General features: G+C 44.3%; 1 protein-coding gene and 3 long non-coding RNA genes across 4 annotated transcripts; all 4 read right to left on the reverse strand.

Annotated features, from left to right (window-relative positions):
* Positions 1 to 36,819: 36,819 nt before the first annotated feature.
* On the reverse strand, positions 36,820 to 102,846 carry SLC1A4 (solute carrier family 1 member 4). The gene is made up of 8 exons (XM_040430111.1): positions 102,141 to 102,846; positions 66,030 to 66,072; positions 65,328 to 65,390; positions 58,946 to 59,112; positions 56,945 to 57,178; positions 54,937 to 55,131; positions 53,921 to 54,055; positions 36,820 to 39,257 (listed from the first exon to the last, which is right to left on the reverse strand). The coding sequence occupies exons 1-8, from the start codon at positions 102,668 to 102,670 to the stop codon at positions 39,020 to 39,022; spliced, it is 1,605 nt and encodes a 534-aa protein (XP_040286045.1). The 5' UTR covers positions 102,671 to 102,846; the 3' UTR covers positions 36,820 to 39,019.
* A 36,589-nt stretch (positions 102,847 to 139,435) lies between these two features.
* Positions 139,436 to 160,808, reverse strand: LOC120999242. Its single transcript, XR_005778512.1, has 4 exons — positions 160,798 to 160,808; positions 156,905 to 156,913; positions 156,753 to 156,759; positions 139,436 to 139,580 (listed from the first exon to the last, which is right to left on the reverse strand). It is a non-coding gene; the product is annotated as an uncharacterized LOC120999242 (long non-coding RNA).
* A 4,899-nt stretch (positions 160,809 to 165,707) lies between these two features.
* On the reverse strand, positions 165,708 to 403,666 carry LOC120999243. Its single transcript, XR_005778513.1, has 3 exons — positions 403,557 to 403,666; positions 397,638 to 397,640; positions 165,708 to 165,773 (listed from the first exon to the last, which is right to left on the reverse strand). It is a non-coding gene; the product is annotated as an uncharacterized LOC120999243 (long non-coding RNA).
* Positions 403,667 to 533,599: 129,933 nt separating this feature from the next.
* Positions 533,600 to 552,429, reverse strand: LOC120999244. Its single transcript, XR_005778514.1, has 3 exons — positions 552,294 to 552,429; positions 551,689 to 551,692; positions 533,600 to 533,610 (listed from the first exon to the last, which is right to left on the reverse strand). It is a non-coding gene; the product is annotated as an uncharacterized LOC120999244 (long non-coding RNA).
* Positions 552,430 to 576,716: the final 24,287 nt, after the last annotated feature.

Consider the following 576,716-nt stretch of genomic DNA (forward strand, 5'->3'; position numbering starts at 1 on the left):
GGACGTCAGCCCAGAGGTCCTAAGTAACTTCAGGCCTACCATCCATGATGAGCCCTTGTCGCTTTGTGGAAGGTTTGAAGCCATGTATAGGAAGGTGACAAAGGATCATGGTGTAGGAGCACCACAAGGCATGATACATATGTTTGTGGAGAAGTTTCCATATCTTGATACCACAATTCGTTTAAATGCAGCTAAGGAGACATTACTGATTGAAGCAGCAATGGTAATAGAGCAGGTCAGGCAGGATTTGCTAAAGAGTCAGAAATCTATAAAAATCAGGTCAGGAAGAAGGTAGCATTTAATAAAAAAATGCAAGATGGCTGCATGTTAAAGGGGATGGCAGCCACCAAAATATCTGTGTATTCTAGTGCTCTTCAAAGAAGAAAGTGGAAGAATATACAGTGTTTCCATTGTCTGCAATTTGGACACATAAAACGACTCTGTCCACACAGAGATGTAAGGCGTGGTGGCTTTCAACCACACATACAATTGCAGAGACAGAGACCTGTTTCATTTGTGAGCCAACAGGCTACACATGAAACAGGGCTGCAAAAAGAAACCATTACAACAGATATCCCTACTGCGAATCTGTTATAATAGATTTGTGGTGGGGATCCCTAAAGATCTGGTCATAATATGTAACTCAGGGGTCCCCCATATACTGGCCAGAGCATGCAATCAATGTAAACCTATAATAGTGCAGTGTACTCAAGTTGTGTGCAGTAGGTGTTTCTGGGTGATGTAGTGCAATATACACTAACCTGGTACAGCTGACTCTCTGCAAGGGCAGGTATAGGTAGAAATAGTTCGTGACGCCAGTGCCAAGTAAACGGTGGCACGCCGTTTGCGGATGCAGGAATAAATTGAGGAAACGTAGTATTAAAACAGCACTCCAACTTTAGTAGTTTTCCAGCAGAGACAATAGTGGAATCGCAGTTCCTTGGCATACAGTCGATTTTGCAATTCGGTCGATGCAGGCAATTCAGTTACAGCAGGGTAATTACAGAGTGTTGAACACAGGACTTGCAGCACAGGAGCTAGCACTCTAATTCTGTCTGATCCTGGAATATAGCATATCTTCACCAAGGCCCATTAACCTAGTTCTGGCTTTATATCCTTGGCTATAGCTTTAATCAGTACCTCCTCTGTCTTTCTGAGTACCTCTTGCTTTCCTGATCTTTGCCTCTGTCTCTCTCAGCTTCTGGAAACTTCCTCAGGCTCTAGAAACTTCTGAGCTGTGGTCTAGACTGACTTCTGCACTCCACACTAGATCAGGTTACACTGACTTTCCCTTCCTTGTCTGGCCCTTATATAAACTAGGGCTCCCTAGCTCCCTCTAATGCCTAAGAGCTGGAATGACACCCCTAGCCGGCCTGTACTTGCAAGTTTCATAGCAACAGGGAAATACATGCATTACATTACATGACATTTTATAAAACTGACATATACCAACTTCCCCATAATTAAGGAGGGACGACAGCACACCAAGTGACACTTTGGTAGTGACGGGTATTACAACTCCCGTATACTACATACCCCACTGCTTTAAGCTGAGTACGACCTCGTACTCCATCATGGGTCTCCCAACTGGAATCTCTACCTGAAATAGAAAATAGAGACATGCAGGCATACATACATGTAATTCATCTGCATTTACATTTACATCAGGTCCAATTGGCAAAAGTGAAGTGTGGTGACAAGGGGCGTCGTTCTCTTCTCTCAGGATAGTGAATGGAACGGGGGCGCTGACCTGGCACAGCGTAACATTAGAACCAGGATAGTCCATGACAATGAATAAGTCCATGATAAAACAGTAGAAAACGGTATAAAAGTTCTTGGAGGCTCAAATAACAAACATGAGTCCGTACCCAGGTTATTTCTTATTAAATCACAGAGGCTCTCATGCGGTGGAGTCCATCTCTGGGCACATTTCCTTAGTATGAAGTTGCACAATAAAATGACAGCATAATAACGGAACTACCCAGGGGTTTCCTGTGGGTGTAGCACAGGCAAGGGCTCACGTGGGGGAGTCCATTCTTGCGCACAAATGTCCAACAAGGTATTGCCCGTGGCAACTGTTTGGGAGGAGACACCACCAGAATAATCAAAGTCTCCTAAACGGACTGGCGGACGTCCCCTGGTCATCCGGGTAGACCTTCTCAACACAGGGGTCTCCTCTTCCCTTAGCAACGAGGTAGAAGGGAGAGGAGCAACAGGAGGGTCTCCATCCGTGAGACCTCGGTCAGGAACAACTGGAACAACAGGAACAACAATATCCACTACAGGGGGAACTGGATCCAGGGCATCTTGAACCGGCTCTTCTGGAGGTAAAACTACAGTAGGTGCCGGAGCAGGCACCAGCAAGTTCAACCACGGTGTCAGAAGCCAATGCATGGGATCAGCGTCATACCTGAGATTACTGACAGCCTGCATAGGATCCTCGGGCGGTATTGCTGACTCTGACACAGGATATTCAGATCCGGAACTCTCGGCACTAGGTTCTGGTGTCAGGCAGAGCTTCAACCGGTTTCGGTGTACAATTTGGGATCCCTTGTCTTCCCGGGTGATCTCATAAGTGTGAGTTCCAACATTTGGGATTGCAGTGACAACATAGGGACTTCGCTCCCACTTACTGTCCAATTTGCTGGTACGACGGTTATTCTTTAACCATACCACGGCCCCTATGGTCAAGGGTTCTGCATGGGCTGCCTGATCATAGTCTCTCTGCTGTCGGTCTCTAGCAAGGTCCATACGTTCCTGAACAATGGCTTTGGCTGCATCTAATCGCCTTTGGTGCTCAGCAACCCAGTCGGTGTTAGGGAATGGGTTAATGCAATCAGGTACATGTATGTCCAATGAATGATCAGCAGGCAATGTCCCTTGGCGCCCAAACATCAAGTAAAAAGGGGTATACCCGGTGGAACAATGTATGGTATGATTGTAAGTGAACCTGAGCTGTGGCAACAGACTGGGCCAATCTCCTCTGCTCTCAGGAGGCACGGCCCTCAGCATCTCTATCAAGGTCTGATTCATTTTTTCACATAATCCGTTACCTTGAGGATGGTAGGCCGTTGTCCGGATCTTCTTACAGTTGTGTAAGCGGCACAGTTCATGGAACAGATGGGACTCAAAAGCAGGTCCTTGATCGGTGAGGATCTTTTCTGGACATCCATAGGGCAGGAGGAAGTGCTTCCAGAACATTTCGGCTGTAGTCTTGGCTGTCTGGTCTCTCACAGGCACTGCTACAACAAACTTTGTGAAATGATCAATAATAGTCATGGCATAAGCATACCCTGAGCGACTAGGCTCCAGTTTTACATGGTCGATGGCGACAAGTTCAAGAGGACGGGTACTTACAATGGGTCTCAGTGGTGCCCTCTGATCATGGTGCTCACTTCTTTTCAAGGCACAGGCTACACACTCTCGACACCACTTCTCCATGTCTTCTCTCATGCCTACCCAGTAAAACCGCTGGCGGATAGTAGCTTCAGTCTTTTGGACCCCAAAGTGACCGGATTGATTGTGGTACATCTCCAACACCATACCTGCATCTCGTCGGGGTATGAGAATCTGGTGCACTCTCTCGTTGGACACTGGGTCTAGGCTTCTCCGTAGCAATAGGCCCTTTTGTATGAAGAGTTGATGGCGCTGTCTCCACAGTTTGATAAGCTCAGGATCTGCACTCTTCCGCCGAATCCTCTCAGGAGCTCTGCCACTAGTAATGAAGTCCAACAACTCACCCAGCACTCTACTTTCAGACTGTAGTTTCACCCACCTTTCTTCTTTAGGATCAGGCCTACTGGAGGGTGAAGGAACTGCAGCTCTGTTATTGGTAGCTCGAGCCTGATCCTGTTGAGCAAATTTGTTATAGAAAGCCGGCATCTCTACATCTTCCCAAGCATCTCGCACATCATCAGGAGCTGTCTCTGTGGGAAGCCTGGATAAAGCATCAGCATTATCATTAGTACGTCCAGCACGATACTTTACAGAGAAATGATAGTTGGCAAGGCGAGAGGCCCATCTCTGCTCCAAGGCCCCCAATTTAGCTGTATTTAGATGCGCCAGAGGGTTATTGTCAGTGAATGCAATGAACGGGGTGGCGGCTAGATAATCTTTGAATTTTTCTGTCACCGCCCACACTAATGCCAGGAACTCTAGTTTGAAGGAACTATAATTCTGGTCATTTTTCTCAGCTCCTTTCAGGGAGCGGCTTGCATATGCTATCACTCTCTCTTTTCCCTCTTGGATCTGGGCTAACACAGCTCCCAGGCCTCGCTTGCTAGCATCAGTATAGAGATGGAAGGGCTTGCTATAATCTGGATAACCTAACACTGGAGGCTCGGTCAGTTTCTTTTTTAGCAATTGGAACTCTATCTCTCTTTTCTCATTCCACTCAATGGGCACAGGAGTTCTAGGACTCTTTTTGGGTTGCCCCCTCAAGAGTTCCTGGATAGGATCAGCTATTTGAGCAAAATGGGGGATAAAACGTCTATAGTAGCCGGCAAAACCAAGAAAACTCCTCACCTCTTTGACGGTAGTAGGAACCGGCCAATTACGGACAGCTGCTAATTTATCAGGGTCAGGTTGCACTCCCTCTCCGCTTACTACATGCCCCAGGTATCTTACTGCAGGTTTGAGCAGGTGACACTTGGATGGCTTTACCTTCAAGCCATATTTGATAAGGATTTCAAATACTTCTGCCAAATGTTTTAGATGGTCCTCATATGTTTTTGAGTACACAATGACGTCATCTAGATACAGCAGCACTGTTTCGAAGTTTTTGTGACCCAAACACTGTTCCATTAGTCTCTGGAAAGTTCCTGGGGCATTACATAGCCCGAACGGCATACAATTGAATTCGAACAGGCCCATGGGAGTAGTGAAGGCAGTCTTTTCCCTATCCGTAGGGGCCATGGGTACCTGCCAGTAGCCACTGGTCAAGTCCAATGTGGAGAAATAGGCAGAGGAGCCCAGAGCAGTTAGTGACTCCTCAATGCGGGGCAGTGGGTATGCATCTTTGTGGGTTATTTGATTAATTTTCCTATAATCCACACAGAAACGGATACCACCGTCCTTCTTCTTTACAAGGACCAGGGGTGCAGCCCACGGACTACGGCTGTCCCGGATTACATTAGAGTCCTTCATCTCTTGGATCATTTCCTTTACAGTCTGATATGAAGTAGGCGGTAAAGGTCTGTACCTCTCCTTGATAGGAGGATGAGAGCCAGTAGGTATAGTGTGTTGTATGGCACTCACCTCTCCATAATCAGTGGCATGCTTACTGAAGGCCTGGTGGTGCTCCTTGACAAGCTGTAGAATCCCTTCTTGTTGATGTTGGGGGGTAGTCTCGTCCCCTACATGGAGCTCTTCCCACCAGGGCACTTGTGGCTGGGTCACCGGCGAACATCCGCTGACTGCAGCTGGCGGCTTTTCCGTCACTGGAAGACGAATGATGTCTTGGAAGGACACCTGGGACAGCTGGGCAACACTGCAATGCTTAGTAAGCGCAACAGGATGATTACTCAGGTTAATCAGACGGACAGGTACTTTACCTTGGGAGACGTTCACCAGGCACTTGGCAGCTCTCACATAAGGATAATCCTCCATCTGGATTGGTTCCACCAGGGCTGGATAATCTCGGCCTTGGACTCCCAGGACAGCACGACACCATAAAAGAGTTTGAGAATTAGGAGGCAAAGTCACAGGTTTATTATCACGGATCTTGGCAGTACAAATTTCTCCTTTCCCATTAGCAAACCTCTGCTGGGCACTTAACACAGTAATAGTCTTTTGAATCACCCTCCTGGATGCAGAGGAAGCTGTGGGCAAAGTCTGATGTAATACAGCAAGTATTTCTGAATAACAGTTTTTGAAGACATTGGTGCCTAGAATGACAGGATGTCCTCCTCTGTCACCGGCCTGCACTACGATCACTCCCTGTTGAGGCAGGGTTACTTCTCCCACCTGCAGGGTGGGTTCCCAGTATCCATGAACCTTTACTGGTTTGCCATTGCTGGCGATAATTTCCACCCAGGATTCAGGCGGTTGGGTCAATTGGTTGGTGTCCCAGAACTTTTCAAATGCAGGCAGCTGAATAGTAGTGACCTGAGACCCAGTATCTAATAGGGCTTCAAAGGGGATCCCGTTGATCTCTATATTGATTTTAGGATGGGATCCTACATAACGTGGCATCCAATTTGGATCCTCTGGACCTAGTGTTCTACCTCCCGAGGGTTGGTCCTCAGCCTCAGGGGTTGCCCGTTTAACTGCCAGCACGTGGGTTCTGTGTGTCCCAGCTTTTTGCAGTATGTACACACGGGCTTCTTGCGACCTCTATTACGCCTCCCAGGATCCCTGGGGTGAGTCTCTTGGTAAGGAGGTGGGAACGGCCTAGGAGGTGACAGGAATTCTTCATCTAGCATTATGGGTTTTTCCCATTCCTCTATTTTTCTGCACACTTTCTCTAGACTTTTAGTGAGGTGATTTACTTGCTCTGTCAGCATGGCAATAGTATCGGTAGCTGACACTTGAACAGCTTGGCCGGCCTCAGCTCGGTTAGTGACAAGCGGTTTTGGCTTGCAGGCTGATGACTCAGATAGGGCGCTCAACTCAGGAGATACTGTGGACCCCAGAATTTTTATAGCCAGTTCTTTAAAGTCCAGAAAGGCACTGTTAGGGTGCTGGGCGGACAGCATCTTTAACTGGGTCCTTATTTGTTCACTAGACACCCCGTTGATAAATTGTTCCCTCAGGGTCTGGTCCCGGTTATCAGCCTCTTTGGGATCTATCTGGATTACAGCCCCTAAAGCCTCCTGAAGTGATAGGGCATAGTCACGGAGGGACTCACCGGGCTTCTGTCTCTTGCTAAAGAAGTGCATCTTTATCTCTGAGGCAGTCCTAGTTTCAAAAGTGGCTCTGAGGCGGGTGAATATCTGTTCTAGAGTACTCCGCTCAGTAGCAGGCCATGATAACACTTCCCTGCGGGCAGCCCCCTCCAGTTGCGCTAGCATGATTTCCATTTGCTGGTCGGCATTTATAGGGTATAATCGGAATAGTGCCAGCAACTTTTCTTCAAAGTCCCGTAGGGTATGGGTCTCTCCCCTGTAGCGAGGGAACCATGGAGCCCCGAAATAATAAGGCATGGTAAAGGGCATCATGCTGGGGGCTGTCGGTTGATTAGGAGCCGCAAGCTCTCCCGGGGCCGGCTGCTCAGGCACTCCTGGCTCTGACATGGTAGTCTATTGAGAGGTGGCCGCTGGCGACTAAAGGGGCCGGAACACTCCCCTTCCCTCCGGTTACAAGTGCTTACCGGTATCGCCGGGCTTGCGCAGGTCAAGTCTCGCGAGATTCCGGACGTCCTGAGCACCTGATGACGCAGAAGAAGCAGGGCCGCGGCGGTGCGATGATGAAGAGGGGCGGGACTCTCTGTGTCTTTGCAGGGATCCGCCCACGAATGTCCTCAGCGGCGCGGGAAACTTTACTCCAGGCAGCCGGTGGCCATCTTTAGCAAAACGCTGTCTATTCACTGACAGCAAGCAGGATTGTAAAAAGTCCACAAAACCACACTCCAATGCGGCGATTTTCTTCCTCTGTGTAGCGCAACACTGCACAGCGCTTTTTAGAGGTTTTTGGTACACTTTGGGTATGATTTTCAGTCCACAAAGTCCACTTGCATAAAACAGGCAAATTGTCACTTTGGTCACAGGGCAACTGTATAAGGCACAAAGTTCACGCTTCTTGCACTAGAAAGCGTGCGTATCCTGTTCGTGGAACGCCAAAAGAGAAGTGCAGTGTACTCAAGTTGTGTGCAGTAGGTGTTTCTGGGTGATGTAGTGCAATATACACTAACCTGGTACAGCTGACTCTCTGCAAGGGCAGGTATAGGTAGAAATAGTTCGTGACGCCAGTGCCAAGTAAACGGTGGCACGCCGTTTGCGGATGCAGGAATAAATTGAGGAAACGTAGTATTAAAACAGCACTCCAACTTTAGTAGTTTTCCAGCAGAGACAATAGTGGAATCGCAGTTCCTTGGCATACAGTCGATTTTGCAATTCGGTCGATGCAGGCAATTCAGTTACAGCAGGGTAATTACAGAGTGTTGAACACAGGACTTGCAGCACAGGAGCTAGCACTCTAATTCTGTCTGATCCTGGAATATAGCATATCTTCACCAAGGCCCATTAACCTAGTTCTGGCTTTATATCCTTGGCTATAGCTTTAATCAGTACCTCCTCTGTCTTTCTGAGTACCTCTTGCTTTCCTGATCTTTGCCTCTGTCTCTCTCAGCTTCTGGAAACTTCCTCAGGCTCTAGAAACTTCTGAGCTGTGGTCTAGACTGACTTCTGCACTCCACACTAGATCAGGTTACACTGACTTTCCCTTCCTTGTCTGGCCCTTATATAAACTAGGGCTCCCTAGCTCCCTCTAATGCCTAAGAGCTGGAATGACACCCCTAGCCGGCCTGTACTTGCAAGTTTCATAGCAACAGGGAAATACATGCATTACATTACATGACATTTTATAAAACTGACATATACCAACTTCCCCATAATTAAGGAGGAACGACAGCACACCAAGTGACCTTTGGTAGTGACGGGTATTACAGTTCCCGTACACTACAATAGCCCCAGTGCATGGTCACCAACACAGAGAGGGGGGTTAGGTTTACTGTTGCAGAACCTTTTGTTTGTCCTCAGTTCTTGTCTTTAACCACCTCCGGACCGCCTAACGCAGGATCGCGTTCCGGAGGTGGCAGCCCTGCGCAGAGTCACGCATATATGCGTCATCTCGCGATGGCCGAGATTTCCTGTGAACGCGCGCACACAGGCGCGCGCGCTCACAGGAACGGAAGGTAAGAGAGTTGATCTCCAGCCTGCCAGCGGCGATCGTTCGCTGGCAGGCTGGAGATGTGTTTTTTTTAACCCCTAACAGGTATATTAGACGCTGTTTTGATAACAGCGTCTAATATACCTGCTACCTGGTCCTCTGGTGGTCCCATTTGTTTGGATCGACCACCAGAGGACACAGGTAGCTCAGTAAAGTCCCACCAAGCACCACTACACTACACTACACCCCCCCCCCGTCACTTATTAACCCCTTATTAGCCCCTGATCACCCCTGATCACCCCATATAGACTCCCTGATCACCCCCCTGTCATTGATCACCCCCCTGTCATTGATTACCCCCCTGTAAAGCTCCATTCAGATGTCCGCATGATTTTTACGGATCCACTGATAGATGGATCGGATCCGCAAAACGCATCCGGACGTCTGAATGAAGCCTTACAGGGGCGTGATCAATGACTGTGGTTATCACCCCATATAGACTCCCTGATCACCCCCCTGTCATTGATTACACCCCTGTCATTGATCAACCCCCTGTAAAGCTCCATTCAGACGTCCGCATGATTTTTACGGATGCACTGATAGATGGATCCGATCCGCAAAACGCATCCGGACGTCTGAATGAAGCCTTACAGGGGCATGATCAATGACTGTGGTGATCACCCCATATAGACTCCCTGATCACCCCCCTGTAAAGCTCCATTCAGATGTCCGCATGATTTTTACGGATGCACTGATAGATGGATCCGATCCGCAAAACGCATCCGGACGTCTGAATGAAGCCTTACAGGGGCATGATCAATGACTGTGGTGATCACCCCCCCTGTCATTGATTACCCCCCTGTAAAGCTCCATTCAGATGTCCGCATGATTTTTACGGATGCACTGATAGATGGATCGGATCCGCAAAACGCATCCGGACGTCTGAATGAAGCCTTACAGGGGCATGATCAATGACTGTGGTGATCACCCCATATAGACTCCCTGATCACCCCCCTGTAAAGCTCCATTCAGATGTCCGCATGATTTTTACGGATGCACTGATAGATGGATCCGATCCGCAAAACGCATCCGGACGTCTGAATGAAGCCTTACAGGGGCATGATCAATGACTGTGGTGATCACCCCATATAGACTCCCTGATCACCCCCCTGTCATTGATCACCCCCCTGTAAAGCTCCATTCAGATGTCCGCATGATTTTTACGGATGCACTGATAGATGGATCCGATCCGCAAAACGCATCCGGACGTCTGAATGAAGCCTTACAGGGGCATGATCAATGACTGTGGTGATCACCCCATATAGACTCCCTGATCACCCCCCTGTAAAGCTCCATTCAGATGTCCGCATGATTTTTACGGATGCACTGATAGATGGATCGGATCCGCAAAACGCATCCGGACGTCTGAATGAAGCCTTACAGGGGAGTGATCAATGACTGTGGTGATCACCCCATATAGACTCCCTGATCACCCCCCTGTCATTGATTACCCCCCTGTAAATCTCCATTCAGATGTCCGCATGATTTTTACGGATGCACTGATAGATGGATCGGATCCGCAAAACGCATCCGGACGTCTGAATGAAGCCTTACAGGGGCGTGATCAATGACTGTGGTGATCACCCCATATAGACTCCCTGATCACCCCCCCTGTCATTGATCAACCCCCCTGTCATTGATCAACCCCCCTGTCATTGATCAACCCCCCTGTCATTGATCACCCCCCTGTCATTGATCACCCCTCTGTAAGGCTCCATTCAGATATTTTTTTGGCCCAAGTTAGCAGAATTTTTTTTTTTTTTTCTTACAAAGTCTCATATTCCACTAACTTGTGTCAAAAAATAAAATCTCACATGAACTCACCATACCCCTCACGGAATCCAAATGCGTAAAATTTTTTAGACATTTATATTCCAGACTTCTTCTCACGCTTTAGGGCCCCTAGAATGCCAGGGCAGTATAAATACCCCACATGTGACCCCATTTCGGAAAGAAGACACCCCCAGGTATTCCGTGAGGGGCATATTGAGTCCATGAAAGATTGAAATTTTTGTCCCAAGTTAGCGGAACGGGAGACTTTGTGAGAAAAAAATTAAAAATATCAATTTCCGCTAACTTGTGCCAAAAAAAAAAAATTTCTATGAACTCGCCATGCCCCTCATTGAATACCTTGGGGTGTCTTCTTTCCAAAATGGGGTCACATGTGGGGTATTTATACTGCCCTGGCATTCTAGGGGCCCCAAAGCGTGAGAAGAAGTCTGGTATCCAAATGTCTAAAAATGCCCTCCTAAAAGGAATTTGGGCACCTTTGCGCATCTAGGCTGCAAAAAAGTGTCACACATCTGGTATCGCCGTACTCAGGAGAAGTTGGGGAATGTGTTTTGGGGTGTCATTTTACATATACCCATGCTGGGTGAGAGAAATATCTTGGTCAAATGCCAACTTTGTATAAAAAAATGGGAAAAGTTGTCTTTTGCCAAGATATTTCTCTCACCCAGCATGGGTATATGTAAAATGACACCCCAAAACACATTCCCCAACTTCTCCTGAATACGGCGATACCACATGTGTGACACTTTTTTGCAGCCTAGGTGGGCAAAGGGGCCCATATTCCAAAGAGCACCTTTAGGATTTCACAGGTCATTTACCTACTTACCACACATTAGGGCCCCTGGAAAATGCCAGGGCAGTATAACTACCCCACAAGTGACCCCATTTTGGAAAGAAGACACCCCAAGGTATTCCGTGAGGGGCATGGCGAGTTCCTAGAATTTTTTATTTTTTGTCACAAGTTAGTGGAAAATGCTTATTTTTTTTTTTATTTTTTTTTTCATACAAAGTCTCATATTCCACTAACTTGTGACAAAAAATAAAAAGTTCCATGAACTCACTATGCCCATCAGCGAATACCTTGGGGTCTCTTCTTTCCAAAATGGGGTCACTTGTGGGGTAGTTATACTGCCCTGGCATTCTAGGGGCCCAAATGTGTGGTAAGGAGTTTGAAATCAAATTCTGTAAAAAATGACCTGTGAAATCCGAAAGGTGCTCTTTGGAATATGGGCCCCTTTGCCCACCTAGGCTGCAAAAAAGTGTCACACATCTGGTATCTCCGTAATCGGGAGAATTTGGGGAATGTGTTTTGGGGTGTCATTTTACATATACCCATGCTGGGTGAGAGAAATATCTTGGCAAAAGACAACTTTTCCCATTTTTTTATACAAAGTTGGCATTTGACCAAGATATTTATCTCACCCAGCATGGGTATATGTAAAAAGACACCCCAAAACATATTCCTCAACTTCTCCTGAATACAGAGATACCAGATGTGTGACACTTTTTTGCAGCCTAGGTGGGCAAAGGGGCCCACATTCCAAAGAGCACCTTTCGGATTTCACAGGTCATTTACCTACTTACCACACATTTGGGCCCCTAGAATGCCAGGGCAGTATAACTACCCCACAAGTGACCCCATTTTGGAAAGAAGAGACCCCAAGGTATTCGCTGATGGGCATAGTGAGTTCATGGAAGTTTTTATTTTTTGTCACAAGTTTGTGGAATATGAGACTTTGTATGAAAAAAAAAATCAAAAAAAAAATCATCATTTTCCACTAACTTGTGACAAAAAATAAAAAATTCTAGGAACTCGCCATGCCCCTCACGGAATACCTTGGGGTGTCTTCTTTCCAAAATGGGGTCACTTGTGGGGTAGTTATACTGCCCTGGTATTCTAGGGGCCCAAATGTGTGGTAAGGAGTTTGAAATCAAATTCAGGAAAAAATGAGGAGTGAAATCCGAAAGGTGCTCTTTGGAATATGGGCCCCTTTGCCCACCTAGGCTGCAAAAAAGTGTCACACATCTGGTATCCCCGTACTCAGGAGAAGTTGAGGAATGTGTTTTGGGGTGTCTTTTTACATATACCCATGCTGGGTGAGATAAATATCTTGGTCAAATGACAACTTTGTATAAAAAAATGGGAAAAGTTGTCTTTTGCCAAGATATTTCTCTCACCCAGCATGGGTATATATAAAATGACACCCCAAAACACATTCCCCACCTTCTCCTGAGTACGGAGATACCAGATGTGTGACACTTTTTTGCAGCCTAGGTGGGCAAAGGGGCCCATATTCCAAAGAGCACCTTTCGGATTTCACAGGTCATTTTTTACAGAATTTGATTTCAAACTCCTTACCACACATTTGGGCCCCTAGAATGCCAGGGCAGTATAACTACCCCACAAGTGACCCCATTTTGGAAAGAAGAGACCCCAAGGTATTCGCTGATGGGCATAGTGAGTTCATGGAAGTTTTTATTTTTTGTCACAAGTTAGTGGAATATGAGACTTTGTAAGAAAAAAAAAAATTAAAAAAAAAATCATAATTTTCCGCTAACTTGTGACAAAAAAAAAAAAGTTCTATGAACTCACTATGCCCATCAGCGAATACCTTAGGGTGTGTACTTTCAGAAATGGGGTCATTTGTGGGGTGTTTGTACTGTCTGGGCATTGTAGAACCTCAGGAAACATGACAGGTGCTCAGAAAGTCAGAGCTGCTTCAAAAAGCGGAAATTCACATTTTTGTACCATAGTTTGTAAACGCTATAACTTTTACCCAAACCATTTTTTTTTTACCCAAACATTTTTTTTTTATCAAAGACATGTAGAACTATAAATTTAGAGCAAAATTTCTATATGGATGTCGTTTTTTTTGCAAAATTTTACAACTGAAAGTGAAAAATGTCATTTTTTTGCAAAAAAATCGTTAAATTTCGATTAATAACAAAAAAAGTTAAAATGTCAGCAGCAATGAAATACCACCAAATGAAAGCTCTATTAATGAGAAGAAAAGGAGGTAAAATTCATTTGGGTGGTAAGTTGCATGACCGAGCAATAAACGGTGAAAGTAGTGTAGGTCAGAAGTGTAAAAAGTGGCCTGGTCTTTCAGGGTGTTTAAGCACTGTTAGTGGAAAATGATGATTTTTTTTTTTTTTTTTTCATACAAAGTCTCATATTCCACTAACTTGTGACAAAAAATAAAAACTTCCATGAACTCACTATGCCCATCAGCGAATACCTTGGGGTCTCTTCTTTCCAAAATGGGGTCACTTGTGGGGTAGTTATACTGCCCTGGCATTCTAGGGGCCCAAATGTGTGGTAAGGAGTTTGAAATCAAATTCTGTAAAAAATGACCTGTGAAATCCGAAAGGTGCTCTTTGGAATGTGGGCCCCTTTGCCCACCTAGGCTGCAAAAAAGTGTCACACATCTGGTATCTCCGTACTCAGGAGAAGTTGAGGAATGTGTTTTGGGGTGTCTTTTTACATATACCCATGCTGGGTGAGATAAATATCTTGGTCAAATGCCAACTTTGTATAAAAAAATGGGAAAAGTTGTCTTTTGCCAAGATATTTCTCTCACCCAGCATGGGTATATGTAAAATGACACCCCAAAACACATTCCCCACCTTCTCCTGAGTACGGAGATACCAGATGTGTGACACTTTTTTGCAGCCTAGGTGGGCAAAGGGGCCCATATTCCAAAGAGCACCTTTCGGATTTCACAGGTCATTTTTTACAGAATTTGATTTCAAACTCCTTACCACACATTTGGGCCCCTAGAATGCCAGGGCAGTATAACTACCCCACAAGTGACCCCATTTTGGAAAGAAGACACCCCAAGGTATTCCGTGAGGGGCATGGCGAGTTCCTAGAATTTTTTATTTTTTGTCACAAGTTAGTGGAAAATGATGATTTTTTTTTTTTTTTTTTCATACAAAGTCTCATATTCCACTAACTTGTGACAAAAAATAAAAACTTCCATGAACTCACTATGCCCATCAGCGAATACCTTGGGGTCTCTTCTTTCCAAAATGGGGTCACTTGTGGGGTAGTTATACTGCCCTGGCATTCTAGGGGCCCAAATGTGTGGTAAGGAGTTTGAAATCAAATTCAGTAAAAAATGACCTGTGAAATCCGAAAGGTGCTCTTTGGAATGTGGGCCCCTTTGCCCACCTAGGCTGCAAAAAAGTGTCACACATCTGGTATCTCCGTACTCAGGAGAAGTTGAGGAATGTGTTTTGGGGTGTCTTTTTACATATACCCATGCTGGGTGAGATAAATATCTTGGTCAAATGCCAACTTTGTATAAAAAAAATGGGAAAAGTTGTCTTTTGCCAAGATATTTCTCTCACCCAGCATGGGTATATGTAAAATGACACCCCAAAACACATTCCCCACCTTCTCCTGAGTACGGAGATACCAGATGTGTGACACTTTTTTGCAGCCTAGGTGGGCAAAGGGGCCCATATTCCAAAGAGCACCTTTCGGATTTCACAGGTCATTTTTTACAGAATTTGATTTCAAACTCCTTACCACACATTTGGGCCCCTAGAATGCCAGGGCAGTATAACTACCCCACAAGTGACCCCATTTTGGAAAGAAGAGACCCCAAGGTATTCGCTGATGGGCATAGTGAGTTCATGGAAGTTTTTTTTTTTTTTCACAAGTTAGTGGAATATGAGACTTTGTATGAAAAAAAAAAAAATCATCATTTTCCACTAACTTGTGACAAAAAATAAAAAATTCTAGGAACTTGCCATGCCCCTCACGGAATACCTTGGGGTGTCTTCTTTCCAAAATGGGGTCACTTGTGGGGTAGTTATACTGCCCTGGCATTTTCCAGGGGCCCTAATGTGTGGTAAGTAGGTAAATGACCTGTGAAATCCGAAAGGTGCTCTTTGGAATGTGGGCCCCTTTGCCCACCTAGGCTGCAAAAAAGTGTCACACATGTGGTATCTCCGTACTCGGGAGAAGGTGGGGAATGTGTTTTGTGGTGTCATTTTACATATACCCATGCTGGGTGAGAGAAATATCTTGGCAAAAGACAACTTTTCCAATTTTTTTATACAAAGTTGGCATTTGACCAAGATATTTATCTCACCCAGCATGGGTATATGTAAAAAGACACCCCAAAACACATTCCTCAACTTCTCCTGAGTACGGAGATACCAGATGTGTGACACTTTTTTGCAGCCTAGGTGGGCAAAGGGGCCCAAATTCCTTTTAGGAGGGCATTTTTAGACATTTGGATACCAGACTTCTTCTCACGCTTTGGGGCCCCTAAAATGCCAGGGCAGTATAAATACCCCACATGTGACCCCATTTTGGAAAGAAGACACCCCAAGGTATTCAATGAGGGGCATGGCGAGTTCATTGAAAAAAAAATTTTTGGCACAAGTTAGCGGAAATTGATTTTTTTGATTTTGTTCTCACAAAGTCTCCCTTTCCGCTAACTTGGGACAAAAATTTCAATCTTTCATGGACTCAATATGCCCCTCAGCGAATACCTTGGGGTGTCTTCTTTCCAAAATGGTGTTATTTGTGGGGTGTTTGTACTGCCCTGGCATTTGAGGGTCTCCGCAATCATTACATGTATGCCCAGCATTAGGAGTTTCTGCTATTCTCCTTATATTGAGCATACGGGTAATGAGATTTTTTTTTTCCGTTCAGCCTCTGGGCTGAAAGAAAAAAATGAACGGCACAGATTTCTTCATTCGCATCGATCAATGTGGATGAAAAAATCTCTGCCAAAAAAAGAAAAAGGAGGGGAAAGGCGTCTGCCAGGACATAGGAGCTCCGCCCAACATCCATACCCACTTAGCTCGTATGCCCTGGCAAACCCGATTTCTCCATTCACATCAATCGATGTGGATGAATAAAATATTGCCGGGATTTTTTTTTTTATATATACAAAGTGTTTGCCAAAGTATATGAACACCGCCACCTCCTCAGCTCATATGCCTCGGCAAACGTATCTTTTACTGCAGAGGAGAAATCTTGTCTTGCAGCGCCGCATACACCGACTTGCGTGTAATCTGACAGCAGCGCAATGCTTCTGTCCGAATGCACATCAGTGCTGCAGCTAGTCGATCGGTTGGTCCACCTGAAAGGTAAAAAAAAAAAAAAAAAAAGAAAAAACCAGGCCGCAAAGCAATAACTTTATTAACTGTTGAACAGAACATAGAAACTTTTTTTAAACTTTTTTAACTGAACGTTTAACTTTTTTACTTACCGGTATTTTTTTTTTTGTTTAGTTTTTTTTACCTTTATAGAACAAACCTCTCCTTCCCCATGGGACAATGTGCAAAGCGCAAATCGCCCAAAGATGTGGCGAAGTACGTTATGCACTTTATCCCAGGTGAAAGGAGAGGTTTGCAGCAGCTGTGAGTGAATGGGCCCTAATAGCCCTGTGTGCCTGTCCTGGTGAGATGTGATCCCTATGCTAGGTGTACCTGTGTGTGGTACTTCCGGAAACACTCTCCATAGCATAGGGCAGGGTGGTCAGCACAGTCAGGACAGAAATAGCGGGTGTCACGCCTTATTCCACTCCTGCTACAGACACGACATCTTTTTCGGGGTGACGGTTGGGTTGAGGTACCAGGAACGACACTGGGGAAATGTCGCTCGTGTAGACGGCTAACTACACTGGGGGATGGGGCCACGGAACCTCCTGGGTAAAGGAGGTTCTCGATGATCTCTTCCTGGAATTTGAGGAAGGATCCTGTTCTCCCAGCCTTACTGTAGAGAACAAAACTATTGTACAGCGCCAATTGAATCAAATATACAGACACCTTCTTATACCAGCGTCTGGTTCTGCGGGAAACTAAATACGGAGACAACATCTGGTCATTGAAGTCCACCCCTCCCATGAGCGCATTATAGTCGTGGACACAGAGGGGCTTTTCAATGACACGGGTTGCTCGCTTAATTTGGATTGTCGTGTCTGCGTGAATGGAGGAGAGCATGTAAACGTCACGCTTGTCTCTCCATTTCACCGCGAGCAGTTCTTCGTTACACAAGGCAGCCCTCTCCCCCCTTGCAAGACGGGTGGTCACAAGCCGTTGGGGGAAGCCCACGCGACTAGTTCGCGCGGTGCCACAGGCGCAAATCCGTTCTAGAAACAAATGCCTAAAGAGGGCCACACTTGTGTAGAAATTGTCCACATAAAGATGGTACCCCTTGCCGAATAAGGGTGACACCAAGTCCCAGACTGTCTTCCCACTGCTCCCCAGGTAGTCAGGGCAACCGACCGGCTCCAGGGTCTGATCTTTTCCCTCATAGATCCGAAATTTGTGGGTATAGCCTGTGGCCCTTTCACAGAGCTTATACAATTTGACCCCATACCGGGCACGCTTGCTTGGGATGTATTGTTTGAAGCCAAGGCGCCCGGTAAAATGTATTAGGGACTCGTCTACGCAGATGTTTTGCTCAGGGGTATACAAATCTGCAAATTTCAGGTTGAAATGGTCTATGAGGGGCCGAATTTTGTGGAGCCGGTCAAAAGCAGGGTGGCCTCTGGGACGGGAGGTGGTGTTGTCGCTAAAATGCAGAAAACGGAGGATGGTCTCAAATCGTGTCCTGGACATAGCAGCAGAGAACATGGGCATGTGATGAATTGGGTGCGTTGACCAATATGACCGCAATTCATGCTTTTTTGTCAGGCCCATGTTGAGGAGAAGGCCCAAAAAAATTTTAAGTTCGGAAACTTGGACTGGTTTCCACCGGAAAGGCTGGGCATAATAGCTTCCCGGGTTTGCGGTTATAAATTGTGTGGCATACTGGTTGGTCTCTGCCACGACTAAGTCCAAGAGCTCCGCAGTCAAGAACAGCTCAAAAAATCCCAGGGCCGAACCGATTTGAGCCGTCTCAACCCGAACTCCAGACTGGGCGGTGAAAGGGGGAACTACTGGTGCGGCTGAAGTTGGTGACTGCCAATCAGGATTTGCCAGCACCTCAGGGACTCTAGGGGGTCTACGGGCCTGTCTGTGCGGTGGCTGCGACGGGGTAACTATTGCACGTGCCACCGTACCAGCTTCAACTGCCCTTCTGGTGCTCGCTACTTCACCAGGTTGTACGGCAGTGCTGGTACTAGGTCCAGGAAGGGCTGCGCTGCTGGTGTATGCCTCACCACGTGATCCGGCAGTGACAGCCCCACTCTGCTGCTCTTGAAGCGGATCCTGCGTAACCTGTGGTCTAGCGACATGGGGCCGGGTACGCCTGGTGCTGCCAGGGACCTCCACCTCCTCGTCCGAACTTTGGGTCAGAGAGCCACTGCTTTCACAGGTTCATATTCTGACCCGCTAGATTCGTCAGATGAGGGTTCCCACTCCTCATCCGACTGGGTAAGAATCCTGTAGGCCTCTTCAGAAGAATACCCCCTGTTTGACATTTTGGACTACTAAATTTAGGGGTATTCCCTGAGACTACCCAAGAAAAAAAGCAAACCTGTCTTACAAAGGGGAGGCTAGCGAAGTACCGGAGGCTGCTGCGGTTGATAAAAAATATCAAAACTGATTTTTTTATCGCCGCAGTGCGTGTAAAATGAATGTGCAGTGATCAAAAAATATATATTTTTTGTCACTGCGGTGGGGCGGGCGTGGGTGAACGCACGTGTGGGCGACTGATCAGGCCTGATCGGGCAAACACTGCGTTTTGGGTGGAGGGCGAGCTAAGGTGACACTAATACTATTATAGATCTGACCGTGATCAGTTTTGATCACTTACAGATACTATAAAAGTACAAATGCTGATTAGCGATACGCTAAACAGCGAATAAAAGTGACTGCGGTGCGGTGGGGTGGGCGCTAACTGACGCTAACTACCTAACCAAGGGGCCTAAACTATCCCTAAAACCTAACAGCCAATACCAGTGAAAAAAAAAAAGTGACAGTTTACACTGATCACTTTTTTTCCTTTCACTAGTGATTGACAGGGGCGATCAAAGGGGTGATCAAAGGGTTAATTGGGGTGCAGGGGGGTGATCTGGGGCTAAGGTGTAGTGTTTGGTGTACTCACAGTTCAGTCTGCTCCTGTGCTGGATCCAACCGACGAAAAGGACCAGCACAGGAGCAGACAAGCCATATAACAGATCATATTTACTAATATGATCTGTTATATGACTTTGGATTGGATTTTTTGAAAATCGCCAGCCTGCCAGCCAATGATCGTTGCTGGCAGGCTGGTGACGAAATACTTCTTTTAATTTTGCCGGCCCGCGATGCGCGGGCCGGCTTTGAGCGAAATCTCGCGTCTCGCGAGATGACGCGTATATGCGTGACTCTGCGCAGCGCTGCCACCTCCGGAACGCAATCCTGCGTTAGGCGGTCCGGAGGTGGTTAATGTTGGGTAGGTATCTTAATTTTTTTTAAAAAAAATAACAAAGTCTGGTTGTGAGGCGGCCCTCGCCTATATCACTAGGACGGCATATAATATATGGTTCTAATTTTTGGTGCCAAGGTCTGTTGCTCCCTAAACTTGGCTCAGAGTGTCATCATAAGGGCATGTCATTGCATATCTCCAGTGTGTCTTACTCAAGTAAACCCTGTACTGTCAGCTTCTGAATTGGGTCACTAAAGAGTATGGAGAAATGGCAGTCTATCTCCCTGTCTGTCACTGGCACTTATAAGTAGGCGTTCAGTCAGGCCAAAACTGACTGGGCCCATTAACGGTAGTAACTAACTACCATGAATACATGGCGTGTAATTTGGGTGCTAGCCCACAAAGTCTGCGGCGCAGCCAGTAGGTTGTGAGGCATAGCTCTCCCTATTGGGGATTCTGCGAGGGAGTGGGTTGACCCCACAGTGATCCGCAGAGGCGCTTTGAATAAATTGCGACTGTCCAGTCGGACGCGGAACTTGGGCGCATCCGTTGCAAGTGGGAACTCCCACTGGGTTGTGATATATAGCCTCAGTTTGTAATGTACCTACTAAGAGTGCCAAGTGTTATCTACAGATACTGTCAACAGGGCGAGGCCATGATATATCCTGATGGATTTTCAGAACTGCAGCTGTTGAGGTGTGCTCCCCTGAGGAGCAGACTGTTGTGTTTTAATATGATTTCAGGTGGAGAAATGCCCAGAGACACAATGATTTCCCTTGATCTAAGAAGATGACCAGACATCTGTACCCATCATGAAGCCACCAGATGATCCCAGATGAACATCAGAACCATCCATGCACAAGAAGATGAATCAACCGATTGGCCAAAAATGCAACATAAATGAGCTTATAATGTATTGTGTTTGTTCTTATTGTAAATACTTCCACACACAGACCAGGCTTCCAACATAGTGTGTCGGTATACCGACAACAGGGGGATATGTTAAGGGAAATATGGCTTTCAGCCAGAACCTCATCCTGATGACCACACAAATATGCCTAATAATTGGACCCAGTGGTATTCACCTATTCAGTATGGCCAGTAGCATTGTGTCCCTTGTTAGCATATCTAAGGCAGGAAGGGCACATTGTGAAAGAGGTTGAACAACATCCTCTTGACCAAGAGATGGGGAAAGATATTTGGGTGGTCACAGGGTGGAGTCTTTGGTGGGGGGCTGGGACACAGCAACATATAGGTGAAAGTTGGGAGTGAGGCTGGGGCTTCTCTTCCTGGACACAGATGGATGCAGGAGCAAGCTAAGTTATATGTGTGCTTATGTGGGTATGTATATAAGTATAATATCCCAGTAGACTTTATATGTGTACATATAGATATTTGTAGTCGGCGATTGTATTACCAATAGATTATATATGCTGTTTATGCAGGAGTCTCTATATGTACATGTACTAATGGTCAGGTACTGGATGTGAGTTGGTTAGAAGAGTAGATCCAGTAGACTGCAAATTAGTGGACTCTGGATATACTGTATATACATACACATTATTAGCCACATTTGCTTAGCATCCAGGGTGGACAGGAACTGAGGTGGCTGTGTGTGGTGGTGTCCTCTATGTATTGTGTTATCTGTATCTTTATGTATAATGTCCATTGCTTTGTCATCTCTATGTTATCAGTAAACTATTTTTATATATAAGTATCTGCGAGGGTTGTGTGTTGCTCTTGGGGAATATGAAGGACTGGAAGAGGTGTACAAACCGGATTCCAAAAAAGTTGGGACACTATACAAATCGTGAATAAAAACTGAATGCAATGATGTGGAGGTGCCAACTTCTAAAATTTTATTCAGAATAGAACATAAATCACGGAACAAAAGTTTAAACTGAGAAAATGTACCATTTTAAGGGAAAAATATGTTGAATCAGAATTTCATGGTGTCAACAAATCCCCAAAAAGTTGGGACAAGGCCATTTTCACCACTGTGTGGCATCTCCCCTTCTTCTTACAACACTCAACAGACGTCTGGGGACCGAGGAGACCAGTTTCTCAAGTTTAGAAATAGGAATGCTCTCCCATTCTTGTCTAATACAGGCCTCTAACTGTTCAATCGTCTTGGGCCTTCTTTGTTTCACCTTCCTCTTTATGATGCGCCAAATGTTCTCTATAGGTGAAAGATATGGACTGCAGACTGGCCATTTCAGTACCGGGATCCTTCTCCTACGCAGCCATGATGTTGTGATTGATGCAGAATGTGGTCTGGCATTATCTTGTTGAAAAATGCAGGGTCTTCCCTGAAAGAGATGACGTCTGGATGGGAGCATATGTTGTTCTAGAACCTGAATAGATTTTTCTGCATTGATGGTGCCTTTCCAGACATGCAAGCTGCCCATGCCACACGCACTCATGCAACCCCATACCATCAGAGATGCAGGCTTCTGAACTGAGCGTTGATAACAACTTGGGTTGTGCTTGTCCTCTTTGGTCCGGATGACATGGCGTCCCAGATTTCCAAAAAGAACTTCGAATCGTGACTCGTCTGACCACAGAACAGTCTTCCATTTTGCCACACTCCATTTTAAATGATCCCTGGCCCAGTGAAAACGCCTGAGCTTGTGGATCTTACTTAGAAATGGCTTCTTCTTTGCACTGTAGAGTTTCAGCTGGCAACGGCGGATGGCACGGTGGATTGTGTTCACTGACAATGGTTTCTGGAAGTATTCCTGAGCCCATTCTGTGATTTCCTTTACAGTAGCATTCCTGTTTGTGGTGCAGTGTCGTTTAAGGGCCCGGAGATCACGGGCATCCAGTATGGTTTTACGGCCTTGACCCTTACGCACAGAGATTGTTCCAGATTCTCTGAATCTTCGGATGATGTTATGCACAGTTGATGATGATAGATGCAAAGTCTTTGCAATTTTTCGCTGGGTAACACCTTTCTGATATTGCTCCACTATCTTTCTGCGCAACATTGTGGGAATTGGTGATCCTCTACCCATCTTGGCTTCTGAGAGACACTGCCACTCTGAGAAGCTCTTTTTATACCCAATCATGTTGCCAATTGACCTAATTAGTGTTAATTGGTCTTCCAGCTCTTCGTTATGCTCAAATTTACTTTTTCCAGCCTCTTATTGCTACTTGTCCCAACTTTTTGGGCATTTGTTGACACCGTGAAAATTGGAATCAACGTATTTTTCCTTTAAAATGATACATTTACTCGGATTAAACGTTTGATCTGTCATCTACGTTCTATTACAAATAAAATATTGACATTTGCCATCTCCACATCATTGCATTCAGTTTTTATTCACAATTTGTTTAGTGTCCCAACTTTTTTGGAATCCGGTTTGTAATTATACACAGGATAATCGGGTTGTATGGGAAACAAGGGCAGCATGCTAGGAATAGAATAGAAGGGATGGAAAACGGAGATATACATAAATCTCCAAATTTCCAAGAAGCAAAAATCCCCTTATCAGTCACCTTGAATTTGCCTGCTGACTTTGTCTCTGTCATTATCTCCTGGTTTCACTTTGATGTGTATTTGTATCTGATTTTGGATACAGATCCAGTCCTGTACTGTTTTTCATTTCTTTCTGTTTGACTATTCTTTTTTTTATTTTGGTTTAGGCCTCTGCACTTAGCTAAGAAGGGACTGTTGTCCAGTTGTGGGCAGTCACTTAGGGTAGATCGTGCAAATAGGTAGGAACAGTGGTGCAGATGTAGCACAGGGGTGCACTGTTCGGTACACTTTTATGCAATAGCATTTGTGGTTCCAAAATATATCCCTTTCACTTACACTAGCTGCTATTACTTGTGATGCTTGCAGCACAATACTACAATCTTTTACCATTCGAGATGTGTGCTGCCAAAGTTGCCGTATCGTTAGGCCTCTTTTAGACTACTTTCACACTTGCACTTTCCCTTTCCGCTAATGAGATCCATCATAGGTAGTGTTAGTCGAGCACCAAAGTGCTTGGGTGCTCGAGTAGAACACCTCGGGATACTCGGGTACTTTACCGAGCACCCGAGCACAATTGAAGTCAATGGGAGAACCTGAGCATTAAACCAGGCACCCCCTGCTCTGAAGAGGGGAGGGTGTCTGGTTCACATGAAAAGGTCAGAAATGAAAACACCACTGAAATGGTTCAGGAACAGCATGGGGAGGATGTCTGGATGCATCTTGGACTCCCAGGTCGCTGCTGGGAATGATGTTGTCTGAGAAGTACGCCACTTTTACAGACTGACAATAACAAGCACAAAACCGAAGATAAAATCGTGACGGAAGGTTTTCGCAAGCCGACCGCCGCCAACTCCCTCCTCCATTTCTCCAGCTATCACCCAAGCACAGTAAAACAATCAGTGCCATATGGCCAATTCAGAAGACTTGCATGTATAAATACCACCTCAATGAGTTATGATAAACAGGCGCAGGATCTGCGCGCTAGGCTGAGACGTAGAGGGTATCCCCCAGACTTGTTGAATCAAGCTATGACAAAAGCGTCACAAGTACATCAGACAGAAGTAAGGGAGGGTAAACCCTCAATAAAAGGGCCCCCACCCTTCGCCTTTTCCTTTAAATTCAGTCCTATGGCCGATAAGATAAAACAGGTCATAAAGAAAAATTGGAGTATCCTAGTGAGGGACGATTCCCTAAAACAATTGAAAGATATGAAACCAGTGATAGCGTTTAGAAGATGCCATACTATACGCGATCAAGTGGTAACTAGCCATTTCAGGAAAAAACGTCTCACATGGCTGTCTGAACAGAGACCAAAAGGGAATAGGAGTTGCAGAAACTGTTCCTTCTGCAGCTTCAATTCCCAACTACAAGTGATCTCTTTTGCAGGGATAGAACATAGGGTTTTTCCACTTATTACCTGCCGCAGCAAATTTGTGGTTTATATAATTTTATGTAGATGCGGACGCTTCTACATCGGAAAAACTATCCGCTGCTTATTTGAAAGATTCCGCGAACACCTAAACTCCTTAAAAACAGGAAAGGGTGTTCCGCGGTTAATAGATCATGTGAATAAGGCACATAGTGGAAATCCCAATGTGCTGACTTTTGCTGGCCTTGAAGTAGTTAACCGCACTTAAAGAGGTGGTGACAGAGAAAGGGAGCTTCTGAGAAGAGAAACTATATGGATCCTACGCACGGATGCATTGGGTCCGCTGGGACTAAATGAAAAAATAGATATGAGCGTATTTTTGTAATGAACCACTCTTGCTTATTGTATTTTCGTATTTTGATTTGTTCTTATTGGTTTATGTATGTTCACATATGCACCTTACATCATTGAAGAGGTCCCGCCTGACTGTAATCCCTGCCCTCCCTCTTGAGAGGCCAGGTGTTGATTACTTAGTAATTAAGCATATTACTGTGATGATGCGGCTTCCTGTGCACTATAAGAAGGTGCCGTGACCTCTTCAGTGTTGGAAAGCCAGAAGAAGCGCATACACGCGCGAAACGGCTGTTGCTTATTTGCTGCTGTATCTGCAACCCTTGCACCCCCCTCCTGCCATGGAATAAAGTAACCTGCCTATCAACGGTGAGTGCCGCTCGTTTTGTTTTGTTTTTCTTTTTATCACATATGCTCACTGCAGCTACAAGCTGAGCACCTCCGTGAGGCACCACTCCTCGGCAGTCGCATCCTGACAATTTTAGGTTTGGTGTAGTGCCACTGGTTATCTGCTCTACATTTTACATGAACCCGAAGATAAAATCGATTTTAGAAAAATAGTTAGGAAACATTCTTTCCTGTATATTTACTTGTATATAAAGTGCAAGTGCTGCCAAAAATTACAAGGAAAAGGCACTCCGATACAACCTGTATATCACATAAAAGAGAGCCTCATTCACATTGTGGTACAACTGTTCAGGTAGTGGGACTCCTACACTCATAAAGCCTATGCACTGAGTGAAAGGGCTGCCAAAAATTTCAAGGAACCGGTACTACAATACACCTTTTATTACACATAAAGGAAGGCATCATACATACCCTTGAAAAATTATGATTAATGGCCTGCTGGTGACCCTCAAAAACTATTGGAACAAGGGCCTGCTGATCTGACCTCTAAAACATTAGGGGTGAGGCCCTCTGCTGAGCTGACCCTCTAAAACATTAGGGGCAAGGGCCTGCTGCTGATCTGACCATCTAAAACATTAGGGGCGAGGGCCTACTGCTGAGCTGACCCTCTAAAACATTAGGGGCGAGTGCCTGCTGCTGATCTGACCATATAAAACATTAGGGGCGAGTGCCTGCTGCTGATCTGACCATCTAAAACATAAGGGGCAAGTTAAATGTGGCCAAAAGCACTTCTCCATGTGTCAGTCGTTAAGTGGACCTTCCCAGTAACTGCGTTGGTCAGGGCACAGGTGATGTTACAGGACACATGCTGGTGTAAGGCTGGGACTGCACTCCATGAAAAATAGTGGCGGCTGGGGACAGAGTAACGCGGGAAGGCCACCGCCATCAGGCTGCGTTAAGCCTCAGTGTCCACAAGCCTAAATGGCAACATTTCCAGGACCAGAAATTTGGAAAAGTGCGCATTTAGTGCTATGTCCTGTGGGTGGGTGGCTGGGTAATTTCGCTTTCATTCAAAGGCCTGGGGTATAGACATCTGTACGCTGCGCTGGGACACAGAAGTGGATGTGCTAGCTGATGGTGCTTGCGAAGGTCCAGGTGCATGGCGGGATGCATCTGGGCCTGCATCTTGGACAGGGGATTGGCCAGCACGTAACACAGGGGAAGAGGAGGCAGTGGTGTGACCCCCAGACACTGATTGTGGACCCAGGCGTTTGGCCCACCTATTAGGGTGCTTTGATGCCATGTAGCGGATCATGCTGGTGGTGGTGAGGTTGCTAGTGTTCACGCCCCTGATCATTTTGGTACGGCACAGGTTGCAAATGACAATTCTTTTATCGTCCGCACTTTCCTCAAAAAAGCGCCAGATTGCGGAACACCTACCCTTGGCAAGGGAGATTGCCGCAAGGGGGTGCTCCGGGGAACAGTTGTGGGCCTGTTTGGTGTGGCCCGCCTTCTCCCTTTTGCCACCCCCCTGCCTCTTCCAGCCAGTTGCGGTGCTGCGGATCCCTCCACCTCTGTACTACTGTCCTCGCTCGGCTTGCCACCTTCCCAGGTTGGGTCAGTGATTTAATCGTCCACCACCTCCTCTTCCACTTCCTCACTCTGGTCATCCTCCTGACTTGTTGACCTAACAACAACCTCACTTATTGACAACTGTGTCTCATCCTCATCATCAACCTCTTGAGACACTAATTGCGGTTGACTTATTAGCAACTGTGTCTTATCATCATCATCCACCTCGTGAAACAATAATTGCCATTCCCCGCCGTCATCTTCTTCTGACTGTGGATGCTCAAGAGTTTGGGAATCAGGGCACATTATCTCCTCATGTCCCTCTTCAAGCGGGCTTGTCAAGAGGCCCAAATCAAGGAATGGCGATGAAAAGAGCTCCTCGGAATATCCAAGTGTGGGATCACGTGTTTGCCAAGACTCTCTATGGAGGGAGGAAGGAGGATCAGGGTGAGGTTTCTGTTGACCAGACTCTTGGCTACTGAGACTGGACTTTGTGGAAGACAGGGTGGTGCTTTACCGACTGGAAGCATTATCTGCTGCAATCCAACTGACCACCTGGTCGCACTGGTCTGACTTCGAGAGTGGTGTCCTGTGCCGCCCTGCAAACTAGGACATGAAGCTAGGTATCATGGATGATTGTGTTTCTTGTGCTCTGGCAGCAGGAACAGTGTCACCGCGCCCAGGGCCACGGCCTCTGCGTGCACCATCAGAAGCACGGCCACTTCTCCGTTCCTTACTGCTCGCCTTGTGCATATTAAATAGTATATATGCTTGCAAGTATGTCACACTTACAGTTGCGCAGGATTTGTAAGTGTATGCGCAAATAAAGTACATAGAATGTCACAGATATTTTTAGGATGCGCACACGTTAAACAGGAGATGTAGCACAGATAATGTCTCTGTCCGCAGCGTCTATGAAAAAAGTACACTGAATGTCACAGATAATTTTAGGATGCGCAAACGTTATGCATCAGGTATAGAGCAAGTAATATCTCTGTCACCAGCGGCTAATAAAAAATTACACTGAATGAATGTCACTGATATTTAGGTTGCACAAACATTATACAGGAGGTATATCGCAAGTAATGTCGCTGTTACCACCGCCTAATAAAAAATTACACTGAATGAATGTCACTGATATTTAGGATGCACAAACATTATAAAGGAGATATAGCGCAGGTAATGTCGCTGCCACCATCGGCTAATAAAAAATTACACTGAATGAATGTCACTGATATTTAGGATGCACAAACGTTATACAGGAGATGTAGCGCAGGTAATGTCGCTGTTACCACCGCCTAATAAAAAATTACACTGAATGAATGTCACTGATATTTAGGATGCACAAACATTATACAGGAGGTATAGCGCAAGTAATGTCGCTGTCACCAGCGGCTAATAAAAAATACACTGAATTAATGTCACTGATATTTAGGATGCGCAAACGTTATAAAGGAGATATAGCGCAGGTAATGTTGCTGCCACCAGCGGCTAATAAAAAATTACACTGAATGAATGTCACTGATATTTAGGATGCACAAACGTTATACAGGAGATGTAGCACAGGTAATGTCGCTGCCACCAGCAGCAAAAAATTTTGACTTTCAATGGTGTTTATAGACGATCCATCATGGCTATTTTAAAGATAATACAACCGGATCCGTTCATAGCGGATCTAGCCAGCTGTATTATCATGATGGAAGAGTTTTTGCTGATCCATGACGGATCCAGCAAAAACGCTGGTGTGAAAGTAGCCTTACACGTCATTGAATCGCAGACATCTGCTGTTCATTGACTTTAATGTGTGTATTCACACCTTAGTGAAGCTTTTCTCACCAAATTCTGTTCCATCTAGTGCCCATGACTAGGCTACACTGTGCTCTCTGCATTCAGCTGCTTTACAGTCCCTCCTCTCTGCTCTGAGTGACTGTGCTCTCTGCTCGTCACTCAGAGCAGAGAGGAGTGACTGTGAAGCAGCCCAGTGCAAAAAGCAGAATAAAACTTTATATTTTCACTACTCCTGATAATAAAAACTCGAGTAAAGGTATGTTTGCACTATACTTCAGCAGTTTAGCAATGTCAGAAGTCATAACAGACTCCCTTTAATGTGACCTGTTCTGATCCATTTCACAACAGACTTTGCTGCTATCAAGGGAGGATTTGATGAGGATCCTACCTCGAATCCTCATCAGATCAGCTAACATTCTGGTTCCAATCCAAGTGAATTTTCATATTTATGTCTGCTCTGGGGAAAAAAAGCAATTTGCAAGAAGAATGAACATGCTTATTCTTCTCACAGCTTCTGTACAGAAAAGTCACGGATTAACTCCACTGAATGACAATAGGTCTGATCCTCCTGCAGATCTGCAACATATACTTGGCACAGCAACAGCAGAAATCTAGGCTTCAGCCTTAGATTTGTTTCATGCATCCTCTTGTTAAATACATGTCGGATTTAATCCCCCATGTGTGAATATACCCTTAGGCTCTATTCAACCTCATCTCAGCCATACAGCTTTTTGTAATATTTACTACTGGAGTAGATTAGAACTTTCAGTACTGCTAAGAAACAGCATCCTGTTGAGTGCTACTTTTTTTTTTTTTTTACCAGCAGGCAATGCCTTCATTCTCAGGATAACAGCTGGTGTGAATTCAGACCAATTGTACAGTGTTCATTTTAGGACATGGTCAGATATCATAGTCAAGTATCAAAATAATGCCAATGTGACACCTGACCCTGACACCTGACCCTGACACCTGACCCTGACACCTGACTCTCATATCTGAGTTTGACTTATGCTCTTCATAGGTCAGGGTCAAAGTGAGAATGAGTTATAGATATATATTATGTATTTGTATGCTAAATCACACAACCAAAGTATGTATATTGCTGAGCTTATAGCTCTGTGCCTAAAATGCTGTAAGCTAACACATTACAGTGTTATGAGCGTATAGCTGATAGCTCAGTGGTAAGGAAGGGAACAAAGGATTTTAGGTTTACTGTGGTTTTGTATGCTACATCACATAGATGAACAAACAGCCCAAGCTCATACAAGGCAAGCTGGTAGCTCAGTGGTAATGCTGTTGCCCCATGTACAGCCTTTCTGAGTTCAAAGCCCCTTTCAGCCTCAAAAAAGTATTTACATTTTATTATGCCCTAGATAAGAGGCAAATTTAAATGATGTGTGACGCTGATGTCTCACTTCCTTCACTTCTCAGTGTCACAAAACATTTTAGTTTTACTGTGGTTTTGTATGCTACATCACATAGATGAACAAAAATCCCAAGCTCATACAAGGCAAGCTGGTAGCTCAGTGGTAATGCTGTTGCCCCATGTCCAGGCTTTCTGAGTTCAAAACCCCTTTCAGCCTCAAACAAGTGTTTATATTTTATTATGCCCTAGATAAGAGGCAAATTTAAATGATGTGTGACGCTGATGTGTGACGATGATATCTCAGTCACGTCCTTCATTTGTCAGTGTCGCAAGGGATCTTAGGTTTACTGTTTTTTTTGCTATACTACATCTCATAGATAAAAAAAAATCACCACCTTTGGTGTCTAAAGCTATAGCTCAGTGGTAAGACACTTGCTTTGCATGCAGTGTTCATGGGTTCAAAACCCCATATAGGCTATTAATAAAATTTATATTTTATATTTTATTGAGCTCTAGATCAGAGTCAAATTCAAGTGGTGTGTGATGTAAGTAGTCCTTTTTTTATTTTATTAAGAGTACATGGGCAGCACTATAGTAAAGGGGCCCTGTATACAGAGCTGTATCCTGGATTTTACATATCTACTGTATATATGTGTATTATACACACAGTGTGCTATAGCTTCACCACACCGAGATTTGCTCAGAAAGCTGATATACATATTACTGGTTTATCCACAGACACAATATATGATCATACAGATGGCAGTACTATGTGAGAGCTTCTAAGTATAGAAAAACCATGTGCTAATGTTATAGCTTGGAGGTTACATTAATGGCTTTGCATGTTGAAGTCCCCAGAAAGACATATGTTTTTTTCTTTAATAGCATATACTATAATAAATAATATTATACCAGCGCTGTACATGTAGGTCGTTGGAAACACGGTCACAAATCCCAGCGCCATACAAGTACAGCGCTCTGATCGGGCGGCCACAGGAGCTACTCCCGCCCGATCAGCTGTAGGGGTCCGGCAGGCACTAATAGTTGGACCTCTGCTGTATGCACCGGCATCGGTGAAAACACTGATGCCTGCTCATTAACCCTTGCACTGCCGCGGTCAGCGCTGACGGCTGCATGTGCAGTATCCCCGTGGTGCTGTGACGTCAGCCTGGTGTCTAGCCCTGTGAGTCAATGGGGGGAGGGGTGTGTGTGCAGAGCACAGGGGGTGTTTTAGAGCATTGCTCAGAATATTCAGCCCCGCCTCTGAGTGCTCGAATTGTTTATTTGCATATGAATCGCTGCAGCTATTTATCATACATAATCAGCATAATGAGCCCTACCAGGCAGTATGTATGGTCTAATAGGGTTGATTCTGGTGACAGAGCCTCTTTATGGACACATGGCGTACCTGTGTATTTCCGATCACCGCTGTGCGGCGGGCAGTGTTAGGAACGGTGCGCCTGCTGAAATCATTCAGAAGGCACCCTGTGACAATGCCGAGGGGGGGTCATGTGACCCCCCCCCCCCCTTCCATACCGGCGATTGCTGCTAACCGCAGGTCAATTCAGACCTGCAGTTTGCAGCATTTCCGGGTTATTCAGGTCTCCGGTGACCCGGAATAGGAGGGTGATCAGTGGTGTAATATACACCACCAATCACCCTCCGCAGATCCTGTGAGGTGGCGGTGACGGAGGATGGGGGTGAGGATCGTCTGTGATTGGTTGGAGGGACTGACCTGGAGATAACGTCTTGGAGCTCCACTCTCCCCACCCACAGACTTCTGTGTGAGTAAGGAGAGAGGAGCCCTGTGTCGGTCCATCTGCATCCCACACAATCCGCCGTCATCCGTGGCCCCTGAGACCCCATAAAGTGCCATCTGGCATATAAACATTTAGGGGGAGCTTTAGGTTAGGCAAGGGTAGTAAAAAAAAAAAGTTATTTTTTGTGTGCAGCACCCGGATCTGAGGGTGTCTGGGGTCCACAGCAACTTGTGCGACCCCCGTCCCCCCAGGGGTGCTGCAGCTTGCCGCCCCCCCCCCCCCCACATATTTTGGGGCGCAAGCACATTTTTTTTTTTCTTTTTGTAGGTGCGCTGACTGTGGCCGGCACTCTTAGCTGTAAAAGAGCGCCTGGCCACTGTTAGCGCATCGCCCACCCCACCGCTGATCAGCGAGTTTTTGGGTTGTGAGCAATTTTTCAGGGATTCTGTTAGGTTAGGGTGGGTTAGGGTAGGGTATACATAAAAACACACTGCCCTCCACACACACACTAAATAAAGTTTTACACACACACGCACTCCCCTTTAGCGTTCTAAGATGGCCCGCCGGATGTTCTCGGCCGAGGAGGCATATGCCCAGCTGCTCTCCGACTCCGAGAGCCCCAGTGAGGACGAGGATGACCCCACTTTCCTGTTGTCATCCTCGTTCTCCTCATCATCTAGTGATGATGATGAGCCCCAAGGCGACGGAGACGCCGCCAGGCGGAGCAAGGGGACCGCCATGCTAGCCCAGGTACTCCGGCCTGCTCTTTCCCGGTCAGAAAAGATCAGGTCCTTGAGGACTGCCTCATAGAACTGAAGGAATTTCCCTGTGTTGCCAGCGCTCCGTGACAGCACAAAAGAGTTGTACAAGGCAACCTGCACCAAGTAGACCGCAACTTCTTTGTACCATGCTCGGGTTTTGCGCATGGCGTTTAGGGTTGCCACCTTTTCTTCAAGCCAAACCCCCCACCCATGCCCCGCCTCCAACCATACCCATGTCCCGCCTCCAGCCACACCCATGTCCCGCCTCCACCCCGGTCGCTGTCGCACCACGATCGTTACGCCCCTGATCCCGTCACTACAGAAATACAGAGCCTTATACCTCTTACATCCAGTGACGTCTCCTGTGATGTAGATGTTTTCTTTCCTCATCTTCTCCTTTCAGACCTTCAGACCAGACACAATTTTTCAGCCATTTCTCGTCTCTGCAGTTTGACAATAAAAATCTTAGTTTACTACTTTTCCATCATTCTCCCATCTTCTGGACAAATCATCCTAACACCCCCAATACTGTGCCTCTGTGCTCCCCAATACTATACTGCAGAAACAGATAAACCCCCTGATAATAGTAGTACCACACAGAGCCCCCCATATAAAATACCCCTTCTTTGTGGCCTCAGTAGAAGCCCCCAAATAATGTGCCAGTAAGAAGTGCCCCCCATAGATGCCCCCATGTGTCAGTAAGAAGTGCCTCTTTTCTCCCGCCCAATATATGCCAGTATAAGGTGCCTCTTCCCCCCCTTCCCTTATATGTGCCAGTATCAAGTGCCTCATTTCTCCTCCTCCCCAATATGTGCCAGTATAAGGTGCCTCTTTCCACCCCTTCCCCCATATGTGCCAATTTCAGGTGCCTCTCTTCTCTTACCTCCAACGAAGCGATGCAGGCCTCTTCCCGGCCTGTGTACCGTGCTGTATGGCTCAGGCGGCGTGATGACATCATCGCGCCGCCTGCACCAGCCTCTGATAGGCTGCAGGCACAAGGTCCGCAGCCTATCAGAGGAACAGGGGATGGAGACGCCTCTCCCTCCCCTGCCCCGCCTGAGCACAGCCGTCTGTATCGCTGTCCTGAGGACGGCGATACAGATGACTATGGAGATGAGCGCTTCCACAATGGAAGCGTTCATCTCCCTGTGCCCAGCCACCGCCGCCATCATTCACAGCTGATCCTGTGCCCGGGTCTGACAAAGGCTTGTACCCGGGCACAGGATTGCAAACCCGGACTGTCCGGGTCATTCCCGTATGGGTGGCAACCCTATTCTGAGCAATGCTCTATAGCACCCCCTGTGCTCTGCACACACACCCCTCCCCCCATTGACTGACAGGGCTAGACACCAGGCTGACGTCACAGCACCACGGGGATACCGCACATGCAGCCGTCAGCGCTGACCGCGACAGTGCAAGGGTTAATGAGCCGGCGTCAGTGTTTTCACCGATGCCGGTGCATACAGCAGGGGTCCAACTATTAGTGCCTGTCGGACCCCTACAGCTGATCGGGCGGGAGTAGCTCCTGTGGCCGTCCGATCAGAGCGCTGTACCTGTACGGCGCTGGGATTTGTGACCGTGTTTCCAACGACCTACATGTACAGCGCTGGTATACTATGGGTTAATGATATATTATTTATTATAGTATATGCTAAATAAAGAAAAAAACATATGTCTTTCTGGGGACTTCAACATGCAAAGCCATTAATGTAACCTCCAAGCTATAACATTAGCACATGGTTTTCTATACTTAGAAGCTCTCACATAGTACTGCCATCTGTATGATCATATATCGTGTCTGTGGATAAACCAGTAATATGTATATCAGCTTTCTGAGCAAATCTCGGTGTGGTGAAGCTATAGCACACTGTGTGTATAATACACATATATACAGTAGATATGTAAAATCCAGGATACAGCTCTGTATACAGGGCCCCTTTACTATAGTGCTGCCCATGTACTCTTAATAAAATAAAAAAAGGACTACTTACATCACACACCACTTGAATTTGACTCTGATCTAGAGCTCAATAAAATATAAAATATAAATTTTATTAATAGCCTATATGGGGTTTTGAACCCATGAACACTGCATGCAAAGCAAGTGTCTTACCACTGAGCTATAGCTTTAGACGCCAAAGGTGGTGATTTTTTTGATCTATGAGGTGTATTATAGCAAAAAAAAAAGTAAACCTAAAATCCCTTGCGACACTGACAAATGAAGGACGTGACTGAGATATCATCGTCACACATCAGCGTCACACATCATTTAAATTTGCCTCTTATCTAGGGCATAATAAAATATAAACACTTGTTAGAGGCTGAAAGGGGTTTGAACTCAGAAAGCCTGGACATAGGGCAACAGCATTACCACTGAGCTACCAGCTTGCCTTGTATGAGCTTGGGATTTTTGTTCATCTATGTGATGTAGCATACAAAACCACAGTAAAGCTAAAATTTTTGTGACACTGAGAAGTGAAGGAAGTGAGACATCAGCGTCACACATCATTTAAATTTGCCTCTTATCTAGGGCATAATAAAAGGTAAATATTTTTTTGAGGGTGAAAGGGGCTTTGAACTCAGAAAGCCTGGACATGGGGCAACAGCATTACCACTGAGGTACCAGCTTGCCTTGTATGAGCTTGGGCTTTTTGTTCATCTATGTGATGTAGCATACAAAACCACAGTAAACCTAAAATCCTTTGCTCCCTTCCTTACCACTGAGCTATCAGCTATGCGCTCATAACACTGTAATGTGTTAGCTTACAGCATTTTAGGCACAGAGCTATAAGCTCAGCAATAGACATACTTTGGTTGTGTGATTTAGCATACAAATACATAATATATATCTATAACTCATTCTCACTTTGACCCTGACCTATGAAGAGCATAAGTCAAACTCAGATATGAGAGTCAGGTGTCAGGGTCAGGTGTCAGGGTCAGGTGTCAGGGTCAGGTGTCAGGGTCAGGTGTCAGTGTCAGGTGTCAGGTGTCAGGGTCAGGTATCAGGGTCAGGTGTCACATTGGCATTATTTTGATACTTGACTATGATATCTGACCATGTCCTAAAATGAACACTGTACAATTGAGATCTGTTTGCTATGGCCAGTCAACCAGAAATCTTTAATATCTAGCGGGAAGGATAAAGCAGAAAATGGAACTACTCTATTTTATTTTAAAGGGGTCCTCGGGCTACTGTCTGTATATAAAGTTTATTGACGAAAACATAGGATGTTCTCAAACTTGTTTGTCTATCATCATACCATAGCAGAGAGTAATGAGGCAACAGTGCCACAGAAAAGTTTTTATATGAAATGCAACACTTGTTTAATATGCAATTGCTACATTGTATACATATTACAAACAAGGACACAGAACGTGGATAGGACGAGTCCTGGATATCATCACACAATTGTAATTCACTACTTTGAAGGTCACTTTGCTATTGGTGACATTTCCCTGACTCCCAGCCAGATCAAACGTTACAAAAATACCCAGTGGATGTGGACTGGAATTACGCAACTTATTTCATGTCATTCATTATTTCAGTCTTTTGTGTATGCCGATATATTAAACTGTGACTTGGTGGCTTTCAATCAGGTTCATCATCCAAATGTATTATTTTTTTTATTTTGAAGGAGCAGAACAGCCACAGGTCTTATACCTTTACTGGTAGAATTGTCTTTAAATGACTGCACAGTTAAATCATGGATAAAGTAACCCAACAACAGCAACATTTTTATGGAGTGACCCTAAGGCCTCTTGCACACGAACGTTGTGCATCCATTCCGTGCATTGGGGAACGCAATTTGAATGGGCCCGCGATCCGTTCGCACCGCAAAAAAATAGTTCTATTTTTTTGTGGGGCGGAGGCACGGACAGAAACACCATGGAAGCACTGCGTAGTGCTTCCGTGGGCTTCCAATACGTGCTTCCGTTCCACATCTCCGTGATTGTAGACCCATTCAAGTGAATGGGTCCACATCCATGATGCGGAGTGCACATGGGCCGGTGCCAATGTACGGCCACGGGCACACAACATTTGTGTGCAAGAGGCCTAAAGGGCATCTGTGTTGGTCCCATGTTCATATGTGCCCGGATTGCTGAGAAAAATTAAATTCTAATATATGCAAATGAGCCTCTAGGAGCAATGGGGGGCGTTTCCCTTAGACCGTGCTGTGTCCTCTGCAGTTTGATTGACTGGGCCAGCTGTGATGATGTTTCCACTGCCTGCTCCTGTCAAAGTGCAGCGGGAGCAGCAGTTGCAGAGAGAGCAGAGCCTCTAGGTGTAATGGCAATGCCCCCGTTGCTCCTAGAGGCTAATTTGCATATATTAAAACATAATGTTTCTCAGCAATGCGGGCACATATGAACATGGGACCAACACAGATGCCTTCAGCTGCCAAGTGAAACAGTTTCAGGTACAAATCTGATGACAGATGCCCTTTAAAAATTGCTTCAAAATAACCGTCTATCTTGCTACTACTTCTAAAAAAGCTGCAAATAGCAACCATACACACAGCACAAAATCCAAGGCCAAGCATTCGTGGTAGGGTACAAGGGATTAGAGGTGATGCTGCGGAGGCACTGCCCTGGCCGCAACAGTAATATGGAAATCACAGGTTAAAGTAAAACAAACAACACAGGAAACAATGACAACTACAGTAAAACATTTCAATAGTAAATAGTAAGTGGATCGACAAATTTCCCCATATCCCGGGTCCCATAGTCCATTACTACTAACATGATCCTCCATTTCAGAAAATGGTGAATTTACAATGTATGGCAATAAACGGTACAGTCCAAACAACAAAATTCAAGTAAATGTCACATATCTTTGTGGAGACCAAAGCCCTTAGGAAAACCGTGCTTCATCATAAGGCAACCTCAAAGCTACATGATTTAAAGCGGGTCAAATGCAGAGGTGTATCTTGAAGCTCCTGGACCTCAAAGTAGAATTTGTAACAAGGCCCTCACCTACCATGTGTCATTTATAATACTGGTTTTGCCTATGCAACAGAGAGGTCTTTAGGCCTAGTCAAGAACCAGGGCCGGAGCGGAACTGCTACCATTACCCTCCTGACGTTCTGATAACTCATACTTACCAACAATTCTGTTGTTATATTCGGGGCATTTAAAGTGACCCTCTGGTTGAAGAAAAAAAAATCATATTAACTGGCGAATGTACAGAACATGTACCTGGTGCCCCCAATTCCATCTTTTCAGATGCAAATCCGCCAGTTTTTTGGGCTCCTCTTCTGCCACCCAAGATGGCTGCACCTCTTTTCAGACTACTGGATGCACACAGTGCATTTGGTAGCCCAAGACACTTCCTGCTGCCCTTGGATTGGCCAACAAAGCTCATGTGAGAAGTGTTGGCCAATCCAAGAGCAGGGCTGGACAAGGAGTATGAAGTGTCTTGGGCTACTGATTGACAGTGTGCATGTGAGAAGTGGTTTGGCCATGTTGAATGGCAGAAGAGGAGCCTGAGATATAAAGGAGGCTGTGTGTTACCCATTTAATGTGTTTTTTTACCCCTTGAACTGGAGGGTTGCTTTAAGTTGCACCCCGGGCATGCCTCAAATACACACATAAATCCATAAATTTTCAGCCCAGGACAAGCCAGATTTTCTGGGATTGTTCACTGAAAATTCTAAACAAGCTTGGCAATTTTTGAACTATCGGTTGTGCTAACTGCCCCAACCAGAAAATATGATCTTCAATCTACTTTGGGCCTTATTTGTAAAAATGATCTAACAATAAAATTGGTCTTGTTGCCATAGCAACCAATCAGTGCATTTTTTTCTGAGAAGTTTAAGGGGTCTTCCAAGACTTGTATACTGATGACCTATCCTCTGGATAGGTCATCAGTATCTGATCCATAAGGGTCTGATACTACTACGAGCACTGGTACCTTCTCAAACAGCTTATCGGTGGGGGTCCCGGACTGAGGTCTCTGAAAACCAGTTTAAGAAATCAAAGCTGAGTTCTGATTGGTTGCAATGGGCAACAAACCCAATTTTGTTAAATGAGGCCCATTGGACTTTTTTTTTCAATATGGACATCGTCCTGAGGCAGTAAGATTTATTAGTGGCTATCTTCAAAGATTTGTTGGGGATTTGAGAAGGAGTCGCTATTCTAGACTCTAGCAGCTATACTGGCAGTGAGCAATGTCTGGTCTTAAGGACCGACCAGCAGTCTAACCGAGAAAATGAGCACAACATGGCACATCACAGAACTGATTCCTTAGATTCAGGCATGGGTGTGTTTTGAGGATTTAAGATCTGGTCCCTGTGCATTACAAGGGGGGACGTTTCCTCTTCAGACTTGCAGTTTGGTATGGCTTCTACATAAACATCATTCAGCTCCTCCTGTCGGTTCTTCTCTGCTTCTTTTTGGTTGAGATGATGTAGGATCCCTGCTCCAAGAGCATCTCCTTCAACATTTACCACTGTAGTAGTCCGATCCCTTTCCAAAAAGCAAAAAAAGGAACATATTTTAGTTAAAAAGCACAAAAATTTGGCGCCACATATACAGAGCAACATATACTAGCATATAACCTGCAGGGAAATTTCCTGGTGGGCAAATGCCCAGTGGGCCACCCGAGCCCTCCTCACCCCCGCTGACTGGGTACATAACAATCTGGTTCTCTTAGCATTAATTAATTCTAGGAGAATCAGGTAAGTAGTAAGGGATGCCAGTATTCGTCAAACTCAAAAGTGACAGGTACCATGCCCCCTTTTCAGTCAGTGACACCTGTTCCCAGTGACTTTAGGGCAGGTCCTAAAATAGCTAGGACACTTTATGCACAGCTGTTCAGAGCCACAGTCGGTCGAGCATCTCCTTCAACATTTACCACTGTAGTAGTCCGATCCCTTTCCAAAAAGCAAAAAAAGGAACATATCTTAGTTGAAAAGCACAAAAATTTGGCGCCACATATACACAGCAACATATACTAGCATATAACCTGCAGGGAAAATGCACAGCTGTTCAGAGCCACAGTTGGTCAGACTTTCTGTGATTTTCACAGAATCAGCCATTCTCTTACAGATTATAACAGTAATATAACTACATTTTAACATGTTTAAAAATAAAATGGCAATAAGCTTATATTAGGCTTATATCAGCCGGTAACATTCTTTAGTTTACAATAGCTAATGCATGCTTCTATCTAAATGTCTATCTGTTCCTGCATTTAATTTTGTTTTTTTTCATTTGACTAAAGTAGAACTTCACATGTTTAGAACAGCTGAGTTCTCCAGGATTTGTTAATAGTCCACAGCTAAGACGATTGTTTACTGTGTAAACAGAGCACCATACAAGTTGTTTTCACATGTGTTAGCAGGCATCAGTAATTAATTAAAGCTAAACAGGTCATAAAATGAACTAACACCAATTTAAAAAAATAAATAAGTTTTTTCCCCAAACAGAACACAAAGACATTAAGTATTAAATAAAATCATATGACTACATATTACAGCAATATGCTGACTATATATAACAACATACACTGACCAAATATTTCAGCATATACTGACTACATATTACCAACATATGCGACTCTATCTATTTATCTCTACTATCTAGCTAGCATTTATCTTTCTATACATCTATCCAGCGACTTCTAGGCGGAATAACAGAGGAAAAATATATAGAGATTATTATTTATATTATTACATTTTTCTAGCCTGTTTTATAACCGCTTACGCCAGACTCGAATTATACACACTCCTAGACAGACTGAAAGAACGTTGTCTTTATCACAACACAGAAGCCGTCATATTCGTAATCAACCCAACTAACGCTCAATTTGGGAGGTGTCGGGACATAGAGACGAACCCGCTACATAAAGCACAAAAAACAGCTGCTACACAAAGAAGAGACTGACGACACCTTGCGGCTATTAAACATGACCGTGCAATTTCAACACCCGTTTTCTTGTATTTTAGCAGGACCCTCAAATTCTGGAAAGAGTTTTTTTGTAAAGCGAATGTTAATACACGCAATACGCTAATGTCGCACAAACCTGACAACGTCATTTGGTTTTACACGTGTTGGCAGAAATTGTACAACCAGCTAGCCCGTATGTTTACAAATATCAGGTTTATCGAGGGAATACTGCATAATTTTACGTCGAGGATCTTATGGAGGCCGCTTGCGAAAATCTTGAAATACAAAACGTTTTCACTAAATATGTGCATCTCAGAAATTTAAGCATCATGTATCTCGTTCAAATGTTTTTTGTCAGGGTAAGAAAAGCCGAACCATAAATTTAAACACTAAATACATGGTCCTTTTTAAGAACCCGTGTGATAAATTACAAGTTATTACGTTGGCACGGCAAATGTACCCCAGTAAAACACGTTTCTTTTTAGAAGCTTTTGAAGACGCTACACACGCTCCTTACGGCTATTTACTCGTAGATTTAAGATCCGACAGTCCCGAGGAACTACGGCTAAGAACCGGTGAGTTCCCGCCAGATCTACCGGCTGTTTATGTTTGCAAAAAAAAGTTCTAAAATGCAATATTTCTCATCTCGGCGGTCATTCTTGGTAGCATCGCCGCTCCTGTAAAGATGTCGAACAGGATCCGACGTAATTGGGATCTTTTAAAAGCACTGGTCAAAGCAAAACCGGTTGTCCAAAAATCAATATTACGCAGCGCCAGTAATTATTTTATATCCGCTATTGGCGAGATCGCTCTCAATATCCTTAAAGGAAAGATACCTCTTAGAGAGCGACCAAAAAATATACTCAAAAGATGGCGCAAGGCTATGAGGAAATTAAGCGATAAAAGCTGCCCCATTAAAAACAAGAAGCGCATTGTGAACCAACGCGGCGGTTTTATAGGTGCTCTGCTCGGTTTTGCGATACCTTTATTCACTAGCTTGATAGCCAGTAGAGTCGGCGGCTCATAATGGAGTATGTGGAGAAACCGGATCAACAACGATCGACGAATGACTCTTCTAGCGGAGACTATATTAAAGAGATACTCGACAATGTTAATATAAGGTATAGGAAAAATGCAGATCTTTTGTTGAACAAACTGCGACGATCGGGTAACAAGCCGTACTGGAACTCTAGGGGTGAGTTCATTTACAAAGATCAAGTTATACCAGGGTCCAACACCATCGACCTGATTCGCGTTGCGACGCAGAGTCACGGGTTGCTTAAGGCTAAAATGCCTCGCAGGTGGGACTTCTTCATGGAAACTATTGCCGAACTGAATGTACCATCAACCATGATCGGAAATACAAGAAGGAGAGAACTTTACGATAATTTAAAAAGGGGGCCGCCCGACCAATCTTTTGAAGTGGTTCATACCCCTTTCAGGCAACAACAACCCCGACGTTAACGCAAGGCTCTTTATTACCTAAAAAGAGAACACCGCCTTTGATACAGACGTCTTGGTTAACGTTGTAACTTATACTTTGCACGTATTTCTACGTAACGCCTGATAATGTTTTTATTTGTGTTACTTTGTTACAGACGGCTTAGTTAACGTTGTAAATTTAACTTTTACGATATATAAAAATGTATTTTCGTGTAATGTCTGTGCCTGTGCCTGTGATATTTACATAAAATGACTTTTCATATAAAAATGCAGTCAGTTTTTTTTCTTTTTACAATAAATACACTATCTTGATTAGTTAAAATTGCATAAACCGCTAGGGATCGACGTCGATAGCTGGGTGTCATGCCCCACTCTGACGATGTGCTGAGGTCGGCCAGGATAGCAGCACGAGTTTAGTATTTGTTTTGGTGCCGTGCTGGATCCGCCTCTCATCAGGTGTACTGGGTGGAGTCATTAGTTTAAATGGTCTCCAGCTAAGTGCTCTGAGCGGATTATACTGATCATTTTGGTCTGGGAAGTTTGAAGGGAAGGTTGGCTGCCAGTTCCTGCTCTCAGAAGATAAGTGTCATTTCTAGTTTGGTTGTTGGTGTCATCTATCCCATCCAGGTTCTGTGCGAGCAGGCTGCTCCTATCTCCCCACTTCACCATCTCAGGGATTTCAGGGTTTTGTCAGTCCAGGCTGGAGGACACAGCACACCTTCCTTCAAGGTCTGCCTGTGGGCTGAGCAGTGCAGGGAAAGAGGTCAGGGATAAACTAGGAGGTGACCCTTCCCCTGTCTCTCGTCCAGAGCCTGGTTGGTGTGTTATCTTTTATACTGTGCACGTCCGCCGTGACATTATAATCCGCCATACTGTGACTGCCATTGCTCAGCATTTATGTGATAGCGTCAATTGATACACTGGTTGACCGCATGCAGGGTTTGTCCCTGGAGGTTGCGGATCTGCGCAGTATGGTCACACAGTGTCAGAGGGTGTTGGCTTCAGGTACAGGTCAAATTGTTGGGGAGCCTAAAGTCGCTCTTCCTGAGAAATTTGCAGGGGGTACTGATGATTTTTTCAGTTTCAAAGAGTCATGTAATTTGTACTTTCGATTGTGCCCATTTTCATCAGGTAATGAGGATCAGAGGGTGGGTATCATCATGTCTTTGCTTAAAGGGGATGCGCAATCCTGGGCTTTTTCTCCGCCGCCCGGTTCTCTGGCACTCCGGTCGGTGGAGGAATTTTTTAAAGCCCTGGGATTGATTTACGATGACCCAGATCGAGTTTCGATGGCAGAATCAAAATTACGTAACTTACTACAGGGTACACATATTGCTGAGGTTTACTGCACAGAGTTTAGGAGGTGGGCTACTGAGTCGGGGTGGAACGACCCCGCGTTACGTAGTCAGTTTTGTCAGGGGTTATCTGAAAGATTGAAAGATGCTCTGGCTTTTCATGAATACCCAGATACTTTGGAGAACGCAATGTCTTTGTCTATACGTTTGGATAGACGTATCAGAGAGAGGTGTAAGGGTCCCTCCGTGCAGGGGATTGCTCCTGCGTGTGGTTTTGTTTCACCAGCTGCCCAGGGTGATATTGCTTGTTACTCTGGGGTAGGGGAGGAACCCATGCAGTTAGGTCAGATATCTTGCCATTCGGATAGTAGAGACTTTCGAAAAGTGCACAATCTATGTTTCTATTGTGGGAAGAGGGGTCATTTTGTTTTTTCTTGTCCGTATATGGAACCACAGGGGGAAGAGAAAGAAAAAAGAGAAAAAAAACCCTCCCCTCACACTTGGTAGTATGAATGGTGTGGTGGAGCAGACTGGTATGCAAGTTCCCTGCAGTTCCCGTTTTCTCCTTTCAGCTATGGTGGCGCTAGAGTCTAGAAATGTGTTTGTTGATGTTTTTCTTGATTGTGGTGCTGGGGTAAATTTAATTGAGTTTCTGTTTCTTGAGGGTCTGGGACTAAGTACTTGCACGTTAGAGAATGAGATTCGTGTTTTTGCTATTGATTCTTCCCCTCTTTCTCAAGGGAGCCTTACTCACGTTGTTCATGGTATTCATTTAAAGGTGGGTGATTCACATGCTGAGATTATTTCCTGTTTCGTCATGAAGGATTTGCCAGCTCCAATAGTTTTGGGGTTGCCATGGTTGTCTAGACATAACCCAATTATAGACTGGCAAGCGAGACAAATCATTGGTTGGAGCAAGTTTTGTTCGGATAATTGTCTTGTCACATCTATTTCTGAAGTGTCCGTTACGGCCTTGCCTCAGTATCTCTCGGATTTTTCGGATGTCTTTTCGGAGGGTGGGGCTCAGGAATTGCCCCCTCATCGTGACTATGATTGTCCAGTGAATCTCATTCCGGGGGCTAAGTTGCCTAAGTCTCGGCTCTACAACCTCTCTTAACCCTAGAGAGAGGTCATGCGAAAGTATGTCGCCGAGAGTTTGGCAAAGGGTCATATTAGACCATCTAAGTCTCCAGTGGCTGTAGGTTTGTTCTTCGTGAAGAAGAAAGATGGATCATTGAGACCGTGTTTGGATTTCCGGGAGCTGAACCGTATTACAGTCCGTGATCCATATCCTGCCTTTGATCTCTGATCTTTTTGATCAGATTGTTGGAGCCAAGGTGTTGGATTTGAGAGGAGCATACAATCTGATCAGGATCAAGGAGGGGGATGAGTGGAAAACGGCCTTCAATACGCACGAGGGTCATTTTGAGAACCTTGTAATGCCTTTTGGGTTGACGAATGCGCCAGCGGTATTTCAGGGATTCGTCAATGATATTTTTCATCACTTGGTGGGGAGGTTCGTAGTAGTCTACCTAGATGACATTTTAATTTATTCTCCTGATCTGAAGACCCATCAGGATCATGTGAGACAGGTTTTAACGATCCTTCGGGAGAATAAGTTATATGCCAAATTGGAGAAATGTTTGTTTGCGGTGCAAGAGCTTCCATTCTTGGGATACATGCTTTCTGATTCCGGTTTTTGTATGGACCCCGAAAAGGTCCGGGTGGTTCTGGAGTGGGACCGACTGGAGAATCAGAAAGCTTTGATGCGGTTTTTAGGGTTTACGAATTATTATAGAAAATTTATTTCGAATTATTCCACGCTAGTCAAACCTCTTACTGATATGACCAAGAAGGGCGCTGATGTTTCTGTCTGGTCAGATGAGGCATTGAAGGCCTTTTCGGCTATTAAGGAGCGTTTTGCGTCTGCTCCCATTCTGGTGCAGCCGGATGTATCTCAGCCATTCGTGGTTGAGGTTGATGCATCAGAGGTGGGGGTTGGGGCGGTGCTTTCGCAGGGTCCTTCTCCTGGAAAGTGGGTCCCGTGTGCCTTCTTATCCAGGAAGCTCTCGGTCGCTGAGAGGAATTATGATGTTGGAGATAGGGAGTTGTTGGCTATCAAGTTGGCCTTTGAAGAATGGCATCACTGGTTAGAGGGGGCTTCTCACCCCGTTACTGTGTATACAGACCATAAGAATTTGGCTTACCTGCAATCTGCCAAGCGTCTGAACCCTAGACAGGCCAGACGGTCATTGTTTTTTACCAGGTTCAATTTCGTGGTTGCCTTTCGCCCAGGGGTCAAGAACGTCAAGGCAGATGCCTTGTCTCGCAGCTTCCCTGGGGGAGGTGATTCAGAAGATCCAGCGCCGATTTTGGCGGATGGAGTGGTGGTCTCCGCTCTGTACCCTGAATTAGAGATGAAGGTATTGGGAGCTCAGGAGGGGGCTCCTGGTTCGTGTCCCCCAGGGAGGTTGTTTGTTCCTGAGGGCCTACGATACAAGGTGTTCAAGGAACATCACGATACTTTTCTCGCTGGACATCCTGGTGGTAAGTCCACCTGTGATCTGGTGTCCCGGAGGTTCTGGTGGCCAGGGTTGCGTAAGAGTATTGAGAATTACGTGACAGCTTGTGAAACCTGCGCTCGGTCAAAGGTTGCTCATACTCGACCGCCTGGTTCACTTATTCCATCTCATCCTTGGACGCATTTGTCCATGGACTTTATTACGGACCTGCCGAGTTCCTCCGGGAGAACAGTGATTTTGGTGGTAGTCGACCGTTTCAGTAAAGTGGCTCACTTTATACCACTAACAAGTCTGCCTAACGCTAAGACTCTTGCGCAGATTTTTGTGGATAATATTGTGAAATTGCACGGTATTCCTTCGGATGTGGTCTCTGATAGGGGCACGCAGTTTGTCTCCAGGTTTTGGAGGGCGTTCTGCTCTCGACTTGGCATTCAAATTTTTTTCTCCTCGGCTTTTCATCCACAGTCGAATGGTCAGACGGAGCGTACCAATCAAAACCTGGAGACCTAATTGAGGTGCTTTGTGGCTGAGAATCAGGAGGACTGGTCCTCATTCTTGTCCTTAGCAGCATTTGCATTGAATAACCATAGGCAGGAGTCCACGGGTAAGTCGCCATTTTTTGGTGCATACGGTTTCCATCCTCAGTTTGGTACCTTTTCTGGGTCTGGTTCCTCGGGATGCCAGAGGAGGAGAGATTCTCTTCTGCCTTCTCCTCTATCTGGCGGAGGATTCAAGGGAATTTGGAGAGGATGGGTGAGAGGTATAAACGAATGGCTGACAGGAGACGTGTGACTGGTCCGGACCTGTGTGTGGGTGATCTTGTGTGGTTGTCCACTAAGAATATCAAGTTGAGAGTGCCATCTTGGAAACTGGGTCCAAGATTTGTTGGTCCGTATAAAATTTCTGCGGTGATCAATCCTGTGGCGTTTCGACTGAATCTGCCGCAGACTTGGAGGATCCATGATGTCTTTCACAAGTCTTTACTAAAAAAATATGTTAAACCGGTGGTACCATCGCCATTGCCTCCTCCTCCTGTTCTAGTCGAGGGAAACTTGGAGTTCGAGATCTCCAGGATTCTCGACTCGAGAGTTCTGCGGGGTTCCCTCCAGTACCTGGTGCACTGGAGGGGATACGGTCCTGAGGAGAGGATGTGGGTTCCGGCGTCAGATGTCAACGCCAGCCGACTGGTGAGGGCCTTTCATAGGTCCCATCCGGATAAGGTTGGTCCAGGGTGTCCGGAGGTCACCTGTAGAAGGGGGGGTACTGTCATGCCCCAATCTGACGATGTGCGGAGGTCGGCCAGGATAGCAGCACGAGTTTAGTATTTGTTTTGGTGCCGTGCTGGATCCGCCTCTCATCAGGTGCACTGGGTGGAGTCATTAGTTTAAATGGTCTCCAGCTAAGTGCTCTGAGCGGATTATACTGATTATTTTGGTCTGGGAAGTTTGCAGGGAAGGTTGGCGGTCAGTTCCTGCTCTCAGAAGATAAGTGTCATTTCTAGTTTGGTTGTTGGTGTCATCTATCCCATCCAGGTTCTGTGCGAGCAGGCTGCTCCTATCTCCCCACCACCATCTCAGGGATTTCAGGGTTTTGTCAGTCCAGGCTGGAGGACACAGCACACCTACCTTCAAGGTTTGCCTGTGGGCTGAGCAGTGCCGGGAAAGAGGTCAGGGATAAACTAGGAGGTGACCCTTCCCCTGTCTCTCGTCCAGAGCCTGGTTGGTGTGTTATCTTTTATACTGTGCACGTCCGCCGTGACACTGGGATTTAAAAAGGTCATTAAAAATGACAGCGAACGCCGAAATATTGAGAAAACAGTACTACACGCCAAAAGCCATCGGTTCTTACGGAGGCGTTGAACCCTTATTCAGAGAAGTACAAAAATTTGGAATAAGAAAAGACACTGTAAAAACTGGTTGAACAACGAAGGATACTTACACGTTGTACAAACCGGCTAAAAAATCATTTAAAAGAAACAAAGTTGTGGTGTCTGATATAGATGATCAATGGCAAGCCGATCTTGTGTCGATGATAGATTTTTCTAAAATACTTGCTAACGGTTATTGATATTCTTTCGAAATACACTTGGGTGTCTGGACTCTCCAATAAATCCGGCGCGACAGTGGCCGCCGCTTTTTTGAACAGATATTTATGTTAAGCGGACGGTCCCCCACGAAACCTCCGATGGATCGGGGTCGAGAGTTTATCAACAAACCTATGAGAAAACTTTGTGAAACCTTTAAAATACATCATTTTTTAACTTCGAATATAGTCAAAGCGTCGTTGGTGGAGCGTTTTAATAGAACGCTGAAAACAAGAATGTGGCGTTATCTTAGAGAGAAAACCACCTACAGATACATTGACAAGTTACAAGACCTGGTGTATAGTTATAATCGCACGTATCACAGAACCATAAGGTGTCGCCCCGTCGATGTAACAAAAAAGAACTCTTTAACTGTTTGGAAAAACATCTACGGCAATTACGTCGCTTTTAAAAATGTTAAACCGGTATTAAAAATAGGCGACCATGTCAGAATTGAACGCTATAAGGGGCCGTTCGCGAAGGGCTATGAACAAACCTATACGGACAAGATATTTACCATTTACGCCATAAACACTAGAGGCCTCACACCCCTTTATAAGTTGTTAACACCTATCTTAAATGTGGGCTTGAAGGAGAAAACACTCTCGCTCCAGCCTATGCTCAAAATATCTTACACCAAAAAATAGCAGCCAGAATCCTATACACATTTATAAATCAATCTTTATTAGTACAATAATTAAAATATATATAAAACCACAATTGATCGATGGTGGTGGAAAATAGAAAACCAAGGGCTGAACGCCCTAGCAGGTCACGTGGGTCACTTGTGGGAATTGTATTATTTTAAAAGGTAGCTTGCATGTACAATGTCACACATAATGATATACATTCTCATAAAGTGCTAGTGCAAAACACATTCACAATTAGTAAATCATTCCTACAGCAGCTACATCAATCACAGTAATATATTAGCATATCAAGCTCGTCACGTGTCCTGCGCCCCGATGCGTGTTTCGCTCAATGCTTCATCAGGGGGTGAAAGACTTGTCCGATGAGCTCATTGAAGGTTCATTCTACACGGAAGAAGTTCAAAAAGTACCCATCGATAAGCGACACGTTTACCAGATAGAAAAAATCATTAAAAAGAAGGTTAAGGGAAAAACACAGTATTTTGTAAAGTGGGTCGGTTACCCCAAAAAGTTTAACTCTTGGGTACCGGAAAAGCAGTTGACGAGCGTGTAAACTATGGGAGACAGGTCATTTTTTATTATGCTGCCCTGCAACGCCTCCTCCAAACTTTACACCGAAAATACCATCGCCGATTACACCACTAAATTCGCAAAAGCCGTCCATCTTTGAGGCCCTTTTGAAGCGGCGTTAGTGGAGATTCAGTATCCCCATATGTGGGAAACCTTTGGGCCCGGAGATGGTGTATTCTACATCGCGTATCGTGACGAAACGATCAGAGAGTTTTTTGTTAAATCGGGTTATTACCCTAATATGCATGAACTGATCAAAGCAATTAATAACAAACTTGATTCTATAAAAATACCACCTCATCAATTTTGCCTAAGATACGACAATATTGACAGAACCGTGTATGTAACGAAATCGCCCTTATACGAGTTTATGCCCTGTGAAAAGTTGGGCAATATATTGGGTCTTCAGGGTTAGTCGCGCGATCATTTGAACAAGAATGTAGACTCTAAGCACATCGTATTGCGATACAATGAATCTGGCTTGCCTGTTTTAGAACGTTTCACGGATGCCGATTTAGTTTTAACAAAAAATAACGAATCTTTACCTATAAAGAGAAGAAAACATCCCGATATTAAAGCCGGTTTTTATACAATGTTTGTTTATACTGATATCATTCAGCATCAACTTGTCGGTGATAGCTACGTACAGCTTTTGAGAACTGTGGAGTTAAGCGGTAAGAATAGCGAAATAGTCACGCAAAAGTATAACAGGCCGGACTATATACCTCTCTGCAAGCAACACTTTGATACCATTACGATCTCGATACTCACGGATCAAGCTAAACCTTTTAAATTCAAATACGGGAAAACTATTGTGCGATTACACTTTAGACCTCGCACTGTGACGACGCATTAAAATGTTGTTCCAGAGAGTGTACGGAGACCCGGAGGCGTATATGCATTATTACATAACGCAAGCGGGTCTTGGTTTGGACGGGTTTCACGGCGCAAAATTCATGCACGGTTCTGGTCTCGCAGGGTTATTACGTAGTTTGCTCCGACGAATCGTTCCCCTATTCAAGAAAGGCGTAGAATTCGCACGTAAAAACAGCCGCCAGAAATATAGCTAAAGATGTTGTCGCTAAGGCCTCGACTGCCGTTATGGATCATATAAATAGACCTATGCAAGAGCAGGAAGGCTCAGGTGTCGTGCAAATTCGGCACGAAATGTTGAAAAGAAAACGCGGCCGCGAAGGCGTCGTCCTACACCCTTTTATGAATAAAATAGAGCCGGCTAAGAGACGTCGTCGGCAGAAAACAAGAAGCCGTTCACCGAGCGACATCTTCTAATTATCAGCTGCGGCTTTTGTACACGACGCATCCCCCGAATACGCCAAATCAGAGTTGGACATCTTTCAAATACCGCCCACGCAAACAAGTATTGAAAAATAATTTTATGTAGAGGTACAAACGATAGCGGCCATCGCGGACAACGCGCCTTTGGAATTCTTCATCTCGAGCAGCGGTGAATATTATTACGACCTAAATAACACTCTGTTACAAGTCGTTTGCAAAATCGTTAGTCCGGATAACACACCCATACCAGACGGGTCCCACGTCGCCCTTATTAACTACCCTATTGCCAGCCTTTTTAATCAATTGGACAAAACGCTCGGCGACACGTTGATTTCAAGAAGCGACAACCTTTATACGTATAGAGCGTATATAGAGTCCCTAATAGATTATAACCCACAAACATTAGCGTCCCAATTTACAGCCAGCTTATTCTACTGTATAAAGATACCGCGGGCCATCATGATGACCGGGCTCTCGATGACCGGTTTCGCTAAGAGAGCTCAGTATACGACTCGTTCTAGAAGTGTGGAATTAATGGGCCCCATTTGCGCCGATATATTTAATCAACCGAAATTAATACTGACGGCCTAGATCTAAAGATAAAGTTGACCAGAAACAAAGACGCTTTCTGTCTTATGGCTGCCGAGGCGAACCATTTTAAAGTCCAAATACAGCATGCGTCGCTGTTTGTCAAAAGAGTTCAAATATCGTCCGCTGTGAGAATCGGACACAGTCGCTCTCTGTTAACCGCTAACGCAAAGTACTCGGTAGATCGCGCATTGCTTAAAGTGTATAGCGTTCCCACAGGTACGCGCATATCTAACCATGAGAATCTTTTTCTGGGAAACACCCCGAAAACAGTGATACTAGCGTTTGTGGACAACTAATCATTTTCAGGTCATTACCAAAGAAATCCTTTGTGTTTCAAACACTATAATGTGAATTATGCCGCCTCATACTTGGACGGACAACAGATACCCGCAAAATCGTTTCAGACTAATTTTCAAGACGGCTCTGCCGTTCGTGAATATATGTCGCTTGTACACATTTCTGGTAAACAAAAGGCTGACAACGCTTTATCCGTGGATCAGTCAGAATTTTTGAACGGCTACACTTTGTTCGCTTTTGATTTATCGCTGGATCAAAAACCCGGCAGAAATTTCTGACTAGTAAAAACTGGAAATCTCAGAGCTGAAATTAGATTTGCCGAGCCGGTGCTAAACACTATTAACATGATTGTGTATTCCGTTCATGAAAATATTATTGAAATAAACAATAGGTGGGAGGTTTTATATGATTTTCAATAAATGAATAATTAAGAAATTACCTGCGTTATCAAAGCCAACTTTCACGCCCGACGTATATTCAAAGGCGTATTTTCGTGCGATTTATTACCGTTAAATAAAATCATCGACCGGTGGCTTATATAGTAAATACCAACAATTCGTATCAGCGGGGGAAGCACTAGATTTTAATTATATTACAACCGAACGGCGTCTCTATATTTTTTGATAGCTATGGATTATGCCCAGCGAGTAAAATATTTCCGGGCAAATTTATGAAATTTTTATCTAAAAACTCTAAGGCCCAGAATTCCGTGCAGGTTTGCGTTGCGTGAAAATCGCAGCATGTTCTATATTCAGCGGTTTCACACAACGCAGGCCCCATAGAAATAAATGGGTCTGCATGAAAATCGCAAGCATCTGCAAGCAAGTGCGGATGCGGTGCGATTTTCACGCATGGTTGCTAGGAGATGATAGGGATAAAAGCAACCCCGGACCCCATTAAAGTGTATTCACTGTATTATTTTCATACATGGTTATAACTGAAAATAATAGAATTCTTAATACAGAATGCTTACTAAAATGTGGATTGAGGGGTTAAAAAAGAAAAAAAATTAACTCATCTCCTCCAATTGATCACGCAGCCGGCATCGTCTTCTTGCTTCTTTTTTCAGGACCTGCAAAAGGACCTTTGATAATCCGCAATACACGGCCACCGTTCCGTGCACTATGGAGTGCTTCCTGGGGTTCCGTTCCGTGCCTCCGCACCGCAAAAAGGTAGAAAATGCTCTATCTTTTTGCAGAACGGAGAGATCGCGGACCCGATCAAGTGAATGGATCCACGATCCCCATGTGGCTGGGCCACGGTCGGTCCTGTGAACGAGCCCTAACAGTCCTGCGCATTGTTTTCTGTGGGACAAGTTGTACTTTGTAATGGCACCATTTACTGTTGCATACAATGTAGTGGGAAGCGGGAAATAAATTCCAAAAGGGGTGAAATTGGAAAAGAAAATGCAATTCTACAGTGTCCCTTTGTGGTAAACCTGACCTGCCCCTTCATTCTCTGAGTCAGTACAATTACAATGATACCATATTTATAAAGTTTTTCTTGTATTGTAATAGTAAAAAAAAAAACTTTGGATTTTTTTTCCTTTTATTCGCCATATCCTGACCCCCATAACATTTTCATAGTTATGTCTATGGAGATGTGTGTGGGCTACTTTTTGTGGGGCGATCTGTAGTTTTTATTGATACCATTTTGGAGTGTGCATGACTTTTTGATCTCTTTTTATTCATTTTTTGGGGGAAGGTGAAGAGACAAGCAAGGCAAATTGGCCATTTAGATATATATATTTTTTTTGTTTACACTATGGTATAAATATGTTTATATCTTAATAGTTTGGACATTTTGGGATGTGGCAATTATGTTTATTCTTTTAACTTATTAAGGGGAAAGAGGGGTGATTTGATTTTTTATATATTTTTTATATTTTGAATTTGTTTTTTAACTTTTTTTTTTTTTTTTTTTAAGCCACACTAAAGGACTAATAAGCAATCATTAGATTGTTTCTACAATACATTGCATTTAATTACTATTGCAATTCATTGCAGATTTCCTATGTTCTTATGGAGCCCTGCTACCTACAGAGCTCCATAGGAACTACAGCTCTAAAAGACCTGGTTTCTTCAGAGACCAGGGCTTTCACAGATAACCAATGGCTCCCCTGTTGGCTCTGTATGTCTGTTCCACTGCAAAAAAATATAGAACATGTCCTATTCTTGTCCATTTTGCTGACAAGAATAGGCATTTCTAACATAGGGTGGAACATGCAGAATGCCGGTGTCTGTGTTTTGCAGATCTACGTAGATCTCACGGTCCGATACAGTTGTGTGCATAAGGCCATAGACTGCAAGCAGGTTTTTTGCGATCTTTAACCTTGGAGACACCACAAGATTGTAGGAGAATTTTAATCAAGACTGTTTGCTAAGCTGCTTCATTTATCATCGTAGATACACAAGTGCAATAAATAAAAGATTGGTTTTGAAAGATGGACATACGGTGGATAGCACAAACTAAAGAACCCCTTTCACATACTTACACTATCCAGTCTACAGCCAGTATCAGTGACAAGTCATTTGTGGGAAGTCCAATGGCCTCTAGAATAATAGCTATAGTGAGAACGCCCCCTGCAGGTATTCCAGCGGCACCGACACTTGAGGCAGTAGCAGTCACGCTGTGAATGAAGCAAAAATAGTTGAAATTGGTGAAGGCATATTGGGGACGTACTAGTAAATATTTTTGCAGCATGCAAAAGTACTTAAAGGGGTTATCCAACCCCTATAATGTCCCGGCTAATGCCCGGGCCCCTCATATAGGTTATACCTCGCTACCCGGCACCCGTTTCCCTCCTGATGCCCGCACAGCCGCCACTGCATCTCCCCAGAATGGGGATCAAAACATCTGGCGATGGGGGTGGTGATGCTAGGCAGGCTCGTCCCCATTGCAGCCTGCTATTGGCTGCCACCCCAATGGACAATACTGGGCCTCTAATAAAACAGGGCCTGTAAGGTCATTATATATACAGAAGATGGGCCCTAAGAATAATTTCCTCTTGTGGGCCCAAACAGGGGCGTAGCTATATGGAGTGCAGAGGTAGCAGTCGCTACCGGGCCCAGGAGCCTGAGGGGGCCCAAAGACTGTTGTGCCATATAAGAAGACACCGGTATTATAAAAAGTGCATGCTGGTCAAGTTACACCTCTGGCAGGAGGGAAGGGGTTAGGTCAAGAATTTGGCATGGGGGAGGGGGGTGCTGTTTCAATTTTTGCCTCAGGCAGCATGAAGGCTATGTGCGTCCCTGCCCCTGGCCACAAAGCACTGAGGGAAGAGGGGCCCAAGCTGAAGTCTTGCACCAGGGCCCATGAGCCTTTAGTCTGATGCTGACTGAGATCATGTGACCATTCCTGAAATACACAGTGCTTCATTATTCGGTCTTGTTAGACAGATTTTTAGAACATATCAGTTTATAAAATGTATGTATGGTTTGATGGTAACTTTTTTTTTTTTTTTGGTATGGCTACACACAAGTCACAACAAATTGACATGGAATGACTTACAGAATTGTGAAGATCTGTCCAGCATTTAGCTCATAGTTATTCATCTGGGCAATGAATACTGCTGCCATGCACTGGAATATTGCGGCACCATCCATATTGACTGTGGCCCCGATGGGAAGGATGAACCTGCTGATCCTTTTGTCAATCCCATTGTTTTCTTCTATGCATTTAATCATGGTTGGAAGAGTTGCAGAGCTATGAAACAGAGAAATATAATTAGTTAAAAAACTTCCGAAGATGGCACAAAACAGTCACGGACAGAACGTCTGCACATATCAACCATAAGGCCTCATGAGCTATTTGTGAGTCATTTGTAGGAAATAGACGTTAGTGGCAAATGACTGTCTCCAAAGTCACCCACTTCCAAATGGGGTTGTCTTCTGATGAGCTTTTGAAGCCCATCATTGTGTCAGAGCCTGGGTCCTCCATAGGATCCTTTGATGCTCTGAATGGGGGACTTCGACCCTTTTTGTTAGGGACCGGGCAATGTTACCTGACTGGTGAGGTCTACGTTCTAGTAACAGGCCATATTTTTGTTAAAGTGGCACTGCATTTTTTATTAAACCTTTGATATGTTATAGGGACATATCAAAAGTTTAGATCAGTGGAGGTCTGAGCGCTGAGACCCCCACGATCTCTCAAACGAGGGGATAAAAGTACGCACACAGTTCTCTCTCTCTCTCCTCACTGCAGGACAGGAAGCGAGATGGACTCATTAGAAAGTCCGTCTTGGTCCCGTGTCATGCAGCGAGGAGAGAAGGTCCTCTAGGCGCGTGCTTCTCTTCCTTCATTCTGAAGATCAGTGGGGTCTCAGAGCTCAGAACCCCACCAATCTAAACTTTTGATTTGTCCCTATAATAACATATCAAATGTTTAATGAAAATACAGTGTCAATTTAAAGTATAAACTATGTAGAACAGAATATAGTGACAGCAATAAGAGAGACCTTTAAAGGGGTTTCTGGGCTTAAAGAGGTATCCCGGTTTCGTGATACTGACGAAGGTCATCAATATCAGGTTGGTGCTGACTCTTGGCACCCCCCCCCCCCCCCCCCGATCAGCTGTTTAAAGCGGCTCTGGTGCTAGTGTGAGAGCTGTGTCATTTTCCATGAATACTTGCACCCCGTCTACATTGTACATTGTGATGCAGGGTAATTACAGCTTCCATTCCTGTTTACTTGAATGTGAAGAACATCTGTAATTACCCTGAACCATGACTACAATGTCGACGGCATGCAGGTTAACACTAAAAAAAACACAGCTCTCACACTAGCGCCGCAGCCCCTTCAAACAGCTGATCGCCGGAGGTGCCGAGAGTTGCACCTCCACCAATCTGAAACTGATGACCTGTACTGAGGATAGATCATCAATTTCACGAAACCGGAATTCCCTTTTAAGTACTGATGGTCCAGCTTTACAATAGCCCAATGATCAACAATTGCTGCACCATGTATACGTCACTATTTAGACAGGCACGTAATGGGACTAAACTTCAATACCAGGCACATATTCCAAATGGAACTGAGCTTTATTCACTTAGACTAGCAGCAAAGTACTTAAAGGGGTTGTCCATGATTTTGTATTTCTTTTTATATTCTATCACACCCCACTGGGCCTGTGAAAGACAGTACACTTATCAGCTCCCCGCTGCTTGTCTCTAGCTCTGTGGGTCCCAGCCCAGGACCCACAGAGCTAGAGTCTTCAGTGCACTTCCGATCCCCATATGTAAACTTCCAGTACAGAAGGGGTCACATGTGCCACTACAGCCAACGGTGATGTGACCCAGCAATGACGTGCTGCTTGAGTACACGTCACCTCTGAGTCCAGGAAGTTTACATACAGGGACCAGAAATGCAGTGATGACAGCCCAGGACCCACAGAGCCGGCATCGAGCGGCAGGGAGCAGGTGAATATACTTCACAGGTCTGGTGCGGGTGGAATTTAAAAGAAAAAACTAAAACATTTTGGACAACCTGAATAAAGATTTAACAGGTTTAATACTCGCTTACCTTGAACATGTTGCAAATGCTGTTGCAAACGGAGTTATTAATCCTAACAAGAATGTAAAGGGGTTCTTTCGTGTAAAGGCGAAATAAATAAGTGGAAGAACGATTCCTCCGTGGATAATATGACCCAATATAGAGGCCATGATGTACTTCCCAAGACTGGTCACCAAGAGCGCAATGTTTCCCATTTCAGCAATCTTGCTTCCAACAAGAAACATAATTCCAATAGGGACGTACCTGGATCACAAGAATACGATATGTAACCACTGTCAATATGGCACAAACTGACAATTGCATTTCATAAGATAACATCCGAGGCTTTAGCTCATTTTGTTTCTTACTTAGATGAATTGATTAATGATATTTTACTAAATATGAACAGTGTGGTGAGGAGCTACAAAGAACATTTCTCTTTTTGGAGGACCCGACATGACCTGCTTTACACAGACAACCTGATTTCAATGGACACCATGTAATACATCATTCCTCCTCTGATGGCACTGCAGGGAAAATGAGCACTTGCTGCCAGGTCTCCTCACAAATTACATCTGATCGCTGGGAGCCATACATTCTGTGATCATCCTATTTTTGGGGGACCTATCTGCCAAATACGAATTTTCAAGTTGGAAATCCCTTTAAAAACTTAAAATTGCATTTGGTTCTTTTCATCTATGTCACTGTCAGGAGTGTAGCTATAAGGGAAGCTGCTGCTTTGGGGCTCAAACTCAGAAGGGGCCCACCCAGGAGGAGGACTAAAAGATTTTATTGTCAGGGCCCCCTCAAAAGTATAATACAATGATAGTCTATACAGTGAGACTGTAGGAAACGGACGGAGTGGCTGCCGGGCCTCGTCTGAGAAAGTTATCTGGACTATCCACAGGAGTCGGGGTTGCTTGGGCAGGTCTGTTCAAATATTTGCTGTGGGGCCCAGTCAGTTCTAGTTACGTTATTGGTCACTGTGGAATACATTTCATCTAGAAGATTTAACAGACTTAAGCCCATTCACATGATCGTGGGGCCGCCGTGCTCGTTTTGCAGACTGCAAAGCACGGGTACACAAAACAAGGACACTGGCCATGAGCGCCCTATATCATGGTGCGGACTCATTGACGTCAATGGGTCTGCGATCCGCAAGATGCGGCGAAAGATAGGACATGTTCTATCCTTTGTGTCTCTGAGGCACGGACCTGGAAGCCCACACTTTTTGCTGTGGGCTTCCAGGTCTGTACCTCCACGCCTCAAAATACAGTACATGTCCTATCTTTCACTGCATCTTGCAGATCGTAGACCCATTGTGGTCGACAACACGGTCATGTGAGTAATGCCTCATTCACACATCAGTGTTCGGGCAGCGATTTCCATCAGTGATTTTGACCCAAAACCAGGTGCGGCTCTAAACACAGAACAGGTGCAGATCTTTCCCTTATACCTTATGTCCAGTCTTGGCTTAGGTTCACAATCACTGATGGAAATCACTGACCAAAACACTGATGTGTGAATGAGGCATAAGGCCTTATTCACATTTCTGTTTTTCACTGACACTTATCCATTGATTTTAATATGTTTGTTCACACATCAGTAGTTTTGTACTGACCATGGGAGACATGCACTACTTTGGTCTATGATTTATAGTATTATACCAAACACGCCAATTTAAGTCTTTAAGTCCGTGAAAATCTCGGCTACAACATGTATGGCATCTGTGTTTGGTCCATGTTTTGTCCGTTTTTCACTGACCACTGATATGGAGATGCTTTTGAAATATGGATGACACACAGAGAGCAAAAAAGGGACTCATGGACCAAACATGGGTGCTTCATGGACATCTTCACGGATGAAACACAGACTGATGTTTTCACGGAAATGTGAATGAGGCCTTGGCTGAGAATCATGGGATTCCTGCTGGGCCACAAGGGCATAATTAGAGCTTTAGGAAAGATCTTGTAAGCCCTGTGGCCACCTTGGGTCTCTAGTTGTATGAGTTGACTTCCTGGACCTACTTACCACATTATCCAAGAAACAATAACCATTGTCGCCTCGTTAAATGCACTGAAAAATCTGATCAGCTCTTCTCCTTCTGCCCCCAGCTTTTTCAAGGCCACTCCCAAGATAAGTGCGAAGAGGACAAGTCCCAGAATGTTCATTCCTTCAATGTCCATCCCCACAGGCACCTGAAGATCAATAAAATACTGTTATATGTCTATCGACAGCATTAAAGGGGTTTTCCGGAATTAAAAAGCACCTGTCAGTAAGATCAACCCTGTTAAACCAGGTATACTGCTTGGTAGGGTTAATCCTGCTAATTAAAATTATGTCTGTCTTGTAAAAATTGGTTGCAGGCTTCACGAGAAAAAATACTTTTATTTAATTATTTTTTAATGAGGGCTTCAGTGCACCAGGGCCTAGCCCGTCTTAAAGAGAAATTCTCTGAAATGTGCCCTGTGTGAGCCTAGAACATTTTTATTTTAGGCCACCGGAGTACGGGCCTTAAACATTAGGCATTTACCTGACATAAAAGAAATTGTGATTATGTGGCTCGAGGTACATTATTTGGTCAATGGATAAAAATGTTACTGTAGGCCAGGGGCATTGCTAGGTGAAAACATTCGGGGCCTGGGCCCCTGATGTTTTGTCCCAGGCCCCAAATGTCCTGCCTGCCTGTTAGATATAACTGTATTGCCGTCCTCAGGACAGCAATACAATTGAATCTAATTCACTACAAGAGCTGAAGGACCTTTGATGACCTCACAGGTCATGTGATCAGTTCTAAATGCAGTAGCTGAAAAGGACCTACAGTACAGACCAAAAGTTTGGACACACCTTCTCATTCAAAGAGTTTTCTTTATTTTCATGACTATGAAGGCATCAAAACTATGAATTAACACATGTGGAATTATATACATAACAACAAAGTGTGAAACAACTGAAAATATGTAATATTCTAGGTTCTTCAAAGTAGCCACCTTTTGCTTTGATTACTGCTTTGCACACTCTTGGCATTCTCTTGATGAGCTTCAAGAGGTAGTCCCCTGAAATGGTCTTCCAACAATCTTGAAGGAGTTCCCAGAGATGCTTAGCACTTGTTGGCCCTTTTGCCTTCACTCTGCGGTCCAGCTCACCCCAAACCATCTCGATTGGGTTCAGGTCCGGTGACTGTGGAGGCCAGGTCATCTGGCGCAGCACCCCATCACTCTCCTTCATGGTCAAATAGCCCTTACTTTCAAAGTTTTCCCAATTTTTCGGCTGACTGACTGACCTTCATTTCTTAAAGTAATGATGGCCACTCGTTTTTCTTTACTTAGCTGCTTTTTTCTTGCCATAATACAAATTCTAACAATCTATTCAGTAGGACTATCAGCTGTGTATCCACCTGACTTCTCCTCAACGCCACTGATGGTCCCAACCCCATTTATAAGACAAGAAATCCCACTTATTAAACCTGACAGGGCACACCTGTGAAGTGAAAACCATTTCAGGGGACTACCTCTTGAAGCTCATCAAGAGAATGCCAAGAGTGTGCAAAGCAGTAATCAAAGCAAAAGGTTGCTACATTGAAGAACCTAGAATATGACATATTTTCAGTTGTTTCACACTTGTTTGTTATGTATATAATTCCACATGTGTTAATTCATAGTTTTGATGCCTTCAGTGTGAATCTACAATTTTCATAGTCATGAAAATAAAGAAAACTCTTTGAATGAGAAGGTGTGTCCAAACTTTTGGTCTGTACTGTATATGATGTCATCATCATGTGACCAGTGCAGGAAAGGACGGCTCTGCCACATGAGGAGAGGTAAGTGAAGATTACTCAGTGTGAGAGGCAGAGCAATGTTGGGAGTTGTAGTTATTTAACTGGGACTGTATGTTAGGGCTTAAGGGAGGGAAGTTATTTACATGGTACAGTGAGGTGGAGTGATGTTAATTACATGTGAATGAAATTTGGAAGTGGCTGGGGTAGGGTGATGTTATTTACATGGGACTGTATGTTGAGGGATAATGTTATTTATATGGGACTGCATGTTGAAGGCAGCTATGGGAGGGAGTGATAATAGTTACATGGGATTGAATGTTAAGGGGTAATGTTATTTACATGGGACTGCATGTTGGAGGTGGCTGGGGAGGGGGTGATTTTATTTACATGGGACTGTATGTTGAAGGTGTCTGGGGAGGTTGTGATGTTATTTACATGGGACTGTATATTGGAAGGGGCAGGAAAGATGGTGTGGTGTTATTTACATGGGAATGTATTTTGGAGGGGGCTGTAGGTAGAGAAGGATGTTATTTACATAGGACTGTATATTGGAGGGGGCTGAGAGATGGTGTAATGGTATTTATATAATAGTGTTATTTACATGGGACTGTATGGCGGAGGTGCTGAGGAATTATAATTTCTGAGGACACTAAATGGAGGAATATAATTACATGGGGCATTACAGGCAGCATTATAAATATTGGGGGTGCTTCAGGGCGAGCATTATAACAGTAGGGGGCGATATAAATATGGGGGCACTGTGGAGGCATTTTAAATGCAGGGGACATTTGGCGTTCTTATTACTACTGGGGGCTTTATAGGAGGGATCCACATTATTTCTACTAAGAGCACTATGGGGACCTTATTACTACTGAGGGGTCTGTAGAGAGCTTTATTACCACTGGGATAATAATAGGGGGACTTATTTCTACTGGGGCTCTGTAAGGGCATTATTGATACTGGAGGGCTCTTCTATTAAAGGAGGCACTCTTGTGGAGAATTATCACTGTTGAGTCCAGTAGGGGGCAGTATTACTAATGAGAGCATTCTAGACGGGAATTACTATTGGTGGGACTATGAGGAGTAATGTTACTATGGGGGGGCACTCATTTTTCTTTAGGATAGTATTTGGGGGTACAGAAAAGTAAGGAAGCTAAGATGTCTGTGCATCACACTCTGCAGAGACCAGGCGGCTGAGAGAAGTGTCCGGACCGAATGGAGAAGATGATGACAGAGAAGATCTACATCAGAGGAGATGTCATCTGGGAGGCACTGGATGTGAGAGGTATAGCAAGTACAGTAAAATGTCTTCAGTGCTAGTGTTTGCAGGGGGAGGGGGATGCGGTTGTTCAACTTAGAGAATTGGCCATATGCATTGGTGCTTGTGCCCCGGATCTTTTGAGACCCTAGCAATGCCCCTGCTGTAGGCCACTGGACTACAGGCCCCAAACATTAGGCATTCACCGGACAGAAAAGATCAAGTTATTATGTGGTATATTACACGGTCAATGGATATCAATTTTACTGCAGGCCAGTACAAATACAGGTCAAATACATATATTTAAAAGAACTAAAAATATTAAATTGGATTAAAAACATGGCTAACGAAATCCCCCCTCTTGAAAAAAACCCTAATGATAATAGTTGAAATTCGATAACACGTGGTCATCACTGGTGTTGAATTCCTTCAAGGGCCCAACTATTAGGCATTCACCGTACAGAAAAGAACAAGTAAATATGTGGCTGGAGGTAGATTACACGGTCATGGATATCAATTTTGCAGCAGCAAAACCGCAAACAAATGCTGCACTACCCAAATGCAGTATATAGAAAGTATATTATTGGTATATAACTACCCTGCTTAAATCACTTTTTTTGGGGGGCAACTGGTATATCACACCATTAGAAATTATTTGTTCCAATAGCGTTTGTCCCTCTATATAGCTGCGGTATCGCAGCAGAACCGCACACAACTGCTGCACAATACAAATGCACTATAATATACTTTCTATGTTAGAAAGTATATTATAAGTATATCACACCCCTCAGTAAGTCACACCTATCGATAGCACACCTATACCAGTCCTTAAAAGGACTTTTGTTGCCCTATTAGCTAGCGTTTGGTGTCCCTAACAGTCTGTCCCTGCTCCACACAGCAACCTCTCCCTACACTGGGAAAAGACTGAATGTAAAATAGCGGCCAGATCAGGTTTATTTATAAGATAGGGGGTATGTCCATGTGCTGAAATGTCTCAATTGGCTGTCCTGTACCACCTGATGGATGTGTCATGGGTCAAAGTTCTTCACAATGTAAAAGAATATGGTGCCGGCGGGCATCGCCATATGTTCGCCCATTCAGCGAACCGTGGACGAGCAAAGTTCGCCGCGAAACGATTGCCGGGCGAACCGCAAGGCCATCTCTAATTCCCATCATACATTATGTCTAAGGCTACTTTCACACTGCCGTTTTGGTTTCCGTTTGTTAGATTTGTTCAGGGCTCTCACAAGCGGTCCAAAACGGATCAGTTTTGCCCTAATGCATTCTGAATGGATAAGGATCCGCTCAGAATACATCAGTTTGGCTCCGTTCCGCCTCCATTCTGCTTTGGTGTCCGTCTGACCCGTTCTGACACACAATGTAAGTTAATGGGGACGGATCCGTTTTCACTGACAAAATCTGGCACAATATAACACTGATCTGTCCCCCATTGACTTTCAATGGTGTTAAAGACGGATCAGTTTTGGCTACGTTACAGATAATACAAACGGTTCCGTTCTGAACGGATGCATGCGGTTGTATTATCGGTGCGGATCCGTCTGTGCAGATCCATGACGGATCAGCACCAAACGGCAGTGTGAAAGTAGCCTAATTCAGACTGGTACAAAGCTTTAGAACAGGATGTATACACATGTGGTCTTGTTTAATAGGACTGATAGGTGAAAGAAGCAGGGGCCTGTAAAAACGTGAGGGGGATTTTGGATTTTCAGACATGGATTAACCTCGGGAGCACCATAGTATCTATTTATTAGGTCTAACTCATTTCAGTCAAATCTTCAATATTAGTAATTATTATATCTTAAAGGGCATCTGTCAGCAGTTTTGTACCTATGACACTGACTGACCTGTTACATGTGCACTTGGCAGCTGAAGACATCTGTGTTGGTCCCATGTTCATTTGTTCCTGCATTGCTGAGAAAAATGATGTTTTTATATATGCAAATGATCCTCTAGGAGCAACGGGGGCGTTACCATTACACCTAGAGGTTCTGCCCTCTCTGCTACTGCCGCACTCTCTGCACTTGGATTGAAAGGGCCAGGTGTGATCACGTTTTCACTGCCTGCACATATGAATATGCGACCAACACAGATGCCTTCAGCTGCCAAGTGCACATGTCATAGGTACAAAACTGCTGACAGATGCCCTTTAATAGATATTCATATAAGCTCCTTTGAACCTCCTTGAGACATCATAGGTACATAAATCGTTTTTTTGGGGGGGCTTTATGATAGGTAATTCACCAAAAAGCATGCTAGACTAATTTGTCTGGAATTTGAATTTTTAAGAAGCTGCAAGTAATTGCAAAGTGTAGACAAAGGCTAGAAGAACACATTATCCTGTGTGGTGATCAGTCCTGCAGCTTCCTTGACCTCTTCAGTTATCACAATTTCACAAATATAAAAATGACTGGCTAATGTCTAATGATGGGAAAACAAGAACATCACGAAACTGTGGCAAATACATGATAATTCCCGGCTTCCTGTAAAGGGATCCTAATGAGACATTTGTGATGTTGGTCTGCAAAGTAGTCATTAGTGTGCAGATACAAGGGAACCACTGGGATCACGGGGTGAATTAAGGGGCACATGAGTTTTAATATATTTTTATTGAAGGATGACTTCTCTCTGTGTTCTGTTCTTTAAATCTATGAACCGTAATGTCACAAGTAATGCAGGGATTTGTATCCATCCAATACTAGACCTTGAGGGGGTCATTTATTAACCAGAAATACACCTTTAGTGGGTGTTCACTTAAAGGGGCTGTGCCAAGTTTTGAAGGTATTCCCTATCCACAGGACAGGGGATAATTAACTAAACAGTGGGCATACTAATGGTCGAACCTTTAACGATCCCAAGAGCGTGGGTCCTGTTCCCCTGATCTGGTATATCGGCAGGTTGGGCATGCTCCCTGCCTCTCTTTTAATTCTCTATGGGACTACCAGAAATAGCTGTACTTGTGGTCAGACCCCCAACAATCAGTCTGGTATCCCTATCTTATGGATGGGGATGACTTCAAATGTGGCCCTTTAATACATGGAGGGTCCGAGTCTACTAGAGTGATTCTGTTAGTGGCCATTCATTCTGGTTCATAATGGTGGCCTGGAGCATGGTACACTCAGTCTATGCTATCTATATAACCTAATAGGGTATATGCAAGGGATCCTGCTGGGACAACTTCTTTAGGTAATCCCCCAATATTTTCTTCAGAGCCATTTCAAGATGACATATATGTTATCCCAAATGTGAAAGGTGATATATTTATTCCAGCATGAACCTCCCATCTGCTTTGCAGCTTTCTTATACTGTAGAACGCACTAAGACCCCCGAACTTCACTAAAGATGCTGTAGAAGCTCACCCGTTCAATGGTGATATTTCCTTCGGTTGTGTTCCTGGTATACGTCACATATTCTGTTGCATACTGGAAAAAAATATATAAAAATCAGAAAAACACAGAAGAGTTGTTTTTGGGTTTTATGTTGTCTGACATTGGCAGGGTGTTGGCCAAACCAGATGTTTTCGGCTGCCCTCCCAGTTCTCCGTTGACTGATGGATTTCATGCATCTCTGATCCTTTTGTTCTTTGGAAGTTAAGCTGCCAGACGTTTGCTGGTAGCAGTTTTCTTGCCTTTCCAATTCAAAACACATGCTCAGCCGAGTATGCATGTGTATTGGGGATCAGCAGAGGGAGCTGTCAGCCAAGCGAGCTTCTAGCAACAGTTATCTTATGTGTTTGGCGGCTTTCGGCTGTGTATGCAATCTACTGTTCCCTGTTATCAGGCATACAAGACTGTTAATGGGACGCAATGCATTGTTTGTTTGCTATTTCCTATTTTACTACTAGTTTTATAATCCTTTAACTAATGAAGAAACTTCCTGAAGTGTCTACACATTGCTGAAATGATAAGATCGTCTTAGCAATCACACAACATCGAAGCTCTCATTATATTTAAAGGGCCTAATACATGCAGATTCACAGATATAGCCTATCCCTGTATTGGGTGAAGGATACAGTTGTAGCCGTATCTTATTTTACAGCTACAATTCAGTATTTGTCTTACCGATCTGAATGCTGCGGCCACAAGATTTGCAGGCATCAGGTTTCTGAAAATGAAAGAGAGAACACCTTATTACTATAGGCCCTGTGTAAATCATCATGTGCAAATAATGGGAGTATTCAATTATTTATTTGTACTCTCGTACCGTATTTAAAGGTTTTATAATGTCTATTTTATTTTTATAGCTTTTTATAAATTTTATAGTTCAGTCATAAAATGTATCCATTATTCGCAATTCATAGATGGCTATCTCTAGTAAGATAATTAGATCCATATTACTGGGATCCAGAATCTAATTGCCTTGTGTGTCTGCAGGGTCGATCGTGTCCCAGGTTTATAGGAATTGCTGACTGGTGTGGTGCGGCCTTAATAGTTTTCTGTAGTTTTCTGTGTGTCACTGTGCTCCTACCTGGACATCATCGATCTTCAGGGTTAGGCTCCGGAGCAATAAAGGGAAGAGTTGTAGGAGGTGGAGAATAAGCGAAGTCCAGACTTTATAAAGTTCAACCGCTTTACTTGAATAAACATGCATCTACACAATATTTAGTCTTTCTTTTGGCTCCAGCAGGTTTTGGGGTAAACTGGCAGGCAAACTTGAATTCTTTGCTTCCTCCCTCTGCTGTGCTAATCTCTGGTTTCAGTATGGTAGCTGGACTCTATTATAGTTCTGGTACTTTTTGAGTGGGGTGCCTTTGGCTGTTGACTCCCTTCTGATACTCTGTCTGTATCTGTGAGGAGTCATGGTGCTCTATGAGCTGCTTCCCTGGAGAAACTCCTGCAGCATGAGGGGGGCCTTCCCCTCACCGCTCCATCTTTCATGTCTTCTCAGCTCCACTATCGAATCTCAGCTGGAATAAACTAGAACTAAGTAGAACTTCCTGCAACTTTCCCATTGGTAGGAAACAGGACTAGCCCAAATCTGCCCAAAATGGGGAAAATGGAATGGTAAGTTTCATTTTATCTAAAGATCTCTCTCTCACTCTGCCAAATACATTGCCATTGCGGGACAATCAGGCACATTACATGAAATACAACAAATAACAGTTACATAGCAATATTATGAATGTACCGTGTAGGAGGACCTAAGGAGTTTGCCAAGAAGTGCAGACAAAATGCATAGGGAAATGCAGTGGGTATAACATGGAAGATCTATAAGGTTCCTGCGTTGCTCTTGGCAAGCCAGGTGCTCTAGGACATACAATATATAAGGTGCAGATGGTTATAGTTCTACTACTAGTGATCTCAGTCCATGAAATATGGGTTCATATCAGAACTCAAGCAAGCATTGTCCTTTTATACGCACTACTTTGCACTTTTGGGTGCCTTTAATAGATATACTGTATTTTAAATGATAAGTTAAAAGCTATGCTCTAATAAAACATACACTGTATAGGGGACGTCACTATATACATTGTATACATTGTAATAAAGACTATGGACACCTTTGCAACAATTTGTTTATTGCTCACCTGCTTCCTAAATGCAAAATTAAGCAACCTTCTAAATAGTGTTCATTAAAAATTTCCTATCATTTTGCTTCTGCAGCACGCATGTAATTCCTTCATCTAGCTGCTGGTGCTGCAAAAATCTGACCTGAATCTGTAAGAGCTCTGCTTCTGTTTCTGACTTGCTCTTTTCCTTTTAGCACCAGTGAGGAGGAGGAGGTTGTGCAACAATCCAAGTAGGGAGGCTCACGCAAGCTGTAGATAGGGTGGAATGCACACACAGGGAAGTTTGTAGGGGACAAAAGAACCGTTTGATTTCTGAACACACAGATCTAGCATATGCTACTGGTAAAGACAGATCCATAAAGGAGTATAAAGGAGTTCAACATATGGCTTGGTAAATGGTGTCAAGAGCAAGGATTTGGCTTTGTTTCTCATGATAGCTCTACTTGGAATAGAAAGGAACTGTACAAAAAAGATGGTTTGCATCTTTCTCTCAAAGGAACAAATGTACTTAGTGAACAACTCCAAGAATTTGCGAAAGAGTATTTAAACTAGGAAGGGGGGGCAAAAGAGTGAAAATAAAAGAGTCCAATTGCCCCCCGAAACAATGCCAGAACAGGTCAGAAGCACAGAGGTTAAGAAATGATAAGCTCAGAGTCCTGTCTACAAATGCTCGCAGTTTAGGTAAAAAAATCAATGAACTTGGGTCAATAATGGCATCTGAGAATGTAGATTTAGTGGCTGTTACGGAGACATGGTTTAATGAAAGAAATGACTGGGACATAACCATACCAGGGTACTCTTTATACAGAAGAGACAGAGAAGGCAAGAAAGGAGGAGGAGTGGCCCTGTATGTGAAAGATAGCATTAAATCTAACCTAATACAAGTTGGTGAGGCCAACATAGAGTCAGTTTGGGTTACGTTGCAGTTTGCTAACCATGCAGTAACTCGTGTAGGTGTGATATATAGACCACCTGGTCAAGTTAAAGAACTAGATGATCTACTAGTTGAAGAAATAGCTAAAATGACAATGAAAGGAGAAGTTATCATTATGGGAGATTTCAATCTTCCAGATATAAACTGGAAAACCAAAATAGCAAGTTCTACCAAGAGTACAGATATTCTAAATTCCCTACTGGGGTTATCTCTACAACAAGTGGTTGAGGAGCCAACCCGGAGGGAGGCCATTTTGGATTTGGTATTCACAAATGGGGATTCGGTATATGATGTCATTGTAGGCGAAACCTTGGGATCTAGTGATCACCAGTCAGTGTGGTTTAATATAAGAACTGTGAAAGAGTCCCACCACACAAAAACAAAAGTTTTAGATTTTAGAAAAACAGACTTTTCAAAAATGAAATTAGTCATAAATGAGTCCTTATCAGACTGGAACAGATTACATGGAGTCCAGGAGAAATGGGACTACTTAAAAGGTGCATTATTGAAGGCAACAGAAAATTGCATTAGACTTGTCAGTAAAAGCAAAAAAAGGAAGAGACCACTGTGGTACTCAGCAGAAGTGGCCCAAATCATTAAAAATAAAAAGCTAGCATTTTGTAATTATAAAAAAAACCCAGAGCAATGAAGATAAGGAAATCTACAAGATTAGGCAGAGAGAGGCCAAGCAAGTTATAAGAACTTCTAAAGCGCAGGCAGAAGAAAAACTAGCTCAGTCTATGAAAAAAGGGGATAAGACATTCTTCAGATATATAAATGAAAAAAGGAAATTAAAACAAAGAATAACTAAATTAAAAACAAAGGACGGAAGGTATGTAGAAGAGAATAAAGGGCTAGCCGACTGCCTTAATGAATACTTCTGTTCAGTTTTTAAAAAAGAAAAAGGAGAAGGACCTCCACTAGAAAGGATGACTAATAAATCATTTGATGCATGTATCTTTACAGAGGAAGATGTTCTAAGTTTGCTGTCTAAGGTGAAGACAAATAAGTCACAGGGGCCTGATGAGATACACCCAAAATTATTAAAAGAGCTTAGTGGTGAGCTGGCAAAACCGCTAACAGATTTATTTAACCAATCATTAGTAACAGGAGTCGTCCCGGAAGATTGGAAATTGGCAAATGTCGTGCCCATTCACAAGAAAGGTAGTAGGGAGGAATCGAGTAACTATAGACCAGTGAGTCTGACATCAATAGTAGGCAAATTAATGGAAACCCTATTAAAGGATAGGATTGTGGAACATCTAAAATCCCATGGATTGCAAGATGAAAAACAACATGGGTTTACTTCAGGGAGATCATGTCAAACAAATCTTATAGATTTTTTTGACTGGGTGACTAAAATAATAGACGGTGGAGGTGCAGTAGACATCGCATATCTAGATTTTAGTAAGGCTTTTGACACTGTCCCACATAGAAGACTTATCAATAAACTGCAGTCATTGAGCATGGACTCCCATATTGTTGAGTGGATTAGGCAGTGGCTGAGTGACAGACAGCAGAGGGTTGTAGTCAATGGAGAACATTCAAAACAAGGTCATGTTACCAGTGGGGTTCCACAGGGATCTGTACTGGGACCAATTTTGTTTAATATCTTCATAAGTGATATTGCAAAAGGCCTCGATGGTAAGGTTTGTCTTTTTGCTGATGACACAAAGATATGTAACAGGGTTGATGTTCCTGGAGGGAAACGCCAAATGGAAAAGAATTTAGGAAAACTAGAAGAATGGTCAGAACTCTGGCAACTGAAATTTAATGTGGATAAGTGCAAGATAATGCACCTGGGGCGTAAAAACCCAAGGTTCAGAATATAGAATATTTGACACAGTCCTGACCTCAGTATCTGAGGAAAGGGATTTAGGAGTAATTATTTCAGAAGACTTAAAGGTGGGAAGACAATGTAATAGAGCAGCACGAAATGCCAGCAGAATGCTTGGATGTATAGGGAGAGGTATAAGCAGTAGAAAGAGTGAAGTGCTTATGCCGCTGTACAGAACACTGGTGAGACCTCACTTGGAGTATTGTGCGCAGTACTGGAGGCCATATCTCCAGAAGGATATAGATAATCTAGAGAGAGTTCAGAGAAGAGCTACTAAACTAGTACATGGATTGCAGGATAAAACTTACCAGGAAAGGTTAAAGGACCTTAACATGTATAGCTTGGAAGAAAGAAGAGACAGAGGGAATATGATAGAAACTTTTAAATACATAAAGGGAATCAACTCGGTAAAGGAGGAGAGCATATTTAAAAGAAGAAAAACTACCACAAGAGGACACAGTTTTAAATTAGAGGGGCAAAGGTTTAAAAGTAATATAAGGAAGTATTACTTTACTGAGAGAGTAGTGGATGCATGGAATAGCCTTCCTGCAGAAGTGGTAGCTGCAAATACAGTGAAGGGGTTTAAGCATGCATGGGATAGGCATAAGGCTATCCTTCATATAAGATAGGGCCAGGGACTATTCATAGGATTCAGATATATTGGGCAGACTAGATGGGCCAAATGGTTCTTATCTGCCGACACATTCTATGTTTCTATGTTTCTATCCATACACATTTAGCTGCAGATTTTGCTGCAGCTGCGGATTTCACCCTTTGCATTGCAACTCCTAAATCCAGCACCTATTACCATTAGTATTGAGTGAATTGAAGTTCACGAAGTGGACTTAGATCCGAATTTCAGGGAAAATTAGATTTGCCGCAAAGCCGAATTTCCTTGTGCTTCATGGTAACGAATCAATTTTCCCTAAAATGGCTGTAAAACCAAAAAAAAATTCATACTCACCTCATCCATTTGCGCGAGAAGAGTCCTCTGCGCCATCTTGATTGAAGATCCCGTGCAAAATCTCCACGCAAGACGGCCGCAGAGGGCTCTTTGCACTCAAGTGGATAAGGTAAGTATAATTAAAAAAAGGCATGAATATTCATCTCAGATGCCGAGATCAGCTATAAACGCGGCATCTGAGAGGTTCAATGACGGAGGACGGCATAATCGCCGTTCTTCATCATTGCACCTGTTACTCACAAAATAACAATTATTACTTCTCTCATCTCTAATTACAATTGATACTGGTTTTCTCCACTGGAGTTCTACTTTCTGTTGCTTATGTTTAGGTTTGGGTGGTTCCTGACTTTGATTCACACTGTATTTGTGATCTTAATAGTAATAAAAGTGTTTACTAATAAAAGAAAAGCTACACTAGGTCCCCTCAAAATGTTAAAAGATAATATTATGTCTACTTGAAGCCACCACTAGGGGGATCTTACTACATGCTGTTATTTATTGAGTTTAATTTATAAACACATACAGGAATCTCTTAAGCTCCCTCTAGTGGTGACTGCAAGCAGGTAGAATTTTATCTTTATAAAATGATGATAAAGCTATATTAAAATGCTACTACTACTACTACTACTACTACTACTACTACTACCAATTATAATCATCAAAACAGAATATATGACCTATTAGGAAGAAGGAACATGGTGTTTGGTTGGATATTCATTTTAAAGGGTTTCTGTCACCCCGAGTTTCGCTATTAAACAGGCTGACATTATAGATGTGAAAATGTCACCTGAATTTAACTCTGCATTTCTTTTATTTAAGTATGCTCCCGTTTTCGTGTAATTTTTTTTTTTTATTATATGCAAACTAGACTGTAGGAGCAGGGGGGGCGTTGCACCTGCTCCTAGAGGCTCCGTTCGCCCACCTCATTTCCACACCCTTCTGTCTTGATTGACAGGGCCAGGCCAGCGTTGGTTCTCCTGCTGGCCCCGTCTGCCGTGTGAATCTCGCACCATATCGGGTCATACCGCAGAGACTGGAAGAACAGCGGTATCGATCAAACAGCGCTCTAAAGAAAAACTTGGGACGGCAGTCACCTGATTTACCCGGAAGTAGCGCATACCAGCAACCACATGCCGGGAGACACACCATTCGAACACGCCAGGGAGAGACACTGAGGAGTCATCAAACCAACAAGGTGAACCATACCTACACCATTAGAACGACACCCCTCTCCCCACGAACTGGCACCAGTTGGTATACCCATATATTCTTTCTAATATATATTTTCGATTATTATTATTTTTTCTATTATTTTTTCGAATATTTTATCGAATATTTTATCGAATATTTTTTTCGTATTCACATCTCTCGACAATTTTTTCGATTATATACATCATTTTCGAATTTTTCCACATTAACTATTATTTCTGCATGAACTATATTACCTTCGCATAAAAAATACTATTTTCGCATGAACTTTTTTTACATGAATTATTTTTAAAGATTTTATTACAACCCTGCATGAACTACTCCTAGGATCTTATTGCACCTTTTCAGGACCCTGTTATATTTCCGATCACCATTTCTGATCACCATATTTTACCCGATCATCTCACCCACCTTTTCTTTCTACCATTTTTTTACTATATGAATTGGATGTCCTAAATTAAATAAATTAATATTTTCCATACGATATACTGTCTCAGTGTACACTATATCCAAACACGATACTCACCCATAGAAATACCTTTCCGCGGCTTCAGGTGATAGAGTGCCTGTTCCACCTGATATACTTACGTGTGAATCTCGCGCCTGCGTCGTCCCATTCAGTATTCGGCGCTGGCATAGTGGGAAAGCTGGCAGCCGACTTTCTCACTGCGCCTGTCCTGCGACTTTACAATGCCACTATTGTGCCATAAATCACTTAATAAATGTCCCTGCAAGTTTATAATTTTAAAATTAAAAACCTCTTGTCAGTGAGCTATTTAGTTATTTGACATAGTAGGGGAGCAGGTCAGTATGACCTAAATGATAAGATGCAATTTACTAAGTTGACTATTAGATATTTACTAGTGTTATTAACCAATAAAGAAGGCGGAGCTGTATCATAATTGCATGTATTACAAACTGTGATATGTATGTGATTGTGCAGCCAACACCATGAATTTTTAGGTCCACAATTTTAAGGTGCTTTATTTCATAATATACCTTTATAGTGGTTAGAGCACTGTTTTTTATGTAGCGTTCAATACAAATATAGCATTAAACAATAAGATTATGTCTACTTGCTGCCACCACTATTGGGATCTTACTACATGCTGTTATTTTATAAACACATACAGGAATCTCTTAAGCTCCCTCTAGTGGTGACTGCAAGCAGGTAGAATTTTATCTTCATAAAATGATGATAAAGCTATATTAAAATACTAAAATACTGACTATTAGAAAGAAGGAACATGGTGTTTGGTTGGGCATTCATTTTAAAGTCTAAGGGGGACATTTATCAAGACTGTCTCTTTTCATACTGGTCTTGATTCCCACTGCACAGACAGAGGATCTCTAAAAGATTTGCTGCATCTTCCGGGAGGCCTCCTAGCTGTCATAGATTTCTGTCTTTATTCATGCCAGAAAACTGGAATGAATAAAGATAAAGGTGGTACACCTGATGCAACACCCCCTCGCACCGCACCGCTTTTCTCACCACTTTTTAAATCGCAGTTAGCAGTAAAAATGGTGTGCAACAAAGTCTGTAAATTTAATATGCCACTACTGTGGCATAAATCACTTAATGAATGTCCCCCAAGTTTATAATTTTAAAAACTTAATATACAGTACATTATAAAACTTAGTAATAAATAATAATTGCCCACACAGTATTCCCAATTGTAATAATCCTCTGTAGCAATGGAGGTTTTTCACAATGCAGAACTAAAACTATGCTGTCATACAACTTTAGGAGTATGTCCTGCTTGAACATCATATTGTTCAAATTTAAATCCCCCAATGTTCCAGAAAATATAGTTAATATTTATGAATATAAAGGAGATATGAAATATGTGAACGAAACCAGATGCAGGACATTTCATCCAATCTGTCATGTAAGTTTGCTTTTGAGTCATTTGGTTTATCATTGACTTGTAACCTTGAAAAACCAAACAGAATGAAACACTGCCAGCACTGAAAGATTTCTGTAAGTGTACGTATCGACACAGATCTGACATTTTAGGGTACAGGTTCAGGATTCACGTGTTGAGAATCCGCACTGAAATCCGCAGGTGTTCGCAGGCAAATCCGTGTCGTCAATCCGCATCAAATAAAATAAATTAACATTCTGCGGATTTTAAAATCCACACCACAGATCAAAATCCGCGCAGAAAAAAATCTGCATCGTGTGCATTGAGAATTTCAAATTCTCATAGAATACAATGTACATGACCTATGGTGCAGGTTTTCCGCACGCAAATCCGTGCGGAAAATCTGCACGCAATCCTGATTGTGTGCATTTAGCCTTATAGTGCTGTATCATCACAGGAAACAGTCAGGGCTTTTTTTCTCAGAGAAAAGGTGGTGGAACTCACCCCCCCCTCCCCTGGCCACGCCCCTACCCACCCCTAGGACCGCCCCCTAAAACCGCCTCTTTAGAGAACAGGGATACACTGTGCCACACAATACTGTATATTGTGTGGCACAGTGTAGAGGTATGCTGCATATTGTGTGGCACAGTGTAGCGGTATACTGTATATTGTGTGGCACAGTGGATGCTATATGTCTATAACATAAACATATTTCACATGAAAACTTACTGTTACTTGGCTTGGCCCTTGGGGATCTCAGACACCACTTCAACACTTCTCCGGGGGCTCGGTCGAGCTGATGTTGTGTTTTATCCTAATGGGAGAGATTTCATAATAAGGATTTGGAGAAGGGGCAGAGGGATAGCAGAGCAGGGAGAGGCTGGTGCTGCTACTAGGGGTCTCATACCATGGGGGAGTAATAAAGCCCACCATAATGCCCCCCAGTAGAAATAATTCTCCTTATAATGTGACAATGCAAAAAATACCCCCTTATGCCCCCAGTTGATAATGTGCCAGTATAAAATACCCCTATATAGTGCCCCCAGTAAATGCCCCCATAGTGCTCCTCTCCCCCTTCCTCCTAGTGCCCCCCATAATGTACCAGTATAAAATGCCCCATATATCGTGCCCCAGTAGATGCCCTCAGTGTCCCCCATAATTTGCAAGTATAAAATACTCCTTCTTAGTGCCCCCTGTAGATGACTCCATAGTACTCCTCTCCCCCCTTCCCCATAGTACCCACCATGTGTCCCAGTATAAAATATTACTGTACAGAGCCCCCCATATAAAATACCCCTTCTTTGTGACCTCAGTAGATGCCCCTATAGTGCCCACCAATAATGTGCCAGTAATAAGTGCCCCCATCACGTGCCAGTAACAAGAGCCCCCCATCACGTGCCAGTAATAAGCCCCCATCATGTGCCAGTAATAAGCCCCCATCACGTGCCAGTAATAAGCTCCCACCATTACGCGCCAGTAATAACCCCCATTACATGCCAGTAATAAGCCCCCATTATGTGCCGATGCCAGTAATAAGCCCCCCCATTACGTGCCAGTAATAAGCCCCCCCATCATGTGCCAGTAATAAGCCCCCCATCATGTGCCAGTATTAAGCCCCCCATCATGTGCCAGTATTAAGCCCCCCATCATGTGCCATTAAGCCCCCCCGCCCCCCCCCATCATGTGCCATTAAGCCCCCCCCGCCCCCCCCCCATCATGTGCCATTAAGCCCCCCCATCATGTGCCATTAAGCCCCCCCCACCCCCCATCATGTGCCAGTAGTGTAATAAGCCCCCCAATGTGCCAGTAACACTATTGTAAAAAAAAACGAAAAAACTTATACTTACCTCAGTGTCAGCGATGCGAATCAGGCCTCTTCCGGCCTGTGTCCCGCGCTGTATGGCTCAGGCGGCGTGATGATGTCATCGCGCCGCCTACGCCGGCCTTTGATAGGCTGCCGGCCTAGTGCCTGCAGCCTATCAGAGGAAGGGGAAGGGACACGCCTCTCCCTCCCCTGCACTGCCGCAGCACAGGCAGATTACTATGGAGATGAGCGCAATGGAAGCGCTCATCTCCCTGTGCCCAGCGGCGGCTCACTTGGGGGGGCATTTTAGTTGGGGGGGCACAGCGTGATGTAGGGGGGCCGTGGCCCCCTCTAGTTCCCCCCCCCCTAGCGACGCCACTGCTAAGCAGCGGGCCAGCTGGGCCCAGTAACTAAAGGGGGGCGGGGCGGGGGAAAATAGGTGGCGGAATGGTGGGACAGTGCTGGAGACAAAGTTCCTATGGGCTCATCAGTGGAAAGGATTCATCCTTCACCTGAAACATGACCATTTTTAAAGTATACCTCTCATTATAAACATTCTGTAATGCTGTTCACTTACTCAGAATTCAATCTGGAGAAAGGAAACAAATACCCATATAATTCTGTGGAAAGTGTTCAGTGTCCCACTACAGAGCAGTGGAACACTGCATAGGGGTTCACAAATATGTTTTTGAATCGTACTATGCGTTTCATGTATTTCTGTGCACATAGCATTAATAGGCTGTATTCACAGCCACCACTAGATGGAGCTGGTGTCACCGTCTCTATATAGAGAGGAGGAGTGAGAACATTCTAGTCAGTCTAACCAATTAGTCTGATCAGTCCATAAGTCAGTCTAGTCTGAGACACCAGAGAGAACAAATGTGAAATGTAAAGCTGACAGACCAGCCAAACCTGGACTTACGTATCAGCCAGGGCAAGAAAGAATAAGAGAAAACCTACAAAAATCAGGCCAGAAGAAAGAGAGACAGGTGCAGAGTAAAAGTTCTGTAGAGGTGAATTGCACTACAAGAAGCTTATAGACTCTGCAACCATATTGTCCAGTTGTGTAGAGGCTTCCAGTCCTGGTCAAGTATCAAAGACAGAAATCCAGATATGCCCACTGTTTCATATCCCACTGAGGACACTGTGGAAAACTTAAACTGTGAGTATGGCCACTTGTTCAAAAAAGATGCAGAACACATACTGACGCTTAGGGTCCACCCTGTGGTTGCTTCGTATCAGTGAAAATGCTCACCCTCATTACTAAATGCTTAAGTCAGCTAGAGAAGTGCAGCAAAAGGAAGACTGCTTTAAACAGACACTTTGGCCTATTAGCTACCTGTTAGTCATCTGTGAGATCTGTGAAATTGCATTTTGCGAAAGAACTGCCAGTCCATTGCATACTGAGAACTGTAACTGATATGTTTCAACTGAATCCTTCTGTAAAGAACCGTTGCGCTTTTTACTTGGCCTCATTACTTCCTGCACCTCTACACTGCACCGACATCTACAGCTGCACCAAGGAACCCTGCTTTGCACCTCAATTCCACCAAAATCAAGGGCACCTCAAACCACCATCTGGCAGGAGAACCCCAAGAACCAGGGTGTACCTATAAGGGAAGAACAGGCGCGCCCTTCCCATCACTGCACGGCCCAGAGAAGAGACAGAACGAGTGAGTACTATCACCATCATTCTTGCTACTTTCACTCCTCTCCTCCTGGGTCGCTGCAAGGGGAAAGGAAGCTGTTGTAGAATGAGAGTCCAAGAGATACACAGAGATACTTCTAAAGGTTCTAGTAATTTTTGTATCTCAACCAGAGCTGGAATCACAGTTTCACTGCTCATTACTGCTGTATAATGTCCTAATGTCACTGCTGCTGCTCTTAATGGTGTGATATAGAGGAATATCAGATCAGGATCTCCTCTTCGCTGTGTGCTGTGTATAGGAGACATCACGGCAGCTAGTCTCCAGCATCACCTTGCCTCTCCATAGACTTCTATGAATAACTATAACCTGATCTATCACTGTTCTAAAAAAGCCATTTCTACTCTAGAAACTGATTTTACTTGTGAATTCTGAGTTGCGGACTAATTCAGGAGGTGGGAGTTGGGATTTGGTTTTAGTGGTATTTACAGAGTTTCTTATATTTGCTTGTACTGTTGATTTATGCAATGTTACACTTTAATGTAATCTTTTCTGTAAACTTTGCATACACAGGTCATATAAGCAATACGTTCCAGTAGATTATTTGTAAATCATCCCATAAGAAATAGACTATTGTGACAAATTTAGGGTTCTCTTCTGGAGGACCTCTGGGCTCAATATAGTGTCAGAACCTGGGCCCACCAGAGAGCTATACTTTGTTTGTTGGCCAGGGCACCATTTTCTATTAACTGGCTGTCATGGGGAGCTGGCGGCACGCTCTTCATTCGCAGCGCCGCCGGCTTCCCGCACATACAGCGGAGCCAGGACACGGTCGGCGTACTCGTCTCCATGGGGACCAGGGGGCGGGGATGACCCGGCCGCGCATGTCTCCTCAGTGTGGCGGCGTCCTCCATCCCCTAGACAACGAGCAGCAGAGGTTCTGAGCGCCGATATTAATGAATCAGCGCTCAGCTGTATTATGAGCAATCAGAGTCACGTGATGCTGGCCACATCATGTGACTCACCTGCAGGGGTTATTTAAACAGGCAGCCTGCTGGCCACAGGTTGCCTGTGATTTGTCTTGCTACCCTCACCAGCATTGTGTATATTGTGTACTCTGTTTGTTTTGACCTTGACACTGTGTTTGACCTCGACCTTGTGACCTCCTTGGATTTGACGTGACCTCTTGGCTTCTGACTCCGGATTGTGTTTTGACCTCGTTATTGTATTGCTCCCTGTGTACCTGCTTGACCTCCTGGCTTTGACTTTCGCTTGCCTGACTCTGTTATGGTATTCCTCTTACCTTCTTAGGCCCCTGCACGTATCTAAGCGAGGGACTGCCCCCAAGTTGAACGCCGTTGGTTAGGACGGGCCATGCAAGTAGGCAGGGACAGAGGTGGGGTGGAGTTTAGGGTAACACTTATCCCTTCCCTGTCGTGACACTGGCCCTGTGATCATGTAGATGGTGATCCCCTGTTACATTATCAGAAATTGTAAGTGGATATTGTTATTAAAAATAATGCTGCAAAAAAGACAACACTATTCAAATAAATATGGAAGGGGTTGTCTCACTTCAGCAAATGTCATGACCATGGTATTAGCTATACCTTCACTCGAGCTTACCTTTTTCTTGAATCCCTTCCAATGAACTCTCTACTCCTTATCCCAACCAAATAACCACAACAATTACGGTTCGGTTCGGCCACAGCAGCCGTTTATTTTTATTAAATACATAAATAAATAACCACAAAACCATAATTAACCCCTGGCGAGGGAGGTCCTAGAAGCCCCAAATAACCATAACCAACAAACCACAACCATCCGGCGACTCCATCTTACCCCCAGCCGTTAAACCCAGCCGTTAAACCCAGCTCGGAGGCAACCTTGATGGATGCCTTAAATTCCTCCAATCCCGATCCTCTATTAGAGTCCAGTCCCTCCCGCGGGGCCCTCCCATCCTCACGTATCAGTATATTTTATCCAACTTCGAGGACCTCCCCCACCTCCACAAACGCGCAGCTTGACTTCCTTAAGCCTGCGCGTCCCTCCACATCCATAGTGCAATGTCCACCCCCCCCCCCTGAATCCCTAGAGACCACAAGTCAGTCCCCACTGCATTCAGGTGGACTCCATCAGCCCTCCAAAAATTCCCTGTCCCCCTCTCTAGTTCCTCATGCCGAACCGCCACTGCCCCATTTCTCGCCATGAACCTCCCTATCGCCCTGTTCACCTTTATCCAGGCCTTATTAATTCGTTCCACCGACCTGGCCCTCTCCAAGACTGCCTCGGGACAATGTCCGACCACACTGTAATCAGCCCTGGGAATAAAGACCACAATCTCAGCAGATCAAACTTGACATCCCTGATCAATTCTCTAAAGGGGCGCCCACCCAAATCGTTACCCCCGACATGAAGCACCAAAATATCAGGGGGCCGATCAAGCCTGACAAAAACGGTGCACTTCCCTCATAACGCCCCCCCACAACATGCCCCTAACCACCGAACCACTGCCACATCCTCCCGAAAACCCAACTGCCTCCCATTAGGCCTAACCTCTGCCCTCTGGTCCCCTCAAAACACATAAGAGTGCCCCACGATTCATACAAGAGCAGCTGAAGAACCTGTAATAAGACAAAAGATACAATTAACTACCGAGAAAAAGGCGACACATCAATCACAACAACCCCAGTCTAACATATGACCTAGAACGCACCGATTCCCACCGCCCAATACACATTATCACCTCATCGCTTAGACCCAATCTGGCAGCCTCAGTAGCAGGTATGACCCGAATATCCCTCATTACATACCCCCATTTTTAAACACCGCTAGAAACTGAAAACGTGATAGGTAAGACCCATCCTCGTGCTGTAAAAAAGGGGAAGTACCACAACCCCACACACCCATATAAGACTCCACACTACGAACCGGACACATGGCACAACCTGGAACCGCAAACAAAACCAACTGACTGCCTCTGCCCTCATGATCCGTCTTTGACCTCCGAATCCAAACGGACACCCTGTCAACTCGCCAGTCTACATCTTCGTTCCTAATACCTCCTGCCTTGGTCGTACTGCCACACACCAGTTCCCCCAACCTGAACGCCCCGAAAAATGCCAAAGCGAACGCCGCCCTGAACAGGTTAACTTCCCATGCCGAACTACAAATCACCCCCAACTTGTCTCCCAACCCCAGGAGTAACCGGAACGACACCGGCCTTCTTCTGTCCTCCACTTTGTACCCCTTACGCCAACCCTTCACCACTTGTCGGACCAAGAAAGACTTAGTAACATCAGTCGCTCCCCTCATGCGAAAACCAAAAGCCAACCCGGCCATGAACCTGTTCAACTGCGGGACCATCCACCCTTCTTCCCAAAGGTGCCCTAACAGCAACAATAACCCTATCTCCCCTTCCTCACCCCCCATGCTCAGCTGAGTGTTCCACTGCTCCCATCGTTCCCACGCCTTACCATATGCCGACCAGGTCCCAGGACTCAACGACCCCCACAACAGGCCCATTACCGCTCCTCCAGGATCCCCCAAAGCCACTCTGGACAGTCCATACCCCGTTCTTCCGCTTCTGGCATCAGAAGCCGGAACCGCTCCAACTGTGAACGAGAAAGAGCATCCGCCAGTGAATTATTCACCCCCGTCACATGTACTGCAACCACCCAAGTGTTAAGGGACAAATAGCGCAGGACTAAAAACTGCAATAGTTTACCTACTGGTGGGGAAGATGCCGATAAGCTATTAATAGCCTGAACTACCCCTAGATTATCGCAGTGGAATCGCACCTTCCTGTTTCTGAAACGTTCACCCCACAACACCACCGCCATGACAATAGGGAACAATTCTAAAAGTGCCAGATTCCTGACCCAACCTCTAGTCACCCAACTCTCCGGCCACCGACCAGCGCACCATTGCCCTTGACAGTAAGCCCCGAAACCCACACCCCCGCCGCGTCAGTATACAAGTCAAAATCTACATTGTCCCATGCCTCCCCCATGACCATTGACCTACCGTTATAACTGCCCAAGAATTCGGCCCACACCCTCAGGTCACCCTTTAACTCTTTTGCCAGCCGCAAAAAATGATGGGGGGCCGTAACCCCCGCTGTAGCTGCCGCCAAACGTCTGCAAAATATCCTACCCATTGGCAAGATACGACATGCAAAATTCAGCTTACCCAGCAAGGACTGTAGGTCTCGCAACGTGATTTTTTCTCGCTTCCTGATCCTATTCACGTCTTCCCTTAATACCGCAATTTTTTCTTCGGGCAACCGACATTCCATTCAAACTGTATCTATTACAATGCCCAAAAAACATAACTCAGTCACCGGGCCCACCATCTTTTCTTCCGCTAAAGGGACCCCAAAATTTGCAAAAACAGGTATGTAATAACAACGAACAAACGCTGGACCCCGCGGGCCCCAGGCATAAAAAATCATCCAGATAACCAACGAACAACCAGATATCTCAACTACCACCCATTCCAAAAAAGAACTAAACGCTTCAAAATATGCACAAGAAACCGAACATCCCATGGGCAAACATCTGTCCACAAAATAACCCCCCTCCTAAAAACAACCTAGCAACCGCATACTGTCAACGTGAACCGGTAACAAGCGAAACGCCGTCTCAATATCAATTTTGGCTAATAACGTGCCCTGCCCCAAACGCCTCACCCAGCCCACCGCCGCATCGAACGACGTATATATTACCGAACATACTTCGGGATCTATGCCATCATTAACTGATGCCCCTTTTGGGAATGATAAGTGGTGTATTAACCGAAACTTGTTCGGCTCCTTTTTGGGCACCAACCCCAGCGGTGAAATCCGGAAATCGTTTAACGGCGGCTTACTAAACGGGCCCGCCATCCGCCCCAACTCTACCTCCTTCCCCAATTTTTCCGAGACTATCCCTGGGTGTTCAAGGGTGGACCGTAAGTTCTTATGAACCAACGGCCCCGTCGTTATAACTGACGGGATCCGGAAACCAAAACGGAAACCATCACCCAACAGCTTTGCTGCCTCCTGATTCGGGTACCTATCTAGGAAGTCCCGCATCCTTTCCACCCGTACCGGCGTCTGGCCCTTTTCCAGCTGAGCCCCCACCTCTCTGCTTTCCTCCCCGAAAACACCTATTGGCGCCGTGCGTGCCCCCACACGAAGAACATTCGTGCTTGAATTTGCACTTTCCCCCGAACCTGCAGCTTCCTTCATTGAAAAGGAAGCATAATCCTTTTGCCGAGGCCAATGCCATGGCCCCCCCCCATACTCCCCCGCCGCCACTTTCCCCCGAAAGGGCTGCGTCGACCGGATCGGTGCTGTCACCCTCAACCAAAGACCAATATCTTTGTGATCCCACTGGATATCGGGCCTAACCGCCTTACGCTGACGAAATTGTTTGTCGTATCGAAGCCACCCCACTCCCCCATAAGTCCGATACGCATCCCCTATGGCATCTTAATAGCAAAATAACGCGGAGCAACATTCTGGCGACTTTTCACCAATAACGCTTGCCAGAATAGCAAACGCCTGTAATCAGTTGGCGAAAGTTCGTGGAATCAAGCGGCACCGCCGTTTCTCCTCCTCCTCCTTTTTACCGTCTTCCTTTCTACTCCTATCCAAATTAAATCGTTCTAAGGGGAGCAGCGAAAATATTTCCACGTACTCCCCTTTCCAAATTTTTTCTTTCACCTCTTGCTTCAAGTGAGCCCCCAGAGGGCCTTCAAAGCACACATATACTTCCCCCCATGCCCTATCATCCAACCTCGGCCTGTTTTTCTCCCCACCCACTTGCGTCTCCACTGAAACTGACGCCAAACCGCCACCAACCGGCCCAGTCCCAATCCCCGGCCCCCGGTTATCCATCCAAGCCGTCAACGGGGAAGTCCCAAAACTAGACAACCACCCTGCTAAACCCCCTAAAATCTGACCTAACCACGCGCCCAATTCCCCAGGGACCAACTCATTACTCGGGGACCAAACTTGCGCTAATATGGGACCCCATGATGTCTCACCAGGCACCGCGGGTGCTGTGACTCCCGCTGCCGTCAGTCCTGTCTCCTGCTGGTCCCGGAATCCTGGTGTCGTGCTCCTAAAAGTAGCTGGCGTCTCATCCCGGACAGGCATCGCAGACGTTGAAGGCCTATCTTCATGCGTTGCTGTGGATCCCTGGGTGACGCTAGACGCTCCAGACAGGTGCATCTGTATGGCTCCTGCCACGTGCTGATCGATCCCTGCTTCTTCACGCTCTGCGCCTTTGGGCCTGCACAGTTCTTCTCCTCCCGTCTCCCTTGCTGTCCACGCCGAGCAGACCGCCCGATAACACCTGGCCTGGGCCGGCCCGCAGAACCTGGTCCTGTTCCTGATGAAGACGCTGCAGAGAGTGGGGGAGAGGGCATCCCACTCTGCTCCGGATTCTGCCAAAGCACATTCGAAGAGGTGGTCTCCTAGGTGCAGCACCCATGTGAGTCCAGGAAGCATGGAGAATAGATGGCAGAGAACCCAGGGAGAGGAGTTCTGATGTTCCTCAGAAAGACAGCACAGGGACAGGTGTGTAGCCTGTGTCACCACAGTGCCTTGCATCTGCTAGATACAGGTAGGTTTTTTTGGGGGTCACCATCTGGAGCATGGGAGTCATGGCACCCCTCGTTGGTTCTCACAGTGCTTCAGTGTACTGCGTCTTCCTTTACCAGCCTGACAGAGACCAAAATGGCATTCTTTTGGCTACCATCTAGTGACATTTGATGTATTCTACAACTGTGTGAAAGAAAACTGATCAAGAATTTAATTTGAACAGAAAAATAATTGTATACATTTTTATTCAATTTCTATGATATTTCCAATTGCAGAATCTATCTATTCAAAGTCCTTTAAAAGTTTGGACATTCCCAGCAGCTTTCTGGGCCTTTATTCATACAGTGGCAGTTTGCTTTCGAGTGAACAAAGAGTGGGAGCTTGGGGGCAATCTGGCGAGATTCCCATTTTTGAAAGGGTCTTTGTCAGTTGCCTGGCTCTCGCTGAGTTATACTGCATTTGTGTTCCTGTGAAGGAGTTGTCATGAGACTCCTTTATACAGTTTCTCCTTTCGAACACAGCCTAAGACCCCAATCTAAAATATATACAGTGGTCCCTCAAGATACAATATAAATTGGTTCCAGGAGGACCACTGTATGTTGAAACCATTGTAAGTTGAGTAATTGGTTCCAAAGTCCCAAAATGTCATCCGAGATAAGAGAAAATAAAGATTTCGGAAAAATAAGCAGATAACTAAGACAAATAAGACAAGTCCTTACATATAACAGTCAGGAATAGCTGCTAACTAGCAACTAATACAGTATGTTATTAGAGAAGTGGCCTTGATTTGTTGGATCCAGGTCTGAGACATTGTATGTTGAGTCTAAATAAAAGTGCATAGTGTACAATAGACATGATTCCATACATAAGAAAACTTGCAATCACCGGATCAATAATTAAAATGATATCAAAATACATTGAATTCATATCGTGTATGTATAATAAAGTGCCAGGTGCAAATTATCTAATAAATCATGAATCACATGTGATTGTTAAAGTTCCATGAGCAGTTAATATGATATGCTAAATCAAAGAGGGGGGAGGACGGACTAGGGTACACTAACCAGGTGTAGAGCGACATCGTGTATAATATCCGCCAAGTTCGGCGTATCAAGAAGACCACCGCGCATGCCCGGGTTGCGTTCAATGTCTATAATGCGTCATTACGCTAGACGGCAAATAGAGCATGCGCATACATGCCTGACAAACTAGTTGACCATATTAGAAAAGGTAAATAACTGGCGCATGCCCAGAGCATCCTAAGATCTATCAAATCGCCATCTTACTAATTGGCCACATATACATGGACTCATATAGGGGCACTAAGAGTCAACAAAAAAGGCCAAATGACATTGCGGACTCATGCTGACCAGAACGCATCCACTCATTCACTAAGCGAGAGATCATATGGCTGTCCCCACGGTAATGGGGCATCTATAACCATTCCCCCCTAACGTCCTACACGTCAATATCAGCCCTCGAGGGATCTCCTCTCCTCTCAACCAGCCGATAAGGGTGGGGCATTAGTAGTTATGGATACTCAGAAATATGTTGCAGAAATATTGAGACAACTTAATGATGCTGATGTCTATTGTCCTATACAAACTGATCCCAAGTCTGACATTGCTAAGGTTATTACATGTATTTTGTCTGATGCAGTAGTGGCTGGAACTATTGATTCTGATCTTTCTGATTATCTTATGGTCACACATCCTGTTACTCTGGTAATATATGTGTTGCCTAAAATTCATAAATCTCTGATTGATCCTCCAGGACGTCCCATTGTATCTGGATCTGACTCTATTTTCAGGTTGATATATCTGAAAGGGAGACAATTATTTTAGCCTCCTTTGATGTGACTTCTTTGTACACCTCTATTGACCATCACAAGGGCATTCAAGCGGTGTCTCGCATGTTGGCAATGTCCTTTTTTTTCACAGGCTGTTGACTTCCTCATATCTCTTCTGGATGTTATCCTGATGTACAATTATTTTTTATTTCAGGATACATATTATATTCAAAAGTGGTGCGTGGCCATGGGGTCAAATGTGGCCCCAACTTACGCCAACATTTTCATGCAATGTTTTGAGGAGGATGTCATCTGTGTGTCCCACCACTTCACGCATGTTCTGAGGTGGTGGAGATACATAGATGACATTTTCCTCCTTTGGACTGGGACAGAGACTGAGTTACATGATTTCCATGGTTTTTTGAATAGTGTTGACAGTACATTACAATTCACATTGGTATATTCCAATACAGAGGTTACATTTTTGGACACTACTGTGTCCTTCTCCGATGGTCAATTAAGCACACAGCTTTATACAAAACCTACTGATGTTAATACAGTTTTGCGTTACAATAGTTGTCACCCAAGGAATATGGTCAGACATCTCCCTTATTCACAATTCTTAAGGGTAAGACGTATTGTGTCTGACCAAAGTACGGTACATTGGATACTACTTTGAGTGCAATGGTGGATAAATTCACACAACGGGGCTATCCACAAAAATTATTACAATCACACAAGGATATGGTTTGTAAATTAGACAAAGTACTCTTGTTAGCAATAGGTCTGAAATGCAGATGTCTAGAATTCCTTTTATCTCCACTTATTCTGACTTGAGCACTGAGATCAGCAAAGTCATCAGACATCATTGGAACATATTAGGTGTTTGTTACAGGAATGTTTCCGAGTTCAAATCTCCCCCCTTGTTCTCATATCGTAGGTCAAAAAATCTGTGTGACCAATTGGTCAAAGCGGATATTGGCCCTACTAGAACCATTAAACAGACTACATTGACACAAGCCAGCCTGGGATGTTTTCCATGCCTTAGCTGTGTAAATTGCCGTTACATAAGGAAAGGAAAATGTTTTATTCACCCCATTTCTGGGGTTTCCTATCATATACATTTTCACCTTACGTGTGACTCTACCTTCGTTATTTATGTACTTTGATGCCCATGTAGACTATTGTATGTGGGTGAAACTTCCACGGACATGAAAACACATCTCAATAATCATTGTTATTCGATACGTAAAAAAAGTCGTGATTTACCTGTTTCCAAGCATTTTTATTTTATTTTAAACATACTGAAAATGACCTAAAGTGTTACATCATAGATCATGTTTCTATGCCCAGAAGAGGGGTCAATAGAATGAACATGTTGAAGAAAAGGGAGTTATTCTGGATACACAAACTCAATTCTTTGAAACCCTCTCGCCTTAATGTTGATTATAAATTTGGGAATTCATTGTGAGAGGTCAGCTTGCCCTTTGTCCCTTGGGGATCTATTTTCCTCATGTCTGTTAGGTAGTTTATTTTGGACAAATGATTATATTTTTGTAATCTTTACTAATTTATATTTTTATTTATAGATGATGTGCTGGAGATAGATGGGATGATGGAGACACTTGCCAGATGTTTGTGCGACAATAGGGTTCGAAAGTTTTTTTTATGTATGATCTGCTCAATATACCCGGGTTGTGTCACTATCTCCTGGACCAAATGATATTACTTGTTTATGTATTGCCTTCATACAATTGAGAGGAGATCCCTCGAGGGCTTATATTGACGTGTAGGACATTAGGGGGCAATGGTTATAGATGCCCCATTAACATGGAGACAGCCATATGATCCCTCGCTTAGTGGATGAGTGGATGCCTTCTGGTCAGCATGCGTCCGCTTATTCTTTAAGTCTGCGATGTCATTTACCCTTTTTATGACTCTTAGTGCCCCTGTATGAGTCCATGTACATGTGGCCAAGATGGCGATTTGATAGGTCTTAGGATGCTCTGGGCATGCACCAGTTATTTACCTTTTCTAATATGGCCGACTAGTTTGTCAGGCATGTATGCGCATGCTCTATTTGCCGTCTAGCGTAATGACGAATGGCACTTTAACAATCACATGTGATTTATGATTATTAGATGATCTGTACCTGGCACTTTATTATATATACACAATATGAATTCAATGTATTTTAATATCATTTTAATTATTGATCCGGTGATTGCAAGTTTTGCACACTATGCACTTTTATTTACCTTTGATGCGATTTTGTGTACGTTTTTATTACCAATGATAATGATATGTAATTATGAGTTTTATTGGTCACACTATATGTACTGAGCACTTTGTCCATTTTCCTTGCTTGAGAAAGGCTCTATTGTTGAGCTGAAATGTCTCTGTACCACTTGGGTGAATAAACGTTTTTATTTTTTTACCTTGGAGTGCTGCCCTTTTTTGTATTATATATATATATATATATACACAGTACATGATATGGGAACCTAACCTGGGCTTCTTTCTCATAAATATCTTTAAATTGGGTTTAGCCAATGACTTAAACGTTTATTAGATATCAATGGTAACTATCTTTTGTTCCTCAAGAGTCTTTTTATTGTGTTGGGCCATCACAAGAGTGTTAGTAAGGTCATATGTAACGCCCCAGAGGTGCATTACTACCTTTGCACCCTGCCACTATCTCCTATGGTTACCTAAATGTCATTCTATGTATTTATTTCCAGGTCCTGTACAATGTGCATTCATAATCTTCTTATGTAACTGTTCAAGTGTAATATGCCTGGTTCACCGGCAGGTGGCAGCATCAATGGCAGAGCTTCAGCTAGAGAGAATGGAGCTTTCCTTTCCATTCTAAACCCCACTCTGTGGTGTGGTGGGCGTGTCCCAAATGCTGCAGGGAGGGGAATGTTCAGTTTACCCCCTTCTAGGGGAAGGTTCAGCTTACCCCTTCTAGGGAAGAGGTCGAGTTTTAGAGTACCCCCTGCTAGGGAAAGGCAGCAGGAGCACGTCCCTGTTGGAAGAGCCCTGTCTGAACCAGCTAGAGCACCTTCAGCTCTGATGGACATAGAGGCAGAAGCCTGAAGCCTCAGAAGCCAGGAGAAGAAAGTTTTCCCTGGACAAAGCTAGAGACAGACCAGATTACCAAGTGACAGACCAGATTACCAAGTGAGGTACAGCATAAAGAGAAAACTGAGTTCCATAGCCATCCTGTTAGTACAGCAGAGTCAGAGAGCAACAGATGTAGTAGAGAGGAGTTTGCCTGCTAGAGTAATGCCAAAGCCTGCTGGAAACCAAAATAAAGTCTGTAAATCGTTTGGAGAAAAGTTTATTACAGTAAAGCTGTTATCAACTTCATCACAAGGTCTGGACTCAATTTATTTCTTCAAATTCCTCAATTATTCCCCCTATTGCTCTGCTTCGGACGACAACGCCTGGGGTCAAGCGTATCCAGGTAGGAGCACTGTGACATGTGCACCAACATTATGGGACATTTAGGCCACCCTACACCACTCTGGCATTCCTACCCCTGGGTACCATCAACTACAGTAACACTAAAAGGGGCCATGTGCCCTTGTTGCTTCACTGCAACTGGTGTCACGAATATTTCACTAAAGGGGACCCCTGGCCGCTGTCGTGCGTCGCACCTACAGTATATTTCATAGAAGTTGCCCATATGGTTGCCATGGGCCCCTGAGAAGGAAGCCAAGCTCTGACTAGCCTTTTGTCTTGGGCTATGAAGGCTCCATGTCTCCACAATAACAACTATGTCAACAAGAAAATGAGGAAATGGCTATAGGTTATGGCTACCCACTCTTCTTCAAGGGAAAATAAGCATGAAGCTGTCAAGTCCACAACAGATGATGATATGAACCAACAAGGGGGCCAATTTAGACTTTTGCTGTAAGTCTGTCTCCAGAGTTATCCAGTTTCAGTAAAAGACTGAACAATGCTGGGGAATGGCCTGCAATAAGGAAGTGAACAGTACTTATCTTGCATATCTAGTGCTACCGCTCCAGTTCTCTTGGCTGCGCTCTGTTTACCCGGCTGCAGCGGTGACATCACATTCACAACAGGTGACCGTTTCAGCCAATCACTGGCCTCTTTGGTGCAGAGCCAAGGCTGCAGTGGTCATAAGCTGTCGGCGTGATGTCACTGCTGCAGCCAGCTAAATAAAGCTCAACCAGGAGAACCAGCGTGATGGCCCTGGATATGCATAGTAAGTACTTCTCTATACCTTATAGCAGAAAATTTACCAGCATTGTCCAATTTTCACATCATTAACAGATCTGTATAAACTATTAAAACATGTCCACATTCTACCAGCACTATTCTTGTCTTTGGGTTTTGTGGTTTTTGTAACCTCCAAATAGGGTTTTCTTCAACTAGACCTTTGGAGTGCTGTTGAATTAAATGACCATTATTGTGTCAGAGCCATTAGGGGATCCTCTGGTACTCTCATGGACCAGCCAAGCCTTGACCCCATGGGTGCAGCGACAGCTCATTCAAGACACAAAACCCTCCAGAAATAAAACATCCAAAGGCCTATAGGTCTTCTTCACCTCCAAACGTTTATGACTCCAAAGTAATGACCAAAAATGAGTCTGATGGAAAAGAAGTAAAGGCAAACACTTCTCTCCTATGGTAACGTACAGGTCTTATATTATATTCTATAGACAAATAAGTGCAGGTCTGATTCTGTCAATATCATAAGCCCCTCAAATAGGATTCAAGCTCCTATTACTGTATAGTATGGGAGGGTGCCTGAGCAATAAGGTTCAAACACTGCTGATTTCTTCTGAGGTGTGCTATATTTCATCTGCCTGTGTACCTACCTCTGCCCTTTTCTTGGATTGTGACCCTCTTCTGCCTGACCTGACCTGTACCTGGCCTCTTCCTGACTATGATTCTGCCTGACCCCTTGGTGCTCCGCATTGGTGTCTTGAGCCCTGTAAGTCTGCTGTCAACCAAACAGAGGCTACTTCAAGAGGCAGCAGCCTGATGGTTATCCTGCAGCAAAGTCCAGATCCCCATACAGGGGTTAAAGGGTAAAAACCAGGGAAGAACCAGGATATTGCCCTTCAGAGTAGGCTATAGTCAAACCTGCTTGGTTAACAAGTGGTTCCACATCCACTACTGTAACAATAATAAATGGCAAGTGTCAATAAGAAAGCCATGGGGGTAAGAAAAGGCAAAGACAAGCCCCATGTGAATCACATAACAGCGGATTTTGGATCTGTAATGCAACAAAGTTTACTTTTCCCGCCTCATCAATATTTTCTTAAGTGCACAAAACATCGTACTCAGATTCAAGTCCCATTGCTCACACATGCTCTGCTAGGGCAGATGGATGTGAGGGGGGTGGGACGGGACACCTGTTCAGGAGTTCCATATTTAAGCCAGAATGGAGAGCTGCTATACGAAAGCATCTCTCTCTCTCTCTGGTGGACCTGGCCTTTTCATGATACATGGCCATCTGATCATCTAATTTCTGGCAGGGTTGCTGAAGATATATCCCCCCAGTGCTGCTCCCATTTACTTCAATAGATGCAGTAACCAGCATCATGCATTAACCAGCTTCATCCACCACACACAATGGACAAAGGCAGGCTCGGACTGGCCCACAGGGGAACTGGTGAATTCCCTGGTGGGCTCCCAAACGAGGTCCCCTGGTCCCCCACCACCAGCACAAGAGGCACAGTAGACAGACTGGACTTCATATAGACTGGAAGTTTTTTATTTTATTATTATTATACATGCAACAGCAGGCTGAGATGACTTCAGGTCAGCCAGTATCCTTTTTCTCCATGACCTGTCTTCTCAAAATCACTGCAGGGACACCCATAATCAGTCATTTTTGGCATGTTGCTGCTGCCTGCCGCTGTGTGCACAGGTGGTGTTTGCATGTAGCTGTACAGTGGGCCCCTAGAATTAATTTTACTGGTGGGCCCTAGGCACCCCAGTCCGACAGTAGACAAAGCGATGTACTTCTGGTCCAATGTCCAGAGCTACTGCACAACAAACTGAGAATAGGCAATCAGTAGAAAAGGGGTTGTGTCACAAAACATATTCTATATTTTTCAAACCAGCACCTGAATCTAAATACTTTTGCAATTGCATTTAAAGGGAGTCTGTCATCAACATTTCACCTTTGTAACCCTTCCCATAGGTTTCTAGCATCCTTACAGTTAATAAAAACTTTACCTTTAGCATCAATCCTGGACTTATAAAACCGGCAAAAAACATCTTTGTAGCATATGCAAATGAGGGCTCGCAAGTGCCCAGGGGCGGCGTTACCCTCGTAGGTGCCCTGCTAGCACAGCCTTTTCCTCGCTTCCCCCCGCCCCTCCTTTCCTTCTGACCGCCTATCTACTAACTTGTTGTTTCGCCGAGATCCCGCGCCTGCGCACTCAGTCCGTCGGCCGGCGCATGCGCACTGTGATGCCCATTCCTTATACGGCATCACAGTAATTAATGCATGTGCCGGATAACGGCGCGAAGCCGGTGTATGCGCATTAATTACTGTGATGCCGTACAAGGAAAGAGCATCGTAGTGCGCGTGCGCCGGCCGACGGACTGAGTGCGCAGGTGCGGGATCTCAGCGAAACAACAAGTTAGTAGATAGGCGGTCAGAGGGAAAGGATGGGCGGGCAGAGGGAAGGAAGGGGCGGGGGGAAGCGAAGAAAAGGCTGAGCTAGCAGGGCACCTACGAGCGTAACGCCGCCCCTGGGCACTTGCGAGCCCTCATTTGCATATGCTACAAAGATGTTTTTTGCCGGTTTTATAAGTCCAGGATTGATGCTAAAGGTAACGTTTTTATTAACTGTAAGGGTGCTAGAAACCTATGGGAAGGGTTACAAAGGTGAAATGTTGATGACAGACTCCCTTTAATAAAAAATTCAGTATAGCCAGTGAGCTATTCAATCAAATGTATCTGTATAGAGCCACCTGCTGTCTGTTTTTTTCCTTATTTTCTTGTCCCTTTCACTGAGCTGGTCAGCCGGCTATCACATTGGCCACTATCGCCTTAGCCACCGTGCTAGTTGTTACTGTCCTCCCCTGATGAACCTTTGCATCATATCTGGGGAAACGCGTCGGGAGATTTGGTTACTGGGCCACCCTATGGACTTTTATTCATATTGGGCATCCGTACATGGGATATCCAGGCAGGGAGTCTAATTCTAGGGGCAACTTTTGTGGTAGGACAGTTCTCCCTATCTAGGGGGTTCTGCCCTGCTTTAGGTAGGGATAGTAAAGGCTGTTAGGGTCAGTCATCCCATTGTCCAGCCTTACTTGGCCCTATATTATCAGCTGCATTCATCGCTGCATCTCCAGCACTGGGGTACATCGTTTCATCATCTAAGAATATACAGGATGAACAGCTGACCCTATTCTGGACTAATCCTGTTCCAAATTATTCCACATGAGATGCATGGTATTGTGAGTGGTTGCTCCATTTTTTATCAACGGTACCGTGAGTAACCGCATAGCGGTAACCTTTCTTGTATCTGCCTCTAACTATTGTGTATAGTCCTTATGGGTCATTAGTCCCAGTTATCCTATCATCTATTATTATTTGTTTGTCTACATTTTTGTGAGTTCTATTTTATCTATATTTAAAAAAAATGACGATTTAAAGGGTTTATTTACTAGCTTCAGTGATATTGTTGTTCAATTACCCTATTGTATCTACATATGCAGTGATTTTTTTACGTACTATATGATGTCTGATTTTCATTTTTGACACCAATCGTGGCATTACCGCTTTAAACAGAGAATATCAAGTTCCTCATTGCTAAGCTAGGAGGAAAAGGCAAAATAAAGTCTGAACTTCATTAAAGAAATTTGCGCTCATGAACAACGTATAAAATTCCAGAGATAAAATCCACATAAGAAGTTGAATAACTTGGTAAATACTGTGTGTTATTGATTATCTTCACTGATTCTCGCCTACACAAAGTTTTCTCCTTTATTCAGGTCTAAAGTTCTGATTTCTGCTGTGTTACCAGAGCGTTGCAGGAGTTCAGGCGACAGGGTACATGCACATGGCAGTGTAGTTTATGCAGATTTTCCACACAGATTTTTGTGCAAATTTTGTGGCATTTCCATACCAAAATCCACATGTGTAAGGGCTCATGCACACGACCGTGTGCTGGCCGTTCCATGCATTGGAGACCGCAATTTGCGGTCCCCAATGCACGGCAACATCCGTGCGCCGGCCGCAGGCAGATCCAGACCCATTCAACTTGCATGCACTACCTTTTTGCGGTGCGGAGGCACGTACAGAAATCCCACGGAAGCACTCCGTAGTGCTTCCATGGGCTTCGGTTCTGTGCCTCCGTTCCGCATTTCCCAGATTGCGGACCCATGGAAGTGAATGGGTCCGTGATGCGGGATGCACACGGCCGGTGCCCGTGTATTGCGGACCAGCCGTATGTGGCCCACAATACGGCCACGGGGGGCACACGGTCGTGTACATGAGCCCTTACTTGCAGATTTTGACACAGATTTGCCCCAGATATCACTTTTTGCATTGCACATAGTGAAATCTGCACTGAAAATCTGCGCACATGATTGGCACGCTGTGTGGATGAGATGGGGCTAAGCTCTGTTCACTTGAATAGAGCTTAGCCGCGCCCAGGCCATTGATACTAATCATGACGTCACTGGGTCTGTGGTAAACAACGAGAAGGCACTACTACCAGCGCCGCTGCCTTCTCAAACAGCTGATCGGCAGGGGTCCCGGGTGTCGGACCCCTGCCGATCAGATGCTGACGATCTAACCCATTTAAGGCAAAAATGCCATACAAAAATTGGATACTCAAAGCATTCTGTGTTTCGTCAAAAACAGCAAAACGTACAAATGCAATACAAATAATGGCCTGAAAAAAACCTTTGGGGGGTTTTCTAATAGACCAGCAGTTTACACTGGTCTATGATATCCCCTACTCTGCTGGTGGATGTCTCTAATTTATGATCAGGCACCTGCACAGTGACTGGAGGGCACATCCTTTCTTCCCTCAGGGCAAACCCTGGTATTGGGGATCCTGCCTTTTGGTAGCTGGGGTGCCCTTTATGGAGGATGTTTGGCTGGAGGCAAGGCAGGTGTGCAGATGCTGCGCTCAGCAGATGGTGGAGTCAACAACCAGGCAGCAGGTTGCAATAAATAAGAGGCTCTTTACTGAGTTGATGTTAGGAGTAGTAGTACATACAGCAGCAAAAGCACGGTTCCAAAGTATATCGAAGTACTATCTACTCTCAATAGCAGTGTAGAGTAAATAGCAATAAAGGTAGCCGTAGTACTCCCTGAGTCTGACTCCAAACACTTCTTCCCAAGATAACCACATATGTGACTTTGGGGTTTTCATAAGCTGTAAGCCATAATCATCCAAATTATAACAAATAAAGGCTTGAAATATCTCGCTTTGCATGTAATGAGTCTATCTCATATGTTAGTTTCACCTTTTAAGTTGCATTACTGAAATAAATGAACTTTGCACGATATTCTAATTTTTTTAGTTTCACCTGTAGGTCTTTCTACCTTGCTTTGCTAGACTCACACTCTTCACTGACTGGCAAGGGGGTGAACCAGGTCAATCACCTTGGTAACCTAAACAGTCTGCCAAATTGTTAACCGTTTGGTTGTCTTATACATTGCTATTGTGTACATACACATAATAAATAACAACTCAATAACATTGCATTAACTCTTTGGCAATAATTAACCCTTTGCAGTAGTCCTACTGGCGTATTTACTATACCCGAGCAGTCCTACTTAAACAATGGTGCTGACATCTAATTACATATGTCAGTGCAGTGTTGGGGATCGTCTCATACCACCGCTTCCCCCATGTCGCTACGGGAGAGAAGCGGTAGACAATCACTGGGCACTATGTATTTATCTATATATAACCCTGCATTAAAGGGAACTGATTTGCTGCTGGTATGTTTCAGTTCCTAGCAGTAAGCTACATTTGATGGGATATCGAGCTGGCGACTGCTGAAGCTGATAAATTATGTAATACTACTGAATGCGACATTCTTCCTGGGATTCCTGCTTTCCTTCTGAGAGCCTGGTTTTGGTCCACAGAGCAAATCAATTACTACACATGACAGTATGCCGGGTCTTGTCAAACAAAAAATCCACCGTCATTACACATCCAGCCGTCCAACCAGTCATTATGAGAATGTGCTGGAAGCCGTAACCGCCCTAGATGAGGACATGTTGAATGGTAATGATGAGATAGTATTGATGTAATCCTTGTATCTCAGATTATAATCTAGAAATGCAACATTCTGGAATTTGCTCTGGATTAGGCTCTGTTTACTCCTGCATCATGGCTTCCATTGCTAGAGGAACCATTGATTTAATAGATCCATCTGGCTTCCACTTTCTTTACGGGGAAGAATCGTGCAGGACTCTACTCTATTCTGGCCACCAGACAAACTAGAAGGAAAGGACTACAGCGTTAGTATGAACATACAGTAGCCTGATCTATACATCTGTATGTTAAAATCTAGTTCAAGACCTTTTTGTACAGGAGTGTTGTCATACTGGTTTTTAGCTGTTCGGATATACCCTGGTATACCCAGTTCCATCCACTGTGTAGTGGACTGAGCTGAATACTGCAGCACTGCTTTCATTCACTTGAGGTTTGCATATTGAATAAAAGTACTTTGTGGCTTTGATTTTTCTTATAATTTAAGGAGCCTTATGGTGTATATTACATATATATTGAACACCGTAGTCATAAATAAGATAAGTGCAGTACAACAAGATATTTTTCAGTGATGATGGAAGGTCCAGCCACAGTGTAAGAATTCATTCAGATGTATCCCTCTTTCACTGTTCTTACAGGTGGTGTCAGGAGTTCACCAGCTTAATCACTATGCAGGGCAGTGCTAGGAGGGTTGCTGTGCTGACCAGCCAAGTCCCGGCTGTTTGACCTGTCAGTGTGACTGTAAGCTGAGCCAATCAGGTTTCTAATTCTGTCTAACTCCAGAGCTAGGTGGGGGATTTGATTGTTGTTTCCTAACTGAACTGCCTGTGATTTCATTTGTATCAGGGCTCTTTGCTGTGTGATAGCACATTCTTGTACATTTAACTGACTACTGGCTTGTTTATGGATTAACCCTGTGTCTGTTGCTCTTGCTTATAATTATTCTCCTAGTAACTGAACTTGGCCTGTCTCTGGAGTAACCTCTTGTTTACTGCATTGACAATTTCTGTCCCTCCTAGTTTTTACCCTGTTTGCTGACTTCTCTTTTTACCTCCCTGGTCATTCTGGAAGGTCTGCCACTAGTGTTCCCTGCACCGGTTTTCTGCTACCAAGCCCATCAGGCTCTGGTGCAGAACCCAATGTTAACTATGGCAGCTCTACCAAATGAAAGAATGATCTGTCCAGGGCACCTGGTGAGCTGGCACTAAAGGAGGACAAACCACAAGAAGGCTAGTCAGGTGCTCCAGAACCAACCTTGACTTTTCAAATAAGGAACATCTTGGGAACAATTTGTTTTACCACACAATGCTTTGAGACAAGCTTAAAGGGGTTGTCCCATCTGGGCTGTTCACTAGCTTTTCTCTGCTGCAGCACCCTGCTTCCTGAATCTTGTGGGGGCATTTACCAATGATTTGATTGATAGTACAAGCAGTGAGTGTCGCTCTGTTGATGAGATCACAGTGCTTGCCTGCACGGGTGTGATCCCGATAAAGCAACTAGCTGTTTCTACTACCAGGGTCACCAGCAAGGGAATCCGAGAGGGTCTTCACAACCGGCCATGCTAAGAGCGGTTGCTCCAAGATGCCCAGAAGCTGTTTAATTGGTTTCTCTGGAGCAGCAGAAAGGTTGCTGGGATGGGAGATGGTGCGCATGTGCAAATATGTGCGCTTCTGTGGCCCCGGCCACCACAGCTCAAGGAACAGAAGACAATCACAAGCGTGGCCACCGCTGCTGGCCTGCAGCAGTGTCCATAACACCTGACAACGAGCTATACAGAAAGTGAAAGAAGAAGTAGGAATAGGGAGAGAAGGAGGCCATGTGGAAAATAACATACATAGGGTAAGTTTATTATTATGCTAGAATGAACAAAATGAAAGCAGCTTTGCAAGATGGGACAACCCCTTTAAATGGGACAAGATGTGCTCTAGTAACGTACTGCTTTTGCAAATCTAGGGGGAGATTTATCAAACTGGTGTCAAGGAAAACTGGCTTAGTTCCCATACCAGCCAATCAGATTCCACTTTTCATTTTCCAAAGGAGCTCTGAAAAATGGAAGGTATAATCTGATTGATTGCTGTGGGTAACCAAGAAAGTTTTCCTTTACACCAGTTTGATAAATCTCCCCCTTAGCCTCAAAACTGTGATCTAGATGCATTATTTCCATACGTCTCATACATGGCCAATGAATGGCTAAAGAACACACAAAGTATATATAGATAAAAAGTCCCCCAATTTTTGTAGCAGCATTCCTCTGGCTAGATGAGTTCTCGGGTGCCAAACAGATAAACACAGCCTGAGCAAGCCATATGCTTTAGATGTCTACTGCCAGAGGAAACCTTACAGGGAAAGGAATCTGGATCACACTTCTGTTGGGAGTGAAGATAGCAACAACACAACAAGCACAATAGGATGGGACTAATTAACGGGGTTGTCTAGAAAAACATTTTCATACACCATGTCAGGGAATTCAGAGTTAATAGAAGGGGTTACCATGTTTAGGACCCTCATCTTTTAGTCAAAGTAAGGAGTGGTTACAAAGAGTTTCTCTCGCTGTGGAGGAAAGGAGACAGTAATTTAGGGTAGGAGTTGGTCATATGGTATTAAAGAGGCAGCAGGGTTTAATGTATGTCCCGAAGAGGTAGTTCTAGATTGCTTTTGAAGGTTTCAATGATGGGAGAAAGTCTGATGTGCCGGAGTAGTGAGTTCCAGAGAATGGGGGATGCACAATAAAATCCTGTAGATGATTGTGTGAGAAGCAGTTCAGAAGATAGCAAAGAAGGAGGTCCTGTGAGGATCGGAGATTACACATGTCATGGTATAGGGCTAGAAGGTCCAAGATATATGGAGGGGGCAGGTTGTAGACAGCCTTATACAGTATGTCATTGTTAATATTGAATTCGCTCAGAAATGGGTAGCCATCCTTCTTTGCTACAAGCAGAGAGGGATGTTGCAGTATACTAGGCGAATGATGATTAGGGCATACACTAACATTTTTTGATGACTCGATGTTGAGGAAAGAGTAGATTTGAGAAATGTTGGGAACCATCATACAGAGAATTCCTTGATTTGAAGTGGCTCTATGTAACGCTTAATTTTCCCTGTGGTGGCTCTGTAGAGAAATTGAATATTTGCTCCAGATTTCCCCACAGATTACCGCTGAGCACTGGGGGTCCCAGCAGTGTGACACTTTGGGATCAGCTTGGAATCAAGTGATCTATCTTACAAGTAGGGATTGTTCAAAGTGGACAACCCATTAGCAATGCTCACCTTTGTTTCTAGGAGGGTGTATCGTGAGAGGTCTTTATTATTGCTCAGTCTTTCAGCCATTGCAACCCTCCCTAAATAGATTATTGTTTTAAGCAACCAAAAATTCTGGTCTGCTTAAAAAAGATCTGTGATAATCGCATCAGCTTGACCACAGCTTTAGAAATATCTGTTACTATCTAGATAAAGTTTCATTTCCTGAGCTGCTTCAACACATGACAAAATGTTTATCTTCTCTTCAATGGCTTTCAACACAACTGAATCTTAGTGCAATCATGTATAATATAGTCACCCATAAATGGAGATATTCATATTAGATATTCTAATATCAATATCCTCAGGACATGGCCTCAATATCAGAGCAGTAGGTGTAGGACAACCAACAACCCCGCCAATCAGCTGTTTCAGGCAGTTACCAGCAGCAGAAACTATACAGTGGATGGAACCAAAAGCAGAAGGTTCCATGTAAGACCCCTACCGATCTGATATTGATGACCTATCCTAAGGATAGGCCATCAATATCTAAGTCCTGGAAAACCCCTTTAATTCAAAGGATGCTTTTCCCTTGCCAAAAAAATCTGACGCATAGAGTTTCCACTAACAATAACAGCTTATGATTAGGGGTAAGAGAATTCAGACCCACAGCATTAAGTGGATCACAGGGTGAGTTTCATTCTAACTAGTGCTGAAATCAACTGTCTCATTTAGTGCTGAAGTACGTATCACTGGGGAAAAGAGTAAAAATATCTAACAATTCAATGCAATGTCATCAGTCATACTGCCATGTTATGGTTGGAGGGGAATAATTTACTTATAGTTACTTATTCTATATGCATACATTAAGATGGAAATGTTATTCTATCACGCGAGTTGCGAAAACTCTCAATAGTGAAATGGGGCCAGACTGATAGCTTAGAGATGTATAGTAAGATGTGTCCATCCCATGTGATGTTCCCACATTTTCCACTATATTCATCATCATCAACATTATTTGCATGCACGGGCAAGGAAAATCGATCCCACCATGGCACTTCAGCACTGACTCCCACTTTCTTTTTTCTGACCAATAGTTGAATGCTACAATCATAATATTATCCTTTAAAGAGGTTCTCCAGGTTTTTTCATATTGACTACCTATCCTCATGGCAGGTCATCAATATCAGATCGGTGGGGTCTGACACCCGGCACCCCCGCCAATCAACTGTTTGAGGAGACGGCGCATGTGCCGTCTCCCTTCTCTCTTCCTGCTCTCCGCTGTATGTCTATGGCAAAGACCATAGACAGCAGCGCTGATATTGAGCATAGATCATCAATAGTAAAAGCCCGGACAACCCCTTTAAGACCACGTTCATATCAGCTCTAGTTATTTCTGTTGTTCTGCACTGATATAGGAGCAGAACAACAGAAATTATAGAAGTGGATCTGACACATAACTGACATGAACTGAACCAAACAGACCTTATTGACTAAAATGGGGTCCAGACCGATGCCCGCTTTTTTTCTGGAAAAAAAGTTATGCCTGCAGGACTTTTTTGTCCGGTCTTTTTGGCATAATCTATGATGGAAGACCTGAACAGAGCCTCTGAAGCAGATGTGAACAAGTGAGGAAAATTCTGACCGAACGCAATACTTGTTTTGGCTGCTTTGAAAAAATTTGGGTCATTGACAGTTGACCATAATTGTTCTGTCCATGACCAGAATTAGGTTCCCTGCTGAGACTGCATCAGGCCACTAAAAATTGTTGCAACTTTCTATAAAATCTTCATTGTCATCTTTCGAGACATTCCAAGTTCTTCATGTTCCATCTCAATACCAGCAGAGGATGTATGCAAACTACCTACATAACCACCATGCAAATGTAGTGCCCCCACAATGGGCTTGTAAATCTGGTGTGGTCTTGCATCATATGAGAGACACTGCACATGTCAGCGATGATAATGTTCTATACATAGCAGGACTAAGTACAGGAATATGCCCCTCCACGTGCCGGGCTGCACTGCTATAGAAGGGAATACTGTGTTATGATATAGACAGATTTCATGTATTAACTTGCATGTTACATGAAGATAAATTGTGAAGGGTTAATTGTTACATTAAAGAACATATCCATAATGATTGAAGAGATGTATATCAAACGGAGCTAAGAAAAAGTCTGATTTATTGGGTAGAGTATGGAACAATAGGCTGAAGGCATGCGGCCGCCAGCTTGAATGTAGCAGTGCTGAGCTTGTCATTTGCCACTACATATCCTGGCATTAGTAAGTGTTATCAGTGGCTTAACATAACACAGAACAATAACCTATTGCATTGTCTTATCACCCTATAGGAACAATGCAGCCCCAGATTCTGTACTTTTCTAGGCGGTGATGAACTATAAGGCCCAGGATGCCTGGCTAATCATTATAGGCTGACTGCACTACAGTTTTATGCTAATTTTGACTTACTGAACTAGTAACCTACTGACCGGATGAAATACGATATACGATATAGTAGTACCTAGCACTTCATACTTAAAATTAAAAAAAGTTACCTGGCAAGGTCTAGGAAAGAGTCCACAGTCTCTTTATTGGTAGTGATGGTGGTTTCTATGCCCAGTGCATTGGAGTTCAGGGCACCTGCCCCGGCTCCTGGATTAATGATGAATCCCAGGGCAATTGCTAAGCCCGATGCCATGAGAGTGGTGACAAGAAAGTAGGCTACAGCAATGCCACCCAGCTTGCCCAGTGATCTGGTGTCTAAACTGGCAGCTCCAGAAATCAAACTACACACCACCAGTGGGAGGATGATCATCTTCAGCATCCTCAGTAGAAGTTCTCCAGGGAAGGCAAAATAGGTCATTTGAGCTTTGGTCAAATTCATGTTCCTTACTACTGTGCCCAAGCCAACACCTACCAGCACCCCAGACACTGTGAGGATCACTATGGCATTCTTTCTCAGAAATTGGGCACATTTTTGTCTTGTTTTCCTTTTGGCAGATTTGCCAGCATCTTCCACCTGGCATGCAGTGTAGTCAGGGTACTTGTCAATGTGACCATTGGTCTCACAGGGTTTCTCCATCATTAGTTGGTGGTGGTACTTTTTTTTCCAGAGCAATGATGCTGAGTGGGTGCGGCAGGTCCTGTTGTGCCCACGGTTGGGTGTGTGCAGCTTTGTAGAATGGCAGAATATGCCGCTGTCTGGGCTATGTGAGGTCTCGAGCTCCAGATACTCTCTGCTCAACTCGTGAGGCTCTCACAACCACTAAAAGAGCTGCAGCTTAAGCTGATGCAACAGAGCTTCCTCCTCTCCCTCCCACCCATCTCTATCTGAATATCCCTCCCTCCTGCTCCCTGTCTGTGCCAAGTCCTCCCCACCAGCCCTCTATTCTCTCTCTTCTGTCTGGCTACAATAAGCCAAGTATGGATAAGCATGGCAAATACGGCTGCACTGAGCAAAGGATAGGATAGAGAAATGAGAAAAAAAAAATACACCATGAATGATCATGGGACCCCAGTAATCAATATATACCAACCACTGCACACTACACGCATGCTGTTCGTTTCTATAAAGAAGTGTGCTTACGATGCAGTTGCTGTATGCACTGTACAAATTTAAATTTAAAGATATCTTTGTGTGAACTCATTCTTGTGAAATAAAGCAGCATTTCCCAGTATCTACGTATCTATGAGAATGGCGTGCATGGAGTGTGGGAGTTCCTTTTGAAAGCAAGGATCAGGTTTTTAGGAGAAGTGTAAATGGAGGGTGCACGGGGTGGATGGATAAGAGTTAGACTAAGGAAAGTGATAGGCCAGCCTAAAGAGATGTTTTTAGGAGACTCGTAAAGCTGTCGATTTTGGGAATTTATCTGATTGTCTAAGGTAGTGCATTCCAGAGAACTTGTGCAGCTTGAGAAAAGTCTTGGAGATGGAAGTCATTATATTAAGTTCAACATAATCATTGAAATGAACATTTTCCGTGCAGCTTCCCCCAGCGACAACAGCTGATAGTCAGCAGTCTCAGAAGCCAGACCCATAGTAATCGACTGATTTGTGAAGCAAAAATGGGTTTATGAGACAAACCAGCCTTGAAGTGATAGCTTACATAAACAGTATCTTTTTTTATAACGTTAATTCCAGTTCCTAATAGGATCACGAGGACAATAACATTAATAAAGGGATTGTCTGGACTACAGATAGTGATCACCTATCCTCAACTTTTTTATATAAACACTAAATAGACATTAGGGGTGACGTGACCTTTGCCTTCTCTGCACAGCTTAGTATGTGCTTTCTGTCAGACAGGTGCACCACAATGATGTCCAGAGCAAGCCCCCTCTAAAAAAGGTTGGGGACCTGACCTATTGCCCAACCCTATGGGCCAGAAGGACCTCTAAGGACTCTAGGCTCCAACACCCAGAAGCCTCTCTTTGCCGAACCCCTATAGAAATATCAGTGATATTTATGGTGAGTAATAGTAAGAAGACACACGCATTCCCATTATCTCCCTTGCCCCCCTCTGATTCTTATGTTGTTTTGTATTTAGGTGCAAAATACTCAAAGTGAGAACTGTGGTGTTTAGTCATGGACAGGAAACTAATTACATTAGTTCTCTCTTCCATCTTGATTAGAACCCAGTTCATTGGAAAGTAGCCCTCATGAAGAAGCGCTTACTAATCATTACGAGTACTAAATGGTGAACAATTGGGAACGTGGACCTGCCACCAGGTCTGACCTCAGAGCTCTGACTACAGCTGGACTGGACTCCCAGGACTCCCCAAGATGTGAGAGGTTTGGCAATTTCTCGGGCATCGATTTCAGTCCGCTCAATTGTTATCAGTAATTCACAAATCAAAAGCTGCCAGAGAGCTATACAGATTGACAGCAGAATATCCCACATGCCCTGACAATAAAAGCTGGAGCCATGTAATGCACTGGCAGATTGTAGTGGAGATGACCTGCAGAGGGACAGAGCTCGCATGTGCCCAAAGTTCATGTTTAACACATTAATATTGAGGGGGTCTGACACCCGGCACCCCCGCCAATCAGCTGTTTGAGGAGACGGCGCATGTGCCGTCTCCCTTCTCTTTTCCTGCTCTCCGCTGTATGTCTATGGCAAATACCATAGACAGCAGTGCTGATATTGAGCATAGATCATCAATAGTAAAAGCCCGGACAACCCCTTTAAGGCCACGTTCACATCAGCTCTAGTTATTTCTGTTGTTCTGCACTGATATAGGAGCAGAACAACAGAAATAATGGAAGTGGATCTGACACATAACTGACATGAACTGTGCCAAACAGACCTTATTGACTAAAATGGGGTCCAGACGGGTACCCGCTTTTTTGCTGGAAAAAAAGTTATGCCTGCAGGACTTTTTTGTCCGGTCTTTTTGGCATAATCTATGATGGAAGACCCGAACAGAGCCTCTGAAGCAGATGTGGACAAGTGAGGAAAATTCTGACCGAACCCAATACTTGTTTTGGCTGCTTTGAAAAAATTTGGGTCATTGACAGTTGACCATAATTGTTCTGTCCATGACCAGAATTAGGTTCCCTGCTGAGACTGCATCAGGCCACTAAAAATTGTTGCAACTTTCTATAAAATCTTCATTGTCATCTTTCGAGACATTCCAAGTTCTTCATGTTCCATCTCAATACCAGCAGAGGATGTATGCAAACTACCTACATAACCACCATGCAAATGTAGTGCCTCCACAATGGGCTTGTAAATCTGGTGTGGTCTTGCATCATATGAGAGACACTGCACATGTCAGCGATGATAATGTTCTATACATAGCAGGACTAAGTACAGGAATATGCCCCTCCACGTGCCGGGCTGCACTGCTGTAGAAGGGAATACTGTGTTATGATATAGACAGATTTAATGTATTAACTTGCATGTTACATGAAGATAAATTGTGAAGGGTTAATTGTTACATTAAAGAACATATCCATAATGTTTGAAGAGATGTATATCAAACGGAGCCAAGAAATAGTCTGATTTATTGGGTAGAGTATGAAACAATAGGCTGAAAGCGTGCGGCCGCCAGCTTGAATGTAGCAGTGCTGAGCTTGTCATTTGCCACTACATATCCTGGCATTAGTAAGTGTTATCAGTGGCTTAACATAAGACAGAACAATAACCTATTGCATTGTCTTATCACCCTATAGGAACAATGCAGCCCCAGAATCTGTACTTTTCTAGGCGGTGATGAACTGTAAGGCCCAGGATGCCTGGCTAATCATTATAATTTGGAGGTAACCACGTACACTCGAGCAAGTTCAAAATATGCAAAGTGGATTTATTATGGTACAATCCAAAATGTGAATAAGAAAGTGCTCAGAAGAAATATGTTGGAGCAAAAAATTGACCATCAGTGAAATATCTAGACCATAAATAGGTCTGGCGTATGTGCTACAGCTCTAAGAGTCCAGTTATGACGTATAGGGTCCAGTGGAACCGCGATAATTTTGTATAGACGTTTCGGTCGTGGCTGACCTTTCTCAATATATCGCTATAACATCAAGAGAGCAATGAGTATCAAGAGCAAGCACCTAGGTATCAAAACCTCATGAGGGAAAAAAAAACCTATATATACAGTACAGACCAAAAGTTTGGACACACCTTCTCATTCAAAGAGTTTTCTTTATTTTCATGACTATGAAAATTGTAGATTCACACTGAAGGCATCAAAACTATGAATTAACACATGTGGAATTATATACATAACAAACAAGTGTGAAACAACTGAAACTATGTCATATTCTAGGTTCTTCAAAGTAGCCACTTTTTGCTTTGATTACTGCTTTGCACACTCTTGGCATTCTCTTGATGAGCTTCAAGAGGTAGTCCCCTGAAATGGTTTTCACTTCAAAGGTGTTCCCTGTCAGGTTTAATAAGTGGGATTTCTTGCCTTATAAATGGGGTTGGGACCATCAGTTGTGCCCAAAGTTCATGTTTAACACATTAATATTGAGGGGGTCTGACACCTGGCACCCCCGCCAATCAACTGTTTGAGGAGACGGCGCATGTGCCGTCTCCCTTCTCTCTTCCTGCTCTCCGCTGTATGTCTATGGCAAAGACCATAGACAGCAGTGCTGATATTGAGCATAGATCATCAATAGTAAAAGCCCGGACAACCCCTTTAAGGCCACGTTCACATCAGCTCTAGTTATTTCTGTTCTGCACTGATATAGGAGCAGAGCAACGGAAATAATGGAAGTGGATCTGACACATAACTGACATGAACTGAGCCAAACAGACCTTATTAACTAAAATGTGGTCCAGACGGGTACCCGCTTTTTTGCTGGAAAAAAAAGTTATGCCTGCAGGACTTTTTTGTCCGGTCTTTTTGGCATAATCTATGATGGAAGACCTGAACAGAGCCTCTGAAGCAGATGTGAACAAGTGAGGAAATTTTGACCGAACTCAATACTTGTTTTGGCTGCTTTGAAAAAATTTGGGTCATTGACAGTTGACCATAATTGTTCTGTCCATGACCAGAATTAGGTTCCCTGCTGAGACTGCATCATGCCACTAAAAATTGTTGCGACTTTCTATAAAATCTTCATTGTCATCTTTCGAGACATTCCAAGTTCTTCATGTTCCATCTCAATACCAGCAGAGGATGTATGCAAACTACCTACATAACCACCATGCAAATGTAGTGCCCCCACAATAGGCTTGTAAATCTGGTGTGGTCTTGCATCATATGAGAGACACTGCACATGTCAGCGATGATAATGTTCTATACATAGCAGGACTAAGTACAGGAATATGCCCCTCCACGTGCCGGGCTGCACTGCTGAAGAAGGGAATACTGTGTTATGATATAGACAGATTTCATGTATTAACTTGCATGTTACATGAAGATAAATTGTGAAGGGTTAATTGTTACATTAAAGAACATATCCATAATGATTGAAGAGATGTATATCAAACGGAGCTAAGAAATAGTCTGATTTATTGGGTAGAGTATGAAACAATAGGCTGAAAGCGTGCGGCCGCCAGCTTGAATGTAGCAGTGCTGAGCTTGTCATTTGCCACTACATATCCTGGCATTAGTAAGTGTTATCAGTGGCTTAACATAACCTATTGCATTGTCTTATCACCCTATAGGAACAATGCAGCCCCAGAATCTGTACTTTTCTAGGCGGTGATGAACTGTAAGGCCCAGGATGCCTGGCTAATCATTATAATTTGGAGGTAACCACGTACACTCGAGCAAGGTCAAAATATGCAAAGTGGATTTATTATGGTACAATCCAAAATGTGAATAAGAAAGTGCTCAGAAAAAATATGTTGGAGCAAAAAATTGACCATCAGTGAAATGCCTAGACAATAAATAGGTCCAGTTATGCCCTATAGGGTCCAGTGGAACTGCGATAATTTTGTATAGACGTTTCGGTCGTGGCTGACCTTTCTCAATATATCGCTATAACATCAAGAGAGCAATGAATATCAAGAGCAAGCACCTAGGTATCAAAACCTCATGAGGGAAAAAAACCTATATATACAGTACAGACCAAAAGTTTGGACACACCTTCTCATTCAAAGAGTTTTCTTTATTTTCATGACTATGAGAATTGTAGATTCACACTGAAGGCATCAAAACTATGAATTAACACATGTGGAATTATATACATAACAAACAAGTGTGAAACAACTGAAAATATGTCATATTCTAGGATCTTCAAAGTAGCCACCTTTTGCTTTGATTACTGCTCTGCACACTCTTGGCATTCTCTTGATGAGCTTCAAGAGGTAGTCCCCTGAAATGGTTTTCACTTCACAGGTGTGCCCTGTCAGGTTTAATAAGTGGGATTTCTTGCCTTATAAATGGGGTTGGGACCATCAGTTGCGTTGAGGAGAAGTCAGGTGGATACACAGCTGATAGTCCTACTGAATAGACTGTTAGAATTGGTATTATGGCAAGAAAAAAGCAGCTAAGTAAAGAAAAACGAGTGGCCATCATTACTTTAAGAAATGAAGGTCAGTAAGGCCTCTTTCACACTTGCGTTGTTGGGATCCGGCATGCACTTCCGTTGCCGGAGGTGCCCGCCGGATCCGGAAAAACGCAAGTGTACTGAAAGCATTTGAAGACGGAACCGTCTTCCAAATGCTTTCAGTGTTACTATGGCAGCCAGGACGCTATTAAAGTCCTGGTGTCCATAGTAGGAGCGGGGAGCGGCTCCCGGGGCGCTCCAGAATGACGTCAGAGTGCCCCATGCGCATGGATGACGTGATCCATGTGATCACATGATCCATGCGCTTGGGGCGCCCTGACGTCACTCTGGAGCGCCCGGGGAGCCGCACGGACGGTAAGTACACTGCTCCCCCGCTCCCCGCTACACTTTACCATGGCTGCCAGGACTTTAGCGTCCCGGCAGCCATGGTAACCACTCTGAAAAAGCTAAATGTCGGCTCCGGCAATGCGCCGAAACGACGTTTAGCTTAAGGCCGGATCCGGATCAATGCCTTCCAATGGGCATTCATTCCGGATCCGGCCTTGCGGCAAGTGTTCCGGAATTTTGGCCGGAGCAAAAAGCGCAGCATGCTGCGGTATTTTCTCCGGCCAAAAAATGTTCCGTTCCGGAACTGAAGACATCCTGATGCATCCTGAACGGATTTCTCTCCATTCAGAATGCATTAGGATAATCCTGATCAGGATTCTTCCGGCATAGAGCCCCGACGACGGAACTCTATGCCGGAAGACAAGAACGCAGGTGTGAAAGAGCCTTTAGTCAGCCGAAAAATTGGGAAAACTTTGAAAGTAAGGGCTATTTGACCTTGAAGGAGAGTGATGGGGTGCTGCACCAGATGACCTGGCCTCCAAAGTCACTGGACCTGAACCCAATCGAGATGGTTTGGGGTAAGCTAGACCGCAGAGTGAAGGCAAAAGGGCCAACAAGTGCTAAGCATCTCTGGGAACTCCTTCAAGACTGTTGGAAGACCATTTCAGGGGACTACCTCTTGAAGCTCATCAAGAGAATGCCAAGAGTGTGCAAAGCAGTAATCAAAGCAAAAGGTGGCTACTTTGAAGAACCTAGAATATGACATATTTTCAGTTGTTTCACACTTGTTTGTTATGTATATAATTCCACATGTGTTAATTCATAGTTTTGATGCCTTCATAGTCATGAAAATAAAGAAAACTCTTTGAATGAGAAGGTGTGTCCAAACTTTTGGTCTGTACTGTACATATATACAGTGGATATAAAAAGTCTACCCACCCCTGTTAAAATGTCAGGTTTCTGTGCTGTAAAAAAATGAGACAAAGATAAATCATTTCAGAACTTTTCCACCTTTAATGTGACCTATAAACTGTACCACTCAATTGAAAAACAAACTGAAATCTTTTAGGTGGAGGGAAGAAAACAAAAGAAAAACTAAATTAATGTGGTTGCATAAGTGTGCACACCCTCTTATAACTGGGGATGTAGCTGTGTTCATAATTAAGGAATCACATTCAAAATCATCACAGGTTTAATGAGACGCACAGGACTGAGGAAAAATTAGGACGAGGTGCTGCCAGTAAAAGAGGATCCGCCCTTCCTCTAAAGTGAATAAATAATGTTAAAAAATATACTGGGCACGCTCACTTTTGTAGAATCATATATTTTATTCAAGGACATGTAAGGTAAAGTAAAATCAATTATTTTAAAAAACACATATAAAATACAGTCAAGCAATATAAGAACACATGGATACAATAAAATATATAGATATAGAATAAATACTAGGACCAGTGGTGGATAGGCTGGGGATGGTAAAAAATCAGTCCATACGAAAGTCAGAACAAATAGAAGTATAGCCCAGCTGGTGGCTTGAGCTAATATAGTGGCTAGCTTATAGAGGAGCCCCCCGGAACAACCCCAAGGAGTACGTGCTTGAACTATCCAGAGCCGTGCGGCAATTCAAAGTCTTTGGAAACTCCGTGCCTTACTAAACCCCTGATACGCCGGGACCTACAAGCGCAAACACACGAGGAGTGTGTCGCATAACATACCGACGAGGGGCAAAGCATCTTGAGTCCCAGCGCTGACCGGCTTCCTGCTACTACGGAGCGGCAGCCAGAGGATCGCAAGGGCACAGAGAAAAGACACAGTATCCTTCAGTTGCTACAGCAGCAGCTGATAACGACAATTTGTTTCCAAGTTTACCTGCATAAGGAACCGCACTGCACAGTGAGTATTAGCGGGACGCCGCAAGTATACTCACTTAAGTGAATTCTGTTGTACCACAGTTACATTATCCGCTTGCAGTGAATCAGGACTGTGAACTTTATAGTACTTTGTTAAGCTAGCCACTATATTAGCTCAAGCCACCAGCTGGGCTATACTTCTATTTGTTCTGACTTTCGTATGGACTGATTTTTTACCATCCCCAGCCTATCCACCACTGGTCCTAGTATTTATTCTATATCTATATATTTTATTGTATCCATGTGTTCTTATATTGCTTGACTGTATTTTATATGTGTTTTTTAAAATAATTGATTTTACTTTACCTTACATGTCCTTGAATAAAATATATGATTCTACATAAGTGAGCGTGCCCAGTATATTTTTTAACATTCAAAATCCTGTTAAATAGGAGTCAGCATACACCTGCCATCATTTAAAGTGCCTCTGATTAACCCCAAATAAAGTTCAGCTGCTCTAGTTGGTCTTTCCTGAAAATTTTTTAGTCACATCCCACAGCAAAAGCCATGGTCCACAGAGAGCTTCCAAAGCATCAGAGGGATCTCATTGTTAAAAGGTATCAGTCAGGAGAAGGGTACAAAAGAATTTCCAAGGCATTAGATATGCCATGGCACACAGTGAAGATAGTCATCATCAAGTGGAGAAAATATGGCACCACAGTGACATTACCAAGAACTGGACGTCCCTCCAAAATTGATAAAAAGACGAGAAGAAAACTGGTCTGGGAGGCTACCAAGAGGCCTACAGTAACATTAAAGGAGCTACAGGAATAACTGGCAAGTACTGGCTGTTTGGTACATGTGACAACAATCTCCCGTATTCTTCATATGTCTGGGCTATGGGTTAGAGTGGCAAAACGAAAGACTTTTCTTACGAAGAAAAACATCCAAGCCAGGCTACATTTTGCAAAAACACATCTCAAGTCTCCCAAAAGCATGTGGGAAAAGGTGTTATGGTCTGATGAAACCAAGGTTGAACTTTTTGGCCATAATTCCAAAAGATATGTTTGGCCCAAAAACAACACTGCACATCACCAAAAGAACACCATACCCGCAGTGAAGCATGGTGGTGGCAGCATCATGCTTTGGGGCTGTTTTTCTTCAACTGGAACTGGGACCTTAGTTAAGCTAGAGGGAATTATGAACAGTTCCAAATACCAGTCAATATTGGCACAAAACCTTTAGGCTTCTGCTAGAAAGCTGAACACGAAGAGGAACTTCATCTTTCAGCATGACAACAACCCAAAGCATACATCCAAATCAACAAAGGAATGGCTTCACTAGAAGAAGATTAAAGTTTTGGAATGGCCCAGCCAGAGCCCACACCTGAATCTGATTGAAAATCTGTGGGGTGATCTGATCTGGGGTGCCATCCTCTTCTGTACAATGCGCACAGCTCTGATTCCAGTGTGCATGCGCCGGCGTTCTGGCACGCACGTCCGGTATTTTAACCAGCGCACACTGCAGTCCCACACCATAGCTCCAATACAGACTGCCGACACGCTACCTCGCAATCTCCACTTCAGGTAAGCTCTTTCCACAATCATACTTACCCCGTATCCGGCTCTTGCCAACTCTTTTCTACAATCTTTCCTATCCCATGCCTGTGCCTATTCTCCACCTTGAGATAATTAGAAACATGCCTTTACCATTATGACCACAGATGAACCACCAGAATGATACATAGGTCCATACTTTATTCATGACGGCTTTAGAATCCTAAACAAACAAATGTTTAAATAGGCATATATATATACACTCACCTAAAGAATTATTAGGAACACCTGTTCTATTTCTCATTAATGCAATTATCTAGTCAACCAATCACATGGCAGTTGCTTCAATGCATTTAGGGGGGTGCTCCTGGTCAAGACAATCTCCTGAACTCCAAACTGAATGTCAGAATGGGAAAGAAAGGTGATTTAAGCAATTTTGAGCGTGGCATGGTTGTTGGTGCCAGACGGGCCTGTCTGAGTATTTCACAATCTGCTCAGTTACTGGGATTTTCACGCACAACCATTTCTAGGGTTTACAAAGAATGGTGTGAAAAGGGAAAAACATCCAGTATGCGGAAGTCCTGTGGGCAAAAATGCCTTGTGGATGCTAAAGGTCAGAGGAGAATGGGCCGACTGATTCAAGCTGATAGAATAGCAACGTTAACTGAAATAACCACTCGTTACAACCGAGGTATGCAGCAAAGCATTTGTGAAGCCACAACACGCACAACCTTGAGGCGGATGGGCTACAACAGCAGAAGACCCCACCGGGTACCACTCATCTCCACCACAAATAGGAAAAAGAGGCTACAATTTGCACGAGCTCACCAAAATTGGACTGTTGAAGACTGGAAAAATGTTGCCTGGTCTGATGAGTCTCGATTTCTGTTGAGACAATCAAATGGTAGAGTCCGAATTTGGCGTAAACAGAATGAGAACATGTATCCATCATGCCTTGTTACCACTGTGCAGGCTGGTGGTGGGGGTGTAATGATGTGGGGGATGTTTTCTGGGCACACTTTAGGCCCCTTAGTGCCAATTGGGCATCGTTTAAATGCCACGGGCTACCTGAGCATTGTTTCTGACCATGTTCATCCCTTCATGACCACCATGTACCAATCCTCTGATGGCTACTTCCAGCAGGATAATGCACCATGTCAAAAGCTCGAATCATTTCAAATTGGTTTCTTGAACATGACAATGAGTTCACTGTACTAAAATGGCTCCCACAGTCACCAGATCTCAACCCAATAGAGCATCTTTGGGATGTGGTGGAACGGGAGCTTCGTGCCCTGGATGTGCATCCCTCAAATCTCCATCAACTGCAAGATGCTATCCTATCAATATGGGCCAACATTTCTAAAGAATGCTATCAGCACCTTTTTTAATCAATGCCACGTAGAATTAAGGCAGTTCTGAAGGCAAAAGGGGGTCCAACACCGTATTAGTATGGTGTTCCTAATAATTCTTTAGGTGAGTGTATGTATATATAGGTTATTTTTCTGATGAGGATTTGATACTTAGGTGCTTGCTCTTGATACTCATTGCTCTCTTTATGTTACAGCGATATATTGAGAAAGGTCAGCCACGACCGAAACGTCTATACAAAATTATCGCGGTTCCACTGCATATTTTGAACTTGCTCGAGTGTGCGTGGTTTCCTCCAAATTATAACTTAAGGTCTTTTGACCCACACATCACAGCACCTCAAAAGAAACCGAGGAGTGCACATCCCTCTTCTTCTCCAATGGCTAATCATTATGGGCTGACTGCACTACAGTTTTCTGCTAGTTTTGACTTACTGAACTAGTAACCTACTGACCGGATGAAATACGATATACGATATAGTAGTACCTAGCACTTTATACTTAAAATTTAAAAAAGTTAACTGGCAAGGTCTAGGAAAGAGTCCACAGTCTCTTTATTGGTAGTGATGGTGGCTTCTATGCCCAGTGCATTGGAGTTCAGGGCACCTGCCCCTGCTCCTGGATTAATGATGAATCCCAGGGCAATTGCTAAGCCCGATGCCATGAGAGTGGTTACAAGAAAGTAGATTATTTGTTAGAGGAGATTGATGTTAAAGCCTCCTTTATGATCCTCAAGATTCAGTGTTGATGTGGAGGCACAGGCTCATGGGTTGTTGTACAGCTGGGCAGCTTCTTGCCATTCTATGGGGAATTATATAATACATATACTGTAGATGGTAAGGTTGATAGAGATAGGGAGATAGAGAGATGGGAGTAGAGATGAGTGAACACTCGAGATTTGTTTTGGGTCCAGTTCACTGATTAAAAAAAAAAAAAGTTGCTCCAATTGCCCTGAAAGTTGGTATATAACCCCTTACGGTAGATGATGGCAAGCCGCAGCAGTGGCATGATGGCAGTCGTGGCAAGATGGAGGCAGTGGAAGCAGCAGCTGTACCGAACGTGAATTTAGGAAGGTTAAAGCAGTGACATGAAGGAGGTGGCAGCAATAGCGGTACTGAACGTGATGGTAGACAGGTCGCAGCAGTGGCATGATGGAGGCGGCAGCAGCTGCCGTAAGGAATGTTAATGTAGGCAGGTTGCAGCAGTGGCATGATGGAGGCGGCAGCAGCTGCCGTAAGGTATGTTAATGTAGGCAGGTTGCAGCAGTGGCATGATGGAGGCGGCAGCAGTCATAAGGAAGGTGCTGGTTGGCAGGTCGCAACAGTGGCATGATGGCGGCAGTCAGGCAGACAGCAACAGTGGCAAGATGGGGCACCACCAGCTAGGCTAGATCTATTCATCCAATAAACTTTAGGAATGTGAAAATCCTCCTGAATCCAGACTTGGTTTCACAAAAGTGATGTTTTGGACAATGGCGGGGATAACTTGGTCAGTTTGGGTGTCACCACTCCCCCCGTAATGCTGAAAACTAGGGATGAGCGAATCGACTTCGGATTAAACATCTTGAAACCGAACCCGAGTTCGGAAAATGTTTTTTTACAGTACAAATAAATTTATAAAGTTATTGCGCAAAGTCTCGCAATAACTTTGGCTCATCAGAGCCAATACATTCTAATACTGTACAGAGCTCCTGCTCCGTACAGTATTAGAACGACGTTCTATGCAAATCGACTTCGGATGTTTCATTCGAAGTCGATTCGCTCATGCCTACTGAAAACCCTCTCCGAGATGACACTGGAGGCTGGGCAAGAAAGAAGAGAATATGTTGTTCCAGTCTAGGCCACTGTTCCAGTCTGCCTGCCCAGAAATCCATGGGGTCAGGGAACAGGATATGCACCAGAGACTGGCCAGAGTTTAGGTAGGCTTGAACCTGGGCTTTGAGGCAGGAGCTGTCGGCTTGCTGACTTGCTTTAGCCTGGCGTGGCATGTGTAAAAACTGCTCCATCATGTTGAGGAGACCAAAATGGCTGCTGTGGTTCCTGCTACTCATAGCAGCGGGAGGGGGGTGATTCTGTGGGGGGCGGAGAGGGGCCTCCCTTTCAGACATGCTGGCGGCAGGTGTCTACTTGTCATAAGCTGCGGCAAACTGCGTACACAGTGTTTCCTGGTAATAACGTTATTTGTTCTCCCTTTCGGTGAGAGGAAAACATTCCCCCATAAAAGGCAAACAGCAAGATACATCAGCTGCTCTTTTTCCGCTGTGGTCCCTTGCTGCATGAGCATCAGCGTCTGTTCTAAGATTAATATGAGAGGGATGACATAGTTCATGGATGAGTGTTCACTGCCTGATCTCGAACAATACATGCTCCCTGCTGCTGAGGCTGTCTGGTGCATGCCAAAATCATTCATGGCTTATCCCTGCTCGTACAGACGCTCATGCATGTGCAATGTGGTATTCCAGTGAGTTGGCATGTCGTGGATTAGGCAGTATAGCGGAAGGCCGTTCTTTTGCGGTGGGTCCAGTAGAGCATTCCTCGCCATGTAAGAGTGGCTGAAGTGCTTGGACAGTCTCCTGCACTTTTCCAGCACCTTGCACAAGCCAGTGTACCTATTTAGAAAGCACTGTACCACTAGGTTGATGACCTGCGCCATGCAGGGAACATGTGTTATTTTGCACAGGTTCAGGGCGGCCAGAATGTTGCGCCCATTGTCGCCGACCATGTTGCACAGTTGGAGTCAGCGGGGTGAGAGCCAGCGGGATGTTTGCTGCTTGATTTATTTGAGCAACTGCTCACTGGTGTGGCTACTCTCTCCCAGGCCGATCACCTCCAACATGGCGTGGCTACGCTTGACCTGACACATGTCATAGGAAGGAGGAACAGTGCGAGTGACCCTGTGTCCTGCTGCTGTTAGGGATGGGTACGTGTCCATGGAGGAGGCGGATAAGTGCCTGGTGTGCAATTGTGGGGTGGTCAAAAGGACCTGGTCTTTTGAGGGGTGCTGCCTCGCCACTGCCGCAAAAAAAAACATTTACCCAGTGGGTCATGAAAGACATGTACTGTCCCTGCCTGTCAGAGCTGCTCCAGGTGTCCACCGTGGCGTGAACCTTGCTGCACAGCGAGAATCACAGGGAGCAGCACACGTTGTCCACCACATGAGAGTACAATGCAGGGATGGCTTTTTGGGAGAAATAAAACCAGCTAGGAATCTTCCAGCAAAGCTGAGCGCACGTCATTAGCTCCCTAAAGGCAGTAGAATCGACTAAATGGTACAGCAGCAACTGCACCGCCAGGCCAGCAACTTCGCCAGGTGGGAATTAAGCTTGCGTACCATCAGATTGCTGGGCGCCTAGAGTTGTTTCCTGGCCACGGATTCCGTTATCAATAGTGATGAGTAGAAAAATAAAATTTGATTAGCAACGAATGCGAATTTACTCGCGCTTCGTGGTAATGAATCGCCTTTTTCCTAAAATGGCAGCTACACGTGTTAGGACTGAGGACATGGGGCAAGGAACTCTGGAAAGGCGTGATCAGCCAGATTGACATGCCTGCATGCAGCCAATCAGCAGCCAGCCAGCCCTGTGATGTCACAGCCCTAAAAAATACGGCAGCCATTTTAGATTCTGCCATTTTCCAGCGTTGAGAGTGCAGGGACAGACGTGTGAAGGCACTAGAGACAGCAAGTGGAAAAACCTCATTGTGGAAGAAAAAGACAGTAAAGACAGTTTATAAGTGCAGGGAAAGGATAGGGAGGAATCATTTCAAAACATCTTAGTGCAGGGAGAGACGTCAGAAGACACTAGGGACATTGATAGGAAAGCGATTTACAAGTGCAGGGAAAGATTATTTGGGGATCCAAATAGCCATTAGACAGCTCTGTCATTCCAGTTATTTGTTATTGGGCTATGTAGAAAAGCCTTCAGTGGCTTATATCTTAGTATCTTTAGTATCTTATACCAGTACTACAAGAAAAATATATGCGCATTTCACTTCTACAGTTATTTATGATGAAAGCGTATAGGGGCGTATTTCAGTACTACAAAAAATATATATATACGCACTTCACTCTAAGTTTTTTCTGGTCAAAGCGTATAGGGTCGTATTCCAGTACAGCAAGAAAAATATATTCTCAGTGCATTTCTGAAGTTAATTCTGGTTAAAGTGTATAGTGGCCTATTTCAGTCCAACAAGAAAAATACTGTATATTCTCAGTTCACTTCTGAAGTTATTTCTGTTGAAAGCATATAGGGGCGTATTACAGTAAAAAAAAGAAAAATATATACGCACTTCACTGGTGCACTTATTTGTGGCAAAAGCATTCAGTGGCCTATTTCAGTACAGCAAAAAATATATATATGCACTTCAGTGGTGCATTTATTTCTGCTGAAAGCGTTTATTGGCCTATTTCAGTACAAAAAGAAAAATATATTCTCAGTTCACGTCGGCGGTTATATGTGTTGAAAGCATGGCTGGGAGTCAGCAGGGTGGCAGCAGTGGGAGGTCTGGAGCCAAACGTGCCCGGGGTAGGGCACCTGCTTCGCAGCAGCCTCCCTACCCGGGAAGTAGTGGTGGTAGCAGTCAGTCAGTGTGGCTTTTATGTGTTTTATTTTGTATTTCGGTACAAATAGAAAAATACATTCTTAGTTCACGTCGGCGGTGGTTATATGTGTTGAAAGCGTTTAGTGGCCTATTTCAGTACAAACAGAAAAATACATTCTCAATTCACGTCGGCGGCGGTTATATGTGTTGAAAGCATTTAGTGGCCTATTTTAGTACAAAAACAAAAATATATTTTCAGTTCACGTCAGTGGTTATATGTGTTGAAACCATGGATGGGAGTCAGCAGGGTGGCAGCAGTGGGAGGTCGGGAGCCAAATGTGCCCGAGTAGAGCACCTGCTTCGCACCAGCCTACCTACCCGGAAAGTAGTGGTGCAGGGAAGTAGCGGCGGTAGCAGTCAGTCAGTGCGGCGGTTATATGTGGTAAAATCTTTATTGAAGTATTTTGGTCGAAAAACAAAATGTATTCAGCGGTCAGCGCTGCGGTTATATGCGGTAAAATCTCCATGATGTCTCCATGATAAATCTGCAGCGTGGGGCCCCCGTGTGGCTTCTACACATTTTCAAAATCATCCTTCAGCTGAGTGAATAGATGCCGGATGACCAGGACTCTCCATGACCCTCTCAGGAGCTGCTGTCGGGAGCAGTGGTTCATTTCTGAGATGTCCGTATAGTGCAGGGGGAATCCGAAGACCCTCTCCATCTCCATGGTCCGTTATATGTGGTAAAACCTTTTTTGACGTATTTCGGTGGAAAAACAAATTGTATTCAGCATTTAGCGCTGTACTTATATTTAGGGCTGTGGAGTCGGAGTCGAGGAGTCTGAGTCGGAAGCAATTTTGGGTACCTGGAGTCGGAGTCGGCAAAAAATGAACCGAATCCGACTCCTACTAGATTTCGAATGGAATAAAATAAAAAAAAGCAAGTTTAAATGTCCCAATTCACAAAAAGTTATAATTAATTACCGTATTTTATGGGGGCATCTGTGGGTGGCACTGTTATGGGGGAATCTGTGGGTGGCACTGTTATGGGGGCATCTGTGGGTGGCACTGTTATGGGGGCACCTGTGGGTGGCACTGTTATGGGGGCATCTGTGGATGGCACTGTTATGGGGGCATATGTGGATGGCACTGTTATGGGGGCATATGTGGATGGAACTGTTATGGGGATCATTGTGGGGGCATCTGTGGATGACACATATATAGCATCTTATCTTATGTGTCATCCACAGATGCCCCCATAACAGTGTCCCTGTGTAGTGAATGGGGGCCGGCATCTGTTTCTGTAATGGCAGCGGGGCCTGCTTCATTCATAAAGTGGGTGGAGCAGGTGCGTGACGTAGTGAGTTACGCTACGAGCGCCCACCCGGCCTCCTGACTGCCAAGAAGTTAGTAGTAAGTAGTACAAATTTAAGATGATTGGAATACTTTAACAATACCCACAAGTTAGATATGATTACCGTATACTACAGTGAGCGGGGCCCGGTGTAATAGAATACAGTGACTGCACCGGGCCTCGCTGCCATTACAGAAACAGATGCCGGCCCCCAGCCCCTCCTCCCTCTCAGCCTATTCACCGGACGGTCGCAGCATTCGCCCCCATAAGACACACTGCTATTTTTCCCCCACTTTTGCGAAAAATACGGTACTTCTCTACTGTAAGAATAAAGGCCAATGCATGCAGTGCGTCACGTTACCGCAAAACGAACACGTTAAGTGACCATGAAGAAGCATGCTTTTCATATGCTTCACTATATGGCACGCAACGCACAGTTAAGGAGCGGCAATACTTATACTTTCCATTGTGTTGAGTTCCGCTGTTACAGGGAACGCAACGCCCATGGTTAACCTAGCCTCTCACTGATAACTGATTAAGTAAATATGTTTTTTGCAGGACTAGAGACACTTGTATAAGTGAAGGGAATGGATGGTCAATAGTTCAAGACTGAAGCTGTAAACCATTTGAAAAACTGCTGTCATTCAGCTAAGGCTATAAAAACTTGTAAACTCAGATTGTTAGCTTAAACTTTAAACATGACTATGGGATTCTACTAGGGAAATCAGGTTTTACAATAAATGCTCCTTCCCCTGCCCCTTCCTGGATCCTCCCACTGCCCGATCTTCAGCAGAAGATCAGCACACAAAGGAGAAGGCAGCGGCTTCCTAGCCAGTAGTTCTGTGGTAATGACATGTATGTTGCCTTTCTTTCCTTCAAGGAATGTAAAAAACACATTTGCATATTGAATACAGAGGAGTCGGGGAGTCGGAGTCGGAAGTACCAAAAACTGAGGAGTCGGAGTCAAACCATTTATCTACCGACTCCACAGCCCTGCTTATATTCGGCAAAATCTTTATTGATGTATTTCGGTGGAAAAACAAATTGTTTTCAGTGTTCAGCACTGCAGTTATATGTGGTAAAATCTTTTGTGACGTATTTCGGTGGAAAAACAAATCATATTCAGCTTTCAGCGCTATACTTATATTCGGTAAAATAAAAAATTTATTCAGCATTCAGCGCTGCAGTTATATGTGGTAAAATCTTTTGTGACGTATTTCAGTGGAAAAACAAATCTTATTCAGCGTTCAGCGCTGCAGTTATATGCGGTAAAATCTTTTGTGACTTATTTCGGTGGGAAAACAAATTTTATTCAGCATTCAGCGCTGTAGTAATATGTGGTAAAATCTTTATTGAAGTATGTCAGTCGAAAAACAAAATTAATTCTACGGTCAGCGCTGCGGTTATATGCAGTAAAATCTTTAGTGATGTATCTTGATGAACTTCGCAACTCTTCTGGGATCAAAACTATCTTGACGCTTTGTCTTGTCATTGTCTGTAGCTACTAGAGGCCTGTTCATGCCAGGCAGGTTCCCTCAGAAGTATCTTGGTTGATCGTCTAGACACTCTGTCAGTGTGCCATTCTGTGGCTTCCTCATGCTGCTGCCACCTCCACACTTTGTCATTGTGCCTCTCTGTGGTCTCCTCCTGATGCTGCTGCCACCTCCAGACTGTCATTGTGCCACTCTGTGGCCTACTCATGCTGCTGCCACCTCCAGACTCTGTTGCTGTGCCACTCTGTGGCCTACTAATGCTGCTGCCACCTCCAGACTTGGTCATTGTGCCACTCTGTGGCCTACCCATGCTGCTGCCACCTCCAGACTCGGTTATTTTGCCACTCTGTGGCCTTCTCATGCTGCTGCCACCTCCAGACTCAGTCATTGTGCCACTCGGTGGCCTCCTCATACTGCTGCCAACCCCAGACTCTGTCATTGTGCTACTCAATCGCCTTCTCCTAATAATGCTGCTGCTGCCACCTACAGACTCTGGCATTATGCCACTCAGTGGCCTTCTCATACTGCTTCCACCTCCAGACCCTGTCATTGGGCCACTCTGTGGTCTCATCATGCTGCTTCCACTTCACCACTGTGTCATAGGTCCACTCTGTGGACTTCTCATGCTGTTCCCACCGTTCCCCACTTCATGACTGGGCCACTATTTTGGCTTTCGGCCTGGCTGACATCATCATTTATTTGACACTTCTTCTGATCTTTCAGAAGGAAGGTAAAATGAGACGCACAATGGATCCTGTTTGTGTAGTAGCTTTAAGGCCTGTGTGGTCCCATCAGAATTGGCTTATGAATTGGTAGCTAAAAGCAGGAGTGGGTAGAAAACACAGAAGACATGCAAATATTCGGTTCACGTGTCATCTCTGTTTTAGATCCACTCCTGTTTTTTTTGGCATTAGCAATACTGATGGATTACTGACCAAATGCTGACCGAGTGAAGCCAAATGCTCAACAGACAGGATCTGTTTTTGAGGGGTTATAGTTGTGATGGATCAGAGGAAGGGCAAAATAATCAGTGACGTCAACACAAACTTACTGCTGACACCCTCTTCACTCTGTCCGGGGGGCTCTACTTTTATAAGCGTTTAATAGAACAGGTTCTGTAGACATCTATGTGGAAATAGCTGGCGACGGTGTAAAAGGAGTGCGCTTCTTCTTGATGCTAACATCTACCTGTAAGGCTGAGTTGATACTTGAGTTATTTGGTCAGTTTTGGCCCCGTGACTGCCCTAATAAGTGAAGTCTGCAGTGGTTCTAAGAGCGACGCCTGTCATCTGCATGTCATACGAACTCACAGTATTATTTCACTACCACAGCAGACTCCTTATGCGTGTTACTGCAAGGCCCAGTGTTCTACACCCCTATAAAGGCTCTCTGTAGTCCAGAAATAGCCGTTTTTTAACGCAATTCGCTGCAAATAAATTTGGATCGAAGCTAATTTTTCCGACAAATTCGGCGAATCGGCCGAACAGAATTTTTGAAAAAATTCACTGATCTCTAGTGGTGAGCAGCATAGGCAATATTCGTTTTCGCGATATTTGGTAAATTTTTGGCCTTATATTCGCCATAAATTCTCAAATTCTAGAATTCGTGATCTCCAGTAATTATTTTCTTGATTGCGAAAATTGGCAATGTAATATGCGCGCAATACAGGCGTGGCTCACTTTTGCTACATTTTTCAAGTTGATAGAAGTTTCCTGAGACTGGAGAAAATGGTTGGCAGCAACTTTCGTGACTGTGAGGAAGAACTCCTGATCACTGTAAGTAATTTTACATTACAGCACTGTTTTTGATTAAATTTTGCATGCATAGCAGAACAATAGCTTTATATGCAGATAAAGTGCTCCAATATATTTGCGATTGCGCAAATTGGCACTAATGATGCGCATATTTTTGGTGCAATACATGCAACTTCACATTTTATCAGGTCTGAGTAGATATTACTGACTAAAGACGAAAGACAAATACACTAATCCCTATCATAGCACAGTAATTCCTATCACACTACCTAACACCCTGCACTGGAACCGGCTACACTATATCACTATCTAACCTACACTGACTATCTCCCACTAACTATCTGTATTATATATATGAGCTAACTATCTAATGTAATTGAATAAGGATCCAGATGACTCAGCAAAGCACAGATCACAGCAATGACACTGCTCTCTCTCTCTCTCTCTCAGAACTGAAAAAAAACTGCAGAAAATAGCTGCTGGGGAAAATAGTAAGGGGTAGGCAACTTTCCTATTGGTTTCTAGGGATGTTGCTAAGCTCAGACAAAGATATTGCAGCCTTCTCAATGGCCCACAAGCAAGAAGCAGGAGGGTACTAATGAAAAAAAATTGGGAATATTCGCGATTATGAAGATATAGCACTATATTCTACATTTTTCGTGAATTCTTGAAGTGCCGATATTAGAATATTCGCGATCAACACTAGTTATCAAATGCTGACAATGTAGCAGAGGAGGAGGAGTCTGAGTGGGAGAAGTGAAAAGGGATGATGAAGATGTGAAAGACACTGTACTGCCCGTGGATGTGGCCTGGCTGGCACAAGGGGGACTGGGAGAAGGAAGGAACTCCTTCTGCGGTGGTTGGCTGCTACCTCTGTTTGCCCACGGGATGAAGTGATGCTACTTCATGTGGTCCAAAAGAGCTGTGGTACCTACGTTTATGTTTGCCTGCCCACGTTTTATTTTGCGCTTGCTCATCTTGCGCAGAGCAGTGCTTCTGTCTTCCTGCAGCGTGGAGAAAAATGCCAGACAAGAGATTCTCACTCAGCAGAAGTAGAGGCAGCCGAGCTCGGCTTAGCTCTGACACGTGTTGGGCCTAACCCACCCAAGGTGTCAGCGACATCACCAGATCCAGAAGCAGATGTGGCCTTGGCTGTTCTTTGGGAGGTACATGACTTCTGCTGTTTATTGCTGCTGCCATCACCCTCCTCCTCTAATGTTGTCTCCTCCTCAGCACCCTGATCCTACTCCCAGGTTCTTTCCAGGACACAGTCGTCATTGGAATCCTTTTTTGCTGCAGACACTGGGATATCATGGTGGGTTCTTTGGCCCACCCTCCTCCGCTCTCTTTCCTGACTGCCACTGTCACTGCCCCCAATGCTAATACCGTGTCTACGGGGGCCACTACTACCACCACCAACATGGCTAGGTCTGAGGTCTGCAGCCTCCCCCACTTCCTTTCTCATGGCAGTACAAATGCTGACTGCTCTCACACAATTTACAAGAGCACAGTCGGCACTCCGTTTGACTGATGCATGGTGCACGTGTCCAGTGTCGGCATCCCGCTTACATATACAAGGAGAAGACTGGCACTCGCAAGATGGATGCAATTCTTATCTGTTTAGAGCCACATCAGAGGAAAATGACGCGTTTCAACTCTACAATCGAGTCTTTCTCAAACTGCCATGACGTCAGGTTGTCAAGGAAACAACATAAACAGAAATAATATTCACAAGTACTATGGTAATCAAGGGATTACATAGAGAACATGCATGGCTGTAATACTGACAAAATGGCAGTAATATAGAAATTACATGACTAAGGTATTGGTTAGACTGCCCGGGTCTACCTAACTCCTTAACCTTCTTGATCCCCATTGACGAATAAGAGCCAGACTCCAGATTCGGATTAATTCGGCCACAGCAGCCATTTTATTAAATAAATATACATAACAAAACATGAATAGCTTAACATTAACCTCCATTAACCTGAGTAAATGAAAAGGGAAGTCCTAGAAGCCCAAATAAAATAAATTCACCAAAACAAACTGGCAACTCCATCTTGCACCTAGCCGATAAATGCAAGCTCGGCCACTATCCAAGCATTGATGGACAAACATCTTAGCACTAAAAACTGTAACAGCTTAACAACCGGGGGGGCGATGCAGACAAATTATTAATTGCCTGCACTATGCCCAGATTGTCACAATGGAACTGAACCTTCTTATTCGCAAACCTATCTTCCCACAAAACAACCGCCATAACAATTGGAAAAAGCTCTAAAAGTGCCAAATTTCTCACCCATCCTTTAGTCACCCAAGAGTCAGGCCACCGGCCCGCACACCATTGCCCATGGCAGTATGCCCCGAAACCTACCCCCCCAGCCACGTCAGAAAAAAGCTCAAAATCAAATTTTTTAACCGCTTCACCCATAACTAATGTCCTCCCATTGTAGACGTCGCAGAAGCCAAACGCCGGCAAAAAATGCGCCCCATCGGCATAATCCTACATGAAAAATTTAGTTTACCCAACAGGGATTTACAATCAACCTAATTTTTGTCGCCCTTTTTGCCTTACTGACTTCCAACCGCAAGTTTATCAATTTGTCCTCCGGCAGCCTGTATTCCATTTCAACCGTGTCGATCACAATATCCAAAAAACACAATTTGGTCGTAGGCCCCTCTGACTCATCCACCGCCAACGGAACCACGAACTCCCCAAAAACCGACTGCACAGTGTGCAACAACAACGAACATACCTTGCTGCTTTTTCAAGGCTGCTAATTTAGTGCTGGTCTAATCAAGTGCTGATCTGCAAGTGCATTGGAGATATTCAGGAGATACTCAGGAGGTAATCTGGAGGTGGATACAATCTAAACAAGTAAGATTTGTTTGTTTAAATTATTATTTTTTTATTTTATTTTTTTATTTTTTTTATTCCCCCCGCCGCCCCCTCCCTGCAATGGCAGATCTGGTTCTGTGCAGGAATTGTTGTGCTTTTATTTCAGGTTCCACTCTTCAGAGGTTTGGATACTGTCTGATCTGTAGACAGCTCTCCATAATGCAACAGGAAATTACCTTTTTGAAATATGAGATTTGTAAATTAACCATTAAGCAAACTCAGACTGAGAACATTGCAATGCCACTGCCACAGAGGCCCCCTAGAAATGGAAGATGGGTTACTGTAGGTTCTGGTAGACTGAGAGTTGTGGATAGAAGACATGTCCCACAGTCTGTGGCTCTCCATAATTCATTTGCAGCACTTTCAGAGTGCAAGAGCAACATGGCGGATGGCTCAAGCACAGTGGGTGAGAAACAATCATCTCCCATGCCTATAGTATGCAAGACTGCAGCCAAAGACAAAAAGGAGAAGGGGAGGACTGATAGTAAGCAGCTGTTGGTGGGCGATTCCATCATAAGAGGTGTGAAGTTTGAGGAGAATGGTGTTGTAAGATATCTCCCTGGTGCTACCGCTAGCAGGGATAGACGACGGATCCTTAATATTGTTAGGCAAGCAAAACAGGAAAGGGAAGTGGATGTTATTGTCCATCTGGGGACAAACGATCTGGCTTGCAATGAGGTTTCAAAGGTGAAAGAAGCTTTTCACACACTTGGAAAGGATATACGGGAGGTTGCATCAACTGTTTCATTCTCTGCAGTTTTGCCTGTGCATAACCTTCAGCATGACAGGAAGATGCGCATTAAGGAATTCAACGTATGGCTTGGTGAATGGTGTCGGAACCAAGGGTTTGGCTTTGTGTCTCATGTTAGCTCTTGTTGGAATGGAAAAGAACTGTACAAGAAAGATGGTTTGCATCTTTCTCTCAAAGGAACGAATGTCCTCGGTGAACAGTTCCAAGTATTTGCTAAGGAGCATTTAAACTAGGAAAGGGGGGAAAAAGAGTGATAATCCAGCAGTCCGACTGCCCCCCGGAACAATGCCAGAAGATGCCAGTAGCACAAAGGTTAAGAAATGACAAGCTCAGATTCTTATCTACAAATGCTGGCAGTTTAAGGAATAAGATCAATGAACTTGAGGCTATAATGGCATCTGAGAATATAGATGTAGTGGCTGTTACTGAGACATGGTTCAAGGGGAGTAATGACTGGGATATATCAATACCAGGGTTCTCTCTATACAGGAAAGACAGAGAAGGCAAGAAGGGGGAGGGGTGGCCCTGTATGTGAAAGACAGCATAAAATCTAATTTGATACAAGTTAGCGAGAACAATTTAGAGTCAGTTAGGGTTACCTTGCAGCTTGATAATCATAAGGTAACTCATGTAGGTGTGATATATAGACCACCTAGCCAAGTCAAAGAATTAGATGATCTACTAGTTGAGGAAATAGCTAAAATGACATTGAATGGGGAAGTTATCATTATGGGAGACTTCAAATCTTCCTGATGTAAACTGGAAAACCAAAATAGCTAGTTCTGCCAGGAGTACAGATATTCTAAATTCCCTACTGGGATTATCTCTACAGCAAGTAGTTGAGGAGCCAACCCGGAAGGAGGCCATTTTAGATTTAGTATTCACAAATGGGAATTTGGTATATGATATTACTGTAGGGGAAAGCTTGGGATCTAGTGATCACCAGTCAGTGTGGTTTACTATAAGTACAGTGACTGAGTCACACCACACAAAAACAAAAGTTTTAGATTTTAGAAAAACTAACTTTTCTAAAATTAGATTAGTGGTATACGAGTCCCTATCAGATTGGAACAGTTTCATTGGAGTCCAGGAGAAATGGGACTACTTAAAAGAGGCACTATTGAAGGCAACAGAAAATTGCATTAGGCTTGTCAGTAAAAGCAAAAAAAGGAAAAGACCACTGTGGTACTCAGCAGAAGTGGCCAAAATCATTAAAAACAAAAAGATAGCATTTAGGAATAAAAAAAAAAAGAAGAAAAACGAGGATGACAGGCTAATTTACAAGATTAGGCAGAGAGAGGCCAAACAAGTTATAAGAGCTTCTAAAGCACAGGCAGAAGAGAAATTAGCTCAGTCAGCGAAAAAAGGCGATAAGGCATTCTTCAGATACATAAATGAAAAAAGGAAACTAAAACAAGGAATTACAAAATTAAAAACAAAAGAAGGAAGGTATATGGAAGAAGATAAAGAACTAGCTGACTGCCTCAATGAATACTTCTGTTCAGTCTTTACGAAGGAAAATAAAGGAAAAGGACCTCAGTTAGGAAAGAAGACTAATAAATCTTTTGATGCATGTGTCTTTACAGAGGAAGAGGTTCTAAGTCAGCTGTCTAAAATCAATACACATAAGTCACAGGGGCCTGATGGGACACACCCAAAGCTATTAAAAGAGCTCAGCGGTGAACTAGCAAAACCATTAACAGATTTATTTAACCAATCACTGGCAACAGGAGTCGTCCCAGAAGATTGGAAATGAGCAAATGTTGTGCCCATTCACAAGAAAGGTAGTAGGGAGGAATCGGGCAACTATAGGCCAGTAAGCCTGACATCAATAGTGGTGAAATTAATGGAAACCATACTTAAGGAGAGGATTGTGGAACATCTAAAATCCCATGGATTGAAAGATGAAAAACAGCATGGGTTTACTTCAGGGAGATCATGTCAAACTAATCTTATTGATTTTTTTGATTGGGTGACTAAAACAATAGATGGCGGAGGTGCAGTAGACATCGCTTACCTAGACTTCAGTAAGGCTTTCGATACTGTCCCACATAGAAGGCTTATCAATAAATTGCAGTCTTTGGGCTTGGACTCCCATATTGTTGAATGGATTAGGCAGTGGCTGAGGGACAGGCAACAGAGGGTTGTAGTCAATGGAGTATATTCAGACCAAGGTCTTGTTACCAGTGGGGTACCTCAGGGATCTGTTCTGGGACCCATATTGTTTAATATCTTTATCAGCGAAATTGCAGAAGGCCTAGATGGTAAGGTGTGTCTTTTTGCTGATGACACAAAGATTTGTAACAGGGTTGATGTTCCTGGAGGGATACACCAAATGGAAAAGGATTTAGGAAAACTAGAGGAATGGTCAAAAATCTGGCAACTAAACTTTAATGTGGATAAGTGCAAAATAATGCACCTGGGGCATAAAAACCCAAGAGCAGAATATAAAATTAGTGATACAGTCCTAACCTCAGTATCTGAGGAAAGGGATTTAGGGGTCATTATTTCAGAAGACTTAAAGGTAGGCAGACAATGTCATAGAGCAGCAGGAAATGCTAGCAGAATGCTTGGGTGTATAGGGAGAGGCATTACTAGTAGAAAGAGGGAGGTGCTCATGCCGCTCTACAGAGCACTAGTGAGACCTCATTTGGAGTATTGTGCTCAGTACTGGAGACCATATCTCCAGAAGGATATTGATACTTTGGAGAGAGTTCAGAGAAGAGCTACTAAACTGGTACATGGATTGCAGGATAAAACTTACCAGGAAAGATTAAAGGACCTTAACATGTATAGCTTGGAAGAAAGACGAGACAGAGGGGATATGATAGAAACTTTTAACATAAAGGGAATCAACAAGGTAAAAGAGGACAGAATATTTAAAAGAAGAAAAACTGCTACAAGAGGACATAGTTTTAAATTAGAGGGGAAAGGTTTAAAAGTAATATCAGGAAGTATTACTTTACTGAGAGAGTAGTGGATGCATGGAATAGCCTTCCTGCAGAAGTGGTAGCTGCAAATACAGTGAAGGAGTTTAAGCATGCATGGGATAGGCATAAGGCCATCCTTCATATAAGATAGGGCCAGGGGCTATCCATAGTACTCAGTATATTGGGCAGACTAGATGGGCCAAATGGTTCTCATCTGCCGACACATTCTATACCTGAAAACCCGCCGGGCCCAGACACAAAAAGTCGTAAAGTAATGAATAACTGAAGCACAACCGGACACTTCCACTATTACTGATTCCAGGAACGAACTGAATGTCTCGAAGTAGGCGCAAGACAGTGAGCACCCCATTGGCAAACACCTATCTATGAAATAACACCCCCCCAAAAACAACCCAACAAGTGCAGACTCTCTGGATGAACAGTTAACAAGTGAAATGTCGCCTCAATATCGGTCTTTGCTAATAACGTACCCGGGCCCAACTTCCTTACCCAAGCCACAGCCGCGTCAAATGATGTATAAACCAGTGAACATTATTCAGGATCAATACCATCATTGACAGATGCCTCTCTTGGAAAGGACAGGTGATCAATGAGCGGAAACTTATTTGGCTCCTTTTTGGGAACCACCCCCAACAGCGACACTCTCAAATTCGTCAAATTCGCCATTCGTCTCATCATCACCTCCTTAGCCAATTTTTCTGAAACTACTTCCGGATGAATTAACGCCGACCTCAAATTCTTATAAACTACGGAACCCGACGACAACACAGAGGGAATGTAAAAACCCAACTTAAAACCCCTCTCCAACAACTTCGCCGCCTCCTGATTCGGGTACCTATTTAGAAACCGCGCCATCCTTTCCACCCGAACCGGCATCCGACCCTTTTCCAGCATTGTCCCTTTGGCAGGCGCAGCACTATGAAGTGCCTTTTGTGCTGTGGCATTAGAAGAATTTTGATATCTCTGACCTTTTAATCTAACCAGACTGTCTATTACTCTGTAATTCCTCTAGTGCCGTTCTATGGAAACAGTAGGTTTAAAGAGCACACCAAATGCTTGAAATAACTTCTTTATTAACTTCAACTTTTCTTCATATATAAGACTTCCGCCTCCGCAGCAGATAGTCCATGTACAAAACACGTGTTGAATAAAGTATCATAAAATGGAGGTATGCATAAGACGCTGGTTCAACTGTTAAATCTTGTCTTTCAACATAAAATGGTGGATATATTTCTCTCTTGAGTATCTGTACTTTCACTTTAAGTTATTTAAAGGGATTCTGTCACCAGTTTTTTACCCCCCCATTTAATAATATGGTTATGTTCATGGAGCTCTAGCGATTCCTAATGTGGTCTTATAACCAAAATCTGTAGGCTCATTTTGTCTAAAAAACGTTATAACTAACCTGTCATTCATCTCACAAAGGTGCCCAAGGGGATGCTCATGTCTTCCAGATGCCGCCCGCACCCGCCGCTGTTCGTGCCCAGCTTCTCCTTTGCTGTCATCAGCGCCGCCTCAGAATCCTTTGCTACGCCTCCGGCTCTCCCTCACTCCTCCTTCCTTCTTCTCCAACATCCCGCACGTGCGCACAGGCCTGTGCCTGATGCGCCCGTGCGGACTTCTCCGTTCGGCTTCATGGAGCAAAGTGCGCATGCGCCGGCACTTCGCTCAACCGCCCGATGACCTGATCACTGGCGCCATCCTGTCAGAGGCCTGTGCTCACGCGCGGGATGTTAGAGAAGAAGGAGGGGGGAGTGAGGGAGAGCCAGAGGCGTAGCAAAGGATTCTGAGGCGGCGCTGATGACAGCAAAGGAGGAGCTGGGCACGAACGGCGGCGGGTGCGGGCGGCATCTGGAAGACATGAGCATCCCCTTGGGCACCTTTGTGAGATGAATGACAGGTTAGTTATAACGTTTTTTAGACAAAATGAGCCTACAGATTTCGGTTATAAGACCACATTAGGAATCGCTAGAGCTCCATGAACATAACCATATTTTTAAATGGGGGGGGGGGGGGGGGTAAAAAACTGTTGACAGAATCCCTTTAAGCACTTTATGATCTCTCTGAGAGGTATATCTGAGGTCTAAATAATAGTTCTACTTGCTGAATTTGGTCGTAATTTGCAGTATGCAGTTAGCAGTAACTATTTGCAGATTGGTTGAGTATGATCTGGTATAGTTGTATGCAATTTGGATTGCAATATGGAATTTGAATTTGTATGCAATTTGCAGTTTGCAATTGGTGGAACTGTAAGTAAACACACATATAACTGGTTCAGTATACATTTCTAATCACTATATTAACAGTAGGAACATTATATAACTGTTTTAAATACCTATTTTGGCCTCTGATGTGTCATTGAGCTTACCTTACATTATATAATGAATCTTAAAGGCATATTATCTTTTCTGCTTCTGTGAACACAAAATATAACTGTTATATGACATCCAAACATGAAGTCACTGTAAATAACTCTGCTTTTGTCTTTAACACACAAACATAGGAACTGTATTAAGGTTATTGGCAGGTCTAGCTGTATAGACACACAAGCTATATTAGCAACCTAGGACAGGTCCTAGCAGCCCCCCCCCCCCTTTGTCTATTTCCCTTAAAGCATCTATTTGCTCCGTGGGATCTGCGGCATGTGATGCATTCATGTTTAAACTTACACTTTTCACCAAATTTACAGTTTCCTTTCGTTAAACAGGAAACACAACCCTTTTGCTGATGCCGCAAAATTACCCTGTCCTGACCACCCAGTTTCCCCCCGAAAGGACTGCCCCGACCTGTTGGGCCGCACCGCCTTCCTCTGTCTGAATTGTTCGTCGTACCTAAGCCAGCCCGTACCCCGTAAACCCGGTACGCCTCCCCTATCGCATTCATATAACAGAACAGCGCCGAAAAACATTCCGGTGTCTTTTCCCCAATGACGCTGGCCAAAATTGCAAACGCCTGCAACCAATTTTCAAACGTTCGCGTGATCAAGCGATACCGCCGCTTTTCCTTGTCCTCTTTTTTACCTTTATCCTTCTTTCCCTTATCCAAATTAAATCTCTCCAAAGGAAGTAGGAAAAAAATTTCGACATACTCCCCTTTCCAAATCCTCTCCCTAAACTCCTGTTTCAAGTGCGCCCCCAACGGACCCTCAAAACACACGTACACCTCACCCTTTGCCGCTTCGTCCACTTTAGGCCTGTCATCCTCTCCCACTGCCTGTGTCTGTACTGACACTGACGCCCCTGACCTACTAGCCGAACCCACATCAGACACCCCACTCCCGGGACCCACTCCCCAAGCCGGAAGCGGCGACGCTCCCCCAGCCCCTAAAGCCGACAACCACCCTGCCAATCCGCCCAAAAGCTGTCCCAGACCCCTTCCCACTTCACCCGGACATTCCGCTCCCCCGACGCCCCCTGGACAGCTAAGTAAAGAAAGAAGAGGACCCCATGAGATCTCACCAGGCTGCACGGGTCTCACCAGGCTGCACGGGTGCTGTGTATCCTGTAGCCGCTGATCCTGTATCCCGCCGGTCCTGGTCGCCGTCTTCACGGTCCCTGGATGACTTGCAACACTGACCCTGTAGTCCGGACTTACAGATTCTTCTCCACTAGCGATGCTGCTGCTCCTCTCTAAAATGGCTCCTGTCATGTGGGAGGCATGGCCCTCTTCATCATCCCGGACAGCCTGGGTCCTGTGCACAGCCCTGGAAGCCTCCTGCACAGCCCGTACTCCGGCAGAACTGCTCCCTCGCCGAGTGGACCTCCCAGAAGAGGGACGCCTGGGAGGATCCACAGACCCTGGCCCCGATCCCGACGCACATCCCGCTCTGCTCTGGGTCCCGCCTCTGCATAGGATTCCTCCCACGGTGGGAGCGTCTTACCGAAACCTGCTGTGCCGCTCCTCGCCGTGGAGGGTCCCCAGAGGGGCTCTACAATCGGCGCCGGACCCTAGGGGTTTCATCAGGGCTCAAGCGCGCCGGCGGTCAGACCCGCCGCAGCCGTCTAGCCCCTTTATCAGGGATCTCAATTGCCATTGGGGCTCCCTGCAGCAGGCCTCCTAACTGCTCCCTCAGCCAGCCGGGTGCCCTTGACTCTGCCTCCATTCTAATCTGGGCCAGCATCTCCTCCACAGTCATGGTGAGTGCAGTTTACAGTTTGATTTCTAGCTAGAAAATGGCACCTAACAGAAAAAGTCAATGTGCATACCTATTAAGTCAATACTTTGCAGAGCCATCTTTTGCGGCAATCACAGCTCCAAGTCGCTTTGGATAAGTCTCTATGAGCTTGCCACATCTTATCACTGGGATTTTTGCCCATTTCTCCTTGCAAAACTGCTCCAGCTCCTTCAAGTTGAATGGTTTGTGCTTGTGAACAGCAATCTTTAAGTCTGACCACAGATTTTCTATTGGCTTGAGATCTGGGCTTTGACTAGGCCATTATAATACATTTACATGTTTCCCTTTAAACCACTCAAGTTTTGCTTTAGCAGTGTGTTTGGGGTCATTGTCCTGCTGGAAGGTGAACCTCCATCATAGCCTCAAACCACGCACAGAGTGGTACAGGTTTTGCTGAAGAATATCCCTGTATTTAGCACCATCTGAAGGGGTATATGTAACTCCATTTTGTCTGCTTTAACAATGTGTATTGTGATAATATCTTGGTCAATGCACTGTTTCAAGTTCCCCCTCTGTGGAATTTAGGAAACTTCCTCTGTCCTTGGACAGTTTCTAGAGACCCTTAAATTCCTTAGTTAAAACAGTCACACCTTATAAGGTCATCCCGGCTTAATGCATACTAAGCATATGCGTGTCTACACATGATTGGTTAATGATGTTACTATGTAAATTATACTCTCTGCTTCTTTAAAAGGCTGAACTAAGGGGTAATAAAATTAGAGTGAATTTGTACAGACCCGTGTTTTGTTGTATCTGATAAGTTCATTCTCCTGGCGCCAGATAGATTTAATCCAAGCTGATCACCGAGGTCAGGTATCAGGGATGCCTAGTGAAGAGACGAATTGCCTTACACCATCCATCTTTTCCTCAAGTCTGACCAGTTTCCCAGTCCCAGCTGCTGAAAAACATCCCACAGCATGATGCTGGGTGATGTGATGTGTTGGGTTTGCGTCAGACATAGCATTTTCTTTGATGGCCAAAAAGTTCAATTTTAGTTTCATCAGACCAGAGCACCTTCCTCCATACATTGTGGTAGTCTCCCACATGCCTTTTCGCAAACTCACAATGTGCCTTTTTGTTTTTAGCTGAAAGTAATGGCTTTCTTCTGGCCACTCTGCCATTAAGCCGAACTCTATGGAGCCTACGGCTTATTGTCATCCTATGTACAGATACTCCAGTCTCTGCTGTGGAACTCTGCAGCTCCTCCAGGGTTACCTTATGTCTCTGTGCTGCCTCTCTGATTAATGCCCTCTTTGCCCGGTCCATGAGTTTTGGTGGGCGGCTGTCTCTTGGCAGGTTTGCTGTTGTGCCATGCTCTTTCCATTTGGTTATGGTAGATTTGATGGTGCTCCTGGGGATCATCAAAGATTTGGATATTTTTTTTATAACCTAACCCTGACTTGTACTTCTCAACAACATTGTCCCTTACTTGTTTGGAGAGTTCCTTGGTCTTCGTGGCAGTGTTTGGTTAGTGATGCCTCTTGCTTAGGTATTGCAGCCTCTGCTGCCTTTCAAAAAAGGTGTGTATATGTATAGACAGATCATGTGACAATTAGATTGCACACAGGTGGACATCATTTCACTAAGTATGTGACTTCTGAAGGTAATTGGTTGCACCAGAGCTTTTTATGGGCTTCCTAACAAAGGGGGTGAATACATGCGCACATGCCAATTTTATGTTTTCCATTTCTAAACAATAGTTTTATTTATATATTTTTCTCATTTCACTTCATCAACTAAGACTATTGTGTTCTGATCCATCACATAAAATTCAGATTAACAAAACATCGAACTTAAGGCTGTAATGTAACAAAACATGAAAAAAGTCAAGGGGAATGAATACTTTTGCAAGGGACTGAAAATATTGAAACGCTATGGAAGGATGTGGGAGGGCAATAATCACAATGTCCATCATGTTTTCTGTGAAAAAAAAGGGACAACAAAAGGGTATTATACAAAATATAATGGTACTAGCGTTGTATCATAAAAAGCAGCTAATTTCATAATCACGATTCAAGCCCTTTGGCTCCAGAGTCTGTAATCTGTGGATCCAAAAGGCTTCCCGCTTTTTCAATATCTTGATTCTGTCACCACCCCTCCGTGATGGTAATACCTGCTCAATGGTTTGGAAACGTAATTGGGAAACATTATGGCGGCATTGGTAAAAATGGAAAGGTATCGGAAGTAACAGATTCTTTTTCCGTATCGTGGACTTGTGCTTACAGAATCTGTCTTTCATCCGGGTTGATGTTTCTCCAACATATAGGAGTCCACATGGACATTTCAAAATGTACACCACAAAATTGCTGTTACACGTAAAAAAGCCATTAATGGGAAATTTTTCCCCTGTATGTGGGTAGGTAAAATATTCCCCCTTAATTATTGTGGAGCAGTGAATACATTGCAAGCAAGGAAACGTGTCTCTTTTGGGCGTAGATAGTGTCATCTGTCGTGCCAAGGTTTTGTTACTTCCAAAGTCTACTTTAATTATGGTATCCCTTATATTTTTAGATCTTTTATAACAGATCAAATTTTGAAATTCTTCTATGGTTTTTTCAGCAACGGTGCGGGACTGCGATGGGTTTGAATACCCCCCCGCCATACACAACTTGTTATATGGCGTGGGTTGAAAATGAATTCATTTATACCAACCCACTCTTCACATGTGTCTTTTCTTCTGATGTGGCAATAAACAGATAAGAATTGCATCCATCTTGCGAGTGCTAGTCTTCTCCTTGTATATGCTCTCACACAAGTCACTCTTGACTATATGCCGTAGGACTTGGTGGGGTTTTCTTGTCACTTCTTTGTAAAATAGAAGGAACCCCTCTAGGAAAGGGCAGTGAAGACTGAGAGAACTCCACTGAAAGCCTTCCTTGGGGCTGCAAGGAGGAAGGGCAGGATGAACGCTGTGACCACTGGCTCCACGGCACGGTGTCAGACTCGGAAGTCACCTACACATCATCCTGCTACGACTGAGAGGAGGAGTGAGCCATCCAATCCACAATCTCATCCTCTTTCTTCTCAACTATAATGTTGCGCCTTTCCAAAGCCAGCAGGACAACGACGGCCTACTACTACTACTACTACTTCTGACAAGAGAGTTGGTGCTGCTACTACCCACATTCTGGCTCTGGTTCATTTTGTTTGGAAACCTTTCTTTGCTGGATATTTTTGGGCCTTTCAGATACTATTGTGCACTACCCTGTGTATTGGTTGTTACATCACTAGAGTAGATAAGGACAAGGACAGTTAGGCCCTGGACTGCAACCCCCCACTGTCCCTATCTACTTGTAGTACAAGCCCTAGATGACTAGACTGCAACTGGTCGATGGTCCCTACGCTACTTAAGTGAAGAGACAAACAAACAAACACAGACAGAAAAACACAATACCAGAGTCATCAGAAATGGGTCAGAGCCAGATGTGCTATGCAGTACCAGATGCTCTATTGGGTTGAGATCTGGTGATTGTGGGGCTCATTTTAGTACAGTGAACTTATTGTCATGTTCAAGAAACCAATTTGAAATGATTCGAGCTTTGTGAGATGGTGCATTATCCTGCTGGAAGTAGCCATCAGAGGATGGATACATGTTCTCATTCTGTTTACGCCAAATTCGGACTCTACCATTTGAATGTCTCAACAGAAATCGAGACTCATCAGACAGGGCAACATTTTTCCAGTCTTCAACAGTCCAATTTTGGCGAGCTCGTGCAAATTGTAGCCTCTTTTTCCTATTTATAGTGGAGATGAGTGGTACCCGGTGGGGTCTTCTGCTGTTGTAGCCCATCCGCCTCAAGGTTGTACGTAATGTGGCTTCACAAATGCTTTGCTGCATACCTCGGTTGTAACGAGTGGTTATTTCAGTCAACTTTGCTCTTCTATCAGCTTGAATCAGTCGTCCCATTCTCCTCTGACCTCTAGCATCCACAAGGCATTTTTGCCCACAGGACTGCCGCATACTGGATGTTTTTCCCTTTTCACACCATTCTTTGTAAACCCTAGAAATGGTTGTGCGTGAAAATCCCAGTAACTGAGCAGATTGTGAAATACTCAGACCGGCCCGTCTGGCACCAAAACCATGCCACGCTCAAAATTGCTTAAATCACCTTTCTTTCCCATTCTGACATTCAGTTTGGAGTTCAGGAGATTGTCTTGACCAGGACCACCCCCCTAAATGCATTGAAGCAACTGCCATGTGATTGGTTGACTAGATAATTGCATTAATGAGAAATAGAACAGGTGTTCCTAATAATTCTTTAGGTGAGTGTATATATACTGCTAAATTGAAAATAATACACAACCCCATAAAAAAGAAATGATTGGAAACATGTTTGTGAACACAAAAATAAAGGGAAACTGATTTATGCCTAAAGTTGTTATCCCTCACAGATACTATTGTGTGCTTGCCTATATATTGGTGTTGATCACCTATATGCTGATTTAATTAAATTAAACAATTCCCCCCCAAAAAATATAATTCCAACCATTTTGAGACTGTGAAGATATGCAAATGGATGATTGAGGCCTGACGTAATATTTCTTTATGATCACCTATATGCTGGTTTATTTAAATTAAAATGGAACCCCCCCCCCCAAAAAAATCATTCCTAAAAAACAGTCACTGGGAGATTGCTGCCCTAGTCTGTATATTGCTGCAGTAATCACACATGACAACTGTGTGGAGATGGAATTCACGAAACCGATTGATTGAGGCCTGGTGCTCAATTTGTTGTTATCACTCACAGGAAAGTAGTTTGGTGTACTACTGATCACCTATAAGCTGGAGTGTGGAGAAATAACTGAACATTAACAGATGATTAAGGGCCAAGCCTACGCTCAAATTCATGTTAAAGGGGTTGTCCAGAGTTGAACCCGGACAAACCTCCATTTTCACCCAGGCAGCCCCCCTGACTTTAGCATCGGAGCAGTTCATGTTCCTATGCTCTCCTTTGCCCTACGCTTAATCACGCAGGGAAAAGGCTCTTTTGTTTACAATAACACACTTCCGAGCGGAGGCTTCCACCCAGCAGTGTGTTCGGTGACGTCACCGGCTCTGATGGGTGGGCTTTAGCGCTTCCCTAGCCGTTTTACTGGCTAGATGTAATGACCGGCATCACGCACAGGGAGGGAAAAGGGAAAGCACTGCCAAAGGGAGAGGGTAAGGTGGTGACCCCTGACTCACCTTGCAGCTGGCACCTGACTGCCCTGACGTCCCTAGACGGGTTCCTCACCCGTGCGGCGATCACGTGCCTAAACCCTGGCTTTCCCTAAAATGAGCCCTAGATAGTGAACGGGCCGGTGGGATCGCTAGTCCGCACCACTATCACTAAGAGGGAAACACCAGGGAGAGGACAGACAAAACAGACAACACATACACCCAGGTGGGCGACCACAGCAGACCACAAAGGTCCAACAGGGATCCGGAGGGTAGCGTTCTGGACCAACAACCAGAGAACGCAGCAACACAGCTCCAGAGGGTCAGAATAGATGTCCAGGCAGGAAGCTCTATATCTGGCAACCAGAGAAGTGTGAGAGGGGAATATAAGGAGGTTTGGGAGTGCTGGACAAGGAACAGCTGAGGAGAAGGAGCTACGGATCCCTGAGTGAGCCAAAAGGGTTTGCAAAGCAAACCCAGAAAGCTACCATAAGGAAACAGCCCTATCTTACATAGAGCGCGCAGCCAACCGCTGCGACTTCCTGACCCCGGGTATAACGGAGTCAGGCGTGGTTCTTGACACCCTCGTGACACTAGAGCAGCACTAAAGCCCGCCCATCAGTGGCGGTGACTTCACCAGGCTCCCTGAGCAGCCGGAAGAAGAGGCTTCAGCTCGCCTGCAAGAGACCTGGTATGTCACCAAGTATAAGAAAACAGTCACTTCCGGCTAAGAATTTCCTATATGAAAACGGGGCTTCAGAAATATGTGGCAAAGGTAGGACATGTATGTATTATGTCTGTCACTCTAGTACTATTACACCAATGTCCCCAATCCCGGACAACCCCTTTAAGACTCACAGGTAGATTGCTGTCTAAGGCTGTGTATTGCTGTAGTAATCATGTACAGTCAGGTTCATAAATATTGGGACATCGTCACAATTCTAACATTTTTGTCTCTATACACCACTACAATGGATTTGAAATGAAACAAACAAGATGCTTTAACTGCAGATTGTCAGCTTTAATTTGAGGGTATTTACATCCAAATCAGGTGAACGGTGTAGGAATTATAACAGTTTGCATATGTGCCTCCCACTTGTTAAGGGACCAAAAGTAATGGGACATAATAATAATCATAAATCAAACTTTCACTTTTTAATACTTGGTTGCAAATCCTTTGCAGTCAATTACAGCCTGAAGTCTGGAACGCATAGACATCAGCAGACGCTGGGTTTCATCCCTGGTGATGCTCTGCCAGGCCTCTACTGCAACTGTCTTCAGTTCCTGCTTGTTCTTGGGTCATTTTCCCTTCAGTTTTGTCCTCAGCAAGTGAAATGCATGTTCAATCGGATTCAGGTCAGGTGATTGACTTGGCCATTGCATAACATTCCACTTCTTTCCCTTAAAAAACTCTTTGGTTGCTTTTGCAGTGTGCTTTGGGTCATTGTCCATCTGCACTGTGAAGCGCCGTCCAATGAGTTCTGAAGCATTTGGCTGAATATGAGCAGATAATATTGCCCGAAACACTTCAGAATTCATCCTGCTGCTTTTGTCAGCAGTCACATCATCAATAAATACAAGATAACCAGTTCCATTAGCAGCCATACATGCCCATGCCATGACACTACCACCACCATTCTTCACTGATGAGGTGGTATGCTTAGGATCATGAGCAGCTCCTTTCCTTCTCCATACTCTTCTCTTCCCATCACTCTGGTACAAGTTGATCTTGGTCTCATCTGTCCATAGGATGTTGTTTCAGGACTGTGAAGGCTTTTTTAGATGTCGTTTGGCAAACTCTAATCTGGCCTTCCTGTTTTTGAGGCTCACTAATGGTTTACATCTTGAGGTGACCCCTCTGGTGAAGTCTTCTCTTAATTGTTGACTTAGACACACATACACCTACCTCCTGGAGAGTGTTCTTGATCTGGCCAACTGTTGTGAAGGGTGTTTTCTTCACCAGGGAAAGAATTCTTCGGTCATCCACTACAGTTGTCTTCCGGATCTTTTGGGGTTGCTGAGCTCACTGGTTCGTTCCTTCTTTTTAAGAATGTTCCAAACAGTTGTTTTGGCCACGCCTAATGTTTTTGCTATCTCTCTGATGTTTTTTTTTTTTTCAGCCTAATGATGGCTTGCTTCACTGATAGTGACAGCTCTTTGGATCTCATGTTGAGAGTTGACAGCAACAGATTCCAAGTGCAAATAGCACACTTGAAATGAACTCTGGACCTTTTATCTGCTAATTGTAATTGGGATAATGAGGGAATAACACACACCTGGCAATGGAACAGCTGAGAAGCCAATTGTCCCATTACTTTTGGTTCCTTAACCACCTCCGGACCGCCTAACGCAGGATCGCGTTCCGGAGGTGGCAGCCCTGCGCAGAGTCACGCATATATGCGTCATCTCGCGATGGGCGAGATTTCCTGTGAACGCGCGCACACAGGCGCGCGCGCTCACAGGAACGGAAGGTAAGAGAGTTGATCTCCAGCCTGCCAGCGGCGATCGTTCGCTGGCAGGCTGGAGATGTGTTTTTTTTAACCCCTAACAGGTATATTAGACGCTGTTTTGATAACAGCGTCTAATATACCTGCTACCTGGTCCTCTGGTGGTCCCATTTGTTTGGATCGACCACCAGAGGACACAGGTAGCTCAGTAAAGTCCCACCAAGCACCACTACACTACACTACACCCCCCCCCCGTCACTTATTAACCCCTTATTAGCCCCTGATCACCCCTGATCACCCCATATAGACTCCCTGATCACCCCCCTGTCATTGATCACCCCCCTGTCATTGATTACCCCCCTGTAAAGCTCCATTCAGATGTCCGCATGATTTTTACGGATCCACTGATAGATGGATCAGATCCGCAAAACGCATCCGGACGTCTGAATGAAGCCTTACAGGGGCGTGATCAATGACTGTGGTTATCACCCCATATAGACTCCCTGATCACCCCCCCTGTCATTGATTACACCCCTGTCATTGATCAACCCCCTGTAAAGCTCCATTCAGACGTCCGCATGATTTTTACGGATGCACTGATAGATGGATCCGATCCTCAAAACGCATCCGGACGTCTGAATGAAGCCTTACAGGGGCATGATCAATGACTGTGGTGATCACCCCATATAGACTCCCTGATCACCCCCCTGTAAAGCTCCATTCAGATGTCCTCATGATTTTTACGGATGCACTGATAGATGGATCCGATCCGCAAAACGCATCCGGACGTCTGAATGAAGCCTTACAGGGGCATGATCAATGACTGTGGTGATCACCCCATATAGACTCCCTGATCACCCCCCTGTAAAGCTCCATTCAGATGTCCGCATGATTTTTACGGATGCACTGATAGATGGATCCGATCCTCAAAACGCATCCGGACGTCTGAATGAAGCCTTACAGGGGCATGATCAATGACTGTGGTGATCACCCCATATAGACTCCCTGATCACCCCCCTGTAAAGCTCCATTCAGATGTCCGCATGATTTTTACGGATGCACTGATAGATGGATCCGATCCGCAAAACGCATCCGGACGTCTGAATGAAGCCTTACAGGGGCATGATCAATGACTGTGGTGATCACCCCATATAGACTCCCTGATCACCCCCCTGTCATTGATCACCCCCCTGTAAAGCTCCATTCAGATGTCCGCATGATTTTTACGGATGCACTGATAGATGGATCCGATCCGCAAAACGCATCCGGACGTCTGAATGAAGCCTTACAGGGGCATGATCAATGACTGTGGTGATCACCCCATATAGACTCCCTGATCACCCCCCTGTCATTGATCACCCCCCTGTAAAGCTCCATTCAGATGTCCGCATGATTTTTACGGATGCACTGATAGATGGATCCGATCCGCAAAACGCATCCGGACGTCTGAATGAAGCCTTACAGGGGCATGATCAATGACTGTGGTGATCACCCCATATAGACTCCCTGATCACCCCCCTGTCATTGATTACCCCCCTGTAAAGCTCCATTCAGATGTCCGCATGATTTTTACGGATGCACTGATAGATGGATCGGATCCGCAAAACGCATCCGGACGTCTGAATGAAGCCTTACAGGGGCGTGATCAATGACTGTGGTGATCACCCCATATAGACTCCCTGATCACCCCCCTGTCATTGATCAACCCCCCTGTCATTGATCAACCCCCCTGTCATTGATCACCCCCCCTGTCATTGATCACCCCCCTGTCATTGATCCCCCCCCCCCCCCCCCCTCTGTAAGGCTCCATTCAGATATTTTTTTGGCCCAAGTTAGCAGAATTTTTTTTTTTTTTTCTTACAAAGTCTCATATTCCACTAACTTGTGTCAAAAAATAAAATCTCACATGAACTCACCATACCCCTCACGGAATCCAAATGCGTAAAATTTTTTAGACATTTATATTCCAGACTTCTTCTCACGCTTTAGGGCCCCTAGAATGCCAGGGCAGTATAAATACCCCACATGTGACCCCATTTCGGAAAGAAGACACCCCCAGGTATTCCGTGAGGGGCATATTGAGTCCATGAAAGATTGAATTTTTTGTCCCAAGTTAGCGGAACGGGAGACTTTGTGAGAAAAAAATTAAAAATATCAATTTCCGCTAACTTGTGCCAAAAAAAAATAATTTCTATGAACTCGCCATGCCCCTCATTGAATACCTTGGGGTGTCTTCTTTCCAAAATGGGGTCACATGTGGGGTATTTATACTGCTCTGGCATTCTAGGGGCCCCAAAGCGTGAGAAGAAGTCTGGTATCCAAATGTCTAAAAATGCCCTCCTAAAAGGAATTTGGGCACCTTTGCGCATCTAGGCTGCAAAAAAGTGTCACACATCTGGTATCGCCGTACTCAGGAGAAGTTGGGGAATGTGTTTTGGGGTGTCATTTTACATATACCCATGCTGGGTGAGAGAAATATCTTGGTCAAATGCCAACTTTGTATAAAAAAATGGGAAAAGTTGTCTTTTGCCAAGATATTTCTCTCACCCAGCATGGGTATATGTAAAATGACACCCCAAAACACATTCCCCAACTTCTCCTGAATACGGCGATACCACATGTGTGACACTTTTTTGCAGCCTAGGTGGGCAAAGGGGCCCATATTCCAAAGAGCACCTTTAGGATTTCACAGGTCATTTACCTACTTACCACACATTAGGGCCCCTGGAAAATGCCAGGGCAGTATAACTACCCCACAAGTGACCCCATTTTGGAAAGAAGACACCCCAAGGTATTCCGTGAGGGGCATGGCGAGTTCCTAGAATTTTTTATTTTTTGTCACAAGTTAGTGGAAAATGCTTATTTTTTTTTTTTTTTTTTTTTTCATACAAAGTCTCATATTCCACTAACTTGTGACAAAAAATAAAAAGTTCCATGAACTCACTATGCCCATCAGCGAATACCTTGGGGTCTCTTCTTTCCAAAATGGGGTCACTTGTGGGGTAGTTATACTGCCCTGGCATTCTAGGGGCCAGAATGTGTGGTAAGGAGTTTGAAATCAAATTCTGTAAAAAATGACCTGTGAAATCCGAAAGGTGCTCTTTTGAATATGGGCCCCTTTGCCCACCTAGGCTGCAAAAAAGTGTCACACATCTGGTATCTCCGTAATCGGGAGAAGTTGGGGAATGTGTTTTGGGGTGTCATTTTACATATACCCATGCTGGGTGAGAGAAATATCTTGGCAAAAGACAACTTTTCCCATTTTTTTATACAAAGTTGGCATTTGACCAAGATATTTATCTCACCCAGCATGGGTATATGTAAAAAGACACCCCAAAACACATTCCTCAACTTCTCCTGAATACAGAGATACCAGATGTGTGACACTTTTTTGCAGCCTAGGTGGGCAAAGGGGCCCACATTCCAAAGAGCACCTTTCGGATTTCACAGGTCATTTACCTACTTACCACACATTTGGGCCCCTAGAATGCCAGGGCAGTATAACTACCCCACAAGTGACCCCATTTTGGAAAGAAGAGACCCCAAGGTATTCGCTGATGGGCATAGTGAGTTCATGGAAGTTTTTATTTTTTGTCACAAGTTTGTGGAATATGAGACTTTGTATGAAAAAAAAAATAAAAAAAAAAAATCATCATTTTCCACTAACTTGTGACAAAAAATAAAAAATTCTAGGAACTCGCCATGCCCCTCACGGAATACCTTGGGGTGTCTTCTTTCCAAAATGGGGTCACTTGTGGGGTAGTTATACTGCCCTGGTATTCTAGGGGCCCAAATGTGTGGTAAGGAGTTTGAAATCAAATTCAGGAAAAAATGAGGAGTGAAATCCGAAAGGTGCTCTTTGGAATATGGGCCCCTTTGCCCACCTAGGCTGCAAAAAAGTGTCACACATCTGGTATCCCCGTACTCAGGAGAAGTTGAGGAATGTGTTTTGGGGTGTCTTTTTACATATACCCATGCTGGGTGAGATAAATATCTTGGTCAAATGACAACTTTGTATAAAAAAATGGGAAAAGTTGTCTTTTGCCAAGATATTTCTCTCACCCAGCATGGGTATATATAAAATGACACCCCAAAACACATTCCCCACCTTCTCCTGAGTACGGAGATACCAGATGTGTGACACTTTTTTGCAGCCTAGGTGGGCAAAGGGGCCCATATTCCAAAGAGCACCTTTCGGATTTCACAGGTCATTTTTTACAGAATTTGATTTCAAACTCCTTACCACACATTTGGGCCCCTAGAATGCCAGGGCAGTATAACTACCCCACAAGTGACCCCATTTTGGAAAGAAGAGACCCCAAGGTATTCGCTGATGGGCATAGTGAGTTCATAGAACTTTTTATTTTTTGTCACAAGTTAGTGGAATATGAGACTTTGTAAGAAAAAAAAAAAAAAAAAAAAAATCATAATTTTCCGCTAACTTGTGACAAAAAATAAAAAGTTCTATGAACTCACTATGCCCATCAGCGAATACCTTAGGGTGTGTACTTTCAGAAATGGGGTCATTTGTGGGGTGTTTGTACTGTCTGGGCATTGTAGAACCTCAGGAAACATGACAGGTGCTCAGAAAGTCAGAGCTGCTTCAAAAAGCGGAAATTCACATTTTTGTACCATAGTTTGTAAACGCTATAACTTTTACCCAAACCATTTTTTTTTTACCCAAACATTTTTTTTTTATCAAAGACATGTAGAACTATAAATTTAGAGCAAAATTTCTATATGGATGTCGTTTTTTTTGCAAAATTTTACTACTGAAAGTGAAAAATGTCATTTTTTTGCAAAAAAATCGTTAAATTTCGATTAATAACAAAAAAAGTAAAAATGTCAGCAGCAATGAAATACCACCAAATGAAAGCTCTATTAGTGAGAAGAAAAGGAGGTAAAATTCATTTGGGTGGTAAGTTGCATGACCGAGCAATAAACGGTGAAAGTAGTGTAGTTCAGAAGTGTAAAAAGTGGCCTGGTCTTTCAGGGTGTTTAAGCACTGGGGGCTGAGGTGGTTAACAAGTGGGAGGCACATACAGTCCTGCTCAAAAGTTTAAGACCACTTGAAAAATGGCAAAAAATCATATTTAGCATGGCTGGATCTTAAGAAGGTTCCAAGTAGAGCTTCAACATGCAACAAGAAGAAATGGGAGTGAGACAAAACATTTTTTGAGCATTCAATTTAATGAAAACAACGAATAAACTAAAACAGGCTGTTTTTCAGCTGATCAAAAGTTTAGGATCACACCTCCAAAAAAAAAAAAATAAACCCCCCCAAAACCAAAACAGAAATCCAACTTCCAAACATGAACTCAGTAATGAGTAACTCCGCCGTTATTGTTGATCACTTCAAAAATTCATTTCGGCATGCTTGATGCAAGCGTTTTCATGAGGGAAGTGGGAACATTTCTCCAAGTGGTGAAGACAGCCGCACGAAGGCCATCTACTGTCTGGAACTGTTGTCCATTTTAGTAAACTTCCCTTGCCATCCATCCCCAAAGGTTCTCAATTGGATTTAGATCAGGGGAACACGCAGGGTGGGCCAAAAGAGTAATGTTATTCTCCTGGAAGAAGTCCCTTGTCCTGCGGGCATTGTGTACTGTAGCGTTGTCCTGTTGAAAAACCCAGTCGTTACCACACAGACGAGGGCCCTCAGTCATGAGGAATGCTCTCTGCAACATCTCGACATAGCCAGCAGCATTTTGACGCCCCTGCACTTCCTGAAGCTCCATTGTTCCACTGAAGGAAAAAGCACTCCAGACTATTATGGCGCCCCCTCCACTGTGGCGCGTAGAAAACATCTCAAGTGGGATCTGCTTGTCATGCCATTAATGTTGAAAACCAGTAGGACCATCAAGGTTAAATTTTTTCTCATCAGAGAATAAAACTTTCTTCCACCTTTGAATGTCCCATGTTTGGTGCTCTCTTTCAAAGTCCAAACGAGCAGTTCTGTGGCGTTCAAGGAGACGAGGTCTTTGAGGACGTTTTTTGTTTTTGAAGCCCTTCAGTCTCAGATGCCGTCTGATGGTTATGGGGCTGCAGTCAGCACCAGTAAGGGCCTTAATTTGGGTCGAGGATCGTCCAGTGTCTTGACGGACAGCCAATTGGATCCTCCGGCTCAGTGCTGATGAAATTTTCTGGGGGTCTTCCACTTGACTTTTTTGTTCCATAACCCTCAGAATCATTTGAGAAATTCCAAATGACTGTCTTACTGCGTCCCACCTCAGCAGCGATGGCGCGTTGTGAGAGACCCTGCTTATGCAGTTCAACAACCCGGCCACGTTCAAGAAGGGAGAGTTTTTTTGCCTTTGCCATCACGTGTGGCTACCTGACAGAAAATGACAATGAATCCACATCTTTGCACAGATTTGGCCTTTTAAAGGCATGTGGTCCTAAACTTTTGATCAGCTGAAAAACAGCCTGTTTCAGTTTATTCGTTGTTTTCATTAAACTGAATGCTCAAATTTTTTTTTGTCTCACTCTCATTTCTTCTTGTTGCATGTTGAAGCTCTACTTGGAACCTTGTTAAGATCCAACAATGTAAAATATGATTTTTTTGCCATTTTTCAAGTGGTCTTAACCTTTTGATCAGGACTGTATGTAAACTGTTGTAATTCCTACACCGTTCACCTGATTTGGATGTAAATACCCTCAAATTAAAGCTGACAGTCTGCAGTTAAAGCACATCTTGTTCGTTTCATTTCAAATCCATTGTCGTGGTGTATAGAGCTAAAAATGTTAGAATTGTGTCGATGTCCCAATATTTATGGACCTGACTGTCTATATCCTGTTTTCATTAAATTGAACGAGTCCAAAAAAAACTTAAAACATATCATTTTGACAGTGTGGAAACTGAATATACGGAAATGGACGGTTGAGGCTTAAACCTTAATATCGGGTTAACACTCACAGGTAAATTGTTACCCTAGTGTGTATTGATCACTTATATATGGGTTTCGTTAAATTCAGTAACTCCCCCCCCTTCAAAAAAAAACACGTGTGTGTGTGTGTAGATAATAAATGGATTTAGCTCTAATATTTCATTCTCACTCACTGATATATAGGGTTTTCAAACTAAAACAAAAAATATATAAATGAAATTAAATATGTGAGATGATCTGACACAAAGTTCTCACTAGTATACTATATGCGATTCTAGATTAATAGTAGAACATGACTTTTAGCTTATTCTAACAAGGATCCCCCAGTGGCGTGCCTAGGGTGTTTAGCATTCGGGGCAGGTCTTTTCTCTGGCACCGAGGGAAAAGGCTTCACCATTCTGTGCACCGTGGGCCTGAAGGAGGGGAGGAGCGCTGGGAGCTGAGCGGTGAGGGACAGGACCGCAGCTCCCAGTGCTCCAGCAATGAGCGCTTCCATCTGTATTGATGAAAGCGCTCATTGCTAATGGCACCCGGGCGGACTGCCCCTACCCCCCCAAAAAAGAAAATTTTTCTTGCAGGTAGCTGCTTTTGAGGATTGCAGTAGCTGCAGTTTTGCTAGGAGGCACAATGGCCACAGCTCCTCACTCCTTCCTCCCTGGCTGTCAGCTTCCCTGCTTGTACCTATTCTTTACACACAATTCTTCTTCTTTGTAATCCTAGACTTTCCCTTCATTCTCCCTGGCAGTAGAATACAAGCTTGATTTCTGACTGTCCCTGATTGTGTTTTTCACTCTCCCCAATGGTACTTTCACACTAGTGGCAAGGAACTCTGGCAGGCTATTCCGGCAGGTGAACAGCCTGTCGGATCCGTGCTGCCGCTAGTGCATGAGTGCCCCCGGACTTCTGCTCCGGCCCCATTGGCTATAATGGGGACGGGCCGGAGTTCTGCCGGCAGCACGGCAAACATGCCGAGAGGCGGCCGGAATAAAAGTACGACATGTGTCATACTTTTATTCCAGCCACCTCTCAGCATGTTTGCAGTGCTGCTGCCGGAACTCCGTCCCGCCCTCCATTATAGTCAATGGGGCCGGAGCGGTAGTCCAGGGGCACGCGTGCACTAGCAGCAGCACGGATCTGACAGGCTGCTCACCCGCCGGAATAGCCTGCCGGAGTTCCTTGCCGCTAGTGTGAAACTAGCCTAAGATTGTTTTTCTGGCAGACACTGTAACACCCAACCACCCTCATTCATAGCCCAGCACAGAATGGCGTTCTCCTCGCTCTGCTAGGGCACCTCCCTGTCTGCTGCAGCATTTATTGTATCATCCAGGCTGTCTGAAAATCTATAAAGAGCCTACAGGCAGGTAAAAGGGAACAACAGACTAGTGATGGTGAGGAAGCTGACACTTTCCCGACATAAGGTTTCTTACAAAGTTTCTTTATTTCTCCCAATACCTGGTTATTGCAAAAAAAATAAAAATAAATTGCTTGTGTATTTGAGTCATATTGATGATCTATCCACAGGATTGGTCATCAATATCAGATTGGCAGGGGTCCATCTCCTGGCCACCCCCCCCCCCCCCCCCCTCTATAAATATAGACCATCCTAAATAATAAAACATTGTCTACCTGGGACCACCACTAGAGGGAGCTTAGGGACTCACTGTATATACTGTGCGTAGATTACAGACAAATATACAAATAGGGAAAGTTTTGTCAATCAAGATGAGCACTTTCCCTGTTTCTGACTCATTTTTAAACCATGTTTTCTCTGAAACAACACAACATTCCAGTGTAAAACTTTGGAGTTTGTAATGAGAAAGCCTGCTGATATTACATGTGCTCCATTTAATAATAAAACAATATGCTGTAAGCTCTTCAGCTCCCTCTAGTGGCTGCATGTGGCTAGAATTAACTTTATGCATGAGATTTGGAGCTCTGTATCAGAAACACAGAGCTCTTACTACTGTAAAGATATATTATACCAGAATTATCAACTGCAACTTTAAGTCTAGAAAAAAAATCATTTTACTCCAATAGAGGGTGAAAAAAAACTGGAGTAACATCTCTAGACAAAAGTGTTATGTTTAAAGATACACCAAATTCAACTTGCGACATTTGATAAGTTTGTTGCACATATTCACAATGCGGACTCAAGAAAAACTGATCTCAAAAATTCTCTTCATGATAAATTCCCACCAAGGTGCATGAGAGGTGCAAGAGATCATGCAATGTTCTGGATTCCCTTTTGTGAATGTTTTCTTAGCACACACTCGTCAATGCCAATACATATAAAATCGCTGCCCAGGGCATTGTCGGAGGGTTCGTTGTCAATAACTGTCTGCTTGCCACATGCTATATCATCATCTATCTGAGAACATTAACTTCAATTAACCATAAATGGAAACACCAAGACAACCTTAGGGGATTAGTGGACAACTGTATGCAATGCATTGCATTGTATATTCTGCTTCATTGTCTACTATGTTTATCATATGACTTTTTCACAATGTTAATTTTTTTATACTAATTAAATGTTGTAGAGTTGTACTTTTGGTCCTCTCTGTAGGGTTTGACCTCAATGCAATCACTGTCCAGAGGGGATGAAGCCCTGATGAAAAATCTTAAACATGGTACCCAAACTATCACTGGTCATTTATATCACTGGTGTCCTCAATATGGGGGAAGTGGGATCTTTTGTGACACCCCACACTCCAATGCCCTGGTGCAACTGCAACTGACAGATCCTGTCACAGAACGTGCGGCGGTATGAATACTTCTGATTATCAGCTGCTGTGCACATTTTCTGTTAGGACACAGAATTGTGAAACCTCTGCTATCTCAATCTAGTTAAATAATATATTATGTCCACCTGCACTGCAGGTATATTTTTCTCATCCAAGTCCTCAAATGCCCCTACAAATGACTCTAAGGCGTCATGCACACGGCCGTTGTTTTGGTCCGCATCCGAGCCGCAGTTTTTGCGGCTTGGATGCGGGCCCATTCACTTCAATGGGGCCGCAAAAGATGCGGACATCACTCCGTGTGCTGTCCGCATCCGTTGCTCCGTTCCGTGGTCCGCAAAAAAAATATAACCTGTCCTATTCTTGTCCGTGCTTTGCGGACAAGAATAGGCAGTTATATTAATGGCTGTCCGTGCAGTTCCGCAAATTGCGGAACGCACATGGACGCCATCCGTGTTTGCGGACCGCAAAACACACAACGTTCATGTGCATGTAGCCTAAGGATCTGACAGTCCATGGGAAATAGGAAATGCAGGACGCACAAGTGTTTATTTTTTGCCATGGGTTTAAGTTAATTAGATGCTTGTTTGGGTCTCTAGATTTTTTTGAAAAATGCAGCATGCTGAAACTTTTTTTTTTTTTTCTGGTGACATCTCCTGCTCCATAGGGAAAATGGCAGAAAAATAAAAAAATTTGTGTGGGGGTCCTTATACAGCAATTCTCCAATGTAATGTTATATGAAACTTACTAATGAATGGTAGGCACATTATAAAAACTTATACCAGATCTGCAGTCTGGTTTAAAGGGGTTTTCCAATTTGCATCCACATCCTTTAAAATAATCATTTATAAAGGGGTCCAACTTCCGGCACCACCGCCTATCAGCTGTTTGAGGAAGTCACGGCACTCAATTGTGCTCTGGTGAGCGCTGCGGTTTCCTCAAACAGCTAATTGGCGGGGATGCTGGGAGTTGGACCCCTGCCGATCGGCCATCAATATGAAAATCCTAGGAAACCCCTTTAAATATTGCAACATACAGTATGTGTGATTCTTCGGGTTTTAGCGAGAATGCTTTAAAGGGGTTGTCCAAGTTATATTTATTGATGACCTATTCTCAGGATAGAAAAAAGGGGGTCAGTCAGCACATCCCAAAGCGCAGGGGCACGTTGCTATGGCTGAGAACAAGACTGTTAAACAAAACAAGCAATGCAACAGCTCACTGCAAACCAAATAAGGTACAAAATTGCATCATAATAGCAAATGCTATACTAATAAGTTAGAGATACTTGGCAAATGGTTTTGTACAAAATTATTTGAGCCCGTCTGCCGAACGTCAAGGCAATCTCTAGTTAGACGGGTTCCTAACACTAAATATACCTATGTGCCATAGCGGCTATCATAAAATTCAGAAAGTGTAGGTTCCACTTACATGCTGGATCCGCCTGAATTTCCGTCATTTTCGGTGCCAAAATGGCCTCCATTATATCCAGGGAAAGCAGTTACCAGCATGCACGCCGGGCCCACTCCACACCACCCCTGGCGCCACATGGTCACCAAGGACTGCAATGAGAGTCCACACACTATCTCTCTCCTGGTGCCAGATGGCTTCAATGAGTGAGGGGAGCAGGCCAAGCTAAATACTAGTCACAGGGTGTCATATATAGTAGTGGCAAGCTATCATCAAATAATATCACAGAAGGTTATAGCTACCAATTTAAAATTTAACTTTTACTAGATTATATTAAAAGAAGCATCATTCCAAATATTCCATGATAGTATATTTTTGTATGCCAGAAAAAAGAAGCTAAGCCCACCTCTGGGGTTAGGGTAGTGGGAGAATAATTTATAGATAATAGGTAAGACGGATATTGCACTTACGGTTAGACGATATCTTTAAGATATAGATGTGTTATAGGTGCGGGCTGCTGGTCGGATATCCTTGTAGATACCTAGTGACTAGGCCCTTTACTTACCCCTACATGACCCTAAGGTGCTAGCTCACAGTGGGCTGCTTGTTCTAAAGGACAGGATGAATCGTCCTAGAAGATGACGGTGGTGAAATGTCCCGACGCGTTTCCCCAAGTAAAAGAACTTGGTTCGTCAGGGGACTTTATATTCCAATAGCCGAAGGATGGTGGCTAAAAATTCTGGCGGTGACAGAGGCTGATGATATGCCAAAAAAAAAAAAATATACTATCATGGAATATTTGGAATGATGCTTCTTTTAATATAATCTAGTAAAAGTTAAATTTTAAATTGGTAGCTATAACCTTCTGTGATATCAAGCTAAATACTAACACTAATTAAAATCAACCTGTGGGACAGACGAGCTGGAAGGAGTGCACGACTTGGGAGGCCGCCACACCTCCAGTACAAACTGCAAAGAAAAAGGGGGTCAGTCAGCACATCCCAAAGCGCAGGGGCACGTTGCTACGGCTGAGAACAAGACTGTTAAACAAAACAAGCAATGCAACAGCTCACTGCAAATCAAATAAGGTACAAAATTGCATCATAATAGCAAATGCTGAACTAATAAGTTAGAGATACTTGGCAAATCGTTTTGTACAAAATTATTTGAGCCCGTCATCAATATCAGATCGGCGGGGGTCCGACACACGGCAGCCCCGCTGCCTCCTCTTCACTGTTTACCTTCTAGCCGTTGCATCTGCAGTGGTGAGCAGGTGTAATTACACCCAAGCTGTACCATTGAAATGAATGGGATGGCTCATCACTGCAGATGCAACAGCGAGTAGGTAAACAGTGAAGAGAAGGCAGCGCTGGAACGGCGCGTGACTCCCCTTCAAACAGCTGATCGGTGGGGGTGTCGGACCCAAGCCGATCTGATATTGATGACCTATACTGAGGATAGGTCATCAATAAATATAATTTGGACAACCCCTTTAACATACTGTACAGTCGTGGCCAAAAGTTTTGAGAATTACATAAATATTGGAAATTGGAAAAGTTGCTGCTTAAGTTTTTATAATAGCAATTTGCATATACTCCAGAATGTTATGAAGAGTGATCAGATGAATTGCATAGTCCTTCTTTGCCATGAAAATTAACTTAATCCCAAAAAAAACTTTCCACTGCATTTCATTGCTGTCATTAAAGGACCTGCTGAGATCATTTCAGTAATCGTCTTGTTAACTCAGGTGAGAATGTTGACGAGACCAAGGCTGGAGATCATTATGTCAGGCTGATTGGGTTAAAATGGCAGATTTGACATGTTAAAAGGAGGGTGATGCTTGAAATCATTGTTCTTCCATTGTTAACCATGGTGACCTGCAAAAAAACGCGTGCAGCCATCATTGCGTTGCATAAAAATGGCTTCACAGGCAAGGATATTGTGGCTACTAAGATTGCACCTGAATCAACAATTTATAGGATCATCAAGAACTTCAAGGAAAGAGGTTAAATTCTTGTTAAGAAGGCTTCAGGGCGTTCAAGAAAGTCCAGCAAGCGCCAAGATCGTCTCCTAAAGAGGATTCAGCTGCGGGATCGGAGTGCCACCAGTGCAGAGCTTGCTCAGGAATGGCAGCAGGCAGGTGTGAGCGCATCTGCACGTACAGTGAGGTGAAGACTTTTGGAAGATGGCCTGGTGTCAAGAAGGGCAGCAAAGAAGCCACTTCTCTCCAAAAAAAACCCATCAGGGACAGATTGGTCTTCTGCAGAAAGTATGGTGAATGGACTGCTGAGGACTGGGGCAAAGTCATATTCTCCGATGAAGCCTCTTTCCGATTGTTTGGGGCATCTGGAAAAAGGCTTGTCCGGAGAAGAAAAGGTGAGCGCTACCATCAGTCCTGTGTCATGCCAACAGTAAAGCATCCTGAAACCATTCATGTGTGGGGTTGCTTCTCATCCAAGGGAGTGGGCTCACTCACAATTTTGCCCAAAAACACAGCCATGAATAAAGAATGGTACCAAAACACCCTCCAACAGCAACTTCTTCCAACAATCCAACAACAGTTTGGTGAAGAACAATGCATTTTCCAGCACGATGGAGCACCGTGCCATAAGGCAAAAGTGATAACTAAGTGGCTCGGGGACCAAAACGTTGACATTTTGGGTCCATGGCTTGGAAACTCCCCAGATCTTAATCCCATTGAGAACTTGTGGTCAATCCTCAAGAGGCGGGTGGACAAACAAAAACCCACTAATTCTGACAAACTCCAAGAAGTGATTATGAAAGAATGGGTTGCTATCAGTCAGGAATTGGCCCAGAAGTTGATTGAGAGCATGCCCAGTCGAATTGCAGAGGTCCTGAAAAAGAAGGGCCAACACTGCAAATACTGACTCTTTGCATAAATGGCATGTAATTGTCGATAAAAGCCTTTGAAACATATGAAGTGCGTGTAATTATATTTCACTACATCACAGAAACAACTGAAACAAAGATCTAAAAGCAGTTTAGCAGCAAACTTTGTGAAAACTAATATTTGTGTCATTCTCAAAACTTTTGGCCACGACTGTACATATAGAAGCTAATTCTTATACATCCAAAATGGCACTTTTTAAAAAAAATAAATGTGCACTTTTGTCTTTCCTTTCTCAAGATCTTCACTTACTGCCAGTAAATGGAGGAGGCTGAAAATCCTCTTGACCTAGTTCTGCTTCCAAAGTTGATGGACTTATAAGAGACTTGGAAATGCCATTGTCCCTCTTACAATTAAAATTGTATCCTTTTTAACATTCTGTTGCTATTGGTGACCATTGATACTGTTACAGTGACATTACCATCCATGTGTGCCATGTATCCCATGTATCCATCACCATTTATGATACTTTTTATAGTAAAATATGGCAAAATACGAGAGATTGAACGCTATTCGTCAAGACACTTACGAGGCCTTTGAGAAATTGTGGGGACCCTGGATATCCTCCTCGTATTCTACGGCTACGCAGCATAGCTTGACTCATTACTGAGCACATTCCCTAGAACACATGTCAGGATATCTTTTACATTATAGGGGAGATGTGGGTATCTAAATATTTCATAACATTGTGTAGGTCTAGATTGGCTCTCCGATGTGATCTCCATTTGTTGATTTATTTTATGTTATTTTATTTGGGTTTTATTTTTTGTATTATTTTTATTATTTTCACTATATATTTCTCATCATATTCCATTTGGATGTAATGACACCTGCTCTACATATAAGCCATGCTTATTATGGCGCATCATATTCATGTACCATTGTATGTATTTTATGTGATGTGCACAATTGCATTCATTTTGAATAAAATACTTTGAAACTAAAATATGGCAAGAAGACGTAGCTACAGTGGGGCAAAAAAGAGGCCTGTAATTTCCACTATAGGTACACCTTAAGGCCTCATGCACACGACTGTTGTTGTGTTCCGTGTCCGTTGTTCAGTTTTCCGTGATTTTCTGCGGACCCATTGACTTTCAATGGGTCCGTTGAAAACTCGGAAATGAACCGTTTGTCATCCACGTCCGTGATCCGTGTTTCCAGTCCGTCCAAAAAATATGACCTGTCCTATTTTTTTCACGGACAAAAGCTCGCGGACCCATTCAAGTCAATGGGTCCGTGAAAAAACACAGAGGCACACAAGATTGTCATCCGCGTCCGCGCGTCTGCGTCCGTTTTTTCCTATCATTTGCAAGGCAAACTTGACTTAGATTTTTTTTCACTTTCCTTCATGTCTGGAGATCCTCCAAAAATCAAGGAAGACACACGGAAACAAAAACGGAAACGGATCACGGAACCCCGTTGTCGTGTGCATGAGGCCTAACTGTGAGAGACATAATAAGAAAAAAAATCCAGAAGATCACATTGTCTGATTTTTAAAGAATTTATTTGCAAATTATGGTGGAAAATAACTATTTGGTCAATGACAAAAGTTCATGTCAATACTTTGTTATATACCCTTTGTTGGCAATGACAGAGGTCAAGCGTTTTCTGTAAGCCTTCACAAGGTTTTCATACACTGTTGCTGGTATTTTGGCCCATTCCTCCATGCAGATCTCCTCTAGAGCAGTGATGTTTTGGGGCTGTCGCTGGGCAACACAGACTTTTAACTCCCTCCAAAGGTTTTCTATGGGGTTGAGGTCTAGAGACTGGCTAGGCCACTCCAGGACCTTGAAATGCTTCTTACAAAGCCGCTCCTTCGTTGCCCGGGCGGTGTGTTTGGGATCATTGTCATGCTGAAAGACCCAGCCACGTTTTATCTTCAATGCCCTTGCTGATGGAAGGAGGTTTTCACTCAAAATCTCACGATACATGGCCCCATTCATTCTTTCCTTTACACGGATCAGTCGTCCTGGTCCCTTTGCAGAAATACAGCCCCAAAGCATGATGTTTCCACCCCATGCTTCACAGTAGGTATGGTGTTCTTTGGATGCAACTCAGCATTCTTTCTCCTCCAAACACGACGAGTTGAGTTTTTACCAAAAAGTTCTACTTTGGTTTCATCTGACCATATGACATTCTCCCAATCCTCTTCTGGATCATCCAAATGCTCTCTAGCAAACTTCAGACGGGCCCGGACATGTACTGGCTTAAGCAGGGGACACGTCTGGCACTGCAGGATTTGAGTCCCTGGCGGCGTAGGGTGTTACTGATGGTAGCCTTTGTTACCATCATTCACTAGGTCCCCCTGTGTGGTTCTGGGATTTTTGCTCACCGTTCTTGTGATCATTTTGACCCCACGGGGTGAGATCTTGTGTGGAGCCCCAGATCGAGGGAGATTATCAGTGGTCTTGTATGTCTTCCATTTTCTAATAATTGCTCCCACCGTTGATTTCTTCACACCAAGCTGCTTGCCTATTGCAGATTCAGTCTTCCCAGCCTGGTGCAGGTCTACAATTTTGTTTCTGGTGTCCTTCGACAGCTCTTTGGTCTTGGCCATAGTGGAGTTTGGAGTGTGACTGTTTGAGGTTGTGGACAGGTGTCTTTTATACTCATAACAAGTTCAAACAGACGCCATTAATACAGGTAACGAGTGGAGGACAGAGGAGCCTCTTAAAGAAGAAGTTACAGGTCTGTGAGAGCCAGAAATCTTGCTTGTTTGCAGGTGACCAAATACTTATTTTACCGAGGAATTTACCAATTAATTCATTAGAAATCCTACAATGTGATTTCCTGTATTCTTTCCCCCCATTCTGTCTCTCATAGTTGAGGTATACCTAGGATGAAAATTACAGGCCTCTCTCATCTTTTTAAGTCGGAGAACTTGCACAATTGGTGGCTGACTAAATACTTTTTTGCCCCACTGTACCTGACTACAGTTATTGCAGTTTCCTATCCCCATTTTTCCTCTAATGCTACTTTCACACTTGCGTTGTTAATTCTGTTATTGAGATCCTGCAGAGGACCTTAATACCGGAATTAAACGGATCCATTTTGATTTTGCACATCAGGATGCATCTGTTCCGTTAGGATGCGGTTGTGTGAAATCAAAATGGAAAAAAAACGGATCCGTCACTAAATACATTGAAAGTCAATGGATGACAGATCTGTTTTTTTAAGCTCTTAAAAAAAACAGATCCGTCACCACTGACTTACAATGTTTTCAGTGCCGGATCCATTTTTTTCTGTTTTTATGACCAAACACAGAACCGCAGCTTGCAGCCGTTTTGTGTCCGGTCAGAACAGAAGACATCCTGATGCATCCTGAACGGATCTCTTTCCATTCAGAATGCATGAGGACTAAACTGCCAGATCTCAATACCGGAAAAATAACAACGCAAAGTAGCCTAAGAACAGCCCTGAAACACACGCTGGAAGGGAAAGTAGTCCTAAGTTCCATGTATTCTTTTATTATTTAGGTGAAGATGCACTTTACAAATTGAATGTAACATGCAGAAATATGAATGACTTCTCTGAGGGGTGAGAATCAAGGATCAGGAATAGCAGTAGACACCTTTACAGATGCTTTATGTTTGCTACTTTGTTACCATATCATCGTCTGTACTTTGTTTCTTTAATTATAAGCCTTACACAAAGCAAATACATTTTCCCAAGCTTTCTGCTAGACTGGAATTTTGCTGATGTCGTGCAATTCAAAGCGAGGGGGTTTATGCTGGCAGGAAAATATTATTGCAGCGGAATGAGAAATCCCATGTCTTATTATAGTAAATATTCAGCAGCTCAGATACCTATTTTGTTGGACAAAGAAATCTAACAAGTATTAATACTGGAAGACAATCAAGCCTCTATATTGAAAAACTTTTTATTTTTTATTTTTTATTACTGGGGAATGGAAAAGTAAACGTTTTATGGGTTTTGTTTTCACAGCACACACCATGCGGTCTAAATGATATGTTAACGTTATTCTACTTGCCATTACAATTATAGTGATACCAAATTTATATAGTATTTTATGTATTACTATTTTTCCACAATAAAAACTTTTTAGAAAGTTCTTAGTTTTTGTGTTGCCACATGCTTAGAACCACAACCTTATTACACCTATTAGGGTGGGTTCACACTAGCGTTAGGGATTCCGTTATGGCTTTCCGTTATAACATGGTTATAACGGAAAATAACGGAATCCATAAGACGGAAGGACGGATCCGTTCTTCTGCCTTTAGACTTGTATTATGACGGAATGCAAAACGGACGCCTTTAAAAGGCATTCCGTTTGCTCTCCGTCCTAATAAAAGTCTATGGGAATCAAAACGGATCCGTCTGGGTCCCGTTATGCAAGACTGAAAACAAAGTCCTGGTTAGGACTTTGTTTTCCGTCTTGCATAACGGGAACCAGACGGATCCGTTATGCTTTCCCATAGACTTCTATTAGGACAGAAAGCAAACGGAATGCCTTTTAAAGGCTTACGTTTTGCATTCTGTCTGGGCATTCCGTTATTTGGCGTTGCAGTGCGGCACCATTGACTGTCAGTATAAAAAATGTTGCGCAACATTTTTTGCAACAAGACGTCACGCAACACCTGTAACCCTAGCCTTTAGCCTGGGCTAAACTGCGACTTTTTGTAGCGCTACTGATTGATTTTAAATATTGAGTGATACTTCCAGTCCACAAGATTGCATTTACGTTCCGTTTTTTGCATTCCGTATACGGTCCGTATACGGAACCATTCATTTCAATGGATCCGCAAAAAAAACGGAAGGTATTCCATATGCCTTCCATTTCCGTATTTCTGTTTTTCCGTTACGTTCAAAGATAGAACATGTCCTATTATTGTCTGCATAACGGACAAGGATAGTAGTGTTCTATCAGGGGCTTCAAAAAAACGGAATGCACACGGACCTCATCCGTATTTTTTGCGGATCTGTTTTTTTGTGTACCGCAAAATACTGAAAAAGCTATACGCTCGTGTGCATGAGGCCTTAATGAAATTAATTCATTTACACTGCAACTTTAGTTAGTTAAAATCAATCAGTAGCGCTACAAAAGCCGCAGTGTAGCCCTAGCCTTTAGGCTGAGTTCAGACCTGAGCGTTTTACATCGCGTTCCTAAGCGCTGTAAAACGCTCAACAAGCAAGAACCAATGCTTCCCTATGGGCATGGTTCTCACCTGAGCGTTTTACAGCGCGTACGATCGCGCTGTAAAACGCCCGACACCCCAAGAAGTACAGGAGCTTCTTTGGGGCGTCTTGTCGCGCGTTCCCGTACATAGACTTCAGCGGGAACGCGCGTTCGCTTGTTCCAGAGCCGCGTCTGTAAACGCGCATACAATCGCGCATACAGAGCGCTCCGTACGCTCAGGTCTGAACGCAGCCTAAAACTGATCTGTATGCAAGATAATTAACAAACGTGGATGTTTCAGGCTCTGTTCACATCTGTGGTGGAGGCTCCAGACACCATGCTGGAATGCAGCAGACCCCATTATAAGTCAATAATTGCTGCAAGTAGCAGCACACTCCACAAATAATGAAATCCCATGAGAATAACATGTCTTTATGATGCATTTATGTAATGTATACAGTGTGCTCATGTGTAACCCTATGTGATGGGTGCTGGAAGCCTGTCCTATATAGTTACATAACTTTTCATAAGACCTGCAAATACTTTTCACATTAGTAGCTATGCTATGGTGACACCTAGTGACAATTATATGAAATACAGTTCAGAATTGATTTAGGAAATTCTAAATGCTTGATAGTGAATGTTGCAAGAAAATGTAGACAAGCACATCTAAAGTCACAGGTAGGGTTGTTGCGATACCAAAATTTTGATTCGATACCATAATAAAGTATTGCGATACTCGATACCATTTGATACCACGCTAAAAAAAACTAAATACCAAAAAAAGCCGCATGCATTCCGCATTTTATGGAATGTCCGGCCCATAATCGAACAGTCCTATCCTATTTTTTGGGGGGACAAAGTGACTAAAAAAAATGGGGAATCAAGCAGTTTTTGTTTATTTTTTTTCTGTTACGGCGTTCACCGCATAGGAGATTTTTTTATACTTTAATAGTTTGGACTTTTCGGACGTGGCAATACAGTTGCAAGAAAAAGTATGTGAACCCTTTGGAATTATATGGATTTCTGCACAAATTGGTCATAAAATGTGATCTGATCTTCATCTAAGTCACAACAATAGACAATCACAGTCTGCTTAAACTAATAACACACAAAGAATTAAATGTTACCATGTTTTTATTGAGCACACCATGTAAACATTCACAGTGCAGGTGAAAAAAGTATGTGAACCCCTAGACTAATGACATCTCCAAGAGCTAATTGGAGTGAGGTGTCAGCCAACTGGAGTCCAATCAATGAGATGAGATTGGAGGTGTTGGTTACAGCTGCCCTGCCCTATAAAAAACACACACCACATCTGGGTTTGCTTTTCACAAGAAGCATTGCCTGATGTGAATGATGCCTCGCACAAAAGAGCTCTCAGAAGACGTACGATTAAGAATTGTTGACTTGCATAAAGCTGGAAAGGGTTATAAAAGTATCTCCAAAAGCCTTGCTGTTCATCAGTCCACAGTAAGACAAATTGTCTATAAATGGAGAAAGTTTAGCACTGCTGCTACTCTCCCTAGGAGTGGCTGTCCTGTAAAGATGACTGCAAGAGCACAGCGCAGACTGCTCAATGAGGTGAAGAAGAATCCTAGAGTGTCAGCTATAGACTTACAAAAGTCTCTGGCATATGCTAACATCCCTGTTAGTGAATCTACAATACGTAAAACACTAAACAAGAATGGATTTTATGGGAGGATACCACAGAGGAAGCCACTGCTGTCCAAAAAAAACATTGCTGCACGTCTACAGTTTGCACAAGAGCACCTGGATGTTCCACAGAAGTACTGCCAAAATATTCTGTGGACAGATGAAACCAAAGTTCAGTTGTTTGGGAGAAACACACAACACTATGTGTGGAGAAAAAGAGGCACAGCACACCAACATCAAAACCTCATCCCAACTGTGAAGTATGGTGGTGGGGGCATCATGGTTTGGGGCTGCTTTGCTGCATCAGGGCCTGGATGGATTGCTATCATCGAATGAAAAATGAATTCCCAAGTTTATCAAGACATTTTGCAGGAGAACTTAAGGCCATCTGTCCACCAGCTGAAGCTCAACAGAAGATGGGTGTTAAAACAGGACACCAACCCAAAGCATAGAAGTAAATCAACAACAGAATGGCTTAATCAGAAGAAAATACGCCCTCTGGAGTGGCCCAGTCAGAGTCCTGACCTCAACCCGATTGAGATGCTGTGGCATGACCTCAAGAAAGCGATTCACATCAGACATCCCAAGAATATTGCTGAACTGAAACAGTTCTGTAAAGAGGAATGGTCAAGAATTACTCCTGACCGTTGTGCACGTCTGATCTGCAACTACAGGAAACGTTTGGTTGAAGTTATTGCTGCCAAAGGAGGTTCAACCAGTTATTAAATCCAAGGGTTCACATACTTTTTCCACCTGCACTCCACTGTGAATGTTTACATGGTGTGTTCAATAAAAAAATGGTAACATTTAATTCTTTGTGTGTTATTAGTTTAAGTAGACTGTGATTGTCTATTGTTGTGACTTAGATGATGATGATCAGATCACATTTTATGACCAATTTGTGCAGAAATCCATATCATTCCAAAGGGTTCACATACTTTTTCTTGCAACTGTATGTGATATGTTTATTTATTGTTTATATATTTTATATGTAAAATTGGGAAAAGGGGTGATTTATACTTAATATTTTGGTGTTTTTTTTAAACTTTTTATTAAATAACTATTTCCCCCCTTCGGGGCTAGAACCTGGCATCTTTTCATGCCTTGTCCTATGCACCCTGATAGAGCTCTATTAGGGTGAATAGGACTTCACACTCTCCCTGCTGCCCTGTGCATAGTGCACACAGCAGCAGGGAGATTACCATAGCAACCAGGGCTTCAGTAGCGTCCTGGCTGCCATGGTAACCTATCGGAGCCCCAGGACTACACTGCTGTGGCTCCAATCACAACTGCCACTGTACCACCAATGGAGAGGAGGGGAGAGAACTCTGTGGCCACTGTCACCAATGATTTTAATACTGGGGGGTTGAGGGGGGGGGGTGCACTGCGCCACAAATGTTTTTAATACTGGGGAGGGGGGGAGGGCGCACTGCGCCACCAATGATAATTAACATCTAATACAGATACAGGAGGCGGGTGACGGCGGCAGAATCACATAGCCGGCACCCGACCTCTATGACAGGGCGCTGCAATCCACGGCAGTTAAGCCCTCAGCTGCGGCACCCAGCGCCCTGTCATAGAGGTCGGGTGGAGGCTATGTGATTCTGCCGCCGCACCTGCCTCCTGTATCTGCATTAGACGTTAATTTTCATTGGTGGCACAGTGCGCCCGCCCCTCCTCGGCCCCTCTCTCCTCATTGGCAGCGGCGGCACAGGGGGAGGGAGAGAGAGAGACTCCTTCTCCCCTGTGCTGCTGAGGGAACATGGCGTGCGCTGACAGCAGCGCGCTCCATGTTCTTTTAACCTGGGCTGCTCAGTAACGCAGCCTAGTATTGATAAAAGGCAAATCCCGGTACCGGACCGATATCAGGGCAAAAGTATAGATTGGGTATCGATACTTTGATACCCGCAACAACCCTAGTCACAGGTGCACATCCATAAAGCTAGCATACAGACAGCAAACAAAAAACTTATGGCAGCACACCATTACACATGCAAACAATAGAACTAGGGATTAGGGATTATTCTGGATTAAAGTGGTACTATACCGACTATACATGAAAAATGGAAGCTCTTTGCGCACCTGTGACTTCTGGATGTGCTAGTTTAAATTTTCTTGCAGTGTGTTTGGCGGGTAGCTCCCGCCTTTAGATTGACCACTCCCCGCTCTTCTGCCTAGGGCTTCTGAGCAGGATAAAAATATAGCTGGTTCCTACACCGCCCTGAACATTGTAGGCTTAGGTTAGGCCCAGGAGAGGCAGTTCTGTTAGTGTTAGGTACCCATCTGCAGAAGCCAACTTGACGCCGGTAGATGGGCCCGACACACGTTTGATCAAAAATGTGCGCAAAGAGCTTCTATTTTTCATGTATAGTCGGTATAGTACCACTTTAATCCAAAATAATCCCTAATCCCTAGTTCTATTGTTTGCATGTGTACATAGGCGTGTGCAGCCTATTGCATTAGGGTGTGCAACCTAAAGCACAAACACCGCGTGTATGTATGTATATATATATATAGCCTTTATGCCATTAGCCCCCATTATTCCTCTCATTAGCCCCCATTATGCCTCTCATTAGCCCCATTATGCCTCTCATTAGCACCCATTATGCCTTATTAGCCCCATTATGCCTCATTAGCCCCATAATCAGCCCTTATTATGCCTCATTAGCCACTATTATCAGCCCTTATGCCTAATTTGCCCCATTATCAGCTCTTATGCCTCATCAGTCCTCATTATGCCTCTCATTAGTCCCCATTATGCCTCTCATTAGAAACATAGAATGTGTTGGCAGATAAGAACCATTTGGCCCATCTAGTCTGCCCAATATACTGAATACTATGGATAGCCCTTGTCCCTATCTTATATGAAGGATGGCCTTATGCCTATCCCATGCAGGCTTAAACCCCTTCACTGTATTTGCAGCTGCCACTTCTGCAGGAAGGCTATTCCATGCATCCACTACTCTCTCAGTAAAGTAATACTTCCTGATATTACTTTTAACCCTTTGCCCCTCTAATTTAAAACTATGTCCTCTTGTAGCAGTTTTTCTTCTTTTAAATATTCTCTCCTCTTTTACCTTGTTGATTCCCTTTATGTATTTAAAAGTTTCTATCATATCCCCTCTGTCTCGTCTTTCTTCCAAGCTATACATGTTAAGGTCCTTTAATCTTTCTTCGTAAGTTTTATCCTGCAATCCATGTACCAGTTTAGTAGCTCTTCTCTGAACTCTCTCCAAAGTATCAATATCCTTCTGGAGATATGGTCTCCAGTACTGCGCACAAATGAGGTCTCACTAGTGCTCTGTAGAGCGGCATGAGCACCTCCCTCTTTCTACTGCTTATACCTCTCCCTATACACCCAAGCATTCTGCTAGCATTTCCTGCTGCTCTATGACATTGTCTGTCTACCTTTAAGTCTTCTGAAATAATGACCCCTAAATCTCTTTCCTCAGATTCTAAAGGAATTAGCCCCCATTATGCCTCATTAGACCTCATCATCAGCCCTTATTATGCCTCATTAGCCCCTATCATCAGCCCTTATGCCTCATTAGCCCCCATCATCAGCCCTTATGCCTCATTTGCCCCATTATCAGCTCTTATGCCTCTCAGTCACCACTATGCCTCTCATTAGCCCCCATTATGCCTCATTACCCCCCATTATGCCTCATTAGCCCCATCATCAGCCCCCATTATGCCTCATTAGCCCCCATATGCCTCATTAGTCCCCATTATACCCCTAATTAGCCTCCATTATGCCTCCAGCAGCGTCAGTTTTTATAAAATAAAAAAACACTTACCTCTCTGCTCCTGGACGCCGCCGCTCCTTGCCGCCCGCGATCCTCTTCTTCCTGCTGTCAGCTGTGCTCTGAACTGGCGCGCACAGCGTAACGTCACAAAGCGCCTCACGCTGTGCGCAGCCCTGCACAGCCGACAGCTGAGGACCAGGAAGCGGTAAGTACAGAGCGTTCAACGCTTCCTGGTCCTCCAGTACTAATGAGCACTTCCAAAATGAAAGCACTCATTAGTATTCGCCGGCCAGCAGGCTTGATTAGGGTGTGCCAAGGCACACCCGGCACACCCCGTGCGCACGCCTATGCATGTGTAATGGTGTGCTGCCATACGTTTTTGTTTGCTGTCTGATAGTGATATGTGTTAGCCCAGGTTCATGTCACTGTTTCATTTTCCATTCTTCTGATCCGTCAGAAGAACAGAAAAAAAAACATTCGGTATTTTAAGCATCCGTTATGCACATTTTGCATTCGTTTTAACCATTTCTGTCTGAGATCCCTTTTTTTAGACGGAAAAAAAGTCCTGCATCATACAGAAATGGCTAACACAGATGCAAAATGTGCATAACGGATGCTTTTTTTTTTACAGGATCCGTTTTTTTTCTGTTCTTCTGACAGATCAGAAGAAAGGAAAATGAAAGTGTGCTGTGAACCCGGCCTAACTTTGTGCATCAGCTATGATCAGTACTGCATGCAGGACTTTTTCTCCCATCAAAAATAACTGATTTCCGATGGAACTGACACAAATTGATGCAAACAGAAAGAAGAACAGAAAGCAAAACGGTGATGTGAACTCAGCCTTAGGGCCCATTCACATGACCATATTTTTCTGTACATATCCATTCCGCAATTTTGCAGGTTGGATACGGACCCATTCATTTCAATGGGGCCACAAAGGATGCGGACAACACACTGTGTGCTGTCTGCATTAATATGTCCGTTCCGTAGCCCTGCAAAAAAGATTTGCGGACAAGAATAAGCATTTCTATCATGCCTAGCAAGGTTTAGGGTGCACTGGAAGATGAACTTTGCCTTCTCTTTCCCTGTGGTGCTCAGCTCTGGCTTCGGTCTGGTTACTGTACTGTATAGAAGCTCTGGTACCTTTGAATGGGGTGACTTGGGCCATTGAGCCCCTCCTAATACTGAGTCTATGAACTGCCTGGAGTTGAGGTGCTCTAGGAGCTACTTCCTTTGGCGGACTCCTACTGCAGGAGGGGGGACACTTCCCTCACTACGCCATGTCTGCTCTCCTTCCAACTTTCAACTCCACTAAGTCTGAACAGAAAAGACAACCCTCCCCTTGGAAGAACTGGGCGAGCCCACTCCTCCAAGGAGGGGGAGAGAATGGAATGGTTTAGTTCCATTCTACCCATAGCTCACTGTCAGACACACTGCAACCTGCTGGTAAACCAGACACAATGTCACGCCCATGTTTATGGTCGTGACTCCTGGACCCGCATGCAGTTGCCTGCGGTTTGGTTTTATTGTCAACCACATGGTGAGGGCTGCTTTTTGTTGCCTCACGTGTGGTTGCCGCTGGCAACATGACTGTATTTGGCAGTATAGCAGCCTGAGCGTTTGCTAGGCAGCTTGCTGTCAAGTGCATGCGGTTTCACCTGGCAACCTCTCTTTGTATGTGTGCACTTTCTCGGTTTGTTGTGCACGAGGTTGTGTATGTGTGCATTGTGACACTTTTCGTCACTTGCGGTTGTCCGTGGCAACGTGTGTTGTTGTGTACATGTTGTGGCAGTGTCTCGGCCTTCTGGCTGTTTCCCAGGACATGGTTGCCATGCATGTCGTTGCCGGCGGTAACAGCTGCACTTTGATTGTTGTTTGCACACTTCCCCTTTAAGTGGGAGTCTTCCCTTGCCTGGTGTAGGAAGGGTTAACTCCCTTCTTTGTGTGTGAACACTGGGTGTGTCTGTGTGTGGGTGTGGCCACTTGTGGCTATTTAGCTTCCGCTGGATGCCTGTATCTGAGGGGTACTTCAGCCATGGTTAGCTGGAGTCATCCTCCTGGTTATTTACCATCTGTCCAGTGAGGGCCACCCTTGTGTTCATAAGTTTATGTATGATGTTTTGAAGATGTTTCTGTGGTCTCTTTGTTTATTGCAGCTATGGTTTCCTGGGTTCCTGTGTGATGTTGGTGTGTGCTGTGTCCTTTTGTGTTGTTGTGGACAGCAGCACTTGTACATGGGTTCCAGGCTGTGTGTCTGTGGCAGGTAGGTGTTGTACTTGTTTCATTTACCTGCCATTGCCATATGCTGTTTATGTTTCCCTTCCTTTGCAGTCTGGCCAGTGAGACTCCTGTTCGTCCGTGTCTTGGAGGAACAGGTCGTTTTACCCTGCTCCTAGTCCAGGGCCACCCTGAGGGCTAGTAGGGATTACAGGTTCCAGAGTATGAGCCCTCCCACCATCAGGGTCGGCTCATACGGCTAGGAGACAGGGTCAGAGTTAGGGACGTATTAGGAGGTGACCTGCTCCCTGATTCCTGTCCTGGCCTAGTAGCGACCACCATCTTCTGTCATCGCACGGCTGAGGGTTTTTCCCATCCTCAGCCATGACACACAATGCATGAAATACAACAAATAACAGTTACTTAGCACCTTCTGAACAGACCTGGAAACAAAAGACATAGTGGTGTCACATAGGGCCGGTGCAAGGATTTTTGCCAACACAAGCAAAGCTACATTTTGGCGCACCCCCCCCCCCCCCCCTTCCCACTCGCAGCTCATCTGGCCCTGGTCCCGTCTGGCTTCTCCTCGGTGTGGTCCTGGTATCTTCTCTCTGCTTCAGACAATTGCTAGTTTGAGGACCGTATTTTTCGCCCTCTAAGACGCACCTAGGTTTTAGAGGAGGATAATAAGAAAAAAATATTTTCCATTACACCTCAGGTCAGACCAGCAATCAGACCCCCAATGTTAATCAGACCTCAGATCAGACCCCCAATGTTAATCAGACCTCAGATCAGACCCCCAATGCCTCAGATCAGACCCCCATGTCAGCCGTCAGCCCCCATCCATCAGCCCCCCCATGTCAGCCATCATGCCCCCATGTCAGCCATTAGCCCCCCATGTCAGCCATTAGCCCCCATGTCAGCCATCAGCCCCCATCTCAGCCATCAGCCCCATCCATCAGCCCCCCATGTAAGCCATCATGCCCCCATGTCAGCCATCAGCCCCCCATGTCACATTTCTCCCCTCCATGTCAAATCACCCCCCTATGTCACATCAGCCCTCCATGTCACATTTCCCCCCCTCCATGTCACATTTCTCCCCCTCCATCCATGTCACATCACCCCCTTCATGTCACATCATGATCACATCATTACCCCCTATTGTGTCACATTTCATTCCCCCCTCCCCATGGCACATCTGGAGTGGTGTAGAGGGGGCCAAGAGGGCTCTGGACTCCTTAGCCATTAGAATCGGAGGGGTGAAATGGCGGGAATCTGCCCAGGTTGTAGCCCATGTTTGCACAGTTCTGCCTCTGAGCTGGCGGTTATCGGCTAGAGGCAGTGGCAACTCTAGGAACAATATATGGGGGAAGGGGCACATAAGATACTACAGTAAAAAATGGGGGGGCACTAATAATTTTCACCACTTAATTATACTACTGAAAAAAACAAAATAAGTATATATAAATAAGATTACAAAATACGGGAGTATTGCGGTATGGGGTCAGGGTTGCTTGTAACGCAAGGTGCGCTGGTCAGGGTTGCATGTAACGCAGGGGGCGCTGGTCAGGGGTGCATCGCAGATAGAAAAGGTACTTACAGTTTTGATGTGCTCTGTCCTCATGCCTTCTTCCTCTAGGCGTGGTGGCAGGGGGAAGGGCGCGCAACGATGTTTCCTGATGTTAAATCCCCAAGCCGAATTCTTTTCTGCCTCTGCAGGCCCTGCTAGGCTGAAATACCCAGGCAGCCAATGGCAGTGCTGCCCTCTCCCAGCCAATAGCAGCTGAGGTGGGCGGGGGAAGATTCACTTGGCTGCCGACTGCCGAGGAGCCCGTAGTGAAGTGGGTGGGCAGCATGGGCAGTACTTTCAATTTGGCAAAACTGACAGATCGCAGCTGTACTACTGTAGTGTTGATCACGAATATTCGAATTGGGAATTTTTATCGCGAATATCGGCACTTCGAGAATTCGCGAATATTTCGAATATAGTGATATATATTCGTAATTTCGAATATTCAAGATTCTTTTTTAAACAGTACACATGACCCCTCCCTGCTTTTAGCTTGTGGGCCAATGAGAAGGCTGCAATATCTTTGACTTTAGGAGTAGTGTTGATTGCAAATTTTCGTACTGCAAATTTTTATCATGAATTTTTCAATTGCCGATTTACGCAATCAAGAAAATAATGACTGAGATAACGAATTCTCGAATATATGGCGAATATTCGCCCAAATATTCGTGAAATATCACGAATTTGAATATCGCCCCTGCCGCTCATCACTATGTACTAGCGGCGGCGGCCAGCGTTTTAAAGGGAAATCAGCAGGGGGGGCACGCGGGGGGGGGGGGGAAGGAATAACCTGGGGGGGGGAAATTGCCCCCCCTTGCCCCTCTGTAGCGATGCCTATGGCTAGAGGTAATTTAGTTGAGGGGTGGGGCAGATTTCCGCCAGGTTTTTGGGGCTCCAAAAACCCTCCTGTTAGGAATGTTGTGGGTCGTGGAGGGGCCTGATGGGAAAAAGAACATACAGATAGGGATCAGTGCAGACCTAAACTCCACCCAACCACTGTCCGTACCTACTTGGACGATCTATCCTAAATGAAAGCCCGCAACTGGTCGACAGTCCCTATGGTAAGTGCAGGGACAAAGTCCAAGCACCTGCAGTAAGAATTGCAAGGAACTGTTCACTCAGCCGGAACCAAAGCATACTAAACGGACATGAAACAGGAACACAATACCAGACCAAAGACACAGAAACAGTATTAAAGCATAAACTGAAAGCCATGCAGATCAGAACACACACACACACACAGGAAGCATGGCATTCACAGGCAGACCAGGGCACAACCAAAGACATGATGGAGACGAATCAGACATTGCAGACGTGTGCGACATTAATAAACAATCCGGCTAACCACATGAGTTAGGGCTGAAGTACAAACACTCTGGTCAGGACAGCAAGCAGCCTGAACACAGCTTTCCTGGAGACAGATAGATCTCCCAGGCACACCGCCCACAGATCTAAATAGCAGGCTAATTAAGACACTTGACGACCTGATGTTTAGACACAGGCTAAGGAAACATTAACTCTTACATGAACAAACACAGAAAGCATACAAGTCACTGGGAACTGTTCACACACTCCAACAGAAGTCTGCAGTTGGCACAACACAAGCAACCAGCATGCACAGTAACACGTAATCCGCAGCCAGTACGCATGAGCGCAGCCAGCATACACAGCAATTCAGTGTCACAGTGATCCACACTGTGAAAAAAGTCCATGTGCTCTCTCTTCTCAGGCCCAGAAAGCATGATGCACAGAAAGAGAGATGGAGGACAGAAAGAAAGTAAGATAAAGGAGATCTTATAATCTGCATGGCCAAGCAAGGTAACCTGCTACTACAGCCATCCAGACTTTGCTGAAGTGAGAGACAACATTAAGAAACCCTTCACACACATGCCCTGGTCAGATATGCCTTCAAAACCTTGTTTGCCGCAGTGAACACTACAGCCATTATTGCCAAGGTATTGTTGCCAGTCATAGATTCTGCTGAGAGACACTTTAGCAAGATAGAGAGGAAAGAGGGACAAAACTCCCATCCTTACCTGAATCCATACATCTCTATCTGGGAGAGAATTGCACTGTGTACAGTTGGAACTGAGTTTGCCATAATTGGATGTACTACAATTCCTATTTTGCACTGTTAGTAAAGAAAGACATTTACACTGCGTGCAGAATTATTAGGCAAATGAGTATTTTGACCACATCATCCTCTTTATGCATGTTGTCTTACTCCAAGCTGTATAGGCTCGAAAGCCTACTACCAATTAAGCATATTAGGTGATGTGCATCTCTGTAATGAGAAGGGGTGTGGTCTAATGACATCAACACCCTATATTAGGTGTGCATAATTATTAGGCAACTGCCTTTCCTTTGGCAAAATGGGTCAAAAAAAGGACTTGACAGGCTCAGAAAAGTCAAAAATAGTGAGATATCTTGCAGAGGGATGCAGCACTCTTAAAATTGCAAAGCTTCTGAAGCGTGATCATCGAACAATCAAGCGTTTCATTCAAAATAGTCAACAGGGTCGCAAGAAGCGTGTGGAAAAACCAAGGCGCAAAATAACTGCCCATGAACTGAGAAAAGTCAAGCGTGCAGCTGCCAAGATGCCACTTGCCACCAGTTTGGCCATATTTCAGAGCTGCAACATCACTGGAGTGCCCAAAAGCACAAGGTGTGCAATACTCAGAGACATGGCCAAGGTAAGAAAGGCTGAAAGACGACCACCACTGAACAAGACACACAAGCTGAAACGTCAAGACTGGGCCAAGAAATATCTCAAGACTGATTTTTCTAAGGTTTTATGGACTGATGAAATGAGAGTGAGTCTTGATGGGCCAGATGGATGGGCCCGTGGCTGGATTGGTAAAGGGCAGAGAGCTCCAGTCCGACTCAGACGCCAGCAAGGTGGAGGTGGAGTACTGGTTTGGGCTGGTATCATCAAAGATGAGCTTGTGGGGCCTTTTCGGGTTGAGGATGGAGTCAAGCTCAACTCCCAGTCCTACTGCCAGTTTCTGGAAGACACCTTCTTCAAGCAGTGGTACAGGAAGAAGTCTGCATCCTTCAAGAAAAACATGATTTTCATGCAGGACAATGCTCCATCACACGCGTCCAAGTACTCCACAGCGTGGCTGGCAAGTAAGGGTATAAAAGAAGAAAATCTAATGACATGGCCTCCTTGTTCACCTGATCTGAACCCCATTGAGAACCTGTGGTCCATCATCAAATGTGAGATTTAAAAGGAGGGAAAACAGTACACCTCTCTGAACAGTGTCTGGGAGGCTGTGGTTGCTGCTGCACGCAATGTTGATGGTGAACAGATCAAAACACTGACAAAATCCATGGATGGCAGGCTTTTGAGTGTCCTTGCAAAGAAAGGTGGCTATATTGGTCACTGATTTGTTTTTGTTTTGTTTTTGAATGTCAGAAATGTATATTTGTGAATGTTGAGATGTTATATTGGTTTCACTGGTAAAAATAAATAATTGAAATGGGTATATATTTGTTTTTTGTTAAGTTGCCTAATAATTATGCACAGTAATAGTCACCTGCACACACAGATATCCCCCTAAAATAGCTAAAACTAAAAACAAACTAAAAACTACTTCCAAAAATATTCAGCTTTGATATTAATGAGTTTTTTTGGTTCATTGAGAACATGGTTGTTGTTCAATAATAAAATTAATCCTCAAAAATACAACTTGCCTAATAATTCTGCACTCCCTGTATTTGTCTACCTGCCCTGGTTTTCTGACTGCTACAACATATTCATTGGCCATTACACTCTATACCCCTTGTCATGCACTCATATGAACTCTTAACATCATGGTCACCCCTAACTACCATCAAGCAGAAGCCCCAGAACCAGGGAGTGCCCCATGGAATTAAATTGTGGGCCCTCCTTTCACTGCACGGTCCTAAGGAGCAACGGTGTGAAGAAAGCCACCATGATTGACTGTTACAGCCAGAGCCACTACCACTCCCATCATCCGGTCCAGCTCCACCCTGGGCCGTTGCATTGCTCACCATATTTGTGCTATAATTTATGACTGTTGATGCCTCTCACACAAAAGTGGAAAGGAAAGTAGGTAAGGTTTAGCAGGAGGGCAGGGCCATTTCCAATTAAGTGTGTATTACTACTGGCATATGAAATGCTAGTCTTAAAGAGTCACTATACTTTCACACAATGTAATTTAATAGAGCCTAAAGTAATTAGCACATTTCTAAATCACTCCATTAAAAAAAATCTGCCTGCATCCACATGAAAAAAAAGTAAAGTCATGGCCACTAGGGGACTCACTTCCACCTAATTTGCAGTCCACTGCCTGTCGTTAGGCAAGATCTGCCTCCAGTAACAGAGACATAGAAGAGGGTTCATAGGACATGGGGGGTGGGGTCAGAGCTAGATGAGCTCCTGAGCAGAGGAGTGTCATGTCTGTCTGTGTGTTCCTCCCCCTGTGTGGGGAGCTGTGTGGGCTTCCAAGATGAAGACAAGCATAGTGGGAAGTAAGAGAAGGGTAATCACTTTTCCATAGAAGGGAGACACCCACTGCTTCTGAGAGAAATGCATCTAGTTGTGCATGTGAATCAGGAAATAACTTGACTGAGGTTGACATTAGGGAAGTCCCAATGAAGCACAGCCATTATGCACACTTTTTTTGAAAACTCAGGAACTCTTTAATCTCTCCCATGGTGCATCTGTCTGCAAAACAAAAAGAAAACAACAAAACAAGAAAAAACAACAAAAACTTTACATTTATTAAACTAAATGTGCCATAATTCCTGCTCAATTTGCACCAAACAAGTTGGGTACATGCCTAGTGTCTGGGGCAAAAAAGTGTAGCTAAGAAAAAAGAACCATTGCTTTATGCCATAAATAAGGGAAAGTAGATAATAGGTTTACCTGCCTTATCTAGGTTTTAGCTGTCTAAATATGACAAAAATAATGTCTCCTGTAACAGACAATTTTGATTTTAAGAAAATGTTGAAAAAACGCAGCTGTATTTTTCTTTTAAAAGCTTTTTTGTGTTGTGCTAATGATGTAGCTTTTGACTCTACCATAACTGCGGCACTATTACTGCCACATGTGATTGTATCCTTGAAGGAGGGGTTTCTGGTAGTAAAAGGCCCCTAGCCCCTATCCTCAGGATAGGTCATCAATATCAAATCAGTGGGGGTACAACTCCTGGAATCCCCACCGATCAGCTGTTTAAAGAGAAGGCTGCGTTCCGTGCGAGAGCTGTCTTCTCTTCATTGTAAGCAGGTGTAACTACAAGAAGCTGCCCCATTCACTTCTATGGGACGGCTCTGTAGAACACACTTTAATGGATCGAGCCATCCCAAAGAAGTGAATGGGACGGCTTGTAATTACACTGCTCACCGCTGCGGTTGCGACTCTGAGCAGGTAAACAATGAGGAGAAGGGAGTGCAGCCTTCTCTTCAAACATCTGATCAGTGGGGGTGCCATGTGTCGGATCCCCACCGATCTGATATTGATTTCCTATCCAGAGAATAGTTCATCAATATAAAATATATATAAATAAAGCGGACAACCCCTAATTACCGGAAAACCCCTTTTTAAGGTGGGTTCTCACATATGTTTTTATGTAAATTTTCAGTTTTTTGAACCAAAGTAAGTAGTGGGTTGTAAAAGAATGAAAACTATTAAGGAATGACCTAAGCAACCATAGTTACAAACGATAAAATACACATTTTCATTGTCTGAAATTGCCAGTTCACCACTAGAGGGCGGCGTTGTACATAAACTGTGACAAAAGCCACAACATTTTAGTTATAGAATAGGATACAGGTCTTCTAAGAAATACTTTTTATTTTTTATTTTTTTATTTTTACTGGGACTGTGCTATTCTACCACCATCAGCAAACGCTACTGAAATCAACATAAATTCAGAAACTTTATTTTTCTGTTGATGTGACATATTACCGCAGAGAACAGTGCTAGTGAGAACAGGACTTTAGGCCTTGTTCCCAGTAGAGATGAGTGAATTGCTCGAAATTTGATTCTGAAAATTTGTGTATGATTTCCCGGATTTCTGTGCGTTTTTTGTGTGTTTTTATGAGGATTTTTCGCATACAAATATGAAACTTGTGCTGGTAGTCTTAGGCCCCTTTTACACGAGCGAGTATTCTGCGCGGGTGCAATGCGTGATGCGAACGCATTGCGCCCGCAAGGAATCCGGATTCATTCATTTCAATGGGGCAGTGTACATGAGCGTTGGTTTTCACGCATCACTTGTGCGTTGCGTGAAAATCGCAGCATATTCTATATTCTGCAATATTCACGCAACGCTGGCCCAATAGAAGTGAATGGGGCTGCGTGAAAATAGCATCGCATCTGCAAGCAAGTGCAGATGCGATGCATTTTTCATGGATAGTTGCTAAAAGATGTTGGTAAACATTCAGTTTTTATCACGTGCTTGCAAAATGCATTAAATCGCAACTGAACGTGATCGCAAACAAAACTGAATGGGACTTGCTTGCAAAATTGTGTAGTTTCCACTGAACGCATCCGCAACGCATCTGGACCTAATCCGGACACGCTTGTCTGCAAGGCGCCGTAGGCTACCAGCGCACTGAGGATTTGTATGCCGAAAATTTGCATGAAAACAGGATCTGAAACATGAGAAAAACTGCGCACAAATCTGCACTATTTAGGCCACCTGCACACGATGGGGGTGATCGCACATAAGAACTGCATGAATTTCCATGCGGGTTTATGAGCGTTTCTGCAACATATCTGCACCAAAATCCACATTTTCTAACAGCATTGGTGCGGATTTGATGTGGTTTTGTTGCAGATCTCACCCTTCATTGGAAAACGGTGAAATCCGCACGGGGGGTCAATTTCCGCACAGAAAAAATCTGCATCGTGTACATGAGATTTGACTTATCTCATGCGGTTTGCTGTTACTGTCCTATGCTGAGGTTTTTCCACACTGGAATCCTCATGGAAAAACAGTGCGTATTCCCAGGGCCGCTGATAGAAATCATGGGACCCCGTACAGCATACATGACGGGGCCCCCTTCAGCTCCACCCCCTGATCCCTCCTTCAGCCACACCCCTGGCCCCGCCCTTGGCCCCTCCCCAGACGCCGCCTTGAAACAACATGCAGATTTGTCTACAAGTGATATTTATGGCGCTGGGGGGTCGTCTGTGAATGGCGCTGTTATGGAGGGGATCTGTGAATGGCACTGTTATGGAGGGGATCTGTGAATGGCACTTTTATGGAGGGGATCTGTGGATGGCACTGTTATGGAGGGGATCTGTGGATGGCACTGTTATGGAGGGGATCTGTGGATGGCACTGTTATGGAGGGGATCTGTGGATGGCACTGTTATGGAGGGGATCTGTGGATCTGGCACTGTTATGGAGGGGATCTGTGGATGGCACTGTTATGGGGGGATCTGTGGATGGCACTGTTATAGAGGGGGATCTGTGGATGACACATACCGACCTTACATTCAGCTCCTGCCTCCTCCCTCCACCCTCCAGCCTCCAGTAACAAGTGCGGGCGGCAGCGCTCACTCACTGACGTCACGCGCCTGCGCCGCCTAGTGGGAGGAGAAGCGTGTGACGTCAGTGAGTGAGCGCCGCCCCCACACTGCCTGCTGTTACTGGAGATCGCCACTACGATATCAGCACATCAGCCTGATCCACCCCCTTTGATCTGCCGTTTCCAACTTGCGCTACCCCCGGAGCACCAGCCTGAGCGCTCGTTCGGCACAACAACACTGCAGCAGGAGGATCTCCCCGGCCTCCAGCGCACCAGCCGATTACAGCGCCGCCCAGAGAGGCTTCCCCCGTGACGTCACTGACTCAGTCCCCGCCCCCCCTGCCAGCCGGGCCCGGTACAACTGGGCCAGCTGTACTGGCCTATCAGCGACCCTGCGTATTCCGCAACATGTGCAGGTGCACACGACGCGGATTACATTTGGTTTTTCCACGCAGAGTTTTGTGCAGAAAGACCGCAGCGTAATAGAACCAAAAAGTGAATGAGATTAAAAAGATTAGACATTGTTCTGAAAAGGGAAATGTGAACGAGACCTGACTTTGATGTGTGTATTCAGACATCAGTGGTTTTCCATAGACCATGACTCCAGGGAAGCATACTCTATTTTGTCCATGATTACGGATCCCACATCCACATTACAGTCTACGGGTCCTTGAAAATCATGGACACAACACGGATGCCATCTGTGTTTGGTCCATGGTTTTCAGGGATCATTGTTAGGAGACGCTCTGGAAATTAATTATCAGCCTAGCAGTGTCCGTAGAATGTGGATGACATACAGAATGGGAAAAAAAAACGGATACATGGATCAAACACGAATCCTTCATGGACATTTTTACGTGTGAACCACTGACCATCTTGTCATGTATGTCATCAGAGACACGAACTTGTGAAAGAAGCCCAATAGCAGTCAATGGCGTTCTCTAATATAAGGGCGATGTATTCTACTGGTTTGTATGTGTATGCGTCTCTTGTCTTTCTAGTTAATGGTACTAAATGTCTGGACATTTACATCATTTTCTCTACTCATTACATTTGTGTCATGGTTAAATACGTCCAATCGTTCCTGCGTTCCAGCTGTTTCTCCAGCCGGCAAGGGGTTAACAAGTAACTGTTTCTGGAAATGATTCTGTTGACATTAATTAGCAGAAACATTTCTAACAAGAATTATTTAATTAAACCCAAATGAATGCTTTTTGTAAATAGGAGAGCTTATTAATTGATGTACGGAGCCCTTGTGAGACTCCACGAGTGAAAGTTACCGATCCCCAGTAATTGAGAGTGCGGCATCTGTTCACCGAACGTCAGAATTTCTTTTGATTTACTAAAACAATATTTGCTCACATAGGAGACAGCATCAGAATTTCCCCATTAACAAGTTCATCCGAGATTAATAAAAAGTGGCTTTAAAAAAAAAATAGATCTAGAAATAGCACCTGGTATTGCAGCTCCTACTTGTTTGAGTAAATTGGACTGAACTGCAATACCACACACAGCCTGTGGACCAAATTTTTGCCATTTATGGAAAAAAAAAAAAGCTGTGACGTATTTCTAATCTCATAAACCCCTTAAAAGGGAACCTAATATCTGGTTTGGGGCCACTAAACCACGAGCGTGCCATTATGTAGCTGGTGTTTAGTGCCCCAAACTCAGGGGTGCACCACCAATGAGGCGAGGTGAGGCGATTGCCTCAGGCAGCACGAGGGCAGCAGAAGGGAGATTATCTGTTACTACCATATAGTATTGGGAAGCACAGTGGGCACTTTATGTGGCGCTTTTTTAGGGTACTTTCACACTAGCATTTTCCTTTTCCGGCATAGAGTTCCGTCCTAGGGGCTCTATACCGGAAAACAACTGATCAGTTTTATCCCCATGTATTCTGAATGGGGAAAAATCTGTTCAGGATGCATCAGGATGTCTTCAGTTCAGTCTTTTTGACTTTTCAGGACGGTTTTATCTCCGGCCCAAAAAACTGAACACTTGCCGGAATGCCGGATTTTTCTATAGGAATGTATTAGTGCATTCAAAATACCGGAATGCCGGATCCGTCCTTCCGGTCTGCGCATGCGCAGACCAGACCGAAAAGAAGATAAAAAAAAAAAAAATCCCGGATCCGTTTTTCTGGCTGACACTGCGAAGACGGATCCGGCATTTCAATGCATTTGTAAGATGGATTAGGATCCTGATCAGTCTTACAAATGCCATCAGTTGGCATACGTTTTGACGGATCCAGCAGGCAGTTCCGGTGACGGAACTGCTTGCCGGACCACTCTGCCGCAAGTGTGAAAGTACCCTAACCCTGTATGTTTTGTAGCTCTGTATGTAATGTTTTCCAAATATGTCTTTAACCCCTTAGTGACCACTCATACGTGTTTTTACGGCGGTCACTAAGGGGCCTTGCACTTCAGCCCCAGTTAGCGATAAAATCAATTGCTGTAGGTCCGTGCCCGCAGCTACCGGAGGTAGCTGAGGGCTCGGGGCAGTGATCAGAGGCCGTGACAAGCGGTCTCTGATCACGTGATCGCCGTGATACACTTTATCACGGCGATCACAGAAAATGCGGAGCTGTCTGCACTAAATTTTCTCCCTCCTCTCATGTAAGAGAGGAGGGAGAAAGTCTCCGATGCAGCAATCGGGTCCCCCAGCGCTTCTGGCCCTAAGCTGGGTCCCGATCCTCACCCCCCATCCCCCCTTACCCTCAAGAAAGATGGCCGCTCACAGTAAGGTCTCTCTCCTCAGGAGAGGAGAGAGAAGTTCAAATTATGCCCCGATCGGGTCCCCCAGCACCCCGATCAGGGCAATATGGCCCCCAGATATGTTTAAATAAAGTTATTAGGGCGCCCCCCCCCATCTAATTAAAAAAATAAAAATAAAATGGTGTAGACATGCGCACTGGTTACTGTGCTGAAGATCTGCCTTCAGCACAGTAACCATCAGGGACCAATAATAATGGTCCCTGATCATGTGGTCTCCATGATAAACCTATCATGGAGATCACATCCATTATATTTACAAACCAGAGCAAGGACAGGGGCTGCGCTTCTCTCTCCCCTCAGCGCAGTTGTTCTGTGAGGAGAGAGAGATCAGACTTCTGTCCTGGCTCTGTGATTATATACAGTGAAAAAAAAAAATGAAAAAAAATCTAATTATAAACTGTCCGTCAGTAACTGGCGGTCAGTGGGTTGTCCGTGATTAGGCGTCCGTCATTAGACGTCTATTAGTGACGGTCAATTATCTTTATTAGGGACCCTGTGTCCGTCTGTTACTGGCGGTCAGTGGGTGTCCGTGATTAGGCGGCCCTCATTAGACGTCTATTAGTGACGGTCAATTATCTTTATTAGGAACCCTGTGTCCGTCTGTTACTGGCGGTCAGTGGGTGTCAGTCAGTCGGTGGGTGTCAGTCAGTTGGTGGGTGTCAGTCAGTCAGTCAGTCGGTGGGTGTCACTACGTCAGTCGGTGGGTGTCAGTCCGTCAGTGGGTGTCAGTCATTTGCCGTCCATTACCAGTCTATTAGGGACGGTCAGTTATTTTAATTTCTTTCTGAGCTGTACAGAAAAAATAAATGGCTCAGAGATTATTCAGTGCAGAGGAATTTCTCTGCTCTGACCACTCTGAATCTGACACCGCTTCAGAGGCGGAAATATTTTCAGATAGCGTGGACTCCGATTCCATCCCCAGACCCCATAGCCCTAGGGTGGTAGAAGTCCGCACCTCCTCTTATTCTCCACTCAGCGGTCCCGTCCCTTCTGCAACGTGGGATCCTGCCACTTCATTCCCCCCCCCCCAAGTACCCCAATTTTTATCCACTCCCCAAATGAATGTGGATGTTGCCAATTTTACCCCTTGTGATTTTTTTCACCTTTTCACCATACCTTAGGGGGTCTAGTTTTCAAAATGGGGTCCATTATGGGGTTTTTCTATTGTTTTGGCATTAATTTCTTTAAAAAACCAGTGGGTCAAAAACCTCATTACACCTATAGATAAATATGTTAAGGGGTCTAGTTTTTAAAATGGGGTCACTTTTGGGGGATTCTATTATTCTGACACTTATAAGCCTCTGTAAACTTGGCTTGTTGCAGGAAAAATATGTACTTCAAAAAATTTGAAATTTATGTTAAAATGTTAAGTCTCCTAAATAAAAAAAATGTTAAAATATTTTGTAAGTGCAGCCAAAATAAATGAAAGATGTGGAAATACATTTCTGATAAAAATATTGAAGAGTATTTATGTATGTATGTGAAATATTGCAGTTGAAAATAGGAAAATGTGGCAATTTTTTAAAATTTTAATAAATTTCCACTTTTTTAATAAAGATACGCATATTTTATCGGTAGAATTTTACCACCTAAGTAAAGTACAATACGTGACGAGAAAACATTGTCAGAATTACTTTGATGTGCAAAACCGTTACAAAGTTATTCTAAGCTAAAATGACACATGTCAGATTTCCAAAAGTTGGCTTGGTCATTAAGCCCAAACAGGTTTGGTCACTAACAGCCGGTTCAGACCTGAGCGTTTTACAGCGCGTTCCTATCGGCATGGTTCTCACCTGGGCGTTTTACAGCGCGTACGATCGCGCTGTAAAATGCCCGACGCCCCAAGAAGTTCAGGAGCTTCTTTGGGGCGCAGTGTCGCGCGTTCCCGTACATAGACTTCCGGGAACGCGCGACAATGGGCGTTCGCTTGTCTCCGCGGCGCGATTGTAAACGCCTGTACAATCGTGCATACAGAGCATACGTTCAGTACGCTCTGGTGTGAAGCCAGCGTAAGGGGTTAACGCCTCTTGCACACGAACGTTGGGTGCCCATGACCATATTGCGGCCAACATACGGCGGGTCCACAATACATGGGCACCGGCCTGTGTGCACTTCGTATCATGGATGCGGACCCATTCACTTGAATGGGTCTGCAATCACGGAGATGCGGAACGGAAGCACGGATCGGAACCCCATGGAAGCACTATGAAGTGCTTCCGTGGTGTTTCTGTCCGTGCCTCCGCACCGCAAAAAAATAGAACTTGTTCTATTTTTTTTGTGGTGCGGACGGATCACGGACCTATTCAAGTTAAATGGGTCTCGATCCATCTCGGCCACCGCACGGACATTGCCTGTGCATTGGGGACAGCAAATTGCTGTCCCCAATGCACGGAACGGATGCACAATGTTCGTGTGCAAGAGACCTAACAGTTAGACTGGAGGTAAGGGGTTAGGTTAAGAAATTTACATTAGGGCGCCATTTCAGTTTTCGCCACTAGGTGCACCCCTGCCCAAACTTATGCATCCCAGCAAAGAATAATAAATTAAATTCAAACTTAGGGCTCATGCACACGAATGTATTTTCTTTCCATATCCATTCCGGGTTTTTTTTGCAGACCGTATGCATTCCGCAAAAAAAAAGGTATGGACACGGAAAGAAAATACATTCGTGTGCATAAACCCTAAGTTTGAATTAAATTTATTATTCATATCAATGGTTCCGCAAAAAAAACTGAAGTTATTCCATGTGAATTCTGTTTCTCTGTCTGCTTGTCCGTTCCACAAAAAAGTAGAACATGTCCTATTATTGTTCGCGTAAAGGACAAGGATAGGACTATTCTGTTCCGCAAAATGCTGAATGCACACGGACGTCATCCGTATTTTTTGCTGATCCGTGTTTTGCAGACTGCATAATACATACGGTGGTGTGCATGAGCCGTTACTTAGGAGAAGAGTCCTGTGCATGCGCACTGTGCCAGTGATGCAGACGACGGTACACCTTGCTTTACTGTCATGTACTGCACATCAGGCACATGAGCAGTAAAACAAGTTGTAACATCCTTGGCCTCGCTGGCACAGTGTGCACGCACCAGATGCCTCTTGTGAGAAGTTGTAGACTCTTCTTGTGGTAAGTTGAAGTCTCATTTACTGTGGTTTGTGGGGTTGGATACATTTGCTGTGGGTGACTTTAGGACTCTAAACCGCAGCTGCACAACAGGCAGCAGGTTCCTTTTAGGGGTATGTTCACATGTCACGTAAGGATTGTCCACCTGTGGAATTGCATGTCGAACATCTGCAGGGTTTAACAGTTCCAGTAAAATGGATGCTATTTTAGCAAATCTCATTCACACGCTGCTGAAAAAATTCTGCAACAAAAATTGCAGGGGTGCAGCTTTTAAATCCACAACATGCCAATCCGTGCAGATTTCCTCCACAGATTTCACCCAAGGCAATTTCACAATCCACATATAATTCATGCTGATTTTGTTACGAACTCTTCACAATTATTCCACACCATAAGGCCGAATGCACACGGCCGTGGAACGCGGACGTGAGCGGTCCGTGGTATCCCGGCCTGGCATCCTGTTGACAGCAGGAGCGCACGGCGTCATTGGTTGCTATGACGCCGTGCGCTTCATGCCGCTGCTGTACTACAGTAATACACTCGTATAGATCATACGAGTGTATTACTGTACTGCCGCGGCGACATGAAGCGCACAGCGTCATAGCAACCAATAACGCCTTTCAGCAGGATGCCAGGCCGGGATACCACGGACCGCTCACGTCCGTGTGCTTTCGGCCTAATACATCCCATGTGTACATACTCTCCGGGTACCTTCACCTGTGGCAGATTTTGTAACAGATATGTCTGCGACTGACAATCAGTTCTATTCATCTGAAAGGGGGTTGTTTTTCTGCAAGACCCATTAAGCTGAATGGAACTGATTTTCTGTTGCAGAAATTTCTACAACAAAATCCGCCAACTGTGAGGCACCCTGAAAGTGCACCTGTCGTGAGACAGGTAAAGGTCAGATCACACCACCGCTATTTATTTCAGGAGGAGCAGAACAGCGGAAATAATAGAAGTGCTGGATTCAGTACATAACGGAGCTAAACAGACCCCATGGACTATAACTTCGGTACTAGTTGGAACCGAAGAAGAGTTCGGTTTCAAGCTTTAAAGTGGTTTTCCACTTTAAAAATCAGCTACCGAAGTTATTCAACGAAGTCACATGCGACTTCGCAAATAACTTACTTCGGCTCATCGGAGCCCATACATTCTGATACTTTGTACAGTATTATTCTAAAGTTTTGAACAAAGTGACTTCGGATGAAGCATTACTAGATACCTCTCCACACCACCACCATTCATGCTCATGACCGTTGGCTGTTTTGTGGTCCGCCAATTGCAGATCTGCAAATACATGGATACCGGCCGTGTGCATTCTGCATTTTGGGGAACGGAAGGGCTGGCCCCTAATAGAACAGTTTTATCCTTGGCTGTAATGTAGATAGTAATAGGACATGCTCTATTTTGTTGCGGAACGGCCATGCGGACATACGGACACAGAATGCACACGGAGTCATTGCTGTTTTTTTGCGGCTCCATTGAAGTGAATGGTTCCGCATACGGACCACAAAAAAAACGGAATGGACACAGACAAAAAATACGTTTGTGTGCATGAGCCAAAAGTTATGCCTCAAAGCCTGTTTACAAGGCTTCATATACATGGACGTTGTTTGGGTCAGCATATAAGCCGCACTTTTTTCAGCTCTGATACGGACAAATTCACTTCAATGGGGCCAAAAAAGAGATGGACAGCACTCCGTGTGATGTCCGCATCCGTACCTCCATTCCGCAGCCCCGCAAAAAAAATAGAACATGTCCTATTCTTGGCCGTATTGTGGAAAAGGATAGGATTGGTCTTTTGAGGAACAAACCCTTTGTTCCACAAAATGCAGAACGCACACAGCCGGTATACTTGTTTTGCGGATCCGCGATTTGTGAACCGCAAAACACGGTACGGCCATGTGCATGAGGCCTAACATTGAGCATTGATTTACAGGTTAGCTACCTTATATCTTTTAAGAAAAAGAAATCATTTGCATATCTTTTTCCCTACAAGCCGTCTGTATCAGAGCCTACGTCAGGATGTAGCACAGTGCGGCTTTATATGTCACATCATGCAATGCACATGCACCTTCACTTGTTGGCACACCCAGAGCTAACACACATCAGGGTTCATTGTTCAGAAAGCAAAAACTTAGAGCGGTTACATACATAAACATCTTTCTGGAAATATATTATGCCAGCACGGGGGCCTCAGGACCCATATAACATATTCCTGTAACTCTCCACACTTACTATAAACCCTGGAGGCCTGCAATAGCTCTTTATTTCCATAGGAAAATAATTTGGCCTCAGTGAGTAGATTACTGGTGGTGAATGAAATAATCCTTAGACGTCTTGGGTTGGACATACTGCTCTGCTTTACAGATTTTATAGGAATAATGAAATAATAAATGTGAAAAAATGTACTAATAAAGAAACTTTAACTCCTTAACGCATAATGCTCAGATCGGTTCCCATGACAGCCAAGACCCTGATGGAGGTTCCCAGGCCTTTCATGGTAAGCTGCCTGCTAACCTGTGCACAAGACACAACTCAGCAGGGAGTGCGTCAGAATCTCATTCACCATAATAGATCTCTATGGTGAATGGAACCAATAGAAATATATGGATATATATTTAAACAAGATTTAAACAAATACTAATTTCACCACACAGTATATACTCAAAAAATATATTTTTTTATTAAACATCACATAGATACAAAAATCTGGCTTCACATGATTAAGAGCATTTAAAATCTCATAGGTTGGAGGTATATGCTGATATTAATTTATCAATATAAAGTGCAAGTGAAAAGCATATACATAAGGTAGTATGAATTATATATTTTTTGTATATTTTGTTTGGTTCTTATGCTATATGGATTGATCCCTATATTATATATTGTGCTGGGTGATTCTTACTCCCGAATCCAAGATGGGGCCCGCAGAGCGCGCGTCTCTCTGCGCAGCCGCGGACGTGGTGACGTGGTCTTAGCTCCGGCGTGATGCATTCCTTGCTCAACTGAGCGCGGCCGCCTCCCGCCGCCGCTGTGACTGCGCACGCACGTACCGGCGGTGCGCGGCGAGTCACGAGCCATATACACAGCGGTGCACAATATCGGTTTAAACTCAGGTAAGAATAATAACTTCACTCAGTTCAAATTCGGCTCAATCCGTTTTCATTGGATAAACATACTAGACTCTGCCTACCTTTTTTACTATAAATATCCGGCTATCTAAGTAGATGTCACAACCCCTTGAAAAAGCTGACGGCGAAACGCGCGTTGACCATATGTTATATTTGGTATAGCCTGGCGACTATGTTATGATCTCGCAGTACCGATTGTTGCATAATACTAGCAGTTGGCGTCTAGGAAATATACTTCTGCGATGCCTATCTACTAACTTCATTGATGCACTTTATACTAGTAGAAGCAACACTGGATATCTGCTGACATCTACATACCATGGTCAATAATAATATTACATGTATACATCTTCCATACTACCTTATGTATATGCTTTGCACTTTATATTGATGAATTAATATCACCATATACCTCCAACCTATGAGATTTTAAATGCTCTTAATCATGTGAAGCCAGATTTTTGTATCTATGTAATGTTTAATAAAAAATATATATATATTTTTTTTAGTATATACTGTGTGGTGAAATTAGTATTTGTTTAAATCTTGATCCATATATTTCTATTGGTTCCGTTTATTGTGATATTCGCATATACATATATGGGAAAAGTATTCATTGGTTGCTCTATGGCACGGGTGTCAAACACAAGACCCGCGGGCCGAATCCGGCCCGCCAGACCTCGTCATGTGGCCCGCGCAGCGAGCGAGCTGGCGGCGGCGGCTGGGCACAGGGAGATGAGCGCTTCCATTGTGGAAGCGCTCATCTCCAGTCATCTGTATGACGCCGTCCTCAGGACAGCAATACAGATGCCTGCCTGTGCTGCGGTAGGGGAGGGAGAGGCGTGTCCCTTTCCCTTCCTCTGATAAGCTGCCGGCCTAGTGCCTGCAGCCTATCAGAGGCCGGTGCAGGCGGAGCGATGACGTCATCGCACTGCCTGAGCCATACAGCGTGGGACACAGGCCAGAAGAGGCCTGCATTGCATCACTGACATGGAGGTAAGTAATGTTTTTTTTTATTTTTTTTACTATGTACAATACTTTTACTGGCGGGGGCTGTTATTACTGGCAAAGGGGGGGCTGTTTGTTATTACTGGCAAAGGGGGGGCTGTTATTACTGGCGGGGGCTGTTATTAATGGCAAAGGGGGGGCTGTTTGTTATTACTGGCAAAGGGGGGGCTGTTATTACTGGCGGGGGCTGTTATTACTGGCAAAGGGGGGGCTGTTTGTTATTACTGGCAAAGGGGGGGCTGTTATTACTGGCGGGGGCTGTTATTACTGGCAAAGGGGGGGCTGTTATTACTGGCGGGGGCTGTTATTACTGGCACAGAGGGGCTGTTATTACTGGCACAGAGGGGCTGTTATTACTGGCACAGAGGGGCTGTTATTACTGGGGGCTGTTATTACTGGCACAGAGGGGCTCTTATTACTGGGGGCTGTTATTACTGGCACAGAGGGGCTCCTATTACTGGGGGCTGTTATTACTGGCACAGAGGGGCTCTTATTACTGGGGGCTGTTATTACTGACACAGAGGGGCTCTTATTACTGGGGGCTGTTATTACTGGCACAGAGGGGCTCTTATTACTGGGGGCTGTTATTACTGGCACAGAGGGGCTCTTATTACTGGGGGCTGTTATTACTGGCACAGAGGGGCTCTTATTACTGGGGGCTGTTATTACTGGGGGCTGTTATTACTGACACAGAGGGGCTCTTATTACTGGGGGCTGTTATTACTGGTACAGAGGGGCTCTTATTACTGGGGGCTGTTATTACTGGGGGCTGCTATTACTGGCACAGGGGGGCTGTTATTACTGGCAAAGGGGGGGCTGTTATTACTAGCGGGGGCTGTTATTACTGGCACAGAGGGGCTGTTATTACTGGCACAGAGGGGCTCTTATTACTGGGGGCTGTTATTACTGGCACAGAGGGGCTGTTATTACTGGGGGCTGTTATTACTGGCACAGAGGGGCTGTTATTACTGGGGGCTGTTATTACTGACACAGAGGGGCTCTTATTACTGGGGGCTGTTATTACTGACACAGAGGGGCTCTTATTACTGGGGGCTGTTATTAATGGCACAGAGGGGCTCTTATTACTGGGGGCTGTTATTACTGGCACAGAGGGGCTGTTATTACTGGGGCCTGTTATTACTGGCACAGAGGGGCTCTTATTACTGGGGGCTGTTATTACTGGGGGCTGTTATTACTGACACAGAGGGGCTCTTATTACTGGGGGCTGTTATTACTGGCACAGAGGGGCTCTTATTACTGGGGGCTCTTATTACTGGGGGCTGCTATTACTGGCATAGGGGGCTATTATTACTGGCATATGATTGGGGGCACTATAGGGGCATCTACTGAGGCCACAAAGAAGGCTCTCCCTGCTCTGCTATCCCTCTGCACCTTCTCCAAATACTTATTATGAAATCTTTCTCATTAGGATAAAACACCTCATCAGCTCCACCGAGCCCCCGGCCAAAGTGTGGCAGTGGCGTCCGAGATCCCCAAGGGCCAAGCCAAGTAACTGTAAGTTTTCTGGCCCTTTGAGGGTGACCAAACTGCTGATGCGGCCCCCGATGAATTTGAGTTTGACACCCCTGCTCTATGGTGAATGGGACAGGGGTTCAAAAGATCTCAGGGTCTAGCTCCCTAAGGGGGCTAAAAGTTATTAAGTAAAAAAAAAAAAAAAAAAAACACACAAAAATATTAAAAGTTCAAATCACCACACTTTTTTTTACATATAAAAATATATAAACAATAAAAAAGTTAACATATCAGACATAGCTGCGTCCAAAAATGTTTGAACTATTAAAAATGTTAATGAAATTTACCTGCGCAGTGAATGCTGTAACGGAAAAAGCAATAAAAACATGTGATTCGCCATTTTTTTGTCACCTTGTCCCCGCAAAAACGTGAATAACAACGATCAAAAAGTTGTATGTACCCCAAAAATGGTACCAATAAAAACTACAGTTCGCCCTTTGAAAAAACAAGCCGTCATACAGCTCTGTAGACCAAAATATAAAAATGTTATAGCTCTCTAGGATTGCCACTCGGCCACTGGCCAAGCCGGTATTTTAGTGCCCCTTCCGATGATGGTATTTTCCTTATAGACTGTTACTAATGAGCACTTTCATTGTGGAGAGCTCATTAGTACAGCCTTTACCCCCCCCCCCCCCACTTGTGTTAATAAAAGAAAAAAAATAAACAGCTCATCTACATTAGACCGCGCCGCTGTGAACACTCCCTGCTGACGTCATCAAGCTCCCACCAGTGAGTAGCGAGTGTTCACAGCGGCACAAGCAAATTTAAAGGGGGCGATACTATTACTGGGGGCACCAAACGTAATTACTATTACTGGGGGGCAGGGCCGATGCAATGATTTTTGCCAACACAAGCGAAGCTACATTTTGCCCCCCCGCCCCGCAAGTTGAACTCTATGGTTCAGTTGACCCATTGTTGTTCGTTTGTTGCAGCCGTAATAAAGACGCTAAAATGCTCCAATAGTTTGGCCATGTGGAAGCAGAGAGGTTTTCATGTTTTATGTAAATATGGCTTAAAAATAAGCAAGATAAAATGCACAATTAAAAAACAAACAAACCACAATCAATGTAAAGAACCATAAGAAGGCAAATGGCGCATGCACACAACTGCCATTTTCTGACCATTTCATTTCTATGGGGCTGAATTTTTGCAACTGTTCTGCAAATTACAGAGCAAGTCCTATTCTTGTTCATACTTTCAGAAGATAACAGCCCTTGCAATTGATGGGTGTGAGAAAAATACAGAATGCACGCAGAAGGACCCCCCTCTCAGCTCACCTGGCCCTGGTTCCGTCTGCAGCAGCTGGCTTCTTCTCTGTGTGGTCCTGGTATCTTCTCTCTGCTTCAGACAATCGCTGGATTGAGGACCGTATTTTCCGCCCTCTAAGACGCACCTAGGTTTTAGAGGAGGATAATAATAAAAAAAAAAATCTATTATACCTCAGGTCAGACCAGCAATCAGACCCCCAATGTTAATCAGACCTCAGATCAGACCCCCAATGCCTCAGATCAGACCCCCAATGCCTCAGATCAGACCCCCATGTCAGACATCAGCCCCATCCATCAGCCCCCATGTCAGCCATCATGCCCCCATGAGTGAGGGCCAGGGCCGCACGCAGGCTGGGGCGGGCAGCGCAACTCACTAGTAAGTGATTTAAAAAATAAAAAAAAAGTTCATTTTTCCGCCCTCCCCCAGTGTACGCCCTAAGGCAGCCGCTTGGTCTGCCTTATGGTAGCATCAGCCCTGCTGGGGGGCACTAATGGGGGCATTACTATTACTGGGGGGAAGTAATGGGGCCATTACTATTACTGGGGACACTAATGGAGGTATTAATATTACTGGGGGGCACTAATGGGGGCATTACTATTACTGGGGGCTCTAATGGGGGCATTACAATTACTGGGGGGCACTAATGGAGGTATTAATATTACTGGGGGCACTAATGGGGGGCATTATTAATTTTGGGATGCACTAATGGGGGCATTACTGTTACTAGGGGGCACTAATGGGGACATTACTATTACTGGGGACACGAATGGGGCATGATTAATACTGGGTGGCACTAATACAGGTATTAATATTATTGGGAGGCACTAATGGGGGCATTAATATTACTGGGGGGCACTAATGGAGGCATTAATTTTACTGGGAGCCACGGTATGACAGCGACTTAACTCGTGTTAAGCCATGCCCCCACAACCACACAAAACATGGTCAATTAAATGGTTAATGGCCATTAGAAAATGCATTTTGTCTCGCACAAATAAGCCTTCATATGGCTATGTGAACATTAAAATAAAAAAGTTATCGCCCGGTCTTTTCACGGTGAACTTTGCTAGTTCGCGGTTCGGCGAACATATGGCGATGTCCGCCGGTGCCATATTCTTTTACATTGTGAAGAACTTTGACCCATGACACATCCATCAGGTGGTACAGGACAGCCAATTGAGACATTTCAGCACATGGACATACCCCCTATCTTGTAAATAAACCTGATCTGGCCGCCATTTTGCATTCAGTCTTTTGCCAGTGTAGGGAGAGGTTGTTGTGTGGAGCAGGGTCAGACTGTTAGGGACACCAAACGCTAGCTAATAGGGCCACAAAAGTCCTTTTAAAAACTGTATAGGTGTGCTATCGATAGGTGTGATACACAGAGGGGTGTTATATACTTATACTTTCTAACATAGAAACTATATTATAGTGCATTTATATTGTGCGGCAGTTGTGTGCGGTTCTGCTGCGATACCGCAGGTATATAGAGGGACAAATGCTATCGGAACAAATAATTTCTACTGGTGTGATATACCTGTTGCCCCCCAAAAAAAAGTGATTGAAGCAGGGGTGTTATATACCAATAATATCTAATATATAAAGCTGACTGTATGTGTGTGTATGTATGTCCGCTAAAGGAATCCGCACCGTCGCATTTACAATCACAAAATTTGGCACACAGGTACATCAGGTGTCCGGGAAGGTTTTAGACCAGGTCTCAGCTCTCTAGGACGTACCGTTCCTGAGATATTCCCCAAAAAATGCATTAGCCAATAGAAGGACCAGGTCTCAGCTCTCTAGGATGTACCATTCCTGAGATATTACCAAAAAATGCATTAGCCAATAGAAGCTCGCAGGTCCTCCAGTCTCCACATACACAGTTTTACTCCAGCTTTAAGGAAATCTGTCACCAGGATAATCGCTATTGCAGTAAAGCCATGGCCTAATAGCACTAAGTACCTTATTTCAAGATGTGCCTTTGTTCCAGAAATAGATGTTTTTATCCTCTGAAAATCCAGTTTATTTGGTATGCAAATGAGCCAGTATGGTGCCCAGAGGGGCGTCACTCTTGCAGGAAGGAGCCCAGACACGCCCCCTGCCACAATGTGTCCACCCTCAAAATACTTAAAACCCCGCCCCCGGTCCCTCTAAGCCACGCCCCTGACCTGGTTAGACCACGCCCCTTATCACTGCTGAGCCAACGGGGATTGAAAAAATGAAGGTAAAATTCAACTTCTGTCAACTGCAGGGGTGGAAGGGAGGGTGACTTTCTCCCTGTAGCTCACACTTCAGCTAGTACTTTCTATATAATGCATTTGGGTCGTGCAGCATTTGTTTGCGGTTTAGCTGCGTTACCTCAGCTATACAGAGTGACAAACGCTATTGGAACAAATAATTAGTACTGTGTGATATACCAGTTGCCCCCCAAAAAAAGTGAAAAAAAAAAGTGGGCTACAGTAAAATTGTTATTCAGTGCATAATGTACCTCAAGCCACATAATCACAATTTCTTTTATGTCAGGTGAATGCCTAATGTTTAACCACCTCAGCCCCTATAGCTTAAACACCCTGAAAGACCAGGCCACTTTTTACACTTCTGACCTACACTACTTTCACCGTTTATTGCTCGGTCATGCAACTTACCACCCAAATGAATTTTACCTCCTTTTCTTCTCACTAATAGAGCTTTCATTTGGTGGTATTTCATTGCTGCTGACATTTTTACTTTTTTTGTTATTAATCGAAATTTAACGATTTTTTTGCAAAAAAATGACATTTTTCACTTTCAGTTGTAAAATTTTGCAAAAAAAAACGAGATCCATATAGAAATTTTGCTCTAAATTTATTGTTCTACGTGTCTTTGATAAAAAAAAAATGTTTGGGTAAAAAAAAATGGTTTGGGTAAAAGTTATAGCGTTTACAAACTATGGTACAAAAATGTGAATTTCCGCTTTTTGAAGCAGCTCTGACTTTCTGAGCACCTGTCATGTTTCCTGAGGTTCTACAATGCCCAGACAGTACAAACACCCCACAAATGACCCCATTTCGGAAAGTACACACCCTAAGGTATTCGCTGATGGGCATAGTGAGTTCATAGAACTTTTTATTTTTTGTCACAAGTTAGCGGAAAATGATTTTTTTTTTTTTTTTTTTTTCTTACAAAGTCTCATATTCCACTAACTTGTGACAAAAAATAAAAAGTTCTATGAACTCACTATGCCCATCAGCGAATACCTTGGGGTCTCTTCTTTCCAAAATGGGGTCACTTGTGGGGTAGTTATACTGCCCTGGCATTCTAGGGGCCCAAATGTGTGGTAAGGAGTTTGAAATCAAATTCTGTAAAAAATGACGAGTGAAATCCGAAAGGTGCTCTTTGGAATATGGGCCCCTTTGCCCACCTAGGCTGCAAAAAAGTGTCACACATCTGGTATCTCTGTATTCAGGAGAAGTTGAGGAATGTGTTTTGGGGTGTCCTTTTACATATACCCATGCTGGGTGAGATAAATATCTTGGTCAAATGCCAACTTTGTATAAAAAAATGGGAAAAGTTGTCTTTTGCCAAGATATTTCTCTCACCCAGCATGGGTATATGTAAAATGACACCCCAAAACACATTCCCCAACTTCTCCTGAGTACGGAGATACCAGATGTGTGACACTTTTTTGCAGCCTAGGTGGGAAAAGGGGCCCATATTCCAAAGAGCACCTTTCGGATTTCACAGGTCATTTTTTACAGAATTTGATTTCAAACTCCTTACCACACATTTGGGCCCCTAGAATGCCAGGGCAGTATAACTACCCCACAAGTGACCCAATTTTGGAAAGAAGAGACCCCAAGGTATTCGCTGATGGGCATAGTGAGTTCATGGAAGTTTTTATTTTTTGTCACAAGTTAGTGGAATATGAGACTTTGTATGAAAAAAATAAAAAATAAAAAAAATCAGCATTTTCCACTAACTTGTGACAAAAAATAAAAAATTGTAGGAACTCGCCATGCCCCTCACGGAATACCTTGGGGTGTCTTCTTTCCAAAATGGGGTCACTTGTGGGGTAGTTATACTGCCCTGGCATTTTCCAGGGGCCCTAATGTGTGGTAAGTAGGTAAATGACCTGTGAAATCCTAAAGGTGCTCTTTGGAATATGGGCCCCTTTGCCCACCTAGGCTGCAAAAAAGTGTCACACATGTGGTATCGCCGTATTCAGGAGAAGTTGGGGAATGTGTTTTGGGGTGTCATTTTACATATACCCTTGCTGGGTGAGAGAAATATCTTGGCAAAAGACAACTTTTCCCATTTTTTTTATACAAAGTTGGCATTTGACCAAGATATTTATCTCACCCAGCATGGGTATATGTAAAATGACACCCCAAAACACATTCCCCAACTTCTCCTGAGTACGGCGATACCAGATGTGTGACACTTTTTTGCAGCCTAGATGCGCAAAGGTGCCCAAATTCCTTTTAGGAGGGCATTTTTAGACATTTGGATACCAGACTTCTTCTCACGCTTTGGGGCCCCTAGAATGCCAGGGCAGTATAAATACCCCACATGTGACCCCATTTTGGAAAGAAGACACCCCAAGGTATTCAATGAGGGGCATGGCGAGTTCATAGAAATTTTTTTTTTTTGGCACAAGTTAGCGGAAATTGATATTTTTAATTTTTTTCTCACAAAGTCTCCCGTTCCGCTAACTTGGGACAAAAATTTCAATCTTTCATGGACTCAATATGCCCCTCACGGAATACCTGTGGGTGTCTTCTTTCCGAAATGGGGTCACTTGTGGGGTATTTATACTGCCCTGGCATTCTAGGGGCCCTAAAGCGTGAGAAGAAGTCTGGAATATAAATGTCTAAAAAATTTTACGCATTTGGATTCCGTGAGGGGTATGGTGAGTTCATGTGAAATTTTATTTTTTGACACAAGTTAGTGGAATATGAGACTTTGTAAGAAAAAAAATATATAATTCCGCTAACTTGGGCCAAAAAAATGTCTGAATGGAGCCTTACAGGGGGGTGATCAATGACAGGGGGGGTGATCAATGACAGGGGGGTGATCAATGACAGGGGGGTGATCAGGGAGTCTATATGGGGTGATAACCACAGTCATTGATCACGCCCATGTAAGGCTTCATTCAGACGTCCGTATGCGTTTTGCGGATCCGATCCATCTATCAGTGCATCCGTAAAAATCATGCGGACATCTGAATGGAGCTTTAAAGGGGGGTAATCAATGACAGGGGGGGTGATCAGGGAGTCTATATGGGGTGATAACCACAGTCATTGATCATGCCCCTGTAAGGCTTCATTCAGACGTCCGTATGCGTTTTGCGGATCCGATCCATTTATCAGTGCATCCGTAAAAATCATGCGGACATCTGAATGGAGCTTTACAGGGGGGTAATCAATGACAGGGGGGGTGATCAATGACAGGGGGGTGATCAGGGAGTCTATATGGGGTGATAACCACAGTCATTGATCATGCCCCTGTAAGGCTTCATTCAGACGTCCGGATGCGTTTTGCGGATCCGATCCATCTATCAGTGCATCCGTAAAAATCATGCGGACATCTGAATGGAGCTTTACAGGGGGGTAATCAATGACAGGGGGGTGATCAGGGAGTCTATATGGGGTGATAACCACAGTCATTGATCATGCCCCTGTAAGGCTTCATTCAGACGTCCGGATGCGTTTTGCGGATCCGATCCATCTATCAGTGCATCCGTAAAAATCATGCGGACATCTGAATGGAGCTTTACAGGGGGGTAATCAATGACAGGGGGGTGATAAGGGAGTCTATATGGGGTGATCACCACAGTCATTGATCACTCCCGTGTAAGGCTTCATTCAGACGTCCGGATGCGTTTTGCGGATCCGATCCATCTATCAGTGGATCCGTAAAAATCATGCGGACGTCTGAATGGAGCTTTACAGGGGGGTAATCAATGACAGGGGGGGTGATCAATGACAGGGGGGTGATCAGGGAGTCTATATGGGGTGATAACCACAGTCATTGATCATGCCCCTGTAAGGCTTCATTCAGACGTCCGGATGCGTTTTGCGGATCCGATCCATCTATCAGTGCATCCGTAAAAATCATGCGGACATCTGAATGGAGCTTTACAGGGGGGTAATCAATGACAGGGGGGTGATCAGGGAGTCTATATGGGGTGATCACCACAGTCATTGATCACGCCCGTGTAAGGCTTCATTCAGACGTCCGGATGCGTTTTGCGGATCCGATCCATCTATCAGTGGATCCGTAAAAATCATGCGGACGTCTGAATGGAGCTTTACAGGGGGTTGATCAATGACAGGGGGGTAATCAATGACAGGGGGGTAATCAATGACAGGGGGGTGATCAGGGAGTCTATATGGGGTGATCAGGGGTGATCAGGGGCTAATAAGGGGTTAATAAGTGACGGGGGGGGGGTGTAGTGTAGTGTAGTGGTGCTTGGTGCTACTTTACTGAGCTACCTGTGTCCTCTGGTGGTCGATCCAAACAAAGGGGACCACCAGAGGACCAGGTAGCAGGTATATTAGACGCTGTTATCAAAACAGCTTCTAATATACCTGTTAGGGGTTAAAAAAAAAACATCTCCAGCCTGCCAGCGAACGATCGCCGCTGGCAGGCTGGAGATCAACTCTCTTACCTTCCGTTCCTGTGAGCGCGCGCGCCTGTGTGCGCGCGTTCACAGGAAATCTCGCGTCTCGCGAGAGGACGCGCCGGCGCGTCCACTCAGAAGAGCAGGGCCGCCGCAAAGACGCAATCCTGCGTACGGCGGTCCTGAGGAGGTTAAGGCCGGTACTCGTGTGGCCTAAAATATACATTTTCTAGGCTCCAACAGGGCACATTTCAGAGAATTTCCCTTTAAGATGCATAAAAATGTCCCCTGATTAAGATACATATTTTATGTTGGAATTTTTCAAGTTCGACTGCCATTAAAGTGAATGGAGCCCGCCGCGAACTTGCGGTTCGCGAACATTTGATCGCGTTCGCGAACCGTCCCGGCTGATGTTCGTCCATCACTAATCAAGCTAAGTCTTTAAGGGATTAATTTCTTGAACTAAGTAGAAACATTTATTAGCTTTACTGTAAGGAGTTGTGCATATAGTTATCACAAGGCTTCATGTGGCACCGAGCGGTAACAGAGCACTCACAGAGGGTCTTAGGACCCTATTTTAGATGTGCATGCCTCTGATTTCATATAGCATGGGAGAATAATTGACATTTAGCACAGGGCAGAGCCCATGTGTGGATTCATTTCATAAGGTTGTATATCCTTATAGGTGTCTGAGTTCTGTATTTCTGTTACAGAGCTATATAGAGTGAAATGTTAACATTCTGGGAAAATCTTTCTCCTTTCTGCATTTCCCCCAAAATTAGGCAGTTCAAAACTGGGACAATTACCCCCCTTCCTGACCAGACACATTTTCCGTATTTTAGTACATGCCCCTTTGAAAGCCATGACTATTTAATTTAAAGTAAATATTTAATGCACAGTACAGACCAAAAGTTTGGACACACCTTCTCATTCAAAGAGTTTTCTTTATTTTTATAACTATGAAAATTGTAGATTCACACTGAAGGCATCAAAACTATGAATTAACACATGTGGAATTATATACATAACAAACAAGTGTGAAACAACTGGAAATATGTCATATTCTAGGTTCTTCAAAGTAGCCACCTTTTGCTTTGATTACTGCTTTGCACACTCTTGGCATTCTCTTGATGAGCTTCAAGAGGTAGTCCCCTGAAATGGTCTTCCAACAGTCTATAATGTTTGGCAAAAGTATGGATGCTGGACCAAGTGGCTGCCTTACAGATCTCCTCAAGGGAGACACCGGCTCTTTCTGCTTGAGAAGACGACATTGCCCTAGTAGAATAGGCTTTGATATTATCAGGGCAAGATAGATTCTGTAAGATATAACAAGAAGCTATGGTAGTTTTGATCCATCTGGCAATGGAGGACTTGGAAACCTTCTGACCCTTGTTTCTTCCTCCAAACTGGATAAAGAGGCAGTCCGACTTCCTGAAATCTTTTGTGGTTTCTAAGTAATCAAGAACTGCCCGTCTAACATTAAGCGAATGAAGGATAAATTCCCAATCATTAGACGGGTTGTTAAACAGTGAAGGTAGAGTGATCTCCTGGTCTTTATGAAACTTCGAAACTACTTTCAGTAGAAAACACGGATCTAGTTTTAGAATTATCCTGTCGTCCAGGATCTGTAGGTAGGGCTCTCTAATTGATAGTGCTTGTAGCTCACTGATTCTTCTGGCTGAGGTGATGGCCACCAGGAATGCGGTCTTGAAAGATTTTAGTTTCAAGGAGCAGTCACTCAGAGGCTCAAATGGAGGATGTGATAGTCCCCTAAGGACAATATTTAAATCCCAAGTGGGGACATGGGACCTTAGAGTCGGACGTAACCTCGTTATTGCCTTCATGAATCGCCTTATCCACTTATGATTTGCCAATTCGGTGTCATAAAAGCAACTAAGGGCTGATACCTGGACTTTGAGTGTAGATGGTCTCAACCCCATGTCAAATCCTTTTTGTAAGAAGTCCAGAATTAATTGGATATTTGGAGCTGAGGTATTTGGCGAGGGTAAACCTGACCATGAGCAGAAACGTTTCCAGATTTTCAGGTAAATTGAAAAAGGTGACTTTCTTTCTGGAGGCTTTGAGGGTGGAAATTACTGCATCCGATAATCCTTGACGCCTTAGCATTTGGGTCTCAGGATTCAGGCTGCTAGGTTGAGGAAGTCTGGGTCTGGGTGAAGAATCGGACCTTGGTGAATGATGTCTCTCCTCTTTGGCAGAATCCAAGGATCCTCGCTGGCAAGGTTCCACAAGATTGGGAACCAGCTCTTTTTCGGCCAGTAGGGCGTTACTAGTATGACTGAAGCCTTGTCCTGAATGATTTTCTGTACCACCCTCGGAATTAGCGGAAGAGGAGGGAAGGCGTAATAAAGACCTCGATTCCATCTGAAAGAGAATGCGTCCAGAAATTTCGGGCTGTCTCTGGGATTTAGGGAACAAAAAACTGGCAATTTTGAGTTTACCCGTGTGGCAAAGACATCTATTGCTGGTCTGCCCCATTTGTCCGACATCGTCAGGAAAACTTCCTCGTTTAAGGACCATTCTGAGTGGTTCCACATTTAAGGACCCTTTTAGGTGGACTGCAGATACTGAATGAACATTCGCTTCTGCCCAGATGAATATTCTTGCCGACAAATCTAGCAGGCTGCTTGATCCCGTGCCTCCCTGATGATTTAAATATGTTATCACTGTTGTATTGTCTGACAGGACTCTTATGTGATGGCCTTGAAGATGAGTTTTGGCTTTCTTTAGAGTTTCCCAGACTGCCATCAATTCTCGAAAATTCGACGACTGGAGACTGATCGACTTTGGCCAGACTCCTTGGTAGTAAGCACCTCCGACCTTCGCTCCCCAGCCGCACTGGCTTGCATCAGTGGTGATCTGGGTGTAGGGATTCTTTGACCACGTCACCCCCTTGGAGATATTGAGCCCACCAAAAGAGGGAGGTTTTTATACTTTGAGGGATGATCACTTTTTGGTCTAGGGAAGACTCCCTTCTGTCCCAGACCCTGAGGATCCACATCTGCAGGGTTCGGAAGTGGATCTGGCACCACTGAACAGATGGTATGCAGGATGTAAGGATCCCTAAGAGACTCATTGAGTCCCTGATGGAGTAGGACATCTTGGAGTTGAAGATGGAGATTCTCTTTTAGATGTCCTGTATCTTGCTCAGAGGCAAACACGTTAGCTGTCTCTGGGAGTCCAGAATGACCCCCAAGAACTGGATCCTTGTTGTCGGTTTTAACTGTGACTTTCCTATGTTGATCACCCAACCTAATCCCTCCAGGGTCTGACGGAAGAAATTCAGATCTCTCTGCAGTAGGAGAGCAGAACTGTTTGAGATCAGAAAATCGTCTAAGCTAAACTGTCAGACCTTCCTTCCTTAAATAAGCAACTACCTCGATCATTCGTTTTGTAAAAAACCGAGGGGGTGAGGATATGCCGAAGGGGAGAGAGGTGAATTGGAAGTGGAGAATTCTGCCTAGATGGTCTCTGACCGCGAAACTCAGGAACCGCTGAGAGCTGGGATGTATCGGGACATGATAGTAAGCGTCGGTCAGGTCGACCGTGCACATTACTGAATTGTTCTGGAGCAGAGGAACTATTGATTTTAGGGTCTCCATCCTGAATTTTTGATAGGCAATGTACTTGTTCAGGAGCTTTAAGTTTATTATGGTTACCACTACCTCTTTTGCGAGTAGTTCCCGAATGCCCACGCAAATAGGATGATTGGGGTCTGGGACTGCAATTTTGGTGACTATGAATCTTTTTGGGGGAGGGTCTGAGAACTGTATTCTGTATCCTGACTCTATAATCCTCAGAGCCCATGAGTTTGAGGATATTTCCTCCCAACGGCGAAAAAACATCCTCAGTCTCCCCCTACCCTGATGTCACTGGTTCTCGTTTCCTTTTTGGGAGGAAGAGGAGGGAGCTTTACCTCTACCCCCTTTGGGATAACTGAAACGGCCCGACTTGCTCTTACCACTGTATTGTTTATTTTGGTTGGAAGGGGCACGAAAGGGATATTTCCTTCTATAAACTTTTTCCTCCGGGAACCCCTTCTTTTTATCGGAGGCTTTTTCTAAAATTGTATCTAATTCTGGGCCGAAGATATACTCCCCAGAAAAAGAAATGGCACAAAGTCTGGATTTCGACACCTTGTCACCCGACCAGCACTTAACCCACAAGGCACGGCGGGCCGCATTGGACAGACCCGCATCCCTTGCTGCAAAGCGTACCGACTCAGCGAAGACGTCCGCTAAGAAGGTGGTAGCAGATTTTAACAGGGGAATGGCACCCAAAGTCTCCATTGTTGAGGAATCGCTGGAAGCCCTATTCTCTAACTCTGAGAGCCAGACGTACATAGATCTGGCAACTGATGTGGCCGCTATGTTTGAATTAAGCGTGAACATGGCCGCCTCCCATGACCTTCTCAATAGACCGTCTGCCTTCCTATCCATCGGGTCTTTGAGCTGTGAGGCATCTTCAAATGGTAGGCTGGTCTTTTTATTGACCCTAGCTACCTGGGCGTCAATTTTAGGAATAGTGTTAAAGGTCCTAGCCTCTTCCTGATCAAAAAGAAGCCGATTTTGGAAGGATTTTGCAACTCCTAGCCGTTTCTCCGGAACCGCCCATTCATCCAAAATCATCCCCTTGATGTTTTCATTAATAGGGAAGACTTTGGACTTCTTCACCCTGAGACCTCTGAACATCTCGTCTTGTACTGACGGAGTAGAATGCACCTCCTCTACCCCCATAGTAGCCCTAACAGCTTTTAAAAGCACAGGCATATCTTCAGAAGAGAAATAAAATTTCCTTCTGCTTTCTGAAAATTCTCGCTCAGAGAGTTTATCTTCATCCTCAACATATCTAGAAGAGGAAGCCGAATCAACATAATCTTCAGAATCAGATGAAACATAATCGCCTGATTTGTGACGTTTGGAGGGGGGCTCCGTAAAAGCGGGTTTCTCTCTTTGTAGTGTAGAAATGGCCGCAAAGGAGGACTTAATCTCTTCCTGCATCATAGATCTAATTTCATCTATGAGGGACGGCTGTTCCTCACGGACAATTTTAGCAATGCAGTCCCCGCACAATTTTTTAGGATGGTCATCAGGTAAACGCTTAAAGTGTGAAATACACTTTGAGGATCTTTTGGGCTTTCTCAGCGGATCTTTAGCAGTCTGGAACAGCCAGAAAAAAAAGCCCATTAGAACCAGGGAAAAGATCCACAATAGTGTGCCCAGGTGAGAGAAGAAACAAAACTCTCCCCTATGGGGAACTTACGGACGGCAGGGTAGAGGCCTCAGTGTGCTCAGACGCAGACATCCTGGAGGGGTAGCAGAGAGAGAGATCACTCACCACAGGACGCTGCAGCAGGGGGATCCATTTGAATTCTTCCGGATCCCGCCATCAGAAGGCCGTCCGCCGTCTGCGTCACTTCCGGTGATGTCACTGCTGGCCGGAAGTGCCGAATTTGTATAGCGCCGCATGGCGCTGAGCGCGCAACCCGGCTGTGGTTTCAGTTAACCCGGCGGGCGTCTGCGCTCCGGGAGCAGGCCCCAGATCAACTGGAGTCGGGTCTCTCCCCCGCCCCCCGTTAGTACAAGACCGCGGGCTGGCAGGTCCTGCCGAAGCAGGTACGCGACTCCACATCATACCAGGACCTTCATCTCCACAGCGGCTGCACATGGAGACCTTTCTCCGCCCCTGTCCACTGTAGGGACAGGAAACACTGGCGTTTGGTGGTGGGAGGGGGGTATTTAAACCTTTCTCTGCTTCCTGCCCCTACAGAGGTCAGGGGTCAATCTCCTTGTATGGCAGTCGTGGTGATGCTATGGAAAAAACTATTTACAAGTTCAGGGAAAGATTATTCAAGGTGTAGGGAAAGGATAGGGAGGAATCCTTCCACAGCATTTATGTAGAACAGGGTTCAGTAGGGGAGGTTACAGCCCGGGAATAGGAACAATCCTATTACACCTTGCTGCACTGACTTGGGACCCAAATTGCCATTATACAGCTCTGTAGGTCCAGCAAACCATTTTTGTTATTGGGGTGCAAGTGCTGTATGATACAGCCATTAACAGGGTTTATTACAAGGAAATATTTCTACTTCTTATTTGCCCTTGTGCAGTGCAGTTATATGTTCTTAAGCATTTTTTGGCTTGTATTAGTGGTAAAAAAAGGGATTATTAGCCGTTGTGTGGTGAAGTGCGAAAATTACAGCCCTTTTTGGCGTGTGTTAGTGGCACAAAAAATGTTTTTATTTGCCATTCAGCGGTGCAGTTATATGTTCTAAAGCCCTTTTTGTCCTGTATTAGTGGCAAAAGAAGAAATATATTTGCCGTTCAGCAGTGCAGTTATATGTTCTAAAGCCCATTTTGTTGTGTATTGGTGGCAAAAAATAATAATTTCTAAAGCCTTTTGTGGAGTGTATAAGTGGAAAAAAGAAAAATATATTTGCCGTTGAGTGGTGCAGTTATATATTCTAAAGCATTTTGCGGAGTGTATAAGTGGGAAAAAAAGGGTCTATTTGCTTTTCAGCGGTGCAGTTATATGTTCTAAAGCCCTTTTTGTCGTGTATTGGTGCAAAAGAAAAATATATTTGCGTTCAGCGGTGAATTTATATATTCTAAAGCCTTTTGTGGAGTGTATAAGTGGATAAAAGACAAATATATTTGCCATTCAGTGGTGCAGTTATATATTCTAAAGCCTTTTGTGGAGTTTATAAGTGGAAAAAAATAAGGGTCTATTTGCTGTTCAGCAGTGCAGTTATATGTCCTAAAACCCTTTTTGTCGTGTATTAGTGCAAAAAAAAAATATTTGCCGTTCAGCGGTGCAGTTATATATTCTAAAGACTTTTGTAGAGTGTATAGGATATATGAGAGAGATCTTTAGATAGAATGAAAATTAGCATTCCATACTTCCCCTTTTGGGCAGAAGTGGGCCAGTCCTGTTTGCTTCCAAAGGGAGGGGTTGCAGTTCTAGTTTATTCCAGTGTAGACTCGATAGTGAAGTTGAGAAGACATGAAAGATGGAGCAGTGAGGGGAATTGTCCCCATCCTGCAGCAGAAGTCTCAAAAGGGAAGCAGCTCATAGAGCACCATGAAAGATCTTGCAGATCCACCTACAGAGTGTCACGAGGGGGTAAACAGCCAAAGGCACCCCACTCTAGAGGTACCAGAACAGTTTTGAAGTTCAGCTACCAGACTAAAGCAGAGTTTAGCACAGCAGAGAGAGAAAGCAGAGTTCTCAAATTTGCCTGCCAGTTTATGCCAAAGCCTGGTGGAACCAAAAGAAAACCTGAATATTGTCTGGATGCAAGTTGATTCAAGTAAAGCTGTTGAACTCTATAAAAGTCTGGACTCAACTTATTTTCCACCTCCATGATTAATCATCCCTTTTATTGCTTCGGAGCCAAGCCCTGGGGAGCAACAGTATCCAGGTAGGAACACCGTGAAACACACAGAGACTGTTAAGGCTGCACTACACCACTCGGCATTCTTATAGACCTGGGACACAATCGGCCCTGGGGGGTGGCACATTGCAGAGAGGCATTGCTTATATAAGAGGCACGGGGAGAGGCACTGTTTATACAATGGGCATAGAAGAGGCACTGTTTATATAAGGGGGCACAAACAAAAGACACTATATATAAAGGGGGCAAAGAAGAGGTACCATGTAGGACTTTTACACAGTGTGGCACTATATACACAGTGTGTAGCACTACCATTAGGGGTACTGCATGTGTGACAATATTTTCAGGGAACAGTGTATGTTAACAAAATAAGGAGCTAGATATAATGGGTACACGTCCCTGTGATATAGCAAACAAAAATAATATTAAGGACGCTTAAAATGGAGCAAAATAATAAATATTTTATTCGTGCTCTTATTGGAAAGGGGTGAAACCTATATAAAATACCTAAGACTAAACCGTCTATCCAATATAATGTATCCTCATGTATGAATAGTGACACTGCCTAATGCAATAGGAGGCCTATTAAAGATATCATGTAAGGATAGACAGACTGATATAGCTAAAAACCACCGCACTGATAATCGGATATAGTGCTCCGAACGGCAAGGTTCTGCCTATACAGTTATAATGTGCTGGTAGAAATAAATGCTAAAGTGTGCTATAACCCCTGGGGAATTTTATCATGTTTATAAAAATCCCAGGTTAATCAAGGAAATAACACACGCAGCAAACAAATGAGCTGACCAGTGACCGGCGTGTCACTGAGCAGTGGCGGTTAGTGAGAGGAGCGGCTGTGCACTATGCCAACTCCCAAACTCTATCCACCAAGTAGGTGAGTAAACCACGCAGACCAATGCTGATGTTGGCAAAGGATACGATCCAACAAACAGCAGGTCTGTACACACTGAGCTACGGCTCTACGCGTTTCTGTGCAGCTGGTTCATGCACTTCATCAGGAGCCAAGTAGCTACTACACCTAAACTGCCTACAGCCGATATACTGAGATTAAGATCAGCTTGCTACACAGTATTATTATTAGGTGGCACCGAATCCTAGTGTGGGAGACGGTGTGCTGCTTTTACATACATAGTCTCGGCTCTGTAATGGCCGCGAGCGGCCAGGCAGACGCCGTGATTTAAAGGGCAAACACCATGCCCCCCAAGAACACACCTCCTGCCGGCAGCCAATCCACCAGATGAAAAATTCATACTGGGCTGGTCCGCTGACGGCCGTGGAGGAATAAGGATGTGTTCAGGGGGTCAGCGCATCAGCGCTGTATCATAACAAAGTGTCAGGGAAACATCAGCGGCCTACTTTATGACAGGCAGCAGTCCTCAAAGAGCAAAATCGGAGAACCTGTAGGTAGGCAAATGGTATCAAACCTGTGATAGTTTAAAAGATTACAAGAAATGACATTACTAGAATATATGATGGATAAACAATATATGTAGATGAGTAACCGATATAGTAACAAGAAATGTGAATGAATAGCTGTATATCCAACTGGAGTACTAGACACTTATCACTCTTTGGTCATAGCAGAAAAATGACCACATATCACTCAAATACATATCATCTAATGAAAGACAAATATGAAGAGAGAGAAAACCTATGATACAGTCAAATAAAAGGAACATAGGAAATGGCATCATTAAGACCATTAGGCTTGATGGTACCCAGCCTAAAAATCCATTGTGCCTCCTTTTGTAGGAGAATGCGATCCAAATCACCTCCTCGTGGTGTCCTCTTCACAATGTCAATGCCCTGAAATTTGATGACGGAAGCATTACCACCGTGGCATTCAACCACATGGCGGGCGATAGGTGTGTCTTGACATTTGTTAATATCAGATACATTTTCCCCTATACGCCGTCTTAGCTCCCGTATCGTTTTACCGACATATTTCAGGCTGCATTTACATGTCATTAAATAAACCACGCCAGTAGTTTTGCAGTTCACAAACGGTCTGATAAAAAATGTTCTGTCAGATGCATAGCCGGTAAATGATTTGTTCTTATTAATATAGCCACAAAACTTGCAGGAACCACAGGGAAAAGTTCCCGAAATGGGATTATGTAACCAGGTGTGTTGTCTAGGACTCTGGTACATACTGTGAACCAGAATGTCACGCAAGTTTTGGCTACGACGGAAGGTAATCGCTGGTTTATCCGGGATAAGATGACCAATATCCGTATCGGATGTAAGAATATCCCAATATTCTGATAGCACATGACGCACTTGGTCATGAGCACTGTCAAAAGTACCAATGATCCGCATACTATCCATCACTTGTGGATTTGATTTGGGAGATAGTAGCGAATCTCTGTTCAGACTCAAAGAATATTGGTAAGCTTCTTTGAGTACTTGGGATGGATAACCTCGAGATAGAAATCTATCTTGAAGGTCAACAGCAGCTTTTCTGAAATCCGAACAGTGTATGTTGCCATTATACACTGCTGAAAAAAATAAAGGGAACACTTAAACAACACAATGTAACTCCAAGTCAATCACACTTCTGTGAAATCAGACTGTCCACTTAGGAAGCAACACTGAGTGACAATCAATTTCACATGCTGTTGTGCAAATGGGATAGACAACAGGTGGAAATTATAGGCAATTAGCAAGACACCCCCAATAAAGGAGTGGTTCTGCAGGTGGTAACCACAGACCACTTCTCAGTTCCGAAGCTTCCTGGCTGATGTTTTGGTCACTTTTGAATGCTGGCGGTGCTTTCACTCTAGTGGTAGCATGAGACGGAGTCTACAACCCACACAAGTGGCTCAGGTAGTGCAGCTTATCCAGGATGGCACATCAATGCGAGCTGTGGCAAGAAGGTTTGCTGTGTCTGTCAGCGTAGTGTCCAGAGCATGGAGGCACTACCAGGAGGAAGGCCAGTACATCAGGAGACGTGGAGGAGGCCGTAGGAGGGCAACAACCCAGCAGCAGGACTGCTACCTCCGCCTTTGTGCAAGGAGGAACAGGAGGAGCACTGCCAGAGCCCTGCAAAATGACTTCCAGCAGGCCACAAATGTGCATGTGTCTGCTCAAACGGTCAGAAACAGACTCCATGAGGGTGATATGAGGGCCCGACGTCCACAGGTGGGGGTTGTGCTTACAGCCCAACACCGTGCAGGACGTTTGGCATTTGCCAGAGAACACCAAGATTGGCAAATTCGCCACTGGCGCCCTGTGCTCTTCACAGATGAAAGCAGGTTCACACTGAGCACATGTGACAGACGTGACAGAGTCTTGAGACGCCGTGGAGAACGTTCTGCTGCCTGCAACATCCTCCAGCATGACCGGTTTGGCATTGGGTCAGTAATGGTGTGGGGTGGCATTTCTTTGGAGTGCCGCACAGCCCTCCATGTGCTCGCCAGAGGTAGCCTGACTGCCAATAGGTACCGAGATGGGATCCTCAGACCCCTTGTGAGACCATATGCTGGTGCGGTTGGCCCTGGGTTCCTCCTAATGCAAGACAATGCTGGACCTCATGTGGCTGGAGTGTGTCAGCAGTTCCTGCAAGACGAAGGCATTGATGCTATGGACTGGCCCGCCCGTTCCCCATACCTGAATCCAATTGAGCACATCTGGGACATCATGTCTCATCGCTCTGTCCACCAACGTCACGCTGCACCACAGACTGTCCAGGAGTTGGCAGATGCTTTAGTCCAGGTCTGGGAGGAGATCCCTCAGGAGACCGTCCACCACCTCATCAGGAGCATGCACAGGCATTGTAGGGAGGTCATACAGGCACGTGGAGGCCACACACACTACTGAGCCTCATTTTGACTTGTTTTAAGGACATTACATCAAAGTTGGATCAGCCTGTAGTGTGTTTTTCCACTTTAATTTTGAGGGTGACTCCAAATCCAGACCTCCATGGGTTGAAAAATTTGATTTCCATTTTTTAATTTTTGTGTGATTTTGTTGTCAGCACATTCAACTATGTAAAGAGCAAAGTATTTCAGAAGAATATTTAATTAACTCAGATCTAGGATGTGTTATTTTTGTGTTCCCTTTATTTTTTTGAGCAGTGTATTTAGGGTACAGCATGTGACACTAATAGGAGTTTGTCTTAGTATACAGGGTCCGGTGTGTTAGTAAAGCGAGAAGTAGAAGGCAAAATCCAAAGACATACTGAAAGGGACCTTAGATTGTGAGCCCCATTGGGGACAGTTGTTGGATGCTAATGTCCGTAAAGCGCTGCGGGATATAGTAGAGCTATAAAAGTACATAAATAAATGTGCTGCTGGCAGAGAATTATTCCTATTGGTGGGACTTTTGGGAGCACTGTTACTGTGGGGGCACCTTGGCACAGTATTAGCTTGGCACAATTATTTTTGGGGAACGTTATTTTTACACTATTAGTGTCAGGGGCACTATTTGCTGGGCGCAGTTATTTTAGGGCACTGTGTGCCAATAATTATTGAGGGGCACTATCTGCATGGTACTAGTATTATCAGGGGGTTTATCTGTTTCTGCAGTATAGTATTGGGGAGCACAGCAGCACAGTATTGGGGGTGGTAGGATGATTTGTCCAGAAGATGGGAGGATGATGGAAAAGTAGTAAACTAAGATTTTGTTTGTCAAACTGCAGAAATGTGAAATGGCTGAAAAATGGTGGTCTGGTCTGAAGGTCTGAAAGGAGAAGATGAGGAAAGAGAACATCTACATCAAAGAGACTTCACTGGATGTAAGAGGTATGGGGCACTGTATTACCCTGTATGTAGGGGTGGATGGAGGGGTTAGTAGTACAGTACTATCTGCACATTGTAAAAAGAAAAGTAATCTGCAAAATACTATATATTTGTGTCAGAAGTTGTGCTTTTTTAATTTTTAGAATAATGATACAGCCATTTTATTTGATACTTTTGTCCTGATTCTTTTTATTTTTCTCTATATTAAAGGACACTATAGTCACCAGAACCACAACAGCTAAAAGTACCATGGTGATGGACCATGTGATGAGCGCAGTGATGTCACCAAAGGTCCTTTTCCTTCCAGGTCCTCAAAGAAGAAGAAAGAAGACAAGCCGGGCTGCACCAACAAGTGGATGAAGTGAGTTTAATTATTTTTATTTTTTTAACCCCTCCTTCCCTAATTTACTTAGCATTCTGTATTAAGAATGCTATTATTTTCCCTTATAACCATGTTATAAGGGAAAATAATAAAGATCGGGTCCCCATCCCGATCGTCTCCTAACAACCGTGCGTGAAAATCGCACCGCATCCGCACTTGCTTGCGGATGCTTCCGATTTTCACGCAGCCCCATTAACTTCTATGGGGCCTGCGTTGCGTGAAAAACGCACAATATAGAGCTTGCTGCTATTTTCACGCAATGCACAAGTGATGCGTGAAAATCACCGCTCATGTGCACAGCCCCATTAGAGTGAATGGGTCCAGATTCAGTGCGGGTGCAATGCGTTCACCTCACACATGGCACCCGTGCGGAATTCTCGCCCGTGTGAAAGGGGCATTAAATTTGACTACTCTACGAGGTGTGTGGATTATTTTTTTTGTGTGTGTGTTGTGGTGGAGGGCGTGACTGCATGCTAGGGTGTGGGAAGGCAGGATCCAGGGGGCCCAAGTAAATTCTTGCCCAGGGTCCAATCAATATTAAAGACGGCCCTGATGTAGTGATCCTGGTTCTGGTGCTGTATTGATGTTCTATGCTTAGTTCCAGTGTTGTATTTATGTAGTGAACCTTGTTCTGGTGCTGTATTTGTGTGTTAAAGGGGTTGTCTCATCATGGACAATGGGGGCATATCGCTAGGATATGCCCCCATTGTCTTATAGGTGCGGGTCCCACCGCTGGGACCCACACCTATATCAAGAACGGAGCCCCGCAAGTGAAGGAGGGCACACTGCGCATGCGCAGCCACCCTCCATTCATTTTCTATGGGGCCGGCTATTTCCATCGGCCCCATAGAAATGAATGGGAGCGGGGGCCCCACATGCACGGTACGCTCCCATTCACTTCTATGGGGAGCCAGCTTGGTGGTGGCCGGACCGGAGTCCTCCAGCCACTACCTTGCGGGGCTTTGTTCTTGATATAGGTGCGGGTCCCAGTAGTGGGACCCGCACCTATAAGACAATGGTGGCATTTCCTAGCGATATGCCCCCATTGTCCATGAAGAGACAACCCTTTTAAACTTTGATCTGACACTCTATATTAACATCTGCATTGAAGGATCAGTTCGAGGCTTCCATCACAGATTCAGAGTGGACTGGCATGCAGGACTTTTTTGCCCACTAAAAAAAGCAGCCTCCCAAACAGAACCTGAATGGACCTGATTGTAGTCAATGGAGTCTGTTAAAATTTGTATGTTTTAGTTTTGTGCTGAATCAGGCTCTTCAGTTATTTTTGTTGTTTTGCTCCTTTGAAGGGAGTCTTTCACGCCGATTCACCGTATTAACCTAATAACAGACTTATGTCCACGGCATCCCCCCTATTAAAACTGTGCTTACCGTATGTTGCTTGCTATCATCGTTCTGCCGAAAAACACTTTTAATCCATATGCAAATTAGCCTGTGAAGGTGCCCAGGGGCGGTGTTACAACGGCCGGGGCCCAGGCCCCTGGGTCATTTTCATACGAATCCACTCCCCCTCCGCCGCGTCAGCCCGCCCTTGGTCTCTGCTCTAACCTCCCTCCTCCCGTCCGTAATCCCGCGCATGCGCCGATGACCGCGATATTGGCGCGTGCGCATTGAATGACCACAGTCTGGCCGGGGCATCACAGTTTACCATGCGCATGCACCGGCCTAATTTACGTTCTTGCCGTGATCACAGCGCATCACGGCAAGAACGTAAGTTAGGCCGGGGCCGGCGCATGCGCACGGTAAACTGTGATGCCCTGGCCAGACTGTGGTCATTCAATGCGCACGCGCCGATATCGCGGTCATCGGCGCATGCTCAGGATTACGGACGGGAGGAGGGAGGTTAGAGCATTCCAATGAGAATCTGGATTCTGGTTGAAGGTATTTTGGACCATTCCTCTTTACAGAACATCTTTAGTTCATTCAGGTTTGATGGCATCCGAGCATGGACAGCTCTCTTTAAGTCACACCACAGATTTTCTATTATATTCAGGTCTGGGGACTGAGATGGCCATTCCAGAACGTTGTACTTGTTCCTCTGCATAAATGCCTTAGTGGATTTTGAGCAGTGTTTAGGGTCGTTGTCTTGTTGAAAGATCCAGCCCCGGCGCAGCTTCAGCTTTGTCACTGATTCCTGGACATTGGTCACCAGAATCTGCTGATACTGAGTGGAATCCATGCGTCCCTCAACTTTGACAAGATTCCCAGTCCCTGCACTGGCCACACAGCACCACAGCATGATGGAACCACCACCATATTTTACTGTAGGTAGCAGGTGTTTTTCTTGGAATGCTGTGTTCTTTTTCCTCCATGCATAACGCCCCTTATTATGGCCAAATAACTCAATTTTAGTTTCATCAGTCCACAGCACCTTATTCCAAAATGAAGCTGGCTTGTCCAAATGTGCTTTAGCCCACCTCAAGCGCTACTTTTTGAGCTGTGGGCAGAGAAAAGGCTTCCTCTGCATCACTCTCGCATACAGCATCTCCTTGTGTAAAGTGCGCCGAATGGTTGAACGATGCACAGTGACTCCATCTGCAGCAAGATGATGTTGTAGGTCTTTGGTGCTGGTCTGTGGGTTGACTCTGACTGTTCTCACCATTCGTCGCTTCTGCCTATCCGAGATTTTTCTTGGTCTGCCACTTCGAGCCTTAACTTGAACTGAGCCTGTGGTCTTCCATTTCCTCAATATGTTCCTAACTGTGGAAACAGACAGCTGAAATCTCTGAGACAGCTTTCTGTATCCTTCCCCTAAACCATGATGGTGAACAATCTTTGTCTTCAGGTCATTTGAGAGTTGTTTTGAGACCCCCATGTTGCTACTCTTCAGAGAAAATTAAAAGAGGAGGGAAACTTACAATTGACCCCCTTAAATACTCTTTCTCATAATTGGATTCACCTGTGTATGTAGGTCAGGGGTCACTGAGCTTACCAAGCCAATTTGAGTTCCAATAATTAGTTCTAAAGGTTTTGGAATCAATAGAATGACAACAGTGCCCAAATCTATGCACCTGCCTAATTTTGTTTAAATAATTATAGCACACTTTCTGTAAATCCAATAAACTTCATTTCACTTCTCAAATATCACTGTGTGTGTCTCCTATATGATATATTTAACTGACATGTTTTATCGTAACAACCAACGATTTATACGGGAAAATCATGACGATTAACAAGGTTGCCCAAACTTTCGCATCCCACTGTATCTACGTCTCTGGTTCATGAACATCCTTGCAGAGTGAAGTGCAGACTGCCTGGACAGTCTATTTGCAGTCTATTTTCAGTCCAGAAGCTTTTAAAAAAAAGTTAATTTCACCAAATAAAGGTTATTCAATTGTAAAATAAATTTGTTTTGCAGTTTCTAAAATACTTTCAAGATTTTAATGTGGTTTTTTAGTGGTATTTTTTGCAAAATCAGTTCTTGAATGCTGTTTTTTTCTGGTATTTTTCCCAAAACCAAAGAAATAAAAAATGCCATCAGTTAGAAAAAAACGGCACTAAGCGAAAAACACTTGCTAACATGCATTTCATATTTATCATAAAACTGCACTAAAAAATGCAGGTGCAAATAATGCCACTGAGGGAGCTTTCACACAGGTTTTTGCTGGTGTTTTACAGCACTTTAGTGGCATTGTTTTGCACCAGCTCCACAGGTTAACAGAAGGTCTATGGGAAATATCTTTTTGATACTGACGTTTTTTTTGTCTTGATTCTTACCAAAAACACAGCATATTGGTGCTCCTCACATCTCTCTATAGGGTAACCTACTCTATAGGGTAGAAAGGCCATGAAAAAATCCGCTAGTGGTAAGACACTGGGGCACATTTACTAAGACCGGCTTTTTATGCTGGTCTTAGTTTCCCCCTTGTGCTGCCGTTAGATTTGTCTAATTTAGGCGCATCTGTGGCAATTCTTGTGCCTGACATAAAAACTGTTTTTTCACTTACATTTATGCCCGTTTCCAGTAATAAATGTAAGTAAGGGCTTGTTCACACCTATTATAGAAAATGCCTATTCTTGTCCGCAAAATGGACAAGAATAGGACAGGATAATTTTTGCGGAGCAACGGATGCGGACAGCACACAGACTGCTGTCCGCATTTTTTGCGGACCCATTGAAATAAATGGTTCCGTATATGGACTGTATGCGGAACGCAGAAAACGGCCTGTAAATGGAACGCAAAATGCGTTCATGTGAACGAGCCCTAAATTTGTTGGAGCTGGTTTCATGGGAAAAGGCCCGCGACACACCCCTGCCACTGGGGAGCACGGCTTAAAACCACCTGTGCGACAAAATATCATTGCACAGCCAGTTAAAAAATGGGACTTGCAACTATTTTATTCCTAAAATAGTCACAGGTCCCTCAGTAAATGTATCCCACTGGCCCAGATATACCAATCCTATAGATGGCGTAAGATTAGACTGTCTGTCTAGACCGGAACTAGGTTTATCACAGGGGCTCAGACTAGATAAATGTGCTGCAGGGATAGACATTTTTCTCTGACTGAATTGTGCTGCAAAATGGTGCATCTTAGGCCATGACCCCTTTCTTGTAAAATCCTTGCCCCTTTTTGTTTAAGACGGAAAAAGTGTAGAAGCCCTAGTTGCACCAAATTGCTTGAAAATTGCACAGATTTTTAGACAAATTCTAGGTCAGACACATTAGTAAATCTGGGCCACTGTGTTAAAAAAAAAGGATAAAGGCACAAAAAATGCAGCTGCAAGAAAAAAAATACTTGAGCCAAATTCATGTGTGTAAGGCCCCTTATGGAGGCATAAAAACCCAAAAACTTTCATACACATGGTTAAATAGAGCATCCAAAATTTTTGGCAGTGTCCCATAACAGGCCCCCTTTAAGTGGCAGCAGTGATCATAAAGAAAATATAAAAAAGAAACAAAACAGAAAATCCCTTAGAAGTACACTATGAACCCCCTCACTTTACATGTGATTGGACTCATTTGCAGCTGATGCAGTGATGTCACCGTTGGCGAGGGAACCTTTCAGACCTGTTCCCTCAGTCCTTCTACTTGCCAGCGATACAGAACACAATGCACGGCTCATTATTCTGCCCTGTAGACCCATCCTAAAACTGAGTGACTCGAATTGTTTTTTTTACCAAGTCCCATACATAAAAAGCACATCCCTCCTGGCTTTCGGTTTTCTACCTTTCCTCCATGGATACTGCAGCAGCTTTTTGTTGAATGGTCCCTTTTGACTTTACATCTCGTACGTTCTTTGGCGACTTGGCAGAGGCAGCGTGCTGTTTTCCTGTTCGCTCTGAACCTCTCTTTTATTGCTTGGCTGGGCTGTTTCCCTCCTCCCCTAGATGGGTAATTTGAGGATAAAGTCGCAGCTCCTTCTCCAGCTACGTCTTGCTTATTGGTGAAGAGAAGGAATTTCTGTAAACACAGAACATGTGAGCGGGTGTCATGTCCAATGCTACTTTATAGAAATATGAGAATTGTGCCTTATCTTTGAAGGGACTGAAAGGAAAATAGATTTTTCAGATTATTTAGCTCTTCAAATGCACAAATGAAGTTCACATCTGCTACAGTTCCACTATGATTTTTTTTTTATGTAACACTTGCCCAAATGGAATTTGCACTTATATTCATGACATATAAATAAGGCTGCAATCACAAAAGCAGTTTTTGATGCAGTTTTTCATCCAAAGCCAGAAAAGGGCTATAGGTGGCTCAGTGCTAAGTAGTGTTGATCACATCGGGATGTTCGGGTGCTCGACCGAGCACACGAGTATAATGGAAGTCAATGGGAGAACCCGAGAATTAAACCAGGTACCCCCTGCTCTGAAGAGGGGAGGGTGTCTGGTTCATAGAAAAATGTCAGAAATTGATGGAAACACCACCGAAATGGTTCTGGAACAGCATGGGGAGGATGTCTGGATGCATCTTGTACTCGCAGGTCGCTGCTGGGAACGATGTTGTCCGAATAATACGCCACTTTTAAAGACTGACAATAATACGCACAAAACCGAAGATCGATTTTAGAGGAAAAATTGATAGGATTCTTTCCTGTATATTTACTTGTATATAAAGTGCAAGTGCTGCCGAAAATGACAAGGAAGAGGCACTCCGATACAGCCTGTATATCACATAAAGGAGAGCCTCATTCACATTGCAGTACAATTGTTCATGTAGTGGGACTCCTACACTCATAAAGCCTATGCACTAAGTGAAAGGACTGTCAAAAATTACAAGGAACCGGCACTCCAATACACCCTTTATTACACATAAAGGAGGGCATCATACACACCCTTGAAAAATTATGATTGATGGCCTGCTAGTGACCCTCAAAAACATTATGAGCAAGGGCCTGCTGCCGCTTTGGTGACTCTAGATAACCTGGGGACGATCGCACGTCCCCGTGACGGCGACGATCCATTCAGATGTCTGCCCTATCAACTTTCGATGTTATTTTCAGCCGAAACCATGTAGACCATGGGTAACGGGGGAATCATGGTTCAATTCCGGAGAGGGAGCCTGAGAAACAGTTACGGCTACCACATTCAAGCAAGGCAGCATGAGCGCAAATTACCTATTGGGTACAGGGCCGGCGCCACCAGTAAGGTGAATTAGGCAGTCGCCTATGGCGCCATTTAGCAGGGGGCGCCCGTTGCAGTGTAAAAAAAAAAAAAAAAAGGTGGTTATATAAGGCCGGCCGGCAGCGCCCCTCATGCTGCGCTGGCTGAGCGCTCGCCACTCTAAAGAATCTCCGGCCGCCGGCTCAGTGCTGCGCAGCCTGCCTGCGCCTGCTGTCATTCTGTGTCTGCTCTCTGCTCTGTTCGGTCCGCGGTACAGGAGCTTTTGTTTCCTGTACCCGGCCGGACTGACAGGAAGTGCTCACTTAGTGTGCACTTCCTTTCAGTCCGGCCGGGTACAGGAAACAAATGCTCCTGTACTAAGGACCGAACAGAGCTCGGCCACGCTACACTAGAGGTGACCGGGGGGGGGGGGGGGGGGGTGCAATAAGAGTGACAAGAAAGGGAGGGGGGCTGCAATAATGAGAGTGAAAAGGAAGGGGGGGGCTGCAATAATGAGAGTGACAAGGGAGGGGGGGGCTGCAATAATGAGAGTGACAAGGAAGGGGGGGCTGCAATAATGAAAGTGACAAGGAAGGGGGGGCTGCAATAATGAGAGTGACAAGGAAGGGGGGGCGGCAATAATGAGAGTGACAAGGGAGGGGGGCTGCAATAATGAGAGTGACAAGGAAGAGGGGGCTGCAATAATGAGAGTGACAAGGAAGGGGGGGGCTGCAATAATGAGAGTGACAAGGAAGGGGGGGCTGCAATGAGAGTGACAAGGAAGGGGGGGGCTGCAATGAGAGTGACAAGGAAGGGGGGGGGCTGGAATGAGAGTGACAAGGGAGGGGGGGGGGGCTGGAATGAGAGTGACAAGGGAGGGGGGGGGGCCTTCAGGTGAGCTGACCCTGTAAAAAATATAAGGTACGGGCCTGCTGGTGAGCTGACCCTGTAAAAGATTTTATGTGCGGACCTGCTGGTGAGCTGACCCAGTAAAAGATTGTAGGTGAAGGCCTGCTGGTGAGCTGACCCTCTAAAAAATTATATGTGAGGGCCTGAAGGTGAGCTGACCCTCTAAAAGATTGTAGGTGAGGGCCTGCTGGTAAGCTGACCCTCTAAAAAATTATATGCGAGGCCCTGTATGTGAGCTGACCCTGTAAAACATTATATGCGAAGGGCATATATGCGAGGGCATTATATGTGACGAATAAGCATGTTGATATGATGGAAGAAGAGGAGGAGGAGAAAAGGAAGATTCAACCATATACCCTTGTTTGTAGTGGAAGGGGTGCATGGGAATACAGTGTATTAAGTACATTATAAACAACACATTTAAAGTGCCTTTATGTTCATCCGCTTTCCTCTGGTGGAGTCGAGAAGTCACGGTCAATCCAGGCCTTGTTCATTTTTATAAGGGTCAACCTGTCAGCATTTTCAGTTGACAGGCGGATACGCTTATCTGTTATAATGCCCCCAGAAGCACTAAATACCAGCTCAGACAAAACGCTGGCGGCAGGGCAGGCCAGCACCTCCAAGGCGTAGAGGTCCAGCTTGGACACCCAATAGTTGTAAGGCACAGAGGGATCATTGAGGACGCTGACACGGTCTGCTATGTACTCCATCATCTTCCAAAAATTTTCCCTTCTTGTGACATTAGGCATCAGGGTGAGGGTGCTGGCAGGGTGTCATGAAACTGTCCCAGGCTTTGGAGAGTGTTGCCCTGCCTCTGTTGGAACTGCTGTGTGTTCCCCTAATCTCACCTCCTCGGTTGGCCAAGGAACTACGGACTCTGCCACCAGCATTGTCAGATGGAAATTTTTGGAGCAATTTTTCAACAAGGATCCTCTGGTATTGCACAATTTTGCTCGTCTTCTCCACCAGAGGAATGAGAGATGAAAAGTTATCTTTGTAGTGAGGGTTGAGAAGAATGAACAACCAGTAATCCGTGTTGTCTAAAATGCGTATAATGCGCGGGTGGCGGGAAAGGCAGCCTAACATGAAGTCAGCCATGGTTGCCAGAGTACCAACAGACAAGACTTCGCTGTCGTCATCAGGAGGATCACTCTCAATCTCCTCATCCTCGTCCTCCTCTTCAGCCCACCCACGCTGAACAGATGGAATTAAACTTCCATGGCTACTACCCTCTGTAGCGGAGGCAACCGTCTCCTGCTCCTCCTCTTCATTGTCCAATTCGCGCTGAGAAGACGAACTGAGGGTGGTCTGGCTATCACCCTGTGTAATATCTTCCCCCATTTCCATCTCTTCCACATGCAAAGCGTCGTCCTTAATTGTGAGCAGCGAGCGTTTGAGTAGACACAGAAGTGGGATGGTTACGCTAATAATAGCGGCATCGCCGCTCACCATCTGTGTTGATTCCTCAAAGTTTCTTAAAACCTCACAGAGGTCAGACATCCATGCCCACTCCTCGCTTGTGAATAGCGGAAGCTGACTGGAAAGGCGACGGGCATGTTGCAACTGGTATTCCACTACTGCCCTTTGCTGCTCGCAAAGCCTGGCCAACATGTGGAACATCGAGTTTCATCGTGTGCTCACGTCGCACAACAGCCAGTGAGCTGGCAATTTCAAGCGTTGCTGCAGCGTTGACAGACCGACTGAAGCTGTCGGTGACTTGTGGAAATGTGCACACACGTGGCGCACCTTCACCAGTAGCTCAGGCAAATTGGGGTAGGTTTTGATAAACCGCTGAACCACAAGGTTGAACATGTGGGCTAGGCATGGGATGTGTCTGGGCTTGCCGAGCTCCAAAGCCGCCACCAAGTTACGGCCATTATCAGACGCAACCATGCCTGGTTCTAGGTTGAGTGGCGAGAGCCACAGCTCAGTCTGGTCTCTTATCCCCTGCCATAGCTCTGCGGCAGTGTGCTCTTTGTCCCCTAAGCATATCATATTCAGCAGCCTGTTGCCGCTTCCCCACTGCAGTGCTACACTGCTTCCAGCTACCAACTGATGAATGACTGGTGCTGCATGCAGATAATTCGGAGGTGGAAGTGGAGGCGGAGGAGGAGAACGTAGGTGCTGGCGGAAACCCTGATCGACGTAGGGCCCACAATCCTTGGCGTCGTTAGCACCTATGTCATCCCAGGGAACGACTCGCTCCCGGCCTCCACAACATTCACCCAGTGTGCTGTCAAGGAAATGTAGCGTCCCTGGCCAAATGCACTTGTCCATGTGTCCGTGGTTAAGTAGACCTTCCGAGTAACTGCGTTGGTCAGGTCACCTGTGATGTTACGGGACACATGTTGGTGTAAGGCCGGCATGGCACACCGGGAAAAATAGTGGCAGCTAGGTAACAAGGAGGGACGGCCGCCGACATCAGGCTGCGGAAGGCCTCAGTGTCCACAAGCCTAAATGGCAATGTTTCCAGGGCCAGCAATTTGGAAAGTTGCGGATTTAGTGCTATGGCCTGTAGGTGGGTGCCTGGGTATTTGCGCTTGCGTTCAAATGCCTGGGGTAAGGACATTTGTACGCTGCGCTGGGACACAGAAGTGGATGTGGTCGTTGATGGTTCTTGTGAAGGTCTAGGTTCAGGGTAGGATGCATCCGGGCCTGCACCCTTCGACAGGGTATTGGCCAGCACGTAGAATAATAATGGTTAGGACCTAACCTGGGTAAGATTTATTAACAAATAATTTTACAATTGCCTAGGAAGGCAATAAGACCTATCTTGACCCAGGTGAAATTTAATACTTCACTTTTATTATTATATATATTAAAATCTGAATTACTAAGTGAGTGCTCATTTTATTTACCTTTATTAACTATTTTACAAACCCAAAAAATTCTATATTTAAAAATACAGTCAGCACTCCACTAGAGAATTGAGATGTTGAACGGCAATGACGGGGCGTGGAGGAGTGCACTACCTCCCACCCTATTACTTGTAATACAGGGCAATGCTGTATTACTTAGTGCAGGGCTGTTGCCAACTGAATATTGTTGTCAGTATGGCAGTGTAAAGCAGTGGGGAACAGACGACATCAACCCACTGTCAGATGGGATGCTAATGACCCGCTTATACACGTGAGGCCAGCTAAAATGCCAGACCACAGATATCCCTACAAGCTATAGTACACACCATAAGCTTGTGTTTGAACTGAATAGCTTGATTAATCTCTCCATTGAGATGTAGTCCAGCCGGACTGAACACAGTTGGATCACAATGAAGTGGAAGGCTTCTTACTTGTAATACAGGACAGTGCCGTGTTACTTAATGTAGGGCTGTTGCCAACTGAATATTGTTGTCAGTATGGCAGTGTAAAGCAGTGGGGAACAGGCGACATAAACCCACTGTCAGAGGGATACTAATGACCCCCTTATACACGTGAGGCCAGCTTAACGCCAGACCACAGATAGCCCTACAAGCTATAGTACACACCATAAGCTTGTGTTTGAACTGAATGGCTTGATTGTTCTCTCTATGGAGATGTAGTCCCGCCGGACTGAACACAGTTGGATCACAATGGAGTGGAAGACTGAATCTAAAACTGCAAACTGCCCCCCGACATGTTTTACCAGTATTCTGGCTTCATCAGGGAAAATGGGCAGCAATGGGTGTCGCCACAAGTTTGGAGGGTTAAATGCACTGTTTAATGATTGACAGGCAGGGCCGGTACAAGGCAGGGGCCGAAGGAGCGGATGCCCTGGGCGCTACCATTTGCGGACAGGAGGGGGGCGCAGGTGAAGTGCCAGCAGTATACAGCTTCACTGTACCACATTAGCCAAGCTCCACTTGCTGTGCTTGCTGTGCTGAGTGCGCTCCTGCACCCGCCTACACCGTCCACACCAGCCATGTCAGCGCTGCTCCTTCTCTCCCCCTATGAATTTTGTGCCGACTGCGCTCCTGGCTCGGGCTCCCTTTCCTCCTCTGCGTTTCCTCGCCCCCCCCCCCCCCCCATGGAGGATTCATTTGGTTGATACCACCGGCGTGCGCCGTGTGACGTCACGCGGCTCACGCCGGAGGCGAGGTGTGAGGTGAGAGAGGGAGGACTCGCGCAGCCTACAGGGAGCTGTGTCGGCGCGTGAAGAACAAGCCACGAGGAGCCTGCCTTCACTAGCTGCTACTCACACACAGACTGTAAAAAGTAAGAAAATAATGTAATACAAATAACAAACTAATTTTTTTCTTAAAAACGGGGGGGGGGGGGGGGGGGGGGGCGCAGTTTGCCATCTTCGCCCTGGGCACCAAATGGCCTTGTCCCAGCCCTGTTGACAGGACCTTCGTCCAGTAAGATTAGCAGCAACTAACTGATTTGACCTATTGCCTTAGTTTGCACACACCCTCAGGGTGGGTCAAACCTTGATGCCTGTCGCCTCCTACATACGTCATCAAATCCGCGCTGCGCAAACGGAGTTGCGCAGACACTTAGGCCAAACGGCCCAGAGTGATACCAGTGCGCATGCGCTGCGCTACATTCAGGTGCGCACGGACTTAAAGGGACTCTGTCACCACTTTCTAACCCCCCCTTTTAAAAGTATTGTTCTCTCCATGGCGCCCTTGCGATTACAAAGGTGTTGTTATAATATAAATTCGCCGTCTCGTTTTGATAAAAATACCTTTTATCTAACCTGTCAATCTTGTGGATAAGGTGCCCAGGGCGTTTCTGAAGGTCTGAAGCTGCCGCCCGCCGCCGCCGTTGGTGCCCAGCTCCTCCCCTGATCCTTTCAGCGCCGCCTGAATGTAAAGAAATCCGCCTCCGGCTCTCGCTCAGTGCCCCCTCCTCCTTTTCAAAGATCCCGCGCGTGCGCACAGGCCTGTGCCTGATGCGCCTGTGCGGACATTTAGAATCAGCCTCATTGAGCGAAGTGCGCATGCGCGCACTTCGCTCAACCTCCTCATAAGACGAGCACTGCAGCCAGCCACTCAGAGCCTGCCAAGCGCTGTATGGAGCCGCAGGCTCTGAGTGGCTGGCTGCAGTGCTCGTCTTATGAGGAGGTTGAGCGAAGTGCGCATAATGAGGCTGATTCTAAATGTCCGCACGGGCGCATCAGGCACAGGCCTGTGCGCACGCGCGGGATCTTTGAAAAGGAGGAGGGGGCACTGAGCGAGAGCCGGAGGCGGATTTCTTTACATTCAGGCGGCGCTGAAAGGATCAGGGGAGGAGCTGGGCACCAACGGCGGCGGGCGGCAGCTTCAGACCTTCAGAAACGCCCTGGGCACCTTATCCACAAGATTGACAGGTTAGATAAAAGGTATTTTTATCAAAACGAGACGGCGAATTTATGTTATAACAACACCTTTGTAATCACAAGGGCGCCATGGAGAGAACAATACTTTTAAAAGGGGGGGTTAGAAAGTGGTGACAGAGTCCCTTTAAACTGATGTCGGGAGCCTGCGCCGATAGGAGCTGCGCCCACACTTAGAGTCGGCGGCAAGGAAGCTGCGCTGATGGAAGCTGCGCCTGGACTTAGAGGGAGCGGCGCTCACAACAGGGGTGGGTGGCTGAAGAGCTATACAAATAAGTGCTGCGTCTAGACCTGGAACAGAGCAGCTAGGACACTTTTGCAGATGAGACCTGCGCCTGAACTTAGAATAAAACAGCTCAATATTGCTCAAGCTGTACAGGTACAGTGTGACATGGGTGCTTGATGATCATTTGATATGCTGGTGGGTTTTATCCACAAGTACATAGCATTTGGAGCACAAGAAACAAAATAAGAGATTTAGGTTGATCTCAATTGATAAATAGACACTGATGTACTTTGAGAGGGGTTCAGACTACTGTGCAGCACAGGAAAAACTGCACCTGTATTTCATCTACAGTCCTACACTGGCATATTAGGTCAAATAATATCAGAAGTTCGCAAGCCATTATATATCATTGTTTTAAAAAAAATATATACAGTGCATCAATATCGAATTACACGTACCCTCAGAGTAAGGCCTCATGCACACGACCGTTGTGTGCATCCGTTTTCTTTTTTTTTTCGCGGACCCATTGACTTTCAATGGGTCAGTGGAAAAATCGGAAAATGCACCGTTTTGCAGCCGCATCCGTGATCAGTGTTTCCTGTCCGTCAAAAAAATATGACCTGTCCTATTTTTTTGACGGCTAACGGTTCACGGACCCATTCAAGTCAATGGGTCCGTGAAAGAACACGGATGCACACAAGATTGTCATCCGCGTCCGTGATCCGTGGCCGTAGGTTACTTTCATACAGACGGATCCGAAGATCCGTCTGCATAAAAACTTTTTCTGAGCTGAGTTTTCACTTTGTGAAAACTCAGAACCGACAGTATATTCTAACACAGAGGCGTTCCCATAGTGATAGAGGGGAGGCCGCACACTGGCCACCAATGATATTAATACAATAGAGGGGGGGCCGGGTGCACACTGGCCACCAATGATAATACAATAGAGGGAGGGAGCCGCACACTGGCCACCAATGAAATTACAATAGAGGGGGGCCGACGGAGGCCGCACACTGGCCACCAATGAAATTACAATAGAGGGGGGGAGGGGGGCCGACGGAGGCCGCACACTGGCCACCAATGATATTACAATAGAGGGGGGGGCCGGGGGGGGCCGCACACTGGCCACCAATGATATTACAATAGAGGGGTGGCGGGGGGGCCGCACACTGGCCACAAATGATATTCAAACTGGGGAGGGAGGGGGGTCTGCCCCCTACTGCCTGGCAGCCCCTGATCTCTTACAGGGGGCTATGATACGCACAATTAACCCCTTCAGGTGCGGCACCTGAAGGGTTAATTGTGCTGATCACAGTCCCCTGTAAGAGATCGGGTGCTGCCAGGCAGCAGGGGGCAGTCATGTACACAGTTTGTAGTATATTCTAACTAGAAGCGTCCCCATCACTATGGGAACACCTCTGTGTTAGAATATACTGTCGGATATGAGTTTCACGATGTAACTCAAATCCGATGGTATATTCTAACATAGAGGCGTTCCCATGGTGATGGGGACGCTTCAAGTTAAAATATACCATCGGATTGGAGAAAACTCTGATCCTATGGTATATTAACTCCTGACTTTACATTGAAAGTCAATGGGGGACGGATCCGTTTGAAATTGCACCATATTGTGTCAACGTCAAACGGATCCGTCCCTATTGACTTGCATTGTAATTCAGGACGGATCCGTTTGGCTCTGTACGGCCAGGCGGACACCAAAACGACTTTTTTTTGCATGTCCGTGGATCCTCCAAAAATCAAGGAAGACCCACGGACGAAAAAACGGTCACGGATCACGGAAAAACGGAACCCGTTTTTGCGGACCGCAAAAAAAAAAAAACGGTCGTGTGCATGAGGCCTAAGTGTTGTAGTGATCAACACAGTCATTGTGGTATACTAAATATTTTAAGGTACAGTAAAATACCAATCATGTAATATAAGAAATGCCAATTAATATTTATCAATTATTATTATTTATTGAATTCTTGAAAACCGACATAAAGTATTCCTTCCTACTCCTTCACTTTTAAAGAAAGGATGTGAAGGCAAACCCTTCATTAAGCCCTTTAGGGCTGAGGCTATCTAGCCTATAGATCCACCTGGTTTCTTCCTGTAACAGGATGGCATCCAGGTCCCCCTTACTGACACCTAGGGTTTTCTTACAGATACACAAGAATTTAAGCCTCTTATGGTCTCCGCCATGATGGGCCCTGACATGTCTGGAAAATGACGTGTCCGCCTTGGTGTTGATGCTACTTATATGTTGTGAAATTCTCCTCCTAAACTCCTGAAACGTTTTGCCAACATAGATCTTAGGGCACGTGCATTGAATAGCATAGACAATGCCTTTGGTCTTGCAGTTGATATACTGTCTTATATGATATTCTTTGTCGTCCACAGGGTTGGTGAATGTTCGACACCTTTTGACAAGGGGGCAGAAGATGCGATCTCCACAAGGGTAAGTACCCACTATTTTCGATGAAAGCCAGGTGGTGTTAGGCGGTGCAGGTCGATAAAAACTATGGACCAAAGTGTCTTTAATATTCCTACCTCTGCGGTAGGTGACACTGGGTTTTTGTGTGATTACTGTCCTTAGATCATAGTCTGCCCACAGAATATGCCAGTGTTTTTTCAGGATCCGAAAAACCTGGTTGTTATTGGCATCAAAGGTGCCTATACATCTGACCTTATATTCCTCAGGGACCTTGGGCATAGCTTTTAACAGTTCAATCTGGTTAGTGTTGCTTGCCCTAGCATAGGCTTGATGCAAAACCTTTTTGGGGTAGCCCCTTGATCTAAACCGGTCATACAGGGTCTTGCTCTCTTTTGCAAAACTAGCATCGTCCGAACAATTCCTGCGGGCTCTTATTTATTGTCCCACAGGTATTCCCCTTTTGAGTGGTTTGGGGTGATAACTATTCCACTGCAAAAGGTTATTAGTAGCTGTGGGTTTACGATGAATATCAGACTGGATGTGGCCATCAGGGTCCAGTGTGAGTTTGAGATCCAGAAAAGTGATGGTATTGTCATGGATCTCAGAAGTGAATCTCATACCAATACAATTGGTATTAAGTAGCAAAACAAACTGGCACGTAACACAGGGGAAGAGGAGGCAGTGGTGTGACCCGCAGACAGATTGTGGACTCAGGCATTCGTACCACTTATTACGGTGCTTGGATGCCATGTGGCAGATCATGCTGGTGGTGGTGAGGTTGCTAGTGTTCACGCCCCAGGTCATTTTCGCATGGCTATAGTACTACTATTCTTTTGTCGTCCCCACTTTCCTCAAAAAAGCGCCATACTGCGGAACATCTAACCCTTTCCGCAAGAGGTTGGTCCATGGAACAGTTGCGGGCCTATGTGGTGTGGCTCACCTTCTCCCTTTTGCCACCCCACTGCCTCTTCCAGCCTGTTGCAGTGCTGCAGATCCCTCCCCCTCTGTACTGCTGTCCTCGCTCGGCTTGCCACCTTCCCAGGTTGGGTCAGTGACCTCATCGTCCACCACCTCCTCTTCCACTTCCTCACTTTGATCATCCTCCTGATTTGTTGACCTAACCACAACCTCAGTGATTGACATCCTCTTCATCGACCTCTTGAAACAGTAATTGCGGTTGACTCATTGGCAACTGTCTCATCATCATCCACCTCATTAAACACTAATTGCCGTTCCCCACCGTCATGTTCTTGCGACTGTGGATGTTCAAGAGGTTGGGAATCAGGGCACAAGATCTCATGTCCCTCTGCGTGCTTAGCGAGAGGGCCAAATCAAGTTATGGCGATGAAAAGAGGTCTTCGGAATATCCAAGTGTGGGATCACTTGTTTGGCCAGACTGTAAATGGTGGGATGAAGGAGGATCAAGGTGAGGATTGTGTTGACCAGACTCCTGGCTACTGAGACTGGACTTGATGGAAGACAGGGTGGTGCTTAACCGACTGGAAGCATTATCTGCTGCAATCCAACCAACCACCTGGTCGCACTGGTCTGACTTCAAGAGTGGTGTCCTGAGACGCCCTGCAAACTGAGACATGAAGCTAGGTATCTTGGATGATTATTTTTCTTGTGCTCTGGCAGCAGGCACTGTTTCTCCGCGCCCAGGGCCACGGCCTCTGTGTGCACCATCAGCATCAAGGCCACTTCCCCGTCCGTTACTGCTCGCCTTCTTCATTTTAAATGTGATATATGCTTGAAAGTATGTCACACGTACAGTAGCGTAGGATTTGGAAGTGTACGTACAAAAAAAATGTATAAAGATATTTGTGATGAGGAAACTTTATACAGGACAGGTACCACAGGTAATGTCACAGTTCGCAGTGTCTACGGAAAAGTGTACTGGATGTCACTGATATTTTAGGCATGCACACACTTTAAACAGGAGATGTGGCGCGGATAATTTTATTGTCCGCAGGGGATACCGTCTATGGAAAAAGTGCACTGGATGTCACTGATATTTTAGGGATGCGCACAATTTACACAGGAGATGTGGCGCAAATAATTTAACTGTCCACAGCGGCCTATTACATAGTATTTTGTAGGATGCGCTAAAAATATATATTGCTGCCATCACACACAATAGTCCTTAAAAGGACTTTTGGGTCTCTGAAAAGAATTTTGTATAAAAATCTTTCTATTAGAGTCCCTATACTGTCTGTCCCTTCCTATGCACAGCTCTCCCTAACTCCCTAACAGGTTGCGCTACAAACCTATATTGCTTCTGCCCAACACAATAGTCCTTACAAGGACTTTTGGGTCTATGAAACGTTTCTGTAGAAAAATGTAATTCAATTATACTCCCTACACTCTCTGCCCCTTCCTATGCTCAGCTCTGCCTGACTTAGAATGAGCCGAACAACCGTTATCGGGTGCTATATAGCACCCGATGACGCATTCCGGCCAGCTGGTCACTGTAATGCCAGTAGCCAACATGGCTACTGGCATTACAGTGAGAGCACTACTTACCTGCACGTTTATTGTCTGCTTAGCAGCCGCGAAACGTGTGGAAAGGAGTTTCGAGCATTGCGCTCGAGCACATGCGTTACTCGGCCGAGTCCCGCCATGTGCCAAGCATAGCGATGCTCGAGCCGAACTGGTATTCAGCCGAGCATGCTCGCTCAACACTAGTGCTTAGCACTTGGGCCTGGGTTTCGAGAAAAATATCTGAATAGAGTTTATATTTTCTCCCCATGTTTGTGTGGTGTCCATTCTTGACTTTCATTACAGACTGGCATCATCATATTAAGGAGCCAACACTCAATAAGAAGGAAGAGTAACCAGTGACAGAGTGCACTGCGTTGTTTTACATACAAGTTCCTCAACATGTTATCTCTCAGTCTTTTAGTATTCCAGAGATTGTAGTAATTGTAACACGGTCCAATTTAGGCACTAGGTGATAAGGCATAGTATTCGTCTTAATGGGGATAAGACATGGTACACGTCTTAAGGTGACACGACATAGTACGCCAAAAAGGTCTTCAATAGGGCCTGTGCTGCTGACTCCACCGTCTGATCTCGTGTGGAGACAGCCACTGCAAACTTGGTGAAATTATCCACAATAACCAATAAGTGCTTCCACCATCAGATAGTCCATCATCATCAGCTGTAAGGGTTAAACAGTTTGAATGTTGCCTATTGGGGCCTGCAGTTACCTGGCTTGGACATGACTGCAACACATTTGCAGACTTCCAAGGCTACTCCCTGCCGATTTGGATGGTAATTGGTGTTGGGCGAGCATGCTTGGCCGAACACCATTTTGACTCGAGCATCGCGATGCTCGGCACATCACGGTGTTCGGCCGAACACCGCGTGTGCTCGAGCGCAATGCTCAAGTCTCCTCCACGCACAGTTGTTGGCTGCTACGCAGCTAATAAACGTGCAGGGAAGTACTGGCACTCACCGTAATGCCGTAGCCATGTTGGTTACTGGCATTACAGTGATTGGCTGGCCTGAACGCGTCACGTGGTTCGGCTCAGTCTTAGTCAGTGAGAGCTGCAGCAGAAGGGACAGCTAGTGTAGGGACAGGAATTTTTTTTTAGGCAGGGTTTAGTGTTGAAAGGTGTTAGAGACCCAAAAGTCCTTTTAAGGACTATTGTTTTATCTGGCTGCAATATATATTATTAGCGCAACCTGCGCTAAATTGCGTGCAAATGTTTGGCCGCTGCTGACAGTGACACAACCTCTACTTGTGTTACATTTGCGCATCCTAAATATCTGTGACATTCAGTGCAATTGTTTGGCCGCTGCTGACAGCGACATTACCTGCACCACATCTCCTGTATAATGTTTGCACATCCTAAATATCTGTGACATTCAGTGTAATTTTTTCTTAGCCGCAGGTGACAGCGACGTTACCTGTTCTACATCTCCTGTATAACGTTTGCGCATCCTAAATATCTGTGACATTCAGTGTAAAGTTTTTGCCGCTGGTGACAACGACATTACCTGCACTACATCTCCTGTATAACGTTTGCGCATCCTAAATATCTGACATTCAGTGTAATGTTTTCGCCGCTGGTGACAGCGACATTACCTGCGCTACATCTACTGTATAACGTTTGCACATCCTAAATATCTGTGACGTTCAGTGTAATTTATTTGCGCATACACAAAACCTGCGCTACTGTACGTGTGACATACTTGCAAGCATATATACGATTTTATATGCTCAAGGCGAGCAGTAAGGAACGGAGACGTGGCCGTGCTGCTGATGGTGCTTGCAGAGGCCGTGGCCCTGGGCACAGTGAAGCTGTGCCTGCTGCCAGAGCACAAGAAACACACTCATACATGATATCTAGCTTCATGTCCCAGTTTGCAGGGCGGTGCAGGACACCACTCTCGAAGTCACACTAGTGCGACCAGGTGGTCGGTTGGATTGCAGAAGATAATGCTTCCAGTTGGTTAAGCACCACCCTGTCTTCCACAAAGTCCAGTCTCAGTAGCCAGGAGTCTGGTCAACAGAGTGATCCCACACTCGGATATTCCAAGGAGCTCTTTTCATCAGCTATCCATGATTTGGGCCTTTCGCCAAGCCCACTTGAAGAGGGACATGAGGAGATCTTGTGTACTGATTCTCAAACTCTTGAGCATCCACAGTCAGAAGAAGATGACGGTGTGGAACGGCAATTAGTGTTTCACGAGGTGGATGATGATGATGAGACACAGTTGCCAATAAGTCAACCGCAATTAGTGTCTCAAGAGGTTGATGATGAGGATGAGACACAGTTGTCAATAAGTGAGGTTCTTGTTAAGTCAACAAGTCAGGAGGATGACTAGAGTGAGGAAGTGGAAGAGGAGGTGGTGGATGATGAAATCACTGACACAACCTGGGAAGGTGGCAAGCCGAGCGAGGACAGCAGTACAGAGGGGGAGGGATCCGCAGCACCGCAACAGGCTGGAGGAGGCAGTGGCGTGGTAAAAGGGAGAAGGCAGGCCACACCAAACAGGCCCGCAACAGTTCCCCGGAGCACCCCCTTGCGGCAATCTCCCTTGCCAAGGGGTAGGTGTTCCGCAGTCTGGCGCTTTTTTGAGTGCGGACGATAAAAGAATTGTCATTTGCAACCTGTGCCGTACCAAAATGAGCAGGGGCGTGAACACTAGCAACCTCACCACCACCAGCATGATCCGCCACATTGCATCACAGCAGCCTAATAGGTGGGCCGAACACCTGGGTCAACAATCAATGTCTGCAGGTCACACCACTGCCTCCTCTTCCCCTGTGTTACGTGCTGGCCAATCCCCTGTCCAAGACGCAGGCCCAGATGCCTCCCGCCCTGCATCTGGACCTTCACAAGCACCATCAGCTAGCACATCCACTTCTGTGTCCCAGCGCAGTGTACAGATGTCCATACCCCAGGCCTTTGAACGAAAGTGCAAATACCCAGCCACCCATCCACAGGCCATAGCACTAAATGCGCAACTTTCCAAATTGCTGGCGCTGGAATTGTTGCCATTTATGCTTGCGGACACTGAGGCTGTCCACAGCCTGATGGCAGCGGCTGTCCCTCGTTACTCAGTCCCCAGCCGCCACTATTTTTCCCGGTGTGCCGTCCCCTCCTTACACCAGCATGTGTCCCGTAAAATCACCCGTGCCCTGACCAACGCAGTTATTGGGAAGATCCACTTAACGACTGACACATTGTTGTGCATTTTCATACGTATACAATATTATCTAATGACATTATAATCAAAATGAATGCTCATCTCATTGCCTTTAAGAATAAGATCAGCCTGAACCAAAGTTATATTATGTGGCTGAGGAAGCCAAGATGAGTTCATGGCAAGTTCAGTCTATATAAAAAAATAATAATAATTGCGAACATAAACGGACATTGTATTTAAAGGTTATTACTAAAGATATGAGACCATCTGTTAAGGAGTAAGTCAACTCCCTAAAACATGTCTGTCTAGAGGGAACAAGGTTACTTGATAAGGACTCATGTCCGTATCGCACACCTGCTGAATGAGATTCAATTTATATATTCATAATTATATTATATATATCTTTGCATGGTATATTTAGTTTACAACATATGTTAATCAATAATTCATATAATGTGTTATCTATGTGTAACAATGTATCGATTTATATATATGTTATACCATGTATTTACCATTTAGAAGTTTAAGTTAATTGGATTTCAAAACAATAGTTATTCATGGACGTAGATAAGTGAAATGTAATAGTTCCGATGCCAAGCATCAAAGCCGCTATATAAAATTTTCATCAAGTCAACCTATATTTCAAAAAGATAGGAGAAGACAGTCAACTCCAACAAGTCCAGGATATAGGTAATTAAGTGTCAGGGAAAGACCTTCCAAAATGATTTATATGGAAAGGTCAACGAGGTCCTGAGAACATATTATTAGATATTTAATTTTAATGCTTAAAGTTTGTGATGTTCACCTACAGTACCACAGTGCCACCTGGAGGCAGATGGGCAACATTATATTATTTCATTATTTGCTCTATACCATATTAGGAGTTGAGATAACGTCATGATGTTATTAGCATGCAAATACACCCACCCTACCTGATTGGGAATCCATAATCTAAAGGGGATGATTCTTAGATAAGGGGGGGAATAATTACTCGTGTGCGCGGTAGCATGAAAAGGTAGCAAGAGAAAAAAAAAGAGCTAGAGAAGAAGATCCATATATCCATTGATCCATCCATTCATTCAATCAAAAAGAAAACTTTACCAGAAGAAACTTGGATTATTCTTTTTGGATTATTAGGAAAGTTCTTCAGAACTGATCCCATCTGAACCCTGTCTACCTTTGACCCGGTAACGTATATTTTGTTCACTACTCATGATATTAATAAGATATTTCTCTCGGTATATAGCCAAGAGTTCCCATATTGTGGGAATATATAGTGTTAGGTGCCTCCATAATGCTGATTATTCTCTTAGCAAAGATGCATATTGTTAATGGAAGATCTGACATTATTTGAAAAGAGGACCAAATCCTTGGGAAGTTATTTTCCTTAGTCTGATTGCCGAGTTGAATATTTTATCATATTAATATCATATATTTTTGATTGGTCATAGGAAAATAGAGTCAAGGGATAACAGTTATTTTCCTGTAAATCCGTATTTTATTGTTATAGCCTGTTTGATAACAGAAGATCCTAAGTTTCTCTTGGTATATGAGTCCGTTTGTTAAAAGTATGACACTGGTTGTCATGAATCAATAAATCATACTGTGCTGATCAGATAGGGGTGTGTTAACACCACCGTGTGGTACATTTTGGATGTTACGTTGTAACTTCATCATTTGTTTTGCAGTTGTTTTGCATATACAATTGTTCCTTTGTTTCACTGCTTGCACAAATCAAATTAAGATACTTGATAAAAAGAACTTAGAGGCGTTTTTTATGTCCGCCTGAAGGATAATATATTTTTATATTTTTTTTTATCCTCTCTTTTATATGAAGATTCTTTCATATAGAAGATATATGACAACATGAACAGGTGCTTTTGGCCAGGGATGCTACATTTCCCTGATGTCACACTGGGTGAACGTTGTGGAGGCCAGGAGCGAGTCATACCCTGGGATGGCACAGGTGCTACCGACGCCAAGGATTGCGGGCCCTACTTCCATCAGGATTTCCGCCACCACCTACATTAGTGGCTGGAACCCCCCTTCTCCTCCTCCACTTCCACCTCTGAATTCTCATTTTGCAGCACCAGTCAGCCATCAGTCAGTAGCTTGAAGCAGTGTAGCACTGCAGTGGGGAAGCGACAACAGGCCTAGCTGAAGCTAATTTGCTTAGGTGACAAACAGCACACCACCACAGAGCTGTGGCAGGGGATAATGGACCAGACTGAGCTGTGGCTCTCGTCACTCAACCTACAACCAGGCATGGTTGTGTCTGATAATAGCAGTAACTTGGTGGAGGCTTTGGAGCTCGGCAAGCTCACACACACCATGCCTAGCCTAGTGTTGGACGCGAATATTGAAATAGCAAATATTAATCGCGAATATCGGCACTTCGAGAATTCATGAATATTTAGAATATAGTGCTATATATTCGTAATTTCGAATATTCTAGATTTTTTTTCATCAGTAACCTCCCTTGCTTGTGGGCCAATGAGAAGGCTGCAATGTCTTTGTCTCAGCTTAGCAACATCGCTAGCAACCAATAGGAAAGTTGCCTACCCCTTACTATATAAGAACCTCCCCAGCAGCCCTTGTATGCAGTATTTTGCAGATCTGAGAGAGACAGCAGTGTCATTGCTGTGCTCTCTGCTTTCCTGTGTCATTACAATAGATAGTTAGTTAGTTAGTTTATATATATAATAGAGATAGTTAGTGTAGGCTAGATAGTGATATAGTGTAGCTGATAGGTTCTGCTGTCTATACAGACATGCTACATACATAGTGCTGTGATGTCACAAGTTCACAACAATACTTAGTGCACCAATCACTAATAAGTAGTCAGACCTGTTAAAATGTGAAGTTGCACATATTGCGCCAAAATATTTGCATCATTAGTGCCGATTTCTCAATCGCAGATATTTTGGAGCACTCTATCTGCATATAAAGCTATTGTAATGTTTTGCCGTGCCAACCCTTTTATCCAGTCTCAGGAAACTTCTAGCAGCTTGAAAAATTTAGCTATAGTGACCCACGCCTGTATTTCGTGCGCATTACGTGAATACTACATTGCCAATTTTTCGTGATCAAGAAAGTAATCTCGAATTCGCAAATATATGACGAATATTCTACCAAATATTCGTGAAATATCGCAAATTCGAATATTGCCCCTGCCGCTCATCATTAGCCTAACCCACATGTTCAACTTAGTGGTTCAGTGGTTTCTCAAAACCTACCCCAATTTGCCAGAGCTACTGGTGAAGGTGTGCCACGTGTGTGTCCATTTCCGAAAGTCATCTACAGCTGCCGCCGGTCTGGCAACTGTTGTGCGACATGAGCACGCGCTGGAACTCCATGTTCCACATGTTGGCCAGGCTTTGTGAGAAGCAAAGGGCAGTAGTGAAATACCAGCTGCAACATGGTCGTCGCCTTTCCAGTCAGCTTCCGCTCTTCACAAGTGACGAGTGGGCATTGATGTCTGACCTCTGTGAGATTTTACGCAACTTTGAGGAATCCACACAGATGGTGAGCAGCGATGCCGATATTATCAGCGTAACCATTCCACTTCTGTGTCTACTGAAACGCTCGCTGCTCACAATGAATGCGGACGCTTTGCATGTGGAAGAGGTGGAAATGGGGGAAGACAGTACACAGGATAGCCAGACCACCCTAAGTTCATCTTCAGCGCGAATTGGATGATGATGAGGAGAGGAGGAGGAGGAGGAGATGGTTGCCTCCGCTACAGAGGGTAGTACTCATAGCAGGTTTATTTAATCTGTTCAGCGTGATGAGGACAGCGAAGTCTTGTCTGTTGGGACTCTGGCACACATGGCTGACTTTGCTATGCCTTTCCCGTGACCCTCGCGTTATACGCATTTTGGCCAACACCGATTACTGGTTGTTCTCCCTTCTCGATACCTGCTACAAAGAGAACTTCTCATCTCTCATTCCTGTGATAGAGAGGACGAGCAAAATAGTGCAAAACCAGGAGGTCCTTGTGGAAAAATTGCTCCAAAAATTTCCAGCTGACAACGCTGGCGGCAAAGTACGTAGTTCCTTGGGCAACCGAGGAGGGGAGACAAGGGGAACACACAGCAGTTCCAACAGAGGCAGGGCAACACTCTCTAAGGCCTGGGTTAGTTTCATGACACCCTGCCATAACCCTCACCCTGATGCGCAGCCTAGTGTCACAAGGAGGGAAACATTTTGAAGGAGTACATAGCAGACCATGTCAACATCCTCAATGATCCCTCTGTGCCTTACAACTATTGGGTGTCCAAGCTGGACACGTGGCACGAACTGGCGCTCTACGCCTTGGAGGTGCTGGCCTGCCCTGCCTCCAGCGTTTTGTCTGAGCGGGTATTTAGTGCTGCTGGGGGCATAATAACTGATAAGCACATCCGACCTGTCAACTAAAAATGCTGACAGGTTGACTCTTATCAAAATGAACAAGGCCTGGATTGCCCCTGACTTCTCTACTCCACCAGAGGAAAGCGGCTGAACATAAAGGCACTTTAAATGTGGCTTTTATGGTGTATTGAATACACTGTATTCCCTTGCACCCCTTCCACCACAAAAAAGGGTATATGGTTCAGTCTTCCTTTTCTCATCCTCCTCCTCCATCATATCAACATGCTTATTAGGCTGCCCTCGCTCCTAATGTTTTAGAGGGTCAGCTCAGCAGCAGACCCTCACCCCTAATGTTTTAGAGGGTCACCAGCAGTCCCTGACCCATAATGTTTTAGATGGTCAGATCAGCAGCAGGCCATCGCCCCTAATGTTTTAGAGGGTCAGATCAGCAGCAGGCACTCGCCCCTAATGTTTAATGGTCAAAACAGCAGCAGGCACTCGCCCCTAATGTTTTAGAGTGTTAGCTCAGCAGCAGACCCTCACCCCTAATGTTTTAAATGGTCAGAACAGCAGCAGGCCCCTGCTCCTAATGTTTTTGAGGGTCACCAGCAGGCCATCAATCATAATTTTTCAAGGGTGTGTATGATGCCCTCCTTTATGTGTAATAAAGGGTGTATTGGAGTGCAGGTTCCTTGTAATTTTTGCAGTCCTTTTACTTGGTGCATAGGCTTTATGAGTGTAGGAGTCCCACTACCTGAACAATTGTACCACAATGTGAATGAGGCTCTCCTTTATGTGATATACAGGTTGCCTCTTCCTTGTAATTTTTGGCAGCACTTGCACTTTATATACAAGTTAATATACACTTAAGAATGTTTCCTAACAATTTTTCCTCTAAAATCGATTTTATCTTCGGTTTTGTGCGTATTATTGTCAGTCTGTAAAAGTGTCGTACTACTCGGACAACATCGTTCCCAGCAGCAACCTGGGAGTCCAAGATGCATCCAGACATCCTCCCCATGCTGTTCCCGAACCATTTCAGTGGTGTTTCCATCAATTTCTGACCTTTTCCTGTGAACCAGACACTCTCCCCTCTTCAGAGCAGGGGGTGCCTGGTTTAATGCTCGGTTTCTCCCATTGACTTCCATTGTGCTCTGGTGCCCTGTAGAGCCCCCGAGCATCCTAAAGTGTTATACTCGAGCACCAGAGCACCCGAGCACTTTGGTGCTCGATCAACACTAATGGTAATACAATCTCTGCAACCAGGCAAAAGTCTTCTCTGGCCCGAAGTGCCACTACTTCTAAGCTGATCACTTTCACTTAACTCTCTGTAAGTACAGTCTGCAAGGTGAAGCTGATCTCAGTGGGTAACCTTAACAGTAATTACAACAAGCCTTTGCAGAGGGCGAGCCGGTCTTGCCATTGTAGCAGTTCCTCCCTGAGGGCCTTAGCTTCTCGTTGTCTCTGCTGCTGGGTTGATACCATTGCTGCTTGACCCTCCATTCCTTACTGATCCCTGCCACCACCGGGTCAGCTGCAGCCTCAACACCATGAGTGGGTGTACTTTCCAGTCTATGGTAGCCTTCCACTACCTGGCCATAAACATTAAGATTTGGGTCTCTATTTCTTATCCTCATCAGTGCGACCACTGGCAGAGTCCACTGGACTACAGGATAAGGCATTGATATTTCCATTGTTGCGACCTGGTTAATAAAGTGTCTTGAACTTGCAGAGTTGAGCCACCCAACGATACTCTTGGCAGTGTCTAAATGCACTAAAGGGTTATTGTCAGTCCATATCACAAACTCTGCCCCATCAAAATATCAGCAAACCTTTCAGTAACTGCCCACACTACTGCCAACAGCTCCAGCTGTGATGAGCAGTTGTTCTCAGGGTTCTTCTGAGAATTCTGCTGGCATAAGCAATCACTCTCTCTTGGCCATCTTGCATTTGAGTCAGCACTGCTCTAAAGCCTTTTATGCTTCCATCTGTGTACAAAGCAAAGGACTTTGTGTAATCTGCATAAGCTAGAATTGGAGCACATGTCAACAGCCTCTTCAGTTCTTTAAAAGATTAATCCACTTCATCTCCCTACACTATGGCCTTCTACTTTTTGGCTCCAGGGGAGGTCCCAATCAGCAGGGCATACTAGGATGCAGCCACTTTGGTAAAGTCTTTTATAAATCATCCGTAGTACCCCACCAGTCCCAGAAAACCCCAGAGTTCGCTGACGTTGCTTGGTACGGGCCACTGCTGCACTACTCGTATCTTTGAATCCATAGATTGAACTCCTTCTTTGGTCACTCAATGCTCTCTCTCTGAACAGGTGACCTTTTCTGGGCTTCAGCTTCCACCCATGTTATTCTAGACATGTGAGAGCCTGGTCCAGCCTCTCTAGTTGTTTAGAGAAGGTAGCTGAGAAGATAATGAGGTTGCACTGGTAAGCCCAAACGGCATTTGAAGAAATTTGAATAGGCCTATTGGTGTGATAAAAGCTGTCTTCTCTCAATCCTTCTCAGCAACAGGTACTTGCCAGTATCCACTGGCTAGATCCAGAGTGGAAAAGTACTTAGCACTTTTTCTCTATTCCTAGAAACGTATCGGCATCTTGCACTGTACACGCATTAAGATGCCAGTAGTCCACACAGAATCGAAAGCTTCCATTCTTCTTCTTCACTAACACAAGGCGGGCTGCCCAGGGACTCCAGCAGAGTCTTGACTTTCCAAATGCTTTGTATATCAACATGCCTTTTAGCAGGCAGCTCAGGCTAACTTCTCATTACATGTACAGGCAGGGTCGGACTGGCCGACCAGAGTACATCTATTAGAGCTCATATTGCGGATCCGCAAAACATGTATTCTGGCCGAGTAAATGCCGCCATTTTTTTTTTTTTTTACTCCTGCAGAGTTGTCCTATCCTTGTCCTCAAAATGGACAAGAACAGAACAGGACATGTTCTATTTTTTTGTGGGGCCACGGAACGGCCTTACGAATGTGTGAGCACACAGTTAATATATTGTATATGTCTAGAAGAAGAGAAAGATAATGCCCATATGTAACATTAAACTAACTTGTGGATTCAGATTTACCCATTCAATTGATATGTGAGTGAAATCTGTAAAATATCCAAACAAAACCGTGATAGGTTATATTGTAGATTTGATTACTGTTGATAACTTTAGGATCATTTGAATAGGGTGTGGATAGAAGACACAAGGCTATGCAAGCAGAAGAAGAGAGCAAACAAGGCAAGTCAGGCCAAAACACAGCATGCAGGACTAGGCACAACAGAAGAAACTTGGACAGGAACTTGGAAGCTCAGGAGTAATGGACACATAATGGTACAAGCACGCAATTTCTAGCTAAGGAGGCCTCAATAGGGCAGCAGATTGCTACTAATTCAGAACACCTGGCTTGTTAGAAAAAGACAAATGGCATAAGAAGCAAAAAGAACCAACAGATGTGAACGTACATCACTTGTTCCATTAGCTTAGGGCCTATGGAGCAGGCACTATATCACAGGCTGAGTACTGTATAATATGCATGGAGAGAAAAAAAAAATTGTCTCACAGAAGACGAGGCAGTGGCACTATGACTCTAGATATTGGCACAAAAACAGAAGAGAAAGACAACAAATGTGCATGATTGGAATGACAGACAAGACAAGATCCATCATTTACAATAAGTGATTGTCAAAGCTTATCTAATCTTTCCTTGTACAATGACACCTGCACAGGTCACAGAGCATTCCTAGAAAACTCTACCACATAAATCAGTTAGGTACCCTCCTGACCACTGTGTCTATTGTCCATGGGGCTGCCGTAAAGACATTTTCCTAAAGTTTTCTAAATGCTGTTAAGAACAGCTCAGGCATGGTAGGAGCCCCCATAATCATGTTCAGCAAATAGAATAAAAAATTAGAAAAAAAAAAAATGATTTATAAAAAAACATGTGCTGCTATCTGATTTTAACTGGCAGATAAAATTTTTGGTCATACATTCCCTTTAAGTCAATTGTGTGCCAAGAAAGTCTATGACTGCCTTATAGCATAACTCTTGTAAAGTCAATTGACCTCGGAGGGGGGGGGGGGGGGGGGGCGTGGCTTGCCGCGGACAGGAAGAGACGTGTGGTGAGGGAGCTCTGTCCACTCGGTCCTACATCTACCACCATCCTGTTAGAAAACCGCCTCATACAGCCACAAATCCCTCATTTTGGAAAGCTGTAACCCGCCAGCTACAATTTGACCCTCTTTGGAGCTCTCTGGGTGCCGGTAAGCCTCAGATGTGATCGGGGCCTAGTTAACAGGCGGCACCCGGATCCACTGCACATGCCGGGACACTGATTTTACAAACCTCCCAGCGAATAACTACAGGGAGAGCTGAAGACCGGAGCTTCCTTGGATGGGATTCCGCTGCGGGTGAGGAACCTGTGCAGTGTGGAGTGAGAGTCCCGCCGCGCCGGGCGTTAGCATCGCGCGGCAGAACCGCCTGAGGCAAGGCGCCATCTTGGGAGGGAGCATCTCCTGTGGAGGATTATAGACCTACTCTGAGCTGATCGGATCTGAGGTTCTCTGCGGTGAAAGGAGGCCTGCCGTTCAGTGCTTTTTGGGCTCTGTATATTGAAGGTACCGTGACTCTGCACCTCCTACTAGAGGAATCAGCGCCATTATTAAGGGCTCTGCCTCTCATGGCTCCACTCTCCATTTAAAAGAGAAGTGCCACTAGCACATAACACAGCTGGTCTGCCCAGTTATCTCTGAATCGATTTATTGTGAGGACTGAGTCCTAATGTTTTGAACGTTCCTCCTTTTACCTTTGAGAGGGGGTCTCTCTATTCCACATATTAGAGCCACAGGCTCAATGTTTTCAGATTATTAATTATGATCTATCCTGGCTGGACACCTTCATAGCATATGTGAGGATATGCAGCACACAAAGGCATAGCATCCATGATAAGTGATATCTTCAGCATCTAAGGGGCTTAAACCACCTATCTTGCAACGGTTAAATACGGCCAACCTACACCTAGAGACCCTAATATGCCTCAGAAAACTCCTCATGGCAAAGGCAATATAGAGAAATTTATTACAAAAATGTCTGCAGGTGCTGAATCCTCTGCTCATGTGAATCTACCTTTATCTTTAAATGACACACTGCAGGATGAACCACAAGCTGCACCACAGACGGATCTCCCTCTATCAAGGGACTTTTTTCAGCAAACCCTCACCAATGCTCTGTCGCCTCTAGCACAGAATTTGCAGGAAATTAAACAAGATCTGCGCCATATTGGTCTCCGTGTGGATGGTTTGGAGGACACCACAGCAGAACTCTGCAATCATTCTAGAGAAGTTGTTACTCATTTTCAAACATGTCAAGATCATTTGAACCAGCTATACACCCAAATGGAGGACCAAGATAATCGCAATAGACGCAATAATCTAAGAATCCGTGGTCTTCCTGAAACGTATGCTGCAGAATCTCTACTTTCAACGGTGAAACAGATTGCCATTGTTTTATTGGGAGATCATTATCCCCTCTCCATTGAAATTGAGAGAGCACACAGAGCATTAAGACCAAGACCCAACCCTAATGATCCCCCCAGGGATATTATTTGCAGATTTCTGGACTTCAGAGTTAAGGAAGATATGTTGGGGAAAGCCAGGGTATGCCCCTCTTGGTCCTTTGAGGATCACCAGCTTGTGCTATACCAAGACCTAGCCCCTATGACTCTGCACAAAAGGAAGCAACTGAAGCCTCTTACAGATTTGCTGCGAAATAGGAAGATATTATATCGCTGGATGTTCCCGTTTGGACTCTCCACTACGGTGGCGGGGAAAATTTTTTCTATTCGACGATATGAGGACCGTACGGAACTTTTATCAGCACTGGGGGACCCCATGATCTCCATTGAAGATTGGTGCAGTGTCCAAAACCTACAGGCCTTTCCAGTAATGCCAGCCCCGATCCCGTGGTCCACTGCACAAGCTGGCAGACATGGGAAAAGTAATAAAAGAAAGAATGATCGGCTGTCCCCTAAACAACCCGATGAGGAGATACCATGAATATAATTTTAATATAAAACTTTTCTTATGATGTGGGAATATTCATGTATCCTAAACTGGGACACCTACGTCCTTCTATTCTGTACTTGATCTATCATTAACCCTTACATAGACTGCCTAACATCTCTTCTTATCTGTCTATAGAGTGGGTTGGAATGGGTAACGCCTCCACTGTTGTAGTTGCTATGCCAAATTTCTTTTCTTTCTTGAATACTCTAACCTCAAAATAACTTACGGTTATATAAATTAAGGTGATCCTGTCAGGATCTTTCTGTTTAATTTTTAAACCTTTGCGCTCCTGAAAATTCATGGGCGCTCATCTTTGGTTTTCGTACCAATATAGGCATGTTTGCCTAGTTTTGCTTTGTGATCTTGTTAACTACTGTTGTTTCTTCCAGACTCAATGTGATCCTGAATCTACTATATCCATCGTGCCATCTGAAATCCACCGTTCTCTCCTGTATAACGCTAAGTACTTACCTACCCCCACAAAACCACAATGGTACTACACCTAATGTCTATAAACGTAAGTGGTTTATATTCCCCCTACAAGCGCTCTGCGCTGTGGAATGATGCTAATAGGAGCAAGTGTGATATAGTGCTAGCTCAAGAAACTCATTTGTTGACTAAAGATATCGGTAAGTGTTCTAATAGGCACTACCCACATCTTTATTTTGCATCTGCAGAAGTTAAAAAAGCTGGGGTTCTTATAGGGGTTAGGCGCTCGGTCCAATTTAAAGCACATCAAACTATTATTGATCAAGCGGGACGATATATTATTCTCCTTTGCTCTATAAATCATGCTGAATACACTATAGCTAATGTTTATGTACCTAACTCTCACCAAATTTCTTTCCTTACATGGTTCTTTAAGAAATTGTTGAATTCTGCCAGGGGTTCCATCATTCTAGGAGGGGATTTTAACTTGCCCATTGACCCTTTGATGGACTGTTCCAAGAAAACGGGGGGTCATCGGCCTGTGTTGGGTAAGCTTCTCAAAACTACTCCCCTACATGATATATGGAGGTACCAGCATGCGACAGAAAGGGATTACACCTTTATGTCCCAGGTTCATATCTCCCAATCTAGAATCGACTACTTCCTTATATCAAAAGACCTTCTTCATAAAACCACTCACACAGCAATAGGCAATATTACATGGTCTGATCACGCTCCAACCTATCTCCACATTTCAGATAATTATCCTAATCCTAACCCACCGCTTTGGCGCCTTAATTAATACTTGCTGAGGGATGAAAATCGGCACCAATTATTCTCTAAAGCTTTGGACGAATACTTTGTTCTTAATGACACGCCAGATATCAACGTCTCCACATTATGGTGCGCTCATAAAAGCTTCATGAGAGGCCTTTTCATTCAGACTGCGTCCAAACTAAAGAAACAAAGAGATAAACAGATGCAGGAAATTTTAGCTCAAGTAGTAGAGGTAGAAGCGCGATTTAAGGAGGTCCCTACTCAACTCACAGACTTGCGCTTTCAACTGCGCTCTCTCTTGCTCTGCAAATTTGAAAAGGCCCTAACCCGGTCGAAGGCAAAATGGTATCACTTAGGAGATAGTGCCGGGGCCATGCTAGCCCGTAGACTGAAAAAAAGGGAGGTAGCCTCCCGCATAGAATCAATGAAGCAAAATAATGGAAAGATGACTACACATCCGATAGATATTGCGGATGCGTTTGCAGATTACTATAGTTCCCTCTATAATTTGAAAAATGACGGCGGCACCCCACAACCCACCTCACATACCATACTGAATTTCTTAAAATCAGTATCTCTCCCAAGTATTGCCCCCCAAGATTTGGAATTGCTCAATGCCCCCTTCTCGGAACGGGAAGTAGATACAGCTATTAAATCATTAAAATTGCATAAAGCTCCAGGCCCAGATGGTTTTTCGGGGGACTATTATAAATCCTTTAAAGTAAGCTTATTACCATACCTTACGCGGGACTTTAATACATTTCTACTTCCGGGTAATATACCCAAAGAAATGTTATGTGCTATCATCACGACAATCCCTAAACCAGGGAAACCTCATGATACTCCAGCAAATTTCCGCCCCATATCTTTATTAAATAATGACCTAAAATTATTCTCTAAACTGTTGGCCCTGAGGATACAGCCCCTCCTCCCTCAATTGGTGTCCACTGACCGGGTTGGTTTCATCCCTGGCCGTCAATGTAGAGATGGAACTCGTAGAGTGATTGATCTGCTCCAACTAGCGGATGCCTCCGGTGCACCCACGATATTTGTATCTCTTGATGCTGAAAAAGCTTTCGATAGGGTGCACTGGGGGTTTCTGACGGAGGTGTTGAATCATTTTGGGTTCCGGGGACCTATTCTATCGGCTATCTTAAATCTATACTCCCTTCCATCAGCTCGAGTATTGGCATCCGGCTTTTATTTGAACAGACCTCCCTGCCTTTCCTGGGATACATTATCTCAGCCCAAGGACTTCAAATGGACCCAGCCAAACTCTTGGCGGTTCTGGATTGGCCACGTCCCTCTGGTCTCCGAGCCATACAAAGATTTCTGGGCTGTGCGAATTACTACAGGCAATTCATCCCTCACTATTCCACTCTGGTAGCTCCTATCGTGGCCCTCACTAGAAAAGGAGCTAACCCCAAATCCTGGCCTTCCCAAGCCGAGGAAGCCTTCCAGTCCCTGAAATCCGCCTTTGCCTCTGCACCCGTTCTCTCTAGACCAGATTCCACCAAGCCCTTCTCTCTTGAAGTGGATGCCTCCTCGGTGGGAGCCGGAGCTGTCCTCACCCAGAAGTCTTCCCGGGGCAAGACTTCAACTTGTGGCTTCTTTTCAAAAACATTCTCTTCCGCAGAGAGAAATTACTCCATTGGGGACAGGGAACTGCTGGCTATTAAATTGGCACTGGAGGAATGGAGACATTTGCTCGAGGGTGCCACACATCCTGTGTACATCTTCACGGACCACAAGAACCTGGCTTATCTCCAGTCTGCTCAGAGATTAAATCCCCGTCAGGCTCGTTGGTCTCTGTTCTTCGCCCGCTTTAACTTTGAGATCCATTTCCGTCCGGCTTGTAAGAACATTAGGGCAGATGCTCTGTCTCGCTCCTCTGATGTGGTGGGCGACGAGTTAACACCTCAATATATTATCCCTCCAGAACGCCTCATTACAGTCGCTCCCATGGACCTACGCCTTCTTCCTCCTGGCAAATCCTACGTACCTCCACGTCAGCGGCTGCGAATTCTCAAGTGGGGCCACGCCTCTCCTTTTGCCGGTCATCCAGGGGTGCTAAAGTCTCTCCAACTAATCTCCCAAAGGTACTGGTGGCCTTCTTTGGAGAAAGATGTCTCGGACTTCGTCCAGGCCTGTATGATTTGCGCCCGGGATAAATCGCCTCGCCAGAGACCAGCGGGTCTCCTCTTGCCTCTACCTGTTCCTGAAGTTCCCTGGTCTCACATCGCCATGGACTTTATTACTGATCTTCCCTCCTGAGACGAGTAAGAACTTGTTGCACATGGACCCGGTGTTGATCCAAATTGGAGGAAAAGATGAGGATATCATCCAGGTATACGACCACGCAGGTGTAAAGCAAGTCCCTGAAAATATCATTGACGAATTCCTGGAAGACAGCGGGTGCGTTACAGAGGCCGAAGGGCATCACCAAATACTCAAAATGGCCGTCCCTTGTGTTAAAGGCGGTCTTCCATTCGTCTCCCTCACGGATACGGATCAGATTATAGGCCCCTCGGAGGTCCAATTTAGTGAAGATCTTAGCCCCTCGGAGACGATCAAATAGCTCAGAGATTAGAGGCAGAGGGTAACGGTTCTTGATGGTAATTTTATTAAGACCTCTGTAGTCAATGCAGGGGCGGAGGGAGCCGTCTTTTTTTGTCACGAAGAAAAAACCGGCCCCAGCAGGAGAAGAAGATTTTCTTATGAATCCTCTCTGTAGGTTCTCACATATATAGTCGGACATGGCAAGAGTCTCAGGAGGTGAGAGAGGATAAATTCTGCCCCGAGGTGGAGTAGAACCGAGTATCAGGTCGATCGGGCAATCATAGGATCGGTGAGGAGGAAGAACCTCAGCTTGTTTCTTGCAGAAGACATCCGTGAAGGAATGGTATGGCTTGGGCAGCCCAGAAGGCGGAGAAACTTGCGGGTTCTGTTTGACCAGAGCAGGCTTGAGACAGCGGTCCGAACAGGAGGAGCCCCAACGCAGGATCTCACCTGTGAACCAATTCAGGACAGGACTATGACGTTGAAGCCACGGCAGACCCAGGAGGAGTTCGGAGGAACAGAAGGGAAGGACAAAGAACTCTAAAGTCTCGGTATGAAATATTCCGATGTCCATCTGTAGAGGCTGGGTACGGAACTGCACGGTGGCTGAGAGTCTCTCACCGTTAACAGTAGAGATGAAAAACGGCTTGGGTAGATGGATTACTGGAATACGGTACTTATCAACCAAGGAGGCGTGAATGAAGTTGCCAGCTGAACCGGAATCCAAGAAGGCGGCTGCGGAGAAAGAGGACTTGGAAGAGATGATCAACTGCACGGGTATGATGAGACGTGGAGAGGAAGAATCCACACCTAGCAACGCCTCTCCTACGCTTACTAGGTGCGAGTGTTTCCCGAACGCGGTGGACGGAGAGGACAATCTCTAAGGAAGTGCTCGGTACTAGCACAGTACAGACACAGGTTCTCGTTTCTGCGGCGGCTTCGTTCTTGCGGAGTCAAGCATGACCGATCCACCTGCATGGCTTCCACGGCGGAAAACCCATTAGCGGGTTGAGGTGGATGCGGAAATACGGGAGCCAGACGAGGAAAGCGTCTAGAACGAGCTTTTTCCTTTTCAAGGAGGAGTTCCTCCTGTCTTTCGGCGAAACGTTTGTCTATCCTAGTGGCCAGCAAGATGAGGTCACAAAGAGTGGAAGGAAGCTCACGTGCAGCCAGAACGTCCTTTACTTCACTGTTAAGTCCTTTCTTGAAGGTGGCACAAAGGGCTTCATTGTTCCAGTTCAGCTCAGAGGCCAGAGTGCGGAACTGAATGGCATAGTCACCCATGGAAGAACCTCCTTGGGTCAAATTTAGTAAGGCAGTCTCTGCGGAGGTAACCCGGGCAGGCTCCTCAAAAACATTCCGGAACTCTAGACAGAAGCTCTGGACGGATGCGGTGGCAGGATCTGCGCGGTCCCATAGTGGTGTAGCCCAGGCCAGGGCCTTCCCGGACAGTAAACTGAGAATAAAGGCTACCTTGGCTCGCTCAGAAGGAAACTGGTCGGACAGAAGCTCGAGGTGGAGAGAGCACTGCGACAAGAACCCACGTCACTGCTTAGGATCTACGTCATATTTGTCTGGTAGGGACAAACGGATTCTGGAACCGGTGGTAACTGCAGGTGGAGGTGATGCAGCAGGAGCAGACGGAGGAGCTGGCTGTTGCAGAGAAGGCAGGAGCTGCTGCAACATAGCGGTCAACTGGGCCAGCTGTTGACCCTGCTGGGCCACAATGGTGGTGAGGTACTCCAGGCTTGGCAGGGGAACATCAGTGGGATTCATCGCCGGATCTTACTGTCACGAACCGGCAGGACAGGTAGTGAATCCTCTGCACCAGAGAGGCGATGGCGCGGGTTGTACTAGAGGACCGGTTCTAAGCAGTTACTGGTCTTCACCAAAGCCCGCCGCAAAGCGGGATGGATTTTCCGCGGCGGTAACTACCAGGTCGTGTCCCCTAGTAACAACTCGACCTCTCTGGCAACTGATAAGGCGTGGTACACAGGGAGAAGGTAAGAGCAAAGTCGGACGTAGCAGCGGTCAGGGCAGGCAGCAAAGGTTCGCGAGTGGACGGTAGCAACGGGTACGGCAACAGGTAAGGCAAACTAACATAGTAGGGAACGCTTTCTCTGAGGCACAAGGCACAAAGATCCGGCAGAAGGCTGTGGGAGGAGAAGGTATAAATGGGCAGTGCACAGGTGCAGCCTAATTAAGTCAGCACTGCCTCTCACAACCTTAACCCTTAATAACCCCTTTGGACCAGGCACCAATCACTGGTGCACTGGTCCTTTGAATCTAAGAGTCCCGGCGCGCGCGCGCCCTAGAGAGCGAGGACGCACACGCCGAGACGCTGGAGTGTTGCCTGGGGACATACGCTGTGAGCGCTCCGAGGCCAGCAGGGGACCCGGAGCGCTCAGCGTAACAACTTGTTTCTATCAATACCTACAAGTTAGACATATGCTACACAGAACGAGACCTCCCATTGTTTCATTAAATAAAACTACCTCTTTTAGTAAATATTTTACTAGTAAGACAGGTCAGGGGAAAGGCCTAGCGACTGCATATCATGCACTTAACCCTAATTTAGAAAAAAAGCTTAACTTTATGGTGAAGTGGGAAGAAGAGTTGGGGAGCTCTTGGACGGTCGAGGAGTGGAGGGATGCTTTCCATTGGACGATAGCTACTGCCAAATGCGTTAATCACATTGAACAAAATAGGAAAATACAACTTAGATGGTACTTGACTCCAGCCCGTATAGCACACATGGATCCTGAATACAGCTCAAACTGCTGGAGGAATTGTGGGGAAAGGGAAGCTTATCCCATATGTGGTGGTCGTGCCCTATTATTCTCCCTTCTTGGAGGAAGATTTTTGACCTTATCTCGACAGTGGCGGGCTTCCAGATCCCCCTCGACCCTCCATTAGCTGTGCTATCCATTGGAATAGGAGATTTACCTCATTCCCATAGACCGGTTATAATGGGCATTTTCTCGGCTGCAAGGAAGCTTATTGCGACCTCCTGGAAGCTGCCCATTACTCCTCAGGTGACTGATGTGATCTCACTGGTTAATCAGTATATGCAACATGAATATATATATATATGCAGATTCTTACTCTGAACGCTTAAAAGCTCACAAAAGATGGGAATTGTGGAACTCTTGCCCGTTTGCAGCTAAGATTCACTCTTTGGCTTTGTAGTGACTGATAATGTGGTATACATAGCAGGAGAGAACGGTGGATAGATAACTGTGTAGGAAATAACTATATAGTGGTACGCTAAAGTATAGAATAAATTATATCTTAGAAAAGGATCACAAGTTCTGGATTCAATCTATTAGTTTGTTCTTGGATTGACTATGTTACAATCTGTTGTATATGTCATTAATATGCTTTGCATATATTAGTGATTGTTGCTGGATTATACAAGTGACATTTATTATTTGATATTCTTATGTTGGATTAACTATGTAACATCACAATATGAATGTCAAAGTTGTACTTTGCAAATCTTAACATTGTTCTGGCTTATGCAAGTGACATATTTACTGTCTGATTTTCTTATGCTGAAAAATCAATAAAACTTGAAAGTTAAAAAAAAAAAAAAAGTCAATTGACCTCTTCCTTGCTTTCATGCCAACCTTCTGCAGTGCCCAGATCGGCAGGTACTTGTTTTGTTCATTTATGTTATATTTATGTTATATCATTTTATGCTTTATATCCCCAGTATGGCAGGCAATATATGAGAGTGACAGAGTTAACCAACTCTGGCACAGCCCCTGGGGAAGCTGAGATGTGGGCTGTTAGTGCCAGCCCAAGCTCAGTTTAGTCTAAAGGAGTTTAGAGTTTGCAGAGGAAGTGAGTTCTTTTACTCACTCCTTAGCACTAGGCCTCAAGCTACAGAGACTAACCCTCTAGTATCACCTGCCAAGAGATAACCATCTTTACACTAAAATACTCCTGAAGGGAGACAGAGAGAGAGAGAGAGAGAGAGAGAGAGAGAGAGAGAAAATTCCAAAATCTGTAACAGCCAAAAAACTGAGTGAATAAGGTACATTGCTATATAAAAGCTATAGACATTACTGCGGTGAGGGGAATACTGGTAAGGCACCATCCCCACTTAGATACAACCAGGTCAGTCACTTCCGTAAGTCCATATGTCACAATAGCTTATTGTAGCTCTCTTACCAAAAGCATTAGCCTCAGATTCTGCAGAGGAAGAGTGAAGGAGTACATTAAATCTAAACCTGACCTATAGTAACATAGTAACATAGTAACATAGTACATAAGGCCGAAAAAAGACATTTGTCCATCCAGTTCGGCCTGTTATCCAGCAAGTTGATCCAGGGGAAGGCAAAAACCCTGTGAGGTAGAAGCCAATTTTCTCCACTTTAGGGGAATAAAAATTCCTTCCCGACTCCAATCAGGCAATCAGAATAACTCCCTGGATCAATGACCCCTCTCTAGTAGCCATAGCCTGTAATATTATTACACTCCAGAAATACATCCAGGCCCCTCTTGAATTCCTTTATTGTACTCACCATCACCACCTCCTCAGGCAGAGAGTTCCATAGTCTCACTGCTCTTACCGTAAAGAATCCTTTTCTATGTTTGTGTACAAACCTTCTTTCCTCCAGACGCAGAGGATGTCCCCTCGTCACAGTCACAGTCCTGGGGATAAATAGCTGATGGGATAGATCTCTGTACTGACCCCTGATATATTTATACATATTAATTAGATCTTCCCTCAGTCGTCTTTTTTCTAAAGTGAATAACCCTAATTTTGATAATCTTTCAGGGTACTGTAGTTGCCCCATTCCAGTTATTACTTTAGTTGCCCTCCTCTGGACCTTCTCCAGCTCTGCTATGTCTGCCTTGTTTACAGGAGCCCAGAACTGTACACAGTACTCCATGTGTGATCTGACTAGCGATTTGTAAAGTGGTAGGACTATGTTCATATCACGGGAATCTCTGCCCCTTCTGATGCAACCCATTATCTTGTTGGCCTTGGCAGCAGCTGCCTGACACTGGTTTTTGCTGCTTAGTTTGCTGTTTATTAAAATTCCTAGATCCTTTTCCATGTCAGTGTTACCGAGTGTTTTACCATTTAGTATGTACGGGTGACTTGCATTTTTCCTTCCCATGTGCATAACTTTACATTTATCAGTGTTAAACCTCATCTGCCACTTATCTGCCCAAGCCTCCAATCTATCCAGATCCCTCTGTAGTGGTATACTGTCCTCCTCAGTGTAAATTACTTTACACAGTTTAGTGTCATCTGCGAAAATTGATACTTTACTATGCAAGCCTTCTACAAGATCATTAATAAATATATTAAAGAGAATAGGGCCCAATACTGACCCCTGAGGTACTCCACTAGTGACAGTGACCCAATCTGAGTGTGTACCGTTAATAACCACCCTCTGTTTTCTATCACTCAGCCAGTTACTTACCCACACAGAGATGTTTTCTCCCAGTCCGAGCATTCTCATTTTATATACTAACCTTTTATGTGGTACAGTGTCAAATACTTTGGAGAAGTCCAGATATACGACATCCATTGATTCGCCGCTGTCAAGTCTAGAACTTACCTCCTCATAGAAACTGATTAAATTAGTCTGACATGACCGATCCCTCACGAAGCCATGCTGATATGGCGTTATTTGCTTATTTCCGTTGAGATGCTCTAATATAGCATCTCTCAGAAAACCTTCAAACAGTTTACCCACAACAGATGTTAAACTTACCGGCCTATAGTTTCCAGGCTCTGTTTTTGGCCCCTTTTTGAATATTGGCACCACATATGCCACGCGCCAATCCTGTGGGACATTCCCTGTCAGTATAGAGTCTGCAAATATCAGAAATAAGGGTCTGGCTATGACATTACTTAATTCCTTTAGGATACGGGGGTGTATGTCATCCGGTCCTGGCAATTTGTCTATTTTAATCTTTTTAAGTCGCTGATGTACTTATTCCTGGGTCAGACAGGACACTTTTAATGGGGAATTTATTTTTGCATTCTGCATGTCATCTGACAATTTATTTTCCTCAGTGAATACATTGGAGAAAAAAATATTTAACAGCTTTGCTTTCTCCTCGTCGCTCTCTGCGACTCCCCCCTCATTACTCTTTAAAGGGCCGACACCTTCAGATTTATACTTTTTAACATTTATATAATTGAAGAACATTTTAGGGTTAGTTTTACTCTCTTTGGCAATTAATCTCTCGGTCTCTAGTTTGGCCGCTTTTATTTGTTTTTTACATGTTCTATTTTTTTCCTTATAGTTTTTCAGTGCTTCCGTGCTACCCTCCTGTTTTAGTGTTTTATATGCTTTCTTTTTGTCATTTATTGCTTTCTTTACAGTTCTATTTATCCACATTGGTTTCTTTTTGTTCCTTAACCTTTTATTCCCATACGGTATGTACCTCTCACAATGAGATTTTAGGATGTTTTTAAAGATATCCCATTTTGTGTCTGTATTTGTGAGGACTTTGTCCCAGTTAGTTTGGCCTATGGCCTCTCTTAGTTGGCTAAATTTAGCTTTTTTGAAGTTTGGTATTTTTGTTCCTCCCTGTAGAAACGCTCTTTTGAATGATAATTGGAAGGTTATTACTTTATGGTCACTATTTCCCAGGTGTCCCCCAATCTGCACGTCGTATGTTCTGTCAGGTCTATTGGTTAATACTAAGTCCAGTATGGCCGTCCCTCTAGTTGGGTCCTGAACCAGTTGGGAGAGGTAATTGTCTTTGGTTATTGCCAAGAACCTGTTTCCCTTATGAGATATACAAGTTTCAGTTTCCCAGTCTATATCTGGGTAGTTGAAGTCCCCCATAATAACCACCTCATTATGATTTGCCGCCTCGTCTATCTCGTTTAGTAGTAGATTTTCTGTGGACTCTGGAATATTAGGTGGTTTATAGTAAACTCCTATTAGTAATTTATTGTTGTTTTTAGCTCCATGTATCTCTACCCACAGTGACTCCACATGTTCATGTCCCTCACTTATATCTTCTCGGACTGTGGGCTTTAGACAGGACTTTATATAAAGGCAGACCCCTCCCCCTCTCCGGTTTTGACGATCCTTTCTAAACAGACTGTAACCTTGTACATTAACTGCCCAGTCATAGCTATCATCCAGCCATGTCTCAGTTATTCCCACTATGTCATAGTCCTCCTCACACATCACTAACTCCAGTTCACCAGTTTTATTAGTCAGGCTTCTGGCATTAGTATACATACATTTGAGAGGTTTATGTATATTTTTTACCCTACACCTTTCCTTCTGAACTGTTCTAGTCCCTCCTTCCATTCCTCCCCCAGTCCCACTACCTTGCCCCCGGTCTCTATCTGCAATATCTTCCCCTCCTATAACGCAATTACCCTCCCCCCCAGTCCCTAGTTTAAACACTCCTCCAACCTTCTAGCCATCTTTCTCCCCAGCACAGCTGCCCCTTCCCCATTGAGGTGCAGCCCGTCCCTACGATAGAGCTTGTAGCCGACAGAGAAGTCGGCCCAGTTCTCCAGGAACCCAAACCCCTCCTTCCTACACCAGTTCTTGAGCCACTTGTTAATCTCCCTAATCTCCCATTGCCTTTCTTGTGTGGCTCGTGGTACAGGCAGTATTTCGGAAAATACTACCTTTGAGGTCCTTGCCCTAAGCTTTTGACCTAAATCCCTGAAATCATTTTTAAGGACTCTCCACCTACCTCTAACTTTGTCATTGGTTCCGATATGGACCATGACCGCTGGATCGTCTCCAGCCCCTCCCAGTAATCTGTCAACCCGATCTGCGATGTGTCGAACTCTAGCGCCAGGAAGACAGCACACTGTTCGGCGATCACGGTCTTTGTGACAGATTTCCCTATCTGTTCCCCTAATAATGGAGTCTCCCACTACCAGCACCTGTCTAGCCTGCCCTGCTCTCCTGGTTCCCTGCTTACTGGAGCTGACATTCCCCTGACTGGCAGAGGAAGTGTCTGGCTGCAGCAGTGCCGTCCCCGGACTGACATCCCCCTCATCTGCCAAACGTGCAAACTTGTTGGGGTGTGTCAGATCAGGGCTAGCCTCCCTGGCACTCTTCCCTCTACCCCGCTTTCTAACTTTTACCCAGATAGCTACCTCACTTTCCTCAGCCTCCTCTCTGTCACCCTCCCCCTCATCTACCCCAAAGAGTGCTTGCTCGGTGAGAAGCAAACTCTTTTGCAAATTATCAATGCCTCTCAGTGTTGCAACTTGCCCATTTAGAGACTCGATCTGCGATTCCAAACGGGTAATTTGCTCACATCTAGAACAAAGATATACACCCTTGAACTCCTGTTCCAGGACTACATACATCATGCAAGATGTGCACTGGACTGCATTGTAAATTGTGCAACACATACTAAATGGGGATTCCTACAGTAAAAAAGTAAAACAGTTTAAATGAATTAGATTTAGACCCTGTCTGCTGTAGTCGAAGGACCACGTAAAATTAAGCCAACAACACACAGGAAATTATAGCCAACCTTAGTCTCCAAACTCCTTTTCTAGAACTCCTTGTTTTTTAACTCCACTTAATAAGAAGCCACTTAGTAGAGCAAGCCTCAGGAAGAGCAGGCTCTGAAGAGTGTAAGTGGGTCAATTTATAGCACCTGGTTGCCCCGGGCACTCGCCTTAATTAAGCAGAGAAAAAAAAAAAAAAAAAAGGGATTTTAAATAGCAGTACTAGAATACAAACACTTAACTTGCAATGATCTCTGCTGCAATCCACACTCAGCCACCTGCAATCACTCCCACAAAACCACACACAGCTCTAGAACTCCTTGTTTTTTAACTCCACTTAATAAGAAGCCACTTAGAGCAAGCCTCAGGAAGAGCAGGCTCTGAAGAGTGTAAGTGGGTCAATTTATAGCACATACAAAACCATCTGGGGGAAGATTTGCACTGTGCATTCTTTCACTGCACTGATGCTAAGGATCAACAGTGTGAGGAAAGCCACTGTGATAGACTTTCTGCCGCCAGAGCCACTACCGCTCTCATCCTCTGCTTTGGCTCCTCAAGGGCTTGCTACACTTTTTATGGTTTGTTTCTTCTTTAAGAGAAAGCCCTCAGATATTGCATATAACACAATGGTTCTCCCCTGGAAGACTATCAGGATAAATGTGCTCCTGAGAAAATCTTCCATCTATATACAGAAAGCGTCAATTTTTACTTGTAACGATGGAAAAAGTTTAAACATGAATATCATATCTTTCCACAACTATGTATTTTTGGTCAATGTAAACTTTCTCAGATTTTAAATAAAATAATCAAGTTCAGAATAATTAACTCTTTTTCAAGATCATACAAAATAGTTTCTCTTTTCAAATTGCTTGTCCCATGAGAGCAATAAATAAGCATAACCTAGGCCTTATACACATGAGAGTGGTCCAGAGCAGTTATATGGCACCCATTGACTTTTATGAGGCCATTTCCGTATCTCCACATTCCTAAAACAAGAGAACGTATTAAGAGACATTTATCAACCTGTTTACGCTACGATCGTGGTGGAAAAGTCACAAATAATGGCACATGCCATATGTGCACCATAATTAGCGACTTTTAAGCTTCTCTGCACTTTTTCAAAATGATAAGAAAAGGATGTGGGACTTATCGGACTTATCGGACAGGCACAGGCTTCATACGGCCTTTTTTTTACTATAACTTACACCACTCCAGGCCCTAGCTAGCATAGTCTTCAGTTTCTGGCACACTGAGTGGCAGAGATGTGCCTAATTTATTAAGAGGCATCTGTCTCTTAATAAATTAGGCACATTTCATTCCGGCACACAGGGATCAAGACTGGCGTATAGATAGGAAAGTCTTGATAAATGTCCCTCATTGTGTTTCCGTTTTTTTTTAGAAAGTTGTAGGAATCAAGCTAAATAAATTGAGGCATACCCCAACTGGATGCCATATTGTTGAGATATTCTCTCTCAGAATAATTTGTTTTCAACTTTCTAACTGTCTTTTTTTGTTTTTTCCCGCCAACTTTGTCAAATATTTTGGAACGTCAAAGATTTTTACAAATAGAAAAACTAAAGTGAACGAAAAAGATTGGAAAGGTTGTCAACCCTGTCTCTATGGAATAATACATCCATAATACCATGCCGCAGAGAGCTCCATAAGAAATCACACAGATTGCTGGCGGTGCTATGGTATAGAGCAGGGATGCTCAACCTGCGGCCCTCCAGATGTTGCAAAACTACAACTCCCAGCATGCCCTAATAGCTGTAGGCTGTCCATGCATGCTGGGAGTTGTAGTTTAGCAACAGCTGGAGGGCCTCAGGTTGGGCATCCCTGGTGTAGAGCAAGCTCTGTGCACATGCCACCAAAGTCTAAGCTATAGGGATAAGATTTTGACAGATAAACCAGTTTGGGCCATAATAGTAAACTACTGAACAGTGGTCCTTTAGGATGAAGTCTTTTCAACAACGTAAAATGGTCTTTCCTTGGCCATCGTAACTTGAATCCACATTCAACTTTGCAGGATAATAGGCTGAACTGGATGGACGTATGTCTTTTTTCAGGTTTACTACAGGGAGTGCAGAATTATTAGGCAAGTTGTATTTTTGAGGATTAATTTTATTATTGAACAACAACCATGTTCTCAATGAACCCAAAAAACTCATTAATATCAAAGCTGAATATTTTTGGAAGTAGTTTTTAGTTTGTTTTTAGTTTTAGCTATTTTAGGGGGATATCTGTGTGTGCAGGTGACTATTACTGTGCATAATTATTAGGCAACTTAACAAAAAACAAATATATACCCATTTCAATTATTTATTTTTACCAGTGAAACCAATATAACATCTCAACATTCACAAATATACATTTCTGACATTCAAAAACAAAACAAAAACAAATCAGTGACCAATATAGCCACCTTTCTTTGCAAGGATTCTGTCAGTGTTTTGATCTGTTCACCATCAACATTGCGTGCAGTAGCAACCACAGCCTCCCAGACATTGTTCAGAGAGGTGTACTATTTTCCCTCCTTGTAAATCTCACATTTGATGATGGACCACAGGTTCTCAATGGGGTTCAGATCAGGTGAACAAGGAGGCCATGTCATTAGATTTTCTTCTTTTATACCCTTTCTTGCCAGCCACGCTGTGGAGTACTTGGACGCGTGTGATGGAGCATTGTCCTGCATGAAAATCATGTTTTTCTTGAAGGATGCAGACTTCTTCCTGTACCACTGCTTGAAGAAGGTGTCTTCCAGAAACTGGCAGTAGGACTGGGAGTTGAGCTTGACTCCATCCTCAACCCGAAAAGGCCCCACAAGCTCATCTTTGATGATACCAGCCCAAACCAGTACTCCACCTCCACCTTGCTGGCGTCTGAGTCGGACTGGAGCTCTCTGCCCTTTACCAATCCAGCCACGGGCCCATCCATCTGGCCCATCAAGACTCACTCTCATTTCATCAGTCCATAAAACCTTAGAAAAATCAGTCTTGAGATATTTCTTGGCCCAGTCTTGACGTTTCAGCTTGTGTGTCTTGTTCAGTGGTGGTCGTCTTTCAGCCTTTCTTACCTTGGCCATGTCTCTGAGTATTGCACACCTTGTGCTTTTGGGCACTCAGTGATGTTGCAGCTCTGAAATATGGCCAAACTGGTGGCAAGTGGCATCTTGGCAGCTGCACGCTTGACTTTTCTCAGTTCATGGGCAGTTATTTTGCTCCTTGGTTTTTCCACATGCTTCTTGCGACCCTGTTGACTATTTTGAATGAAACGCTTGATTGTTCGATGATCACGCTTCAGAAGCTTTGCAATTTTAAGAGTGCTGCATCCCTCTGCAAGATATCTCACTATTTTTGACTTTTCTGAGCCTGTCAAGTCCTTCTTTTGACCCATTTTGCCAAAGGAAAGGAAGTTGCCTAATAATTATGCACACCTAATATAGGGTGTTGATGTCATTAGACCACACCCCTTCTCATTACAGAGATGCACATCACCTAATATGCTTAATTGGTAGTAGGCTTTCGAGCCTATACAGCTTGGAGTAAGACAACATGCATAAAGAGGATGATGTGGTCAAAATACTCATTTGCCTAATAATTCTGCACGCAGTGTATGTTAATATACAGTAGCACAAATGCTGTCGAAATGTGGTACTTGTGATTAGCTGGAAGCTTCATGGGTATTTCACTGGTATTACTGTAGTGCAGGCATCCTCAAACTGCGGCCCTCCAGCTGTTGTAAAACTACAACTCCCACAATGCCCAGCTGTAGGCTGATACCTGTAGGTTGTTCGGGCATGCTGGGAGTTGTAGTTTTGCAACAGCCGGAGGGCCGCAGTTTGAGGATGCCTGCTGTAGTGCATGCACTGGTTGATTGTCTAGTGGCGCCTCTCTACTGTACAGTGTGGTACTACATGTTCTGTACTGCTCTTTTCTTGTGCCAGGATGAGCTGCTCCATAGGACAGCAGGTGAGGGTGGCTCCATTTTATTTTTCTGGTAAGTTTTATGTACTGTACAGGACCCTGAATACATTCCTGGCCTCAACATAAAGTGATTTTCAGCTTCCAGCTGTTCTAAGGGTACTTTCACACTAGTGTTGTTCGGATCCGGCAGGCAGTTTAGGCAATGGGACTGCCTGCCCCATCCGGCAAACCGTATGCAAACGGAAATATGGTGATATACCGGATCCTTCTCTTCCGGTATCATCCATAATAACGGATCCGGTATTTAATTTTTTTCACAGATCAAAAGCAAAAAAGCTCCTGCATGCGCAGACCGGAAAACTGAATCCAGCAGCGCGGCAATTTCTGGAACACTTGGTACCGGATCCGGCATTAATACAGCTCTATGGAAATTAATGCCGAATCCGGAAAGTAAGGTAGCATTCCGGGATTGCATCCTGATGCATACTGAACGGATTGCTTTCCATTCAGAAAGCATTAGGACAAAACGTATGCGTTTTTTTCCGTTATTGAGACCCTTTACCGGATTTCAATACCGGAAAAGAATAACGCTAGTGTGTACGTACCCTTGTCTGTCTTCAAATGTAAGGACATACATTATCTATACTAGTGTTTTGCTTTAATCTTCATTAAATGGGTTATCCAGGAATTTGATATTGATGACCTTTCCTCAGGATAGGCCATCAATATCAGATTGGGCGGGGTCCGACTCCTGGCACCCGCACCGATCAGCTGTTTGAAGAGGCCGCTACGCTCGCTGTAGCTCAGGTTAGCACTGCAGTCTCTTCAAGCACAGGGCCGTACATTCTATAGTGGATGTGCTTGGTATTGCAGCCCGGCCCCATGTGACTGAGCCATGTAACTGATATATGGTTACGTCACTGGCCTAGGAAGAGGCCTAAGCACTCACAGATCACCGTGGCCTCCCCGAACAGCTGATCGGCAGTGGTGCCTGGAGTCGGTTCCCCGCAGATCTGATATGGATGACCTACCCTGAGGGTTGAATTAAAATTCCCAGATAACCCCTTTAATCTTCAGAAATATCAATGAAATGAACATTGATAATACATATTCACAATTGCATAGAAACCCCAACCCAATGCGCATTACACAATAAAGGTTGATCCATTCACACTCTACTCACACCAAAGCACTACACAGGAATCAATCTGAAAAAGGAGTGAAAGTTGTTTTGGCTTCAAGCCAAAGGCCGCAAATTGTTTCAAACCACTCTAGGTGTTCTAGCAGACAATGTCAATTTGCACATACGCAAAACTGCATCAATGAACTGTATCCAGTGGGAGATAGAAGGCATCTTAGGAGGCTTCCAGTTTAAACGTATTGATTTAAAACATCAGAAGTTTGTAAAAAAATTCTACAGTACATAGTAGGTAGAAGGTCAACACAGATGTGAACAAGCCCTAAAGAAAAAAAAGGAGTCATAGAAGTGATGATATGGCCCCCACAGAGCCTTGATCTCAACATCATCCAGTCTGTCTGGGATTACATGAAAATAGAAAAAGATTTGAGCAAGCCTACATCCACAGAAGAGTGTAGGGAGTGTAATCGAATATTAAAGTGTACAAAAACATTTCAAAGACCCAAAAGTCCTTGTTAGGACTATTGTGTGTGACAGCAGCAATATATTTTTGTAGTGCAACCTGCGCTAAATTGCTCAGTATTAGGGAAAGCTGTGCATAGGAAGGGACAGAGTGTAAGGAGTGTAATAGGAAGATTTTTATACAAAAAACTTTTCAGAGACCCAAAAGTCCTTTTAAGGACTATTGTGTGTGACAGCAGCAATATATATTTTTAGCGCATCCTGCGCTAAATACCGTGGAATAGGCCGCTGCGGACAGTTAAATTGTCTGCGCTACATCTCCTGTATAAAGTGTGCGCATCCCCAAAATATCAGTGACATCCAGTGCAGTTTTTCAGTAGACGGTGTCCGCTGCGGACTGTTAACCCCTTCCCGACCCATGACGTACTACTACGTCATGAAAGTCGGTGACTTACCGCATTGTGATGTAATAGTACGTTATGGATAACTCTGGTCACCGCGCCGAATCGCGCGGTGACCGGAGTAAGCTGACTGCACTAATCGGCAGTCAGCCATCTTAGCTGAGGGAGACAAGGAGTTTTTCCGCCCCTAGGTCAGGGAGGGGACACCAGACACAGGTGTCCCTTCCCAGCGCTGTGATTTGCTGGAGCAACGCTCCAGCCTATGGCAGCACTATACTTCTGTTGCCCTATCTGTGGTGCTGCTGGTGGCTGGGATGGGGCTGATTGGGGCTGATTACATCAGCCCATGTCACCTCCGAGGTCAGGGAGGGGACATCAGACATTCTAGCTTGGACCTGTGCCCCAATGTGCTGCTCGTTGTCACTTCTTTTCATTCAGAGCTTTTCAGAAGAAGAAGAAGAAGAAGAAGAAGAAGAAAAAGAACAACAGCTGTAGTAATCTTTGGCTCATCTGCAGCTGTTTCAGATCCCCATTCCCTGCCCCTGCCCTCCCCTCTCACCCCTTTTTTTTTAGGGGGGGGGGGGGTTGGCTTTTTTTTGGCTCTGCACCACTTTTTCTGTGTGTGAGCTGTGACTGGCAAGTGCTGATCAGCACTTGTGTTTTTTTTTTGTGCCAGCTAGCTATATATATATATATATATATATATATATATATATATATATTTATATATATATGTACAGTGTATATATATATATATATATATATATATAAATGTAAATTTTAGTTGGTAGTATTTTTGATTTTTGAACCCACACTGCGTGCGTGGGTCCTGCACCTGCTGAGCGTCGATCAGTACTGTCAATTACTGACTGCGTCTGCACAGGTTTAGTGCCTTTTTTTTAACCACCTCAGCCCCTATAGCTTAAACACCCTTAAAGACCAGGCCACTTTTTACACTTCTGACCTACCCTACTTTCACAGTTTATTGCTCGGTCATGCAACTTACCACCTAAATGAATTTTACCTCCTTTTCTTCTCACGAATAGAGCTTTCATTTGGTGGTATTTCATTGCTGCTGACATTTTTACTTTTTTTGTTATTAATCGAAATTTAACGATTTTTTTGAAAAAAAATGACATTTTTCACTTTCAGTTGTAAAATTTTGCAAAAAAAAACGACATCCATATATAAATTTTTCTCTAAATTTATTGTTCTACATGTCTTTGATAAAAAAAAAATGTTTGGGTAAAAAAAAAAAAATGGTTTGGGTAAAAGTTATAGCGTTTACAAACTATGGTACAAAAATGTGAATTTCCGCTTTTTGAAGCAGCTCTGACTTTCTGAGCACCTGTCATGATTCCTGAGGTTCTACAATGCCCAGACAGTACAAACACCCCACAAATGACCCCATTTCGGAAAGTAGACACCCTAAGGTATTCGCTGATGGGCATAGTGAGTTCATAGAACTTTTTATTTTTTGTCACAAGTTAGTGGAAAATTATGATTTTATTTTTTTCTTACAAAGTCTCATATTCCACTAACTTGTGACAAAAAATAAAAACTTCTATGAACTCACTATGCCCATCAGCGAATACCTTGGGGTGTCTTCTTTCCAAAATGGGGTCACTTGTGGGGTAGTTATACTGCCCTGGCATTTTCCAGGGGCCCTAATGTGTGGTAAGTAGTTTGAAATCAAAATGTGTAAAAAATGACCGGTGAAATCCGAAAGGTGCTCTTTGGAATGTGGGCCCCTTTGCCCACCTAGGCTGCAAAAAAGTGCCACACATGTGGTATCGCCGTACTCAGGAGAAGTTGGGGAATGTGTTTTGGGGTGTCATTTTACATATACCCATGCTGGGTGAGATAAATATCTTGGTCAAATGCCAACTTTGTATAAAAAAATGGGAAAAGTTGTCTTTTGCCAAGATATTTCTCTCACCCAGCATGAAAAATAAAAATAAAAAAATCATCATTTTCCGCTAACTTGTGACAATAAATATAAAATTCTAGGAACTCGCCATGCCCCTCACGGAATACCTTGGGGTGTCTTCTTTCCAAAATGGGGTCACTTGTGGGGTAGTTATACTGCCCTGGCATTTTCCAGGGGCCCTAATGTGTGGTAAGTAGGTAAATGACCTGTGAAATCCTAAAGGTGCACTTTGGAATGTGGGCCCCTTTGCCCACCTAGGCTGCAAAAAAGTGTCACACATGTGGTATCGCCGTATTCAGGAGAAGTTGGGCAATCTGTTTTGGGGTGTCTTTTTACATATACTCATGCTGGGTGAGAGAAATATATCGGCAAAAGACAACTTTTCCCATTTTTTTATACAAAGTTGGCATTTGACCAAGATATTTATCTCACCCAGCATGGGTATATGTAAAATGACACCCCAAAACACATTGCCCAACTTCTCATGAGTACGGCGATACCACATGTGTGACACTTTTTTGCAGCCTAGATGCGCTAAGGGGCCCACATTCCTTTTATGAGGGCATTTTTAGACATTTGGATCCCAGACTTCTTCTCACGCTTTAGGGCCCCTAGAATGCCAGGGCAGTATAAATACCCCACATGTGACCCCATTTTGGAAAGAAGACACCCCAAGGTATTCAATGAGGGGCATGGCGAGTTTTTTTTTTTGGCACAAGTTAGCGGAAATTGATTTTATTTTTTTTTTTCTCACAAAGTCTCCCTTTCCGCTAACTTGGGACAAAAGTTTTAATCTTTCATGGACTCAATATGGCCCTCACGGAATACCTGGGGGTGTCTTCTTTCTGAAATGGGGTCACATGTGGGGTATTTATACTGCCCTGGCATTCTAGGGGGCCTAAAGTGTGAGAAGAAGTCTGGAATATAAATGTCTAAAAAATTTTACGCATTTCGATTCCGTGAGGGGTATGGTGAGTTCATGTGAGATTTTATTTTTTGACACAAGTTAGTGGAATATGAGACTTTGTAAGAAAAAAAAAAAAAATTTCCGCTAACTTGGGCCAAAAAAATGTCTGAATGGAGCCTTACAGGGGGGTGATCAATGACAGGTGGGTGATCAATAACAGGGGGGTGATCAGGGAGTCTATATGGGGTGATCACCCCCCTGTCATTGATCACCCCCCTATAAGGCTCCATTCAGATGTCCGTATGTGTTTTGCGGATCCGATCCATGTATCCGTGGATCCGTAAAAATCATACGGACATCTGAATGCAGCCTTACAGGGGGGTGATCAATGACAGGGGGGTGATCAATGACAGGGGGGTGATCAATGACAGGGGGGTGTTCAGGGAGTCTATATGGGGTGATCACCACCGTCATTGATCACGCCCCTGTAAGGCTCCATTCAGACGTCCGTATGCGTTTTGCGGATCCGATCCATCTATCAATGGATCCGTAAAAATCATGCGGACGTCTGAATGGAGCTTTACAGGGGGGTGATCAATGACAGGGGGGTAATCAATGACAGGGGGGTGATCAGGGAGTCTATATGGGGTGATCACCACAGTCATTGATCACGCCCCTGTAAGGCTCCATTCAGACGTCCGTATGCATTTTGCGGATCCGATCCATCTATCAGTGGATCCGTAAAAATCATGCGGACGTCTGAATGGAGCTTTACAGGGGGTGATCAATGACAGGGGGGTAATCAATGACAGGGGGGTGATCAGGGAGTCTATATGGGGTGATCACCACAGTCATTGATCACGCCCCTGTAAGGCTTCATTCAGACGTCCGTATGCGTTTTGCGGATCCGATCCATCTATCAGTGGATCCGTAAAAATCATGCGGACGTCTGAATGGAGCTTTACAGGGGGGTGATCAATGACAGGGGGGTAATCAATGACAGGGGGGTGATCAGGGAGTCTATATGGGGTGATCACCACCGTCATTGATCACGCCCCTGTAAGGCTCCATTCAGACGTCCGTATGCGTTTTGCGGATCCGATCCATCTATCAGTGGATCCGTAAAAATCATGCGGACGTCTGAATGGAGCTTTACAGGGGGGTGATCAATGACAGGGGGGTAATCAATGACAGGGGGGTGATCAGGGAGTCTATATGGGGTGATCACCACAATCATTGATCACGCCCCTGTAAGGCTCCATTCAGACGTCCGTATGCGTTTTGCGGATCCGATCCATCTATCAGTGGATCCGTAAAAATCATGCGGACGTCTGAATGGAGCTTTACAGGGGGGTGATCAATGACAGGGGGGTGATCAATGACAGGGGGGTGATCAGGGAGTCTATATGGGGTGATCAGGGGTGATCAGGGGCTAATAAGGGGTTAATAAGTGACAGGGGGGGTGTAGTGTAGTGTGGTGCTTGGTGCTACATATTGCTGAGCTATCTGTGTCCTCTGGTGGTCGATCCAAACAAAAGGGACCACCAGAGGACCAGGTAGCAGGTATATTAGACGCTGTTATCAAAACAGCGTCTAATATACCTGTTAGGGGTTAAAAAAATCACATCTCCAGCCTGCCAGCGAACGATCGCCGCTGGCAGGCTGGAGATCCACTCGCTTACCTTCCGATCCTGTGAACGCGCTTCACAGGAAATCTCGCGTCGCTGCGTTCGGCGGTCCGGAGGTGGTTAAGAAATCAGTTAGTGCTAGCTAGTTATATACAGTACAGACCAAAAGTTTGGACACACCTTCTCATTCAAAGAGTTTTCTTTATTTTCATGACTATGAAGGCATCAAAACTATGAATTAACACATGTGGAATTATATACATAACAAACAAGTGTGAAACAACTGAAAATATGTCATATTCTAGCCTAGGTTCTTCAAAGTAGCCACCTTTTGCTTTGATTACTGCTTTGCACACTCTTGGCATTCTCTTGATGAGCTTCAAGAGGTAGTCCCCTGAAATGGTCTTCCAACAGTCTTGAAGGAGTTCCCAGAGATGCTTAGCACTTGTTGGCCCTTTTGCCTTCACTCTGTGGTCCAGCTCACCCCAAACCATGTCGATTGGGTTCAGGTCTGGTGACTGTGGAGGCCAGGTCATCTGGCGCAGCACCCCATCACTCTTCTTCATGGTCAAATAGCCCTTACTTTCAAAGTTTTCCCAATTTTTCGGCTGACTGACTGACCTTCATTTCTTAAAGTAATGATGGCCACTCGTTTTTCTTTACTTAGCTGCTTTTTTCTTGCCATAATACAAATTCTAACAGTCTATTCAGTAGGACTATCAGCTGTGTATCCACCTGACTTCTCCTCAACGCAACTGATGGTCCCAACCCCATTTATAAGGCAAGAAATCCCACTTATTAAACCTGACAGGGCACACCTGTGAAGTGAAAACCATTTCAGGGGACTACCTCTTGAAGCTCATCAAGAGAATGCCAAGAGTGTGCAAAGCAGTAATCAAAGCAAAAGGTGGCTACTTTGAAGAACCTAGAATATGACATATTTTCAGTTGTTTCACACTTGTTTGTTATGTATATAATTCCACATGTGTCAATTCATAGTTTTGATGCCTTCAGTGTGAATCTACAATTTTCATAGTCATGAAAATAAAGAAAACTCTTTGAATGAGAAGGTGTGTCCAAACTTTTGGTCTGTACTGTATATATATATATATATATATATATATATACAGTGGGATGCAAAAGTTTGGGCAACCTTGTTAATCGTCATGATTTTCCTGTATAAATCGTTGGTTGTTACGATAAAAATGTCAGTTAAACATATCATATAGGAGACACACACAGTGATATTTGAGAAGTGAAATGAAGTTTATTGGATTTACAGAAAGTGTGCTATAATTGTTTAAACAAAATTAGGCAGGTGCATAAATTTGGGCACCACAAACAAGAAATGAAATCAATATTTAGTAGATCCTCCTTTTGCAGAAATTACAGCCTCTAAACGCTTCCTGTAGGTTCCAATGAGAGTCTGGATTCTGGTTGAAGGTATTTTGGACCATTCCTCTTTACAAAACATCTTTAGTTCATTCAGGTTTGATGGCTTCCGAGCATGGACAGCTCTCTTTAAGTCACACCACAGATTTTCAATTATATTCAGGTCTGGGGACTGAGATGGCCATTCCAGAACGTTGTACTTGTTCCTCTGCATAAATGCTTTAGTGGATTTTGAGCAGTGTTTAGGGTCGTTGTCTTGTTGAAAGATCCAGCCCCGGCGCAGCTTCAGCTTTGTCACTGATTCCTGCACATTGGTCTCCAGAATCTGCTGATACTGAGTGGAATCCATGTGTCCCTCAACTTTGACAAGATTCCCAGTCCCTGCACTGGCCACACAGCCCCACAGCATGATGGAACCGCCACCATATTTTACTGTAGGTAGCAGGTGTTTTTCTTGGAATGCTGTGTTCTTTTTCCTCCATGCATAACGCCCCTTGTTATGGTCAAATAACTCAATTTTAGTTTCATCAGTCCACAGCACCTTATTCCAAAATGAAGCTGGCTTGTCCAAATGTGCTTTAGCCCACCTCAAGCGGCACTTTTTGTGCTGTGGGCGGAGAAAAGGCTTCCTCTGCATCACTCTCGCATACAGCATCTCCTTGTGTAAAGTGCGCCAAATGGTTGAACGATGCACAGTGACTCCATGTGCAGCAAGATGATATTGTAGGTCTTTGGTGCTGGTCTGTGGGTTGACTCTGACTGTTCTCACCATTCGTCGCTTCTGTCTATCCGAGATTTTTCTTGGTCTGCCACTTCGAGCCTTAACTTGAACTGAGCCTGTGGTCTTCCATTTCCTCAATATGTTCCTAACTGTGGAAACAGACAGCTGAAATCTCTGAGACAGCTTTCTGTATCCTTCCCCTAAACCATGATGGTGAACAATCTTTGTCTTCAGGTCATTTGAGAGTTGTTTTGAGACCCCCACGTTGCTACTCTTCAGAGAAAATTAAAAGAAGAGGGAAACTTACAATTGACCCCCTTAAATACTCTTTCTCATAATTGGATTCACCTGTGTAGGTAGGTCAGGGGTCACTGAGCTTACCAAGCCAATTTGAGTTCCAATAATTAGTTCTAAAGGTTTTCGAAGTCAATTTTAGTTAGTGCTAGTTTAGCTTTTTGAACCCACACACATGCCTTCTGCGTGCGTGGGTCCTGCACCTGCTGAGCGCCGGTCAGTACTGTCAATTACTGACTGCGTCTGCTCAGGTTTAGAAACCTCTCCATTGTTCATCTGAGGATTTAAAATTTTTATTTTTTGGAGCCTTTTTTTAATTTTTTTTTATCTTATTCTTTCACTTATCTTTTTCTCTTTTCTTTCTCTCCCTTTTTTTCTTTATCATAAATTTTATTTTAATTCATTCATTACAAGCCCCCCTCACGTGTTAAATCACTACATACACCCCCCTGACACTTTTCACTTTACATACACCAATAAAAATAAAAATGCCCAATTCATCCCAGAGAATGTACTCCGCTGAAGAGGCATACGCCATCCTTGCCTCTGAAACTGAGTCTGCAAGTGAGGGAGAAGAGGATGCCACATTCCTCTAGTCCTCTACTCCTTCATCATCATCGTCATCTGGTGATGAGGGACCCTCAAGGAGACGCCCCAGGAGAGATGAAGTAGCCCCCTTCCCCAGTGATCCCCTATGGACCACACCACCTGAGGATTATGAGCCCCAAATTCCAGAGTTTGTGGGAAACTCTGGAATTCAGATTAACTGCACGGGCTTCATAGAAATAGATTTTTTTTCTAAATCTATTTCTCTGACGATCTCATAAATTTGATGGTGACCCAAACAAATTTGTACGCCCAGCAGTTTATTGCTCAAAACCCGACATCCTCATATGCTAGACCCCTAGGTTGGACCCCATCAGGGGCAGACTGAGAACCCTCAGGGCCCCCGGGCAAAATAAATCAAGGGCCCCCTTACAGGCCCCACCCATGTTCTGCTGCAAGCCCCACCCTTGTCCCGCCTCCAGCCACACCCTAAACAATCTTTAATAAGATTTCAAAGTTAAAGCGACACAAAAGGCACCCAGACCACTTCAGCTCATTGACGTGGTCTGGGTACAGTGTCCCTTTTGCAAATCGAGCTGCAATGTTCTAGAGAAACTGCATTGTTTACATTCCAGCAATAAGTCAGCCTCTAGTCGCAGCCACCTGAGGGCTTCCTGGAGTAAAACAGACCTTTGGTCCGGTATCTGAGGCTGGACGTCCTCACACTCTGCATGATGACCTCCAGGGTCAGATTTTTCCCCATAGGAAAGCATTGATTCAATGCTCTCATATGGGGTGATCTAATCTCAGCGTCCATTAGTGAGCCTCTATTAGAAGCAGTGTGGGCATAACTACTGTGAAGGGGGCACATATCTGGGCATAACTACTGTGAAGGGGGCACATATCTGGGCATAACTACTGTGAAAGGGGGGAAGGCCCTTCACAGTAGTTATTAACCCCTTTCAGCAGTCCCTCCTTCAGTGAATGGGGGACTGCTGAAAGGGGTTAATAACTACTGTGAAGGGCCTAGCCGTCTGAGCAACCCCACAGATCATCCCCCCACCCACCTTGTACTTGTTCCACTGATCCGCTACTTGCGGGCTACATGGGCATGAGTTTAGTCACTTCGGTGCGCAATCCCATCCTGCGGCGCGTGATCCCACGAGACCCGTGACCTACAGCGCTGAGATTGCGCACCGAAGTGACTGAACTCATTCCCGCGCAGCCCACAAGTAGCGGAACAATTACAAGAGGGGTGGGGAATAGCCAAATTAAAAAATATTTTGAACCAAAAGGTGTTATGGGGGCTCTGTGGATGGCACTGTTATGGGGGCTCTGTGGATGGCACTGTTATGGGGGCTCTGTGGATGGCACTGTTATGGGGGCTCTGTGGATGGCACTGTTATGGGGGCTCTGTGGATGGCACTGTTGTGGGGGCTCTGCGGATGGCACTGTTGTGGGGGCGCTGTGGATGGCACTGTTGTGGGGGCTCTGTGGGTGACACTGTTGTGGGGGGGATCTGTGGGTGACACATATATAGCACCTTATGCTATATATGTGTCATCCACAGATCCCCCCATAACAGTGTCGCTGTGAGTGAATGACCCCCAATACAGGGTCTGGGGGCCGGCATCTGGTGTTGTAATGGCAGCAGGGCCCGTTGCAGTCACTGTATTCTATTACACCGGGCCCCGCTCACTGTAATACTAATATTCATATGTGAACAACTTGAAATCCTCTGCGATCCTCTCCCTCTGAGCTCTCTGTACTCACAAACTCAGTAGCAGGCAGGCCGGGCAGCAGCGCAACTCACTGACGTCACGCGCCTGCTCCGCCTGCTTCATTCATAAAGTGGGAGGAGTTGCGCTGCCGCCCGGCCTGCTACTGAGTTTGTGAGTACAGAGAGGGAGAGGATCGCAGAGGATTTCAAGTTGTTCACATATGAATATTAGTATTACAGTGAGCGGGGCCCTGTGTAATAGAATACAGTGACTGCACCGGGCCCCGCTGCCATTACCAGGGCAGCATAACATTCGGAATCGGGGTGCTGGGCACAGTGCTCCAGACTAAAAAAAATACCTAGTAGCCATTGGCTCCTGAACTGAAAAATTTAGGAGCCAAATTAAATTTTTAGTCGCTAAATCAAAACTGAATCTAAATTTTGGTATCGTGACAACGCTACGCCGATCAGATTGGCGTAGGGTTGTTTCGATACCAAAGTTTTGATTCGCTTTCGTCACCATAAAAAAGTATTGCGATACTCAATACCGTGCAAAAAAAACACCAAAAAAAGCTGCGTGCATTTTGCATTTTATGAAACGTTCGGCCCATAATAGAACAGTCCTATCCTATTTTTTGGGGTGACAAGGTGATTAAAAATGGCGAATGCTCACCGCATAGGAGATATTTTTTAATAATTTAATAGTTTGGACTTTTCGGACACAGCGCTATGTAATATGTTTATTTATTGTTTATATATTTTATATGTAAAATTGGGAAAGGGGGGATTTAAACTTAATATTTTAGGGTACTTTCACACTAGCGTTTTTCATTTCCGGCATAGAGTTCCGTCACAGGGGCTCTATACCGGAAAAGATGTCTTCAGGTCAGTCTTTTTGACTGATAAGGCAAAAGATAAAACCCCAGCTTTCTACGGTTTTATCTCTGGCGAAAAAAACTGAAGATTTGCCTGAATGCCGGATTTAGCATTTTTCCCCATAGGAATGTATTAGTGCCGTATCCGGCATTCAAAATACCGGAATGCCGGATCCATCCTTCCGGTTGAACCGTGAGATTTTCACGCATGGTTGCTAGGATGAAAGTCTATTCACTGTATTACTTTCTCTTATAACAACATGGTTATAAGGGAAAATAATAGCATTCTTTAATGCAGAATGCGTAGTAGAAGGTCAATATAATAAACATGGGTGGCGCAGTGCGCCCCCCCAACACCCCAGTATAGTAAACATTGGTGGCGCAGTGCGTCCCCCCCCAACATAATAAACATTGGTGGCGCAGTGCGCCCCCCCCCTCCCTAGTATAATAAACATATAAACATTGGTGGCGCAGTGCGCCCCCCCCCCAGCGCCCCAGTATAATAAGCATTGGTGGCGCAGTGCGTCCCCCCCAACATAATAAACATTGGTGGCGCAGTGCGCCCCCCCTCCCTAGTATAATAAACATATAAACATTGGTGGCGCAGTGCGTCCCCCCCCCGCATAATAAACATTGGTGGCGCAGTGCGCCCCCCCTCCCTAGTATAATAAACATATAAACATTGGTGGCGCAGTGCGTCCCCCCCAACATAATAAACATTGGTGGCGCAGTGCGCCCCCCCTCCCTAGTATAATAAACATATAAACATTGGTGGCGCAGTGCGCCCCCCCTCCCTAGTATAATAAATATATTAACATTGGTGGGCAGTGCGGCGTCCCCCCCAGTATAATAAACATTGGTGGCGCAGTGGGCAGTGCCAATGAGGGTTAAAATAAATAAATAAAAATTAACTCACCTCCTCCAATTGATCGCGTAGCAGCCTGTCAAAGGACCTGTGGTGACATCACTGTGCTCATCACATGATACATCACATGATCCATCACCATGGTAATGGACCATGTGATGGAGCTCAGTGACGTCACCACAGGTCCTGAAGAAAGAACAGGAGACCGGCAGCTGCGCGATTAATTGGAGGAGGTGAGTTAATTTTAATTTATTTATTTTAACCCTCATTGGCACTTCCCACTGAGCCACCAATGTTTATTATACGGGGGGGGGGGGGGGCGCACTCAATGTTTATTATACTGGGGGGGGGGCGCCGCACTCACTGTTTATTATACTGGGGGGGGCGCCGCACTCAATGTTTATTATACTGGGGGGGGGCGCCGCACTCAATGTTTATTATACTGGGGGGGGGCGCACTGCGCCACCAATGAAGATAACTGAGCTGTTAATACATATACAGGAGGCGGGTGCCGGAATCAAATAGCCGGCACCCGACCTCTATGACAGGGAGCTGCGATCAGCGGCAGTTAACCCCTCAGGTGCCGCTCCCTGTCATAGAGGTCGGGTGCCGCTATTTGATTCCGGCACCCGCCTCCTGTATTTGTATTAACAGCTCAGGTATCTTCATTGGTGGCGCAGTGGCCACAGCCCCTCCCCCTGTCCCTCTTCTCATTGGCCGCAGCGGCAGCAGCACAGGGGGAGGGAGAGACTCTTCCACTGCGCTGCTGATAAGAACATGATAGTTCAGCTTCTGTCTGTGCCCGTCGCTGTATTCAGAGCTGCGGCGCGGCTCTAGTCGCAAATGGAGCCCTGGGGGATAACATTAACAACACATAATGTTATTCTGCGGCGGGCCCCCATCCCGCCCGGGCCCTCGGACCATGCCCGAAGTGCCCGACCGGTCAGTCCGCCCTTGGACCCCATTATGAAGTTTTGGGGGCTGTTGCTGCATATGGGCCTGGTAAAAAAAAAAAAAATGAGACAATATTGGAGTTCAGATGTCTTGTACCACACTCCAATTTACAATATGGCCATGTCCCACTCAAGATTTGAATCCATTTTGAAATTCCTACATTATAATGATAACGCCAGTGCGCCCCCCCCCCCTGAAATGACCCAAATTTTGACCATCTATTCAAAATAAGACCCCCTCCTGGAGCACCTCAATTCAAAATTTACAGATTTACAGAGGTGTTCACCCAAGAAAAAGAAATTAGCATAGACGAGTCTCTTGTACATTTTAAAGGAAGGATTAACTTTCGCCAATATCTGGCCAGCAAGCGGGCACGGTACGGAATAAAAATTTACAAGCTGTGCGTACCTCCGGGTACACCTACAGGTTCCGAGTTTATGAGGGGAAAGATTCCCTTCCCGTATACAACTCCCTGAATGCCCCCCCCCCCCCCCCCCCCCCCCGTCCTAGGAGTTAATGGCAAGATTGTGTGGGACTTACTGCACCTACTGCTGAAGCCCGAGGTACTGTGGCTTGCGGCACAGTGCGAAAAAATCAGAGAGGGCTTTCTAGATCCATGGTAGGGCAACTACTCGGAAAAGGTGACAGTAAAGCTCTCCGCCATGAGAACATGCTTGCGGTTAAGTACAAGAGGGATTCACACGAACACCAGTTCTCCTGCCCAAGTGCGAGGTACCACTACCCCTGTCAACAAGCCAGACTGCATCCTTGATTACAACAGGCACATGGGGGGGATTGATCTGTCCGATAAAGTTCTGAAGTCCTACAGTGCCATGCATAAAACTAAGGTGTGGTACAAAAAGCTTGCCGTATACATTGTACAGATGGCAATGTACAATGCGTACATTTTACATCGAACTGCAGGCCACACAGGAACTTTCCTTCAGTTCCAAGAGGCGGTAATCCATGCCCTAATTTTCCAAAGTCAGGAAGGGGAGGGTGCCCGTGTTGTACCAGGACAACATTTCCCTGGTGAAGTGCCACAAACAGCAAAAAGGGGAAAGACCCAAAAAAGATGTTGGGTTTGTTACAAAAGGGGAATACGAAAGGACACCATTTATCGGTGCGACACCTGCCCTGATAAACCAGGCCTCTGCATGAAAGAATGCTTACGAACCTACCACTCATCCATGGATTTTTTATTTCATCCTTTATGCGCCCTGTAATATTTCCATATCTCTGATTTAGTCCACCTCACTTGCATACCCACTTTCCAACAACCACTACATAATCTTTTCTGTGAGACACCTGTTTGGTAAAAAGTACCCTTTCCACCACTTTAAATGTTCGTACGGGGGTGCTCTTTCCGAAATGGGGTCACTTGTTGGGGTTTTTCATTTCTGGGGACCTCTGGAAATTTTTTAAATGCGACATGGCAGCTAAAATCCATGTCTGCCAATACAGGCCTGCAAAAACCATATTTTTCACTTTGCCTGTAGAGGCCTGCTATGCGCCAATACAGCAGGCTACGAGCACATATGGGGTGTTTGCAAAATGGGGAGAAAATGGGGAACATATACTGGGTTGCATTTTCTCCTTTAATCCCTTGTGAAAGTGAAAAATTGGGGTCTGCTAGTAATTTTTTCATTTTTACAAATGTGTGCTTTGAAATCCTCTCTCTAGTATTTCTGCCTTCTGTGAGAGACCTGTTTGGTAAGAAAGTACCCTTTCCACAACTTAAAATGTTTGTACAGGGGTGCTCTTTCTGAAACGGGGTCACTTCTTGGGGTTTTTCATTTTTGGGGACCTCCGGAAATTTTTTAAATGTGACATGGCAGCTAAAATCCATGTCTGCCAATTCAGGCCTTCAAAAACCATATTTTGCACTTTGCCTGTAGAGGCCTGCTGTGCGCCAATACAGCAGGCTACGAGCACATAGGGGGTGTTCGCAAAATGGGGAGAAAATGGAGAACATATTCTGGGGTGCATTTTCATCTTTAACCCCTAGTGAAAGTGAAAATTTGGGGTCTGCTAGTAGTTTTTCATTTTTACAAATGTGTGCTTTGAAATGCTTGTCTCAAGTAATTCTGCCTTCTGTGAGACACCTGTTTGGAAAAAGTACCCTTTCCACCACTTAAAATGTTCGTACGGGGGTGCTGTTTCCGAAATAGGGTCACTTCTTGGGGTTTTTCATTTCTGGGGACCTCAGGAATTTTTTTTAAACTTGACATGGCAGCTAAAATCCATGTCTGCCAACTCAGGCCTGCAAAAAACATATTTTGCACTTTGCCTATAGAGGCCTGCTATGCGCCAATACAGCAGGCTACGAGCACATATGGGGTGTTAGCAAAATGGGGAAAATATGGGGAACGTATACTAGGGTGCATTTTCTCCTTTAACCCCTTGTGAAAGTGAAAAATTGGGGTCTGCAAGTAATTTTTCATTTTTACAAATGTGTGCTTTGAAATGCTTGCCTCAAGTAATTCTGCCTTCTGTGAGACACCTGTTTGGTAAAAAGTACCCTTTCCACCACTTGAAATGTTCATACGGGGGTTCTCTTTCCGAAATGGGGTCACTTTTTGGGATTTTTCATTCCCGGGGACATCTGGAAATTTTTTAAATGCGACATGGCAGCTGAAATCCATGTCTGCAAAATCCATATTTAGCTGTTTGTATCTAGAGGCCTGCCATGCGCCCATACATCATTTTATGAACACATATTGGGTGTTGGCGCATTCGGGGGAAGAAGTGGGGAACAAAATGTGGGGTGCATTTTGTCCTGTTACCCCTTGTGAAAGTGAAAAATGTGGGTGCAAAGCAACTTTTTCTGGGAAAAAATTGTCATTTTTTATTTTCACAGCCAAGCGTTTCCTAATTCTGTGAAACGCCCGATTGGTCTAAGTGCTCACTACACACCTTGAAATATTCCTCTAGGGGTGTAGTTTCTGGAATGGAGTCACTTTTGGGGGATTTCCACTCTAGGGGTACCTCAGGATGTCTTTATATGCGACATAGCTCCCAAAAGCCAATCCTGCAAAATCTGTCCTCCAAAAGCCCTATGGAGCTACTTCCCTTTTGGACCCTGCCATGCACCCATACATCATTTTATGAGCACATATTGGGTGTTGGCGTATTCGGGGGGAAATGGGGAACAGAATTTGGGGAGCATTTTGTCCTGTTACCCCTTGTGAAAGGGAAAAATGTGGGTGTAAAGCAACTTTTTCTGGAAAAAAATTGTCATTTTTTATTTTCACAGCCAAGCGTTTTCTAATTCTGTGAAACGTCCGATGGGTCTAAGTGCTCACCACACACCTTGAAATATTCCTTGAGGGGTGTAGTTTCCGGAATGGGGTCACTTTTTGGGGATTTCCACTCTAGGGTTACCTCAAGGTGTGTTCAATTGCAAGATGGCGCCTGTGAATTATTCCGGTGAAATCTGCCTTTCAGAAGCCATTTGGTGCTCATTTCGTTCTGACCCCTGTGGTACGCCTATATAGCAGTATACAAGCACATATAGGGTATTGTTGTAATCATGAGAAAATGGGCAATAAATAAGGGGGTATATTTTCTCCAGTTCCCCCTTTTGAAAGGGAAAAATTTGGGCCTAAAGTAAATTTTTCTTGAAAAAATTTTAATTTTTCATTTTCGCAGCCAATTCCATGTTTCACCTTTGAGGACAAAGTTCTCACTACACATCTTGAAATATTCCTTGAAGGGTGTAGTTTCCAGAATTGGGTCACTTTTTGGGTATTTCCACTTTAGGGGTACCTCAGGGTGTCTTTATATGCGACATAGCTCCCAAAAGCCAATCCTGCAAAATCTGTCCTCCAAAAGCACTATGGCGCTATTTCCCTTTTGGACCCTGCCATGCACCCATACATCAGTTTATGAGCACGTATTCGGGGGGAAATGGGGAACAAAATTTGGGGTGCATTTTGTCCTGTTACCCCTTGTAAAAAGTGAAAAATGTGGGTGTAAAGCAACTTTGTGGGGAAAAAATTTTAATTTTTCATTTTCACAGCCAAGCGTTTCCTAATTCTGTGAAACGCCCAATGGGTCAAAGTGCTCACTACACACCTTGAAATATTCCTTGAGGGGTGTAGTTTCCAGAATGGGGTGACTTTTTGAGAGTTTCCAGTGTAGGGCCACCTCAGGGTATCTTCACATGCGACATAGCTCCCAATTACCATTCCAGCTAAATCCGCTCTCCAAAAGTCATATGGTGCTTCTTCCACTCTGAAGCCTGCTGTGCTCCCATACATCAGTTTTTGAGCACACATGGAGTGGTTCTGTAAACCCCAGATTCAGGGTAATAGATTTTGAGTTTTGTTTGGCTGTTAACCATTAATGTGTTGAAGAAAAAATAGATTAAAATTTAGAATCTGCTAAAAAAAAGTGAAATTTTGAAATTGAATTCCCATTTTCCTTTAATTCTCGTGGGGCACTTAAAGGGTTAACAAAGTTTTTAAAATCAGTTTTGAATACCTTGAGGGGTGTAGTTTCTAAAATGGGGTGATTTATGGGTGGTTTCTAATATGTAAGCCCCAGGAAGTGAATTCTTAACTAAACTGGTCCTGAAAAATTTGGGTTTTGGAAATATTGTTAAAAATGTTAAGATTTGCTTCTAAACTTCTAAGCCTTCTAACGTCCCCAAAAAATAAAATGTAATTTTCAAAATGATCCAAACATGAAGTACAGTAGACATATGGGTAATGTAGAGTAATTACTATTTTGGGAGGTATTACTATCTATTATAAAAGCAGATAAATAGAAATTTGGAAATTTGCTAATTTTTTCAAATTTTTGGTAAATTTGGTATTATTTTATAAATAAAAATGTTTTTTTTTTTTTTACTCATTTTAACCACTGTCATGAAGTACAATATTTGACGAGAAAACAATTTCAGAATAGCCTGTATAAGTAAAAGCGTTTTAAAGTTATTACTACATAAAGTGACACATGTCAGATTTTCAAAAAAAGGGCCTGGGCAGGAAGGGGAAAACAGGCCCGGAGTTAAAGGGGTTAGATTATCCGCGCCACATCTCCTGTTTAAAGTGTGCGTATCCCTAAAATATCAGTGACATCCAGTGCAGTTTTTCCATAGACGGTGTCCACTTCTGACAGTGACCTTACCAGGCCCACATCTGCTGTGTAACGTGTGCGCTTCAAAAATGTTTCTGTGACATAAAATTTTATTTTTCAATAGACGGTGTCTGCTTCTGACAGTTACCTGACCAGGCCCACATCTGCTGTGTAACGTAAGATAAGATAAGATGCCTTTATTGTCACTGTACAATACAATGTAATACAATGTACAATACAATGAAATGTTGTTTGGAGCAATCCTAGATGCCATGGACAGAGGAACAAGTACTGACATTTAAACTAAAGTATTACACTAGAAAAAAAAATCAACATTGCACTAGAAAGCATTACTATTCACAGTTCACAGCATATATATAGCAAGAGCAAAGTAGGAAGTGCTTATGAGTATATATACACACTGATCAGACACCACTGCAGACAAGAGATCATCATGGGTTCATGAATGCAGCAGTCACTTTCAGTCTGTGGTAGTTTCTATCCTTGGAAGGGGCAATAGTCTCTGAGCATTTAGGAGACTGATTGCTTTGGGGTAAAAGCTGTTCTTCAGCCTAGTGGTGCGGGCATGTAGGGCTCTAAGACGCCTACCAGAGGGTAGGGGAATGAAAAGGCTGTGGCCGGGGTGAGTTGGATCCCCGCAGATAATTTTTGCCCTGTTGCTGCAGCGAGCAGTGAAGATGTCCTCCAGTGATGGTAGCTGAGTACCAGTGATTCTGCCAGCCATTCTGATGATGCGCTTGAGGGTCTTCTTGTCCTCAGAAGAGCAGCCGGAGTACCACACTGTAATGCAGTATGTGATAACAGATTCTATGGTGCACCTGTAAAAATTGACTAGCAGCTGTTTTGGGAGTTGTGCTTTCTTCAGACTCCTCAGAAAATAAAGCCTCTGAAGGCCTTTTTTGGTAATTTCTGTTGTGTTTTTTATCCATCACAGGTCCTGACTAATATGAACTCCCAAGAATCTGAAACTTTGAACTATCTCCACGTTGCCACCATTAATGCTAATGGGATGGTGTCCATTTCGTTTCTTCTTCCTAAAATCCAGAATTGGCTCCTTTGTTTTCTTGGTATTGAGTATGAGGTTGTTGTTCTTACTCCATCTCTCTAGGTTCTCAACCTCTTTCCTATAGGCTGTTTCATCATTGTTGGAGATCAGGCCTATCACGGTCGTGTCATCTGCAAATTTTATAATGGTATTGGTATTGTGAATAGGTTTACAGTCATTTGTGAAGAGGGAGTAAAGGAGAGGGCTCAACACACAGCCTTGCGGTACCCCAGTGTTTAGTGTTAAGGATGAAGAGAAGTGCTTGCCCATGCGTACGACTTGTGCGCTTCTAAAAATTTTCTGTGACATAAAATTAAATTTTTCAATAGACATTGTCCACTTCTGACAGTTGGGAGTGGGTAATTTGCGTGCCCCCCGCTTGCCTTTCTTGGATGTGGTAGCCGTTTCTCAGGCTCCCTCTCCGGAATCGAACACTGATTCCCCGTTACCCGTGGTCACCATGTTAAGCGCATTAAAGAACATCGAAAGTTGATAGGGCAGACATCCAAATGGATCATCGACGGGGACGTGCGATCAGGCAGAAGTTATCTAGAGTCAACAAAGCAGCAGCAGGCCCTCGCCCATAATGTTTGCGATGGTCAGCTCACCTGCAGGCCCTTAACCATAATTTTATCGATGGTCAGCTAAGCAGCAGGCACTCTCCCATAAGAGTCTGGTCAACACAATCATCACCTCCGGGGGTCACGTAACTAATTAGCATGGAGGAGTCTCGGTTATCGGAATAAACCAGACAAATCGCTCCACCAATTCAGAACGGTCATGCACCACCACCCACAGAATCGAGAAAGAGCTATCAATCTGTCAATCCTTTCCGTGTCCAAGCCGGGTGAGGTTTGCCGTGTTGAGTCATATTAAGCCGCAGGCTCCACTCCTGGTGGTGCCCTTCTGTCATATAGTTTAAGTTTCAGCTTTGCACCCATACTCCCCCCCGGAACCCAAAGACTTTGGTTTCCCGGAAGCTGCTTGGTTCGTCTTGCGCCGGTCCACAAATTTCACCTCTAGCGGCGCAATACGGATGCCACCGGCCGTCCCTCTTAATCATGGCCCCAGTTCCGAAAATCAACAACATTTTTGGCTGAACTTGCACTTTATATACAAGTAAGTATACAGGAAAGATTGTTTCCTAACAATTTTTCCTCTAAAATCGATTTCATCTTCGGTTTTGTGCGTATTATTGTCAGTCTGTAAAAGTGGCGTACTAATTGGACAACATCGTTCCCAGCAGAGACCTGAGAGTCCAAGATGCATCCAGACATCTTCCCCATGCTTTTCCCGAACCATTTCAGTGGTGTTTCCATTAATTTCTGACATTTTCCCCATGAACCAGGCACCATCCCCTCTTCAGAGCTGGGGGTACCTGGTTTAATGCTCGAGTTCTCCCATTGACTTCCATTATAGTCGGGTGCTCGGTCGAGCACCTGAACATCCCGATGTGTTCGGCCCGAGCCCCCGAGCACTACGGTGCTCGATCAACACTAATAGATAGATAATAGATATAAGATAGATAGATGATAGATATGCAGCGAACCGGAACGCAGGGGCAGTATGTGAGTGCACGTTGGGCTGATGGGGGTAGTAGTCATACTCACGGTTTTGCAGATCCCTGGGTCGGCGTGCAGTGATGAAGACAGCACTAAATCCTTCGGGGCACTCTCTATTGCAGGGAACACGAGCCAGATGAAAGTTAAAGTGTCCTTGATGGTAGTGGATATGCTTAGGGTGCTTTGGTGGCTGGGCCCCTGTGTTCGTGAAGCCAGCACTGTAAGGTGCAATTTGGAGATAGAGTTGAATGATGAGAGAGGCAGTAGTTGAACCAAACAGGAACTTTACTTGTCTTGCAATAAGTATAATCCAATAGCAGCCCTTTGTCATAAATACAGATGGTAAAGCTGTAAATCCCAATAACAGGCTCAGTAAGGTGGTGTATGTAGGTTCCAGCTCAACTGTATAGAAGTGATGATCTTACTTGTACTTAGTTCCTGATCTTGCTCTGGTTACTTAGCCTTTCAATAATAGTTTGGATCCTCTGTAAGTTCTGTTCTGCACTTAGCAATTCAGCAATATTCAGTGCTTTAGTAATTCAACAACCCAAGGGCGGTCTCCCTCATGGCAGGCAAACTCTCTGCTCCATTCTTTGAAAAGGTTGCACAAGATACAGCAATTAATCTCTTAAACCCAGGAAGGGTCCCTGGAAAGGGTATTACAGTAAAGGATCAATAAGTCCTAGTTGTGGACTACAAAGTTTGAAGTAGCTTCACTCCCTGGGCTAGGCCCAGGAGGACAGAGACAAGTCTGTCTCCTCTCCTCCTCACTCCTAATCTCATCTCTAACTTCCTGTGTGCTGACCTATATAAATGGTGTTAAAGTGACACCTAGAGGTGGATATGTGCAATGCATTGAACCAGCCTGAAATGGGAATTTAAAGAGGACCTTTCATCGGTCCAAACATTGTGAACTAAGTATCATGACATATACAGCAGCGCCCAGGGATCTCACTGCACTTACTATTATCCCTGGGCGCCGCTCCGTTCTCCCGTTATATCCTCCGGTATGTTCGGGGACTTGGCTATAGTAGGCGGAGACTTAGGGGACTTGGTTATAGTAGGAGGAGTCTGCCCTTGTTCTGCAGGGCGTCTCCTTCTCCCAGGATGTAGCGCTGGCCAATCGCAGCGCAGAGCTCACAGCCTGGGAGGTTTTTTCTCCCAGGCTGTGAGCTCTGCGATGCGATTGGCCAGCGCTACAGCCTAGGAGAAGGAGACGCCCAGCAGAACAAGGGCAGACTCCTCCTACTATAACCAAGTCCCCTAAGTCTCCGCCTACTATAACCAAGTCCCCGAACATACCGGAGGACATAACGGGAGAACGGAGCGGCGCCCAGGGATAATAGTAAGTGCAGTGAGATCCCTGGGCGCCGCTGTATATGTCATGATACTTAGTTCACAATGTTTGGACCGATGAAAGGTCCTCTTTAACAGCATTGACAAAGGAAAATACAATAAATAGTGCAAAATGACATAGGATGGCACAAACAATTTTGGAGTGTTCCCATCACCTGGAGTGGGACACTATGGATAGATAGATAATAAATAGATAATAGATAGATACATGATAGATAGATAGATAGATAGATAGATAGATGATTGATAGATAAATAGATAATAGATAGATAGATAGATAGATAGATAGATAGATAGATAGATAGATAGATAGATAGATAGATAGATAGATAGATATGCTATAATGAACAGTATCAAGTAATGGTATTATTTAACTGTATTCAGATTTGTATTAATGCATTTGGGATGTGAATTTTTGTAATTCCAAAAATTGAAATTCAACCTAGAAATGACAGCCCCTCACAAGGGGTTTAACCACGTCCAGGCTCTGTGCCTGACTCCCTTTGCGTGGTAAACACAGAGTCATATATGTCTGTAGCTGACCTTACCAATAAAACATTGCAGACCTGTCAAACCAGACTTGCAAGATGGCAACCTGCAAGCTGACATTTGTTAGAGACTGTTAATGAGGTGTCACTTTAACAGCTTTCCTCATCTTCTGACACTCTAAAATGGACTTGGTGTCTCAACAGACTAAGCCCCTGCTAATCTGAGTTGATATCCTCACTCAGCGCTCTCTGCAGATGTCCGCCTGAGATAACCTGTTCATTTTCCAGTCCACACATATGGTACATGGATTGTTATGGATTTCTTAATGATGTTCTTTTACAGTAGCTAAACCCAAATACAAAGCCCATTCAATGTACCAATAAAGAGAACCTGTCCCCTCTCCTGATTTGTCTGTTTTAGTAAATACTTATATTCCACACTAATTACCAATTCTGGAGCATATTTTCTTAGAATACTGTTTTGGTATTCCTCGGTTATCCCTCTTGGAAATGTATGAATACATTAACAACAGGTGTTCCCATTCCCCTTGTTAAAGTTGTGTGGGAAACAACTGTAGTTATTATATGACCACCTTATTACTGACTGGGAGAACAAGACTTCTGTGTCATTCATTCCTGTCCTAAAGTGTTCACCACTAGGGGGAGCTTAGGAGCTTACAGAATACAGATCCCCCATGGGTAAAATTTGATCATTTAACCTTATGACTTTAGGAGAAAAATGGAGCTCTGAGCACTATAAAGATGTGAGTAAAGGGGTTGTGCCAAGCATGACCAGGATAGGGGCTAATTTACGGATTGGTAACAGTCCAATCACTGGGACCCCCACTGATTCCAAGAGCGGGGTCCTATGTTCCTATCCTGATGGGGAAGCAGACCAAGTTAGCATCCTGCTGCTTCATTAATTCTCTGAGGGACTGTCAGAAATAGCAGAGAGCTGTACCTTGCTACCTCTCCTAGAGAATAAATGGAGTGACAGGGCACATGTTTGGCCTGCTGTATCATTAGGACAGGACCATGGGATCTCTATTCTCAGGATTGGTGGGGTCCCACCGGTCAGACCCCTCTCCATCAATTAGTTTCCCCCTCTTTTTTTTCATATTTGTTTAAAGGGGTTGTCCAGCATTGGTGGCCTTACTGGCCCCCCTTCCCCAATCCACACACAGACACTGTGACGGATCTGCAGAGGGAAGCTACTTACTTGCTTCTTGCCTCTTGGTTCTGGCTCCTTTGGTCCCCCTCTGTAATTTTGGAGCTTTACTCTCTGCTTTTCAAATTCCAGAGCAGTCAGGGATCATATGTTCCACTGCAGCCAATAATTGGCTGCAGAGGTGACTTCTCCCTAGGCGGCATATGACCAAAAGATGTGCCGCTTTGGAGATACATCAGCGCTGCGAAGAAACAGTGGTCAAATCTGGAAAACACCAAACTCAATATGCAGAGCATAGTCATAAGGTACATACGGGACAATTCTTGGCTATGTGGCATGAGATAGCAATGTGCAGCAAGCCCCAGAGGAGACGGAGCAGAGAACTGGAGTGGTAGTGGTCCTGAGCATGACACGTTAGCCGTGCATGCTGGTTGCCAGGGTGGTGCAGCATGTTTGTGCTTGCCACCTTCTCCTAGTTCTTTCCCTGTCTGGTGCTGGAGGGGTTAACTTCCTGGATAGGTGTGTTCTGGGTGTGGCCTCATGGCTCTTCTTAATCTGGTGCTTTGAGCTTGAGGTCAGTAGTTATCCAGCCTTAGTGTGTGCTGGAGCTATGCTCCTGCCCTGGATATTCCATCCGTCCAGTGTCAGGGCCACCTAGTTAGACATCAAAGTCATCCTTATGTATTTTACCCTTCCTTTCCTTGTATCTGTTTGGTGAGGGTTTATGTACTGGGTGTGTTGTGTTGTGTTCCATGTCTGGTCTGTTTGGTGTTGTTGTCCAGCATGGTTGCTAGACATTCCCCTGTCTGTCTGTCTGCCTTCGATGAGAGGGCCCCTGGGTTCCCTGGAGGGGAAACCACTAGTCAGTGAGGAGCTCTGCCTGGTGCCACCATGCATTCGGTCTGCATGGGGGTCCAGGTAGTCTTGGTTCTGGTGTTCCACCCTGTAGCTGCGGCAAGTAAGTGCTTGTTGTTCAGGTGTGTTGTACCTCTGGGTTCTTACCTGCTGACCCAGTTGCTGCTAACTGTCTTCCCTTAATCTTGCTTCTTGGCCTGTGAGACATACTGTCACGGTGGGGTGTGGGGGGAAAACTGTAGGAAAACGGGGAAGTATCTAGGCATGGATTCCAGGAAAAGGGAGCAGGTCACCTCCTAAAGCCGCCCTAAACCTGGCCCTAACTCCTAACCGTATGAGCAGACCCAGATGGTAGGTGGGCTCATACACAGGAACCTGAGTCACCCTGATGTTCCCTGAAATAAAGGTTAGGAGCTAGAGATGACCTGTTTCTCCAGAACACGAACGAACAGGAGTCTCACAGGCCAAGAAGCAAGGGTAAGGGAAGACAGTGAGCAGCAACTGGGTCAACAGGTAAGAACCCAGAGATACGACAACACACCTGAACAACAAGCACTTACCTGCCGCAGCAACAGGGTGGAACACCAGCACCAAGACTACCTGGACCCCCATGCAGACCGAATGCATGGCGGCACCAGGCAAAGCTGCTCACTGACTATTGTTTCCCCCTCGGGGAACCTAGGGGCCCTCTCACCGAAGGCAGACAGACAGAGGAATGTCTAGCAACCATGCTGGACAACAACACCAAACAGACCAGACATGGAACACAACACTAGACACAACAACACACCCAGTACATAAACCCTCACCAAACATATACAAGGAAAGGAAGGGTAAAATACATAAGGATGACCTCGATGTCTAACTAGGTAGCCCTCACACTGGACTGATGGAATATCCAGGGCAGGAGCATAGCTCCAGCACACACCAAGGCTGGATAACTACTGACCTCAAGCTCAAAGCACCAGCTTAAAAAGAGCCATGAGGTCACACCCAGAACACACCTATCTAGGAAGTTAATCCCTCCAGCACCAGACAGGGAAAGAACCAGGAGAAGGAAAAAAGCACAAACATGCTGCTCCACAACGCGTTGCCCCTGGCAACCAGCATGCACGGCTAACGTGTCATGGCGAACAACAACAACACCGTCGTGACACAGACATGACACCAGCGCTGCCCTACAACACACCACTCAACTTTTGTAAATAGGCCATGCGTCTAAATCCGCCCCAAACCATAGCTAAACACATAATCCCACCCAGTCCCCTAAATGCCCCCACATACTAATTATTCACCCTCTATGCCACCACACAGTAGTTATGCCAGCACTGTGCCCCTTTCACAGATTATACCCAGATATGTGCCTCCTTCACAGAATTTATGCCATATATGTGCCCCTCACAGTATCGATGCCCAGATATGTGCCCCCTCACAGTAGCAATGCCCAGATATGTGCCCCCTCACAGTAGCAATGCCCAAATATGTGCCCCCACACTGTAGTGATACCCAAATATGTGCCCCCTCACAGTAGTTATGCCCAGATATGTGCCCCCTCACAGTAGTTATGCCTAGATATGTGCCCCCTCACAGTAACAATGCCCAGATATGTGCCTCCTCACAATAGCGATACCCAGATATGTGCCCCCTCACAGTAGTTATGCCTAAATATGTGCCCCCTCACAGTAGCGATACCCAGATATATGCCCCCTTACAGTAGCGATGCCCAGATATGTGCCCCCTCACAGTAGTTATGCCCACATGTGTGCACCTCACAGTAGTTATTCCCAGATATGTGCCCCCTGACAGTAGGGATACCGAGATATGTGCCCCCTAACAGTAGTTATTCCCAGATATGTGCCCCCTCACATACAGTGGATATAAAAAGTCTACACACCCGTGTTAAAATGTCAGGTTTCTGTGATGTAAAAAAATGAGATAAAGATAAATCATTTCAGAACTTTTTCCACCTTTAATGTGACCTATAAACTGTACCACTCAATTGAAAAACAAACTGAAATCTTTTAGGTGGAGGGGGAAAAAAAAAATAATAATAATATTATGTGGTTGCATAAGTATACACCCCCTCTTATAACTGGGGATGTAGCTGTGTTCAAAATTAAGCAATCACATTTAAAATCATGTTAAATAGGAGTCAGCATACACCTGCCATCATTTAAAGTGCCTCTGATTAACCCCAAATAAAGTTCAGCTGCTCTAGTTGGTCTTTCCTGAGATTTTCTTAGTCGCATTCCACAGCAAAAGCCATGGTCCACAGAGAGCTTCCAAAGCATCAGAGGGATCTCATTGTTAAAAGGTATCAGTCAGAGAAGGGTACAAAAGAATTTCCAAGGCATTAGAAGACAGTCATCAAGTGGAGAAAATATGGCACAACAGTAACATTACCAAGTCCCTCCAAAATTGATGAAAAGACGAGAAGAAAACTAGTCTGGAAGGCTACCAAGAGGCCTACAGCAACATTAAAGGAGCTGCAGGAATATCTGGAAAGTACTGGCTGTGTGGTACATGTGACAACAATCTCCCGTATTCTTCATATGTCTGGGCTATGGGGTAGAGTGGCAAGACGAAAGCCTTTTCTTATGAAGAAAAACATCCAAGCCAGGCTACATTTTGCAAAAACACATCTGAAGTCTCCCAAAAGCATGTGGGAAAAGGTGTTATGGTCTGATGAAACCAAGGTTGAACTTTTTGGCCATAATTCCAAAAGATATGTTTGGTGAAAAAACAACACTGCACATCACCAAAAGAACACCATACCCACAGTGAAGCATGGTGGTGGCAGCATCATGCTTTGGGGCTGTTTTTCTTCATATGGAACTGGGGCCTTAGTTAAGCTAGAGGGAATTATGAACAGTTCCAAATACCAGTCAATATTGGCACAAAACCTTCAGGCTTCTGCTAGAAAGCTGAACACGAAGAGGAACTTCATCTTTCAGCATTACAATGACCCAAAGCATACATCCAAATCAACAAAGGAATGGCTTCACCAGAAGAAGATTAAAGTTTTGGAATGGCTCAGCCAGAGCCCAGACCTGAATCCGATTGAAAATCTGTGGGGTGATCTGAAGAGGGCTTTGCACAGGAGATGCCCTCGCAATCTGACATATTTGGAGTGTTTTTGGAAAGAAGAGTGGGCAAATCTTGCCAAGTCAAAATGTGCCATGCTGATAGACTCATACCCAAAAAGACTGAGTGCTGTAATAAAATCAAAAGGTACTTCAGCAAAGTATAGGTTTAAGGGTGTGCACTCTTATGCAACCATATTATTTTATTTTTATATTTTTTCTTCCCTCTACCTAAAAGATTTCAGTTTGTTTTTCAATTGAGTTGTACAGTTTATAGGTCACATTAAAAGGTGGAAAAAGTTCTGAAATGATTTATTTTTGTCTCATTTTTTTTTACATCACAGAAACAGGGGTGTGTAGACTTTTTATATCCACTGTAAATGTGTTGTCACGTTTGGGTGTGGGAGGGAAACACCACACCGAACATAGGAGGGAAAGGGGTGAGGGAATAAGGCCTGAAAACTAGGGAAAGGAGATGGACACCACCTATTAAAACCCTAGTCCTGACTAACTACCAGTATTTACAGACCCCAGAGGTAGGCGAGTTCATACACAGAAATACCTAATGTCCTAACTCACCCTATAGGACCCTGGTACTAATGTCAGGACTGAGACAACCTGTTCCTCCAAAAGACAACCTGTTCCTCCAAACAGGAGTCTCCCTCAGGCCTTAATACAAATGACGGGGAAATGCAACACACAAAATAACCCAAACAAAATACAAAAGGGAAAGAAAACACTTGACTTTAAGTGGCTATGGCAGCACCAGGAACCCAGCCGAGATCAACACACAAGCTATCCAGAAGTCAAACTGAGGCTATAAACCGCATAGCATAGTGGGAAAAACAACAATAAATAGAGAAGGTTAAATGACCATAATAGCCACACATGGGGAAAGAAGGTGTGGCAAGCACCAGAAACAACACAGACGTCATATGATCCAAACGGAAAACATGTCAGATCAGACCACGTGTTGCCACCTGTCGCGGGAACGTCCGTGACATATGTCCATGACTGTGCCCCCTCACAGTAATATGATGCCCAGATATGTGGCCACTCACAGTAATGTGCCCAACTGTGCCCCCTCACAGTAATATTACCAGTAGTGCCCCATCACAGTAATATGCCCAGATATGTGGCCACTCACAGTAATGTGCCCAGCTGTGCCCCCTCACAGTAATATTACCAGTAGTGCCCCCTCACAGTAATATGCCCAGTAAAGTGCCCCTTCACAGGAGGAAAAAATAATAAACTCCACTCACCTCGTTTCCTAGCAGCAGCAGACGCAGGATACAGACCTGCAGTGTGGAGCGCTGGCAGGGGGAGGAATGATGGAGCAGGGAGCGGACGGACGCCTCTCTGCTTCATCATTACAAGCAACTGTCTCTGCCTCTTATGGAAGCAGGGACAGCTGCCAGAGAGCGGGACATACCTCCTCCGTACTAGGACCGCAGGACAGCCACTGAAATCCATAACGGTTGGGAGGTATGCTACTAGTATTATTTACAAATGAAGCGGGTGGGTGGATCTTGACTGATGTTAGTCAAGCTCCACCCACCTGCTTCATTTGTGAATAATGCTAGTAGGGCAGCGCTGGGCCTGATAGATCCTGTACCGCATGTGATGCAGCTGAGATGAGCGCTCTCACAGGGCCCGGCATGAAGTACAGTGACAGCGCCGGGCCCGGCATGGGGGGGGGGGGGGGGGACTGATCCAAAGTTTGCCTTTACACCAGTACGAGGGTTAGTAAGACCGCAGTGTGCACCTGTCTTTGTTTTTGTTATATTACTTTTACTATTTATCACATCCACACATTTGCTATCCTGTGTAGGATGTCCATTGTAGTACTTGTGGTCTGCTGCAGGCATCCTCCATTGTATGCATTTTTGCTGGGGATTGCCATTAGTAGTGGACCACAAGTGCAGGATCTGCCCCCCCCATCCCCGGTATAGATGCACCACTGCATATGGGGTTGAGCACTTCCTGCTTTTTAATACCACGCCAATTTGTAGTTTGTATTTGGACTTGATTTGCAATTCTCGGCAGGCGCCTATGAAGTTGGTTCCACAGTCAGATCTCATTTTCTTTACTGGTCCTCTGATGGCTAGAAATCATCTTAAAGCATTGGTGAAACTAGAAGCGTTCATGGATTCTATTACTTCAATGTGTATAGCACGTACACTTAAGCATGTAAACCACACTGCCCATCGTTTGCTGTCTGCATGACCACTTCTGGTCTTTCGTGCAGTGACTGTCCATGGCCCGAAGACATCCAGACCAACATAAGTAAACGGTGGTTCGGTGCTTGTCCTATCAATTGGCAAATCATACATTTAGAAATAAAATAAAAATAAGGGGGACTGTGTGTAAAAAGCCCACAAACAAGGTACAATATATCAACACGTAATGGCTAAATGGCACAAAATAAAAGACAGAGGACTATAACCAAATAAGTTGTGCCTTGATTAATGACCCGATAGGGCCTTTGTATGCCGTAAAGCCAGAACATATATCGAGTGTATGGCACAGTTCAATTAATTAAGGTATGATCCTGTTGGTGACTACACAACATCCAATCAGGAAAGAGACCATGCAGGACATACGATAGATGAAAATGGTAGGCTGTGTATATGGGTATGGGGAAAATAAGTAACCCACTTGAGCTGAGATAAAGACAGCGGCAGGGGCACTACCACAAATGAATTAGTAAAGCCCTGGGCCACTAGTGTGGCCACCCTAACGCCGGACTCGCTGCCACCTCCTGATGATTCCTATATGAAATGCGTCGAGCCTGACCAATGACGCTATGTGTGGGAATTTTAGCTAGTTTCTGTTAGGCAGTTATAGCCTTGAATCGGCTGTCAATCCCAGGGCTATACTAATTCATTAGTGGTAGTGCCCCTGTAGCTGTCTTTATCTTAGCTCAAGTGGGTTACCTTTTCTCCCCATACCCGTATACACAGCCCACCATTTTCATCTATCGTATGTCCTGCACGGTCTCTTTCCTGATTGGATGTTGTGTAGTCACCAACAGGATCATACCTTAATTAATTGAACTGTGCAGTACTCTCGATATATGTTTTGGCTTTATAGTATACAAAGGCCCTATCGGGTTATTCATTAAGACACAACTTATTTGGTTATAGTCCTCTGTCTTTTATTTTGTGCCATTTAGCCATTACATGTTGATACACTGTACAGTACCTTGTTTGTGGGCTTTTTACACACAGTCCCACTTATTTTTATTTTATTTCTGAACCTAATAAAGTTTATTTCTTTTAAAGGGAACCTGTCACCTGGATTTTGGGTATAGAGCTGAGGACATGGGTTGCTAGATGGCCGCTAGCACATCCGCAATACCCAGTCCCCATAGCTCTGTGTGCTTTTATTGTGTTAAAAAACTGATTTGATACATATGCAAATTAACCTGAGATGAGTCAGAGCTCGAAAATATGACTCTTCTCTGGTCACACAAGTAAGATGTGACTCTTATGTTAATTTGCATAAAAGGCGGGAAATACAAAAATGCATAATACTTATTGAATTCGTCTGCAAATGAAATTAAAAGTGTAATTTATATGTTTAGGGTAACACAATGAACATTTAGAAACGCTCAGTAAGCGTAGCATAGTAGAGGTGACAGGTTCCCTTTAACGCCTCTTCTCACCGTGATAACATTAGCTAGTAAAAGACGTATATTGCCTTTTAATTTGTTGCACAGTGAATTTCTAAATCATACATTTGTTGATTTTGCAGTTTTCCCCTTGCCTTGCGACATTTTATACAATGGTGAATTATATAAGCAACCTGTCTTTTTGCTCCCACTATCCAAAGACCTGCGGCACTTAAAGCACCATCAGTGAAATGTCTGCCTTGGTGCTTGATTATTTCATGATAATGCCGAATCAGCAGTGTAGTAACATGGTGATTGGCAGGAATAATGAGGGGATTCCTTTCTGAAATCTCTAACTTAGCCTTGTTTAGGCGACCACCAACCCTCAGCATGCCGTGATTGTCAATTACTAGTTTCAAGTTGACAATGGGGCTGCTTTTTGGAATATCTTGCTTGTCATGTATACATTTCAGTTCCATGTGAAAGGCACTCTACTGTACGTTACGTATCACAAGCAATTCACTTAGGACAATATCTTCTGCAGTGAGAGATTTATGGCACACGTGCCAACTGCAACATTCAGTGTTATGTTTCTCAGTGCGAAAGCACTGTACAATGTGGACTAACTTTGCAATGGTGTGAACGAGCCTTGACCATCTGGAGAAGCGTTCAAAGCGATGACAACCCAAGCCAGCCCTCTTTTCAGACTTGGTAACAAAGGTACTAACTTCAGGGCAAATCTATGGATCTTAATGAGGATCTTGGAGACTGAAGACATCTTGAGTAGGAGTTTCTTTACTCTGGTTCAGTAAAAACTCCGGGCCTGTTAACCAAGAGACTCTACAAGATGCTGGTCTGGTGGCGCAATCTGCGGAATTGAGATGTGATGGAACATAGATAGTGCCACTGTTCAGGTTTAGAGGACCTTCTAATCCTTTCAATGCGGTTACTGACATAGACGTAGAAGCGTTTCGACTGGTTGTATATATAACCCAGAACAACCTTACTGTCTGTGAAAGATTGAATGTCATCCACATGAATATCTAGCTCACGCTGTATAAAGCCTGCAATCTCTACAGCTAGTACCGTCCCACAAAGTTCGAGCCTAGGAATGATGTCCTCAGGTTTCGGAGCTAATTTAGCCTTTCCAAACAGAAATACAACATGAGCTTCATTACAATAGTCTATTGCCTTTAAATAAGCAACAGCTGCAATAGCTTCAGTAGACGCATCTGAAAAGATGTGGATTTCTTTCCTCCGAGCATCATGGTATGTGAATCCTGTCTAATGCATGCAGGCATTCCTTCCGAAACTCCCACTTTTTCTGTTTGTCAGAGGGCAGTAGATCATCCTAGTCCGAAATAGACTCTGAAAGCTGTCTTAACAGGAATTTGCTTTGTACAGTCAAAGGTGCTACAAAAAATCCCAGGGGATCATATAGGCTGTTCACCACTGAGAGGACTCCCTGTTTAGTAAATGGTTTATCTGCACAGCTAACTTGAAACCCAAGGGAGTCATTTGATAAGTCCCACCTCAAACCCAAGTCTCTGAATTCTGTGGCATGATCACTGGACTGGAAGGCTTTCATTACAGCAGCACAGATAGAGGCGATTTTATGTAACCTCAGACAAGATTTTGAAAGCATACCTTGTGTTCTTTTGAGCAGATCTATGGCTTCCTCCGCTGTGGGCAAGGATTTGAGTGCGTAGTCCACGTAGAAGTCTCTTCCAACGAAGTTTCGGGCATCTTTACCAAACTCTGACTCACCATCGGAGGCAGCCCTACATAGGCCATATGTACCAACACATGCACCTTCATGCAGTATTCAACCATTTCCTTGCTGGTGTCATTGTCTCTGTGCCAAAGAAATCTGAGGTAATTTCTGTGGTCTTGCAGGTCTGCAATAATGGCAACTGGCTCCTTTCTGAATCTTATAAGTACTCCTACCAGATTATTGGTCAGGTTTGGACCGGTGAGAAGAACGTCGTTCAGAGATATGCCATTTTGCTTGCCACTTGATTCGAATACCACTCTTATCTGTTTGGTTTCCATGGGTACTCCAAAGGAGGGAAGGTACCAGTATTCTTCATGCTCTTGCAAAGGTGGAGCTGTCTCTGCATGGTCATTGTGAAATATCTTTTCCATGAAGGCCACAAAATGATTTTTCATTTCGGGTTTGTTTTTTAACGTACATTGCAAGGAGATGAATCTGGATATTGCCTGTTCCCGGTTATCAGGAAGTCTGGCTCTTACAGCACGGAAAGGTAAAGGTGCAACCCAGTGGTTAGTTGCATCTTTGAAGAATCCATTGTCCATTATTTTAATAAACCCTTTGTCATCTATGGACAAGGCTAATCTGTTGTCCTCTGGTGTTGTACAAAACACTGATCTTCCTAAGTTATCATGAAGGGTAGGAATGATGTCTTCTGCCTTAAGGAGGTTAGAAAGCTTTTCCTTTACCTCGTAATGATGAACACATGGCTTGTGGCTCTTATTATTAGATGCATCGCCCACAATCACCCAGCCTAAGTCGAGTCTCTGTGCATATGGGGCATTGTCAGGACTGTTGCATTGTTGCCGCACCTTGTGGATTCTCAGAATGTCTCTCCCGAGCAAGAGTAGGACATCAGCATTCATATCCATAGGAGGAATCTCCCTAGATAGATGTTTCAAGTGGGAATGATGGTATGCAGCTTCTGGAGTAGGAATTTCATCTCTTTCATCAGGTATCTGGTCGCATTCAATTATCGTTGGCAAGGGTAATGGAGGAGATAAGGTATCCAGTGGCTCTTCTGCCATAAGTCTCTACACGACCAGAACAAGTGTTGAGGGTATTTGGCGTTGCTTCTCCCATTATGCCGAAAATCTCAAAGAATTTAGGTTTTTCCAGAGACCTATTGTTTTGTTCATCTATAATGATGTACATTCTGGTGGCCTTTTCAGATTGCCCTTCTGGGTAGATGTTGACCAAACACACTTTTGCACAGCACTTGGAACCAGTCTCCTTGCCACATATTTCCATACAGGAAGAGGAGACAGTCGTTGTAGTTATTTTTTTATAACCTTTGACCTCACAGTACATGTCAACGTTTTAAACTTTACAATTACTAACTGGTGGTCACTATGGACCTATTTACGTTCTTGGATCAAGTACTGTTTTTTCTTTTAAAACTTCACTTTTATTCTGTTATTTTAATATATATATTAACCTTTTAATCTTATTTAATCCTATTGCTATACTAAAGACATATTTTAAAACTCTCAGTGGTGCGGGCTTGCTCTAGATTCTTAGCTTTTAGTATTATATATTTTTATAGTTATAATCATGTATCCCAGTTGCTGCTACCTTCTTAATGTATGGGACTTTTTATTTGGATCCCTCCTATTCATATAACATGTTATATGAATAGGAGGGATCCAAATAAAAAGTCCCATACATTAAGAAGGTAGCAGCAACTGGGGTACATGATTATAACTATGAAAATATATAATACTAAAAGCTAAGAATCTAGAGCAAGCCCGCACCACTGAGAGTTTTAAAATATGTCTTTAGTATAGCAATAGGATTAAATAAGATTAAAAGGTTAATATATATTAAAATAACAGAATAAAAGTGAAGTTTTAAAAGAAAAAACAGTACTTGATCCAAGAATGTAAATAGGTCCATAGTGACCACCAGTTAGTAATTGTAAAGTCGTTGTAGCTAGCTCTTGAGCCGGTGGCTCCCTGCCATGAAGTGCGACAGCGTTGGTTGCGGCTTCAGATGGTGCCTTGTCTGGAGGCAAAGTAGAATGCATTGATGTAACATGCTTGTCACTGCTGCATTCTGCACACCTGATGATAGCTTTACAGTCTTTTGCCATATGATTTGACGAAGCACAACACTTGTAACACACTCCAAGCTGTAACACACTCTCTGCATTCTTGCAAAGTCTTTGCCCTGAGCCCACAACATTCTTTTAAAGGATGAGGTATTTTGTGAATAGGGCACATGCGATTAGGGTCCCTTTCTTTAAGGACCGGGGTGTCCTTCCTAGTAGTGGAGGTTGCAATAAGTGGGACGTTTGTTTTCCTAACAGATACTGTTCCCCTTAAGTCTCTAAGTTTACTTGTGTTGTCATACCTTGAGCATGAGGATGAAGCAGGTAGAGTGGATTCTGTGAAGTCAAAGCTGGGATCACTCTTCTTCCGAGCTTGGTCACTGATGAATCTGGAAAAATAAGAGAAAGAGGGAAAAGACACATTATGTTCTCTCTTGTATCTGGAGCCCTGGTCTGCTCATTTTTCTTACATGCCATGTGGTAGTTTCGAAACAACTGGATTGACACCATGGGCAGTATCAAGGTAACTCAGTCCTGACAGACGTGAGTCCATTTTAGCCAGAACAAGTGTTGAGGGTATTTGCTCAGATCCTGGAGCTTGTGATTGTCCTTGCTAGTTATCTTTGGGAAGGCTTGAAGTCTCTTGAATAAAGCGCTTTCTATAGCTTCAGAACTGCCATAGGTCTGTTCAAGTCTCTCCAATGCTGCAGCGAGACCTTCCTCTGAGTGGCCTGCATGAACTGCTCTTAATGTCTTTATGTGTTCTGCAGATTCTGGGCCTAACAAGTTGACAAGCAAGTCAAGTTCTTTCTTGGCAGTGAGGTTAAGATAACTGATTACAGCTTCAAAGGTCGAATGATGTGGCATAGGGATTAAGCTGTGGTCTAGTCTCTGGAGGATCTGCTGGCTCGACGCTAGAAATTACCTTGTTATCGGTGGGTGCTGATATCTGGTGCTCTGTGGGTTCACCCTGTTGGTGATTTAGAAGTGGTGTTGGTACATGCGATTTAGCAGGAGGAGCACATATCTGGCAGTGCGGTCAGCTGGGTCTTCCACTTCTCCTGGGATGAAACAGTTTAGGTCGGTACCTTGGCTTAATGCTTGCTAGAAGACCTTCAGTTTAGCTAAGGTAGCTGCTTCTTCCCGTTCTGTTTGGAGAATTTTTTGTTGGGCTTCTGCCTCTGCCTCCATCTGCGCCATTTCTACTTTCTTTGCCATTTCTGCCTCATTCTTTGCGTTCTCAGACTCAATTTCTGCTCTCTTCGTTGCGTTCTCAGCCTCAAATTTCTGCTCTATTCTTTGCGATCTCCGCCTCCATTTCTGCTCCTTTCTTTGCAATCTCAGCCTACTTTTCTGCTCTCTTTTTTGCAATCTCAGCCTCCTTCTTAGCAAAGGAACTTCTTACACTAGCTTCCTCTGATTCTGCCGGATCTCTATAATCTTGTCATGTAACACCGACCTTCCGGAACGGGAGGTTTTGAAAGATGAAATCGTATATTTGGTTGAAATATTTAATTCGGAATCATTCAGAAAGGTGATGTACTTTGCAGACAGTCGCTGATAGCGAACATAGGCGTTAGTTAAACGATTCAACGCTGTGGTAAACTTTGGAGTATCATTGTTATAGCGTTAAAGAGCTGCTATACAGTGTTCAGTTCTTTGCCATAAATCATTTAAATTGTCACTGAACTCTTATTTGGTTGCCTCAAAGTTCTCTTTAATCTTTTGTGTTGGTTTGATAACACGTTTAGATTGTACCGTTTGTTCGTCAGTGAACATGGACTCTGATTCCTGTATATCTGAGTTTTTGGGAGCAGGGTGACTTTCCGTATGTTCAGTGACCGAGAAATCCACAGAGCCTCTTGTGGACATGTTATTCCTGTTTAAGTGGTACTGTCTCTTTAAGAAAGGATTTCGGCTTACTCACTGTGCTTATGAAGCCACATGCATGTGAGGTGGCGGACAGCTCTAAGCTTGCTTGCAGACTGCATGTAGACATGCAAAGACTGTAGATTTAGGCTTCGTTTTGACTATTCTGCCACAGAAGTACATTAGAGAAGCCTCTGACTGGTTGTGAGTAGAGTTGAGCGGACACCTGGATGTTCGGGTTCGGCAGGTTCGGCCGAACTTGAAAAAAAAGTTCAGGTTCGGGACCCGAACTTGACCCCGAACCCGAACCCCATTGAAGTCAATGTGGACCCGAACTTTTGGGCACTAAAATGGCTCTAAAATAGTCCTGGAAAGGGCTAGAGGGCTGCAAAAGGCATCAAAATGTGCTTAAGAGCATGGCAACTGTTCTGCAATCAAATGTGGATAGGGAAATTACTTCAAATAACATAAAATACAGAAAGATTTAAAATAACAATCTGGATCTAGGAGTAGCAGGTTGAGGAGGCGGTGGATGGGTGTATGTGGCGGTGTAGGTTGACATGGCGGTGTAGGTGGAAGCAGCGGTGAAGGAGGAATAGGTAGCCAACACTGATTTGTGTTATTTTTTATTTTTAAATTGGGGTATCCCCCAACATATAACAAAATAAAACTAAGAATAAGTGCACTTGAGTACAAGAATGGATGGTTGAGGCTGGTATAAATGTCTATTCTGCACAAGGTACGGACAAGTCCTGTGGGATCCATGCCTGGTTCATTTTATTAAACGTAAGCTTGTCCACATTGGCTGCGGCCAGTGATAATGCTCTCTGCCGTGCTAAACACACATTCACACTATACACTGGCTGCAGGGCAGGTCAGCACCTCCAAGGCTGACAAAGCTTTTCCACATTCGGGCCATGCTAACCCTGCCTTCTCAGGTGCTGGTGGTGCCTCAGCTGCGTTGGCGACCTCTTCCTCCTCCTCTGCCTTCGCCTTGTGCTTACACTGTGCCCCCGCTGTCAGGTGGGAATGCTATCATCAGCGTGCGCTTGTAGTCGCGCATCTTCCGATCAGTAACAGATGTTTTCACTAAATTTAGTTCACTGTCAGCAATGCAGAGCAGGGGTTCATTCACGGCAAAATGGGGTTCATGTCACCCAGCAATAGAACAGAGGATTTTGAGAGATTTAGGCCCCTGTCAGCAATGCAGAGCAGGGGTTCATTCACGGCAAAAGGGGGTTCATGTCACCCAGCAATACAACAGAGGATTTTGAGAGATTTAGGCCCCTGTCACCCAGGCACAGCAGGGGTTCATTCATGGCAAAAGGGGGTTCATGTCACCCAGCAATAGAACAGAGGATTTGGAGAGATTTAGGCCCCTGTCAGCAATGCAGAGCAGGGGTTCATTCACGGCAAAAGGGGGTACATGTCACCCAGCAATACAACAGAGGATTTTGAGAGATTTAGGCCCCTGTCAGCAATGCAGAGCAGGGGTTCATTCACGGCAAAAGGGGGTTCATGTCACCCAGCAATACAACAGAGGATTTTGAGAGATTTAGGCCCCTGTCACCCAGGCACAGCAGGGGTTTGTATACACCAAAAATGGTAAAATGTCACCCGACAATTGAAAATAAGAATTTTTTCAATTTAGGGCACTAAAATTGCCACTTTTTTTAAAATTAAAATGGCTCTAAAATAGTCCTTGAAAAGGCTAGAGGGATGTAAAAGGCAGTAAAATGCACTTAAGAGCATGGCAACTGCTCTGCAAACAAATGTGGATAGGGAAATAACTTAAAATGAAATAAAATAACTTAAAATTACTAATTATTAACCTGCAACTCAGAGAAGGAGGTGGATATGGAGTCGGAGGTTGAGGAGGCGGTGAATGTGGTGTTGTAGGTGGAGGCAGCAATGGAGGAGAAACAGGTAGCCAACAATGTTTTTTTAAATTTTTTATTGGTTAGATAGCCCCCAAAATATTGGGCCAAATAAAAAAAAAAGAAAACAAAGAATCATTGCACTTGACTTGAGTACAAGAATGAATGCTTGATGGTGGTATAAATGTCTATTCTGCACAAGGTACAGACAAGTCTTGTGGGATCCAAGCCTGGTTTATTTTAATGAACATGAGCTTGTCCACGTTGGCTGTGTACAGGCGGCTGCGTCTGTCTGTAATGACGCCTCCTGCCGTGCTAAATACACGTTCAGAGAGTACACTGGCTGCAGGGCAGGCCAGCACCTCCAAGGCATACAGGGCAAGCTCTGGCCATGTGGACAATTTGGAGACCCAGAAGTTGAATGGGGCAGAACCATCAGTCAGTACGTGTAGTCGTGTGCACAGGTACTGTTCCACCATGTTGTTCAAATGCTGCCTCCTGCTAACACACTCCATATCAGCAGTTGGGGTCGGTTGTTGCGGCGAGGTGACAAAGCTTTTCCACATGTCGGCCATGCTAACCCTGCCTTCTGAGGTGCTTGCGCTGACACAGCTGCGTTGGCGACCTCTTCCTCCTCCCCTGCCTTCGCCTTGTGCTTCCACTTATCCCCGGCGTCAGTCGGGAATGCTCACAGGAGCGCGTCTACCAGCGTGCGCCTGTAGTCGCACATCCTCCGATCACGCTCCAGTGAGGTAATTAAGGACGGTACATTGTCTTTGTAACGGGGATCCAGCAGGGTGGCCACCCAGTAGTCAGCACGCGTTAAAATGTGGGCAACTCTGCAGTCGTTGCGCAGGCACTGCAGCATGTAGTCGCTCATGTGTGCCAGGCTGCCCAGAGGTAAGGACAAGCTGTCCTCTGTGGGAGGCGTATCGTCTGCGTCCTCCGTATCCCCCCAGCCACGCACCAGTGATGGGCCCGAGCTGCGTTGGATGCCACCCCGCTGTAAACATGCTTCATCCCCATCCTCCTCCTCATCCTCCTCGTCCTCCAGTAGTGGGCCCTGGCTGGCCAAATTTGTACCTGGCCTCTTTCTGAGCCACTTCTAAAAGACTGGCCTTAAAGTGTTAGAGATGACCCCTCTTCCTCCTCCTGGGCCACATCCTCTTCCATCATCGCCCTAAGTGTTTTCTCAAGGAGACATAGAAGTGGTATTGTAACGCTGATAACGGCGTCATCGCTACTGGCCATGTTGGTGGAGTACTCGAAACAGCGCAACAGGGCACACAGGTCTCGCATGGAGGCCCAGTCATTGGTGGTGAAGTGGTGCTGTTCCGCAGTGCGACTCCCCTGTGTGTGCTGCAGCTGAAACTCCACTATGGCCTGCTGCTGCTCGCACAGTCTCTCCAGCCTGAGCCCTTTCTTGGTTTTAAAGGTGCTTACTCCACTGCAGCCCATGTCTCGCATGTAGATGCCTGGTCATGCAGGTTGTGCTACGGTTCAGAACGTTAACGCCTCGCTTCAGGCTCGGATGGCACAGCGTGCAAACCACTCGGGTCTTGTCGTCAGCACATTGTGTGAAGAAGTGCCATGCCAGGGAACTCCTTGAAGCTGCCTTTGGTGTGCTCGGTCCCTGGTGACGGTGGCCAGTAGCAGGCGAACTGTTTTGGCGACGGCTGCTCTGCTTTTGCACCCTGCTCCCGCTTTTGCTACGCTGTTGGCTCGGTCTCACCACTGCCTCTTCCTCCGAACTCTGAAAGTCAGTGGCACAACCTTCATTCCATGTGGGGTCTAGGACCTCATCGTCCCCTGCATCGTCTTCCACCCAGTCTTCCTCCCTGACATCCTTTTCGGTCTGCACACTGCAGAAAGACGCAGCAGTTGGCACCTGAGTTTCGTCATCATCAGAGACGTGCTGAGGTGGTATTCCCATGTCCTCATCAGGAAACATAAGTGGTTGTGGTCAGTGCATTCTATGTCTTCCACCCCTGGTGAAGGGCTAGGTGGATGCCCTTGGGAAACCCTGCCAGCAGAGTCTTCAAACAGCATAAGAGACTGCTGCATGACTTGAGGCTCAGACAGGTTCCCGATATGCACGGGGAAGATGTGACAGACTGATGGGCATGGGTTTCAGGCGCCACCTGTGCGCTTTCTGCAGAAGACTGGGTGGGAGATAATGTGAACGTGCTGGATCCACTGTCGGCCACCCAATTGACCAGCGCCTGTACTTGCTCAGGCCTTACCATCCTTAGAACGGTATTAGGCCCGACCAAATATCGCTGTAGATTCTGGCGGCTACTAGGACCTGAGGTAGTAGGCTCAGTAGGACGTGTAGCTGTGGCAGAACGGCCACGTCCTCTCCCTGCACCAGAGGCTCCACCAACACCACCACCACGACCATGACCGTGTCCCTTATTAGATGTTTGCCTCATAGTTAGCGTTCACAAAGCAAAGTAAAAAGTGGTTAAGTATGTTAAAAATAATTAACCGCCAATATAAACCATGATGTAGAGTATTGCACTCTATTTTTTTTTTTAACTCTACATGACAGCGGTATTTGTGGCCTAAATGTAACACTCACTTATGCACGTCTTATCCCAGATGTGCAGTATATCACAGGCTTTTTTCACCCCAGTAACCAAAAAGCCATATTTCTGGCCTAAATGTGACAGTCACTTATGCACGTCTAATCCTAGATGTGCAGTATATCAGAGGCTTTTTTCACCCCAGTAACCAAAAAGCCGTATTTATGGCCTAAATGTGACAGTCACTTATGCACGTCTAATCCTAGATGTGCAGTATATTAGAGGGTTTTTTCACCCTAACCAAAAAGCTGTATTTCTGTCCTAAATGTGACAGTCACTTATGCTTGTCTAATTCCAGATGTGCAGTATATTAGAGGGTTTTTTCACCCTAACCAAAAAGCTGTATTTCTGTCCTAAATGTGACAGTCACTTATGCACGTGTAATCCCAGATGTGCAGTATATGAGAGGCTTTTTTTACCCCAGTATGCCAAAGCCGTATTTATGGCCTAAATGTGACAGTCACTTATGCATGTGTAATCCCAGATGTGCAATATATTAGAGGCTTTTTTCACCCTAACCAAAAAGCTGTATTTCTGTCCTAAATTTGACAGTCACTTATGCACGTGTAATCACAGATATGCAGTATATCAGAGGGTTTTTTCACCCCAGTAAGAAAAAAGCTGTATTTCTGTCCTAAATGTGACAGTGACTTATGCATGTGTAATCACAGATGTGCAGTATGTAACCAAAAAGCTGTATTTCTGTCCTAAATGTGACAGTGACTTATGGACGTGTAATCACAGATGTGCAGTATATTACAGGCTTTTTTCACCCCAGTAACCAAAAAGCTGTATTTCTGTCCTAAATGTGACAGTGACTTATGAACGTGTAATCACAGATGTGAAGTATATTAGAGGCTTTTGTCACCTAACCAAAAAGCTGTATTTCTGTCCTAAATGTGACAGTCACTTATGCTTGTCTAATCCCAGATGTGCAGTATATTAGAGGGTTTTTTCACCCCAGTATGCCAAAGCTGTATTTCTGGACTTGCAGATAGCCTATGTTGGTGCACTATCGTTGCATAAAATGGCTGCCGATCAGGTATTGATATTGATGAAATGAAGAAAAAAAAGTTTGTCTTCAGCAGTAGTTGGCTCAGGGCAGGCTTAAAAAAATTGTGCACCCACAAAACACTTTTTCTGTAGATCGCTGAGTACATAAACCAGTTCTTGATAAGATCGCTCCCTGATCTCTCCCTCACAGCAGCTGCCGCCTCTCCCAACACTAATCCGAGCAGAGTGACGGGCGGCGCTAAGTGACTCCAGCTTAAATAGAGGCTGGGTCACATGCTGCAGTTGGCCAATCACAGCCATGCCAATAGTAGGCATGGCTGTGATGGCCTTTTGGGGCAAGTAGTATGACGCTTGTTGATTGGCTGCTTTGCAGCCTTTTAAAAAGCGCCATAAAAATCGCTGAACACCGAACCCGAACCCGAACTTTTACGTTAATGTTTGGGTTCGGGTCCGGGTGCCGAAAAACCTAAAGTTTGGTACGAACCCGAACTTTACAGTTCGGGTTCGGTCAACTCTAGTTGTGAGTGGTAATCTCTGTACAAGCAATGGTAGACAGCTGAACTCACTAATATCCCTAGGTCCTGGTACCAGTTGCATGTGAAGCTCCAGTGAGGAGGATACAATGGAAATGCTTTGGTAATTTATTGAGTTTACCTTGAGCAAAGACATATAGAGGACATTAGAGGATATTAGAGGTCAAAACAAAATGAAGTCTGCTGAAGAAAAGAAAGACACAGGAACAGAACAAACAGGATATGATGTCACCGAAAGGGGAGGAGTAGACAGAGAGCAAAGGGCAAATGGGATTTACATAATACATTCAGGAAACCTATAACAAGAATGACCACAGGGTGGCAGCATTGCATAACATTGTAATGATATGATAACACAAATACAGCAATTTATCTTAAATGGAAGAAATAAATGCTGGGACAGCACAATAGCATACTGCATAATATTACAGTACAGTACATTACCAAACAATTGCAGATACCCCTTTCCACAGAGGTAGTGCACATGTCGTGAAAAATAGTTAATATGGTCCTGATGCAAATTACTGCAACGCGATTCTGACACCCTGCAAGATCTTAGCACAATTGATTATCATTAGTTGTGATTTTTGCAGTGGGACACACTGCAGCAATCTTATCCCTCGTTGCCAAAAGTTGTCACTTAGCCTTAGCCTAAACGATCTTGTACTGTGGTTGTAGTTTTTGCTCTGTATCTTCTTTAATGCATTTTTATAAAACTATAAAATAATAATATGCAGACATAAATGTGATATCCTAACTGTTCACCACATTTTATTACAAGTTTACAAGACTTTGTAAGGGTGATCTACTATTATCAGTGCTCTTTTGTTTTCTTTATACTTCCCTTTTCCAGTGGGAAATCACTTCTACCCAGTCAACACTGCCCAGGACTTTCCTATAAACTGCTTGTAGGAAAGTACCAAGAGTCCTTCTAGAACCCTAATTAAGTTAATTATTTTCTAATGCACTAACACTATTGGATTTGCACAATCTTCCACTATTGACTTTAGAAGTTGAGATCCACTTCTAATACAAAAGAAGTTTTAAATATGAGCAATGTCCGAATACTGTATATACTGGCATTTTCAAAGAATACCTGTTAGCCAAAAGCCCTTATCTAACCTTCTTAGAATACAAGTGCAGTGCCCAGGATGGGGTCCTTGCAAATTGTTATTTAAAGAGGACCTTTCACTAGAATAAAACATCTAAACTAACTATACAGACATGGAGAGCGTCGTCCAGGGATCCCCCTGCACTTACTATTATCCCTGGGCGCCGCTCCGTTCGCCCGGTATAGCCTCCGGTATCTTCATAGTTAGGCTCCACCCAGGGGAACCTGCCGGCGTCTCATTCTCCCATGCTGTAGCACTGGCCAATCACAGCGCTCAGCTCATAGCCGGCAGGTTCCCCTGGGTGGAGCCTAACTAGGAAGATACCGGAGCCTATAATGGGAGAACGGAGCGGCGCCCAGGTATAACAGTAAGTGCAGGGAGATCCCTGGGCGCTGCTCTACATGTCTGTATAGTTAGTTTAGGTGTAAGGTCCTCTTTAAGTATTGTATTGCACCTGCATAGGTTTGTATGGATTAGTCAGGGTTAATATCCTAGATGGTTAGATCCGCCCCTAGCTCATTTAGTAGTGTGGTAGCTGAGGAAGTGAGAGAGAGCTACATGTACTCACTTCTCAGAGTACTAAGCCTGAACTCCAGAGGATCACTATCTGTGAGAGAGAATCACAGAGAGAAAACCATCTCCACTTCACAGTACTCCAGGGAGAGGACAGAACTAGAAGTCTGTTTAAGGCTGACAGAGACTTTACTGCATTGTTAAAACACCCTTCACATTTGGACATGGTCTAATCCTGTATCCCTCAGCTCAGGGAATTACAGCCACTATTGCAAGAATATTATAGTCAGCCTTACATTCTGGCAAGAGATTTTGGAGAGATAGAGGGAAGCAGTACTACAATTCCCATCCTGGCTTATATCCACACACTGCTATCTGGGAAGATTTGCACTGAGAATTGTTTGGAGCTGTCTGTTTTGATACTACATGTATTAATGTACTACAACTCCCATTCTGAACTTTAGTAAAGAGAGACTTGTTTAGTTTCTACAACTGACTTGGTTATTGACTCCAGCACTATATGCCTGGCACAGTACCTACATCTTCTGCCTTGCACCCGCACCAAACCCACAACACCAAGGGGCAACCCAACTACCACCAAATAAGAGCCCCAACATCAGGGTGTGCCCCTTGGGAAGAAAGGGTGCACCCTCTTATCACTGCCCTGGCCCTAGGGAGCATTGGTGTGAAGATTGCGACAGTGAATAATTATTGCAGCCAGAGCCACTAGCACTCTAAGGACTCATTTGCATGACTGTATAAATAAGTCTGCATCCGTTCTGCAATTTTGTGGAACGGGTGCGGACCCATTCATTTCAATGGGCCTGCAAAAGATGCGGACAGCACACCATGTGCTGTCCGCATCTGTAGTTACGTTTCATTGCAGTGGCCATGTGCGGTCCACAAATTGCGGAATGCACACAGGCCGGTATCCGTGTTTTGCGGATCCACAATTTGTGGATCCACAAAACACTGCGGTCGTGTGAACGTAGCCTAATCCTCAACTCCTCAGGGGCTGATTTGGATGTCCGGTGACTTCACAATTAATCAAAGCCGTTGTGAAGCTCCAGTCTTTAGACTCCTTCAGGAACAGACACACCCCACAGACTCCACAAAAAAAAACTAAACCAAAAAACAACAAAAAACAGCTCTGAAGTACAATAAAAAGCAAGATTTTTTATTTAATAAATATTCCCATAAGAATATATTATATACAGTATATTATAATAGGTAGATCTAAAAAGGTAATAGGTGATCTTTAAAGGCATTATCCCATTAAAATAGTTGTATAAGATTTGCAAAAGTTTGCTACGGGCATTATCGGGGTCTATGGTACGTGCCCGCCGCCTCCAGCTGTCCCCTGCGGGCAGGCATGGACACTGCTCCACTCACTACATCATCCAGTGTTCTAGTCACCGGCGCCCTCTCCGTGCTGCTGCCTGCTGGTCCCTTTGGGTGCACATGCTCTCACCTCTGACCTCTTAAAGGGCCAGTGCACATGTTCCCAAATCCTTACCCAGCCAGTGGCTGAAGGTCCCTGAGTATTTAAGGCACGCTCTCCAGGCAGAAGGTGTCTGAGCTTAGGGTTTCCTGGTAACCAGCAAAGGTGTTTGATAGCGAAGTGGTGGTGAACCTATGGCACAGGGGCCAGAGGCGGCACTCGGAGCCCTCTCTGTGGGCACCCGCACCATGGAAAAAGTCTATGCTGTATCAATATGCCTTAGACTTTTTCTGCCGCTCATCAGTGCAGGCGCACTATGAACGGCACAGGCAGTGTACTGAATGCAGTCAGGCTATTATAGCTAAATAATACAGTACATGGAAGATATACTGTACTGAACTGTAGCATTCAGGGTAAATTGCCGTATTGGCACTTTAAGATAAATAAGTGGGTTTTGGGTTGCCTTTTGGGCACTCGGTCTGTAAAGGTTCGCCATCACTGGCGTAGTATTGCAATTTACCTGCGTTTATCCTGCGTTATTTTCTGCTTGTGTTCCTGCCGTGCCTTTAGTTCTGTTTCCTTCTGCCTGTGTGCTCCTACACTTTCAAGTCCAAGTTCAGTTTGTATTTAAGTTATTCCTGTCTGTCTTCTTTGTCTGTGCTCCAGTCAAGTTCCCCGCCTGGCTGTCTTGTGTGTCTCTCCACTACCCTGCCCGCAAGTCTTTGCTGTGTCTACATCAATGGTGTGCTGCCTGGATCTCTAAAACCAGCATTCAAGCCTTGGTGCCGGTTAAGACTGTACCTATGGTTTTCCTGAGCTCCCAATGCTTGCACCTGAGTCCCTGACCCCAATGGGTCAGTTGCCAACTACTATCCCCGGAGGTAGCACGTGGTTGCTAACCCGCAGCAAAGTCCAGTTCCCTGCATAGGGGTTAAATGGTGAATAACGCCATTAGGGTTATCCCTACGACAAACTAGTTAGTTGGCACAGTGGGTCCACACTCGCTTACCTGTAATACTGAGCAACTGAAACAATCTGTCTGATACACTTTTTTGTTGTTGTGGGAAATGTGGCTGTGAGTTGGACATTGTCACTCTAAAGAGGACCTGTTAGCAGGATCAACCCTATTAAACCACACATACTGTCTGGTAGGGTTGATCCTGGTAACAAATGATACCTCTCATGAAAATCTGTTATTTTTCCTGGAAAAAAAAAGGCTTTTATTCTTCATGAAAATAAGGGCATCAGTGCACCTGGGGGCATGGTCTATCCTATGGATGCACCTGAGATTTTCAGTGCTGGCCATGCCTCTTGGTGCACTGAAGCCAACATTTGCATATATAATAAAAGTATTTTTTCTCCAGAAAGCGTCAACTGATTTTCACAACACATGTATCATTTTAATCGGAAGGATCGACCCTACCATGCAGTATGCCTGGTCTAACAGGGCTTATCCTAATGACAGCTCATCTTTAAAGGGGTTATCCCATGACTAATGTAAAAAATGAAAATCGGACATCACAAAGTACATGACAATCTCTTTCTAACAAAGTGACAACCAGCCCTGTACCTCCCATGGATCCAGAGATCTTCCCATTCATCGCTCTGCTAGATTTATATCAAGCTGACAGCTCAAGGGGAGTGTATTTTCTACTGCAGCTCAGGGGGCGTGTCCATGCTCTGCCTATCACAGCTCAGGAGGCAGTTGAAGGATGAAACTGAGCATGTGCGGCCATCTCATTCAGCAGGACAAAGAAATGAGAAAAACAAACAGCAGGTGGCGCTATACAGATACATTTTATTGAATAATTACATACAATTACAAAAGAAGTCAGATCCAGGTGCTGGTTTGAAAATTGTAGAATATTTGTCATGGGACAACCACTTTAAGCTCCTGGAGACCTCTGTAATAAAAGAACGCGACTGTTTTTGTCAGCCCTATAGTCATTGAATGTAGCGCATGACATGTGCGTGACCTCTGCTCCATTCAAAATCATCCCCATGACCAGTGTCCGTGGAGGTCCCAGTGATCAGTCATTGTCCTTTGTGTAACAACGTTTGAGAATGGTCCTAGTCTGGCTGTGGATGGGGGGGAGGCAATGCAATCCACATATCGATATCTCAAATATTTTGTTGCTTTACCAGCGTCCATATAAAAACAGTATAACAGGATCCATTAATGCAATTACAGATTCATTATCAGGCCATTTTAAAAGCTATATGGCCTTTCTGGCTTTATAGCAAATTAACTTTGAATTTGAGACACTGAAAAGAAACCCTTTTCTGCTTCTCTCTGTATTGTGGGTGCATTAGAACAGATCTGCACTCCGCTCCATCTATAAATAGCAGGAGAAGTGTTCTAATAACATTACCATGCGTCACTCTGCCCCCTCTACATGCTGCATCTGCAGCTCGCTCACAACTGCTGCAATACATTAGACTTATTTTAGTATCTTTCTTCCTCCTCATTCCAAGTGTACAAAGAAATTAAATGACTAAGATCCATCACGGTCCTAGAGCAGGCACGCTACCAGAAGACACAGCATATATGTGTCATTAGTCATCATTTACTATATTCCTTACATATTTCCTTCAAGTTACTTCCTACTCTCTATCTCATATCTATCTATCTATCTATCTATCTATCTATCTATCTATCTATCCATCTCATATCTATCTATCTCCTATCTATTTATCTATCTTCTATTTACCTATCTATCTGTCACATGGCAGCTCACTCTAAGTCAAGTGAACGGGCCTGGGTTGCAATACCATGCACAGCCACTATAGAATGTATGGCACTGTGCTTGGTATGCTGTGAGGGGGCAGCAGCGGTCACTGCTAATTGGTGGCAGTGCTAGGAGTTGGACCCCATGATCAGATATTAATGACCTATTCTGAAGGCAGGTCATCAATATTCTACTGTCAGAAAACTCCTTTAAATTGACATAATTTAAGGAAATGTCATATAGAAACAGAACATATGACCCTGTGTGTACACTGTGTGTATTTGTCACGGCGGGCAGGATACAAGATGCACAGAATATAAACAAACAAGTGTCTAGGCAAGAAGCTGGGGATGAAGGTCACCTCCTGACAAATCCCTACCAGCTCTCCCTAGACTTCTATGCCCACGTTCAGACCCTGAAGGTGGGAATGACCGTGTCCCCGTGCCTAGGTTGAAGATACCCTAAAATCCCTAAGATGGTGAAAGGGGGAAAGAGGCAGCCGGCTCCCTCAGCATCTGGAGGGGGCAGGCGTCTCTCTAACAGCCTAGACAGACAACCACAAGAAAACAACACCAACTTATCTTTTACTGAGCAGGAACAGCAAATCCTTCCTTCCTCTGAGCCAGACAAAAGCTATAACCCGCACAGGACACTGGGAGTGGGCGTAATTTAAACTCAAACCAACGAACCCACCCAGTGCACCTGAAGGGAGGCGGATATAGCTCAACTCCAAACAAAAACAAAATGCTACACACGTGCTGCTAATCTGGCAGACCTCCGCACATATCCTCAATTCCTCAGCAGGGCATGACAGTACCCCCCTTCTACGGGTGACCTCCGGACACCCCGGCCCAACTTTATCCGGGTGGGATCTGTGAAAAGCCCTCACCAGTCGGCTGGCACAAACATCCACAGCCGGAACCCACTGTCATGCCCTGCTCTGACTATGTGCGGAGGTCGGCCAGAATAGCAGCACGTGTTTAGTTTTTTGTTTTTGTTTTGGAGTCGTGCTAGATCCGCCTCCCTTCAGGTGCACTGGGTGGGGTCATTGGTTTAAATCTCACTCATTCCCAGTGTTCTGTGCGGGTTATAGAGATCAGTCTGGTCTTGGAAGCAAGGAAGGAAGGATTGTCTGTTCCAGCTCAGATAAGATAAGTTTGATTTCTGTTTTTGTTGTTTGCTGTCTAGACTGTTTGTGTGTCGTCTGTCCCCTCCAGGTTCTGAGGGAGCAGGATGCCCCTATTCCCCTTTCACCATCTCAGGGATTCTAGGGTATTTTCAGCCCAGGCACGAGGACACATTATTCCTACCTTCAAGGTCTGAATGTGGGCTTAGCAGTGTAGGGAGAGAAGTCAGGGATTTGCTAGGAGGTGACCTTTCCCCAGCTTCTCGCCTAGAAACTTGTTTGTTGGTTTATCTGTGTATCTGAGATTCCGTCCGCCGTGACCTTATAACCCGCCAATACTTTGACTGTCATTGCTCAGCGGTTTTGTGATGGCGTCAATTGATGCGTTAGTTGACCGCATGCAGGGGCTATCCCTAGAGGTTGCGGAGCTACGTAATTCAGTCACACAGTGTCAGAATACTCTGGCATCAGGTGCAGGTCAAATTTATTAGGAGCCTAAAGTCGCTCTTCCTGATAGATTTGCAGGGGGTACGGATGACTTTATCCGTTTTAGAGAGTCATGCAAATTGTATTTTCGGCTGCGTCCATCGTCGTCAGGTGATGAAAGTCAGAGGATAGGTATAATCATTTCTCTGCTTAAAGGGGACGCGCAATCCTGGGCCTTTTCTCTGCCACCCGGTTCTTGGGCCCTCCGGTCAGTAGAAGAATTTTTTAAGGCCCTGGGATTAATCTACGATGACCCAGATCGGGTCTCGATGGCGGAATCGAAATTACGTAATTTATTACAGGGTGAAAATACTGCAGAGGCTTACTGTGTTGAGTTTAGGAGATGGGCTACCGAGTCAGAGTGGAATGATCCCGCGTTACGTAGTCAGTTTTGTCAGGGGTTGTCTGAGAGATTGAAAGACGCCCTTGCTTTTCATGAGTACCCGGATTCTTTGGAGAATGCAATGTCTTTGGCAGTACGGTTAGATAGACGTATTAGAGAAAGATGTAGGGCTCCCTCCGCGCAAGGGATCCCTTCTGTGAGTGGTTTCGTCTCTACTGCTTCCCAGGGTGATGTTACAGGTAACTCTGGGGTAGGGGAGGAACCCATGCAGCTGGGTCAGGTTTCTTTCCGTTCTGGTAGTAGAGACTTTAGGAAATTGCACAAACTATGTTACTACTGTGGGAAAAGTGGTCATTTTATTTTTGCTTGTCCTTTTGTTAAACCGCATGTGGAAGAGAAAAAGAAAAAAATAACTTTCCTGACTCTTGGTAGCGTGAATGGTGTGGTAGAGCAGGCAGGTATGCAAGCTCCCTGTAATACCAGTTTTCTCCTTCCAGCTATGGTGGCGCTAGACTCAAGAGAATTTTTTGTTGAAGTATTTCTTGACTGTGGTGCTGGGGTAAACCTTATTGACTTTCTTTTTCTTCAAAATCTGGGTCTAAGTACTTGCACTCAAAGGAGTCTCAATCATATTGCTCATGGTATTCACTTAAGGGTGGGTGATTCACATGTTGAGATTATGTCTTGTTTTGTCATAAAGGTTTTGCCGGCTCCTATAGTTTTGGGGTTACCATGGTTGATTAAACATAACCCAATTATAGATTGGCAAGCAAGACAAATTATTGGTTGGAGTGAGTTTTGTTCGGACAATTGTCTTGGCACATCTATCTCTGGTGTGTCCACTACGGCTTTACCTCAGTATCTCTCAGATTTTGCGGATGTCTTTTCGGAGGGTGGGGCTCAGGAATTGCCCCCTCATCGTGACTATGATTGTCCAGTAAATCTCATCAAGGGGCTAAGTTGCCAAAGTCTCGGCTTTACAATCTTTCTCAACCCGAAAGAGAGGTCATGCGAAAGTATGTCGCCGAGAGTTTGGCAAAAGGTCATATTAGGCCATCTAAGTCTCCGGTGGCAGTAGGTTTGTTCTTTGTAAAAAAAAGGATGGATCGCTGAGACCTTGTTTGGATTTCTGGGAATTGAACCGTATTACGGTCCGGGATCCATATCCCCTGCATTTGATCTCTGACCTTTTTGATCAGATTGTTGGAGCCAAGGTGTTCTCCAAGTTGGATTTGAGAGGGGCCTACAATCTGATCAGAATCAAGGAAGGGGATGAGTGGAAAACGGCCTTCAATACGCACGAGCGTCATTTCGAGAATCTGGTTATGCCTTTTGGGTTGACAAACGCGCCAGCGGTATTTCAGCGATTCGTCAATGACATTTTCCATCATTTGGTGGGGAGGTTCATGGCGGTTTACTTGGATGACATTTTAATTTACTCTCCTGATCTGAAGACCCATCAGGATCATGTGAGACAGGTTTTGACGATCCTTCGGGAGAATAAATTATATGCCAAATTGGAGAAATGTGTGTTTTCGGTGCAGGAGCTTCGGTTTTTGGGATATCTGCTTTCTGACTCTGGTTTTCGTATGGACCCCGAAAAGGTCTAGGGCGGTTCTGGAATGGGACCGACCAGAGAATCAGAAAGCTTTGATGCGGTTTTTGGGGTTTACTAATTATTATAGAAAATGTATTTCGAACTATTCTACCATTGTAAGACCTCTCACTGATATGACTAAGAAGGGCGCCGACGTCTCTGTCTGGTCGAATGAGGCATTGCAGGCCTTTTCGGCTATTAAGGAGTGTTTTGCGTCTGCTCCCATTCTGGTGCAGCCCAATGTGTCTCAGCCATTCGTGGTGGAGGTTGATGCATCAGAAGTGGGGGTTGGAGCAGTGCTGTCGCAGGGTTCATCTCCTGGCAAATGGGTCCCGTATGCTTTTTTCTCCAAGAAGCTCTCGGTCGCCGAGAAGAATTATGATGTTGGAGATAGAGAGTTGCTGGCCATCAAGTTGGCCTTTGAGGAATGGCGTCACTGGTTGGAGGGGGCGTCTCACCCCGTTACAGTATATACAGATCATAAGAATTTGGCTTACCTGCAATCTGCCAAGCGTCTGAACCCTAGACAGGCCAGATGGTCACTATTTTTTACCAGGTTAAATTTTGTGGTTACCTTTCGCCCGGGGGTTAAGAATGTCAAGGCAGATGCCTTGTCCCGCAGCTTTCCTGGGGGAGGTGATTCAGAGGGTCCTGCTCCGATTTTGGCTGATGGGGTGGTGGTCTCCGCTCTGTACCCCAAATTGGAGATGGAGGTGTTGGGAGCCCAGGAGGGGGCTCCTGGTTCTTGTCCCCCAGGGAGGTTGTTTGTTCCTGAAGGTCTGCGATATAAGGTATTCAAGAAAATCACAATACTGTCCTTGCTGGACATCCTGGTGCTAAGTCCACCTGTGACCTGGTGTCCCGGAGGTTCTGGTGGCCAGAGTTATGTAAGAGCATTGAGGATTACGTGGCAGCTTGTGAAACCTGTGCTCGGACAAAGGTTGCTCATACTCAACCGGCTGGTTCACTTCTTCCATTGTCTATTCCGTCTCGTCCTTGGACGTACTTGTCTATGGACTTTATTACGGATCTGCCGAGTTCCTCCTTAATAGCTGAAAAGGCCTGCAATGCCTCATCCGACCAGACAGAGACGTCGGCGCCCTTCTTAGTCATATCGGTCAGAGGTTTTACAATGGTAGAATAGTTCGAAATAAATTTTCTATAATAATTAGTAAACCCCAAAAACCGCATCAAAGCTTTCTGATTCTCCGGTCGGTCCCATTCCAGAACCGCCCGGACCTTTTCGGGGTCCATACGAAAACCAGAGTCAGAAAGCAGATAACCCAGAAACGGAAGCTCCTGCACCGAAAACACACATTTCTCCAATTTGGCATATCATTTATTCTCCCGAAGGATCGACAAAACCTGTCTCACGTGATCCTGATGGGTCTTCAGATCAGGAGAGTAAATTAGAATGTATTCCAAGTAAACTATCACAAACCTCCCCACAAAATGATGGAAAATGTCATTGATGAATCGCTGAAATACCGCTGGCGCGTTAGTTAACCCAAAAGGCATAACCAGATTCTCGAAATGACCCTCGTGCGTGTTGAAGGCCGTTTTCCACTCATCCCCTTCCTTGATTCTGATTAGATTGTAGGCCCCTCTTAAATCCAACTTGGAGAACACCTTGGCTCCAACAATCTGATCAAAAAGATCGAAGATCAAAGGAAGGGGATACAGATCACGGACCGTAATACGGTTCAATTCCCGGAAATCCAAACAAGGTCTCAGCGATCCATCCTTTTTTTTTACAAAGAATAAACCCACTGCAACCGGAGACTTAGATGGCCTAATATGACCTTTTGCCAAACTCTCAGCAATATACTTCTGCATGACCTCTCTTTCAGTTTGAGAAAGATTGTAAAGCCGAGACTTTGGCACTTAGCCCCTGGGATGAGATTAACTGGACAATCATAGTCACGATGAGGGGGCAATTCCTGAGCCCCACCCTCCGAAAAGACATCCGCAAAATCTGAGAGATACTGAGGTAAGGCCGTAGTAGACACACCAGAGATAGATGTGCCAAGACAATTGTCCGAACAAAATTCACTCCAACCAATGATCTGTCTTGCTTGCCAATGTATAATTGGGTTATGTTTTGTCAACCACGGTAACCCTAAGACTATAGGAGTGGGCAAGTCCTTCATGACAAAACAAGACATGATCTCAACATGTGAATCAACCACCCTTAACAGAATACCGTGAGCAATATGAGTGAGACTCCTTTGAGAAAGAGGGGAAGAATCAATTGCGAAAACCGGAATCTCTCTTTCTAAAGAGCAAGTACTTAGACTCAGATTTTGAAGAAAAAGAAAATCTAGTCTAGCGCCACCATAGCTGGAAGGAGAAAACGAGTATTACAGGGAGCTTGCATACCTGCTTGCTCCACCACCCCATTCACAATACCAAGAGTCAGGGATGTTTTTTTTTTCTTTAAGTAAACCTCTTCGTGATTCTTTCTCATCAACATGCGGTTTAACAAAAGGACAAGCAAAAATAAAATGACCACTTTTTCCACAGTAATAACATAGTTTATGCAACCTCCTAAAGTTCCTACTACCAGAACGGATAGATATCTGACACAGCTGCATGGGTTCCTCCCCTACCCCAGAGTTACATGTGATATCACCCTGGGGAGCAGGTGAGACGAAACCACTCACAGAAGGGATCCCTTGCGCGGAGGGAACCTTACACCTCTCTCTAATACGTCTATCTAACCGTATTGCCAAAGACATAGCATTCTCCAATGTATCCGGGTACATCAGATAACCCCTGACAAAACTGACTACGTAGCGCGGGGCCATTCCACTCTGACTCAGTAGCCCATCTCCTAAACTCAACGCAGTAAGCCTCTGCAGTATTTTCACCTTGTAATAAATTACGCAATTTAGACTCCGCCATCGAGACCCGATTTGGATCATCATAAATTAATCCCAAGGCTTTAAAAAATTCCTCCACTGACCGGAGGGCCAGAGAACCGGACGGCAGAGAAAAGGCCCAGGATTGCGCGTCCCCGTTAAGCAGGGAAATGATTATCCCTACCCTCTGACTCTCATCACCAGACGAAGATGGACGCAGCCGAAAATACAACTTGTATGACTCTTTAAAGCGGATAAAGTAATCCACACCCCCTGCAAATCTATCAGGGAGAGCGAACTTAGGCTCCCCATAAATTTGATTTCCTCCTATTGCCCCTGATGCCAGCGCATTCTGACACCGTGTGACCGAATTACGCAGATCCGCAACCTCTAGGGATAATCCCTGCATGCGATCAACTAGCACATCAATTGACTCCATCTCAAAACAGCTGAGAAATGGCAGTCAAAGTATGGGCGGGTTATAATGTCACGGCGGACAGGATACAAGATGCACAGAATATAAACAAACAAGTGTCTGTGCTTCTCAGCAATATATACAGTATGCATTGTCTAAGGGGTGCTCTTTCACATTATGGACCCAAGTATAAGGAGTATGTGTGGTATTATTGTAGGCCAGGCGATAACCCTCTGGGTTTCTGGGAAGGATATTCAAATTAGCGTTCTTAAGCCTATCTGATGCCAGCAGATGTTAGACATGATAATTTGCACATATTTTCCCCAGAAATCAAGTGGAGCATTGTCTAGCCTACAATAGTCATATTATATATCAACTGGTCTTTATAATAGAAATAGTACCCACCCAAAGGTTCCTCCCAAGGCCTTGCAACTAGAAAAGCTGTTTCTATCTGCTTTGGTCTGCTTTGTCCTGAAAGAGCTAGTTGTAGATGTGAGGCTGGCTTAGCTATTTTCTTAATTTTGCTACATGTTTAAAAGTCTGGAAGACAACTCTGCCGATCAACTGTGTGAATATAACGCAGGGCTCATGCACATACTGTGTTCTCTTTACTGTTTACCAACAAATACATTTCAACATGAATCCCGAACGAGTAGAATAGTTTTGCTCAACCTTAATACAGGTCTATATTGACTTTTTTTTAAATCTTATGTAAACCATGTTTCACTGAGTGTAAAAATATGAGTGAAGCAACATTTAGAAACTAAGGATAATTGTTGTGGGCTGGGAGAAATTATGTTGTGAATAGAAGCCCACACCTTATGTTATTATAGAAACACACCGTCATATACAGTAGGTAGTTGTATGGTTTGACTGGTTTACCCTTCGTGTGTGTGTGTGTGTGTGTATATATTATATATATATATATATATATATATATACAATCCTGATCAAAAGTTTAAGACCACTTGAAAAATGGCAAAAAATCATATTTAGCATGGCTGGATCTTAACAAGGTTCCAAGTAGAGCTTCAACATGCAACAAGAAGAAATGGAAGTGAGACAAAACATTTTTTGAGCATTCAATTTAATGAGAACAACAAATAAACTGAAACAGGCTGTTTTTCAGCTGATCAAAAGTTAATTAGGACCACACCTCCAAAAAAAAACTAAACCCCCCCAAAACAGAAATCCAACTTCCAAACATGAACTCAGTAATGAGTAGCTCCGCCGTTATTGTTCATCACTTCAAAAATTCATTTCGGCATGCTTGATGCTAGCATTTCCATGAGGTGAGTGGTAACATTTCTCCAAATGGTGAAGACGGCCGCACGAAGGCCATCTACTGTCTGGAACTGTTGTCCATTTTTGTAAACTTCCCTTGCCATCCATCCCCAAAGGTTCTCAATTGGATTTAGGTCAGGGGAACATGCAGGATGGGCCAAAAGAGTAATGTTATTCTCCTGGAAGAAGTCCCTTGTCCTGCGGGCATTGTGTACTGTAGCGTTGTCCTGTTGAAAAACCCAGTCGTTACCACACAGACGAGGGCCCTCATGAGGAATGCTCTCTGCAACATCTGGACATAGCCAGCGGCTGTTTGACGCCCCTGCACTTCCTGAAGCTCCATTGTTCCACTGAAGGAAAAATCACCCTAGACCATTATGGCGCCCCCTCCACTGTGGCGCGTAGAAAACATCTTAGGTGGGATCTGCTTGTCATGCCAGTAACGTTGGAAACCATTAGGACCATCAAGGTTAAATTTTTTCTCATCAGAGAATAAAACTTTCTTTTACCTTTGAATGTCCCATGTTTGGTGCTCTCTTGCAAAGTCCAAACGAGCAGTTCTGTGGCATTCAAGGAGACGAGGTCTTTGAAGACGTTTTTTGTTTTTGAAGCCCTTCAGTCTCAGATGCCGTCTGATGGTTAGGGGGTGGCAGTCAGCACCAGTAAGGGCCTTAATTTGGGTCGAGGATCGTCCAGTGTCTTGACGGACAGCCAATTGGATCCTCCGGCTCAATGCTGATGAAATTTTTTGGGGGTCTTCCACTTGACTTTTTTGTTCCATAACCCTCAGGATCATTACTTACTGCGTCCCACCTCAGCAGCGATGGCGCGCTGTGAGAGATCCTGCTTATGCAGTTCAACAACCCGACCACGTTCAAAAAGGGAGAAATTTTTGGCCTTTGCCATCACAACGTGTGACTACCTGACAGAAAATGACAATGAATCCACATCTTTGCACAGATTTGGCCTTTTAAAGGCATGTGGTCCTAAAATTTGGATCAGCTGAAAAACTGCCTGTTTCAGTTTAATCGTTATTTTGAATGCTCAAAAAATGTTCTTTCTCACTCTCATTTCTTCTTGTTGCATGTTGAAGCTCTACTTGGAACCTTGTTAAGATCCAACAGTGTAAAATATGATTTTTTGCCATTTTTCAAGTGGTCTTAAACTTTTGATCAGGACTGTATGTACAGTACAGACCAAAAGTTTGGACACACCTTCTCATTCAAAGAGTTTTCTTTATTTTCATGACTATGAAGGCATCAAAACTATGAATTAACACATGTGGAATTATATACATAACAAACAAGTGTGAAACAACTGAAAATATGTAATATTCTAGGTTCTTCAAAGTAGCCACCTTTTGCTTTGATTACTGCTTTGCACACTCTTGGCATTCTCTTGATGACCTTCAAGAGGTAGTCACCTGAAATGGTCTTCCAACAGTCTTGAAGGAGTTCCCAGAGATGCTTAGCACTTGTTGCCCCTTTTGCCTTCACTCTGCGGTCCAGCTCACCCCAAACCATCTCGATTGGGTTCAGGTCCGGTGACTGTAGAGGCCAGGTCATCTGGCGCAGCACCCCATCACTCTCCTTCATGGTCAAATAGCCCTTACTTTCAAAGTTTTCCCAATTTTTCGGCTGACTGACTAACCTTCATTTCTTAAAGTAATGATGGCCACTCGTTTTTCTTTACTTAGCTGCTTTTTTCTTGCCATAATACAAATTCTAACAGTCTATTCAGTAGGACTATCAGCTGTGTATCCACCTGACTTCCCCTCAATGCAACTGATGGTCCCAACCCCATTTATAAGGCAAGAAATCCCACTTATTAAACCTGACAGGGTACACCTGTGAAGTGAAAACCATTTCAGGGGACTACCTCTTGAAGCTCATCAAGAGAATGCCAAGAGTGTGCAAAGCAGTAATCAAAGCAAAAGGTGGCTACTTTGAAGAACCTAGAATATGACATATTTTCAGTTGTTTCACACTTGTTTGTTATGTACACTCACCTAAAGAATTATTAGGAACACCTGTTCTATTTCTCATTAATGCAATTATCTAGTCAACCAATCACATGGCAGTTGCCTCAATGCATTTAGGGGGGTGGTCCTGGTCAAGACAATCTCCTGAACTCCAAACTGAATGTCAGAATGGGAAAGAAAGGTGATTTAAGCAATTTTGAGCGTGACATGGTTGTTGGTGCCAGACGGCCCGTCTGGCACCAATCTGCTCAGTTACTGGGATTTTCACGCACAACCATTTCTAGAGTTTACAAAAAATGGTGTGAAAAGGGAAAAACATCCAGTATGCGACAGACCTGTGGGCAAAAATGCCTTGTGGATGCTAGAGGTCAGAGGAGAATGGGCCGACTGATTGAAGCTGATAGAAGAGCAACGTTGACTGAAATAACCACTCGTTACAACCGAGGTATGCAGCAAAGCATAACCTTGAGGCAGATGGGCTACAACAGCAGAAGACCCCACCAGGTACCACTCATCTCCACTACAAATAGGAAAAAGAGGCTACAATTTGCACGAGCTCACCAAAATTGGACTGTTGAAGACTGGAAAAATGTTGCCTGGTCTGATGAGTCTCGATTTCTGTTGAGACATTCAAATGGTAGAGTCCGAATTTGGCATAAACAGAATGAGAACATGTATCCATCCTGTGATGGCTACTTTCAGCAGGATAATGCACCATGTCACAAAGCTCGAATCATTTCAAATTGGTTTCTTGAACATGACAATGAGTTCACTGTACTAAAATGGCCCCCACAGTCACCAGATCTCAACCCAATAGAGCATCTTTGGGATGTGGTGGAACGGGAGCTTCGTGCCCTGGATGTGCATCCCTCAAATCTCCATTAACTGCAAGATGCTATCCTATCAATATGGGCCAACATTTCTAAAGAATGCTATCAGCACCTTGTTGAATCAATGCCACGTAGAATTAAGGCAGTTCTGAAGGCAAAAGGGGGTTCAACACCGTATTAGTATGGTGTTCCTAATAATTCTTTAGGTGAGTGTATATAATTCCACATGTGTTAATTCATAGTTTTGATGCCTTCAGTGTGAATCTACAATTTTCATAGTCATGAAAATAAAGAAAACTCTTTGAATGAGAAGGTGTGTCCAAACTTTTGGTCTGTACTGTATATCTATATATAGTGGTAAGGTGTACAGTAAGCTGGGTGAGATAATGAAATCCAGAAAACACTGGTTTCAGCAAAGTGTAGTTTGCTGAGACAGATTTGTTTAGTGTCTGTTCTGGTCTGGATTTTACTTGGACTGGTGGGTAGGTTGTGTAGTGGGACCTACCAGTCCACACCCTTCCAGTACATCTATTTCCTCTATCCTGAGAAGATCCCAGGTGTGCTGCTAGAATCACTGAGGAATAAAAGAGGCTTCAGACTGTCAGTCTGGGGGAGGAATCCTGGGAAACTAGTTGTTCTGCTAGCTGTTGGAGCCCTTTTCCCTTTGTGTGTGAACTGTACTCGATGGGTGAGATAGAGACAACCTGTCTAGTTAGTGCCCAGACGGGCAGGTGTTTATTTTGTTGATTATGTTATGTTGGTGCTGCAACTTCACCCCACCAAGTGAAATCATAACTTGCATGCTGATTGTTTGTTATTCTGCGTACCAGAAAATAAACTGTTTGGACTTTTTAACCTGCCGTCTCTGCTGAAGTCTGTCATTGTCGACCCCACTCTGAGTACAAATCCTGACTATATATATAACAAAGTAACAATTTCAATCATGTTTTTGTTATAAACAGTTATTTTATTTTTAAAACTGTTACATTTTTTTTATTATCTATATATAAAAATCATACATGTTACTAGAACGTACACAATAGGCTGACTCTTCCTACTATTTACTCTTCCTGCTTCCTATGACTCCTTTGTCAGCTTTGCTGTATAGATTGAGATGGAATGAGCAGAGTCATTTCATAATCTATGTCAGTGATGGTAGTGGCAGTACCAGTGACAGTAGCAGCCCCATGACATAGTGGGGAGGGTGGCAGCAGAAGCAGTGGCAGTAACAGTGACAAAAGTGGCCCTATAACAGAGGGAGGGATGGGGACCAGCAGCAGTGGCAGTAACATGGACAATAGTGGCCCCCATGACAGAGTGGGGAGGGGGCAGCAGCAGTGGCAGTAAGGCTGTGTTCACATCACTGTTTATTTTTCCAGTCTTCTGATCCGTCAGAAGAACAGAAAACAACAAAAACGAAGCCTATATTTTGAGCATCCATAAAGCCTCTTTCAGACAGTCATTATTTGATCAGTATTTGTAAGCCAAAAACAGGAGTGTGTCTAAAACAGAGATAAAATCTAATGGAAATATTTGCATCTCATCTGTGTCTTTAACCCACTCCTGCTTTTGGCTTACAAATAATGATCAAACACTGATGCAAAATGCTGACCATGTGTAAGAGGTCTTATGCTCAATTTCCATCCCTTTTGGCCATTTACCTCTCAAATCATTTTTTTTTTAATGGCCTCTTTCACACGGTCAGTATTTGGTTACTATTTTGCATCAATATGTGATCAGTATTTGTAAGCCAAATATTAGGAGTGAGTCCAAAACAGAGATAAAATGTAATGAAAACATTTGCATCTCTTCTGTGTTTTGGACCAACTCCTGCTTTTGGCTTACAAATACTAATCTAATACTGACCGTGTGAAAGAGGCTTTACAGATGCTCAAAATACAAGATCCTTTTTTTTCACTTCTGTTCTTCCGACGGAAGAGAAGAACGGAAAAATAAACAGTAATGTCAACACGGACAAACATGGACAATGGACATTTATGGCCCGATAAGAGATTGGGGATGAGGGCCAACAGCAGTGGAAGTCACATGGACAATAGTGGCCCCATTGCAGACCCCATGGGGAGAGGGGGAAGCAGTGGAATGCAGCACAAGATGGTGACAGACAACAGTCGTAGCAGAACCCAAAAACAGCAGTGTGATAGCAAGGCCCAATGGCATGCATATCCTTTTAAAAATTAAACATGTACATATCAGTAGGCCCATTGTAGGAATGGCAGTAGAGGAAGCAGGTAGGTGGCATCAGGCAGGTGGCAGCATCAAAATGGTGGCAGCAGAACGTGGCCAGAAGTAATGGACCATTTTGCAGAATATTCCAGTGTGGCAGTACACTACAGTATGATCATTAGTTTCAGAATGATCTATTTTTTTGTATCAGGCATTGGTGTCTGGAAATCCTGGTTGATCTACCCCTGATTCGTCTTTATGAAGGTTAGTCTCTTAGCATTTATGGAGGAAAGGCAAGTTCTCTTAGGGGTAACTATGCCCCCTGGTGCACTAAACATCCGCTCTGATGCCACACTACTGGCCGGGAAGGAAAGCATGTCCATGGCAAACCTGGCCAGTTGCGGCCACACAACTTTGCATGCTGAGTAGCCCAGGGGATCTTGGATCATGCGTGACAGGGTGCAGTCCAAGTATGCAACCACCTGCTGGTTGAGGTTCTGCTGCATGTCTTGCAGCAGCATGAGGAGACCATAAAGTGGCCCAGTGACATAGTGGTGAGGTGGCATAAGCATGAGGAGACCACAGAGTGGCCCAGTGACATAGTGGGGAGGTGGCAGCAGCATGAGGAGACCACAGCGTGTTGAGGTGGCAGCAGCATGAAGAGACCACAGAGTGTTGAGGTGGCAGCAGCATGAGGAGACCACAGAGTGGTTATGTGGAAGCACTATCTTGCCCAGCATGAGGAGACCACAGAGTAGCCTAGTGACAGAGTGGGAAGGTGGAAGCAGCATGAGGAGACCACAGAGTGGCCCAGTGACATAGTGGTGATGTGGCAGCAGCATGAGGAGACCACAGAGTGGTGAGGTGGCAGCAGCATGAGGAGACCACAGAGTGGCCCAGTGACAGAGTGGGGAGGTGGGGGGCAATACCAGTACCACCTGGCAGCAGGTGTGGCATCAGGGGGGTGGCAGCATCACAATAGTAGCTGAAGCAGGTAGTCAGAAGAAACAGGTCTCTTTTGACAAAGTGTAAATGTGGCACCATGGATGATCTAGTCTGATACATCAGGCACTGGTGTTTGAAAATCCTGGCTGATCCACGCCTGATTCATCTTCACAAAGGTCAGTTTCTCCACATTTTGGGTGGACAGGTGAGTTCTCCTTGGGGTGTCAGGGTGCACTCAAAGTATGTCACAACCTGCTGGTTCAGGTTCTGCTCTATGTCTAGCTGCTGCTGCTGGTGAGTTTCTTCAGTAGGCGGGTGAAGAAAACTGCTCATCAGCGACTCTAGATTTAAGTTGCTGCTGATGGAGCTGGAACTGCTCCTGCCCCCACCCCCTCAGCAGCCATGGCAGTGGAACTTGAGCGCAGAGGGCCCCCCCCGGTCAGACCTGCGTGAGGATGAGCGATGACGCACAAAGACAGCGGCCAACTGACTACATAGGATGTCTCAATAGTAGTTCAGTTTGTCCTCCCTTTCAGCGGGTGTAAAAAAAGGTCCCCATTTTGGACCAGTAGCAAGGGTCTAACATGGTTGAGAGCCAGTAGTCATCCCTCTGCCAAATGGTGACAATTCGGCTGTCACTATGCAAGCAACTGAGCATGCATCGGGCCATTTGCACAAGTGACTCGGAGGGACTCCCTGCCTCCATCTCCACTGCATACTGCCACGGTGTGTCTTGTGCTCAAATGTCCTCCTGCTCCTCTAGGTTAGCCCCCACAGGGCTTATGTGGCCGTGAGATGTAGTTACCACATCTCCTGTCCCCTGGCCAGCCAGATTTAGCAGCATATGCTCCAGGACATAAATCAGTGGAATAACGTTGTTCATACCATAGTCCTGGCGACTGACAAATAAAGTGGCCTCCTCAAAGGGCCTGAGCAAACAGCAGATATCATGTATGAGCTGCCACTGGCTCACATAGAAGTTACACAGGGGAATACCTCTGTCCACCTGTTTTATAAAGAAATTGTTTATGGCCTTTCTCTGTTCATATAATCGGTCCAACATATGGAGGGTGGAATACCAACGGTGGAAACGTTGCATATCAGCCTATGTTGGGGTTGTGCTTTGCGGTGTATGAGTGGCTGAAGTGCATGCAAAGTCTCCTGGCCATTTTCAAGATGTCTTGCAGATGGGGTGAAGACTTCAGGAACCGTTTTACCACCAGATTGAACATGTGCGCCATACAGGGCGCATGGCTTAGCCCTCCTTGACGCAGCGCCGACATCATGTTCTTCCAGTTGTTTGTCACCATGGTTCCGATTTTGAGTTGTCGAGGAGAAAGCCAGGATTCAATTTCTTGATGAAGGACGCGTTCCTTCCCTATGTGACTCTGTTCGCCGAGGCAAACTAAGTGCAGAACAGCGTGATACCGCCGTGCCCTATACATGTAGTATGCTGGAGAAGCACTGTCAATTGTCCCTGCAGTGGAGGCTGAGGACATGGTGGAAGCGGCAGATGTCTCCTCCAGATCTTGGCTGGGCAGTAGCTACTGATTGTCCTCTAGTAGCTCGTCCTCGCTAAAAAGTGGAGCCGAGCCCACGGCATATAATACGTCTCGCTCTGAGGGAACAGAAAATGACAGAGGCAGGTTGAGGACAGTTGGGGGCACAGGGCCTGCTACCGGGCCATAGCATCTAAGCGTCGTGTCAGAGGAACCCACCGACTCTTAACTAGGGGTGTCTGATGTCACTTGCGAAGAAGTCGAAGACTGAGTCAACCATTGAAGCATCGCTTGGTTGCTGGTCAAGACATGACTGCTAGATGACACCGGGAGCTCAGACCTCTCGCTGCGACTCCTGCTGCCACCCCGCTTCTTCTGCTGCCTGCGACAGAAACATTTTGGCCACTGCCCGTTCCCTTTGAAGGGCCTGTCACCTGTCTGTCTGACATATTGTATAATAAAAGAATTAAATTAAAATTAAAATAATACCCCCAAAAAAAGGCTGTAGTACAATGTAACTTCACCGCAGAACAGCAATTAAGACACATATTTTTTTCACATTAATAAAACCCCCCCAAAAAAATAACAATCACAATTCAACGCAGAACGGATAATAGGAAGTAGGTTTATTTCCTTTCAATACACCCCCTAAATATCTGTAGTACAGTGTAACTTCACCGCAGAACGGCAATTAAGACATATTCTTTTTCCTTTTAATACACCCCAAAAAATGAAATATAACAATCACAATTCACAGCAGAACGGCTAATGGGACGTACGTATATTTCCTTTAAATACACCCCGTAAATGGCTGTAGTACAATGTAACTTCACCACTGAATGTTAATTAAGACATATTTTTTCAGATAAAAAAAATAAGAATCACAATTCACTGCAAAACGGATAATAGGAAGTAGGTTTATTTCCCTTCAATACACCCCGTAAATGGCTGTGGTTTTCCTATTAATACACCCCCCCCAAAAAAAATAACAATCAAAATTCAAAGCAGAACGGTAGGACGTACGTATCTTTTCTATTAATACATCCCGTAAATGGCTGTAGTACAATGTAACTTCACTGCTGAACGGCAATTATGACATATATTTTTTCCTCTTTTTTTTCCTATTAATACACACACCCCAAAAAAGTAAAACAATGTAAAATCAACGCAGAACGGCTAATAGGATGTACATATCTTTCCTATTAATACACCCTGTAAATGGCTGTAGTACAATGTAACTTAACCGCAGAATGGCAATTATGAATTTTTTTTTTTCTATTAATACACCCCCGCCCCCCCAAAAAAAAAAAGTAAAACAATAAAAAAGAAAACGCAGAACGGCTAACAGGGCATATTTAGCTTTCCTATTAATACACTCCATAAATGGCTGTATCACACAGAACTTGCACCCCAATCACAAGCAAGGTTTGCTGGAATTAGTGATGTATCATATAGTGCAAACAATCTAAAAGCAGCAGTATAATTGCAATTTGGATCCCCAATTATTGCAGCAAGGTGTAATAGAATCTCTCCTATTACCCAGGCTGTACATTCTCCTATTGCATCCTGTTCTCCTTTTATAGTGTAGATAATGCCTCCCTATCCTTCCCTACACCTTGAATAATCTTTCCCTGAACTTCGAAATTGATTTTTCAGCACAATGAAGTATTTTCTAACACTGTCCCTGCACTAAGTACACTGGAAAATGGAAGAATCCAAGATGGCTGAGGCTATTTCTAGGGCTGGCTGCTGAGGCTATCACAGGGGCTGGCTGCTGATTGCCTGCGTGCATGGCATTGTGGGTGATCCCGCCTTCCCACAGTTCTTTGCTCCATTTCCTAACACGTGCAGCAGTTATTTAAAAAAAAAAAATGTGATTCGTTACCACGAAGCGTGAGGAAATTCGACTTCGGTGGGAATCAAATTTTTCCTGAAATTCGGATCGAATTCCCCTTCATCAACTTCAATTCGCTCATCTCTAGTGATTCTGCATTCCTGGGCTTCTTACTTTCACTTAATAACACGTGCAGCAGCCATTTTATAAAAAAAAAAAAACATTCCAAGTGCAAGGAAATTTGGATTCATGACAAATATAATTTTTCTTAAACTTAGGATCGAATTCCACTTTGGATGCTTCGATTCACTCAACACTATAAGGTAAAAGTGATTCATGTCTGACTGTTTAGTTGATTTAGATGACCACTGTCATTTTATTATTTGGGTCTATACTGACAAGCAGAATTGCCATTAAATTGAAGACAGACACCAATAAAATGAAGGTATGACTTTTTTAAACCCCTTTCCTATGAAAGCCAGTATTTTTTTTGTTTTCTTTTTTCCTTTTCCGCCATCCAAAAGCCATAACTTTTTAACTTTTCCTTCAACATAGCAGTATTAGGTCCAGTGGCATCGCCAAGGGGGGGCCAGAGGGGGCCACGGCCCCCCCTACATCACGCTGTGCCCCCCCATGTGCTCCCCAATTGAGCAGCTTGGGGGGGGGAGGGGGCGGCCACAGGGCACAGGGAGATGAGCGCTTCCATTGCGCTCATCTCCATAGTCATCTGTATCGCCGTCCTCAGGACAGCAATACAGATGCCTGTGCTAGTGCGGTGGGGCAGGGGAGGGAGAGGCGTGTCCCTTCCTCTTCCTCTGATAGGCTGCACGCACTAGGCCGGCAGCCTATCAGAGGCTGGCGCAGGCGGCACGATGACGTCATCGCGCCGCCTGAGCCATACAGTGCAGGACACAGGCCGGAAGAGGCCTGCATCGCATCGCTGACATGGAGGTAAGTATTAGTTGTTGTTTTTTATATGTACAATAGTTTTACAGGCACATTGGGGGGGGGGGGGGGGCTCTAAACTCTTGTTACTGGGCTGGCACATGATGGGGGGGCTCTTACTAGCACATGGGGGGCTCTTACTGGCACATAGGGGGCTCTTGTTACTAGCACATGGAGGGGCTCTTGTTACTGGCACATGATAGGGGGGCTCTTATTACTGGCACATGATGGGGGGCTCTTATTACTGGCACATTGGGGGGCTCTTGTTACTGGCACATGGGGGGCTCTTGTTACTGGCACATGATGGGAGGGCTCTTGTTACTGGCATATGATGGGGGGCTCTTATTACTAGCACATGATGGGGGGCTCTTATTACTGGCACATGATGGGGGGCTTATTACTGGCACATGATGGGGGGCTTATTACTGGCACATGATGGGGGGTTATTACTGGCACATGATGGGGGTTGCTTATTACTGGCACATTGGGGGGGCTCTTATTACTGGCACACGATGGGGGGGCTCTTATTACTGGCACGTGATCGGGGGCTGGGCTCTTATTACTGGCACATTGGGGGGCTCTTATTAGTGGCACGTGATGGGGGCTCTTATTACTGGCACATGATGAGGGGCTCTTATTACTGGCATGTGATGGGGGGCTCTTATTACTGGCACATGATGGGGGGCTCTTATTACTGGCACATTTGGGGGCTCTTATTACTGGCACGTGATGGGGAGCTCCTATTACTGGCACGTGATGGGGGCTCCTATTACTGGCACATGATGGGGGGCTCTTATTACTGGCACATGATGGGGGGCTCTTATTACTGGCACGTGATGGGGGTTCTTGTTACTGCCATGTGATGGGGGGGCTCTTATTACTGGCACATGATGAGGGGGCTCTTGTTACTGGCACATTGGGGGGGTTCTTATTACTAAAAAAATAGTGGATGGAGTGTTAGAAATTTAAAGATAATGGCGCTCTCACGTACAATTTGATGAACAAAATAGCAAATTTGGGAGAGCTTTAAAATATAACTTTTACTGGTAGTTTATAGTCCTGATATCAGTTCAGCTGCCCCAGAGGCGCCCCTCTTTGATGAACTTTTGGGGTCCCCCTCTCCTCAGGACCATCAATGTCCCATTATTCCAATCCTATTGATCCACTGATCTAAGGATTATATTTGCACATTTTTTGGATCTCTTCCCCTGATGATTTATCACCTGAAACGTGACACGTTGGGAACCATCCTATAGGGCAACATTAGGGATACCCGCCTTATTTAGGGTAAGGTATCCGGACAGGGCCGCCCCTTGCGGGGTAGGAACTCTGTGTAGATAGGCAGGTGAAATACAGCGCTGCCCCCTCCCCCAATAGGGCTTTTTAGGGACAACGGTTCCCTGCACCAGTCTACAACCTGAACTTACCCACGACTACATCTAACCCTCGGCCCAGACGCGGTATTATTTCCACCACGCTAGGCTGATCCCTATCAGGGGGCGTCTGAATGGTAAGACTGTTCCATTACATTCTAGCCATATCGCAAGTATCTGTTTGTGGCGCTATATATTTTATATAAACTACCAGTAAAAGGGTTCTTATTACTGGCACGTGATGGGGGGCTGGGCTCTTATTACTGGCACATTGGGGGGGCTCTTATTACTGGCACGTGATGGGGGGAGCTCTTATTACTGGCACGCGATGAGGAGGCTCTCGTTACTGGCACATTGGGGGGCTCTTGTTACTGGCACATGATGGGGGGCTCTTGTTACTGGCACATGATGGGGGGCTCTTGTTACTGGCACATGATGGGGGCTCTTGTTACTGGCACATGATGGGGGGCTCTTGTTACTGACATGTGATGGGGGCTCTTATTACTGGCACATTGGGGGGGCTCTTATTACTGGCACGTGATGGGGGCTGGGCTCTTATTACTGGCACATTGGGGGGGCTCTTGTTACTGGCCACATGATGGGGGGGGCTCTTGTTACTGGCACATGATGGGGAGGCTCTTGTTACTGGCACATGATGGGGGGCTATTATTACTGGCACATAATGGGGGGGCTCTTGTTACTGGCACGTGATGGGGGCTCTTTTTACTGGCACATGATTGGGGGCACTTATTACTGGTACATTATTGGTGGGCACTATAGGGGCATCTACTGAGGCCACAAAGAAGGAGTATTTTATATGGGGGCTCTGTACAGTAGCATTTTATACTGGGACACATTATGGTGGGTACTATGGGGAAGGGGGGAGAGGAGTACTATGGGGTCATCTACGGGGGCACTAAGAAGGGGTATTTTATACTTGCAAACTATGGGGGGCACTAGGAGGAAGGAGGGAGGAGCACTATGGGGGCATTTACTGGGGGCACTATATAGGGGTATTTTATGCTGGCACATTATGGGGGCACCATGGGGACATTAGCTCGACTGGTGGCATTACAAGGGGGTATTTTTTGCACTGTCACATTATGAGGAGAATTATTTCTACTGGGGGGGCATTATGGTGGGCTTTATTACTCCCCCATGGTATGAGCCCCCTAGTAGCAGCACCAGCCTCTCCCTGCTCTGCTATCCCTCTGCCCCTTCTCCAAATCCTTATTATAAAATTTTTCTCATTAGGATAAAACACAACATCAGCTCCACTGAGCCCCCCAGCCAAGTGTTGAAGTGGTGTCCGAGATCCCCAAGGGCCAAGCCACGTAATTGTAAGTTTTCATATGAAATATGTTTATGTTATACACATATAGCATACACTGTGCCACCCAATATACAGTATACCTCTACACTGTGTAGTCTGTTCTATAAGCACCATTGTTTTGTGGAGGCGGACAGAAAATAATCTGGAAGTGCCCCTCCCGAGACCAGGCTCTGGATCCGCCACTGGTCTGGACCGCTCACATGAGTGTACATTTCTTCTAAACTGTAATCCGTATCCTCTGACCTGCAGAAATCAGCGCTCACTCGATAACAACTAACAGGCAGTGCCTGTAGGCTGTAGCCTGGCCCTGTTACCGAAGCTAGCTGAGTGGTGTAAGGTTAAGGTACTAGTAGAGATGAGCGGCCGCTGAATCTTTATTTAAAGTTAGGATATGGATTACAGTTTAGAAATGTCAAATGTACACTCCTGTGAGCGGCAGGGAGGGAGATCTGTGGATGACACTGTTATAGGGAGGGGGATCTGTGGATGACACTGTTATAGGGAGGGGGATCTGTGGATGACACTGTTATAGGGAGGGGGATCTGTGGGTGACACTGCTATGGGGAGGATCTGTGGATGACACTGTTATGGAGGGGGATCTGTGGATGACACTGTCATGGGGTGGATCTGTGGTTGACACATATAGCATAAGATGCTATATACGGTATGTGTCATCCACAGATCCCCCTCCGTAACAGTGTCATCCACAGATCCCCCTCCATAACAGTGTCATCCACAGATCCCCCTCCCTATAACAGTGTCATCCACAGATCCCCCTCCCTATAACAGTGTCATTCACAGGCAACTAGGACATGTTGAAATGTAATTTGTATTTTAAAAAATTAAACCACAGACAGCAGGACTTTTCTTATCTGTTGCAGTTTTAGGTATTGGGTAAAGCAGCATTTCTAAGCATACTTGTGTAAATGTATTGTTGTTATAGCTGCCCCCAGTGTCCCCCCCCCCCCCCCAAAATCTGAAAGCTAGAGACGCCACTGATTAGGTCTTGCTTTTTTGCAGGACATGATTCATTTTTGTTTTTGGGGAGACGAGCTATAGTTTTTTTGGGAGGTGTGGTAACCCCAAAAAAAAGCAATTCTGGCATTTTATTCTCTTTTCAGCGTTTACAGTGCGAGATAAATAACGTGATATTTTAACAGTTCAGATATTTTCTGACACGGCAATGCGAATTGTGTTTATTTTGTTATTGTTTAAAACAAGAAATACAATAATATATATTAAAAACTGGGGGTTGACTTTTTTATATTCAACTTATTTTTAATATAAAAAAATAACCTTTTAAACCTTTTTTAGTTCCACTTGAGGACTTCATCACTTATACATTATACTGCAATACTTCTGTACTGTAAGTATTACAATGACAAGCCTGCGAACCTTCACTAGGCCCTGGGCAGGGCCCAGGGCCGGCTCCAGGTTCATGTGGGCCCTTGGGCGATAAATCCCAGTGGGCCCCCATGAGGCATTTTTTTACATTGACATGTCCCCCTGTGGCTCCTACACGGTATAATGACCCCCAGTGGCCCCTATACAGTATAATGACTACTAGTGGCCCTTCACACAGTATAATGAACCCCCAATTCCCCCCCCCACTGTATAATGACCACCTGTGGCCCTGCATTCAGAATAATAACCCCCAGTCGCCCCCATTTAGAATAATGACCCCCAGTAGCCCCCACACTGGGGGAATACTGTATGGAGGGGGCTCTGGGGGTATTTATACTGAATGGAGGGTCATTGGTGATCATTACTAAATGGGGGACACTGGGGGTCATTATACTATGTAAAGGGCCCTCACAGTATAATGACCCCACAGTGGCCCTCCATTCAGAATAATGACCCCCAGTCGCCCCCACACTGGGGGTTATACTGTATGGAGGGGGCACGAGGGGTTATTATATTTAATGGGGGATCTGGTGGTCATTATGCAAAATGGAGGGTCAATGGGGATCATTATACTAAATGGGGGGCACTGGGAGTCATTATACTGTGTAAGGGACCCTCACAGTGTGATGAATGACCCCTCAGTGGCCCCCTCACATACCTATCATTGCAGGGGAGCTGGTGGTCCTGTCATTCACTAACCGCAGCTCCCTGCGCTCCTTCTCTCCTCCGGCCCGCTGCAGCAGTGAGCCAGGCCTGGAGGAGAGAAGGAGATGTGCAGTGATGGAGCTAGAACTGACTGGGCCCCACAGCGAAATTTAGTACGCCCCCCTCCCCCCCAATGTGTGTTCACATTACGTTTTTCCTATCGGTTTGATGTATACACATGTGCAGCGCTCCACGTTTTTGTATCCTGCAGAGTCAAGTAAAAAATGCCTACGTTAACGTATATGTTTTTTTACCATGGAACTGTATGGTGAACGGACGCCACTGTACGGCATCAGTCTGAGGCATCTGTCAATGCATACATTTTCAGTATGCATTAAATGGATGGCAAAAATGTGATGTGAACCCAGCCCTAGTGTCAGAATAAGCCCCAGTACACAGCGGAGCAGCGTGGCGGAGAGGGGAGGCCTCCATGTACTGACAGAGCACTACCTGGTGGTCAGGGATGAGGACTGTGCTTCCCAAGGATCATTTTCTACTGGAAAATACAGGGCACAGTATAATACACTAGAATCTATATAATATAAAGATATTAGCCCCACCCCCCGAATAATCATACGATTAGGGGGTCATTTATTATATAGAAATACGTCTATATTAGGCGTATTTCTGACACAGATGTGGCGCAAAGGTCCTTAACACCGCAATCTGTATCTTTTCCCGCTCATGCCAGGTCTAAAAAAAGTGGTGTGGGCAGAAAGGGATACAGTTATGGCCATCCAGTTATTGGATACCACCGCCATATAGTGATAACACCGCCATATAGTGATAACACCGCCATATAGTGATAACACCGCCATACAAGGATAAAACCACCATACAGTGACCGGATAAAAGGGTATAAGAGGGCATAGTACAGGGAATGACTATGGGCACTGCACAGAGTGTGGTAAGAGGGCACAATGCAGGGTATAAAGGGGCACAGTACGGGGTGGGGGGCACAGTCACATGACCCTGTGATGTTAGAAGGTCCTTATGGTGAATGCGGTTCAGATGCCACCATAATGAGAGGCAGAGGAGTGAGACAGGGGCCCGGGGCCCTGGATGGACAGGAGGGGTGGACACAGCAAGTAGGTTGAAGGGGCTCTGAGGGGGATTCATACAAGTAGTGGCAGGAGGTCTGTGCAGGGCAGCAATAGGAGATAGGATGGTGGGACAGGAGCCCTGGATACATGAGGGAGGAAAGGAGACAGCAGGGGCTCCATAAGGGTGATATAGGACAGGATATGGGGGGGGGGGGGGGCAGGTGTCATGGAGGCAATCAGCTTAATAAAACAGTAACACAACTAAATAGAATGAAGCAGCAGTGTCCCCCCCTTTCCTTCTGTCCCACAGAGAAGAGACAGTCACAGTGCAGACTCACAGACTGTCTCCACACTTCTCTGCTCCAGCTCCAGCCGTGCGGTCTCTCTCCAGTCTCCTCAGGCAGCGTGTGTCCTGTGTAGAGGGGGCGTGTCCTGAGTCTCTGCAGCTCAGGGGGCCCACCAAAGGGGTACTGCGTATGTGAAAGGACAGCAGTGAGAGCTCCCATCTGTATTGATGGAAGTGCTCATAGCAGCTCAGTGGGCCCCCCCAGGAGCATTGGGCCCCGGCACTTGCCCGGGGATGCCGGGTTATGACGCCGGCCCTGGCAGGGCCGTTGCTACCATAAGGCAGACCAAGCGGCTGCCTTAGGGCGCACCCTGGGGAGGGCGGAAAAATGAACCTTCTTTTTTTATTTTTTTAAATCACTTGTGACTTGCGCCGCAGCGCCGCCAGCCACCCGCCCCAGCCTGCGTGCGCCGTACGGCCCCAGCCCTCACTCACAGAGTGGCACGAGCACGGCAACAAAGTCACGGGGTCAGGCCAGGGGGGTGTGACTGGCGAGTGGCGCAGTGGCGGCGGGCGGCACCAAGGAGCTGACTGTGTCTGTGAGTCTGACTCACACACAGCCAGATTGCCGTAGCAGCAGGACAGGTGGGTAGGTGATCACTGAAAAATTATTACACAAACAACAAACATAAATAGAGGGGGGAGGTGGTGGTGACCGTGACGTGATGGGAGGGGGGACAATGCCTGTAGTCTGTGACATGGGGATAATGGGGCCAGGGTTGGCCGGGGGGGGAGTGATGTGCCATGGAGGGGGGGGACAAATGTGACACAATAGGGGGAAATGATGTGATCATAATGTGACACGAAAGGGGTGATGTGACATGGTTTGGAGGGGGAGAAATGTGGCATGGATGGAGGGGGAGAAATGTGACATTGAGGGGGAGAAATGTGACATGGAGGGCTGATGTAACATAGGTGATTTGACATAGAGGGGGAAAAATGTGACATTGAGGCCTTGAGGGGGAGAAATGTGACATTAAGGGGGTGAAATGTGACATGGAGGGGGAGAAAGCTGACATGGAGGGGGAGAAATCTGACATGGGGGAGAAATCTGACATGGGGGTGATGTGACAGAGGGGATTATGTAAAAAGGAGGGGGAGAAATGTGACATGGAGGGTGGGGGAATGTGACATGGGGGCATGATGGCTTACATGGGGGGATGATGGCTGACATGGGGGCTAATGGCTGACATGGGGGCATGATGACTGACATGGGGGCATGATGACTGACATGGGGGCATGATGGCTGACATGGGGGGCTGATAGCTGACATGGGGGTCTGATCTGAGGCATTGGGGGTCTGATCTGAGGTCTGATTAACATTGGGGGTCTGATTGCTGGTATGACCTGAGGTGTAATGGAAAATATTTTTTTCTTATTATCCTCCTCTAAAACCTAGGTGCGTCTTAGAGGGCGAAAAATAAGGTCCTCAAACCAGCGATTGTTTGAAGCAGAGAGAAGATACCAGGACCACACAGAGGAAAAGCCAGTTGCTGCAGACGGGACCAGGGCCAGGTGAGCTGCGAGGGGATGGGGGGGTCCTTCTGCGTGCGTTCTGTATTTTTTTCACACCCATCAATTGGAAGGGGTGTTATCGTCTGAAAGTATGAACAAGAATAGGACTTGCTCTGTAATTTGCAGAACAGTTGCAAAAATTCAGCCCCATAGAAATAAATGGGTCAGAAAATGGCGGTTGTCTGTATGCGCTATTTGCCTTCTTATGGTTCTTTACATTGATTTTGGTTTGTTTGCCTTTTATCTTGGTTATTTTTAAGCCATATTTACATAAAACATGAAAACCTCTCAGCTATCACATGGCCGAACTATTGGAGCATTTTAGCGTCTGTATTACGGCTGCAACAAACGGACAACAATGGGTCAACTGAACCATAGAGTTCAACTTCTGGGGCGGGGGGGGGGGGGGCGCCAAAATGTATCTTCGCTTGTGTTGGCAAAAATCCTTGCACCGGCCCTGGCCCTGGGCAGCTATGACAACCAGACAGCACCATATGAACAGCAGGTGCACCTTCACTCTGTCGCATCAGAGGGTTTAAACGGCCAGGATTACAGTTATTTCCTATCCTGTCCACTGCAGGCAGGTGTCAGCTGTATCAAACAGCAGGCACCAACCACTGAGCCACCTGGCATTATGACGTACATGTATGTCAAGTGTCAGGATGTAAGCTAAAGTTTAGTATTTTTCTCACTAAATGCAAATGTATTTACAATATATTACACCACTGTTAACCAGGACAATGTTCACACTGCTTGCATGTACAAATAAAACCTAAATTATAAAATTTAAATTAATATTATATTATATCTGAAATATAAACATATTGTTAAAAAGCCACACAGCACTTTATTCTCATGGCCGCGACTATGCAATTTTATAACAAAACGTCACAGCGTTAAATGGGCAAAAGTTAAAGCTTATGCTTGTTATGAAATACATATCTATGATTTGAATACCTTATGTAACACAGGAATGTTAATAAAGACACTCCAAATATGTCAATCAGGATAAATCCATGGATTAATGACACATCTCTATTAATCTAGAACATCCACACCTTTCTTAAACTCTACTGACTCTACTCAGCTGTATTTTTTTCAAACTTCAAGTTTGAGAATCTTTCTAGGTCTTAACTAGTGGATAGATGGCATGGTGAGCAACAGTAAGTTTACTCTATGTGTAAAACAATGTATTGATCAAAGGTTGATGATCACCTGGCTGGCTCACCAACACAACCTTGTAAGGCAGATAGTGAGCTGCTCAGGTAAACTTTTCCAGACAAAATCCAAGGGAGGGAGCTTGGCTGGGTGGGTGGCGGTGTTCTTCAGTGGTTACTGTGCCCTAATTTGTAAGTCAATCTGTATGCAAATCCTCTTTAAGGTCTTGTTCCACAATTTGCTCTAAGTAACACTGAATATTAATGCAAAAACCATGAATACGAGAAATTCTCTTTATGTCTTGCAAAATAAAATTTGAACAAGGTCAGAAAGGGCACATTCCTGTTGTAGTTCATTCAAGCATGTCCGAATTCTGTAAACAGCCAGGTTTAGATCTGACAGTAATCAGGTGATTGGTAAACATTTTCTTTCTATTCCCCCAGTTTACTTTTTAGCTCAGAATTAAAATGAATATGGAGAAAAACTTGAAATTTACTATTCAGTAATATAATAAGAAAAATAATGATTACAATAATAAAAAAACACATTTCATTACTTGCAAAACATAACTAAGTCAAAGGGCACATACTGTATAACCAAATGTCATATGTCTCAGTAAATACTTCAGCCAGTAAAAAGCAACTAAAGGATGACTGTTCATTCAATCCCCAGCGGGCTCACTGTTTCTAATTGATATATCCACTGGGCCTCTTTTTGAGAATTCTCCTATCCCTATCCCCTCTTCGGGGGGAGGGACGTATGAGCCTGCCTGATCACTTGGAATCATAGAGTACTGGGGTCTCCATCATGATATTCCAATATGTGCCTAGCTATTGGGGAATCACATTTTTGTTTAATATCTACCAAGTACTCACCCACCCTCCACCTTACTACATACTACTTGTCTTAGGGCTCTTTCACACTTGCGTTGTCCGGATCCGGCATGTACTCCACTTGCCGGAATTACACTCCGGATCCGGAAAAACGCAAGTGTACTGAAAGCATTTGAAGACGGAACCGTCTTCAAAATGCTTTCAGTGTTACTATGGCACCCAGGACGCTATTAAAGTCCTGGCTGCCATAGTAGTAGTGGGGAGCGGGGGAGCGGTAAACTTACAGTCCGTGCGGCTCCTGGGGCGCTCCAGAATGACGTCAGAGCGCCCCATGCGCATGGATGACGTGTCCAATGCGATCACATGATCCATGCGCTTGGGGCGCCCTGACGTCACTCTGGAGCGCCTGTGGAGCCGCACGGACGGTAAGTATACTGCTCCCCCACTCCCCACTACACTTTACCATGGCTGCCAGGACTTTAGCGTCCCGGCAGCCATGGTAAACATTCAGAAAAAGCTAAATGTCGGCTCCGGCAATGCGCCGAAACGACGTTTAGCTTAAGGCCGGGTCCGGATCAATGCCTTTCAATGGGCATTAATTCCGGATCCGGCATTGCGGCAAGTGTTCCGGATTTTTGGCCGGAGCAAAAAGCGCAGCATGCTGCGGTATTTTCTCCAGCCAAAAAACGTTCCGTTCCGGAACTGAAGACATCCTGATGCATCCTGAACGGATTTCACTCCATTCAGAATGCATGGGGATAATCCTGATCAGGATTCTTCCGGCATAGAGCCCCGACGACGGAACTCTATGCCGGAACACAAGAACGCAGGTGTGAAAGAGCCCATACAGTTGTTGAAATCACTCATCACATATTCCATCCCTGTTTAATAAACTTGTAAGACATTTGCTTTCTAAATGTGGGGGCAACATATGCATCCTCCACATTTGAACATCCCACTAGATTAGGGTGTTTCATTTTTCCAAATATGTGCTTTTGACTTTGCTTACGCCCCGAGTCTCAGTTATGTAAAAGATATATATGTCAAATTTCAAGAAGATTAGATAATATTTAGAGGTTGCACACATTGATCAATTAATATCAAATTGTATATGCACTTTAAATTGTCCTCTTCACTAAACAGTTGAATATTCTTCAACAAGAATTGAAAGGAATGAAGCGGGTTATACATTTTGTCAGCCTCATATATGTTCGCTTTTTGCACGAGGCAATTGTAAGTCGATGGGCTCCAAAGAATGATTTGGATATGCTCCAGCTCCTGAGCACTTACCTAGATGCAGACGTCAGAAAAAGTGCTCTCACAGTTGCTAAGAGACACCTTTGGTATCTGTCAGAAACAAACATAAGATTGGCTTTTTTGGACGAACGTATTATTCAGGCTGTTAAGGAAAATATGACAAAAAATTTTGAAACCAAACCTGCAAAGAAAAAGGAAATGAAACGGTTAGAGGGTAAAAACCTAGTTTTTGAAGGAAAAGACCTGAGCCATTTCGTTACAAGTAAAACAAAGACGTTCTTTGAATTGTTTGGGATCCACAACGTGACAGAATACTGCAGTGATTCTCTGAGAAGCCATGTGAACGCTCTTAAGGTGGTCAATGATACCGCAGAAAGAGGAATTGCTCTGATAAAAAAAGTTTACCCAATCGGTCAGGGACGAACAACAAAAACAATTCTTGTTGAGGGTAGTCGAGCATCACAGAAAAGTCGTCACCAAGCTAACAAATGAAGGGATTGCATCGTTCAAAGTTGATTAATATAACACATGTTTTGCCTATCATACTACTATCTTAGTGTCTAGTTTTAATATTATTTTAGGTTTGTGATTTCTAGTTTTCCCAATAAAAGCAATTAACATAAAAAAAATCGTATTTTTTGCCTACTTTTACAAAACTGTTAAAAGTGTGCAACCTCTAAATATTATCCAATCTTCTTGAAATTTGGCATATATATATTTTACATCACTGAAACTGAGCAGTCTGCAAAAATGTAATATTTTATTTTTTTCCATTACAAAATGAAACACCCTACACTAGGTTTACAGTCCAACCACCAGGTGTCCCACAATTTTGTTTTTTGGTATAATCTGTGCACTAAACAGTCTCTAATGGATCTGCCTTTTCTGAATGTGATGGTAGATTAGGGGGACAGAAAATCCTGTAAACAAGGTCTGTAAGCAAAATTCCCCATCTTCTTAGAATACTCAGAGCGCTCTCACTTTGATTGTCAGGTTCATAGGAGATATTAGTTACAGTTGGTTTATGGAAAATTTTAGTCACCAGTCCCTCATCCATCTTAGAGATTACAATGTCCAGGTGAACTCAAGCTGATACAGTTTATATTCAAATGTTTAACAAATATCTGAAAGGATCTAACAGGGCCATTCTATTGTACCAGGATGTCATCTATGAAACGTCCCTAAAAAAGAATCCTGGCAGTTCACCCGTCATCCTCCTCTTGAAACATCATTGGGTCTTTTATATTTAAAGGGGTTGTCTCATCTGAGACATCTGTGGCATATCGTTGGAGACTTTTCCAAATAGTTGTGTATAGGCAGCAGCAATAATTGTAGTATAGTATTCCTTCCTGAGTCACTATGTACTCCTAAAGGCTATGTACACCTTTGAAGCCAATTTTTTTAAATATTGCATTGTACTCATTTGGTCTTTATTACAATTATGGAACCCTTTTTTCTGTACAGAGCTGAAATGCTCTAATAGCAGGCTCTAAATTTTCTCTCTGCTCTTTCATCCAGCTAATCTGATGGGCTCCTTATCTCTGCTCTCTGAGTTTTATAAACACTCATTATAGCTCAGTTCTTATCTTACTGATAAGAATGTGGCTGAGATAAGGGTAAAGTGAAAGTAAAAAGTAAAATTCACACAGCTAGACAAACAGTTCACCCTTTGTGACAGAACGGCTCAATATTTTTAATAAAGACCAATTGAATTTTTTTTTTTTAGCTCAAAATGAATAAAATGCAATCATAAAAAAATAGGTGTACATAGCCTTTAACAATTTTCCTAAATAACCACAGGTGTGCAATTCAGTTCTCATTAATACTTTCTGCAATTTCCAGGCTACGGGGTGCAGATCTTAGATACAGATGACCAGCCCATCTCAAACTGTGGTGGGTGCCAAAGTAAAGTCTTTTGCCATAAATGAACAGTACCTTACTATCTTTCCAGGCACAGTCTTGGTTATCAACCATCAATAGATATCCGTTTTACTTCTCTTAGGGGTAGTCTCTCAGTTCAGTTGGTTTTCCTCTGGCAGCTTTTCAGTATCAGAGATAATAGTTCCCTGGTCTAGGCCTAGTTCATTGGAGTTCACACAGACATGTCCTTCCTTTGCATCTGCTTATCTAAGGCTACTTTCACACTAGCATTAATATTTTCCGGTATTGAGATCCGTCATATTCATTGTCAATGGGGACAAAAGGTAACTGAACAGAACGGAATGCTCCAAAATGCATTCCGTTCCATTCTCATACTGGAGAGCAAACCGCAGCATGCTGCGGCTTGCTTTCGATCCTGGGATGCGGAGCAAGACGGATCTGTCATGACCCACAATGCAAGTCAATGGGGACGGATCCGTTTTCTCTGACACAATAGAAAACTGATCTGTCCCCATTGACTTTCAATGGAGTTCTTGATGGATCCGTCTTTGCTATGTTACAGATAATACAACCGGATCCGTTCATAATGGATGCAGATGGTTGCATTATCAGTAACGGAAGCGTTTTTGCTAAAGCACGCCAGATCCAGCAAAAATGCTAGTGTGAAAGTAGCCTAAGGGCTCTTAACCAGGGGGTATGACCAGCCACTGCTTTAAAAAAGAACTGCCAGTTTAACTATATGTTGTCCATACATAACCATTTGGAATTACAATGAATAAGCGAAAAGAGAACATTTGAACATTAGAGTGCTTAGTCAATAAACCATCAGATTTAAAGGCTATGTACACCTTTGTGGGGATTTTTATTTATTATTTCATTGTACTCATTTAGAGCTAAAAATCTTTTTTTCACTTGGTCTATATTAATAATATGGAATCCTTTTTTGTGTACGGAGCTGACATGCTCTACTAGCTGCCTGTGGATTTTTTGTCTTTTCCATCCTCTGGGAAGTAGACGGACTCCTTATCTCTGCTCTTTTACATTATAAACATACATTAAAGCTCAATCCTTATCTTTCTGATGAATGTGGCTTAAATAAGTGTTTATGACCACTCAGTAGTTTAGAGAGAAGGGTTATTAGATGACCCGCACAAAGTGAAAGTACCAGTCACACAGTTAGAAAAACAGTTAACTCTTTGTGACAGAATGGCTCAAAATGGCCAATTGAAAATATTATTTTTAGCCAAAAATGTGTAAAATGCAATCAATAAAAAAAACTGTCTCCAAAGGTGTACGTAGCCTTTAACTCTATAGCAGTGATTCGCTGGGTCACTGCACTTAAGATGCACTTTATTAACTAATAAAAGTATACTCTGCAGTTACACTGCATCCTGAATGTAGCTTTGAGGAAGAGCCTCAAATCTGAAGTCCCCATTCTTCTGTTCAGAACTTCAGCGTTTTCCCAGGTGGTGGGGACTACAAGCAGCACCCCTTGACAAGTCTCAGCATGCTGTTGCTCCCTCGGCGCAACATGCTCAGGTGAGGGGCGTACAAGCCGACCTTTCTTTTTCTAGCCTTGCTGTCCTTCCCATATGCACACTCTCTTTCTTGTTCTGCACTTACGATGCACCATATTGCACCAACATTTTATTTTATTTTTTTGTTGAAAAAAAAAAACAACTACTAAAAGTGTCTAGCCATGCACCAAATGTATTACCCAGCATGAGCCACTGTTACCATTTTCACATATTAGACTCCCTTCCTCTACACCGGCTACAGTTCAGACAGGATTAGTAAATCTGCCCCATTGTTACATAGCTCTGAGGTCTGTCACAGAGGATTAATTGGACTGATACACTGAAGCAAACCCTCAGTGGTGTGACTGGGTGTAGAACAGGTTACCTAGACAACCCCTTACAATAATGCAGTCATTTTAGAAAGGATTAGCACAATATAACTGCCCTCTATCTATATTGACCCCCTGTGACAACATTATGAATGCCGTGCAGCGTACCTGGGCGTAAGGAGTCAAGCGGGCTGCACAAAGCATGCTCACATGCAATTAAATATGACATCTGCTGGTCCAGAGGAGGTTGGATTCTGCTGACCTCAGCTGTGTGCACTTTGGCAGAGAACCATCTCCCACGAACAACACACTGCCTTCACTTTTCTCCGTGCCGGGAGCTGCTCAGCGTATTCAGCGTTTAAAATGGCCGGGCTGCTGAAAGCCTGTCATTGGCATTGATAAGGGTTGGCTGCACTTTAGAGGAGCTGTGGATTGGCTCATGACAACACCTAATAGGATGCCTCGTGATAACCGCAGCGAGAATGAACCAGTCAATGCAGCTTTTATCTGCCCAATGACATTTTCTTTTTGGCAATTTAGTACAATTGGACCCTGGAATCTTTTAAATGTTCTTGTTGATTACCTAGAATTGAGATAAGCACTCAAACAATTGGATATTTAAACCACTAAAATGTGGACAAACCCGGATATGGTTAAATATACAATATACACCTTTATTTAATATAGCTAATAAAAAATAGATGAAAAATGGATACAAATATATAAAAAATATATATATTATATAAAAATATATATATTAGTGTTGATGTAAGGAAGATGATATGAAAAAAGTTGATGAATAATTGTATAAAGATAAAAATAAAAATACAGTCAGTACTGAGATGGTTAAAAAAGTCTTTGTAGTAGAGGGGCCAGTAGGGAATCCGGACGTCAATCTAGGTAATAGGTGAAATCTTCATAGGCTGTCCATTCATAGAACTATAAAGGTCTCTGATTGCCCAGGAGGGGTAGTACCCGTTAATAGGGGATATAACAATGCAGTTGAGACAAAAGAGTGGAGAGTAGGCCCCTTCAGAATAATCAGCCCCTTGAAATTCTTAGGAGAATACACCCCCTTTAGGGTAACACGGTCCTCTTATTTGTGATAAACAGTACTTAAAAGCAGAGGTATAGGGTGATGGGCATATGTTACCTTAATGTGACGTCCCACACTGGAACGGTATTGTGCCCTAATACCTTTGATTCCCCCGCAGTCTGTCTTTGGTGGTCCTGTGTTCGCGTGTGGCGGCGGCTCCTAGGCGGTTCGTGGGCAGCGCGCGCGTCTCCTCTGCCCGGCGTCCCACGTGGCGGTGACGTCACCGGATGTATTGGTGTCCGAGTCAGCAGGGGGATGTGATCAATTGGCGGTATAGTAGTGGTATGTCCGTTCTCAAAGAATCGGGATCCCCTGTAGCTGGATCCTTATGCGCGGTCTTCCGGTGTTAATCCAAGATATGCAGGGTTCTTGGGTCGGTACCAAACGCGTTTCGGGGAGTGTCGCAAACACAGGACCACCAAAGACAGACTGCGGGGGAATCAAAGGTATTAGGGCACAATACCGTTCCAGTGTGGGACGCCACACTAAGGTAACATATGCCCATCACCCAATACCTCTGCTTTTAAGTACTGTTTATCACAAATTAGAGGACCGTGTTACCCTAAAGGGGGTGTATTCTCCTAAGAATTTCAAGGGGCTGATTATTCTGAAGGGGCCTACTCTCCCCTCTTTTGTCTCAACTGCATTGTTATATCCCCTATTAACGGGTACTACCCCTCCTGGGCAATCAGAGACCTTTATAGTTCTATGAATGGACAGCCTATGAAGATTTCACCTATTACCTAGATTGACGTCCGGATTCCCTACTGGCCCCTCTACTACAAAGACTTTTTTAACCATCTCAGTACTGACTGTATTTTTTATTTTATTTTTATCTTTATACAATTATTCATCAACTTTTTTCATATCATCTTCCTTACATCAACACTAATATATATTTTTTATATAATATATATATTTTATATATTTTTATACATTTTTCATCTATTTTTTATCTATATTTTATTAGCTATATTAAATAAAGGTGTATATTGAATATTTAACCATATCCGGGTTTGTCCACATTTTAGTGGTTTAAAATATCCAGTTGTTTGAGTGCCTGTCTATAAAGTTCTTTCTGTCTTTTAAACCCTATCTATTCTGGTTTGGGTGAACCAGTTAGACAGCAGCACCTCATCCACTACACTTAATAAGGTGAACCACCTCGACAGTCTGCTATGTAGAATTGAGATAACCCTGATGGCACCTGTCAAATGTTCCTGCTGGTTCACCTGAGCAACTAGTGTATGAAATATGGAATATCTGTGAGCATAATCACAATGCGTTATGGGCTACAAAATATTTAAGCTAAGACTGTTTGTAGTGCACCGTGTTAAAGGGGTTGTCCTGGAATGGAGCTGAGTTGCAATGATAGACAGATGTGGTTCCATTTCAATTCCGGACTACCCCTTTAATTCAATAAAGGATGGGGGGTTTCCTAATTGGTTCTTTCGTCTAGTGGCGAGAGCCAAGAGCTGCTTTTTGCAACTTTTTTTGTCATAAATGTTGTCACACAGCCTGTTTTACATGGAAGGGGAGTGGAGCAGGGGCGTACCGGGGCCAGAACTCCTCCCTGGCAAATTTACTAACATTTACGCCTACAAGCAGGAGTAAGTGTTGGCAAAAAAACTACTTCAGCCAGGCACAAGGACGCCTCATCATAAATTAGCTGAATCTTACGGCAGCGTAGAGGGGCATCTGAGACCTGCGTAAAAATACGGTCCAGTGTATCTTGTTCAAAATAGAACTCAGATTTCAAAGCAGATCCATGTAAAATCAGCGAGAAATGACTTACATGTAGATTTTGGCTGAGGATTTGCCTCAGATGTCACATACTGCATTGCAAAAGGTGAAATCTAGGGCAGAAATCCATCGCATAAATTGACATACTAGTAACATAGTACATAAGGCTGAAAAAAGACATTTGTCCATCCAGTTCGGCCTGTTATCCTGCAAGTTGATCCAGAGGAAGGCAAAAAATCCACACCGTATGTCACGTTATGTGTGGATTCCATAGTGGAAAATTTACGCAGCATGCAGATGAAATTTTATAAATCGGATCCACTTTGCTGCTACTGTAAACACTTTGGATTCTCGAAACACAATTCCGTTGCAGAAAATGTATACCCTAAATATAAGGTCTACCCTAGAGTTAAAGGGGTTGTCTCATCATGGACAGTGGGGGCATATCGCTAGGATATGCCCCCATTGTCTTATAGGTGAGGGTCCCACCGCTGGGACCCGCACCTATATCGAGAATGGGGCTCCGCAAGTGAAGGAGGGCGAACTGCGCATGCGCAGCTGCCCTCCATTGATTTTCTATAGGGCCGGCGAAAGTAGCCAAGCGCTGGCTCGGCTATTTCCGTCGGCTCCATAGAAATGAATGGGAGCGAGGGCCGCACATGAGCGGTACGCTCCCATTCACTTCTATGGCTTGGTGGTGGCCGGACCGGAGTCCTCCAGCCACCACTTTGCGGGGCTCTGTTCTCGATATAGGTGCGGGTCCCAGGGGTGTGGGTCCCGCACCTATAAGACAATGGGGGCATATCGTAGTGATATGCCCCCATTGTCCATGATAAGACAACGCCTTTAAGGTCTACTTGCTGTCATAGATTAGAACCCATTGTGATATAACAGCTGTGTCTTTATTGTATACATTTATTTAAATCAAAGTTTGAAGATTTATTTCTAGTTTAAATTTTTTTATTTTTTTTATTTTTTAACTTTACATTTATCTTATCTGCTGTAAAAGTGATTCTGTCTGGTATCTTCTTGTGTTCAGAGTAAGGACATCTACTTCTGCATGAGATCAGTCTATTGTTGCACGTCTGAGATCTTGCTTCATTTATGATGTGAATCCAAGATGTTTTTCACCTGACTCATAAAAATGACAAGCGCAAATTAGAATAGTACACTTCTTCGAAGACAAAGGCCGGTTTGATGCGAATAATAAACTGCAGGCAACGTACACCACAACAAAGGAGGCATTCTGCCGCCTTTTCAGTTGACTTTTTTCCCATTTCTTTTCTGCGTGTGATACAGTGAAAGCTGACAGACCAGATGCTGCCCAAGGCCTTTAACTTTCTATCTGCAGTCCAATCCTCAAAGGCAGAATCCTGCTGAGAGCCTCACAAACAGCGTGTGAAGCTTTCTAGACTGTAGGTGTGGCCTCCAGTGCTACAATGGAATGGAAGCTTTGTGTGCAGCACAGGAGATCATTAGCGTTCATTTGGCGCCTGATACAGAATAAACCAAACGCGATATTACAAGTGGCCACTAGAGGGAGGGGCTCAGCCAAACGGCATAGATCAATAAGAATAGCAGGCACCGAGTCTAGAAACCTGATGTTACCGTATCATCACTGAATCTAAATTTAGCTGATAGCAAATGTGGCACGCTACTTACCTTTCCATGGCACACATACGGAATCTGTTCAAATACAGTTCCATATTAACTCTGGAAAAAAGACTAGGAAATACAGGATTTAACCCAAAATTGCCCATGTAAATGTAATGTAGAAAAAAATAAGTAACCGATCCAGGGGAGAGGGTATGGGGTGGGTGGTGATGGAGAATGAATATTTAGGGATTAATATTTTATACAGGGTTGTAGTCTTTTTATTTATTTAGCTTTTATGGTGTATTTCTTTTTTATTTAGATACTATGTGTATGCCAGAATGGAATGTAATAAAGTGTTAACATATATAGAAAAAATAAGGATGTTTATAGCGAGTTGTATTGCGACTGAATTCTGAGAATTAGGTTGATAATTACCTACCGTATTTCTTTTGCGTCATATAATGTTGACGAGAATGCTATCATATTAGTCCCTGTCCCCTCGTTTGCCCAAATCACACACACCATCTTGGACAGTCTCACACCAGGCTCTCCCCAGGCACCTATCCTACAGGTTCATCTGTCAACATTCTCTCTCACACTGCTCTGAAGGCTCTGCTTCTCTGGCAAAGTTCTCTGCATCTTTAGGGTTTAGGATTCTTTCTTTCCACCATTCTTTCTTCTAGTATATTACTGAGTAGGCAATCTCACTAACGCATTCTGAGATCATTCCTTAGACTTACTCCTCATTCACTCTCTCAGTCTGTTAGTTGAGAACCCTTCTTACTTTTAACCTGACCCGCCAAGGGCTCTTGTTGTCCTCAACCCTCCTACCACAACCAAACCCAAGTATCCACTTGTTACCTAACTGTCCAGCCCATGACACACATCTTAGGCCTCGCTCAGCAAAGTAGCCAAATGGTTTTCCTGTACAGCATTTGCTCTCCGACACACAATCTCCTCAGCTCTGAACACACAGGTCCTCTGTCATGACTCCTGACCTCAGGTCCACCAACTTCACAGCCTCAGCCTCCAGTCTCCCCTGCCTCTCTAGACAAGGACAAGCATACCAGGAGCTGCAGGTCCCTGCAAATTGTTAATAACAGAACTGGTAACTTATGGTTTGTTAATGGTCACTCAGATTTCTTTTAGCAAACTGTGTAGCCATTAGGACTTACTACTTCTTTCATTAGTAATCTGCATGGTTCTGCTGCCTTTAGCCGCATTGCTCCCGCCGTTCAGCCATGCGACGCCCATGCGGCTGCTGGGCTGTGTGACAGCACCCTAAGGCATCTTCATAGGCACTTACTACCAGCACCTGCAGTCAATCATGTTTATTAAAGTACAAATACAAACCTTATTAGTTTACTTGATAAATGCCAACCCTCAGGAGATGACATTTCCATTGCACAAGCCATTAGTTTTCCATTAAACTATTCAACTCACGTCTTTTAGAAATGAAGAATTCAGATATAAAAATATTAGAGGTTTGAAATGGGGTTTCAAAAATGGCATCAAATCCACATCTGTAAGAATTTGTCAGAAGAGATTCCCCCACTGATTATATAGGAGATTCCTAGTTTAAGTTGGGACATGGCTGGCTGTGCATGGTCCCTCTCCATTGAAATGAATGGAGCTGCAGGTGCAGTGACCTGCAGGGGGAGAGATTGGAGGAGGTTGGGAGTGGTAATGGTGTTACAGATAGAAGTAAGCGTTATACTGTAGATTCCATTTTTGTTTTCCATTATAACATGGTTATAACGGAAAATAACGGAATCCATAGGACGGAAGTCAAAACGGAAGCCTTTAAGAGGCATTCCGTTTTGATCCGTCATAATAGAAGTCTAAGGGAATCAGAACAGATCCATCTGGTTCCTGTTATGCAAGACGGAAAACAAAGTACTGTTGACAGGACTTTTTTTTCCGTTCTGCATAACGGGAACCAGATGGATCCGTTTTGGTTCCCATAGACTTCTATTATGATGAAAAGCAAAACAGAATGCCTTTTAAAGGCTACCGTTTTGCATTCCGTCATAATACAAGTCTATGGGCAGCAGAACGGATGCATCCTAGTTTACGTTATGCAGGACTGGACTCCTGCATATTGGAAACCAGGACGGATCTGTTATGCTGCCCATAGACTTGTATTATGAAGGATCAAAACGGAATGCCTCTTAAAGGCTTCCGTTTTGACTTCCGTCTTATGGATTCCGTTATTTTCCGTTAAAACCATGTTATAACGGAAAACAAAAACGGAATCCATAACGCTGATGTGAACCCATCCTAACAGTGGTTAACAGTAGTTGTCCTCACTCTCGCACTCCCTGAGGCCACGTGCAATTCCCCAGATAGGGTATCTGCAATTGTTAGTTATATATTGTAATGTCATATTGTTTTATGTATCTGCCGTAAGCTTCAGAATGATAAGCTATGGTTGGCATTAGGAATGTAATGTCCATTGCTCCCCTCTCGGTGGGAGTGGGCTGGTTCTGCTTCCTGCCAGGAGAGGGAGCTCTAAGAGTACCTTATTTAGCATTGCAAGTCTGGATTGAGGGAGCATGTCCATCTGCTCCTGTTTCAAGAGCCTTTGGGGCCAGTGATACAGCTAGTCTGTGAGGACCACTATTCCAGGGAGACTGCAGAGTCCCAGGCCACCAGAAGATATGCAAGCTACAGCATTTACAGACAGCAGAGTGATCAGCACTACAGCAATACAGACCCCACTGCAGGTTAGGGGGATAAGTTAAAACACCCATCACCACAGTTCAGGACAGGTACACTCAACAGCCTGCAACACACAAATTAAAACCTTTAGCCACAAGTGCCAATTTTTTGCTGTTGGGCTACATGCACACAACCGTATGTGTTTTGAGGTCCGCAAATTGCGGATCCGCAAAACACTGACACTGGCCATCTGCACGTTGCCGGCACTATAATAGAAAATGCCTATTCTTGTCTGCTATTGTGGACAAGAATAGGACATGTTCTATTTTTTTGCAGAGCCGCGGACCGGATGTTTGGGGCTGCGGAATGGAAGTGTGGATGCGGACAGTACACTGTGTGCTGTCCGCATCTTTTCCGGCCCCATTGAAAATGAATGGGTCCGCACCAGTTCCGCATAATTGTGGAACGGATCCGGACCATTCATACGGACGTATGGGCACTTGGGAGCCGTTTTTCAGCAGAATAAGGGCTCATTTACACGACCGTGGTTTGGTTCCGCATTCGAGCTGCATTTTTTGTGGCTTGGGTGCGGACCCATTCACTTCAATGGGGCCCCAAAAGATGCAGACAGCACTCCGTGTGCTGTCCGCATTCGTTGCTCCGTTCTGTGGCCCCGCAAAAATTATAAATCATGTCCTATTCTTGTCCATTTTGCGGACAAGAATAGGCATTTCTATAATGGGCCAACCGCTCCACAAATTGCGGAAGGCACACAGATGGCATCCGTGTTTTGCGGATTCGTAATTTGTGGACAGCAAAATACGGCACATTCGTGTGAACGAGCCCTAAAAGTACTTTTCCTGGACATGGAATAAAGGCACAAAGTGCACAGGTATGTTTGAAATGCGTTTGAAATCTTATATAGGACAATGCTGTTAGTTACTGGTGAAAATGACGCAACAGATTCCCTTTAAGAGGAGAGGAAGACAAATAGGGCCAGATTTATCATTAGCTCAAGTCAGAATGATGGAGTGAAAAAGTCACAAATTTTTGAGCAATCGCTTAAACTGAGCAAAAATTTGCGACTTTTATTGGCTCTGCACTATGCTCGCCAGATTTCTGAAAGTGGGCGTGTTTTCTTATGTAAATGAATCTCTAGACAGATTTACTATTGCGACTTCTTAAAAAGTTGCAAAAAAATGCGTAATTTCACTCCAATGAGGACCATGCTTATCTTATGCGACTTTTTAATAGAACATGCGACTTTTTCGTTAAGATGTACGGATAAACTGCTACCGTCAAACCACATTTATTACAGTCTTAAAGGGCCGATCATAAATCTGACTTTAGCCATATGTGAAAGTGGAGTGAGCTGTCAGAGTAATGATAAATCTGGCCCATAGTGTATACTGTAAAGATAGTTTAAAACATAGGGGGTCATTTACTATCAGAAATACACCTATATTAGGCGCATTTCTGGCGCAGATTGTGGCACAAAGGTTATTTGCGCCGCAATCTGCTCATGCCTGGTCTAAAAAAGTGGGCGTGACCTCATTCATAATTTTCTACGTCTGTTTTAGGTGTAGAAAACGGAGGAAGCTGGCTTACATTTAGACTGGCGGTGGATATGCCAAAGTTAGGTAGAGGCCTGCGCCTCCACAATAAAAAAAAGGCAAATCAGGAAAATTGGCCTTTGTTACAGAGAGCTCCAAATCAAACATATGAGTCCATACAAGATTATAATGGTGGGGAAAAAAGGGAAGAGAGGAACTCATAACTACTTCAAATTACCTTTCATCTCCAAGTCATGAAGGATACTGGATTTATGTACTTAAATCCCTTGCATCGGGGGGCTTACCATCATCTGAAGTAGTTACAAGCATCCCTGGTTCCGATGTTCTAGAAGGTGCAGAATCTGCAAGTCTGAGCACTGTAGTCAATCAGTAAGGTATTCGCTGATCAAGGCTGATAGAGACTTTACTGCGGTGAAAGGGACATTGCTGCTATACCCTTCACACTTGGACATGGTCCTGACCAGTCGTATCCTAATCCTGTACCCCTCAGCTGGGAATTACAGACAAGTTTGCAAGAACCTGATTGCCAGCCTTAGATTCTGCAGAGAGAGAGAGATAAGGGAAAAGAGTACTACAACCCCCATCCTTGCTTCTATCCATACATCACTGTTTGGCAAGATTTGCACTGTGAATTATTTGAAACTGGGTTTTGATACTGTTGGATGTACTACTACTCCCATCCTGCACTTTAGTAAAGAGAAGCGTATCTATTTTCTACAACTGGCCTGGTTACTGACTCCAGCACCAGTGGCCGGCCACAGAACCTACATCTCCTGCCTGGCACCTGAACAACACTCATAGCACCATGGGCGCCCCAGCTACCATCAGGCAGGAGCCCCAACATCAGGGCGTGCCCCGAGTGAAGAAAGGGTTCGCCTGGCCCTAGGGAGCACCAGTGTAATGATTACCACTGTGAATAAATGTTGCAGCTAGAGCCACTACCTCTCCCATCCTCTGTTGAGCTTCTCCCGGGTCATGGCCTATGGGCAGCTTAAGTCTACGATCAGATGAGGATATTAGACATTATTAACATGATGAAATGTGAATGCTGCCATTGTGATTTTGAAAAGAAATAAAACAAGGGCACGGAGGAGAAAATCTCGGGAGACTGTAATGTTGTAGGCACTGGGCTGAGGACAGGAAATGTAACAACAGGTGTTAGGTATACTCTGAAATCAGGGCCAGGAAGCATGACAAGGTCAGGAAATGGAATCAGTTTGACAGCGGGAATACAGGAAACATTACAGGAAGCGGAGGCATTGTACTTCACCAGGCCTGTTTGTTTCTAGCATGGCTGAACAGTAGTTGTGTATACTATTATGTGACTTGTAGATCAATCTGAACCCAATTCTTAGAAAGGTACACGAGGACAGCGACCATTAATGGATGGCATCCATATACTGTAACACCGTACAATAATGAGCTAGTTCAATAGACTATTATTTTAATAAAAGTTGAAACCTTCTGGATTTTCCTTGACATTTTGACATTAGCATTAAAGGGATTGTCCTATGAATAATATTCTACAGTTTTCAAACCAGCAGCTGGATCTGAATACACGTGATTAAAAATGTATTATAGCCACTGAGTTATTCAATGAAATCTATCTGTACAGCGCCACCTGCTGTTAGCCCTTTTTCTAATTTCTCTGTCCCGCTCACTGAGGTTGACACACATGCTCAGTTCCATCCCTCGACTGCCACTAGCTGCAGCAGACAGGACATGCCCTCTCAGGAAGGACACGCCCCCTGAGCTGCCAGATTGAAATAAATCTAGCAGAACAATTGGAGCAATGAATGGGGAGATTTCTGGGTCCATGTGAGGTACAGGGCTGGTTCTAGCTTTGTTAGAAAGAGGTTGTCATGTACCATATGATGTCTGATTTTCATTTTTTACATTAATTATGGGTAACCCCTTTAAAGAGTTTCTGTCATGAGAAATTACGTTATGTAGCGATGTGCTAATGTCAGCAGTACATAACCGTATGCTTTATAACTCCCTGCCTGCTGCCGTTCCCTCAAAATAAAGACTTTTAAAATATGCTAATGAGCCTCTAGGTGCTATTAGGGCGTTGCTTCAGCACCTAGAGGCTCCGTCTACGCACCCTTTGGCACGCCCAGGTCCAGTTGATTGACTTTCGAGTTCTCCTCATCGTCCCGTTAATCCCACTCCTGCGCTATCCCGTTTAGTATTCGGCGCAGGCGCAGTGAGTGAAGGATGCGCTCCTGCTTCCTCACTGCGCCTGCACCGAAGGAAGGAAGCCGGCAGCAGGAGAGCGTCCTTCACTCACTGCGCCTGCGCCGAATACTAAAAGGGACGGCGCAGGCGCGGGATTTGCGGGCACTGAGGAGAACTCGGAAGTCAATCAACTGGACCTGGGCGTGCCAAAGGGTGCGTAGACCGAGCCTCTAGGTGCTGAAGCAACGCTCTAATAGCACCCAGAGGCTCAGTAGCATATTTTAAAAGTCTTTATTTTAAGAGAAAGGCGGCAGGCAGGGAGTTATACATCACACCGTTATGTACTGCTGACATTAGCACATCGCTATCGTAAGTCAGCTACATAAAGGGTTTCTATCATGAGAAATAACGTTAAGTATTTTCATATTTTAGTGTAGATGAGAAAGTGTCAGAAGAGTCAACTTGCAAACCTTAAAGAGAACCCGTCCCCTCTCCTGACGTGTCTACTTTAGTAACTACTTACATCCCTTGTGTAGTAACAATTCTGGATTATCTTTTCATTTAACCCTATGTTATGTCATTCTTCTATTATTCCTGCCAGAAGTTTATGTATGAATTGCCAACAGTCTGCAATAAAGGTCCCATTGGCTGTTACCAGCTGGGGGTATGTCTCTGCACAGTCTGACACAAGCTGCGCTGACTGGATAGTGTCAGAATGCGCAGGGACACTCTCCCAACTGGACTATTTTTGCAGACTGCTGCCAATTCATTGATAAACTTCTAGCAGTAATAACAGAGAAATGGCAACACATAGGGTTATATTGAAAGAAAAAGGAAAAAGTCTGGTACCGTGTTAGCCATTAGAAAAGTAGTTTAGTGCTCTCATTAAGGCCTCATGCACACGACCGTTGTGTGCATCCGCGGCCGTTGTTCCGTTTTCCGTTTTTTTTCGCGGACCCATTGACTTTCAATGGGTCCGTGGAAAAATCGGAAAATGCACCGTTTGGCTTCCGCGTCCGTGATCCGTTTTTCCAGTCCGTGAAAAAAATATGACCTGTCCTATTTTTTTCACTGACAACGGTTCACGGACCCATTCAAGTCAATGGGTCCGTGAAAAATCACGGATGCACACAAGATAGTCATCCGTGTCCGTGATCCGTGTCCGTGATCCGTGTCCGTTTTTCCTATCATTTTCAATGCAAACTTGACTTAGTTTTTTTTTTCACTTTTCATGTCCGTGGATCCTCCAAAAATCAAGGAAGACCCACGGAAGAAAAAACGGTCACAGATCACGGAACAACGGAAATCCGTTTTGCGGACCGCAAAAAAAAACGGTCGTGTGCATGAGGCCTAAGAGAAACAAAATAAGAGTATTGCAGATTTGATACCTTTCAATGGCTAACAAAAATAGAAGTAATGATGTTACATAGCGAGCTTTCGAGACATCACCAGTCTCTTCGTCAGGTGTACTACAAGAATATGAAGAAACAGCAAAATACACTCACCTAAAGAATTATTAGGAACACCTGTTCTATTTCTCATTAATGCAATTATCTAGTCAACCAATCACATGGCAGTTGCTTCAATGCATTTAGGGGGGTGGTCCTGGTCAAGACAATCTCCTGAACTCCAAACTGAATGTCAGAATGGGAAAGAAAGGCGATTTAAGCAATTTTGATGGCATGGTTGTTGGTGCCAGACGGGCCGGCCTGAGTATTTCACAATCTGCTCAGTTACTGGGATTTTGTCACGAGGGTGTCAAGAGCCACGCCTGACTCCGTTGTACCAGGGGTCAGGAGGTCGCAGTGGTTGGCTGTGCGCTCCATGTAAGATAGGGCTGTTTCCTTATGGTAGCTTTCTGGGTTTGCTTTGCAAACCCTTTTGGCTCACTCAGGGATCCGTAGCTCCTTCTCCTCAGCTGTTCCTTGTCCAGCACTCCCAAACCTCCTTATATTCCCCTCTCACACTTCTCTGGTTGCCAGATATAGAGCTTCCTGCCTGGACATCTATTCTGACCCTCTGGAGCTGTGTTGCTGCGTTCTCTGGTTGTTGATCCAGAACGCTACCCTCCGGATCCCTGTTGGACCTTTGTGGACTGCTGTGGTCGCCCACCTGGGTGTATGTGTTTGTCTTTATTGTCTGTCCTCTCCCTGGTGTTTCCCTCTTAGTTCAGTAGTGCGGACTAGCGATCCCACCGGCCCGTTCACTATCTAGGGCTCATTTCAGGGAAAGCCAGGGTTTAGGCACGTGATCGCCGCACGGGTGAGGAACCCGTCTAGGGACGTCAGGGCAGTCAGGTGCCAGCTGCAAGGTGAGTCAGGGGTCACCACCTTACCCTCTCCCTTGGGCAGGGCTTTCCCTTTTCCCTCCCTGTGCGTGACGCCGGTCATTACAGATTTTCACGCACAACCATTTCTAGGGTTTACAAAGAATGGTGTGAAAAGGGAAAAACATCCAGTATGCGGCAGTCCTGTGGGCAAAAATGCCTTGTGGATGCTAGAGGTCAGAGGAGAATGGGCCGACTGATTCAAGCTGATAGAAGAGCAACGTTGACTGAAATAACGACTCGTTACAACCGAGGTATGCAGCAAAGCATTTGTGAAGCCACAACACGCACAACCTTGAGGCGGATGGGCTACAACAGCAGAAGACCCCACCGAGTACCACTCATCTCCACTACAAATAGGAAAAAGAGGCTACAATTTGCACGAGCTCACCAAAATTGGACTGTTGAAGACTGGAAAAATGTTGCCTAATCTGATGAGTCTCGATTTCTGTTGAGACATTCAAATGGTAGAGTCCGAATTTGGCGTAAACAGAATGAGAACATGTATCCATCCTCTGATGGCTACTTCCAGCAGGATAATGCACCATGTCACAAAGCTCGAATCATTTCAAATTGGTTTCTTGAACATGACAATGAGTTGACTGTACTAAAATGGCCCCCACAGTCACCAGATCTCAACCCAATAGAGCATCTTTGGGATGTGGTGGAACGGGAGCTTCGTGCCCTGGATGTGCATCCCTCAAATCTCCATCAACTGCAAGATGCTATCCTATCAATATGGGCCAACATTTCTAAAGAATGCTATCAGCACCTTGTTGAATCAATGCCACGTAGAATTAAGGCAGTTCTGAAGGCAAAAGGGGGTTCAACACCGTATTAGTATGGTGTTCCTAATAATTCGTTAGGTGAGTGTATATACAATAAGAACAGAGGCATGGGGGTAATGAATGGACATTTGAAAAAAAAAACAGAACAACATATTAAAGATCTTGAGAATGAGTCCTTAATTATCTTACAGATAAGGGGTGTGAAAGTTTTATGGTCTCTAAATTGATGTTATCTCAGAGACCTGGTGCCCCGACTACCGTATGTCTATAGAAGACTTTTTAGATCTTGTAGTGTGTCATAAATCCTGGGGACAAATTCAGTCCAGTATTCAAAGTGTCAAGTAGTGTTATAAATTTGTATTTCCAAATTCTTCTAGCTTTTTGGAATTTGAAGTTACCTTTTAATATGAGAACTTTCATGTGTTCTACATTGTGTCCTGGGCTACAGAAATGCTTAGCCACAGGAAAGTGTAGCTTCTTCTCTTTAATAGGGTTATATGAAATGATGCTCCAGAATGGTTATTGCATGGGGATTCCAAGTACTTACTAAAATAGACATGTCAGGAGATTCATTGCTGCTGGAACTTCCAGCGATCAGATTTAGGGCTCATGCACACAACCGTATGTATTTTGCGGTCCGCAAAAGTTGGATCCGCAAAAAATACGGATGACATCTGTGTGCATTCCGTATTTTGCGGAACAGAACAGCTGGCCCCTAAAAGAACAGTACTATCCTTGTCCATATTGCGGACAATAATAGGACATGTTCTATTTTTTTGCAGAATGGAAATACAGACATATGGAAACGGAATGCACACGGAGTAACTTCTGTTTTTTGTTTTTTTTTGCGGACCCATTGAAGTGAAAGGTTCAGCATACGGTCCGCCAAAAAACTGGAACGGACACGGATAGAAAATATGTTTGTGTGCATGAGCCCTTAATCTGTGTGGAAACTAGGTAGCAATTGTTAATTTCCTATACAGCGCCACCATTAGGTAAATAAAGCATTACATGGTGCCCATTAAAATCAATGGGCTGTTCATATAATGCACAGATCTGATGGGTCCTCCAGAGTGATTTATGCAAATATATAAAAAAAAATAAAAATTGTGACAGTTTGAATTTAAAATGAGCCCAGGGCAGGTTTTAGATGGTGACACACGGTACTTGGGAATTTCTCTTGGCCGATTTCCTGGCAGGCCCCCATGGACAGGAAAACCAGGCCAAAGGGTAGAAGAAAAAATGTCTCTCTTTACTTAACCCCTTAAGGATCGGGCTCATTTTCACCTTAAGGACCAGGCCATTTTTTGTAAATCTGACCAGTGTCACTTTATGTGGTGATAACTTTAAAATGCTTTGACTTATCCAGGCCATTCTGAGATTGTTGTTTCGTCACATATTGTACTTCACGACACTGGTAAAATGGAATAAAAAAAATTCAGTTTTATTTATTAAAAAAATACCAAATTTGCCAAAAAGTTAGAAAAATGTGCAAATTTCCAAGTTTCATTTTCTCTACTTCTATAATACATAGTAATACCTACAAAAATCATTATTAATTTACATTCCCCATATGTCTACTTTATGTTAGGATCATTTTTGGAATGACATTTTATTTTTGGGGGACGTTACAAGGCTTAGAAGTTTAGAAGCAAATCTTGAAATTTCTCAGAAGTTTTCAAAAAACAACTTTTTAAGGACCAGTTCAGGTCTGAAGTCACTTTGTGAGGCTTACATAATAGAAACCACCCAAAAATGACCCCATTCTAGAAACTACACCCCTCAAGGTATTCAAAACTGATTTTACAAATGTCGTTAAGCCTTTAGGTGTTCCACAAGAATTAATGGAAAATAGAGATATAATTTCAAAATTTCACTTTTTTGGCAGATTTTCCATTTTAATAATTTTTTTCCAGTTTCAAAGCAAGGGTTAACAGCCAAACAAAACTCAATATTTATGGCTCTGATTCTGTAGTTTACAGAAACACCCCATATGTAGTTGTAAACCTCTGTACGGGCACACGGCAAGGCGCAGAAGGAAAGGAATGCCATTTGGTTTTTGGAAGGCAGATTTTGCTGGACTGGTTTTTTGACACCATGTCCCATTTGAAGCCCCCCTGATGCACCCCTAGAGTAGAAACTCCAAACAAGTGACCCCATTTTAGAAACTACGGGATAGGGTGGCAGTTTTGTTGGTACTATTTTAGGGTACATATGATTTTTGGTTGCTCTATATTACACTTTTTGTGAGGCAAGGTAACAAGAAATAGCTGTTTTGGCACCGTTTTAATTTTTTGTTATTTACAACATTCATCTGACAGGTTAGATCATGTGATATTTTTATAGAGCAGGTTATTATGGACGCGGCGATACCTAATATGTATACTTTTTATTTATTTATGTAAATTTTACACAATGATTTCATTTTTGAAACAAAAAAAATCATGTTTTAGTGTTTCCATATTCTGAGAGCCATAGTTTTTTCAGTTTTTGGGCGATTATCTTAGGTAGGATCTCATTTTTTGTGGGATGAGATTATGGTTTGAATGCCACTATTTTGGGGTGCATATGACTTTTTGATCGCTTGCTATTGCACTTTTTTGTGATGTAAGGTGACAAAAAATGGCTTTTTTTACACCTTATTTTTTTTTTTACGGTGTTCACCTGAGGGGATAGGTCATGTGATATTTTTATAGAGCAGGTTATTACAGACGCGGCGATACATAATATGCATACTTTTTTTTATTTTTGTAAGTTTTACACAATAACAGCTTTTTTAAAACCAAAAAAATGATGTTTTAGTGTCTCCATATTCTGAACCATAGTTTTTTTATTTTTTGGGCGATTGTCTTAGGTAGGGGCTCATTTTTTGCGGGATGAGGTGACGGTTAGATTGTTACTATTTTGGTGGGCAAACGCCTTTCTGCTCGCTCGCTGTTGTACTTTTTGCGATGTAAGGTGACAAAAAAATTGTTTATTTAGCACAGTTTTATTTTTTATTGTGTTTATCTGAGGGGTTGGGTCATGTGATATGTTTATAGAGCCAGTCGATACGGATGCGGCGATACCTAATATGTCAACTTTTTTTCCCCCCTTATTTTTACCAATGTTTTTTTTTACTTTATTTGGGGAAAATTACATTTTTGTTTATTTTTACTTGAAATTTTTAATTTTTTGGGGGGGAAACTTTATTTTTACAACTTTTTTTTTCACTTTATTTTTTGTCCCACTTTGGGACTTCAACTTTTGGGGGTCTAATCCTTTACAATGCATTCAAATACTTCTGTATTGGAATGCATTGGCTGTATGAGTAATACAGTGTGTATTACTCATACAGCTTCCGGCCTGTGAGATCCAGGGGGCTGGATCTCACAGGCTTGTCACAGGAAGGCAGCGCCGATGCCTCAGGAAGGCATCGCGCTGCCTTCCATGCCATCGGGTCCCCCCCTACAGCCCCACGGGGATCCGATGGCACCGCAACATGTAAAAGCCGCAAACCGCAGGTCTGAATTGACCTGCAGTTTGCGTTGATCGCCGACACAGGGGGGTCACGGGACCCCCCCGCGCATTGACCCACGGTGCCTGCTCAATGATTTGAGCAGGCACCTCGTTCCGATCACCGCCTGCCGCGCGGCGGTAGTCGGAAATACACAGGACGTACAGGTACCCTTAAGTACCGGGACATCAGGGCGTACCTGTACGCCCTGTGTCCTTATGAAGTTAAGTGCAAAATGGGAGTTGTAGTACATTCAATTAGCAGACAATTAGCAGACACAGTTCCATCTAAACACAGTGCAATTCTATCCCAGATAACGGTGTATGGATTTAGGCAAGAATGAGAGTTATGGCCTTCTTTGTACACTATCTTGCTAAAACCTCTCTCAGTAGAATCTATTGCCAGCAACAGTACACCTTGGCAATAATGGCTGTAGTGTCCACTGCGGGATACAGGGTCTTGAAGGAATGTCTGGCTGGACATGTCCAGGTGTGAAGGATGTCTTAAAGTATACTGGTTACCTTGCTGACTCCCATACTTGGCCACGCAGATTCTACATTCTCCTTTATCTTCCTTTCTTTCTCCTCTTCACTTTCTCTCCTTCTGTGGAACCTGCAGAGATCTTAGTCTCAGAAACTTTCTGGGCATAAGGAGAGGGAGCATGAGGCAACAGCTTCCTCTCTTTCTGAACTTTCACTGTATACTTCCAAGCTAGGGGTGGAGCCAGCCACCACCATACCACCTATAATGGCTGAGCCAGGATTGTTAACCCTGGCTGTATCACCCATACACTGCTATACTGGGTGCAATACATAAAATAACATTACAACACATTATAATTTATAATTATTAGGGGCATACTTATATAGTGGTAAGGGAGCCCTATAGAAAAGATTAAAATTGTGCCCCCTTCTGGGGCTGTTTAACACTACCACACTCCTAACAACCTGGGACAGGAGCTCTTAGTGCTTGTCTGTCCCACCTCCTTATCATGGCCATTGGTTATATTCCCTACATCCCTGTATATAGGACCTCTGGTGAGGGGGTTGCTGCACATGTTCTCACCACCCATTAAAATATGGTATGCAGCTAACCTAGTCAGGAGTCAGGACCCATGTTTTCAGAGGCCCCCTTAACAGTTCACTCAATGATCATTTTAATAAATGGTGGGTAGCTTTTGATTAAAATTCAGAATTTTATTCTTTTTTTGCTTGTTTATTACCAGGTATACAATACACAATAGACTATTTGGATATATTATTTTCCTTGCTGGGCCTGGGCCATTCATCATACATATGACTGCTGCAGCCAATTACTGGCCTCAGTGGTCACACGTACATAAAAAGCACATAACCACTGAGGAACGTTTCACCATCATTGCAGGCCCAGCAGGGGACAGGGCAATTGTAACCAGAGAGGTAGTGCTGGAGCTGCAGGACATTCTAAAAGGTAAGGTTTCTTTTTCCTTTATTTTACACAGCCTTTCATACTTTGTTCCATTTTTTTTAAGATTTCAGAAAGCCACTTTAATACATATGGTACAAGCAGTTAACTAGTTTATAAAGTGGAGCACCATATTTATACTGTGTATGGTTTGTGGCGTTATCTGCATTGAAGTGATTTTTACAAGTGTTCTCTGATTCTCCATTCATCGGAGAAGGGTTTCTTATGTCAAGTACTTTTAACAAGTCCATGAAGAGGGTATAATCACTCTTGGCTTTTAACTGTTACAATATTATACAACGTAAATTCCGACAGCTCAGCCACAGAAAACAAATGATGTCTAATTATACTACTTGAAAAATGCAAGAAACTGTTATGATTTCCATAAAAGTACTAAAGGTATTGAATCATACTGCTGGATAATGTAGTAATGTAGTAGGATAAAAGTGCCCATACACCTTAAAGCTAAGGTTAATGGAAAATGGATGATTTCAACTATAGTGAATTTTCAACGGGTGCAATCTGTCAAAGAAGGATCATTTTAGGCCTGTTTCACAGTCGCATTCTGGCATTACGGTTTTGAGATCCAGCAGAGGATCTCAAAACTGGAATTAAACGGATCCGTGCCATTTAATACATCGGGATGCATCAGTTTCGGACAGATTTGGTTGCATTAAATCAAAACTGAACAACAAAAAAACGGATCCGGCTCCATTGACTTACATTGATTTTTCATGCTGGATCTGGTTTGTTCTGTTGTGCAGACCGGACACAAAACCGCAGCTTGAAGCAGTTTTGTGTCCGGTCAAAAAGCGCAACAAAACGGAACAGAATTCATCCTGATCCGTTTTTTCCCCATTGATCCATTTTGGCCTGGTTTTTGAGATCCTCTGCCGGATTTAAAAAACAGAATGCCACAACGCAAGTGTGAAACTGTCCTTAGTCAATCAATAATAATTAGTAGATCGCCAAAGTATCTAAGATTCCTGATAATACCTAGGGGGCGCCACAGGGAAAGGTCTGTATCTGTATTGATTATTTGATGTGGTTCCAATATTCAATGATCAATAAATCATCATCAATATGCATCGAAATACACAGACTCCTGATGCGTTCCACGGTGGAACGCATCGGCATGTACAAACTCCGCCCACCTCACGGAGCGCCACTACCTTTCCCCAATGCGTTCCACAGTGGAACGCATCGGCATTCATAAATCACTTATAATCATTAGGAAGCCCTTCCATATCACCAACCTTTTCCCTGCACTCCACCGTGGGGCACATAGGGGGAACCCCATATAGTATTCCCACTATGCTCCATGATGGAACGCATACCACGCCCACTTCCGGTTCCTTGACTGCATATATTTCTCACATGTATTCAAGGAAAGTAAAACATGAAAAGTTCAGAATAAAGCTTTATTCATTGTATTTAGAATACCTTTGACCTACACTAGTATTCAAGTGTTTTTTATGAATACCGTAGTGTTCGGGAAGTGACCTCATTTGGGCCTTTACTCCCCTCCCCTATGTGTGAACCCTATAACATGTGTTCCTGTCTCCCTATATAAGTCTGTCCTACCTGATGTATGTACATGCTCTTGAAAAAGGGATTAATCCCGAAACGAGTCGAGCTGAAATAATAAAGACTTCCACTGTATCCTGGAGCCCCAGTATCATCTCTTTGGGGACCAGGAAGCTTCTGGCATATCTTGCAAGGCGATCTCGGCAGGGGAGGCAGAGGTATAGGTGTCTTGAGTTTTATCCTATACCCTCCTCCCCGGTGAAGTAAGTGTGACACTCTGTTATTACGTAACAGAGATATCATCTATTATCATTCACATATTGAATATTGGAGTCCATGTATTGGATGATTTATTGATTATTGAGGATTTATTGATCATTGAATATTGGAAACACATCAAATTATCAATACAGATACATACCTTTCCCTGTGGAGCCCCCTAGGTATTATCAGGAATCTGAGATACTTTGCCGATCTACTTATTCTTATTTTCTATATCAGACCACAAGAGAGTACTGACCTTTTCTTCTTCTCGGCTTGGGGAGCTGCCTCACATCTGTATTACATGTCCTTTTTCACAACTCTTAGCCTCCATTATCATTGTAGTGGTTATCCCTTGGCGCCCCATATCCACCCGTTCCTCTCATTCCTCTGCCCCCCCCCCCCTTATTTCCCGTCAACCCGTTTACCTGTGCAGTCAACTCCATTTTTTTACTTTTTCAATGACAGGCTGTCATTGCAGCGTCCCACATGTGTGTAAAAGGGACGCTTCAAACATCTGTAATTGAAATGTATGGTATTTCCTATTTACTGGCTGGCAATGTCATTACATACATTTGCCAGTAGGCGGTGCTGGCACCACATAGTATATATATATATATACACTCACCTAAAGAATTATTAGGAACACCATACTAATACGGTGTTGGACCCCCTTTTGCCTTCAGAACTGCCTTAATTCTACGTGGCATTGATTCAACAAGGTGCTAATAGCATTCTTTAGAAATGTTGGCCCATATTGATAGGATAGCATCTTGCAGTTGATGGAGATTTGAGGAATGCACATCCAGGGCACGAAGCTCCCATTACACCACATCCCAAAGATGCTCTATTGGGTTGAGATCTGGTGATTGTGGGGGCCATTTTAGTACAGTGAACTCATTGTCATGTTCAAGAAACAAATTTGAAATGATTCGAGCTTTGTGACATGGTGCATTATCCTGCTGGAAGTAGCCATCAGAGGATGGATACATGTTCTCATTCTGTTTACGCCAAATTCGGACTCTACCATTTGAATGTCTCAACAGAAATCGAGACTCATCAGACCAGGCAACATTTTTCCAGTCTTCAACAGTCCAATTTTGGTGAGCTTGTGCAAATTGTAGCCTCTTTTTCCTATTTGTAGTGGAGATGAGTGGTACCCGGTGGGGTCTTCTGCTTGGAGCCCATCCGCCTCAAGGTTGTGCGTGTTGTGGCTTCACAAATGCTTTGCTGCATACCTCGGTTGTAACGAGTGGTTTTTTCAGTCAACGTTGCTCTTCTATCAGCTTGAATCAGTCGGCCCATTCTCCTCTGACCTCTAGCATCCACAAGGCATTTTTGCCCACAGGACTGCCGCATACTGGATGTTTTTCCCTTTTCACATTATTCTTTTTAAACCATAGAAATGGTTGTGCGTGAAAATCCCAGTAACTGAGCAGATTGTGAAATACTCAGACCGGCCCGTCCGGCACCAACAACCGTGGCATATGCTCAAAATTGCTTTTCACCTTTCTTTCCCATTCTGACATTCAGTTTGGAGTTCAGGAGATTGTCTTGACCACGACCACCCCCCTAAATGCATTGAAGCAACTGCCATGTGATTGGTTGACTAGTTAATTGCATTAATGAGAAATAGAACAGGTGTTCCTAATAATTCTTTAGGTGAGTGTATATATATATATATATATATATATATATATACAGTACAGACCAAAATTTGGACACACCTTCTCATTCAAAGAGTTTTCTTTATTTTCCCGACTATGAAAATTGTAGATTCACACTGAAGGCATCAAAACTATGAATTAACACATGTGGAATTATATACATAACAAACAAGTGTGAAACAACTGAAAATATGTCATATTCTAGGTTCTTCAAAGTAGCCACCTTTTGCTTTGATTACTGCTTTGCACACTCTTGGCATTCTCTTGATGAGCTTCAAGAGGTAGTCCCCTGAAATGGTTTTCACTTCACAGGTGTGCCCTGTCAGGTTTAATAAGTGGGATTTCTTGCCTTATAAATGGGGTTGGGACCATCAGTTGCATTGAGGAGAAGTCAGGTGGATACACAGCTGATAGTCCTACTGAATGTTTGGACACAGAAGGTGTGTCCAAACTTTTGGTCTGTACTGTGTATGTATATATATATATATATATATATACAGTACAGACCAAAAGTTTGGACACACCTTCTCATTCAAAGAGTTTTCTTTATTTTCATGACTATGAAGGCATCAAAACTATGAATTAACACATGTGTAATTATATACATAACAAACAAGTGTGAAACAACTGAAAAAATGTCATATTCTAGGTTCTTCAGAGTAGCCACCTTTTGCTGTGATTACTGCTTTGCACACTCTTGGCATTCTCTTGATGAGCTTCAAGAGGTAGTCCCCTGAAATGGTCTTCCAACAGTCTTGAAGGAGTTTACAGAGATGCTTAGCACTTGTTGGCCCTTTTGCCTTCACTCTGCGGTCCAGCTCACCCCAAACCATCTCGATTGGGTTCAGGTCCGGTGACTGTAGAGGCCAGGTCATCTGGCGCAGCACCCCATCACTCTCCTTCATGGTCAAATAACCCTTACTTTCAAAGTTTTCCCAATTTTTCGGCTGACTGACTGACCTTCATTTCTTAAAGTAACGATGGCCACTCGTTTTTCTTTACTTAGCTACTTTTTTCTTGCCATAATACAAATTCTAACAGTCTATTCAGTAGGACTATCAGCTGTGTATCCACCTGACTTCTCCTCAACGCAACTGATGGTCCCAACCCCATTTATAAGGCAAGAAATCCCACTTATTAAACCTGACAGGGCACACCTGTGAAGTGAAAACCATTTCAGGGGACTACCTCTTGAAGCTTATCAAGAGAATGCCAAGAGTGTGCAAAGCAGTAATCAAAGCAAAAGGTGGCTACTTTGAAGAACCTAGAATATGACATATTTTCTGTTGTTTCACACTTGTTTGTTATGTATATAATTCCACATGTGTTAATTCATAGTTTTGATGCCTTCATAGTCATGAAAATAAAGAAAACTCTTTGAATGAGAAGGTGTGTCTAAACTTTTGGTCTGTACTGTATATATATATAGTGGGTGTATCTAGCTTAGAGCAGAGAGTAAGGGGAGAGAGCAGTATGTAGTCAGAGTAAGAAGCAAGGCCATGGAGAAAGGAGACAGGCCAAATTCACCATGTAGCTGCTTCATTTTCCTCTGGGCCCTGATCAAGCCTGGAGAAGGTATCTACAGAAGACGAGCACCAGACAGTGAGTCTATACACAGAGAGGCAAGGAGACTATTGAGGGTAACAGCTAACCAAGGCTTACAGACCTCATCAGCACAAGTGACCAGGAGAAGCTTACAGAGTGCCTGGACACAACCAGACAACTTAGGCCAAGTTGTCCTTATCACTGACTTAACCTTCCGGGTGGTAGTGAGAAACCATAAAACCCATTTCTAGAAGAGTTTCCTGGCAAAGAATGAAGCAGATGTGTTTGCCTGCTGTGAGGGGGACGCCCTTAAAGGAATACTCATAGATGAATAATTATTAGCATCTTTAGTGCCAGTGTGCTGTGAAGTAAACATAGGATTTCTACCAGGATCCTTGCCTGTCAAAGGTCTACTCCTAAAAAGACAATTCCTCCTAGACATTTGCCACTACCAGACAATAGAAAACCATTGAACTCTTTATGCATACCAAAGCTGTCCATTGATCAACTGTACCAACTGTCCAGAGACTAATGATCTTCAGTTCAGTAAATGTTCAACTGGTTTACAATTACTGACTCCTTATTCTTACAACTACTACTCTTAACATTTGCACCTAACGGTGCTGTCGTCACGAACCAGAGGCCCAGTTACAAGCACCCTAAACATCATCACCATCAAGGGCACCTCAACCAACTTCTGGCTGGTGTTCCCTGCAATAGAGAGTGCCCCGGAAGATTTCATGCTGTCTTCTCATCCACTGCACTGCCGACCCAGGGAGGCATCTGCTAACCGTGAGTACAAATGAACTATTGCACCCATCGGCCCACTGTGAGCCTCCGGCACGCTGCTTCATCATCTGGAAAAAGAAGTCAGACTAGGATTAACATTTTAATCTCATAGTTGAATGAAAGATCTTTTTCTTATTAAAATGTAAGGCGTGGCTATGCTGCAGAATCGTATGCGCATCCACCCGCACTCGTGTGCAGGTAGCTTAAGACTTTTTGGTTTGCATTTAAAAAAAACTGCCAAAAACACATGCCTTAGGCTACATGCACACGACAGTATGTGTTTTGCGGTCCACAAATTGCAGATCCGCAAAAAAAAAACGTTTTTTTTTTACGGATCAATTGTAACTATGCCTAAAACGGACAAGAATAGGACATATTCTATTTTTTTTGCGGGGCTACGGAATGGACATACTGATGCGGACAACACACGGTGTGCTGTCCGCCTTTTTTTGCGGACCCATTGAAATGAATGGGTCTGCATCCTATCCGCCATAAAAATGGAACGGACACGGAAACAAACAACGTTTGTGTGCATGTAGCCTTATGCTGCAGATTTTTGGGGTATTTTTTGTTGTGGTCCAATAGCATTTTTTAACCTTTTTTTTTTAAATGGTGTGTTTGAGCCAATGCGTTGTTTACGACTTTCTTTTGTAAGCCATGCGTTTTTTTTTCTACAAAAAAGTATGTGCCCCCTCTGCAAATCAATATGAAAAAGCCATGGTTGAAAACACTGCAATTTAAAATCACCGTAAAAAATGCAACACACATTGACACTTTTTTTTTGTTAGGGGGAGTTCGCATCGGCGTTTTCAGCTCCATTATAGTGTTCCGTTATAACATGCTTGTAATAGAAAATTGCGGAATTGTGAGACGGAATTCAAAACGGAAACCTTTAGATGCATTCGGTTTTGATCTGTTATAGTAGACTTCTATGGCCAAGCATAACGGTTCCGTCTGGCCGTAGACCTCTATTGTGAAGTATCAAAACGGAATGCCTCTAAAGGTTTCCGTTTTGAATTCCGTCTCACAATTATATTATTTTCCATTATAAGCATGTTATAACGGAAAGCTATAACGGAATTAAAAAAACGCTGACGTGAACCTGGGGGAGGAAGGGAAACGTGGGCCAGGTGAGGGTCCACATACTGAACTTAAGTTGAAAAGTAAAAAGATGCCCCCACCTCTTAACTATGAGTGTGTGGACATCTTTTTGCAGATGGTCACGCATGAGTTAGAACAACTTGAACATGTCTCTCCCAGCAGCTTTAACTTGTCCCAGGTGGAGATGCAAGCATTGGTATCTCTTGAACGGGATAAATCGATGATTATCAAACCTTCCAACAAAGGGGGTAATCTGGTCATTCTTGACCATGAGATGTATCAGGGTATGTGTTTGGACCTCCTTAAAGATAGGGAGGGTTATAGAGTGATGTAATCTAATCCATCTTCCTCTTTCTCTGATGAACTCAAAACCATTCTAGATGGAGGCCTACAGGAGAAAGTTATTTCCCCGGCAGAATACGACTTCCTCCTTCCTGCACATCCCACTATAGCCACCTTTTATGGACTACCGAAGGTCCACAAAGGTACCACACCTCTTAGAGGTCGACCAATTGTGTCTGGAGTTAATTCACTTACCCAAAATTGCGGTATATATGTTTACCGAGTGCTGAGGCAGTTTGTTGTGTCCCTACCAGCCTACACGAGGGACACAATGGACTTCCTCAGCAAAATTGAAGCAATCAATGTGGACTCTGGCTGTCTGTTAGCTAGCGTGGACGTTGAGTCATTGTATAGCTCTATTCCGCACAATAAGGGCATACAAGCGGTGGAATATTTCCTTAAAACCAGGGATATACATTGTAGAACCCATAATAACTTTGTTCTCAAACTCCTCGAGACCCACAATTTTTTTCTGTATAACTCACGCTTCTACCACCAGCTCAGGGGGACGGTGATGGGGAGCCCTTGTGCCCCCACGTACGCCAATCTCTTCCTGGGGTGGTGAGAGGACGTTTACGTGTTTCCAGACCAAACAACATGGTGGTCCGATAGGATTCTTTTTTGGACACGTTATATAGATGATATATTTGTGGTCTGGAATGGTGGGTCAGAGGACTTTCGAAGGTTTGTTGCGGCTTTGAACAATAATGATATAGGCCTATGATTTACATTTGAACTTGATTTGCATACTATTCCTTTCTTGGATGTCCGTGCCACTAAGGAGGGAGAGAAATTAACAGCAGGCATATATAGGAAGGAGACCGCGACAAACTCGTTTCTACATTGGGAGAGTCAACATCCCACACCACTTAAACGTGGCATACCTAGGGGACAGTACCTCTGTATTCTGAGGAATTGCTCAGAGAAAGAGGTATTTTATGGTGAGACGAGGAAACTTTAGACCAGATTTAGAGACAGGGGGTATCCTCAAACAATCCTTAGGGGAGCCTTCAACAATGCCTTGAAGAAGGATCGGACGGAACTTCTGGTTCCTAGATCAATGACACTGTATGGACAACAGCCTGTGCGACTTATTTCAACCTTCGATTCAGCAAACGTGCAGGTTGTTTCGATCTTTAAGAGATACTGGCCCATTCTTCATATGGACCCTGACCTTAGTGATGTGCCGACAATACAGTCCAGTGTCACTTATAGACGGGGGAGGAGCCTCAAAGATCGTCTTGTTTACAGCCACTATACACCACCGATTGGAGTAGGCACGTGGCTGGACTGGAAACCCTTTGGTATGTTCAGGTGCGGATCCTGTAAGGCGTGTGAATATGTATCCACAGCCAAAGTTATCACATGCTCAGTAACTAAACAGATTTTTAAGATCAGAGACTTTTATAACTGTAGGAGCAGAGGAGCTATATATATTTGTCAGTGTCCATGCCCTATGGACTATATAGGTAAGACAATTAGAGAAGTTAGGCGGAGAATTTGCGAACATGCTAATGACGTTGTGAAAAAGAACATTACACCGGTCGCGTCACATGTAAATGAGATCCATGGTGGAGACCCAAGGTGTCTGAAATTTTAAATTCTAGAGACTACTCCACCTTCTCCAAGGGGTGGTGACTGGGACCGGAAAATCCTTCAGAAAGAATGTGTCTGGATTCATCGGTTTAAATCTCAGGCACCCCTTGGCATTAATGAGAGACTCACTTTCTCTTGTTTTTTATAGTCTGATGGTTTGGATGAGCTCAACTTGATCACCCTGGTTCATGACTAGCCTACTTGGTAACGTTGTAGAGTCTGGGTAATTGGCTGCATACGGGAAGTATCCGAATATTGACTGGTTTGCGCTGATTATATAACAGACGTTTGGTGCTGCCTATGACCTAAGGCTTGCACCTAAGTGAAATTGTGTGTAGGATGTTTTCATTATTTTGGGTCACACATGTTAACTACCTTATCCCTCTTGTTATAGCTCCTCTTACTGCTGTTTGGTTATTTAGGTCTATCTTCTGACAGGATGTCATTAATCTAAATGTTTTGGGACATCTTAGCGCAGTCTGCGTCGTTTTCATTGCTGCGGTTTAGTTATTTATCTGTATACAAGTCTTGCGTTCCAATGACCGGGTGTGACGCATTGTGAGGCACCATGTGACTGGAAGTGACGTTTCCGTTGTCTTAGCGATGGAAAACAAGAGCAGTTAAGAGTGCTGTGTTCCACAGACCGGATATGACGAGCATTTGCGTTCCATAGACCGGTAGTGACACACTAGGGGACACCACGTGACCGGAAGTGACTCTTCCGGCGTCCAAGTGCGTAAATTGAACACCTGAACATAGGGATATTTATAGGGATCAAGCAGACATTACATTGTGTGATGATTTGGAGGAGCAGGATGGCACTAGAACTCGAGGCATTGTGAGTACTGGACCTTTACTTGGTGTAGCAAGGTTTATTCTTTTACAGCTTTGGGCAGACTGTTTGCCCCTGATCCTTGTGGGTTTCTGGTTTATCTGACCTCATGCTTTAAGCTAAGTAAGTGTTGTACTGGGGGTAATCAGTGGTAATTATCTTTAAGCTCTCTCCCCCTAAAACATGTGTACCTTTTATTCACAGGTGGGACTTATCTGTTGTTCCACTTGGTCCTGTGTTCACACCAGTATCCTCGCTATCTGGCTGCGGATCCTCCGTTTGCATCATGAGTATATCTCACTTGATTGTTTTTTGACAGTTTTACACCCATGACTGGTTATATACCTACCCCCTGATGAACCTATGAATAGGGGAAACGCGTTGGGGTTGTGTTTACTAAGCCGAGGGAGATATAAGATACCTTGGCACCCTGTTAGGGGTTTGGTGTTGTGTATGGTGCTGTAGGTCATACTATACACCCCAGCACCTTTTTAAATTTATCTACATGGGCTGTATCTCATTACGGGTGACATTGTGAACCCGTGATACGGTTTCTGTCTTATCATGGGGTACCTCCATATCGTATGGCTGTTATTTAGCAGCAGGGTGTGCTAAGGGCAGTTAGTCCAGGCTCGAGGACAGGGAGCCCCTACCATCAGGGGACGTCCCTGGGCTGAGGTCTAGCTTAGGGAGAGTGCAGGGACAGGGGAGACTTCTGACACTCCCCAATTTTCGCCCTTGTTACATTTATCTGAATGACCGTCTCAACGGCTGGGTACCCTATGTAGATATCCACTTTATCTGGGCACTATCTCCCCTTCACAGATTCCACTGGTGAACCACTGTGGTGGGTTCGTCGTATCAATTGTTTATGAATAAAAGTTACGTTTAATAGGGGTCTATTTTGCTGGAACACTAATGATCCTTGAAACACAGATGCAACACGAATGGCATCCTTGTCGAATCCATGGCTTTCATGGACCCAATAATGAGTGTGATGGATCCGTGAACAGGGACAAAATAAAGCATGCTTCTGTGCTAAAAACACTGACCCACGGACCGTGCTAAAACACTGATGTCTGAATACACACATTAAAATGAATGGGGACATGTGCTGTCCGTGGAGAACACGTACAACGAACGTGTGAATGAGGCTTAAGCCAAAAAAATCAATGGGCTTGCTGCTAACACCTGGAGGAATACAAAATGCCACATATAATACCAGAAGAAAAAATGCATCAAAATATGAAAACGGTCCTATAAACAAAAAAGACTAAGGAGATTTATCATCTTCCTTGCACCTCAAAAGATTATGTGTTTGTGACTTTTTGACTGCAACATTAAAAAATTGTTGCATCTCTCAGATTTTCTGCCGTCCTCGTCCCTATCCCTAAAGGGTGCATGGCAAGGGCATGAAAGGGGCAAATGTATCTTCATTTACGCTAGTTTTCTGGTGCAAATGAAGCCAGAAATATACGGCAGCTCTGGGCTGTCATAGATTTCTGTTTAGACACATGGACTGCAGGAGGATGCACCTAATTTATGACGAGGAGTAAACCTCACCATAGATGTTGTGCATCCTCCGGCAGTGCAGAAAGCACCGGTCTTGATGAATCTCCCTCTACATGTGAAAACAGCGTAACTAGTTCACGTTCTTTCTTGGCTTAAATATACTGAACCATGTTACAGATTTTGCAGTCTAAAACTAGGACACACATATTTTACTTCCACATATTGACAAGACAAGTGTATCAGGAGTCACCTTCATGTCTATACTTACACAGCAGATGCAGGGGACTGGTTTTTAACATTCTGTCTATGAATTGTGTCACAACCATCTTAGTCCTCACCAGTCTTTCCGTAACAAAAGAAAATATATACATTATATACTATATGCAGTATGCAGCCCTGCAGGGTATAGCGATGTGAGGTCACAGTTACTTAGGCAAACGAGGGTTGCTATGGGTTACTCACAGTTTGTAGGGTGACCCTGGGCAGCGTATAGCAGTGATGGAGAAGCTGGCACAGAAGTCCTCTGGGGCACTCTCTGTATATAGGGACCAGGCCTGATGGTGGATGAGGTGCCCTGGATGTTGCAGATGTTTAATGTGCCTAGGGCAAGGTCCCTTTAAGGTTCGTGACGCCAGTGCCTGTAACGGTGGCACACCGATTTATAGTTGTAATAAGTGAGGAACACAGTGTTGTGGTGAACCAAACTTTTCTTTACTGGAAACAGTTCAAACTTTATACAATTTAGATTCAGTTCCACTTTGCAGCATTAATCAATAGCAGGCTCGTTCAGCAATGGCAGGTAATGTTCTTTGCAAGATACTCAGAGGGTAAAATCAACACTCACAGACCAGGCTGCACTATTTCCTCAGATATCCTGGCTGTCTGTATCCCAAGGCCCGTATGCTCTAATGCTGGCTTTTATCCTTGGTAGCAATCCTCCTCAGGTATATATCCCTTGCTTTAGGTTAATGATCCTTCTGCCCTTCAGCTTACTTGACTTAGCTGGATACATTGGCTCTGCTCTGCTCTGGTTAGGGAACTGCAGGTTTCTCCCAGGAGGAAAACTCTTCTCTTGGGGTGAATCTTCTGAGCTAACAAAGGCTCAGGAACTTCAGGCAGGCTATAATCCTTCACTAGCCTCCTGGTGGCAACTAGAAGCCTGGACTGTCTAGCTGCATGTCAGGAGTAGGCCCTCAGCTTGTCTCTCCACAGACTCCTGACTACACAGACTACTCACTCCCTGTCTGGGTCTGAATATATATACTAGGGGTTCCCTAGCTCCCTCTAGTGCCTAGGATGCTAAACTACACCCCTAATAGGCCTGCTACACATGTGACAGGAAAAATACATATTAACCACCTCCGGACCGCCTAACGCAGGATTGCGTTCCGGAGGCGGTCGATTCATTCCTCCTGGACGCGCCGGCGCGTCATCTCGCGAGAGGCGAGATTTCCTGTGAACGCGCGCACACAGGAGCGCGCGTTCACAGGAACTGAAGGTAAACGAGTGGATCTGCAGATGTAGATGCGATTTTTTTTAACCCCTTAAAGGTATATTAGACGCTGTTTTGATAACAGCGTCTAATATACCTGCTACCTGTTCCTCTGGTGGTCCCCTTTGCTTGGATCGACCACCAGAAGACACAGGCAGCTCTGTAAGTAGCACCAATCACCACTACACTACACCCCCCCTTTCACTTATTAACCCCTTATCAACCCCTGATCACCCCATATAGACTCCCTGATCACCCCCCTGTCATTGATCACCCCCCTGTAAGGCTCCATTCAGACGTCAGTATGTGTTTTGCGGATCCACGGACCCACGGATCCGCAAAACACATACGGATGTCTGAATGGAGCCTTACAGGGGGGTGATCAATGACAGGGGGGTGATCACCCCATATTAGACTCCCTGATCACCCCCCTGTCATTGATCACCCCCCTGTAAGGCTCCATTCAGACGTCAGTATGTGTTTTGCGGATCCGCGGATCCGCAAAACACATACGAACGTCTGAATGGAGCCTTACAGGGGGGTGATCACCCCATATAGACTCCCTGATCACCCCCCTGTCATTGATCACCCCCCTGTAAGGCTCCATTCAGACGTCAGTATGTGTTTTGCGGATCCGCGGATCGGCAAAACACATACGAACGTCTGAATGGAGCCTTACAGGGGGGTGATCACCCCATATAGACTCCCTGATCACCCCCCTGTCATTGATCACCCCCCTGTAAGGCTCCATTCAGATGTCTGTATGTGTTTTGCGGATCCGCGGATCAACGGATCCGCGGATCCGCAAAACACGGACACCGCGGATCTGCAAAACACGGACACCGGCAATGTGCTTTCCGCATTTTGCGGATCCGCACATTGCCAGAACTATATAGAAAATGCCTTTTCTTGTCCGCAATTGCGGACAAGAATAGGACATGTTCTATAGGCTCTACAAAAAACGCAGTGTTCGCCCGATCAGGCCTGATCTTGTGCGCACACTTGCGTTCAGTCTGCCCCACCGCAGTGACAGAAATATTTTTTTTTCTGATCACTGCAAAAACACTGTAAAATCGCTGCGGCGCTATAAAAAGTTAGCGGAAATTGATTTTTTAGTTTTTTTGTTTTTTCTTACAAAGTCTCATATTCCACTAACTTGTGACAAAAAATAAAATCTCACATGAACTCACCATACCCCTCACGGAATCCAAATGCGTAAAAATTTTTAGACATTTATATCTCAGACTTCTTCTCACGCTTTAGGGCCCCTAAAATGCCAGAGCAGTATAAATACCCCACAAGTGACCCCATTTCGGAAAGAAGACACCCCAAGGTATTTCGTGAGGGGCATGGCGAGTTCATGTAAAATTTTATTTTTTGTCACAAGTTAGTGGAATATGAGACTTTGGAAGAGAAAAAATAAATAAAAAAATAATCATTTTCCACTGAATTTGTGCCAAAAAAAAAATATTCTAGGAACTCGCCATGCCCCTCACCGAATACCTTGGGGTGTCTTCTTTCCAAAATGGGGTCACTTGTGGAGTATTTATACTGCCCTGGCACTTTAGGGGACCTAAAGCGTGAGAAGTAATTTGGAATCCAAATGCGTAAAAAATGCCCTGTGAAGTCGTAAAGATTCTCATTGGAATTTGGGCCCCTTTGCGCACCTAGGCTGCGAAAAAGTGTCTCACATGTGGTATCGCCGTACTCAGGAGAAGTAGGGCAATGTGTTTTGGGGTGTATTTTTACATATACCCATTCTGGGTGAGAGGAATATCTCTGTAAATTGACAACTTTGTATAAAAAATTTTTAAAAGTTGTCATTTACAGAGATATTTATCTCACCCAGCATGGGTATATGTAAAAATACACCCCAAAAGACTTTCCCTACTTCTCCTGAGTACAGTGATACCACATGTGTGACACTTTTTTGCAGCCTAGGTGCGTAAAGGGGCCGAAAGTCCAACGAGTACCTTTAGGCTTTACAGGGTTGCTCACAATTTAGCCTTGCCCAAAATGCCAGAACAGTAAACACACCCCACAAATGACCCCATTTCGGAAAGAAGACACCCCAAGGTATTCTCTGAGGGGCATATTGAGTCCATGAAAGATTGAACTTTTTGTCACAAGTTAGCGGAAAGGGAGACTTTGTGAGAAAAAAAAAATATATCAATTTCCGCTAACTTGTGCCAAAAAAAAAAAATGTCTATGAACTCGCCATGCCCCTCACGGAATACCTTGGGGTGTCTTCTTTCCAAAATGAGGTCACTTGTGGGGTATTTATACTGCCCTGGCATTTTAGGGGCCCTAAAGTGTGAGAAGAAGTCTGGAATCCAAATGTCTAAAAATGCCCTCCTAAAAGGAATTTTGGCCCCTTTTGCGCACCTAGGCTGCAAAAAAGTGTCACACATGTGGTATCGCCGTACTCAGGAGAAGTAGGGCAATGCGTTTTGGGGTGTCATTTTACATATACCCATGCTGGGTGAGAGAAATATCTCTCTAAAATGACAACTTTGTATAAAAAAAATGGGAAAAGTTTACTTTTACAGAGATATTTCTCTCACCCAACATGGGTATATGTAAAAAATACACCCCAAAACACATTGCCCTACTTCTCCTGAGTACGGCGATACCACATGTGTGACACTTTTTTGCAGCCTAGGTGGGCAAAGGGGCCCACATTCTAAAGAGCACCTTTAGGATTTCACAGGACATTTTTTACACATTTGAATTTCAAACTACTTCTCACGCATTAAGGCCCCTAAAATGCCAGGGCAGTATAACTACCCCACAAGTGACCCCATTTTGGAAAGAAGACACCCCAAGGTATTTTGTGATGGGCATAGTGAGTTCATGGAAGTTTTTATTTTTTGTCACAAGTTAGTGGAATATGAGACTTTGTAAGGAAAAAAAAAAAATCATAATTTTCCGCTAACTTGTGCCAAAAAAATTATAATTCTAGGAACTCGCCATGCCCCTCACGGAATACCTTGGGGTGTCTTCTTTCCAAAATGGCGTCACTTGTGGGGTATTTATACTGCCCTGGCATTTTAGGGGCCCTAATGCGTGAGAAGTAGTTTGAAATCCAAATGTGTTAAAAATGCCCTGTGAAATCCTAAAGGTGCTCTTTAGAATTTGGGCCCCTTTGCCCACCTAGGCTGCAAAAAAGTGTCACACATGTGGTATCGCCGTACTCAGAAGAAGTAGGGCTATGTGTTTTGGGGTGTCTTTTTACATATACCCATGCTGGGTGAGATAAATATCTCTGTCAAATGACAACTTTGTATAAAAAAATGGGAAAAGTTGTCTTTTAAAGAGATATTTCTCTCACCCAGCATAGGTATATGTAAAAAGATACCCCAAAACACATTGCCCAACTTCTCCTGAGTACGGTGATACCACATGTGTGACACTTTTTTGCAGCCTAGGTGGGCAAAGGGGCCCAAATTCTAAAGAGCACCTTTAGGATTTCACAGGACATTTTTTACACATTTGAATTTCAAACTACTTCTCACGCATTAGGGCCCCTAAAATGCCAGGGCAGTATAACTACCCCACAAGTGACCCCATTTTGGAAAGAAGACATCCCAAGGTATTTCGTGATGGGCATAGTGAGTTCATGGAAGTTTTTATTTTTTGTCACAAGTTAGTGGAATATGAGACTTTGTAAGGAAAAAAAAAAAATCATAATTTTCCGCTAACTTGTGCCAAAAAAATTATAATTCTAGGAACTCGCCATGCCCCTCACGGAATACCTTGGGGTGTCTTCTTTCCAAAATGGCGTCACTTGTGGGGTATTTATACTGCCCTGGCATTTTAGGGGCCCTAATGCGTGAGAAGTAGTTTGAAATCCAAATGTGTTAAAACGCAGTGTTCGCCCGATCAGGCCTGATCTTGTGCGCACACTTGCGTTCAGTCTGCCCCACCGCAGTGACAGAAATATTTTTTTTTCTGATCACTGCAAAAACACTGTAAAATCGCTGCGGCGCTATAAAAAGTTAGCGGAAATTGATTTTTTAGTTTTTTTGTTTTTTCTTACAAAGTCTCATATTCAACTAACTTGTGACAAAAAATAAAATCTCACATGAACTCACCATACCCCTCACGGAATCCAAATGCGTAAAATTTTTTAGACATTTATATCTCAGACATCTTCTCACGCTTTAGGGCCCCTAAAATGCCAGAGCAGTATAAATACCCCACAAGTGACCCCATTTCGGAAAGAAGACACCCCAAGGTATTTCGTGAGGGGCATGGCGAGTTCATGTAAAATTTTATTTTTTGTCACAAGTTAGTGGAATATGAGACTTTGGAAGAGAAAAAATAAATAAAAAAATAATCATTTTCCACTGAATTTGTGCCAAAAAAAAAATATTCTAGGAACTCGCCATGCCCCTCACCGAATACCTTGGGGTGTCTTCTTTCCAAAATGGGGTCACTTGTGGAGTATTTATACTGCCCTGGCACTTTAGGGGACCTAAAGCGTGAGAAGTAGTTTGGAATCCAAATGCGTAAAAAATGCCCTGTGAAGTCGTAAAGATTCTCATTGGAATTTGGGCCCCTTTGCGCACCTAGGCTGCGAAAAAGTGTCTCACATGTGGTATCGCCGTACTCAGGAGAAGTAGGGCAATGTGTTTTGGGGTGTATTTTTACATATACCCATTTTGGGTGAGAGGAATATCTCTGTAAATTGACAACTTTGTATAAAAATTTTTTAAAAGTTGTCATTTACAGAGATATTTATCTCACCCAGCATGGGTATATGTAAAAATACACCCCAAAAGACTTTCCCTACTTCTCCTGAGTACAGTGATACCACATGTGTGACACTTTTTTGCAGCCTAGGTGCGTAAAGGGGCCGAAAGTCCAACGAGTACCTTTAGGCTTTACAGGGTTGCTCACAATTTAGCCTTGCCCAAAATGCCAGAACAGTAAACACACCCCACAAATGACCCCATTTCGGAAAGAAGACACCCCAAGGTATTCTCTGAGGGGCATATTGAGTCCATGAAAGATTGAACTTTTTGTCACAAGTTAGCGGAAAGGGAGACTTTGTGAGAAAAAAAAAATATATCAATTTCCGCTAACTTGTGCCAAAAAAAAAAATATCTATGAACTCGCCATGCCCCTCACGGAATACCTTGGGGTGTCTTCTTTCCAAAATGAGGTCACTTGTGGGGTATTTATACTGCCCTGGCATTTTAGGGGCCCTAAAGTGTGAGAAGAAGTCTGGAATCCAAATGTCTAAAAATGCCCTCCTAAAAGGAATTTTGGCCCCTTTTGCGCACCTAGGCTGCAAAAAAGTGTCACACATGTGGTATCGCCGTACTCAGGAGAAGTAGGGCAATGCGTTTTGGGGTGTCATTTTACATATACCCATGCTGGGTGAGAGAAATATCTCTCTAAAATGACAACTTTGTATAAAAAAAATGGGAAAAGTTTACTTTTACAGAGATATTTCTCTCACCCAACATGGGTATATGTAAAAAATACACCCCAAAACACATTGCCCTACTTCTCCTGAGTACGGCGATACCACATGTGTGACACTTTTTTGCAGCCTAGGTGGGCAAAGGGGCCCACATTCTAAAGAGCACCTTTAGGATTTCACAGGACATTTTTTACACATTTGAATTTCAAACTACTTCTCACGCATTAAGGCCCCTAAAATGCCAGGGCAGTATAACTACCCCACAAGTGACCCCATTTTGGAAAGAAGACACCCCAAGGTATTTTGTGATGGGCATAGTGAGTTCATGGAAGTTTTTATTTTTTGTCACAAGTTAGTGGAATATGAGACTTTGTAAGGAAAAAAAAAAATCATAATTTTCCGCTAACTTGTGCCAAAAAAATTATAATTCTAGGAACTCGCCATGCCCCTCACGGAATACCTTGGGGTGTCTTCTTTCCAAAATGGCGTCACTTGTGGGGTATTTATACTGCCCTGGCATTTTAGGGGCCCTAATGCGTGAGAAGTAGTTTGAAATCCAAATGTGTTAAAAATGCCCTGTGAAATCCTAAAGGTGCTCTTTAGAATTTGGGCCCCTTTGCCCACCTAGGCTGCAAAAAAGTGTCACACATGTGGTATCGCCGTACTCAGAAGAAGTAGGGCTATGTGTTTTGGGGTGTCTTTTTACATATACCCATGCTGGGTGAGATAAATATCTCTGTCAAATGACAACTTTGTATAAAAAAATGGGAAAAGTTGTCTTTTAAAGAGATATTTCTCTCACCCAGCATAGGTATATGTAAAAAGATACCCCAAAACACATTGCCCAACTTCTCCTGAGTACGGTGATACCACATGTGTGACACTTTTTTGCAGCCTAGGTGGGCAAAGGGGCCCAAATTCTAAAGAGCACCTTTAGGATTTCACAGGACATTTTTTACACATTTGAATTTCAAACTACTTCTCACGCATTAGGGCCCCTAAAATGCCAGGGCAGTATAACTACCCCACAAGTGACCCCATTTTGGAAAGAAGACATCCCAAGGTATTTCGTGATGGGCATAGTGAGTTCATGGAAGTTTTTATTTTTTGTCACAAGTTAGTGGAATATGAGACTTTGTAAGGAAAAAAGAAAAATCATAATTTTCCGCTAACTTGTGCCAAAAAAATTATAATTCTAGGAACTCGCCATGCCCCTCACGGAATACCTTGGGGTGTCTTCTTTCCAAAATGGCGTCACTTGTGGGGTATTTATACTGCCCTGGCATTTTAGGGGCCCTAATGCGTGAGAAGTAGTTTGAAATCCAAATGTGTTAAAACGCAGTGTTCGTCCGATCAGGCCTGATCTTGTGCGCACACTTGCGTTCAGTCTGCCCCACCGCAGTGACAGAAATATTTTTTTTTCTGATCACTGCAAAAACACTGTAAAATCGCTGCGGCGCTATAAAAAGTTAGCGGAAATTGATTTTTTAGTTTTTTTGTTTTTTCTTACAAAGTCTCATATTCAACTAACTTGTGACAAAAAATAAAATCTCACATGAACTCACCATACCCCTCACGGAATCCAAATGCGTAAAATTTTTTAGACATTTATATCTCAGACATCTTCTCACGCTTTAGGGCCCCTAAAATGCCAGAGCAGTATAAATACCCCACAAGTGACCCCATTTCGGAAAGAAGACACCCCAAGGTATTTCGTGAGGGGCATGGCGAGTTCATGTAAAATTTTATTTTTTGTCACAAGTTAGTGGAATATGAGACTTTGGAAGAGAAAAAATAAATAAAAAAATAATCATTTTCCACTGAATTTGTGCCAAAAAAAAAATATTCTAGGAACTCGCCATGCCCCTCACCGAATACCTTGGGGTGTCTTCTTTCCAAAATGGGGTCACTTGTGGAGTATTTATACTGCCCTGGCACTTTAGGGGACCTAAAGCGTGAGAAGTAGTTTGGAATCCAAATGCGTAAAAAATGCCCTGTGAAGTCGTAAAGATTCTCATTGGAATTTGGGCCCCTTTGCGCACCTAGGCTGCGAAAAAGTGTCTCACATGTGGTATCGCCGTACTCAGGAGAAGTAGGGCAATGTGTTTTGGGGTGTATTTTTACATATACCCATTCTGGGTGAGAGGAATATCTCTGTAAATTGACAACTTTGTATAAATTTTTTTTAAAAGTTGTCATTTACAGAGATATTTATCTCACCCAGCATGGGTATATGTAAAAATACACCCCAAAAGACTTTCCCTACTTCTCCTGAGTACAGTGATACCACATGTGTGACACTTTTTTGCAGCCTAGGTGCGTAAAGGGGCCGAAAGTCCAACGAGTACCTTTAGGCTTTACAGGGTTGCTCACAATTTAGCCTTGCCCAAAATGCCAGAACAGTAAACACAGCCCACAAATGACCCCATTTCGGAAAGAAGACACCCCAAGGTATTCTCTGAGGGGCATATTGAGTCCATGAAAGATTGAACTTTTTGTCACAAGTTAGCGGAAAGGGAGACTTTGTGAGAAAAAAAAAATATATCAATTTCCGCTAACTTGTGCCAAAAAAAAAAATATCTATGAACTCGCCATGCCCCTCACGGAATACCTTGGGGTGTCTTCTTTCCAAAATGAGGTCACTTGTGGGGTATTTATACTGCCCTGGCATTTTAGGGGCCCTAAAGTGTGAGAAGAAGTCTGGAATCCAAATGTCTAAAAATGCCCTCCTAAAAGGAATTTTGGCCCCTTTTGCGCACCTAGGCTGCAAAAAAGTGTCACACATGTGGTATCGCCGTAATCAGGAGAAGTAGGGCAATGCGTTTTGGGGTGTCATTTTACATATACCCATGCTGGGTGAGAGAAATATCTCTCTAAAATGACAACTTTGTATAAAAAAAATGGGAAAAGTTTACTTTTACAGAGATATTTCTCTCACCCAACATGGGTATATGTAAAAAATACACCCCAAAACACATTGCCCTACTTCTCCTGAGTACGGCGATACCACATGTGTGACACTTTTTTGCAGCCTAGGTGGGCAAAGGGGCCCACATTCTAAAGAGCACCTTTAGGATTTCACAGGACATTTTTTACACATTTGAATTTCAAACTACTTCTCACGCATTAAGGCCCCTAAAATGCCAGGGCAGTATAACTACCCCACAAGTGACCCCATTTTGGAAAGAAGACACCCCAAGGTATTTTGTGATGGGCATAGTGAGTTCATGGAAGTTTTTATTTTTTGTCACAAGTTAGTGGAATATGAGACTTTGTAAGGAAAAAAAAAAAATCATAATTTTCCGCTAACTTGTGCCAAAAAAATTATAATTCTAGGAACTCGCCATGCCCCTCACGGAATACCTTGGGGTGTCTTCTTTCCAAAATGGCGTCACTTGTGGGGTATTTATACTGCCCTGGCATTTTAGGGGCCCTAATGCGTGAGAAGTAGTTTGAAATCCAAATGTGTTAAAAATGCCCTGTGAAATCCTAAAGGTGCTCTTTAGAATTTGGGCCCCTTTGCCCACCTAGGCTGCAAAAAAGTGTCACACATGTGGTATCGCCGTACTCAGAAGAAGTAGGGCTATGTGTTTTGGGGTGTCTTTTTACATATACCCATGCTGGGTGAGATAAATATCTCTGTCAAATGACAACTTTGTATAAAAAAATGGGAAAAGTTGTCTTTTAAAGAGATATTTCTCTCACCCAGCATAGGTATATGTAAAAAGATACCCCAAAACACATTGCCCAACTTCTCCTGAGTACGGTGATACCACATGTGTGACACTTTTTTGCAGCCTAGGTGGGCAAAGGGGCCCAAATTCTAAAGAGCACCTTTAGGATTTCACAGGACATTTTTTACACATTTGAATTTCAAACTACTTCTCACGCATTAGGGCCCCTAAAATGCCAGGGCAGTATAACTACCCCACAAGTGACCCCATTTTGGAAAGAAGACATCCCAAGGTATTTCGTGATGGGCATAGTGAGTTCATGGAAGTTTTTATTTTTTGTCACAAGTTAGTGGAATATGAGACTTTGTAAGAAAAAAAAATCATCATTTTCCACTAACTTGTGACAAAAAATAAAAAGTTCTATGAACTCACTATGCCCATCAGCGAATACCTTAGGGTGTCTACTTTCTGAAATGGGGTCATTTGTCGGGTTTTTCTACTGTCTGGGCATTGTAGAACCTCAGGAAACATGACAGGTGCTCAGAAAGTCAGAGCTGCTTCAAAATGCGGAAATTCACATTTTTGTACCATAGTTTGTAAACGCTATAACTTTTACCCAAACCAATAAATATACATTTATTGCATTTTTTTTTATCAAAGACATGTAGAACAATAAATTTAGAGAAAAATTTATATAGAAATGTAGTTTTTTAAAAAAAAATTACAACTGAAAGTGAAAAATTTCATTTTTTTGCAAAAATTTTGGTAAATTTCGATTAATAACAAAAAAAGTAAAAATGTCAGCAGCAATGAAATACCACCAAATGAAAGCTCTATTAGTGAGAAGAAAAGGAGGTAAAATTCATTTGGGTGGTAAGTTGTATGACCGAGCAATAAACCGTGAAAGTAGTGTAGTGCAGAATTGTAAAAAGTGGTCTGGTCATTAAGGGTGTTTAAGCTAGGGGAGCTGAGGTGGTTAAAATGCATTAAAATGTACTGCGAAATACACTGCCACTGTCCCACAGGAGGTGGAGAACAACGTGGCCCAATTGACCCTTGTGTAGTGCCCACATTTACCTAGTGGGACACTACATATATACATCCAATAAACTACCAATATTGTTGCAACTTAGTTCATTTGTTCTTAAAAGGGTTGTCCGACTCTTACAAGTGATGGCCAGTCCTCAGGCCATTAAAACAGCTGATTGGGGTGCTTTTTCCGATTTCATCCAACAGAGAACTTTTTTTTCTGTTTTTCAGTACAATATGTTTTTGTAAATGGTAAATTATGCTGCCATTAAAAAAATACAACTTGTTCTGCAAAATAATAAGCCCTCATACGGCTACATGAACAGAAAATTTTAACCGTTGAGGCAAAAACAAAAACACAAAAATAATAATTGGCCAACTCGTAATTAGGTTAAAAGGCTGGACAACTTAAAAATGGTTCTAGTGTAAATTCCAACATTAGTACTGTTTAAAACCACCTAAACTCTTACATTTAACTACAGTAAATTATATGTCATATATAACTATGAAGTCTAATGGGACAATAAACTGTTCAATAAATGTTCTGTAAAAACATGTGCACTGCGTTTTGGCATTTTTTATGGAATTTTTGCATGAAGCTCTTGTAATAATTTATTTTCCACAAACTGCTCTACAAAAGAAAAAGGGGGTACATCACTACTCTCCTTATCTAGACAACCCCAATACATCCTAAAGTCTGTTTCATTGCATGTGAATGGCACGTGAAGAACTCTTTAAAGAGGACCTTTCACCACTCCTGACATGCCTGTTTTAATAGCTTCATGCATTCCCCATGTAGTACCAATTCTGCAGCATCTTTTCTTATGTCTCTATGTTGTGCCATTTCTTTATTATTTCTACTAGAAGTTATGAATGAATTGCTAGCAGTCTGCAGTAAGGGTACAGAGGGTGGTAACCAGTTGGGGGTGTGTACCTGCACAGACTGACTCTATCCAATCAGTGCTGCCATTTTCAGACTGTGCAGGTACACACCTCCAATTTGTTACCACCCCTCTGTACCCTTAATGCAGACTGTCTGACACTGAACTGTGCAAAACGGATGCAAAAGACATCCTTGGGCATCAGTTTTTTAGGTATCTGTTCAAAGGACCTGCTAAATGAATGATGGAAACATGATGTGAACCCAGCTTAATGGGTAATGTCATCACAATATGTTGCCCAGTGATAGGTATTCTGTAAATACTGGCGGACCTAGACCCTTTAGTTAGCAGCACCACAGCTTTATTTATTTTATATGATTATTTTCAGCATCTAACGTTTCCAACGTTATTTCTTTATTTAATTGCAATTAAATTCCTGCCTCCGATCTCACGGTCTTCTCAGACAAGATACTTTTAACCCTTAGGCTTTGACACCAAGAATCCGCTTAATCAGAATTTAACTTTTTCAGCGCTGGATAGTATTAGTATTTGTTGCGGCCATCTGACTTCCCGCTAGGGTCTGCTAAAGCGGAGGAATAAATAAGACACAATGAGACAGTCAAGATAGAATACAGATCTACTTTCACAGATTTTGCACGGATTACTGTGAGTGATGAGGCCATGAAGATTGCCATAGCTGAAGAAGAATGGCCTCTGGATAACTATATCACTCCCCTGGCTGAGCCCTGAAAAGACAGTAGGTCAAGGGAGAAAGAAAGGCACAACAGCTGAGCACGCAAAACAGAAGAAGCTCTGAGTCTTAAAGAGACATTACACATTTCAAAGTACAAAATTGTTCAGCACATTTCCTGTGTGTATGTTTAGGGTATCGCCCCATGGTGTGGCTGACTGCATGCTACCAAGCAAATCCCACGCAGTTATTGGCCAAACTATTCTACTGCAAAATCATGTGGTTTATACTTCAGTGGGTATGTGCCTACTGGAGAACATGTGACTATGCTTGTACGTGTTATATGGTGTCCCTATAGGTCTATCCTATGTATTTGTAGGTGTGGTAGTTGCAGAGACCAGAGTCTGTAGGTGTAATGTCCACTCCCCCGTTGCTCTAAAAGGCTCATTTGCATATATTAAAACATAATTTTTTTCAGCAATGCGGGCAGATATGGACATGGGACGACCGCAGATACCTTCAGCTGCCAAGTGCACATGTAACAGGTCATCCAGTGTCATAGGTACAAATCTGCTGACAGATGCCCTTTAAAATGCAATAAAGATTTTAAAATATATATAATAGGGATCCCAATGACCCATGTAATAATGTTATGGCATCTATTAAGGTTAACCCAAAAAATAAAAATAAAATGGAGGAATTATTTTTCAATGCATACTGCTATTCTAAAAAAAAATTGAAGTAATATATTCTTATACAAATTGTCTTTAAAATGTATGACTCGTCCCGCAAACTACAATGTACATGTGAAGGAAAAATGTACAAAAAATGGCTATATATACCAAATAGGACAGAAAATCTGCTTACTAGTTTAGAGCTAAGATATTTCATAAGTCATAAGTAAGTCACAGCGGCACGGAAACGCATTGTGGTCTATGATAGCAAAGCCATGTGTGACCGAAAATCCAGCGTTAGATTCTTTGTGACTACTGCATCACAGTCTCATCTCGCTCCATTCATTAGATATGATGTTACAATGCAACGCGATCTTCATGTCACACGATGTGGCAGGCGCAGCACTATGAAGTGCCTTTTGCGCTGTGGCATTAGAAGAATTTTGATATCTCTTACTTTTTAGTCTAACCAGACTGTCTATTACTCTGTAATTTCTCTAGCGCCGTTCTATGGAAACAGTAGGTTTAAAGAGCACACCAAATGCTTGAAATAACTTCTTTATTAACTTCAACTTTTCTTCAAATATAACACTGCCGTCTCCGCAGCAGATAGTCCATGTACAAAACACGTGTTGAAAAGATATCACAAAATGGCGGTATGCATAAGATGTTGGTTCAACTGTTCAATCTTGTCATTCAACATAAAATGGTGGATATAGTTCTCTCTCTTATCTGTACTCTCACTTTAGGTTATTTAAGCACTTTATGATCTCTCTGAGAGGTATATCTGAGGTCTAACTTATACTGTAGTTCTGCTTGCTGAATTTGGTCGCAATTTGCAGTATGCAGTTAGCAGTAACTATTTGCTGATTGGTTAATATGATCTGGTATGGTTGTATGCAATTTGGATTGAAATATGGAATTTGAATTTGGATTGTGAACTTTGTAGTTTGCAATTAATTATTAGTTTGCAATTGGATTTAGTGGAAATGTAAATAAACACACATATAACTGGTTCAGTATACAGTTCTAATCACTATATTACCAGTAGGAACATTATATAACTGTTTTAAATACCTATTTTGGCCTTTCTGCTTCCATAAAACACAGCTCTTGTGGAGTGAATGTCTGTTCAGCTTCTCTTTCTGGTGAATAATGATTTCTAGCAGCTCCTGCTAGGGCAATTTCCCACACAGGCTGTGTGTGAGGCTGGCTGTGATCGGCCAATACTCCTGCTGTGTGTGAGGCTGGCTGTGATTGGTCTAGACTCCTGCCCAGCAACAACAGTTTAACCCTATGCTTTCTGTTGTTTCTGCTGTGTCATTGAGCTACCTCACATTAATATAATGAATCTGAAAGGCATATTATCTTTTCTGCTTCTGTGAACACAATATATAACAGTTATATGACATCCAAACATGAAGTCACTGTAAATAACTCTGCTTTTGTCTTTAACACACAAACATAGGAACTGTATTAGGTTATTGGCAGTTCTAGCTGTATAAACATATAAGCTATATTAGCAACTTAGGACAGGTCTCAGCTGGCCAGCTACACATGATGTCAGGTAACACATTACCAACCTAATATATTCCCTGCTTGTGTTTAGGACCCTGGAAAACCAGTTGACAAGTCCTGTGGGAACTATAAGGCCCATTAAAGAGAAGCGACTTCAAACTCATCCGTATTCCTTCTGAAAACATGCAAAAAAACATGTCTGGTTTAAAATAAGACGCACATAAATGAAGTCCATCTGTGGTCCATTTTTCCCTCAGACCCACTGATGAACTAAATGAGTAATGCCTCATTCACACGTCAGTGATTTTCATCAGTGATTGTGAGCCAAAACCAGAAGTGGAGGCTACACAGAGATAAGGTATAATAGAAAGATCTGCACCTGTTTTGTGTTTACCTGGTTTTGGCTCAAAATCACTGACGAAAAAACTGACGTGTGAATGAGGCATTAGTTCACACTTCAGTTATTTGGTCAGTTATTTCCATCAGTTATTGTGAGCCAAAACCAGTAGTGAAGCCTACTGAGAGATAAGGTATAATAGAAAGACTTCTTCCAGTGTTCTGTCTTTGACTCGAACCTGGCTTAGGCTCATTATAACTGATGGAAATAACTGACCAAATAACTGAAATGTGAACTTGGCCTTAGTCCTGTGGGAAAAATGGGCAAAGCACATGGTGCAACTTTCTCTACACGGTCCAATGGTCTGTGCAGGAAATCACCATTCTAAATGTTCCTAAGCAGTTAAATCGGTCTGTGTTCAGTCCAGGTGCAGTCTGTTCCAAACTTGATCGAAACATTGTCCATTTCAAAGCAACCCAAGGGTATGGGCATACATGATTTTCTGCCATGGAATTGTGCATGTAGAATCCACAGAATTTACAGTACCAGTAAAAAAGAGTACATGTCATCTGTACACTACAGAGATTTTCTGCAGTGGAATCTGCACATCACATGAACTGCAGTGAGGATTTTAATTCTGCCACACATTTCACCCTTTCCAATGCAGAGCATATAATCCATGGCAGATCGTCAGACAAAACCACTTGTGACTCATGTTGATTTTGGTGCGGATTTGCTGCAAGTTTTTGGCGATCAAGTACACCATACACATAGGCGTGCGCAGCCTATTGAATTAGGGTGTGCACCCTAAAGCACAAACACCGCATGTATGTATATATACAGTACAGACCAAAGGTTTGGACACACCTTCTCATTCAAAGAGTTTTCTTTATTTTCATGACTATGAAGGCATCAAAACTATGAATTAACACATGTGGAATTATATACATAACAAACAAGTGTGAAACAACTGAAAATATGTCATATTCTAGATTCTTCAAAGTAGCCACCTTTTGCTTTGATTACTGCTTTGACACTCTTGGCATTCTCTTGATGAGCTTCAAGAGGTAGTCACCTGAAATGGTCTTCCAACAGTCTTGAAGGAGTTCCCAGAGATGCTTAGCACTTGTTGGCCCTTTTGCCTTCACTCTGCGGTCCAGCTCACCCCAAACCATCTCGATTGGGTTCAGGTCCGGTGACTGTGGAGGCCAGGTCATCTGGCGCAGCACCCCATCACTCTCCTTCATGGTCAAATAGCCCTTACTTTCAAAGTTTTCCCAATTCTTCGGCTGACTGACTGACCTTCATTTCTTAAAGTAATGATGGCCACTCGTTTTTCTTTACTTAGCTGCTTTTTTCTTGCCATAATACCAATTCTAACAGTCTAGGACTATCAGCTGTGTATCCACCTGACTTCTCCTCAATGCAACTGATGGTCCCAACCTCATTTATAAGGCAAGAAATCCCACTTATTAAACCTGACAGGGCACACCTGTGAAGTGAAAACCATTTCAGGGGACTACCTTTTGAAGCTCATCAAGATAATGCCAAGAGTGTGCAAAGCAGTAATCAAAGCAAAAGGTGGCTACTTTGAAGAACCTAGAATATGACATATTTTCAGTTGTTTCACACTTGTTTGTTATGTATATAATTCCACATGTGTTAATTCATAGTTTTGATGCCTTCAGTGTGAATCTACAATTTTCATAGTCATGAAAATAAAGAAAACTCTTTGAATGAGAAGGTGTGTCCAAACTTTTGGTCTGTACTGTGTATATATATATATATATATATATATTCATGTTTGGTCTATTCACAGATGGAAGTTCGAAGAATTTAATGACCCTTTGTCTTATGATTGGACTACACCGTACGTGGACCACCCGGGTACGCCGACACAACGGTGATCAGTGGTCTATGCTAAAGAGGGACGTCGATGACGCGTCACACATTGCAAGTCAGGGAAATCCGACCTGCATCAATTTTCATTAAAGTGGTATGAGATGCCAGCTCTGACCGGGAATCCAGAAGCCAAGAGTTGGTTTTATGTATACCTAATTTTAGTGCATGTGTGTGTCCGGTCATGTGTTTCCTCTTTCCCTCCCCCCGCCGCCGCTACACACGATGCGATGCGCTCCACTGGGCGAGTTTGCATTCCAGGGTGCGTGCGTGATGACGCGGCGACGTGGTGAGGTAGACGGGTGGCGCATGACGCGGCGCATGCGCCTGGCTGACGGGGGGACGCTGAGGTCGGCGCGCTTGGCTGATCCATGACGGTGAGTTCAAAAAGTTTTTAAAGTTTAATATGATGCAGCTGCATCGTGAAGTTGATTTTAACCCTCAATGTATGGAGCACTATTAAGTTCACAAAAGTTCAATCAGAAATCGGATACGATGGATATTGATGTAGCACACTAAATCACGATGTAGAATATGTACAATACCTATGAACTAGGCTTTTCACTTTTGAATGATGTTACAATTTTTGTATAAAGTATTTTTTGACATGTTAAAGATGTATACACAGAGAGTCATGTGATAATGTGATGTTCTGATGATCATGTGATTTTACTGTGCACATGTGGTTTCACTAATTGCACAAATTTGTATTGGATTGTGGGTATATAAACCCCACAGTATAGCACTGTTGTAGCTTGACAAAGGCCTCATTGAGAAGGCAGAAACGTAGCTGGAATAAAGTTTGGGGTCGTCACCCTATCACCGAACTACTAGAAGTGCTGCCTCTTTATTCGTTGAATATATATCCTGGAGGAGAAGCCAGCCTCTGTGAGGATTTTTTTGCACCCAGGGCACTACATCTGACTGTGCTGCTGCAATATTTGTGGTATTGTATAAGGACTCAGCAGCTTAGCACTGTATGCACAGAAAATGCCTGATACTACTGAACGGGACCCCCCCGATATATTCTCCTACACGAGACAAGACGAGGAGAGGATCCTCCATGATCTGGTGAGTGACTGCACATTCCTATCCACCCCATCTATCACGGAGTTGAAAAAGGGCTTTGAGGCAGATGGAAAACGGCTAGCTTCAATGGAGCTACATCTGGCGACTTTAGCTGAATACTACAGGTCGCACAGAATGCCAAGGGGTATGCGCTCCCAACTGAAGCCCAGTTTATTTCCAGCCGATAGCAAATTTGCACACAAGTTCACACAAATCTCCAACAAGTATGCCCTAGACGTGATATTGCTAAATTTGGAGTTTTTGCAGCACGAATTAGGAGCAACACGTGAACAGTTTGAAAGAGCTGATGTCAAATTGAAAGATGCTCTCCCTATACAGGACTATGACACATATCTAACCAATTGTTCTGCTTACCTGGAGAAATTCAGAAAAGAGCAAGAATTGATTAAACGGCGTAAATGGCTGCGAGATGAGGAAGACTACAAGCGGGGAAATGTATACACATGGCAGGAACAGAAAAATCAGAGACGACAACCTAATTATGGCAACACCACCAATACCAGGAATAACAGCAGTAATCCTACCCAGAGAATGAAAACAGCCACAGAAGTGGGATCCATGCAAATGGAACAGCGGCGTGATGATCGTTTTTTAGGCCCCACTCCAGATCCAAAAGGACCAGACGTGGGGGACAAAGACAGTACAGATGGAGAAAAAGATCAGCGCACAGCAAGGAATCGGCCCACGAGGAAGAGAAATCATCAGTGGTGGTAAATATATCCTCCCATGTCTTGACAACTGCACAGACTGAACTTTTGGCCAAGGGCCTATCATATTGTCCTACAGTGGGTATTGACTGGTTTCAGCTTGAGGTCGACTTGCAAAAGTTTTTTAGGAATATCAAGTTGAAGGTCTGGTTTTCTGATAAGCAGTCTATTGTAAATACTGATGCACGAGGTTGTGAACTCTCCCTTCACGGTGTTGGATTACACGTGAAGAGCGACTTCACGCCCCAGATTAGAAGTCCAGCTATTGACGCGTACATTAATGCAGTAAAAGTTGAGATAGAAGGGTTAAAGGATTCATCACAAACCAGTGGGCTCAAGCACCCGAACATGACATCCGCTGAGATACAGGCCCTGGGTGAACTATGCAACAACAGCTCCCTCACAGTGAAACCCGCTGACAAAGGGGGAGCCGTTGTTGTAATGGACACCGCATGGTATATCTCTGAGATTCAGAGACAACTAGGTGATGTTCTCGTGTATAAACGGTTGAATCATGACCCCAAGTTTGAGGTGATCAAAGTTATCACCAGGGTACTTGATGGAGCTAAACTAGGAGGTCTTATTGATGAGTCCTTGTACAATTTTTTGCTGGTTACACACCCCAAGACACCACTAATGTACGTGTTACCTAAGATTCATAAGAGCATGTGTAACCCTCCGGGGAGGCCCATAGTCTCCGGGAGGGAGTCTGTGTTCTCGAATTTGGCGATCTTTCTGGACAAGATTCTACGGCGGTTTGCCAGTTCGGCTAGATCGTATATTCAGGACACAGGCGATTTCTTGGATAGAATTGCTGGAATTGAAATTACACCTATGACCATACTAGCGTCTTTTGATGTGGTCAGCCTCTACACCTCTATCAATCATGATAGGGGTGTGGAGGCTGTCAGGAAATGTCTGGTCTCGGCGCTTTACACAGATGAATGTAAGGAGTTCATAATTGACCTGCTCGGTGTAGTGCTCAGATACAATTATTTTGCTTTTCAAAATGGCTTCTACCTCCAATTACGCGGAACCGCTATGGGGTCAAACATGGCGCCAACTTATGCCAACATTTTCATGTCAGACCTGGAGGCTGGGCACGTCTATGTGTCCCACCACTTCAGCCATGTGCTGGGGTGGTGGAGATACATAGATGATGTGTTCGTGGTCTGGGATGGCACAGAGGGCGAATTGACCGAGTTCCATGAATTTTTGAACAATATGGATTCTGAAATCCGGTTCACTCTGACGCACTCCACCGAGCAGGTCCAATTTTTGGACACTATGGTGAGGAAACAAGACAATAGGTTGGTAACAGACTTGTTCATTAAACCGACGGATTGCAACAAGCTTTTGAGATTTGAAAGCTGCCACCCGCGGCCTATGGTCAAGTTTCTACCACGGAGCCAGTTCCTACGGATCCAGCGTATTGTAAAAGATCCTATTTTAAAAGAAAAAAGACTATCGGAGATGGCTGAAAAATTCCTAAACAGAGGGTATCCTAAGAGATTAATACAGAAACATCTGGGTGATCTGAAACCTAGGAGCCCCAAGAAAGTGACTGAACAAGCTAGAACACCTTTTATTTCCACCTACACTGAAGGCAGTGATCAGGTAGCAAAAGTTGTTAAGAAACACTGGCCTATATTGAGTAGCAACTTTGGCCATGTGAAAGAATTCACTATACCCCCCTTGATGTCCTACAGGAGAACTGACAGTCTGAGAGACAAATTGGTTAGAGCAGAGGTGGCAGGTGACAAAACCATGGTTCAGACTTACATGGGTCGGAAAAAACTAGGTAGCTATCCATGTTTGAACTGCGTAAACTGCAGTTATATGTTGAAGGGAGAAACATTTACACACCCAGTGACCAATAGGGTGTTTGAGATCAGACATTTCTTGACTTGTGATAGTTCATTCGTCGTCTATATGTTGACATGCCCCTGCAGTCTCCTATATGTTGGGGAGACGATCTGTGACGTGAAGACGCGAATGAACTATTACAGGTATTTCATCCGTCAAAAACGGAAAGATCTCCCGGTGCCTAAGCATTTTGTAGAAGCTGGGCACAGGGAAAAGGATCTGAAGTTTAGGGTGATAGACCATATTCCCCCACTTAAAAGGGGAGGTAATAGGGAGAAAAAGTTGAAACAACGTGAGATTATGTGGATACATAGGCTGCGCACACTTAGGCCTGAAGGTCTCAATGCTGAATGTAGATGGGAACTATGTGGATAGGTAATGTGTAACTTGCTCATCAGATGTGGAGGTGATAATATTCGTTTAGTCGAGTGGGGAGGATATACAACAGTGCTATTTTGAATCTATTGTATGATAAATACACTCATATACCTTTGGTCTATTCACAGATGGAAGTTCGAAGAATTTAATGACCCTTTGTCTTATGATTGGACTACACCGTACGTGGACCACCCGGGTACGCCGACACAACAGTGATCAGTGGTCTATGCTAAAGAGGGACGTCGATGACGCGTCACACATTGCAAGTCAGGGAAATCCGACCTGCATCAATTTTCATTAAAGTGGTATGAGATGCCAGCTCTGACCGGGAATCCAGAAGCCAAGAGTTGGTTTTATGTATACCTAATTTTAGTGCATGGAGATGGGATGGATCCCTCCCATTGTAACTGCACAGAATTTTCACTCTGGATGTGCTTATGGACATCGGGGGCGTCACTACGTCAGTTTGATACTGATATTGTGGGGGTCGCCTTTCCTGGGCCCATTCGCACATCTAGGCACAGGTTGGTTGGACTGCATTGTGCTGTGTGACGTTCTTGATGTTCCCTTCTTTTTGCATTGATGTACACTGCGTTACCATGGCCACTGACACGCCCCCTTGACGCCCCGGCTGTGTGTCCGGTCATGTGTTTCCTCTTTCCCTCCCCCCGCCGCCGCTACACACGCGATGCGCTCCACTGGGCGAGTTTGCGTTCCAGGGGGCGTGCGTGATGACGCGGCGACGTGGTGAGGTAGACGGGTGGCGCATGACGCGGCGCATGCGCCTGGCTGACGGGGGGACGCTGAGGTCGGCGCGCTTGGCTGATCCATGACGGTGAGTTCAAAAAGTTTTTAAAGTTTAATATGATGCAGCTGCATCGTGAAGTTGATTTTAACCCTCAATGTATGGAGCACTATTAAGTTCACAAAAGTTCAATCAGAAATCGGATACGATGGATATTGATGTAGCACACTAGATCACGATGTAGAATATGTACACTACCTATGAACTAGGCTTTTCACTTTTGAATGATGTTACAATTTTTGTATAAAGAATTTTTTGACATGTTAAAGATGTATACACAGAGAGTCATGTGATAATGTGATGTTCTGATGATCATGTGATTTTACTGTGCACATGTGGTTTCACTAATTGCACAAATTTGTATTGGATTGTGGGTATATAAACCCCACAGTATAGCACTGTTGTAGCTTGACAAAGGCCTCATTGAGAAGGCAGAAACGTAGCTGGAATAAAGTTTGGGGTCGTCACCCTATCACCGAACTACTGGAAGTGCTGCCTCTTTATTCGTTGAATATATATCCTGGAGGAGAAGCCAGCCTCTGTGAGGATTTTTTTGCACCCAGGGCACTACATCTGACTGTGCTGCTGCAATATTTGTGGTATTATATATATATATATATATATATACACTCACCTAAAGAATTATTAGGAACACCATAATAATACGGTGTTGGACCCCCTTTTGCCTTCAGAACTGCCCTAATTCTACGTGGCATTGAATCAACAAGGTGCTGATAGCATTCTTTAGAAATGTTGGCCTATATTAATAGGATAGTATCTTGCAGTTGATGGAGATTTGAGGGATGCACATCCAGGGCACAAAGCTCCCGTTCCACCACATCCCAAAGATGCTCTATTGTGTTGAGATCTGGTGACTGTGGGGGCCATTTTAGTACAGTGAACTCATTGTCATGTTCAAGAAACCAATTTGAAATGATTCGAGCTTTGTGACATGGTACATTATCCTGCTGGAAGTAGCCATCAGAGGATGGATACATGTTCTCATTCTGTTTACGCCAAATTCGGACTCTACCATTTGAATGTCTCAACATAAATCGAGACTCATCAGACCAGGCAACATTTTTCCAGTCTTCAACAGTCCAATTTTGGTGAGCTCGTGCAAATTGTAGCCTCTTTTTCCTATTTGTAGTGGAGATGACTGGTACCCGGTGGGGTCTTCTGCTGTTGTAGCCCATCCGCCTCAAGGTTGTGCGTGTTGTGCCTTCACAAATGCTTTGCTGCATACCTCGGTTGTAACGAGTGGTTATTTCAGTCAACGTTGCTCTTCTATCAGCTTGAATCAGTCGGCCCATTCTCCTCTGACCTCTAGCATTCACAAGGCATTTTTTCCCACAGGACTGCCGCATACTGGATGTTTTTCCCTTTTCACACCATTCTTTGTAAACCCTAGAAATGGTTGTGCGTGAAAATCCCAGTAACTGAGCAGATTGTGAAATACTCAGACCGGCCCATCTGGCACCAACAACCATGCCACGCTCAAAATTGCTTAAATCACCTTTCTTTCCCATTCTGACATTCAGTTTGGAGTTCAGGAGATTGTCTTGACCAGGACCACCCCCCTAAATGCATTGAAGCAACTGCCATGTGATTGGTTGACTAGATAATTGCATTAATGAGAAATAAAACAGGTGTTCCTAATAATTCTTTAGGTGAGTGTATATATACATACACTGCTCAAAAAAATAAAGGGAACACAAAAATAACACATCCTAGATCTGAGTTAATTAAATATTCTTCTGAAATACTTTTCTCTTTACATAGTTGAATGTGCTGACAACAAAATCACACAAAAATTTAAAAATGGAAATCAAATTTTTCAACCAATGGAGGTCTGGATTTGGAGTCACACTCAAAATTAAAGTGGAAAAACACACTACAGGCTTATCCAACTTTGATGTAATGTCCTTAAAACAAGTCAAAATGAGGCTCAGCAGTGTGTGTGGCCTCCACGTGCCTGTATGACCTCCCTACAACGCCTGTGCATACTCCTGATGAGGTGGCGGACGGTCTCCTGAGGGATCTCCTCCCAGACCTGGACTAAAGCATCTGCCAACTCCTGGACAGTCTGTGGTGCAACGTGACGTTGGTGGATAGAGCGAGACATGATGTCCCAGATGTGCTCAATTAGATTCAGGTCCGGGGAATGTGCGGGCCAGTCCATAGCATCAATGCCTTCGTCTTGCAGGAACTGCTGACACACTCCAGCCACATGAGGTCTAGCATTGTCTTGCATTAGGAGGAACCCAGGGCCAACCACACCAGCATATGGTCTCACAAGGGGTCTGAGGATCTCATCTTGGTACCTAATGGCAGTCAGGCTACCTCTGGCGAGCACATGGAGGGCTGTGCGGCCCTCCAAAGAAATGCCACCCCACACTATTACTGACCCAATGCCAAACCGGTCATGCTGGAGGATGTTGCAGGCAGCAGAACATTCTCCACAGCGTCTCCAGACTCTGTCACGTCTGTCACATGTGCTCAAGGTGAACCTGCTTTCATCTGTGAAGAGCACAGGGCGCCAGTGGCGAATTTGCCAATCTTGGTGTTTTCTGGCAAATGCCAAATGTCCTGCACGGTGTTGGGCTGTAAGCACAACCCCCACCTGTGGACGTCGGGCCTTCATATCACCCTCATGGAGTCTGTTTCTGACCGTTTGAGCAGACACATGCACATTTGTGGCCTGCTGGAGGTCATTTTGCAGGGCTCTGGCAGTGCTCCTCCTGTTCCTCCTTGCACAAAGGAGGAGGTAGCGGTCCTGCTGCTGGGTTGTTGCCCTCCTATGGCCTCCTCCACGTCTCCTGATGTACTGGCCTGTCTCCTGGTAGCGCCTCCATGCTCTGGACACTACGCTGACAGACACAGCAAACCTTCTTGCCACAGCTCGCATTAATGTGCCATCCTGGATAAGCTGCACTACCTGAGCCACTTGTGTGGGTTGTAGACTCCGTCTCATGCTACCACTAGAGTGAAAGCACCGCCAGCATTCAAAAGTGACCAAAACATCAGCCAGGAAGCATAGGAACTGAGAAGTGGTCTGTGGTAACCACCTGCAGAACCACTCCTTTATTGGGGGTGTCTTGCTAATTGCCTATAATTTCCACCTGTTGTCTATCCCATTTGCACAACAGCATGTGAAATTGATTGTCACTCAGTGTTGCTTCCGAAGTGGACAGTTTGATTTCACAGAAGTGTGATTGACTTGGAGTTACATTGTGTTGTTTAAGTGTTCCCCATTATTTTTTTGAGCAGTGTATATATATATATATATATGTAGTGTACGGGAGTTGTAATACCCGTCACTACCAAAGTGTCACTTGGTGTGCTGTCGTCCCTCCTAATTATGGGGAAATTGTTGTATGCCAGTTTTATAAAATGTAATGTAATGTGTGTATTTCCCTGTCACTGAAACTTGCACTTACAGGCCGGCTAGGGGTGTCATTCCAGCTCTTAGGCATTAGAGGGAGCTAGGGAGCCCTAGTTTATATAAGGGCCAGACAAGGAAGGGAAAGTCAGTGTAACCTGATCTAGTGTGGAGTGCAGAAGTCAGTCTAGACCACAGCTCAGAAGTTTCTAGAGCCTGAGGAAGTTTCCAGAAGCTGAGAGAGACAGAGGCAAAGATCAGGAAAGCCAGAGGTACTCAGAAAGACAGAGGAGGTACTTATTAAAGCTATAGCCAAGGAGATAAAGCCAGAACTAGGTTAATGGGCCTTGGTGAAGATATGCTGTATTCCAGGATCAGACAGAATTAGAGTGCAAGCTCCTGTGCTGCAAGTCCTGTGTTCAACACTCTGTAATTACCCTGCTATAACTGAATTGCCTGCATCGACCGAATTGCAAAATCGACTGTATGCTTAGGAACTGCATTTCCTATATTGTCTCTGCTTGCAAAACTACTAAAGTTGGAGTTCTGTTTTAAGACTACGTTTCCTCAATTTATTCCTGCATCCGCAAACGGCGTGCCACCGTTTACTTGGCACTGGCGTCACAAACTATTTCTACCTATACCTGCCCCTTGCAGAGAGTCAGCTGTACCAGGTTAGTGTATATTGCACTACATCACCCAGAAACACCTATTGCACACAACTTGAGTACGCTGCACCTCTCTTTTGGCGTTCCACGAACAGGATACGCACGCTTTCTAGTGCAAGAAGCGTGAACTTTGTGCCTTATACCGTTGCCCTGTGACCAAAGTGACAATTTTCCTGTTTTATTCAAGTGGACTTTGTGGACTGAAAATCATACCCAAAGTGTCCCAAAAACCTCTAAAAAGCGCTGTGCAGTATTGCGCTGCACAGAGGAAGAAAACCGCCGCATTGGAATGTGGTTTTGTGGACTTTTTGCAATCCTGCTTGCTGTCAGTGAATGGACAGCGTTTTGCTAAAGATGGCCACCGGCTGCCTGGAGTAAAGTTTCCCGCGCCGCTGAGGACTTTCGTGGGCGGATCCCTGCAAAGACACAGAGAGTCCCGCCCCTCTTCATCATCGCACCGCCGCGGCCCTGCTTCTTCTGCGTCACCGCGGTCTCAGGACGTCCGGAATCTCGCGAGACTTGGCCTGCGCAAGACCAGCGATACCGGTAAGCACTTGTAACCGGAGGGAAGGGGAGTGTATCGGCCCCTTTAGTCGCCAGCGGTCACCTCTCAATAGACTACTATGTCAGAGCCAGGAGTGCCTGAGCAGCCGGCCCCAGGAGAGCTTGCGGCTCCTAATCAACCGACAGCCCCCAGCATGATGCCCTTTACCATGCCTTATTATTTCGGGGCCCCATGGTTCCCTCGCTACAGGGGAGAGACCCATACCCTAAGGGACTTTAAAGAAAAGTTGCTGGCACTATTCCGATTGTACCCTATAAATGCCGACCAGCAAATGGAAATCCTGCTGGCACAACTGGAGGGAGCTGCCCGTAGAGAAGTGTTATCCTGGCCTGCTACTGAGCGGAGTACTCTAGAACAGATATTCACCCGCCTCAGAGCCACTTTTGAAACTAGGACTGCCTCAGAGATAAAGATGCACTTCTTTGGCAAGAGACAGAAGCCCGGTGAGTCCCTCCGTGACTATGCCCTATCACTGCAGGAGGCTTTAGGGGCTGTAATCCAGATAGATCCCAAAGAGGCTGATAACCGGGACCAGACCCTGAGGGAACAATTTATCAACGGGGTGTCTAGTGAACAAATAAGGACCCCGTTAAAGATGCTGTCCGCCCAGCACCCTAACAGTGCCTTTCTGGACTTTAAAGAACTGGCTATAAAAATTCTGGGGTCCACAGTATCTCCTGAGTTGAGCGCCCTATCTGAGTCATCAGCCTGCAGGGTGAAACCACTTATCACTAACCGAGCTGAGGCCGGCCAAGCTGTTCAAGTGTCAGCTACTGATACTATTGCCATGCTGACAGAGCAAGTAAATCACCTCACTAAAAGTCTAGAGAAAGTGTGCAGAAAAATAGAGGAATGGGAAAAACCCATATTGCTAGATGAAGAATTCCTGTCACCTCCTAGGCCGTTCCCACCTCCTTACCAAGAGACTCACCCCAGGGATCCTGGGAGGCGTAATAGAGGTCGCAAGAAGCCCGTGTGTACATACTGCAAAAAGCTGGGACACACAGAATCCACGTGCTGGCAGTTAAACGGGCAACCCCTGAGGCTGAGGACCAACCCTCGGGAGGTAGAACACTAGGTCCAGAGGATCCAAATTGGATGCCACGTTATGTAGGATCCCATCCTAAAATCAATATAGAGATCAACGGGATCCCCTTTGAAGCCCTATTAGATACTGGGTCTCAGGTCACTACTATTCAGCTGCCTGCATTTGAAAAGTTCTGGGACACCAACCAGTTGACCCAACCGCCTGAATCCTGGGTGGAAATTATCGCCAGCAATGGCAAACCAGTAAAGGTTCATGGATACTGGGAACCCACCCTGCAGGTGGGAGAAGTAACCCTGCCTCAACAGGGAGTGATCGTAGTACAGGCCGGTGACAGAGGAGGACATCCTGTCATTCTAGGCACCAATGTCTTCAAAAACTGTTATTCAGAAATACTTGCTGTATTACATCAGACTTTGCCCACTGCTTCCTCTGCATCCAGGAGGGTGATTCAAAAGACTATTACTGTGTTAAGTGCCCAGCAGAGGTTTGCTAATGGGAAAGGAGAAATTTGTACTGCCAAGATCCGTGATAATAAACCTGTGACTTTGCCTCCTAATTCTCAAACTCTTTTATGGTGTCGTGCTGTCCTGGGAGTCCAAGGCCGAGATTATCCAGCCCTGGTGGAACCAATCCAGATGGAGGATTATCCTTATGTGAGAGCTGCCAAGTGCCTGGTGAACGTCTCCCAAGGTAAAGTACCTGTCCGTCTGATTAACCTGAGTAATCATCCTGTTGCGCTTACTAAGCATTGCAGTGTTGCCCAGCTGTCCCAGGTGTCCTTCCAAGACATCATTCGTCTTCCAGTGACGGAAAAGCCGCCAGCTGCAGTCAGCGGATGTTCGCCGGTGACCCAGCCACAAGTACCCTGGTGGGAAGAGCTCCATGTAGGGGACGAGACTACCCCCCAACATCAACAAGAAGGGATTCTACAGCTTGTCAAGGAGCACCACCAGGCCTTCAGTAAGCATGCTACTGACTATGGAGAGGTTAGTGCCATACAACACACCATACCTACTGGCTCTCACCCTCCTATCAAGGAGAGATACAGACCTTTACCACCTACTTCATATCAGACTGTAAAAGAAATGATCCAAGAGATGAAAGACTCTAATGTAATCCGGGACAGCCGTAGTCCGTGGGCTGCACCCCTGGTCCTTGTAAAGAAAAAGGATGGTGGTATCCGTTTCTGTGTGGATTATAGGAAAATTAATCAAATAACCCACAAAGATGCATACCCACTGCCCCGCATTGAGGAGTCACTAACTGCTCTGGGCTCCTCTGCCTATTTCTCCACATTGGACTTGACCAGTGGCTACTGGCAAGTACCCATGGCCCCTGCAGATAGGGAAAAGACTGCTTTCACCACTCCCATGGGCCTGTATGAATTCAATTGTATGCCGTTCGGGCTATGTAATGCCCCGGGAACTTTCCAGAGACTAATGGAGCGGTGTTTGGGTCACAAAAACTTCGAAACAGTGCTGCTGTATCTAGATGACGTCATTGTGTACTCCAAAACATATGAAGACCATCTGAAACATTTGGCAGAAGTATTTGAAATCCTTATCAAATATGGCTTGAAGGTAAAGCCATCCAAGTGTCACCTGCTCAAACCTGCAGTAAGATACCTGGGGCATGTAGTAAGCGGAGAGGGAGTGCAACCTGACCCTGATAAATTAGCAGCTGTCCGTAATTGGCCGGTTCCTACTACCGTCAAAGAGGTGAGGAGTTTTCTTGGGTTTGCCGGCTACTATAGACGTTTTATCCCCCATTTTGCTCAAATAGCTGATCCTATCCAGGAGCTCTTGAGGGGGCAACCCAAAAAGAGTCCTAGAACTCCTGTGCCCATTGAGTGGAATGAGAAAAGAGAGATAGCGTTCCAATTGCTAAAAAAAGAAACTGACCGAGCCTCCAGTGTTAGGTTATCCAGATTATAGCAAGCCCTTCCATCTCTATACTGATGCTAGCAAGCGAGGCCTGGGAGCTGTGTTAGCCCAGATCCAAGAGGGAAAAGAGAGAGTGATAGCATATGCAAGCCGCTCCCTGAAAGGAGCTGAGAAAAATGACCAGAATTATAGTTCCTTCAAACTAGAGTTCCTGGCATTAGTGTGGGCGGTGACGGAAAAATTCAAGGATTATCTAGCCGCCACCCCGTTCATTGCATTCACTGACAATAACCCTCTGGCACATCTAAATACAGCTAGATTGGGGGCCTTGGAGCAGAGATGGGCCTCTCGCCTTGCCAACTATAATTTCTCTGTAAAGTATCGTGCTGGACGCACTAATGATAATGCTGATGCTTTATCCAGGCTTCCCACAGAGACAGCTCCTGATGATGTGCGAGATGCTTGGGAAGATGTAGAGATGCCGGCTTTCTATAACAAATTTGCTCAACAGGATCAGGCTCGAGCTACCAATAACAGAGCGGCAGTTCCTTCACCCTCCAGTAGGCCTGAACCTAAAGAAGAAAGGTGGGTGAAACTACAGTCTGAAAGTAGAGTGCTGGGTGAGTTGTTGGACTTCATTACTAGTGGCAGAGCCCCTGAGAGGATTCGGCGTAAGAGTGCAGATCCTGAGCTCATCAAACTGTGGAGACAGCGCCATCAACTCTTCATACAAAAGGGCCTATTGCTACGGAGAAGCCTAGACCCAGTGTCCAACGAAAGAGTACACCAGATTCTCATACCCCGACGAGATGCAGGTATGGTGTTGGAGATGTACCACAATCAATCCGGTCACTTTGGGGTCCAAAAGACTGAAGCTACTATCCGCCAGCGGTTTTACTGGGTAGGCATGAGAGAAGACATGGAGAAGTGGTGTCGAGAGTGTGTAGCCTGTGCCTTGAAACGAAGTGAGCACCATGATCAGAGGGCACCACTGAGACCCATTGTAAGTACCCGTCCTCTTGAACTTGTCGCCATCGACCATGTAAAACTGGAGCCTAGTCGCTCAGGGTATGCTTATGCCATGACTATTATTGATCATTTCACAAAGTTTGTTGTAGCAGTGCCTGTGAGAGACCAGACAGCCAAGATTACAGCCGAAATGTTCTGGAAGCACTTCCTCCTGCCCTATGGATGTCCAGAAAAGATCCTCACCGATCAAGGACCTGCTTTTGAGTCCCATCTGTTCCATGAACTGTGCCGCTTACACAACTGTAAGAAGATCCGGACGACGGCCTACCATCCTCAAGGTAACGGATTATGTGAAAAAATGAATCAGACCTTGATAGAGATGCTGAGGGCCGTGCCTCCTGAGAACAGAGGAGATTGGCCCAGTCTGTTGCCACAGCTCATGTTCACATACAATCATACCATACATTGTTCCACCGGGTATACCCCTTTTTACTTGATGTTTGGGCGCCAAGGGACATTGCCTGCTGATCATTCATTGGACATACATGTGCCTGATTGCATTAACCCATTACCTAACACCGACTGGGTTGCTGAGCACCAAAGGCGGTTAGATGCAGCCAAAGCCATTGTTCAGGAACGTATGGACCTTGCTAGAGACCGACAGCAGAGAGACTATGATCAGGCAGCCCATGCAGAACCCTTGACCATAGGGGCCGTGGTATGGTTAAAGAATAACCGTCGTACCAGCAAATTGGACAGTAAGTGGGAGCGAAGTCCCTATGTTGTCACTGCAATCCCAAATGTTGGAACTCACACTTATGAGATCACCCGGGAAGACAAGGGATCCCAAATTGTACACCGAAACCGGTTGAAGCTCTGCCTGACACCAGAACCTAGTGCCGAGAGTTCTGGATCTGAATATCCTGTGTCAGAGTCAGCAATACAGCCCGAGGATCCTATGCAGGCTGTTAGTAATCTGAGGTATGACGCTGATCCCATGCATTGGCTTCTGACACCGTGGTTGAACTTGCTGGTGCCTGCTCCGGCACCTACTGTAGCTTCACCTCCAGAAGAGCCGGTTCAAGATGCTCCGGATCCAGTACCCCCTCTCGTGGATATTGTTGTTCCAGTTGTTCCTGTTGTTCCAGCTGTTCCTGACCAAGGTCTCACGGATGGAGACCCTCCTGTTGCTCCTCTCCCTCCTACCTCGTTGCTAAGGGAAGAGGAGACCCCTGTGTTGAGAAGGTCTACCCGGATGACCAGGGGACGTCCGCCAGTCCGTTTAGGAGACTTTGATTATTCTGGTGGTGTCTCCTCCCAAACAGTTGCCACGGGCAATACCTTGTTGGACATTTGTGCGCAAGAATGGACTCCCCCACGTGAGCCCTTGCCTGTGCTACACCCACAGGAAACCCCTGGGTAGTTCCGTTATTATGCTGTCATTTTATTGTGCAACTTCATACTAAGGAAATGTGCCCAGAGATGGACTCCACCGCATGAGAGCCTCTGTGATTAATAAGAAATAACCTGGGTACGGACTCATGTTTGTTATTTGAGCCTCCAAGAACTTTTATACCGTTTTCTACTGTTTTATCATGGACTTATTCATTGTCATGGACTATCCTGGTTATAATGTTACGCTGTGCCAGGTCAGCGCCCCCGTTCCATTCACTATCCTGAGAGAAGAGAACGACGCCCCTTGTCACTACCCTTCACCTTTGCCAATTGGACCTGATGTAAATGTAAATGCAGATGAATTACATGTATGTATGCCTGCATGTCTCTATTTTCTATTTCAGGTAGAGATTCCAGTTGGGCGACCCATGATGGAGTACGAGGTCGTACTCAGCTTAAAGCAGTGGGGTATGTAGTGTACGGGAGTTGTAATACCCGTCACTACCAAAGTGTCACTTGGTGTGCTGTCGTCCCTCCTAATTATGGGGAAATTGTTGTATGCCAGTTTTATAAAATGTAATGTAATGTGTGTATTTCCCTGTCACTGAAACTTGCACTTACAGGCCGGCTAGGGGTGTCATTCCAGCTCTTAGGCATTAGAGGGAGCTAGGGAGCCCTAGTTTATATAAGGGCCAGACAAGGAAGGGAAAGTCAGTGTAACCTGATCTAGTGTGGAGTGCAGAAGTCAGTCTAGACCACAGCTCAGAAGTTTCTAGAGCCTGAGGAAGTTTCCAGAAGCTGAGAGAGACAGAGGCAAAGATCAGGAAAGCCAGAGGTACTCAGAAAGACAGAGGAGGTACTTATTAAAGCTATAGCCAAGGAGATAAAGCCAGAACTAGGTTAATGGGCCTTGGTGAAGATATGCTGTATTCCAGGATCAGACAGAATTAGAGTGCAAGCTCCTGTGCTGCAAGTCCTGTGTTCAACACTCTGTAATTACCCTGCTATAACTGAATTGCCTGCATCGACCGAATTGCAAAATCGACTGTATGCTTAGGAACTGCATTTCCTATATTGTCTCTGCTTGCAAAACTACTAAAGTTGGAGTTCTGTTTTAAGACTACGTTTCCTCAATTTATTCCTGCATCCGCAAACGGCGTGCCACCGTTTACTTGGCACTGGCGTCACGAACTATTTCTACCTATACCTGCCCCTTGCAGAGAGTCAGCTGTACCAGGTTAGTGTATATTGCACTACATCACCCAGAAACACCTATTGCACACAACTTGAGTACGCTGCATATATATATATATATAGCCTTTATGCCATTAGCCCCAATTATCAGCCCTTATGCCTCATTAGCCCCCATTATTCCTCTCATTAGCCCCCATTATGCCTCTCATTAGCCCCCATTATGCCTCATTAGCCCCCATCATCAGCCCTTATGCCCAATTATCAGCCCTTATGCCTTATCAGTCCCCATTATGCCTCTCATTAGACCCCATTATGCCTCTCATTACCCCCCTTATGCCTCATTAGCCCCCATTATCAGCCCTTATGCCTCATTAGCCCCCATTATCAGCCCTTATGCCTCATTGGCCCCATTATCAGCCCTTATGCATTTCATTAGACCCCATTATGCATCTCATTAGCCCCCATTATGCCTCATTAGCCCCATTATGCCTCATTAGTCTCCATTATGCCTCATTAGCCCCCATTATACCTCTCATTAGCCTCCATTATGCCCCCAGCAACCTCATTTTTTGTAAAATAAAAAAACACTTACCTCTCCGCTCCTGGACGCCGCCGCTCCTCGCCGCCCGCGATCCTCTTCTTCCTGCTGTCGGCTAAGCTCTGAACTGGCGCGCACAGCCGACAGCCGAGGACCAGGAAGCTGTAAGTACAGAGCGTTCAACGCTTCCTGGTTCCTCCAGTACTAATAAGCGCTTCCAAAATGGAAGCGCTCATTAGTATTCGCCGACCAGCAGGCTTGATTAGAGTGTGCCCAGGCACACCCGGCACACCCCGTGCGCACGCCTATGACCACACATGGGCGTACCCTAATGGTGTCAGTTGTCTGGCTGCAGGGGCGGACTGGGAACTTAAAGTGGCCTTAGAAAAAACTAAATGGTCATTTTGTAGTGGGGACCAAATTGAAAGAAGGCAGGGTCAACACAAACAGGCAGGGACAGCAATACCATATTATACCACTCCAGCAGAGCCCAATATCACAGTGCATCAGAAAATATCTCCCCAAAAACTGACCCTCTGTGGTGGCTGGGACCAGCTGCCATGTTCTGTCCTCCTGCTCCAGTTGTCTTAGGATGGCAGTACAGCTGAATTCAGCAGTCAGGAGGGGAGAGTCAGATCATTACTTACCATGGGTGGAGGCCATGAGCAGGTCCAGGTGGCGCTCTGGGCATTGGCCCACCAGGAAGTTTCCCTGTAGGATCTATGGCCAGTCCACCCCTTTCTAGCTGCCACAAAGTTTTCCAAAAAAATGGATAAAACTAAGGCCTCATTACGACGGCCATAATGTGGATGTATTTTAGCATCTGTAACACAGCCGCAAATCTTGGCCCAAGTGCAGGTCTAATAAACCAGACATTGTAGATCCCTAGTTTAGATCATTAGACCCCCAGCTGTGTTGGGATTTGACGCCATAATATGGGTTCACCCTACAGCTGTCTGAACTACACCTTAGGAGCAGCTAAATGAAATAGTTGACACATGATGATAACCCAGGTTTTTGTATCTCTGGGATAGATCTTTAGCATGACCTGACGTGACATCTATAGATATGGTTAACCCAGCAAACAAACAGAAGGAGATGAGACCGGGTGGTCATTTGACAGGTTAAGAGGATAATTCGATTTCTGTGTTCGGTAAATCACTGAGCTAACCTTGTCTTATTGTATTATGGCTCCATTTATTTATATCTGGTCAGCCTGGCCGATGGGGGAATAATGTGTTCCTATTCTCCTCTGCCAGCTGAGCTACATTGAAATCTCAATCTGCAGGGGATAAAGATGAATATGGTAATTTGTTAGGATCCCAAGATTTTCTTTTCACTCCCCACCAAGTAGTGAAAATCTCCTTTTATATTTTTCCCCCAGAAATTGCTTGCACACACAAAAGCCATACCCTCCAGTCTGTGTTTTGATCCTTATTGTATTGCGCACATGAAAACAGCTGAATTAGTCACGGATGTAAAAGATTTATTGTGGAGTATGAGGATGTGCGTACATGTGAATAAAAATGAGCCGGCCTGTTAAATGAGATCGGACGAACAAATGTGTCTCTTCACATACGTGGAGGTATTTCATCCTTGTAAATCTGCAAATGCAGGATGTTGGAAGCCGCAATAATATCCCACATTCTGATAACAAAGGAATGATGTATGGCAGAGGATACCGAGATACACAGCTAGAAGAATATTTATGGATCTGTGCATTAGAGAAAGCAGAAATCATGGGAACACTCGATCACATTTCCACAATTCTGCTGAGAGACAAACAATAGACTTATTAGACGCCATGAAGAGGAACATTTATGGCTTCTCGTTATAGTCATACATATACATTTTTTTATTTATCTTTTTTTTTTTAAAGTGGAAAAAAAAGATCTATCTAACAGCAATCTGTTTTCTGGACAGGGAGGCACAATAAAATTCCCTTCCCTTTCCACAAACACAGTGAAGACACTACACTGCTACTGACAATCGACTTTGGAAATAATGCAGCATCGGCGCCACTAACAGATCTGGGCCTAATGTCTTCTGTGTAATCAAATATGCAGATTCAGAAAATAAAGCTTTCTCTAGTGTAAAACACAAGTTGTCAACCTACCATGAGATTATTTCCCCCTTAAACACACACACACCAACATTTGAACTGTCTGGAGATACACCAACACAGATTTTGGCCTAGTATTTCACGTTATCACTCAGAGATTTAAAACACTTCCCTCTGTTCTATAAGACACACGTATATGCTATTTTCCCGAACACAAATAAAAAAATAATAATTTGAACTATCTGGAGTTGCCCTGACATGGACTTCAGTCTAGTATATCATTTTATCACTCAGAGATATAAACCGCTACCCTTTGTATTATATGTGTATTTGGGCGTTCAGTAGCTGAGAAAGCATACAAAAGAAAAGCGCACCATAGGGTAGTATGTTCTAGATTGCAAATCTAGTTGATGGAACACAAAATGGAGGCTCACCTTAAATGGTTGTGCTAGAGATAGGCACAACACTACTGTAAGCTTGTAGAAAAGAAGTAGTCTGTCACCGGGTGTGCAGCCGTGGTGGTCCAAATCTTCAGGAGTAGAAGCCCAGTCTCTAAAAATATATATAGTAGAAAGGTAGCAGGATCATGATAAGGCGCAAACAACACCGGCCAAGACACTTGCAGTATAGATAAATTCTTCTTTATTTGGGTGATACTCATCAAATAAAACAATGCATTTCGGGGATACTTAGGTCCTCTTCATCAGGTAAAGAAGCTTGATAACAGAATGGTACAAGTTCTGAGTATTTATACTCAAAAAAAGCCAAAAAGACAAATAGTCCAACCCTAGGGGAGTGATCACAACCCCCAGAGTCACACTTTGCATATTGGGGTGCATTAGTATATAGTATGTTAAAATAATGAGTACACAAAGATGGGGGCTTGGTAAGCATTTACTGTCCACATTTTAACTGTATAAATGGTGAAATTAAGTGAAGTCCAGGAGAAAAGGTATAAAAGAAAGCGGGCTGTATATATCACGTGATCGCAACTTCGGCGATAATGTGACACGTTGCTAGGGGGTGGGGACGCTATCAGTTGCAAGCGGCGCGATCACATGACTTAGTACATCCCTCGCCTGGCCTCTCCTCCTCCAATACAGGGCCATCATGCTGTTATGTGACGCGGGGGTCACGTGACAATAGACAGAGTGTCGGCTGATCCTCCTTTTCCAGCGGAGGCAACTGATAGCGTCCCCACCCCCTAGCAACGTGTCACATTATCGCCGAAGTTGCGATCATGTGATATATACAGCCCACTTTCTTTTATATCTTTTCTCCTGGACTTCACTTAATTTCACCATTTATACAGTTAAAATGTGGACAGTAAATGCTTACCATGACCCCATCTTAGTGTACTCATTATCTTAACATACTATATACTAAAGCACCCCAATCTGCAAAGTGTGACTCTGGGGGTTGTGACCACTCCCCTAGGGTTAGACTATTTTTGTTGTTTTTTTTAAGTATAAATTCTCAGAACTTGTACCAGTCTGTTATCAAGCTTCTTAACCTGATGAAGGGGACCTAAGTATCCCCGAAACGCGTTGTTTTATTTGATGAGCATCACCCAAATAAAGAAGAATCCATTTATCTATACTGCAAGTGTCTCGGCCAGTGTTGTTTGCGCCTTATCGTGATCCTGCTACCTTTCTACCCTTTTTTATTGTAACACACACATATATTGAAATTTCCACAAACACCACTCCCCCCCAAAAAAAATAAAATGGTTGGAAATGCACCAACAGCGATTATTGCCTAGTAGTTCATGTTATCATTCAGAGATTTAAACTGCTACCCCATGTACTGCAAGACACGCATAAATACAAACCCATACAAAAAAGTACATTTGAACTGTCTGGAGATGCCCCGACATGGATTTCAGATTTGTAGTTCATGTTTTCACTCAGAGATTTAAACTGCTACTCTTTGTATTGTAAGACACACATACACTCACCTAAAGAATTATTAGGAACACCATACTAATACGGTGTTGGACCCCTTTTTGCCTTCAGAACTGCCTTACTTCTACGTGGCATTGATTCAACAAGGTGCTGATAGCATTCTTTAGAAATGTTGGCCCATATTGATAGGATAGCATCTTGCAGTTGACGGAGATTTGAGGGATGCACATCCAGGGCACGAAGCTCCCATTCCACCACATCCCAAAGATGCTCTATTGGGTTGAGATCTGGTGACTGTGGGGGCCATTTTAGTACAGTGAACTCATTGTCATGTTCAAGAAGCCAATTTGAAATGATTCGAGCTTTGTGACATGGTGCATTATCCTGCTGGAAGTAGCCATCAGAGGATGGGTACATGGTGGTCATGAAGGGATGGACATGGTCAAAAACAATGCTCAGGTAGCCTGTGGCATTTAAACGATGCCCAATTGGCACTAAGGGGCCTAAAGTGTGCCCAGAAAACATCCCCCACACCATTACACCACCACCAGCAGCCTGCACAGTGGTAACAAGGCATGATGGATACATGTTCTCATTCTGTTTACGCCAAATTCGGACTCTACCATTTGAATGTCCCAACAAAAATCGAGACTCATCAGACCAGGCAACATTTTTCCAGTCTTCAACAGTCCAATTTTGGTGAGCTCGTGCAAATTGTAGCCTCTTTTTCCTATTTGTAGTGGAGATGAGTGGTACCCGGTGGGGTCTTCTGCTGTCAACAAGGCATTTTCGCCCACAGGACTGCCGCATACTGGATGTTTTTCCCTTTTCACACCATTCTTTGTAAATATGTGGTCCCTGGAAGCTGTGCCCCCTTATAATCCCCCTTATATTAGTATATATATGTGCCCCCTTATATGTGTCCCCTTATAGTTAGTATATATTTCCTGTATGACCGTGTATATATTGGCCCTGTATGGCAAGTGGGGACATATGCATGTCCCCTGTATGTGATGCCCCAGATATATGCGAGGGTGTGTGTATATATAGATATGTGTGTATGTATTTGCACACGTGTCTATGTATATACACTTATGTCAGCATGACAGTATGTATGTGGGCTTATTGCTGCCCATTCATACCCCCGGTTTTGTATGTGTTTATAGATGTGCCCCAAGCATCTGTGGATATATATATGCATATATGCAATTCCAACTGTTATCAACAGAGTTGTTTAGAGAAAAACTTGTGCTGATAGCCTGTAGGATAACAGCTGATTAGCATCTAGTCCCCTTTTGTTCAGGCCCCTTACAATCAGACTCTCTGGCACCGTTCGTGAGAGGGCCTTCTAACCAGAGACATCATAACCTGTTTTCCACACCTCTGCCCCATGGCCATGCCCATTACTCCCAGCATTTTTGGGACTAGGAGGGGGGACTAAGGCACACTATGATGTCACATGCCTGAGGAAGGAGGAGGGGGTTGCTTTTGGGCTATAAAACCCCAAACCGGACAGAGGTGCCCTCTCTTGCAACCAGACTAGATTCAGAGACGCAGGGGAGAGAGCAGCTTCATGATGACCACCTGGATAAGGCCTAAGTATACCTGTGTAGCCCCTACCTACCCCTCACATATCACCCCTGGTCCTGTAACCCCTTACCCTTGCCGTGTTACTGGACACCCTGATCCCCCAAACCCTTGCCTTATTGTATCCTTGTTTGTAACCCTTTCCCTACCCTGATTAACCCCTGGTGGTAACCCCTGCTCAAACCCTGCCACCCCCCCCCCCCTCACTGTACACTTGCAGGGTATTTACCCTTGCATTGCTGTACAGTTCCTGTAACCCCTTACCCTTGCCGTGTTCACCCTGATCCCCCAAACCCTTGCCTTATTGTATCCTTGTTTGTAACCCTTTCCCTACCCTGATTAACCCCTGGTGGTAACCCCTGCTCAAACCCTGCCACACCCCCCCCCCCCCCCCCTCACTGTACACTTGCAGGGTATTTACCCTTGCATTGCTGTACAGTTCTGATATTAGCCCCATTGTTAACCCTTTGTGTTTGTGGTCGGTTTACACCCCTGTAAGGCCACCATTAACCCTTCGTCGTACCCCGTAGGGACAGTGAATAGTCAGGTGGGGTGGATTGTTAATATACTTGTATGTGTGAATTGTCTAGTTAGTTTATGGGTGGAATTGGGAATGTGTAGTGTAGTTTAGGATTGTATATTGTAGTGCTGTATTGTAGTGTACTGCGTGCGTAGTGTATTGTAGTGTACTGCGTGCGTAGTGTATTGTTAGTGTATTGCGTGGTGTAATAAATACCGTTATATTTGTACCCTTTTGTGTAGCGTGTACTTGTTAGCGGTAGCGAGTTAGTAAGGCGCATGCAGCTAGCATAGCGATCAGTGTAGAGCATAGCGAAAGTATTGTTATTATATAAAGGCATAAATAGGCGGAGTTATCACTAGATGGTTCCTCCCATTTAGGAATATTAATTATCGATATTTGCATAAATATTGGTGATTAATATTCCCCCTTTACATTGGCGAGTCAGGCCCACTGCTTAGATTTTGAAATCTGTGTTTGGTTTTGGGGTTAGAGGTCGGTCATCCTGTGAATTGTCAGGCAAGAGAGACGTGGTCAGCGGTCTGAGCGTCTAGGACCTGATAATTCGGACAGGTAACACGACTCTTCCTTACAGCACCAAGCGCAGATCAAAATCTTTAGCAGAGAATCTATAATCAGTTCTGTGAATTAATATTTTGCTATTTGCTTTGCACGGTCACTGCATCGCTCAAGTGATTGCGAGGGAGAAGATGGACGCTCAGCAAACGGTGAGTATGGACTTCCCCACACTGCAACACTTGAGCAGACACAGCACATTTAACCCCATCCTCCCCACTACATACAAGTCAGCAGAAATGCTGTGGTCCGATTTGTTAGCACAGGCTTGTAGTTACGACAAGCTTTGTGTTAACAAACGGACGGTTTTGAACAAGGCCACCAAACGGCTTCGGATGCTAGCCAAACTCGTTCATACGCTTGAGGCTAGCATCTGTAAGCCAAAGGAAGTGGCGCTGGTGTCTCAGTCAACGGAGACAATTCCTCCGGCCATTCACTGCCAGTGCTGTACCAGTAATTCGGACCAGCTTTCGGCATTGCGGGCACAGCTGGCAGAGAATGTGCAGTCTACTGTTGACCGAGATGTGCAGGTGGCTAGGATAGAGTCACAGTTAGTAGAGCTGCAGAGGCAGAAGGAGGAAATTGAGGCTAAGTTGACTCAGTCTTATACTGAGGTCAAGGCCTTCAAGGAGCGGACTGCCTCTACTGACGTGACGGTAGCCAAATTGAAGGCTGAGGTTGCTGTAAGGTCCCAGCTAATGTCTGGCATGCAACAAGTTATCACCAAGTTGGTGCCGGCCCTTTCTTTTTCTGTAAAGCCAGGGTCGGAATCTCCCAAAACGTTGCCCTGTGCAGGGCCACAAGGGGGAGAGTAGTCTGTGACCGGTCTAATCATCAGGTCAAGCCGGTCCAGACTAACAGAGATTTTTCCCTGACTTTGGGAAAAAGAACTGTGGTGAAGAGTGCGTCCCTGAGGATGGTACAATTCAGGAGAAGGGAGCAAACATCAGATGTTTTGCATGTGGTGGCCTAGGTCACATAGCGAGACACTGCAAAACACACAGGACAGGAAACCAAGTCACGTGTTTCAGGTGTGGGAACAAAGGACACATTGCAAGGAATTGCCCTTGTGCAAGTAATTGCAATGTGTCCAACAGTATCAGCCAGGTAACAAATTGTGCAGTGGGGTCTAGTCAGCCTGGCCATAACGGGGTTACCTCTCGGCAGCATCACCAGCTGCTGAGGGGTCAGAGTGGCCAAGCTAGGCTAGGCAACATTTAACACCCCTGTATTATTTGTTACACCGTTTGTTCCCTGAGTATGTCCATGTTGTGTGTTTTTGTTATCTGTTTGTAAGTTTTTCTTGATGTTGATGGTGGTAGTCCTTGTCTGCGGATGTGTTCTACCATGCTGATTTATGTAGTGTTGTAAGTCCCGTCTGCTGTCTTTGTTTCATTCTGTGTCCCCTTGGAGTGGAACAGTGTTATACTGTGGATCGAGAACGTATAGGTTCGCGAGCAGATAATATCACACGGGAAATCCTGCTGGTCGGGAGAAGGCATAAGGACCTTCTCCATGCAGCACACAAAGGATGATGTGATATTATTCTGGGCAGCCAGGGTCTCGGATCGATACAGATAGCACTGTTTTGCTCAAGGTTTTCGGTAGGGCTGTGTTACACTGGGGACTGGGGCGGACAGACAACATTGGTGTAATGTTGTGCTGCGCACTTGATTCTAGTCCGAGCAGGTAGCACAGCTCTGATAGGGATTGGACGCAGAGTGTTTGGCAGCAGAGTGTGGACTGTGTTCTTGTGTTGTGGGGTCCTGGGGAGCCGGGGCATGACTATGCCATTGGTTCTGCAGGCCTCCACAGGACGGGATCACAGGGGGAAATCAGCCTGGGTGCACACGAGTGGACGGGGATGCGGTGCCATCAATAACAAGATGGTGCTTTGTCCACAGAACTCCAGTTATCCTAACCTAGTAGGGTGGCCATCCTTATCTGTTGGTGCAGAGGGATGTGCAGCAGAGGACTCAATCCTCTGAAGGTAGGGTGTTCAGACACCAGTGTTGGGATAACGAGGGGTCCTGTGAGATAAAGGGCAGCCCAATACCTTTCTCTACCCATGGGTCAAAGGTATTGGGGCTGGGAATTTTCACATTTAATTGCACTGTTAGGGGAGAAATTCCCCTGGGAGCGCCTGGTGTTTTCTTCTGCCATAGGTGTGATTTTATATGGAGCGGAAGAAAAACCTAGGAGATGCCACAGAAGAGGCCAGCTATTCCCCCTGACACTGTTGTGAAGCTCCAGAGGATCCCACTGGATTTTGGCAACAAAGCGACCTCTACCTAGAGGTGTTATAGCAATGAAGACTGTGCCACAATCCAGCGGGAGCATTATTTAAGGCTCTGGAGGAAGACTTGGGAGATGTTCGGGTGGAAGAACTTATTCAATTGTTTCACCCAGTGAAACTTCTTCTGGTTCTGGTCATCGTAATATCGGAGGGTCAAGGGACTTATTGACCAAATACACCAGAACCAGACAGAACTTTACCGAACTAACCAAAGGAGGAGGCTCAGGACATAACGCTAACATTGTTCCTGTAGCCGAATATTGTATGGACACACTTTGTTTCCTATGAGGGTTCGGGACGTATAACTTGTACTACCCTGAAACCCCATAGCACATTGTATTGTATTTATTGATTTTGTTTGTCGGTTGATTGTGTACCCATGGACACTCTAGGTACAAATGTGTGACAGCCTATATTTGGCTGTACACATTTGCATCCTATAGTCGTTTCCCATTGACACAGGGGTCTGCGGCCTACCTGTGTCTTTGGAGGTGTAGAGATATGCCAGGTTGCATGAGTCTCTATGGGTACACATACATATAATGATTTTGGTGGTGTTGGGAGGGATGTGACATGTGTTTTGTGGATAAGGGGATAAGGTTAGGTCACGATAGGGACAGGCATCATTCATTTGCCACCTTGAACCCTGGAACGGTGAGGTTCTTAAGGGAAGGGCTGGAGGTGTAGTGTGGCGGAGGTGTTCTCCGCAGTAGAATTTAGGTACTATGACATCACCGCTTAAGAGTCTGACCTGCCTTGTAAAGACCTATTAATCTGTCCACGGGAGAACCGCACCCATCAAGATGGAAACAGACGTTGGATAGAAGAAAGTTGGGACTGAGGTTGTGAGGGTGAACCCGCTCCAGATGCCTTGGAAGCGGGCCATACCTGAAGATCGGCAGAACTACCGAGAGACTGTGGGGGTGTGGTCACTCCAAAGTGGGGGTGGCCGACACCAAGAGACTGTTAAAGAAAGACCAGTTAAAGACTGTAAGGGTGAACCCGCTCCAGAATTGGGGGGGGGCGAAGATACCTGAAGATCGGCAGGATTACTGAGAGACTGTGGGGGTGTGGTCACTCCAAAGTGGGGGTGGCCGACACTAAAAGACTGTTAAAGAGACTGTGGGTGTGTGGTATCCTAAAGATGTCAAGAAGACGGTGTATCCTGTGGACGGAGGAGTAGGTTACGGTGAAGGGCAGGTCGGAGGAAGAGGGATGTCTAAGTACCTAAAGATCAGTGTGCACTACAGTTCTTCCTGAACTTCCACCAAAGATGGGGTTGAAGGGGGGCAAATATATCTCAACCCGTTCCCCCAAGATATTGTCGTATTATAGTCCGACAACAGGGGGATTGTTGAGGAAGGGTTGAGACGTATGCATATATATCCATGCATGCCTGCAAACACGTGCGGGCATGTATGGTATATATATGCATACATTAACCACCGCATCATGGGGTGATGTGCGCAGATGTGCCCAGCATCTGCGCACGTCTGCCCATGGTGATCCCCAGGGGCTCATGGTGGCCCTTGTGGGAAATATGTGGTCCCTGGAAGCTGTGCCCCCTTATAATCCCCCTTATATTAGTATATATATGTGCCCCCTTATATGTGTCCCCTTATAGTTAGTATATATTTCCTGTATGACCGTGTATATATTGGCCCTGTATGGCAAGTGGGGACATATGCATGTCCCCTGTATGTGATGCCCCAGATATATGCGAGGGTGTGTGTATATATAGATATGTGTGTATGTATTTGCACACGTGTCTATGTATATACACTTATGTCAGCATGACAGTATGTATGTGGGATTATTGCTGCCCATTCATACCCCCGGTTTTGTATGTGTTTATAGATGTGCCCCAAGCATCTGTGGATATATATATGCATATATGCAATTCCAACTGTTATCAACAGAGTTGTTTAGAGAAAAACTTGTGCTGATAGCCTGTAGGATAACAGCTGATTAGCATCTAGTCCCCTTTTGTTCAGGCCCCTTACAATCAGACTCTCTGGCACCGTTCGTGAGAGGGCCTTCTAACCAGAGACATCATAACCTGTTTTCCACACCTCTGCCCCATGGCCATGCCCATTACTCCCAGCATTTTTGGGACTAGGAGGGGGGACTAAGGCACACTATGATGTCACATGCCTGAGGAAGGAGGAGGGGGTTGCTTTTGGGCTATAAAACCCCAAACCGGACAGAGGTGCCCTCTCTTGCAACCAGACTAGACACATGGGAGAGTGCAGCTCCATTATGAAGAGGCCTACTAACACTGGAAGGATTAAGTATATCCCCTGACCCCCGACCGCTATATCTCTCCCCTGGTTAACCCACACCCCTGGTCCTGTAACCCCTATATTTGTGTCCCTGATGTGCACCTTGGGCCCTGCCTTATAACCCTTGCCCCTGATGTGTACCCTGGGCCCTGATTTACCCTTGCCGTGTTACTGGACACCCTGATCCCCCAAACCCTTGCCTTATTGTATCCTTGTTTGTACCCCTGATCCTGTGACTGTATTAGTGTCTGTGGACTACATACACTCCTGTAGTGCCACCGTGTAACCCTTTCCCTACCCTGATTAACCCCTGGTGGTAACCCCTGCTCAAACTCTGCCACATCCCCCCCCCCCCTCACTGTACACTTGCAGGGTATTTACCCTTGCATTGCTGTACAGTTCTGATATTAGCCCCATTGTTAACCCTTTGTGTTTGTGGTCAGTTTACACCCCTGTAAGGCCACCATTAACCCTTCGTCGTACCCCGTAGGGACAGTGAATAGTCAGGTGGGGTGGATTGTTAATATACTTGTATGTGTGAATTGTCTAGTTAGTTTATGGGTGGAATTGGGAATGTGTAGTGTAGTTTAGGATTGTATATTGTAGTGCTGTATTGTAGTGTACTGCGTGCGTAGTGTATTGTAGTGTACTGCGTGCGTAGTGTATTGTTAGTGTATTGCGTGGTGTAATAAATACCGTTATATTTGTACCCTTTTGTGTAGCGTGTACTTGTTAGCGGTAGCGAGTTAGTAAGGCGCATGCAGCTAGCATAGCGATCAGTGTAGAGCATAGCGAAAGTATTGTTATTATATAAAGGCATAAATAGGCGGAGTTATCACTAGATGGTTCCTCCCATTTAGGAATACTAATTATCGATATTTGCATAAATATTGGTGATTAATATTCCCCCTTTACAGTGGCCATCCCGGGTAAGCGGCATCCTTGGGCCCAGAACGGACGCAGGTCAGTACACCTGGTCACCGATTGTACTATACTGTGTGGCGCCTAAAGTAACAGAGACTAGCCTAGGCCCTGTATTAGCTAGATAGTTAGGGTTATATCTTTGTTAGGTCTTACTGTACTGGACTGCAGCGCAGTAATTGACTTGCAGGCTCTGCTGCGTCTGCCACCGGTTAGGTGTGTCCTCTGTAGCGGCACAGCACGACTTGTAGGCTCTGCTGTGTGCGCCAACGGGCTAGGCCTGTCCCTCGGATAGGGACGGTGACTGTGGGCCTGGGGTATTACTTATTCTGTTTATACTGGTGTTATTACTATTTCCAAAGTAAAGTTTTTGTTCTTGCAAATAAGCTGGTGTCAGTGTCGTTTTCCTTGTCTGTGACTTCGCTGTATCCTGGGGAGCCCACCCCGGTACACGGCTTACATAAACGCCCCCAAAAAATTAACTGTGTGGAGATGCTCCAATGTGGATTTTGGCCTAGTAGTTTATGTTATCACTCAGAGCTTTAAACAACTACCCTCTTTATTGTAAGACACATGTACACTGCGTGCAGAATTATTAGGCAAATGAGTATTTTGACCACATCATCCTCTTTATGCATGTTGTCTTACTCCAAGCTGTATAGGCTCGAAAGCCTACTACCAATTAAGCATATTAGGTGATGTGCATCTCTGTAATGAGAAGGGGTGTGGTCTAATGACATCAACACCCTATATTAGGTGTGCATAATTATTAGGCAACTTCCTTTCCTTTGGCAAAATGGGTCAAGAGAAGGACTTGACAGGCTCAGAAAAGTCAAAAATAGTTAGATATCTTGCAGAGGGATGCAGCACTCTTAAAATTGCAAAGCTTCTGAAGCGTGATCATCGAACAATCAAACATTTCATTCAAAATAGTCAACAGGGTCGCAAGAAGCGTGTGGAAAAACCAAGGCGCAAAATAACTGCCCATGAACTGAGAAAAGTCAAGCGTGCAGCTGCCAAGATGCCACTTGCCACCAGTTTGGCCATATTTCAGAGCTGCAACATCACTGGAGTGCCCAAAAGCACAAGGTGTGCAATACTCAGAGACATGGCCAAGGTAAGAAAGGCTGAAAGACGACCACCACTGAACAAGACACACAAGCTGAAACGTCAAGACTGGGCCAAGAAATATCTCAAGACTGATTTTTCTAAGGTTTTATGGACTGATGAAATGAGAGTGAGTCTTGATGGGCCAGATGGATGGGCCCGTGGCTGGATTGGTAAAGGGCAGAGAGCTCCAGTCCGACTCAGATGCCAGCAAGGTGGAGGTGGAGTACTAGTTTGGGCTGGTATCATCAAAGATGAGCTTGTGGGGCCTTTTCGGGTTGAGGATGGAGTCAAGCTCAACTCCCAGTCCTACTGCCAGTTTCTGGAAGACACCTTCTTCAAGCAGTGGTACAGGAAGAAGTCTGCATCCTTCAAGAAAAACATGATTTTCATGCAGGACAATGCTCCATCACACGCGTCCAAGTACTCCACAGCGTGGCTGGCAAGAAAGGGTATAAAAGAAGAAAATCTAATGACATGGCCTCCTTGTTCACCTGATCTGAACCCCATTGAGAACCTGTGGTCCATCATCAAATGTGAGATTTACAAGGAGGGAAAACAGTACACCTCTCTGAACAGTGTCTGGGAGGCTGTGGTTGCTGCTGCACGCAATGTTGATGGTGAACAGATCAAAACACTGACAGAATCCATGGATGGCAGGCTTTTGAGTGTCCTTGCAAAGAAAGGTGGCTATATTGGTCACTGATTTGTTTTTGTTTTGTTTTTGAATGTCAGAAATGTATATTTGTGAATGTTGAGATGTTATATTGGTTTCACTGGTAAAAATAAATAATTGAAATGGGTATATATTTGTTTTTTGTTAAGTTGCCTAATAATTATGCACAGTAATAGTCACCTGCACACACAGATATCCCCCTAAAATAGCTAAAACTAAAAACAAACTAAAAACTACTTCCAAAAATATTCAGCTTTGATATTAATGAGTTTTTTGGGTTCATTGAGAACATGGTTGTTATTCAATAATAAAATTAATCCTCAAAAATACAACTTGCCTAATAATTCTGCACTCCCTGTATATGCTATTTTCCCAACCACCCCAAAACATTTTTAACTGTGTGGAGATGCCCTGACACAGATTTAGAACTAGTAGTCAAAGACATGATTTCGGTCTTGGTTACAGACCTGATTTAACTTCAAGTCTTTGCTCTGGTCTCCTCTATGGTGTTCAGTTGCATCTTTATGGATCGTGCCATTCACCTCTACTGCTAGCTAACTACAGTGCTGCCCATAATTATTCATACCCCTGGCAAATTTTGACTTAAAGTTACTTTTATTCAACCAGCAAGTAATTTTTTGACAGGAAATGACATTCTGTAGGTGTCTCCCAAAAGATAATAAGATGATGTACAAGAGGAATTATTGTGGGGGGAAAAACTTCTCAGCTTTTATTTGCATTTGACCAAAAAGTGTCCAGTTGGTGTAAAAAAGGAGAAGCCTTCAACCCAAAGAACACCATCCCCACTGTCAAACATGGTGGTGGGAACCTAATGCTTTGGGGGTGTTTTTCAGCCAATGGACCAGGGAACCTAATCACAGTAAACGGCACCATGAAAAAAGAGCAATACATGAGGATTCTCAATGACAACATCAGGAAGTATGCAGAGAAACTTGTCCTAGGGCACCAGTGAACATTTCAGCATGACAATGACCCAAAACACACAGCAAAAGTGGTGAAGAAATGGTTAGCAGACAACAACATTAACGTTTTGGAGTGGCCCAGCCAGAGTCCAGACTTGAATCCAATTGAGAACCTGTGGAGGGAGCTAAAGATCAGGGTGTTGGCAAGAAGACCCTCCAACCTGAAAGATTTGGAGCTCATTGCTAAAGATGAATGGGCAAAAATAGCTGTGGAGATATGCAAAAAGCTGGTCTGCAATTATAGGAAGCGTTTGATTGCTGTAATAGCCAATAAAGGCTTTTCTATTGATTATTGAGAAGGGTATGAATAAATTTGGACTGGACACTTTTTGCTCAAATGTAAATAAAAGCTGAGAAATGTTTTTTTTCCACAATAAATGCCTCTTGTACATCGTCTGATTATTTTTTGGGAGACACCTATGTCATTTCCCATCAAAAAATTACTTGCTGGTTGAATAAAAGTAACTTTAAGTCAAAATTTGCCAGGGATATGAATAATTATGGGCAGCACTGTAGTCCTTAGATTGGCGAACCAGGAGTGAAGTGCTGCAAGGCACCAGTGCTAATCACTGAGCCACCGTGCTGCCCATGATGTTGAGGATGAGACTCTCCAGAGGACTCTTCTTGGTTTTCTCTGTTGGTCAGTGATGGTCAGTAGAATCCAGCAGAGGATGAAATATCCAAGATGGAACTCTTCAGAGGTCTCAGGCAGGAATCTTTGAGTATTTTGGTTTCTGTGCTGATGTTTTTAGGTCCATGATAAAGGAGAAGTAGATGACTCAATGGTACTGTAGACAAAACTAAATATAATCAGACATCACTGTATTCTCACATCACTATGGAGAGTCTGGCTAAAAGTGAACTTAACTGTGTCTTCTGTACCACAGGGTACCTACAGTACATCCTCCCATTTCATTAAAAACAATTGACAAGGCACAGAGGGCAGTGTGGATTTGCCCGAATCCAGCATGCGATGCAAGGCAGATGGAATATATGGGAACATGGCAGAACAATTACCTGCTCTCCAATATCATAGTCCTTCATGCAGATGGTGCCAGGACTGGTGGTCTTCATTACCAGTAAAGGTTTGAGATGGGAGTCTTTGTATCTGGTAAAAAAGTAGCAGGCACACTCATAGATGGGATTAGATAACATCCTACAACCAAGAATCCTTATTTAGGAATTTTATTTAGGAGCGCTCCACCTATTCAATTGCTTCACCTAAACAGCCCGGTGGATCCAGATCACGAGTCCAACACAAGGTCACGTGCACCTAATACGTCATACAACAGACGCGCGCGCTTGGACACCACGTGGGACGCCGTGAGCCGGAGAGCCGAGCAGTTGTGTGGTGCTGGGACCTAGGGCTGGTTCTTCCAGGGTCGATGGTTCAGACCTGGGTTGGGATTCTCCAGCAGTTCTCAGCTCAGTACCATCATTTATATGACCGCCACCTGTTGTTTCAGTCTGTTCAGCTGAACGTATTGGGGACTGGCTTCTATCCGCTTCTTGTGTGCGGAGTGGTGGTACTCGACCACGCCTTCGTCTCCTGTCAGGGACATTCTCATGGTCATCATTAGTCTCAACTGTTTGACGCCTTCTGATCCTTTGAGACCTCAGTCTTCCATCAGCAATGCTTAGAATGGATTCAAGAATACAATGATGAGAGAGAAGGGGTCGAGGTAGAGGAGGGAAGAGAGAGAGAGAGAGAGAGATGGAGACATTCCACCCAATGTAATTGTTCCTAAAAGTTCCCCTTTCCTTCATCTCCTGAAGGGCTCATTCATGAGCTTTGGTCAATTGCCAGCTGCAGGAGTTCCTGGTAGCTCATAGCTCCTTGTAGTAGGTGGTTAAGGCTGTTGCCTTAAGTCGCCAGAACTTGCACTGGTGTTTACATGCTCTGAACAAGTGGCTTTGGCACAAGCCTCCACTAAAGAAATCGTCCTGAGGCCTCTGCTTAGAGAAGTTTCGGCAGAGCTTTCACGTAGGAAATGGCCCTAGGGACCAATAGGTTATGAAGTTTCCGCCGCTTAGAGAAGTTTTGGAAGAGCTTCTGCATAGATAAATGGTCCTGGGGACCGAATGGGTTTTTGAAAGTAGCCTCCGCTTAGAGAAGTTTTGGCTGTGGCTTCCACCAGAAAATGGCACTGTGGTGCCGTGGTTGGGGTTTTTACAGTCTTTTGCATGTCTTTGTGATATCATCACTACTAATACCTCATCCTGTATTATGACATCACATTTGTTCCACAATATAATCACTACTGATGCCCTACGCAGATAGGATACCGAAGTCATTTACCAAAGTCTTGCGCAACTTCGGCTAAGAAGTTTTCCTCCACTGAGCCATTACATTTTAATGCTGCACGGAACCAGCATTTCAAACTAAGTTTTTTAACAAATTGATCTATACGATCTGAAGCCTAGTTAACACTGTTGAAGTATATAACAGGGGAATAGTTTATTTAAGGATGAGATTACATATAGGCATGGTTTCTTTGTGTGCATGCAGTGACAGCATGTGCTGCCACAAATCCAGTATTACTATCCACAGCAGCAGCTCATTAAGTCTGCTGGTATCTATTGAGCTCCTATATTGTTCTCCGTCTCTTATGCTTTTTTTTAATAGTTAACTTTATTAAAAACATGATGGTGTCACCAAGAGGCAATTGTGTGTGTGTGTGTGTTTTTTAACAATTAACTTTAACACGTTAAGGACCCAGGACGAGAATGCTCATCCTAAAGGGCCGATACTTAGTGCCCCAGGACGAGCATTCTGTCCTGCGGTCCTTCCCCCCCCCCCCTGTGCGGTGCCGCGATCAGCGGCAGAGATCAGCTGTTACTGACAGCCAGATCCCTGCTGCATCCACCAGCATCGTGATAACGCAGATGCTGGTGGATTAACCCCCCCATATGCCGCGTTCAGCTGACTGCAGCATATGGGAGGTTTGCGCTCCCTCACCTCATCCTTTGGGTCCCCGCGCTGCTGTGACGGGGACTTGATGGTTGCCATGGCAGCCCCAAACCATTCCAAGGCTTGGGGCCCGGCTTGTACAGAGGCCTAAGAGTCCCAGCCCCCAGGCTAGGCAACTGTTAGCGTCTTACAGTGTAAGACACTAACAGTTCAATACAGCACAATACAGATGTATTGTGCTGCATTGAAACAGGGTTCAGACCCTGTAATGTTGAAGTCCCAGAGTGGGACAAATAATAAAGTGGGGGAAAAAAGTTTAAAAAAATTAAGTTTTACAAAAAAAATTAAAGTTTCAAGTAAAAAAAAAAAAAAAGTCCTTTTCCAAGATAAAGTAAAAAAAATTGTAAAAAATAGGGGGAAAAAAAAGAAAAGGTATTGACGCGCCCGTATAGATCAGCTCTATAAAAATATCACATGACCTAAACCCTCAGATGAACACCGTCAAAAAAATAAAATAAAAACTGTGCTAAAAAAGCAATTTTTTGTCACCTTACATCACTAAAAGTGCAACACCAAGCAATCAAAAAGGCCCCCAAAATAGTACCAATCTAACAGTCACCTCATCCCGCAAAAAATGAGCCCCTACCTAAGACAATCACCTAAAAAAAAAAAAAATATATAGCTCTCAGACTATGGAGATACTAAAAAATTATTTTTTGGGTTTCAAAAATGTTTTTATTATGTTAAATGTAAAGAAAATAAAAAAAAAGTAGACATATTAGGTATTCTGCGTCTGTAACAACCTGCTCTATAAAAATACCACATGACCTAACCCTTCAGGTGAACACTGTAAAAAAATAATAATATAAAACGGTGTCAAAAGCCATTTTTTGTCACCTTACATCACAAAAAGTGTAAAAGCAAGCGATCAAAAAGTCATATACACCCCAAAATAGTGCCGATCAAACCGTCATCTCATCCTGCAAAAAATTAGCCCTTACTGTACCTAGGACAATCGCCCAAAAAATAAAAAAAATATGTCTCTCAGTCTATGGAGACACTAAAACATGAGTAAAACTTGTGTAAAACTTAAATAAATAAAAAAAAGTATACATATTAGGTATCACTGCGTTCGTAACAACATGCTATATAAAAATATCACATGACTTAACCCCTCAGGTGAACACCGTAAAAAAAAAAAAAACGGTGTCAAAAGCCTTTTTTTGTCACCTTACATCACAAAAAGTGTAATAGCAAGCGATCAAAAAGTCATATGCACCCCAAAATAGTGCCAATCAAACCATCATCTCATCCCGCCAAAAATTATACCCTACCTAAGACAGTCACCCAAAAAATAAAAATAAACTATGGCTTTCAGAATATGGAGACACTAAAACATGATTTTTTTGTTTCAAAAATGCTGTTATTGTGTAAAACAAATACATAAAAAAAAGTATACATATTAGGTATTTCCGCGTCCATAAGAACCAGAAATAAAAAATAAAAGTGTATCAAAAAGCCTTTTTTTCACCTTGCATCACAAGAAGTGTAATACCAAGCGACAAAAAGTCATATGCACCCTAAAATAGTACATATAAAACTGTCATCTCATACTGAAATTTTTTTTGAATCCATCCTGACTCCGCCTCCCAGCCCCCCTCCACCCCCAAGGACAGTAAAAGACAGTAAAAAGTGATAATCAGTGATTTCAGTAAGGAATTATTTTTTTACCAAAGAATATGAAGCCTGCTACCACGACAAGGTAGACTCTTTTAAGCAGGACCCTACACTAACTACACTACCTTTTCTAATCTGCCCTAGCTATCTTCCCCTGGCACATTTAAGAAAAAACACCTTAAAAGCACAAGGTTTACTGTTTTACCCTCTGTTATATCTCCCATAACAAATCATCTAAGAAATAAACAAAACTCCTACAATTTGCTTAAAGGGACACTTTTTTACTGTTCCTTTAAACAAAAGCCAGAATATAATAAAAGACAAAAACAGACATTAAACTGCATTTATAATAAAGCAATTTACTTACAAAAGAAGCTATTAAGTCGTCTGCTGTGATGTCCTCTGCTTGCTTTTGCGGATTCTTTCCCCTCCTTTCTCTCGCTTCCTCAGTGCGCAGGCGCACTGCTATGGGGGATCTGTGGATGACACAGTGTTATGGGGGATCTGTGGATGACACTTTTATGGGGGGATCTGTGGATGACACTATTATGGGCATCTGTGGATGACACTGTTATGGGGGATCTGTGGATGACACTTTTATGGGGGGATCTGTGGATGTCACTATTATGGGCATCAATGGATGACACTCAACCACTCTCAAACCCAACTGCTCAAACTTGTTAAATGGCTCCCAAACACAATATGCACAATAACACCCCCCCACCCCTCCAACACTTAACCCCTTCATGGCCTAAAAAAAAAATGTTCAAAGCAGAACACACAGCTAAATGGGGCTGGGTGGGCTGGCAAGGGAGGGGTCAATAACAATAAGTGATGGAGGATGGCCCTGTGGGATAATCCAGTAAACAGCTTTGCATTTTACACCCGAGCAAAGACCACACATCATAGAGTTGCCTAGCCTAGCCTAGACAACATAAGGATCAATATGCTAAAGAAATAATTTGGAGCCTTTGAAATAGCTCAGCTCAGTATGCCACCATTAACAGTAAAATGATGGCTAACATTATGGAAACAACCTAATGGACCTTAATGAATCAGTGGTCCAACATGTGATGGAGTGGAGGCTGAAGCATGGAGCCGGCACTGACTCCTGGGCTGGCTAAGGCACTAGGGCAGGCTTCCACAAAAGTTCCACTTCCAGAAGTTCCCGCGCTAATCTGAAGGAAGCGTGAGGCAGCGGCCAGCGTCTGACGTCACGTGCGCAGCGAGTACTAGTGACTGACTTGTTGACAGTCACTGATTCGGATTGGCGCGGCGGCTTAGAGAGTCAGAGCCTTACGTAAGGTTTTAAAGGGAAATGCAGCGCCGCCAGCGGTACGGGAATCAGCGGGGGGACAAGGAATAACCAATTGCCCCCCTGTAGCGACGTGACTATCAAGTCAGTGAAGTCACTGACAAATGACTAAAAAAAAAAAAAAGTCGGGACCGCCCGGGCCCCCCCGGGGTCCGGGCCTCTTACTGGGGTATCTGCTGTTCCCCCCTGATGGCGGCCCTGAAGACAGTCGTCAAAAATTTTAAAAGACTACGGTTTTCAGAATATGGAGACACAAAAAAAATCATTTTGTTTCAAAAATGCTTTATTATGTGAAACTGAAACAAACAACCCAAAAAAGTAGTCATATTTGGTCCGTAACAACCTGCTCTATAAAAATACCACATGATCTAACCTGTTAAATGAACACTGTAAATAACAAAAATAACGGTGCCAAAACAGCTATTTTATGTTACCTTGCCTCACAAAAAGTGTAATATAGTGCAACCAAAAATCATGTGTACCCTAAAATAGTACCAACAAAACTGCCACCTTATCCTGTGGTTTCCAAAATGGAGTAATTTTTTGGGAGTTTTTACTCTAGGGGTGCATCAGGGGGTCAAAAAAGTGAAATTCTGAAATTTCATCTCCATATTCCATTAATTATTGTGGATCACCTAAAGGGTTAACAAACTTTGCAAAATCAGTTTTGAATACACTTTTTTGGAGTTTCTACTCTAGAGGTGCATCAGGGGGTCTTCAAATGTGACATGGAAGCTTAAAATTATCCCAGTGAAATCTGCCTTCCAAAAACCATATGGCGTTCCTTTCCTTCTGCGCCCTGCAGTGTGCCCATACAGCAGTTTACGACCACATATGGGGTGTTTGTAAAATCAGTTTTGAATAACTTGAGGGGTGTAGTTTCTAAAATGGGGTCATTTTTAGGTGGTTTCTATTATGTAAGCCTCACAAAGTGACTTCAGACCTGAACTGGTCCTTAAAAAGTTTTACTTCTAAACTTTTAAGCTTCACAAAATGATCCAAACATGAAGTACACATATGGGTAATGTAAACTAATAACTATTTTTGGAGTTATTACTATCTATTATAAAAGTAGAGAAATAAAAATCTGGAAATTTGCAACTTTTTCAAATTTTGGGTAAATTTGGTATTTTTTTATAAATAAAAATGAAAATTTTTGACTAAATTTTACCACTATCATGAAGTGCAATATGTGACGAGAAAACAATCTCAGAATGGCCTGGATAAGTAAAGCGTTTTAAAGTTATTACCACATAAAGTGACTCATGTCAGATTTGCAAAAAATGGCCCGATCCTTAAGGTGAAAAATGGCGATGTCCTTAAGGTGTTAAAGGGAACCTGTCATCAACTTTATACTGAGCTCACTGAGGGCAGCTTAAGTAGTGACAGAAATGCTGATTTCAGCGGTGTGTCACTCATGAGCTAATAGTAATTGGTTGCCGAGAACCAGCATTATAATTATTACAGCCCAGGCCTTGAAAAGAGTCAAATCTACCTGAGAAGAGTCCTGGTTATTGATAATCTCCTGCTCTCGCCCATCTGCTGATGATTGGCAGTTCTCTCCTAGAGAGATAGGGAGAAAACTAGGTAGAAGACTGTCAGCCATCAGCAGGTGGGCGGGAGAGCAGGAATTCATGAATAACCAGGACTCTTCTCAGGTGGCCGGGACTCTTTTCCAGGCCCAGTCTGCAATGACTGTGATGTTGGTTCTCGGCAACCACTTACTTTTAAATGACAGACCGCTGAAATCAACTCACCTGTCTCTACTTTATGCTTCCTTTAGTATGGGCAGCATAAAGTTGATGACAGGTTCCCTTTAATAACAACATAAGTTACAACAGACAGAGGTGGGTTGTTTGTTTTAGCAGTTAACTTTATTAATTAGGCTTCATTCACATCACCGTTCTGCCTTTCCGTTCTCCTGCTCCGTTTAGGAGCAGGAGAACGGAAAGGACGGAAAAGGCACATAACTGACGCCAAACTGAGTCAAACGGAGCCTAAGGACCCCATAGACTATAATGGGGTCCGTTATGTTTCCGCTCAGAAGATGATTTTTAAGCGGAGACAAAAGTTGTGCATGCAGGACTTTTGTCTCCGCTTAAAAATCATCTTCTGAGCGGAAACATAACGGACCCCATTATAATCTATGGGGTCCTAAGGGCTCCGTTCGACTCAGGTTGGCGTCAGTTATGTGCCTTTTCCGTCCTTTCCGTGAAGGCTGAACGGTGATGTGAACTAGCCTAACCTGACAAAAAATGTGTAATTTTTTTTTATTGTTAACTTTACTGACAACCTTGTTTTCTTTATTAACAACATCAAAATATCATTTAGATAGGGGCGGCCATGTAAATACACCCGCAGTGGAGATGTTATTGCAGTAACCATAATAATAATTTGTATTATTCCACCATTATTGCTATTAGGATAGCCCATGGATCCCATATTAGGGCTCATGCACACAATCGTATGTATTTTGCGATCTTCAAAAAACAGATCCGCAAAAAATACGGATGACGTCTGTGTGCATTCCGTATTTTGCGGAACGGAACAGCTGGCCCCTAATAAAACAGTCCTATCCTTGTCCATAATGTGGACAAGAATAGGACATGTTCGATTTTTTTTTGCGGAACGGACATACGGAAACAGAATGCACACGGACTAAGGCTACATGCACACGAACGTTGTTTGTTTCCGTGTCGGTTCCATTTTTTTTGCTGATAGGATGTGGACCCTTTCATTTCAATGGGTCTGCAAAAAATGCGGACGGCACACCGTCTGCTGTCCGCATCAGTATGTCCGTTCCATAGCCCCGCAAAAAAAAAATAGAACATGTCCTATACTTGTCCGTTTTAGGCATTGTTACAATGGATCCACAAAAAAAAACAGATGACCAAAAAACACATACGGTCGTGTGCATGTAGCCTTACTTCTATTTTTTTGCAGACCCATTGAAATGAATGGTTCCGCATACGGTTGGCAAAAAAAACATGATGCACACGAGAAAGAAAATACGTTTGTGTGTATGAGCCCTTACTCTGATGCTCACTGAATGCCAGGGTCACATGATTTTGTGTTTATGTCGGAGGCGGTGACATTACAACTAACATGGCCGCTAGGGATGAGCAAATCGACTTCGGATGAAGCATCCGAATTCGATTCGCTTAAAACTTTGTTCTAATACTGTACGGAGCAGGGGTACTAGAATGTATTGGCCCTGATGAGCCGAAGTTATTACTTCGCATAATAACTTCATAAATTAATTTCTACTGTAAAAAAAAAACATTTCCCGAACCATGTTACATAACACAATTAATGTTATTTTTTTAATGTTCTCACGTTTTTGCCTTCACACTTCAAAGTGTTTTCTTAGGTAAGGTAACAGTTTCTGACAAATAACACTACCTTTTCTTTTCTTTTACATAAGTGACATTTGAAAAGAGTTAATGATTTGAATCAAGAAATACGTCATTGAATTTCTCCAGCTATTCACTAGTTTGCTTCATTGCTGATAAAATGGTATCGAAAGGGCACAAATTAGAGTTATGCAACTAAGTGTGATGTGATGATAGAAATATGAAATACAGTGTATATCATTATCTAAGAAATTATTAGAGGGGTGGTCCCTCCTGAAACCCCTGATTATAACTGGCGGACCAGCTCTAGTGGAGAGAACCTGCTGAGAGACCAGGTCTGGAGACCACATGGAATAGTATTTATTAAAGGGGTTATCTATGTTTTAAAAATGAACATCCTATAATAATAAGCAAATCGATTCCTTCATCAAAAAGAGTTCTTCGTCTGCAAGGGGTTGTCCCCACTGCTGACGAGGCTCCCCCATGCCATTTGCAGCGTCCCACTACGTGTGTGTGGGCACTGCTTAAAAGCACTTTTTATATTATTAAAAGCACTAGGTTGTAATGTATGGTTTTGTATGTATGTATCTGCAAAATCCCTGTTAACAGGCCTATTAGGTGTAATTTATACATCCCACCACTAGATGGGGATATAGTTCAGGTCTTATATATATACCTAGGACAGGCCTAGTGAGGAGGATTAAAAATTTAGTCAGAGAAGAGAGCAGATCTGAGGTAGTCAGATCAGATTATTGGGAGGAAAGATAGAGTGAAGACTCCATAACACAGATTAGTGAGTGGAGCCAACTTCACTAGTAGGTGATACTCAGATCTGAGGCGCAGAAGAGCGTTTTCCTTCTGTAGCTGGACTATAGACTTGCATCCCTGACCAGTAGGAGAAGAGTTTGCCTCCCTGGAAAAGAAACAAGCATTCCTAAGAATTTATCGGTGATAAGAGCCATTATTGAGGGCCACAGACACCTTTGCATGGTGGAGGTTTTATAGCGTCAGGCAGCCACACCAACCTTCTAAGAGACAGTTGAGTTTTCCTGTCTAAAATATTCAGCTTGTAGGGAAAGACAAGGAATAGGATGCAACACATCTAAAGGAACCAGGTACACCTAACCCACTGCTCCAAAGCCAAGCAACCTAAACAGCCTAGAAACTGTGGATTTGCAGAATTAACTCTGTACCATCTAGAGACTCCATATTTGTACTGCTGCAACCAAAAGACATCCAAAGTAAAAGTTGTGAGTTGCATCTTACCACTGTCTGCCGATGTAACATGGTTAACACTCCTTTTTTCTGAGATTTCTGAGTTTGGTTATCTAATCTAAGCAAACACCTTTAATTGCTGTTCAATGGCTTTTGTCTCAAAATAATGAAATGAGTTAAGAAATTTGAGTTAACAGCGGGAGTGCTAACCATGGTACATCTGTACCTCATTATTACTACCTATGGTTATACCACCATTAATGGTACTGGCGTCACGACAAAAACCATTAAGGGACTCAACAGCAACAAGCACCCTAAGCACCACTAACATCAAGGGCACCTCAACCACCATCTTGGCTGATGCTTCCTACCACAGAGCGTGCCCCAGGGGATTTCGTGCTGTCCACCTCAACACTGTGCTACCAGCCCAGGGAGGCTATCTGCTAACCGTGAGTAAACTGATGAACTGTGTGTTATATCGGTCCACCAAGCACCTCACGTGTTGCCCCTGCGACTGGCTGGCTGCACATTTGGCAGGGCCCAACAATATCAGATCGGCAGATATTCCACTCTCAGCACACTGTGAAACATACATTTATGACCTCATAAATACTTATTTAAGCCGTATTGGTATAAGTTTTTCAAAAGAGGTTAGCCATAATGAGTGTTTATGAGGTCAGGAGATCAGAGATAAGAGCTGCACATGAGCCCTGAGGGGATTCAATGAAAACAGAAGGTGACAGCTTGCAGTTTTTAACCCTTTTATCTCAAAAACAGCTAAACATTTTCAGCAAGACCAATTAAAAAAAAAATTTTTTTGCCCAAAATGAGTAAAATGCAAAAAGTATGCAATAGCCAAAAATTATCTATGTCTGGCAGAAAGCATATATCTACATAACAGGTGATGTGGCAAATCACATGGCGGTTGCTGCGTTATTTCCTATGGAGCAAATAGTATTAATCACAGACAGTTGTTGCGTTGAGTTGCCAGAATGCGCAAGTGTCAGTAATTTAACATGGCTGCGTTGTGTTGCATGCATCCAGCATTATCTGAGTGATGCCATAGCACATAACCCTTAGCACATAACCCTGCTGTACAGACAAGCCATGTAGCATTACCATTATTATTATTTTCTCCTAATTTATATGCAGTTAACCCCTTCTACCTCGGGACGGTTTTCAACTTCCTGCCCAGGCCATTTTTTGCAAATCTGACATGAGTCACTTTATGTCGTAATAACTTTGGAACACTTTTACTTATCCAAGCCATTCTGAGATTGTTTTCTTGTGACAAATTGTATTTCATGATTATCAATTCTTAAAATTTTTAAGAAAATTTCGGAAACCCACTTTTTAAGGACCAGTTCAGGCCTGAAGTCACTTTGTAGGGCTTACATAGTTGAAACCCCCCATAAATGACCCCATTGTAGAAACTACACCCCTCAAGTTACTCAAAACTGATTTTACAAACTTTTTTAACCCTTTAGGTGTTCCACAAGAATTAAAGGAAAATAAAGATGAATTTTACTTTTTTGGCAGATTTTCCATTTTTTTTATAAAAAAATTTTCTTTAGAGGGTTAACATCGAAACAAAACTCAATATTTATAACCCTGATTCTGCGGTTTACAGAAACACCCCATATGTAGTTGTAAACTGATGTAAGGGCACACGGCAAGGCGCAGAAGAAAAGGAGCGTACGGTTTTTGGAAGACTGATTTTGCTGGACTGGTTTTTAGACACCATGTCCCATTTGAAGCCCCCCTGATGCACCCTACAGTAGAAACTCCCTAAAAGTGACCCCATTTTGGAAACTACGGGATAAGGTGACAGTTTTATTGGTATTATTTTGGGGTACATATGATTTTTAATCGCTCTATATTACATTTTTTGTGAGGCAAGGTAACCAAAAAATGGCTGTTTTGGCACAGTTTTTATTTTTTGTTTTTTACAAAGTTCATCTGACAGGTTAGATTGTGTGCTATTTTTATAGAGCAGGTTGTTACGGGTGCGATGATATTAAATATGTCTACTTTGTTTGTTTTAGTTTTACATAATAAAGCATTTTAAAAAAATATATGTTTTTGTGTCTCAATTTTCTGAACGCCATATTTTTTTTTCTGCTAGGTAATCAATAAGCTCAGCAGAAAAAAAAAATGGCGTTCAGGGGCTTGTTTTTTGCAGGAAGAGTTGATGTTTTTATTGGTACAATTTTTGGGTACATATAACTTTTTAATCATTCATTATTACACTTTATGGGGCAAGGTGACCAAAAAATGGTTGTTTTGACACAGGTTTTTATTTTTTATTTTTAGAGCGTTCACCTGAGGGGTTAGGTCATGTGACTTTATTTATTTAAGTTTTCTTATTTATTTAAGTTTTACACGATAATAGCATTTTTGAAACAAAAAAAATTATGTTTTAGTACCTCCATATCTTTTTTATTTTTTGACTGATTGTCTTAGGTAGGGTCTCATTTTTTGCGTGATGAGGTTATGGTTTGATTATTACTACTTTGAGGGGCATACGCCTTTTTGATCACTTAGTTTTGCACTTTATGTGATGTTAAGTGTTTAAAAAAGGGATTTTTTGGCACTGTTTTTATTTTTTTGGTGTGCACCTGAGAGGTTAGGTCATCTGATATTTTTTATATAGCAGGTTGTTACGGACGCGGAAATACCTAATATGTCTACTTTTTGTTTATTTATTTAACTTTAACACAATAATAGCAGTTTGGAAGCAAAAAAAATCATATTTTAGTGTCTCCATTGTCTGAGAGTTATAGTTTTTTTTATTTTTTGAACGATTGTCTTAGGTAGGTTCTCTTTTTTGCAGGATGGGGTGACGGTTTGATTGGTATTACTTTGGGGGGCATACGCCTTTTTGTTCTCTTGGTGTTGCAATTTTTGTGATTTTTGGCACTGTTTTTATTTTATTTTTTTAACGGTGTTCAGCTGAGGGGTTAGTTCATGTGATATTGTTAGAGCTGGTTGTTACGGATGAGGCAATACATAATATGTATACTTTTTTTTACTTATTTCACTTTAACACAATAATAGCATTTTTGAAACAAAAAATTATGTTTTACTGTCTCCATGTTCTGACAGCTATAGTTTTTTATTTTTTTAACAGTTTTGTTATGTAAGGGCTCATTTTTTGCGGGATGGGGTGACGGTTTTATTGGTACTATTTTGTGGGACATACGCCTTTTTGATCATTTGGTGTTGCACTTTTTGTGATGAAGGGTGACAAAAATGGCTTTTTTGACAGCTATTTTTTTTTTTTATGGTGTTTATCGAACGGGGTGGATCATGTGGTATATTCAGAGAGCCGTCGTTACGGACTCGGTGATAGCTAATATGTTTTTTCCTTTTTTTCTATTTTTTATTATAAAATCAGGGGAAAGGGGCTTTTTTTATTTTACTTGAAATTTATTTATTTTTTATTAAAAACATGCTTTTTGCTTTTTTCTAACTTTATTTCTGTCCCACTCTGGGACTTCAACTTTTGAGGGTCTGATCCCCTCTGCAATGCATTACAATACATCTGAGTCATACACTGCCAGGTTGCCTAGGAGACCCAGCTTGGGGCTGGATCTCCTCGGCCCCTGTAGTAGGCAGGAAGCAATGCCATGCAAGGCATTGGGCAGCCTCTGCACGACATCGGGCTGCCTTGTCACCCATTGTGTCCCGATGGGCTCCCTCAACCGTCGCATGCACCTTCTATGCCGCGGTCGGCGGATACAGCAGGGGCCCAGCTATCAGGGACTGCCGGGCCCCTGCAGTGATCGCCCAATCATGACGTAATAGTACGTCAAAATGCGGCAAGTCACTTGCCGCCATGACATACTATTACATCATGTGTCGGGAAGGGGTTAATGTATTCCTCTGAGTTATACAAAAAATGTTTTGATCATAATGCAGGATTCATTACAGGATTAGCAGAACTGCTCATATCAGGAATAAAACCAAAGCAGCAGATCCCTGAAGATCTGAACATACTACTGCAGCAAGCCCCTGAGGAGCCAAAGCGGAGGATGGGAGTGCCGAAAGTCTATCTCGGTGACATCCCTCAAACCGTTACTCCTTAGGGCCAGTGCAGTTAAAACAGGGCACAGCCTTTTTTTTCTTGGGACAATCCCAAGTGTTAGGGGTCCTGCATGAAGGTAGTTTGGGGTGCTCTTGATGTTGAAATTTGTATTGGTGCAAGGCAGAGCATGTAGGGTGTACAATGGCCAGCATATAGTGTACTACTACACCAGTAACCAGGCCAGATTTAACAGAATAAATGTCTCTCTTTACTGTAGTGTAAAATGAGAGTTGTAGTACTTCCAACAATGTTATAACACAATTCCAACAATGCACAGTGCAAACCTTTCCCTAGATGGTTTTCTATGCATATAGGCCTGGTTTAGATTCAATGAAGGTGCACCTGTGAAGCCTGGGACATATCAGCCAGTCTTGAGTGGGACTCGCAGACTCCTTCCTCCTCCCATTGCAAGCATGGCTACATGCTGGAGGTAACTAGGTGAGCTGTTTGTGAGTCGGCCTGATGCTCCTGTAATTTGCCCACTGGCTCCTGGTATTGCCCGAACGGCTCAGGTAGGAGAGTGTTAGGTCCCGGGCTACTTGAGAAACCTTGGCGTGGTGTCCGGGCTTAGACATGTTCTACACCGTAGGACATGTTGACTAATCTCTCAAATTTAAAATCAGTTTGAGGGTTTAGTGAGACTGCAGAGTGCACCTATCTTTGTTATTTTGTTATATTGTTATATTAATTATCACATCCGCACTTGTTACCCTGTGTAGGATGTCTATTGTGGTACTTGTGGTTCGCCGCAGGCATCCTCCACCATATGCATTTTGCTGGGGATTGCCATTAGCAACAGGCCACAAGTGCAGGATTTGCTCCCCTATATACAGTCATGTGAAAAAATTGGGACACCCTTTGAAAGCATGTGGTTTTTTGTAACATTTTTAATAAAAGGTTATTTCATCTCCGTTTCAACAATACAGAGAGATTAAAGTAATCCAACTAAACAAAGAAAACTGAAGAAAAGTCTTTTCAAGATCTTCTGTAAATGTCATTCTACAAAAATGCCTATTCTAACTGAGGAAAAAGATAGGACACCCTCACATGTATTCCCTCTTAAATTGGCTCAGATCTCACACAGGTATATCACACCAGGTGCACATAATTAGTAGATCGTTACTCTGCATGTTGAATGAGGCTTGCCCTATTTAAACCTCAGACATTTAGTTTGGTGTGCTCCTGACTGTTGAAGTGAGAGTGAGCACCATGGTGAGAGCAAAAGAGCTGTCAGAGGACTTCAGAAAAAAGATTGTAGCAGCCTATGAGTCTGGGAAGGGATTTAAAAAGATCTCAAAAGATTTTGAAATCAGCCATTCCACTGTCCGGAAGATAGTCTACAAGTGGAGGGCTTTCAAAACAACTGCCAACATGCCCAGGACTGGTCGCCCCAGCAAGTTCACCCCAAGAGCAGACCGCAAGATGCTAAAAGAGGTCTCCAAAAACCCTAAAGTGTCATCTCGAGAACTACAGCAGGCTCTGGCTACTGTTGATGTAGAAGTACATGCCTCTACAATCAGAAAGAGACTGTACAAGTTTAACTTGCATGGGAGGTGTGCAAGGAGGAAACCTTTGCTTTCTAAGAGAAACATCGAGGCCAGACTGACATTTGCCAGAGATAAAGTTGACAAAGACCAGGACTTCTGGAATAATGTTCTTTGGACAGATGAGTCCAAAATTGAATTATTTGGACACAACAGCAGAGGACATGTTTGGCGTAAACCAAACACAGCATTCCAAGAAAAGAACCTCATACCAACTGTGAAGCATGGAGGTGGAAGTGTCATGGTTTGGGGCTGCTTTGCTGCAGCAGGACCTGGTCAGCTCACCATCATAGAATCCACGATGAATTCTACTGTGTATCAGAAGGTGCTTGAAGAACATGTGAGACCATCAGTTAGAAAATTAAAGCTGAAGCGGAACTGGACCATGCAACATGACAATGACCCAAAACATACTAGTAAATCAACCAAAGATTGGCTGAAAAAGAAGAAATGGAGAGTCCTGGAATGGCCAAGTCAAAGTCCAGATTTGAATCCCATTGAGATGCTGTGGGGTGACTTGAAAAGGGCTGTACGTGCAAGAAACCCCTCAAACATCTCACAGCTGAAAAAGTTCTGCATTGAGGAGTGGGGTAAAATTTCCTCAGACCGATGTCGAAGACTGGTAGATGGCTACAAGAACCGTCTCACTGCAGTTATTTCAGCCAAAGGAGGTAACACTCGCTATTAGGGGCAAGGGTGTCCTATCTTTTTCCTCAGTTAGAATAGGCATTTTTGTAGAATGACATTTACAGAAGATCTTGAAAAGACTTTTCTTCAGTTTTCTTTGTTTAGTCGGATTACTTTAATCTCTCTGTATTGTTGAAACGGAGATGAAATAACCATTTATTAAAAATGTTACAAAAAACCACATGCTTTCAAAGGGTGTCCTAATTTTTTCACATGACTGTATATGCACAACTGCATGTGGGTTTGAGCACCTCCTGCGAATGCCAATCTGTCTTCTTAGTTTGTATATATAGAATCCTGGAGGTGTATAAACTCCAATTTAAATGTGCCTGTTTTCCATTTACAGGCCACATCTAGGTGCACCTGTGAAGCCTGGGACATATCAGCCAGTCTTGAGTGGGACTCGCAGACTCCTCCCTCCTCCCATTGCAAGCATGGCTACATGCTGGAGGTAACTAGGTGAGCTGTTTGTGAGTCGGCCTGATGCTCCTGTAATTTGCCCACTGGCTCCTGGTTTTGCCCGAACGGCTCAGGTAGGAGAGTGTTAGGTCCCGGGCTACTTGAGAAACCTTGGCGTGGTGCCCGGGCTTAGACATGTTCTACACCGTAGGACATGTTGACTAATCTCTCAATTTTAAAATCAGTTTGAGGGTTTAGTGAGACTGCAGAGTGCACCTATCTTTGTTATTTTGTTATATTGTTATATTAATTATCACATCCGCACTTGTTACCCTGTGTAGGATGTCTATTGTGGTACTTGTGGTTCGCCGCAGGCATCCTCCACCATATGCATTTTGCTGGGGATTGCCATTAGCAACGGGCCACAAGTGCAGGATTTGCTCCCCTATATATATGCACAACTGCATGTGGGTTTGAGCACCTCCTGCGAATGCCAATCTGTCTTCTTAGTTTGTATATATAGAATCCTGGAGGTGTATAAACTCCAATTTAAATGTGCCTGTTTTCCATTTACAGGCCACATCTAGGTGCACCTGTGAAGCCTGGGACATATCAGCCAGTCTTGAGTGGGACTCGCAGACTCCTCCCTCCTCCCATTGCAAGCATGGCTACATGCTGGAGGTAACTAGGTGAGCTGTTTGTGAGTCGGCCTGATGCTCCTGTAATTTGCCCACTGGCTCCTGGTTTTGCCCGAACGGCTCAGGTAGGAGAGTGTTAGGTCCCGGGCTACTTGAGAAACCTTGGCGTGGTGCCCGGGCTTAGACATGTTCTACACCGTAGGACATGTTGACTAATCTCTCAATTTTAAAATCAGTTTGAGGGTTTAGTGAGACTGCAGAGTGCACCTATCTTTGTTATTTTGTTATATTGTTATACTGTATATTGTGTGGCACAGTGTAGGCTATATGTGTATAACATAAACATATTTCACATGAAAACTTACAATTACTTGGCTTGGCCCTTGGGGATCTCGATTCTCGGACACACTTTGGCCGGGGGCTCGGTGGAGCTGATGTTGCGTTTTATCGTAATGAGAAAGATTTCATAATAAGGATTTGGAGAAGGGGCAGAGGGATAGCAGAGCAGAGAGAGGCTGGTGCTGCTACTAGGGGGTCATACCATGGGGGAGTAATAAAGCCCCCCCCAGTAGAAATAATTCTCCTTATAATGTGACAGTGCAAAAAATACCCCCTTGTAATGCCCCCAGTTGAGCTAATGTCCCCATAGTGCCCCCATAATGTGTCAGTATAAAATACCCCTATATAGTGCCCCCAGTAAATGCCTCTATAGTGCTCCTCCCCCCCCCCCCCTTCCTCCTAGTGCCGCCCATAATGTACCAGTATAAAATGCCCCAGTAGATGCCCTCAGTGTCCCCCATAATTTGCAAGTATAAAATACCCCTTCTCAGTGCCCCCGTAGATGACCCCATAGTACTCCTCTCCCCCCTTCCCCAAAGTACCCACCATAATGTGTCCCAGTATAAAATGCTACTGTACAGAGCCCCCCATATAAAGCACCCCTTCTTTGTGGCCTCAGTAGATGCCCCTATAGTGCCCCCAATAATGTGCCTGTAATAATAGCCCCCTCATCATGTGCCAGTAATAACAGCCCCCCATCATGTGCCAGTAATAACAGCCCCCTCATCATGTGCCAGTAATAACAGCCCCCTCATCATGTGCCAGTAATAACAGCCCCCCCATCATGTGCCAGTAATGACAGCCCCCATTATGTGCCAGTAATGACAGCCCCCATTATGTGCCAATAATGACAGCCCCCATTATGTGCCAGTAATGACAGCCCCCCATTATGTGTCAGTAATGACAGCCCCCCCCCTTGTGCCAGTAATGACAGCCCCCATTATGTGCCAGTAATGACACCCCCCATTATGTGCCAGTAATGACAGCCCCCCATTATGTGGCAGTAATGACAGCTCCCCCCCCTTGTGCCGGTAATGACAGCCCCCACATTATGTGCCAGTAGCCACCAGTATTGTACACAAAAAAAAATAAACACTTATACTTACCTCCTTGGCAGCGATGCAATGCAGGCCTCTTCCGGCCTGTGTCCCGCGCTGTACGGCTCAGGCGGCGCAAGTGCCTGCAGCCTATCAGAGGAAGGGAAAGGGACACGCCTCTCCCTCACCTGCCTCAGCACAGCCATCTGTATTGCTGTCCTGAGGACGGCGATACAGATGACTATGGAGATGAATGCTTCCATCGCCCTGTGCCCCGCCGCCGCCGCCCCCCCCCCCCCCACACTTCTGCTGGCCCCAGGAGGGGGCACTTGCCCCCCTTTGCTCCTCCCTGCGGACGCCCATGCGCACAAGGGCAAATATATTTTTCTTTTGCCACTAATACACGGCAAAAATGGCTTTACAACATATAACTGCACAGCACAAGGGCAAATAAGATGTACCCTAGAAATATTTCCTTGTAATAAACCCTGTTAATGGCTGTATCAAACAGCACTTGCACCCTAATAACAAGAACGGTTTGCTGGAATTACAGAGCTGTATAATGGCAATTTGGATCCCCAGTCAGTGCAGCAAAGTGTAATAGGATTGTTCCTATTACCCAGTCAGTAACCTCCCCTACTGAACCCTATTCTACACAAATGCTGTGGAGCGATTCCTCCCTATCCTTTCCCTGCACTTATAAATCGTTTTTTCGCCACAATCAAGTCTTTCCTATCACTGTCCCTAGAGCCTGCAGATGTCTCTCTCTGCACTAAGTACACTGGTAAATGGCAGAATCTAAGATGGCTGCCGCTATTTATAGGGCTGTGACATCACAGAGCTGTCTGGCTGCTCATTGGCTGCATGCATGGCATTATGGGGGATCCCACCTTCCCAGAGTTCCTTTCTCCATGTCCTCACACGTGCAGCAGCCACTTTAGGAATAAATGCGATTCGTTACCACGAAGCGCGAGGAAACTCGGCTTCAGTGCGAATCAAAATTTTCCTGAAATTCGGAACGAATTCCACTTTGTCAGCTTCGATTCGCTCATCTCTAGTAATGATTCATGATGAGATAAAAAATTTGCTGACTCAAGAATTGCTTACAGTATTTTCCTTGAATGCATAAGATTCATTGAATGAATGACACAACACAAAGCAGGGCTTCATGAAATGCCATCTCTCAGAAGATCTGTCAGAAATAAAACAGATCTGTCAGTGTCACAAGGAACAATAGGACAAGATGGACAGCCGGGTAGAAAGGGTGGGAACATAGAGAATGATAGCATCGGGGTGGGAGACTATCCAGGGGAGGAGGGGAGATGAGTAGGAAGTAGATGCTGGAGATTTGAGTGTAGATGACAGGTGTTTGTAGGAGACGGAACCTGGTAAATGATATTCTGAAGATACTTGGCATTTCGATATTTGGCATATCAGTTTCATCCTGTGACACAGCTTAAAGTTTGCTTTCTGTATGCTCTTGGACATATGTATCCACCCTCACTAGAGTAGGAGGATGAGACACATACAGATGACTGAGCTATTCCTGAGAACAGTCGAAAGCCATTGTTACGTATAGAACAGATTTGCTTGGGTGCATGACTCTAACTCATGCTGAATCACAACCTTTCGAGGCAGAAGTGTTATCATGCACGTGGGCTAAAATGTTACATCATGACATAGCCTTTGTGTTCTCGATCCCTCGGGCAGAGCTTATGTTATGTATGTACTGAACTTCTGCTATCCTGGCTGCAGTCTGCAGGCAGTGGTTTATAGATGATGGTTGCATTGTATTCTGCTGGGTTCATTCTTGTCTCCATTGCAAGTTGGTTTGCATGGCAACTGATCTAAACCGATGAAGCTGTGTTCACACCCGCGTTGGAGGAAACAATGGAAGCCTCCATCGGCAGTTCAATCACTTTTGGAGTCAAGAATAGCACAGTGGGTTTTGCTATTCTTGCCATCAAAACTTTGACAGAACCCCACCATCCCTTAGAAATGAGTGGGTTGAGTCAACAGATTAGTCATGATTAAGTCATACATTGTGAGGTTATGGCCAATCGTCAGATGAAAATATCCAACACTACAGATTGAGATTATATATTGTTGTTGATCAGTTTCTGCATTATGGATTCAATTTCACAATTTTTTTATTCAGAATTTTACAAAAAGTGGGAACAATATATGGAAAATTGAGAACAAGTTGTTCTTGCAATGTCAACAGTAAATAAATATGGCAACAGCGCTAAACAGGTGTGATGTAGAAACATGAAGTGAATGCAAGGTTAAAATCTGAATATACCTGTAGCATCAATTTGCAGTAAAACCAACCAAAAAGCTGTGTCCCCACTTGACAAAACGGCTTCTAAAGTAATAGGAAGCATTTTCCTATGGCAGGGCTACTTTACCCTGCTGCTAGAAGCCCGACTCTTGGGAACTGTAGCGAAAGAAGACGGCTTGGTCGTTTGGTACCATGAGCCGAAACCCTTTTTGAGATTCGGCTGTCAGCTACCGACCAACTTATGACTGGGGCAGAAGAAAAGACCTGCTGCCAGGAGTCACTGCTCTGTGGATCCAAGTTCAAGAAGAAGAGTAGATGGAACAATGCCCTATGGTCAAGATGGCAGGAAGAATTCTGAACACCGTTCAGTTGCCACTACCTCTGTCTCCAGTATGTGAGGTACAATTTGAAGAGGAGACCGATCAGGGGCCTATGTCGTTGACCATCAGATCATTCCTCCTGGATGTCATGTCCTCACAGCACACTGGCAGAAGAATACTGTGGTATCTTCTGATGCCAAACTTGAGTGAGCGTCTCTTCTCCTCTACCGAGGCCTGATGTTTACATAAGTCCAGCAGCCAAGATAAGTCCCAGCTAATGCCACTGCAAACCATGAATCTGTTCAAGCTTCCATGAGCTGAAACCCAGTCAGTCATCCGGTCGGAGCTGTTCGCCTGGTAAGATGCAAGAAGCTCTTTGCCACTGCTACTTGTTGTGAATGTGGGACTTGCAATACAATGATTGTCAGCCTGATAATTTCCACCTCCTTTGAGGCAGGCCACTCTTACTCCATGCCCCTCCCCCCTGAAGCGCCACAGTCCGAAATTTCCCGTTTTACCACTGGTTGGCGCTAGAGTCCCTCCTTTACCATTGCTGGCTCTACAGCCAGCAAGACCAGCCCTGAGGATTCCACACCTGAGGATCCAGATGCTACACAGGAAGCTGTAGATTCTAATCAGGCCTGAAGTTCCTGATGACAAGAAAAGAATCCAGAGTAATTAGAGTGCATTTAGGGTGAGATACTACCCCCTGTTTACATGTTTGTGTTTTTCATGCCCTATATAGCTAACCTAGAGCCTCTCCATCTTAAAAGGACTCCACTATTATTCAGATAAAAAATAAATAAAAGTTGTGCACATTGCACTCCCCCTTTTCTTCTCAGGTTAAACCAGAAAGCCAGAGAAGTTTGCATTGTTCTAAGAGCTAGTACCCAAAGAATAACTCTGAGGTCACTACAGTAGAGCCCTTTGTGATCTGTTTCTGCAATATTTAATTTGCCCTGGACTTGTGTTTCCATGGACTCTAGCTTAACAAGAGCCACAATTCCAGGGATTGCTTTCACAAGTTTCCTTTGCTACCAGTATATGGACTTAAACGCTTGTGAGCCCCTGTAGCTAGTTAATTAGCCACTGTGACCTATGGACTGTATCTTTTAGGACTTAAGTAATTTTTCACTACTGTGGTTGTTAGTCAATGCCCATGCTAATGTTGTGCATATACCTTAACCATTTTTCCTTGCATTTGTAGTACAGGGAAGAGAGCCAGCTAGTAGGTGCGACTCTAAGGATATGCATCCTGCTGCCAAATACAGATCCAAACACAATCCGAGGATGGCTTGCCTTTCAGTAGGGGGGTGTGCAGTACACCAGAGCAGGAGGTATCTGCAGATGGTTTGTTATTTATTGTATTGTTGTATGTATTGCTGTGTACTGTATTGCATTCAGTATAGCTATGTATTGATGGCACAGCAAAGGCTAACAATCCTGGCTCAGCCCTTGTAAGAAGGTATGTGTGGAATGACTACCCCTCACCTTAGGAGAGTCTAGACTTGAGTTCAGGGAGAGAGGAAGCCGAGACTTCCCTTTTCTTAGGCCCAGAAAGCTACAGAAACTCACCAAAGAGACAAAGGAGAGAATTGAAGAACTTAGAACTGGCATAACTTAGGCTTGGAGTCAGTAAGGTAACCTGCTATCTAAGGATGCCAAGACTTTACTGCAGTGAGGACACATTCACACTTTGAAACAACTTGGGAAGTTGTATCACTAAAACCCTGTATCCCACGGTGGACATTACAACGGGATACAGGGTTTTAGTGATACAACTTGGAGGATAGAGCAAGATAGAGAGATAACTCCCACCCTTGCTAAATCCCTATATTGCTGTCTGGGAGAGAATTGCACTGTGTATAGCTGGAATTATGTCTGCTATAAATGGATGTGCTACAACTCCTATTTTTCACTACAGTATAGAAAGACATTTATTCTGTTAAATCTGGCTTGGTTACAAACACCTAACATCAAGGGCACCCCAGCTACTATCAGACAGGTGCTCCAGGATCAGGGTGTGCCCTTAGTAAAGAAAGGGTGTCCCGTTCTTTCGCTGCCTAGCCCTGGGGAGCAACAATCTGAGGGAAGCCACTGTGATAGATTGTAATTGGAGCTGCTACCACTCCCATCCTCCGCTCTGGGTCCTCAGGGGCTCGCTGCACAAAGTAAGATTAAAGTAATAAAAACCTGGTACAAAATAAACGTTCTTATTCAGTGGTGCAGTCAAGTTACGTTTTGGCTGGAAGTATACTTTAACCTGTAGACGACCCTCGCCGTACATGTACGACTCTGGCGGACGTGACTTGACCACTTCACATCTGGGCCATTTGCCCCCTTCCTGACCAGGCCTAATTTTGCAAATCTGACATATCTCACTTTATGTGGTAATAACTTTGGAACGCTTTTACTTATCCAAGCCATTCAGAGATTGTTTTCATGTGACACATTGTACTTCATGATAGACATAAATTTGAGTCAATATATTTCACCTTTATTTATGAAAAAATTCAAATTTTACCAAAAACTTTGAAACCATCGCAATTTAAAAAATGTCTATTTCTCTGATTTTAAAACAGAAAGTGATACCTCATAAAATATTTATTACTTAACATTCCCCATATGTCTAATTTATGTTGGCATCATTTTGGAAATGTCATTTTATTTTTTTAGGACGTTAGAAGGCTTAGAAGTTTAGAAGCAATTCTTAAAATTTTTAAGAAAATTGACAAAACCCACTTTTTAAGGACCAGTTCAGGTCTGAAGTCACTTTGTGGGGCCTACATAGTGGATACCCCCATAAATGACCCCATTGTAAAAACTACACCCCTCAAGTTACTTAAAGAGGACCTTTCACTAGAATGAAACATCTAAAATAACTATACAGACATGTAGAGCGTCGCCCAGGGATCCCCCTGCACTTACTGTTATCCCCGGGCGCCGCTCCGTTCGTCCGGTATAGCCTCAGGTATCTTCATAGTTAGGCTCCACCCAGTTGAGCCTGCCGGCGTATCATTCTCCCATGTTGTAGCGCTGGCCAATCGCAGCGCTCAGCTCATAGCTGAGCGCTGCGATTGGCCAGCGCTACAGCATGGAAGAATGAGACGCCGGCAGGTTCCCCTGGGTGGAGCCTAACTATGAAGATACCGGAGGCTATAACGGGAGAACGGAGCGGCGCCCGGGGATAACAGTAAGTGCAGGGGGATCCCTGGGCGCCGCTCTCCATGTCTGTATAGTTAGTTTAGATGTTTAATTCTAGTGAAAGGTCCTCTTTAAAACTGATTTTACAAACTTTGTTAACCCTTTAGGCGTTCCACAAGAATTAAAGGAAAATGGAGGTCAAATTTTTAAATTTCACTTTTTTGGCAGATTTTCCATTTGAATCCAATTTTTTCTTTAACACACCGATGGTTAACAGCCAAACAAAACTCAATATTTATTACCCAGATTCTGTGGTTTACAGAAACACCCCACATGTGGTCATAAACTGCTGTATGGGCACACGGCAGGGCGCCACATGGTTTTTAGATGCCATGTCCCATTTGAAGCCCCCCGATGCACCCTTACAGTAGAAACTCCCAAGAAGTGACCCCATTTTGGAAACTAGGGGGATAAGGTGCCAGTTTTATTGGTACTATTTTTGGGTACATATGATTTTTTGATCATTCATTACTACACTTTATGGTGCAAGGTGACCAAAAAATTGGTTGTTTTAGCACAGTTTTTATTTATTTATTTTTACAGTGTTCACCTAAGGGGTTCGGTCAAGTGACATTTTTATAGAGCAGATCGTTACGGACGTGGCGATACCTAATATGTATACTTTTTCTTATTTATTTAGGTTTTAAACAATAATAGCATTTTTTAAACAAAAAAATTATGTTTTAATGTGTCCATTTTTAAGCGATTTTCTTATGTAGGGGCTAATTTTTTCCGGGATGAGGTGCCGGTTTTATTGGTACAATTTTGTGGGACATAGGCCTTTTTGATCACTTGGTGTTGCACTTTTTGTGATGTAAGGTGACAAAAATGGCTTTTTTTGACCAAGTTTTTGCACATGGGCACTGTCCCTGCCTTCTCTAAGGGTTTCCCTGCTGTCACTGACAGCGGGCAACCCGATCTGCAGCTGCACGATTAGCGTGCAGCTGCAGTCTCTGAATGGACGTTCAGGATCGTCCATTCAGGAATATAGAACCACCTCCCGGACGTTTTTAGTCTATGGGCGGACGGGAGGTGGTTAAGGACCAGCGCCGTACATGTACAGCGTTATGATCGGGCGGGTGCAGGAGCTGCGCCCGCCCGATATGCGGCACAGACCAGTCAGTCACTGAGAGCCTTGCCCCTGCTGAACCAAAGCTGACCGTGGCATGCAGGGGGTTGGAGGGTATGGGTTTCCTCCGCATCTCCATTGGGTCCCCGCACTGCAGCTCTTTTTTGTCACTTTGACCTTACATCACAAAAATTGTAATACCAAGCGATCAAAAAGTTATATGCACCCTAAAATAGTGCCAATCAAACCGTCATCTCATCCTGAAAAAAAATAGGCCCCTACATAAGACATTCGCCCAAAAAAAACAAAAAAAAACTATGGCTTTCAGAATATGGAGACATAAAAAAAAAAATTCAAAAATGCTTTATTATGTAAAACTGAAACAAACACCAAAAAAAGTCAGATTTGGTATTGTCGCGTCCGTAACAACATGCTCTATAAAAATAGCACATGATCTAACCTGTCAGATGAACATTGTAAAATACACAAAATAAAAACTGTGCCAAAACAGCTATCTTTTGTTACCTTGCCTCACAAAGAGTGTAATATAGAGCAACCAAAAATCATATGTACCCTAAAATAGTACCAACAAAACTGCCACCTTATCCCATAGTTTCCAAAATGGGGTCACTTTTTTGAAGTTTCTACTCTAGGGTTTCTACTCTAGGGGTGCATCAGGGGGTCTTCAAACATGACATGGCAACTTAAAATTATCCCAGTGAAATCTGCCCTCTAAAAACCACATGGTGCTTCTTTCTTTCTGCACCCAGCCGTGTGCCCGTACAGCAGTTTACAACCACATTTGGGGTGTTTCTGTAAACTACAGAATCAGGGTTATAAATATTGAGTTTTGTTTGGCTGTTAACCCTTGCTTTGTTACCGGAAAAAAAGGGATCAAAATGGAAAATCTGCCAAAAAAGTGAAATTCTGAAATTTCATGTGCATTTTCCTTTAATTCTTGTGGAACATCTAAAGGGTTAACAAAGTTTGTAAAATCAGTTTTGAATACCTTGAGGGGTGTAGTTTCTAAAATGGGACCATTTATGGGTGATTTATATTATGTAAGCCCCACAAAGTGACTTCAGACCTGAACTGGTCCTTAAAAAGTGGGTTTTGGAAATTTTCTGAAATTTTTCAAGATTTGCTTCTAAACTTCTAAGGCCCCTTTCACACAAGCGAGTTTTCCACGCGGATGCGTTGCGGGAGGTGAACGCATTGCATCCGCACGGAATCCTGACCCATTCATTTCTATGGGGCTGTTCACATGAGCGGTGATTTTCACGCATCACTTGTGCGTTGCGTGAAAATCACAGCATGCTCCTCTTTGTGCGTTTTTCACGTAACGCAAGCCCCATAGAAATGAATGGGGTTGCGTGAAAATCGCAAGCATCCGCAAGCAAGTGCGGATGCGGTGCGATTTTCACGCATGGTTGCTAGGAGATGATCGGGATGGAGACCCGATCATTATTATTTTACCTTATAACATGGTTATAAGGGAAAATAATAGCATTCTAAATACAGAATGCATAGTAAAACAGCGCTGGAGGGGTTAAAAAAAATAATAATCTTTTAACTCACCTTAATCCACTTGATCGCGTAGCCTGGCATCTGCTTCTGTCCCCTTTACTGAATAGGACCTGTGGTGAGCATTAATTATAGGTCAAGGACCTGTGATGACGTCACTCCGGTCATCACATGGTACGTCACATGATCTTTTACCATGGTGAATCACCATGGTAAAAGATCATGTGACGTACCATGTGATGACCGGAATGACGTCACCACACGTCCTGTTGCTGCACAGAGATCAGATGAAGCCAGAAGGAGATGCCGGGCCGCGAACAAGTGGACTAAGGTGAGTTAAAAAATTGTTTATTCTTTTTTAACCCCTCCAGCGATGTTTTACTATGCATTCTGTATTCAGAATGCTATTATTTTCCCTTATAACCATGTTATAAGGGAAAATAATACTATTTACAGAACACCTAACCCAAGCCCGAACTTCTGTGAAGAAGTTCGGGTTTGGGTACCAAACACGTGCAATTTTTCTCACGCGAATGCAAAACGCATTACAATGTTTTGCACTCGCACGGAAAAATCGTGGGTGTTCCCGTAACGCACCCGCACATTTTCCCGCAACGCCCGTGTGAAAGAGGCCTAAGCCTTCTAACGTCCCCAAAAAATAAAATGGCATTCACAAAATGATCCAAACATAAAGTAGACATATGGGAAATGTAAAGTAATAAATATTATATGAGGTATCGCTATCTGTTTTAAAAGCAGAGAAATTAAAATTTGGAAAGTTGTTTGGGATTTTTTTTTTTTTTATAAAAATGAAAAATATTGACAGAAATTTACCACTATCATGAAGTACAATATGTGACGAGAAAACAAGCTCAGAATGGTTTGAATAAGTAAAAGCGTTCCACAGTTATTACCACATAAATTGACACATGTCAAATTTCCAAAAAACAGCCTGGTCCTTTTTTGAAATATGGCAGGGTCCTGAAAGGGTTAAGTGTAATAGAAATGTTGGTCCTATGCTCCAGTTTTGTTTTGCTCTAGAGATGTATATTATATTATAGCACCCTTAGATTCTGCTGGTCAGTGGGAACTGATTATTTTATGATGTGAAAAAACTAAAATTTGGGTATGGTCTGGGTCTGGAATCTATCTGGGCTGGGCTGTAGTTGTTTAGGGGTCTGGGGTTTGCCATTATTTAGGGGGTCTGTCTGGGGTCTGCAGTTATTTAGAGGGTCTCGGCTGGAGTTTGCTGTTATTTATGGGGTCGGGACTAAGGTATGCAGTTAAGGGGTCTGGACTGGTGTCTGCATTTATTTAGGGGGTCTGGACTAAGATCTGCCATTATCTAAGATGTCTGAGCTGGTGTCTGCAGTTATTTAGTGGGTTTGGTCTGAGGTGTGTATATGCAGTGACCCAGGAAGAGCAGAGAGGATGGGAGTGGTAGTGACTCTGGTTGCACCAGGTATTCACATAGATTACAGTGGCTGTCCTCACACCGATGCTCCCCAGGACAAGGCAGTGGGAGAGGATGTACCCTTTCTTCATTTGGGGCACACCCTGATGTTGGAGCTGAAAGTTGGATTGCCTTTGGTGTCAGGGGCAAGGCAGGAGATGTACAGTAGGTGCTGTGGCAGGGGAATGGTAATGGTCAGTAACCAGGACAGTTGTAGAAAATAGACAAGTCTCTATTTAATTAAGAATGAGCGTTGTAGTACATCCAACGGTATCAAAGATAGTTCCAAACAATTCATGGTGTAAATCTTCCCCAATAGCAATGTCTACATTGAAGCATTGATGGGGGTTGTAGAATTTCTTCTCTCTATCTTTTCAAAGTCTCTCTCTCTGCAAAATATTAGGATGGAAATAAGGTTCTTGTAAACTTGTCTGTAATTCCCAGCTAAAGGGTACAGGATTAACATACAGCTAGCCAGGACCGTGTCGAAGTATGAAGGGTGTATTAGCAATGTTCCTCTTATTGCACTAAAGTCTCTATGAATACCCTACTGACTGCAGTGCTCGGCCATGCAGATTCTGGACCTTCTAGTTCTTTCTTTCTCTCTCTGCAGTACTGTAAAGTCGAGATGGCTTTCTTGATGCAAATATCTCAGCTAGACTCAAACTCACTGAACGAGGAGCGGACCTAAGTCCATCTCCTAGCCTCCAAAAAGGGCAGAGTCAGATTTGTTAACCCTGACTTATCCATATAAAACTATGCAGGCACAATACAATACATCAGAACATTACATAACAACAAATAACAACAAACAATATTTTTTGCAAGTACCCTATTCTGGGGTACTGCATATACATTGAGTGGTCAAACCTGGGGCCTGCATTCAGGAGGTCTGGGGTTTATATTGATTTAGTGGGACTAATATAGTGCCTTTTTAGGGGGGGTGATCTGGGGCCTGTGTTAGTTTAGCGGGTCTGGTCTGAATTCTACTGTATATAAATTTTCGGGTGTGATAAAGAGAGCATATCTACTACCGGTATATGTAATTAGAATGCCATAGTTTGGGGTCATGTCATATAAATAGCAGAAAAGGTGAAATTGCATCACTATTCGGAATCCTTCCTCTCAAAAATAGAGTATGACGTATCCTTATCATAGGGTAAGATGAATAGGATAACATATATAATCGGGGGCGGACTGGGAACTTAAAGTGGTAGTTGGGTCCAAATTGATGGAAGGCAGAGCCAGCAATACCATATTGTGGCACATTATACCACCTCAACAGAGCCAAATACCACAGTCCAACACAAAATACTGCCAGCAGCACAAAATACATCCCCAAAAACTTCCACTGGCCGGCCGTGAAGAGGGCTCAGGAGGCCTCCTGGGCATTGGCCCACCGGGAAATTTCCCTGAAAGATCTATGGCCAATCCGCCCTTGTATATAATACAAATTGTCAGGAAGGATCACAAGCGATCTGTTCTAGCACCCGGCACAATCCAGCTGGTTATATTAGAAGCAGAACGCTTATCATGTTGTGTCCGTTAATAATTTAGCCGTATTATACACTAATTACAGAACCACTCGGATTTTACTATATATTGACAGCTTTCAATGGAAATGTAATTGCTGATGATTGATCTCTGATTGGCATATTCCCCGTCTTTGACTGGTGGAGATACCCGTCGGCTATCCCATCCCATCTCTTCTGTGTACAGTCAGGGCTCAGCCTGATCAGCTGCAGTTCGCATAGGAACAGTGCCCGCTACTCCTCCTTCCGTCTGATCGGTGATAGGCTCAGGCAGCAGTGGAGATCTTAGAAAAAAAATATGTCACCAGATGCCAAGAACTGGCATCTGCAATCTTGAGGCCTTTCTTTCACTTTCATCTCACTGGAATACACGCCAGCTGCGTTCAGACAATAGCAAGAGACCTACTCTGACAGATTACTCACCAGTCACCGCAGCACTTAATACAATTCATCTGATGGGTGTTGTGCTCCATAACGGGGTGGCGTTTTATCATTCTCCTGCTCAATGGAGTGAAAGCGCGGCCGTACTTATTGTGGAGGTGCAGTAAAGTGCAGATGTAGCTGAGCTTGGCACAATGCACGGTGAGATTCTGACTGCTAGTGTTTGCCACCAAAACAACCCCCTTCAGATGAATAGAACTGCTTTTCAGTCGCAGAAATTCTCTAAAACAAAACCTGCAGCGTGTGAGGACCCCCCGCACAGAATCAGCAAAGGGGATGAGCATTGAACAATCCTTATCCACACAGAATCCATGCAGACTTTGACCTGTGAAGGGGATTTTAAGGGTACAAGTGCAGGTTTCACAACAGATATTCTGCGGCGTTTCCACGCCATGTGCTACTTGCGGTTTTCGGTGTGGATTTGATGTGATTTCATTGAAATCCGCACCAAAAATCCCACGAAGAATTGACATGCTAGGGCAGGGATCAGCAACCTTTGGCACTCCAGCTGTCGTGAAACTACAACTCCCAGCAGGTTCCTTCCACTTCTGTGGGAGTTCAGAGAACAGCCAAGCAAGTGTGCATGATGGTACATGTAGTTTCACAACACCTGGAGTGCCGGAAGTTGCTGATCCCTGTGTTAAGCCTCATTCACACATCCGTGTCCGTGCTCAAATCTGTGAGCAGGTGGTCAGTGATGCATCCGTGAAGCTGTCCGTGAAGGATCCGTGTTGGGCCCATGTGTCCGTTTTTTGCTGTCCGTGTTTCACTGACACGGAACAGCTGAAAAATAACTTTTAAAGCATCTCGTTTTCACGGACACATAGACTATAATAGGCGTGACGGACAAAATAGAGCATGCATCCGTGCTAAAAACACTGACCCACGTACCGTGCTAGAACGCTGATGTCTGAATACACACATTAAGAGCTCATTGACACGAACATTTTTTGCGTTCCGTATACGGTCCGTATACAGAACCATTCATTTCAATGGGTCTGCAAAAAAAGAAAAGCACGGATGTACTCCGTATGCATTCTGTTTCCGTATTTCCGTTGAAAGATAGAACATGTCCTATTATTGCCCGCAAATCACGTTCCGTGGCTCCATTCAAGTCAATGGGTCCACAAAAAAACGGAACACATACGGAGTGTACTCCATATGTCTTCCATATCCGATCCCTTTTTGCGGAACCATCTATTGTAAATTTTATGCCCAGCCCAATTTTTTCTATGTAATTACTGTATATGCCATATGGAAAAACAGAACAGAACCGGGAACACTACTGGAAAAAAAAAAAACGGTAAAACGGATCCAGGAAAAACGGCCCACAAAACACTGAAAAAGACATACAGTCGTGTGAACGAGCACAGCACACGTCCGTGAAACATTGACGTGTGAATGAGGCTTTAGGGATTTCAAAATCTGCCGGGCAGGTCAATTTCCGCACAGAAGAAAAAAAGCTAAATGTACACAAGATTTATCTTATCTGATACACTTTTCTAGTACTGTATTATGCTGCGAGTTTTCCGCAAGAGAATCCATGCAGAAAAACCTTGCCTAAGGCCGAGTTCACACAAACGTGTGTGACCCGTGCCTGCGCAAATAGCGGGCCGCAATGCACGATCGCCGGCCGTAGGTCAGCCGCATCGGATCGCGGACCCATTCACTTTAATGGGTCCGCGATCTGCCCGTTCCGCTAAAAGATAGGACATGTTCTATCTTTTTGTGGAACGGAAGTACGGGACTTAACCCCACGGAAGCACTCCGTAGTGCTTCCGAGGGGTCCCGTCCCGTGCGGCCGTTCCGCGATTCAGGATTTGCGGACCCATTGAAGTGAATGGGTCCGCATCCGTGATGCGGAATGCACACAGGACTGTGGCCGTGTATTGCGGCCCGCGATTTGCGGCCCGCAATACGGCCATGGATCACACACGTTCGTGTGAACTTAGCCTAACCCGCAGCATCAGTGCTCAGCATGTCAATTTATCCTGCTAGTTTCCACCTCAGATTTCTCCCTTTGCAATGTACAAGTTGAAATCCACCTGCAGCAAAGTCTGCATGCTACTCCTACAGACCTCTGCTGGCCGTTTTTCAATGAGAAGCTTCATTTCAGAAGCTGAACATCTGTCCTGGTCATATAATGATCACACAGTGCACGACTCATTGCAAGGGAAAGCTCGGATAACGGCTCTGTAACCTTATTTCCTTCTGACCTATGCACAGGACCAAGGCAGATTTTTTATTCTCTGGAGTCTGGAACTAAACAGTGACGGTTTCCACTATTGACAACGTGCAGAGATTTTGAAAGCCACGGAGCACTGATGCACCAAATGCATTAGAAAGCTGCACCTTTTACTATCCAGTGAATCAACTTTATACCGACTACCTCTTTAAAAGGGTTAATCCTACCTTTTTAAGTGTAAAGTGCGTTAATGGATTTCTGAAACCTTCTTGCCCACACCACATAAATGAACGAGCTAATAGCACGGTCTTTATGCCAGCAGCCCATTAATTGATGTTCTGGCTTTAATGGCACGTCACCTTCCTGCATGCACCCGGTTCCATCGACAGCGTCGGGCTGTAAGTGTACACTGTGATTGAGAGGCGACATAATAAGCTCCTTTCCCCCAAAAAACCCTAATATGGATCACTACTTCACATTCGGGTGGTTAAGGGACAATGGGAATTTATTAATGACGTCACAGGAATTCTTTGTGCGTCTTCTCTGCATGTAAGTGGATCTGGTAATGGCCGTATTAGGCCGCATCATTTTGGGTCAATTATCAGGATCGAGAGTTCATAGGAGCGTTCGTTCCCGATAGTTGTCCCACGTAATTGAGCAGACGATCAGCAAATGATCGAGTAAACTCTTGTGAGGGCGGGTTCACATTTACGTTATAAATTCCATAATAGATTTCCGTTCTAGCAGAGTTATAATGGAATATAAGGGAATTTTAGCACGGAATGCAAAACGGAACGCTTTAAGAGGCATTCGGTTTTTCTCCGTCGAAGGGCCTTTTTTTTCCGTCATGTATAACGGGAAAAAAACAGAACCGTTATTTGTGGCCATAGACATGTATTAGGATGGATAAAAGCGGAATGCCCCGTTTAGTATTCTGTCCTAAAATTCTCTCATATTCATATAACTCTGCTATAACGGAATTTATAACACGAACCCGCCCTAACGCTCGTTTATCTTTGATCAGGATTATTGGCAGCATATCTCCCTATGTAATCAGGAATGTGCTGCCGATAATCAATAGAACTGAATAAGGGGGGGGGGGAGGATGACTGCAGTACTAATTATTTCCTCCCACATTCATTGCGCCAGTGCGAACGAGTCTCGGTACGGTATTCTAATGTGCCAAAAAAACACATGGATTTTGCAACATGCAGATCACTTTAAAACTTACTTTGAGGGTTAAACTTGGTGATTCATTTCCACCATCTCTACTCGCTATCAGCACGTGACATAAATCTTTCTTTCCTTAACTTTCAAGTCCTCTGATAATCAACATTTGCTTTCATCTAACACTCAGCTCTCAGTCTACGATAAACTCTTGGATTGCTGCACATTTTAGGAATGTCCAGGCAAAAAAAACCCTGAAAGGACTGACTGTCACCAGCCTAAGAGGTGTCTTTAAATCTGCCAGTTCTAGGAATCATTTCACTTGTTAAAGGGTCAGATGTGTTGAGAGTGATATCTCAAGCACTCTAAAGACCCCTTTACGAGGGCCAATTATTAAGGCAGTTATCGGAAATGAACATTCCTGATGCAGCACCCTGGGGGGAGCATACTTGCAAATTGCTGTATAATGCCTGTCATGTTTTTTAATGTCGTTTTATGCTTTATATACCCATTATGGTAATGTCTGGAAGAGACGAGTTCATAAGCTCTGGCACTACCCCTACAGAAAGCATGTGTGTGGATCCTGGATTTGCCCCTAGCTCAGTTAGAGTTGCTTCCTCACTCTTCTTTTTCTGACTCACAACTGACTCTATCTGTAGTGTCCCACTAGGTGAATGTGGGCACTACACAAGGGTCAATTGGGCCACGTGGTACTCCTACTCCTGAGGGACAGTGGCAGTATATTTAACCGTCCATTTTAATGTATTTTCTATATGTTTTTATATGTATTGTTCCCCTGTGACATGTACAGCAGGCTTATTGGGGTGTAGTGTAGCATCCTAGACACTAGAGGGAGATAGGGAGCCCCTAGTATAAATGTTCAGGCCCAGACAGGGAGGAGTTGGTCTGTAGTCAGGAGTCTGTGGACACAGAAGTGAGAAGGCATCTTAGCCAGAGATACGCTGAGGGCCTCCTCCTGACATGCAGATAGATAGTCCAGGCTTCTAGTTGCCACCAGGAGTCTAGTGAAGGATTACAGCCTGCCTGAAGAACATGAGCCATAGTTAGCTCAGAAGAGTCACCCCATGAGAAGAGTTTGCCTCCTGGGAGAAACCTGCAGTTCCCACAAGCCAAGCAGAGCCAGTGTATCCAGCTAAGACAAGTAAGCTGAAGGGCAGAGGAATCATTAAGTAAATGCAAGGATAAATACGGGAGGAAGATTGTTTACCAAGGATAAAAGCCAGCATTGAGGTATCCGGGCCTTGGGATAAAACCAGACAGGAGTTCTAAGGAACAGTGTACACTATTTCTGAGGAGAAGGTACAGCCTGATTCTGAGTGTGTTGTTGTTTACCCTCTGAGTACCCTCTGAGTTAGGGTGGCCACTGGCTTCACCCTAGAAAGCCGGACCGGCCCAAACCACACCTACAACGTCCCAAACCACTCCCACAATGACCCAAACCACGCCTCCAAACCACAAAGCCATGCCCCCGTACAAGTGAAGCCACGCCCCCACCACCGGCTGGGACACGGGGGAGGAGAGGGAAGAAGTTTGTGAATGGAAGGTGAGCGGGGGCAGCCGGGGCGCTTCTCTTCCCCTCAGTCATCCACAGGGAGCCATATCTGCGGCTCTAGTGACTGACTGGGGGTGAGAGAAGCCTCGGTCAGTTGCTGCAGCTTACGCTCAGACAGCACAATGCTGCTGTCTGAGACGTGAGCTACTGAAAAGGAGGACATCGTCCAGGCACTGTGCCGGACGGAGGACAGGGAGCCTGAAAACCGGACTGTCCGGCCTAAAACCGGACGTCTGGCCACCCTACTCTGAGTATACCTGCCATTGATGTGTAAAGCCTGCTTGTGAAGTGTATCTATTATGTGGAACTGAATTGACATCCAACTGTACAAAGTTGAACTGTTTTCAAGTAAAGCAAAGTTTGGTTCACCATACCATCAGTGTACCTCACTTATTACAACTAGAAATCGGTGTGCCACCGTTACAGGCACTGGCGTCACGAATCTCAAAGGGACCTTGCCCCAGGCACATAAAACACCTGCAACATCCAGGGCACCTCATCCACCACCAGGCTTGGTCCCTAAATACAGAGTGTGCCCCAGAGGTCTACTGTGCCAGCCTCTCCTTCACTGCTATACGCCTGCCCAGGGTTCTCCTACAGAACTGTGAGTAACCCTCGCTTGCCCATTAACCGTGACCTCACAATCGCATTACCCTGCAGGTCTGGCTTGCTGCATATCTGCTACATTCCTCCCAGGACTGCACTAAAGCTACAGAGACTCCCCAATCTCTGATGATTTACAGAAAGAGACAGGAAGGTTCAGAAATCTGCATGGAGTCAGTAAGGTAACCTGCTACAAAATGCCATTCAGACCTTACTGCAGTGGGGGGAATACTGTTAAGATACCCTTCACACTTGGATACGACTTGGCCGGTCAACCTGCACGCCTCAACTGCAAATTACAGGCACTATTACAAAAGTGAGATCGACAGTCATAGATTCTGCAGGAAGAGACTTGAGAAAGATATAGGGAAATAGTATGATGATTTCCTTCTTTGCTTAAATCCATACAAAACCATCTGCGGAGACTCGCACTGTATATTGTGTGTTTTTGCTATTGTTGGACGTACCGCAATTCCCATTTTGCACTTAAGTAAAGAGAAACATTTGTTCTGCTACATTTGGCCTGGTTACTGACTCCTGCAGCATTTGCGGGCCATTGCACTCTACAAGCCCCACTTTGCACTTAAAATTGCCGGCACCATGACTACCATAAGGCAGGAGCCCCAGAACTAGGGTGTGCCCGAAGGAAGAAAGGGTGCACCCTCTTTTTATTGCACAGCCCTAGAGAGCAACGCTGTGCGGAACTGTTACAGCCAGATCAACTACCACTCCCATCCTCCACTTCAGCTTCTTCTGGGCCATCATTCCTGATAAATGGTCTGTGTAAATGTCGATCATCTGATGAGCGAGCCAAGCAGCCAAAGTTACAATTTCGGGGCCACAGACTGTCCTTTGTACAAAGGGATCTGCTGCCCAGAAACAACAATTCTCTATGGGGATAAGTGATCACAGTAGCAAACGCTGATCCCCACACAGTGCAGGTGGTTGCTGCATGTAAATGGCCTGCATAAAGGGTCCTTCAGGCTAGCTGCATATTGTGCGGATTAGAGGCGTTTTTTCCAGTGTGGATTTATTTGCAGAAAAACTGCAGCGTAATACAGCACCAGCAAAGTGTATACGATAAGACAAATGTCATGCACCCTTTGCTTCTTTCTTCCATTCGGAAATTGACCTGATGTGTGGATTCAGAAAACTGCAGTATACACTACACTTGTAGGTTCTGTCAAAAGAACTAATGTAGAGCAAATACCGAAGCAACTATTGTTTAGTAGTTTTACAGTTTTATTTAGTAAATGAGCCCCTATAGAATAACGGTAGGTAATGTGTCACCGAAATTTTTAAAACCAGTTAGCGATACATTTCCTTTTTTTCGAATGTGTTTTTATTTTTCCGATTGTAGATTTTTTTTATTCTGTTTCCTGAACAGGATTATGGGGGCGGCTATCTTGTCTGAGCCGTTCTTAACAGCATTAAGAGATATGATTTACAGCTGCCATGATGGGTTATAGACACAATGGACAGGAGCTGAACACGCTGACTTCTATGGGAGAGTTTTCTAGGCATCAGTTGTCTCACTTCAGCAAATGGCATTTATCATGTAGAGTAAGTTAATACAAGACACTTGCTAATGTATTCTGATTGTCCATATTGCTTCCTTTGCTGTCTGGATTCACTTTTCCATCACATTAGACACTGCTTGTATCCAGGGATTATGGCCATGACTGCAGCGCAGATAAGAAGTGGCAGGTACGAGAGCTGCTGCGCAAGGGTGCCTATGTGTGCTCCCATGCTCCCAGCCACCAGAGAGTGTTCCTATAGTGTGCAAGCACGACCACTTCTATTGGATTGCAGGGTGGTCATAACCCCTGGATATGAGCAGTGTATAATGTGATGGAAAAATGAATCCCGCCAGCAAAGGAGGCAATATGGACAATCGCAATACATTAGTGTCTTGTATTAACTTTCTCTACATGATAAATGACATCTGCTGAAGTAGGACAACCCCTTTTAAGTCTATTTGTCTTCAGCCATTCAGATGTAGACTTATGTTTGCGTTTTGGATGATTATAGCGATAAATTATGATTTTTTTGCACCTTGTGGGCAGATAACGGATATAGAGGTAATTTATGAAGCTAAAATACGCCTATATTTCAGGCGCAGATCGCGGTGCAATGCACAGTTGCAACTTTTCCTCGACTTTTCTGCGACTTTTCCCCTTTCACATCAGGTTTAAAAAAGTGGGCGTGGAGTAGGCAGGGAAGGGGACAGGCCAGCAAGCCCATCTCATTTACCATTTTCTACCATTTTCAGGTGTAGAAAAAGGTCTAAATGTAAGACAGTAAGGAAGCTGCACCTCTTCATAACTCCGGCGGATCCTCCGCCAGCGCAGGGGCTTATTAAGACCGGCGTCTAAAACTCCGGTCTTAATAAATGACCCCCATAGTCTTCAAAATATATTTTACACTGTGCAGAATTCATGGTTCCTTCAAAAATGTCAAATGTTGTCAGACAAGAGAACCAAGAGCCAGGGCCTGTGTTGACTTGTCTGCACCAAGTGCACTAATGTGTAGCAGTCCTGTCACGTAGACACAGTACAGGCAAGACTTCCCAAAATTTTATGTCCACAAAATATTCCACCAAGGCAATTTCACAGATCTTTTGTCTGCTAGCAGAGAGGATGCCACCGTCTTTAAACTCCTATTCATTTGTAATAGGGAGTGAGTTATAAGTAAAACGTTAGTGCTGGGGCTAAATCTAAATGGGTTGTCTGTCTTAAACAAAAAATGAGTGACAGACAAGAAAGTGTGTAAAAATGAAAAACATCACTCAGCTTTTAAAAATCCAGCCAATCCAGTGCTGAGGCTCCCGAATCACCATAACTGGTCCCTGCCACATCGGAAGTGATGTTGTCCCATTGGTAGTCATATGACCACTGCAGCCAATCACTGGCCTCAGTAGTGACATGTGCACAAGCAGCATAAATATTAGAATTTTTTTTTTTTTTGGGAATAATATTAATGGTCTATTAATTTTGCAGATCTATGGCATCGTACCAAAACTGACTACACATTGATGGTCATCAATGTTTTTACCTGAAAAACACCTCGAAATTATTTTCACCATCTAAAAGAAACAATATTATTCTTTATCACCATGAAAACAGTATTGTGAGGTCATGTGATTTCAGCATGAGTTAATGACTGCGGAATCACATGTGCACTTCTGCATTTTTTTGTTTCCAAATTTACAGTTTTACAATATAATTTTTACATTTCTATTATAGGATTTTTCTTTTCATGACCATCGAGGCTGATTTTTTAAGGGTTTGTCTAGACCAGGGGTGCACAACCTTTTCTGGTTAGGGGCCACATTGTCACACTGAACCAATTCCAACGGCCGAAAATATAACTTAGTGGTATTAGTAACTGAAATATTGTACTTATGACATATTGAACATACAGTATACACCATAAATGTCTAGTTGCACCTCCACGACTCCCATCTAATGGTAGAATTCATGAAAGATACATGTGAGCAGCCACAAGACATAGACATACATGTCTGTTACCAGATGGCTGGGGGCCCTACAGAATGGTATTGAGGACCACATGTGGCCCTTGGGCCGCAGGTTGTGCACCCTTGGTCTAGACAATCTGTTTATCCAGATATACACACCATTGCATACAGTCATGAGAAAAACAAACAAACCCTTTGAATTCTATGGTTTTACACAGGGCCGGTGCAAGGATTTTTGCCAACACAAGCGAAGCTATATTTTGGCGCCCCGCCCCAGAAGTTGAACTCTATGGTTCAGTTGATCCATTGTTGTCCAGTTATATATGTGTTTACTTGCAGTTCCACCAAATTCAATTGCAACCATGCAAATTCAATTGCAACCATGCAAATTCAATTGCAAAGTACAAATACAAATTGCAAATTGCAAGCTACAGTTGAAAACTGTGAACTACAGTACAAATACCATACAAACATATTGCAATCCAAATTGCATACAACCAAACCAGATCATAATCAACCAATCTGCAAATAGTCACTGCTAACTGCATACTGCTAGTGAACTATTAGTTAGACCTCAGATATACCTCTCAGAGAGATTTAAAAAAAAGTGCTTAAATAACTTAAAGTGAGAGTACAGATATTCAAGAGAGAAATAAATCCATAATTTTATGTTGAATGACAAGATTGAACAGTTGAACCACCATCTTATAAAGCAAGAAGCAGCACTAAAAGGAAAAAAGTTCGCCAGAATGTATGATAAATGGAAATTATACATTAAAGACATTCATAAAAAGCTAAAGCAAGAAAGTATAAAAGGGAACTTGAGTGATATGGTAGAGACGGTAGAAGAATCTGAATCAGAGCTTATGGCAGCATATGTCAACCTGCAGTCGTTTACGACACCTTACCAGGATATTGTAAGGAACATAAACACATATACTGCGGTCACTAAAGATTTAGTAAAACTCATGAGAACTATTATCTGCAGCAAACTATAATGAAGTTAAATCAATAAGTAGAATGAACAAGCTTTTTATGAGAGACTATGCTAGGTCCTTAGGGGGAACCACAATCTCAAGTGTGACTTCCTTCACTAGCAGAAGTGCCACCCACATATCAGAGTCCTCAAATACTTTAGCCAAAAGAAACGAATTAGCTGAACAACGTGCTGTCAAGAAAGCAGAAATTGAGATGGAAGCTGCCACCGAGGCGCAGCGCCAACTGATGGCTGAAAAGCAAGCTGAAAAGGATGCACAACGGCATCAGATGGAAGCTGAAAAGGATGCGCAACACCATCAGATGGAAGCTGAAATGGAGGCGCAACACCATCAGATGGAAACTGAAATGGAGGCACAGCGCCATCAAATGGAAGCTGAAATGGAGGCACAGCACCATCAAATAGAAGCTGAAATGGAGGCACAGCACCATCAAATGGAAGCTGAATTGAAAAGTCTGGAAAGGCAGAAAGAAGTGAAGATCATAGAAGCCAGACTCAGAGTACATGAGGAGGATATGAGTCAGAGTAGTCATAGGTTCAAATCTGTACTAAGTGAAGAAAAAGACTCCTACTTTGCTTCATATGCCCAGGAGAATGGAAGGAAATCTCCAGCATGTAGTGAAGAAATAACTTATTATCCTTCCATCCTTGCTCATAAAAACAAAGAGAGGCCTAGTCCAGTGTTAGTAAAAGGGCATGTGAATTTACCCTCTATCTCTACCAGAAAAGATAAAGAAAAGGACTCACCTAATTCAGAACTAAGTGAGAAAATAGAACCGGATGATTCTACAGTATTCCTAGATGTCACGGCAATGCTCAGGAAAGTGTTACAACTATTGTCCCAACAGGACAACAGAAAACAGTCCTCGCTAGACTTCCCGTGCCGGAATTTACTGTATTTTCAAGAGACGTACTGAAGTTCATAGAGTGGAAGGCAAGTTTTGAAATGATCATTGAGCATAATTGCTTCAGTCCAATCGACAAGTTATTCTACCTTCAGAGATATGTTGGTGGGGAAGCAAAGAAAGTTCTTGAAGATAACTTCTACAGAAAAGACGAAGAAGCCTACAAGCAAGCTTGGGAAAAATTAAATGCAAGTTATGGTCATCCTTTCTTAGTACAAAGAGCTTTTAGAGAGAAATTGAATAACTGGCCCAAAATGGGTCCGAAAGAACACTTCAGAATCCAAGAGTACGGTGACTTCCTGCAAGCATGCAGCAATGCCATCCCACACGTTCCCTAACTAAGCTACCTGAAGAATTGGCTTCTAGATGGAATTGCTATGTGACTGAACAGTTAGATCTAGGTAAGGACTTCCCAAGTTTTAAAGAGTTCTCGAAGTTCATCAATAAGGAAGCATGGATAGCATGTAATCCAGTAACAGCATCTTATGTCTTAAAATCCTTAGAAGAAAGGCCTGCAAGAGATATAAGACGCGCAAGAGCAACTAGATTTTCAACCAACATAGCAGCTAAAGTTCCCGATACCTACGAGAGCAAGTTCAAAGTCACTACTGGGATCAGTAGAGAGACAGACCTGACAAATCTTCAGACTGTGACCATAAAGTAATAACCTTCCAATTATCCTTCAAACAAACGTTTCTACAGGGAGGAACAAAAATATCAAACTTCAAAAAAGCAAACATTAGCCAACTAAGAGAGGCCATAGGCCTAACTAACTGGGACAAATTCCTCAAAAATATAAATACTGCCACAAAATTGGATATTTTTTAAAAGCATCTTAAAATCTAATTGTGAAAGGTACATACCTTTATAGGAATAAAAGGTTAAGGAACAAGAAGAAACTAATGTGGATAAATAGAGCTGTAAAGAAATCAATAAATGACAAAGAAAGCATTTGAATCACTAAAACAGGAGGGTAGCGAGGAAGCACTGAAAAACTATAAGGAAAAAAATTGAATATGTAAAAAAAAATAAAAGCCGCCAAACTAGAGACCGAGAGATTAATTGCCAAAGAGAGCAAAACTAACCCTAAAATGTTCTTCAATTATATAAATGGTAAAAAGTATAAATCTGAAGGTGTTGGCCCTCTACAGAGCAATGAGGGGGGAGTTGCAGAGAATGACGAGGAGAAAGCAAAGCTATTAAATATTTTTTTCTCCACTGTATTCACTGAGGAAAATAAACTGTCAGATGAAATGTAGAATGTAAAAGAAAAATTCCCAATTAAAAGTGCCCTGTCTGACCCAGGAAGAAGTACAACAGCGACAAACAGATTAAAATAGACAAATCGCCAGGGCCAGGTGGCATACACCCCTGTATCCTAAGAGAACTAAGTAATGTCATAGCCAGACCCTTATTTCTGATATTTACAGACTCTATACTGACAGGGAGTGTTCCACAGGATTGGCGCATAGAAAATGTGGTGCCAACATTCAAAAAGGGTGCAAAAACAGACCCCGGAAACTATAGGCCAGTAAGTTTAACATCTGTTGTGGGTAAACTGTTTGAAGGTTTTCTAAGAGATGCTATCTTGGAGGATCTCAATGAAAACAAGCAAATAACATCATATCAGCATGGCTTCATGAGGGATCGGTCATGTCAAACTAATTTAATCAGTTTCTATGAGGAGGTAAGTTCTAGACTTGACAGCGGCAAATCAATGGATGTCGTATATCTGGACTTCTCCAAAGCATTTGACACTGTACCACATAAAAGTTTAGTATATAAAATGAGAATGCTCGGACTGGGATAAAAACGTCTGTATGTGGGTAAGGATCTGGCTCAATGATAGAAAACAGAGGGTGGTTATTAATGGTACACACTCAGATTGGGTCCCTGTCACTAGTGGAGTACCTCAGGGGTCAGTATTGGGCCCTATTCTCTTCAATATATTTATTAATGATCTTGTAGAAGGCTTGCACAGTAAAATATAAATTTTTGCAGATGACACTAAACTGTGCAAAGTAATAACACTGAAGAGGACACTATACAGCTACAGATGGATCTGGATAGATTAGAGGGTTGGGCAGAGAAGTGGCAGATGAGGTTTAACACTGACAAATGCAAGGTTACGCACATGGGAAGGAATAATGCAAATCACCCGTACATACTAAATAGTAAAACACTGGGTAACACTGATATGGAAAAGGACCTAGGAATTTTAATAAACAGCAAACTAAGCAGTAAAAACCAGTGTCAGGCAGCTGCTGCCAAGGCCAATAAGATAATGGGTTGCATCAAAAGGGGCATAGATGCCCGTGATGAGAACATAGTCCTACCACTTTACAAATCACTAGTCAGACCACACATGGAGTACTGTGTACAGTTCTGGGCTGCTGTGAACAAGGCAGACATCGCAGAGCTGGAGAGGGTTCACAGGAGGGCAACTAAAGTAATAACTGGAATGGGGCAACTACAGTACTCTGAAAGATTATCAACATTAGGGTTATTCACTTTAGAAAAAAGAAGACTGAGGGGAGATCTAATTACTATGTATAAATATATAAGGGGGCAGTACAGAGATCTCTCCCATCATCTATTTATCCCCAGGACTGTGACTGTGATGAGGGGACATCCTCTGCATCTGAAAGAAAGAAGGTTTTTACACAAACATAGAAAAGGATTCTTTACGGTAAGAGCAGTGAGACTATGGAACTCTCTGCCTGAGGAGGTGGTGATGGTGAGTACAATAAAAGAATTCAAGAGGGGCTTGGATGAATTTCTGGAGTGTAATAATATTACAGGCTATAGCTACTAGAGAGGGGTTGTTGATCCAGGGAGTTATTCTGATTGCCTTATTGGAGTTGGGAAGGAATTTTTTCCCCTTAAGTGGGGAAAATTGGCTTATACCTCACAGTTGTTTTTTTTTGCCTTCCTCTGGAACAACTTGCAGTATAACAGGCTGAACTGGATGGACAAATGTCTTTTTTCGGCCTTATATACTATGTTACTATGTTACCTTCAAGTGTATGTTCTGTGGAGAGAACCACTCCATGCACAAGTGCCAACAATTGAAGGCAAAGTCCACAGAAGAAAATAAAACATTTGTGCTGTATAACCAACTGTGTTTTGGATGCCTCAGAAAAGGCCATGTTACTAAGTAGTGTAAGAAAAAGGCCACATGCAGCATTTGCAAAGAACGCCATCCTACACCACTACATGAAGAACGTCCAAAGAAAGATAAATACCTAAAGCTACTGAGGAAGGAAAGAAAGTATCGATATTCTCTTGCAGAGTAAGGGAAGGAGAAAGCAATGTCACATCAATTTTTGTACCAGTGTGCATATTAAATCCTAAAAGGAGGAACAAGAAGGTTTACGCCTATGCCCTACTGGATGCCCAGAGTGATGTCACCTTCATTGATCAAGAAATCTGCAAGAAATTACAAGTGGCTACAGAACCAGTGACGCTCAAACTCACCACAATGACGGGGAGAAACACATTAGTGAACAGTCAAAGGGTCAAAGGACTGAGAGTTAGAGGACTTCATTCAAACTGCACATTAAATCTACCTCCAGCTTATACAAAAGACGATATACCTCTAGATTGAGATCGCATGCCTACCTGTGAAACAGCCAATAAATGGGAGCACCTATCTGTCATATCTAATGAAATGTCCCTGCTGAATGAGTTTGGTGTTGGACTGTTGATAGACTACGATTGTCCTGAAGCCTTGGTACCACGAAAGGTAATCACAAGAGGAAAGGGTGAACCCTATGCTGTTGAAACTGATCTAGGATGGCGTGTTGGAGGAAAACAGCAGATCGCAAACTCAAAACAGGTGACAGGATAATGTCATTGAATATCTGTCCAAGAGTTACCAACTGTAAGTCCAGCAAAAGTAATCAAGATCCTTGAATACGACTTTGCAGACATAAGTTCTAAAGAAAAGAGTGTATCTCAAGAAGACATAAAGTTCGTACACATTCTAGAAGAAAGTATTCAGCAGAATCAACAAGGTCATCTTTAGAGAACGACCTCGTCTGCCAAATAACAGAAATCTTGCCCTAGCAAGATTGAAATGTTTGAAGAAAAATGTTGGGAAGAGATCCCAAACTCAAGAATGATTATTTGAAATTCATGGAAGGCATCCTCGAAGAAGGACATTTAGAGAAAGTTAATAACAAACCTAAAGAAGGAGAAGTGTGGTACATCCCACATCAAGGTGTTTACCACTGAAAGAAACCAGATAAGATTAGAGTAGTATTTGATTGCTCAGCAAAGTACAATGGTGTTGCATTGAAGGATCATCTACTAAAAGGACCAGATCTTACAAACACTCTGCCTTGAGTACTCTGTGGATTCAGAAATGATCCCGTAGCAGTCATGTGTGACGTTGAAAAGATGTTTCACCAGTTTCATGTGAAGAATGAAGATAGAGACTTCCTGAGGTTTCTATGGTGGGAGGATGGAGATACAGATACAGAGCCAGCAGAATACAGAATGAAAGTACACTTTTTTGGAGCAGCATCATCTCCAGGTTGCACCAATTATAATATGAAGTACCTGGCCAATCAGAATCAAAAGGATTGCCCATCAGCTGCAAATTTTCTGAAGAAAAACTTTTATGTAGATGATGGTCTCATAAGACTAGAGTCTACAGAATCTTCAATTAAACTAGTGAAAGAAAGGCAAGAGTTATGAGCAAGAGGAAACCTGCGCCTTCACAAATTCATCTCAAACAACAGAGAGGTACTGGAATCCATCAGTGACCCTGAACGTGCAGCAACAATGAATAATGTAGATCTCAATTATGATCATCTTCCAGTTCAGAATATACTTGGATTGGGATGGAATGTAGAGAACGACAAGTTCTTCTTTTAAGTATCTATTGAAGGGAAAGTTGCAACTAGACGAACCATTCTTTCCGCAGTGGCTTCTATATTTGATCCTTTGGGATTATTGGCCCCAGTAATCCTCAGAGCAAAATAAATATTGCAAGAATTATGCAGACAGAAGATGGGATGGGATGAGCCCATACCAGAAAATTTGAGGCCAACGTGGGAGAGTTGGATAAGAGACTTGCAAAACTTGAGAGAAGTTCGGATACCCAGATGTTTTGTACCTCATGGGAAGGCCAGAGTTGCACCTACCCGTATTCAGACACTACCAAAACTTGAACTGACAGCAGCTGTAGTTTCAGCATCAGTAAGCAAGTTTTTGAGAGAAGAATTGGAATTGAAAATAGATGAAGAATATTTTTGGACAGACTCACAAGTTGTCCTAGGATACATAAACAACGAAGCTTGAAGATTCCATATCTTTTTCGCCAACAGAGTTGAGAAAATCCGGGAATTAACAAATCCGGAACATTGGCATCACATTAACACAAAGCATAACCCAGCAGATCATGCTTCAAGAGGCCTGAATGTAACAGAATTGAAAATTTCTAACTGGTTCACCGGTCCAGAGTTGCTTTGGAAAAAAGGAAATCACACCCAGTAAAGGTCACACAGAATTGTCTATGGGTGATCCAGAAGTAAAAGTTGTACAAACATTGAGCACTGCTGCCAAGTGTCAAGATGACATACTTGAAAGACTAGCCAGATGTTCAAAATGGAATGCAGTCATAAACGTATCAGCTCGAATTCAACGTTTGGCAAAGGGAATCAGAAAGAAGGAATTGTTGAATGTAGAAGAAAGAATGAAAGCTGAAGAAACAGTCATAAGACTAATTCAACAGAGATTCCACAGTGAAGAGTTGAAGAGACTTAGTCAAGAACTGAAAAGGCTTCCAAACAACCACCCATTGTACAAGCTTAATCTTGTTCTGCAGGATGGTATACTGAAGGTGGGAGGGAGACTGGAAAATGCATCGTTACCTAGCAGAGTGAAGCATCCAGCAATTCTACCCAAAAACTCTTCCTTTCACAATTCAGTAACCACCTTCTCTCAAACAGCTTTGGGTAAAGCTTCTTCCTTGATGCAAGGATATGTTGTGGTAGTGATCAATAATCAATCTTGTGAAGGTAAACGTCTCACTACTCCACTCAAGTTGGAAGGTCCTATACAGAAGTTAGTTGTTCTACTTGAGAGTAATAAAAGACACTTGGAAGTTGAGGACCTGATGGAAAATTCCTCAAATTCATGTTCAAGTCCTACCACTAAGAACTTAGAATTATAGGTAATTTTGGTGGGAGTGTAGCTGGCCAGCTAAGAACTGTCCTAGGTTGCTAGTATAGGTTATATGTGTATACAGCTAAACCTGCTATTAACCTTAATACAGTTCCTATGTTTATGTGTTAAAAGACAAAAGCAGAGTTATTTACTGTGACATCATGTTTTGGATGTCATATAACTGTTATATTTTGTGTTCACAGAAGCAGAAAAAGATAATATGCCTTTAAGATTCATGTAAGGTAAGCTCAGTGACACAGCAGAAACAACAGAAAGCATAGTGGTAATCTGTTGTTGCTGGGCAGAAGTCTAGACCAATCACAGCCAGCTTCTCACAGAGCAAGAATTTTCACCAATCACAGCCAGCCTCACACACAGCCTGTCTGGGAATTCTCCCAGCTCCTGCTGCTAGAATCATTATTCACCAGAGACAGGAGCTGAAGAGACATTCACCCCACTGAGAGCTGTGTTTTTATGGGAACAAGAGGCCAAAATAGGTATTTAAAACAGTTATATGATGTCCCTATTGTTAGTATCGTGATTAGAACTGTATACGGAACTAGTTAAATATGTGTTTACTTGCAGTTCCACCAAATTTAATTGCAACCATGCAAATTCAATTGCAAAGTACAAATAAAAATTGCAAATTGCAAGCTACAGTTGCAAACTGTGAAAACTACTACAAATACCATACAAACATATTGCAATTCAAATTGCATACAACCATACCAGATCATACTCAACAAATCTGCAAATAGTCACTGCTAACTGCATACTGCAAGTGAACTATTAGTTAGACCTCAGATATACCTCTCAGAGAGATCAAAAAGTGCTTAAATAACTTAAAGTGAGAGTACAGATATTCAAGAGAGAAATATATCCATCATTTTATGTTGAATGACAAGATTGAACAGTTGAACCACCATCTTATGCATACCGCCATTTTGTGATATCTTTTCAACACGTGTTTTGTACATGGACTATCTGCTGCAGAGTTAATAAAGAAGTTATTTTCTAGTAGTAGACAGTCTGGTTAGACTAAAAGTCAGAGATATCAAAATTCTTCTAATGCCACAGAGCAAAAGGCCCTTGATAGTGCTGCGCCTGCCACACCTTTAATTAGGAAACGCTTCTCATGGAAAATCAAAGTGCTGTTAGCGTATTATATGTTAGTATTGGACTTTGGGATGTCTTGCTGGAGACCCTCTATCCTTACAAATACATTGTGTATTTAGTTCTCCACAACTATTCAATAGTCCAGAATAGGGGTGGGCGATATGGCCTAAAATCTATATTGCGATAAAATTTTAAGCATGTGCGATATATATCGTGATATATTGTTTTCTATTTGGGGGGGGGGTTTAAACTTTTCTTTTTTTTTACTTTTTATTTAATAACTATTAGCCTCCTTAAGGGCTAGAACCCTTTTCATATTCACCCTAATAGAGCTCTATTAGGGTGAATAGGGCTTTACACTCTCCCTACTGCCCTGTGCTTTGTGCACAGCCTCTCGTGCCCCCCAGCCCCTGATCCGCCCCCCAGCCTCTCATGTGCCCCCAGCCTCTGATCCGCCCCCCAGCCTCTGATCCGCCCCCCAGCCCCTGATCCGCCCCCCAGCCCCTGATCCGCCCCCCAGCCTCTCATGTGCCCCCCAGCCTCTGATCCGCCCCCCAGCCTCTGATCAGCCCCCAGCCTCTCATGTGCCCCCCAGCCTCTCCCTCTTATCAGCCCCCTCTGGTAACTCAAACCCATCCCCCCTCCCTCCCCAGTATTAATCATTGGTGGCAGTGGCCACAGGGTCCCCTCCTCCCCCCCATCATTGGTGGCAGTGGGAAGTTCCGATCGGAGTCCCAGCAGTGTAATGCTGGGGCTCCGATCGGTTACCATGGCAGCCAGGAGTCACGCTACTGAAGTTCTGGCTGCCATGGTATGTTAGTGAGCAGCATTATACTCACGTGCGCCGTGGCCGCCGGGCGCTCCTTCTTCTCATAGGTCTGTGCGGCGCATTGCTAATGCTATAAGCATTAGCAATGCGCCGCACAGACAGAAGAAGGAGCGAACGGCGGCCATGGCGCACGTGAGTATAATGCTGCTCACTAACATACCATGGCAGCCAGGACTTCAGTAGCGTGACTCCTGGCTGCCATGGTAACTGATCGGAGCCCCAGCATTACACTGCTGGAACTCGGATCGGAACTGCCCACTGCCACCAATGCAGAGACTGAAGAACATTCCCGGCACCCGACCTCTGACAGGACGCTGTGATCCGCGCGATTAACCCCTCAACTGAGGGGTTAATTGCGGCGGATCGCAGCGTGCAGTCAGAGGGGCCGGGATATGGCCGGCACATTCATTGGTGGCGCAGTGGCCACAGTCCCTCCCCTCCTCCTCCTACTCTGTTCTCATTGGTGGTCAGCGGCAGCCGCGCACAGTGGGGAGGGAGGGACTCCCTCCTTCTCCACTGTGCCGGCTCAGGAGAACATGGTGCGGCCGAGAGCGCGATCATATCGCAGTCCGGCAATATAGGCTATATGCACAAAATCCATATCGTGGCACAAATTTATATCACATATATCCAATATCGCCTATATTGCCCACCCCTAGTCCAGAATTTTACATAATATACAACCTACTATATCTCAATATTGCACATTTAATATGGTTTGCAGTAGCTTCAAGGTAAATTTTCACTTTAAACCAGTTGCATTTAAGCCATTGCTGCATTTCCAGTTAAATTCCTTCTCACAGAAGATATAGCACTCTAAAGACAATGTACAATATTTCTTCTACACTAATATACCATATGAGCGGATGACATAAGCGTCAATTGCCTAGCATACTGTATGCTACTTATTGTCATTTATTCTTTTGTATGCTAAAGGGATCTGATAATACCACAGTAGCCAGATGTTATGTGATGAAAAAGAAAATCACCCATTTTAGGCTATACCATGTTGTTTTCAAATAATTGTATGTACTGTACCATTTTTCCTTATTAAAGGGAGTCTTTCACCACCTATTTACTTTTCAAACTGTTCCTGGTGCCCTATGGCTCATATACTGTCTGTCCCAGATGTACCGTCCTTTTGTGTTCCTTATTAGTTCTTTATTGGTATAAAAAATAGCATAAGAGTCCAAGGGGCAGTACCTATTCACAACGGGGCCCAGCCACTCCCATTTAAATCGGAGACTCGCTCCTCCCGATTTCACCTTCTTTCACGACGTCATCAAGCAACTGCTTCACATAGGCGCACCTCAATGAAGTGTTTTTGCCTGTTCCACCCGGGCCCTTTTGTGGGCAGTGTCGTCATCAGATGCGCTGCACAGCCTTTCAGTGCCGGTGCAGCACAGTTGATGCAGACACAGCCCATAGAAGGCACAGACACATCTTTGAGGTACGCCTACATGAGCTTTCCCGCAGTTGCTTGACGACGTCAGGAGGCAAAGAAGGGAAGAGCAGGGCTCTGATTCAGATGGGACTGGCTGGGCTCCACCGTGAATAGGTTATTTTCCTTGAACTCTTTTATGCTTATTTACATAGCAATTAGAGATGACCGAATTTCTCAAAAATTCGATTCAGCCGGTTCGCCGGATTTTCAGGAAAAATTTGGTTTGATCCAAATTTATTTGTGGCGAATCATGCTAGAAAACTGCTATTTCCTGGCTGCAGAGAGCCTTTATAGTGGTGTAGAACATTGTGCCTTGCAGTAACACGCATAGGGAGTCTGCTGTGGTAGTGAAATAATACTGTGAGTCAGTAAGACATGTAGATGACAGGCATTGCTCTTAGAGTCACTGCACACTTCACTTATTTGGGCAGTTACAGGGCCAAAACTGACCAAATTACTCAAGTGTGTACTCAGTCTTACAGGCCAATGTTAGTGCTAGGAATAAAGAACCATGCAGAGGCCCAAGATCCTACTATAGCGTGAAAGAGTCCTTTTACACTAATTCTTGCACTCCTTTTACACTAATTTACTGATTCCACATAGATGTCTACAGAACCTGTTCTATTAAACGCTTATACAAGTAGAGCCCCCTCGACAGAGTGGAGTCGGTGTCAGCAGTAAGTTTGTATTGACATCACTGATTATTTTGCCCTTCCTCTGATCTGTCAGAACAATAACCCACAAAAAACGGATCCTGTCTGTGGAGCATCCGCCTTCACTCGGTCAGCATTTGGTCAGTAATTAATCAGTATTGCTAATGCCCAAAAAAAACTGGTGTGGATCCAAAACAGTGATAACACGTGAATGGAATATTTGCATGTCTTCTGTGTTTTGTACCCACTCCTGCTTTTGGCTACCAAATCATAGGCCAATTCTGAAGCAAAATAGGGACCATGTCATGCAGGCCTTACAACTGTTACATAGACAGGATCCGTTGTGCGTCTTATTTTTCCTTCTTTCTGACAGATCAGAAGAAGGGTCAAATAAATGATGATGTCAGCCAGGCCGAAAGGCAAAATAGTGGCCAAATCATGAAGTGGGGAGGGTGGGAACAGCATTAGAAGTCCACAGAGTGGCCCTCTGACATAGTGTTGAGATGGCAGCAGCATGAGAAGACCACACTACAGAAGCCCTCCACTGCCGGGTTAACCAGCACAGGTATAACATTCGTAGACAATACCTGAAGACATTGCGCTTCCACCCCAGAAAAACATGGATAAGAATCACCCCCATTGACTTCATACTAGAGAACCCATTGAATCGCTTTGAAAAGTGTAAGGCAAATATGTTTGCCGTATTTGTGGGAGGGGAGGCTTATTATACTATATAAACCCCCTCCCCCTGGCATGGGTTCTCGACGGCGAAAGCTTAGGGGCAGCGCTGCTCACAGCTGAGAGGCACTTCCGGTATCGCGGCGAGACAGGTTTCCGCATTTCGTTGCAGGGAGCAGCGTCCTGAGGACGGTGGTAGGATCGGGGCTGGGGTTGGGGGTGGGAGGCTCTGGCCGGTGCTCTGGTTGCCACGGGCAGCAGTAGCAAGGGGAGCGAGGGGAGGCGGACATACGCTCGCATGTGTAGGGGATTGATGTCGGTGTCAGCGCCTGCGGTAAGGGCGCTCGTGTCAGGTGCCTATGCGTCGCATGACTCTGCTCTGATCATATCGCTTGGGGCATGTTCGCATCTTCACTGGCTCGTCTGTATGGGGCAGCATGGTTAAAGAGATATATAAAAATAAAAAAAAATAAAAAAAAAATAGGGAAGGAGAGGTTGCAGTATGTATTAGCATTTTGTGCATATGTAGGGGGGTATTTTGAAAAAAAAAAAAAAGGGGGAAAAGGGGAATATACATTAAATTGAATTTAAAAAATAAATAAATAGGAGAGGGGGATAGATCTATAATTGGGGCATATATAGATTCACGTATGTATACAGCATTAGGATATTGGCTGGAGATTCTGGTTCTACAATATCATGAATTTTATAGGTTACAAGCTTTTTGGTTGGTGGGATCATACGGTACGTCAGATCATCATTTAAAGGTTTATATCAGGTAAAAAAAAAACTAAAAAAAAAACATATTTTATTTTTTGGGATAAGTTATATGTATGGGGGCATAGAGAGATATTAGTCTCCTGGGGAAAAAAAAAAAAAAAAGGAAAAAAGATAAGGGGGAGGGTGGGGGATATATATATAAAAAAAATTAAATAAAAGGGGGGATAAAATAATATATATTTTCATTGCAGTATACGCTTCTACTACGGCATAGGACCCGCGCATCCTTAAGTTCCGTTTATTAAGCAAGAAGTCTGTCACGTCTAAGGATTCGATGTAAGTCCTGTCATGCCTTCAGGCAAGGGTACGTGCTGCCACGTCTGCAGTTTTTAAGGCCTGTCACGACTTCAGGCAGTGGGTTCGGTCTGGCACGTCTTCAGACATATAAGTCCTGTCACGGTTTGAGGCTTCACGTATAGTCTGTCACGTCTTCAGACTCAGTAAGTCCTGACACGACTTCAGGGTTTTACGCATAGTCTGTCACGCCTTCAGACTCAGTAAGTCCTGACACGACTTCAGGCACTACGCACTGGGATGTCACATATCAGATTAATTGTCCCGTCACGACTTTAGGGGCATGAATTGTTCCTTCACGGTTACGGCACACTGGTCAGGCACCGGTTCTTTGTTCGACAGCACCAGCTGGGGTCATAACGGTTTCACCCTGTCTTCGGGGGAGGGGTTTGTTTCATTCAGGGATCCTTTAATAGTTCCACATTTATATTAGGTTGGTGGCGGGCGTATGGTGACGGTCCTTTTCATAATTAGGTTCTTCGGGTACAATGCTTAAGTTCTCCTTTTATTACTATTGTAGTGCAAGATGTCTGTCATCTCAGAAATCGAGGACACTCCTAGCTGTCACGGGAGCATTGATCTGCAGTCCGAAAGAGGAGGGCTTACATTCAGGTCATGGACCGTGCCCAAGCTGATGGCGGAATTAACAAGAAGAAGGGTCCCATTTCCTGCCTCAGCCAGGAAGGCAGAACTTTATAGACTACTACGTTCAGAGTCTGCAGGGCCAAGTCAGGACATAGTCTCTATGAACACGATTCAGACGTCCCTCACGCAACTGCATACTTTGATTAATTCGATGGCTACCTCATTATCAGATGTGCAAGTTAGGTTGGAATCCGTAGAAAATAAGGTCATCACAGGTTCTCGGGTAGGGCCCACTCTCCCGGCCACTCAGGGAGTACAACAGGAATCCCAAGCGGCTCCTATTAGTATTCCTGATATCGCGCCCTCACATTTTATTCCGAGCAATGTTTGGCAGGACATTTTAGAGGGTAAGGATGTAAATTTAGCTACGCTCCTTATCGCCACCCATGAAACGCCAGACAACAAAACAATTGCATGCGGGGAAGTGTCAGTGGTTTTAAAATCGAAAGATGTCAGGCTCAATAGGAAGCTTACTATTCCTGAATTTGTATTAGCCTTTAGCCTATTGCGAGATGTCATTTGTTCAGTCAGTCCCCAGAGAAGGGAGGAACTCGATTTAAATCTCTATAAGGTTGTGGAACTAGGGTATAAATATGGGGGTACAGCATTTTATGAATACCACAGGTAATTTTCTGCCAAAGCAGCTGCTGCTTTATCCTAATTTAACCAGAAGATTGACTGGTCAAAAATGGACACTGAATTATTCTGCCGACACTTTGCAGGCTTGAAAGCTCCGGCTTGTTCATTGTGCAGTTCATATTCTCATACGACTGCATGGTGCTCTAGTGGCAATGTGTTGGTAGAATCTCAGCAGAGGAAGGATTTCCAGTTTCCTTCCTCCAGTAAAATGGCTACAGGAGTGGATAAATTAGGTCGACCTATTAGGTTCTTGGGCAGATCACAACTTTGTAATAATTTTAACTTTGCGAATTGTCATTACAATCAATGTAGATTACTGCACTTGTGCTCCATATGCTTCAGGGCTCACCCAAGGGCGGCTTGTCCACAGAAAGACGCCAAAACCGCATGACTAGGGGTGGTAAATATAGATTTGCTCAGGCTATTGCTGTCGGATCACCAAGAGCCAGGTTGGGTACAGTTCGTACTGGATGGATTAGCTAATGGGTTTCACACGGGTTTCATGGCACTCCCGCAAATCCCTTACGAGTGTAACAATTTACGTACGGCAGATAAGAATCCATTAGTGGTGTCGGCTTTAATCCAGCAGGAACTCGATAGAGGTTATCTGATAGGTCCACTAAGACAGTCACCATTTGATTGTTGGCGTGTCAATACGGTCGGGGTTGTGTCTGGGAAATTCAATCCTAATAAAAAAAGGCTTATTTACGATTTGTCAGCGCCTCATTCATCATCTATCCCCAGTTTGAATTCTCTAATACCATCAGAAGAATTTACCATGAAATATTCCTCTATAGACGAGGCCATTCAGGTAATATTATCTTTAGGGTACAATACGTGGCTGTCAAAAGCAGATATTACTGACGCCTTTAAATTATTACCATTGCAACCCCAGCTTTGGCGTTGGCATGGTATTAAGTGGCAGGATTCATATTATTTTTCTAATAAACTTACATTTGGCTCAAAATCTAGCCCTTGGTTGTTTGACCAATTCGCAAAGGCCTTACATTGGGTGTTGACTGATAAATTCCGGGTAAATCATGTCATATATTACCTGGACGATTTTTTATTAATCGAGCCATCGTGGCAGGTTCCTCAGGATTTACGTATCCTACAGACAGTCTTTCAAGATCTTAAAGTCCCGGTCGCAGCTAACAAGGTGGAGGGGCCCAGCACTAGAATCACCTTTTTAGGGATACAGTTAGATACGCAAAAAATGGAAGCTAGTTTACCGGCCGATAAATTAGTTAGAATCAAGGAGGCGGTATCTAATGTTACTCGGGCGACGGTAATTTCCAAAACAGAATTGCAATCTCTCCTAGGGATTCAGAATTTTGCAATACGGATAATCCCAGAGGGCAGATCATTTATATCTAGGCTGTTGAGATTACTTTCCTTAGCACCGGAGCAAGATAGTCCGATCTGTTTAGACCAGCAAGCCAAGGCAGACTTAAACATGTGGGACAAATTTTTGTCTCAATGGAACGGGGTTTCGTTATTTTTTCCGTCAGCATCCAATCAATCGCCAGTGGTATATTCCGACGCGGCTGCCACCACAGGATTTGCTGCTATCCATGGTTCCCATTGGATAGCTGATTCTTGGCCTCCAGAGATTGGTAACTCTTCCAAGAGTAAGCAGTCTTGCCCTCTTTTGGAGATTTATCCTATAGTGGCAGCGGCGCAGGTCTGGTGTGCGGAATGGAGGAACAAAACAGTCCTATTCTTGACAGACAGCGCAGTAGTGGTTGAGATTCTAGCTAAAGGTAGATCTGCTGCATTAGGAATTATGTCCTTTGTACGGAGGTTGGTATGGTTATCATTACAACATGAGTTTAATTTTGTGTGCTCGCATATAAGTAGTCATGAGAACACGGCAGCAGATGCGTTATCCCGCTTCAACTTCCCTCTTTTTTTCCAGGTTTTCCCAGAAGCAGACTCAATGCCGTCGATTATACCACGGTACGCAGAACTGAGGATGGATTAGTGCACCATCTCGAAACAGCACGCAGGCTCATGCGCCAATCTTTATCGAGTAACACGCTTAGACTTTACAATACGGCATGAGCTTGGTTCATGAAGTTCAATGAATGTTACCCATCGGAGGGAATTGGTCACATTTCCTATATAATGGCATTCATTGGTTTTTGCCACTCTCAGCTAAAATTAGCATATAGCACCATTAAAATATATCTGTCAGGAATCCAGAATTTTTTCTATTTACTCCGCCCTGAGGAGCCGTCGCTTTTTTCAGCTTATCCTATCAAGGCAGTTCTGAAAGGTATTCAGAAGAAATCGGTCAAAAGTCATGTCATACGGCAACCTCTATCAGGTCAGACGTTCAAATTGCTTTCCGATTTTCTGGATAAGAAACCCTTCGGGCATGGTACCAGCCTTGCCATTAAAGCAGCATTATATGTGGGCTTTTTTGGTTTCCTTAGACCAGGGGAGTTCACGTGTGGTGCAGCTTCCTCTACGTACTTGAGGAAGGAGCATTTTAGTTGGGATGAGAATTGTTATGTCCTAACGTTATCTCACTCTAAAACTGCACAACTAGGGGAATTAGTAGAGGTGAGATATTTTCCTGCTAACAATAAATGGTGCCCTGTTAGTGCTATTCATGAATGGTTAACATTTATCTCAGACAGACCAGATGATTCCGCACTATTCTTCATAGACAGGAAACCCCTCAGCCTATCAGTATTTCTCAAATATATACGTATTCTGTTAGCCAATATTGGGGTTAATCCAATGTCTATTACCGGTCATTCCTTTAGAATGGGCGCAGCATCCGCCGCCTCCAGTAACGGTATACCAGTTCACGTAATCAAAAGACTAGGCAGGTGGAAATCTTCATGTTATGTGCGTTACATTCTAAATATGCATAATGAGCTGTCAATGGCATTTCAGAAACTGTTAATCTAATTTAATAAATCTATTGTGCATCGATAAGCTCTGGGTTCTCTTTTTGGCCCTCTTTAGGTTTCTCTTCCTACAGCAGTTATGGCACAATTCTACTGCTTGGTTAGAGGTAGGTTTGCATTGTCATTACGCTCTCGGATACGTCTCTGATAGCCGAACCGAGCACAAGTGTAAGGCAAATATGTTTGCCGTATTTGTGGGAGGGGAGGCTTATTATACTATATAAACCCCCTTCCCCCTGGCATGGGTTCTCGACTGCGAAAGCTTACCCACCCTCCCTCCCACTTTTACGGATGTTCAGTATAAGAGAGGCCCTCTTTAGGTTTCTCTTCCTACAGCAGTTATGGCACAATTCTACTGCTTGGTTAGAGGTAGGTTTGCATTGTCATTATGCTCTCGGATACATCTCTGATAGCCGAACCGAGCACAAACTACAAAAATGAGAAGTCTATTGGATGTACCAACTAGATACACTGAGCCCACGAGGTCTGAACGAAATCAGCGAGACCATTTTATGATGATAATACAAATAATATAAAATAAAATATATATATTTATTACACCTTACGCCAGGCAATCCATTATGTTCATTCCATATATGGAGAATCATTAAGATGCAACTAGATACATATGGATAACAATATATGATCATATACATATGTATATAATACCCTCATATAACACCCTCTTAGAGAAATTCAGCCTTATCCATGTCATATGTGTTAATTATTCGATTCAGCATTACTATTAATGGTTTTCGTTCGGTCTAGATCGTTGTATCTTCACATTTGTTTATGTATAGGTGCCTCCTCATACACAGATGCAGTAAATATGGTATATCCGCGTGTGTGTGCGAGGAGATACCCACGATGTGTATAATGAAAGATAATGGGGGGGGGACACACGTTTGTCCTTTTATAATGAACCGCTACTAATATCACTATAAACGGTGCCATACTTCCCTAAAAATATGACCTAAGCCCACCATACTTCTGCTCTTCAAACCAGTTCATGTATTTGATTTGTGTCACTATTACGGAGCTGTATAGTGATTCATCTATATATTTTTTATTACTGTTGCGATTCATCTATTTTTATTTATCTATTTATTTATTGTACATCAGATGTTTCTACATTAGCAATAATTTTAACTATTTATTTAATGTCTTTTATTAGCTCTGTCCTCTGGGAATTCATGTACTTGATTTGTGTCACTATTACGGAGCTGTATAGCGATTCATCTACATATTATCACTACTGTTGCGATTTATCTATTTATTTATTTATCTATTTATTTATTCATTGTACATCAGATGTTTCTAATTTAGTAATAATTTTAATTATTTATTTAATGCCTTGTATTAGCTCTGTCCTTTGACGTTGCTATACACAATTGACCGGAGCTTAATTTTAATCGCAAGAATGTTACATATGTTGTATATGTTTTATGCCTACTCCCATCACGCACCCGGACTCATGACACCCATAAGAACTGTGCCGCGAAATGACTAAATATTGCCAGAGATATGAATTTTACCTTCGGGCGCAGACGGGTCCTGCACATCACAGGATCGCCGCACGCGCGCTCGTGTAGGGAACGGGAACTGACGTGAGTGGCTTCAGCGCTGCACAGGGTGACTGTGTGCGCTGCGATGCTGCGAGTCGGGACACCTCGCGGCTCTGGGACCTCACAGGATCGCCGCACACAGGCTCATGCAGGGAGCGTGATTTGACATGAGCGGCTTCGGTGCTACACAAAGTAACTGTGTGTACTGCGATGCTGCTGGGAGGCCAACGCTGTGGAGGAGACATCAGTTTTAATAGATGGGTAGAGATAAGAGATGAAGCACTCATTGCAGCGCTGCTGAAGCTTGGAATAAAACAAAATACCATGTATTCCTCGATGTGCAACACTTAGTATATATGTTTATCTCACCTCCCAATTAGTATAATAGAGGGTAATTGACGGGTTCTAGTAATGAGGTCCACAGACAAGGAGCCTCATTATGCTAAACACGCCCGCTCCTGCCTTTGAACCTCCCCCAGATTAACCCTCAAAAACCGTCTTTTAAATTAGCACTGAGCAAACTTGTATTCTGGGGCGTTCCACCCTTGAAACGCGTTGACTTGAATTCAATAAAAGAATATTATTAATCCCAAGGACTTATCGATATGCCAGCAGCGCCGAACAAGTGGTCTCACACTTTTTACGATTTTCTCTGCTAACCTTTCTCCTGGAACTCTTGGAATTAAGACATAAAGAGACCCAGGACGCAGCACGGCATTTCCTGATGCTGGTGGGGATAGATACCAGCTAAGGGATATACAGCTGTTGTGACTCCTCACAACAGCATCCAGTAAGCGCAATACGCACCATACAACTGTATTATTCATAAGGCAGTACCGCACATGAGGCGCTGTGTTTTTTGTCTTTCTCTTGTTTACAATGACAGTGTGGAGGTTGCAGCAGCATCAGGAGGCCACAGAGTGGCACAATGACAGAGTGTGGAGGTGGTGGTAGCAGCAGCATCAGGAGAAGGCCACAGGGTGGCACAATGACAGTGTGGAGGTGGCAGCATCAGGAGGCCACAGAGTGGCACAATGACAGTGTGAAGGTGGCAGCAGCATTAGGATGCCACAGAGTGACACAATGACAGTGTGTGGAGGTGGCGGTAGCAGCATCAGGAGGAGGCCACAGGGTGGCACAATGATAGTGTGGAGGTGGCAGCAGCAGCATCAGGAGGCCACAGAGTGGCACAATGACAGAGTGTGGAGGTGGTGGCATCAGCATCAAGAGGAGGACACAGGGTGGCACAATGACAGTGCAGAGGTGGCAGCATCAGGAGGCCACAGAGTGGCATAATGACAGAGTGTAGAGATGGCAGCAGCAGCATCAGGAGGGGGCCACAGGGTGGCACAATCACAGAGTGTGAAGGTGGCAGCAGCATCATCAGGAGACCCCAGAGTGACCCATTGACAGAGTGGGTAGGTGGGTGGCAATACCAGTACAAGCTGAAGATAGTGGTTGAAAGAAGGAGCACTTGGCATCAGTTGTGTAGCATCAGAATAGTAGCTGAAGCAGGTAGCCAGAAGAATCCGGTCTCTATTGTATAAGTGTTGGTGTGGCACCATGGATGATCTAGTCTGATGCATCAGGCATTGGTGGGTGGAAAACCTGGCTAATTCACGCCTGATTCATCTTGACAAAGGTCAGTATCTCCACATTTTGGGTGGACAGGCGAGTTCTTCTTGGGGTAACTATGGCCCCCACCGCACTACTGGCCAGGCAAGACAGCTTTTCCTGGACACAAGCTTTTCCATTTGCGGCCACATATTCAGTTTGGCTGCCCAGTAGTCCAGCGGATCTTCAATGTGGGGTGGCAGGGTGCTGTCCAAGAATCCCTCCACCTACTGGTTCAGGTCCTGCTCCAGGTCTAGCTTCTGCTGCTGGGGAGTAGTTTCTTCACTAGGCGGGTGAAGAAAGCTGCTTATCAGCGACTCTAGACTCAAGTTGCTGCTGATGAAGCTGGAACTGCTCCCAAACCCACCCTGCCACAACAGCCATGGCAGAGGAACCTGAGTGCCAAGGGCCCCCCTGGTCAGACCTGCGAGAGGATGAACGATGGCGCAGATAGGCAGCAGCCAACTGACTACATAGGATGTCTCTATAGTAGTTCAGTTTGTCCTCCCTCTCAGCGGGTGTAAAAAAGGCCCCCATTTTGGACCGGTAGCGAGGGTCCAACAAGGTGGAGAGCCAGAAGTCATCCCTCTGCCGAATGCTGACAATTCGACTGTCACTACCCAAGCAAGTGAGCATGCATCGGTCCATTTGTGCAAGTGACTCGAAGGGACTCCCTGCCTCCATCTCCACTGCATACTGGAATGACGTTGTACATCTCGTAGTCCTGGCGACTGACAAATAACGTGGCCTCCTCAAAGGGCCACATCGAAGTTACACAGGGGAGTACTCCTGTCTGCTTGGATCATCAATAAATCGTTTATGGCCTTTCTCTGTTCTTATAGTCGGTCCAACATATGGAGGGTGGAATTCCAATGGGTGGAAATATTGCATATCAGCCTATGTTGGGGGATGCCGTTCTGCCGCTGCAACTCAAGGAGGGTGTGCTTTGCGGTGTACGAGTGGCTGAAGTACATGCAAACAGACAACCAGATTGAACACATGTGCCATGCAGGGTGCACGGCTCAGCCCTCCTTGACGCAGCTCTGACACCATATTCTTCCCGTTGCCGGTCACCACGGTTCCGATTTTGAGTTGTCGCGGAGACAAACAGGATTCGATTTCTTGATAAAGGACATAGAGCAGTTCCTCCCCTGTGTGACTCCGTTTATCCAGGCAAACGAGGTGCAGAAAAGCGTGACACCGCTGTGCCCTGTACATGTGGTATGCTGGAGGGGCACTGTGAATTGTCCCTGCAATGGAGGCTAAGGACACGGTGGAGGATGAGCAGGCAGAGGAGGACATTGTCGCAGGACCAACAACGTGAGAACATGGAGGCGGAAGCGGCGTCACCTGGCCAAGTTGCTGGTGTGGCTGTGCAGGAACCACATTAACCCAGTGGGCCGTAAAGGACATGCACTTTGGCAGACACCAACAGGCTCAAGGACTGGCCCACCTTCTGTTCTACATACGTGTGCAGGGCTGGTACTACCTTTTTGGCAAAGAAATGACGGCTTGGGACTTTCCACTTCGGCTTGGCACAAGTCATCAGTTCTCTGAAAGGTGCAGAGTCTACCTCTTGGAAAGGGAGGGACTGCAGCACCAGCAACTTGCGAGCATACTGTTGTCTCTTGGCAATCGCTTCGGTGATCGATTGCTGACAGAATGACTGAAGACGAGGAGGAGCAGGAGCATCAGGACCAGCAGATGATGGGAAGGACAAACAGCTCCCTTTGGCTGAGGTGGTGGAGCCTTGACTGCATGAAATCAGGTGTGTGCTACTGGGTGATGCAGCGGTTGCTGCAGCAGGCTGGAACACCACATAGGAGCCACGGTTCTCCCAGGCCACTTTATGGTGACGCTGCATATGTTGACACAGGGCCGTGGTGCCAACATTGGCACCCTGGCTACGGTTCACCTTCTGCCCACAGATTATACAAATGGCTATGTTCACCTCCTCCGGCGGCTTAACAAAAAACTGGCACACCACCGAGTAGGTGATTTTACCACCAACACTACGCCCTGACTGACTTCTACCACCGCTGCTTCCATTAACCCCTGCACCACTACTTTCCGGGCAGGTAGGCTCCTGCGAAGCAGGTGTACTTCGCCCTGGCACATTTGCCTCCCGACCTCCCACTGCTGCCACCCTGCTGACTATCGGCCACCATAGCGACTTGCTGGCTCCGCCGCTGCCTCACAGGCAAGCTGCCACCCTCTTCTTCCGAAGATGATGTTGCCCCTAATTCACCCAGCTCCCAAGTGCGATCAGCTACATCATCATCATTGAGTACTGTCTGCACATCAATGAACGGTCTCTGGGTCAGGAGCCTGACCGCTCGCAACACCAGCTCCCACGCCACTCTCCTCATCACTACTTGCCCGCCTACCGGAGGAAGCGGCAGATGTCTCCTCCAGATCTTGGCTGGGCAGTAGCTGCTGACTGTCTTCTAGTAGCTCGTCCTCGCTGTATAGTGGAGCTGAGCCCACAGCATATAATACTTGTCTGGCTGAGGGAAGAGAATAGATCAGAGGCAGGTTGAGGACAGGTGAGGGCACAGGGCCTGCTCCCGGGCCATGCCAACTAAGGGTTGTGTCTGATGAACCCAACCGACTCTTGGCTAGGGGTGTCTGATGTCACTTGGGATGAAGTGGATGACAGAGTCAACCATTCAAGGACCGCTGGGTTGCTGGTCAAAACACGACAGCTAGAGGACACAGAGAGCTCAGGCCTCTCGCTGCGACTCCTTCTGCCACGCCCCCTGTGACCTGTGAATGCGGCAGAAACATTTAGGCCTCTGCCACTCCCCTGTGCAGGGTCTGGCATTTCTCTGTCTGACATACTGTTAGATCAAATAAATAAATAAAAAGGAAATTAAAACACCCCAAAAAAGTCAGTAATTTTCTCACTTTACCACACAACGGCTAATAAGCCCTTTTTTTCCCACTAATACACGCCAAAGAAGTCTTTAGAACATAGCTGCACCTCTGAACGGCAAATAGGCCCTTACTTTTTTCCACTTATACACGCCACAAAAGGCTTTAGAACATATAACTGCACCGCTGAACGGCAAATAGGCCCTTACTTTTTTCCACTTATACATGCCACAAAAGGCTTTAGAACATATAACTAGAGATGGCCTTGCGGTTCGTCCGGAGGTCGTTTCGTGGCGAACATTGCACGTTCGCAATTCGCCAAACATGCGAACATATGGTGATGTCCACCGGCACCATATTCTTTTGCATTGCGCCAAACTTTGACCCATGACACATCCATCAGGTGGGACAGGACAGCCAATTGAGACGTTTCAGTACATGGACACACCCCCACCCTATCACAGAACCCGATCTGGCAGCCATTTTACATTCTGTGTTTTGCCAGTGTAGGGAGAGGTTGCTTTGTGGAGCAGGGACAGGCTGTTAGGGACACCAAACGTTAGCTAATAGGGCCACAAAAGTCCTTTTAGGACTGGTATAGGTGTGCTATTGAAAGGTGTGATATACTTATAATATACTTTCTAACATGGAAAGTATATTATAGTGCATCTGTATTGTGCAGCAGTTGTGTGCGGTTCTGCTGCGATACCACAGCTATATAGAGGGAGAAGCGCTATTGGAACAACTATTTGCAATGGGTGTGATATACCTGTTGCCCCCCCAAAAAACTGATTGAGGGGTGTGATATACCTTCTTCCACAAAATACTGATTGAGGGCTGCAATATATCTGTTGCCCCAAATAAACAGGGTGGTGTGATATAACTGTTGTGGCAAAATAAATAATTGAGGGGTGTGATATACCTGCTTCCACAAAATACTGATTAAGGGGTTCGATATACCTGCTTCCACAAAATACTGATTAAGGGGTTTGATATACCTGCTTCCACAAAATGCTGATTAAGGGGTTTGATATACCTGTTTCCACAAAATATTGATTGAGGCCTGCGATATACCTGCTTCCACAAAATACTGATTAAGGCGTTTGATATACCTGCTCCTACCAAATATTGATTGAGGCCTGCGATATACCTGCTTCCACAAAATACTGATTAAGGGGATTGATATACCTGCTTCCACCAAATATTGATTGAGGCCTGCGATATACCTGCTTCCACAAAACACTGATTAAGGGGTTTGATATACCTGCTTCCAGGAGATATTGATTGAGGCTTGCAATATACCTGCTTCCACATAATACTGATTAAGGGGTTTGATATACCTGTTTCCACCAAATATTGATTGAGGCCTGCGATATACCTGCTTCCACAAATACTGATCTTCTCTAAAGACTTTGGCACAGGGTCATTTTGAAAATGACAGGCAGAGGAAGAGGCAGGCCGTTCCACAGGGGTGGTAGGGGTCAGGCAGGTGCACCAGGCCAAAGCCTAAGTGGATGCACCAGAGTTGGTTGAGTGGCTTATTCAGCCTTCCGTTTCTGCAGCCTCCTCATCCTCTGTATCTGCACCCTCCTCTCTCTCTGCTGTGTGCACCCCCCAAAGACACCACCACCATAGCCCCTCCACTCACGTCAGAGGAATTATTTTCCCATCCATTCCCATACCTTACCGATACGCAGCCATTCTTGGCATCAGGTGAGGAAGAGAAGGTAGCAATGACAGCCATGCATCGGTCTGACGACAGTACCCAGATCAGCCCAAGGAGGGTTGATCACATATCCAACACATGCATAGAAAATGCTGCTTGTCCTTAAAGGGGTTGGTCTTTATATATTTTCCAAACTATGCAGGAAAAAGCACATAAAGCAACTTATTAACATAACATATAACATGTGCGCTAGTTCCCTGCCTTAAAAACTGCTGTCTGATGGTTTCAATGGCTCCTCCACATCCCTGACTATGCAGCATTCCAGGCCCCAGGTGGAGGATCATGTGACCCGATCTGTTCACCAGCGGCCTCCATTGACCTGTACTTTGCGCTGCAGGGAGAACTAGTGCATGGCCAGTGCGGTGCACAGTGCAGTTTGGTAGACCTAGCTGTTTGACTGAATGGGCCACATGACCCTCCATCAGCGGCAGTCTTCAGACTGGAATTCCACAAAGCTAGGGATGTGGACATGTGTGAACCCTCAGGTGACTATTTTCAAAGCAGGGAACCGGCACAGATGTTCCACATACATTATGTTAGCAAATTGCCTTATGTGCTGCTTTCGGAGTGAACAACCCCTTTAATCATTAAGGGGGACACTTACTAGGACCAGAGTTTTCATTGCCGGTCTCAAGTCCCTCTGTGCTGCTGGAGTAAGCATTAAAGTTACATAGCGGAGCAGGCCTCTACATAAGTTTGTCCATGTGACAGACTTAAAGGGGTTGTCCCATGAAAAATATTCTACAGTGTTCAAACCAGCACCTGGATCCGAAACCTTTTGTAATTGCATGTAATTCAAAATTTAGCATAGCTACTGAGTTATTCCATAAAATGTATCTGTATAACGCCACCTGCTGTTTGTTTGTTTTCTTATTTCTTTGACCTTCTCACTAAGATGGCCGCACATGCTCAGTTCTATCCTTTAACTGCCTCCTGAGCTGTGATAGGCAGAGCATGGACACGCCCCCTTAGCTGCAGCAGAAAATACACTCCCCTTGAGCTTTCAGCTTGATATAAATCTAGCAGAGCAATAAATGGGGAGATCTCTGAACCCATGTGAGGTACAGGGCTGGTTCTAGCTTTTTTAGAAAGAGATTGTCATGTACTATATGATGTCTGATTTTCATTTTTTACATTAGTCATGGGATAACCCCTCTAAGCTCATAGGGTTTCTTCTTGATTAAATCTGCGAGTTAATATTACAAACATTTGAGGGTTGTTTTTTTTCAGTTTTACAGATTGCATAAAGTGTTCAGACCATTCTTTGAGCAACAGGGTCCTACATACATATCTGGTTGAATAGGGAGTCCGTGACTAGGAAATTCACTGAAAAACCAGGCACAATGTAGGGCTGGTACCTTTCATGTAATGAATACCTTTCACTTAGGGCTCATACACACGAATTCCACTTTTTTTGCGGCCCGTATGCCAAAATCTGCAACATATTTATGCCCAAAAAATATTACTTTAATAGATTATAAATGTCCCCCAAAGTCCTTAAAGGGGTTAAGCCATTATTGATATAAGAAAATTAAACATATAGCACATGACAATACCTTTCTAGAAAAGTTAGAACCAGCCCTGTACCTCACATGGATTAGGAGATCTCCCCATTCATTGCTCCAATTGCTCTGCTAGATTATCTTCAGCCTGGGAGCTCAGGGGGTGTGTCCTTTTCTTCTGCAGCTCTCTCCCTGTAACTGCCACACCCTCTAACAGAACATACGGCTGGTGGCAGTTGAAGATTTAAACTGAGCACGTTCGACCAGCTCAGTGGGACGGACAAAAAAAATAGGGAAAATACCAAACAGTAGGTGGCGCTATACAGCTACATTTTTTTGCCCTGTGAAAAAGCGTGAGTGCGAAACGGACGTTGGGCCGCTTCTTCTAACCTAGGTTTGAAGTATTTTCCATATTATTGCTCTCAGCCAATATCTGGGCGATGTTCCCATTGTTGGGTACATTGCTGATGTAATCAGTGACATGATTTTTTAGGAAGCCAGTTGGCACCTTATAATGTCAGTAATGTGGGCTTATACTTTTGATGCATTATAGTGACTGTTGAGCCTTATCATTGTAATTTTTATCCCTGTGGTTGGAGGGACCCTGTCTCCATATTCTTGCACTCCTTCAGTATATGTATTTTACCTTTTGTGGCATATGTGTATGTCAATTATTTGATTATGTAATAAAGTTTTTGCTTATTAGTTTGTGTGGTGTAGAGATTTTTATAGGAGTTAATTTTATTGAATAGCTCACTGGCTATGGTAAATTTTTTATTACATGCAATTAAACAATTATTCAGATCCAGGTGCTATTTTGAAATCTGCAGAATATGTCTTGTGACACAACCCCTTTAAGCCGCAATTCCCTGCACAACCTGTAGACATGAGTGGTGCTATATGTGGAAGAAAGTACCTATGCACCTACATTTTTCGAATTTCATACAACCCTTGTAATGGGATGATATTGGCACTGGGCAAGAAACATAGCGACACAATGAAGTTATAAAGGAGACTTACAGTACTCCAGAGAGGGTGCGCAGGACATGAATAGGGTTAATCTCACGTACAGTACTTTGATCCCCCGGCTGTGTGCAAGCAGGAGAAAAGACAACATATTGTTTTCTTAAGTGTGTACATTTTAAACAAGGCAAGGCCAAGGGAAAAGCTTCCAGCAAGAGAATGTAGAACAAAAGCTGGTTGTGAGGCGCGCAGAAGATTTGGTGAGAGTTTGTATTCTGCCCTTTTTCTGGGGGAGTTACTTCCTGTTGTTGACTACAGTTCTTTATTTAGAACCACCTAGTTGCAGAGCGATGGCTCGCTTGCAGAATGCGTGTCATTATAAGTTTTAAAAGGCTGTTCAGAAGATGAATGCTTTAGCGCTTTTCACAGTTTTATGCCCTCGGACTCCTTCCAACATCTTGTATGTTAATCCCCCGATAAAAGGGAGGCAAACTTCACGAATGCCTAGATCTGCATCCCTGTGTTGTATTTGTCCTCAAGGAAGAAGATGCAGATTCAGAGAAATTGTTATTCAATGATCCTGAAGAATAAGGAGAGAGATATGAATGCACTGAGACGTGCTGCATGGCTGCTTTACAGTCAGTTCACATGAATGCAGAGTTGTGCTCTTAAAGGGGTTGTCCCATGAAAAATATTGTACAGTTTGCAAACCAGTACCTTGATCTGAATACTTTTGTAATTGCATGTTATTAAAAATTTAGTATAGCCACTGAGTTATTCAGTAAAATGTATCTGAATAGCGCCACCTGCTGCTTGTTCGTTTTTTAATTATTTGACCTGCTCACTGAGAAGGCCGCAAATGCTCAGTTTCATCCTGTAACTGCCTACTGAGCTGTGATAGGGAGAGCTGAGACACACCCCCCTGAGCTGCAGCAGAAAAGACATCTAGCAGAGCAATGAATGGCAAATCTAGCAGAACAATGAATGTGGAGATCTCTGGATCCATGTGAGATACAGGGCTGGCTCTAGCTTTTTTTAGAAAGACATTATCATGTACTATACAATGTCTGATTTTCATTTTTTACATTAGTCAGGGGATAACCCTTTAAAGGGAATCTGTCACCCCATTATCTACAGGGTGGGCCATTTATATGGATACACCTTAATAAAATGGGAATGATTGGTGATATTAACTTCCTGTTTGTGGCACATTAGTATATGTGAGGGGGGAAACTTTTCAAGATGGGTGGTGACCATGGCGGCCATTTTGAAGTCGGCCATTTTGAATCCAACTTTTGTTTTTTCAATAGGAAGAGGGTCATGTGACACATTAAACATATTGGGAATTTCACACGAAAAACAATGATGTGCTTGGTTTTAGCATAACTTTATTCTTTCATGAGTTATTTACAAGTTTCTGACCACTTATAAAATGTGTTCAATGTGCTGCCCATTGTGTTGGATTGTCAATGCAACCCTTTTCTCCCACTCTTCACACACTGATAGCAACACCGCAGGAGAAATGCTAGCACAGGCTTCCAGTATCCGTAGTTTCAGGTGCTGCACATCTCGTATCTTCACAGCATAGACAATTGCCTTCAGATGACCCCAATCCCTTGGGGGCCATTCAACTGGCCCACGATGACCAATCCACTTTCCAGGAAACTGTTCATCTAGGAATGCTCGGACCTGACACCCAAAATGTGGTGGTGCACCATCTTGCTGGAAAAACTCAGGGAACGTGCCAGCTTCAGTGAACAGTTTCCTGGAAAGTGGATTGGTCGTCGTGGGCCAGTATATACACACATACATACACACGCACACGCACGTGGCGGGGAGTGATGGCAGGTTAGGGGGGGTGGCAGTGGGTTGGGGGGGCGTCGAAGGGGAGGGGGCCCCATGGATCAGTTTCGCATCGGGGCCCCATGGATTGTGTGTACGCCACTGCTCTTCTGAACTCTCTTTAAACAGTGGGGATGTGAGGGTAAAATAAGGTAACGATGATCAATCCTACCAGTTAGGAATTCATTGTAAATTTGCCAAAAAGTTTGGATTCTAACAAAATAGATTTTTTTTTACATATATATGTATGAGAGCACCTAGTATGCTACTCTGGGTTTCTGAACAATATATATGTGTTGTCTGGGGGGGTACTCTTTCTCATTAGAGAGAGCTGGTATGGTTAGTAATGTCCCTCTGAATTTCTGGGAAAGATATTTAAATTAGCTTGTAAGCATATCTAAGATATGCTAATTTATTACATATTTTTCCCTAAAACCCAGAGGAGCTGGCTTATGATACTCCTCTTGCATACTCGGCTCTCTCCATAAGAAGAAATAGTACTCCAACCAAGGCCTTAAAGACAGCCAAGCAAATTTTTTTTGCTCAGCTCTGTTAAGGAGTAGTAACCCAGAAAGACCTGTCTTCCTGTTAGGAGATGCTCAGTTTTCCTTTCTTTTTGGGAAGGAGACTAGCTTGCATGTCTCTTTGCCAGAGAAGCATTACGTGGGGGTGTAAGCTGTACTATGAAAAATAACTAATTGAACAGTTTGAGGCTACCACCAGGAGAAAATCTTATTATGATATGATAGGGATTGTAGTACAAATAGCAGCACAAGAAACAGTTCCACAGTATGTCCCAGAGCAATATTCTCTCAATAGCAGCATATGGACAGCAACAATATTGGTGGCTATAATGCTCCCTCTCCCTGCCTGAGTCTAATGCACGGTCTAGTGAGTTCTAGACCTTCTCAGATGTCTGGTCTCTCTTTCTCTCAGGAGTACTCTTGCATTATGGCTGTTTTCTGGGAAGTTGTAGGCTCAGAGACAAAGGTTCTCTGAACTTGGATCTAGTTGTGCACAAGGCTGAAAAGACATGTCTTCCCTCCAGGCTGCTTCAGACTAGACTCCCTCAATACTAACTAGTCAGGGGGCGGACCTATTTCATTTCCTGACAACCTAACAAATTTTTCAAAGTTGTTAACCATATATTGTCCATAGAATGTCATTAAGTGCATGCACATAACAAATTACAACATTTAACTGAAGAAACATTGCATTAACTTTGTCAGTAGTGATTAACCCTTTTCAGTAGTCCCCCTGGGGTACTGCACCAGCACTGTGCTCTGAGGCAGCACAGTGCTGACACTATTAACAAGGTCAGTCTGATAGCACTGGTAATGGAGTTACTTTGGCTGTCATTACAGGGGCATGGCCTGTACTTGAGAATGAAGTTTCAATAAGCAAAAAAAGTACACAAGTATCATTAAATGTATGCTAGCAACATCACAGCTAATCTGGAGAGCAGGTGTCAGTAGGCACAAAATGCTCTCTAGTAATGGTGTGAGCAGCCAGTGTAAAAAGAGATGCTTAGTATCATGGACACACACTTTTACTAGACACAGCCGAGCGCAGTACCAGTCCTCGCAGCTGATCCAGGTGTTGTGCTGTTGTGTGTCTCCTACTCTGTCTCACTGATACCTTCTCTATAATAAAGCCAGTAATATCAGTAAGGGTACATTCACACGACCATAAGTGCTTTGCGGTCTGCAAATTGTGGATCCTTAAAACACGGATACCGGCCGTGGGCGTTCCGCATTTTGCAGACTGCACATGGCCGACGCTATATAGAAAATGCTTATTTTTGTCCGCGATTGCAGAACAGATTCGGACCCATTCATATGGTTGTGTGAATGGACCCTAAGATGTTACTAGTTTACTAGTTGTACTAGCTGCTGTTAGAGGGGGAATATATAATATAATTTTCCTGTACCCTGCATGGGATAACTCATTCTCAATAGGGAGGTAAATGTTGACTGCTGGGTGCCCTGTGTCACTAAAGACACAGTAAAGGAACACGGGATGAACTATTTTTGTGGGCACTATTTGGTAATGTACTATGAGGGCACTAAGTTGGGGGCCCACTTAGGCACTGGGGATGAAACACATCCAACACCTAAGTAGGATCCAAACCCAGGCAACACCACATGACCATTACCATTACCACTAGATATTGATACTGTTACTGATTGAAAACACTGCACAAAGACCAGTATGACCCCCATTCAGTGACCATATAGTGGTAGGTTTATAGAGGCTATAGAGGATATTGTTATTAATAAAACACTGCAAAACACTACAGAAAGACCGGTATTATTCCCTTTCAGTGACAGCGACTCTATTACACCTTGCTGCACTAACTGGGGATCCAAATTGCACTAAATGGTAGCTCAGTAATTCCAGCAAACCTTGCTTGTTATTGGGGTGCAAGTGCTGTGGAATACAGCCATTTACGGGGTGTATTAATATTAAATATACGTACGTCCTATTAGCCGTTCTGAGGTGATTTTTGATTGTATACTTTTTTTGGGGGTGTACTAATAGAAAAAGAAAGGAAACAATATATGTCATAATTGCCGTTCAGCGGTGAAGTTACATTGTACTACAGCCATTTCCAGGGTGTATTAATAGGAAATATGCGTATGTCCTATTAGCCGTTCTGCGGTGATTTTACATTGTTTGACATTTGTTTTGGGGGTGTATTAATAGGGAAAAAAAAGGAAAAAATATATGTCATAATTGGCGTTCAGCGGTGAAGTTACATTGTACTACAGCCATTTACGGGGTGTATTAATAGGAAATATACGTACGTCTTATTAGCCGTTCTGTGGTGAATTTTTATTGCTGTATATTTTTTTGGGGGGTGTATTAATAGGAAAAAGAATGCGTCTTATTAGCCAGTCTGCGGTGAAGTTACTTTGTACTACAGCCATTTACTAATTAATAGGAAAAAGAATACGTCTTATTATCCGTTCTGCGGTGAATTTACATTGTCTTACAGCCATTGTTGGGGTTTATTATTAGGAAAAGTAAGTACTTCTTATTAGCCGTTCTGCAGTGAATCTACATTGTCATTCTGTGGTTAAAAGTTTTTTTGGGATACAGCCTGTTTTGTGCAAATTGCTCGGTGAATGCAGACTTTCTTCCATAGGGACTGAATAATTGTGTTTTAGCCGTTCAGTAGTGAAATTTTTTTGGGATACAGCCTGTTTTGCGCAAATTGCTTGATGAATACTGAGTTTCTTTCGTAAGGACTGAATAATCGTCTATTAGCCGTTCAGTGGTGAAATTTTTTTGGGATACAGCCTGTTTTGGGGTATATTAATTTACATTTAATTTAATTCATTTATTTTATAGTATGTCAGACAGACAAGTGACACGCCCTTCAAAGGGAATGGGCAGGGGGCAAAATGTTTCTGGCGCAGGCAGAAGTAGCAGCAGAAGAAGGGGGGGTGGCAGCAGGAGTCGCAGTGAGAGGCCTGAGCTCCCAGTGTCATCTAGCAGTCGTGTCTTGACCAGCAACCTAGTGGTGCTTGAATGGTTAACTCGGTCTTCGACTTCCTCGCAAGTGACATCAGACACCCCCAGCCAAGAGTCGGTGGGTTCCTCTGACACGACGCTTAGTTGGCATGGCCCGGGAACAGGCCCTGTGCCCCCAACTGTCCTCAACCTGCCTCTGTCATTTTCTGTTCCCTCAGCAAGAGAATTATTATATGCAGTAGGCTCGGCTCCACTTTTTAGCGAGGGCGAGCTACTAGAGGACAGTCAGCAGCTACTACCAAGCCAAGATCTAGAGAAAACATCTGCCGCTTCCTCCGGTAGGCGGGCAAGTAGTGATGATGAGAGTCGCATGGGAGCAGGCGTTGCGAGTGGTCAGGCTCCTGGCCCTCTGAGGCAGCGGCTGAGCCAGCAAGGTGGTAGCGTGGCCAGGAGTCAGCAGGGGGGCAGCAGTGGGAGGTCGGGCGCCAAAAGTGCCCTGGGTAGGCCACCCACTTCGCAGAAGCTTACCTGCCCGGAAAGTAGCGGTGCAGGGGTTCACGGAGGCAGCGGTAGCAGTCAGTCAGCATGGAGTGTTGGGGGGGAAATGCCATACTCGGCGATGTGGCAATTTTTTATTAAGCCGCTGGAGGAGGTAAACATGGCTATTTGCCAGATTCGGTGTCAGAAGATGAAGCGTGGCCAGGGTTCCAATGTTGGCACCACAGCCCAGCGTCAACACATACAGCGTCACCATAAAGTGGCCTGAGAGAATCATGGCTCTGATGTGGTGGTCCAGCCTATGTGGAATCAGCTGACAACGGTGTAAAAGGAGTGTGCGCTATGGTAGGATCTTGGGCCTCTGTACGGTTCTTTATACCTGTCGCTAACATTGACCTGTAAGCCTGAGTTCACACTTGAGTTATTTGGTCAGTTTTGGCCCCATAACTGCCCAAATAAGTGAAGTCTGCAGTGATTCTAAGAGCAACGCCTGTCATCTGCATGTCATTCTGACTCACAGTATTGTTTCCGTACCATAACAGACTCCCTATGCGTGTTTCTGCAAGCCACAGTGTTCTACAGGAGCTGCGCCCGTCCGATCACTGCAGGGGTCTGACAGTCCCTGGTAGCCGGGCCCTTGCTATATCCGCCAACATCGCTGTTTACAGCTATGCCGGCGGATTAACCCCTTCTATGCCGCAGACAGCGCTGACTGTGACATAGAAATGGCGGTGGGTGAAGGACCACATTGGGTGCTGAGGTGGGGACCCAATATGTGACAAAGCAGCCTAATGCCGTGCAGAGGCTGCCCAATGCCTTGAACGGCATCGGGACCTGCCTTCTACTGGTGCCCAGGAGATCCATTCTCAGGCTGCGTCTCCTAGGCAACCTGTTAGTGTATTACTCTGTGTAATACACTAACAGACAATGCATTACAATACAGATGTATCGTAATGCATTGCAGAGGGGATCAGACCCCCAAAAGTTGAAGTCCCAGAGTGGGACAGAAATAAAGTAAAAAAAAAAAAAAAGTTAAGAAAAGTGTTTTCAATAAAAAAAATTACGTTTCAAGTTAAAAAAAAGAAAAAAAACGCCCCTTTCCCCTGATTTTATAATAAAAAATAGAAAAAAAAGAAGAAAAAACACACATTAGGTATCGCCACATCCGTAACCGGCTCTATAAATATTAAAAAAAAAATGGTGTCCAAAAAAGCAATTTTTTGGTCACCTTATATCACTAAAATTGCAACACCAAGCGATCGAAAAGGCGTATGCCCCCAAAAATAGAACCAATCTAACCGTCACTTCATCCCGCAAAAAATGAGGCCCTACATAGGACAATTGCCCAAAAAATAAAAAAAATATATGGTTCTCAGACTATGGAGACACTAAAACATGATTTTTTTTTGTTTCAAAAATGCTTTTATTGCGTTAAATGTAAAAAAAAATTTTTTAAGTAGACATATTAGGTATCGCTGCGTCCGTAGAAACCTGCCATATAAAAATAAAACATGACCTACCCCGTCAGGTGAACACTGAAAAAAAATTAAAAAGTGTCAAAAAAGCCATTTTTGGTCAGCTTACATAACAAAAAGTGTCAGAGCAAGCGATCAAAAAGTCATATACACCCCAAAATAGTACAAATCAAACCGTCATCTCATCCTGCAAAAAATAAGCCCCTACCTAAGACAATCACCCAAAAAACTAAAAAAAATATGGCTCTCAGACTATGGAGACAATAAAACATGATTATTATTTTTTTTTTTAATGCTATTATTGTGTAAAACTTGAATAAATAAAAAAGTATACATATTAGGTATTCCCGCGTCCGTAACAACCTTCTCTATAAAAATATCACATGATTTAACCCCTCAGTTGAACACCATTAAAAAAAACGGTGTCAAAAAAGCCATTTTGTCACCTTACATCGCAAAAAGTTTAATAGCAAGAGATCAAAAGGTCATATGCACCCCAAAATTGTACCAATCAAACCGTCAACTCATCCTACAAAAATTATAGGCTACCTTAGACAATCGCCCAAAAAAAAAAAAAAAACTATGGCTCTCAGACTATGGAGACACTAAAACATGTTTTTTTTGTTTGTTTCAAAAAAGATATTATTGTGTAAAACTTAAATAAATAAAAAAAAGTAAACATATTAGGTATTGCAATGTCTGTAACGACCTGATCTATAAAAATATCACATGACCTAACCTCTCAGGTAAACACCATAAAAAAATAATAATAAAACGGTGTCAAAAAAGGCATTTTTTTGTCACCTTGCATCACAAAAAGTGTAATACCAAGCAATCAAAAAGTCATAAGCATCCCAAAATAGTAGCAATCAAACTGTCATCTCATCCCGCAAACAATGAGCCCCTACCTAAGACAATTGCCCAAAAAAAAACAAAAAAAAAACTATGGCTCTCAGAATATGGAGACACTAAAACATGATTTTTTTTGTTTAAAAAATGCTGTTATTGTGTAAAACTTAAATAAATAAATAAATACATATTAGGTATTGCCACATCCGTAACAACCTGCTCTATAAAAATATCACATGACCTAACCCCTCAGGTGAACACCGTAAAACAAATCTAATAAAAATGGTATCAAAAATCCATTTTGTCATTTTACATCACAAAAAGTGTAATAGCAAGCGATCAGTCATACACACCCCAAAATAGTACTAATCAAACCGTCATCTCAAACTGAAACAAACAACAACAAAAAAGTTCATATTTGGTATTGTCGCGTCCGTAACAACCTGCTCTATAAAAATAGCACATTATTTAACCTGTCAGATGAACGTTGTAAATATCAAAAAATAAAAAGAGTGCCAAAACAGTTATTTTTTTGATACCTTGCCTCACAAAAAGGGTAATATAGAGCAACCAAAAATCATCTGTGCCCTAAAATAGTACCAACAAAACTGCCACCTTATCCCGTAGTTTCCAAAATGGGATCACTTTTTTGTAGTTTCTACTTTAGGGGTGCATCAGAGGACAAGAGTAACATGGCAAGTTAAAATTATCCCAGTGAAATCTGCCCTCCAAAAACCATATGGCGTTCCTTTCCTTCTGCGCCATGCAATGTGGCCATACAGCAGTTTACTACCACATATGGGGTGTTTCTGTAAACTAAAGAATAAGGGCAATAAATATTGAGTTTAGTTTGGCTGTTAATCCTTACTTTGTTAGCAGAAAAAAATGATTAAAATGGTAAATCTGCCCAAAAATAGTGAAATTCTGAAATTTTATATCCATTTTCAATTAATTCTTGTGGAACACCTAAAGGCTTAACAAAGTTTGTAAAATCTGTTTTGAATACCTCGAGGGGTATAGTTTCTAAAATGGGGTCACTTTGTTGGAGTTTCTACTCTAGGGGTGCATCAGGGGGATTCAAATGGGACATGGCGTCAAAAAAACAGTCAATCAAAATCTGCCTTGAAAAAACCATATGGCGTTCATTTCCTTCTGCGCCCTGCCGTGTGGCCATACAGCAGTTTACGACGACACATATGGGGTGTTTCTGTAAACTACAGAATCAGGACAATACATATTGAGGTTTTTTTTTGCTGTAAACCTTTGCTTTGTTAGCGGAAAAAATAAATATTAAAATGGAAAATCTGCCAAAAAAGTGAAATTCTGAAATTTCCTCTCCATTTTCCATTAATTCTTGTGGAACACCTAAAGGGTTAACAATGTTAGTAAAATCTGTTTTTAATACCTTGAGGGGTGCAGTTTCTAAAATTGGGTCATTTTTTGGTGGTTGCTATTATGTAAGCCTCACAAAGTGACTTCAGACCTGAACTAGTCCTTAAAAAGTGAGTTTTGGAAATTGAAAAATTTCAAGATTTGCTTCTAAACTTCTATGCCTTCTAACGTCCCTAAAAAAATAAAAGGGCATTCGCAAAATGATCCAAACATCAAGTAGACATATGGGAAATGTAAAGTACAAACCGGATTCCAAAAAAGTTGGGACACTATATATAGAAACATAGAAACATAGAATGTGTCGGCAGATAAGAACCATTTGGCCCATCTAGTCTGCCCAATATATCTGAATCCTATGAATAGTCCCTGGCCCTATCTTATATGAAGGATAGCCTTATGCCTATCCCATGCATGCTTAAACCCCTTCACTGTATTTGCAGCTACCACTTCTGCAGGAAGGCGCTACCACTTCTGCAGGAAGTGAATCAAAACTGTTATCGTGAATAAAAACTGAATGCAATGATGTGGAGGTGCCAACTTCTAATATTTTATTCAGAATAGAACATAAATCACGGAACAAAAGTTTAAACTGAGAAAATGTACCATTTTAAGGGAAAAATATGTTGAATCAGAATTTCATGGTGTCAACAAATCCCAAAAAAGTTGGGACAAGGCCATTTTCCCCACTGTGTGGCATCTCCCCTTCTTCTTACAACACTCAACAGACGTCTGGGGACCGAGGAGACCAGTTTCTCAAGTTTAGAAATAGGAATGCTCTCCCATTCTTGTCTAATACAGGCCTCTAACTGTTCAATCGTCTTGGGCCTTCTTTGTTGCACCTTCCTCTTTATGATGCGCCAAATGTTCTCTATAGGTGAAAGATCTGGACTGCAGACTGGCCATTTCAGTACCCGGATCCTTCTCCTACGCAGCCATGATGTTGTGATTAATGCAGAATGTGGTCTGGCATTATCTTGTTGAAAAATGCAGGGTCTTCCCTGAAAGAGATGACGTCTGGATGGGAGCATATGTTGTTCTAGAACCTGAATATATTTTTCTGCATTGATGGTGCCTTTCCAGACATGCAAGCTGCCCATGCCACACGCACTCATGCAACCCCATACCATCAGAGATGCAGGCTTCTGAACTGAGCGTTGATAACAACTTGGGTTGTCCTTGTCCTCTTTGGTCCGGATGACATGGCGTCCCAGATTTCCAAAAAGAACTTTGAATCGTGACTCGTCTGACCACAGAACAGTTTTCCATTTTGCCACACTCCATTTTAAATGATCCCTGGCCCAGTGAAAACGCCTGAGCTTGTGGATCTTGCTTAGAAATGGCTTCTTCTTTGCACTGTAGAGTTTCAGCTGGCAACGGCGGATGGCACGGTGGATTGTGTTCACTGACAATGGTTTCTGGAAGTATTCCTGAGCCCATTCTGTGATTTCCTTTACAGTAGCATTCCTGTTTGTGGTGCAGTGTCGTTTAAGGGCCCGGAGATCACGGGCACCCAGTATGGTTTTACGGCCTTGACCCTTACGCACAGAGATTGTTCCAGATTCTCTGAATCTTCGGATGATGTTATGCACAGTTGATGATGATAGATGCAAAGTCTTTGCAATTTTTCGCTGGGTAACACCTTTCTGATATTGCTCCACTATCTTTCTGTGCAACATTGTGGGAATTGGTGATCCTCTACCCATCTTGGCTTCTGAGAGACACTGCCACTCTGAGAAGCTCTTTTTATACCCAATCATGTTGCCAATTGACCTAATTAGTGTTAATTGGTCTTCCAGCTCTTCGTTATGCTCAAATTTACTTTTTCCAGCCTCTTATTGCTACTTGTTCCAACTTTTTTGGGTTTTGTTGACACCGTGAAATTTTGAATCAACGTATTTTTCCTTTAAAATGATACATTTACTCGGATTAAACGTTTGATTTGTCATCTATGGTCTATTACAAATAAAATATTGACATTTGCCATCTCCACATCATTGCATTCAGTTTTTATTCACAATTTGTTTAGTGTCCCAACTTTTTTGGAATCCGGTTTGTAATAACCATTATATGAGATATCACTATCTGTTTTAAAAAACTGAGAAACTGAAATTTGGAAAGTTGCGAATTTTTCAAAATTTTTGGTAAATTTGGTATTTTTGTTATAAATAAAAATGAAATATTTTGATTAAAATTTACCACTGTCATGAAGTACAATATGTGACGAGAAAGCGGTCTCAGAATGGCTTGGATAAGTAAAAGCATTTTAAAGTTATCACCACATAAAGTGAAATGTCAGATTTGCAAAAATCTGTCTGGTCCTTATGGTGAAAAATGACCCGGTCCTTAAGGGGTTAACATAAAATAATGCCAATTATGCCCCCTTAATAAATAATGTCCCTTGTAACCCCCTAATATATAATTATGCCCATTTTTCCCTTAATAAATAATGTCCCTTGTTACTCCTTAATATATTATAAAACCCATTGAGCCCCCTTAATAACTAAATTGTGCAAGAAGTCCTCTTCCTCCCTGCAGGCGGTGCAATGTGGTAATATCAGTTATTCTGCCGAGCGGTAATGGTAAGGCAAAAGTCTATGTCTCCCTGCTCTACAATATACTTCAGCTGTATCAGTGTCCTGCAGATACAGTTCAGAGTGGTGCTTATCTGACCAATTAGTCCAGAGAGAACTATGCAAGTGGGTCCAAGTCCACCGCCTCACCTGCACCCCCACTAGCTACACCTATGGGGCATAACAAGGCACTATATTGGGCACTGTACAGTTCTATGTAGTCACAGTATAGCGATGTAAGCAGTTTATGACTAGGTGCCCAAAGTATGGAGCTCTGGCACTATGTGGGCTCTATTTGGCATTTTTGTATTTTTGTATTTCATAACTTTTTTTATTCTTAGGTCAATGCTATATGAGGACTTTATTTTTATCATGAGTTGAATTCTCTTTAAAGGACTTCTGTCACCCCACTAAACTCATATTTTTTTTGGGGGGGGGGGGGTACTTATAATCCCTATACTGCGATATATCTATACATTATGTTATTAATCATTTTCGTTCTGTAGATAAGGCAAAAAACGTACTTTTATATTATGCGAATTACCTGTCTACCAGCAAGTAGGGCGTCTACTTGCTGGTAGCAGCCGCAAAAAACCGCCCCCTGCTCCTGTTGATTGACAGGGCCAGCCGCGATCTCCTCCTCCGGCTGGTCCTGTCTGCATTTCAAAAATCGCGCGCCTGTCTTGATTCGGAGCAGTCGCTCTGAGAGAAGGAGGCTCGCCTCCTCAGCACTCCCTCAGTGCGCCTGCGCCGATGACGTCTTCTCTTTCGGTGATGTCATCGAATCGCGCGCCTGTCTTGATTCGGCGCAGGCGCTCTGAGAGAAGGAGGCTTGCCTCCTCAGCACTCCCTCAGTGCGCCTGCGCCGATGACGTCTTCTCTTTCGGTGATGTCATCGGCGCAGGCACACTGAGGGAGTGCTGAGGAGGCGAGCCTCCTTCTCTCAGAGCGCCTGTGCCGAATCAAGACAGGCGTGTGCGATTTTTGAAATGCAGACAGGACCAGCCGGAGGAGGAGATCGCGGCTGGCCCTGTCAATCAACAGGAGGAGGGGGCGGCTTTTTGCGTCTGCTACCAGCAAGTAGACGCCCTACTTGCTGGTAGACAGGTAATTAGCATATTATAAAAGTACATTTTTTGCCTTATCTACAGAACGAAAATGATTAATAACATAATGTATAGATATATCGCAGGATAGGGATTATAAGTACCCCAAAAAAAAAGAGAGTTTAGTGGGGTGACAGAAGCCCTTTAAAGAAATGTTACATGAATCAATAATACCTGCAAATATAATACACTTTTTTATATATCAGAGAAAAATGCTTCTTTCTCCACTTATCAGGCTCTGAATTCTCTGCTAAATCAATGTTGAAAGACCAAGCTAGTTAAAGCTAGTTAAAGGATCAAATTATAGACTGCCCGTAGAATGCTATAGACGAAGAGGAGGGATGAGCTGCTAAAGGGCGAATGAGTAATTTTTGTTTGATAACACATATTACAAGGTTTCTGATATTTACAATTATTATTTTGTTCAATGCTTGTTGAAAGTTTTGTGACCATTTAAGTGTAATTTTTTGTATATTTAATTTATACATTGGGAAAGTGTTCCAGTGAAACAGCAGCGCTTATGGTGCCTGTGGAAACCTATTCATTTAGGTTAAAGGGGTTGTCCGAGTTCTTTTTTTATTCTTTCTATGTTTCTAACTAGGCAAATGTAACAGCTTTCCAATTAACTCACTTTATCTCCAGTTGCTGGTTTCTCAGATTTCACATGACCTGTGATGTCAGCTTCTCTCCCTGCTCTGATAATGTTCCTGCACAAGCCTGAGAGATCTGTACACCAGACATGACTGTGCTGACCACGCCCCCCTGCACTGCAGGCTGCTGCTTATTGCTCTCTCCCAGGATTCTTAACCCTTTCAGCTGCACAGACTCAGGGCTGAAGTTTTTACTGTGTAGCTGTAGGCAGTGAGGAGACAAATGCTGGGCACAGGAGCTGAAAGAGAAGTTCTGCAGAGCATTGCAGGTAGGGGGAAGATCCTGTGTGTATTAGCAGTGTCATTGTACAGCTAGGACTTGTAGTCCTACACATACAACATGCTGCTGAGTCTCCCAGCAGGCAGACATGTCACTCAGGGCAGCACTTGTATTCACTCCTTTAGCAGTGTCATTATGAAGCTGGGACTTATAGTTCTACACATAGAACATGCTGCTGAGTCTCCCAGCAGGCAGACATGTCACTTAGCAGTGCAGGGGGAGGGGCAGAGATAGTTTTTTATTGCAAATAAACAAAGGGCCAGAAGAGAACAAGGGAAATTAGGAAATAGATATTTTTTGGCCTAAAACTTGCTTAGCTTAGTTATATATCGCTGACCATCAGATTAATAGTGCTATATCTTTTTTTCCATAACTCGGACAACCCCTTTAACACACAAAATGACTAAGGATGGTAAAAAATAACATACTGTATTTGTGATTACATCACTTAGAGTACTATAATTCTTTCTTTCTATGGCCCATCTCCAATTTCTGTATTCTTATGCACTTAATTTCAGAAACAAAATAAGTTGATGTCTGTTAAAAGCAGTAAGTGGCAATCTTTTACATTATATATTTTATATTGAACAGTAGAACATCAGATTGTAGCGTGCTGGTTTTTCTATTGCACACTTTTTCCATCTGTCAGTAGTTCATCCAGGGTATGTCTGAAAGCACCATGCAGGGATGGCATTGTTCCATTCACTTGTATTCCCACTGCTCCTCCAATGGCAATCCTTCCATGTGAATGTCATGAGTGCTGCTCACCTAACATGCTTCAGATACTGTGCATCTGGCAGGAGAGGAATATGAGGAGGGGCGACCAGTATATCACAACCCAACCAAACAATGATGGCAACCTGCTCTCGCTACCATTGCCATATATGCACCTTTTTTCAAATATCTTTGATGTTACATAATCTATTCTTGTGTAAACATAACAAAATGGTGATACTATCATAAGGATGATTTGGATTTTCTGACTACGTATAGTGGGTTTTGATGTACTTATTTGCTCCTACGTATTCTATTTGTGGCAATTGCAATTGCCCCTTGATGTTTACATTTATATGTATATATTACCATTTTTCACTTTTAGTGCTTGATAAAGGTCAGCTAGACCAGAAAATCACACATATATTGTCTTGAGAAAACTTCAATAAACTCATCAATGTATTTTCAAGTGTGGAAGTTTGTAAATTTTAGATTAATACAAAAAGCATACTACACTACAAAGAGCATACTAATATAACAAAGACAGGAGCACACTGCGGTCTTACTAACCCTCGTACTGATGTAAAATTGAGAGATTAGCCAACATATCCTGCTTGGAGGACATGTCTGAGCCCAAGCACCGCGTCAAGGTTTCTCAAGTAGCTCGGGACCTAACGCTAAACCTACCTGGGCCGTATGGGCAATACCAGGAGCCAGTGGGCAAATTACAGGAGCGCAAGGTCCGACTCACAGTCAATCTCCCAGTAACCTCCAGCATGAAACCATGCATACAGTGGGAGGAGGCAGAGAGATCTGAGACCCACCCAAGACTGGCTGATATAGCCCGAGCCTCACATGTGCACCAGAATGCTGCCTGTGGATGGAAATAAAGCCACATTCAGACTAGGAGTTTCTACACCTCCAAAAAATTAAATATACAAACTACAGATTGGAGTGGTATTAGAAAGCAGGAAGTGCTCAACCCCATATGCAGTGGTGCATCTATACCGGGGGGGGCAGATCCTGCACTTGTGGTCCGCTGCTTATGGCAATCCCCAGCAAAAATGCATACAATGGAGGATGCCTGCAGCGGACCACAAGTACCACAATGGACATCCTACACATGATAAACAGTAAAATGTATATAACAAAGAGCATACTATACTACAAAAAGCATACTACACTACAAAAAGCATATAACATTGCAAAAAGCATACTATATTACTAAAAGCATAATACACTGCAAAAGGCATACTACACTACAAAAAGAATACTATACTACAAAATGCATACTACATTACAAAAATCATACTACACCACAAAACACATACTACACTACAAAGAGCATGCTACAGTATAAAAAGCATACTACACTACAAAAAGCATTCTACACTACAAAGAGCATATAACATTACGAAAAGCATACTATATTACAAAAAGCATACTACACCACAAAAAGAATACTACACTACAAAAATACTATACTACAAAAAGAATACTATACAAAAAAAATCATACTACACAACAAAACACATGCTACACTACAAAGAGCATGCTACATTATAAAAAGCATACTACACTACAAAAAGCATACTACACTGCAAAAAGCATACTACATTACAAAGAGCATACTACACTACCAAAAGCATACTAAGTTACAAAAAGGATACTACACTACAAAAAACATGCTACAATACAAAAAGCATGCTCAGAGCAACCACTAACACACCATAACATTTTATCATTATAGTGCTATTAAAACAGCTGATATGACAAGACAATGAAGCTCTGTTCATACAATGTTTGGTGCTCAGGGGAGTGTTGGGGTTATTAGTTTTTTTCTTTACCCAAACTTTAATTTGACATACACTTGTTTGTTAAAATGAGACTCTTTGTCATCACCTATATAGTCAGCGTATGTGTAAAGACATTCATGATATATTGTGGCTCACAATAATCAACAAAAGTGTGGCATTCCTGTTCCCTACTTTGTTCCAAAATTTCAGCACAAAAGGTTTTAGACACATTTGTGCTCGGATCGGCTCATGCTGAGAGGGTACCCTACCTAAGCCTATACTCCACCCCCCCAACCTAGAAGCAGCAGAGTTATGCCGGAACTGCTTATCGAAGGGTAGCCTAAAGGGGGCTACCCCAATGATGAGACCTGAAAGAAGGGAGGGCTCCTGGGTGGGTTGAAATCGTTCGAACCCACAAGTGGGGGGAGGAGGGCCAGGTTTAAATAGTGAACGCCCCGCCTCCCCTCACACAAATGCGGCACTCTTAATTGCCTACCACTTGTGCTCGGATCGGCTCATGCTGAGAGGGTACCCTACCTAAGCCTATACTCCACCCCCCCAACTTAGAAGCAGCAGAGTTATGCCGGAACTGCTTATCGAAGGGTAGCCTAAAGGGGCCAAAAGAACCATGCATAGGAGTTAGAAAACTTGATAACAGAAACTACAGACCAAAACTCGAAAGCCAATGATATTTCGTATAAGGATCCGGGATATTACGCATGGAACACGCGGAACTGCGACGACCCAACCGTTTGATGACATGTACTGGCACCTAATGCATGGACGCCGTTGCTGCCGCGCCCATGCGGAAGGAATGTCCTGTGATCCAGCGAGGACCGACCCCTGAACCTGTCAACTAACCTGAATGTACGTAAGAAAGGCCGCGGTGGTTAGCCGGGCATTGCCTAGTTAGAGTACGGGAGAACATGCCGCTTGGACTAAATACTACGCAGCCAAGCCTCCAAGGCCTGCACCGGACACCATCTGCTGTCCGTGGGAAAGTATCTGACCGCCACTGGTTGCCCCGGCCGTGACGTCTTGGACGAGGCCAAGGTGAGGACATAGATGGACCCGCGCCGGATGAGCTGACCTTTCCGCAGGCACCCAGCCAGCGTATTGGTGCCCATGAGCTCGCCTGACCTGAGGAATCCATGGAAGGCCAGGTACAAGGCTGTTTCTACCAGAGCGCTAACCTGTGGCCCGAACGGTTTGCCCCTGCCGTTTGCCTGTCACGGCCTGAACAAGCTACCGGTAAATGGCTGACGCCCATGTCGTTTCACAACAGACATCTTGCGCAAACCCTTCAACGCCGCTTTGATCGGGTGGGCGGAGAAGAGTGACGGTAGGTCCGGATGTAGCCTGTACCAATGGTGCTGAATACCTGCCATGTATAGTTAACAATGCTAAAGGAAAAGTTTAATTGAGAGTGGCAAAAACCCTGACAAAGCCCAATAGGTGAGTGATAGGCCCCCTTTTTTTTTTTTTTTTTAATCTCCATGCGTGAGAGACTCTAATGGCGGAGTCCTGTGTGTAAACCTAAAGCGGAGACGCCATGCGTGAGAGACTAATGGCGGAGCCATGCGTGAGAGACTAATGGCGGAGTCATATGTGTAAAACTAAAACGGAGAAGCTCTGCGTGAGGGACTCTAATGGCGGAGTCATATGTGTAAAACTAAAACGGAGAAGCCATGCGTGAGAGACTCAGATGGCGGAGTCATTTGTGTAACCTAAAACGGAGAAGCCATGCATGAGAGACTCTAATGGCGGAGTCATATGTGTAAACCTAAAACGGAGAAGCCATGCGTGAGAGACTCAGATGGCGGAGTCATATGTGTGAACCTAAACGGAGAAGCCATGCGTGAGAGACTCTAATGGCGGAGTCATATGTGTAAACCTAAAACGGAGCAGCCATGCGTGAGAGATTCTAATGGCGGAGTCATATGTGCCAACCTAAAACGGAGAAGCCAGGCGTGAGAGACTAATGGCGGAGTCGTATGTGTAAAACTCACATGGAGAAGCCATGCGTGAGAGACTCTAATGGCGGAGTCATATGTGTAACCTAAAACGGGGAAGCCATGCGTGAGAGACTCTAATGGCGGAGTCATATGTGTAAACCTAAAACGGAGAAGCCATGCGTGAGAGACTCAGATGGCGGAGTCATATGTGTAAACCTAAAACGGAGAAGCCATGCGTGAGAGACTCAGATGGCGGAGTCATATGTGTGAACCTAAACGGAGAAGCCATGCGTGAGAGACTCTAATGGCGGAGTCATATGTGTAAACCTAAAACGGAGCAGCCATGCGTGAGAGATTCTAATGGCGGAGTCATATGTGCCAACCTAAAACGGAGAAGCCAGGCGTGAGAGACTAATGGCGGAGTCGTATGTGTAAAACTCACATGGAGAAGCCATGCGTGAGAGACTCTAATGGCGGAGTCATATGTGTAACCTAAAACGGGGAAGCCATGCGTGAGAGACTCTAATGGCGGCGTCATATGTGTAACCTAAAACGGAGAAGCCATGCGTGAGAGACTCTAATGGCGGAGTCATAAGTGTAAACCTAAAACGGAGAAGCCATGCGTGAGAGACTCTAATGGCAGATCCGTATGTGTAAAAATAACACGGAGAAGCCATGCGTGAGAGACTCAGATGGCGGAGTCATATGTGTAAACCTAAAACGGAGAAGCCATGCGTGAGAGACTCAAAAATGTATTATTATTTATTTATTTTTTTTCACTATCAACCACTTAAGCAGCTCTCGTATGGGCACAGCTCTGAGTATGAGCATGAAGAGCATGGTATAACGCAGATCACCTGCACGGACTAACTAACATCCTGTGCCTAAATAACCCCCTTGGAACCTAATGTACGGCCGGCAGCAGGAAGCCAGCCACCGCCTATGATCTGCTCCCCCTGACCAAGCCTAGTACTCCTTCCCCTGATCCCTGCCTACCTAACGGCACGGCGGCCCGTGCCAGACTTTATTGAAGATGAGGAGCCTTTCCCCCCAGCCGCGTGGGGAGCTCACGCTGCTCCCTGGCAGAATGCACCAGTGCGGGGGAGCCCCCCTCCTCAGCTAGGGCCGACCCACCGCCGGCTGGACACTCGTACCGCGTGGGGAGCAGCGCCACTCCCTGGCAATGTGCACCGGATCAGAGGGAGCCCTTCCTTTACCGTGGGCCCCAGCCCCCGCTGCTTTGAACTGTGTGCCGTGTGAGGAGCCGCACAGCTCCCTGGCATTGTGCGCCGATGCGGGAGTGCCCCCCCTCACCTAGGGGCTGGTTATTGTGACTGGAACCCGCTGGGAGACTGAAGCCTAACTGGACCTACCTGTGACCGTGAAGGCTGACCTCCCAGGCCGTGGCTGACCCACGTGCGTAGTCGTGACGCATCTACCCGTAGATGCCCACCCAGTGCCTGTAGTTAACGGGAGTGCGACCGAGTCTGTGGATGTGACCGACTAGCCCCTGTAGTCGTGAGGGGACCCTACATCGAGAGTAGCGGTAACGGACCATCGCCTGTAGACGTGGTAGTATTACCTCATGAGTCTGTTGACATGAGACTAATGCCTGCAGTCGTGGCCGGTCTTAATAATGAGTCTGTAGTCGTAACGGATTTCTGCCTGCAGTCGTGGCAGGGCTTTAGAGCGGGTCTGTAGTCGTGACAGACTGATGCCTGCAGTCGTGGCAGGACTTTATAACGAGTCTGTAGTCGTGACAGACTGATGCCTGCAGTCGTGGCAGGGCTTTATAACGGGTCTGTAGTCGTGACAGACTGATGCCTGCAGTCGTGGCAGGACTTTATAACGAGTCTGTAGTCGTGACAGACTGATGCCTGCAGTCGTGGCAGGGCTTTATAACGGGTCTGTAGTCGTGACAGACTGTTGCCTGCAGTCGTGGCAGGGCTTTAGAGCGGGTCTGTAGTCGTGACAGACTGATGCCTGCAGTCGTGGCAGGGCTTTATAAGGAGTCTGTAGTCGTGACAGACCTGGCAAAGCAACATTCCTATCTATACCATTATTATTATTTTTTTTTTTTTTTTTTTTTTATTTCCCCCCCCACCAAAGGCCACGACTGTAGGCGCCACCCTGTAAGAGATGCGCCAGAGGCCTGGACATAATAGTCCACCATCCCCCGTCCCCCAAGCCTATGCAGGAGAAAAGAGGGGGTTGGCCCCCGCATGCACCACCCCTGACTCACCTGGCGGCCATGACAACCACAAACCCCACAGTATCGTAAGTTAGCCCACCACCTGTGGACCTGAACAACCAAGAACAGACGTGTGAGTGAGCGCACGCCAGCTGGGCGACACTTCACTCATGCCACCGCTCCCTAGCTAACCACCGGATTATTGTGACTGCGCCTGAACCAACCCCCTGACTGACCGTATGGGCTCACGGGCGGCCCGGCTGCGTGCGCAAAGTGATGTGGCCAGCCTCCCTCCTTGAAGCCCTCTTTATATTTGATCCTTGAACATATTCCAAATTTTATTTAAATATTTATTTTTATTTTTTTTATTTTTTTATACTCCTGCCTTAGTACCTAGCCACTGTGCCTGAGCAGAGGAGCCCTGCACCTGGACTGCAGTACCAGTATGGGCTTGTAGGTGTCGACCATCCCCCGCCCTCTCTCAAGCCAGGACCTGCTGGAGCGCAGCAAGCCAGTGATTCCCTTCTAGGTTAGAATTAACCATTGAAATCATAACTTGTTATACAGTGCACATGTCTGAGTATCTGCTTATCTCGTCTTGCCTGAGTTTGGCGCAGTAAAGAAGACGAGTTTATTCTGCAGCGGATTCCTAGACATGACTGAAAGTCACATAAGCATGTCCACCTTCACAGCCTCGCTAATTGTAATTACCAGGAGAACGTGCATCAGGATCGGCTGCGAGGGATTTGCGCTCCGCCATGTGGAACATTGCATCCCGTGCCCACCGCTATCGACTATTTGTACAGGGAAAGCCGCGGCGTATTAATCGCCTATAGGTTTCGGCTTCCGTCCCCTGATCCTGCAGCTGGACCTCCGCTTACTGATTGCAGCTAATGAATAGATCCCTGTGTGAGCGGACGGCGTTTTACTCTACGGCGGAACGTTCTGATACGGGAGTGAGTGATATATAACGCTGCGTCGTGGAGCCGACGGCCGGCGTGACCGATGCTCAGGGTATGCGAGCGGACGTTGTGACCCGTCGCTGCTGAGCCACAGGTGAGGGGTGCCTGCCTGGGGGACGCTGCATGTGGGAGCGGGGGTGCTTAGCGCAGGGCCTGGAGCGGATCGGGGTGCCTGTCTCGGGGTGCCGGAAGCGATCGGGAGTGCGGGCAGTCTCCAGCGCAGCTGGGGACCGGCGGCACGCTCGGCAGCCCCACATGTTATACATAGCGAGACGGGTGTGCAAGCCACCCTGCCTACCTAATCACCGTAGCGACGAGCTCGACGCAGCCGATCCCCCGATTCTCCAGTGACGCATGCCCTTCTCTGGCACCAACCCACAAGCCGATTCGAAATCGTTCGAACCCACAAGTGGGGGGAGGAGGGCCAGGTTTAAATAGTGAACGCCCCGCCTCCCCTCACACAAATGCGGCACTCTTAATTGCCTACCACTTATCAAACATTTCTGCCATAAGATGTTTACGACACACGCCCCACACTTTTCCAAAGTATCTAGACAAAGGGGCATGGTTCAGAAAAAAGTTGTAAAAATAAAATAAATTGTAAAATGGGACAACATGCAACAAAAAATGCACCAAAATTTGGTGCAAATATTTAGCATAAATTAAGGCAACATACAGATGGTTTAAAGTTAGACATTTCTAAAGATGTGTCAGATTTATCATAAAGCATGTCCCTCTATGATAAATTTGGAATATTTCCTGACTACCTGGTCTAAGGCTACTTTCACACCTGTGGAGTGTACTCCGGCAGGGAACAGCTTGCTGGAATTCTCTGGATTCAACACATGCAATGCCCGCCGGCCCCATTGTGTATAAGGGGATGTTCACACGGCACCGACAGCCACACCAAAATTTCACCAAAATCCTGTTGACGGCCACGTCCTCTCTGCCTCCCATACATCTCAATGGGAGCTAGCGCTGAGGATCGCGGAGCGGCGGCTTAAAGCCATGGCTGTTCCGAGAAGGAACATGTTCATTCTTGGTGTGACTTTAAGCCGCTGCTCCGCGATCCTCAGCACTGCCTCTTATTGAGATGTATAGGAGGCAGAGAGGACGTGGCCATCGGCAGGTTTTTAGCGACATTTCGGCATGCTAAAATTCCGCTTCGAAGGCCACTGTGTGAACGTCTCCTAATAGGGTTTCGCCGCATTCTGGACGGCCACAAAAATGCAGAGAATCGGCCAGACACAAACTGCTTCATGCTATGGTTTGTGTCCCGTCGATTCCCGGAATTCTCTAGTGATACGTGAAAATCAAAGCTTATCTGCACAGCCCCATTGAAGTGAATCAGTGCAGGTGCAATGCGTTCACCTCATGCATTGCACCCGCACGGAATTCTCGCCCCGTGTAAAAGGGGCCTAAGACAGGCATGTCCAAACTGCGGCCCTCCAGCTGCTGCACAACTACAACTCCAGGCATGCCCAGATAGCTTACAGCTATTAGGGCGTGCTGGAAGTTGTAGTTTTGCAACAGTTTGGACATGCCTGGCCTAAGGGATTCTCCAGTATTAACCCCTGTACAGGGATCTGGACTCCCTAAATCACCAATCCCAGGAGTTTCATTCCATTTCCAGTAGCTGACGTGAGCAGAGAAGATGATGCCTGGAATGGGCTAGGATAATTACCCAACGTGGGGCTTATTTTTCCCTTGTGTGGCATAACTTACCTTCTGCTCTATAGCACCTCTGCTGGATGCCCACAAGAAGGACACCCAAATAAGCAACTGCACTTTTTATTATTATTTATTAGTATGTCTCGTTTTTTTCTGTTTTGCTGGGGTTTCCCTTTTATACAATCCTTAGACGCCAATCCATTAGTCCGGCGGTCCCCTCTGTGCCACAATCCTTGATATTAACAATTTACTAAACATCTTAGGGGCTTCTTCTGAGATCTGATTCAAGTGCTGTGTTATGTGACCTAACTCCTGGGCATGAATATTACAACAGGCGCTCACTTGTAGATTTCATGTACAGCCAAACTGCAACCACAAGGTAAAGAGCATACACGATGCAGTTGCGAGTTACCATGACAACCCGATATCCATTTGGAAAAAAAAAAAAGACTTGTAGATTTATTCATGTTTTTAAGGAGATGTGGTTTATAAATCCTGCGGGACCACTCGACTATATATCTATCAGCGGCATCAGGCTACTGTCTGTGCAGTGAAATAACAGGGCTCTGAAACTGCCTTCCAAGTTAAACATAATAAAATTGATATTATAAATTGTGACGCCAAAGCGTTCATTTTTACTACCGCCTCGTGGGATGTTTTCAGCCTTTAGGTTAGCAAATAGCAAAGGCAAACACCTAGATCATAATATCACACCCTTTACAATGACATATTTAACAACCATGAAGCTAAATGACTATGAAATATAGCACTTTTATTAAATAAGCTGCTTGTGGCCAACATATTGTACTGCAGGATAGGATTAAATATAATATATAACCAACAGCAGCCAAATGCTTTTATCTTTAAAGGGGTCCTCCAGGAATTATTTAAAATAGCCGCCAACAACCTGTCCTAAAATGTGAGCAGGACTGTTTGCCTCCACTTACAGAGCTGCCGAGGGGTTGAGGGCTTAAGGGGTCGGGGGCCTCACTGCTCTGCTCTACAAAAGTAGGTAGTGATGTGATCCTGCCTGTGATATGCCATCATGGCTGAGCAGCCTGACAGGAACAGTCACTAATATATAGTATAAGCAAGTGCCAAAGCGTAGTGTGTAGTAAGACCCCGTCACCTCACCCCATTAGGCAGCTCTGCAAGTGGAGGGAACCAGTGCTGCTTACATCCTAGGACGGGCTGCTGGCAGCAATTTTAAATGATTTCAAGAGAACCGCTTTAGGGCTCATGCACACAAACGTATTTTCTTTCCATGTCCGTTCCATTTTTTTTTTGCGGACCGTATGCGGAACCATTAATTTTAATGGGTCGCAAGAAAAACAGAAGTTACTCCGTGTGCATTCTGTATTTCCATTCCACAAAAAAATAGAACATGTCCTATTATTGTCCGCATTACGGACAAGGATAGTACTGTTCTCTTAGGGGCCAGCTGTTCCGTCCCGCAAAATACGGAATGCACACGGACGTCATCCGTATTTTTTGCGGATCAATTTTTGTGGACCGCAAAATACATACGGTCATGTGCATGAGCTCTTAAACTGTGTTAAACATTATTTATAACCTAACCCAATGATGTGACTACAAATGTGTGTAAAATGGTAAATTGGCACTGAATCTGGTATTAAAGGGGTTGTCTCCCTTCAGCAGATGTCATTTATCATGTAGAGAAAGTTAATACAAGACACTTACTAATGTATTGTGATTGTCCATATTGCTTCCTTTGCTGGCTTGATTCATTTTTCCATATTCGAAGCATATACACTGCTCAAAAAAATAAAGGGAACACAAAAATAACACATCCTAGATCTGAATTAATTAAATATTCTTCTGAAATACTTTGTTCTTTACATAGTTGAATGTGCTGACAACAAAATCACACAAAAATAAAAAATTGGAAATCAAATTTTTCAACCCATGGAGGTCTGGATTTGGAGTCACACTCAAAATTTAAGTGGAAAAACACACTACAGGTTGATCCAACTTTGATGTAATGTCCTTAAAACAAGTCAAAATGAGGCTCAGTAGTGTGTGTGGCCTCCACGTGCCTGTATGACCTCCCTACAACGCCTGTGCATGCTCCTGATGAGGTGGCGGACGGTCTCCTGAGGGATCTCCTCCCAGACCTGGACTAAAGCATCTGCCAACTCCTGGACAGTCTGTGGTGCAACGTGACGTTGGTGGATAGAGCGAGACATGATGTCCCAGATGTGCTCAATTGGATTCAGGTCTGGGGAACGGGCGGGCCAGTCCATAGCATCAATGCCTTTGTCTTGCAGGAACTGCTGACACACTCCAGCCACATGAGGTCTAGCATTGTCTTGCATTAGGAGGAACCCAGGGCCAACCGCACCAGCATATGGTCTCACAAGGGGTCTGAGGATCTCATCTCGGTACCTAATGGCAGTCAGGCTACCTCTGGCGAGCATATGGAGGGCTGTGCGGCCCTCCAAAGAAATGCCACCCCACACCATTACTGACCCAATGCCAAACCGGTCATTCTGGAGGATGTTGCAGGCAGCAGAACATTCTCCACGGCGTCTCCAGACTCTGTCACGTCTGTCACATGTGCTCAGTGAACCTGCTTTCATCTGTGAAGAGCACAGGGCGCCAGTGGCGAATTTGCCAATCTTGGTGTTCTCTGGCAAATGCCAAACGTCCTGCACGGTGTTGGCTGTAAGCACAACCCCCACCTGTGGACGTCGGGCCCTCATATCACCCTCATGGAGTCTGTTTCTGACCATTTGAGCAGACACATGCACATTTGTGGCCTGCTGGAAGTCATTTTGCAGGGCTCTGGCAGTGCTCCTCCTGTTCCTCCTTGCACAAAGGCGGAGGTAGCGGTCCTGCTGCTGGGTTGTTGCCATCCTACGGCCTCCTTCACGTCTCCTGATGTACTGGCCTGTCTCCTGGTAGCGCCTCCATGCTCTGGACACTACACTGACAGACACAGCAAACCTTCTTGCCACAGCTCGCATTGATGTGCCATCCTGGATAAGCTGCACTACCTGAGCCACTTGTGTGGGTTGTAGACTCCATCTCATGCTACCACTAGAGTCAAATCACCACCAGCATTCAAAAGTGACCAAAACATCAGCCAGGAAGCATAGGAACTGAGAAGTGGCCTGTGGTTACCACCTGCAGAACCACTCCTTTATTGGGGGGGTCTTGCTAATTGCCTATAATTTCCACCTGTTGTCTATCCCATTTGCACAACAGCATGTGAAATTGATTGTCACTCAGTGTTGCTTCCTAAGTGGACAGTTTGATTTTACAGAAGTGGGATTGACTTGGAGTTACATTGTGTTGTTTAAGTGTTCCCTTTATTTTTTTGAGCAGTGTAGTATGCCGCCTTTTTTTCCCTCCCGCGAGCAGCCGTGCCAGCCCATTTAACTTCCAAAAAGAGAAATGCATAGCTAGATGTACCTAGTAACGGGGGGAAAAAATCTGAAAAATAATAACTAGTAACATAAACTATTACTGAGAACCATCTTGCATAGCTCGCCAGTCTCTGGAATAAACTGAGACTAAATCTGAGCATCTGGGGGGGAGAATATCAGTCCCACAGAATACTTGGTAAAACGGTAATTAGAAACCTAAAGAGAAAAAAGAAAGAATGAACACAAGTTTGTGTTGGTATCATCACAGACCCGGGCCTTGGGTCCCCTCGGCTTCATTTTTTTCATCCCGGCTTTTGTCTGACAGGAACTGTGGACCATTCGGCCTCGATTGTGGGCGCCGGATGATAACGATAGCGTTAGGGGGATGTTCTTCCATCTTGCAGGTTCCACTTCTCCACAACTTTCATGCCCTCTGCCGCTTAAGAGATAATGGTGGTTGTTCCGTTCTGAGAAACCAGAAGCTTAATTGGGAATCCCCAACGATACTTGATATTATGTTCCCTGAGCAACTTAGTAATCGGGAGGAACTCTCTGTGAGCTTGCAACGTGGCCGCTGATAAATCCGGAAACAAGGAAAGGGCAGTGTATGGCGGTGGAAATAAGGCGTATTTGCTTGCCTCAAATAAAATAAGCTCCTTAACATGGTAAAAAGGTACTCTCACCAATGTGTCTCGCGGAGCTTTTTCTGGAGCTGCTTTAGATGGGGATCCTATGCGCTCTATCCAGAGTGAGAGCCATAGGGGTCAGATTGGGCACTAAGGTTTGGAAAAGGCGTTTAAGATAGTCTATAAGTTCAGGAGAAGAGATTTTCTCTGGAATGCCCCTAATTTAAATTTTGTTACGTCTGGACCTATCTTCTGCATCTGTAGCTTTGGTTTTGAGCCATTTGACATCTTCTTCTAAGGCGTTGTGCGCATCCACCAGCTCATTGTGTGCCATTCTGCCATTTTACGTTCCAGGTGGTCAGTGCGTTCACCTATGGCGGAGACGTTGACTTGAAGTTTCCGGATGAGGGACGAAACAGATGTATTAATTCCATTTTGCAATAGAATGAGCATATCTTTTAAAGTGTCCACTGTAACTGGAGCTGAGGACGCTGGAAATTGAGAGATATCATATTGAGGCAATACTGTAGAGATTATTTCCTCATCACTTTGCACATAGCTCTTTTTAGAAATCGGGCTTTTGCTGTTAGGAGACAAAGATGGCGAAGTTGCGCATCTCCTTTTCCCACTTTCTTCACCAGCTCCCCTCTTGATGAGGAGATTATCCTGTGTCAGAGTGGAAAAGGCGTCATCTCCTGGGGGGTCTGTGTTTGATAAAGTAGGGCTCGTGGGACGCGGTGAGGGTGGTGCTGATTCATTTTGTTCTACTCCGGAAGGGTCTGCAGAATCAAAGAAGTCCACTAGCTTTCTTGGAGCAGAGGCTTTCGCCTTTTTTTTTGGTCGATTTAGACCCTCTATTCATTTTTCCAGCCCCCTTGTTTGCGTGAAAGTCCTGAAAATGGCAGAGGGATTTGGAATGCAGCTCCACTGGCCTGATATTATGGTCCTCAGCTATATCTGAGGAGCTGCATGTGTCCAAGATGGCCGCTAAGACGGGAGATTGATATTCTATGTTTGTCAGCGATGCCTCTGTGCTTGAAAACCGATCTTGCAGTTATTAGGGAGTGGGATTAACAGCGGCGGATCCCGCTTCTTAATGCTGCTCTGACCCCCTCACCTTAACCCACGTTGCTCCGTGTCTCCTCTGCACGATGAGCCGCCTGGATGTGCGCACTGATGTGGGAGCGCTGCCTCTAGTGAGCCGAAGTTCTCCACGTGGTCAAAATGTCCGCTGCGACAGGGGCTGTTGCTCCCGGCCCTCCCGCAGCAGTGCCATTCTGGAGGTCCGATCCTGTGGTTGGTAGTTAGTGGGAGTGTCAGCGCTGGGTCCCGCTGCTTAATGCTGCGCCTTCCTCCTCACCTCGAGCCGTGCACCACCGGATCCCCCTTGCATGCTGAGCCGGCTGTGTGCGGGTGGCGAGGTAGACGCGATGCCTCCGGTGCACGCCCAATACAGGAAGGATCTCCAAAGATGTCTCCCAACTCAGGATGAGGTAACTTCCCACTTTGAGGTGCTTTACACCAGTTTCTTGTGCTGTGAGCCGCTGTGTTTTATCTGTGGCTGGAAGAGCTGAGGACTAGGCAGCCATCTTCCTCAGCAGCCCAGCTCCACCCCCGACTTGATTCATTTTTCCATCACATTATACACTGCTAATTTCCAGGGGTTACGACCGCCCATTTAATCCATCAGTGGTGGTCGGGCTTGCACAATATAGGAAAAAGCTCTGACCTCTCTGGTGGCCGGGACCGTGGGAGTGCCCAGAGGCCAAGGCTTTTTCCAATAGTGTGCAAACACGACTACCGCGGCTGCATTGCGGGGTGGTCGTAAACATAGAAACGAGCAGTTTATAATGTGATGTAAAAATGAATCCAGCCAACAAAGGAGGCAGTATGGACAATCACAGTACATTAGTAAGTGCCTTGTATTAACTTTCTCTATATTGTAAACAGGGGTGTAGCTAAAGGCGAAGCAGGTGAAGGGGCCCATACAACACTAATAGATTTTAATTTCATGGCTTCCTCAGCAGTATTATACAATTACATTAAAATAGTGACACTGTAGGAAATGGATGGAGCAGCTGCCAGGCCTGGTCTGAGAACAAGAAGAGGAGGTTGAGAAGAATTTGCTGGGGCAGGGCTTGTCCCATTCAAAAATTTGCTGTGGGGGCCAGTCATTTCTAGTTATGCCACTTATTGTAAATGTCATTTGCTGAAGTGAGACAACCCCTTTATTACCAGATTCAATGCTGTTTCACATGAGTGGTACTGCAGATATGGAGTCCAGATCACAATTTTTTATTTTCTTACTGCCCCCCATTTTCCCCCGTCAGCGCTCAGTTCAATTGAAATACATTGTCAGGACTGTGCAGATGATGCCTCTCTATTATTTTAGAACAGCACAGCAGTCTGGACTGTGTATTTCAGTGCAGCTTTGAGTTCTTACAGGGGAGGAACTGGGGGCAGAAAAAAATAGTAATTCTGGACTCCTTATCTGCAGTACTACGCATGAATTACTGTGGATAATGGTCCAAAATCTAGGTGACAGATTCTCTTTATAAGTGCCTGCAAGTGTAGAAATAAGGGGCAGAGGTTACAACTGGACCCAAACAAATACTGTGCAAACATACCTACTGAGTTATTCCATGAAATGTATCTGTATAGCGCCACCTGCTGTTTGTTATTTTCTTATTTCTTTGTCCTGCTCACTGAGATGGCCGCACATGCTCAGTTTCATCCTTCAACTGCCTCCTGAGCTGTGATAGGGGGAGCTGAGACACGCCCCCTGAGCTGTGATAGGCAGAGCATGGACACGCCCCCTGAGCTGCAGCAGAAAAGACACTCCCCTTGAGCTGTCAGCTTGATATAAATCTAGCAGAGTAATTAATGTGGAAATCTCTGGACCCATGTGAGGTACAGGGCTTGTTCTAGCTTTGTTAGAAAGAGATTGTCATGTACTATATGATGCCTGATTTTCATTTTTTACATTAGTCATGGGATAACCCCTTTAAGCTCATAGGCTGAGTTCACACGGGCGTTGCAGGAAAATGAGTGATTTTTCAGTGCGAGTGCAAAGCAGTTTAATGCGTTTTTCACGCACGTGAGAAAAATTGGCATGTTTGGTACCCAGACCCGAACCCGGACTTCTTCACAGAAGTTCGGGTTTGGGATCGGTGTTGTGTAGATTTTATTATTTTACCTTACAACATGGTTATAAGGGAGAATAATAGCATTCTTAATACAGAATGCATAGTACAATAGCGCTGGAGGGGTTAAAAAAAAAATAAAAAAATTGATGAGCGCAGTGTAGTCACCAAAGGTCCTTTTCCTCCCAGGTCCTCAAAGAAGAAGAAAGAAGAGAAGCCGGGCAGTGCGAACAAGTGGATGAGGTGAGTTTAATTTTTTATTTTTATTTTTTAACCCCTCCATCACTCATTTACTTAGCATTCTGTATTAAGAATGCTATTATTTTCCCTTATAACCATGTTATAAGGGAAAATAATAAAGATCGGGTCCCCATCCCGATCGTCACCTAGCAACCATGCGTGAAAATCGCACCGCATCCGCACTTGCTTGCGGATGCTTTGTGATTTTCACGCAGCCCCATTCACTTCTATGGGGCCTGCGTTGCGTGAAAAACACACAATAAAGAGCGTGCTGCGATTTTCACGCAACGCACAAGTGCTGCGTGAAAATCATTGCTCATGTGCACAGCCCCATTGAAGTCAATGGGTCCGGATTCAGTGCGGGTACAATGCATTCACCTCACGCATTGCACCCGCGCGGAATTCTCGCCCGTATGAAAGGGGCCATAGGGTTTCTTCTTGATTAAATCTGCGAGTTAATATTACAAACATTTGAGAGTTGTTTTTTTTTTTTCAGTTTTACTGATTGCATAAAGTGTTCAGACCATTCTTTGAGCCACAGGGTCCTACATACATATCTGGTTGAAAAGGGAGTCAGTGACTAGGAAATTCACTGATAAACCAGGCACAATGTCGGGCTGGCTCAGATGAATGGAATGATACCTTTCACTTAGGGCTCATACACACGAATGTATTTTTTTACATGTCCACACCACCTTTTTTTGGCAGAAACGACTCTGTGTGTACTCTATGTCTGCATGGCCGTTCCGCAAAAAAATAGAACATGTTATATTATTGGGCGCATTACGGACAAGGATGGGACTGTTCTATTAGGGGCTGAACGTTCCGTTCCACAAAATGCGGAATGCACACGGCCGGTATCCTTGTTTTGCGGATCCATAGTTTGCGGATTGCAAAACATACAACGGTAGTGTGCATGAGCCCTTAGTGACATGTAGCTTCATTCTGGAGAAAAAGGAGGAAGTTCATGAAAACTGATGTAAAGGAAAACTGCCTTAGTAGCAACCAATCAGATTCCACTTTTCATTTTCCAAACGAGCTCTGAAAACTGAAAGGTGGCATCTGACTGGTTGCAACTTAGGGAGAGTTTACATCACCATTATTTTTCCGTTATTTTTCTGATCCGCAGAAAAGCGCCGGTGCGGCCTCATCTGGAATACGCAGTCCAGTTCTGGGCACCAGTCCATAGAAAGAATGCACTGCAGCTGGAAAAAGTACAGAGGAGAGCGACTAAAATGATAAGGGGTAAGGAGGGTCTTAGTTATGAAGAAAGATTAAAATAATTGAATTTATTTAGTCTTGAGAAGAGACGTCTAAGGGGGGACATGATTAACCTGTACAAGTATATAAATGGGCCATACAAAAAATATGGCAAAAAGCTGTTCCATGTAAAATGTGCTCAAAAGACAAGGGGCACTGCCTCCGACTGGAGAAGAAAAAGTTCAGTCTCCAGAAGCGTCAAAGCTTCTTTACTGTAAGAACTGTGAAAAATAGAGCACATCCTAATCTTGTCCGAATTACAGACAAGAATAGGACAGTTCTATAGAGGCCTGGATGTTCCTTTCCACAAAATGCTCAGCGCACACGGCCGGTATCTGTGTTTCCGTCTAAAAAGACGGATCACAGGTGGAAATAGTTCAAATGGATGACAAATGTGCATAACTTTTTTTTTTTTTTTTACAACCGTTTTTTTTTGTTTTTTCTGTTCTTCTGACGGATCAGAAGAACGGAAAAACAACGGTGATGTGAACTAAGCAGGTTTTTCTTTACAGCAGTTTTGATAAATCTCCCTGAAAGGAATTTCAATCCACATGCAAATGAATAGATAAGTGCTCCGGGTGCCGGGCCAAGACACTATGCACTCTTGCTCCTCCTGCGGATGTGTTTCATGCAAAGAAATATACTTTAGTGTAACATGGAATATTTAAAGAGTGTTAGTAAATAATTGTATTTCCCATGTAACAACAATTCTGGATCATTTATTCTTTTGACATTCCTCTTTTATTCCTAACAGAATTTATGAATAAAGGGTGTTACCACTGCGGGCTCCCTTGCATACTCTGACACTGTCTAATCAATACTGCCAGCGTCTGTCTGTGCAGGGACACACCCCACCTGGTAACACCCAATTGGACCTTTATTCATTCCTAGCAGGAATAACAGAGGAGTAGCACACTATAGCATTATCTGAAAAGATGTCTCCAAGTTGTTATTACATGGGGAATGCAAGCTGTTACCAAACCTTTGGAGAGGTGACAAGAGGGAGTCCTCTGGAAACGATCAGCTTCACTTACAGCAGCAGCTTAACATGCGGACAATGTTTAAAAGAAAAGTTCAAAGTCCAATAGCAGGTGAGGCATGGTGGAAGAATTCTGTCACGTCACACTAAGCAAACCCCATATCATCTTAGTAACCTCTCTAATCTTTGTCCCTGAACAGAAGTTTTCGAATTTAAGATGACAAGAAATAACTTCACGGTATATGCCCGCCTGAATTTTTTCTTTAATTTTGAAAAATCAATAACATGAAATGATGCGTGGCTAAAATCAAAGAGCAAATGAAGATATCACTTGCCTTAAAAAGTTATGCAATATTCCAGAACACTTTTTGTAACAATTCCTCATGGTTTTCAAGATCTCTGTTTGTTGTCGTTCAATAGAAATCTTCATAGTTTACACTGTGCTGTTCATGTGATGTGCTTATTACAAGAGACAGCTCTGATAACTGTGCTGTCACATAATCAGAACACCTTTGTATCCAATGAAAGTTAGAAAGCTTCCTATAGGATGACTGCAAGCAGAGGTCTTCCTGTAAGGAAATTATACAGGCAGTACACGTTCTCACTCGATCAATTCTGAAATGAGAGAACATTTAAATCTGAATAATTGGTATTTCCATAGTTGGCAACTGCCTTCAAAGTGCAGTGGCTGGGTTTGGGGTGACACCAATGGTAGGCTGGGTCCTCTGGACACCATTGAGGTGTCACCACGTGTTGCTGCTCTCCGGAAGGGATGGTAAGGCCCGGTGCACCCCAATGGGAAATAAGTCCAGAGAGTCAGGGTCTGCAGTAAACCAGGGTGCTTTTTTACTCGAGGAACTCAAGTGCAAAAAAATACAGGCGAGGCATTGGGCTGGCATCTCCAGTCTCCTCCCTGGCAGAAGAAGGGTTTGATGCTGAGGAAAGGCCTGAGCTAGCTGTCCCTCCCAGAAAGCTGACTCCCTGGTCAAAGGCTGGTGGTCCAGGATCTGTGGCTCAATCGTCCGGCTGGCTCCCTGGTCACAGGGCTGGTGACCCAGGATCTGTGCAAGAGTAGGCCCATCTCAGCATCGTCTTCTGGTCACTCATGCAGTTTGGTACAGTCTTTCCTACTAAATTCTGGTCCCTGCAGATTATCAGAGGCTCTCCTACTAAGCAGTGGTCACTAGGGGCTTTGATTGCTCTGATTGCTCTCCTTCTAGTAGGAAGGGTGGAGTGGAGAAGCACAGCCTAAACAGAAACAATATTACAATTTCTGTCTATCAGAGACTTGTATATAGCTTCAATGGAAATCTTGTGGGGAAGACAAAGCAGCTTTTCAAGACATAATCAATTAGGAAAAATAAAGTACAAATTCTGTTCAAGTATCAAACTCTCTAGCGCTGCAAAATCCTGGACACAAGTGAGCAAAAGTCCATACAATGAAATAGAAGGAAAAATGGATTGCGCTGCAGGAGGGTATACTAGAAATAATCAAAGTCACAAAGTTATTTTCTTCCTATGTAAAATCTTCAGTCAAAAGGATTCATCCATGTACACCAAACACAAACTGGGATGTAGAATTCTGAAATAAAATAGAGACCGCACGATGGTGTAGTAACTTCAAACAGAGTGCAACCTAAATACAGGTTATACTCACAAAACTCAGATGGTAATAAGTATAGAGAGCCGGCTCAGCGCTGATAAGGACCCAGGAGCTGCACACCTCAGATGCGGTTCACCAGACCCGACGGACGTCTCAGCGTCTCAGAAGGAAAGATATCAGCCAATGGTGAAGTATATACCACAAGGTAGAATAAAAATGGATTTATTGTACTCACAAACAACAAAGGTTTTGGAGCAAATTTAAAACAGGTACAAAGTGCCCGACCCGGGTTTCGCAAAGTTTGACATTCTGCCTAAGTGTTTTTTACCTGGAGATCCAGCCTGTGCCTGTGGAAATGATTTAAGATTCTATTCGTCCGTCGGGTCTGGTGAACCGCATCTGAGGTGTGCAGCTCCTGGGTCCTTATCAGCGCTGAGCCGGCTCTCTATACTTATTACCATCTGAGTTTTGTGAGTATAACCTGTATTTAGGTTGCACTCTGTTTGAAGTTACTACACCATCGTGCGGTCTCTATTTTATTTCAGAATTCTACATCCCAGTTTGTGTTTGGTGTACATGGATGAATCCTTTTGACTGAAGATTTTACATAGGAAGAAAATAACTTTGTGACTTTGATTATTTCTAGTATACCCTCCTGCAGCGCAATCCATTTTTCCTTCAAGACATAATCAAGTCTTCAGACAACAGATCTAAGGCTAGTTTCACATCTCCAGCAGCAATTCCGGCAGGCTGGTCCGGCAGAGAACAGCCTGCTGGAATACTGTGGTTTTAACTATAATAGGGTCCGGCGGAGATCAGGACGCAATCTGGCAAATATGTTGGGAATCACCTGGACAGAAACTGCTGCTTGCTGCGTCATTCTCTGCTGAAACTGGCTGTCAGATCACAATGTTGGAGATGTGAAAGTTGCCTAAGCCAGATAGTCAGAAGGTCAGTGCGTCTGGTTTTACCCTCCAAAACTTTGCATAGGTAGAAAGTCACAAAGTCTCTCGTTATTAGCTGGCTGTGCATTAACCCTTCCCACAGTGCATCTATAGTGTAATAGTGCAAATGAACAGGATATATTACAATAAACATATACATGCAGTTCATCAATATAAAACAGTATATGTGCACATAACAGCATAAATCACTGTGAAAGTTAACCCTTCAGAATGCAGTAAAGTAGGGAGTTGACGGCTTTGCATAGTACTGTAGCAATAAGGGTAAACAGGGCCGTCATCAGGGGGGTACAGCCGATACCCCAGTAAGGGGCCCGGACCCCTGGGGGGCCCGGCCAGTCCCGACTTTTTTTTCTTTTTTTTGTCATTAGTCAAAATTGTCAGTGACTTCACTGACTTTATAGTCCGCGTCGCTACATAGTCCGCCACGGTCCCCCCCCAGCTGATTCCCGTACCGCTGGCCGCGCTGCTTTTCCCTTTAAAACGCTGGCGCTGTGCAGAGGAGCGCAGCTGCGCACGTGACATCAGACGCCGGCCGCTGCCTCACGCCGCCTTCAGATTAGCGGGAATTTCTGGTCTCTGGAACTTTTGTGGAAGCCTGCCCTAGTGCCCTCTTAGCCAGCCCAGGAAGGAGTCAGTGCCGGCTCCATGCTCCAGCCTCCACTGTCTCCATCACATGTTGGACGGGTCGGACCCCACTTATTTATTAAGGTGACGGTCCATTAGGTTGTTTCCATGATGTTATCATTACATTAGACAACATAAGGATCAATATGAAAATAAATAATTTGGAGCCTTTGAAATAGCTCAGCTCAGTATGCCACCATTAACTGTAAAATTATAAGTTATCATTTTACTGTTAATGGTGGCATACTGAGCTGAGCTATTTCAAAGGCTCCAAATTATTTCTTTTCATATTGATCCTTATGTTGTCTAGGCAGCTCTATGTTGTGTGGTCTTTCCTCGGGGGTAAAATGCAAAGCTGTTTTCTGGATTATCCCAGAGGGCCATGATCCTCCATCACTTATTGTTATTAACCCCTCCCTTGCCAGCCCACCCAGCCCCATTTAGCTGTGTGTTCTGCTTTGAATTTTTTTTTTAGGCCATGAAGGGGTTAATTAAGTGTTGGAGGGGGTGTTATTGGGCATATTGTGTTTGGGAGCCATTTAACAAGTTTGACCAGTTGGGTTTGAGAGTGGTTGAGTGTCATCCACTGATGCCCATAAAAGTGTCATCCACAGATCCCCCATAAAAGTGTCATCCACAGATCCCCCATCAAAGTGTCATCCACAGATCCCCCATCAAAGTGTCATCCACAGATCCCCCATAAAAGTGTCATCCACAGATCCCCCATAAAAGTGTCATCCACAGATCCCCCATCAAAGTGTCATCCACAGATCCCCCGTCAAAGTGTCATCCACAGATCCCCCATCAAAGTGTCATCCACAGATCCCCCATAAAAGTGTCATCCACAGATCCCCCATAAAAGTGTCATCCACAGATCCCCCATAAAAGTGTCATCCACAGATCCCCCATAAAAGTGTCATCCACAGATCCCCCATAAAAGTGTCATCCACAGATCCCCATAAAAGTGTCATCCACAGATCCCCCATAAAAGTGTCATCCACAGATCCCCATAAAAGTGTCATCCACAGATGCCCACATACCAGTGTGTCATCCACAGATGCCCCCATAAAAGTGTCATCCACAGATGCCCACATACCAGTGTGTCATCCACAGATCCCCCATAACAGTGTGTCATCCACAGATCCCCCATAACAGTGTGTCATCCACAGATCCCCCATAACAGTGTGTCATCCACAGATCCCCCAGGAGTCAGGACGGATTCTAAAGGGGTGGGGTAGGAGGGGGGGCCCAGGCCTTGAGCCTGTAAGGGGCCCCAAAATTTCTGATGGCAGCCCTGAGGGTAAATGTCCACAAATTTCCATAGTCCAAAGTATCCTTGCTCCAAGACACTACAAAAGCAGTGTACAGCATACTAAACGCTAATGCAGTGACCTGCTATTGCCAGTGATTGTCAGGATGTCATCACTGCAGCAGGAAGCGGAGAATGATGGCAAATCGGGCAGCCTCAGAATTAAAAGAAGTATACCTTTTTCATCTATAAACATACATGGATTGTGGTTGGCTCACGTTTAACCCTTCACGACCTTGGGACTTTCCATTCTTGCGTTTTCATTTTTTACTGTCTGACTTCTCGTAAACGTAACTTTTTTATTTTTTTGTTCACATAGCTGTACTAGGTAGCTGTTCACATAGCTGTACTAGGTTTTAACCAGACAAGTTGCACTTTCTATTGGCACCAATTTATATGGAATACAATATAATGGGAAGCTGGAAAAAAAAAAAACAAATAGGGTAAAATTGGAAAAAATTCCAACATGGTTTTATGGGCTTCATTTTTATTGCGTACGATTACAGGGATACCACAGTTATATACTTTTTCTCGTGTTTTAACACTAAAGAAAAAAAACTTTTAAATTTTTTTCTTCTTCTTTGCATTGGCATATTTTGACATAACTTTTTTATGGTTACATTTACTGTGGGGTGATCTGTAGTTGAATGGACAAAAAAATTGCGAATTTACTATATTTTTTTTTTTTTGTGACCGTATAACTATACAGTATAAATACGTTTATATAGTACAGGTGCTGTTAGACGGGCGATACAAATGATCTTTATTTTTTATTGTTTGTTTATTGAATTTTTATAGATATTTTTTTAGATATTTTTAAGAACAGTATATATATATATATATATATATATATATATATATATATGAAAGTATATTGCCCAGTGCACTGACTTACTGTAATTCATAAACCCCTAATAAATAAATGATTCAATAGTATACACTGCAGTCAGGCTCTCTGGTCTTCACACAAGGTATTTTTCAGTTGTTGTTTTTTAAATGAATGTCTGTTTTAATCAATGGACTAAATTAAACATGTACAATAAAAAGTATCAATCAATATAAAATACAAATATAATATGCATGTAAAAACAGACAAATATATAGCCAAAACGCCGGTCTTAATAAATGACCCCCGTAGTTTTTCCAGTTAGGATATGGCCACACAGTCAGGTTTCCTGATGCAATTTTAGAAGACAAAATTAGGGTAGAATCATAAAAGGAGAGGAAGTTTAAATCCTGTTTTCTACTTTGGTGCCGATGGATCTGTAAAGTGGTACCAGGGCCTGTCTTAGAGGTGTGCAACTTGTACGACCACACAGGGAACACTACATTGGACTCATGAAGGGGGGCCCAACATGGTCCCCTTTGCCGGGCACCTGGTCACGGGTTACAGGGTGCCCCTGCCCTCAATTGTATCTGCAGCCACAGGACTCACATACAGTTGAATGCCATAGTGAAGCAGGGAGAAGTCAGCTCCCTGCTTCACCATAAACCAGCCTGCTCTTGTTTACAGAGCCTACTACTAGATAATTTCAAGGCTGTACAGAGAAAGGGGCTCCAAAATTTTAATAAAGAATAATTAAAAAAAAAATTTTTTGCTCAAAATGAGTACAATTCAGTAATAAAAAAAATTGCACCCAAAGGTGTCCACAGCCTTTAAGTAATATAGCAAAGCTAGGTTGTAGAGCAGTTATCTCCCAGACTTCATTGGCTATAAACAACAACAATTTATCCAAATGACCAGTTATACAGGATGTGTCTATGTCTAGGGTGCTGGTGGTGAATGTGACACAGCTAATGGTTGCCTAGGGGGATGCCATGACATGACTAAGGCATTGGATTAAAATTATGCCCTAGGTCAAGGAAAGACTTGCTACATCCCTGACGTCTAGGTTTAACATCATCCCAGCAGTGTCTCTATGCTCTCTGTGACACAGATTTAGAAACCAGGCTTTATCCAGCATACACACGATATCATTTAACACCGACAAGGAAAGAAAACCTTACTCCTGGTGACACATAACGAACCAGCGCAATCTGGATTCAGTTCAGAAAATAAGAATTTATTCTACCTGGCAAAGTCAGCAGATCTTAAAATGTCCATTAACTCCTTCCTTAACAATAGCGTGTGTCTCATCGGAGAATGTAACTGGACAAATAATGTGTCATCATAGGAAGTAGAAACCTTCCTATGATGACACATTATTTGTCCAGTTGCATATTAACCTAAAGCACTTGTTCACACTTGAAATAAAAGCTACACTATGAATCCAGCATTAAACATTCTAGTTCACCGAATGATCTGTACTTGGTCTGTAGTCTCATGACTAATGGTCACTTTTATGTGCAGTCTTCAATGTTATTATACTAAGGAACAGTCGCTTTAGTGGATCATTAAAGACAAAATGATATGGAGATGCACTTGAGGTTATGGCCAGCATTAAGGGACTTGAATTGTATTTTATATCTCCACTGCGTTTCCTATGTTAACATTTATCAGCTATTAGCAGAGGTATTAGCCACTTAACCTTGTAAATTATACTGCAAAAAACATCATTTAGATACTGGGACTTATCTTTGAATTACGGTAGATATTCATTCAGCGGTAGCATTGCATTAAGGGGAATCTGTACATCCGCATATTCAGTTATCATACCATGCAGGAGGTTTTGTATCTTTTTCTGTGATTTTTGATAAATTTATGTTTTTGAAGTAGTGGCACCTTCAAGTGTGAATGCGCTCCTATTATCTGGGGAGTAGCATTCTTGCGCACTTTTTGCCCCACCTATCCGACAGGCAACCTTGATTAGGTGGTACATATAGCTATGTGTGCTCCTTTTCTCATCAGTTGCTTTATGCACACAGAGGTAACTAGGAGCAGCACACTATATGTGCAGGGTCTGCTCTCCTGAATATAGATGCCCAATGGCATAGGTAGGTTTAGAGTAGGACCTGCCTGACTGAGACCACCTTGGCACTGGTAGGTGGGCACAGATGTGTTTTTTTATCAAAATTTATTGGCTGAGAGTCTCAGATTTTATTATACCAGAGTGAGGGCTTAGTCCATACATAATGTTTCCATCTATTGTGTTAGTGCATTATTTTCCATGATTTCTTCCTTATAAATGTTGCCATGTGCATCCACATATTCAGTTATCATATCGCGCAGGATGTTTTGTATCTTTTTCTCTGATTTTTGAATCTGTCACTAGGCTTATATTGTCTTATATGAGGGTCAAATACTTTTTTGGTCTTGCAGTTGTCACGAAACAGTAGGTGTGAACCCACTGTGCCACGTGTCCTACCTCCTCTAAGGGCGTTGTCTAAGTGAACCCCAGGATCTTCACAGTACCCCTGATGGTGGGGATAGACTTTCCCGAGGGGAACACCAGGTCGCTACCTCTTAAGGAGAATAGGCACACGAGGCAGCTGGTTCAGGCGGACTAGGAGGTACCTGAGAAAGGTACCAGAGGTGCAGTACCAAAGGATGAGGCAAAGGCGTAGTTAGACAAGCAAAAGGTCAGGGTAGGCGGCACATGTACAGGTCAGGCAATCCGGGTCAGCAACAGGAGAGTCAAGGCAAGTAGATAGGGATCCAACAGGTAGCAGAGTCTAGGAATACAGATAAGAGTCATTAACACAGGAACATTAGCAGAAAACAGGAATCTTAGCAGGACACAAGGACCTTGACACAGAGGCCTCTGGGAAGGGGCTGAGCCACTTATATATGCGCAGAAGGGCTAGGATAGGTCAACAAGGTCACATGACCTAACCTATAAAACCCAGGAACCAACGTGTGCCGGCCCTAAGGAAGTGCTGCAGGAAACAAGCAGCAAGCATAATGTGGCCAGGGCTGAGAGAAAAATGTGGAGCGTATCCCAGAACAACAGCACCCACACAAACAGAGCCCAGGACAGCACCAGCTGCAGATCACCGCTGAACACGGCGCCCGGGACTGCGGCGGTAAGCAGGGGAACAGCGGCGCACATCAGCCACTGCTACAGTCATTTTCAAAAAGTTCCTGTGGAGCAGTTGCAGTGGGATCTGAGTGCTAGTGTCCAGGTATTATTGAGCAGTGGTGCCCTCCCGGGGATGATTACCTCTCTAGCTCTCTTTCTTTACTGTATGTAATGAGAAAGCAGTCAATCAGTGGGGGGGGGGGGGGGAGGGGGGTTGTTAGAGACAGGAGCTCATAAATACTAGGACTCACAACTTCACTCAGATAGGGCAGCATAAACCTGGTGAAAGATTCCCTTTATACAGTAGCTGTGACCGGAAAGATCCTTTTAAAGGAGCCTATAAATAGCTATTCGTACCTCTATGGACTCCCACATACATGCTTGTTTTGACTTGCCATGGATGTGTTTTCAGTGGGGAGAAAGCTGCTGCTAGATGCATCTGGTGGTGGCATACCTCCTAGGAGGACAAAGGATCAGCCATTGCAATACAAAGGGTCCAATTGTTATCTCCCCCAAATTCATCTGTTGTGGAAGAGTTAGATTATTGGTTTGTGCTGACAATAGCTTAATGTTTATGGGGACCTTAATGGGGTTGTCTGAGCTACAAATATTAATGACTTATCTAAAGGACAGGCCATCAATATCAGATCAGCGGGGTCCGACTCCCAGCACTGCTATCGATTAGCTGTTTGATGCATCCGTGGTGCTTGTAACTTTCACTGGGTCTTCTGTTCCATAATTTTGTAAAATTTTGTAAAACCCAAGATAGTTACATAGTTAATATGAGAAATTCAATTCATTTAAACAACTCTTAACCATACATGTATTCAAACATATAAAATAATAAATGCAAAAGACTACTTGTCTTCCTACAGCATCTTAGAACTTTTTTGGTACGGTCTTGTTTGGATAAAAGGTGCTGTACACAAACGTCTACACTATTAATACACTGAACAAAAATACAAACGCAACATTTTCAGTTTTGCTCCCATTTTGCATGAGCTGAACTCAAAGATCTGAAACATTTCCTACATACACAAAAGACCCATTACTCTTTAATATTGTTCACAAATCTGTCTAAATCTGTGTTAGTGAGCACTTCTCCTTTGCCGAGATAATCCATCCCACCTCACAGGTGTGGCATATCAAGGCGCTGATTACACAGCATGAATATTGCACAGGTGTGTCTTAGACTGCCCACAATAAAAGTCCACTCTGAGATGTGCACAGTTTTGCCTTACTGAGGGGGGGGGTCAGAAAACCAGTCAGTATCTGGTGTGGCCAGCATTTACCTCACGCAGTGCAATACATCTCCGTCGCATAGAGTTGATCAGGTTGTTGATTGTGGCCTGTGGAATGTTGGTCCCCTCTTCTTCAATAGCTGTGAGAAGTTGCAGAATATTGGCAAGAACTGGAACACGCTGTCGTATACGCCGATCCAGAGCATCCCAAACATACTCAATGGGTGACATGTCCGGTGAGTATGCTGGCCATGCAAGAACTGGGATGTTTTCAGCTTCCAGGAATTGTGTACATATCCTTGCAATATGGGGCCGTGCATTATCATGCTGCAACATGAGGTGATGGTCAGGGATGAATGGCACAACAATGGGCCTCAGGATCTCGTCACGGTATCTCTGTGCATTCAAAATGCCATCAATAAAATGCACCTCTGTTCGTTGTCCATAACATACGCCTGCCCATTGCATAACCCCACCGCCCCCATGGGCCACTCGATCCACAACGTTGACGTCAGCAAACCGCTCACCCACACGACGCCACACACGCTGTCTGCCATATGCTCTGAACAGTGAAAACCGGGATTTATCCGTGAACAGAACGCCTCTCCAACGTGCCAGACACTATCGAATATGAGCATTTTCCCACTCAAGTCGGTTACGATGACGAACTGCTGAGACCCCGATGAGGACGATGAGCATGCAGATGAGCTTCCCTGAGACGGTTTCTGACAGTTTGTGCAGAAATTCTTTGGTTATGCAAACCAATTGTTGCTGCAGCTGTCCGGGTGGCTGGTCTCAGATGATCATGGAGGTGAACATGCTGGATGTGGAGGTCCTGGGCTGGTGTGGTTACACGTGGTCTGCGGTTGTGAGGATTTACTGCCAAATTCTCTGAAACGCCTTTGGAGATGGCTTATGGTAGAGAAATGAACATTCATTGCACGGGCAACAGCTCTGGTAGACATTCCTGCAGTCAGCATGCCAATTGCACGCTCCCTCAAACGATGCGACATCTGTGGCATTGCGCTGTGTGATCACACTGCACATTTCAGAGTGTCCTTTTATTGTGGGCAGTCTAAGGCACACCTGTGCAATATTCGTGCTGTGTAATCAGCGCCTTGATATGCCACACCTGTGAGGTGGGATGGATTATCTCGGCAAAGGAGAAGTGCTCACTAACACAGATTTAGACAGATTTGTGAACAATATTTGAGAGTAATGGGTCTTTTGTGTATGTAGAAAATGTTTCAGATCTTTGAGTTCAGCTCATGCAAAATGGGAGCAAAACCGAAAGTGTTGCGTTTATATTTTTGTTCAGTGTAAAATGGCCGACTTAAACAGGCATATGTTAGGTGACTGTGGTGTGCAAATAGTCTCTTATCTATTAGTAGGTTGATGGTTGAACAAACATTGAATGAACAATAATCTAGTGAATGATCATGCAGCCATACATATTTTAGTCCATACTCTCCATTCCAGTTATTCAGATTGGCCATATATATTCAACGACACCTGGTGAAGGACAAACAATCTTTATGGGAACATTCTGAGAATATTCTTTCAAGGAAAGGACATTTAAAATATCTTTTCATAACAAAAGATTTATTTGTCCGACTATCGGAGGAAAATTAGAAACACGGCTGGCTTCTTTTCAGACAATGATCTGTCATCGGTTGTCTAAAATGATCCCTTCATGTTAAAGTGTAACTGTCAATTTTTATGTGTAGGGACAGTTAGCGTGTTTTTCTAATATATTTTAATTAGGGAAATATGTTAAACTTTATGTAAAGTGTCTAACTACCTAACTTAAGGGGCTAGGGAGTATCCATCTTCAGCCCTCTACTGAAGGCTCCAGATAACTGTAAGCTGCAGAGGCTTCTCAGCCTGCCTCTGGTCTCCTGGCCCCAGTTTCTGCCTCCTTACATCAGCCACTGCCTCCCTAAATGCTTGATAGAGTTTACACTACACGTTGCCTTTCTTAGAGCGAGTACTTGTAATTACACAGCACTTCCGAAACGACGGGTAGTATAATGAAGAGGAAGCAGCACTTGTGTTCTAACAACTGATCAGCGGGGATGCTGGGTGTCAGACCCCCACTGATCTGAGAATAGGTCATCAATATAAAACCCCTGCACAACCCCTTTAAGACTGGCCATAGACATACTGTTACGTTGCTAATGGTAATTTATTAGTCTGCTGGGCAGAGTACACGTCATTCATAGTTCTGAGTTATTCTGGGTCATTAGTAAAATAGATGATACAATTGTAGCATGTGTCATTGTTATCAAGACATAAAAAAATCCAAATATCACCCCATCATCGGTTTTGTTTTACTCATATTATATCCTCACTTGGATGTCTGTTCAGCAACAACGATCAAGCTCATGGTGACAGTATGAGGGGGCACAATCACTGGTTTAACACTTCACTCTCCATGCCCTGCACCTGCTCATGATACTTGAGAGGGCTGTTGGAGAAAACAGCTGCACTGAGGTTTTAAATAGAGCCCAATGAAGCCATTTTTAAGTATCATTCATGGGTTATAGATGTGATTTAAAACATAATCTTAGGAACCTTCACTAAAGTGGAGCTACGCCTTAACTACATAAACTCTAGAGGCGAAAGTTTATATCCTACATTGCTTATCCAAGTTATGTCTTTCCTTTAGTTATCCTAGTTTAAAGGGGTTTGTCTGGGAGTACAATAATGCAGACCTATTCTCAGGATAGGTCATCAAGATCAAATCAGCAGGGTCTGACTCCCAGTAACCCCACCGATCAGCTGTTTGAAGGGGCCACGGCGCCTCAGTGAGTGCTGCGGTCTTTTCCTAGGTCAGTGACATCACATTCATTGATCACGTGGCCTACGTGCAGCTCAGTCCCATTCCACAGCTGCCAAGTGGCCCAAATGTGGCGGGATTGTCCCTGATTTTCAGAGACAGTCCCAGCAAATTTGCGATATCCCGGGGCAAAAATGGACATGGCTAGCATAAACTTCGTCCATTATAGGGTGGTCCCGGTCGGGGTTGGGATGTTCCCGGGGTGGGGCTTATATGCCCCAATTTTACCAGCTGAAAAGTTGGTAAATATGCCATTCAAGTGAATAGGCCTGAGCTACAACCACTACACAATGTACGACACTGTGCTTGGTAAGCTGTGAGGAGGCCGCAGCATTCACCGGAGAGCCACAGCTGATATGTGGCAGTGGCGGGAGTCAGACCTCCATCAATCTGAAAATAATGACTTATCCTGAGGATAGTCATCAATATTGTACTCCCAGAAAACCCTTTTAAACACATAGGCAGACGTGACATATTAGATGTCCTCATTTTGCTTACAGTATCTGCAATACTTGATGACAATATGGTCACACACACCTGAGAAATAGCGGAATCCACCAACCGTAGATTCGGTAGTCACTTTTTTTTTTTTACTGAACGTTCGGAGGCAGCAGTATGAAAGGTGATGTAAAAGTGTGAAAATGGCACATAACATAGTACATCCACTTCTACAGAATATGTTACTTTCCTATACAGTACTTGCCACTGAGTCAGAATGGAGAACCGAGCCAGACCACAAAATTCTCTATTTAATCAGGGGTAGGCCGCAGCATGACTGGGATTATCAAAGGCTAAATCAGAAGCAAACTGGATGTTCAAATTACAAAATCAGGCCACAGCCTTCTTATATGGACAAGGAAATACATAGAAATTTAAAGTCAGGGCTGTGTTACCAGCATTCTGCCAAACTACAGGATAATGTACTAGATGATAACTTAGAGAGTCTGCTATTCCCAGTGCTGAATAGGATCAGCGCTGCAGTAACCAACTCTGTCCACTATACAACGGACGGCGCTGTGTTGTTCTGGCACTGATTTCCTGGGGCCGGAGCTACTGCAGGACAGCTGATCGGCGAGGATGCGGGATGGCAGACCCCTGAAGATTACATTGTGATGGCCTATTGTGACTTTTTGCATTCTTTCATCACTTTAGTTTTGAAAAGTGGATGGGAAAGGGGACATGGTTAGAAGTGTTAGGCTACTTTCATACTCGCGTTTTGAACGGTTCCATCATGGACGGGTCCGTTCAGATAATACAACCATCTGCATCCGTTCAGAGCGGATCCGTTTGTATTATCTTTAACATCGCCAAGACGGATCCGTCTTGAACACCATTGAAAGATAATGGAGGACGGATCCGTTTTCTATTCTGCCAGATTGTGTCCGTTTCATCAGACGGACGCTGCAAGTAGCGTTTTGGTGTCCGTCTACAAAGCGGAGTGGAGACTGAACTGATGCAAACTGATGCATTTTGAGCGGATCCTTTTCCATTCAGAATGCATTAGAATGCAAACTGATCCGTTTTGGACTGCTTGCGACAGCCCAGAACGGATCTCACAAACGAAAAACCAAAACGCCAGTGTGAAAGTAGCCTAAATTAGTTTCACTCCAGATTTATCACTGAGTTGCTAAACCACTCCAGTGTGTGTGTCTGTGTGGGAGGGCGAGTTGTGACAAAAAAAAAAGGAGTAGGCTACCTATACAGAAGTGTTGAAAGATCCACCAAATTCGACAAACAATGGGGCTCATTTATCAAAGACTAGGATATGCTATGCCCTGTGCTGCAGCAGAATGTGCTTAATTTATGAAGAGGGGCACACCTCATCATAAATTAAAGGGGTTATCCAGTGGAAAAAATATTGATGACCTATCCCCAGGATAGGTCATCAATATCAGATCAGCAGGGGTCCGACACAGGGGACCTCGACCAATTAGCTGCTAGAAGAGGTCGGGTGCTCAGTGAGCGCTGCGGCCTCTTGCTAGGCCATGTGACGTCACCGTACATTGGTCACATGGCCTAGTTGAAGCTCATGGCCTATGTCCTTTGAAAGCTGCGGGGAACAGGTTGTGCTCACAAGAGTTTCGGTGAGCGCAGCAGCTCCCCATAACAGCTAATCAGGTGCCGGGGCTCAGACCCCCACAATCTGATATAGATGACCAGTTCTGAGAATAGTAGACAAAAGTGTTTGTAGAGCAGCACCCACAGACATAAATGGCCACACCGGTAATGCAACAGCCGAGTCACGACCGCAGATCCTCAGCAGTCGACCGTATAGCAAATGAAGAGAGGTAGCGGCTGCATCTTCAGTGAATCCTTTATTGGACGGACTTTACAGAAAGTGTGTCATAAAATCAAGCAGCAACGTTTCGGCTGTATCCCAGCCTTTGGGTAGTTTCACACTAGCGGCAAGACGGATCCGACAGGCTGTTCACCCTGTCGGATCCGTCCTGCCGCTATTTCACCGTGCCGCCGGATTGCTGCTCCGTCCCCATTGACCATAATGCGCAGTGAGAGGCCGCCGGACTAAAAAGTCAGACATGCAGTACTTTTAGTCCGGCGGCCTCTTGCCGTGCACTGCCGTGCTGCGCCGGAGCTCCGCCCGCCGTCCCCATTATAGTCAATAGGGACGGAGCGGCAGTCCGGCGGCACGGCGAAATAGCGGCAGGACGGATCGAATTGAGACTAAATTTTGTTGAGTTGGCGTTTAAAAAGTCTCCTACCTGCAATTTGTGACTTTTTTTTACTCCAGTTTCTGGTGTAGGGGCCATTGTAATGACCCCAATATGGAATATTTTATAAATATTGCACAAGGTACCTCAACGCAGACTGCAAAGTTGACTTCACATACAGTCAGGTCCATAAATATTGGGACATCGACACAATTCTAAAATTTTTGGCTCTATACACCACCACAATGGATTTGAAATAAAACGAACATGATGTGCTTTAGGTCTCATGCACACGACCGTTGTGTGCATCCGTGGCCGTTGTGCCGTTTTCCGTTTTTGGGTCCGTGGAAAAATCGGAAAATGCACCGTTTTGCAGCCGAGACCGTGATCCGTGTATCCTGTCCGTCCAAAAAATATGACCTGTCCTATTTTTTTGACGGACAACGGTACACGGACCTATTCAAGTCAATGGGTCCGTGAAAGAACACGGATGCACACAAGATTGGCATCCGCGTCCGTGATCCGTGGCCGTAGGTTACTTTTTATACAGACGGATGCGAAGATCCGTCTGCATAAAAGCTTTTTCAGAGATGAGTTTTCACTTCGTAAAAACTCAAATCCGACAGTATATTCTAACACAGAGGCGTTCCCATAGTGATGGGGACGCTTCTAGTTAGAATATACTGAGAACTGTGTACATGACTGCCCCCTGCTGCCTGCCAGGCAGCAGGGGGCAGCCCCCCCCTGTAGTTAACACATTGGATGCCAGTGCGGCCGGCCCCCCCTTCCCTCCCCTGTAGTTAACTCATTGGTGGCCAGTGGGCCCCCCTCCCTCCCCTGTAGTTAACTTGTTGGTGGCCAGTGGGCCCCCCCTCCCTCCCCTGTAGTTAACTCTTTGTTGTCCAGTGCGGCCGGCCCCCCCTCCCTCCCCTGTAGTTAACTCGTTGGTGGCCAGTGGGCCCTCCCCCTCCTTCCCCCTCCTAATTAAAATCTCCCCCCTATCATTGGTGGCAGCGGAGAGTACCGATCGGAGTCCCAGTTTAATCGCTGGGGCTCCGATCGGTAACCATGGCAACCAGGACGCTACTGCAGTCCCGGTTGCCATGGTTACTTAGCAATTTGTAGAAGCATTATACTTACCTGCGAGGCTGCGATGTCTGTGTCCGGCCGGGAGCTCCTCCTACTGGTAAGTGACAGATCATTAAGCAATGCGCCGCACAGACCTGTCACTTACCAGTAGGAGGAGCTCCCGGACCGTGAAAAAATACGGTCGTGTGCATGAGGCCTTAACTGCAGACTGTCAGCTTTAATTTGAGGGTATTTACATCCAAATCAGGTAAACGGTGTAGGAATTACAACAGTTTGCATATGTGCCTCCCACTTGTTAAGGGACCAAAAGTAATGGGACAGAATAATAATTATAAATCAAACTTTCACTTTTTAATACTTGGTTGCAAATCCTTTGCAGTCAATTACAGCCTGAAGTCTGGAACGCATAGACATTACCAGATGCTGGGTTTCATCCCTGATGATGCTCTGCCAGGCCTCTACTGCAACTGTCTTCAGTTCCTGCTTGTTCTTGGGGAATTTTCCCTTCAGTTTTGTCTTCAGCAAGTGAAATGCATGCTCAATCGGATTCAGGTCAGGTGATTGACTTGGCCATTGCATAACATTCCATTTCTTTCCCTTAAAAAACTCGTTTGTTGCTTTTGCAGTATGCTTTGGGTCATTGTCCATCTGTATTGTGAAGCGCCCTCCAATGAGTTCTAAAGCATTTGGCTGAATATGAGCAGATAATATTGTCCGAAACACTTCAGAATTCATCCTGCTGCTTTTGTCAGCAGTCACATCATCAATAAATACAAGAGAACTAGTTCCATTGGCAGCCATACATGCCCACTCCATGACACTATCACCACCATGCTTCACTGATGAGGTGGTATGCTTAGGATCATGAGCAGTTCCTTTCCTTCTCCATACTCTTCTCTTCCCATCACTCTGGTACAAGTTGATCTTGGTCTCATCTGTCCATAGGATGTTGTTCCAGAACTGTGAAGGCTTTTTTAGATGTCGTTTAGCAAACTCTAATCTGGCCTTCATGTTTTTGAGGCTCACCAATGGTTTACATCTTGTGGTGAACCCTCTGTATTCACCCTGGTGAAGTCTTCTCTTGATTATTGACTTTGACACACATACAACTACCTCCTGGAGAGTGTTCTTGATCTGGCCAACTGTTGTGAAGGATGTTTTCTTCACCAGGGAAAGAATTCTTCGGTCATCCACCACAGTTGTTTTCCGTAGTCTTCCGGGTCTTTTGGTGTTGCTTTTGGTTGCTGACCTCACCGGTGCGTTACTTCTTTTTAAGAATGTTCCAAACGGTTGTTTTGGCCATGCCTAATGTTTTTGCTATCTCTCTGATGGGTTTGTTTTGTTTTTTCAGCCTAATCATGGCTTGCTTCACTGATAGTGCAAATAGCACACTTGAAATGAACTTTGGACCTTTTATCTGCTCATTGTAATTGGGATAATGAGGGAATAACACACACCTGGCCATGGAACAGCTGAGAAGCCAATTGTCCCATTCATTTTGGTCCCTTAACAAGTGGGAGGCACATATGCAAACTGTTGTAATTCCTACACCGTTCACCTGATTTGGATGCAAATTCCCTCAAATTAAAGCTGACAGTCTAAAGCAGTTAAAGCACATCTTGTTTGTCATTTCATTTCAAATCCATTATGGTGGTATATAGAGCCAAAAATGTTAGAATTGTGTCGATGTCCCAATATTTATGGACCTGACTGTATTAACCTTCCTCCTCTGTTTTATGGGAATGACTGCCTTTACAAGCAGAATATAGACACAAGACCCAAGACTAAGACAATCTGGACTATGTTCACTGACTCAGGGCTCATGCACACAACCGTGTCTGGCCCGCATCTGATCCGCCTTTTTTACGGATCAGATGCGGACCCATTCATTACAACAGGGCCACGAAACATACTGTGTGCTGTCTGCATCCACACGTCCACAAAAATTATAGAGCATGACCTATTCTTGTGTATTTTGCGGACAAGGATAGGACATTTCCATTGAAGTGAAAAAAAAATTGCAGCATACACACGGCCGGGATCAGCAATTCACAGACCGCGAAACACAGTCGTGTGTATGAGCCCTAACAGGGAAGTTATGAGGAATCAGAATCTTCCAGTATCTAAAGGGATTGTCCCGTATTAGAACAAGCAGAACTATGTCTGTCCATGAGCTGCTGATACTGAAGATCAGCCACATTCGCTTGAATAGGGATTAGCTGCAATACCGGACACATTACTGTGCTGCTGTTTTAGGAATAAAAATAGCAGACTCTTTTTTTTCTAATGCTGGACAATCCCTTTAACATTACATTTGGAATGAAGTCACCTTATCATAAATCAAGCAATAACTATTGCACTGTAATACTTAATTCAGTCTTGTATAATGATCCTGTGCTTTCTCGTGACTTGAGTTGACTATTAGCGTATCTAAGACGTCTCAGACGGGAGCTTGTCTCAATAGCTTTTCACAGCTGTGGGTTGCATGGTAGCGCTGTGCTGAGAGCGAGGGCTGAGAGCTTAGCTGGAATTGCTGCCTGAACGCTTGGCAATTTGGCAACATTCACTGGGCTGCTTCGACTGACTCTTAAATGCTCCCTGTACGGAGAGGACCATTGCAGAAGAATCCGCACTGGCTGACTACAAATCCCATACCTGGTCGTCTTTATTGAAATTGTTCAACTCACTTTTTCTTCTACAAACTGACTAGAGACTTGCATCCCACAAATACTTAAAAGAGGAATAAATATATAAGACAAACCCATCTAATCATTGCGAACAGTGCTAGCGGCATGGTGGGGAGGTCGCTTCAACATGTTATAGAGCAGAAGGAGCTGAGCAGATTCATATATAGTTTGGTGGGGAAAGTTCCAGTAAAACTTGTAATTCATAGATTTAAACCTCTCTTCCTAGACTGTCCCCGTGTAAGCTATCAGTGACTGACATACAATTACACAGGGAATGCTATCAATCGCTGATGAAACCTCCCCTGTGTTCAGATATCAGTGGCTATCAGCTATCTCTGTATACACACTTACACAGAGAATGCTATCAATACCTGATTACACCTCCACTGTGTACAGCTATCAGTCACTGACCGCTATCTCTTTATACAATTACACAGGGAATACTATCAATCACTGATAACACCTGCCCTGTGTACAGCTATCAGTGACTGACAGCTATCTCTGTACACACATTACACATAGAATACTATCAATCACTGATAACACCTCCCCCCGTACAGCTATCAGTGACTGACAACTATCTCAGTAAACAATTACACAGGGAATGCTATCAATTGCTGATGTCATCTCCCCATGTACAGATATCAGTGGCTATCAGCTATCTCAGTATACACACTTACACATACAATGCTATCAATCACTTATAAGACCTCCTCCGTGTACAGCTATCAGTGACTGACAGCTATCTCTGTATACACACTTACACATAGAATACTATCAATCACTGATAACACCTCCCCCGTGTACAGCTGAAGTCAGAAAAAGCTGAGATATAAATGTATAAATTTATTTTCCCCCCAAAAAAATTGTTCAGCTACTCCTGCCAGATTAAACTGCATAATTTGTGACAGATCCTCTTTAAATTGGATGATACACTGTACATATTAATCTAGTTGGACGATGTTACTTGATATTATGATATACAGTACTGTACAAAAGTTTTAGGCAGGTTTGGAAAAAAACGCTGCAAAGTTAGAATGCTTTCAAAAATGGAAGTTTTAATAGTTTAAATTTATTCTGCAACAGGACAACAAGCCCAAATATACAACCGATGTCATTAATAACTATCTTCAGCATAAATAAGAAAAAGGAGTCCTAGAAGTGATGATATGGTCCCCACAGAGCACTGATCGCAACATCATCAAGTCTGTCTGGGATTACATGAATAGACAGAAGGATTTGACCAAGCCTACATGCACTGACCCAGTAGATCAATGCAAAGGGTTAATTTAATGCTAAAGAATTAAGCTAATGCTAAGGACTTAAATGTTATTTAATGTGATTTATTGTTAAAGTACTTGTTTCCTTGCACTATGTATATCCCTAATGATAATGTATGGGCAGTAAATAGTTAACATTGGTGGTCCTAGTAAGGTTGCCGGGGGACAGGCTGGACCTGCCCTCCTGGATAGAGTAGAGAAATAGAGAGTATCTAGTCCTCAGAGCTAGAAGTGCATATGTAAGCTCCTGAGATGGAGGCCTGTATCTGCCAACCCCTTAAAGGGGTTGGCCCACAAAAAATATTCTACAGTTTTCAAATCAGAAGCTGGATTTCAATCATTTAGTAATTGCATGTAATAAAAAAAATTGTATATCCACTGAGCTATTCAATAAAATGTATCTGTATAGCGCCACTTGCTCTTTGTTCTTTTTCTTATTACTTTGTCCAGCTCACTGAGATGGCCGCACATGCTCAGTTTCATCCTTCAACTGCCTCCTGAGCTGTGATAGGTAGAGCATGGACATACCCCCTGAGCTGTGATAGGTAGACAGCTGCAGCAGAATAGACACGACTTGCAGCGTACTCAAGTTGTGTGCAATAGGTGTTTCTGGGTGATGTAGTGCAATAGACACTAATCTGGTACAGCTGACTCTCTGCAAGGGCAGGTATAGGTAGAAATAGTTCGTGACGCCAGTGCCAAGTAAACGGTGGCACGCCGTTTGCGGATGCAGGAATAAATTGAGGAAACGTAGTATTAAAACAGAACTCCAACTTTAGTAGTTTTCAAGCAGAGACAATATTGGAATCGCAGTTCCTTGGCATACAGTCGATTTTGCAATTCGGTCGATGCAGGCAATTCAGTTACAGCAAGGTGATTACAGAGTGTTGAACACAGGACTTGCAGCACAGGAGCTTGCACTCTAATTCTGTCTGATCCTGGAATATACTGTAGCAATTCTTCACCAAGGTCCATTAACCTAATTCTGGCTTTATATCCTTGGCTATGGCTTTTATAAGTACCTCCTCTGTCTTTCTTAGTACCTCTGGCTTTCCTGATCTTTGCCTCTGTCTCTCTCAGCTGCTGGAAACTTCCTCAGGTTCTTGATCTAACATATTCCTGTTTCTGCATATGGGAATTCAGGAGGGAATCTTCTCCTGGACAGCAGGCTTCAGGCCTGGACTTGTCTCAGACATTGTCTAATCTCCAACTGTAGATTACAGACACTAGACTCCGTCTGCCTTGCACTTCCCTGACTGGGCCTTATATAGACTAGGGCTCCCTAGCTCCCTCTATGGACTAGAAGCTGGAATGACACCCCTAGCAGGCCTGTACATGCAAGTTTCAGTAACCGGAAAATACATACATTACATGACATTTTATAAAACTGACATATAACAACTTCTCCATAATTAAGGAGGGACGACAGCACACCAAGTGACACTTTGGTAGTGACGGGTATTACAATTCCCGTACACTACAGACTCCTGAGCTGCAGCAGAAAAAATACCTTTGAGCTACTAGCTTGATATACAGTAAATCTAGCAGAACGATGACTGGGGAGATCTCTGGGTCCATGCAGGACCGGACTGGGGATAAAAAACAGCCCTGGAAAAAGTTGCACACCAGCCCCACAGCATTGCGTCATTATTTACTTGTTTATAATAGGAGAAAGCATTCATTTTAAAACACGGGTGTAAACACAAATATGAACTTTGCCTTACGATAGCTCTTTTGTAGAACCCCCATTGTTCATATTATTACAGTGTTTTCCCAACCAGGATGCCTCCAACTGTTGCAAAACTACAACTCTCAGCATGCTCAGAGAGTGTTTTACCACGCCCTTTGACCCGCCCCTTTTTTGTTGGCCACCTATTTAATGATTGTTGCATGCAACATTTTACTTGACCAGCTATTTTAGATATTCTACGGCAGTCCTGTTACAATCCCCCCTCCCCCCAATGAGCTTTTCGACCAAATAATAAAAATATTTATAAAATCTCACCCATATGCTGCAAAAAAATAAAATAAATCTGCAATGTAAAATCAATAATAAAGATCAACTACAAACAAACATATTTCACATGAAAACTTACAATGACTTGGCTTGGCCCTTGGGGATCTCGGACGCCACTTCACCACTTTGGCCGGGGGCTCGGCGGAGCTGATGTTGTGTTTTATCCTAATAAGAAAGATTTCATAATAAGGATTTGGAGAAGGGACAGAGGGATAGCAGAGCAGGGAGAGGCTGGTGCTGCTACTAGGGGGTCATACCATGGGGGAGTAATAAAGCCCACCATAATGCCCCCCCCCCCCAGTAGTAATAATTCTCTATATAATGTGTAAAACATACCCCCTTGTAATGCCAGTTGAGCTAATGTTCCCTTAATGTGCCAATATAAAAAAACCTTTCTTAGTGCCCCCTAGATGACCCCATAGTGCTCTTCTCCCCCATCCCCATAGTACCCACCATAATGTGTCCCAGTATGAAATGCCTCTATACAGAGCCCCCTATATAAAATACCCCTACTTTTTAGCCTCAGTAGATGTCCCTATAGTGCCACCCAATAATCTGCCAGTAATAAGTGGCCCAATAGATGCCCCCCAATCATATGCCAGTAAGATGTGCCCCCATAGATGCCCCCCAATAATGTGCCAGTAAGATGTGCCCCCACAGATGCTGCCCAATCATGTGCCAGTAATAAGAGCCCCCCCAGCATCATGTGCCAGCAGCCAGAGCCCCCCCATATCATGTGCCAGTAGCCAGAGTGCCCCCTATCATGTGCCAGTATCCCCCCTTATTATGCGCCAGTAGTCCCCCTTATGTGCCAGTAGCCCCCTTATGTGCCAGTAGCCGCCCCTTATCATGTGCCAGTAGCCCCCTTATTATGTGCCAATAGCCCCCCATGTGCCAGCCGCCCCCCTTATGTGCCAGTAGCCCCCTTATCATGTGCCAGTAGCCCCCCTTATCATGTGCCAGTAGCCCCCCCTTATGTGCCAGTAGCCCCCCTTATGTGCCAGTAGTCGTCCTTATGTGCCAGTAGCCCCCCTTATCATGTTCCAGTAGCCCCCTTATGTGCCAGTAGCCGCCCCTTATCATGTGCCAGTAGCCCCCCTTATGTGCCAGTAGCCCCCTTATGTGCCAGTAGCCCCCTTATCATGTGCCAATAGCCCCCCCATGTGCCAATAGCCCCCCCATGTGCCAGTAGCCCCCTTATGTGCCAGTAGCCCCATATCATGTGCCAGTAGCCCCCATATCATGTGCCAGTAGCCCCCATATCATGTGCCAGTAGCCCCCTTATCATGTGCCCGTAGCCCCCCTTATCATGTGCCAGTAGCCCCCCTTATCATGTGCCAGTAGCCCCCCTTATGTGCCAGTAGCCCCCCTTATCATGTGCCAGTAGCCCCCCTTATCATGTGCCAGTAGCCACCACTTATGTGCCAGTAGTCATCCTTATGTGCCAGTAGCCCCCCTTATTATGTTTTAGTAGCCCCCTTATGTGCCATTAGCCGCCCCTTATCATGTGCCAGTAGCCCCCCTTATGTCCCAGTAGCCCCCTTATGTGCCAGTAGCCCCCTTATCATGTGCCAATAGCCCCCCCATGTGCCAGCAGCCCCCCTTATGTGCCAGTAGCCCCCCTTATGTGCCAAATAGCCCCCATATCATGTGACAGTAGCCCCCTTATCATGTGCCAGTAGCCCCACTTATCATGTTCCAGTAGCCCCCCCCATCATGATCCAGTATTGTACCTATATAAAAAAAAACAAAAAAAAACACTTATACTTACCTCCAGCGATGCGATGCAGGCCTCTTCCGGCCTGTGTCCCTTGCTATACGGTTCAGGCGGCGCGATGACGTCTGCACCGGCCTCTGATAGGTTGCCGGCCTAGTGCTGGCAGCCTATCAGAGGAACAGGAGGAGACACACCTCTCCCTCCCCTGCCGTAGCATAGACATCTGTATCGCCGTCCTGATACAGATGTGCCCTGCCGCCGGCCGGCCGCCCCCACTTGTCACCAGGGCCGCGGCCTTGCAGCACTCAGGCCTGCCGGCCTAACGGGAAATTTCCCGGTATCCCAGCAGGCCAGTCCGGCCCTGGGTCCATGTGAGGTACAGGGCTGGTTCTAGCTTTGTTAAAATAGATTTTCATGTACTATATGAAGTGTGAATTTAACTTTTAACATTAATTATGGGATAAGCCCTTTAAATGAGATGTCCAACCCTTTACAAGTAATGGCCTGTCCTCAGGATAGACCATTACTATCTAATTGGCATGAGTCCAACACCCTGCACCCCTGACAATCAGCTGTTCTGCAGTAGCTGTGAACAGGCCATTACTTGTAAACAGGCGTGTACATGCCCTCATCATCTCCCGACTAGACTACTGTAATATGCTCCTCTGTGGCCTTCCATCCAGAACTCTCGCACCACTGCAATCTATCCTCAACTCTGCTGCCCGATTAATCCACCCCCCATCCCCTTTACTCCTCTGTCTCTTCTCTCTGTGAATTCCTTCACTGTCTCCCCATGGCCCAGATAATTCAGTACATAACGCTAACCATGACATACAAGGTCGACCAAACCTCCATCTGTTACCTGATCACTAGGCACCTTCCCACATGCAATCTCCAATCCTCACAAGACTTTCTCTTCTCTCCTCTTATCTGCTCTTCTGACCCAATTTCTACTGGGCTTCCCCTGTACCGTGGAACTCTCTACCCCAACATATCAGACTTTCATCTACCGTGGAAACCTTCAAAAGAAACCTGAAAACACACCTTTATACCACAGTATGACCAGCTTTACCCTCACCTACTTTATCCTTCAGCTTTCCATTGTAGTATGTAAGCCCTTGTCTTCTGTACCAGTTTTTAACTTCTCTTGTTCAGGCTTATTGTTCTTGTTTTATATTATGTGTGTACACCCCTTTTCATATGTACAGTGCCATGGAATGAATTGGGCTTTAATAATTAAAAATAATAATAATATTGAGACCTGCTGATGAGCACCGAGAAGCAGCACTAAAGTAAAAGAATCTAAATAAATCATTTGTTTTCTCTGTGATGTGCTGCCAACCCCTCCTTCCTGATGCCCTAGGCACGTGCCCTCATGTGCCTTGTTGTAAATGGCCTTCTTTGTAATGGCTTGGACATTATATTTAATTCACACTTGGCAGATTTGTTGATGACATGTCTGCAACTGACTCATTAATCTGAATGGGGCTTGCAGAAATACATGCGCTTTGCGTAAATAACCCCATTCCCCATGAATAAAATAGATTTTTATTAGCAGACATTTCTGTAACAAATCTGTAGCATATGAATATACACTATGGGTCAATCACTTTTAAAGGGTTGGACAACTGCTGAAAGATTCATACTTACCTGCTCTCCACTGCTCTTGTCCAGCACACTGGCTCTTGTTCTTCCATGTTATGGTCCTTGGCTTGTTTTCTTCCAGTCGGGTATGGACATAGTCATGTGCACTGTTGCAGCTAACGACTGGCTTCTGTGGTGAATTGTTCCCAAGTGACAATAGCGCATCAATAAAGAGACCTAAATCAATGGTCTTCGCTCCGTAATATTCTAGTGGCAGAAATCTCTACCACCTCTGGTGGATAAGCTACAATATAAAGATTACTGGTGAGAATATATCTGTCCAAAAATAAGAAATTAAAGTTTCAATCTTATTAACATGTCTCCCATATCTAGGTGTTCCCTCTGCACTACCTCTCGATGCAGCCTTCGGCGCGGTGTGGAGTGGGGGCAGGATCCCAATGAACTTTTCCCATCCAACTCCTTTTTAAAGGAACAGTAGGACTGGTTCTCGACACAATGGTGAAATATTCCAAAGTGAAATTCCATTATGACATAAAATCAGTCGTTAGGATTGCATCATACTTGGTAAGATTACATATTGCCATAAGAATTGTAATGCAGCATGTTACTATGATCCCTGATTGTACACCGAAAAGTAAAACTTATTTTTTTATCCAAAATATCATGCACTGAAATGTCCTTGAATTCCTCTTTTTGGGGCCAAGACTTAAAAGTAAACAACAAGTCCTCAGTAAGGCAGATGGGCGGTAGGAATTAGAGGTGTCGAAAGAAGGGGGATGGGTAAAGATGTGGAAAGTTGAGGGCTGGAAGGACAGCACAAAGAGCATTCAGAGACTGAAGGGAAAAAAATGAAGTCGCATTGTGAGGGAGAGGGCGTAAGAAAATCATGGAGGGCAGAGTGGTGAACTGAAAGGCTTATTATCACATATCATTACATACAGTGGCTTGCAAAAGTATTCCCCCCCCCCCCCCCTTTACTTTTTACTTTTTTCGTATTTTGGTGCCTCACAACCTGGAATTAACATGGATTGTTTGAGGATTTGCATCATTTAATTTATAGAACATGCCCACAACTTTGAAGATGTTTTTTTTTTTTTTATTGTGAAGCAAACAACAAATAGGACAAAATAACAGAAAAAGTCAATGTGCAGAACTATTCACCCCCCTAAAGTCAATACTTGGTAGAGCCACCTTTTGTGGCAATCACAGCTCTAAGTCGCTTTGTTTAAGTCTCTATGAGCTTGCCACATCTTACCACTGGTATTTTTTCTCATTCCTCCTTGCAAAACTGCTCCAGCTCCTTCAAGTTGGATGTTTGTGCTTGTGAACAGCAATCTTTAAGTCTGACCACAGATTTTCTATTGGATTGAGATCTGGGCTTTGACTAGGCCATTCCAACACATTTACATGTTTCCCGTTAAACCACTCAAGTGTTGCTTTAGCAGTGTGTTTGGGGTCATTGTCCTGCTGGACGGTGAACCTCCGCCCAAGCCTCAAATCACGCAGAGTGGTACAGGTTTTGCTCAAGAACATCCCTGTATTTAGCACCATCCATCTTTCCCTCAACTCTGACCAGTTTCCCAGTCCCATCCCCCCAGCATGATGCTGCCACCACCATATCTCACTGTGGGATTGGTGTTCTTTGGGTGATGTGATGTGTTGGGTTTGCTCCAGACATAGCGTTTTCTTTCATCAATAAAAAGTTCCATTTTAGTCTCATCAGACCAGAGCCCCTTCCTCCATACATTTTGGGAGTCTCCCACATGCCTTTTCACAAACTCACAACATGCCTTTTTGTTTTTAGCTGAAAGTAATAGCTTTCTTCTGGCCACTCTGCCATGAAACCCAACTCTATGAAGCATACGGCTTATTGTCGTCCTATGTACAGATACTCCAGTCTCTGCTGTGGAACTCTGCAGCTCCTCCAGGGCTACCTTAGGTCTCTGTGCTGCCTCGCTGATTAATGCCCTCCTTGCCTGGTCCGTGAGTTTTGGTGGGCGGCCGTCTCTTGGCAGGTTTGCTGTTGTGCCATGTTCTTTCCATTTGGTTATGATAGATGTGATGGTGCTCCTGGGGATCATCAAATATTTGGATATTTTTTTATAACCTAACCCTGACTTGTACTTCTGAACAACATTGTCCCTTACTTGTTTGGAGAGTTCCTTGGTCTTCATGGCAGTGTTTGGTTAGTGATGCCTCTTGCTTAGGTGTTGCAGCCTCTGGGGCCTTTTAAAAAAGGTGTGTATATGTAATGACAGATCATGTGACACTTAGATTGCACACAGGAGGACATCATTTCACTAATTATGTGACTTCTGAAGGTAATTGGTTGCACCAGAGCTTTTTATGGGCTTCTTAACAAAGGGGATGAATACATACGCACATGCCAATTTTCTGTTTTCTATTTCTAAACAATAGTTTTATTTATATATTTTTCTCATTTCACTTTACAAACTTAGACTATTGTGTTCTGATCAATCACATAAAATTCAGATTAACAAAACATTGAACTTAAGGCTGTTATGTAACAAAATACGAAAAAAGTCAAGGGGGGTGAATACTTTTGCAAGGCACTGTATATAAACATGCAGTAATAAGTAGCAGTCAAAAGAAATAAGGGTGCAGCAAAAGCAGTTTACATATCGGTGCAGGCTAAAAATAAAACCTGGGCAACGTATTAGACTTAAATTAATAAAATATCATAATGCATAAGGTAATGCATCCTTGTTGATAGACTGAACCCAAAGTCAGTCACATGTGTCATAAAATACTGATTTTAGGACAGTAATTGAAACTATATGGATAAGTTCACACCAATCTTATTGTGTGCAGATTTGGGCACATATTCTGGGCCAAGGTCCATGACCTTTGGGTTTCTGATACGGTTTTACAGTTTGAATGTGGTAGACCCACTTGCGGCTTCAGCCCCATTTAATGGGGCTAAACCATAAATAGACACCAACCATGGTTTATGGCCGTGTCCTCACAGATTTCGTACTTTTTCTTACAGTTCTTATGGTCTGGAAAATTACATCGAAATGAATCATAGATACATGAACAACAGCGCGGACACCTAACGGGAGGTGGTTTCCTTCTACGTGGAATCCACACCAAATTCTTAGGAGATTCACTAAGCCTGTGCAACCATTTCCCCAATTATTATTGGCTCTCGCATTGGGGTTTAGGCCTTTTGCACTAATTATATATGGAAGTGTAGAGCAAAAATATATAGCCTCTACAATATACCGGTATATCCTATGTCTGTAATAAATTCCAAAGACAAAACTGAAAATGTGCTTTAATTTGAACTAATTCACCAGCAAACACACAACCATATATCTATGCAACAATATAAATAATCCTAGGATAATCTGAAGACACGTGTATAACTGGCCTACTGTACATGCATGACAGAATAAGACTAATGCATTATAAGGAGGGACATGGGCAAAAAGAGGAGCAGGTGAAACAGGCGGCCACCTTGGGCACCATTGAGCAGGGAGCACAATTTATGAATTGAAAGAAGTGAGAGATATAACCAACAGAGAGCCACATGTCTGCAAAATGGTGGCCAGAGAAGTAATGTCTTCTAAATAAGAATGCTTAAATGGGTTTTCTGAGACTTTTATACTAATGATATGACCTCTGAATAGGTCATCAGTATCTGACCGATGGGTGTCCGACAGCTGGGACCCCACCAATCAGCTGTTGAGGAGGCACCAACCATCTCGCAGTTCAGCCTTGGCCATGTGACCTTGAAGTGAATGGGACTTAGCTGCGACACCAAGCACAGCCACTATACAATGTACGGCGACACTGTGCTTGGTGAGCTGAGAGGAGGCCACGGCTCTACTGCTAGAGTTGATGCCGTCTTAAACAGCAGATCGGTCGGGGTCTTGGTATTGGACCTCCCACGATCACATACTGATGACCTATCCTGAAGATAAAACTCTCTGAAAACCCCTTTAAGATCGGGCAATAGTAGGTAATTAACCTGGTAATGACCATGGTGTGGCTTTTAAATCCACAAGGGTATAAAGCTCCTGCTATCTTGCAAGAGCAAGTCAGGTCCCCAGCTGTCAGAAACAACAGGAAACCCAAGGAAAAGACAACGGTTATTTGTAAGAGGTTCTGTCTTCTCTATTGGAGATTACACAGCATTTTTTTTGCTAACCTTCAGACATTCACCATCACTTATATATTAGTTTATTGAATAAAGGACAAGTCCAGAATAAATAGCTATCAAAACTGTTCCTTTCACATGACAGATTTTAGACTTAGTTAAAGGAGTTTTTACGGTACATAGATATTGATGGCCTATCCTCTGTATAGGTCATCAATATCTGATCATTGGGGGTCTGACACCTGTCACCCCCAATGATCAGCTGTTTTGGAGCAGACAACTGCACAGGGAAATATACGGAGAAAACTGCGCAGGGAAGGCTCCACCCGCTGTCATTTTCCAGCTTGGCTCCTCTTTACCCGTATGGGAGCTGAGCTGCAGTATCCTGACACAGCCACCACACAATGGGCAGAAACTTCTACTTACGACTCTGTCCACTGTAGTTTCTGGTGCCAAAAACCAGCTGCCCAAAACAACTTATGGGTGGGGGTGCCATGTGTCAGACCCCCATATCATTTGAGTAGACACCCTCAACCACAAGCAGCATTTCTCAGGCTTTCCCACAAGTGTGCAAATACACTGCTCAAAAAAATAAAGGGGACACAAAAATAACACATCCTAGATTTGAATTAATTAAATATTCTTCTGAAATACTTTGTTCTTTACATAGTTGAATGTGCTGACAACAAAATCACACAAAAATAAAAAAAATGGAAATCAAATTTTTCAACCCATGGAGGTCTGGATTTGGAGTCACACTCAAAATTAAAGTGGAAAAACACACTACAGGCTGATCCAACTTTGATGTAATGTCCTTAAAACAAGTCAAAATGAGGCTCAGTAGTGTGTGTGGCCTCCACGTGCCTGTATGACCTCTCTACAATGCCTGTGCATGCTCCTGATGAGGTGGCGGACGGTCTCCTGAGGGATCTCCTCCCAGACCTGGACTAAAGCATCTGCCAACTCCTGGACAGTCTGTGGTGCAACGTGACGTTGGTGGATAGAGCGAGACATGATGTCCCAGATGTGCTCAATTGGATTCAGGTCTGGGGAACGGGCGGGCCAGTCCATAGCATCAATGCCTTCGTCTTGCAGGAACTGCTGACACACTCCAGCCACATGAGGTCTAGCATTGTCTTGCATTAGGAGGAACCCAGGGCCAACCGCACCAGCATATGGTCTCACAAGGGGTCTGAGGATCTCATCTCGGTACCTAATGGCAGTTAGGCTACCACTGGCGAGCACATGGAGGGCTGTGCGGCCCTCCAAAGAAATGCCACCCCACACCATTACTGACCCAATGCCAAACCGGTCATGCTGGAGGATGTTGCAGGCAGCAGAACGTTCTCCACGGCGTCTCAAGACTCTGTCACGTCTGTCACATGTGCTCAGTGTGAACCTGCTTTCATCTGTGAAGAGCACAGGGTGCCAGTGGCGAATTTGCCAATCTTAGTGTTCTCTGGCAAATGCCAAACGTCCTGCACGGTGTTGGGCTGTAAGCACAACCCCCACCTGTGGACGTCGGGCCCTCATATCACCCTCATGGAGTCTGTTTCTGACCATTTGAGCAGACACATGCACATTTGTGGCCTGCTGGAGGTCATTTTGCAGGGCTCTGGCAGTGCTCCTCCTGTTCCTCCTTGCACAAAGGCGGAGGTAGCGGTCCTGCTGCTGGGTTGTTGCCCTCCTACGGCCTCCTCCACGTCTCCTGATGTACTGGCCTGTCTCCTGGTAGCGCCTCCATGCTCTGGACACTACGCTGACAGACACAGAAAACCTTCTTGCCACAGCTCGCATTCATGTGCCATCATGGATAAGCTGCACTACCTGAGCCACTTGTGTGGGTTGTAGACTCTGTCTCATGCTACCACTAGAGTGAAAGCACCGCCAGCATTCAAAAGTGACCAAAACATCAGCCAGGAAGCATAGGAACTGAGAAGTGTACTGTGGTCACCACCTGCAGAACCACTCCTTTATTGGGGGTGTCTTGCTAATTGCCTATAATTTCCACCTGTTGTCTATCCCATTTGCACAACAGCATGTGAAATTGATTGTCACTCAGTGTTGCTTCCTAAGTGGATAGTTTGATTTCACAGAAGTGTGATTGACTTGGAGTTACATTGTGTTGTTTAAGTGTTCCCTTTATTTTTTTGAGGAGTGTATAAAGTGGTAAAAGTGGAATTGTATTGTGATTGTGTACTGGTTTCTAGCACTAATCTTGAGCGCAGCGTAACACGGTACCATTCAAATATCTTTTGATATGGCATGCCGAGCAAGCTGTGATCCAGGACAGGTGTGAGTGTAAATCAGCATGGTCAGAGGTGTGTGCAGAAAATCCACAGCAAAGTTGATAACGTTTTGCAATGCAAACCTGCAGCATCAGGTTTACGCACCAGAATCTGCAGATAGTGGGGATTTTGCTGCAGCACATTTCTGACAGCTACACTGCAGATATTTCACTGCAGAAAATCTGCAGTGGACGCGCAATGTGTGGCCGTGCCCTAATGCTTTCATGCACATCAACAGCAGGTGCTAGTAACACTGATATCAGAATGTGGCCACATCTGGGCCTATAAAGCTATGGGTCAACTGTGCCATACACCCAGTAAAGCCACATTCACACGTCCGTGTCCGTGCTCAAAACCGTGAGAAGTTGGTCAGTGATGCAACTGTGAAGCTTTCCTTAAAGGATCCGTTTTGGGTTTGTGTGTCCATTTTTTGCTGTCTGTGTTCCATCTGTGTTTCACTGACACTGAGCAGCTGAAAAATAATTTTCAAAGCATCGCTTTTTAATGATCTGTGAAACACGGATGCACACGGACAAAATAGAGCATGCATCCGTGCTAAAAACATGGACCCGCAGACCGCGCTAAAACACTGATGCCTGAATACACACATTGAAATAAATGGGGACGTGTGCTGTCCGTGGAGAACACATACAGCACACGTCCGTGAAACACTGACGTGTGAATGAGCCCTAAGAAGGGTAAGGTCTGACTGTGAGATGATTGGATTTTCCACCAATTGATTTCTTCAAAGTTACAGCCAAAATCTAAAAAACAAATTAATTAAAAATTACAATTATATTGTTATAAATAAGCCTAGAATGCTCATATCAAATTAGTAGAATATTTTAGAATAAAATTTTAATGGGCAGAATTGGTTAAAAAATAAGCATTTCTCACCTCACTGATCTACCGCCACTGCCATTCTGATGCTTACCGGGTGACCCGCCTCAGCCAGCGATTGGTTGAGTAGACATTGGCAGGCATTTCCTGCGTGTGAAGCCAAGACCAGGAAGTGGGCAACAGCAGGGACCCAGTTTACACATTAAATTGCACCTTTGGTCTAAATTGGTTCCAGTGCTCTAGTAATCCCATATCATGTACCCTTTGGGCTAAAGTTCGAAAACCACTAAGTACTACTAAGACTACTGTGTACTACTAAGGTCCCCCAAAATGAGATGAAATAAAATATGAAGAGAATTCTTGGGGCATTGGTCGAGTGGCTCATTGAGGAATAGACGTATGGTGTGTGCATGTGCGTATGTGTACAGTTGTCTACTGCGTAGTTCTGTCCTACTGTATTCTCACTCAAAAAAATATTTTCAATGATTAGTTTAGAAATGATTGCTTAATGCAATGTGAGTAACTAAAACTTTTGAGTCCAAATGTGTCTGTTTCATCAAATTGCTGAAGTTTTTTGACTAATGCATGTGTGGGGCACCAAGGTCCCATCTTTGCTTTGACATTATTTATAGGGCTTTTCTGGGATTTAGATATTGATGGCCTATCATCAGGATATGCCATCAATATCAGATCGATGGGGGTCCAATACCTAGCACCCCCACAATCATCTGTTTAGAGTTGCTGCCTGAACCTATACAGTGGGCAGAACCGAAAGCCCAAGGTCCCATTGACCGTGTAGTGGCCGTGCCGGGATACTGCAGCTCAGCTCTTAGTCAAGTGAATGGGAAACTACACAGGGGACAGAGCCTTCCATCCACTGTATAGTTTCTGGCACCAGTGGCTGTTGCAAACAGATCATTCGTGGGGGTGCCCCACTGATCTGATATTGATGACCTATCCTCAGGATAGCTCATGAATATTTATGTCCTGGAATTGGTATTACATATGAGATATCTGTCAGATGTTCAGATTGTCTAAGGATGCATGTTTACTACCATAACAACAGAAGGGTAACTATAAGCAGCGCTTATGCCCTGAAGAAGCGAAGGATCAGACACAGTAAAATCTAATATGCAATAACTCTTGTATCCCCTGATGTCTACCTGACTACCCTGGCTGCTCCAAGGCACAGTATCTAATGTATATGTCCACCTATGTCAAGAATTCTAGATCTTTGAATTAGTTCCGTTCCATACTAGTGGTTTCTTCCCTAAACTCATTAGATAGATACTACATAATTTAACATCTTCCTTCTTTCTGTTCTTGTATTGTACTGTTTTCCTCAAGCTGCATGTTTTTTTGTGTGCAATTTTTAGTAGTAGGGATATACAAGCGGTCTGTATAGCATGGAGAGGCAGTCTGTGACCCGGTGGTTCATTGCTTAACAGGTTTAATGGTATTGTGTGATGTGGTTTACTGCTAAAAGGGTTAAACTGTACTTTATGCACTTTGTATCCCAAAGGTTGTATATGGAGTCCTTTGCCAGGTGTGGGCTGGTCCCACCCCTCAAGAGACAGACTGGCCATCCGCTAAAAGACTACACCCCGCAGCTGGCCTTTGTAGTGCCAGGAATATACACTCACCTAAAGAATTATTAGGAACACCTGTTCTATTTCTCATTAATGCAATTATCTAGTCAACCAATCACATGGCAGTTGCTTCAATGCATTTAGGGGTGTGATCCTGGTCAAGACAATCTCCTGAATTCCAAACTGAATGTCAGAATGGGAAAGAAAGGTGATTTAAGCAATTTTGAGCGTGGCATGGTTGTTGGTGCCAGACGGGCCGGTCTGAGTATTTCACAATCTGCTCAGTTACTGGGATTTTCACGCACAACCATTTCTAGGGTTTACAAAGAATGGTGTGAAAAGGGAAAAAGATCCAGTATGCGGCAGTCCTGTGGGCAAAAATGCCTTGTGGGTGCTAGAGGTCAGAGGAGAATGGGCCGTCTGATTCAAGCTGATAGAAGAGCAACGTTGACTGAAATAACCACTCGTTACAACCGAGGTATGCAGCAAAGCATGTGTGAAGCCACAACACACACAACCTTGCTTGAGGCGGATGGGCTACAACAGCAGAAGACCCCACCGGGTACCACTCATCTCCACTACAAATAGGAAAAAGAGGCTACAATTTGCACAAGCTCCCCAAAATTGGACTGTTGAAGACTGGAAAAATGTTGCCTGGTCTGATGAGTCTCGATTACTCTTGAGACATTCAAATGGTAGAGTCCGAATTTGGCGTAAACAGAATGAGAACATGTACCCATCCTCTGATGGCTACTTCCAGCAGGATAATGCACCATGTCACAAAGCTCGAATCATTTCAAATTGGTTTCTTGAACATGACAATAAGTTCACTGTACTAAAATGGCCCCCACAGTCACCAGATCTCAACCCAATAAAGCATCTTTGGGATGTGGTGGGACGGGAGCTTTGTGCCCTGGATGTGCATCCCTCAAATCTCCATCAACTGCAAGATGCTATCCTATCAATATGGGCCAACATTTCTAAAGAATGCTATCAGCACCTTGTTGAATCAATGCCACGTAGAATTAAGGCAGTTCTGAAGGCAAAAGGGGGTCCAACACCGTATTAGTATGGTGTTCCTAATAATTCTTTAGGTGAGTGTATATAGCGAATTCACACCCCTTTAGCAATGTTGTAAAGATCGCTTTGCTATCAGGTAAGGGACTCAGAGAGGGCCTTAATATTTCCTCCTTCACCTACCCTATATACAGCTTTTGGGAGAACTGTTTTATGCAGTCTTTAGAGACTGGGCATACTTTTACAAGAGCGCGCACCTATGAAATGCTTAAATCTACAGTAAAACTGTTCAGTGGTTGCACCCAGAGCCGACTCCATCTTTGTACTGCCGCTGCATTACCTTTTATGGCACCACCAGGGACCCCTGTCTTGCACACTACAATACGCCAACACCAAGGGCACACCAAACCACCACCAGGCAGGAGACCTCTCACCAGGGTGTGCCCAGAGGGGAAGAAAGGGTGTGCTTCCTCACTTCATTGTCCATCTGCCTAGTTAGAGCTGTATTTAGTCACAGGGTACCTCCTGTTATAAAACGTAGCCTTTAATGTTAGTTACATATAAAATAACGAACTCCCACAGACAAACGAAACACAGAAAAGAAAAGAAACGACACATCAGGGGTGGATGTATACTATATGTACTCTGCGGCAATGCTCCTGTTCCTCAGTTGTAGTTTGAGGACATGAAGATATAGGCAGGGTGGTTTCTTGTTTTTTTGGGCCTGTACCTAGATATGGCCCTCTACTACACAGGCCCTGCCTAAAAACAGAATAGCCTCCCCGATAGGGGCAATCCCGTGTTTTGGAACCTCCTGAAATGCCCTAGGCTGACCCTATTACACGATTGTAGGCAGAGCCATATCGGATGCCCATAAGTTAGTGGTCTAGTCTTGGTACAAAAAATAACAAAATTGCCGTACAAAGAGCAATGGAGCACCACAGCCGTGGATACCCTGTGTGTTGATGAACAATTGCTCTTAATGTGTCATCTTAATGATACACCAAAATCGTGATATACAATATATACGGTTATCTACAGTTGCAAGAAAAAGTATGTGAACCCTTTGGAATGATATGGATTTCTGCAGAAATTGGTCATAAAATGTGATCTGATCTTCATCTAAGTCACAACAATAGACAATCACAGTCTGCTTAAACTAATAACACACAAAGAATTAAATGTTACCATGTTTTTATTGAACACACCATGTAAACATTCATAGTGCAGGTGGAAAAAGTATGTGAACCCTTGGATTTAATAACTGGTTAAACCTCCTTTGGCAGAAATAACTTCAACCAAGCGTTTCCTGTAGTTGCAGATCAGACGTGCACAACGGTCAGGAGTAAGTCTTGACCATTCCTCTTTACAGAACTGTTTCAGTTCAGCAATATTCTTGGGATGTCTGGTGTGAATCGCTTTCTTGAGGTCATGCCACAGCATCTCAATCGGGTTGAGGTCAGGACTCTGACTGGGCGACTCCAGAAGAAGTATTTTCTTCTGTTTAAGCCATTCTGTTGTTGATTTACTTCTATGCTTTGGGTTGTTGTCCTGTTGCAACACCCATCTTGTGTTGAGCTTCAGCTGGTGGACAGAGGGCCTTAAGTTCTCCTGCAAAAGGTCTTGATAAACTTGGGAATTCATTTTGTCTTCGATGATGGCAATCCATCCAGGCCCTTACATAGCAAAGCAGCCCCAAACCATGATGCCCCCACCACCATACTTCACAGTTGGGATGAGGTTTTGATGTTGGTGTGCTGTGCCTCTTTTTCTCCACACATAGTGTTGTGTGTTTCTTCCAAACAACTCAACTTTGGTTTCATCTGTCCACAGAATATTTTGCCACTACTGCTGTGGAACATCCAGGTGCTCTTGTGCAAACTGTAAACGTGCAGCAATGTTTTTTTTGGACAGCAGTGGCTTCCTCTGTGGTATCCTCCCATGAAATCCATTCTTGTTTAGTGTTTTACGTATCGTAGATTCGCTAACAGGGATGTTAGCATATGCCAGAGACTTTTGTAAGTCTTTAGCTGACACTCTAAGATTCTTCTTCACCTCATTGAGCAGTCTGCGCTGTGCTCTTGCAGTCATCATTACAGGACGGCCACTCCTAGGGAGAGTAGCAGCAGTGCTGAACTTTCTCCATTTATAGACAATTTGTCTTACCGTGAACTGATGAACAGAAAGGCTTTTGGAGATACTTTTATAAACCTTTCCAGCTTTATGCAAGTCAACAATTCTTAATCATAGGTCTTCTGAGAGCTCTTTTGGGCGAGGCATCATTCACATCAGGCAATGTTTCTTGTGAAAAGCAAACCCAGAACTGGTGTGTGTTTTTTATAGGACAGGGCAGCTGTAACCAACACCTCCAATCTCATCTCATTGATTGGAATACAGTTGGCTGACACCTCACTCCAATTAGCGCTTGGAGATATCATTACTCTAGGAATTCACATACTTTTTCCACCTGCACTGTGAATGTTTACATGGTGTGTTCAATAAAAACATGGTAACATTTAATTCTTTGTGTGTTATTAGTTTAAGCAGACTGTCCTGTCAGACATATGAACCAAAAGACACACCTACACATTTGTTCCTAATGGAACGAATTAGGAACGAATGTGTAGGTGTGTCTTTTGGTTCATATGTCTGACAGGATGAGCTATCCTAGTATATTATATAGAAAAGGTTATCTACCATGAATGTTTAACGCAGTATCATGATGGTTTGCTGTGTTTGACAATTTTGTTATCCCTATTTAAGTGTTGATGCCTAGTACGACACTGAATTAAGTGTCCCCTGAAGAGCCCAGGTTATTGATGGGGGCGAAACGCGTTGGGATCAAGGTGCTTAGCTGTATGTTGTTGCTCTAGGGCAGCAATTTCAGGCGCTTTTAAAGATTTTTTATTTATACCAATAATGTGTTTGGCATCTCAATATATAAATGTATACATAAACAACTGTATATATTGATATATACATAGATAACCGTATATATTGTATATCACGATTTTGGTGTATCATTAAGATGACACATTAAGAGCAATTGTTCATCAACACACAGGTTATCCACGGCTGTGGTGCTCCATTGCTCTTTGTACGGCAATTTTGTTATTTTTTGTACCTAGACTAGACTACTAACTTATGGGCATCCGATATGGCTCTGCCTACAATTGTGTAATAGGGTCAGCCTAGGGCATTTCAGGAGGTTCCAGAACACATGATCGCCCCTATCGGGGAGGCTATTCCGTTTTTAGGCAGGGCCTGTGTAGTAGAGGGCCATATCTAGGTACAGGCCCAAAAAAACAAGAAACCACCCTGCCTATATCTTCATGTCCTCAAACTACAACTGAAGAACAGGAGCATTGCCACAGAGTACATATAGTATACATCCACCCCTGATGTGTCGTTTCTTTATTTCTTTTCTTTTCTGTGTTTCGTTTGTCTGTGGGAGTTCGTTACTTTATATGTAACTAACATTAAAGGCACCCTGTGACTAAATAATTATATATATACATACCACCTGTGATTATTACTCCCTCTGATGGGATATTGTCTTAGTTGTGATTTTTTAGTTAGAGCTGTGAAAAGATTGCCACCCTGAGTGGCACAGTGCTACCACCATCCTTACCACAGCCATCACTCTCATCCTCCCTGCCTCACGCCTCCCCGTGGGCCACTACACAACCTTATAAATAGCAGTTTCTTGATTAGAAAGTGCTTACAGAATAGGGAAAAGTTGCAGCAAGAGGCATAAACGTTCATTCTGAATGCAATATTAATTATATCAATTACAGTGCAACATGGATTTAGAGTAAATTAGGAACCTGAAGTGCTCAGGTCTCCAGTTTCAATATTAAAATTGACAGGTACGGTGGTGACAAGGTATTGAGATTGAATTCAATAAAACAGCCCCAGCCAAATAATCAGACGTAGCAGGCACTGCTGTAGTGCTATAGATTTTAATGAATACCAGTGTGAATGCCTCAAACAAAGGACATCCTTGTATTCCTCAGATAGATCTGTCTAGGCAAGCCTCTTTTATAATGTGGCGGATATGAACTGATACATGATTGCTATAATAACCAGTGAAGTTTCACAACTCATTTAAAGGGGTATTCCAATTGTACTAAGTTAACCTGTAGGTAGGAGCTAACTATCAGATTGGTAAGGATCCGACAGTTGGGTATCACAGCTATCTTCAGCAGTGCCATAGTGGCAATGCACATTCCCGACCTGCGCTCTATTCATTTTGAGGGTTCCCTTTAGGTATAGGGTCTCTATTTCTGTGATTGGTGGGATCCCAGTGGTTGGACCCCCAATGATCTAATAATTATCCCCTTGTTACAACTGGAATGGACATTTAATGGCAGTCATCCCGCAAGACCTGGCACATGAGGTCACGATGATGTCATTGTGATCTCCTACGCCATTCAACTACCTCATAGGCTTTAGGCATAGGCAGGAGCCACAGGCTTTCATGCCCCGCAGTAAACTGCTGTCCCCCTCAGAGCAGGTCGACTGGGCCATCCAACCTTACAGGCCCCATAGCGACTGCCTGGTTTGCCTCTATTGGCGGTATGCCAATGGACTCTTCAGTGTGAACGAACGGTGTTATACTATGGCTATTGTTGATTACCTTTTCCTCTGTATAGGGTTTTTATAGTAAAAATACACACGGAGGGTTTGTGACCTCACAGTCAGGAGATCTTCTATCGGCTGCTGACAGCTTCAGGACCCTGATAGTTATGACTAGAGCTATACAGAACTGTACTGCTTTCATTGGGATAAACCAGTTCACCAGCACTAAGGCACTGCTTACATCACGGCATGGATGATAAAACAACAAGTATATTGCAGAAATATGCAGCTGTAAGCTTTCACAGTCCATCTGGTTGTATCCTGTACTGGGATGCATAGTCCCTTATTCTATGCAGTACAATTTTAACATATCCTAACATAAACACAAGATAAAAGAACACATATGGCCCATAGAAGTCTAAGAGAAGTTAAGTCTGGATACCTATCTTAGAGGGGTTATCCAAGACCAGAAGAAAATTTGAGATGCCTGGGCATGGTGTGAGAATTTAAAGAAAATCTTTTTGGGGGGTGATGGCCATGCCCAGCCATCCCTATTTTTTTTTTCAGGTTTCGGAAAACCCCTTTTATTGGAAAGGGACTCTGTCTTTGCCTTAAGCCTAACTTATTTGATTTGGAATAATATGTACACTTTGAAGTAGTATTTCTTGTTTATTATTAAAGGGATTGTCTTTTCAGTCCATCTATCTAAATTGTATCTATCTCATATCTATCTATCTATCTATCTATCTATCTATCTATATATCTCATATTTATCTATCTATCTCATATCTATCTATCTATCTATCTATCTATCTATCTATCTCATATCTATCTATCTATCTATCTATCTATCTCATATCTATCTATCTATCTATCTATCTATCTCATATCTATTTATCCATCTATCTCATATCTATTATCTATCTTATATCTGTGACATATCTATCTATCTCATATCTATATACAGTATATATTTATCTATCTCATATCTATCTCATATCTGTGACATGCAGCAGCCTGAGACAGGAGGCGAGAGGACGGGAGAGGCCTGATGGTGGTAGCACTCCTCACAGTGGATATAGTCCTCCCCAGCAAACCCCCAGGATGTGCACATACAGCGAAGGGAGGGGAGAACCCTTTCTTCCTCTTGGGGCACATCTGGTTTGGGTGCCCTTGCTGTCAGTTGGTTTTTGAGTACGAGGCAGGTACCAGAGAGAGGCAATAATATACGGCAATGCAGGTTGGCAATAATGAGGCCAGGTTTGGGGTACGTCCACAGTACTTTACTAAAGCAATTAAGCAGATGATATATACAGGCACTTGCAAAAGTGGGCTCAGTCTTTACAGGTTGCATAAACAATTTCCCAAAGAGAGGTGGGACCAGCCCAAGCAATTTACTTGGATCACAGAACACACAGTAAAATTGCATCAACCACTTTATCAGTGAACAACCGGGTTACTGCATATCTATCTATCTATCTATCTATCTATCTATCTATCTATCTATATACTGTATCTATTAAAAATACGAGTACCGCGGCACTTCCATAAAGTGACATGTGCTTTATTCACCAATAAGGCGCGACGTTTGGGTCACTCCATGGAACCTTTTTCAAGCAGTGGTTATCACTGCTTGAAAAAGGTTCCATGGAGGGAACCGAAATGTCGCGCCTTATTGGTGAATAAAGCACATGTCACTTTATGGTAGTGCCGCGGTACTCGTATTTTTAATGGATGTTTAGGCGGTAGGACCACTGCCTTAGCAGCTGGCACTCCACTTTGTACGTTTGGTTGGTGGTGCTGCCCAGGAGTGTTTGTTTTGTATACTGTATCTATCTATCTACCTACCTACCTATCTACCTATCCATATATCTATCTACCTACCTACCTATCTATCTATGTATCTATCTATCTATCCATCCATCTAGCTATTATCTATCTCTTATCTATCCATCTATCCATCCATCTAGCTAGCTATCATTTATCTATCTAGCTAGCTAGCTATCTATGTATTTTGGGCAGCTATCATATTCCTGTTGTCTATTAATTTGCATGTAAGAGACCAAACTAATGGATTTCATACTTACTTGTGGAGTGTCTCTCTCCTGAACTTCAGGCTTACAGCTGTAAGCTGGCACTTATGGCTCTAAACTTTGCAGATACCCCAGGTCTGGGGCACTGTATATGTATGTCATGGTCCCTTCCGTGACAGAGGTGAGAAGATCGGATAGACTTGCTGCACGTGAGGCTACTTGTTATCAGTGATGAGGCTCTATTTAGGTCCGCCTCACACTGCTGACCATGCGGTTGATATTTCCTCTTGGAGTTGCTAGAGCTTGTTTGTCTTGGATCTCCTGCTTCTCCATACATCTCAAAGCTAAGTACTAGTTGCCTTTTCTGTTTGTTGTTCTCTGGTGTGTTTTGATTCTAGGCCTCAGGGATACGCAGGTCTCTTCATCTGGGAAGGAACCAGCTGTCTCGACTCCTGCTACCTATCCTAGGGCTCGTCAGTTTTAGCAGGGCATAGGTATCCGGCGTATGAGCATTTCCACCATCAGGATCTGCTCATACTGGCAGGAGTTAGGGAAAGGCATAGGGATTACTAGGAGGTCACATCCCTCTTCCTTAGCTTTTGAGGCCTAGACTGTTGTCTATTTCCTTTTGTGTGTATCTGGTGTTTTCCCCTTCCCCATTACCCGTGACAATGTACTACTGTATAACCTTGTATGTTTTGTAGCGCTGTATGTAGTGTTTTCCAAGTAGAGCATGTCTTTAACAGTATAGCTGGGGGAGAGGGGTTGGATTGAGGCTAGTTGCACACTAGCGACGACAATCCAGCACGCTGTTCCGGCAGGGAACTTCCTGTTGGATCGCTCTGCATTCCGGAATGGCTGGAAGTTTGTAAAGCTCCATCTGGCCCCATTCACTAAGGAACAGAGGAGAGATCCAGCCGCACTTCGGGAAATATGCCGAGAACCGTCTGGAAGAAAAGCACTGCGCGCAGCAGTTTACTTCTGGCCAATTCTCAGCATATTTGCAGGAATATGGTTGGATCTCCGCCGTTTCCCCTTATAGTGAATGGGGCCGGACGGAGCCTGATAAACCTCCAGCAATGCCGGAGTGTGCGGAGATCCTTCAGGCTGTTCCCTGCTGCATCATTGCCGCTAGTGTGCAACTAGCCTGAATCCAACCCCTCTCCCCAGCTATACTGTTTAAGACATACTCTACTTGGAAAACACTATATACAGCGCCACAAAACATGCAGGGTTTACAGCAGTACATAAAGTTGAGAGAAGTTTAGAAAAATTTGATTCAGCAACTTAGACAAAGTTCAGCAAGAAATGTAATTTGTTACGAATTAATTCGTCATATACCCAGGCCACTCTGCCTTAGGGTATGGCCACACAGAGTGGTAGTGTCGTGGGCAGGTTGCGACCATGCTGCGGTGAAGAAAAGTGCGGCCAATTAGCCCACAGCTGCCTTTCATTTAATAATGAAGAAAGCATTGTATAATCCTTCTTTACTCTTTATGGCAGGGAAGTACCTTTAAACAGGGGCTGTTGCTGGTATGGGGCTTGGCTGGTTAGGTGGGGGGACACTATGCATATTATAGCTGTTCTAGCCTGCAATCTCCTGCAGGTTATTTGACGGTAAACACAGAATATTAATCAGCTCTGGCATACCCACTTCTCCAACTCCAGCACTCTCCTGCCCCACAGGTCGGAGCCATCCTTCGGCCATATGTTTTTCTTCCTTTTCCACATTATTTAATATCAATGAGAATATGTCATCAGGAACATCCAGATCCTCCTCTTGCTGACTTTTCTAGGACATGGAGACTTTGCAGTATGATTTGGAACAAGTAAAGCCAGGAATACATGAGGATGGTCATCATTCAGACCTGCCCCCCCCCCCCCCCCAAGGGGTGCAGACTGGATGGTATTGGTTGGCACGCTGGCACCAGATTAATAAAGGCTTCCTTCTTTTTGGTATTAAATTACATTTATCGCTGATGTAGGAATAAGTAAATGTAGGAATAAATAAGTAAAACTGACAGGGCATGAGTCCCTGCAGTATCCCTGTAGTCTCCCTGCACTCTCCCTGCAGTCTCCCTCTTCGACTATCTTCTTTTAATCATTTTCAGTAACACTGTCCTTAGCGCATGAGTGCTTGCATCGTCTCTCCCTATGCTCAGCTCACAGGACAATGGCGGAGAGCACGCAGGATGAGTTTTTTTTAGGGCTGTGACATCATATGGTATATCTGTGGATTGGCAGGCTGGACAGCATCATGGGTGATCTTATGTTCCTGGGATTTTTACTTTCACTTTGTAACACTTGCAGCCTCCATTTTAGGAAAAACTTGCAAGGAAATTTGGATTCATTGTGAATCGAAGTTTTCCTAAACTTTAGACCAAATTTCTCTTCGAATGTTTCGCTACGCTCAACACCAGCAGTACATATGCAGTACTCCAGACCTGGAGGTATCTGCAAAGTTTGGATTGTTTGGTTTGTCATGTTTGCACCGCGCACCACCAGGTGAGGTATGGTTAGCATAAGGAATGGGAGCGCACAGACATCTTAGGTTCCTTATTTTTCTATCATCCTCCCCTTCCTGGTGCCACCCCCAATACTGTGCCCGCTGTGCTCCCCAATGCCCACAACCACTATACTGCAAATATAATAGTGCCATACAGATCGTCCCATCATAGTAATAGTGCTCTCAGACTGCCACATACACTACCCCCAATAGCGATAATACTCCAATAGAATACCCCATTAGTAGTCCCTCATACGGTAGTACTCTTACAGTCTTAGGCCGAGTTCACACGAACGTGTGTGACCCGTGCCTGTGCTGCGGCCCGCAAATAGCGGGGCGCAATGCACGATCGCTGGCCATAGGTCAGCCGCATCGGATCGCGGACCCATTCACTTTAATGGGTCCGCGATCCGGCCATTCCGCTAAAAGATAGGACTTGTTCTATCTTTTTGCGGAACGGAAGTACGGGACGTAACCCCACGGAAGCACTCCGTAGTGCTTCCGAGGGGTCCCGTCCCGTGCGGCCGTTCCGCGATTCCGGATTAGCGGACCCATTGAAGTGAATGGGTCCGCATCCGTGATGCGGAATTCACACGGAACTGTGGCCGTGTATTGCAGCCCGCGATTTGCGGGCCGCAATACGGCCACGGATCACACACGTTCGTGTGAACTTAGTCTTAGTAATGCCCTACAGTGCCCCCAGTAGAAATAAGCCTCACCCCCAACATTAACAAGGCCCCTCTATAAGGCACCCCTGTAGAGAAGACAATAGTAATAAGGCCCCATATAGTGTCCCCAGTAGTTATAATGGCCCATATAGTGATCCAAGTATTTATACTGCCCCCTGTAGAAGCTCTAAGTAGTTATAATGCCCCCCATAGTATCTCCAGTATTTATAAAACCCATCTGAAGTCCCCCGAGTATTTATAATACCCTCCGTAGTAGCCCCAGTATTTATAAAGCCCCCTGCAGTTCCCGATATAGTTATAATTAACCCCTGTAGTGGAAGTATGCATAATACCCCCCTCTACTACCTGTGTGTATAATGCCCTGTAGTTCCCCCTGTATTATAATGCTCCTGCAGTACTCCAGTCTGTATTATAATGCCCCTCTGCAGTGCCACCTGTATTATAATGCCCCATTTAGTGCTCTAGCAGCCTGTATTATAATGCCAACTGTAGTGCTCCCACCTGTATTATAATGCCCCCTGTGGGGATATGGCCTGTGTTATAATGCCCCTGTAGTGCTCTGGCCTGCATTTTAATACCCCTTTAGTGCTCCTGTCTGTATTATAATGGACCCATAATGCCCCTGTATTATAATGCCCCTGCCTGTATTATAATGCCCCCTGTAGTGTCCTGTATGTATTATAATGCACCCCTGTAGTGTTCCCTGTATTATAATGTCTCTGTAGTGCTTTGGCCTGTATTATAATGCCCCCCTGTAGTGTCCCCTGTATTATAATGACTCCTGTAGTGTTCCAGACATTATTAATGCCCCCCACCTGTAGTACTCTGGCCTGTATTATAATGACCCCTGTTTAGGCCTGTATTATAATGCCCACCACAGTGCTCCTGTCTGTATTATAATGCCCCCTGTAGTCCTTCACTCTGTGTCATAATGAACCCCTGTACAGCCTCCTTTATCATAATACTCCATGTGGTGCTCTAGTCTGTATTATAAGGCCCCCTCTAATGCCCTAGCCTGTGTTATAATGCCCTCCCCCCGTAGCACCACCTGTGTTATAATGCCCCCTGTAGTGCTCTGACCTGCATTATAATGCCCCTTGTAGTGCTCCAGCCTGTATTATAATGTCTCCCTGTAGTGCTCCCCATATTTTAATGGTCCCTGTAGTACTCCAGCCTGTATTATAATGCCCCCTTTAGTGTTGTAGTGCCCCCTATAGTGTCCCTGTATTATATTGCACCCTCTAGTGCTGCGGTCCGCCCAGTAATGCAGACAACACATGTATATAAAAATAAATAAAAATACCCACGTGACTTCTTTTTCCTGCCACTGTCTGTGATGTAGGCCACAGGCCTTTTCCAGTCTCTACCCTGAGTTGCCATGTCCTGGCACAGGTTGGTCATGATGATATCACCGTGACCTACTGCGCTAGGTCTCAGGTGGTGCATTCACACCATCAGTGACACCTGCACCAGGATGCAGGCATTCGTGACCACGTGATTGCACCATCTGAGACTTGGTGCAGGAGGTCACGAAGCCTATGAGACTGAACGGCAGGGATGGGAGCCATAGGCCCCTGTGCCCGTCACAACTTGCCACCCCCAGCTGCAAGTTGGCCGCCGCCTGAGGCAAGATTCTCATCTCACCTAATGACACATTGGATACACAGGAATTTAGAAGAGCAAAATTGTAGAGAAATTGCAAATAAAATATACCGGTAAAAAACATGACTTAGTACATTTGGCCTTTAAAAAGTCTCATCCCCTTCTGCAGAACCTGGCAGTCGTTTTTTCAGTCACATGCATTATCCAGTGCTTACAAGACATTTTTTGCAGCTCAACTTCAAAGTCCTATAGAAATGCCTGCAAAAAAAAAAATACAAAGTCTAAAATGTAAAAAAAAAAACTGCTGGTAGCTTCAGAAGTATGATATGCAGCTCTAGTGAAGGCACTGCTGTGCTCGTCCAACATGTTGACCGGTCTCAAGTTGTTGAATAGCTCAAATACTTATCATATTTGTGGTTGCTCCACTCAGCGGGTTTACTCGGTTGTGCGTTAAAAGGAACTGGCTTTTGTCACTCTCGGCTTCTCCAGCCACATTTCCATATGTATGTATACATGTGAGTGTGAACATTCAATATATGGCAGTTTTCTTTTTCTTACAGGAAGTAATCAATTAAGGATTGGCTAATTGTGCTGTATAGAGCTTTCACATCTCATAGAATTGCTTCCCTTTTAGTAAGTTTGCTGTTAAATGGATGCATTCTATAGAAATCGGGAGAGAACAGGTCTATATTATTATATTATGCTCTTAAACAAGTAATATTTGCGGATTTGCAAAGTTATGCCTTGGGGCCCACACTGCACCTTTACACTTCACCCTGTCACACTGCTAAGCTCTGATCCTGTTGTATCTCTAAGCTCTGTCCCATCAGACTGCTAAGCTCCGCCATCACCAGTCCACTGAGCCCCACTGTCAGCTTAGCAGTGCAGACTGGGCACTTCTCATCTACTTTGATGCTACTATATTCTGCTGTGGATTTTCCATCTGCAAATTGGAATGGAAAATCCACAGCATTTGCATGCGTGGATGTACCCTAAGGCTGCGTTCACACGGGCGAGATTTCCACGCGGGTGCAATGCGGTAGGTGAACGTATTGCACCCGCACTGAATCCCGACCCATTCATTTCTATGGGACTGTTCACATGAGCGGTGATTTTCACGCATCACTTAAGCGTTGCGTGAAAATCGCAGCATGCTCTATATTCTGCGTTTTTCACGCAACGCAGGCCCCATAGAAGTGAATAGGGGTGCGTGAAAATCGCAAGCATCCGCAAGCAAGTGCGGATGCGGTGCGATTTTCACGCACGGTTGCTAGGAGACGATCGGGATGGAGACCCGATCATTATTATTTTCCCTTATAACATGGTTATAAGGGAAAATAATAGCATTCTGAATACAGAATGCATAGTAAAATAGCGCTGGAGGGGTTAAAAAAAATAAAAAAATGATTTAACTCACCTTAATCCACTTGATCGCGATGCCGGCATCTCCTTCTGTCTCCTTTGCTGAACAGGACCTGTGGTGAGCATTCATTACAGGTAAAGGACCTGTGGTGACATCACTCCAGTCATCACATGATCTTTTACCATGGTGATGGATCATGTGATGACGGGAGTGACGTCACCACAGGTCCTGTTCCTGTAATGAATGCTCACCACAGGTCCTGTTCAACAAAGGAGACAGACGAGAAGCCGGACTGCGCGATCAACTGGACTAAGGTGAGTTAAATTTTTTATTTTTTTATTTTAACCCCTCCAGCACTATTTTACTATGCATTCTGTATTCAGAATGCTATTATTTTCCCTTATAACCATGTTATAAGGGAAAATAATACAATCTACAGAACACCGATCCCAAGCCCGAACTTCTGTGAAGAAGTTCGGGTTTGGGTACCAAACATGCGCGATTTTTCTCACGCGAGTGCAAAACGCATTACAATGTTTTGCACTCGCGCTGAAAAATCGCGGGTGTTCCCGTAACGCACCTGCACATTTTCCCGCAATGCCCGTGTGAACTCAGCCTAAGGCCTCCTGCACACGAACGTGTGCGCCCCATGGCCGTGCTACGGGCCGCAATGCACAAACACTGTCCGTGGGGCAGCCGCAGCGTATTGCGGACCCATTCACTTTAATCGGTCCGCGATCCTGCCGTTCCGCAAAAAGATAGGACATGTTCTATCTTTCTGCGGAAGGGAAGTACGGGACAAAACCCCACGGTAGCACTCCGTAGTGCTTCCGTAGGGTTTCAATCCGTGCTTCCGTTTCACACCATTCCGCATCTCCAGATTTGCCGACCCATTTAACTGAATGGTTCCGCATCCGTGATGCGGAATGCACACGGAACGGTGCCCGTGTATTGCGGATCCGCAAATGCGGTCTGCAATATGGCGACGGGACACCTACAGTTTTGTGCAGGAGGCCTAAGGCCTACGTTTTCTGTGCTGGTGCAATGCGTGACGTGAACGCATAGCACCAACATTGAATCCTAACCCATTCATTTCAATAGGTCTCTGTACATGATGCATCAGTTAGGCCCCTTTCACACGGGCGAGTTTTCCGCGCAGGTGCAATGCGTGAGGTGAACGCATTGCACCCGCACTGAATCCGGACCCATTCATTTCTATGTGGCTGTGCACATGCGTGGTGATTTTCACGCATCACTTGTGCGTTGCATGAAAATCGCAGCATGCTCTATACTGTGCGTTTTTCACGCAACGCAAGCCCCACAGAAGTGAATGGGGTTGCGTGAAAATCGCAAGCATCCGCAAGCAAGTGCGGATGCGGTGCGATTTTCACGCTTGGTTGCTAAGATGAAAGTCTATTCACTATATTATTTTCCCTTATAACATGGTTATAAGGGAAAATAATAGCATTCTTTAATACAGAATGCTTAGTAGAAGGTCAATTGAGGGTTAAAAAAAAGTAAAATAAAAAAAATAAAAAATCTTTACTACGGGGCTATCCCAGATATTAAAATTTACTACGGGGCTATTCAACTCCGCCTGTTGAGTGAATTACTAAACACTAACATTAAAAAATTGGGCTGCCAAATTGCCCGCCAACTACTCTCACCAAAGGAACTTGCCCGCTTCTGGACGGCCAGACAGGGCCCTGCCCAATGTTCAGACGCACCTACCCTTTTTAAAGGACTACTTGTCTCTTGGCACACCGCAGCTAGGAGGTTCAGATTTCTCCCTGGTCCCTCACCCCTCTTACCCATGCACCTGCTGCCGTACTGTTTAGTCTCAAATTACTCAGATGTTCTGGGAATCTTGTCTGCCTTTGGCGCCTTCTCTGTGGGGGACTTCTTGAGGGATCTGCGGGTCCCATCCATGGCGGACCTCCGGGCATCGCAAATGGCCTTGAGCTGGACCCCACTGCACTATTCACATTTCTCATTCATATGTCAACAGTACCTTAAAAAAGCCAACAAAAACTTTATTCCCTCTTGGTACGACGTTCTTGTGGCCTCTCCCAAACCGGCGAGAAAGACTATCTCGCTAATTTACAACAAGCTGTTAATGGAGGGCGCACCTAGCAGACCGGCCTTCATTGGGAAATGGGAGGAGGAATTGGGTATAGCCTTGTCGGATGAGACGGTTTCCTCGATATTGAGGAATTCTCACGGGTTCTCCAGATGCATTAGAATCCAGGAGAATTCCTTTAAATTGCTGACAAAATGGTACCGCTCTCCAGATGTGATGCAAAGGTTGGACCCTCTCACTCCCCCGGTCTGCTGGAGATGCCACGAAGAGGTTGGCACACTCTCACACATATGTGTCACAACCAGACAGCTGAGAAGCTCTGACAGGAGCCTTCCAGATCCTCCTCCTTGAGTTTCTTTGTTTTGGTTTCAGTTCCTCATCTCGTTAGTCTATCTCAGCTGTCATGCAGTTGGACTGATTGCTTCCCTTTAAGTTCCTCCCCATAATGCAGTAGTGTGCGGCTTATACAACTTCCTGGAGTGTGTGTGCATGCTGTTCCTATTTCCCAGTCCTCTGCAAGATAAGTGCTGTTCCTTTATTTGTGATTTTCTGTCTGCTGGATTTCAGGAGACCCTGACTCCCTCCGTGTCTAGTGTAGGGAGCCGGTGGTCGTGTCCCCTCACTATTGTAGGGTCTTCAGGTATTAGATAGCCGAGGTACATGGATATGCGCCCATCCACCTTTGGGGTGTTCGCATAGGCTGAGCAGTCAGGGAGAGTGGCAGGTCTCATGCAGGGGACTCCCTTTTGTTCCTTAGTTGTGGATCCAGTGAGTCATTGAATATATTGCATTGACTTGTTTCCTGTACACCATCCGTGACATTATAAGCCGCCAAAACCGTCTCAAGCATGGATCCGGTTTCACTTTTGGCTGAACGCTTCCAGGGTCTTTCATTGGAGGTAGCTGATCTCTGTAAGACTTTTTCTCAGTTTCAAGTGACCGGTTCAGCTTGCGTTCATGGAGTTTGTTCTGAGCCTAAGATCTCGCTCCCGGATACGTTCTCCGGGGGTAGTGAGTATTTTGTGCGTTTTAGAGAGGCTTGCAAACTCCATTTTCGCCTTCTTCCCCATTCCTCTGGTGATGAGGAACGGAGGGTGGGGATCATTATATCGCTGCTCAGGGGTAACGCTCAGTCCTGGGCCTTTTCGCTGCCGGAGGGGGCACGGCCCCTCCGTTCAGTGGATGAATTCTTTTTAGCCCTGGGTCAGATATATGATGATCCGGATCGTATTGCTCTGGCTGAGTCTAGACTACGTCTGTTATGCCAGGGTAAACAATCCGCAGAGATATACTGCTCAGAATTTCGGAGATGGGCAGCTGATACTGGTTGGAATGATGCTGCACTCCGAAGTCAATTTTGCCATGGTCTTTCAGAGGGATTATAAGATGCATTTGCCTTTCATGAGAGACCTACCTCCTTGGATTCTGCTATGTCTCAGGCCGTTCGTATTGACAGGCGTCTTAGAGAGAGAGGAGAGATCTCTCCTTCCTGTCATACTCAGTCCCGGGACAGTGCAGCGGTCTCATTCTGTGCACAGGGGTCTCAGTCGCTGTCAGCCCCTTCTGAGCAGGAGCCCATGCAGCTGGGGTTGATTGCCTCTGACAATAGAAGATTCAGCCCGCATGGGAGGGTTTGTTTTTGTTGTGGAGGTATAAATCATTTGGCAAATGTTTGTCCCTCTAGGAGATTCAGGCAGTCTTCTGGGAGTAATAAAGAAACAAAAAGGAAAAAATCTTTTAAAAATGTTCCGTCTGTTACTATTGGCAGGGTTGAGGCGGAAATTGAAGGTTTTCCGTTTGCTTGTAGTTCCCGTTTTGTCCTGCCTGCTAGGGTGATGCTAGAGAGCAAGAGCATTTTTTGTGAGATTTTTGTAGATAGTGGAGCAGCTGTCAATCTCATTGATAATCAATTTGCAATAACTCATGGTTTCCAGGTATGCACTTTGGGAAAGGATATTCCTGTTTTTGCTATTGATTCCGCTCCACTTTCTCAGAAATCATTAAAGGGCATAGTTCACAATATCCGTTTAATTGTGAGTGATGCTCATGTTGAGGATGTGTCATGTTTCGTCCTTAGCGGTTTGCCTACTCCTCTAGTGTTGGGGCTACCCTGGCTCACTAAACATAACCCCACCATTGATTGGCAAGCGAGGCAAATAAATGGTTGGAGTGACTTTTGCAGAGACAATTGCCTCATGACATCTGTTTCTGAGGTTTCTACTAAGACTGTACCACCTTTCCTCTCTGAATTTTCGGATGTCTTCTCTGAGAGTGGAGTTCAGGATTTGCCTCCGCACAGGGAGTACGATTGCCCTATTAATCTCATCCCAGGCGCCAAGCTGCCTAAATCTCGTTTATACAATATTTCCCAACCTGAGAGGGTCGCTATGCGTGCTTATATCTCTGAGAGTCTGAGAAAAGGACACATACGACCCTCGAAGTCACCTGTTGCCGCTGGTTTTTTCTTTGTTAAGAAAAAGATGGTTCTTTAAGACCTTGTCTGGATTTCAGGGAGCTGAACAGTATCACTATTCGTGACCCTTATCCGCTTCCTCTGATCCCGGACCTGTTTAACCAGGTTGTTGGGGCTAAAGTCTTTTCCAAATTAGACCTAAGAGGGGCATACAACCTGGTCAGGGTCAGAGAAGGAGACGAATGGAAGACGGCTTTCAATACCCCTGAGGGCCATTTTGAGAATTTGGTTATGCCTTTTGGTTTGATGAATGCCCCAGCCGTTTTTCAGCATTTCGTGAACAGCATTTTTTATCATTTAATGGGAAAATTTGTATTAGTGTATTTGGATGACATTTTGATTTTTTCTCCTGATTTCAAGACTCATAAGGAACACTTACGTCAGGCCTTGCTCATCCTGCGGGAGAATAAATTATATGCGAAACTGGAAAAATGTGTGTTTGCGGTTCCAGAAATTCAATTTCTGGGGTTTCTTCTCTCCGCTTCTGGTTTTCGCATGGACCCCAAGAAGGTCCGCGCTGTGCTTGAGTGGGAGCTTCCTGAGAATCAGAAGGCGCTGATGCGTTTTTTGGGCTTTGCCAATTATTACAGGAAATTTATTTTGAATTATTCCTCTGTTGTTAAACCACTCACTGATATGACCAGAAAGGGGGTAGATTTTTCTTCCTGGTCGGTAGAGGCGCGTAAGGCCTTTTCTAATATCAAGGAGAGATTTGCTTCCGCTCCCATCCTGGTACAACCTGATATTTCGTTACCCTTCATAGTTGAGGTTGATGCTTCTGAGGTAGGGGTGGGTGCAGTCTTGTCTCAGGGTTCCTCTCCTGCCAAATGGCAACCGTGTGCCTTTTTCTCGAAGAAACTCTCCTCCGCAGAGAGAAATTATGATGTGGGAGATAGGGAATTGTTGGCCATCAAGTTGGCTTTTGAGGAATGGTGCCATTGGCTAGAGGGAGCACGACACCCTATTACCATGTTTACTGACCATAAAAATCTGGCCTACTTGAAGTCAGCCAAGCGTCTGAACCCGAGACAGGCCAGATGGTCTTTGTTCTTTTCAAGGTTTAATTTTGTTGTCACGTTCCGCCCTGGGGTTAAGAATGTGAAGGCAGATGCCCTGTCACGTTGTTTTCCGGAAGGTGGGAATTTTGAAGACCCGGGTCCCATTTTGGCTGAAGGTGTGGTGGTCTCTGCTCTTTTTCCTGAATTGGAGTAGAGGTGCAGGCAGCCCAGTCAGAGGCTCCTGATCTTTGTCCTCCTGGGAGGTTGTTTGTGCCTCTCGCTTTGAGACACAAGATTTTTAAGGAACACCACGATACGGTCCTTGCTGGGCACCCGGGCCAAGAGCCACACTGGATCTCATCGCTCGGAGATTCTGGTGGCCTGCGCTTCGTAAATCGGTTGAGGGTTTTGTGGCAGCTTGCGAGACTTGCGCTCGTGCCAAAGTCCCTCATTCACGGCCATCAGGTCCTCTCCGTCCCTTACCCATTCCTTCCCGTCCTTGGACACATCTGTCCATGGACTTCATAACGGACTTGCCTCGTTCCTCGGGGAAGACTGTGATTCTGGTGGTGGTGGACCGTTTTAGCAAAATGGTGCATTTCATCCCTTTTCCTGGTTTGCCCAATGCTAAGACGCTGGCGCAGGCATTTATTGACCACATTGTCAAATTGCATGGTATTCCTTCAGACATAGTCTCTGATAGGGGCACGCAGTTTGTTTCCAGATTCTGGAAGGCTTTCTGTTCTCGCTTGGGGGTTCGGTTGTCATTCTCTTCTGCTTTCCACCCGCAGTCGAATGGCCAGACAGAGCGCGTCAATCAGAATATGGAGACATATCTGCGCTGTTTTGTGGCGGAGAATCAGGAGGATTGGCGTTCTTTTTTTTCCCTTGCTGAGTTTGCTTTAAATAACCGTCGTCAGGAGTCCTCTGATAAGTCACCATTTTTTGGTGCATATGGGTTTCATCCGCAGTTTGGGACTTTCTCGGGAGAGGGGTCTTCTGGTTTACCTGATGAGGACAGATTCTCCTCGTCTTTGTCATCTATTTGGCAAAAGATTCAGGATAATCTAAAGAGCATGAGTGAGAGATATAAGCGTGTGGCAGATAAGAGACGTGTGCCTGGTCCGGACCTGAATGTTGGTGATCTGGTGTGGTTGTCTACCAAAAATATCAAATTAAAGGTTCCCTCCTGGAAGTTGGGTCCTAGGTTTATTGGGCCTTACAAGATCCTGTCTGTCATCAATCCTGTTGCCTACCGTCTTGATCTTCCTCAGACTTGGAAGATCCATAATGTTTTTCATAAGTCCTTATTGAAACATTATGTTCAACCTATTGTACCCTCGCCTTTGCCTCCTCCTCCGATTATGGTTGATGGAAATCTTGAATTTCAGGTCTCTAGGATTGTGGATTCTCGTCTTGTCCGCGGTTCCCTCCAGTACCTCGTTCATTGGGAGGGTTATGGTCCTGAGGAGAGGATGTGGGTCCCAGTGACGGACATTAAGGCCACTCGTCTCATCAGGGCTTTCCATAGGTCCCATCCTGAGAAGGTGGGCTCTGAGTGTCCGGAGTCCACTCGTAGAGGGAGGGGTACTGTCACAACCAGACGGCTGAGAAGCTCTGACAGGAGCCTTCCAGATCCTCCTCCTTGAGTTTCTTTGTGTTGGTTTCAGTTCCTCATCTCGTTAGTCTATCTCAGCTGTCATGCAGTTGGACTGATTGCTTCCCTTTAAATTCCTCCCCATAATGCAGTAGTGTGCGGCTTATACAACTTCCTGGAGTGTGTGTGCATGCTGTTCCTATTTCCCAGTCCTCTGCAAGATAAGTGCTGTTCCTTTATTTGTGATTTTCTGTCTGCTGGATTTCAGGAGACCCTGACTCCCTCCGTGTCTAGTGTAGGGAGCCGGTGGTCGTGTCCCCTCACTATTGTAGGGTCTTCAGGTATTAGATAGCCGAGGTACATGGATATGCGCCCATCCACCTTTGGGGTGTTCGCATAGGCTGAGCAGTCAGGGAGAGTGGCAGGTCTCATGCAGGGGTCTCCCTTTTGTTCCTTAGTTGTGGATCCAGTGAGTCATTGAATATATTGCATTGTCTTGTTTCCTGTACACCATCCGTGACAATATGGTGGTCGTGCAGTGGGGTCTCCCAGTTCTGGACCACGCTTAGTAGGACATTGCAACAAATATGCCCCTCGGCCTCTCCACTCTCTCCGACTTTGGTACTACTCAATGCGCCTTCAAAAGACTTCCCCCTACACAAACACTAATTTTTAACACACCTGTTGTCAGCTGCCAAGCTTTTGATTCCCCTACATTGGTTCTCGACACAAGCTCCTTCAATTGAGGAATGAACCCAAAAGGTTCATGAGATCTGCAGGTTCGAGGAGCTAACCAGTTGGGAGACCCTCTCGCACGACAAATTTATTGACCTCTGGGGTCTGTGGCTAAAATGGTTGGGCGATGGAGACGCAGAGTCTGAGGCCCTCCACCGGGACCCAGCAGTAATAACTCCTCTCCATTAGATAACTCCTTTAGGTTGCATACGCCTCAAAACGCCTATCATAATTATTTATATTATTATTCATGTCTTAACCAGCAATCTGTCTTATTTTAAAAACGACCTCTCGCTTGCTCCCTTTCTGTCTCTTTCTAACCCTTACTAGCCATACTCTCGCGGGAGCCAGTACCTTATCTGCCATACTTACCATTTATGCCATGTCTGCCTAAATCAGTCAAACTTAACATATTTGCATATCTGCATATTTTGCTGTACCTACAGTACAGACCAAAAGTTTGGACACACCTTCTCATTCAAAGAGTTTTCTTTATTTTCATGACTATGAAAATTGTAGATTCACACTGAAGGCATCAAAACTATGAATTAACACATGTTTGTTATGTATATAATTCCACAAGTGTGAAACAACTGAAAATATGTCATATTCTAGGTTCTTCAAAGTAGCCACCTTTTGCTTTGATTACTGCTTTGCACACTCTTGGCATTCTCTTGATGAGCTTCAAGAGGTAGTCCCCTGAAATGGTTTTCACTTCATAGGTGTGCCCTGTCAGGTTTAATAAGTGGAATTTCTTGCCTTCTAAATGGGGTTGGGACCATCAGTTGCGTTGAGGAGAAGTCAGGTGGATACACAGCTGATAGTCCTACTGAATAGACTGTTAGAATTT

Source organism: Bufo bufo, chromosome 4, assembly GCF_905171765.1.
Source record: "Bufo bufo chromosome 4, aBufBuf1.1, whole genome shotgun sequence".
NCBI classification, from domain to species: Eukaryota; Metazoa; Chordata; class Amphibia; order Anura; family Bufonidae; genus Bufo; species Bufo bufo.

Coding starts and splice junctions, on each gene's coding strand:
- SLC1A4 (XM_040430111.1), bottom strand. CDS start 102,670: ATGATGGAGAAACCCTGTGAGACCAATGGTCACATTGACAAGTACCCT. Junction 66,073..102,140: donor TCTTTCCTAGACCTTGCCAG/GTAACTTTTTTT, acceptor TTTCATTTTCAG/AAACCTGATGCCTGCAAATC. Junction 39,258..53,920: donor CTGGCTGTAGACTGGATAGT/GTAAGTATGTGA, acceptor CTTTTTGGAAAG/GGATCGGACTACTACAGTGG.